Source organism: Chiloscyllium plagiosum, unplaced genomic scaffold, assembly GCF_037043375.1.
Source record: "Chiloscyllium plagiosum isolate Xiang-an unplaced genomic scaffold, Cpla_swu_hap1 HiC_scaffold_18, whole genome shotgun sequence".
Lineage (NCBI taxonomy): Eukaryota > Metazoa > Chordata > Chondrichthyes > Orectolobiformes > Hemiscylliidae > Chiloscyllium > Chiloscyllium plagiosum.
Window position 1 is genome coordinate 34,061,717 of NW_028270156.1, and position 546,518 is coordinate 34,608,234.

Sequence of the window (546,518 nt, forward strand, 5' to 3'; positions counted from 1 at the left end):
TCCCACAATAGGACCAGGCTGTATCCAATCCCACAATAGGACCAGGCTCTATCCAATCCCACAATACGACCGGGCTGTCTTCATTCCCACAATAGTACCAGGCTGTATCCGTTCCCACAATAGGATCAGGCTCTATCCAATCCCGCAATACGACCGGGCTGTCGTCATTGCCACAATAGTACCAGGCTGTATCCATTCCCACAATAGGACCAGGCCCTTTCCAATCCAATAACTGAACCAAGTCATATCTAATCCCACATTGGGATCAGGCTGAATGAATTCTATAGGAAAGGCAAAGATTGTCACTGTTCAGAATTGGACAAGACAAATTTATTTAAAATGGAGAAGTCTGTTGTACAAGGTTTGATCATGATAGTAATAATTAATCTGAATTTTGTTTAATATATTAATTCAGTCTCAACACCTAGACCTCACTGTCACGGCCAGCATTTATTGTTAGTTCCTGCAGGTTTATTATTAATGTGACAAACTGGCTATTTCAGAGGCCACTTTCAGGTTGATCATACTGGTGTGGGACAGAACCTACATCATGTCTTAGAACAGGTGAACATATTAGATTTACAGTCATTGAGGTCTACCCCATGGAAACAGATCTTTTGGCCCAATGTGCCAATGCTGCCCAGTTTTCACAATTTAAACTATTCTAATTTGCCTGCATTTGGTCCCTATCCCTCCATACTCATTTATTTCCTGAAAGAACACAAGTTGAATTTTTTATATATCATCTGAAATTTTCACAGTCGCTTTTTCCAAAATCAGCTTTTTGTTTCCAGAAACTATTTTAGAAATCTGTTCTAAGTCTCAAACTATCAGTGAGACTTGAGCTCACATTTGTGACATTTGAGCACCTAGTCCCTATCTTGATGCTCATGCAGTTATCTCTGATGGAAGAGATAGCCAATGGATAGCACTGTCTGTCCTGAATAAATTTGAAAGGTTCTGGGTGAAAGAGATCATGGCAACACCATCAATGCTTGGACTGGAAGCCCCCTCCTGCTCCCAAAGGGTAACTAGGTATGGGCAACAAATATGGACCTTGTCAGCAACACCTACCTCTCCAGATAAAGTAAAATATGATTTGAAAAGTGCCTTTAACATCTAGGCTTTATCAAGGGTTTTGTGGACATCTTAAAAAAAACCCTGAAATATTAACAAGTTGAAAAAAGGCTCACTGATCCAGGCATTAGCAGATTCTTCCTCTTCCCCTTCCCATTTTCTTAAGCAAAGTGGCCTCCCCCCTTCCAATAGTCTGTGTTTCACCCATAGGATGAATAAGACCAGCACCGGTAGATAAACCCATTCCCCGATCCTACTTCCAGCTGGTTTCAAAATGCTAGATTGTTAAGGATGGCTCCTGTGACACAGTGGTAATATTCCTACCTCTGAGCCTGGAGATCTAGGTTCAAGTTCCATCTGTTCCAGAGATGTGTAATAACGTTACTGAGCAGGTTGATTTGAAAATAAGTTTAAAACAAATACAAATTTAAGGGTGCCCATAATGGGCTCTGTATGTAAATATTTAATTGCCTACATAGGTGATTTAGTGGTGATGGTGAGGAATTGAAAAATACCACTGGTGCCTTGGTAGTAGTGGGGGTGGGGATGGGAAGCCATTTGCGTGTATTTGTAGCATCTTCTTGATATGAAAAGTAAAAAATTAACAGTAAAGGTTCTTGTGAAACATGGCTGTGTCCCTACCTTTCAGCCAGGAGGCCTGGGTTCAAGTGCCAACTGCTCCAGAGGTATAATTAGATTAGATTAGATTCACTACAGTGTGGAAACAGGCCCTTCAGCCCAACAAGTCCACACCGACCCTCCGAAGAGCAACCCACCCAGACCCATTCCCCTACATTCACCCCTGACTAACGCACCTAACACTACAGGTAATTTAGCATGGCCAATTCACCTCACCTGCACATTTTTGGACTGTGGGAGGAAACTGGAGCACCCGGAGGAAACCCATGCAGACATGGGGAGAACGTGCAAACTCCACACAGACAGTTGCCCAAGACGGGAATTGAATCCGGGTCCCTGGCGCTGTGCGGCAACAGTGCTAACCATTGAGCCATTGTGCCGCCCCCTGTATGTAATAACATTTTGGATGGGTTGCTTTGAAAATATGTTGAAAGTTAAGGAGTAATGTGATTGTGGTTTTTGAGGATATTGTGATGAATTGTTCTTTTTGTCAGCATTCCTTGTGCTGAAAGCCATCCGTCCTTCTGTGAAAATGACAACATTGCAATGTTCAGGAATTTGGAGAGCTTCAAGAGTAGTTAGGTGGCAATGTTCAGTTCTGCCTGTGATAGGGTAGTGAGTACTTTAGGGTTTTAAAAAGTCACTCAGGACAGTTCGGTGGTATTCAAAGGTGACAGAGCAAATTGTAAGAAAAAGAGAGATATACCCTTCATGTTCGAAAAGCTGAACTTTAGCTGTACTGCAACCAAGTCAACTGATCCACATCGAGTCTGTGTCTTTAGGGACCCAATGAGTTCAACATCAAGTTGAATAGCTCTGCACAGACTGGGCTCAGGAAAAAGCACAACAGAAAGTGTAATTTGGTGTAATCTAGCTCATGAGGGACTCGAAGGGTGTCTGTGAGCGTTAATGCCACAGTGCAGCTGGGAGACTGGTGGTTGAAAAGTTCACAAGCAGTATTGGCTTGATGTAACTGAGCAAGCTTACAGCTCAGAAAAAAAGCGCAAGAGTAGGACTGGTTTGTTGGAACTAGCTAAATGCTGAAGAGCTGGAGTTAAGCCCATGACTGTGTGCTCAGACTCCAGGGAAATATAGATACAGGAAAAGAGGATGACCAGAACAGAAGCAGTCATTGCAGCTGTCCATAACTGGACAGAGAGGGAGGGAGGGAGGTTCAAGACCAGATCAGCAGGTATGAAAAATTGTAATCTGGTGAAATTTATTGAGATTTGATTACCTATCATGTCATTAATATTATTGAGTTACTGAGAAGTCTGTGGGATCTGTCTTGGTCATATTTACTATTTGACGTGCTGAGGGGTTTTTGAGCACAGCATATTACCCATGTTTACTACGTGTTAATTCTAGCTGTTAGAAATCAGTTGTACATTTAGAATGTATTACTATTCTAACTTACAAAGTAAGTAGTGTTGTTCATTCAAAACTGGAACCTTGTGGTGTTATTCCCTTAGGAAGTCCCTTGAATCTTTCTTTTCGTAAAAATAGAAGTTACTGGTCCCTAACAGGATTGTAATATAAAGTTGGTAGTCTTCTCTAAGATCACTACGTAATTTGGGACCTCATCCAAAATCCTAACAATGTGGAAAGAACCAATAGGACAAATAACAAAAAACATTTTCCACTTATGGGAAGAGTCCATAATCTTAAAATCAAAACCAGGCCATTCAGAAGAGAATTTAGGAAATACTTCTTCAAGCAGAGGGTAGAATTATTGAATGTTCTTCCATAAACAGAAGATAATAACTCAAACACTCAAAATCTGAGATTGATAGATTTCTTCTTAACAAGGTATAAAGCGGTATAAAGCAATACAAAGCGCAGGCAGGTCTATGGAGTTAAGTCAAAAATCAGCTCTGATCGAATTGAAATGTGGAACAGCCTTCAGAGCTGAATGGTGGTTCTCCTGCTTCAGTTTCCACAATTTCCCTTGTTCTGACTCTCAATGCTTCCTATCTCCTGCTAACATGCATGTCTGTTGTGAAGGGTGGGTAGCTCATAAATCGAAGTGTATACTTTGATCGAGTGTTTCTTTGAGTGAGGAGCCCAGGCAGTAACCGAGCCTCAGCAAGTCCTTGTGGAACAGTCTGTTTGAAGAGATAGAAATAGAGAAAGTTACTTAGCATAAAATTATAATTGAAAGAAATTGCATTTCCAGACCATCTTCCACAACCTCAGGCTGTTCCAGACATTCTACAGCAACACGTGTAGTCGCTGATAGATGGTCAGAAATGCAGGCACCAATTTGTGCATGGCAAGCTCACATAAACATTTAAAGTGACAAAAGCCAGATATTCGTTTTTTAGTGTGTTGTTTGAGGGATAAATATTGGCCTGAACAATGGATAGAAGTTTCGAAACATGTCAAAAAGGGGATCTGTTACTCCACTCAAGAGGCATTTGGGGCTTTGTTTAATACGTTATTGGAAGACATCACCATCTTCAATATCCCACCATACTGCCCCAATGACAATGCATATTCCCACAACATTGCATTTCTGAAGTGCAACACTCTCTCAGTATTGTCATCAACCTGTAATATATGAGCCATTAATTTTAAATTCCATTGACTGATTTAATGCCTGAAACTTTTGTTCGAAAGAAAATATCTTTAAATGAGCCAGGACACTGTCTTTCAAAATGATGTGAGCTGCAAGAGAGGTCTTTGCATGAAAACAGTCGGTATTTCTGGGCAATTCTCTCGCGGAATTTCAGAATTGCCAATGTTTAAACTATTTTGGGGGGGGATAAGAAAAAAGGGAAAATGATGAACATTGCTGATGGAAACTTGAGGGTTCGTACATTAGGTTTACCTTACATGATGATCAATGGTCGGCACAACATCGTGGGCTGAAGGGCCTGTTCTGTGCTATACTGTCCTATGTTGAAACGGGTGGGGATGAGGGGGGAGGACTCAGCTGGCAGGGTGGGGGTGGGTGCGTCGGGTCGGGTGGGTATCCTCCGATCCCAGCTGCAGGATCCTATCTGAACTTGAGGTGGTGGGGGGGGGTACATTGAGTGAGGGATTGTGCAGAGTTTTCAGGGTGACTGTAAAAGAACTCCCAGGAAGCCACCCTGACAGTAGAAGGGAAACTAATTCATTAACAGTCTGCTGCCACCCAGTGGGAAAATGGAGAAATTGAGGGAACAAGCTGGTGGGAGGAGAAGTGAGTGTCAGCAGAGGTTTATGGAAACTTGTGAATTAGAAAAATACATTGAAAGGAAAATACTACTGGACTATGTGTAAAAAGCAGAGAAAGAGAGGGACAATTGGATAAATATAAATAACAGCCAGCATAGGCATTACAGGCTGAATGGCCTCTATGTGTAGTGCTTGTACGATTCACATTATGAAAGGCTGCACTGGCATTTTTTACTATTTAGAACAGAGAGGTGCTTTTGAAATGTAGGAGAAAAGGAAGGTATCAGACCCAGTGTTTACTGAGGGCAAGAGATGAGGAGTTTTGGGAGAGAAACGTGGAGGGGTAAGGAATGGGAGAGATGTAGAGGAGAAAGTTGGATGCAGCCTGATTTCTGCTTCACTTTAAGTCCAGGAAACTGAAGCAAATGTCAGGTTGGCCACAACTTGAAGTTCCAAGATTGTGTCCTACTGCATTTGGAGTGTAATTACTTGCTTTTACAGAGTCAAGCAGCACACAAACAGACCCTTCCATTCCAACTCACCTACACTGAGCAGATATCCGAAATTAATCTAGTCCCATGTGCCAACATTTGGCCATATCCCTCTGAACCCTTCCTATTCATATATACATTCCTTTTAAATGTTTTAATTGTACCAGCCTCCAAACATTTTCTGGCAGCTCATTCCATATGCACACCACCCTCTTTGTGAAAAGGGTGTCCCTTAGGTCCCTTTTATATCTTTCCTTTCTCACCTTAAACTTATGCCCTCTAGTTTTGGACCTAGGAAAAAGACCTTGTCTATTCACCGTATCGATGCCCTTTATGATTTTATAATGTCACAAAGCTGGTCCCTTTTTTCTAAAAGCTGTTTATTTTCTTAAGGATACTGTGTCCTTGGTTTTTTTTTCAGAGGGGTCATAAACATTTCCCAGTGCCGATTAAACTGGTTTGGTACAGAGATTAAAGGGTATTGAGAGGCCTTTTTGTTTATATGTAAACAGTTGAGACCACAGGTCAAAAAGTGGCCATGTTTTAGAAGTGACCTGTATAATGAAAGGGGAGTGGTCAGCTCTCTAGCTGAGCAGTTCAATCCAGAACTAGTTAGGAGTTCAGCAGTGAGCTTTGTGGAAACTCTCTCTTTCTCTCTCTCTCTCTCTCTCTCTCTCCCATTCTAACTTCAACCTGTAAACATCTGTTCTATTTTGTCAACTATATTTTAAGGGTATTTGCTTATTGGGACTGTTGTGTATATTCCGAATAGCAGAATAAAGTCTACTTTGGAATGGACAGTTCAGTAGGGGTTCCTTATGCTGTCCTTTGTCTTTCATTGTGTAATTTTGTGAATACATTTCTGTCTGTTTTAAAACCAAATAGTTAACCTAGCTAGCTTACTCCAGGTAATTCTCACTGTACAAGTTGCAAAGTTATGGTCTGGGCTGCCTGCTTAAGAGTGGTCTGGCCTAGTCCATAACAGATTGGGGGCTGTTTGCGAGTAGTAGGTGCTAGAGTCTTTATTTCGGGTGTTGGCTTGGTTGGGTAGACAAAGCTTGGGATAGTAATGCCTCTTTCAATGGCCATAGTTTTGTATAAGTGGAGGCAGTGATTTTAGAAGTTTTGCAAAAAGTGAATAAGACCAAGCTGCAGGAGTTAGCAGAGAAGCTAGAATTGGAACTGCCTGCTTCTGTGAGGAAAGGAGAGATAATTACAGCAGTAGCTCAGCATTTAAACTTGCTGAAGAAACCATCAGAATCGATAGAGATGGCAAGAATTCAATTGTAAATGAAACAGCTTGAGTTAGAGGCGAGAGAAGGAAAGGGCAGCAGAAATGAAACAGTTTGAGTTACAATTAAAAGCAGAAGAGACGGGAAAAGAGAGAGCAGAGAAAGAAAAAGAGAGAGCTTTTGAACTTCAAAAACTGACACTTAGAAAAGAAATTCAGCTTAAAAGGCTGGAGATAAAGGCTGAGGGTAGGCTTAGTGAGGTAGAGAGTGAGGATGAGCACGCCCTTGGTAGTCAGAAGCCTAGTGAGAAACTGTTTAAGTATGTTCAAGCATTGCTTAAATTTGATGAGAAGGATGTGGAAGCCTTTTTCATCTCATTTACAAAGGTGGCAAAACAAATGCAGTGGCGAGTGGTAATGTGGGTTTTGTTGATCCAAACGAAACTTGTAAGTAGGGCTAGTGGGATAATCACATCACTATTAGAGGAGGTATCTGGAGAGTATGAGGAGGTGCAGAAAGCCATTTTAAGTGCATGTGAGTTGTACCAGAAGCCTACAAACAACATTTCAGGGATCTAAGGAGGGACCCTGGTCAAAACTAACATTGAGTTTGAAAGGATCAAACAGAGCAATTTCGATAGATGGATAAGAGCTTTAAAAATTGAGCAAACCTATAATGCCCTTAGAGAGGTAATTATTTTGGAGGAATTCAAAAATTCACTGACTGAAGAAGTGCAAACTCATGTGGAAGAGCAGAGAGTTAAAACAACAGGGTTAGCAGCTGAAGTGGCTGATGATTATGAGCTGGTCCATAAAACACGGTTTGGTTTCTAGAATCAATTTCAGTCCATGAGAGATAGAAATTGGGGCAAAGAGAAATCCTCACATGGAAATAGAAAGGTAGATCTCAGTGACGATCATAAGGATAATTTACCACAGGGTAAAAAAGAAACCCTTGAAGGGGACAAAGAAGTTTAAAAAGCTCTGGTGTTTTCATTGTAATAAAGTGGACCACACGAAATCACAGTGTTGGTGGGCTAGGAGAAAGCCAGATGTAGGAAAACCACACAAGCCTGGGAGTTTTGTTAGACTGGTAACAAAAAGCACAAGGAAGTTAGACAACTGCCTCAGAGTGTACAAGATGATCAGAGATTGAATATCTGCTTAAAAAATATACATGCAAGGATAAAATTTATTCACATAGGCCAGGAGTAGCAGGTAAAGAGATTACAATATTAAGGGACACGTGATCCTCTCAGTCTATGATACTGAAGGATGAGGAGATATGTACTCCTGAGGGACTAGTGCCAGAAAAGGTACTGGTAACAGGAATTCATGGTGTGACAAAAAGTACTCAGTTATGTAAAGTGAGGCTAGAGAGTCCAGAGAAGAGTGGAGAATTTATAGTTTGAGCACTGGACAAACTCTCAGCTCCAGGAATACAATTTGTCCTTGCAAATGATATAGCTGATTCACTCACTGGTAAGTGTGCTGCCTACTGTAGTGGAGATGCAGGCAACTGAGGAAATGAATGATTTTCCAGGAATTTTCCCTGATTAAGTGATCTCAAGATCACAGAGGCACAAGTTGAAGTAGGAGAGATCAAAAGGCACAGATATGGAAGTTGACATAGCTTTTTCCAATACTTTTTTTGATCAGATAAATGGGACAGAGCAGGAGCAAATAGGTAAACATGCAAGTATCTTTAGCTCTGCTAAGCTGTTTGTATTACAGCAGAAAGATGAGAACTTAAAACGGTTATATCAAAAGGCATTTACAGAGGAGAGTGAAAGCATCCCTGAGTGTTATGACTTAACAAATTATGTCTTAATGAGGAAATGGAGACCATCACACATTCAAGCACATGTGAAATGGGCAGAGATTCATCAAATTGTTTTGCCAGTAGGATACAGAAAGGAGGAGCTGCGAGTGGCACATGAGCTACCATTTGGAGGTCATTTAGGGGAATGAGGAAAACACAGGCTAAAATACAAAGACATTTTTACTGGCCTGGACTACACAAGGATGTGGTTTGCCAGTCATGTCGGAAAACCACAGGCAGTAACAAAACCTGCACCTTTAATACCTATTCCAGCATTTGAGGAACATTTCACAAATGTGTTGATTGATTGTGTAGGTCCCCTACCTCAAACAAAAAGTTGGAATAATTATTTATTAACAATATTAGGTGTGTCAACTAGATTTCCAGAGGCAATCCCATTACACAACATCACAGCTAAAGGGTTGTAGAAGAATTTCTTAAATTGTTTTACGAGGTATGGATACCAATAGAGATCCAGTCAGATCAGGGGTCAAATTTCACATCTAAACTACTCAAGGAAGTTCTGGATAACTTGGGAATAAAGCATTTCAAATCTGCTGCATACTATCCAGAATCACAGGATGGCATCAAACACTAAAGACCATGTTGAGGGCTTATGGTCAGGATTATCCAAATGATTGGAATAAGGGAGTTTTGTTTGTACGTTTTGCGATCAGAGATGCACCAAATTCAGTCCATTTGAATTAATTTTTGGACATGAACTAAGAGGACCATTAAAATTGACTAAGGAGAAACTATTAAGTCAGAATTCAGAGATCATCCATTTGGACTATGTGTCAAATTTTAGCAAATGATTAAATAGAGCTGGAGAGTTGGCTAGACAGCATTTAAAAGTATCACAACATACAATGAAACAGGAAATGGATAAGAAATCACAAATTCGCAATATTCCAGTAACAGTTGAGCCTTTAAAAGCAAGGTTTAGTGGACCTTATCATATGGAGAAGAAATAGAGTGAGGTGAACTACTGAAAGAGACTCCAGACAGGAAGAAATCTCGCAGAGTGTGTCATGTGAATATGCTCAAAAGGTATTTTGACAGGGAAGGAAAGCAAGAGGAGAAGGTGTTAATGATTACAGCACAGAAGGAAGAACCAAGTACAGAGGATTCTGAATTGGACATTCCTCAAATCAAATTGGACAATGAGGAAGTTGTCAAAAATGAGGATAAATTACTGAGTTACGTTCCACAAGAAAATCAAAATGACCTGAAAGAGTTATTACTATCACATGGGGAGATATGTGGAAATAAACTGGGAAGTACTAACCTAATTGTGCATGGTGTAGATATAGGAGATGCTGTTCCGATTAAGCAACATCCTTATAGGCATAACCCTCTAAAGTTGGCACAGGTTCAGAAGGAGATAGAGCGCATGCTTCAAGATGGCATAATCGAAGTGAGTTACAGTGATTGGAGCTCACCCATAGTCATGGCGTCAAAGCCAGATGGTACCCAACGGTTATGTGTGGACTATCGCAAAGCCAATACGGTTACAAAAACTGATCCATATCCAATTCCAGTGTTGGAGGACTGTTTCAAAAAAGGGGGTCAAGCAGCTTATATTTCTAAGTCGGACTTGCTCAGAGATTACTGGCAAGTACCTCTGTCAGAGAGAGCAAAGGAAATTTTGGCTTTCATAACACCAAATGGGCTATATCAATTCAAAGTCTTGCCATTTGGTATGAAAAACATTCTAGCCATATTTCAGAGACTGACTAATAAGGTCATTGCTGGATTACCCAACTACTTGATGTATATTGATAATCACGCGTGGAAGGACAATTTACAGCATTTATCGGAGTTGTTAGGTCGACTTCGGAAGGTAGTTTTGGTGGTAAACCTGGCTAAAAGTGAATTTGCCAAAGCCCAAGTCACCTTCCTGGGCCATGTTATTGGACATGGACAAATGGTCCCACGAGATGCAAAAATGAAAGTAACTGGGGAATTTCCCACAACATCAATGAAAAAAGCAGCACTATGGTTCCTGGGATTGAGTGGATTTTACCAAATGTTTGTGCTGAACTTTAGCAGTGTGGCAGCTCCACTCACTGAATTGTTTAAAAAAGGACAATAAGTTTCAGTGAACAGTGGACTGACAAAAGGCATTTGACAGCCTAAAAACTGTGTTAACCACTGCCCCAGTATTAGCCACACCAGACTACATGAAGTCTTTCAAGGTGGTTATCGATGCCAGTGATGTGGCTGTTGGTGCAGTGCTCCTGCAGGAGGATGACAAGGGAAAAGAATGACCCATTGGGTATTTTTCCAGGAAGTTGAACATTCATCAACAGAAATATTCAACAGTGGAGAAAGAGACTTTAAGCTTGGTGTTGGCATTACAACGTTTCAGTGTTTATATTACCAGCAATGCATCAGAGACAATCGTAGACACTGATCATAACCCATTGACATTTGTGGGAAGATTTATGGACAAAAACGGCAGACTGTTTAGATGGAGCTTGTTGTTGCAGCCATTCAGTTTGGCAAATGTGCAGGTGGCAGGTCGCGAAAACGTAATTGCTGATGTGTTATCGAGGATCGAATAAGAAACAGAGGCGTTCGGTGGTGTCAATGGCCTGAATTCGCATGTGGTTGTGCAGGTTTGCATGGGTACAGTTAGTACAGTGTATATATGTGTTTTAGACTTCTAACCAGTTTGTTTTTGAAGGGATTTAAACATGAAGCCATCTTTTGATATTGATGGTTCATTTTTTTAAGGGGGTAGGTGTCACAAAGCCGGTCCCTTTTTTCTAAAAGCTATTCCTTTTCTCAAGAATACTATGTCCTTGGTATTTTTCAGAGGGGTCATTAAAATCTCCCTGTGCCAATTAGATTGGTTTGGTACAGAGATTAAAGGGTATTGAGAGGCCTTTTTGTTTATGGGTAAACAGATGAGACTTCAGGCCAAAGTGGTAATGTTTTAGAAGTGACCTGTATGATGAAAGGGGAGTGGTCAGCTCTCTAGTTAAGCAGTTCAGTCCAGAACTAGTTAGGGGTTCAACAGTGAGCTGTGTGGAAACTCTCTCTCTCTCTTTCTGCCCTTCTAACTTCAACCTGTAAGCATCTGTTCCATTTTTAAACTGTATTTTAAGAGGGGGTTGCTTATTAGGACTGTTGTGTATATTGGAAACAGCATAATTATATCTAGTTTGGATAGATTGAGTTCTGTAGGGGTTCTTTATTCTGTTCTTTGTGTTTCATTGTGTAATTTTGTGAATAGATTTCTGTCTGTTTTAAAACCAAGTAGTCAACTTAGCTAACTTACTCCGGGTAGTTTTCACTGCATGCTTACCAAAACAAATTGCAAAGTTATGGTCTGGGTTACCTGCTCAAGAATGTTTTGAGTAGTCTGGCCTAGTCCATAACAATAAACCTCTATAAGGTCACCCCTTAGCTTCCAATGCTCCAGAGAAAATACCCCCAACTTATTTAGCTTCTTCCTACCGCTCAAACCCTTCAAACCTGGCAACATCCTTTTAAATCTTTTCTGAACCCTTTCAAGTTTCACAACATCTTTCCTATAGCAGGGAGACCAGAATTGCACACAGTATTCCAATAGTGGTCTAACCAATGCTCTGTCCAGTTGCAACATGACATCCCAACTCCTATAGTCAATGCACTGACTAAAAAGGCAAGCATACCAAATACCTTCTTCACTATCCTGACTACCTGCAACTCCACTTTCAAGGAGCTAGGAACCTGCACCCTGAGGTCTCTTCATTCATCAACACAACCCATGACCCTACCATTAAGTGTTTAAGTCCTATCCTGGTTTGTCTTTCCAAAATGCAACACCTACCTCACATTTATCTAAACTAAACGCCATCTGCCACTCCTCGGCCTATTGACTCATTTGACCAAGGTCCTGCTTTGCTATGAGGTAACCTTCTTCATTGTCCATTACACCTCCAATTTTAATGTCATCTGCAAACTTACTAACCATACCTCCTACATTCGCATCCAAATAATTTTTTATAAATGACGAAAACCAGTGCACCCAGTACCGATCCTTGTGGAACACCGCTAATCACAGACCTCCAAACTTTTCCTATTTGTGTCTTTTTAACATCTTTCTCCTTTCACGTTAAAAATAAACGCCCTAGTCTTGAAATCCCCAACCCTAGGGAAAAGACACTCGCCAGTGCGACATCGAGGGTCAAAGGGCCTGTACTGCACTGTAATGTTCAATGTTCTATCTAAACCTCTCATGATTTTATAAACCTCTGGAAGGTCACTCCTCAATCTCCTATGCTCCGGTGAAAAACATCCAAACTTATCCTTAAATCCTCCATTCCCAGCAACATCCTGGTAAATCTTTTCTGAACCCTCTCTGGCTTAATAATATCCTTCCTATAACTGGGCGACCAGAACTGTTCTCAGGAACTTTTCTTGAGTCACTGAATTTTTCAGAAGCTGTTGGTCAGGCACGCAGTCTCTATGGTTGACTTACAGTTAAATTTAGTTCCTCGGTGTTACTTGATCGTCTGGACAGTTGAATTGGTGATTGTAATCCAGAAGAATCAGGCGTAATTAAATCTGGAAGCAAGGGGCAGACAAAGGAATTAAAACCAATCTAATAAAGACAATCTCATTGTACATTGTCCCAGCAGGTAAAACGCTGCCTGTGTCAAACTTAGCTCACTGGATACATTTTTACCTTAGAATTGAAAAGTCAAGGGTTGAAGTCTGTTTCAGTCCAGTACTGAAGAGGGGGAGTGCTGTACTGTCAGAGCTGTTGTCCTTCAGATGAGACAGTAAACTATGGTATCATGCCTTCTCACTACCACTATGTGTAAAGCAGAGGAGTGCCCAGGATAACATTTATCTTTCAACCAGTATAATTTAAAACAGATTATTGATTATTATTTCACTGCTTTTGAGGAAGCTGTCTACTCACAAACAGGCTGCTGTGTTTCTCACCTGATCCCACTGACTGTGTTTTAAAGGCTGTAACGTACTTTGGAGTATCCCATGGTCTTCAGTGAGGAATTACGAACACGTTACATCCTGACTCAGAGGTAGACGCACTACCACTTTCACAGAGTCTTACAGTGAAGAAGGTGACTATTCTCCCATCATGTCTGTCTGTATGGCTCTCCAAATGAACATCTCATCCAATACCATTTTCCTGCTTTCCTCCCCTAATCCTGCACATTGTGGCTTTTCAAATAACCAACTAATTCCCTGTTGAATGACTAAAACTGTCTCCACCACATAATAATGCATTCCAGCCCGTAATCACTCACTGCATGAAAAAGCTTTCCTCATAGCATTTTTGTTTCATCCACTGACCACTATAAACCTGTGCCCTCCCATTTTCCAAATCTACCATGAGTGTGAACATTTTCTCCCTAATTTCTCGGCTCAAGGAGACAACACCTGGTCTTGTACAGCTGATATTTGGTGAAGGGTGAGGAGGATTGAGATGTTGTGACAAAACCACTGGATTAAGCATCTGCATGAGGTGCGCCCAATGGAAAATGGGACTGCAGTCTGCTCGAGATCCATGAAAAAGGGGAGTGAAAGATTACAAGAAAAACACAGAGGAAACTGAATGGCTGAAGCGTTTCTGCCAATAATGATCTGGCTAACCTGGTAAGGAATCCGAAGGCAGAGATACAAGACTGGATTGTAAATAGGAATTAATGTCAGTCTCTCCCAAACTGCTGCGTTCCGTGAGGCTGGAGGTGTTCGATTGGGGACGTGTACGGCTTGAGGAAAAATAAGCAGAAATACTTCCCCTAGGGTAAGACATAAAAAAAATCATTATTAATGTCAGCCTAGATTTACCGGAATGATAGACAGACTGAAAGGATTACAGTATTACATTACACTAACTCTGGTAATATTCCTGGAATTCAGAAAGTTAGTGGATGATTTGATCAAAGTTTTCAGCATAATAGAGCAACAATTGATTAGAAAGAAAGAAACAATTTCTGCTTTTTGAGTGTTTTGGATTAAGGGCACAATCTGAACATAATGAACCCATTACATCCTGACTTAGAAGTGAAATTAAGTCTTATGAGAATAACATTAAGAAACATTTCTACACTGTAAGGATGGTTGAAATTTTCTTCTGCAAATGGAAATTAATATTTAACCACTTCTTAAATGGAAATCTGAGATTGATAGATTTTTATTATCCAAATATATTCAGGTGATGGGATGAAGCTGGATACATGTAGTGAAGTTGTGGATCAGCCAATGACCTCATTGAATGACTGAATGCTGGCAGTTAGTGAATAAGAGAATTTTAATCTTTTTCTCTGAAGCCTGTTTGTTGTTAGCATTTTAATTGAAGTCTCCAGTTTAGGTCCCAATCCTAAGCAGGGTTGTAAAAGGGGTCCACTGGTAGAGCAGTTGAGCTTAGTTAATTAAAGAAGCAGCTGAAGAAAGTTCCTGTAACAGAGTTGATCGAAAAGTAGGTTAAAATATTTAAAAAATGCAGATTTGGAGGGGCTGTTGTGGTACTGTCTCAAAAACAGAAAGGCCTGTACTGGGAGTATATGCCAATTTAGTGCAACTTAGTCTTTGAATGCAACTAACAGTACATACTTGGGCTTTTCTGGCACCGTCACAGTGTCCCTGCCTCTGAACCAGAATACCATTGAGATTTTTTAAAATTGCAATTGTCCACTGGTATTTGACTGAGAAATGGAAATAGATACTCCTTTGTCTTTGCTTTTTCTAATGATTTCTCCTTCTAAGATTGGTACTTCTTCTGCTGAAGGAGAAAAAGCTAATTATCTGGTGGGCATCTGGCAAGTGATTAATGTTCATTCTATTCCTTAGGTTTAAACTAGTAAACTGGTGATAAAGCTAATAAGATATATAAAAAGCAAAGTCAATATATAACTGAATAAAATAATTAAATAGCTCATAAGAACACATTGGAATGGCAGGACAGATGATGTATCACGGCTGCATCATGTGGAAGCTCCTGTATGCCAGTTTGATCTGGAGCAAATATGTCTGCAATAAGTTAAAGAGTAGAGTCAGGATAAAAAAGAAAGGTATAAATACATGAAATTGTAAACTGACCTTGATAGGAAGGGATTGACAGTACAAGTATTAGAGTAAGACTTAATAAAAGGATAAAACTAAAGACTCTAAATGCAACATGCATGCAGATACAAAATGAAACAGATGAGCTGATTGTGCACTTTCGAAATAATCATTTATTATCTGGTAGCTTTTGCAGAGACATGGCTTAGTACCTGAATATTGAAGGGTAGAGGGCATTTCAGAAGAACAGGGGGCTCAGGAAAGGGAATTGGTGGCTCTGTTAGTTAAGGATAGTATCGACACAATTGACAGGAATGATCCAAGTACGAGAAATCAGGATGTAGAAACAGTTAATATAGAGACAGAAAATGGCAAAGACAAGAAGTTGTGGGACAAGTGTATGGCCCTCCTAACTAACCATACAATAGAATAGAGCATAAAGGAAGCAATAATCCAAGTTTGTCAGATTAGAATATTCAAATTGGCGATGAATAGTCGAAATAAGTGAGTCATAAAATGTTTTTGAGATAGTTTTTTAAAATATAACATTCTAGAGTCAACCTGAGAGCAGTCTATACCAGACCTTACTCTGTACCAGACCTTACTCTGCAATAAGATAGGATTAGTTTATGATTTCAGTGAAGGTGCTCCCAGGGAGCAGAGACCAGTACATTGAACTCTACACTCAGTTTGAGAGAGAAAGAGAGCAGACTTTTTTTTAAACTTTAAGGATAATAATGAAAGTAGAGTTGGTTGAGGTGAATTGGAAAATTAGATTAAAGGAAAGTCAATAGTGCAGTAACAGGCATTCAAGAGGATATGTCAGAAGTGCACCAAATCGATATATCCTAGTGAGTAAGAAAAATTCCATGAGACACATTTACCACACATGTTATTTAGACATGTTAAAGATAGTTTCATACAAAAATCATATATTTGTGAAACAAAAAATGGCAGGTCAGAAAATTGGACATATTATAAAAGTGAAGAACAAATTTTAATAAAGGAAAAACGTGAGTATGAGAGAAAGCTAGCCAGAAGTATAAAAACTAATGATAAGTGTTTCTATAAATATTGTTTATTTATACAGGGTAAAGCCCTTTGCTAATTTAAATCTGACACACAGAGAAGCTCACCTCATACCGTAATCTGTTAAATTTCAAGAGGCAAAGAACTATTCCAGATTTTACTATTTAAAGTAAAAATTAACCATTTTATTCTTTAAGTCCAACAGAGAACATTAAAACAACAATGATCTGTAGATTGTGGAGCAAAAATGGCCTTTGCAGTGATATGTACTTCTTGTCAGATGTGGCAGTTTAAAGAGAGTTTAAGGGTTACTGCAGATTATATCTGCCATGAATGCTGCTGGATGCGAATCTTATCAGATCGAGTGGATCGGTTGAAGAGACAGGTAGAAACGATGAGGAATTTGCAGCAGCAACAGTATGTGATGGGTGGCAGTTATAGGAATGGGGGCAAGTCTCAGATACAGTCACATAGATGGGTTAACTCCAGGAAGGGTAAGAGAAGTAGGCACCGAGGGCAGGAGTCTTTTGTGGATATACCCATTTCAAACATGTATGCTGTTTTGGAAAATGTATGGGGTGATGGATTCTCAGGGGAACGTAGCACGAACAGCCAAGCTTCTGGTATTGAGTCTGGCTCTAATGCAACAAGGGGTACGTCGGCTTCCAAGAGATCAATTGTGTTAGGGGATTCTGTAGTCAGAGGTACAGACAGACGTTTCTGTGGCCAGCAGAGAAAAAGCAGAATGGTGTGTTGTTTCCCTGGTGCCAGGATCAAGGACGTCTCTGAGAGGGTGCAGAATGTTCTCACGGGGGAGAGGGGTCAGCAGGAGGTCATTGTTCACATTGGAACCAGTGACATTGAAAGGGAAAAGGTTGAGACTCTGAAGGGAGATTACAAAGAGTTAGGCAGAAATTTAAAAAGGAGGTCCTCAAGGGTAGTAATATCTGGATTACTCCAGTGCTACAAGCTAGTGAGGGCAGGAATAGGAGGATAGAGCAGATGAATGCATGGCTGCGGAGCTGGTGTATGGGAGAAGGATTCACATTTTTGGATCATTGGAATCTCTTTTGGGGTAGAAATGACCTGTACAAGGATGATGGATTACACCTAAATTGGAAGGGGACTAATATACTGGCAGGGAAATTTGCTAGAACTGTTTGGGAGGATTTAAACTAGTAAAGTGGGGGGGGGACTCAAGGAGATAGTGAGGAAAGAGATCGATCTGAGACGGATACAGCTGAGAACAGAAGTGAGTCAAACAGTCAGGACAGACAGGGACAAGGTAGGACTAATAAATTAAACTGCATTTATTTCAATGCAAGGAGCCTAACAGGGAAGGCAGATGAACTCACGAGGGCATGGTTAGGAACAGAGGAGGATGTCTTGAAACGGTTAAAAGTGGATAAATCCCCAGGACCTGATCAGGTGTACCCGAGAACTCTGTGGGAAGCTAGAGAAGTGATTGCTGGACCTCTTGCTGAGATATTTGTATCATCGATAGTCACAGGTGAGGTGCCGGAAGACTGGAGGTTGGCAAATGTGGTGCCACTGTTTAAGAAGGGCGGTAAAGACAAGCCAGGGAACTATAGACCGGTCAGCCTGACCTCGGTGGTGGGCAAGTTGTTGGAGGGAATCCTGAGGATCAGGATGTGCATGTATTTGGAAAGGCAAGGACTGATTAGGGATAGTCAACATGGCTTTGTGAGTGGGAAATCATGTCTCACAAACTTGATTGAGTTTTTTGAAGAAGTAACAAAGATGATTGATGAGGGCAGAGCAGTAGTTGTAATCTATATGGACTTCAGTAAGGCGTTCGACAAGGTTCCCCATGGGAGACTGATTAACAAGGCTAGATCTCATGGAATACAGGGAGAACAAGCCATTTGGATACAGAACTGGCTCAAAGGTAGAAGACAGAGGGTGGTGGTGGAGGGTTGTTTTTCAGACTGGAGGCCTGTGACCAGTGGAGTGCCACAAGGATCGGTGCTGGGTCCTCTACTTTTTGTCATTTACATAAATGATTTGGATACGAGCATAAGAGGTACAGTTAGTAAGTTTGCAAATGACACCAAAATTGGAGGTGTAGTGAACAGCGAAGAGGGTTACCTCAGATTACAACAGGATCTGGACCAGATGGGCCAATGGGCTGAGAGGTGGCAGATGGTGTTTAATTCAGATAAATGCGAGGTACTGCATTTTGGGAAAGCAAATCTTAGCAGGACTTACACACTTAATGGTAAGGTCCTCGGGAGTGTTGCTGAACAAAGAGACCTTGGAGTGCAGGTTCATAGCTCCTTGAAAGCGGAGTCGCTGGTAGATAGGATAGTGAAGAAGGCGTTTGGTATGCTTTCCTTTATTGGTCAGAGTATTGAGTACAGGAGTTGGGAGGAGAAAGTGAGGTCTGCAGATGCTGGAGATCAGAGCTGGAAATGTGTTGCTGGAGAAGCGCAGCAGGTCAGGCAGCATCCAGGGAACAGGAGAATCGACGTTTCGGGCATAAGCCTGAATTCCTGAAGAAGGGCTTATGCCCGAAACGTCGATTCTCCTGTTCCCTGGATGCTGCCTGACCTGCTGCGCTTCTCCAGCAACACATTTCCAGTACAGGAGTTGGGAGGTCATGTTACGGCTGTACAGGACATTGGTTAGGCCACTGTTGGAATATTGCGTGCAATTCTGGTCTCCTTCCTATCGGAAAGATGTTGTGAAACTTGAAAGGGTTCAGAAAAGATTTACAAGGATGTTGCCAGGGTTGGAGGATTTGAGCTATAGGGAGAGGCTGAACAGGCTGGGGCTGTTTTCCCTGCAGTGTGGAGGCTGAGGGGTGACCTTATAGAGGTTTACAAAATTATGAGGGGCATGCATAGGATAAATAGACAAAGTCTTTTCCCTGGGGTCGGAGAGTCCAGAACGAGAGGGCATAGGTTTAGAGTGAGAGGGGAAAGATATAAAAGAGACCTATGGGGCAACGTTTTCACGCAGAGGGTGGTGAATGTATGGAATGAGCTGCCAGAGGATGTGGTGGAGGCTGGTACAATTGCAACATTTAAGAGGCATTTGGATGGGTATATGAATAGGAAGGGTTTGGAAGGATATGGGCCGGGTGCTGGCAGGTGGGACTCGATTGGGTTGGGATATCTGGTCGGTGTGGATGGATTGGACCGAAGGGTCTGTTTCCATGCTGTACATCTTTATGACTCTATGACTCTAATGATTTACAACTCCTTTCTTTTAAACCTATCTTTTACCTCCCACTCTACAGTACTGATCTGATTTAAAAAATTAAGATTTAACAAAAAAAAAATCACATTTCAAACCCAGCCAGCATTGTCGATTTTCCTCTGTGTTTTCCTGAGTCGTCTTTTCTTCAGTCTTCTGCTGCACAACAGGTACCTTTGGACAGGTAGCTTTCAGCTATTTGCCTAGCAGTCTGGACTTGTGGGTGCTCTTTCCTGATCTCCCCCTAACTGTTCAAAGTGTCTGGTTTTATACCCAAAAATATCCGATCATTTCAATGGTTTGATATCATCCCAAACAGTAAAATTCAAATTTGATTGGATTTTGGTGTCTGGGGCATAATTTAAACTGATTGGCTGAATTTGAATTTGTTTTTGTTCCATGGCAATGCAACTCCAACTATTTGTTTCAACCAAATGTTACATTTTAAAATTGCTCAGCACGTCGTGTGCATGCAGTCAGTCCTTGCTAGCTTCCTCACTCCCTTAAAGGTACAATACATACCCACCTTCATAACAATATATTTAATTGAGTAATGAAGTGAGAGTTGATCCTATAGAAAGTGAGTCCAAATGTCATTACAAGTAACATCCCAGAAGCAGCTGTAAATGAGGAAATGGAAAGGAGGGAGGAAATCAGGAAAACCACAGTCACAAGCATGGAGGGACTGTGGAGATTAGATTCCCTACAGTGTGGAAACAAGCTCTTCGGTCCAACCAGTCCACACCGACCCTCCGAAGAGTAATCCACCCAGACCCATTTCCCTCTGAATAATGCACTATGGGCAATTTAGCATGGCCAATTCACCTGACCTGCATATCTTTGGACTGTGGGAGGAAACCAGAGCACCCGGAGGAAACCCACACAGACACGGGGAGAATGTGCAAACTCCACACAGTCAGTCGCCTGAGGCTGGAATCGAACCTGGGTCTCTGGTGCTATGAGGCAGCAGTGCTAACCACTGAGCCACCGTGCTGCAGTAAAGAGAGTGTGTGGAGGCTGTAGACTGACAAATGCCTGAATCCTCACAGAATTAGTCAAAGGCTCTTAAAAGAAGTGGCTAGTGAGACAGTTGATGCATTGCTTTTAGTTTTTCAAAACTCACTGGAATCAGAGAGGATCCCATTAGATTGGAAGTTGTATGACATATTTATTAACTTTTTTTGAAAGGGAGAGACAGAAAACTACAGGCTAGTTAGTTTAACTTGTGCCAGAGGGAAAAAGTTAGAGTTATGAGAATGTTATTATCAAACAAGTTATAGAAGGACACTGAAACAAAGTCAAGATAATCAAGCAGAGTCAACGTAGTTTTGTGAAAGGAAGATAATGTTTGAACAACAGTACTTTTAAAGGGAAAAGGAACAGACAAAGCCAGCACATGGTCAGGCAGTGCAGGAGAGAGAGAGAGAGAAAGAAACCCACATTGCTAACTGACACAGCAGTGAAACTGCACAGTTACTGACTTTGCTGTTTGAATTCATGTATCGCTGGACATCGGAGTACGTCTGGGAAAACAAATAAACAATAAAATTCACAACTGATCTTGGAGGACCTGTTTGAGAGAGATCACAGCATCAAAACAGGTAAGTGAATAGTTTTAAGTGTGGCCTTACAGTAAGTCTGCAGCAGTGAGTAGAGTGGATTCTTTCTTGATTATATGTTTTGTTGAGATATGTTTCTTGATTAAACTTAAAAATATAAGCTATAAGTATTAAGTTAGCCAGGAGCAGTGTTTTGTAGAGGAATAAGGCTGCTATTTTCTGGGTCTGTAGATTGAAACAAGCAAAAATGGCCCCTTGTAGAGTGATATGCTCTTCTTGTTGCATGTGGAAGTTTAGGGAGAGGTTAGTGTTACTGAGGATTATATCTACAATAAATGCCGTTGGTTGAAAATCCTATCAGATCGAATGAATCGATTGAAGACACAGAGGCAATGAGGAATTTACAAGAGCAAGGGGGTGTGATGGATGGGAAAAAAGTTGCAGATATAGTCACACAGATGAGTTAACTCCAGGAAAGGTATGAGAGGTAGGCAGGTAGTGCAGGAGTCTTCTGTGGCTATCCCTATTTCAAACAAGTACGCTGTTTTGGAAAATGTAGGGGGTGATGGATTCTCAGGGGAATGTAGCACGAACAGCCACGCTTCTGATATCAACATTGGCTCTAATGCAAGAAGTGGTACATTGGGTTTCAAGAGATCGATTATGTTAGGAGACTCTCTAGTCCGAGATACAGACAGATGTTTCTGTGGCCAACAGCAAAAAATCCGAATGGTGTGTTGCCTCCCTGGTGCCAGGATCAAGGATGTCTCAGAGAGGGTGCAGAATGTTCTCAAGGGAGAGAGGGACCAGCAGGAGGTCATTGTACACATTGGAACCAAAGACACAGGAAGGAAAAAGGATGAGATTCTGAAGGGGAAGTATAGAGACTTAGGCAGGAATTTAAAAAGGAGGAGTAATATCTGGATTACTCGTGGTGCTGTGAGCTACTCCGGGTAGGAATAGAAGGATAGAGCAGAATAATGCGTGGCTGAGGAGCTGGTGTGTATGGGAGAAGTGTTCACATTTTTGGATCATTGGAATGTCTTCTGGGATAGAAGTGACCTGTGCAAGAAAAACCGACTGCACCTGAATTGGAAGGGGACTAATATACTGGCAGGGAGATTTGTTACAGCTGCTCAGGAGGATTTAAACTAGTAAAAACAAATTACTGTGGATGATGTATATCTGAAACCAAAAGAGAAAATGCTGGAAAATCTCAGCAAGTCTGACAGTATCTGTAAGGAGAGGAAACTAGTAAGGTAGGGGGTTGGGATCCAGGGAGAGAGTGAGGAAAGAGGTCAATCTGAGACTGGTTCAGTTGAGAAAAGAAGCGAGTCAAACAGTCAGGGCAGGTAGGAACAAAGCAGAGAACAAGGTTGGACTGATAAATTAAACTGCATTTATTTCAATGAAAGAGGCCTAACAGGGAAGGAAGATGAACTCAGGGCATGGTTAGGAACATGGGACTGGGATATCATAGCAATTACAGAAACATGGCTCAGGAGTGGACAGGACTGACAGCTTAATGTTCCAGGATACAAATGCTACAGGAAGGACAGAAAGGGAAGCAAGGGAGTGCTGTACTTAGGGAGGATATTCCCAGAAATATATCCAGGGATGTTATGTGGGTTGAACTGAGAAATAAGAGAGGGATGATCGCCTTATTGGGATTGTATTATAGACCCCCTAATAGTCAGAGCGAAATTGAGAATCTCAGTTATCTGGAAGAATAATAGGTGGTTATGGTAGGGGATTTTAACTTTCCACACATAGGCTGAGACTGCCATAGTGTTAAAGGTTTAGATGGAAAGGAATTTGTTAAATGTGTACAAGAAAATTTTCTGATTCAGTATGTAGATGTACCTCCTAGAGAATGTGCAAAACTTGACCTATCCTTGGGAAATAAGGCAGAGCAGATGACTGAGCTGTCAGTGGGGGAGCAGTTTGGGGCCAGTGACCATAATTCTATAAGTTTTAAATTAGTGATGGAAAAGGATAGACCAGATCTAAAAGTTGAAGTTCTAAATTGGAGAAAGGCCAATTTTGACAGTATTGGGCAAAAACTTTCAAAAGCTGATTGGGGGCAGATGTTCACAGGTAAATGGATGGCTGGAAAACGGGAAGCCTTCAGAAATGAGATAATGAGAATCCAGAGAAAGTATATTCCTGTTAGGGTGAAAGGAAAGGCCGATAATGTAGGGAATGCTGGATGACTAAAGAAGTTGAGGGTTTGGTTAAGAAAAAGAAGGAGCAACTGTCAGGTATAGACAAGATTGATCGAACGAATCCTTAGAAGAGTATAAAGGCAGTAGGAGTATACTTAAGAGAGAAATCAGGAGGGCAAAAAGGGGACATGAGATAGCTTTGGCAAATAGAATTAAGGAGAATCCAAAGGGTTTTAACAAATACATTAAGGATAAAAGGGTGACAAGGGAGAGTATAGGGCCCCTCAAAGATCAGCAAGGCAGCCTTTGTGTGGAGCCGCAGGAGATGGGGAGATGCTAAATGAGTATTTTGCATCAGTGTTTACTGTGGGAAAGAATATAGAAGATATAGAATGTAAGGAAATAGATAGTGACATCTTGAAAAATGTCCATATTATAGAGGAGGAAGTGCTGGATGTCTTGAAATGCATAAAAGTGGATAAATCCTCATGACCTATTCAGGTGTACCCCAGAACTCTATGGGAAGCAAGGGACATGATTGCTGAGATATTGTATCATTGATAGTCACAGGTGAGGTGCCAGAAGACTGGAGGTTGGCTAACGTGCGTGCCACTGTTTAAGAAGGGCAGTAAGGACAAGCCAGGAAACTATAGACCAGTGAGCTTGATATGAGTGGTGGGCATGCTGTTGGAGGGAATCCTGTATTTAAGGACTGATTAGGAACAGTGGGAAATCATGTCTCACAAACTTGATTGAGTTTTTTGAAGAAGTAACAAAGAGAATTAATGAGGGAAAAGCAGTGGACATGATATATATGGACTTCAATAAGGCGTTTGACAAGGCTCCCCATGGGATACTCATTGGCAAGGTTAGATCTCATGGAATACAGGGAGAACTAGCCATTTGGATACAGAACTGACTCAAAGGTAGAAGACAGAGAAGTAATGGTGGAGGGTTATTTTGATGGTTGGAGGCCTGTGACCAGTGGAGAGCCACAAGGATCAGTGCTGGGCCAACTACTTTTCGTCATTTATATACAGAGGAACCTCGATTATCCGAATACCAATTATCCGAAAATCGAATTATCCAAAGGAGATCTCTAGGTCCCAATGGAAACATCACATCAAAGACGTGTTTCCAACAGTGATCGTTTCATTTGTTTACAGTGATTAAACAGGCACCGTCTCCAAATGACTGACTGCCCGCCCTCTCTCTCTCCTCACACTGGAGTTCTACACAGAGGTGTACCCTAAACCCTGCTTCCCCACATAATCTCTCCAAAAAGTTGCAGTAAAAGGTTGTGTGTGTGGCTGTGGCTGCGTGTGTGTGTGTGTGTGCGCGCGCGCTATTTGGAGACTTACCCCACAAAGGCAACTACAGCAGTCTTGTTGTTGTTGTCCAGTCCAGCTGCCCCGCGGAGGGGGCAGGTGTGTACGGTGTTGGGGGGCAGGTTGGGGGGGTGTTGTGGGTGGGGGGAGGTGTTGGGGCGTGGGGGCAGTGTTGGGGACGTGGGTAGGTGTTGCGCGGGGTTGGGGGCGGGGTGAAATGTTAGAGGGGTTGGGGGCGAGGGAGCAGTGTTAGAAGGGTTGGGGTGGGGGTAGTGTTGGAGGGGTTGGGGAGGGTGTTAGGGGCGGGGATAGGTGTTGCATGTGGTTGGGCAGGGGGGTGGTGTTGGGGGTGGGGGTGCAACACCTCTCCCCGCCCCCACAGGAGTTGGGAGGTCATGTTGCGGCTGTACAGGACATTGGTTGGACCACTGTTGGAATATTGTGTGTAATTCTAGTCTCCTTCCTATCAGAAGGATTTTGTGAAACTTGAAAGGGTTCAGAAAAGATTTACAAGGATGTTGCCAGGTTTGGAAGATTTGAGCTATAGGGAAAGGCTGAATAGGCTGGGGCTGTTTTCCCTGGAGCATCGGAGGCTGAGGGGTGACCTTATAGAGGTTTATAAAATTATGAGGGGCATGGATAAGATAAATAGACAAAGTATTTTCCCTGGTGTGCGGGAGTCCAGAACTAGAGGGCATAGGTTTAGGGTGAGAGGGGAAAGATAGAAAAGAGACCTAAGGGGCAATCTTTTCATGCAGAGGATGGTACGTGTGTGGAATGAGCTGCCAGAGGAAGTGGTGGAGACCAGTACGATTTCAACATTTAAAAGGCAGCTGGATGAGTATATGAATTGGAAGGGATTGGAGCGATATGGGCCGGGTGCTGACAGGTGGGACTAGATTGGGTTGGGATATCTGGTCGGCGTGGATGAGTTGGACCAAAGAGTCTTTGTTCAGTGCTGTACATCTCTATGACTCTATTACTCTAAGCTGTTGGTGGATTGATGTATATTGTTATACAGCTTATGATCTGAACTTACAACATTAACTCTGCTTTCCTTGTACAGATAGTGCCAGATGTGCTGAGACTTTCCAGCAATTTTTGGTTTCATTTCTGATTTTCGGCATCTACAGTTCTTTTTTTCACATTAAGATATTTACAGGTTAAGTGAGTGAGCAAAGATCTGACAAATGAGCTAAAATGTGAAATTGCCCAGTTTGGAGCAATATTAAACGGAGGCATATTTTCTACATGGTGAGAGAGTGCAAGTTCTGAGATGCAGGGAGAATCTGGTGGTCCTCTTGCATGAATCGTGAAAGGCTAATCTGCAGGTACAGCAAGTCATGAGGAAAGCTAATGTTTGGTGGTTATTGCAAGAGGAATTCTACAGACATGTGAAGATTACACTTCAGTTACAAATAGCATTGTTGAGACCATACCAAATATTGTGTATGATGTTGGTCACCTTACATTCAATAAATTTCTGTATGGATGTAAATGAAATGGAAGCCAATCAGGGAGGTTTCCAAGATTAATACCTGGAATCAATGGATTGTCTAACTCTGCTTGTATCTGCCGGAGTTTAGAAGAGCAAGAGCAAACTTGATTGAAATATAAACGTATAAGATCCTGAAGGACTTTAATGCATAGTTAGACAGGCTGCTTTCTCCTCTCTTGTGGAAGAACCCAGAACCAGGACTCACTTTTTATTTTTAAAAAGTGGGTCATTCATGTCAAATAGAGATAAGCTAAAAAGATTTCGTTCAGAGGGTTATAAGTCTTTGAAACACTCACTGTGAAAAGGTGTTCAAGGCAGAGTCTTTAAATATTTTTAAAGTAAAAGTGGATAGATTCTTGGTAGGCCAAGGGGATAAAAGGATATTGGAAGTAGGCAAGAATATAGATTTGAGGTTGGGTTAAATGATCTCCTCTGTTCTTACATTCCTACCTTTTTCTGCTCAGTATGGTGTGTAAAGTGCAGGCTTCAGATCAGAGAGTGTTACAATCTTCACTTTTTGGTGTACATGGATGATCTGATTAAGGTCGGACTATCTCCAAATCTGCCGATGACTCCAGACAGGATATGTGAGAGAAACCGCTGGATGACAGTGGATGGATTGGGAAAGGGAACAGACAAGTGGCAGAAGCGGGCTAATGTGGATTTGTGAGGCAAGTAGACTTTGGAAAAATAAACAGACACGTCTTGGAAGTGAACACGAAATCAAAAGATACTGAAGGGTGAGAATATACACAGACACCCTTTTATTAAATACAGAAATTTATTGAATGTTGAGTAGTGAGATAAAGTTATCAAAAGGTCAATAACAGTTTGATAAAAGGTAAGTGTAAAGAAATATCAATTCAACCACAGATAAGGATAGTTTCATATCTAACTTTAGAGAGGACACTAAAGCCACAGAAAGCAGGGGGTGTAACCAGGAAGGGACTCTCGAGCTATCAGGAGAGATTAGAATATTGAGTAATTCAACTGGAGCAAAGAGGTAAAAGGAAATCTTGGAGATTTTTAAAATTATATAATGTTTTGAATAGAGAAGAACATCCCTTCCATTTGGGGAATCAGTAACGAGGTGATGTTGATTAAAAATTAGCACAGAGATCTCAAAGAGAGATTTAGAACTATGTGTTTTCACAAAGGGTTATTGGTCAGGGAATACTTCGCTGCAAAAGGCTGAAATAAATCTCAAGTGAAAAACTGAATAAGTCTATGAAAGGTGAACATGTGTCTACGGGAAAAGAGCCTGCAGTGGGATTAGCTTGGGATTGATCCAGGATTCTGGGAGAGAGCAGGGTAGTGGGGTTAGTTTGAGGGATTTTTCTAGTTACCAGCCAACTCAGGTGCAATTGGCTGATGGGCTGTTTCTGTACAACACATCTACTCCCAGCATCTAACTGGTTGTTGAATTCCAAATACAGTTAAGAGCCCTTTGAATTAATCTTGTGTTGTTACCTCCTGTGTAATGGCACAAAGTCTGTCCAGCTGGTTCTCCGTGTATCAGATGGACTGGGAGCCCAAGCTGCTTCCTGCATGCACTGTTTCTGTGGGGTCACTGCTTGAGATATCTGCTGTTTATTCAGCGGCACAGGGGTCCAGTCTTCTGAGGCATCATCCTTCACATCAAACGAGTTGGCAGCAGCTGAGAATCTGTGCAAGGGGATGTACCAAGCGATAGGCTGCAAAAAGGCAGAATACAGCCACTTATGTTCAACTTCAGCAAATATCCACAAGTTTGAAATTCACAATCCACTTCATGTGGCATATTTGCTCATTACATCTTTGGGATATTTCTTTGGGTTATTAAGGTGATTATTGTTTGTTCTAACAATTGGACTTCAATCCCCTATAATCTGGAGTGTACCTTCCTCTCTATTATTTCGCTATTTAGTCATGCAGTAGCTTGACTGAGAAACTGCAGCAGAGAATCTTTACTCAGTGGCATCTGAGATGAATTCCATTATGCCTCATGAATGGTCCCTTTTTCTTCTATAGAACTGAGGAAAATGTTTCTCTTGAATTCCCGAACGGAAGTAGTTCCAAGATATTGACCCAGTGACACTGAAGGAATAGCAATATATTTCCAAGTCAGGGTGGTGAGTGGCTCGGAGCAAAACTTTCAGGTGTCTGCTTTCCTTGCTCCTCTACATGATGGTGGCCATGGGTTTGGGGGAGCTTTGGGGGTTTTCTGCAGTGTATCTCATGAATCAGTACTGAGCATCAGTAGTGGAGGGAGTGAATGTTTGTGGATGTGGTGCAAACTACACAGTTACTTTATCCTGGATGGTGTCAAGCTCGTTGTTAGAGCTACACCCTTTGCAGCAAGTGGGGAGAATTCCATCACACTCCTCATTTGAGCTTGTAGATGGTAGACAAGTTTTGGGGAGTTATTTGCTGTAGGATTCCTGGCCTCTGACCTGCTCATGGAGCCACAATGATTATATGGCTAGTCCACTTCAGCTTCTGGTCAATGGTAACCCCCCAGGATGTTGATCTTGGGGGAATTCAGTGATGGTAGTGCTGTCAAATGTCAAAGGGTGATGGTTAGATTCTCTGTTGTTGAAGGGGGTCTTTGCTGGCACTTGTGTGACATGAATGTTACTTGCCACTTATCAGCTGAAAGCTGGATGTTGTCCACGCCTTGCCGTCCAGGACATGAACTGCTTCAGTACCGGTGGATGATGCAAATAGTGCGGAATAATGTGAAGTCATCAATGAACATCCCCACTCTTGTGATGGAGAGAAGGTCATAGATGAAGCAGCTGAAGATGGTTGGGCTTAGGACACTACCCTGAGGAACTCCTGCAGTGATGTCCTGAAGCTGAGATGACTGCCTTCCAACAACTACAGCCATCCTGACTCCTATTAATTGCCGTTTTGCTTGGGGTCTTGACAAATATTTAGATTCAATAAAATATGGAATTAAAAGTTAGCCTAATGGTGAACCTGTCACCATTGCGGATTGTTGTAAAAACCCATCTGATTCACTAATGCCCTTTGGGGAAGGAAATCTACCCTCCTTACATGGTCCAGCCTACATGTGGATCCAAACCCACGGTATTCTTAACTGCTCCTGAAATGGCCTACAAAGCCAATCAGTTTTAGGGCAGCGAGGGATGGGCAAGAAATTTCAGTGAATTTGTCAATGAAACCCAAATCTCATCAAAGAAAAAAAATCTGTACATGTCAGGAATAGGTGAGTGGATGGCTGGAAAGCCATGTGTTGGGATTTAATGAGCACACCTGCCTTCAGACCAGAGAATGTAAAATCCAGCTCTTTGGGAACGGTGGCTCTGTGGTTAGCACTGCTGCCTCACAGCACCAGGGACCCGGGTTCGATTCTAGCCTGGGGCGACTGTCTGTCTGGAGTTTGCACATTCTCATCGTGTCTGCGTGGGTTTCCTTCATTTGTTCCGGTTTCCGGTTTCCTCCCGCAACCAAAGATATTCAGGTGAAATGAATTGGTCATACTAAATTGTCCATAGTGTTCAGGGATGTGTAAGTTAGATACATTAGTTAGGCGTAAATGTAGAGTTATAGGGTAGGGCAATGGATCTGGGTGGAGTTACTCTCTGGAGGGTCAGTGTGGACTTGTTGGGCCAAATGGCCTGTTTCTACACTGTAGGGATTCAAAAAAAATTCTAAATTTGAGAATCTCTGCCCATTACAGAGCATATTCCTCACTCCACTACCCTCTCCTTTCTTTACCTGACCATTTGATTTGCAGAGAGCTGTGGTACATTCTGGTCCACTCCGGAATCTGTGCTGCTCTTGCCACACGAGGTCAGATGGAAGCCTTTGGGAGATGTCAGCTACTGCAGCCCAAACCTACATGGAGAAAACAAATTAAAGTAAACCAGAGGGGAAGGCATCGCCTTCTTGTTCACAATAAATCCTTTTAAAAAAGACTATGTGATTTGCTTCTGAGTTCCTTATCACTGTGCTGAAAGGGTCACGGTGTAGTAACTATAAGATGGTTTTACTATATAGGACCTTTCACATCCTCAGTGCATCTCAAAACACTTGACAGCCAATGAAATCTGTTTTTTAAAGTATTGCCACCCATTGTAGTGTACAGAAACATGGCAGCTGAGTTGTGCAAAGCAAGATTCCACGAGTAATTCTTCTTTCAGTAAAAATGAAGCTTTGACCCAATTGCTGTAAGAACCAACGGTCTCACTCATCCTTTAAGAAAGGAAAGCTGCTGCCCTTACACTGGCAGGGATTATACGTGACTCCGTTCCATAGCAGTGATTATGAACTGTTCTCTGATGTGGTCAAGCAAGCCATGTTATTATAGTATCCCCTTCTCGGGTTAAGTAGAGATGTGCAAGGACTTGCCTGCAAAGCTCACATCCTGAGTATGAATGCTTGAGATCCTTTCGAGGTGGTCTAGGTGTATACTATATTCATTTGAAATTTGAATTTTAAAGTAAACTACATTTGTAGTTTCAGTTGTATTAGAGAACCTTTTTTGTTAAAAGGTCAGCAAGTCATTTTGGATCAGTGAATTAGAGACATCGTTTCTAAGAAAGCATGTGACATCAGCTAAGTGCCTAATAAGATACCTGCGATATTAATTGATGATGCATTTACAAAGTTGGACTTTAATGTCAGACAGCGAAAACAGATCAGGGTATTCATTTTTTCTTAATATCAGAAGAACCCAGTTTCAAGATCAAAAGCCATTTAACCCAAGCAGAGGAATTTTATTTGTGAAGTCTCCAGGTTGTGAGAGTTTGTATAGAAGCTTAAAGCTGAAAAGAGATTTTGGCCATCAGACCTGGAAAGTATCTGTTAAAGAAGAAATTAAAGAGGTGAGAGTGGATTCAAGCTTTACTGAGATTGAATGAAGGATATTTCTAGGGAAAGGATGGAAACTCTGTTTTGCAGTTTGCTAAGATCTTTCTCATCCGTCAAATATAGAGCGAGGTTTGTTCATTTCATCTTGTGTAGTAAATTTGTTTTCAAAAAAATCAGCAGCTCACGATAATTTTTTCAACACTAACTACTACAGTGACCAACTGTGAAAATTGAACTTATTATCAATCAAGCCAGGTTTCACTCTGCATTTCCATCATCTGGGATAATGCCATCAGACTGGGAGAAGATCAATTGCCAAACTCTCACTGGTTAGACCTTGTAAAGTGTTGACAGGCCTGAGTGGAAGCGAATAGCTGGTTTTCGACTCAGAGCTAAATCTAGGAATTAAAACTCTCCCTCTTTCCTTTTTCTGATAATTTTGGTACTTTGAAAAAGAGTGAAAGCTTTCACATAAATGGATGGAGGGAGGGACAGACAGGTACTAGCAATATCAGGACAAGGTGTAGTGACAGATGTAGGAATATATAGACAATAAAAACAGATACTTGATGGTAGTAACAGGCTTTCGATGGCATTACCTTGAGGCATTGCTGTGCTGGAAGCAATGAGTGTTGTGGGAAGCGGTACAAGGAGATTGGATAAGCACCAACTCTCTGTTGCAGAGTGCAGCCACTGAGATCTATGTTCTTGTCGTAGGAAGTGTTGAAGAGTTGAACAAAACAGCCTTTGGAATCCAACTCCTGTATCTTCACAGAGGTAGTTGCTCTAGAACCAGGTGAGAAAGCCAACTTTGATTGATCTGTGTTTGAGAAATGATTCTGGATTTTACATTCTACTGAAGGACTGTTTGGTACTGACCACTTAGTCCATTGGTCAAGACTGGGAAAGCTATATAATTGCTTAGCACTCTATGCTCAGATAAAGGTCTATCAGTTTCAATTCTGTTGCATGTTTTCAATGTTTCAATAAAGCAGAGAAATAGACAATGCAGTCCAACTAATCTGTGTGCTGTTTATATCTCAAACAACAGCAGAGACTTTCTAATGGTTACAGCACAGGAGGTCACTCAGCCCAATGTTACTGTACTGACCCTCTGCAACAGAGACCTGGTCCCACTCCACCAGCTTTTCTCTGTCAACTTGCAAATTATTTGACTTCAGATAATTATCCAATACCGTTTTGAAAGCCACACTTGAATGCGCCTTCACCACACCCTCAGGCAGTACATTCCAGATCCTAATCACTGGATGCATAAACGTTTCCATCAACTGCAATCTATCACTTTCATAATTTCAAAGGCCTTCATAAGGCTATCTTTAATCTTCACTTTTCCAAAGAAGAAAGATGTAATCTGTTTAATCTTTCCTGAAAATTATAACTTCAGAGTTTGGATAGTTCTTGTATGTCTGTTTTGCATCCTCTCCAGTGTCCCTATATTTGCTTTCTGTTTGATAAATCCCAGGTATATGGATTTAGAAACTGTGCAAACTTCTCAAATTAGCACACAAACTCTCTCACACATGGACACACCACACACATGGACATGCTCACACACACGGACACATACGCAAGGACATGCTCACACACATGGACACACACGCAAGGACATGCTCACACACCACACACATCAGCATGGACGTGCTCACATACACACACACAGACACGCGGACGCACACATGGGCACACACATGGACATGCTCAAACACGGACACGCTCTCACACACACACGCTCACACACACACACGTGGACATGCTCACACATACACATGGTCATGCTCACACACACGGACACGTTCACACACACATACGGACATACACAAATACACACACGGACGGACACAAACAGACATGTTGCATACATACATACGGACACGCTCACACGCACACACACACACGGACACACGTACGGACAAGCTCACACGCACACATAGACACACACATTCGGACATGCTCACACACATACAGACATACTCACACACAAATACAGACGCACGTAGACACACATACAGTCATGTTCACATACATACGGACATGCTCACACAGACACGCACATACAGACATACACGCACATACAGACATACTCACACACACAGACACTCTCACATACACATATACACACACAGAGGGACACACAGGGACACACTCGCACACACACTTGGACACACACACAATAGATATCAGTCCAATTTCATTATCATCATCATGGGAATGAATAGCAGATTGAGTGTCTCCTAATTTTTCGAAGAAAGATATTTATCTTGAGATTACACATGAAATGGACAGCTGCCAGTTGAAAAAAAATTTGTCAGGACAAGAAACAGTAAGAAGTTATCGTCAGCAGGCTCAGCAAATTATCAGGCATTTGATCATTTTATTTCTAAGCAAGTATTGTACATGAATGCTTCTATTAAAATAGTTATTGTATTGGTGCATTGTCTTTTGCTGCTGCTTATCTTTGAACAAAATATTTGATAGTTTGTGACTTTAATGCAAACTGTAATTGAGTTTACTATTAGGAGGGAATGAATTAGAATTAAATTAGTCTTTATTGTCACATATATACAATGATGACAGTGAAAAGTTTATACATCGCCACTTAGAGTACTGACTTAGGTATGAGGTACCTTGGGTACAACTTCTTTAGTTACAAGATTTTTGATAATAGAGAAATAAAATATCCAGCATTTCAGAAATAAAAATTCTGAACAGCAGACCACATTGGCACTCAGCTTCCAGTGTGCACTGGGCCCCGGCTCCAGACGGAACCGGCCTTCACCTTGAGGATCATGAAGCTGGGAGATCACTTCAGGCCACAACGCCAGATGGAGGAAGCCACACTGGGAGGCAACTATGGGAGGAGGATGCTGTCCCAGGCCGGGAGGCCGCTACAAGAGGAGGAGGAGGGAGCTGTGCCAGGCCAGGACATTACCGCACCACACTGGGAGGCTGCTACGGGAGGAGGATGCTGCGTCAGGCAGGGAGGTATGGAAAATAAAGAACATGAAAGCATGGAAAGGGTTAAAGCATGAAGATCACTGGAATCTGTGTTCTGTGGAAGGCAGGATGGGATAACCATAGTGGAACATTCTTACACCAATTATCAGAATAAGGTTAAGACTAAAAGGTCGCTATGGCGAGATGAGATAACACAAGTAACAAAGCAAGTTTCTCTGTTAAGTGCTATTATGACAGGATTGGGACCGTAAATATTTGGGACATGACATTAAAATACCTAATTAATAGTTAGTAGAGTCAGCTTGAGACAGGAGACTATTGTAATGGATGGAATAGCTAAATATCTATCATGATAGTTTAGTCTGCAATGGAAGATTCCTGTAGCAGAAGTGATAATACATATCCAACCGTGACATTAGAATAAGATCAAGTAGAATGTACAACTAAAGAGATAATGGGAACTAACATCACTGGTTTATTGTGTAGCTAGAGTGAGGTACTTAGATTAATATAGTTGGACATGCTGATAAGCTAACAGAAACATGATAAAAAAAGATATAAAAATCCATGGACCCTGAGGTTCGGGGCCATTCGAGAATCTGCTTTCTCAGTGTCACGGTTTTTTGTTTGCAAATAAAAGACCTACTTCTTGAAAACTCTCTGCGTCTCCTGGTGGTTCTCGTTATTTTCTCCACAACAGAGGTCACCACACCACGCTGGGAGGCCGCTACGGGAGGAGGATGCTGCATCAGGCCAGGAGGTTGTCACACCACACATGGAGGCCACTAGAGGAGGAGGATGATGCGCCACGCTGAGTGGTCAGCACAACACTCCGGGAGGACGCTGCGCCAGTCTGGGAGTTGGTGCTGGAGGCCAAGAGTTGTCACCAGAGGGCTGGGAATCATTACTCACCGGAGGGCTGGGAATCACCGCTCACCATGGGCTGGGAATCATCGCTCACCATAGGCTGGGAATTGTTGCTCGCCGGAGTCTGGGAACTGTTGCTCACCGGAGGCCGGGAATTGTCAGAGAGAAAAAGAAAATAAAGCACTAAGAGAAAGAAAGGAGTAGTGTCCTACTCCACTGCGATCTTGAGAACGTAAGAGGACTAGTCCATCAAAGGTAGGGCAGCAGAGCCCTGATGGATGCACCAATGGTGGACCAGGAAAACACCAGTGAGCCCAACAATCACAGGACAGGAGAGTGCTGGTGAGTGCACCAATGGCAGGCAGGAGAACACTGGTGAGCCCACCAATCACAGGGCAGGAGAGTGCTGGTGAATGCACCAATGGCGGGCAGGAGAACACCGATAAGCCCACCAATCACGGGGTGGGAGAGTGCTGGTGGATGCACCAATGAGGGGGCCAGCATCACAGTTGATGGAAGTTGGTGAGATGAATTTATAACAGACCTATCCCTTGGCTTTGTTCCGGTTCATACCTGGATATTGCTGGGTTCCTGTTTGGTGTCAGATCTGAAGAGTGCCAATTCTTCTCTGTTGATAGCTTCTGGGTGATTTGTGAATCTGTTAAACAGGCAGATGTTTACCACAGTGAGGGTAGAGAGAATAACAAACACTGTAATGCTCGAGAAAACACTGGGAAGCATTCACTATTTAAGTTAAACAGCTGTATCTTTCCCCAGTTTACTGTCTGCACTGTGAGGTGGATAGAATCAGCTCTTGATACCACACTGACCCTCTGCCCAGCTTTAAGGCACTGAATGCTGGCACACTGTTCAGTCAAGGAGATTCCAGACCCAGCTGATTACATTTAACAGACACAAAGTTGTAAAGAACGCCTGCTCTTTCTATCTTTAGCTTTGGGCACTAAAGTGTTGGTCACTAATGGCAGAGGTGACTCAGCACCAAGCAGCAATGAAACCATGGACTGCACTGCTCTGGAGGACTCAGTCCCACACAGTGTTTGCCAAGCCCTATATTCATTATCTCTGCTGAACAAAATTAGATAATTCACAACCGGGAACCACAACCAGCCAAAAGTAAATCCAAGAGAATTCAGGAGAAGCTCCTTTGTGCAGGCAATGCGAAAATGTAGGACTTCCTGCCAAAAGGAATAGCTGGGAAGTTGAGCAGAGGAAAGTTGATTAAACGCATGAGGAAGAAAGGGAATGGTAGAATATGTTGTTAGGGATGGAATGAAAAGGAATTGGGAGGATACTGATGTAAAGCATAGACATCACAGAGCTGTCAGGCCTGATGGCGTGTTTCTATGTAGTAAACGCAATGTAATTCTATATCATTCTGAGGGTCCTAATCAATGTCCACAAATTCAATCAGAACTCAGAAGCTAAACTGGATATTTTATACCTACCTTGCAGCTTTTCGCTCTGGACGGGTACAGAGGCTGGCGGACAGAGTGCAGGTTCAAACATTTCCATTTCAGAGTGGTGGGCAGTGCTTGATACCATCCCCTGGTCCCCCTCCTGCTCCTGAGGGTGCTGCCTGTCTCCATGAGATTCTCTCGGTATTTCAGAACAACCTTCCTCCGAGGCTTTCCCAACCAAATCAGTTAATTCTTTATATAATCTTGATTCATAGAAAGGATAGGATTGTTAGCTACTTCCATAGATAATATCTGACTGATGATCAAAAGAATGTTCAAGGTCACTAATTGTATTCCTGACTGTGTTGAGTAAATCCTGCTTCTTTCAGTGGTAATTGCTTTGTTGTCAGCCATGGCTCAGTGTGTAACATTATTGTCTCTGAGGCAGAGATCCCTGGATTCAAGTCCCATTCCCAAATAACTCAGAATGTAAATCAGATTGATATTCCCCATGGAATAGAAAAAGATCACCATATCATGAAAAGATTCATACTTGGGAGGTGCTGCACTGCTGAAGGGACCTTACTGAGGAAGTGCTGCACTGTTGGGGGGCCCTTACTGAGGAAGCGTTGCACTGTTGGGGGACCTTATTGAGGAAGTGCAGCACTATTGGGGAGACCTTACTGATGAAGTATTGCACGGTTGGGGGACCTTATTGAGGAAGTGTTGCACTTCTGGGGGGACCTTACTGAAGAAGTGTTGCACTGTTGGGGTGCCCTTACTGAGGAAGTGTTGCACTGTTGGGGGGACCTTACTGAGGAAGTATTGCATTGTTGGGGGACCTTACTCAGGAAGTGTTGCACTGTTGGAGAGCCCTTACTGAGGAAGTGCTGCACTGTTGAAGGGCCCTTACTGAGGAAGTGCTGCACTGTTGGGGGACCTTACTGAGGAAGTGTTGCACTGTTGGGGTGCCCTTACTTAGGAAGTGTTGCACTGTTGGAGGGCCCTTACTGAGGAAGTGTTGCACTGTTGGGGGGCCCTTACTGAGGAAGTATTGCACTGTTGGAACGCCCTTACTGAGGAAGTGCTGCACTGTTGGAGGGCCCTTGCTGAGGAGGTGCTGCACTGTTGAGGGGCCCTTACTGAGGGGGTGCTGCACTGTTGGGGGATCTTACTGAGGGGGTGCTGCACTGTTGGGGGATCTTACTGAGGAAGTGTTCCACTGTTGGGGGGCCCTTACTGAGGAAGTGCTGCACTGTTGGGGGACCTTACTGAGGAAGTGTTGCACTGTCGGGGAACCTTACTGAGGAAGTGTTGCACTGTCGGGGGTTCTTACTGAGGAAGTGTTGCACTGTTGGGAGACCTTAATGAGGAAGTGCTGCATTGTTGGGGGCTCTTACAGAGGAAGTGCTGCATTGTTTGGGAATCCCTTCTGAGGAAGTGCTGCATTGTTGGGGGCTCTTACTGAGGAAGTGCTGCACTGTTGGGGGTCCCTTACTGAGGAATTGCTGCACTCTTGGAAGGGGCCTTACTGAGGAAGTGCTGCACTGTTGCAGGACCCTTACTGAGGAAGTGCTGCACTGTTGGGGGGCCCTTACTGAGGAAGTGTTGCACTGTTGTAGGGCCCTTACTGAGGAAGTGTTGCACTGCTGGGGGGCCCTTACTGAGGATGTGCTGCACTGTTGGGGGACCTTACTGAGGAAGTGTTGCACTGTTGGGGGACCTTACTGAGGAAGTGTTGCACTGTTGGGGGCCCACACTGAGGAAGTGTTGCACTGTTGGAGGGCCCTTTCTGAGGAGGTGCTGCACTGTTGAGGGGCCCTTACTGGAGAAGTGCTGCACTGTTGGAGGGCCTTACGAAGAAAGTGCTGTAATGTTGGGGACCTTTACTAAGGAAGTGCTGCACTGTTGGTGGGCTCTTGCTGAGAAAATGCTGCACTCTTGGAAGGGGCCTTACTGAGGAAGTGTTGCACTGTTGTAGGGCCCTTACTGAGGAAGTGTTGCACTGTTGGGGGGCCCTTACTGAGGAAGTGCTGCACTGTTGGGGGACCTTACTGAGGAAGTGTTGCACTGTCGGGGGACCTTACTGAGGAAGTGTTGCACTGTCGGGGGCCCTTACTGAGGAAGTGTTGCACTGTTGGGGGACCTTACTGAGGAAGTGCTGCACTGTTGGAGGGCTCTTGCTGAGGAGGTGCTGCACTGTTGAGGGGCCCATACTGGAGAAGTGCTGCACTGTTGGAGAGCCTTACGAAGAAAGTGCTGTACTGTTGGGGACCTGTACTAAGGAAGTGCTGCACTGTTGGCGGGCTCTTACTGAGGAAATGGTGCACTGTTGGAGGGTCCTGACTGAGGAAGTGTTGCACTGTTGGAAGGCCCTTACTGAGGAAGTGGTGCACTGTTGGGTGGCCCTTACTGAGGAAATGCTGCACTGTTGGGGTGCCCTTACTGAGGAAGTGTTGCACTCTTGGGGGGCCCTTACTGAGGAAGTGTTGCACTGTTGGGGGGCCATTGCTGAGGATGGGCTGCACTGTTGGGGGGCCCTTACTGAGGAAGTGCTGCACTTTTGGAAGGCCCTTGCTGAGGAAGTGCTGCACAGTTGGGGGGCCCTTACTGAGGAAATGCTGCACTGTTGGGAGACATTAATGAGGAAGTGTTGCACTGTTGGAGGGCCCTTGCTGAGGAGGTGCTGCACTGTTGAGGGGCCCTTAATGAGGAAATGCTGCAATGTTTGGGGGCCCTTACTGAGGAAATGCTGCACTGTTTGGGGGCCCTTACTGAGGAAATGCTGCACTGTTGGGGGGCCTTTGCTGAGGAAGTGCTGCACTGTTTGCGGGCCCTTACTGAGGAAGTGTTGCATTGTTGGGGTGTCCTTACTGAGGAAGTGTTGCACTGTTCGGGGGCTATTGCTGAGGAAGGTCTGCACTGTTGGGGGGCCCTTACTGAGGAAGTGTTGTATTGTTGGGGTGCCCTTACTGAGGAAGTGTTGCACTGTTGTGGGGCCCTTACTGAGGAAGTGTTGCACTATTGGGAGACCTTAATGAGGAAGTGTTGCACTGTTGGAGGGCCCTTTCTGAGGAGGTGCTGCACTGTTGAGGGGCCCTTACTGGAGAAGTGACCTTACAGAGGAAGTGCTGCAATGTTGGAGGGCCCTTATTGAAGAAGTGTTGCACTGTCGGGGGACCTTACTGAGGAGGTGCTGCACTGTTGAGCGGCCCTTACTGGAGAAATGCTGCACTGTTGGAGGGCCTTACGAAGAATGTGCAGTACTGTTGGGGACCTGTACTAAGGAAGTGCTGCACTGTTGGCGGGCTCTTACTGAGGAAATGCTGCACTGTTGGAGGGTCCTGACTGAGGAAGTGTTGCACTGTTGGGGGGCCCTACTTGAGGAAGTTCTGCACTTTTGGAAGGCACTTACTGAGCAAGTGTTGCACCGTTGGAAGGCCCTTACTGAGGAAGTGTTGCACTGTTGGAAGGCCCTTGATCAGGAAATGCTGCACTGTTGGGAGGCCCTTACTGAGGAAGTGTTGCATTGTTGGGGTGCCCTTACTGAGTAAGTGCTGCACTGTTACGGGGCCCTTACTGAGGAAGTGTTGCACTGTTGGGGGGCTCCTTACTGAGGAAGTGTTGCACTGTTGGGGGGCCTTTGCTGAGGATGGGCTGCACTGTTCGGGGGCCCTAACTGAGGAAGTGCTGCACTTTTGGAAGGCCCTTGCTGAGGAAGTGCTGCACTGTTGGGGGGCTCTTACTGAGGAAATGCTGCACTGTTGGGAGACATTAATGAGGAAGTGTTGCACTGTCGGAGGGCCCTTGCTGAGGAGGTGCTGCACTGTTGAGGGGCCCTTACTGGAGAAGTGCTGCACTGTTGGAGGGCCTTACGAATAAAGTGCTGTACTGTTGGGGACCTTTACTAAGGAAGTGCTGCACTATTGGTGGGCTTTTACTGAGGAAATGCTGCACTGTTGGAGGGTCCTGACTGAGGAAGTGTTGCACTGTTGGAAGGCTCTACTTGAGGAAGTTCTGCACTTTTGGAAGGCACTTACTGAGCAAGTGTTGCACCGTTGGAAGGCCCTTACTGAGGAAGTGTTGCACTATTGGAAGGCCCTTGATCAGGAAATGCTGCACTGTTGGGGGGCCCTTACTGAGGAAGTGTTGCATTGTTGGGGTGCCCTTACTGAGTAAGTGCTGCACTGTTGCGGGGCCCTTACTGAGGAAGTGTTGCACTGCTGTGGGGCCCCTTACTGAGGAAGTGTTGCACTGTTGGGGGGCCTTTGCTGAGGATGGGCTGCACTGTTCGGGAGCCCTAACTGAGGAAGTGCTGGACTTTTGGAAGGCCCTTGCTGAGGAAGTGCTGCACTGTTGGGGGGCTCTTACTGAGGAAATGCTGCACTGTTGGGAGACATGAATGAGGAAGTGTTGCACTGTCGGAGGGCCCTTGCTGAGGAGGTGCTGCACTGTTGAGGGGCCCTTACTGGAGAAGTGCTGCACTGTTGGAGGGCCTTACGAATAAAGTGCTGTACTGTTGGGGACCTTTACTAAGGAAGTGCTGCACTGTTGGTGGGCTTTTACTGAGGAAATGCTGCACTGTTGGAGGGTCCTGACTGAGGAAGTGTTGCACTGTTGGAAGGCCCTTGCTGAGGAAGTGGTGCACTGTTGGGGGGCCCTTACTGAGGAAATGCTGCACTGTTGGGGGGCCCTTGCTGAGGAAGTGTTGCACTGTTGGGAGACCTTAATGAGGAAGTGTTGCACTGTTGGAGCGCCCTTGCTGAGGAGGTGCTGCACTGTTGAGGGGCCCTTACTGGAGAAGTGCTGCACTGTTGGTTGGCCTTACGAATAAAGAGCTGTAATGTTGGGGACCTTTACTAAGGAAGTGCTGCACTGTTGGTGGGCTCTTGCTGAGGAAATGCTGCACTGTTGGAGGGTCCTGACTGAGGAAGTGTTGCACTGTTGGAAGGCCCTTGCTGAGGAAGTGGTGCACTGTTGGGGGGCCCTTACTGAGGAAATGCTGCACAGTTGGGGGACCATTACTGATGAAATGCTGCACTGTTGTGGGGCCCTTGCTGAGGAAGTGCTGCACTGTTGGGGGGCCCTTACTGAGGAAGTGTTGCAATGTTGGGGTGCCCTTACTGAGGAAGTGTTGCACTGTTGGGGGGCCCTTACTGAGGAAGTGTTGCTCTGTTGGAGGGCCTTACGAATAAAGTGCTGTAATGTTGGGGACCTTTACTAAGGAAGTGCTGCACTGTTGGTGGGCTCTTGCTGAGGAAATGCTGCACTGTTGGAGGGTCCTGACTGAGGAAGTGTTGCACTGTTGGAAGGCCCTTGCTGAGGAAGTGGTGCACTGTTGGGGGGCCCTTACTGAGGAAATGCTGCACTGTTGTGGGGCCCTTGCTGAGGAAGTGCTGCACTGTTGGGGGGCCCTTACTGAGGAAGTGTTGCAATGTTGGGGTGCCCTTACTGAGGAAGTGTTGCACTGTTGGGGGGCCCTTACTGAGGAAGTGTTGCTCTGTTGCAGGGCCTTACTGAGGAAGTGTTGCTCTGTTGGAGGGCCTTACTGAGGAAGGGCTGCATTGTTTCAGCGGGCATACTGAGGAGGTGCTGCACTGTTGAGGGGCCCTTACTGGAGAAGTGCTGCACTGGTGGAGGACCTTACTGAGAAGTGCTGGACTGTGGGGGAACTCTTACTAATGAAGTGTTGCACTGTTGTGAGGGGCCCTTAATGAGGAAGTGTTGCATTGTTGGAGGGCCATACTGAGGAGGTGCTGCATTGTGGGGGAACCCTTCCTGAGGAAGTGCTGCATTGTTGGCGAACACATACTGAGGAAGTGCTGCACTGTTACAGCGGCCTTCCTGAGGAAGTGCTGCACTTTTGGGAGCCCTAACCGAGGAAGTGCTGCACTGTTGAGGGGCCCTTAGTGAGGAAGGGCTGCACTGTTCCAGGGTCATTACTGAGGATGTGCTACACAGTTGGGGTCCCTTACTGAGGAAGTGCTACACTGTTGCAGAGGCCATACTGAGGAAGTTTTGCACTGCTGAGGGGACCTTACTGGAGAAATGCTGCACTGTTGCAGGGCCATACTGAGAAAATGCTGCACTGTTGGTGGGCTCTTACTGGGAAGTGCTGCATTGTTGGGGGGGCCCTTACTGAGGAAGTGCTGCACCATTGGGAGGCCTTTACTTGGAAGTGCTGCATTGTTGGGGAATCCTTTCTGAGGAAGTGCTGCATTGTTGGGGGCTCTTACACAGGAAGTGCTGCATTGTTTGGGAATCCCTTCTGAGGAAGTTCTGCATTGTTGGGGGCTCTTACTGAGGAAGTGCTGCACTGTTGGGGGTCCCTTACTGAGGAATTGCTGCACTCTTGGAAGGGGCCTTACTGAGGAAGTGCTGCACTGTTGCAGGACCCTTACTGAGGAAGTGCTGCACTGTTGGGGGGCCCTTACTGAGGAAGTGTTGCACTGTTGTAGGGCCCTTACTGAGGAAGTGTTGCACTGCTGGGGGGCCCTTACTGAGGATGTGCTGCACTGTTGGGGGACCTTACTGAGGAAGTGTTGCACTGTTGGGGGACCTTACTGAGGAAGTGTTGCACTGTTGGGGGCCCACACTGAGGAAGTGTTGCACTGTTGGAGGGCCCTTTCTGAGGAGGTGCTGCACTGTTGTGGGGCCCTTACTGGAGAAGTGCTGCACTGTTGGAGGGCCTTACAAAGAAAGTGCTGTACTGTTGGGGACCTGTACTAAGGAAGTGCTGCACTGTTTGCGGGCTCTTACTGAGGAAATGCTGCACTGTTGGAGGGTCCTGACTGAGGAAGTGTTGCACTGTTGGAAGGCCCTGACTGAGGAAGTGGTGCACTGTTGGGGGGCCCTTACTGAGGAAATGCTGCACTGTTGGGGTTCCCTAACTGAGGAAGTGTTGCATTATTGGTGTGCCCTTACTGAGGAAGTGTTGCACTGTTGGAAGGCCCTGACTGAGGAAGTGTTGCACTGTTGAGGGGCCCTTAATGAGGAAATGCTGCACTGTTGGGAGGCCCTTACTGAGGAAATGCTGCACTGTTGGGAGGCCCTTATTGAGGAAATGCTGCACTGTTGTGGGGCCCTTGCTGAGGAAGTGCTGCACTGTTAGGGGGCCCTTACTGAGGAAGTGTTGCATTGTTGGGGTGCCCTTACTGAGGAAGTGTTGCATTGTTGGGGTGCCCTTACTGAGTAAGTGCTGCACTGTTGCGGGGCCCTTACTGAGGAAGTGTTGCACTGCTGTGGGGCCCCTTACTGAGGAAGTGTTGCACTGTTGGGGGGCCTTTGCTGAGGATGGGCTGCACTGTTCGGGAGCCCTAACTGAGGAAGTGCTGCACTTTTGGAAGGCCCTTGCTGAGGAAGTGCTGCACTGTTGGGGGGCTCTTACTGAGGAAATGCTGCACTGATGGGAGACATTAATGAGGAAGTGTTGCACTGTCGGAGGGCCCTTGCTGAGGAGGTGCTGCACTGTTGAGGGGCCCTTACTGGAGAAGTGCTGCACTGTTGGAGGGCCTTACGAAGAAAGTGCTGTACTGTTGGGGACCTGTACTAAGGAAGTGCTGCACTGTTGGCGGGCTCTTACTGAGGAAATGCTGCACTGTTGGAGGTTCCTGACTGAGGAAGTGTTGCACTGTTGGAAGGCCCTTACTGAGGAAGTGGTGCACTGTTGGGGGGCCCTTACTGAGGAAATGCTGCACTGTTGGGGGGCCCTAACTGAGGAAGTGTTGCATTATTGGGGTGCCCTTACTGAGGAAGTGTTGCACTCTTGGGGGGGCCCTTACTGAGGAAGTGTTGCACTGTTGGGAGACATTAATGAGGAAGTGTTGCACTGTTGGAGGGCCCTTGCTGAGGAGGTGCTGCCCTGTTGAGGGGCCCTTAATGAGGAAATGCTGCACTGTTGGGAGGCCCTTACTGAGGAAATGCTGCACTGTTGTGGGGCCCTTGCTGAGGAAGTGCTGCACTGTTAGGGGGCCCTTACTGAGGAAGTGTTGCATTGTTGGGGTGCCCTTACTGAGGAAGTGTTGCACTGTTGGGGGCCCTAACTGAGGAAGGGCTACACTGTTGTGGGGCTATTGCTGAGGAAGGGCTGAACTGTTGGGTGGCCCTTACTGAGGAAGTGTTGCATTGTTGGGGTGCCCTTACTGAGGAAGTGTTGCACTGTTGGGGGCCCTAACTGAGGAAGGGCTACACTGTTGTGGGGCTATTGCTGAGGAAGGGCTGAACTGTTGGGTGGCCCTTACTGAGGAAGTGTTGCATTGTTGGGGTGCCCTTACTGAGGAAGTGTTGCACTGTTGGGGGCCCTAACTGAGGAAGGGCTACACTGTTGTGGGGCTATTGCTGAGGAAGGGCTGAACTGTTGGGTGGCCCTTACTGAGGAAGTGTTGCACTGTTGGGGGCCCTAACTGAGGAAGGGCTACACTGTTGTGGGGCTATTGCTGAGGAAGGGCTGAACTGTTGGGTGGCCCTTACTGAGGAAGTGTTGCATTGTTGGGGTGCCCTTACTGAGGAAGTGTTGCACTGTTGGAAGGCCTTTACTGGGAAGTGCTGCATTGTTGGGGAATCCTTTGTGAGGAAGTGCTGCATTGTTGGGGGCTCTTACAGAGGAAGTGCTGCATTGTTTGGGAATCCCTTCTGAGGAAGTGCTACATTGTTGGGAGACATTAATGAGGAAGTGTTGCACTGTTGGAGGGCCCTTGCTGAGGAGGTGCTGCACTGTTGAGGGGCCCTTAATGAGGAAATGCTGCACTGTTGGTGGGCCCTTGCTGAGGAAGTGCTGCACTGTTAGGGGGCCCTTACTGAGGAAGTGTTGCATTTTTGGGGTGCCCTTACTGAGGATGTGTTACACTGTTGGGGGCCCTAACTGAGGAAGTGTTGCACTATTGGAAGGCCCTTGCTGAGGAAGGGCTGCAGTGTTGGGGGGCCCTTACTGATGAAGTGTTGCATTGTTGGGGTGCCCTTACTGAGGAAGTGCTACACTGTTGGGGGTCCCTTACTGAGGAAGTTTTGCACTGTTGGGGGGGCTCTTCCTGAGGAAGTGCAGCACTGTTGAGGGCCCCTTACTGGAGAAGTGACCTTACAGAGGAAGTGCTGCACTGTTGGGGTGCCCTTACTGAGGAAGTGTTGCACTGTTGAGGGGCCCTTACTGAGGAAGTGCTGCATTGTTGTAGGGCCCTTACTGAGGAAGTGTTGCACTGTTGGGGGGCCCTTACTGAGGAAGTGCTGCACTGTTGGGGGACCTTACTGAAGAAGTGTTGCACTGTCGGGGGACCTTACTGAGGAAGCGTTGCACTGTCGGGGGCCCTTGCTGAGGAAGTGTTGCACTGTTGGGAGACCTTAATGAGGAAGTGTTGCACTGTTGGAGGGGCCTTTCTGAGGAGGTGCTGCATTGTTGAGGGGCCCTTACTGGAGAAATGCTGCACTGTTGGAGGGTCTTACGAAGAAAGTGCTGTACTGTTGGGGACCTTTACTAAGGAAGTGCTGCACTGTTGACGGGCTCTTACTGAGGAAATGCTGCACTGTTGGAGGGTCCTGACTGAGGAAGTATTGCACTGTTGGAAGGCCCTTACTGAGGAAGTGTTGCACTATTGGGGGGCCCTTACTGAGTAAGTGCTGCACTGTTGCGGGGCCCTTACTGAGGAATTGTTGCATTTTTGGGGTGCCCTTACTGAGGATGTGTTACACTGTTGGGGGCCCTAACTGAGGAAGTGTTGCACTATTGGAAGGCCCTTGCTGAGGAAGGGCTGCAGTGTTGGGGGGCCCTTATTGAGGAAATGCTGCAATGTTGGGGGGCCCTTACTGATGAAGTGTTGCATTGTTGGGGTGCCCTTACTGAGGAAGTGCTGCACTGTTGGGGGACCCTTACAGAGGAACTGCTGCACTGTTGGGGGTCCCTTACTGAGGAAGTTTTGCACTGTTGGGGGGGCTCTTCCTGAGGAAGTGTTGCACTGTTGGGGGGCCTTTGCTGAGGATGGGCTGCACTGTTCGGGGGCCCTAACTGAGGAAGTGCTGCACTTTTGGAAGGCCCTTGCTGAGGAAGTGCTGCACTGTTGGGGGGCTCTTACTGTGGAAATGCTGCACTGTTGGGAGACATTAATGAGGAAGTGTTGCACTCTCGGAGGGTCCTTGCTGAGGAGGTGCTGCACTGTTGAGGGGCCCTTACTGGAGAAGTGCTGCACTGTTGGAGGGCCTTACGAAGAAAGTGCTGTACTGTTGGGGACCTTTACTAAGGAAGTGCTGCACTGTTGGTGGGCTTTTACTGAGGAAATGCTGCACTGTTGGAGGGTCCTGACTGAGGAAGTGTTGCACTGTTGGAAGGCCCTTGCTTGAGGAAGTTCTGCACTTTTGGAAGGCACTTACTGAGCAAGTGTTGCACCGTTGGAAGGCCCTTACTGAGGAAGTGTTGCACTGTTGGAAGGCCCTTGATCAGGAAATGCTGCACTGTTGGGGGGCCCTTACTGATGAAGTGTTGCATTGTTGGGGTGCCCTTACTGAGGAAGTGCTGCACTGTTGGGGGGCCCTTACTGAGGAACTGCTACACTGTTGGGGGTCCCTTACTGAGGAAGTTTTGCACTGTTGGGGGGGCTCTTCCTGAGGAAGTGCAGCACTGTTGAGGGCCCCTTACTGGAGAAGTGACCTTACAGAGGAAGTGCTGCACTGTTGGGGTGCCCTTACTGAGGAAGTGTTGCACTGTTGAGGGGCCCTTACTGAGGAAGTGCTGCATTGTTTTAGGGCCCTTACTGAGGAAGTGTTGCACTGTTGGGGGGCCCTTACTGAGGAAGTGCTGCACTGTTGGGGGACCTTACTGAAGAAGTGTTGCACTGTCGGGGGACCTTACTGAGGAAGCGTTGCACTGTCGGGGGCCCTTGCTGAGGAAGTGTTGCACTGTTGGAGGGGCCTTTCTGAGGAGGTGCTGCATTGTTGAGGGGCCCTTACTGGAGAAATGCTGCACTGTTGGAGGGTCTTACGAAGAAAGTGCTGTACTGTTGGGGACCTTTACTAAGGAAGTGCTGCACTGTTGACGGGCTCTTACTGAGGAAATGCTGCACTGTTGGAGGGTCCTGACTGAGGAAGTATTGCACTGTTGGAAGGCCCTTACTGAGGAAGTGTTGCACTATTGGGGGGCCCTTACTGAGTAAGTGCTGCACTGTTGCGGGGCCCTTACTGAGGAATTGTTGCATTTTTGGGGTGCCCTTACTGAGGATGTGTTACACTGTTGGGGGCCCTAACTGAGGAAGTGTTGCACTATTGGAAGGCCCTTGCTGAGGAAGGGCTGCAGTGTTGGGGGGCCCTTATTGAGGAAATGCTGCAATGTTGGGGGGCCCTTACTGATGAAGTGTTGCATTGTTGGGGTGCCCTTACTGAGGAAGTGCTGCACTGTTGGGAGACATTAATGAGGAAGTGTTGCACTGTTGGAGGGCCCTTGCTGAGGAGGTGCTGCCCTGTTGAGGGGCCCTTAATGAGGAAATGCTGCACTGTTGGGAGGCCCTTACTGAGGAAATGCTGCACTGTTGTGGGGCCCTTGCTGAGGAAGTGCTGCACTGTTAGGGGGCCCTTACTGAGGAAGTGTTGCATTGTTGGGGTGCCCTTACTGAGGAAGTGTTGCACTGTTGGGGGCCCTAACTGAGGAAGGGCTACACTGTTGTGGGGCTATTGCTGAGGAAGGGCTGAACTGTTGGGTGGCCCTTACTGAGGAAGTGTTGCATAGTTGGGGTGCCCTTACTGAGGAAGTGTTGCACTGTTGGGGGCCCTAACTGAGGAAGGGCTACACTGTTGTGGGGCTATTGCTGAGGAAGGGCTGAACTGTTGGGTGGCCCTTACTGAGGAAGTGTTGCATTGTTGGGGTGCCCTTACTGAGGAAGTGTTGCACTGTTGGAAGGCCTTTACTGGGAAGTGCTGCATTGTTGGGGAATCCTTTGTGAGGAAGTGCTGCATTGTTGGGGGCTCTTACAGAGGAAGTGCTGCATTGTTTGGGAATCCCTTCTGAGGAAGTGCTACATTGTTGGGAGACATTAATGAGGAAGTGTTGCACTGTTGGAGGGCCCTTGCTGAGGAGGTGCTGCACTGTTGAGGGGCCCTTAATGAGGAAATGCTGCACTGTTGGTGGGCCCTTGCTGAGGAAGTGCTGCACTGTTAGGGGGCCCTTACTGAGGAAGTGTTGCATTTTTGGGGTGCCCTTACTGAGGATGTGTTACACTGTTGGGGGCCCTAACTGAGGAAGTGTTGCACTATTGGAAGGCCCTTGCTGAGGAAGGGCTGCAGTGTTGGGGGGCCCTTACTGATGAAGTGTTGCATTGTTGGGGTGCCCTTACTGAGGAAGTGCTACACTGTTGGGGGTCCCTTACTGAGGAAGTTTTGCACTGTTGGGGGGGCTCTTCCTGAGGAAGTGCAGCACTGTTGAGGGCCCCTTACTGGAGAAGTGACCTTACAGAGGAAGTGCTGCACTGTTGGGGTGCCCTTACTGAGGAAGTGTTGCACTGTTGAGGGGCCCTTACTGAGGAAGTGCTGCATTGTTGTAGGGCCCTTACTGAGGAAGTGTTGCACTGTTGGGGGGCCCTTACTGAGGAAGTGCTGCACTGTTGGGGGACCTTACTGAAGAAGTGTTGCACTGTCGGGGGACCTTACTGAGGAAGCGTTGCACTGTCGGGGGCCCTTGCTGAGGAAGTGTTGCACTGTTGGGAGACCTTAATGAGGAAGTGTTGCACTGTTGGAGGGGCCTTTCTGAGGAGGTGCTGCATTGTTGAGGGGCCCTTACTGGAGAAATGCTGCACTGTTGGAGGGTCTTACGAAGAAAGTGCTGTACTGTTGGGGACCTTTACTAAGGAAGTGCTGCACTGTTGACGGGCTCTTACTGAGGAAATGCTGCACTGTTGGAGGGTCCTGACTGAGGAAGTATTGCACTGTTGGAAGGCCCTTACTGAGGAAGTGTTGCACTATTGGGGGGCCCTTACTGAGTAAGTGCTGCACTGTTGCGGGGCCCTTACTGAGGAATTGTTGCATTTTTGGGGTGCCCTTACTGAGGATGTGTTACACTGTTGGGGGCCCTAACTGAGGAAGTGTTGCACTATTGGAAGGCCCTTGCTGAGGAAGGGCTGCAGTGTTGGGGGGCCCTTATTGAGGAAATGCTGCAATGTTGGGGGGCCCTTACTGATGAAGTGTTGCATTGTTGGGGTGCCCTTACTGAGGAAGTGCTGCACTGTTGGGGGACCCTTACAGAGGAACTGCTGCACTGTTGGGGGTCCCTTACTGAGGAAGTTTTGCACTGTTGGGGGGGCTCTTCCTGAGGAAGTGTTGCACTGTTGGGGGGCCTTTGCTGAGGATGGGCTGCACTGTTCGGGGGCCCTAACTGAGGAAGTGCTGCACTTTTGGAAGGCCCTTGCTGAGGAAGTGCTGCACTGTTGGGGGGCTCTTACTGTGGAAATGCTGCACTGTTGGGAGACATTAATGAGGAAGTGTTGCACTCTCGGAGGGTCCTTGCTGAGGAGGTGCTGCACTGTTGAGGGGCCCTTACTGGAGAAGTGCTGCACTGTTGGAGGGCCTTACGAAGAAAGTGCTGTACTGTTGGGGACCTTTACTAAGGAAGTGCTGCACTGTTGGTGGGCTTTTACTGAGGAAATGCTGCACTGTTGGAGGGTCCTGACTGAGGAAGTGTTGCACTGTTGGAAGGCCCTTGCTTGAGGAAGTTCTGCACTTTTGGAAGGCACTTACTGAGCAAGTGTTGCACCGTTGGAAGGCCCTTACTGAGGAAGTGTTGCACTGTTGGAAGGCCCTTGATCAGGAAATGCTGCACTGTTGGGGGGCCCTTACTGATGAAGTGTTGCATTGTTGGGGTGCCCTTACTGAGGAAGTGCTGCACTGTTGGGGGGCCCTTACTGAGGAACTGCTACACTGTTGGGGGTCCCTTACTGAGGAAGTTTTGCACTGTTGGGGGGGCTCTTCCTGAGGAAGTGCAGCACTGTTGAGGGCCCCTTACTGGAGAAGTGACCTTACAGAGGAAGTGCTGCACTGTTGGGGTGCCCTTACTGAGGAAGTGTTGCACTGTTGAGGGGCCCTTACTGAGGAAGTGCTGCATTGTTTTAGGGCCCTTACTGAGGAAGTGTTGCACTGTTGGGGGGCCCTTACTGAGGAAGTGCTGCACTGTTGGGGGACCTTACTGAAGAAGTGTTGCACTGTCGGGGGACCTTACTGAGGAAGCGTTGCACTGTCGGGGGCCCTTGCTGAGGAAGTGTTGCACTGTTGGGAGACCTTAATGAGGAAGTGTTGCACTGTTGGAGGGGCCTTTCTGAGGAGGTGCTGCATTGTTGAGGGGCCCTTACTGGAGAAATGCTGCACTGTTGGAGGGTCTTACGAAGAAAGTGCTGTACTGTTGGGGACCTTTACTAAGGAAGTGCTGCACTGTTGACGGGCTCTTACTGAGGAAATGCTGCACTGTTGGAGGGTCCTGACTGAGGAAGTATTGCACTGTTGGAAGGCCCTTACTGAGGAAGTGTTGCACTATTGGGGGGCCCTTACTGAGTAAGTGCTGCACTGTTGCGGGGCCCTTACTGAGGAATTGTTGCATTTTTGGGGTGCCCTTACTGAGGATGTGTTACACTGTTGGGGGCCCTAACTGAGGAAGTGTTGCACTATTGGAAGGCCCTTGCTGAGGAAGGGCTGCAGTGTTGGGGGGCCCTTATTGAGGAAATGCTGCAATGTTGGGGGGCCCTTACTGATGAAGTGTTGCATTGTTGGGGTGCCCTTACTGAGGAAGTGCTGCACTGTTGGGAGACATTAATGAGGAAGTGTTGCACTGTTGGAGGGCCCTTGCTGAGGAGGTGCTGCCCTGTTGAGGGGCCCTTAATGAGGAAATGCTGCACTGTTGGGAGGCCCTTACTGAGGAAATGCTGCACTGTTGTGGGGCCCTTGCTGAGGAAGTGCTGCACTGTTAGGGGGCCCTTACTGAGGAAGTGTTGCATTGTTGGGGTGCCCTTACTGAGGAAGTGTTGCACTGTTGGGGGCCCTAACTGAGGAAGGGCTACACTGTTGTGGGGCTATTGCTGAGGAAGGGCTGAACTGTTGGGTGGCCCTTACTGAGGAAGTGTTGCATAGTTGGGGTGCCCTTACTGAGGAAGTGTTGCACTGTTGGGGGCCCTAACTGAGGAAGGGCTACACTGTTGTGGGGCTATTGCTGAGGAAGGGCTGAACTGTTGGGTGGCCCTTACTGAGGAAGTGTTGCATTGTTGGGGTGCCCTTACTGAGGAAGTGTTGCACTGTTGGAAGGCCTTTACTGGGAAGTGCTGCATTGTTGGGGAATCCTTTGTGAGGAAGTGCTGCATTGTTGGGGGCTCTTACAGAGGAAGTGCTGCATTGTTTGGGAATCCCTTCTGAGGAAGTGCTACATTGTTGGGAGACATTAATGAGGAAGTGTTGCACTGTTGGAGGGCCCTTGCTGAGGAGGTGCTGCACTGTTGAGGGGCCCTTAATGAGGAAATGCTGCACTGTTGGTGGGCCCTTGCTGAGGAAGTGCTGCACTGTTAGGGGGCCCTTACTGAGGAAGTGTTGCATTTTTGGGGTGCCCTTACTGAGGATGTGTTACACTGTTGGGGGCCCTAACTGAGGAAGTGTTGCACTATTGGAAGGCCCTTGCTGAGGAAGGGCTGCAGTGTTGGGGGGCCCTTACTGATGAAGTGTTGCATTGTTGGGGTGCCCTTACTGAGGAAGTGCTACACTGTTGGGGGTCCCTTACTGAGGAAGTTTTGCACTGTTGGGGGGGCTCTTCCTGAGGAAGTGCAGCACTGTTGAGGGCCCCTTACTGGAGAAGTGACCTTACAGAGGAAGTGCTGCACTGTTGGGGTGCCCTTACTGAGGAAGTGTTGCACTGTTGAGGGGCCCTTACTGAGGAAGTGCTGCATTGTTGTAGGGCCCTTACTGAGGAAGTGTTGCACTGTTGGGGGGCCCTTACTGAGGAAGTGCTGCACTGTTGGGGGACCTTACTGAAGAAGTGTTGCACTGTCGGGGGACCTTACTGAGGAAGCGTTGCACTGTCGGGGGCCCTTGCTGAGGAAGTGTTGCACTGTTGGGAGACCTTAATGAGGAAGTGTTGCACTGTTGGAGGGGCCTTTCTGAGGAGGTGCTGCATTGTTGAGGGGCCCTTACTGGAGAAATGCTGCACTGTTGGAGGGTCTTACGAAGAAAGTGCTGTACTGTTGGGGACCTTTACTAAGGAAGTGCTGCACTGTTGACGGGCTCTTACTGAGGAAATGCTGCACTGTTGGAGGGTCCTGACTGAGGAAGTATTGCACTGTTGGAAGGCCCTTACTGAGGAAGTGTTGCACTATTGGGGGGCCCTTACTGAGTAAGTGCTGCACTGTTGCGGGGCCCTTACTGAGGAATTGTTGCATTTTTGGGGTGCCCTTACTGAGGATGTGTTACACTGTTGGGGGCCCTAACTGAGGAAGTGTTGCACTATTGGAAGGCCCTTGCTGAGGAAGGGCTGCAGTGTTGGGGGGCCCTTATTGAGGAAATGCTGCAATGTTGGGGGGCCCTTACTGATGAAGTGTTGCATTGTTGGGGTGCCCTTACTGAGGAAGTGCTGCACTGTTGGGGGACCCTTACAGAGGAACTGCTGCACTGTTGGGGGTCCCTTACTGAGGAAGTTTTGCACTGTTGGGGGGGCTCTTCCTGAGGAAGTGTTGCACTGTTGGGGTGCCTTTGCTGAGGATGGGCTGCACTGTTCGGGGGCCCTAACTGAGGAAGTGCTGCACTTTTGGAAGGCCCTTGCTGAGGAAGTGCTGCACTGTTGGGGGGCTCTTACTGTGGAAATGCTGCACTGTTGGGAGACATTAATGAGGAAGTGTTGCACTCTCGGAGGGTCCTTGCTGAGGAGGTGCTGCACTGTTGAGGGGCCCTTACTGGAGAAGTGCTGCACTGTTGGAGGGCCTTACGAAGAAAGTGCTGTACTGTTGGGGACCTTTACTAAGGAAGTGCTGCACTGTTGGTGGGCTTTTACTGAGGAAATGCTGCACTGTTGGAGGGTCCTGACTGAGGAAGTGTTGCACTGTTGGAAGGCCCTTGCTTGAGGAAGTTCTGCACTTTTGGAAGGCACTTACTGAGCAAGTGTTGCACCGTTGGAAGGCCCTTACTGAGGAAGTGTTGCACTGTTGGAAGGCCCTTGATCAGGAAATGCTGCACTGTTGGGGGGCCCTTACTGATGAAGTGTTGCATTGTTGGGGTGCCCTTACTGAGGAAGTGTTGCACTGTTGGGGGACCCTTACTGAGGAACTGCTACACTGTTGGGGGTCCCTTACTGAGGAAGTTTTGCACTGTTGGGGGGGCTCTTCCTGAGGAAGTGCAGCACTGTTGAGGGCCCCTTACTGGAGAAGTGACCTTACAGAGGAAGTGCTGCACTGTTGGGGTGCCCTTACTGAGGAAGTGTTGCACTGTTGAGGGGCCCTTACTGAGGAAGTGCTGCATTGTTTTAGGGCCCTTACTGAGGAAGTGTTGCACTGTTGGGGGGCCCTTACTGAGGAAGTGCTGCACTGTTGGGGGACCTTACTGAAGAAGTGTTGCACTGTCGGGGGACCTTACTGAGGAAGCGTTGCACTGTCGGGGGCCCTTGCTGAGGAAGTGTTGCACTGTTGGGAGACCTTAATGAGGAAGTGTTGCACTGTTGGAGGGGCCTTTCTGAGGAGGTGCTGCATTGTTGAGGGGCCCTTACTGGAGAAATGCTGCACTGTTGGAGGGTCTTACGAAGAAAGTGCTGTACTGTTGGGGACCTTTACTAAGGAAGTGCTGCACTGTTGACGGGCTCTTACTGAGGAAATGCTGCACTGTTGGAGGGTCCTGACTGAGGAAGTATTGCACTGTTGGAAGGCCCTTACTGAGGAAGTGTTGCACTATTGGGGGGCCCTTACTGAGTAAGTGCTGCACTGTTGCGGGGCCCTTACTGAGGAATTGTTGCATTTTTGGGGTGCCCTTACTGAGGATGTGTTACACTGTTGGGGGCCCTAACTGAGGAAGTGTTGCACTATTGGAAGGCCCTTGCTGAGGAAGGGCTGCAGTGTTGGGGGGCCCTTATTGAGGAAATGCTGCAATGTTGGGGGGCCCTTACTGATGAAGTGTTGCATTGTTGGGGTGCCCTTACTGAGGAAGTGCTGCACTGTTGGGGGACCCTTACAGAGGAACTGCTACACTGTTGGGGGTCCCTTACTGAGGAAGTTTTGCACTGTTGGGGGGGCTCTTCCTGAGGAAGTGTTGCACTGTTGGGGGGCCTTTGCTGAGGATGGGCTGCACTGTTCGGGGGCCCTAACTGAGGAAGTGCTGCACTTTTGGAAGGCCCTTGCTGAGGAAGTGCTGCACTGTTGGGGGGCTCTTACTGTGGAAATGCTGCACTGTTGGGAGACATTAATGAGGAAGTGTTGCACTCTCGGAGGGTCCTTGCTGAGGAGGTGCTGCACTGTTGAGGGGCCCTTACTGGAGAAGTGCTGCACTGTTGGAGGGCCTTACGAAGAAAGTGCTGTACTGTTGGGGACCTTTACTAAGGAAGTGCTGCACTGTTGGTGGGCTTTTACTGAGGAAATGCTGCACTGTTGGAGGGTCCTGACTGAGGAAGTGTTGCACTGTTGGAAGGCCCTTGCTTGAGGAAGTTCTGCACTTTTGGAAGGCACTTACTGAGCAAGTGTTGCACCGTTGGAAGGCCCTTACTGAGGAAGTGTTGCACTGTTGGAAGGCCCTTGATCAGGAAATGCTGCACTGTTGGGGGGACCTTACTGAGGAAGTGTTGCATTGTTGGCGAACACATACTGAGGAAGTGCTGCACTGTTACAAAGGCCTTACTGAGGAAGTGCTGCACTTTTGGGAGCCCTTACCGAGGAAGTCCTGCACTGTTGAGGGGCCCTTAGTGAGGAAGTGCTGCACTGTTGAGGGGCCCTTAGTGAGGAAGGGCTGCACTGTTGCAGGGTCCTTACTGAGGATGTGCTGCACAGTTGGGGTTCCTTACTGAGGAAGTGCTACACTGTTGCAGAGGCCATACTGAGGAAGTTTTGCACTGCTGAGGGGACCTTACTGGAGAAGTGCTGCACTGTTGCAGGGCCATACTGAGAAAATGCTGCACTGTTGGTGGGCTCTTACTGGGGAGTGCTGCATTGTTGGGGGGGCCCTTACTGAGGAAGTGCTGCACCGTTGGGAGGCCTTTACTTGGAAGTGCTGCATTGTTGGGGAATCCTTTCTGAGGAAGTGCTGCATTGTTGGGGGCTCTTACAGAGGAAGTGCTGCATTGTTTGGGAATCCCTTCTGAGGAAGTGCTGCATTGTTGGGGGTCCCTTACTGAGGAATTGCTGCACTCTTGGAAGGGGCCTTACTGAGGAAGTGCTGCACTGTTGGAGGGCCTTACGAATAAAGTGCTGTAATGTTGGGGACCTTTACTAAGGAAGTGCTGCACTGTTGGTGGGCTCTTGCTGAGGAAATGCTGCACTGTTGGAGGGTCCTGACTGAGGAAGTGTTGCACTGTTGGAAGGCCCTTGCTGAGGAAGTGGTGCACTGTTGGGGGGCCCTTGCTGAGGAAATGCTGCACAGTTGGGGGACCATTACTGATGAAATGCTGCACTGTTGTGGGGCCCTTGCTGAGGAAGTGCTGCACTGTTGGGGGGCCCTTACTGAGGAAGTGTTGCATTGTTGGGATGCCCTTACTGAGGAAGTGTTGCACTGTTGAGGGGCCCTTACTGAGGAAGTGTTGCTCTGTTGCAGGGCCTTACTGAGGAAGTGTTGCTCTGTTGGAGGGCCTTACTGAGGAAGGGCTGCATTGTTTCAGCGGGCATACTGAGGAGGTGCTGCACTGTTGAGGGGCCCTTACTGGAGAAGTGCTGCACTGGTGGAGGACCTTACTGAGGAAGTGCTGGACTGTGGGGGAACTCTTACTAATGAAGTGTTGCACTGTTGTGAGGGGCCCTTAATGAGGAAGTGTTGCATTGTTGGAGGGCCATACTGAGGAGGTGCTGCATTGTGGGGGAACCCTTCCTGAGGAAGTGCTGCATTGTTGGCGAACACATACTGAGGAAGTGCTGCACTGTAACAGCGGCCTTCCTGAGGAAGTGCTGCACTTTTAGGAGCCCTTACCGAGGAAGTGCTGCACTGTTGAGGGGCCCTTAGTGAGGAAGGGCTGCACTGTTGCAGGGTCCTTACTGAGGATGTGCTACACAGTTGGGGTCCCTTACTGAGGAAGTGCTACACTGTTGCAGAGGCCATACTGAGGAAGTTTTGCACTGCTGAGGGGACCTTACTGGAGAAATGCTGCACTGTTGCAGGGCCATACTGAGAAAATGCTGCACTGTTGGTGGGCTCTTACTGGGAAGTGCTGCATTGTTGGGGGGGCCCTTACTGAGGAAGTGCTGCACCATTGGGAGGCCTTTACTTGGAAGTGCTGCATTGTTGGGGAATCCTTTCTGAGGAAGTGTTGCACTGTTGGAAGGCCCTTGCTTGAGGAAGTTCTGCACTTTTGGAAGGCACTTACTGAGCAAGTGTTGCACCGTTGGAAGGCCCTTACTGAGGAAGTGTTGCACTGTTGGAAGGCCCTTGATCAGGAAATGCTGCACTGTTGGGGGGCCCTTACTGATGAAGTGTTGCATTGTTGGGGTGCCCTTACTGAGGAAGTGCTGCACTGTTGGGGGACCCTTACTGAGGAACTGCTACACTGTTGGGGGTCCCTTACTGAGGAAGTTTTGCACTGTTGGGGGGGCTCTTCCTGAGGAAGTGCAGCACTGTTGAGGGCCCCTTACTGGAGAAGTGACCTTACAGAGGAAGTGCTGCACTGTTGGGGTGCCCTTACTGAGGAAGTGTTGCACTGTTGAGGGGCCCTTACTGAGGAAGTGCTGCATTGTTTTAGGGCCCTTACTGAGGAAGTGTTGCACTGTTGGGGGGCCCTTACTGAGGAAGTGCTGCACTGTTGGGGGACCTTACTGAAGAAGTGTTGCACTGTCGGGGGACCTTACTGAGGAAGCGTTGCACTGTCGGGGGCCCTTGCTGAGGAAGTGTTGCACTGTTGGGAGACCTTAATGAGGAAGTGTTGCACTGTTGGAGGGGCCTTTCTGAGGAGGTGCTGCATTGTTGAGGGGCCCTTACTGGAGAAATGCTGCACTGTTGGAGGGTCTTACGAAGAAAGTGCTGTACTGTTGGGGACCTTTACTAAGGAAGTGCTGCACTGTTGACGGGCTCTTACTGAGGAAATGCTGCACTGTTGGAGGGTCCTGACTGAGGAAGTATTGCACTGTTGGAAGGCCCTTACTGAGGAAGTGTTGCACTATTGGGGGGCCCTTACTGAGTAAGTGCTGCACTGTTGCGGGGCCCTTACTGAGGAATTGTTGCATTTTTGGGGTGCCCTTACTGAGGATGTGTTACACTGTTGGGGGCCCTAACTGAGGAAGTGTTGCACTATTGGAAGGCCCTTGCTGAGGAAGGGCTGCAGTGTTGGGGGGCCCTTATTGAGGAAATGCTGCAATGTTGGGGGGCCCTTACTGATGAAGTGTTGCATTGTTGGGGTGCCCTTACTGAGGAAGTGCTGCACTGTTGGGGGACCCTTACAGAGGAACTGCTACACTGTTGGGGGTCCCTTACTGAGGAAGTTTTGCACTGTTGGGGGGGCTCTTCCTGAGGAAGTGTTGCACTGTTGGGGGGCCTTTGCTGAGGATGGGCTGCACTGTTCGGGGGCCCTAACTGAGGAAGTGCTGCACTTTTGGAAGGCCCTTGCTGAGGAAGTGCTGCACTGTTGGGGGGCTCTTACTGTGGAAATGCTGCACTGTTGGGAGACATTAATGAGGAAGTGTTGCACTCTCGGAGGGTCCTTGCTGAGGAGGTGCTGCACTGTTGAGGGGCCCTTACTGGAGAAGTGCTGCACTGTTGGAGGGCCTTACGAAGAAAATGCTGTACTGTTGGGGACCTTTACTAAGGAAGTGCTGCACTGTTGGTGGGCTTTTACTGAGGAAATGCTGCACTGTTGGAGGGTCCTGACTGAGGAAGTGTTGCACTGTTGGAAGGCCCTTGCTTGAGGAAGTTCTGCACTTTTGGAAGGCACTTACTGAGCAAGTGTTGCACCGTTGGAAGGCCCTTACTGAGGAAGTGTTGCACTGTTGGAAGGCCCTTGATCAGGAAATGCTGCACTGTTGGGGGGACCTTACTGAGGAAGTGTTGCATTGTTGGCGAACACATACTGAGGAAGTGCTGCACTGTTACAAAGGCCTTACTGAGGAAGTGCTGCACTTTTGGGAGCCCTTACCGAGGAAGTCCTGCACTGTTGAGGGGCCCTTAGTGAGGAAGTGCTGCACTGTTGAGGGGCCCTTAGTGAGGAAGGGCTGCACTGTTGCAGGGTCCTTACTGAGGATGTGCTGCACAGTTGGGGTTCCTTACTGAGGAAGTGCTACACTGTTGCAGAGGCCATACTGAGGAAGTTTTGCACTGCTGAGGGGACCTTACTGGAGAAGTGCTGCACTGTTGCAGGGCCATACTGAGAAAATGCTGCACTGTTGGTGGGCTCTTACTGGGGAGTGCTGCATTGTTGGGGGGGCCCTTACTGAGGAAGTGCTGCACCGTTGGGAGGCCTTTACTTGGAAGTGCTGCATTGTTGGGGAATCCTTTCTGAGGAAGTGCTGCATTGTTGGGGGCTCTTACAGAGGAAGTGCTGCATTGTTTGGGAATCCCTTCTGAGGAAGTGCTGCATTGTTGGGGGTCCCTTACTGAGGAATTGCTGCACTCTTGGAAGGGGCCTTACTGAGGAAGTGCTGCACTGTTGGAGGGCCTTACGAATAAAGTGCTGTAATGTTGGGGACCTTTACTAAGGAAGTGCTGCACTGTTGGTGGGCTCTTGCTGAGGAAATGCTGCACTGTTGGAGGGTCCTGACTGAGGAAGTGTTGCACTGTTGGAAGGCCCTTGCTGAGGAAGTGGTGCACTGTTGGGGGGCCCTTGCTGAGGAAATGCTGCACAGTTGGGGGACCATTACTGATGAAATGCTGCACTGTTGTGGGGCCCTTGCTGAGGAAGTGCTGCACTGTTGGGGGGCCCTTACTGAGGAAGTGTTGCATTGTTGGGATGCCCTTACTGAGGAAGTGTTGCACTGTTGAGGGGCCCTTACTGAGGAAGTGTTGCTCTGTTGCAGGGCCTTACTGAGGAAGTGTTGCTCTGTTGGAGGGCCTTACTGAGGAAGGGCTGCATTGTTTCAGCGGGCATACTGAGGAGGTGCTGCACTGTTGAGGGGCCCTTACTGGAGAAGTGCTGCACTGGTGGAGGACCTTACTGAGGAAGTGCTGGACTGTGGGGGAACTCTTACTAATGAAGTGTTGCACTGTTGTGAGGGGCCCTTAATGAGGAAGTGTTGCATTGTTGGAGGGCCATACTGAGGAGGTGCTGCATTGTGGGGGAACCCTTCCTGAGGAAGTGCTGCATTGTTGGCGAACACATACTGAGGAAGTGCTGCACTGTAACAGCGGCCTTCCTGAGGAAGTGCTGCACTTTTAGGAGCCCTTACCGAGGAAGTGCTGCACTGTTGAGGGGCCCTTAGTGAGGAAGGGCTGCACTGTTGCAGGGTCCTTACTGAGGATGTGCTACACAGTTGGGGTCCCTTACTGAGGAAGTGCTACACTGTTGCAGAGGCCATACTGAGGAAGTTTTGCACTGCTGAGGGGACCTTACTGGAGAAGTGCTGCACTGTTGCAGGGCCATACTGAGAAAATACTGCACTGTTGGTGGGCTCTTACTGGGAAGTGCTGCATTGTTGGGGGGGCCCTTACTGAGGAAGTGCTGCACCGTTGGGAGGTCTTTACTTGGAAGTGCTGCATTGTTGGGGAATCCTTTCTGAGGAAGTGCTGCATTGTTGGGGGCTCTTACACAGGAAGTGCTGCATTGTTTGGGAATCCCTTCTGAGGAAGTTCTGCATTGTTGGGGGCTCTTACTGAGGAAGTGCTGCACTGTTGGGGGTCCCTTACTGAGGAATTGCTGCACTCTTGGAAGGGGCCTTACTGAGGAAGTGCTGCACTGTTGCAGGACCCTTACTGAGGAAGTGCTGCACTGTTGGGGGGCCTTTACTGAGGAAGTGTTGCACTGTTGTAGGGCCCTTACTGAGGAAGTGCTGCACTGTTGGGGGGCCCTTACTGAGGATGTGCTGCACTGTTGGGGGACCTTACTGAGGAAGTGGTGCACTGTCGGGGGACCTTACTGAGGAAGTGTTGCACTGTTGGGGGCCCTCACTGAGGAAGTGTTGCACTGTTGGAGGGCCCTTTCTGAGGAGGTGCTGCACTGTTGAGGGGCCCCTACTGGAGAAGTGCTGCACTGTTGGAGGGCCTTACGAAGAAAGTGCTGTACTGTTGGGGACCTGTACTAAGGAAGTGCTGCACTGTTGGCGGGCTCTTACTGAGGAAATGCTGCACTGTTGGAGGGTCCTGACTGAGGAAGTGTGGCACTGTTGGAAGGCCCTTACTGAGGAAGTGGTGCACTGTTGGGGGGCCCTTACTGAGGAAATGCTGCACTGTTGGGGGGCCCTTACTGAGGAAGTGTTGCATTGTTGGGGTGCCCTTACTGAGGAAGTGTTGCACTCTTGGGGGGGCCCTTACTGAGGAAGTGTTGCACTGTTGGGGGGCTATTGCTGAGGATGGGCTGCACTGTTGGGGGGCCCTAACTGAGGAAATGCTGCACTGTTGGGAGACATTAATGGGGAAGTGTTGCACTGTTGGAGGGCCCTTGCTGAGGAGGTGCTGCACTGTTGAGGGGCCCTTACTGGAGAAGTGCTGCACTGTTGGAGGGCCTTACGAAGAAAGTGCTGTACTGTTGGGGACCTTTACTAAGGAGGTGCTGCACTGTTGGTGGGCTTTTACTGAGGAAATGCTGCACTGTTGGAGGGTCCTGACTGAGGAAGTGTTGCACTCTTGGGTGGGCCCTTACTGAGGAAGTGTTGCACTGTTGGGGGGCTATTGCTGAGGATGGGCTGCACTGTTGAGGGGCCCTTACTGGAGAAGTGCTGCACTGTTGGAGGGCCTTACGAATAAAGTGCTGTACTGTTGGGGACCTTTACTAAGGAAGTGCTGCACTGTTGGTGGGCTTTTACAGAGGAAATGCTGAACTCTTGGGGGGGCCCTTACTGAGGAAGTGTTGCACTGTTGGGGGGCTATTGCTGAGGATGGGCTGCACTGTTGGGGGGCCCTAACTGAGGAAATGCTGCACTGTTGGGAGACATTAATGAGGAAGTGTTGCACTGTTGGAGGGCCCTTGCTGAGGAAGTGTTGCATTGTTGGGGTGCCCTTACTGAGGAAGTGTTGCACTGTTGGAAGGCCTTTACTGGGAAGTGCTGCATTGTTGGGGAATCCTTTGTGATGAAGTGCTGCATTGTTGGGGGCTCTTACAGAGGAAGTGCTGCATTGTTTGGGAATCCCTTCTGAGGAAGTGCTACATTGTTGGGAGACATTAATGAGGAAGTGTTGCACTGTTGGAGGGCCCTTGCTGAGGAGGTGCTGCACTGTTGAGGGGCCCTTAATGAGGAAATGCTGCACTGTTGGGGGCTCTTACTGAGGAAATGCTGCACTGTTGGGGGGCTCTTGCTGAGGAAGTGCTGCACTGTTAGGGGGCCCTTACTGAGGAAGTGTTGCATTTTTGGGGTGCCCTTACTGAGGATGTGTTACACTGTTGGGGGCCCTAACTGAGGAAGTGTTGCACTATTGGAAGGCCCTTGCTGAGGAAGGGCTGCAGTGTTTGGGGGCCCTTATTGAGGAAATGCTGCAATGTTGGGGGGCCCTTACTGATGAAGTGTTGCATTGTTGGGGTGCCCTTACTGAGGAAGTGCTGCACTGTTGGGGGACCCTTACAGAGGAACTGCTACACTGTTGGGGGTCCCTTACTGAGGAAGTTTTGCACTGTTGGGGGGGCTCTTCCTGAGGAAGTGCAGCACTGTTGAGGGGCCCTTACTGGAGAAGTGACCTTACAGAGGAAGTGCTGCAATGTTGGAGGGCCCTTATTGAGGAAGTGTTGTACTGGTGGAGGGCCCTTACTGAGGAAGTGTTGCACTGTTGTAGGGCCCTTACTGAGGAAGTGTTGCACTGTTGGGGGGCCTTACTGAGGAAGTGCTGCACTGTTGGGGGACCTTACTGAAGAAGTGTTGCATTGTCGGGGGACCTTACTGAGGAAGTGTTGCACTGTCGGGGGCCCTTACTGAGGAAGTGTTGCACTGTTGGGAGACCTTAATGAGGAAGTGTTGCACTGTTGGAGGGCCCTTTCTGAGGAGGTGCTGCACTGTTGAGGGGCCCTTACTGGAGAAATGCTGCACTGTTGGAGGGCCTTACGAAGAAAGTGCTGTACTGTTGGGGACCTTTACTAAGGAAGTGCTGCACTGTTGGCGGGCTCTTACTGAGGAAATACTGCACTGTTGGAGGGTCCTGACTGAGGAAGTGTTGCACTGTTGGAAGGCCCTTACTGAGGAAGTGGTGCACTGTTGGAGGGCCCTTAAAGAGGAAGTGCTGCACTGTTGGGGAACCCTTACTGAGGAAGAGCTACACTGTTGGGGTCGCTTACAGAGGAAGTGCTGCAATGTTGGGGGGCCCTTACTGAGGAAGTGTTGCATTGTTGGGGTGTCCTTACTGAGGAAGTGTTGCACTGTTGGGGGGCCCTTACTGAGGAAGTGTTGCATTGTTGGGGTGTCCTTACTGAGGAAGTGTTGCACTGTTGGGGGGCCCTAAGTGAGGAAGTGTTGCACTGTTGGAAGGCCCTTGCTGAGGAAGTGCTGCACTGTTGGGGTGCCCTTACTGGGGAAATGCTGCCCTGTTGGGGTACGCTTGCTGAGGAAGTGCTGCACTGTTAGGGGGCCCTTACTGTGGAAGTGTTGCACTGTTGGGGGGGCCTGACTGAGGAAGTGCTGCACTTTTGGAAGGCACTTACTGAGCAAGTGTTGCACCGTTGGAAGGCCCTTACTGAGGAAGTGCTGCACTGTTGGGGGCCCTTACTGAGGAAGTGTTGCAATGATGGGGTGCCCTTACTGAGGAAGTGTGGCAGTGTTGGGGGGCCCTTACTGAGGAAGGGCTACACTGTTGGAGGGCCCTTACTGATGAAGTGTTGCACTGTTGGGGTGCCCTTACTGAGGAAGTGCTGCACTGTTGGGGGACCCTTACTGAGGAAGGGCTACACTGTTGGAGGGCCCTTACTGAGGAAGTGCTGCACTGTTGGGGGACCCTTACTGAGGAAGTTCTACAGTGTTGGAGGACCCTTACTGCGGAAATGCTACACTGTTGGGGGGCCCTTACTGAGGATGTTTTGCACTGTCGTAGGGGTCCTTACTGAGGAAGTGCAGCACTGTTGGAAGGCACTTACTGAGGAAGTGCTGCACTGTTGGGAGGCCCTTACTTAGGAAGTGTTGCACTGTTGGGGTGCCCCTACTGAGGAAGTATTGCACTGTTGGGGTGCCCTTACTGAGGAAGTGTTGCACTGTTGGGGGGCTCTTACTGAGGAAGTGTTGCACTGTTGGGGTGCCCTTACTGAGGAAGTGTTGCACTGTTGGGGGCCCTTACTGAGGAAGTGTTGCACTGTTGGGGGGCCTTACTGAGGAAGTGTTGCACTGTTGGGGGACCTTACTGAGGAAGTGTTGCACTGTGGTGGGCCCTTACTGAGGAAGTGCTGCACTGTTGGGGGGCTCTTACTGAGGAAGTGTTGCACTGTTGGGGTGCCCTTACTGAGGAAGTGTTGCACTGTTGGGGGCCCTTACTGAGGAAGTGTTGCACTGTTGGGGGGCCTTACTGAGGAAGTGTTGCACTGTTGGGGGACCTTACTGAGGAAGTGTTGCACTGTGGTGGGCCCTTACTGAGGAAGTGTTGCACTGTTGGGAGACCTTAATGAGGAGGTGTTGCACTGTTGGAGGGCCCTTTCTGAGGAGGTGCTGCACTGTTGAGGGGCCCTTACTGGAGGAGTGCTGCACTGTTGGAGGGCCTTACGAAGAAAGTGCTGTACTGTTGGGGACCTTTACTAAGGAAGTGCTGCACTGTTGGCGGGCTTTTACTGAGGAAATGCTGCACTATTGGAGGGTCCTGACTGAGGAAGTGTTGCACTGTTGGAAGGCCCTTACTGAGGAAGTGGTGCACAGTTGGGGACCCTTACTGAGGAAATGCTGCACTGTTGGGGGGCCCTTACTGAGGAAGTGTTGCACTGTTGGGGGGCCATTGCTCAGGATGGGCTGCACTGTTGCGGGGCCCTAACTGAGGAAGTGCTGCATGTTTGGAAGGCCCTTGCTGAGGAAGTGTTGCACTGTTGGAGGGCCCTTGCTGAGGAGGTGCTGCACTGTTGAGGGGCCCTTAATGAGGAAATGCTGCACTACTGGGGGGCCCTTACTGAGGAAATGCTGCACTGTTGAGGGGCCCTTACTGAGGAAGTGTTGCATTGTTGGGGTGCCCTTACTGAGGAAGTGTTGCACTGTTGGGGGGCTATTGCTGAGGAAGGGCTGCACTGTTGGGGGGCCCTTACTGAGGAAGTGTTGCACTGTTGTAGGGCCCTTACTGAGGAAGTGTTGCACTGTTGGGGGGCCCTTACTGAGGATGTGCTGCACTGTTGGGGGACCTTACTGAGGAAGTGTTGCACTGTCGGGGGACCTTACTGAGGAAGTGTTGCACTGTTGGGGGGCCCTTACTGAGGATGTGCTGCACTGTTGGGGGACCTTACTGAGGAAGTGTTGCACTGTCGGGGGACCTTACTGAGGAAGTGTTGCACTGTTGGGGGCCCTCACTGAGGAAGTGTTGCACTGTTGGAGGGCCCTTTCTGAGGAGGTGCTGCACTGTTGAGGGGCCCTTACTGGAGAAGTGCTGCACTGTTGGAGGGCCTTACGAATAAAGTGCTGTACTGTTGGGGACCTTTACTAAGGAAGTGCTGCACTGTTGGTGGGCTTTTACTGAGGAAATGCTGCACTGTTGGAGGGTCCTGACTGAGGAAGTGTTGCACTCTTGGGTGGGCCCTTACTGAGGAAGTGTTGCACTGTTGGGGGGCTATTGCTGAGGATGGGCTGCACTGTTGAGGGGCCCTTACTGGAGAAGTGCTGCACTGTTGGAGGGCCTTACGAATAAAGTGCTGTACTGTTGGGGACCTTTACTGAGGAAGTGTTGCACTGTTGGGGGGCTATTGCTGAGGAAGTGCTGCACTGTTGGGGGGCCCTAACTGAGGAAATGCTGCACTGTTGGGAGACATTAATGAGGAAGTGTTGCACTGTTGGAGGGCCCTTGCTGAGGAAGTGTTGCATTGTTGGGGTGCCCTTACTGAGGAAGTGTTGCACTGTTGGAAGGCCTTTACTGGGAAGTGCTGCATTGTTGGGGAATCCTTTGTGAGGAAGTGCTGCATTGTTGGGGGCTCTTACAGAGGAAGTGCTGCATTGTTTGGGAATCCCTTCTGAGGAAGTGCTACATTGTTGGGAGACATTAATGAGGAAGTGTTGCACTGTTGGAGGGCCCTTGCTGAGGAGGTGCTGCACTGTTGAGGGGCCCTTAATGAGGAAATGCTGCACTGTTGGGGGGCCCTTACTGAGGAAATGCTGCACTGTTGGGGGGCCCTTGCTGAGGAAGTGCTGCACTGTTAGGGGGCCCTTACTGAGGAAGTGTTGCATTTTTGGGGTGCCCTTACTGAGGATGTGTTACACTGTTGGGGGCCCTAACTGAGGAAGTGTTGCACTATTGGAAGGCCCTTGCTGAGGAAGGGCTGCAGTGTTTGGGGGCCCTTACTGAGGAAATGCTGCAATGTTGGGGGGCCCTTACTGATGAAGTGTTGCATTGTTGGGGTGCCCTTACTGAGGAAGTGCTGCACTGTTGGGGGACCCTTACAGAGGAACTGCTACACTGTTGGGGGTCCCTTACTGAGGAAGTTTTGCACTGTTGGGGGGGCTCTTCCTGAGGAAGTGCAGCACTGTTGAGGGGCCCTTACTGGAGAAGTGACCTTACAGAGGAATTGCTGCAATGTTGGAGGGCCCTTATTGAGGAAGTGTTGTACTGGTGGAGGGCCCTTACTGAGGAAGTGTTGCACTGTTGTAGGGCCCTTACTGAGGAAGTGTTGCACAGTTGGGGGGCACTTACTGAGGAAGTGCTGCACTGTTGGGGGACCTTACTGAAGAAGTGTTGCATTGTCGGGGGACCTTACTGAGGAAGTGTTGCACTGTCGGGGATCCTTACTGAGGAAGTGTTGCACTGTTGGAGGGCCCTTTCTGAGGAGGTGCTGCACTGTTGGGGGGGCCTGACTGAGGAAGTGCTGCACTTTTGGAAGGCACTTACTGAGCAAGTGTTGCACCGTTGGAAGGCCCTTACTGAGGAAGTGCTGCACTGTTGGGGGCCCTTACTGAGGAAGTGTTGCAATGATGGGGTGCCCTTACTGAGGAAGTGTGGCAGTGTTGGGGGGCCCTTACTGAGGAAGGGCTACACTGTTGGAGGGCCCTTACTGATGAAGTGTTGCACTGTTGGGGTGCCCTTACTGAGGAAGTGCTGCACTGTTGGGGGACCCTTACTGAGGAAGGGCTACACTGTTGGAGGGCCCTTACTGAGGAAGTGCTGCACTGTTGGGGGACCCTTACTGAGGAAGTTCTACAGTGTTGGAGGACCCTTACAGCGGAAATGCTACACTGTTGGGGGGCCCTTACTGAGGATGTTTTGCACTGTCGTAGGGGTCCTTACTGAGGTAGTGCAGCACTGTTGGAAGGCACTTACTGAGGAAGTGCTGCACTGTTGGGAGGCCCTTACTTAGGAAGTGTTGCACTGTTGGGGTGCCCCTACTGAGGAAGTATTGCACTGTTGGGGTGCCCTTACTGAGGAAGTGTTGCACTGTTGGCGGGCCCTTACTGAGGAAGTGTTGCACTGTTGGGGGGCTCTTACTGAGGAAGTGTTGCACTGTTGGGGTGCCCTTACTGAGGAAGTGTTGCACTGTTGGGGGCCCTTACTGAGGAAGTGTTGCACTGTTGGGGGGCCTTACTGAGGAAGTGTTGCACTGTTGGGGGACCTTACTGAGGAAGTGCTGCACTGTTGGGGGACCTTACTGAAGAAGTGTTGCATTGTCGGGGGACCTTACTGAGGAAGTGTTGCACTGTCGGGGGCCCTTACTGAGGAAGTGTTGCACTGTTGGGAGACCTTAATGAGGAAGTGTTGCACTGTTGGAGGGCCCTTTCTGAGGAGGTGCTGCACTGTTGAGGGGCCCTTACTGGAGAAATGCTGCACTGTTGGAGGGCCTTACGAAGAAAGTGTTGTACTGTTGGGGACCTTTACTAAGGAAGTGCTGCACTGTTGGCGGGCTCTTACTGAGGAAATACTGCACTGTTGGAGGGTCCTGACTGAGGAAGTGTTGCACTGTTGGAAGGCCCTTACTGAGGAAGTGGTGCACTGTTGGAGGGCCATTAAAGAGGAAGTGCTGCACTGTTGGGGAACCCTTACTGAGGAAGAGCTACACTGTTGGGGTCGCTTACAGAGGAAGTGCTGCAATGTTGGGGGGCCCTTACTGAGGAAGTGTTGCATTGTTGGGGTGTCCTTACTGAGGAAGTGTTGCACTGTTGGGGGGCCCTTACTGAGGAAGTGTTGCATTGTTGGGGTGTCCTTACTGAGGAAGTGTTGCACTGTTGGGGGGCCCTAAGTGAGGAAGTGTTGCACTGTTGGAAGGCCCTTGCTGAGGAAGTGCTGCACTGTTGGGGTGCCCTTACTGGGGAAATGCTGCCCTGTTGGGGTACGCTTGCTGAGGAAGTGCTGCACTGTTAGGGGGCCCTTACTGTGGAAGTGTTGCACTGTTGGGGGGGCCTGACTGAGGAAGTGCTGCACTTTTGGAAGGCACTTACTGAGCAAGTGTTGCACCGTTGGAAGGCCCTTACTGAGGAAGTGCTGCACTGTTGGGGGCCCTTACTGAGGAAGTGTTGCAATGATGGGGTGCCCTTACTGAGGAAGTGTGGCAGTGTTGGGGGGCCCTTACTGAGGAAGGGCTACACTGTTGGAGGGCCCTTACTGATGAAGTGTTGCACTGTTGGGGTGCCCTTACTGAGGAAGTGCTGCACTGTTGGGGTGCCCTTACTGAGGAAGGGCTACACTGTTGGAGGGCCCTTACTGAGGAAGTGCTGCACTGTTGGGGGACCCTTACTGAGGAAGTTCTACAGTGTTGGAGGACCCTTACTGCGGAAATGCTACACTGTTGGGGGGCCCTTACTGAGGATGTTTTGCACTGTCGTAGGGGTCCTTACTGAGGAAGTGCAGCACTGTTGGAAGGCACTTACTGAGGAAGTGCTGCACTGTTGGGAGGCCCTTACTTAGGAAGTGTTGCACTGTTGGGGTGCCCCTACTGAGGAAGTATTGCACTGTTGGGGTGCCCTTACTGAGGAAGTGTTGCACTGTTGGGGGGCTCTTACTGAGGAAGTGTTGCACTGTTGGGGTGCCCTTACTGAGGAAGTGTTGCACTGTTGGGGGCCCTTACTGAGGAAGTGTTGCACTGTTGGGGGGCCTTACTGAGGAAGTGTTGCACTGTTGGGGGACCTTACTGAGGAAGTGTTGCACTGTGGTGGGCCCTTACTGAGGAAGTGCTGCACTGTTGGGGGGCTCTTACTGAGGAAGTGTTGCACTGTTGGGGTGCCCTTACTGAGGAAGTGTTGCACTGTTGGGGGCCCTTACTGAGGAAGTGTTGCACTGTTGGGGGGCCTTACTGAGGAAGTGTTGCACTGTTGGGGGACCTTACTGAGGAAGTGTTGCACTGTGGTGGGCCCTTACTGAGGAAGTGTTGCACTGTTGGGAGACCTTAATGAGGAGGTGTTGCACTGTTGGAGGGCCCTTTCTGAGGAGGTGCTGCACTGTTGAGGGGCCCTTACTGGAGGAGTGCTGCACTGTTGGAGGGCCTTACGAAGAAAGTGCTGTACTGTTGGGGACCTTTACTAAGGAAGTGCTGCACTGTTGGCGGGCTCTTACTGAGGAAATGCTGCACTGTTGGAGGGTCCTGACTGAGGAAGTGTTGCACTGTTGGAAGGCCCTTACTGAGGAAGTGGTGCACAGTTGGGGACCCTTACTGAGGAAATGCTGCACTGTTGGGGGGCCCTTACTGAGGAAGTGTTGCACTGTTGGGGGGCCATTGCTCAGGATGGGCTGCACTGTTGCGGGGCCCTAACTGAGGAAGTGCTGCATGTTTGGAAGGCCCTTGCTGAGGAAGTGTTGCACTGTTGGAGGGCCCTTGCTGAGGAGGTGCTGCACTGTTGAGGGGCCCTTAATGAGGAAATGCTGCACTACTGGGGGGCCCTTACTGAGGAAATGCTGCACTGTTGAGGGGCCCTTACTGAGGAAGTGTTGCATTGTTGGGGTGCCCTTACTGAGGAAGTGTTGCACTGTTGGGGGGCTATTGCTGAGGAAGGGCTGCACTGTTGGGGGGCCCTTACTGAGAAAGTGTTGCACTGTTGTAGGGCCCTTACTGAGGAAGTGTTGCACTGTTGGGGGGCCCTTACTGAGGATGTGCTGCACTGTTGGGGGACCTTACTGAGGAAGTGTTGCACTGTCGGGGGACCTTACTGAGGAAGTGTTGCACTGTTGGGGGGCCCTTACTGAGGATGTGCTGCACTGTTGGGGGACCTTACTGAGGAAGTGTTGCACTGTCGGGGAACCTTACTGAGGAAATGTTGCACTGTTGGGGGCCCTCACTGAGGAAGTGTTGCACTGTTGGAGGGCCCTTTCTGAGGAGGTGCTGCACTGTTGAGGGGCCCTTACTGGAGAAGTGCTGCACTGTTGGAGGGCCTTACGAATAAAGTGCTGTACTGTTGGGGACCTTTACTAAGGAAGTGCTGCACTGTTGGTGGGCTTTTACTGAGGAAATGCTGCACTGTTGGAGGGTCCTGACTGAGGAAGTGTTGCACTCTTGGGTGGGCCCTTACTGAGGAAGTGTTGCACTGTTGGGGGGCTATTGCTGAGGATGGGCTGCACTGTTGAGGGGCCCTTACTGGAGAAGTGCTGCACTGTTGGAGGGCCTTACGAATAAAGTGCTGTACTGTTGGAAACCTTTACTAAGGAAGTGCTGCACTGTTGGTGGGCTTTTACAGAGGAAATGCTGCACTCTTGGGGGGGCCCTTACTGAGGAAGTGTTGCACTGTTGGGGGGCTATTGCTGAGGAAGTGCTGCACTGTTGGGGGGCCCTAACTGAGGAAATGCTGCACTGTTGGGAGACATTAATGAGGAAGTGTTGCACTGTTGGAGGGCCCTTGCTGAGGAAGTGTTGCATTGTTGGGGTGCCCTTACTGAGGAAGTGTTGCACTGTTGGAAGGCCTTTACTGGGAAGTGCTGCATTGTTGGGGAATCCTTTGTGAGGAAGTGCTGCATTGTTGGGGGCTCTTACAGAGGAAGTGCTGCATTGTTTGGGAATCCCTTCTGAGGAAGTGCTACATTGTTGGGAGACATTAATGAGGAAGTGTTGCACTGTTGGAGGGCCCTTGCTGAGGAGGTGCTGCACTGTTGAGGGGCCCTTAATGAGGAAATGCTGCACTGTTGGGGGGCCCTTACTGAGGAAATGCTGCACTGTTGGGGGGCCCTTGCTGAGGAAGTGCTGCACTGTTAGGGGGCCCTTACTGAGGAAGTGTTGCATTTTTGGGGTGCCCTTACTGAGGATGTGTTACACTGTTGGGGGCCCTAACTGAGGAAGTGTTGCACTATTGGAAGGCCCTTGCTGAGGAAGGGCTGCAGTGTTTGGGGGCCCTTATTGAGGAAATGCTGCAATGTTGGGGGGCCCTTACTGATGAAGTGTTGCATTGTTGGGGTGCCCTTACTGAGGAAGTGCTGCACTGTTGGGGGACCCTTACAGAGGAACTGCTACACTGTTGGGGGTCCCTTACTGAGGAAGTTTTGCACTGTTGGGGGAGCTCTTCCTGAGGAAGTGCAGCACTGTTGAGGGGCCCTTACTGGAGAAGTGACCTTACAGAGGAATTGCTGCAATGTTGGAGGGCCCTTATTGAGGAAGTGTTGTACTGGTGGAGGGCCCTTACTGAGGAAGTGTTGCACTGTTGTAGGGCCCTTACTGAGGAAGTGTTGCACTGTTGGGGGGCACTTACTGAGGAAGTGCTGCACTGTTGGGGGACCTTACTGAAGAAGTGTTGCATTGTCGGGGGACCTTACTGAGGAAGTGTTGCACTGTCGGGGGCCCTTACTGAGGAAGTGTTGCACTGTTGGGAGACCTTAATGAGGAAGTGTTGCACTGTTGGAGGGCCCTTTCTGAGGAGGTGCTGCACTGTTGGGGGGGCCTGACTGAGGAAGTGCTGCACTTTTGGAAGGCACTTACTGAGCAAGTGTTGCACCGTTGGAAGGCCCTTACTGAGGAAGTGCTGCACTGTTGGGGGCCCTTACTGAGGAAGTGTTGCAATGATGGGGTGCCCTTACTGAGGAAGTGTGGCAGTGTTGGGGGGCCCTTACTGAGGAAGGGCTACACTGTTGGAGGGCCCTTACTGATGAAGTGTTGCACTGTTGGGGTGCCCTTACTGAGGAAGTGCTGCACTGTTGGGGGACCCTTACTGAGGAAGGGCTACACTGTTGGAGGGCCCTTACTGAGGAAGTGCTGCACTGTTGGGGGACCCTTACTGAGAAAGTTCTACAGTGTTGGAGGACCCTTACTGCGGAAATGCTACACTGTTGGGGGGCCCTTACTGAGGATGTTTTGCACTGTCGTAGGGGTCCTTACTGAGGAAGTGCAGCACTGTTGGAAGGCACTTACTGAGGAAGTGCTGCACTGTTGGGAGGCCCTTACTTAGGAAGTGTTGCACTGTTGGGGTGCCCCTACTGAGGAAGTATTGCACTGTTGGGGTGCCCTTACTGAGGAAGTGTTGCACTGTTGGCGGGCCCTTACTGAGGAAGTGCTGCACTGTTGGGGGGCTCTTACTGAGGAAGTGTTGCACTGTTGGGGTGCCCTTACTGAGGAAGTGTTGCACTGTTGGGGGCCCTTACTGAGGAAGTGTTGCACTGTTGGGGGGCCTTACTGAGGAAGTGTTGCACTGTTGGGGGACCTTACTGAGGAAGTGTTGCACTGTGGTGGGCCCTTACTGAGGAAGTGTTGCACTGTTGGGAGACCTTAATGAGGAGGTGTTGCACTGTTGGAGGGCTCTTTCTGAGGAGGTGCTGCACTGTTGAGGGGCCCTTACTGGAGGAGTGCTGCACTGTTGGAGGGCCTTACGAAGAAAGTGCTGTACTGTTGGGGACCTTTACTAAGGAAGTGCTGCACTGTTGGCGGGCTCTTACTGAGGAAATGCTGCACTGTTGGAGGGTCCTGACTGAGGAAGTGTTGCACTGTTGGAAGGCCCTTACTGAGGAAGTGGTGCACAGTTGGGGACCCTTACTGAGGAAATGCTGCACTGTTGGGGGGCCCTTACTGAGGAAGTGTTGCACTGTTGGGGGGCCATTGCTCAGGATGGGCTGCACTGTTGCGGGGCCCTAACTGAGGAAGTGCTGCATGTTTGGAAGGCCCTTGCTGAGGAAGTGTTGCACTGTTGGAGGGCCCTTGCTGAGGAGGTGCTGCACTGTTGAGGGGCCCTTAATGAGGAAATGCTGCACTACTGGGGGGCCCTTACTGAGGAAATGCTGCACTGTTGAGGGGCCCTTACTGAGGAAGTGTTGCATTTTTGGGGTGCCCTTACTGAGGAAGTGTTGCACTGTTGGGGGGCTATTGCTGAGGAAGGGCTGCACTGTTGGGGGGCCCTTACTGAGGAAGTGTTGCACTGTTGTAGGGCCCTTACTGAGGAAGTGTTGCACTGTTGGGGGGCCCTTACTGAGGATGTGCTGCACTGTTGGGGGACCTTACTGAGGAAGTGTTGCACTGTCGGGGGACCTTACTGAGGAAGTGTTGCACTGTTGGGGGGCCCTTACTGAGGATGTGCTGCACTGTTGGGGGACCTTACTGAGGAAGTGTTGCACTGTCGGGGGACCTTACTGAGGAAGTGTTGCACTGTTGGGGGCCCTCACTGAGGAAGTGTTGCACTGTTGGAGGGCCCTTTCTGAGGAGGTGCTGCACTGTTGAGGGGCCCTTACTGGAGAAGTGCTGCACTGTTGGAGGGCCTTACGAATAAAGTGCTGTACTGTTGGGGCCCTTTACTAAGGAAGTGCTGCACTGTTGGTGGGCTTTTACTGAGGAAATGCTGCACTGTTGGAGGGTCCTGACTGAGGAAGTGTTGCACTCTTGGGTGGGCCCTTACTGAGGAAGTGTTGCACTGTTGGGGGGCTATTGCTGAGGATGGGCTGCACTGTTGAGGGGCCCTTACTGGAGAAGTGCTGCACTGTTGGAGGGCCTTACGAATAAAGTGCTGTACTGTTGGGGACCTTTACTAAGGAACTGCTGCACTGTTGGTGGGCTTTTACAGAGGAAATGCTGCACTGTTGGGGGGCCCTTACTGAGGAAGTGTTGCACTGTTGGGGGGCTATTGCTGAGGATGGGCTGCACTGTTGAGGGGCCCTTACTGGAGAAGTGCTGCACTGTTGGAGGGCCTTACGAATAAAGTGCTGTACTGTTGGGGACCTTTACTGAGGAAGTGTTGCACTGTTGGGGGGCTATTGCTGAGGAAGTGCTGCACTGTTGGGGGGCCCTAACTGAGGAAATGCTGCACTGTTGGGAGACATTAATGAGGAAGTGTTGCACTGTTGGAGGGCCCTTGCTGAGGAAGTGTTGCATTGTTGGGGTGCCCTTACTGAGGAAGTGTTGCACTGTTGGAAGGCCTTTACTGGGAAGTGCTGCATTGTTGGGGAATCCTTTGTGAGGAAGTGCTGCATTGTTGGGGGCTCTTACAGAGGAAGTGCTGCATTGTTTGGGAATCCCTTCTGAGGAAGTGCTACATTGTTGGGAGACATTAATGAGGAAGTGTTGCACTGTTGGAGGGCCCTTGCTGAGGAGGTGCTGCACTGTTGAGGGGCCCTTAATGAGGAAATGCTGCACTGTTGGGGGGCCCTTACTGAGGAAATGCTGCACTGTTGGGGGGCCCTTGCTGAGGAAGTGCTGCACTGTTAGGGGGCCCTTACTGAGGAAGTGTTGCATTTTTGGGGTGCCCTTACTGAGGATGTGTTACACTGTTGGGGGCCCTAACTGAGGAAGTGTTGCACTATTGGAAGGCCCTTGCTGAGGAAGGGCTGCAGTGTTTGGGGGCCCTTATTGAGGAAATGCTGCAATGTTGGGGGGCCCTTACTGATGAAGTGTTGCATTGTTGGGGTGCCCTTACTGAGGAAGTGCTGCACTGTTGGGGGACCCTTACTGAGGAAGTTCTACAGTGTTGGAGGACCCTTACTGCGGAAATGCTACACTGTTGGGGGGCCCTTACTGAGGATGTTTTGCACTGTCGTAGGGGTCCTTACTGAGGAAGTGCAGCACTGTTGGAAGGCACTTACTGAGGAAGTGCTGCACTGTTGGGAGGCCCTTACTTAGGAAGTGTTGCACTGTTGGGGTGCCCCTACTGAGGAAGTATTGCACTGTTGGGGTGCCCTTACTGAGGAAGTGTTGCACTGTTGGCGGGCCCTTACTGAGGAAGTGCTGCACTGTTGGGGGGCTCTTACTGAGGAAGTGTTGCACTGTTGGGGTGCCCTTACTGAGGAAGTGTTGCACTGTTGGGGGCCCTTACTGAGGAAGTGTTGCACTGTTGGGGGGCCTTACTGAGGAAGTGTTGCACTGTTGGGGGACCTTACTGAGGAAGTGTTGCACTGTGGTGGGCCCTTACTGAGGAAGTGTTGCACTGTTGGGAGACCTTAATGAGGAGGTGTTGCACTGTTGGAGGGCTCTTTCTGAGGAGGTGCTGCACTGTTGAGGGGCCCTTACTGGAGGAGTGCTGCACTGTTGGAGGGCCTTACGAAGAAAGTGCTGTACTGTTGGGGACCTTTACTAAGGAAGTGCTGCACTGTTGGCGGGCTCTTACTGAGGAAATGCTGCACTGTTGGAGGGTCCTGACTGAGGAAGTGTTGCACTGTTGGAAGGCCCTTACTGAGGAAGTGGTGCACAGTTGGGGACCCTTACTGAGGAAATGCTGCACTGTTGGGGGGCCCTTACTGAGGAAGTGTTGCACTGTTGGGGGGCCATTGCTCAGGATGGGCTGCACTGTTGCGGGGCCCTAACTGAGGAAGTGCTGCATGTTTGGAAGGCCCTTGCTGAGGAAGTGTTGCACTGTTGGAGGGCCCTTGCTGAGGAGGTGCTGCACTGTTAAGGGGCCCTTAATGAGGAAATGCTGCACTACTGGGGGGCCCTTACTGAGGAAATGCTGCACTGTTGAGGGGCCCTTACTGAGGAAGTGTTGCATTTTTGGGGTGCCCTTACTGAGGAAGTGTTGCACTGTTGGGGGGCTATTGCTGAGGAAGGGCTGCACTGTTGGGGGGCCCTTACTGAGGAAGTGTTGCACTGTTGTAGGGCCCTTACTGAGGAAGTGTTGCACTGTTGGGGGGCCCTTACTGAGGATGTGCTGCACTGTTGGGGGACCTTACTGAGGAAGTGTTGCACTGTCGGGGGACCTTACTGAGGAAGTGTTGCACTGTTGGGGGGCCCTTACTGAGGATGTGCTGCACTGTTGGGGGACCTTACTGAGGAAGTGTTGCACTGTCGGGGGACCTTACTGAGGAAGTGTTGCACTGTTGGGGGCCCTCACTGAGGAAGTGTTGCACTGTTGGAGGGCCTTTTCTGAGGAGGTGCTGCACTGTTGAGGGGCCCTTACTGGAGAAGTGCTGCACTGTTGGAGGGCCTTACGAATAAAGTGCTGTACTGTTGGGGCCCTTTACTAAGGAAGTGCTGCACTGTTGGTGGGCTTTTACTGAGGAAATGCTGCACTGTTGGAGGGTCCTGACTGAGGAAGTGTTGCACTCTTGGGTGGGCCCTTACTGAGGAAGTGTTGCACTGTTGGGGGGCTATTGCTGAGGATGGGCTGCACTGTTGAGGGGCCCTTACTGGAGAAGTGCTGCACTGTTGGAGGGCCTTACGAATAAAGTGCTGTACTGTTGGGGACCTTTACTAAGGAAGTGCTGCACTGTTGGTGGGCTTTTACAGAGGAAATGCTGCACTGTTGGGGGGCCCTTACTGAGGAAGTGTTGCACTGTTGGGGGGCTATTGCTGAGGATGGGCTGCACTGTTGAGGGGCCCTTACTGGAGAAGTGCTGCACTGTTGGAGGGCCTTACGAATAAAGTGCTGTACTGTTGGGGACCTTTACTGAGGAAGTGTTGCACTGTTGGGGGGCTATTGCTGAGGAAGTGCTGCACTGTTGGGGGGCCCTAACTGAGGAAATGCTGCACTGTTGGGAGACATTAATGAGGAAGTGTTGCACTGTTGGAGGGCCCTTGCTGAGGAAGTGTTGCATTGTTGGGGTGCCCTTACTGAGGAAGTGTTGCACTGTTGGAAGGCCTTTACTGGGAAGTGCTGCATTGTTGGGGAATCCTTTGTGAGGAAGTGCTGCATTGTTGGGGGCTCTTACAGAGGAAGTGCTGCATTGTTTGGGAATCCCTTCTGAGGAAGTGCTACATTGTTGGGAGACATTAATGAGGAAGTGTTGCACTGTTGGAGGGCCCTTGCTGAGGAGGTGCTGCACTGTTGAGGGGCCCTTAATGAGGAAATGCTGCACTGTTGGGGGGCCCTTACTGAGGAAATGCTGCACTGTTGGGGGGCCCTTGCTGAGGAAGTGCTGCACTGTTAGGGGGCCCTTACTGAGGAAGTGTTGCATTTTTGGGGTGCCCTTACTGAGGATGTGTTACACTGTTGGGGGCCCTAACTGAGGAAGTGTTGCACTATTGGAAGGCCCTTGCTGAGGAAGGGCTGCAGTGTTTGGGGGCCCTTATTGAGGAAATGCTGCAATGTTGGGGGGCCCTTACTGATGAAGTGTTGCATTGTTGGGGTGCCCTTACTGAGGAAGTGCTGCACTGTTGGGGGACCCTTACAGAGGAACTGCTACACTGTTGGGGGTCCCTTACTGAGGAAGTTTTGCACTGTTGGGGGGGCTCTTCCTGAGGAAGTGCAGCACTGTTGAGGGGCCCTTACTGGAGAAGTGACCTTACAGAGGAATTGCTGCAATGTTGGAGGGCCCTTATTGAGGAAGTGTTGTACTGGTGGAGGGCCCTTACTGAGGAAGTGTTGCACTGTTGTAGGGCCCTTACTGAGGAAGTGTTGCACTGTTGGGGGGCACTTACTGAGGAAGTGCTGCAATGTTGGGGGGCCCTTACTGACGAAGTGTTGCATTGTTGGGGTGCCCTTACTGAGGAAGTGCTGCACTGTTGGGGGATCCTTACAGAGGAACTGCTACACTGTTGGGGGTCCCTTACTGAGGAAGTGTTGCACTGTTGGAGGGCCCTTTCTGAGGAGGTGCTGCACTGTTGAGGGGCCCTTACTGGAGAAATGCTGCACTGTTGGAGGGCCTTACGAAGAAAGTGCTGTACTGTTGGGGACCTTTACTAAGGAAGTGCTGCACTGTTGGCGGGCTCTTACTGAGGAAATGCTGCACTGTTGGAGGGTCCTGACTGAGGAAGTGTTGCACTGTTGGAAGGCCCTTACTGAGGAAGTGGTGCACTGTTGGAGGGCCCTTAAAGAGGAAGTGCTGCACTGTTGGGGAACCCTTACTGAGGAAGAGCTACACTGTTGGGGTCGCTTACAGAGGAAGTGCTGCAATGTTGGGGGGCCCTTACTGAGGAAGTGTTGCATTGTTGGGGTGTCCTTACTGAGGAAGTGTTGCACTGTTGGGGGGCCCTAAGTGAGGAAGTGTTGCACTGTTGGAAGGCCCTTGCTGAGGAAGTGCTGCACTGTTGGGGGGCCCTTACTGGGGAAATGCTGCACTGTTGGGGTACGCTTGCTGAGGAAGTGCTGCACTGTTGGGGGGCCCTTACTGTGGAAGTGTTGCACTGTTGGGGGGGCCTGACTGAGGAAGTGCTGCACTTTTGGAAGGCACTGACTGAGCAAGTGTTGCACCGTTGGAAGGCCCTTACTGAGGAAGTGTTGCAATGATGGGGTGCCCTTACTGAGGAAGTGTGGCAGTGTTGGGGGGCCCTTACTGAGGAAGAGCTACACTGTTGGAGGGCCCTTACTGATGAAGTGTTGCACTGTTGGGGTGCCCTTACTGAGGAAGTGCTGCACTGTTGGGGGACCCTTACTGAGGAAGGGCTACACTGTTGGAGGGCCCTTACTGAGGAAGTGCTGCACTGTTGGAGGGTCCTTACTGAGGAAGGTCTACAGTGTTGGAGGACCCTTACTGCGGAAATGCTACACTGTTGGGGGGCCCTTACTGAGGAAGTTTTGCACTGTCGTGGGGGCCCTTACTGAAGAAGTGCAGCACTGTTGGAAGGCACTTACTGAGGAAGTGCTGCACTGTTGGGAGGCCCTTACTGAGGAAATGTTGCACTGTTGGGGTGCCCTTACTGAGGAAGTGTTGCACTGTTGGGGGGCCCTTACTGAGGAAGTGCTGTACTGTTGGGGGGCTCTTACTGTGGAAGTGTTACACTGTTGGGGTGCCCTTACTGAGGAAGTGTTGCACTGTTGGGGGCCCTTACTGAGGAAGTGCTCCACTGTTGGGGTGCCCTTACTGAGGAAGTGCTGCACTGTTGGAAAGCCCTTACTGAGGAAGTGTTGCACTGTTGGGGGACCCTTACAGAGGAAGTGCTGCACTGTTGGGATCCCTTACTGAGGAAGTGTTGCACTATTGGGGGGCCCTTACTGAGGAAGTGTTGCACTGTTGGAGGGCCTTACTGAGGAAGTGTTGCACTATTGGGGGGCCCTTACTGAGGAAGTGTTGCACTGTTGGGGGGCCCTTAAAGGGGAAGTGCTGCACTGTTGGGGAACCCTTACTGAGGAAGAGCTGCACTGTTGGTGTTGCTTACTGAGGACGTGCTGCAATGTTGGGGGGGCCTTACTGTGGAAGTGTTGCACCGTTGGGAGGCCCTTGCTGAGGACATGTTGCACTATTGGGGATCCCTTACTGAGGATGTGCTGCACTGTTGGGGTACCCTTACAGAGGAAGTGCTGCACTGTTGGGATCCCTTACTGAGGAAGTGTTGCACTATTGGGGGGCTCTTACTGAGGAAGTGCTGTACTGTTGCAGGGCTCTACTGAGAAAATGCTGTACTGTTGGTGGGCTCTTACTGGAAAGTGCAGCATTGCTGGGAAACCCTGACTGAGGAAATGCTGCACTGATGGGGGACCTTACTGCGGAAGTGTTGCACAGTTGGGGGGCCCTTACTGAGGAAGTGTTGCTCTGTTGGAGGGCCTTACTGAGGAAGGGCTGCATTGTTTCAGCGGGCATACTGAGGAGGTGCTGCACTGTTGAGGGGCACTTACTGGAGAAGTGCTGCACTGTGGGGGAACTCTTACTAATGAAGTGTTGCACAGTTGTGAGGGGCCCTTAATGAGGAAGTGTTGCATTGTTGGAGGGCCATACTGAGGAGGTGCTGCATTGTGGGGGAACCCTTCCTGAGGAAGTGCTGCATTGTTGGCGAACACATACTGAGGAAGTGCTGCACTGTCACAGAGGCCTTACTGAGGAAGTGCTGCACTTTTAGGAGCCCTTACCGAGGAAGTGCTGCACTGTTGAGGGGCCCTTAGTGAGGAAGTGCTGCACTGTTGAGGGGCCCTTAGTGAGGAAGGGCTGCACTGTTGCAGGGTCCTTACTGAGGATGTGCTGCACAGTTGGGGCCCTTACTGAGGAAGTGCTACACTGTTGCAGAGGCCATACTGAGGAAGTTTTGCACTGCTGAGGGGACCTTACTGGAGAAGTGCTGCACTATTGCAGGGCCATACTGAGAAAATGCTGTACTGTTGGTGGGCTCTTACTGGGATGTGCTGCATTGTTGGGTGGGCCCTTACTGAGGAAGTGCTGCACCATTGGGAGGCCTTTACTGGGAAGTGCTGCATTGTTGGGGAATCCTTTCTGAGGAAGTGCTGCATTGTTGGGGGCTCTTACAGAGGAAGTGCTGCATTGTTTGGGAATCCCTTCTGAGGAAGTGCTGCATTGTTGGGGGCTCTTACTGAGGAAGTGCTGCACTGTTGGGGATCCCTTACTGAGGAATTGCTGCACTCTTGGAAGGGGCCTTACTGAGGAGGTGCTGCACTGTTGCGGGGTCATTACTGAGGAAGTGCTGCATTGTTGGGGAATCCTTTCTAAGGAAGTGCTGCATTGTTGGGGGCTCTTACTGAGGAATTGCTGCACTGTTGAGGGCCTTACTGAGGAAATGTTGTGTTGTTGGGAGGCTTTACTGAGGAAGTGATCACTATTGGGAGGCCTTACTAAGAAAGTGCTGCATTGTTGGAGGGCACTTACTGAGGAAGTGCTGCATTGTTGAGGGGCCTTACTGAAGAAGTGCAGCACTGTTGGAGGGCCTTACTGAGGAAGTGTTGCACTGTTGGAGGGCCTTACTGAGGAAGTGTTGCACTGTTGGGAGGCTTTACTGAGGAAGTGTTGCACTGTTGGGAGGCCTTACTGAGGAAGTGCTGCATTGTTGGAGGGCACTTACTGAGGAAGTGCTGCACCGTTGGGCGAATCTTACTGAAGAGGTGCTGCACTGTTAGGGGCCCTTACTGAGGAAGTGCTGCATTGTTGGGGGGCCTTATTGATGAAGAGCTGTATTGTTTGGGGCCCTTACTGAGGAAGTGCTGCACTATTGGGGGTCCTCACTGAGGATGGGCTGCACTGTTGGGAGGGGCCCTTACTGAGGAAGTGCTGCACTGGTCGAGGGCCTTACTGAGAAGGGATGCATTACTGGGGGGCCCTTACTGAGGAAGAGCTGCACTGTTGGGGAAGCCCTCACCGAGGAAGTGCTACATTGGGGTATATATATACGGGGTAGACCATTTAGGACAGAGATGAGGAGAAACGTCTTCACCCAGAGAGTGGTGGCTGTGTGGAATGCTCTTCCCCAGAGGGCAGTGGAGGCCCAGTCTCTGGATTCATTTAAGAAAGAGTTGGATAGAGCTCTCAAGGATTGTGGAATCAAGGGTTATGGAGATAAGGCAGGAACAGAATACTGATTAAGGATGATCAGCCATGATCATATTGAATGGTGGTGCAGGCTCGAAGGGCAGAATGGCCTACTCCTGCACCTATTGTCTATTGTCTATTGCCTATTGTTGAAGGGCACTTACTGAGGAAGTGCTGCACTGTTGGGGGGACCTTGCTGAGGAAGTTCTGCACTGTTGGGGAGACCTTACTGAGGAAGTGCTGCACTGTTGGAGTGTCCTTACTGAGGAAGTGATGCATTGTTGGGGACCTTGCTGAGGAAGTGCTGCACTGTTGGGGGGACCTTGCTGAAGAAGTGCTGCACTGTTGGGGGGACCTTGCTGAGGAATTGCTGCACTGTTGGAGGGACCTTACTGAGGTCATGCTGCACTGTTTAGGGTCGTTTACTGAGGACATGCTGCACTGACAAGTTGTCGTATTTCAAATGAAGTCAACAACGTGTCTTTGTATGGAGGTGAAATTAAAGGTTCACCAGGAGCAGGGCAGTTCAAAGAAGTAGATTTTATGGAATGACTTAATGGAGGGATTTGCAATGGGTGGAATGGGAAAGGAAAGGGAGAAAGACAGTTCCATACTTCCAGATTTCAAAACTTAATAGATCCTTGTCACTGAAGGCGGGGTTACCAATGGTGGAGTCATTTAAAATGAAGAATGTTTGAGAGGATGGATGTCTCAGAGGCTTGTGAGACTGGGGGCTTTACAGAAGTGGGGATGAGAGGGGATGGATTTGAAAACAAGGATTTTAAAATCAAGGAATTGCTAGACCAGGTGCATCGGGTGTCACAGGACTCAACTGTGCATTCAGATTAAAGGGCTGTTAAGAAGTTTGGATTTTATTCCACCTTGCCCTGCAGCTGAAATTGGCTGATTTAAAGCAAGAGAGGTGCTCAAATATTGAGTAATGCTCATGTGAAACATCTTGGGATAATTATATTAAAGACACTATATGAATACAAGTTGTCAGTTATTTAACAGGAGTATAATTTGAGCATGATGTTACATTGGAGAATATGCTGTCAGTGGTGTTTATTTGAGTTCAATGGCAGGGATATACTCCAAACATCTATACAGTATTGGTTACCTATTCTCTGCACCTCCTAGCTGTGCTGTCACCGTTTCAGTCTCACTGTGTGGATTTGCTGCTGTCTGTGCAGCTGATCTTCCATCTGTCTCACCCAGCCGCTGCCACAAGCCCTGTGTGTAACAGGGAACAGCAATGGACCATTAAACTCCCAACAGTGCAGTGTTTCGCACAATATCAAGAGACCCCAAAGGGCTTTACAATCATACAGTCACACGGTCATAGAGTTGTAAAGCACGGAAACAGGCCTTTCAGCCCAATGTATCCATGCTGACCAGTTTTTCTCAACTGATCTAGTCCCTTTTGCCTGCATTTGGCCCATATCCCTCTAACCTTTTCCTATCTCTGTACTGTCCAAATGTATTTTAAATATTAGATTCGATTCCCTACAGTGTGGAAACAGGCCCTTCGCCCCAACAAGTCCACACTGACCTTCTGAAGAGCACCCACCCAGACCTCTAACTAATGCACCTAACACTATGGGCAATTTAGCATAGCTAATTCACCTGACCTGCACATCTTTGGACTGTGGGAGAATACCGGAGCACCCGGAGGAAACCCATGCAGACACAGGGAGAATGTGCAAAACCCACACAGACAGTCGCCCAGGTCCCTGGTGCTGTGAGGCAGCAGTGCTAACCACTGAGCCACCGTGCCTCCTATCTTAATTATACCCACCTCTACCACTTCCTTTGGCATCTCTCTCCATATATGCACCATCTGGGCAGCACGGTGGCTCAGTGGTTAGCACTGCTGCCTCACAGCACCAGGGTCCCAGGTTTGATTCCAGCCTCAGGCGACTCTCTGCATGGAGTTTGCACATTCTCCCTGTGTCTGCGTGGGTTTGCTCCTGTTTCCTCCCACAGTCCAAAGATGTGCAGGTCAGGTGAATTGGCCATGCTAAATTGGCCACAGTGTTAGGTGCATTAGTCAGAGGGAATTGGGTCTGGGTGGGTTACTCTTCAGAGGGTCAGTGTGGACTTGTTGGGCCGAAGGGCTGTTTCCATGCTGTAGGGAATCTAATTTAAACCCTCTGTGTGAAAAAATTGCACCTCAAGTCCCTTTTAAATCTTTCCCCTTTCACCTTAAACCTATTCCCTCCAGTTCTGGACTCCCACACCCTGGGGAAAAGACTTTGGTTATTCACCTTACTTATGCCCTTCATGATTTTATAAACTCCTGTAAGGCCATCCCTTGACCTCCTATGCTCCCGGGAAAAAAGTCTCAGCCTATCCAGCCTCTTCTGGTAATTCAAATTTTCCAGTCTTTCTAACATCCTTGTAAATCGTTATACATGCTTTCCATTTTAATAAAAGCCTTCCTATAGCAGGGCAACCAGAATTGTATGTAGTACTCCAAATGTGGTCTTATCAATGCCCTATGCAACTGCAACATGACATTCCAATTCCTGTACCCAATGCTCAATGAAGCAGTCGCTATTAGAATGTACTTGCCAATTCAGCTGCTCCCTCACCTCTCCATGTGCCCTTTACATTGCTTCAACAGCACCTTCAGCTTTCCATGCTAGCCTTGACTGATATCGACTGATACTGGTGGTGCTGAACCTACTCAAGGCATCCCAGAAATTTGCAGCAGGCACCAATATTCCAAAAACCCTCACTTTTTCCATTGTCCCTCTCATTGCTCCAACTGCTCCTGGGTCTGGGATCCAGAAGAAGGGATATAATCTTAAATTTAAACCAGACTGTTCTGAAATGAAGCTCTCCATGGGATACCAGGACTAAAATGGCTCATTTGTGAGAAGATGTTACTTATATTCCACCAGTATCGGAGATGAAGAGGTAATCTAAATGATTCTTTAAAATACTTAAAGGAACTGTTAAGAGTACGTGGAGAGAAATGATTTCCTCTGGAAGAGGGCATCAAAATACGGGATATAATCTTAAAATTACAGTCAGGCCACACAGGGGTGACAGCAGGTAGAACTTATTTACACAAAGATTAGTAGAAATATGAAACTCACTTCCCCAAACAACTACTGTGGGGTTGGGGTGAACTGAACATTTCAAAATGGAGATAGGTATTAGTAGTGGGTGAAAGGTAAGACAGTGAGGCCTGGGGACACAATAGATAACAGCGACCCTGCCTCATAGTCAGATATTCTGGGTTTGAGTCCCATCCCGGGACCTGTAAGCTGTGTTCAGAATGCAGTCAAAAAGATTGATTATCAACCTATGAATCCTTCCAACACACGCCAATGCCAGAGAGTATGAACAGGGTAGATTTCTGGTTCACCATACAATAGGAAGCAAGTTTAGTGCCTCCATCACCACCATCCACAGCTCCAGGCTACAACATGTAGGTAAAGGTGCATCTTGCCACAAAACTCAGATACTGTCAATGCATTACACCAAGGGTAAAATAAATATTTGAGAGAATATAATTTAGAGAATTTGACAGGGTCATGGGTGGGGCAAATTGGGGTGTTCAAGCTAAAAGGGATATGAAACCATGGCAGCGAACCAGATTTAAGTTCCAAATCAGCCATGATCTAACTGGATGGTGACACTGGCTGAAGGGTTGTTTTGCCTGACAGCATCAAATCTGGGACCTGGAATTGCATGGGACTCAGTCGTCAGCATCACATGGGGCTCATTAAACAATGAACAGTGAGCAGGCAGTTTACGATAGGCTTAAAAAGATTGGGGCTCTTGTGGTGCAGTGTCAGTGACCCTCCCTCTGAGCCAGGAGATGCAGGTTCACGTCTTACCTGCTCCACAGATTGTAATAATATCTTTGAACAGGTTGATTACAAAATATCTATGCTGACCGGGGAAAGGTATATCTGCTTCAATCAACACTGTTTAAAACTGACCTGGATCTGTTCCTGAAGAGCTTGAAGACACTGGTGATCATAGTCACGTTCCTGCTTAATCATTCCAGCTAACATCTGACACTGAGCTTCCTCTGACAGCACCTACAGCACAATAACATTCCCTGACTTAATATGCATTTTCTATCATCAATATCGACAGAAGGTGTACATTCGAGTCTTTTTACAAGGGGTAGCAGAGACGTAGGTGTTAAAGGTGGGCATAGAACTGGGGTATTGAACTTTAGAGCTTTCATATATGAATGCAAAAAGCAGACAAAACGATGTGGAGGTGCCGGTGTTGGTCTGGCGTGGACAGAGTGAGAAGTCGCACGACATCAGGTTATAGTCCAACAGGTTTATTTGAAATCGCAAGCTTTCGGAGCGCTGCTCCTTCATCACCCGATGAAACAGCAGTACTCTGAAAGCTTGTGATTTCAAACAGACCGGTTGGACAATAACCTGATGTCATGTGTCTTCAGTCAAAATGAGGTAGACAAAATTAGGTATAAATAGAGAGAAATAGGAGTGATTTAGAAGACACCACATTGATATATTATAATGTGACCATGTTTGCAAACTAGATAATCTAGTGTAGATGACATTTTGAAAGACAGAAGGCGTAATAGTGCAGCATTAACTGATAATTGTATCAAACATTTGGGGAAGACCAATCGTAAGATGGTAGCATTTTGTATTAATATTGATTGTGTACTTAGGCTGCCAGATTTTCTGCTGGTCATTCATTCCTCACCAGCATTCCTCACCATCTTTCAGTTCCTTCACATTTTGTTCATACATTGTATGGTTCACAGCTTAATGGTTAAGCACATTTTAACTTTATTATTGATGTCTGTGGTCCTTAGTGGACTGTGGCTACTTAATATTTATTTGCCAGAAGTAATTGTGATGATTTAATACCACATTTGCAGAAGTGACACTCTTGAAAGAGATAAAGCTACAGACCCATGCTGGATGGCAGATTAATTTTAAGGATTTCTTGACACAGATCAATTATTTCAAATAACACCTTGTGATGTCCTCAACCTGCCAAAGAGGATATAAAGATGTAAGTCTATCTTTCTAATTTTTATTGAATGTCGTTGTCAAATCACCATAGCCAAATGTTCTCATCCTAAGTTAGTTTGGACTGCTATACCCTCAGGTTGCTCCTGTTCACACCTGTTCTGAGAGGAAGGAAGAAGGAAGATTTGTTTTCATTAGCTGATGACTTCTCTCGAAAACCTCTCTCAGAGTTCACCTACAGGACTGCAGTCTCACCAGGAAATTGAAGGATAAAAGCAAATATCCAGAATCTAATAGAAAGTTACCATGTGCAAATCAAAAACTGGAATTCGAAATAACTGGCATATACATTACTATCACTGAACCAGGGAGCCGTTCGGGTAATGATGACTTATTATAAATGTGTACAGGTATAGTACAGGAGGAGACAATTCTTCCCTTTGTGAAGAGGATTCTGGGTAATACCAGATGGAAATTGGGAAAAAATTGTGGCTGTAAGAGCTGCTCCTTTTTTGAGGTATTTTAGGTGCTGGAGGTGATCTCCTCAAATTCCAGGAGCAGCAATTACTGTTGTTTTATGCTGTTGCATTGTTCTGGAACTTCAGAGAAAGTAAAGTCAAAACAATGGCACTTTTAAAAGGCAGAAAGACAGACAAAGGAAGCAAGCACATGGTCTGGAGGGAGAGAGAAAGAGAAAGAAACCTACACTGCTAACTGACTTAGCAGTGAATCTGCACAGTTACTGCCTTTGCTGTTTAATTTCATGTACCCCTGGACATTGGAGTGCATTGAGGAAAAATGATCAAACAGCAAAATTCACAGCTGATCTTGGAGGAACCTGTGTGGGAGAGCTCACAGCACAGGAACAGATAAGTGCATAGTTTTTAACACGTAACCTTGTTGTAAGTCTGCAGTACTGAATAGAGTGGGTTCTTTCTTGATTATATGTTTTATTGAAATCTGTCTCTTGATTAAATTTTTTAAAATATAAACCATAAGTACGAGGTTAGCCTGGAGCACTTTTTTACTGGGTCCGTAGATTGCGAAGGAGCAAAGATGGCCTTTAGTAGCGTGGTCTTCCTGTCGAATGTGGGAGTTTATTAGAGAGTTTCAATGTTACTGATGATTATGTCTGCAGGAAGTGTGTTTGGTTGCGAATTCTATTGGATTGCATGGATCAGTTGGACCAGCATTGAGAGGCAATGAGAAATCTACAGAAGTTATGGATGGAAGTTAAATGAAGGGAGAAAATCTACAGATACAGTCAGTAAATGGGTTAACTCCAGGAAAAGTAGGAGGGTAGGTAGGTAGTGCTGGGGTCTTCTGTGGCTAGCCCCATTTCAAACAAGTATGCTATTTTGGAAAATGTAGCGGTGATGGATTCTCTGGGGAATATAGCATGAACAGCCCTGTTTCCGGTATTGAGAATTGCTGTAATGTAATGAGGGGTACATCGGTTCCAAGCAATTGATTGTGTTAGGGCACTCTCCAGTCTGAGGTACAGATGGACAGTATCTGCAGTCAGCAGCAAAAAATCAAAATGGTGTGTTGCCTCCCTGGTGCCAGGATCAAGGATGTCTCAGAGAGGGTGCAGAATGTTCTCAAGGGGGAGAGGGACCAGCAGGAGGTCATTGTTCAAATTGGAACCAACGACATAGGAAGGGAAAAGGATGCAATTCTGAAGGGAGAATATAGAAAGTGAGGCAGGAATTTAAAGAGGAGGTCCTTGAGAGTTGTAATATCTGGATTACTCCTGGTGCTACAAACTGGTGAGGGAGGATTAGGAGGATAGAACAGAATAGTGTGTGACTGAGGAGTTGCTGTATGGGAGAAGGGGTAGAAGTGACCAGTACAAGAAGTTCAGATTGCACCTGAATTGGAAGGAGACTAATATACTGACAGGGAAATTACCTGGAGCTGTTCAGGAGGATTTAAACTAGTAAGATGGGTGGTTGGGACCCAGGGAAATAGTAAGGAAAGAGATCAGTCTGAGACTGGTACAGTGGAAAAGGGAGCAAGTAAAACAGTCAGGGCAGGTACGAACAAAGCAGAGAACAAGTTAGGACTGATACATTAAACTGCATTTACTTCAGTGCAAGGGGCCTAACAGGGAAGGCAGATGAACTCAGGACATGGTTAGGAACATGGGGCTGGGATATCAAAGCAATTACAGAAACGTGGCTCAGGGATGGGCAGGACTGGCAGCTTAGTGTTCCAGGATACAAATGCTACAGGAAGGACAGAAAGGGAGGCAAGAGAGGAGGGGGAGTGGTGATTTTGATAAGGGATAGTATTACTGCTGTACTTAGGGAGGATACTCCCGGAAGTATATGCAGAGGAATTAGTTGGGTGGAACTGAGAAATAAGAAAGGGATGATCACCTTATTGGAATTGTATTATAGACTCCCTAATAGTCAGAGGGAAATTGAGAAACTAATTTGGAAGGAGATCTGTTATTTGTGGTAGGGGGTAGGGGATTTTAACTTTCCAAACACAGACTGGGACTGCCATAGTGTTTAGGGTTTAGGTGGAGAGGAATTTGTTAAGTGTGTACAAGAAAATTTTCTGATTCAGTATGTGGATGTACCTACTACAGAAGGTGCAAAATTTGCCTCCTCTTGGGAAATAAGGCAGGGCAGGTGACTGAGGTGTCAGTGGGGGAGCACTTAGGGGCCAGCGACCAAAATTCTATTAGTTTTAAAATAGTGATGGAAAAGAATAGACTGGATCGAAAAATTGAAGTTCTAATTTGAGGAAGGCTAGTTTTGATGGGATGAGGAAAGCTGATTGGGTGCAGATGTTTGCAGATAAAGGGACATCTGGAAAACGGGAAGCCTTCAGAAATGAGATAACGAGAATCCAGAGACAGTGTATTCCTGTTAGGGTGAAAGGAAAGGCTGGTGGGTGTAGAGAATGCTGGATGACTAGAGAAATTGTGGTTTTGGTTAAGAAAAAGGAGGAAGCATATTACAGGCATAGACAGGACAGATTGAGTGAATCCTTAGAAGACTACAAAGGCTGTAAGAGTATACTTAAGAGGTAAATCAGGAGGGCAAAAAGGGGACATGAGATAGCTTTGGCAAATAAGAGTAAGGAGAATCCAAAGGGTTTTTATAAATACATTAAGGACAATAGGGTAACTAGGGAGAGAATAGGGCCCCTCAAAGATTGACGAGGTGGCCTTATGTGGAGCTGCAGGAAATGGGGGAGTTACTGAACAAGTATTTTCCATCAATGTTTACTGTGGAAAAGGACATGGAAGATATAGAATGTAGGGAAATAGATGGTGACATCTTGAAAAAAAGTCCATATTACAGAGGATGAGGTGCTGAATGTCTTGAAAAGCATAAAAGCAGATGAATCCTCAGGACCTGATCAGGTGTGCCCTAGAACTCTGTGGGAAGCCAGGGAAGTGACTGCTGGGCCCACTGCTGAGATATTTGTATCATCGATAGTCACAGGTGAGGTGTTGGAAGATTGAAGGTTGGCTAATGTGGGCCATTGTTTAAGAAGAGCGGTAAAGACAATCCAGGGAACTACAGACCGGTGAGCCTGACCTCAGTGGTGGGCAAGTTGTTGGAGGGAATACTGACGAACAGGATTTACATATATTTGGAAAGGCAAGGACTGATTAGGGATAGTCAACATGGCTTTGTGCGTGGGAAATCATGTCTCACAAACTTGATTGAGTTTTTTGAAAAAATAACAAAGAGGATTGAGGAGGGCAGAGCAGAGGATATGATCTATATGGACTTCGGTAAAGTGTTCGACAAGGTTCCCCATGGGAGACTGGTTGGCAAGATTAGATCTCATGGAATACAGGGAGAACTAGCCATTTGAATACAGAATTGGCTTGAAGGTAGAAGACAGAGGGTGGTGGTGGAGGGTTGTTTTCAGACTGGAGGCCTGTGACCAGTGATGTACATCAAGGATCGGTGCTGGGTCCACTGCTTATCCTCACTTATGTAAATGATTTGGATGTGAACATTGCAGGTATAGTTAGTCAGTTTGAAGATGACACCAAAAGTGGAGGTGTAGTGGACAGCAGTGAAGGTTACCTCAGAGTACAATGGGATCTTCACCAGATGGGTCAATGGGCTGAGAAGTGGCATTATGGAGTTTAATTTAGATAAATGTGAAGTGCTGCATTTTGGAAAAGCAAATCAGAGCAGGACTTATATACTTAATGGTAAGGTCCTTGGGAGTGTTGCTGAACAAAGAGACCTTAGAATGCAGTTTCATAGCTCCTTCAAAGTGGAGTTTCAGGTGGACAGCATAGTGAAGAAGGCATTTGGTATGCTGTCCTTTATTTGTCGGAGCATTGAATAAAAGAGTTGGGAGGTTGTGTTGTGGCTATCCAGGACATTCATTAGGCCACTTTTAGAATATTGCATACATTTCTGATATCCTTCCTACCGGAAGGATGTTTGAAACTTGAAAGGGTTCAGAAAAGGTTTACAAGGATGTTGCCAGCGTTGGAAGAGTTGAGCTATCGGGAGAGGCTGAATAGGCTGGGGCTGTTTTCCCTGGAGCGTCGGAGGCTGAGGGTGACTTTGTAGAGGTTTATAAAATCATGAGGGGCATGGATAGGAAAAACAGACAAGGTCTTTTCCCTGGGGTGGGGGAGTCCAGAACTAGAGGGCATAGGTTTAGGGTGAGAGGGGAAGGATATAAAAGAGACCTAAGTGGCATTTTCACACAAAGGAAGGTGCGTGTATGGAATGAGCTGCCAGAGAAAGTGGTGGAGACTGATACAAATGCAACATTAAAAGGCATCTGCAAAATGTTTCTTTTCAAGTATTTATTAAACTTTCTTTTGAAAGCATGGTGAAAAACAGATTCAATAATATCACTCCATAATATACTTCCATTATATGACAATTCTTATTTTGTAATCATTGATGTAGGCTTATGCAAAATTCAGTGTAGGGCTTATTCGAGGTCAGTCCTCACTGAGGAATACCAACCTTACTGCGCAAAGCAGTTGCTTCTTCTTTGAGAAGACCAATACACTGGTGAAGCTGTTGGTTTTCAGACATCTCGTGCTCCAACAGGATTTGATCACTGTTCTGCAGTGCAATTAAAGTTGCCACCTGATTAAAATAAAAGATTCATTCAGTGGAAACGTTTGCTGGAATCTAAGAGTCATGTCCCTTTAGTAATCAATTCAACATGCCAGCTTAGATCAGTACAACAGCTCTTCTATCCAATATCCTCAACATCAATACTGGGAGAGTGTAGGTCCATTAGTGAGGTGGGGCAAAACTGAGCCAAAGTTGCACTTTTGAACAATATTGAAGGAATGCAAAACTGTTAGAGGGTCAATGATGAATTTTGTGATTTTCTATATGTTCGCCCAAGTAGCATATTACAGAGAAACAGGTTTATACTGAGTCAAATATCTGGAAGTTTATTAACAACTTCATAAGTGACATACACAGTCCGGCCTCTATTCTGACCTACATTACAGATACACATCATGAACCAAATGGCTGGCTGTTTGTTGATTGTTAAATGAATGAATAGGGAGTAAGGTGGAGACCTCTTATATTAGGCCATCACATGGGATGATGTCATCTCAAGAAGATAGTTCTCTGAGGACCATCTGATGAGAACTCCCCTTTGAGAACCCCTTGTAATGTGGATGAATGCATTTGTAATAAGTTGGATGAAAGAACTGGATTAATGAATATAATGTAATTGGGATCACGGAGACCTGGCTCCAGAGTGACCAAGGATGGGAACTCAATGTCCAGGGTTATTCAATTTTCATGAAAGATCAATGGAAAGGAATGGGTGGTGAGGTAGTGTTGCTGATGAGGGAGGAGATTAACTACTAAGGAAGAACATTAGCCTGGATGATGTGGAATCTATATGGGTGGAGCGAAGGCAAAACAACATTAATGTGAGTTGTGTACAGACTACAAACAGTAATTGTGAGGTTGGGGATTGTATCAAACAGGAAATTAGACTTGCATGCTGTAAGGGTAAAACAGTTATTATGGCTGACTTCAGTCTACATATTTATTGGGCTAAAGAAACCGATAGCATTGTAATGGAGGAGGATTTCCTGGAATGTATGGTTTCCTCGACAAATATGTCAAAGAACCAGGCAAGAGAGCAAGCCATCCTAGACTGGGTATTGTGTAATGAGAAAGGATTAATTAGCAACCTTTACGTGTGAGATCCTTTGGAAAGAGTGACCATGATATGGTAGAATTCTTCATTAAGATGCAGGGTGATACAGTTAAATCTGAGACTAGGGTACTGAACTTAAAGAAAGCTAACATTGGTAGTTTGAGGCAAGACTTAGCTAGGATAAGCTGGCCAAGAATACTTAAGAGGTTGATGGTAAATAGGCAAAGGCAGATGTTTAAAGAACACATGGATGAACTTCAACAATTGTATATCCCTATCTGGTGTAAGAGTAAAACAGAGAAGATGACTCAACCATGGCTACCCAGGGACACAGGTTTGATTCCAGCCTCAGGGAACTGTGTGGAGTTTGCATTCTCCCTGTGTCTGTGTGGGTTTCCTCCAGGTGCTCCGGTTTCCTCCCACAATCCAAAGATGTGCAGGTCAGGTGAATTGGCCATGCCAAATTGCCTATATGTTAGGTGCATTAGTCAGAGGGAAATGGGTCTGAGTGGGTTTCTCTTCAGAGGGTTGGTGTGGACTTGTTGGGCCGAAGGGCCTGTTTCCACACTGTAGACAGTCTAATCTACAAAAACGGAAATCAGGGACTGTGTTAAAGTCAACGGGGAGGCATATAAATTGGTCAGAAAAAGAGCAATCCTGAGAACAGGGAGAAATTTATAATTCAGCAGAGGAGGACAAAGGGTTTAATTTGGAAGGGGAAAATAGAATATGAAACTAAGCTTGCGGAAAACATAAAAACTGACTGCAAAAGCTTCTCTAGACATTTGAACAGAAAAAGATTGGTTGAAACAAATGTAGGTGCCTTGCAGTTAGAATCAGGGCAACTCATAATTGACAACAAATAGATGGCATACAAGTTGAACAAATACTTTGGATCTGTCTTCACTAAAGTGGCACAAACACCCTTCTGGAAATACTAGGGGACAGAGGGTCAAGCGTGAAGGAGGAACTGAAGGGAATCCTTAATAGTCAAGAAATGGTACTGGGGAAAATAATGGGAATAAAACCCAATAATTCCCCAGGCCCTGATGCTTTGCATTCCAGAGTACTTAAGGAAGTAGCCCTAGAAGCAGGAGATGCATTGTTGATCATTTTCCAGCATTCTATACGGAGTTCCAATGAACTGGAGAATAGATAATGTAACCCCAACTTTTATTAAAAGGAGGGAGAGAGAAAACAGAGAATTATAGGCTGGTGGTGGGGAAAATACAGGAGTCAATTATAAAGGACGTAATGACTCAGCATTTGGAAAATGGTGTAAAAACAATGACTGCAGATGCTGGAAACCAGATTCTGGATTAGTGATGCTGGAAGAGCACAGCAGTTCAGGCAGCATCCAAAGAGCTTCGAAACCAACGTTTCGGGCAAAAGCCTGATGAAGGGCTTTTGCCTGAAACGGCGATTTCGAAGCTCCTTGGATGCTGCCTGAACTGCTGTGCTCTTCCAGCATCACTAATCCAGAATTTGGAAAACGGTGACAGAATCAGTCCAAGTCAGCATGGATTCACTAAAGGGAAATCATGCTTGATACATCTTCTGGAATCCTTTGGGAATGTGACCAGTACAGTGGACAAGGGTGAATTGATAGCTAGTGTGTATCTAGAAGTTCAAAAGGCTTTTGACAAAGTTCCACACAAGAGACTAATGAGGAAAATTAAAGCTCATGACATCAGAGGTAATGTATAAAGAACTGGTCAGCAGACAGAAAGCAGAGAGTTAGAATAAAAGGATCCTTTTCAGAGTGGCAGACAGTGATCAGTGGAGTGCAGCAGGGTCCAGTGCTGAGACCAGCTTTTCTCAGTATATATTAGGAATTGGATGAAGGAACTGAATGCCTTATCTCCAAATTTGCAGATGACACTAACCTGGGTAGCAGTGTGTGCTGTGAGGAGGATGCTAAGAGTCTGGAGGGTGACGTGAACACGCTGGCTGACTGGACAAATAACTGGCAAATGCAATATAATGTGGATAAGTCTGAGGATATCCACTTTGGTCACAAAAACATGAAGGCAGATTATTATCTGAATGGTGGCAGTTTAGGAAAAGATGAGGTACAATGAAACATGGGTGTCATGGTGGAACAGTCGCTGAAGGTTGGCCTGCAGGTGCAGCAGGCAATGAGGACAGGTAATGGCATGCTGGCCTTCATAGCAGAGGATGTGAGTATTGGAGTAGAGATGTCTTGCTGCAGTTACACAGCAGCAGTGATGAGGCCACACCTTGAGTATCGTGTGCAGTTTTGGTCTCCTAGTCTGAGGAAGGACATTCTTTCTATTGAGGGAGTCCAGCAAGGGGTCTCCAGACTGATTCCCAGGATGGCATGGAATCGACTGGGCTTGTACTCACTGGAATTTAGAAGAATGAGAGGGGGATCTCATAGAAACATCGAAAATCCTCATGGAACTGAGCAGGCTGGCTGCGGGTAGAATGTTCCTGATGTTGGGGAAGTCCAGAACTAGGGATCACAGTCTAAGAATAAGGGGTAAGCAATTCAGGACTGAGATAAGGAAGAATTCCTTCACTCAGAGAGTTGTGAACCTGTGTAATTCCCTAACACAGGAAGCTGTTGGGGCCAGTTCATTAAATATATTCAAGAGGGAACTGGAGGTGGCCATTGTGCTAAAGGGCTGGAAATGTGTTGCTGGAAAAGCGCAGCAGGTCAGGCAGCATCCAGGGAACAGGAGAATCGACGTTTCGGGCATAAGCCCTTCTTCAGGAATGAGGCCTGCTGGACAAACTTTCCTCATTCCTGAAGAAGGGCTTATGCCCGAAACGTCGATTCTCCTGTTCCCTGGATGCTGCCTGACCTGCTGCGCTTTTCCAGCAACACATTTCCAGCTCTGATCTCCAGCATCTGCAGACCTCACTTTCTCCCCATTGTGCTAAAGGGATCAAGGGATATGGAGGGAAAGCAGGAATGGGATACTGAAATTGCGTGATCATGTTGAACGGTGGTAGAGACTCAAAGGGCTGAAAATGGCCTACTTCTGCACCTATTTTCTATGAAATGATTCAATGAAACTGCTCTCTCAAGCACCTACTGTATTTCCAGGGGGACGAAGCTTATGCTGTGTCAATCATTTCTCTGAAACCTTTTAGCCAACGGCCATGATACGACTACTCAAGCCATTGGATGACTATTGCCCCCTGCCTACCTCCATTTGAAGCTTTGTTTCATTCATTTTAAGAACAAAGTTTTCGAAAATAATACACTGATAATAGAGAGCATTTTGAGTCAGATAAATGGTTGATGCTAATTCAGTATACAGTGTATATTATGACCTCTGTGCTTCTTGTAATTCTTCCCTTTTGCTTTCAGAAGCCTGAATTTTGGAAGATTATCCTTTACTATGAGAGGAACTGAATAAAAAGTAAGGATGTTACGCTTAGTTATCTCGGGCATCGCTGAAACCACGGCTGTGTGCAGTTTAGGTGCAAATGTGTTGGAGGCAATACAAAGTTGACTAGATTGATACCAAGAATGAATGGAACGTTTGGACAGACTGGAATTGTTTCCAGTCTGAAAGAGTGAAGGGTTATTTGATTAAATTGTGTAAGATCTTGAATGATCCAAAATCCTGGACCTGACTGTGGCTGTACCCCCACCTTATAGACTGCAGCAGCTCAACACTACCTCCTCCTGGACAATTAGTGTTGGCCAACAGATTCTGTCCTTATCAGTGACACCATCATCCTGAGAGAGAATTAAAAGAATGCCTCAAAAGACTAAATTAAAATAAAAACAGTATTTTACAGTTTTATTTAAAGTGAGGAATGGCAATTAGTTAGTGGATGATTTAAGCCAAACTAAACATCTCCAAGTGGGTATATTTTGATTAACCCTGTTACTTCAGGGTCTGTCAGTTTACTGAATAAGCTGTCAGAATCTTTCTCATTACACCGAATCCCTGTTGAGTCAATGCATGGCATTGTGGTTGCAACTAAAGCACATGGATTGCAGCAGTTCAAGAAGGTAGCTCACCACAATCTTCTCGAACAACTGAAAACAGGCAATAAATGCCAATCCAGCCAGTGACACCTATGTCCCATGAGTGAACATAAAAACAAATTAGCAGAAGGGTATCTTTGATTCATGTCAAAATTGAGAAAAGCTATTGACATTTCGTATATGCTCACACACATGTCCCTTCACTGTTTCATTCACACACTCACCACGTAACTATACTTAAATGAAAACCTTCAGCCAGTGAGGAGGGAAAACATATGTCTGTGGCTGCATCTTCCTCTGATTCAGTCTAATATCTTCTAGCTGCTAATGGACAGTATGTCAAGCCACCACTCTAGGCTATCTAGCGGGCAAGTGGAACTAATTTGGGAGCGGGTTCGGCGTGGACTAGTTAGACCAAAGGGTCTGTTTCTGTGCTGTATGACTCTATCTGTCCAGGGATCATCAGTTTTTGATTCCTTAAAGCACAGTATGTAGGGCAACTCATTCCCTCAAACTCTGCAGACTCTTGTCTCCCCACACAGCTCAATGTAGACCCTCTCCCCACACAGCTCAATGTAGACCCTCTCCCCACACAGCTCAATGTAGACTTCTCCCCTCACAGTGTTGACCCTCTTCCCTCACAGAGTGGACCGTCTCCCCTTAGTGTGGACCCTCTCCCCTCACAATGTATACCCTCTCTTCTCACAATGTAGACCTGTTCTCCTCACAGTGTAGACCCCCTTCCCTCACAGTTCAATGTAGACCCTCTCCCCCCACAGTGTGGACCCTTTCCCCTCAGTATGGATGCCCTCCCCTCACAGTGTGGACCCACTCCCCTCAAAGTGTGGAACCTCTCTGCTCACAGGGTAGACTCTCTCCTCTCTGCTCACAGCATGGACCCTCTCCCCGCACAATGTCTATCCTCTCCCCTCACATTTTGGATCCTCTCCTCTCACAGAGCAGACCCTCTCCCCTCACAGTGTGGACCCTCTCCCCTCACAGCTCAGTGTAGACCCTCTCCCCTCACAGCTCAGTGTTGACCCGCTCCTCCCACAGTGTAGACCGTCTCCCCTCACAGTGTGGACCCTGTCCTCTCACAGTGCAGACCCTCTTTTCTCACAGTGTGGACACTCTTCCCTCACAGTATGGAATCTCACCCCTCACAGCTCAGTGTAGACCCTCTCCCTTCACAGTGTGGATTCTCTCCCCTCACAGTGTAGACCCTCTCCCCTCACAATGTGGAATATCACCCCTCACAGCTCAGTGTAGACCCTCTCCCCTCACAGTATGGACCCTCTCCCCTCACAGTGTAGTCCTTCTCCCCTCACATTTTGGACCCTCTCCTCACACTGCGGACCCTCTCCCCTCACAGTGTGGACCCTCTCCCCTCACACTGCGGACTCTCTCCCCTCACAGTGTATACCCTCTCCCCTCACACTGTGGACCCTCTCCCCTCACAGTGTATACCCTCTCCTCTCACAACTCACTGTATACTCTCTCCCCTCACACTGTGGACCCTCTCCCCTCACACTGTGGATTCTCTCCCCTCACAGTGTATACCCTCTTCTCTCGCAGTGCAGATTCCCTCCCCTCACAGTGTAGACCCTCTGCTCTCACAGTGTGGAACATCTCCCCTCACAGTGTATACCCTCTCCCCTCACACTGTGGACCCTCTCCCCTCACAGTGTATACCCTCTCCTCTCACAGCTCACTGTATACTCTCTCCCCTCACACTGTGGACCCTCTCCCCTCACAGTGTATACCCTCTCCTCTCACAACTCACTGTATACTCTCTCCCCTCACACTGTGGACCCTCTCCCCTCACACTGTGGATTCTCTCCCCTCACAGTGTATACCCTCTTCTCTCGCAGTGCAGATTCCCTCCCCTCACAGTGTAGACCCTCTGCTCTCACAGTGTGGAACATCTCCCCTCACAGTATAGACCCTCTCCTCTCACAGTGTGGACCGTCTCCACTCACAGTGTGAACCCTCTCCTCTCACAGTGTGAACCATCTCCTCTAACAGTGTGGACCTTCTCCCCTCACACTGTGGACTCTCTCCACTCACAGTGTATACCCTCTCCTCTCGCAGTGCATATCCCCTCCCCTCATAATGTAGACCCTCTCCCCTCACAGTGTGGATCCTCTCCTCTCACAGTGTGGACCGTCTCCCCTCACAGCTCAGCGTTGCTTTGTCAATGTTTAACTCTCATTGTAGATTTGCCTGGATCTGGAATGCTAAATGGCCTCCTCCTGTTACTCATGTTGTTATTGTATTGTTAAAAATTGATGATAGGTTAAAAAATGGTAGAACATACATTTTGATCATAAAGCTGTGCCACGCTCCCTTGAAACATCTTCAGTTCAAATTCAGTTGTCTCCTTCAAGTTGTCCAGCACGTTTTTCAAAGCTGCTTCATCATAACCTCTTCCAACTCGCTCGTCAAGTTGCTGCACCAAAACCTTTGACCTTTCAATTCTTTTACTCATAGATTGTAAATCCTGTGGGGAAAAGTGTTGAAAGTATAAAGCAGTGATCATCTAGATTGTCTTTTCATTACTATTGTGCAGTTCACAGCCTCTGGACTCCCCAAAGCTCTTTACAGCCAATTAAGTATTTTTGAAGTGTAGTCACTGTTGTAAGTTTGTAAACATGGCATGGCATTTGTGCATAGTAAGATCCCACAAAGTGTAAGAATGATGAGCAGTTAATCTGTTTCAGTGATACTGATTGAAGCATTGTCCAGAATGCCAGGGAGTATTTCACTTCTCTGCTTTAAGTATGACCATGGGATCTTATACATTCAAATTAGAAAGCAAACTGGGTCTCCATTTGGCTTCTTATCCAAAAGAACAGCATCTCTAGCAGTGTGGCATTCCCTCAATACTGCACTGAATTGTTAGCCTAGATTGTCATGCATTCCTTATGGAGCTGGACTTCAAGCTTTACAGTTCAGCCTCAGCAGAAAGGTTACCCATTGAGTCACAGCCTGATGCAATGTAATGCAATCAAAACTGTGTTTAACACAGTGAACCATCCCCACACATATCATAGGAACGTCTGGTGAGCACAGAATTAAAGCCTTCGGGAAGGGATGACAGAACACCGGGAAACGTGACAGGGGGATGATAAACTCTGGGGCAATCTCCTGCCCAGCCATCACTCACCTTGCTGTGCTGCTCACTCTGTAGCTCCAGCTGATGATTCAGATGTTGTATTTGTTTGCACAGTCTGACTTTCTGAGCTGCTTCTTCTTCACACCTTTCCCAAGAGAATGTTACACAATAGTTATACACCTTTCCTCGGCATAAAGATTCAATAATGCATGAAGGGAATGTTTTACAGGAGCTTTCACAAACTGCTTACAACATCAATCAGCTTCTCATCTGAGCTGAACGTTGCTCACAGGTCAATGTTGGGTTGGGATATTACATTGTTCATATGGTGCTGAGGCTAAACCAAATGGTATAGATATAGACAACTTGTCATGTAACCTATAAGATCCTAAGAGAAAGGAGCAGGAGTAGGCCATTTGGCCCATCAAGCTTCTTCCTCCATTTAATTAAATCATGGCTGATCTGTCTGTGGCCTTAACTTCAATTTCCTGCCTGACCCCATAACTCTTTCCTCCCTTGCTGATCAAAAGTCTGTCAAACTCTGGCTTAAGTATGTTCAATGGCCCAACCACTACTGTTGTCTGTGGAAAAGAATTTAAAAGATTAATGAACATCTGAGTAAAAACATCCAGCTCATCTAAAATGGGAAAGTTCTTACTTTTACACTGAGCTCCCAGATTCTAGAGCATGTGAAAGGAAAATATCCTCCCAGCATCTATCCTGCTGAGCCCCTACATGTTTCAATAAAATCACCGCTCATTAGTCTAAACTCCATTAAGGATACCGGCAATCTACTCAACCTTTTCTGAACTAACTATAAGGTATTTTTATTCACCCACGGGATAAGGACATCACTGGCTAGGCCAGCATTTATTGCCCATCCCTTATTGCTCAGAGGACAGTTAAGAATCAACCACATTGCTGCGGATCTGGAGTCACATGTAGGCCAGACCAGCTAACGTTTCCTTCCTTAATGGGCACTATTGAACCAGATGGGTTTTCCAACAACTGGCCACAGATTCATGAGTCATTATTAGAATCTTAATTCCAAATTTTTATTGAATTCAAATTCCACCACCATCTATCATGGCAGAATTTTGAACCCGGGTCCCAGAACATTACCTGGGTCTCTGGATTAACTATCCAGCAATAATACCACTAGGCCATCACCTCCCCAAACTACTCCATGCCATTCTCACAGCGCCAGAGACCCGGGTTCAATTCCCGCCTCAGGCGACTGACTGTGTGGAGTTTGCACGTTCTCCCCGTGTCTGCGTGGGTTTCCTCCAGGTGCTCCGGTTTCCTCCCACAGTCCAAAGATGTGCAGGTCAGGTGAATTGGCCATGCTACATTTCCCGTAGTGTTAGGTAAGGGGTAAATGTAGGGGCATGGGTGGGTTGCGCTTTGGCGGGTCGGTGTGGACTTGTTGGGCCGAAGGGCCTGTTTCCACACTGTAATCTAATCTAAATCTAATGTAATCTAATCTAATTCTCACAGCTGAAAGGGATGAATGCGTGGAGCTCTGCCCATATCCCAAACAAGAAGGAAGCAGGTAGACAATATGTTGATGAAGGTGAAATTGGGATCCATCATGTTCTGAAAGGCTCATAATAACAGGCTTACTTGGATTGGTGCGTTTGTGGTGCAATTCTTTCTGATCTGATCTGCCGACCCTGGAATTCCATTTCTGGATAGGAATTGGATTAGGCAGGAGGCTGAGGTATCTTCGAGATATTATCTGTGTGTTCAGGAGAGGCTAATATTGCACCTAACCTGTGTTACTGACCCAACTAAAACATCAAGCAAAACAGTGGTACTTACATTGCTTGTAGTTCTGTCAAGGTAGTCTTTACATCTTGCACTTCAAGCCAAGTTGTCATTAACCGTATTGCAGGCATTGTCACAGGATGATATGCAGAGAGGATCTCAGCGTGTCTGTCAGCAATCAGTGCTTTCAGTCTCTGGATCTCCTGTTTTTTTCTCTCAATTCCTCTGTTCAGTGAGATGACCCTGTCAATGACAGCGGGAATTGTCAGAGCTGAACAAAGAATTAAGCTGGATTCTCCAGTGGGAATAGATGGCTGAAATAACACAATCATTGTTTTACATCTAACTCTATCTGAATGTTTCCTGATGAAGGATCCATGTCCAAAATATTCTTCTGGCTCCTCGGATGCTGCCTGACCTGCTGTGCTTTTCCAGCACCACACTCTCAACTCTATCTGAATGTCCCAAATCTATGTTTCCCCAAGATCTATAGACTCACAGCTAGGATATCTAGGATATTTTAGATTGTGATTTAGCCTTTTGTCCTTCATCAATATCAGTGACCATGTGATGAAACTAAAACCCAACGTATTTGTTGAAACATTATTTACAATAAGACCATACTAAGAATCTCAGTAAAATTAATCTTACCTCTGCTGGTATTCTGAAACCAAGTGGATTATGTGATTACCGGTGGATTTATTCTTGTTTCTGAAGTGAACCTGTTTGTGCGTTTCCATTTCACCATTCAGCTGCTGTGTCAGAGGTGACCAGGAGGTGTGACCCTATGAGTCAAAGCAAGAAAGTAGTTTAGTATCAGCCACCTTCCTGAAAGTGCCAGAATGACTGACCATTTGATGTTAATAACTTTAGAATGTGAACATTATGGAGTCCATATCCATGTTCTAGTTACTGTATAAATATTCCAATATCACTGCCTCTGCTCGAGTTTAAAATTTCAAACCCTTCCAACAAGCCAATATAACCTGCCAAGGCTGAGCACATTTTGAATCACAGGATCCCTACAATATGGAAGCAGGGCATTTGGCCCATACTGATCCTCCAAAGAGCACCCCATTCCCCCATCCCTGTAACTCCACATTTCCCATGGCTAATCCACTTAACCTGGACACTATTGGCAATTTAGCATAGCCGATCCACTAAACCTGCATATCTTTGGACTGTGGGATGAAACCAGAGCAACTGGAGGAAACAAACACAGACACGGGAAGAATAGGCAAACTCCACACAATCACTAGAGTTGAAGGCAAGTCCCTGGCGCTGTGAGGAAGCAGTGCTAACTGCTGAGCTGACACACCACGTGCCCCAGTTAAAATTCAGTACAGCCTTATCAGAGCTGTTTATCAGCACACGCTGGCATGGAAATAACCCTGGTCCATCAAATTTTGTGAAGATTACAAAACTTGGACAGCCCATCTAGTTTCTGATAGTGTTTATTTGCCATACAAGCAATACCCTAATCCCAGGTTTTCATCATGTTCCTATATCACTTTCTTCAATTACTTAAACTAAAGGCTCACTTTTCTATAGCACCTGTTTAGAACCTCAAGTCTTGCTGCACATTCAAGGAAGTACTTGAAGTGTTGTCACTGCTGAGCACAGGAAAATCTGGCAATGGTAAAGTTTTATTATGAATAAATGATCTGTAATTAGAGAGATGAGTATTGTCCAAGCCTTTGGAAAAAACTCCCCCGCACTTCCCTAAAATAGTGGTGATGTGGTTTTCACGTCCAGCTGAGAGGACGGGTAGGACCTTGGTTTAACACCTTATCCAAAAGGTGATACATGTGTCTGTGCAAGGTTTCCTAAGAATCACTCTTCTAGTAATGCAGCACTTCCTCAGTTCTATCCCTGATTGTGCAGCACTCCCTCAGTGTTGCCCTTCTTTCAGTACAGGTACTACTGCTGTGACAGTGCAGCAGTCTGTCTGTACTTGCCCTTTTGACAGTGCAGCCAGCCATCCCTCAGAATGCCCATCCAAATGAATATGCAAATCAAGAGCAGGAGTAGGCCATTCAGCCCGTGAGCTTGCTCTGGCATTCATGGGTAATCTCATCATCACCTCAAACTTGCATTCTCACCTACTCCCGATAAACTTACGTCCCATTGCTTAATCTATCTACCTCTATCTTAAAAATACGCAAGGAATCTGTTTCCACCAATTTTCAGGAAGAGAGTTTCAAAGATTTGTTACCATTTGAGAGGGTAAAATAATTACCTCATCTCTGTTTTAAATGGTTGACCCCTAGTTCTAGACTCTCCCTTACAAAGAAACATTTGTCTAAATCTATCCTGGCAAGGCTCCTCAGGATTTTATGTTTCAATCAAGATGCCTCTTTATCTTCTAAAACCCAGCAGACCCAGGCCCAGCTTCTCCAACCTTTCCACATAAGATAGCATCTCTCCCATCTACTCTGTCTGAACTGGCCCCATTGCATTTATACCCTTCTTTAAACAAGGTAACCAATACTGTATGGGTAAACTGATGTTGTCACCAGTGCCTGTGTAACTGAAGCATGTATTAAATTCCAAACCTAATACAAATGTTAACACTCTAATAGCTTTCCTTATTACTTGCTGTGCCTTTGTGATTCACACACACAATGACACCCAGACCCCTTTACATTTTTCTTTGTCAGATTAGGCTGTATTTGATTCCTGATGAAGGGCTCCGGCCCGAAACGTCAACTCTCCTGCTCCTTGAATGCTGCCTGACCTGCTGTGCTTTTCCAGCACCACATTCTCGACTCTAACATCCAGCATCTGCAGTCCTCACTTTCGCCTATACTCTATTTGCCACATCCTTTGCCCATTCATTGAACCTATCTATACCCATTTTAGTCTCCTTATGTCCTCTTCACAACTTATATTCCTGTCTTTGTATTATCTCCAAACCGTATCTTCTATTACTTCATCTGAGTCATTTATATCAATTGTGAACAATTGAGGTCCCAACAATGACCCTTGTGGCACACCTCACATTCTGTCTCGCCAAAATGAGAAGACCTATTCATGCCTACTCCCTCCTTCCAGTCAATCTTTTGTCCATGCAAATATGCTATTCCTTATAGCATAATCTTTTATTTTCCACAATAACCTTGGATATAGCAACTTATAAAATGCCTTTTGGAAATCAACGTTCAGTCCATCTATTGGTTCCCTTTGGCCACATGTGGAAAGGACTCCAATAAATAGGTCAAACATGATTGCTCTTTCACAGAACTATATGTTGTCTCTGTCTGATTACCTTGAATTATCCAAATTCCCTGTCAACCAGGTGGACAATGCAGAATATAAGTTGGGGCTGTTAATCAAGTCCATTCAGGGAGCCTTGGCTGACAGATAAGAATAGGAGGGTCGAACATCCTGCCCACCCTGAGAGCTGGCTCTGAGGGGGCTGGATGAGTGTCAAAGACTCTCCACATGTAAATGAAGGGTGACTTGGTGATGGGATGCCAGTCTCTTTGGAGTTATTTCTCTCTTCTTTTGCAGCCATTGTCCTAACAGTCATTGATTATTTTTCTCTTTTAGATCTGACGATGCCAACTTGTGTGGTGTAGAGTGATTCGTCAGAATCAGGTGTTGCTATCTCTCCACTAGCTGTCTTTTATACATTTGCTTTGCTTCTTTCCAGCGAAACGCTCATGTGCAAATTGTAGCTGGAGCCTTCCCCACTCGGGACATGTTCCTTTTATTGGTGAGATCTCCTCCAACAATACGTACTGTCATATTTATATCTTGTCTTCTGGCATTGCTCTCTCTGCTGGTTCTGCTCCAAATATTTGGACAGCCATAATAAATGTTTTTAATTCTTCTAGCTTACAGTTATATCAGACTTCAATGCAAACATACTACTAGTCAATATTAAGGTGCTAATTAATAGTCTTCCTTGAGTGAAAGCCGGAGGAATTTTATAAATTACTATCACCAAGAAAAGTAACAAACTATGACATCAAACACACATGCAAAGACAGGTGTCTCCAACAATAGGAAGATAACAAATATGCAATTTAAAATATTCTTAGAATCCTTGAGTTTTATATTAAATCTGAGACCACAGCTGTTTAGCTGATGCCTTGTCTCCTCAGAAACCTACAGTTGCTGGTGAATAGAATTTGCTCTGATTTGTTATATTACCTGTGCTGAATTTTTAGATGTCTGGAAGGAAACTGGGAGAGTGAGAGAATCTTTCAGTCCTTGGTATTACCAATCAATGTTCTTTCTCTGCTCTGACTGCCTGAAATTCATTTGTGTGTCCCCATGCCTGACGTCACTGTATTGTTCAGTCTGGATAATCCTCAAATATGTGAAACTTCCAAAATGATGTAAATCAAAGACAGGAGACAAGGGTTTCTTCACAGTTGGCTGGGTTTCAGTGCCTATTGATCAAATGACAAATTCAGTTCAGAATGTCGTTGCTTAATTCAAATTGGTTTCATGAACATGACTAAACCTAGTCAGATGATTAAGGTAGCCACTTTAAATTAGTGTTTTCTCTGTTTTTGTAAACTATGAAAGTCCATGAATGTCTCAGATGTTATAATTAGATCTGGAAGTTGAAAATTAATAGTGTATATTTTACCACAATTATGACATAGAGTCAGAGGGTCACAGAGATGTACAGCACAGAAACAGCCACTGTGGGCGGCACGGTGGCACAGTGGTTAGCACTGCTGCCTCACAGCACCAGAGACCCGGGTTCAATTCCCGCCTCAGGCGACTGACTGTGTGGAGTTTGCACGCTCTCCCCGTGTCTGCGTGGGTTTCCTCCGGGTGCTCCGGTTTCCTCCCACAGTCCAAAGATGTACAGGTCAGGTGAATTGGCCGTGCTAAATTGCCTGTAGTGTTAGGTAAGGGGTAAATGTAGGGGTATGGGTGGGTTGCGCTTCGGCGGGGCGGTGTGGACTTGTTGGGCCGAAGGGCCTGTTTCCACACTGTATGTAATCTAATCTAATCCAAGTCATCCATGCTGACCAGATAACCTAAATAAATCTAGTTTCATTTGCCAGCATTTGGCCTATATCCCTCTAAACCCTTCTTGTTCATACGTCCATCCAAATGCCTCTTAAATGTTGCAATTGTACCAGCCTCCACCACTTCCTCTGGCAGCTCATTCCATACATGCACCACCTTCTGCATGAAAAAGTTGCCCTTTAAGTCCCTTTTAAATCTTTCCCCTCTCACCTTAAACCCATGCCCTCCAGTTTTTGACTCCTCCATCCTGTGGAAAAGACTTTGTCTATTTACTCTATGTAATATCTACTCTACATAACTTTATCAAGTTCTATAAGGTCACCCCTCTGCCTCCAAAGCTCCAGGGAAAATAGCCCCAGCCCGTTCAGCATCTCCATATAGCTCAAACCCTCCAACCCTGGCAATATCCTTGTAAATCTTTTCTGAAACTTTTCAAGGTTCACAATGTCTTTCCTATAGCAGGGAGACCAGAATTGCATGCAATATTACAGGAGTGGCCTAACCAATACAGCTGCTCCTGACCTCCCAACACCTATACTCAATGCACTGACCGATAAAGGTAAGCATACCAAACACCACCTTCACTATCCTGACTACCTGCGACTCCACTTTCAAGGAGCTATGAACCTACACTCTAAAGTCTCTTTGTTCAGTAACACTCCACAGAACCTTACCATTAAGTGTATAACTCCTGCCCTGATTTGCCATTCCAACATGCAATACCTCACATTTACTTAAATTAAACTCCATCTGCCACCTCTCAACCCATTGGCCCATCTGATCAAGATCCTGTTATACTTTGAAGTAATCTTCTTCGCTGTTCACTACATCTCCAATTTTGGTGTCATCTGCAAACTTACTAACGACATCTCCTATATTCACATCCAAAACATTTATATAAATGATGAAAAGCAGTGGACCCAGCACCAATTCTTGTGGCACACCACTGGTCATAGGCCTCCAGTCTAAAAAACAACCTACCACCACCACCTTCTGTCTTGTTTCTTCAAGCAAGTTCTGGAATCAAATATCCCTGCATTCCTTGTTAACCAGCCTACCATAAGGAATCTTGTCAAATGCATCTTTGAAGTTCATCTTGATCGTGTCCACCGCCCTGCCCTCATCAATTCTTTTTGTTACCTTCCCAACCAAGTTAGCCATTTGTAATATGTTGTTCTTGTTTTGCCCGGATTGTCTCTCACCATTATGCAAAACCTTTGCTTGTCTCCCATTAACAGGCATGAGATAATCTTGTGCAACTTCAGAGCTGCTGCATGTGCTGCTGGCTTTCTTAAGAGTAAGTTTGTCCTCTCTCACCAGATGTGCACTCATGACAGGATCCCTTATCCTTAAGACATTCTTATCATGTGATTCATCAGACACTAATCAATATTTTTCCTCTCCCAAAGCTCTGCAGTTGAACACAGATTGTTCATGTGTAATATTGCTCTGGGGTCCAAAGTATGTCTTCAATCCACTTACAGTTTCTCCGGTCCACATTCCTTGCTCCTCAGTGAGGTCTTGGCTACAATACAGTTGGAACAATCTTTCTGGAATACTGATAAGGTTATTTGCCGTATGTGCTCTATCTTTTCATTTAACTTGTCATTTTTTCAAAGATTTCTCTAAAATAAATACTAATTCTTTCTGGAACAGGCTCTCCTTTTTTGAGGTATTTTAGGTTTTGGAGGTAATTTCCTCAAATTCCAGGAGCAGCAATTACTGTGTTATACGCTGTTGCATTGTTTTGGAACTTTGGAGAAAAAAAAAGTCAAAACAACAGCACTTTTAAAAGGGAGAGGTACAGACAAAGGCAGCACAGGGTCAGGTCAGTGCAGAAAAGAGAGAGAGAGAGAGAAAGAAACCCACAGTGCTAACTGACACAGCAGTGAACCTGCACAGCTACTGCCTTTGCTGTTTGTTTTCATGTGTCGCTGGATATCGGGGTGCGTCTGGGAAAATTAACAAACTGAAATTCAGAACTAATCTTGCAGGAACCTGTTTGGGAGAGGTCAAAGCACAGAAACAGATAAGTGAACATAAACTCTGCAGTAGTGACTAGAGTGGGTTCTTTCTTGACTAGATGATTTTTGAGATATGTCTTTTGATTAAACTTAAAATATAAGCCATAAGTATGAAGTTAACCTGGAGCAGTATTTTGTCGAGGAATAAGACAGTGCTATTTTCTAGGTCTGCAGATTGGAAGAAGCAAAAATGCCTTTAGTAGAATGATATGCTCTTCTGTTCTGATATGGGTGATTAGGGAAAAATTATGTATTATTGAGGATTATATCTGCAATAAATGCCATTGGTTGCGAATCCTATCAGATCGAATAGATCAGTTGGAACGACAGTTAGAGGTAATGAGGAATTTACAAAAGCAGAGGGGGGTGATGGATGTTAGTTATAGGAAGGGAGAAAAGTTGCAGATACAATCACATAGATGGGTTAACTCTAGGAAAGGTATGAGAGGTAGGCAGGTAGTGCAGGATTCTTCTGTGGCTATCCCTATTTCAAACAAGTATGCTGTTTTGGAAAATGTAGGGGGTGATGGATTCTCAGGGAAATGTAGCACAAACAGCCAAGTTTCTGGTATTGAGACTGGCTCTGATTCAATGAGGGGTACATCGGGTGCCAAGAGATCGATGTGTTAGGGGACTGTCTAGTCCGAGGCACAGACAAACGTTTCTATGGCCAGCAGCGAAAAATCAGAATGGTGTGTTGCTTCCCTGGTACCAGGATCAAGGATGTCTCAGAGAGGGTGCAGAATGTTCTCAAGAGATCAGTCTGAGACTGGTACAGTTGAGAAACGAAGCAAGTCAAATGGTCAAGGCAGGCAGGGATGAAGCAGAGAACAAGGAGGGCTGATAAATTCAACTGCATTTACTTCAATGCAAGAGACCTAACAGGGAAGCAGATGAACTCAGGGCATGGTTAGGAACATGAGACTGGGAAATTATAGCAATTACAGAAACGTGGCTCAGGGATGGACAGGACTGGCAGCTTAATGTTCCAGGATACAAATTTTACAGGAAGGATAGAAAGGGAGGCAAGAGAGAAGGGGGTGGCATCTTTGATAAGGGATAGCATTACTGCTGTGCTGAGGGAGGATATTCCTGAAAATACCAGGGAAGTTGTTTGGGTGGAACTAAGAAATAAAATAGGGATGATCACCTGATTGGGATTGTATTATAGACCTCCTAATAGTCAGAGGGAAATGGTGAAATTTGTAAGAAGATCTCAGTTATCTGTAAGAATAATAGGGTGGTTATGGTAGGGGATTTTAACTTTCCAAACATAGATTGGGACTGCCATAGTGTTAAACGCTTAGATGGAAAGGAATTTGTGAAGTGTGTACCAGAAATGTTCCTGATTCAGTATGTGGATGTACCTACTAGAGAAGGTGCAAAACTTGACCTACTGTTGGGAAATAAGGCAGGGCACGTGTCTGAGGTGTCATGAGGGAGCACTTTGGAGTCACTGACCATAATTCTATTGGTTTTAAAATAGTGATGGAAAAAAATAGACCAGATCTAAAAGTTGAAGTTCTAATTTTGAGGAAGGCTAATTTTGATTGTATTTGGCAAGAACTTTCAAGAGCTGACTGGGGGCAAATGTTCACAGGTAAAGAGATGGCTGGAAAATAGAAATGAGATAACAAGAGTCCAGAGACAGTGTATTCCTGTTAGGGTGAAAGGAAAGGCTGGTAGGTATAGGGAATGTTGGATGATGAAGGAAACTGAGGGTTTGGTTAAGAAAAAGAAGGATGCATATGTTAGGTGTAGACAGGATAAATCGAGTAAATCCTTAGAAGAGTATAAAGGCAGTAGGAGTATACTTAAGAGGGAAATCAGGAGGGCAAAAAGGGGACATGAGATAGCTTTGGCAAATAGAGTTGAGGAGAATCCAAAGGGTTTTTACAAATACATTAAGGACAGAAGGGCACCTAGGGTGAGAATAGGGCCCCCTCAAAGATCAGCAAGGTGGCCTTTGTGTGGAGCTGCAGAAAATGGGGGAGATACTAATCAATGTTTACTGTAAAGGACATGGAAGATATAGAATGTAGGAAAAAAGATGGTGACATCTTGAAAAATGTCCATATATTAGAGGAGGAAGTGCTGAATGTCTTGAAACGCATAAAAGCGGATAAATCCCCAGGACCTGATCAGGTGTACTCTAGATCTCTGTGGGAAGCTAGGGAAGAGATTGCTGGGTCTCTTGCTGAGATATTTGTATCATCGATAGTCACAGGTGAGATACTGGAAGACTGGAGGTTGGCAAACATGGTGCCACTATTTAAGAAAAGTGGCAAGGACAAGCAAGGGAACTATAGACCAGTGAACCTGATGTCGGTGGTGGGCAAGTTGTTGGAGGGAATCCTGGGGGACAGGATCTACATGTATTTGGAAAGGCAAGGACTGGTTAGGGATAGTGAACATGTCTTTGTGCGTGGGAAATCATGTCTCACAAACTTGATAGAGTTTTTTGAAGAAGTAATAAAGAGGGCAGAGCAGTGGCTGTGATCTATATGGACTTCAGTAAAGTGTTCGACAAGGTTCCCCATGGGAGACTGGTTAGCAAGCTGAGATCTCATGGAATACAGGGAGAACTAGCCATTTGGATACAGAGGGTGGTACGTGTATGGAATGAGCTGCCAGAAGAAGTGATGGAGGCTGGTACAATTGCAACATTTAAGAGGCATTTGGATGAATAGGAAGGGTGTGGAGGGATATGGGCTGGGTGCTGGCAGGTGGGACTAGATTAGGTGTGGATATCTGGTCGGCATGGACGGGTTGAACCGAAGGGTCTGTTTCCAAGCTGTACATCTCTTTGACTCTATGACTCTATTTCTACAGCAGAGAGTAGAAAATTCACAGCAAATCTGACCCACCCAGCACTTGAAAATTACATAAATAAACACAATTGCAGTTGGCCACTTCTGACATAATGTTTCAATAATCTGTTTAATAGCTTCCAAAGCTAAAATGAATACATATGTCAATACAGGTTGAGATCACATGTCTATGGCATGCCAACCAGTCCACTGTTCATAAATGCAATTCAAGAAATACTGCACATCTGAAACAAAGTCAGAGAAATCTGGAGATATTCAACCATGCAGCAATCTTTGAAAGACTCTCAATGTATCAGCAAATGCTTCTGGACTGAAAACTTCCACATGAGGGTTCCTGTTAACGTATTTGTCAGCTCTCGTGTATTTATTTTCATTTTCTCTGCATTAAGTTTTATCACACACTGTTCTGTTATACAACTTATTTTGAGCTGCCGTTGATCTCATTGTCCCTTCTCATCTGGCATTACTTGATCATTTTGTGTTGAATTGCAGAATCCAGGTCATTGATATGAATTTGAAATGGTAGCGACTTCAGTACTGCCTCCTATGATTCTGTGCTTGTCCCCATGTCCAATTGGACATAAGCCCTCCAGTCAGTACTGACCCATCTTTTGCCTTTCATCCAATTTTGTCCATTTCCAGTATTTATCCTGCATTCCCACAGGTTTCAGTTTAATAATCTTTCACATGGCACTTTGTCAAAATTTTCTGGAAGTCAACATTTGACTCCGAACTATTGACTTGAGAAGTGTTTTTGCATATTTTATAACATTAAAGATGCAAACTAATGACAAGTTGTTGTTATTGCTCTTTATCAAAGCCTCAGGATAAGGCCCAATTGATTAGTAAAGAAATTTCTTTATCAGAGGCAGGTGAATCTTTGGAATTCCTTATGGCTCAGGATCATGAATGCTCCATCGACAAATACATCTAAGACTGAGGTCGACAGATATTTGGTATCTCAGAAAATCAAGGAACATGGGCTAGACTGGGAATTATAGTTTAGGCAAATGACCAGCATGATTGTGTTGAATGGCAGAGCAGGCTCAAAGGAACATATAGTCTACACCTGCTCTCGTCTCTTATGTTCTTCATATTAACATCTTACTTGTTACACACAGAGCTTTGATTCTGTGCAGAAGTTATGAAGCAAATTCTGAGCTTTACTTTTCCCTGACGTGCCCATCAGAGTAACCTCTCCATGCAGCAGAAGAGTGGTGATGTTAACATTGTTATCAATCACTTTAATTTCTAAACATACTGACTGCGATTGCCCATTTATTGCTGAATTATCAATGCATTGACAGTGTTGACTCATCTGAACTGCGAACCAGATTGCTGAGCAAACACTTCAAATGCTACTGTGAAGGACTCTTTAACTGTGGTGTGTACTTGTTTGAATGAATGTGGGAGTGCGTGTGAGAGAGAAAGTGTCGTGAGTACATTTCCATGTATGTGAGAGAGTGCTCTTTGTGTGTGTGTGAGAGAGAGACAGACAGACTCTGGCGATTGTGTTACGATGTGTAGTGTGTGGGGGAGGCAGGTTCTTGTTGCAGTGATGAATGTTCCAATAGCAAATTGGTAAGTGTGCTGGAACTCCATTCGGTGCTGGGATGGTTGACCAGGCACAGTAGTGAGGCAGCCTATCAAGTAGCCATGTGCACTCATGGGGCCTGGCCAGTTGAATGGTGAGGCTGGGCAGAAAGTTACCAAACCCACCGATAGCTCACAATTGAAGGTCTTCCTGCTACATTCAGACAGTACCTGGTCAGTTACTCCTTGCAAGCCAGTGTCATCATTCACCCTGTGTGAGATGAGGAATTTAAACTGCTGCCACCTCTTCCTCACCTGACACCCTTGGATACCTGGATTGTCAATACCCCCTCCCTCAGTCATTTTTGATCTTCCCTCCATTGTCCTCAACCCTCTCTCCATCACCAGAATCTTTACTTTCTGTGATCTTCTATCAGCCTAGAGCTGTCCACACACATCCCCAGTGAGTTTCTTTCCACCCTGGACCTGCCAATCATCATCCTCAACTTTCTCCGCTCTTGGCCTGCTATTGGTTACACTTCACTCTCCCCTTTATCAACCCTGTGCTACCCATGGTGGAGATTCACCTTCCCTCTATCATCCTACCCTACCTCCAACCCCCTGGATAGCCCTTCATACGTCTGCTTTGAACTCGCTCCCTGCAGTTGGAAGCCGTGCCCTGACCTCGCTCGGTAGACGACGATCAGTGCTAACCTCCTCTCCCCTTATCCAACAAAGCTTCCCATTAACATAAAAAAGCTTGTGACAGGTCCAAATCCAGCAGAGAGATGATCTCACCAGCTGCACATCACCTTTGACCTAATGTGAATCTTAAAAGACGCCTGTCTCTAGTTTGCAGTCTACTTAATCAGAAAGGTAAGAGAAAAAAGGATCAGAGAGACGCAGTTTAACTTGGTGACCTTGTGAGTTACTGAGTAGGCGCAACATGCTGATGCATTAACAATAGGTTAATGTGCCACCTGCTTACTGCTCAACTTTCATCCTGCTATCTGCAAGCTGCCAGTTCACCTCCTGTACAATTAACTGCTCACCTTCCTCAATGCCTGCTCCCAGGAGCTTCAGTCGATTGCACTGTGTGTGGAGTGTCAGAGTGTGAATGATAGAGAGGGAGAGAGATCAAGCAGGAGTGGGAGTGAAGGCAGGGAAACAGAGAGAGAGAGAGAGAGAGAGAGAGAGCAACATTGACAGACCAAGGCCTCATTTCAAGCTCGAGGATGAGTTGGGAGAGTGCTGGGGGACACGAGTGACAACACTCACCATTCATCCTGATCTTGGTGATGTGAGACTCAGCTCATGTTAAACATTTATCAGTCACTTGCCCCAGAACAGGGGAGAGGAAATGGTGTCAGCTGGTTGGGAGAGATGTATTTCAAACTGCTGACATTCAGGACTGAAAAAAATTCCCTGAGACTGGGGAAAGACGTTTTGAAGCTGGTTGTTTTCAGAATTATGGAGACGGGGTGAGAAGAGGTGAGGGAAGTCAGGAGGCAGGAGCTTGCCTATGGGTCTCAGAGGAGCCATTCTCCTCATCCAAACCCCACAAAGGAAGGAAATGAAACACCTATCTGTGGCCCTTTAGCTCTGGCTGTTCCTGCTCCACACAGTTTGGGGGGAGGAGGTGGGATCTTGTTGTCAGATAAATATTTATCCAAGGTCACTGTATTTGCTGTCTTTCAAATCTGAACTCAAGCTCACAATTTTGAACTTTGCCTACTTCAGAGAGCTCGAAGACAGAGGGAAGGAAGAGGGAGACACTCTGACAAGAGAGGCTCTGAGCTAATTTTACCAGATTATGGACACGTCTCTGTCCAGCATGTAGGTGAGAAATTCAACTGTGAAGGATAAAGCCAAGGGAGGGATGAAAATAGATGAGAGAAAAAGACAGAGAGAGAGAGACAGAGACAGAGACAGAGACAGAGAGAATGGGGGAACAGACAGACAGAGACCCAGACTATTAACAAAGCAGATTTTGTCTGAGTAAAGCTACTGTTAAGTTACAGGGGACGGAGGAACAAGGATTTCTGAAAGACGCTTGGGAGAACTTCCTTCACTGATATGTTCTCGGTCCAAATAGAAGGAGAAATTGGGGAACGTAGTGGGTCAGGTGGACCATGTATTAGTGTTTGCACTTCATACCCAATACCCCGTACCGAGGGAGTTTTGCATTGTCAGAGGGTTAGTACTGAGGGAGTATTGCGTTGTTGGAGGGTCAGTTACCAAGGGAGTATTGCATTGTCAGAAGGTCAGTACTGAGGGAGCATCACATTGTTGGAGGGTCAGCACTGAGGGAATACTGCACTGTCAGAGGGTCAGTATTGAGGGAGCACTGCATTGTCAGAGGTTCAGTACTGAGGGAATGCTGCACTGTGAAAGGGTCAGTACTGAGGGAACGCTGCACTGTCAGAGGGTCAGTACTGAGGGAGCGCTGAGTTGTTGGAGGGTCAGTACTGAGGGAGCACTGCACTGTCAGAGGATCAGCACTGAGGGAGTGCTGGGCTGTTGGAGGGTCAATACTGAGGGAGCGCTGCACTGTCGTAAGTTCAGTACTGATGGAGCGCTACACTGTCAGAGGGTCAGTATTGTGGGAGCGCTGCACTGTCAGAGTGTCAATACTGACGGAGCGCTGCACTGTTGGAGGATCAATACTGAGGGAGCACTACACTGTCAGAGGGTCAGTATTGAGGGAGCGCTGTACTGTCAGAGGGTCAGTACTGAGGGAGCACTGCACTGTTGGAGGATCAATACTGAGGCAGCACTACACTGTCGTTGGGTCAGTACTGAGGGAGTCAGTATTGAAAGAGCTATGCATTAACAGAAGTGCAGTAGAGTGAGAGTGCATCACAATTGAAGGGTCAATGCTGAGGGGCCACTTCTCTGTCAAAGGAACAAAACTGTGAGTGCTGCAGTGATGGAGTTAGTACTGAGGGAATGCTGTGCTGTCTGAGTACTGGTTGTTGGAGGGATAGTAGTGAGTGAAAACCACTTTGTTAGAGGTGTGTTTTTTGGATGAGACATTGAATTGAGATTCTATCTTCCCTCCCAGGTGAATGTAAAAGATCACATGGTCACTATTGTTAAGGGAGCAGGAAGAGTTGACCCTAGTGAGCCAAGTAATGTTTATTCCACAACCAAGATCTGGTCATTATCATATTGCTGTTTGTGGCAGGTTATAGGAACAGGAATAGACCACTCCGACCTTCGAGCCTGTACCATCATTCAATGAGATCATAGCTGATGTGTGGCATAGCTGGTCTGTGCCAGAACTCCATATACATGCCTTTGGCCCATATTTCTTAATAACATTACTCAACAAAACATTATCTGTCTCAGATTTAAAATGAATAACTGATCCGACATTCACTGCTGCTTGTCATAGAGTCATAAAGATGTACAGCTGGAAACAGACCCTTCGGTCCAACTGGTCCATGCTGACCAGATATCCACAACTAATCTAGTCCCAACCGGCCAGCACCCAGCCCATATCCCTCCATACCCTTCCTATTCATATACCCATCCAAATGCCTTTTAAATGTTGCAATTGTACCAGCCTCCATCACTTCTTCCGGCAGCTCATTCCATACACGTACCACCCTCTATGTGAAAAAGTTGCCGCTTAGGTCTCTCTGATATCTTTCCCCTCTCACCCTAAACCTATGCCCTCTAGTTCTGGACTCCCTGACCCCAGGAAAAAGACTTTGCCTATTTACCCTATCCATGCCCCTCATAATTTTTAGGTCACCCCTCAGCCTCCGACGATCCAGGGAAATCAGATCCAGCCTGTTTAGCCTCTCCCTATAGCTCAAATACTCCAACCTGGCAACATCCTTGTAAATCTTTTCTGAACCCTTTCAAGTTTCACAAGTCTTTCCAATACGCAGGATACCAGAATTGCATGCAATATTCCAACAGTGGCCTAACCAATGTCCTGTATAGCCGCAACATGACCTCCCAACTCCTGTACTCAATACTCTGACCAATAAACGAAAGCATACCAAACACCTTCTTCACTATCCTATTTACCTGCAACTCCACTTTCAAGGAGCTATGAACCTGCACTCCAAGTTCTCTTTGTTCAGCAACACTCCCTCGTACCTTACCATTAAGTGCCTAAGTCTTGCTAAGATTTGCTTTCCCAAAATGCAGCACCTCGCATTTATCTGAATTAAACTCCATCTGCCGCTTCTCTGCCCATTGGCCCATCTGGTCCAGATCCTATCACCCTTTGTGTGGAGAAGTGCTTCCTAACATTTCTCCTGAACAGTCTGGCCCTAATTCTCAAACTCTTCCCCCCTAGTTTTCAAATCTCCAATCAGTGGAAATAGTTTATCTTTATCTACCCTGTCTTTTCCTGTTAATATCTTGAATAATTAACCTTCTAAATTCTGGAGAAAACTAGCCTAATTTGTATAATCTTTCCCTGAAGTCCAGGAATCATTCTTGTAAATCTATGTTTAACTCCCTTCAAGGCCAATATATCCTTCCAAAGGTGTGATGCCCAGATCTGCTCACAGTACTCCTAGTGGGGTCTAACCAGAGTTTTGTATAACTGCAGCATGACGTCTACATCTTGTACCCCTGTCCTCAAGACATAAAGGCCTGCATTCCATTAGTTTTCCTGACTATTTTCTGTACCTCTTTGTGACATTTTAAAGATCTATGCACCTGAACGCCCTCAAGCCTCTTTAAATATCCACCATATTTAACTTCACAGCACCTGGAAAATACACTGATCTATGCTTTTTCTTGTCCAACGTGGATAACCTCACACTTGCTTACTGTAAAATCCATCTGCTACAGTCTTTCCTATTCTCTTATTCTTTCAATATCCCTTAGTAATTTTATGCTATCATCTATATTGTCAACAATGATTTTGTGTCATCAGCAAATTCGGATATATGACTTTCTATGTCTTTATGCAAATCATTAACAAATCATTTGAGGCCCTAATACTGATCCTTATGGAACACCACTGGTCACATCCTGCTAATTTGAGTATTGTACCTACCCATTATCCTTTTCTGTTGTCTGCTACTCAACCACCTTCACAGCCCTTAGTTCTGTGGGTTTCTACCTTAGTTAAGAGTCTCTTATGTGGGACTTTATCAAATGCCTTCTGAAAAAGGCATAAACAACATAAACAACATTCATCGACATTCCCTTATCCACTACCTTAGTCACCTCCTCTAAAAATTCAATGACGTTTGTCAGGTATGACCTACCTGTCATGAATTTATGCTGGCCCTCCCTGATTAGCTAAAAACTTTCAAAGTATTCAGTTACACCATCCTTGAGTATAAACTCCAACAATCCAGCTCATCACACATTACTCATCACTTGACCCAAACTTACTTGACTCTTTGTTGCAACCAAAATATTGCTGTAGGAACCTATCTCGGACACGCTCAAAAAATTTGCTATCTTTCTGACAGGAGCTTTCCCAATCTATGTTAAAGTTAAAATCTCCCATTAATACTGCTATGGCTTTGCTACACACTTGCCTGATTTCTGCATTGAGACAATCTAACATTTCAGAACTGCTACCAGAGGTCTACACATAACATCCATTACAGTTTTAGATCCTTTAGTGTTCCTCAGTTTCATCTTTCTGGCCTCCACCAAATGCTTTCCCCTCATTATATCCTCATTCACCATTGAAATAATTTTGCTGTTTTTCAGTAAAGTGACTCCATTTTCCCTGTCCATCCTGTAAACCTGCTAACCTGGTCCATTTCGTTCCCAATCCTGACCATCCCTCAGCTGTATCTCAGTAATGGTTGCTATATCATACTTTCCAATTTAGAACTTGTGCCTGCAGGCTTAATTAATTTGTTCCTTTCACTTTGTGCATTCATGTAATAAACTGTGATTTGGGCCATACACTGTGACCTGTCCCTCAGCACCGATGTTTTACTTACCTGTTTATTATTTCTCTTTTCCAGTTTAATCAATAGATTTCTTATAGTTTTGCCATTACCTGCCAACCATGTATTGTGTGTGTGTATTGGCTGTTGGATTTCCCACATCATAGCAGAAACTATGCTACAAAAATGATTCAATGTTTGTAAAATACTTTGGAATGTGCTGTGGTTGCGAAAAGTGCTATGTAAATTTCTTTTCTTCTTTGGAGCTGTTTTCTATTTCACCTTGTGAGATATTGTGACATAAAATCTCCATTCTCTGCCTTTCCATTGATACACCCACAGTGGTACAGTAAGCTGACCACCAGCCACACACAAATGTTTCAACATGTTACAGGAGCCACCTAAATGTATGTATTTCCAACTCTGACCATGGTGATCCCATAGGACACTCAACCCCTTTCACTGGGGATTTGTGAGGCATGCACACACAGGCCACATATATCCCTTAATCCGATAGAAAATTAGATTCAAAGTCACAGCCTCCAGGAAAAGTAAGTTTGATACATTCTCAGTGTCACCATGTCTTTGTTCATGGTGTTAAAAATCACATAACACCAGGTTATAGTCCAACAAGTTTATTTGGAAGCACACTAGCTTTTGGTGTGACGCTCCTTCATCAGGTGATTGTCGCTCCGAAAGCTAGTGTGCTTCCAATTAAACCTGTTGGACTATAACCTGGTGTTGTGTGATTTTTAACTTTGTACACCCCAGTCCAACACCGGCATCTCCGAATCATTTGTTCATGGTATCACAGTACTGAGTACTGGGTGCTAGACTGAGAAAGTAATTCAGCACACACACCAAAGTCAGAATTACAAGACAATGGACAATGAACAAAGGCAAAGGAACCAAAACCTGCAGAGGCAGATGGACGGAGCAAGTTAGGGACTGGCAGAACGATAGTCAGCAAATTGTTCTCACAGAAATTATCAAGTAAGAATGAAAAAGGATTTTAAAATTATTCGTTGGAAAACCAAAGTAAAAACAGGAAGTCTAGGGAACCTGGTCAACATGGTCATGTTGGGCCGAAGGGTCTGCTTCCATGCTCTATGACTCCAAGACTCTATGACTTTGAGTGCTGAAGGTATGAAACAAGGCGATGAGTTTCTGCAAAGAGATAAAACAAGAGAGGTTAGAAGAACATGAATTTAGATAGCACCTTTTTCAGTAGAGTGGCAGGACTGGAAGGAAGAACAGAGGAATACAATTACGTGGCTCTTTCATAAAGCTAGACATGATAAGATGACTGACTGCCTCTGACCCTTTATTGTTCAATTATTCAATTAGGGTTATAGAGTCACAGAGAGGTACAGCACAGAAACAGACCCTTCGGTCCAACCTGTCCATGCCGACCAGATATCCAAACCCAATCTAGTCCCATCTGCCAGCACCCAGCCCATATCCCTCCACACCCTTCCTATTCATATACCCATCCAAATGCCTCTTAAATGTTGCAATTGTACCAGCCTCCACCACTTCCTCTGGCAGCTCATTCCATACGTGTACCACCCTCTGTGTGAAAACGTTGCCCCGTAGGTCTCTTTTATATCTTTTCCCTCTCACCCTAAACCTGTGCCCTCTAGTCTGGACTCCCCGACCCCAGGGAAAAGACTTTGCCTATTTACCCTATCCATTCCCCTCATAATTTTGTAAACCTCTGTAAGGTTACCCCTCAGCCTCCATTGCTCCAGGGAAAACAGCCCCAGCCTGTTCAACCTCTCCCTATAGCTCAAATCCTCCAACCCTGGCAACATCCTTGTAAAACTTTTCTGAACCTTTTCAAGTTTCACAACATCTTTCCGATAGGAAGGATACCAGAATTGCATGCAATATTCCAACAGTGGCCTAACCAATGTCCTGTACAGCTGCAACATGACCTCCCAACTTCTGTACGCCATACTCTGACCAATAAACGAAAGCATTCCAAACACCTTCTTCACTATCCTAACTACCTTAGACTCCACTTTCAAGGAGCTATGAACCTGCACTCCAAGGTCTCTTTATTCAGCAACACTCCCTCGTACCTTACCATTAAGTGTATAAGTCCTGCTAAGATTTGCTTTCCCAAAATGCAGCACCTCGCATTGATCTGAATTAAAATCCATCTGCCACTTCTCAGCCCATTGGCCCATCTGGCTAAGATCCTGTTGTAATCTGAGGTAACCTTCTTCGCTGTCCGTGACACCTGCAATTTTGGTGTCATCTGCAAACTTACTAACTGTACGTCTTATGCTCGCATCCAAATCATTCATGTAAATGACAAAAAGTAGAGGACCCAGCACCGATCCTTGTGGCACTCCACTGGTCACAGGCCTCCAGTCTGAAAAACAACCCTCCATCACCACCCTCTGTCTTCTACCTTTGAGCCAGTTCTGTATCCAAATGGCTAGCTCTCCCTGTATTCTGTGAGATCTAACCTTGCTAACCAGTCTCCCATGGGGAACCTTGTTGAACGTCTTACTGAATTCCATATAGATCACATCTACCGCTCTGCCCTCATCAATCTTCTTTGTTACTTCTTCAAAAAATGCAATCAAGTTTGTGAGACATGATTTCCCACTCACAAAGCCATGTTGACTATCCCTAATCAGTCCTTGCCTTTCCAAATGCATGTACATCCTGTCCCTCAGGATTCCCTCCAACAACTTGCCCACCACCGAGGTCAGGCTCATTGTTCTATAGTTCCCTGGCTTGTCCTTACCACCCTTCTTAAACAGTGGCACCACGTTAGCCAACCTCCAGTCTTCCGGCACCTCACCTGTGACGATTGATCGTAAAAATATCTCAGCAAGAGGCCCAGCAATCATTTCTCTGGCTTCCCACAGAGTTCTAGGGTGCACCTGATCAGGTCCTGGGAATTTATCCCCCTTTACGCGTTTCAAGACATCCAGCATTTCCACCTCTGTAACATGGACATTTTGTAAGTTGTCACCATCTATTTCCCTACAGTCTATATCTTCCATATCCTTTTCGACAGTAAGTACTGATGCAAAATACTCGTTTGGTATCTCTCCCATTTTCTGCGGCTCCATACAAAGGCCGCCCTGCTGATCTTTGAGGGGCCCTATTCTCTCCCTAGTTACCCTTTTGTCCTTAATGTATTTGTAAAAACCCTTTGGATTCTCCTTAACTCTATTTGCCAAAGTTATCTCATGTCCCCTTTTTGCCCTCCTGATTTCCCTCTTCAGTATACTCTTACTGCCTTTATACTCTTCTAATTGTTGTGGGGTTGGAAGGCATTAGAGAGTTAGGACAGGGTTAATTTATTGAGGGGCTTGAATAGGAGGTTGAGAATTTTAAACATGAGGTTTTCTTGGATTGGGAGCCACTCTAGGTCAGCAAACAAAGGGGTCATAGATAACCAAGACTAATTAGGATGAGGGTTGTGGGGTTGGGGGGGGTGCGGTGGTGCAGCAGAATTTTAGATGAACTGAAGTTAAAGATGAATGCAGGAGAGGAAATCAGTCAAATAAGTAATAGAATTGTCAAGTGTGGAGGTAACAAAGATAGAAGAGGGATCCTTTAGCAGACAGTCTAAGGCTGGATTTTTCATGACAATACAGAATTACAAGGATGTGGTCTCAGTGATGGCATGATCAGTTGAGACAGTAGCTGTTTGGAATAATAGGTCACATGCAAATGCTGTATTCAATGATAATTGAGAGTGAAATGTTACCATAACTATTGTCAGGTGGCTGGTTGCTGTCAGTTTGTATAATAGATTGTTGTAATTCTTTAATTTTCACAGTTCTTCATTATTATAAATGGATATTAGTCAACTAACTCAGCACTTAGTCTATCAACTGCTGTGCCTTTTAAATATTTAAATCCAGTTTTAATGCACTAATGCCTCATTTTACTGCAGATTTTATCAGAAATGGGCATTTCCTCTTTGGAATCTATACCCCTTTTGTTGGAACGGAAGAATTCATTCTAATGGAATCAAGCCCAGGATAAGCATTGTGTGTTTTCATTAATTTAAAAACCAAATTCAATGGCTTTCAAAATCTCCTAAAAGGAACAGTTCAACAACGTTTTCTCTCTTTTGTTTCCTGGAGATAATAGAGAGAGTTTTAAAATGTTGAGTAATCTGGAAACAAAATAAAAGACTTTAGCAGAATTCCTGCCTCATTATCTCAAATTCCAAAGCCTGAGCTCATCCACATCTGAAAATGACTTTGATGTTTTTGTTCACCTTTAGGGCAAGTTTGGGGGGTATTTATCCCCCATGACTAGCAGCTCCATAGCAATACATATAGCAGTCAGCCATGTTGGTGTGGAATTGGAATCACATCAATTTTGTAAAAATGTACTTCAACCATAAAATAAGTACATTGTGAAACAATCAAAATTTGACATCACAGAAAAAATCGCATTTCTCAATTGAGCTGTTATTCCAAATACAAAAATGAAACGTTAATGAATTACGACAAGATCTATGTACTTTACACTATAAGCTACAAGTGGTTCTATAAGTTACCAGCTCATCACTACATTTGGCATAAAGTCCATGGATGTTTGTCTTTCCTTACTATGACACCTTTACAGCATCCCTCAGCACATAAAACCTGGGCTTTGGAATGTGCCACTTCGTTGAGGACAACTCTTTGTCTTTGTAGACAAACAAGTTTTAGGCAGACTGCAGAGAGCCTTTCACCAAGTTTACAGTCTTCCAGGCACAGTTATGTTTGTCACAGTGTTCAACCCAGGAGCAAGACCATACCGCAGAGAGTCCTGCCTCATGGATCTGCTGGTGTCTCTGGAAAGTAAAGTGCTATCTTTGTCTCTACAGTGTAAAACACCCAGATCCTGAAGAATGCCAATTTATTTCCATCCCCAGTCTCTGTAAGCTGTTACTTTTAAACACTTACTCAGAGACTGTATAACTTATATAAATTGATTGCTCTGTGGCTCCTGCAAGCAAATGAAAATTCCTGAAGAGAAAGAATCAGGAGCAGGAAGTCCTGACAAGCAAAAGGATCAAGTCAGTGAATCCTGTGATCAGGGACTATTGAGGTGATTTTCCAGTTTTTCCTTCAACCCACAACGCCAATTTATTTTTCATGCTTATGTCTGCATGTGTGTCTGTAGAGGAAGTTCAAGATGAGGAAATTTCTCTTGATGTTTACCTTGACTGTTTCCTACCAGAGCACTGGAGACTCAACGAAAGATTTCATGGTTCTCAAAGCCTTGAAATCCCTTTTGAGTTCCTTTCTTGGGGTCAACAGTTTCGCATTTAGCTTCCACGTTCCCCTGCTGTCCCTCTGGACTGCCTGTAGTTGATGGTCAGCCAGTAGGAGGCAGTGGTTAGGGAGGATAACTGATGTGATGTTGATGGATCTGACCATTAAAGCATGGCACACAAACAGGAAGTCTATCTTTAGGAAAATAGAGCCATATATCTATGCTGCATTACATATGAAGGTATTGCTTAAGATATCAAGCAGCTTGGCATCTTTTACCATTCCCACTTGGAGTCTGGACATGGTGTCCAGTTTGCTGTCAGCCCCTCTGGATGATCTCACCACATCCATGATTCAGTTGGAGGCACTGGCTGGAATGATCGGTCTGGGCATTGCCAGCAGTAGAGGGAGCTGCTGAAGGACAGCCAGACACACATTATTGCAGACAAGGTGTACACATTCATTACTCTCAGGGCAGTGTCTCTGCACTTAATGTCTGCTATGAGGAGGTGCCCTCCCACCCAATAAGTTCTTAACCTCGAAGATGGTGGAGTTGCTTCCATGCAGCAGAATACCCCATGCTGGAAAATCGGCAAACATTATCTCCCCGACCAAATTAATAGTTTGTGGGCCCCCCCCAGCGTGGCCATTTCCTGTAGCTCTAAGGTGTGGTATCCAACAGTCCTGCAGAAACAGCAAGGCAGCTTAGCTGTTAGCCAGGAAAGCCAACATGGAAACACATTATATGGCAGCTTTCTACACTCATTGGTACAAGCAATTTTAAAACCCACATTTTGATTTTTAGAGTACAGTCCAAAAGTCCCATTTCTAAGGCTGTTCCAGTTGCTGAGTAAGCTTCTACATGCCAGTGGTGTATACAAACCACTGCCCTCGCACAGGGCTGAGATCATTGCTGTGTTCTGTTCTAGGGTGTTATCTCAGGCAAGTGATATCAGGGTGTATGGGCAGCAAGAAATCCAGGCTCACCGTCAGGCCCACTCTGATCCTGGTCAAGGCCATAGCTACTCTAATGGAGCTGGGGTGCACATCTCAAAGCCCCTCGCCATCTTCTATGTTTCCCAGCTCAGGGCTCTTCATCTCCTTTCCCTCGTCGGCACTTTGTCATTCCTTCTGTCTATGGCTATTTTCCTGCATTTCATCATTGGAGGAGGAGCAGCCACCAGTTTCTCATTAGGGCCATTGTCAGATTTTGCTGCTCAGTTGATTTGTGATGGTTCTCCTCTTGGCTGTTTGAGATTTGTCCTCGCTGGTTGCCTCTCCTATCTGTCTGCTGCTGCCTCCCTTTCCAGTGATTCTGTTTTCTCCATGGGAGACTGAGAGGCACAGGTTCAGTTTCCAAAATGTCCTTCTTTCCTTGTCAAACCTTCTTCTCACTGTCCTTAGCTTCATTGGTCTTGGATGGTGCTGCCTGATTGGACAGCACTGCTTACGATGCCAAATTGGCCATCCGCATTGACCTAGCATCATGGTTTGGGCAGGCCCTGTAGATGTGGCTAGCCTCCTATTACAGAACACAGCACTGGCGCTTCTTGTAGTCCCTCATCTGTTGCCTCTCCAGCTTGTCGTTTTTGCAGAAGGTGAGCTGGCAGTCTGCCACCATGTGCCATGCTTGCCCACAGGGGCAACGTACTCTAGGCTGTCCCATGTACAATAAATAACCCCGATTTCCTCCAATGGTGGAGCTGAATGGTGAGTAGAAAGATCACCTTGAATTGCCTTTTACTGATGAAGATTCCAAATGGATCTACCACATCAGTGTTGCTTTTATTCGTTCATTGGATGAGGGCGTCACTGGCAGGCCAGCATTTATTACCTATCCCTAATTGCCCAGAGGGCAATTGAAAGTCAAATCACATTGCCTTAGATCTGGAGTCACATGTAGGCCAGATCAAATAAGGATGGTAGATTTCTTTCCCGAAGATAAGCACATCGGGCAGGGGTCCACGGAAGTTGGATATTTAGATAATGTCAATCCAACTCTTCTGCGATGGCCAAATAACCAGTGGCTCAGCACTGAGAACAGTGAGAGAGGCCCCTGACCTATTTTTTCGAAGGCTTTCAGCAGTCATACGCTTCCCATGGTGTTCTTAGAGGGGATGTGTAAGTGCGCAGGAGATATCGGCAACTTGGAACTACAGCACTCAAACAACTGCCTCTTCACAAAGTAGGTTCAGTTGTCACCCTGACTGTATTGTGACCCCATCACTAATCTGAAGCTCCTCTGCTTCCAGCCTCCATGGCTGAAAGGCTGATTGATAGTTGTGTCAGTGTTAGGCCCAAGCCAGCATTGAGATTCACCAATACCAGTTCAGCTCAATCGCCTTCACTCCAAATCGCAATCCAGTTTCGATCACGAGATCCAGAGATGAATCTGATGAATGCAACCCAGAATGTACACTTGATATGGTCAAAAGGTCAAGGAGTCATGTGGAACAGGAAACACAGATAAATCCAGATCGAGGAAGAATAGCGGATTTCTGTCCCTAAAAGGCATCACTGACATAACAATAGTCCAACAACTTCAAGGCAAGTTTTAATGAATTCAATTTCATGATCTGTTTCAGTGGAATTTGAAGTCACCTATCATTGGATTTTTAGCTCAGTAACCCAATCACTAGGTAGGGGTAACTGGTGGTAACCTTTACACCGTATTGTTTCTCTACTGCTGCACTAAAGCACCTTCGGAGTTAGTATGAGTCAAGTTAAAGCTTTAAATGTTTTTGGACACCTGGTAAAAATAGCAAAAAGACCTTCAACTTCAGACTGTACCAGTGAAACAAAAATAAACTGACAGATTCAGCTTGCCTCAGGGTGACGCTGACAAATTAGTTTTGAAAACTCATTTCAAACATTGTAATAAGCTGTTTGGAAAGAAACTAAAACAGTTATAGGAAAGCGAACTTGCTAATTTGATGTCCTTTGTCCCAGGCACATGTAACCACCAGAATTTAAACACAGGAACAGCAAGCAATTAAGAAGGTAAATAGCATCCCCTTTACTAAAAGGAGGCTGAAGTAAAGACACTGCTACAATAAAATGGAACATGCAAGCAAATGGCCTCTCAAGTCAGCCCTACCATTCATGGTTGATCTTTCTTAGACCTCACCCTATTTTGTGTCATAGCCCTAAACTCACTAATATTTCAAAAATTCACCTTCCTCCTTTTTAAATATTTACAATGATCTAGATTTTAGATTTCCAACATCCAAGGGTATTTTGTTTTTATAATTGTGCGTGTATAGTTCTGATGAATGTTGTACAAAGTTAAAAATCACACAACACCAGGTTATAGTCCAACAGGTTTATTTGGAAGCACTAGCTTTCAGAGCACTGCTCCTTCATCAGGTGGTTGTGGAGTATAAGACCATAGGATACAGAATTTAAAGCAAAGATTTACAGTGTGAGGTGACTTAAATTATGTATTGAAAAAGACCCAGATTGTTTGTTAAATCTCTCAACTTTTAGAATGACTATGTTGGTTTCAGTTCTTTCATCTGTAAATCCCAGAACTTTCTTAAAGTCAAATTCTTAAGAGGTGCCATGTTGGCCCAGACAATGCATTGAAAGTGTGAGGTGCCCTGTGTGAGGTTGTCTGTGCCCCACAGTTCAGACTGACTCTAATCTAAAAAATAGAGTTACAGAATCTTACATGGATTCATGTAGTTTTTGAGCAAACTAAAATGTAACGCTGCAAATACAAATTCACCCCACAAACTTATTTGTGGGTGTGTGTGTGCAGGGGATATGAGTGCCTGTGAGACAGTGTGTATGTGTGTGAGTGTGAGTGTAAGGGTCTGTGAGAGGGTGCGTGTGGGAGTGTATGTGTGAGCACATGAGAGAGAGTTTGTGTATGAGAGAGGGTCTGCGTGAGTGTGTGTGTGTATTTGTTGTGCAGTGGGGTCATCTCTAGTGTGACACGAATGCAAGGTCCTGGTTGAGGCCATCCCCATGGGTACTGAACTTGGCTGTCAGCCTCTGCTCAGCCATTTTGCGTTGTTGCCTGGAGGATGGTCACCCGAAGGTCCGAGGTAGAATGTCCTGGACCACTGATGTGTTCTCCGACTGGGAGGGAATACTCCTACCTGTTGATTGTTGTGCAGTGTCCATTCATCCGTAGCATCTGCTCAGTCACCAATGTACCATACCTCAAGGCATCCTTGCTGCAGCGTATGAGATAGAAAATGTTGGCCAAGTCACATGAGTACCTGCCACATACATGCTGGGAGGTGTCCCCAAATGTAATGGTGGTATCCGTGTCAACACTCTGACACATCTTGCAGCGTCTACTGTGACAAGGTTGTATGGTATTGTCCTGCAAGCCAGGCAGTTGCTATAAACAATGATCTGTTTGAGGTTTGGTGGTAGTTTAAAGGTGAGAAGTGGAGGTGTGGGGAAGGTCTTGGTGAGGTGATCATCCTCACTGATAATGTGTTGCAGGCTGCGAAGAATATGGCATAGTTTTTCAGCTCCTGGGCAGTACTGGATAACGAAGGGTACCCTGTCGGTTGCAGCACGTGTCTGTCTCCTGAGGAAGTCATTACGGTTCCTTGCTGTGGCACGTTGGAACTGGTGGTTGATAAATTGATGTCACACTACAAGTGACCGCACTGCACTACACACACACACACACACACATGCGTACGTGCGCGCAGACCCCCTCTCATACACAAGTTCTCATCATACACTCCCACACTCACCCTCTCACAGACCCTTATACCCTTTTATTCTCACACTCACGCACATATACACGCTGTCTCACAGACACTCGTACCCCCCGCACACAAATATCTACATGCACACACACACAGCCACATGTAAGTTTGATGGGGTGAATTTGTATTTGCAGAATTACATTTTAGTTTGCTCAAAACTGCATGAATCCATGTAAGATTCTGTAACTCCCTTTTTTAGATTAGGATCAGTCTGAACATTGGAGCACAGACAGCCTCACACAGGGCACCTCACACCTTCAATGCATTATCTGGGCCAACATGGCACCTATTGTTAAAGTTCACTTGAGAATGTAACTTTAAGAAAATTCTGGGATTTACATATGAAAGAACTGAAACCAACATGCTCATTCTAAAAGATGGAGAGACTGCCACACTGTTGAAGGGGTCAGTATGGAGAGACTGCCACACTGTTGAAGGGTCAAAACACAGAGACTGCCACACTGTTGAAGGGTCAGTACAGAGAGACAGCCACACTGTTGAAGGATCAGTATGGAGAGACTGCCACACTGTTGAAGGGTCAGTATGGAGAGACTGCCACACTGTTGAAGGGTCAGTACAGAGAGACATCCACGCTGTTGAAGGGTCAGTACAGAGAGACAGCCACACTGTTGGAGGGTCAGTACAGAGAGACAGCCACGCTGTTGAAGGGTCAGTACAGAGAGACTGCCACACTGTTGAAGGGTCAGTACAGAGAGACTGCCACACTGTTGAAGGGTCAATACAGAGAGACTGCCACACTGTTGAAGAGTCAGTACAGAGAGACAGCCACACAGTTGAAGGATCAGTATGGAGAGACTGCCACACTGTTGAAGGGTCAGTATGGAGAGACTGCCACACTGTTGAAGGGTCAGTACAGAGAGACATCCACGCTGTTGAAGGGTCAGTACAGAGAGACAGCCACACTGTTGAAGGGTCAGTACAGAGAGACAGCCACACTGTTGAAGGATCAGTATGGAGAGACTGCCACACTGTTGAAGGGTCAGTATGGAGAGACTGCCACACTGTTGAAGGGTCAATACACAGAGACTGCCACACTGTTGAAGGGTCAGTACAGAGAGACAGCCACACTGTTGAAGGATCAGTATGGAGAGACTGCCACACTGTTGAAGGGTCAGTATGGAGAGACTGCCACACTGTTGAAGGGTCAGTACAGAGAGACAGCCACGCTGTTGAAGGGTCAGTACAGAGAGACAGCCACGCTGTTGGAGGGTCAGTACAGAGAGACTGCCACGCTGTTGGAGGGTCAGTACAGAGAGACTGCCACACTGTTGAAGGATCAGTATGGAGAGACTGACAAACTGTTGGAAGGTCAGTACAGAGACACTGCCACACTGCTGAAGGGTCAGTACAGAGAGACTGCCACACTGTTGGAAGGTCAGTACGGAGAGACTGCCACACTGTTGAAGGGTCAGTACAGAGAGACTGCCACACTGTTGGAAGGTCAGTACCGAGAGACAGCCACACTGTTGGAAGGTCAGTACGGAGAGACTGCCACACTGTTGAAGGGTCAGTACAGAGAGACTGCCATACTGTTGGAAGGTCAGTACAGAGAGACAGCCACACTGTTGGAGGGTCAGTACAGAGAGACTGCCACACTGTTGGAAGGTCAGTACAGAGAGACTGCCACACTGTTGAAGGATCAGTACAGAGAGACTGCCACACTGTTGAAGGGTCAGTACAGACAGACTGCCACACTGTTGGAAGGTCAGTACAGAGAGACAGCCACACTGTTGAAGGATCAGTATGGAGAGACTGCCACACTGTTGAAGGGTCAGTACAGAGAGACTGCCACACTGACGGAAGGTCAGTACTGAGAGACAGCCACACTGTTGAAGGGTCAGTACAGAGAGACTGCCACACTGTTGGAAGGTCAGTACAGAGAGACAGCCACTCTGTTGGAAGGTCAATACAGAGAGACTGCCACACTGTTGGAAGGTCAGTACAGAGAGACATCCACACTGTTGGAAGGTCAGTACAGAGAGATTGCCACACTGTTGGAAGGTCAGTACAGAGAGACAGCCACACTGTTGGAGGGTCAGTACAGAGAGACTGCCACACTGTTGGAAGGTCAGTACAGAGAGACAGCCACACTGTTGAAGGATCAGTATGGAGAGACTGCCACACTGTTGGAAGGTCAGTTCAGAGAGACAGACACACTGTTGAAGGATCAGTATGGAGAGACAGCCACACTGTTGAAGGGTCAGTACAGAGAGATTGCCACACTGTTGGAAGGTCAGTACAGAGAAACTGCTACACTGTTGAAGGGTCAGTACAGAGCGACTGCCACACTGTTGGAAGGTCAGTACAGAGAGACAGCCACACTATTGGAGGGTCAGTACAGAGAGACAGCCACACTGTTGGAAGGTCAGTACAGAGAGACAGCCACACTGTTGGAGGGTCAGTACAGAGAGACTGCCACACTGTTGGAAGGTCGTACAGAGAGACAGCCACTCTGTTGAAGGATCAGTATGGAGAGACTGCCACACTGTTGAAGGGTCAGTACAGAGAGACTGCCACACTGTCGGAAGGTCAGTACAGAGAGACAGCCACACTGTTGAAGGATCAGTATGGAGAGACTGCCACACTGTTGAAGGGTCAGTACAGAGAGACTGCCACGCTGTCGGAAGGTCAGTACTGAGAGACAGCCACACTGTTGAAGGGTCAGTACAGAGAGGCTGCCAGACTGTTGGAAGGTCAGTACAGAGAGGCAGCCACACTGTTGGAAGGTCAGTACAGAGAGACAGCCACACTGTTGGAAGGTCAGTACAGAGAGACAGCCACACTGTTGGAAGGTCAGTACAGAGAGATTGCCACACTGTTAGAAAGTCAGTACAGAGAGACAGCCACGCTGTTGGAGGGTCAGTACAGAGAGACTGCCACACTGTTGGAAGGTCAGTACAGAGAGACTGCCACACTGTTGAAGGGTCAGTACAGAGAGACTGCCACACTGTTGGAAGGTCAGTACAGAGAGACAGCCACACTGTTGGAAGGTCAGTACAGAGAGACTGCCACACTGTTGGAAGGTCAGTACAGAGAGACAGCCACACTGTTGGAAGGTCAGTACAGAGAGATTGCCACACTGTTAGAAAGTCAGTACAGACAGACAGCCACGCTGTTGGAGGGTCAGTACAGAGAAACTGCCACACTGTTGGAAGGTCAGTACAGAGAGACTGCCACACTGTTGGAAGGTCAGTACAGAGAGACAGCCACACTGTTGAAGGATCAGTATGGAGAGACTGCCACACTGTTGGAAGGTCAGTACAGAGAGACAGCCACACTGTTGAAGGGTCAGTACGGAGAGATTGCCACACTGTTGGAAGGTCAGTACAGAGAGACAGCCACGCTGTTGGAGGGTCAGTACAGAGAGACTGCCACACTGTTGGAGGGTCAGTACAGAGAGACTGCCACACTGTTGGAAGGTCAGTACAGAGAGACAGCCACACTGTTGGAAGGTCAGTACAGAGAGACAGCCACACAGTTGAAGGATCAGTATGGAGAGACTGCCACACTGTTGAAGGGTCAGTACAGAGAGACTGCCACACTGTTGAAGGGTCAGTACAGAGAGACATCCACGCTGTTGAAGGGTCAGTACAGAGAGACAGCCACACTGTTGAAGGGTCAGTACAGAGAGACAGCCACACTGTTGAAGGATCAGCATGGAGAGACTGCCACACTGTTGAAGGGTCAGTATGGAGAGACTGCCACACTGTTGAAGGGTCAATACACAGAGACTGCCACACTGTTGAAGGGTCAGTACAGAGAGACAGCCACACTGTTGAAGGATCAGTATGGAGAGACTGCCACACTGTTGAAGGGTCAGTATGGAGAGACTGCCACACTGTTGAAGGATCAGTATGGAGAGACTGACAAACTGTTGGAAGGTCAGTACGGAGACACTGCCACACTGCTGAAGGGTCAGTACAGAGAGACTGCCACACTGTTGGAAGGTCAGTACGGAGAGACTGCCACGCTGTTGGAGGGTCAGTACAGAGAGACTGCCACACTGTTGGAAGGTCAGTACAGAGAGACTGCCACACTGTTGAAGGATCAGTATGGAGAGACTGACAAACTGTTGGAAGGTCAGTACGGAGACACTGCCACACTGCTGAAGGGTCAGTACAGAGAGACAGCCACGCTGTTGGAGGGTCAGTACAGAGAGACTGCCACGCTGTTGGAGGGTCAGTACAGAGAGACTGCCACACTGTTGAAGGATCAGTATGGAGAGACTGACAAACTGTTGGAAGGTCAGTACAGAGACACTGCCACACTGCTGAAGGGTCAGTACAGAGAGACTGCCACACTGTTGGAAGGTCAGTACGGAGAGACTGCCACACTGTTGAAGGGTCAGTACAGAGAGACTGCCACACTGTTGGAAGGTCAGTACCGAGAGACAGCCACACTGTTGGAAGGTCAGTACGGAGAGACTGCCACACTGTTGAAGGGTCAGTACAGAGAGACTGCCACACTGTTGGAAGGTCAGTACAGAGAGACAGCCACGCTGTTGGAGGGTCAGTACAGAGAGACTACCATACTGTTGGAAGGTCAGTACAGAGAGACAGCCACACTGTTGGAGGGTCAGTACAGAGAGACTGCCACACTGTTGGAAGGTCAGTACAGAGAGACTGCCACACTGTTGAAGGATCTGTACAGAGAGACTGCCACACTGTTGAAGGGTCAGTACAGACAGACTGCCACACTGTTGGAAGGTCAGTACAGAGAGACAGCCACACTGTTGAAGGATCAGTATGGAGAGACTGCCACACTGTTGAAGGATCAGTACAGAGAGACTGCCACACTGTGGGAAGGTCAGTACTGAGAGACAGCCACACTGTTGAAGGGTCAGTACAGAGAGACTGCCACACTGTTGGAAGGTCAGTACAGAGAGACAGCCACTCTGTTGGAAGGTCAATACAGAGAGACTGCCACACTGTTGGAAGGTCAGTACAGAGAGACATCCACACTGTTGGAAGGTCAGTACAGAGAGATTGCCACACTGTTGGAAGGTCAGTACAGAGAGACAGCCACACTGTTGGAGGGTCAGTACAGAGAGACTGCCACACTGTTGGAAGGTCAGTACAGAGAGACAGCCACACTGTTGAAGGATCAGTATGGAGAGACTGCCACACTGTTGGAAGGTCAGTACAGAGAGACAGACACACTGTTGAAGGATCAGTATGGAGAGACAGCCACACTGTTGGAAGGTCAGTACAGAGAGACTGCCACACTGTTGAAGGGTCAGTACAGAGCGACTGCCACACTGTTGGAAGGTCAGTACAGAGAGACAGCCACACTATTGGAAGGTCAGTACAGAGAGACAGCCACACTGTTGGAAGGTCAGTACAGAGAGACAGCCACACTGTTGGAGGGTCAGTACAGAGAGACTGCCACACTGTTGGAAGGTCGTACAGAGAGACAGCCACTCTGTTGAAGGATCAGTATGGAGAGACTGCCACACTGTTGAAGGGTCAGTACAGAGAGACTGCCACACTGTCGGAAGGTCAGTACAGAGAGACAGCCACACTGTTGAAGGATCAGTATGGAGAGACTGCCACACTGTTGAAGGGTCAGTACAGAGAGACTGCCACGCTGTCGGAAGGTCAGTACTGAGAGACAGCCACACTGTTGAAGGGTCAGTACAGAGAGACTGCCAGACTGTTGGAAGGTCAGTACAGAGAGGCAGCCACACTGTTGGAAGGTCAGTACAGAGAGACAGCCACACTGTTGGAAGGTCAGTACAGAGAGACAGCCACACTGTTGGAAGGTCAGTACAGAGAGATTGCCACACTGTTAGAAAGTCAGTACAGAGAGACAGCCACGCTGTTGGAGGGTCAGTACAGAGAGACTGCCACACTGTTGGAAGGTCAGTACAGAGAGACTGCCACACTGTTGAAGGGTCAGTACAGAGAGACTGCCACACTGTTGGAAGGTCAGTACAGAGAGACTGCCACACTGTTGGAAGGTCAGTACAGAGAGACAGCCACACTGTTGAAGGATCAGTATGGAGAGACTGCCACACTGTTGGAAGGTCAGTACAGAGAGACAGCCACACTGTTGTAGGGTCAGTACAGAGAGACTGCCACACTGTTGGAAGGTCAGTACAGAGAGACAGCCACACTGTTGGAAGGTCAGTACAGAGAGACTGCCACACTGTTGGAAGGTCAGTACAGAGAGACAGCCACACTGTTGGAAGGTCAGTACAGAGAGATTGCCACACTGTTAGAAAGTCAGTACAGACAGACAGCCACGCTGTTGGAGGGTCAGTACAGAGAAACTGCCACACTGTTGGAAGGTCAGTACAGAGAGACTGCCACACTGTTGGAAGGTCAGTACAGAGAGACAGCCACACTGTTGAAGGATCAGTATGGAGAGACTGCCACACTGTTGGAAGGTCAGTACAGAGAGACAGCCACACTGTTGAAGGGTCAGTACAGAGAGATTGCCACACTGTTGGAAGGTCAGTACAGAGAGACAGCCACGCTGTTGGAGGGTCAGTACAGAGAGACTGCCACACTGTTGGAGGGTCAGTACAGAGAGACTGCCACACTGTTGGAAGGTCAGTACAGAGAGACAGCCACACTGTTGGAAGGTCAGTACAGAGAGACAGCCACACTGTTGAAGGATCAGTATGGAGAGACTGCCACACTGTTGAAGGGTCAGTACAGAGAGACAGCCACACTGTTGGAAGGTCAGTACCGAGAGACAGCCACGCTGTTGGAGGGTCAGTACAGAGAGATTGCCACACTGTTGGAAGGTCAATACAGAGAGACAGCCACGCTGTTGGAGGGTCAGTACAGAGAGACTGCCACGCTGTTGGAGGGTCAGTACAGAGAGACTGCCACACTGTTGAAGGATCAGTATGGAGAGACTGACAAACTGTTGGAAGGTCAGTACAGAGACACTGCCACACTGCTGAAGGGTCAGTACAGAGAGACTGCCACACTGTTGGAAGGTCAGTACGGAGAGACTGCCACACTGTTGAAGGGTCAGTACAGAGAGACTGCCACACTGTTGGAAGGTCAGTACCGAGAGACAGCCACACTGTTGGAAGGTCAGTACGGAGAGACTGCCACACTGTTGAAGGGTCAGTACAGAGAGACTGCCACACTGTTGGAAGGTCAGTACAGAGAGACAGCCACGCTGTTGGAGGGTCAGTACAGAGAGACTACCATACTGTTGGAAGGTCAGTACAGAGAGACAGCCACACTGTTGGAGGGTCAGTACAGAGAGACTGCCACACTGTTGGAAGGTCAGTACAGAGAGACTGCCACACTGTTGAAGGATCTGTACAGAGAGACTGCCACACTGTTGAAGGGTCAGTACAGACAGACTGCCACACTGTTGGAAGGTCAGTACAGAGAGACAGCCACACTGTTGAAGGATCAGTATGGAGAGACTGCCACACTGTTGAAGGATCAGTACAGAGAGACTGCCACACTGTGGGAAGGTCAGTACTGAGAGACAGCCACACTGTTGAAGGGTCAGTACAGAGAGACTGCCACACTGTTGGAAGGTCAGTACAGAGAGACAGCCACTCTGTTGGAAGGTCAATACAGAGAGACTGCCACACTGTTGGAAGGTCAGTACAGAGAGACATCCACACTGTTGGAAGGTCAGTACAGAGAGATTGCCACACTGTTGGAAGGTCAGTACAGAGAGACAGCCACACTGTTGGAGGGTCAGTACAGAGAGACTGCCACACTGTTGGAAGGTCAGTACAGAGAGACAGCCACACTGTTGAAGGATCAGTATGGAGAGACTGCCACACTGTTGGAAGGTCAGTACAGAGAGACAGACACACTGTTGAAGGATCAGTATGGAGAGACAGCCACACTGTTGGAAGGTCAGTACAGAGAGACTGCCACACTGTTGAAGGGTCAGTACAGAGCGACTGCCACACTGTTGGAAGGTCAGTACAGAGAGACAGCCACACTATTGGAAGGTCAGTACAGAGAGACAGCCACACTGTTGGAAGGTCAGTACAGAGAGACAGCCACACTGTTGGAGGGTCAGTACAGAGAGACTGCCACACTGTTGGAAGGTCGTACAGAGAGACAGCCACTCTGTTGAAGGATCAGTATGGAGAGACTGCCACACTGTTGAAGGGTCAGTACAGAGAGACTGCCACACTGTCGGAAGGTCAGTACAGAGAGACAGCCACACTGTTGAAGGATCAGTATGGAGAGACTGCCACACTGTTGAAGGGTCAGTACAGAGAGACTGCCACGCTGTCGGAAGGTCAGTACTGAGAGACAGCCACACTGTTGAAGGGTCAGTACAGAGAGACTGCCAGACTGTTGGAAGGTCAGTACAGAGAGGCAGCCACACTGTTGGAAGGTCAGTACAGAGAGACAGCCACACTGTTGGAAGGTCAGTACAGAGAGACAGCCACACTGTTGGAAGGTCAGTACAGAGAGATTGCCACACTGTTAGAAAGTCAGTACAGAGAGACAGCCACGCTGTTGGAGGGTCAGTACAGAGAGACTGCCACACTGTTGGAAGGTCAGTACAGAGAGACTGCCACACTGTTGAAGGGTCAGTACAGAGAGACTGCCACACTGTTGGAAGGTCAGTACAGAGAGACTGCCACACTGTTGGAAGGTCAGTACAGAGAGACAGCCACACTGTTGAAGGATCAGTATGGAGAGACTGCCACACTGTTGGAAGGTCAGTACAGAGAGACAGCCACACTGTTGTAGGGTCAGTACAGAGAGACTGCCACACTGTTGGAAGGTCAGTACAGAGAGACAGCCACACTGTTGGAAGGTCAGTACAGAGAGACTGCCACACTGTTGGAAGGTCAGTACAGAGAGACAGCCACACTGTTGGAAGGTCAGTACAGAGAGATTGCCACACTGTTAGAAAGTCAGTACAGACAGACAGCCACGCTGTTGGAGGGTCAGTACAGAGAAACTGCCACACTGTTGGAAGGTCAGTACAGAGAGACTGCCACACTGTTGGAAGGTCAGTACAGAGAGACAGCCACACTGTTGAAGGATCAGTATGGAGAGACTGCCACACTGTTGGAAGGTCAGTACAGAGAGACAGCCACACTGTTGAAGGGTCAGTACAGAGAGATTGCCACACTGTTGGAAGGTCAGTACAGAGAGACAGCCACGCTGTTGGAGGGTCAGTACAGAGAGACTGCCACACTGTTGGAGGGTCAGTACAGAGAGACTGCCACACTGTTGGAAGGTCAGTACAGAGAGACAGCCACACTGTTGGAAGGTCAGTACAGAGAGACAGCCACACTGTTGAAGGATCAGTATGGAGAGACTGCCACACTGTTGAAGGGTCAGTACAGAGAGACAGCCACACTGTTGGAAGGTCAGTACCGAGAGACAGCCACGCTGTTGGAGGGTCAGTACAGAGAGATTGCCACACTGTTGGAAGGTCAATACAGAGAGACAGCCACGCTGTTGGAGGGTCAGTACAGAGAGACTGCCACACTGTTGGAGGGTCAGTACAGAGAGACTGCCACACTGTTGGAAGGTCAGTACAGAGAGACAGCCACACTGTTGGAAGGTCAGTACAGAGAGACAGCCACACTGTTGAAGGATCAGTATGGAGAGACTGCCACACTGTTGAAGGGTCAGTACAGAGAGACAGCCACACTGTTGGAAGGTCAGTACAGAGAGACAGCCACACTGTTGAAGGGTCAGTACAGAGAGATTGCCACACTGTTGGAAGGTCAGTACAGAGAGACAGCCACGCTGTTGGAGGGTCAGTACAGAGAGACAGCCACACTGTTGGAGGGTCAGTACAGAGAGACTGCCACACTGTTGGAAGGTCAGTACAGAGAGACAGCCACACTGTTGGAAGGTCAGTACAGAGAGACAGCCACACTGTTGAAGGATCAGTATGGAGAGACTGCCACACTGTTGAAGGGTCAGTACAGAGAGATTGCCACACTGTTGGAAGGTCAGTACAGAGAGACAGCCACACTGTTGAAGGGTCAGTACAGAGAGACTGCCACACAGTTGGAAGGTCAGTACAGAGAGACAGCCACACTATTGAAAGGTCAGTACAGAGAGACAGCCACACTGTTGGAAGGTCAGTACAGAGAGGCAGCCACACTGTTGGAAGGTCAGTACAGAGAGACAGCCACACTGTTGAAGGATCAGTATGGAGAGACTGCCACAATGTTGAAGGGTCAGTACAGAGAGACTGCCACACTGTTGGAAGGTCAGTACCGAGAGACAGCCACACTGTTGGAGTGTCAGTACAGAGAGACTGCCACACTGTTGGAAGGTCAGTACAGAGAGACTGCCACACTGTTGAAGGATCAGTACAGAGAGACTGCCACACTGTTGAAGGGTCAGTACAGACAGACTGCCACACTGTTGGAAGGTCAGTACAGAGAGCCAGCCACACTGTTGAAGGATCAGTATGGAGAGACTGCCACACTGTTGGAGGGTCAGTACAGAGAGACCACCACACTGCTGGAAGGTCAGTACAGAGAGACAGCCACGCTGTTGGAAAGGCAGTACAGAGAGACAGCCACACTGTTGGAGGGTCAGTACAGAGAGACTGCCACACTGTTGGAGGGTCAGTACAGAGAGACCACCACACTGCTGGAAGGTCAGTACAGAGAGACAGCCACGCTGTTGGAGGGTCAGTACAGAGAGACAGCCACGCTGTTGGAGGGTCGGTACAGAGAGACTGCCACACTGTTGGAAGGTCAGTACAGAGAGACAGCCACACTGTTGAAGGATCAGTATGGAGAGACAGCCACACTGTTGATGGATCAGTACGGTGAGGCAGCCACACTGTTGAAGGGTCAGTACAGAGAGATTGCCACACTGTTGAAGGATCAGTATGGAGAGACTGCCACACTGTTGAAGGGTCAGTACAGAGAGACTGCCACACTGTTGGAAGGTCAGTACCGAGAGACAGCCACGCTGTTGGAGGGTCAGTACAGAGAGACTGCCACACTGTTGGAAGGTCAGTACAGAGAGACTGCCACACTGTTGGAAGGTCAGTACAGAGAGACAGTCACACTGTTGAAGGATCAGTATGGAGAGACTGCCACACTGTTGGAGGGTCAGTACAGAGAGACTGCCACACTGTTGGAAGGTCAGTACAGAGAGACAGCCACACTGTTGAAGGATCAGTTTGGAGAGACTGCCACACTGTTGAAGGGTCAGTACAGAGAGACTGCCACACTGTCGGAAGGTCAGTACTGAGTGACAGCCACACTGTTGAAGGATCAGTACAGAGAGACTGCCACACTGTTGGAAGGTCAGTACAGAGAGACAGCCACACTGTTGGAAGGTCAGTACAGAGAGACAGCCACGCTGTTGGAAGGTCAGTACAGAGAGACAGCCACACTGTTGGAAGGTCAGTACAGAGAGACAGCCACGCTGTTGGAGGGTCAGTACAGAGAGACTGCCACACTGTTGGAAGGTCAGTACAGAGAGTCAGCCAAACTGTTGAAGGGTCAATACAGAGAGACTGCCACACTGTTGAAGGGTCAGTACAGAGAGACAGCCACACTGTTGAAGGATCAGTATGGAGAGAATGCCACACTGTTGGAAGGTCAGTACAGAGAGACAGCCACACTGTTGGAAGGTCAGTACAGAGAGACAGCCACACTATTGAAGGATCAGTATGGAGAGACTGCCACACTGTTGAAGGGTCAGTACGGAGAGACTGCCACACTGTTGGAAGGTCAGTACCGAGAGACAGCCACGCTGTTGGAGGGTCAGTACAGAGAGACTGCCACGCTGTTGGAGGGTCAGTACAGAGAGACCACCACACTGCTGGAAGGTCAGTACAGAGAGACAGCCACACTGTTGGAAGGTCAGTGCAGAGAGACTGCCACACTGTTGGAAGGTCAGTACAGAGAGACAGCCACACTGTTGCAAGGTCAGTACAGAGAGACAGCCACACTGTTGAAGGATCAGTATGGAGAGACTGCCACACTGTTGAAGGGTCAGTACAGAGAGACTGCCACACTGTCGGAAGGTCAGTACTGAGAGACAGCCACACTGTTGAAGGGTCAGTACAGAGAGACTGCCACACTGTTGGAAGGTCAGTACAGAGACACAGCCACACTGTTGGAAGGTCAGTACAGAGAGACAGCCACGCTGTTGGAAGGTCAGTACAGAGAGACAGCCACACTGTTGGAAGGTCAGTACAGAGAGACAGCCACGCTGTTGGAGGGTCAGTACAGAGAGACTGCCACACTGTTGGAAGGTCAGTACAGAGAGTCAGCCACACTGTTGAAGGGTCAATAGAGAGAGACTGCCACACTGTTGAAGGGTCAGTACAGAGAGACAGCCACACTGTTGAAGGATCAGTATGGAGAGACAGCCACACTGTTGGAAGGTCAGTACAGAGAGACAGCCACACTGTTGGAAGGTCAGTACAGAGAGACAGCCACACTGTTGACGGATCAGTATGGAGAGACTGCCACACTGTTGGAAGGTCAGTACAGAGAGTCAGCCACACTGTTGAAGGGTCAATACAGAGAGACAGCCACACTGTTGAAGGGTCAATACAGAGAGACAGCCACACTGTTGAAGGATCAGTATGGAGAGACTGCCACACTGTTAAAGGGTCAGTACAGAGAGACTGCCACACTGTTGGAAGGTCAGTACAGAGAGACAGCCACACTATTGAAAGGTCATTACAGAGAGACTGCCACACTGTTGGAAGGTCAGTACAGAGAGACAGCCACACTGTTGGAAGGTCAGTACAGAGAGACAGCCACACTGTTGAAGGATCAGTATGGAGAGACTGCCACACTGTTGAAGGGTCAGTACAGAGAGACTGCCACACTGTTGGAAGGTCAGTACCGAGAGACAGCTCACTGTTGGAGGGTCAGTACGGAGAGACTGCCACACTGTTGGAAGGTCAGTACAGAGAGACTGCCACACTGTTGAAGGATCAGTACAGAGAGACTGCCACACTGTTGAAGGGTCAGTACAGACAGACTGCCACACTGTTGGAAGGTCAGTACAGAGAGCCAGCCACACTGTTGAAGGATCAGTATGGAGAGACTGCCACACTGTTGGAGGGTTAGTACAGAGAGACCACCACACTGCTGGAAGGTCAGTACAGAGAGACAGCCACGCTGTTGGAAAGTCAGTACAGAGAGACAGCCACACTGTTGGAGGGTCAGTACAGAGAGACTGCCACACTGTTGGAGGGTCAGTACAGAGAGACCACCACACTGCTGGAAGGTCAGTACAGAGAGACAGCCACGCTGTTGGAGGGTCAGTACAGAGAGACAGCCACACTGTTGGAGGGTCAGTACAGAGAGACTGCCACACTGTTGGAAGGTCAGTACAGAGAGACAGCCACACTGTTGAAGGATCAGTATGGAGAGACAGCCACACTGTTGATGGATCAGTACGGAGAGACAGCCACACTGTTGAAGGGTCAGTCCAGAGAGATTGCCACACTGTTGAAGGATCAGTATGGAGAGACTGCCACACTGTTGAAGGGTCAGTACAGAGAGACTGCCACACTGTTGGAAGGTCAGTACAGAGAGACAGCCACACTGTTGAAGGATTAGTATGGAGAGACTGCCACACTGTTGAAGGGTCAGTACAGAGAGACTGCCACAGTGTTGGAGGGTCAGTACAGAGAGACTGTCACGATATGGAAAGTCAGTACTGAGGGTGTGCTGTAGTGTGGAGGGTCCATACTGAGGTAGCACTGTATTGTCGAGGGTTAGTACTGAGGGAGTTCTGTATTGTGGAGGGTCAGTACTGAGGGAGTGCTGTAGTGTGGAGGGTCAGTACTGAGGGAGTGCTGTATTGTGGAGGGTCAGTACTGAGGGAGCGCTGGAGTGTGGTGGATCAGTAACGAGGGAGTGCTGTCATGTGGAGGGTCAGTAACGAGGGAATGCTGGAGTGTGGAGTGTCACTCTGAGGAATGCTGTAATATGGAGGGTCAGTACTGAAGGAGTGCTGTGATATGGAGGGTCAGTACTGAGGGAGCATTGTAGTGTGGAGGGTTAGTATTGAGGAAGTGCCGCAGTGTGGAGGGTCAATACTGATGGAATGTTGTAATGTGGAGGGTCAGTAATGAGGGATTGCCACAGTGTGGAGAGTCAGTACTGAGGGAATGCTGCAATACCAAACAGGGAGTAGTGAGAGAGTGCAACCTTGTCAGAGCAACAGCACTGAGAGAATCTGATTAAGTCAATCGACTTGAAATGTTAACTTTGCTTTCTGTCCACAGATGCTACTAGACTTGCTAAGTTCTTCTAGCACCTTCTGATTTTGATTTCTGAACTCCAGCATCTACAATTCTTTGTTTTATTACTGTGTTGATGGCATGTTGTACTGTTGGAGAGGCTAGGCTGAGGCAGTGCAGCACAGTGACAGGGTCAGTACTCAGGCATTGCTAAATGGTCAGAGGAACAGTGCGGTGGGAGAATGTGAGGTGACGCACTTTTGCAGGAAAAATAGAGGAACTGAATATTATTTAAATAGAGAAAGATTGCAGAAACTTCCATCCCAAGAGATTTTCATTCAGTTTATGACATGAATCACACAATCTAGCATCTGAGTTCAGTGAGTAATAGGGAAAGCATAGAATGTTGGCTTTTATTGCAATGGGAAAGGAGGGTAAAACTAGGGACGTCTGCCAAAATGATACAAGGCACTAGTCAGACCACAACTAGGATGCCGTAACAGCTTTGATCCCATTACCTAAGGTCAGATTTATTAATACTGGAGGTAATCCAAGGAAGTTTCAGTAGACTGATGTGGGGGAATGGAAGGTTTTTTTTGAGGAGTGGTTGAGTTTGAGGAGTCTGTACTCACTGGAGTTTAGAAAAATGAGAGACAACCTCATTGAAATATCCAAGGTTCTCACGGAGTTTGACAAGAGAGATGTGGTGAGTTTGCAGACCCTTTTGGGAGAGTCTAGGACCACAGGAAATAATCCTAAAATAAGAGAGCATCACTTTAAGACAGAGATGAGGAGGCATTTCTTCTCTCAGATGGTAATTAATCTGTGGAATTCTTTACTGCAGAGCAGCGTCAAGGCTGGATCATTAAGAAGATTCAACACAGAGATAGACAGGTATTTAATCAGTAAAGGAATCATGGGTAATATGGAGAAGGCAGGGAGGTAGGGCTGAGGATTAACAGATCATTCATGATTTGCAGAATGGAAGGACAGAGTTGACGGTCTGAATGGTCTCCTGCTGCATCTATATCTTAGTCTTTTACTGAGGGGGCGCAGCGCTGTCAGAGGGTTAGCATAGAGGGAGCACTGCATTGTCAGAGGGTCAGTACTGAGGGAGCACTGCACTGTTAGAGGGTCAGTACTGAGGGAGAACTGCACTGTCGAAGGGTCAGTACTGAGGGGCCACAGCACTGTCGGAAGGTCAGTACAGAGGGAGCACTGCACTGTCGGAGGGTCAGTACAGAGGGAAAATGTGTTGCTAGAAAAGCGCAGCAGGTCAGGCAGCATCCAAGGATCAGGAGAATCGACGTTTCGGGCATGAGCCCTTCTTCAGGAATGAGGAAAGTGTGTCCAGCAGTCCAAGGACCTGCATGAACTTGGTGGAGTGGGAGGGGAGTTGAAGTGTTGAGCCACAGGGTGGTTGGGTTGGTTGGTCCGGGTGTTGTCCTTGGGGTCCTTGGACTCCTCCATCGCCAGACCATAGCAACACGACGGTTGGAGGAAGAGCGCCTCATCTTCCGCCTAGGAACCCTCCAACCACAAGGGATGAACTCAGATTTCTCCAGTTTCCTGATTTCCCCTCCCCCCACCTTGTCTCAGTCAAATCTCTCGAACTCAGCACCGCCTTCCTAATCTGCAATCTTCTTCCTGACCTCTCTGCCCCCACCCAAACTCTGGCCTATCACCCTCACCTTGACCTCCTTCCACCTATCGCATTTCCAACACCCCTCCCCCAAGTCCCTCCTCTCTACCTTTTATCTTAGCCTGCTGGACACACTTCCCTCATTCCTGAAGAAGGGCTCATGCCCGAAACGTCGATTATCCTGTTCCCTGGATGCTGCCTGACCTGCTGCGCTTTATCAGCAACACATTTTCAGCTCTGATCTCCAGCATCTGCAGTCCTCACTTTCTCCTCAGTACAGAGGGAGCACTGCACTGTCGGGGGGTCAGTACAGAGGGAGCACTGCACTGTCAGAGGGTCAGTACTGAGGGGGCGCAGCACTGTAGGAGGGTCAGTACTGAGGGGGCGCAGCACTGTAGGAGGGTCAGTACAGAGGGAGCACTGCACTGTCGGAGGGTCAGTATAGAGGGAGCGCTGCATTTTCAGAGGGTCAGTACTGAGGGAGAACCGCACTGTCGGAGGGTCAGTACTGAGGAGGCGCAGCACTGTCGGAGGGTCAGTACTGAGGGAGCACTGCACTGTTGGAGGGTCGTACGGAGGGAATGCTGCACTATCAGTGGGTCAGTACTGAGGGAGTGCTGCATTTTCAGAGGGTCAGTGCTGAGGGAGCACCGCACTGTCAGAGGATCAGCACTGAGGGAGCGCTGCAATGTCAAAGGGTCAGTACTAGGGAGCGTTGCAATGTCGGAGGGCCAGTACTAGGGAGCTCTGCACTGTCAGAGGGTCAGAACTGAGAGAATGCCGTACTGTCAGAGGATCAGTACTGGGGGAGCGCTGCATTGTTGGAGGGACAGTGCTGAGGGAGCGCAGCATTGTTATTGGGGCAGTACTGAGGGAGCAGTGCACTATCAGAGGGTTAGTGCTGAGGGAGTGCTGCACTGTCAGAGGTGCAGTACTGAGGGAATGCTGAACTATCAGAGGGTCAGCATTGATGGAGTGCTATTGAACATGCCACATTTCATATGAGGTGTTATACCAAAGCCCTATCTGCCCTCTCAGGTGCCCATTATGGTCCCAAAGCTCTGTTGAGAAGTAAAGCTGGGAGATTCGTTGTGATGCCCTGGACAGTATTTATCAAAGGCAGATGACCAGGTCATTATCTCAATGCTGTGGCTTTACGTTTCTCATTTCTTGGAACTAAACAGTGACTATCCTTCTATGTATTGATCTGAAGGCACTTTGTGATGTTCAAAAATCATGGTAAGCTTTGTATAAATGCAAGCTCTTTCTTTCCTAGCATTAGGGTGATTTGTTGAATTTGGCTGATTGGCTGGTATGAGTTCTGCACTTTGCATCAAGGGTGGGTAGAATGTGAATCAGCATCTAATGGGTTACATTGCTAGCAGTCTCCAGCACAAGAGCAGCAACTTCAGTTAAGACCCCGGCTATTAGAAACGTTGTGAATAGGAATATGGGGAGGAGGTTGACGATGGCGGAGAGTTGTGATGAGCTGCACTGACCTGTATTTGGCTTTGTTTGGCAGCTGTCCTCTCACTCTTGCGATTGTTTCGACTGTGGCTGCATTTGCTTCCTCGCTTGTCTCTGTAAAACCACTGAAGCTCCACTCTTTGTTGACAGCAGTTTCTAAGGAGACAAGGAGGCAGGGCTCTGCACTGTCGCTGGGTAACTGCAAGCAGGAAGGCAATTAAAGGAATTGAAGATTTCAAAATCTTGGTAATAGAGTTATAGTCATAGAGCCATTAGGCATTGGAAACAGACCCTTCAGTCCAACCAGTCCATGCCAAACATAATCCCAAACTAAACAAATCCCACTGCCTGCTCCTGGCCCATAGCCCCCCGAACCTTTCCTATTCATGTATCCATTGAAATATCATTTCAACATTGTAATTGTGCCTACATCCACCATTTCTTCAGGAAGTTCATTACACACTCAAACCACCTTCTGTGTAAAAAAATTTGCCTCATATCTTTTTTAAATGCCTATCTTAAAAATCTGCCCCTAGTCTTAAAATTCCTCATCTTAAGGAAAAGACAACTAACATCAACTCTATCTATATGTCTCGTTATTTTATAAACTCCTATAAGGTCAGCTCTCAACCTCCTACACTCCAGTGAAAACGTCCCAGCCTATCCAGCCTTTCTTTATAATTCAAACCTTCCATACCTGGCAGCATCCTGGTAAATCTCGTCTGAACCCTCTCCAGCTTAATAATATCTTTCCCAGAACTGGGCGACCAGACCTGGACACAGTATTCCAGAAGAGGCCTCACTAATGTTCTGTACAACCTCAACATAATGTCCTAACTCCTATACTCAAAGGACTGAGCAATGAAGGCAAGTGTGCCAAACACCTTTTAACCATCCTGTCTGTACGTGGATAAGTGATAATGTGGAAATGACTCTTATTTGGAATTTATTGACTGAATGCTGCTCTCCTGTCATGTTATCTCAGCTGCCAGGACTGAAGCTGTGATTATGACACCCACATGTAGGCCCCAAACCACAGCACACATGTTCAATATTGTGGCAGGGACACCCAGTCTCATGCTTTGCTGAGAAATGCACTGCCTACCATATTGGCAAAGGCGAAAAAGGAGGAGTCCAATTATCGTGCCTGAAAAAAGCAGTCAGCCTGTGCTACAGCGATTGATATTTCTATAGCATCTCAGTATCTTTAGCATTAATACATACATCATTGAGATCACTTATTCCTCCTCCATAATGTCACCTGACCTCCCCCTCCCTACCCCCCATCTCAGCTCAGCTGCTGCTGAAACCCTCATCCATGTTTTCATTCTTTCCTGACTTGATTATTCCAACAGTGATGTGTTGGGCAAAGGGAGGATGCCATTTTGGTAGGGGATATGTGCCAGATGAGTAGGGTGTCAGGATGGGGAGAGTGTTAGGTAAATAGGGTTCCAGCTGAGCAGAATTCCGATAATTAGGTTGCCAGAGAGGTGGTGGTACGGTTCAGCTGGGTAGGGTGCCAGAGGCGAGAATGCCATTTGGGTACAATAGGGCGATAGAGCCAGGGTGCAAAGTGGCAAAGGGGTCAGGTAAGTGACACATTGTTAGGGTAGGCTGGGGAGGAGGGTGGCACAGGGAGGATGGATGGTGGAGGGAGTAGGTGTTGGGGAGATGGGTGTTGGGAGGATGGGTCTTCAGGGGATGGGTATCAGGGATTAAGGAAGGGAACCTAAGGCAAAGTGATCTGAATCTGGAACTTAGTACAGATGTCTCTTTACCTGATCGTTTATTGCTCTGATAAAGATTTTATTTATTCATTATACTCCATGTCACTCTCACACACCTGAAAGTGCTGAGCTTCTGCTGTCCGGTTACACATGCAACCACTGTTTATTCTTCATCCATTAGCTAGCGAAGGAGCTGCTTTCATTTAGCCACTGTCTATCACAAATGCAGGAACACCCAAGGGCTTCCCAGTGAGTCAAGTATGTGAGAAGTGTTATCAGTTTGCATGTTGCACACAGCGAAATCACACAAATAACAGCGTGATTATGACAAGTGTGATAATGTGATGTTGGTTGAGGGATAAACATTAGCCTCAGGACTCTGGGAAAATTCTTCTGTTTCTTCATGAAATAGTGAATGTGGGATCTTTTATATCAACCTGTGGGGTTGGATGGGAGCCACAGTTTAACGCCTCCCCTGCACAAAGGCATCTCTTACACGGTAGTACACCTTCAGTATTGCCTCTCCCACTGTGAAATACTCTATTAGGAACACCTTTGAACACTCAGTCATTGCAAGCCCCAAAGGGTCCATCATTATTGTTACTCCAACATTGCAGTGTTTCCTCAGTACTACCTGCCAGGTGTGTGGCACTCCATCAGTGCTAACCCCAGATCACGAAATACTATCTGATTCTCTGACAGTACCTCAATGCTGACTCTCCAATGCTGCAGTGCCTCCTTAGTACTTATTCTGACAGGGCAGCACTCCCTCAGTATTGGCTCACCGACTGAGTAGTGCTCCCTCAGTACTGCCCTCTAGAGTGCAGTGCTCCCTCAGTACTGTCTCACCGGAATGCAGTGCTCCCTCAGTACTGCCCTTCTAGAGTGCAGTGCTCCCTCAGTACTGTCCCTCTAGAGTACAGTGCTCCCTCAGTACTGCCCCTCTAGAGTGCAGTGTTCCCTCAGTACTGTCCCTCTAGATGCAGTGCTCCCTCAGTGTTGTCCCTCCGGATTGCAGTGTTCCCTCAGTACTGCCCCTCTAGAGTGCAGTGCTCCCTCAGTACTGTCTCTCCGGAATGCAGTGCTCCCTCAGTACTTTCCCTCCAGAGTGCAGTGCTCCCTCAGTGCTGTCACTCCGGAGTGCAGTGTTCCCTCAGTGCTGTCCCTCCGGAGTGCAGTGTTCCCACAGTGCTGTCCCTGCGGAGTGCAGTGCTCCCTCAGTGCTGTCCCTCCGGAGTGCAGTGCTCCCTCAGTGCTGTCCCTCCGGAGTGCAGTGCTCCCTCAGTACTGTCTCTCTTGCGTGCAATGCTCCCTCAGTACTTTCCCTCCAGAGTACAGTGTTCCCTCAGTACTTTCCCTCCGCAGTGCAGTGCTCCATAAGTACTGTCCCTCGAGAGTGCAGTTTTCCCTCAGTACTGTCTCTCTAGAGTGCAGTGCTCCCTCAGTACTGTCTCTCTAGAGTGCAATGCTCCCTCAGTACTGTCCCTCCGGAGTGCAGTGCACCCTCAGTACTGCCCCTCTAGAGTGCAATGCTGCCTCAGTACTGTGCCTCCGGAATGCAGTGTTCCCTCAGTACTTTCCCTCCGGAGTGCAGTGCTCCCTCAGTACTGTCTCTCTAGAGTGCAGTGTTCCCTCAGTACTGTCCCTCTTGCATGCAGTGTTCCCTCAGTACTGTCCCTCTGGAATGCAGTGTTCCCTCAGTACTTTCCCTCCAGAGTGCAGTGCTCCCTCAGTACTGTCTCTCTAGAGTGCAGTGCTCCCTCAATACTGTTCCTCTTGCGTGCAGTGTTCCCTAAGTACTGTCCCTCCGGAGTGCAGTGTTCCCTCAGTACTGTCCCTCCGGAATGCAGTGCTCCCTCAATACTGTCTCTCTAGAGTGCAGTGCTCCCTCAGTACTGTCCCTCCGGAGTGTAGTGCTCCCACAGTACTTTCCCTCCAGAGTGTAGTGCTCCCTCAGTACTTTCCCACTGGAGTGCAGTGTTCCCTCAGTGCTTTCCCTCCGGAGTGCAGTGTACCCTCAGTACTTTCCCACCGAAGTGCAGTGTTCCCTCAGTACTTTCCCACCGGAGTGCAGTGTTCCCTCTCAGTACTTTCCCTCCGGAGTGCAGTGCTCCCTCAGTACTGTCCATCTAGAGGGCAGTGCTCCCTCAGTACTGTCCATCTAGAGGGCAGTGCTCCCTCAGTACTGTCTCTCCGGAATGCAGTGTTCCCTCAGTACTGTCCCTCCGGAATGCAGTGTTCCCTCAGTACTGTCCCTCCGGAGTGCAGTGTTCCCTCAGTACTGTCCCTCTAGAGTGCAGTGCTCCCTCAGTGTTGTCCCTCCGGAATGCAGTGCTCCCTTAGTACTGTCCCTCCGGATTGCAGTGCTCCCTCAGTACTGACTCTCTAGAGTGCTGTGCTCCATCAGTACTGTCCCTCTTGCGTGCAGTGTTCCCTCAGTACTGTCCCTCCAGAATGCAGTGTTCCCTCAGTACTTTCCCTCCAGAGTGCAGTGCTCCCTCAGTACTGTCCCTCCGGAGTGCAGTGCACCCTCAGTACTGCCCCTCTAGAGTGCAATGCTGCCTCAGTACTGTGCCTCCGGAATGCAGTGTTCCCTCAGTACTTTCCCTCCAGAGTGCAGTGCTCCCTCAGTACTGTCTCTCTAGAGTGCAGTGTTCCCTCAGTACTGTCCCTCTTGCGTGCAGTGTTCCCTCAGTACTGTCCCTCCGGAATGCAGTGTTCCCTCAGTACTTTCCCTCCAGAGTGCAGTGCTCCCTCAGTACTGTCTCTCTAGAGTGCAGTGCTCCCTCAATACTGTTCCTCTTGCGTGCAGTGTTCCCTAAGTACTGTCCCTCCGGAGTGCAGTGCTCCATCAGTCCTGTCCCTCCGGAATGCAGTACTCCCTCAGTACTGTCTCTCTAGAGTGCAGTGCTCCCTCAGTACTGTCCCTCCGGAGTGTAGTGCTCCCACAGTACTTTCCCTCCAGAGTGTAGTGCTCCCTCAGTACTTTCCCACCGGAGTGCAGTGTTCCCTCAGTACTGTCACTCCGGAATGCAGATTCCCTCAGTATTGTCCCTCCAGAGTCCAGTGCTCCCTCAGTACTGTCCTTCTAGAGTGCAGTGCTCCATCAGTACTGTCCCTCCGGAGTGCAGTGCTCCCTCAGTACTTTCCCTCCAGAGTGCAGTGCTCCCTCAGTACTGTCCCTCTGGAATGTAGTGCTCCCTCATAACTGTCCCTCTGGAATGCAGTGCTCCCTCAGTACTGTCCCTCCGGAGTGCAGTGCTCCCTCTGTACTGTCCCTCTGGAGTGCAGTGCTCCCTCAGTACTGTCCCTCTGGAATGCAGTGCTCCCTCAGTACTGTCCCACTTGAGTGCAGTGCTCCCTCATTAATGTCCCTCTAGAGTGTAGTGCTCCCTCAGTACTGTCCCTCTGGAATGCAGTGCTCCCTCAGTACTCTCGCTCTAGAGTGCAATGCTCCGTCAGTGCAGTCCTTCTAGAGTGCAGTGCTCCCTCAGTACTGTCCCTTCGGAGTGCAGTGCTCCCTCAGTACTGTCCCTCTGGAATGCAGTGCTCCCTCAGTACTGTCCCTCTGGAATGCAGTGCTCCATCAGTGCTGTCCCTCTAGAATGCAGTGCTCCCTCAGTACTGTCCCTCTTGAGTGCAGTGCTCCCTCAGTACTGTCCCTCCGGAGTGCAGTGCTCCCTCAGTACTGTCCCTCCAGAGTGCAGTGCTCCCTCAGTACTGTCCCTCCAGAGTGCAGTGCTCCCTCACAACTGTCCCTCTGGAATGCAGTGCTCCCTCAGTACTGTCCCTCCGGAGTGCAGTGCTCCCTCTGTACTGTCCCTCTGGAGTGCAGTGCTCCCTCAGTACTGTCCCTCTGGAATGCAGTGCTCCCTCAGTACTGTCCCACTTGAGTGCAGTGCTCCCTCATTAATGTCCCTCTAGAGTGTAGTGCTCCCTCAGTACTGTCCCTCTGGAATGCTGTGCTCCGTCAGTACTCTCCCTCTAGAGTGCAATGCTCCGTCAGTGCAGTCCTTCTAGAGTGCAGTGCTCCCTCAGTACTGTCCCTCCGGAGTGCAGTGCTCCCTCAGTACTGTCCCTCTGGAATGCAGTGCTCCCTCAGTACTGTCCCTCTGGAATGTAGTGCTCCCTCACAACTGTCCCTCTGGAATGCAGTGCTCCCTCAGTACTGTCCCTCCGGAGTGCAGTGCTCCCTCAGTACTGTCCCTCTAGAGTGTATTGCTCTGTCAGTGCTGTCCTTCTAGAGGGCAGTGCTCCCTCAGTACTGTCCCTCCGGAGTGCAGTGCTCCCTCAGTACTGTCCCTCTGGAATGCAGTGCTCCCTCAGTACTATCCCTCTGGAATGCAGTGCTCCCTCAGTACTGTCCCTCCGGAGTGCAGTGCTCCCTCAGTACTGTCCCTCTGGAATGCAGTGCTCCCTCAGTACTGTCCCTCCAGAGTGCAATGCTCCCTCAGTACTGTCCTTCTAGAGTGCAGTGCTCCCTCAGTACTGTCCCTCTGGAGTGCAGTGCTCCCTCAGTACTGTCCCTCCGGAGTGCAGTGCTCCCTCAGTACTGTCCCTCTGCAATGCAGTGCTCCCTCAGTACTTTCCCTCTAGAGTGCAGTGCTCCCTCAGTACTGTACAGAAAATGTCAGCATGGATCAGGTGCACTAGTTTCACGCCAGCCACAAACCTCTGATTCAAGCAAGAGTGTTACAACTCATTGAATGAGTGTTTACATGATATTGTGCCAGGGTAACCATCAGCATGGTGAGGGTAAGCATTGCCTCACTTAGTGGACATACATATGTTCTGGACTTGAGGTGTGCAGTCAGTGCTTATTTTCTCCCCTTTTGTGAGAGGTCCTGAAATCATTATTCAGGTAGAAGCAGGAATGTTAGAAATAGTTGCAACTTGGGTGAAAAAGTATGGGTGCAGCTTGTGTCTCTAGCACTATACACAGTTGTAGGGAGTGTGTGGGATGGGGGATCAGATGAGGAATAATACAGAGCTAGGGGGAAGTTATGCACAGTGAGTTGCAGTTCCATGATATCATTGCACAGTATAATTTTGCCCTTGCACAAGTTTATTCCATCATTTAAATAAGATCAACATTAAGCATTATTTTCAGTTTTTAAGACTCCTGCATGAACTGCCTATCTCTCTTACCTTTCCTGGAGTTAACCCATCTATGTGACTGTATCTGCGACTTTTCCCCCTTCCTATAACTGCCATCCATCACATCCCCTTGCTCTTGTAAATGCTTCATTGCCTCTAACTGTCTGTCCAACTGATCCACCCAATCTGATTGGATTTGCAACCAACGGCATTTGTTACAGATATAATCCTCAGTAACACATTAACTCTCCCTGAACTCCCACATCCGACAAGAAGAACATATTACTCTACTAAAGGCGATTTTTGCTTCTTCCAATCTACTGACCCAGAAAATAGCACTGTTTTAATCCTCTACAAAACACTGTTCCAGATTAAATTAATACTTAAGGCTTATATTTTAAGTTTAATCGCGAGGCATATCTCAATAAAACATATAATCAAGTAAGAACCCACTCTACTCACTACTGCAGACTTAATGTAAGGCCACACTTAAAATATCCACTGATCTGTTCTGTGCTTAGACCTCTCCAAACATAGACTGGGACTGCCATAGTGTTAGGGTTTAGATGGAGAGGAATTTGTTAAGTGTGTACAAGAAAATTTTCTTATTCAGAATGTGGATGTACCTACTCTTGGGAAATAAGGCAGGGCAGATGACTGAGGTGTCAGTGGGAGACCACTTTGGGGCCAGCGACCATAATTCTATTTGTTCTAAAATAGTGATGGAAAAGGATAGACCAGATCTAAAAGTCAAAATTCTAAATTGGAGAAAGGCCAAATTTGACGGTATTAGGCAAGAACTTTCAAAAGTTGACTGGAGGCAGGAGGGGGAAGGTAAAGGGAAGACTGGGAAATGGGAAGCCTTCAGAAATGAGATAACAAGAATCCAGAGAAAGTATATTCCTGTTAGGGTGAAAGGAAAGGCTAGTAAATATAGAGAATGATGGATGACTAAAGAAATTGAGGGTTTGGTTAAGAAAAAGACGGAAGCATATGTCAGGTATAGACAGGATGGAGCAAATGCATTCTTAGAAGAGTATAAAGGCAGTAGGAGAAATCAGGAGGGCAAAAAGGGGACATGAGATAGCTTTGGCAAATAGAATTAAGGAGAATCCAAAGGGCTTTTACAAATCGGGAGAGAATAGAGCCCCGAAAGATCAGCAAGGCCTTTATGTGGAGCCAGAGGAGATGGGGGAGATACTAAAAGAGTACTTTGCATCAGTGTTTACTGTGGAAAAGGACACGGAAGATATAGAATGTAGGGAAATAGATGGTGACATCTTGCAAAATGTCTACATTACAGAGGAGCAAGTGTTGGATGTCTTGAAACACATGAAGGTGGATAAATCCCCAGGACCTGATCAGTTGTACCCTAGAACTCAGTGGGAACCTAGGGAAGTGATTGCTGGGCTTCTTGCTAAGGTATTTCTATCATCGATAGTCGCAGGTGAGATGCCGGAACTGCTGGAGGTTGGCTAACATGGTGCCACTATTTAAGAAGGGTGGTAAGGACAAGCCAGGGAACTTTTGACCAGTGAGCCTGACGTCTCTGGTGGGCAAGTTGTTGGAGGGAATCCTGAGGGACAGGATGTACATGTATTTGGAAAGACAAGGACAGATTAGGGATAATCAACATGGCTTTGTGCATGGGAAATCATGTCACACAAACTTGATTGAGATTTTTGAAGAAGTAACAAAGAGGATTGATGAGGGCAGAGTGGTAGATGTGATCTATATGGACTTCAGTAAGGCGTTCAACAAGGTTCCCCATGGGACACTGGTGAGCAAGATTAGGTCTCATGGAATACAAGGAGAACTAGCCATTTAGATACAGAGCTGGCTCAAAGGTAGAAGGCAGACAGTGATTGTGGAGTGTTGTTTTTCAGACTGGAGGCCTGTGACCACAAGGACCGGTGCTGAGTGCCACAAGGATCGGTGCTGGGTCCACTACTTTTCATCATTTATACAAATCATTTGGATGTGAGCATACGAGGTACAGTTAGAAAGTTTGCAGATGACACCAAAATTGGAGGTGTAGTGGACACAAAGAAGGTTACTTCAGATTACAACAGGATCTGGACCAGATGGGCCAATGGGCTGTGAAGTGGCAGATGGAGTTTAATTCAAATAAATGCAAGGTGCTACATTTTGGGAAAACAAATCTTAGCAGGACTTATATACTTAATGGTAAGGTCCAAGGGAGTGTTGCTGAACAAAGACACCTTGGAGTGCAGGTTCATAGTTCCTTGAAGGTGGAGGTACTAACTGTACCTCTTATGCTCGCATCCAAATCATTTATGTAAATTACAAAAGGTATTGGACCCAACACATCTTTGTGGCACTCCACTGGTCACAGGCCTCCAGTGTGAAAAACAACCCTCCACCACCTCCTTTGAGCCAGTTCTGTATCCAAATGGTTAGTTCTCCCTGTATTCCGTGAGATCTAACCTTGCTAACCAGTCTCCCATGGGGAACCTTGTCGAATGCCTTACTGAAGTCAATGTAGATCACATCTATCGCTCTGCCCTCATCAATCCTCTTTGTTACTTCTTCAAAAAGCTCAATCAAGTTCGATGAATATGTCACATGAGTAAAGAATTGTCAAACATTATTCGTTGGCAGCATTTTGAACACATGGACTGAAGCGGTTCAAGAAAGCCACTCAAACGCAACTTGGAATGGGCAGCAGAAACCGTAAGAGCTTTCAATTGCAAAACAACAATCATTACAAGAAAGACTCAACAACCTTAGCAACTACCAAAATAACAAACCTTGTACTATATTCTGTGAGATATAACCCACGGGGAATATAGTACAAGGAGATCAACATCCTAACAAGCATCATTCAAATCAAGAAAATAATCAAATCCCTATCAACAATCAAACAATACATCTGTGCCAATCTTTCCATTAGAAACATTCAAGGTATCAGATTCATCTCCTATATCAGCAAACTGCAAATATAGAAAGAACAATTCCTAAGATTTTGACCAGCTTCTGGATTGGATACCAAACCAACTGCAAAAAATGTTTATCATACATTTCTACAATTTGAGAAGAACGTCAGATCATGTGTTATACAAACAAAAGTTTGATGAGGAACAAATTGTGTTTGACAACCTCCTAAAAGCTTTTGATCAATATTTCACTTCAAAAACAAATAGGATACTGACAGCATTCCTTCAATGGTAGATGTGAGCTCCCAGGAGAGTTTGTAAAATTATTCATTAATGGCCTGTGTGCACTGTCTGAACTGTGCAGCTATGGAAACTTACTGTAAGGGTCATTTAGAACAGAACTATCTTGGACAAATCAGTTACTGAACTTCTTAAATGAATAAAGCATGTTAATCAATATTTATGATGGAGAGAACAAAGCTCAGGGAAGGGTGTAAAGGCTTTAAATGTTGTACAAACCTTGTGATGATATCACAGAGCTGCACCTAACTGGGCATAAATAGTACAGTATGCGGGAGCTCATTAGACTGAAGAGCAACTTAAGAACTACAGCATATGGACACATAAAAGAAGAGAAAGAAGAAGCAAAGGGAAACACCTGCAGAGAAGCGTGTGCGTAGCCCAGACTAGCATGAGGTAGTAGAGTCAATGGAGTTGTTTTTCAGTGGTGTACCAATAACATTAGAATCTGGTATATAACTAATTGCCTAGTGTTGTAGTATTAAGTCATAATGTTTAATATTTGGTATTATAAAGAAGCCCAAGCCTGATGACAGTTCTTGATCTGGCCTTCTTCAATACCAGTCTCTCTTCAACCCAGACTCATCGACATTATACACAGCCATGTGATAAAAGACATGCCTGCAGGTATGGCCTACGACAGCTTCGATTGCTTCATATGCATGGCACTGTGGCATTTTGGAATTAACATAGGCATATGGGAAGGGAATGGGACTATAGGTGTAGTTTGAAATTATTCGGTGGGCTTTGGAAAAATAATGGGGAACTGGCATTAGTATGAGCTTAATACAAGGATTGTATTTTTACTTAAAGTCATAGAATAAACCCTTCAGTACAACCAGTCCATGCTGACCATAATCCCCCACTAAACTAGCCCCACTTGCCTGTGCTTGGCCCATATCCCTCCAAACATTATTTGTGTATTTATCTAAATATCTTTTAAATATTATAACTATACCTCCATCCATCATTTCCTCTGGAAGTTCATTCCACACACGAACCACTCTCTGTATGAACAAATTGTCTCTTATGTCTTTTTTAAATCCTTCTCCTTTCACTTTAAACATATGCCCTGACTCTAGAGAAAAGACATCTGCCATTCACCTTAACTATACCCCTCATGATTTTACAAACCTCTATAAGGTCACCCCTCAACCTCCTATGCTCCAGCCGACCTAGCCTCTCCTTATAACTGAAACCCTCCATTCCCGGCAACATCCTGATAAATCTCTTCTGAACCCTCGCCAGCTTGGTAATTTCCTTCCTCTAACAGGGCAACCAGAACTGGACACGGTACTCCAGAAGAGGCCTCACCAACATCCTGTACAACCTCAACATAATGTCCATTTGAAAAGAATATGACCGGGCTGTACCACCTGAGTTAAACTGAGAAACTCCTTTAAACAATGTACAAATCTGAGTAACTGTAATTGACAAGTTTGAAGTTTGAAGTTTGAAGTTTGACAAGTGATGTAGTTATGAGTCAGTATGTTTATGTGAAGGCCTTTCTCGAGGAAATTACTGCCGCTCCAGAGAGTTGGATATAGTTCAGACAAAGAGTCTGTATAAACTGGTAAACTGAACTCTGGGTCATTCATACGGAATAATTTTTTTAATGATGAGATCTGTTTTCCTATTCAACCACCAGCAGATGAATTAAATGAATTATCTGTAAATCAGGAGTTTGCACATGTGACTGATTCTGTAGCTCCCACCTGTTTCTCACTTAATTCTGCCTGTGACATTCCCAGAAGGTTTGATGCAGTGTTAGGGAGGTTTGATATTTTAATACAAAGCGGACTTGAAACATTAACTCTCTCCGCAGGTGTTGCCAGAACTGCTGGGTGTCTCCCATATTTTGTTTCAGGAATAAAAAGATTTTGGACAAGAAGAGGGAGCGATCCAATTATTGTGATCCCACTTAGGACTGACAGCATACTGGAGAACTGGCAAAAAGATCCAGAACTAAAGAGATAAATTAAAGAACAGGATCTTAAGGATTATAAACTCTAGATTAATAGCAAAGCTGTGAACAAATAGTTATGGGAATAAGCAGATTAGAAAGACCAAGACCCAGATAAATAAGTAGTGTCTGAATAAGGGGCTCCATTGCATTGGAAGACTGACTCCGGTATTGGGAGAGGGAAAAAAAAGCCATATCACAGCAGTAGGCATCACTAGAATGTGGCAAAGACCAGAGTCCGAGCAGAATGGATAAATAGGGCAGGAACAAGGACATTAATGTTACAAACATGAGGTTTCTCAGGTTATGTTTCAGCGCTGTGGCTTTAATTGAGGATAGAATGAAAGGGGTCATGTGACCTGTCCTGCCTAACAAAATGCTGGGGTGACATTGGCTTTAAAGATTAAAGACAGGCCTGGATGTTTTGCTGAAATGATGATAAAAGGTGTTCATACTTGGAGCCAATGCCAGTATTTGTCTGTCTTAGCACTGCTGGTCTCCAAAATTCCTGGAATGTCAGGTTGTAAACAATTATACACTAAACAGTCCATTTACCTCAAAGATGGAATAGATTTGGAGTCTAAAGAGTAGCTAACCAGCATTTCTACCCAGATACAAAGCTCATGCAGGATTTCTAAGGTTTCTGAGTCTGACAACTCTCAGACTCAGGCAGTCTGCCGAAACTGGGAGTGAAGGAGTAGCCTCCTTGGTTCACGCCACCGAGTGGAGATGGGAGTGCATGCTTGGATTGAAAAGACCAGATTTGAGTGAATTTAAAACTAAGCTGGAAGACTTGCCTAGCTTGTGCTAGAGGGGAACCAGCATGAAAAACCCTCACAGTGAGGTCACAATTTACCAGGCTGGGAAATTATGGGAGCAGAAGTATTCTTAGGAGCTATTTTTGGACAATGAAAAACATAATGTTGAAGTTAGGTTTTAGTAGTAAAAGGTGACAATGCTGTTTTTAGTTTAAAGCATAAGTTTACTATAACAATAGTTGTTGAAACTTTATTGCTGGAACAGCACAGCAGGTCAGGCAGCATCCAGGGAACAGGAGATTCGACGTTTCGGGCACAGGCCCTTCCTCAGGAATGAGCAGAGAGTGTTCAGCAGGAGAAGATAAAAGGTAGGGAGGAGGGACTTGGAGGAGGGGAGTTGGAAATGTGATAGGTGGAAAGAGGTCAAGGTGAGGGTGATAGGTCGGAGTAGGGTGGAGGCGGAGAGGTCAAGAAGAAGACTGCAGGTCAGGAAGGCGGTGCCGGGCTGGAAGGATCCGGCTGAGACAAGGTGGGGGGAGGGGGGATGAAGAAACTGGTGAAGTCCAAGTTCATCCCCTGCGGTTGGAGGGTTCCCAGTCGGAAGATAAGACGCTCCTCCTCCGACCGTCGGGTTGTTGTGGTTTGGCGGTGGATGAGTCCAATGACCTGCATATCCTCGGTGGAGTGGGAGGGGGAGTTGAAATGCTGTGCCACAGGTTGGTTGGGTTGGTTCGTCCGGGTGGCCCAGAGGTGCTCCCTGAATCGCTCCGCAAGTAGGCGGCCTGTCTCCCCAATATAGAGGAGGCCACACCGGCTGCAGCGGATGCAGTAGATGATGTGGGTGGAGGTGCAGGTGAATCTGTGGCGGATATGGAAGTTTCCCTTGGGGCCTTGGAGAGAAGTGAGGGGGGAGGTGTGGGTGCAAGTGTTGCACCTCCTGCGGTTGCAAGGGAAGGTGCCGGGAGTGGTGGTTGGGTCGGTGGGGGGTGTGGATCTGACAAGGGAGTCGCGGAGGGAGTGGTCTCTACGGAAAGCTGATAGGGGAGGGGAGGGAAATATATCCTTGGTGCTGGGGTCTGTTTGGAGGTGGCGGAAGTGACGGCGGATGATGCGCTGTACATGGAGATTGGTGGGGTGGTAGGTGAGGACCAGTGGGGTTCTGTCCTGGTGGCGGTTGGAGGGGCGGGGCTCAAGGGCGGAGGAGCGGGAAGTGGAGGAGATGCGGTGGAGGGCACCGTCGACCACGTCGGGGGGGAAATTGCGGTCCTTGAAGAAGGAGGCCATCTGTGTTGTACGTATTTTGAACTGGTCCTCCTGGGAGCAGATGCGGCGGAGACGAAGGAATTGGGAGAATGGGATGGCGTTTTTACAGGGAGCAGGATGGGAGGAGGTGTAGTCCAGGTAGCTGTGGGAGTCGGTAGGTTTGTAGTAGATGTCCGTGTTGATTCGGTCGCCTGAGATAGAAACAGAAAGGTCTAGGAAGGGGAGGGAGGAGTCCGAGACTGTCCAGGTGAATTTGAGGTCGGGGTGGAAGGTGTTGGTGTAGTGGATGAACTGTTCAACCTCCTCGTGGGAGCACGAGGTAGCGCCGATACAGTCATCAATGTAGCGAAGAAAAAGATGGGGGGTGGGGCCAGTGTAGTTGCGGAAGATGGATTGTTCCACATACCCTACGAAGAGGCAGGCATAGCTGGGGCCCATGCGGGTGCCCATGGCTACTCCTTTTGTTTGGAGAAAGTGGGAGGATTGGAAAGAAAAGTTGTTCAGGGTGAGGACCAGTTCGGTCAGTCGAAGGAGGGTGTCGGTGGAAGGGTACTGGGTGGTACGGCGGGAAAGGAAGAAGCGGAGTGCTTTGAGTCCTTCGTGATGGGGGATGGAGGTGTACAGGGACTGGATGGATATGCTCCACCGAGGATATGCAGGTCATTGGACTCATCCACCGCCAAACCACAACAACCCGACGGTCGGAGGAGGAGCGTCTTATCTTCCGACTGGGAACCCTCCAACCGCAGGGGATGAACTTGGACTTCACCAGTTTCTTCATCCCCCCTCCCCCCACCTTGTCTCAGCCGGATCCTTCCAGCCCGGCACCGCCTTCCTGACCTGCAGTCTTCTTCTTGACCTCTCCGCCTCCACCCTACTCCGACCTATCACCCTCACCTTGACCTCTTTCCACCTATCACATTTCCAACTCCCCTCCTCCAAGTCCCTCCTCCCTACCTTTTATCTTCTCCTTGAACACTCTCTGCTCATTCCTGAGGAAGGGCCTGTGCCCGAAACGTCGAATCTCCTGTTCCCTGGATGCTGCCTGACCTGCTGTGCTGTTCCAGCAATAAAGTTTCAACTTTGATCTCCAGCATCTGCAGACCTCACTTTCTCCTATAACAATAGTTGTTCAGTCAGCCGTGGTTTTAGTCTATTTGTTACAGTAAAATTCTTGAAATGTGAAACTTTGTATTAATCAAAAGTTTGAATTTCTTTTTCCTGAAGTTATCAGTCACCACAGAATTGCATAACAATACATGATGGGGTTGAAGTGTCCAAATTGGGAAATTGGTATTGATAATTGTTCAAAAACAAATCAAATGGATTGCAATAATAGAAATTGTTAGAAACTGTGCCTTAGACATTTCCAAATAAAGGGAAAACTAAAACATATTAAGGAATTAAAGCAAGAAAGAGAAATAAGAAACAATAAAACAAAAGCAGAAATTGTTGATGAAAATCAGCAGGTCTGGCAGCATCTGTGGGAAGAAAGCACAGTTAACATTATCTGTCCAATGACTCACCACCAGAACATCTACCAGGTTGAAAGAAATACAGGAACATTTGAAAAATACTGAATGGGAGGAGTAGTTATTGATGTTAGGATGAAGTCAGTTCAAAGGAAAGAGAGGATACGTGAAAGGTAGGCAGGTGGTGAAAAGTTTTTGGGTAGAATTAAGAAAAAGGATTTAACAGTGTAGTGGGGTTACGTATGGGTGTCTTGATAATAGTTGTGAAGTAGGAGATTGTTTAATTGCAGAGATTAGACAAGTGGATAGTAAATGTAGATTGATTTTAATGAAAAATTTTAAGTTTCATGTAGACTTGGGATAAACAGACAAGCACGCTTCGAAAAGCTAGTCAATTTCTCAAGTATTCCAGGCTAGTTTTCTGCAGTAATAATCTTAGCTAGAAGGCATTTCATATTCAATTTCATAATGAGAAATTAGCTAATTGGAGTATAGTAAATAGTCTAACTATTATTTAATTAAAAGTGATCACAACATGATTGAATTGAATGCTGTGTTTGAAAAGGTGAAATGTAAAATAACCCCTAAATTACTGGATTTCGGCAAAGCTCAATTTAATGCAAAAAGGTAAAGAATGCCCACAGTATACTGGGCAAATCTGTTAATGGGCAAATTGACATAGGCTCAGTCAGAGGTGCTCTAAACAGAATTCATGTAATATTGAACTAATTAACTAATTTATGTAATATAAAACTAATAGGCAAGATGTGAAAATGTAATTTTACACAAGGTTAAAAATAAAAGCACAGAGGCAATGGCTTAGGGCAGTATGATACTGAACTGTTAATCCAGAGACTCAGTGTCATAGAATTCATTTGGCTTTGAATCATGCCAAATAGATGGTGAAATTTGAATTCAATAAAAATCTGAAATTAAGAGTCTAATGATGACCAGGAAACTTGTGTCAAAAACCCATCTGGTTCACTAATTTCCTTTAGGGAGGGAAATTGCCATCCTTACCTGGTCTGGATAACATGCTCCAGACCCACAGCAATGTGGTTGACAGGCATACCAATGTCAGACACTATTGTTGTGTCAGACACTGCAGTCCATGTTGTTGTGGTGCCCTCCTGGCACCACTTCAATGCTGTCAACACCGGACCCAGCCAACAACGAAGTCACTGGTCTTCAGGCGCCATCTTTCACTGCTAGGCCTACCTTGCTGACATCTCCTCAGGGTTCCTGCTCCCCCATACTGGGCTCAGTCTCCCAAATGCTGGGCTCACTCTGCCCCACACTGGGCTCACTCTTCCCCACGTTGTGCTCACTCTACCCTACGCTGGGCTCACTCTCCCAAAAGATGGGCTCACTCTCCCCTACACTGGGCTCACTCTCCCTCCACACTGAACTCATTCTCCCCCACACTGGGCTCACTCTCCCTCCACACTGGGCTCACTATCCCTCCACACTGGGCTCATTCTCTCACATGCTGGGTTCATTCTCCCCACACTGAGCTCACTCTCCCCCCACACTGGGCTCATTCACCCCCCATGCTGTGCACATTCGCCTCCACACTGGGCTCACTCTCTCCCCCCACACTGGGTTCACTCTCCCCTACACTGAACTCACTCTCCCCCCACACTGAACTCACTCTCCTCCACACTGAGCTCACTATCCCCCATACTGGCCTCACTCTCCCCACAGTGGGCTCACTCTCTCCCCCCACACTGGGCTCACTCTCCCCCCTCACTGGGATCATTCACCCTCCACACTGTGCACATTCTCCCCCACACTGGACTCACTCGCCCCGACACTGAACTCACTCTACCCCCACGCTAGGCTTATTCTTCCCAACACTGGCCTCACTCTCCCCACACTGGGCTCACTCTCCCTCACACTGGGTTCACTGTCCCCACACTGGGCTCACTCTCCCCCTTCACTGGACTCACTCTCCCCCACACTGGGCTCATTCTCCCCCACACTGGGCTCATTCTCCCCCATACTGGCATCACTCTCCCCCACAGTGAGCTCACTCTCCCCCATACTGGCATCACTCTCCCCCACACTGGGCTCACTGTCCCCCACACTGGCCTCACTCTCCCCACATTGGGCTCACTCTCTCCCCCCACACTGGGCTCACTCTGCCCCACACTGGGCTCACTCTCCCCCCTCACTGGGATCATTCACCCTCCACACTGTGCACATTCTCCCCCACACTGAACTCACTCTACCCCCACGCTAGGCTTATTCTTCCCAACACTGGCCTCACTCTCCCCAAACTGGGCTCACTCTCCCCCTTCACTGGACTCACTCTCCCCCACACTGGGCTCATTCTCCCCCACACTGGGCTCATTCTCCCCCACACTGGGCTCATTCTCCCCCATGATAGGCTCACTCTCCCCCATGCTGGGCTCATTCTCCCCCAAAACTGGGCTCACTCTCCCCCCACACTAGGTTCACTCTCCCCCATGATAGGCTCACTCTCCCCCATGCTGGACTCCTCTCCCCTACGCTGGACTCACTCTCCCCCACACTGGGCTCACTCTCCCCAACACTGGGCTCACTCTCCCCCACACTGGGCTCACTCTCTCCCATGCTGGGCCTACTCTCACCTCGTACTGGGCTCACTCACCCACACTGGGCTCATTCTCTCCTATGGAGGGCTCACTTTCCCCCCACACTGGGCTCACTCTCCCCCACACTGGGCTCACTTTCCCCCCAACACTGGGCTCACTCTCCCCCCACGCTGGGCTCACTCCCCCCCATGCTGGGCTCACTCTCCCCCACACTGAGCTCATTCTCCCCCACCCTGCCTCACTCTCCCCCAACACTGGGCTCACTCCCCCCCCACACTGGGCTCACTCTCCCCCCACACTGAGCTTGCTCCCCCACATTGGGCTCATTCTTCCCCCACACTGAGCTCACTCTACCCCCACGCTAGGCTCATTCTCCCCCACACTGGCCTCACTCTCCCCACATTGGGCTCACTCTTCCCACGCTGGGCTCACTCTCCCCCACACTAGGCTCACTCTCCCCCATGATAGGCTCAGTCTCCCCCACACTGGGCTCACTCTCCCCCACACTGAGCTCACTCCCCCCCCCCACACTGGGCTCACTCTCCCCCCACTCTGAGCTCGCTCCCCACACTGGTCTCATTCTCCCCCACACTGAGCTCACTCTCTCCCCACGCTGAGCTCACTCTCCCCCTAAGGTGGGCTCACTCTCCCCCACACTGGGCTCACTCTCTCTCCATGGTGGCCTCACTCTCCCCTCCACATTGGGCTTGCTCTCCCCCACGCTGGCTCACTCTCCCCCACACTGGGCTCTCTCCCCCGATGCTGGCCTCACTCTCCCCCCACATTGGGCTCACTCTCCCCCCCACTGGGCTCACTCTCCCCCCGTCACCACCGTCAATGCCAGGAGGAGTTGACTCTGTTGCCGCTGCTGCTACACATACTTGGGAGGCTGGGCCTGTTCTCACCGTACTGAAGATGTCAAGAAAGGCTTTGAAAGAGAGAAAATAGACAAAAGAAAAATACCAAAAGAATAAGAGTAAAAGGAAAAAAAAGAAACAAAGGAAGCAGATGGAAATGGACCAGGAGCTTGGACACAGCGTGGTTACTCCATCACCATCTTGGTGGAAAGCTGGTTGGTAGATTGCTGTCTTGTCTATAAAGAGCTCAGTAAGATTCAAAGTAACAAAGCACTTTTCATGATATCCTCATCTTTTCAATTGGTGCAGGCCTCCTGTGCCAACGACTGCAACGCTGTGACTTGCTCCTGCCACATCCTGTCAGCAGGCCAGGACATGACTGCTGAGAGGGAGTGGATGGGGTAGGAGGAGGCAGGAGGGGACTTGCTTTGCAAGAAGGCCTCCTTTCCAGATGTTTCATGGACATTTTTTGTGGGAAAGCTTACTTGAGTAGATTAGATTACTTACAGTGTGGAAACAGGCCCTTTGGCCCAATGAGTCCACACCACCCCGCCGAAGCGCAACCCACCCAGACCCGTTCCCCTACATTTACCCCTTCACCTAACACTACGGGCAATTTAGCATGGCCTATTCACCTAACCTGCATATGTTTGGACTGTGGGAGGAAACCGGAGCACCCGGTGAAAACCCACGCAGACATGGGGAGAATGTGCAAACTCCACACAGTCAGTCGCCTGAGGCGGGAATTGAACCCAGGTCTCTAGCGCTGCGAGGCAGCAGTGCTAACCACTGTGCCACCGTGCCACCCAGTAAAGGGTACGTCTTTCTAAACTCTATAAATGCATTACAATAATGTCTTGTGCAGGCTCAACTCTCTGTGATGGCATAACAAACAGCTTTATTGTGAAGGATGTGAGGGCTCAGGTGTGCCCTTAATAACACCTTGTTATCTTTCTGACCTTTCTAACAGATGTGCATCTCTCGAGCTGAGAATGGCTGTGGCTAATCCAGCTGTTTCTCTGGGTGGGGCTGCTACATGCAGGAGGAGCAGGTACAGATGTTGACACAGAGACAACAGCTTGTCCAGGCAGAGGGGGAGCGGCAGGCAGTACCACCAGATGCTGCAGAGCTTCCAGAACGAGGGGCAGCAGGAGAAGATCCACCAAGGAAGCAGAGAGTATTGGCATGTAACTGGACCTCCAGTTAGTGAGCAAGATCGGATGCTGAAGAAGGTCCCAAGTCATTGTCTCATTCTTGAGCCAGTTTCTGGATGAGGCCTCAATGACAGTCCCATTCTGGAGACTGACAGAGTTTCAGCTCATCCTGGCTTCCTTGCCAGCGAGTCATTTCAGGAAGCAATTAGAAACTCTGCTGCACTTCACAAACATCGACTCGTACGTGCGTGCAGGATGTCACTGATACAGTGCTGGCCAGAGTCCAGCTTTTCATTTCCTTCCTTCATGACATATTCCTGTCTAATGAAGCAGGCATTTAGATTCTAAGCTGTCACTGACTTCCCAATTAATCGATCTTTAAGAGTACCCTATCACAAATCGGCAAGATTGGATGGGTCTGTTGACGCAGTCAACCAGGAGGAGGACTGACTTTGTCACAGCAGGTTTCCCAATTTTCAGCCTCTGAAATCGTTTCTAGCTGGTTTTTAAACGTGGCACCAGAGCCTCCCAGACATGCTAGGGGATGAAGAGTCAAGCATGAAGGAGGAACTGAAGGATATCCTTATTAGTCAGGAAATGGTATTTGGAAAATTGATGGGAATAAAACCCGATAAGTCCCCAGAGCCTGATGCTTTGCATCCTACAGTACTTAAGGAAGTGGCTGTAGAAATAACAGATGCATTGGTGATCATTTTCCAGCTTTCTGTAGACTCTACAACAAGAGTTCCAGTGAACTGGAGGGTAGCTAATGTAACCCCACTTTTGTAAAAAAAGGAGGGAGAGAAAAAAATGGGGAGTTATAGGCCGGATAGCCTGACATCAGGGGTGGGGAAAACGCTGGAGTCAATTATTAAGGAGGTAATAATTGAGCATTTAGAAAGCAGTCACAAAATCAGTCCAAGTTGGCATGGGTTCACTAAAAGCAAATCATGCTTGACAAATCCGCTGGAATTGTTTGAGGATATAACCAGTAAAGTGGGCAAGGGTGAATCAGCAGATGTTCTGTATTTGGAGACAGTAAGGACCGCAGATGCTGGAAGTCACACTCAATAGATGCAGAACTGGAAAAGCTCAGCAGATCAGACAGCATCAGAGGTGCAGGAAGGTCAACATTTCGGGCTGAAACCCTTTGTCAAGACTGGGGTGGGGGAGGGGAGGCCAGAAGTGGATGAGGGAGGGGTGTGGGGCTGGGGGAAGGGTAGTAGGTGGATGCAGGTAGGTGGTAATTGTGATTGGTCAGTGGGAAGGGTGGAGGGGATACAGGAAAATTGACATTTTGGGCCAGGGCCCTTCATCAGGAATGGGCTCCAGCCCGAAACGTCGATTTTCCTGCTCCTCGGATGCTGCCTGACCTGCTGTGCTTTTCCAGCAACACATTCTCAACTCTGATCTCCAGCATCTGCAGTCCTCACTGTGTTCAGGGTGGAGAGGATAGGTGAGTGGGAAGATTGACAGGTTAGATCGGCTCAGGGAGGTGGGGGAAGGGGTGGGGCTAGACATGGGATCAGGCTGGAGGAGGAGGAGGGTATTGGAAGCTGCTGAAATCAATATTCAGGCCATTTGACTGTAAGCTTCTCAGGAGAAATATAAGGTGTTGTTCCTCCAGTTTCTGTTTGGCCTACTCCTGCACGTATTTCTCTATGTTTCTCTGTTTTCAGTAAGCCTTTGAGTCCACAAGGACTCTCCAGTGAATCCAGCATCAATTGCCATTTGTAAACAGATGGCCAAACCTCCACCATCCTTTGTACATCAAAGGATCCACAAGGACTCAGTAACATTTGCAATATCTCCCTTGCATTGATTATGGTCCAAGAAGTGCATGACAACCCCCCACACCGTCCCCAAGATAACCCACCCCTGCCATTGAGAGATATTACACAATCCAATCAGCTTGCTCTGCTTTCTTTAACATCAAATGGGAAAAATCCACCCAATGAAGGTGATGCCAATGAAAATAAGGAAATGGCAGATGTGCTGAATAATTACTTAATTTCAATGGAAGAAGAGGTCAGCATGCCAGACGTCCCAAGGAAACTAATATTGAATCAGGAACAGGAACTGAACACAATTAATCTAAGCGAGATAATAGTAGAGAGATTAATCACACTAAGGAGTGACAAACTCCCCAGGACTGGAAGGTTTTTTTGAAAAGGAAGTGAAAGGGTTGCAGTCACTAATTATAGTCTGACCAAGTTGTCTCAGTTGGGGAACTATTCCTTTAGGCCTTAGAGAGAACATAGTGAATATTTACCAGAATTATAATTGAACTCTAAGGATAAAGTTACAAGGTTTGTATTGTCTGAAATTTAGAAAGTTCATGGATGATTTGAACAAAGTTTCCAAATGATTAAGAGGAGCGGCAAGGATAGATAGAGAATTTTTCTTTTCCATTTGGGGAGTCTTGAAATATGGATGTACCCTAAAAATGAGAGACAAATCTTTCAGGGAGGAACTGTTGGAAACGCTTTGATGTACAAAGGATGGTGGAGGTTTGGCCATCTGTTTACAAATGGCAATTGATGCTGGATTCATTATAAATTGGAAATCTGTGCATTTTTGTCACTCAAAGGTGTTAAGGGATAAAGGGTGATGGCTGCGATTTGGAGTTAGGTCATAGATTAGCTCTGATATCATTGAGGCTTGAGAGATAATGTAGCATCTTCTTCTTCCTATGTTCTTAACACTTGCCCCCCATCTTCCATTTTCTCTAAAACTTTCACCTCATTCCTCCAGTTCTCTCAAAATGAATGAATGAGTTATTGAGGATCCCAATGATACAACAATAAGTTGGCCTGGTGTCAGGACTATGCTATAATCTTGTTAATGTGCAGTATCATGGGTTACATTTTAATGCAACCATATAATTTAAACTCAAGATAATTATAACCTTCTATTCTGCTGCCTGTGATCCTGATGGATTAGCAGAAAATATATGATGGCTGCAACAGATGAAATAGCTTGAAAGACAAGTATGTAACTTGTTACTTTAACACATAATTGCTAGCTTCATAATATTCACAAGGTCTGTTAAATACAATGTAGATACTGCTCCATTCTGTCTGCTGATATTAACACTGTCCAGCCAGCCCTACATTCCAGGAAGCTGAGTCCCAGATTTAAATTATTCTGGACTGAGTTTATAGATATCAGCCTGACTCGGCTGGACATATCTGTCACTGAGCACCCGATGTAGCTACAGAAATTAGTCCAGAGTGTTGCTGCTCCTGATGAAGGTGAATGTGGGCTTAGGCAGGATTTTGATACATCTCTGATCAAGTAGGTTTGCTGTGTAGTTTGGATTATTACGGATTGTGGCTATGCAGTGCTGTAGTGTCAAATGATCCGAGGTGTTATACTCCAGAAACCTCATTCTTGAGGATCAAACTTGAGTAAATGTAGACATTTATTCCAGAATTACACATTACAAAATTGTATCTCTTGACACAATCTAAACAGTTTTAGTCAGAAGCACAATTAGACACAATTAATATACCATAACCCAAGGCACTTTGCAGATTCAAGGTTTTGATGAAGAATCATTGAAACTTGAAATGTTAACTCTGTTTTCCTACTCACAGATGTTCTCTGATATGCTGATTATTTCCAGCACTTTATGTTTCAAATTCACTTGTGAATGGTTTTGATCGAGTAAGTAAGGAGAAACCGTTTGATATGGGGGGAAGAGGGAGTGGTGATAACTGGAGGGCACAGATTTGAGATAATTGGCTTTTAAAAAATGCCATTAGAGAGATCAGGAGTTTACTCAGTGAGTCACTGTGATCTGGAATGTGTTGCCTGCAATATTAATAGAAGTAGATTCAATAAGAACTTTTGAAAGAGAATTGAATAAATATTAAATGATGCAGTTTTAATTTTAATATTAGAGGTTACAAGGAAAGAACAGGGAAAGTGAGACTAATTGGATAGCTCTTTCAAAGAGCTAGTACAAGTAAGATGGGTTAAACAGCCTCATTCTTTGGTGAATTTGTTCATGATTTAAAACTGAAAAGTAAAAAATGACCAATAAGTCAACTCACTGGGGGTGAGTGATACTTGTATGACCTGTAGCCCAATGGCAGGCAACATTCAAGGGTGACCAGGTAGAAGACACAGAGGCAGACGGAATCTAATCTCTGGTTTTGTTATCTCAATTTGTTAGTATTTGCTTTCTGAAAGGTTTCCTTTCCATATATTCTACATATGAGATGCACTAAATTCAAAGCTATCTTTTAAATTCTGTAAACTTTCAAGCTAATCTGACTGTTGATGAAACAATTACTGAAAATGCAGCAATGAAATGACAGAGTGTTATTGGCTCAGTTAATAATTCCATGTCAGCTAAATGAATTCCATGTCAGCTAAATGAATTACTATAAATCTGGGATTGAAAGTGACAGGGTTAAAAAACAGGCAGTTATATGTGGAAATGCAGATCTGTTGCCATTTCATCAAATAGCAGAACAGGCCTGAAGGGCTGAGTGGCCTCCTCTTGTTTCTATCATCATGTACAGCTGCAGAATACAATAGATGGTACAGACCATCTGATAATAAATGGTTTGCTCAGGACTTCTGAGTGAAAAGGTTGTTAATCACCTTATCTCTGCCTCCCATGTGCTTTCTGTTTGATATTATTTTTGTTTATTGTCAAAATGAGGCACCTGCAGATGATAAACCAAGCATCAGACTTCTGACATAGCACACATGGAACATAATCCACTAGCAGCTGGGCTCCCCCAGTGGTATCATGTATTGAGAGACATTAATAAATTAGTGAGCTGCTGGAAGCTCATTGTGTTTGCATTAGTAAAGGATTAATCTTTTTCCATTCCACTGACATGAGACTATAAGAAAAACTTTCATTGATACCTTCCTCCCCTTTCAGCTTCTCCCATTTTACCTGGGGCCAATCAATACTGGTTGACTACTTTTCTTCATGGAAATGCAGGGTTACCAGGATAGGGTAGAGGTGGATCTGGGTGGGATGATTTTCAGAGCGTTGGTATGGACTCGATGGGCCGAATGGCCTGTTTCCACACTGTAGGGATTCTATTATGTCCTCCTGTCAGTCACTCATTCTTCTTCCAATTCCAGAGTTTAAGTTTCTCGATTTGGCATCTTTTCATCTCGTCTTGTGCTGTCTTCTTTTCCTTCTTCCTAGCAGTGTCACACCTCCATCACTCCACGTCTCTCTCTGCAACCGATGACCATTCCATTTCAATCGCTCCTCTGCTACTTTCCTTGACATTGACAAAATTCCAAGGACTTGAAACTATTCACTTTCTGTAAGGTTTCATTCATAATGTTTACAAGAATGAGACACAATCTTATTGAAGGCTATCAGCCTTGACAGGATAGTCACCGAAACACTGAGAGGAGGAATTTAGAACTGGGGGCCGCAATTTCGAAATAAGCTGTCTCCCATCTATGACAGTGATGAAAAGGAATTTCTTCTCTCTGAGGGTTATTTTTCTTTTCTTTACTCTTTGACTGGATGTGGACATTGCTAAGAAGGCCACAATTTGTTACCCATCCCAAATTACCCTTAACCAACTTGTTGCTGGGTCATTTCACAGGGCAATTAAAAGTGAATAACATTGATGTGAATCTGAATGTGAATATAGGTAGTTCAGTTAGTAAGTTTGCAGGTGACACCAACATTTGTAGTGTTGTGGACAGTGAAGAAGGTTATCTCAGAGTACAACAGGACCATGATCAGATGGGCCAATGGGCAGATAAGTGACAAATGGAGTTTAATTTAGATAAATGTGTGGTGTAGCTGAAAGGTTTCACAGGCATCGGTTAGGCCGCTTTTAGAATTCTTGTTAAACTTGAAAGGGCTCAGAAAGATTTACAAGGATGTTGCCAGGATTTGACGATTTGAAGTATATGGAGAGGCTGAATAGACTGAGGCATTTTTCCCTGAAGCTTCAGAGGCTGAGGGGTGACCTTATAGAGTATTATAAAATGTTGTGGGGCCTGGATAGGGTGATTAGCTAAGGTCTTTTTCCCAGGGAAGAGGAGTCCAAAATGAGAGGGCATAGGTTTAAGGTGAAAGGGGAAAGATTTAAAAGGGACGTGAGGGGAACTTGTTCATGCAATGAGTGGTGTATATATGGAACAAGCTGCCAAAGCAGGTGGTGGAGGCTGGTACAATTACATCATTTAAAAGGCACCTGGATGGGTGTATGCATAAGAAGAATTTAGAGGGATATGGACCATTTGATCAGTGCACACACGTTAGATAAAAGGATCTGTTTCCATGTGGTGTATCTCTATGACTTGATTGGAGTCTTTAGCAGTCCAAAGTCAGGATGACAGATTTCCTTGTTAAAGGACAATAGTGAACCAGATGGGTTTGTATGACAAAAGGCTGTAGTTACATGGCTGCCATTAGCTAGTTTGTAAAATAAGTTCAATTACTGAAGTCACCTTCTCTAATGAGAACAACAGCACCTTTACCTTTCACTAATTGTGCCACGGAGATAAATGTTGTATTTGCCTGGAAAAATATTTACAATCCAATAAAGACAAATATCTAAATTGATGCAAATGCTGGAATTCACACAGGAAATGTGTATCTGTCGAGGCACCTCCTCTCCTGTCAAACATTATGATAAAACTCATATTACTTGGAAGTGTCAGGAGATTCCCAGCATGTTATCAATCAATAGAACAAATCCCAGTTAGATTTACTGGTAATTGGATTATAAAGAATGATTTATCATAAAATGGTTATAGCAGACAAGGAGGCCATGCAGTCTGTTGTGCCCATGCCAGCTCTCTACAACAGCAAGATAGTGATCTCTTTTTGTTCCCATGTGACAGGTGAAAGATTACTTGTTGTAGCCTGCTGTTGGAGCCAGTGTTTGTGTTGCTGAACTAGAGATGCATGAGAATCATTATTGTCTCCCCCTCTTCACCACTACCCATACTCACCACAGTACAAATAAAAATTCTAATCAACCTGCTCAGGCACACCTCTGGAGCAGGTGAAGTTGAACAGGGGCCTTACAGCCCAGAGGTAGAGAGACAATAACACAGCACTACAAAAGCCCTACCCACCATGGAACACAAAAACACACACTCGTTCAGCCCCTTGATCCTATTCCATAAAGTCACTGAGTAATCACTACTCCATTTGCTGCCACTCTTTATTCACTGTGAATCGCCTTGGGATGTTCTGAGTCAGAATAATTGGCCTGACCATTAAATTGTGATCAGAAGTGATCCCTCGAAGCCACACCGAAGCATTGTGGTTCTACGTACACCACATGGATTGCAACATTTTTAAGAAGGCAGCTCACCACCATCTTCCTATGGGAAATTCAGTATGGGCAATATATTGTGGCCCAGCCGGCAACACTCACATCCTGTGCTGACTCCACGATAATCACATCAGGGATTACATGTTAAATTGTGTGCAGTTACAGAGCCACCCATCCACATCCCTGGACTGCAGAGTTGTCCAAGCATGTCAGGAAGCTGCAGTGCGTATTTGCACAATATTTGCTGCCATATTCATTAACTCAAACTGGAACAGTGTTGGCTTCATGTTACTTGCTACTTGTATTAAACTCCTATCATTGACAATGGATGACCACGTTCTGAAGAGGAGATATATCTCATACTGTCAGGGCAATGAGATAGCTCTCGAAGTTTTGCAGAATTTCAAATACTTCCATCAGACATCCTGTTGATCATGAATGTGAATGTCCACAACCTCATTGCAATTTCTGTCTCTCACTCAAACATTTAACAGTTTTTAAATTGGCCATTAGACTTTTGGCAAAATGTATTTTATTCATAAATTATCTATAAGTAAATATAACAAATCTAAGTCAGTTCAGTACAGACTTTGCAGAACATTCAGTGGGAATTTTGCTTTCTTTTTTACAGCTTCAAACCAATTGCAACCAAAAAGGCATGTTCTAAGCAGGAAACCATTTACAGTCCCGTTAATGCCATGGGGTATCTCGAAACTTTACAGACTCTATTTATATTCTGGCAGGAAGACCTTAGATGGTGGCCTGTTCCCACTGTGCCTTGGCAGTCACTGCCCTAAGTTTTAGTGTGTACCTCAGCATTGATTCCTGGACCTTGGAATATGCCAGTCTGCAACACTCAGTTCAGGTCAACTCTTTAAAGAGTGGTAAAGGTTTCGGGCAGTCAAAGAACATCTTTCATCAGAGTGATGGTACTCCAGGTGAAGTGTGGATCCTGGGAAAGAGCACAGAGAGCACAGAGTCCTGCATCATGAAGCTTGGGATGAACTTTGACTAAAATCATGGCCTCTTTTTCCAGATCTTCTTTGCAAAGGCACGGTCCAGAAGATTTGCTGGTTAATAGGTGGCTACTCTGAGTAGGAACAACACAAAAAAGAACTTGTATCTCTACGGTTGCTTTCACAATCTCAGAACATCTCAAACATTTTACAACGAATGAAGTACTTTTGAAGTAAAGTCACCCACTGTATTCTAGGAAATGTGGCACCTGGTTTATGTGCAGCAAGCTCCCCCAACGTGCAATGTTATCAAGACCTGGCATTCTGTTTTATGGTGTTGATTAGGAGCCATTACAATAACTCACCTCCTTCTCTCCAAATCAATGTCCTGCGATCTTTTATACTCACCTGAAAAGGAAGATAGGAACTCAGTGTGATGCTTGGTAAAAATGATGGGACTCAAACATTGCAGCATTCAGAATGGCATTGTCAGCATCAGCCTAGGTTATTGGGATGAAGTCCCTGGAGTGGCACTCAAACCCATGACCTCCAGACTTACTGAAGACTTCCTCCTTTATGATCCCCTGGTCAGATATAAATGTTACTATATTCAGCAAGAGAAGGAAAGAGAGAGCAGTGTGATCAATTAGTGAAGTAATCTAGTTATCAATGATCTCCTTTGTGAAAGGGTTGGTTTAATGTTAAAGTAAATCAGGATAGCTGTTCAGGGCAAACATTTTAACATTCAGTAAAGGAAGAATCAGAACTCCTCATTCCAGTTCCTGGTAAAACCACATCAACTTTCATATTAAAATTTTCCAGGGTTTTGAAAGATTTAAAGAAAGAAAAACTATTTGCAATGTTTGATAACCAGAAGATATAGATATAAAATCATTTACAGAAAAATCTGAGGGGACATGAATACACTTTTTATGCAGTTAGTTGTAAAAATTCCAGAGGGGCAGAGGATGCAAAAGGGAATAGGATAAATAATTGAGGAGGAAAGAATGGCAGGGGAGTGGGACTATTTGAGTAGTACTTTCAAAGAACTAGCAGAATCAGGATGAACCAAATAGCCTCTTGTGTTGTATATGAAAACACTGCTCTTTGAATATCTGCACAGGGGTTGGGAATTCTTTGCCAACTGCCCCATTTATTTCACTCCACCTGGAGTATGAAGGAAACAGCTACACTACAGTCGATATGAAGTTGGTATTCTCCAAGACCTCACAAACTACTCCAGTGAAGCTCCCAGGTGGAGTCCTGAATTACAGTCTGTCAGTATCTATTCTGCCTTCTGTTCCTTTTTTTGAAGAGCTGGTATTTTGGCATTCCTCCTATTGCTAGACAAAACAAGACATGGTCTCTCACTTCTTCTTTCACTCCTCTGTCTCTATCCACCATTCCCCTTGCTTTTAATCTCTATCAGAGCAGACAAAATATGAAAGGATCTTTGTTGTGCCTGAAGTGCAAACTGATGTTGAATTAGTGAAGAAATCTAGTTATCATCCTCAATCTGTCCTCTATATGGAAAAGTTTCCATTTATGAGTATGTGAGACGTCAATATTCCTGAGGGGTCTGTGTTATCATATTAGAAATATACAGCAGATACAAGACCTCACAGCCTTTATCACTACAGCAAGAACTATTTTCACTTGTATTTAGGCATCTTGTTCCCATATCCCTTCATCTTCCCTCTCTGCCATCCATCTCTCTAATCTAATCCTAAATCTCAACAGTTTCTGCTGTTAATACAGGAAGTGAATCCCATAACCTCTCAAATGGCCTGTACAATGAAAGGAAGAAAGAAAACATCTGCAGTAAAATCATAAAATGCTGGCAGTGGTCAGTAGACAAGTAGCATCTGTGAAGGAAGGATTATAGTTAAGTTTTTTTTCAGGTGAATTACTTTTCATCCAGAAGTCTGATGCGTCTATAATGCCTCCTAATGTTTACAGTCAATTAAGTATTTTTGAAATGTAGTAACGATTGTGTTATAACATAGCACCCAATTTTCCCTATTTTCTTTCTTCCCAATTCTCCTTATTTTGCTTCTTATTTTCTCCATGCCCTTCACCCTTCCTATCTCTCTTCAACGTTCCCACCTTTATTTTTTCTAGTCTACAGCTTCTTACCCTCCAGCTTTCTCTCGCTCGTTCGTCTTTCTTGTCTCTTTCAATCTTACTGCAATTGTTTCTTTGAATCTAGTTCTCCCCTGATCCTCCGGTCCTTGAGTCTTGACCCACATGACTTTGTCGCAATCCTAACACTGCACGGCACTGAAACCTGGTTTTTCTCTGTCTCGCTCTCTAAATCATTTCTTCCCAAAGCTTCAAGAGTGTAGAGTATCTCTCCCTCCCTTAGCTTTTACAGTCCTATAAATCTGCAGGGCTTTAGAGAACCCACTTTACAATCTGGTAGCCATATTACCTCTTGAGATTTAACTTTTCTTAGGTATTCTGTTAGATTGAAAACTAAACGTGTTTCAAAACAAAGTCGTCTGAAACTTTGACCGAACCGAAATTGGACTGAGAACCTGTCTAGCTTTGGAGCATGCAGGATCAGATTGGATTAGTGTGAGAAGCAATGCGGTACAATTACTGTGTTTACATCAAGCCTGATCATAAACTGCCCGCTGACTGGAACGCCAGCATCACATGGCAGCCACTTAATCTCTTCAATGAAAGGGGCAGGGGGCTCTCCATTGGCTAACCTTCCCTTCTGAAAGCGGATACAATGTGTAACCAAGGCGACGTGATGCAGCTTAGCACAGTGGAGTGGCGATCACGGTGCTGCTGCAGCATTGGGAGAAGCAGACAGGCCGGTCTGAAAGGACAGCGCCACGGCTGCAAGTATTAATGCTGAGGCCCCGCTACGGTAAGTGGCGATCGTTACTGTCCAAGCAGTTGATCCGGGCGTGGGGGCACTGCAGGAAGGTCATGTCAAAGGCGGCGGGGGGATGCAGGGGGTTAATTAGGAAAAGGAGAGGGGACTCATATTGTAAAAGCTGTTGCTTGCATATGATAGGAAACAGCCACCTGTTGGAGCACAGGCGAAGCTTTTAGAATTCACATCTAAAGTAATAGAAATACGGGCCTTTATTTTCCGTTTTCGATACAGAATTTCTCATTATTTAATTGCATTCAGTGTCAAACTCATCACCCATATCATCTGCACTCCCTTTCCTTGAGAGTTCCTCGCTGGGGGTCTTTTGCACATTCAATCTGTCTGTCTCACTCACTCAATGGGATTCTGTTGTACATTCACTTTAACTCAATCACTGAGGTATTATTGCACATTCACTCGAACTCACTCATTGACTTAGAGCACTCTGAGTTTATCTCTGAGGTTACAACAGGAACCTGAGAGGATGGGCGGAAGAGTGGCAGATGGCGTTCAATTTAGATAAATGTGAGGTGCTGCATTTTGGTAAGGCAAATCAGGGCAGGACTTAAACAGTTAATGGTAAGTTCCTGGGGTGAGTTGCTGAACAAAGAGACCTTGGGATGCAGATTCAGAGTTCTTTAAAAGTGGAATCACAGGGAGACAGCATAGTTAAAAAGGCATTTGGTACGCTTGCATTTATTGGTCAGTACATTGAGTATAGGATTTGGGAGTCACGCTGTACAGGACATTAGTTAGGTCACTTTCAGAGTACTGCATTCAATTCTGGTCACCCTGCTATATGAAAGATGTTGTTAAACTTGAAAGGGTTCAGAAAAGATTTACAAGAATGTTGCCAGAGTTGGAGGATTTGAGCTATAGGGAGAGGCTGAATAGGCTGGGGCTGTTTTCCCTGGAGAAGGACTTATGCCCGAAACATCGATTCTCCTGTTCCCTGGATGCTGCCTGACCTGCTGCGCTTTTCCAGCAACACATTTTCAGCTCTGATCTCCAGCATCTGCAGACCTCACTTTCTCCTGTTTTCCCTGGAGCGTTGGAGGCTGAGGGGTGACCTTATAGAGGTTTATAAAATCATGAGAGGCATGGACAGGGTGAATAGTCAAAGTCTTTTCCCTGGCATTGGGGAGTCCAAAGCTTGAGGGCATAGATTTAAAATGAGAGGGGAGAAATATAAAAAGGACCTACAGGGCAACCTTTTCATGCAGAGGGTGGTGTGTGTATGGAATTAGCTACCAGAGGAAGTGGTGGAGGCTGGTACAATTACAACATTTAAAAGGCATTTGGATGGGTATATGAATAGGAAGGGTTTAGAGGGACATGGGCCAAATGTTTGTAAATGGGACGATATTAATTTAGGATATCTGGTCGGCATGAATGAGTTGGACTGAAGGGTGTTTCCATGCTGTATATTTCTATGACTGTATGATTTGCTGTTGAAAATTCAGTGTCACTCATTGGAGTATAGTACCACTAATGCTGACTTTCATAGCAGGCTCTTTTTGCTTAGCTAGACCCTCCATATTGAGGATGTCTTCCTACTCTTTCAGTCTTTTTGTGTTCAGAGATGGCTGCTAGATCTAATGTATCTTTTGCTGACTGCTACATGCTGGGCACAAAGTGCTTGATGGATTGTGTACGTGAGATTTTTGGAGATTTGAACACTTTCTTTGATGCTTCAGAATCACCTTTGCGTGTTCCCAATGAAATCTGTTTGCTGCCTTCTCAAATGAAAATTCTCAACTTTTAACCAAAACTGTAGCTGTTCATGGAGCAGTAACAACACTGGCATCGATCCAACAATGAGGAAAATTGCCATAGGTGCCCTGTACACATAAAGTGTGTACCACCAGCTTCTCAAGAGCAACTAGAGATAAAGTCATAGAGTCAAAGAGATGTACAGCATGGAAACAGACCTTCAGTCCAACCCGTCCATGCCGACCAGATATCCCAACCCAATCTAGTCCCACCTGCCAGCACCCGGTCCATATCCCTCAAAACCCTTCCTTCCCATTCATATATCCATCCAAATGCCTTTTAAATGTTGCAATTGTACCAGCCTCCACAACTTCCTCTGGTAGTTCATTCCATACACGTACCACCCTCTGTGTGAAAAAGTTGCCCCTTACGTCTCTTTTATATCTTTCCCCTCTCACCTTAAACCTATGCCCTCTAGTTCTGGACTCCCCGACCCCAGGGAAAAGACTTTGTCTATTTATCCTATCCATGTCCCTCATGATTTTGTTAACCTCTATAAGGTCACCCTTCAGCCTCCAACGCTCCAGGGAAAACAGCCCCAGCCTGTTCAGCCGCTCTCTATAGCTCAAATCTTCCAACCCTAGCAACATCCTTGTAAATCTTTTCTGAACTCTTTCAAGTTTCACAACATTTTTCTGATAGCAAGGAGACCAGAATTGCAAGCAATATTTCAACAGTGGCCTAACCAATGTCCTGTACAGCCGTAACATGACCTCCCAACTCCTGTACTCAATACACTGACCAATAAAGGAAAGCATACCAAACGCCTTCTTCACTATCCTATCTACCTGCGACTCCACTTTCAAGGAGCTCTGAACCTGCACTCGAAGGTCTCTTTGTTCAGCAACACTCCCTAGGACCTTACCATTAAGTGTATAAGTCCTGATAAGATTTGCTTTCCCAAAATGCAGCACCTTGCATTTATCTGAATTAAACTCCATCTGCCACTTCTCAGCCCATTGGCCCATCTGGTCAAGATCCCATTGTAATCTGAGGTAACGTTCTTCACTGTCCAGTGCACCTCCAATTTTGGTGTCATCTGCAAACTTACTAACTCTTCTGCTCACATCCAAATCATTCATGTAAATGACAAAAAGTAGAGGACCCAGCACTGATTTCTGTGGCACTCCACTGGTCACAGGCCTCCAGTCTGAAAAACAACCCTCCACCACCACCGTCTGTCTTCTACCTTTGAGCCAGTTCTGTATCCAAATGGCTAGTTCTCCCTGTATTCCGTAAGATCTAACTTTGCTAACTAGTCTCCCATGGGGAACCTTGTCGAACGTCTTACTGAAGTCCATTAAGATCCCATCTACCGCTCTGCCCTCATCAATCCTCTTTGTTACTTCTTCAAAAAACTCAATCAAGTTTGTGAGACATGATTTCCCACACACAAAGCCAGGTTGACTATCTCTAATCAGTCCATGCCTTTCCAAATACATGTACATCCTGACCCTCAGGATTCCCTCCAACAACTTGACCACCACCGACATCAGGCTCACTGGTCTATAGTTCCCTGACTTGTCCTTACCACGCTTGGGCAATAGAGATTTCCTCATTGCATAAATGAATTTATAAAAATTGTTTACAGGGCAAATCTAACCCATCCAATTGCATCTCTGCCTACTCTCCATCCTCAGTCAAGATTTATGAATCATGAATTACCAGCACTTGCTTCGTAATGACCTTTTCACTGATGCTCAGTTTGGGTTCTGCCAGGGCCATTCAGTTCCTCATTCCAGCTTCTGTTGAAACATTGACAAAAGAGCTAAATTTCAGAGGTGAGTTGAAAGTGACAGCCCTTGATATTAAGATAGATTTTGATCACGTGTGACATTGAGGAGCCCTTGCAAAACTAGACTCAATGGGAATCAGGAGAAAATCTCTCCACTGGTTAGAGTCATAGCTAGCATAGAAGAAGATGTTTGTGGTTGTTGGAGGTCAGTAATCTCATCTCAGGACATTGCTGCAGGAGTTCCTCAGGGTAGTGTCCTAGGCCCAACCATCTTCAGTTGCTTCATTGATGACCTTCCCTCTATCGTAAGGTCATAAGTGGGGATATTTGCTGATGATTGCACAATATTCAGCTCCATTCGTGACTCCTCAGATACTGAAGCAGTCCATATTGAAATGCAACAAGATCTAGACAATGTCCACATTTGGATTGAGATAGCGTGTAATATTAATGCCACATAAGTGCCAGGCAAAGATCATTCGTCTAATCCAGAGATTCTAAACATAGGCCCTCAATATTCAATGGCATTACCATCACTGAATTCTCCATTATCAACATCCTACGGTTACCATTTACTAGAAACAGAACTGGATTAGTCATGTAAATAGTGTGGTTTCAAGGGTAGATCAGAGGTTAGGAATCTTGCAGCAAGTAACTCACCTCCTTACTCCCCAAAACCTGTCTACCATCTACAATACATTCAGGAGTGTGGTGGAATACTCCCCATTTGCGTCGATGAGTTCAGCTTGAACAACATTATGCCTGAAACATCGATTCTCCTGCTCTTCAGATGCTGCCTGACCTGCTGTGCTTTTCCAGCACCACATTCTCAACTTTCAAGAAGCTTGTAACCATCCTGAACAAAGCAGACTGATTGATTGGCACCACAACACCCACTTCCTCCACCACCAATGCTCAGTAACAGCAGTATATACTATCTACAAGGTGCACAGCAGAAATTCATCAATGATCTTCAGGCAACACTTTCAAAACTCACAACCATTTCCATCTAGAAGGACAAGGGCAGCAGGTACATGGAAACACTACCACCTGCAAATTCCCCCCCGAGCCACTCACCATCCTGACTTGGAAATACATTGCCATTCCATCAGTATTGCTGAGTCAAAATCCAGGAATATCCTTCCTAATGACATTGGGGATCCACCTACACAATATGACCTGCAGCGGTTCAAGGAGGCAGCTCATCACCACTGCTCAAGGGCAACTAGAGATGGGCAATACATGCTGCACTAGCAAGCAATGTCCTCATTACTTGCATGAGTTGTTAAAAAGCCAAGGACCCTGAAGGAATTGGTGAGGATGTTTGGTCTCTTCAGGGATGCTTTTGAGGACATCTCTAAAAAGTGTCCAACTGGGAGGCTCCTGTTGTCACTGAGCGGCACGGTGGCTCAGTGATCATCACTGCTGCGTCACAGTGCCAGGGATCTGAGCTTGATCCCACTATCAGGCAACTGTCTGCATGGAGTTTACATGTTCTCCCTATGTCTGCATGGGTTTCCTCCCACAGTCCAAAGATGTGCAGGTTATTTGGATTGACCAGACTAAGTTGCCTATAGTGTCCAGGAATGTGCAAGTTAGGTTGGATAGCCATGAGAAATGCAGGGGGGTGAGTCTGGATGGAATGTTGTTCCAAGGATTGGTGTGCACTTGATGGGTCAAATGGCCTGCTTCCACACTGTAGAGATTCTCTGAGTTCCGAATAGAACAATTTGTTCAGGAGGTCGGTGTCATGCATATATATAATCTTGAGTTATTTGCGTCTTAATGCTGGGCATGTTGACTTGAGGTAAGACTATGCTCTTGGCCCACATTTATTGCCACCAGGTTTAGAAGATTTGCAGAATTCTTCAGGCTCAGTACACTTCCATAGATACTGATGTTCTCTGGGATACAGAGGCCCCATTCTCCCTCTTAACAATCCCAAGAGTAGAGGAGTTCGCTCCATTGTCATGGCCATATTTATCCTTCAATCAGTATCACTAAAACACATTATTTCATATGTGTCTCGTTGCTCTTTGTGGGAGCTTGCTGTACACGGATTGACTGTCACATTTCCTACAATATAACAGTGATTACAGTAATGAAATTGTTGGCTATGAAGCAACTTTGGAAAATTCAGAAGCTGTAGGAGGTGCTGGATAAACATATTTTCTTTCCTCACTGAGAACATGGATTAAACATATCCAGAGAATATTCCCTTGTCATAAGCAATAACATTTTCAATACAATATCCTGCAGCTTCTCATTCCTCTGAAAGCTGATTAACGGTAAAGCTGATTTTTCCCAAGTAAACGTCCAGCCCCTCTGTTGCTGTCTGTAAATGACGCACTAATGAATGTCTGGCTAAAGGATAATTAAAGAGGAGCAACAGCACTAATAGCATTTATTCCATTTTGTTGGAGGTTAAATAGAGTTCACCTCTACTTAGATCATCCAAAGTGCACATACTCACGCTCTCGATGTTTTGATTTCAGATTGGAGCTATTTGAGAGGCCATCAGTCTCTTATTAAAGCACAAATTTATTTTTTTAAAGAGATAAACATAGTAGAATTCCTTCTAATTTGTGGGCCATGTTTCATATATCAAGGTTATGATACTTTGTTCACAGTCTGTGATAAATCAGCCTGGTGTCTCAGTGGAGACATGTTAACATTTGAGGCTCTAAATATATCTTTGGTGGGGCATGTTCAAACTGGGGATATTAACATGGGATCACATCAGCTCATGATCATTCACACTGGTGGTGACACAGGTAAGGTACTGGTTGGAGCGTCTGCAAGTGAAGTGTTGCAATTTGGGGCTAATATCTACTTTCAATCTGAAGAAATAGCCTGTGATTCAAACAGTTTTTGTGAGCAAGAGCTAGTCTTGAAAAATCCCCTGTCCAGGGAACTCTCTGAGCAGGACCGTTGCTGTGCCTGGGCCAGGACTTTGGTTCTAAAGATTTTAGAAATGGAACCACTGGGAGCTGGTTGCTGGGCTTGTGAAAGGCACCAGGCCAATTGAAGACTTTCATTTCTGCCAGTAAAGCCTTTTTAAATTGTACGCTCTGCTCTATCAAAAGTGGAAGACAATTTGCGCATACCAGGATTCCACAAGCAACAATGTGACAAATGACCAGATAATTTGTTCTGAGGAAAGGTCACTGAATCCCATACGTTAACTCTGATTTCTCACCATAGATGCTGCCAGACCTGCTGAGGTTTTCCAGCAATTTCTGTTTTTGTTTCTGATTTACAGCATCCGTTTTCTTTCAGTAGTTAGATAATTTGTTTTAGTGTGGTTGTAAAAGCTGCGATAAGGAAGTACGTCTCTCCTTTCTCTTATGTAGCATTTGTTCAGGCCTTGGATCATTTAAAGGCAACACAGTCTTGCTTTAATCACAATTGAAAGACAGAACCTGCAACCACGCAGGGATCCCTCGATACTGACCCTGTAGTGCAACTCTCCCTTGGTCCTGCCCCTCCCATGGTGTGATGCCCCCTCAGTTACACACTGGGTGTGTTTCATTCTTCTTTGACATTTGAACCCACTATCTTCTGACTCAGAGGCAAGACTGCTTCCCAGGAACAATCCCTGTAAAAATATATATTTTCCACAAGATGTCGGCATCTCCTCGTAAGCAAAGATTTGTTGCATGTCCTTAATTGTCCTTCCGGTAGTGGTGTGCTGCATTCTTGAACTGCTGATAATCGCGTATTTCAAGCATTTAGAACCAGCAACAGTTAAGGAATGGTGATGTATTTCCAATCAGGATGATGTGTGGCTTGAAGGGGGAACTTGCAGTTGGTGGTGTTCCCATGTACCTGCTGCCTTTGTCCTTCTAGGTGGTGGATTTGGAAGGTGCTGTTGAAGGAGCCTTGGTGTGTAACTGCAGTACATCTCATAGATGGTTCAGACTACTTTCACAATGTCAGTGGCTGATGGACTGAATGGCACCACGTCCGCAAACAATTAAATGTGCTGCTTTATCCTGGATGATTTCAAGCTTTCTTGAGTGTTTTTGGAGCTGCACTCATCCAGTGTGGGAAATGGAGTGTATTCCATTACACTCCTGACTTGGTTAAAAATCACACAACACCAGGTTATAGTCTAACAGGTTTAATTGGAAGCACACTAGCTTTCAGAGCGACGCTCCTTCATCAGGTGATTGTCCTGACTTGTACCTTGTAGGTGGTGGGTGGGCTTTGAGGAAATGCGGAGGTGAGTTAGTTGTTGCAGAACGCCTAGCCTCACATTTTGCAAATGAAAAGACTCCATATAAAAGCATGTTCTTTTGGATTGGTAAAAAATGTGATGTTAACTTGATTTTTGTTATGGGACTCCTCCAGCAATTCACAGCTTTTTGATTAAACTTTGAACTTCTGGTATTGCACTACCAGAGCTTCTAATTCCACATACCATTTAACATTGCCGGTGCATAGGTTCCACTAACCCCACCAATAAATAAAAGGATTAGATAATCAGCAGCCCAAGATCCGCTCACTGCAGGGTGTTTAGGTCAACAGAATCTCCATTGACCTTCAACACAATTCCTGCTCCTGATTCAGTGTGTTTTCAGCAGATTTTCAGCTTGGTTTCAAACAATGGCCCTCTCTGAACTGTCTCTTTGATCAAAGTGAACATTCTTTAGGCAGAAGACAAATAGCATCAGATGTCAGAGTGGGAGGTTTGATTCATCATCAATGATTAGTGACAATGAAATGTGCTTAAGAGCTAGACAAGCAAATCTGATTCCTTTTGTTGCTGCCACAATGATTGAGATGACACAAAGGATTGATTCAATTCATTATCTCCTGAGATGTGAGGGAGTCTGTCTCAAATCTCCAAGATTGAATCTCCCGAGTGCAGCTGCATTGTGATAAGGGGAATTCATTGTGATACTGTATTTGAAGTTAAATGAATGGAGTAACACAGCAATTTTGATCTCTCATGTATCTAATATTTTAGTCCTCCAGCATTAGAGGCCATGCCATCAGTGGGCTGGACCCCTAATCTTTGCAAGTAAGCCTTTCTATCTCTATCCCACACTACTGTATAAAACAAACCCTTTTGAACAAACCTTTGGTCACCTGTCCTCATATCTCCTTGGTATTAAATTTTATCTGATTATGGTATTGTGATTTTTTTTTCAAATTGTTTATGGGTCTTGCTTGCTAAGTCAGCATGTATTGCCCATTCCGAATTGCCCTTGAGAAGGTAGGCAGTGAATGTCTTCTTGCACTGCTGCAGTCCCTCGGGTCTAGGTACCCCTACAGTGATGTGAGGCAGCTGTAGGATTTTGATCCAGCAACAGTGGTAATAAATTTCCAAGCCAGGATGATGTTTGGCTTGGCGGATAACTTGCAAGAAATGGTGTTACATTATATCTGCTTCTCTTGTCTGTATAAATGGTAGAAATTGTGGGTCTGGAAGGTGCTGTGGTGGAAATTTGGAGTTACTACAGAGCATCCTGGAGATATACACTGTTGCTAACATCCATTGATGAGGGAATGAATGTTAAAGATTGGCAATCCATTCAAAATCAAACAAAGTGCTTTGTCCTGCATGTTGTCCAGTTCATAGTGTGGGAGGTAGCATATTAGAGTCGAGAGTGTGGTGCTGGAAAAGCACAGCAGGTCAGGCAGCATCCAAGGAGCAGGAGAATCGACCTTTCAGGCATAGGTAGCATATTAACATGGATAGAAAATTTCTGGCTAATACAAAACCAAAAGTAGGCATAAATGAGTCTTTTTCAGGTTGGCAAAATATAATGAGTGGTGTGCTACAAGGATCAGTATTGGGACCTTGACTGTTTACATTTTAATAAATGTTTTGAATGAAGTGAAAGAAGGTATTGGTACCAAACTTGTAGACACAAAGATCAATAGGAAAGTAATGAGCAAAGAAGACTTGAGAAGGCTGCAAAGAGGTATAGATAGGTTAAGTGAGTGGCGAAGATGTTGTAAATGGAGTATAATATGCAAAAATGTAAAATTGTCCTTTTTAGTAGAACAAATGAAAAAACATGTTATCTAAATGGGGAGACTCTGAGATGCAAAGGAATCTGGTTCTCCTGGTGTCTGAATCACAGAAGCTTACTGTGCAGATACAGCAAGTAAGTAGTAAACAGCTTATTCTAAGAGGAATGAATACAAGAATAGCAGGATTATGCTTCAGTTTTACGGAGCATTGATAAGACCATGTCTGGAATACTGTGTACAGTATAGGTCAGGCAGCATCCAAGGAGCAGGAGAATCGACGTTTCGGGCGTAAGCCCTTCTTCAGGAATGAGGAGGGTGTGCCAAGCAGGCTAAAATAAAAGGTAGGGAGGAGGGACTTGGGGGAGGGGCGTTGGGAATGCGATAGGTGGAAGGAGGTTAAGGTGAGGGTGATAGGCCGGAGAGGGGGTGGGGGCGGAGAGGTCGGGATGAAGATTGCAGGTCAAGAAGGCGGTGCTGAGTCTGAGGGTTGGGACTGAGATAAGGTGGGGGGAGGGGAAGTGAGAAAGCTGGAGAAATCTGCATTCATCCCTTGTGGTTGGAGGGTTCCTAGGAGGAAGATGAGGCGCTCTTCCTCCAGGCGTCGTGTTGCCATGGTCTGGCGATGGAGGAGGCCAAGGACCTGCATGTCCTTGGCAGAGTGGAAGGGGGAGTTAAAGTGTTCAGCCACGGAGCAGTTGGGTTGGTTGGTGCGGGTGTCCCAGAGGTATTCTCTGAGACGTTCCGCAAGTAGGCGGCCTGTCTCCCCAATGTAGACAAGGCCACATCGGGTGCAGCGGATGCAATAAATGATGTGTGTGGAGGTGCAGGTGAATTTGTGATGGATATGGAAGGATCCCTTGGGGCCTTGGAGGGAAGTGAGGGGGGAGGTGTGGCGCAAGTTTTGCATTTCTTGCGGTTGCAGGGGAAGGTGCTGGGGGTGGAGGTTGGATTGGTGGGGGGTGTGGACCTGACGAGGGAGTCGCGGAGGGAGTGGTCTTTCCGGAACGCTGATAGGGGAGGGGAGGGAAATATATCCATGGTGGTGGGGTCTGTTTGGAGGTGGCGGCAATGACCAAAGATGATACGATGTATCTGGAGGTTGGTGGGGTGGTAGGTGAAGATATGTGGGGTTCTGTCCTGGTGGCGATTGGAGGAGCGGGAAGTGGAGGAGATGCTGTGGAGAGCATCGTCAACCATGTCTGAGGGGAAATTGCAGTCTTTGAAGAAGGAGTTCATCTGGGTTGTTCGGTATTGGAATTGGTCCTCCTGGGAGATGATGCGGCAGAGGCAAAGGAATTGGGAATATGGAATGGCATTTTTACAGGGGGCAGGGTGGGAGGAGGTGTAATCTAGGTCGCTGTGGGAGTCGGTCGGTTTATAGTCAATGTCCGTGTTGAGTCGGTCACCCGAGATAGAAATGGAGAGGTCTAGGAAGAGGAGGGAGGAGTCTGAGACAGTCCAGGTAAATTTGAGGTCGGGGTGGAAGGTGTTAGTAAAGTGGATGTTAACTGTTCAACCTCTTCGTGGGAACACGAGGTAGCTCTGATACAGTCATCGATGTAGCGGAGGAAAAGGTGGTGCTACACTGGCAGCTACACTGGCACCCCACTTCCTCCCTCCCCTTCCTAGACCTCTCCATTTCTATCTCGGGCGACTGGAGGGTGGTGGGGGGTGCCAGTGTAGCTGCCAGTGTAGCACCACCCCCCACCTTTTCCTCCGCTACATCGATGACTGTATCGGCGCTACCTCATGCTCCTACGAAGAGGTTGAACAGTTCATCTACTTTACTAACACCTTCCACCCCAACCTCAAATTTACCTGGACCGTCTCAGACTCCTCCCTCCCCTTCCTAGACCTCTCCATTTCTATCTCGGGCAACCGACTCAACATGGACATTCACTATAAACCGACCGACTCTCACAGCTATCTAGATTACACCTCCTCCCACCCTGCCCCCTGTAAAAACGCCATCCCATATTCCCAATTCCTTCGCCTCCACCGCGTCTGCTCCCAGGAGGACCAATTCCAATACCGAACAACCCAGATGGCCTCCTTCTTCAAAGAGCGCAATTTCCACTCAGACGTGGTTGACGATGCTCTCCACCTCATCTCCTCCACTTCCTGCTCCTCCGCCCTTGAACCCCACCCCTCCAATCGCCACCAGGACAGAACTCCACTGGTCCTCACCTACCACCCCACCAACCTGCACATACATCGTATCATCTTTGGTCATTTCCACCACCTCCGAACAGACCCTACCACCAAGGATATATTTCCATCCCCTCCCCTATCAGCGTTCTGGAAAGACCTCCGCGACTCCCTCGTCAGGTCCACATCCCCCACCAACCCAACCTCCACTCCCGGCATCTTCCCCTGCAACCGCAAGAAATGCAAAACTTGCACCCACACCTCCCCCCTTACTTCCCTCCAAGGCCCCAAGGGATCCTTCCATATCCATCACAAATTCACCTGCACCTCCACACACATCATTTATTGCATCCACTGCACCCGATGTGGCCTCCTTTACATTGGGGAGACAGGCTGCCTACTTGCGGAACGTTTCAGAGAACACCTCTGGGACACCCGCACCAACCAACCCAACTGCCCCATGGCTGAACACTTTAACTCCCCCTCCCACTCCGCAAAGGACATACAGGTCCTTGGCCTCCTCCATCGCCAGACCATGGCAACACAACGCCTGGAGGAAGAGCGCCTCATCTTCCTCCTAGGATTCCTGAAGAAGGGCTTATGCCCGAAATGTCGATTCTCCTGTTCCCTGGATGCTGCCTGACCTGCTGCGCTTTTCCAGCAACACTTTTTCAACTCCTAGGAACCCTCCAACCACAAGGGATGAATGCAGATTTCTCCAGCTTTCTCATTTCCCCTCCCCCCACCTTATCTCAGTCCCAACCCTCGGAGTCAGTACCGCCTTCTTGACCTGCAATCTTCATCCCGACCTCTCCACCCCCACCCCCTCTCCGGCCTATCACCCTCACCTTAACCTCCTTCCACCTATCGCATTCCCAACGCCCCTCCCTCAAGTCCCTCCTCCCTACCTTTTATCTTAGCCTGCTTGGCACACCCTCCTCATTCCTGAAGAAGGGCTTATGCCCGAAACGTCGATTCTCCTGTTCCTTGGATGCTGCCTGACCTGCTGCGCTTTTCCAGCAACACATTTTTCAGCTCTGATCTCCAGCATCTGCAGTCCTCACTTTCTCCCACAGTATTGGTCACCTCATTTCAAGAAGTATGTAAATGGATTGGAAGCAGTTCAGAGAATGTCTATCAGACCAATACCTGGAATAAATAGATTATTCCATGAGGAAAGGTTGATGGGTTCAGCTTGTATCTACTAGAGTTTTGAAGAGTAAGAAACGATTTGGGTGAAATACATAAGATCCTGAGGGGCCTTGACAGTGGAGATTTTAAGAGGATATTTCCACCTATTGAGAATATAGAGCTAGGAGTCACGGTTTAAAAATAGTGGGGCTTCTATTTAAAACAAAGATGAAGCTCAATTCTTTTGCCACAGTGTGTCATAGTTTTTGGAACTCTCTTCTCGAAAAGGTTGTGGCAGCAGAGTATTTGGAAGTCAGAGAAGGATAGATTCTTGGTAGCTAAGGCAGTGAAAGGTGTAACATGGCTTGGGGGATTTACATGAATGAAGAGATTTGGAGATGATAAGAAGGCAGTGAACTCAGAGGAGAGACCATTATGTGTTGAAATGGAGTTTGAAGTCATGGAAATTGAGAAATGGTTTGGTGCAGAGGCTGGGGGAAGAAAGCAATAAGATATCTCAGTGAGAGCTCTTTAAATGTTTTTGAGAGGATGCAAGGAATGAGGGTTTTGAATGAGGTAACAGGGATGGAACAGAGTGAAATGTTCAAAGGCAGAGCAACTTTGGCTCAGTGGTTAGCACTGCTGCCTCACAGCGCCAGAGACCCGAGTTCAATTCCCGCCTCGAGCAACTGTCTGTGTGGAGTTTGCATTCTCCCCGTGTCTGCGTGGGCTTCCTCCGGGTGCTCCGGTTTCCTCTCACAGTCCAAAGATGTGCAGGTTCGGTGAATTGGCCATGCTAAATTGCCCCTAGTGTTAGGCGCATTAGTCAGGGATAAATGTAGGGGAATGGGTCTGGGTGGGTTGCTCGTCAGAGGGTCGGTGTGGACTTGTTGGGCCGAAGGGCCTGTTTCCACACTGTAGGAATCTAATCTAATCTACCAGAGCAATAATAACTCAGGCCATGGTGTGACACAAAACAGAAATTGCTGGAAAGGCTCAGCTGGTCTGGCAGCATCTGTGGAGAGAAATCAGAGTTAACTGTTAAGGTCAAGTGACTCTTCCTCAGAACTAGAGTTTAGAACTCAGAACCAGTTCTGAGGAAGGATCATGCGACCCATAACGTTAACTCTGATTCCTCTCCACAGATGCTTTCAGACCTGCTTTGCTTCTGATTTACTGCAGCCACAGTTCTTTTGGTTTTTATTTGGCTCAGAGTGTGATTTGATGAAGAATACTGCTCAGTCATTGTGATATTGGTATGAGCAAATGGTGGAAGATGTAGCCAAACAGGAAGGTTTGAAACGGGGGGAAGGTATCATCACCTCTCTGCCAGGTTTCCTTAAAAGACTAGGATGATGATCAGGTTATCACAGTAAGTTCATTGGTGGCAAGGGCCTTGTTCACAAGTGAATGGATAATTGGAGGGAAATGCAGATGGGGTTGGTGAGAGCTGATCTACTGGCAGAACCTACATGTTCAAGGAATAAATTGGAGTGGAAGATGATTGGCCAGATTAGCAACCCCTCCCCCTTACCAGGATGGTTCATGAGAAAGTGGGATGGGCCAATTGGGAGTTCTGCCTGTTATGTACATCAGTAAACCCAACAGACTATATCAAGGCTGACACAGAGGGATGCTGAAGGTTTATTTCTGAGGGAGTCAAATCTGGAACATGGTAAGAGGAGGATTGGGTAAGAAATGTGACAAAATATGTACACTAAGGAGCACAAGGAAAACAGAAGTTATAACAGCCTGGATATTGTTATGATCGAGGCTGGAGGAATGTATAGTCACACCAGTCTAACTACTCCACGAGTCGCAACTTAAAATAAAAATACTTTTTTTTTCAATTACCATAAAGACTAACCAAATGCCTTTATCTGCATTAGGTTTTAAACACACAATTTCTGGTTTACTATCAAAACTATTCAAAAAAGTTGCAATAATTGGTTAACAAACACAGTCAGTAATATAGAAGCATGAATGCTTGCCCCTCTAAATTTTCCAAAAAAAAATGCACATTCTCAGAAAGTAGAGAAAAAACAATTATCTGCAGTGGTTGGCTTTCTGAAAAAAAAACACTTTGTCAGTGGATTAATCTTGAAGATAAAAGCAAAGAGCATAGAATGCTTTGGAGGAACACCCGTTGCAGATATGATTTTCACTGTTTCAAAAGAACTATTGGTTTCATTCTGAGTTCATAAAAAAGGTTTTCAATTCAGAAATAGAGATCAGTGGGCAGCTAGTTTTTAGCAGTCTTTCCTCCATCTGAATCAGGTAAAACAGGAACCTCTCCAAGCTAGTCACAATTCAGAACAGTCCTAGTAAGGTCTACAGCAAAGAATGCTGTTATCACTTGATTTATCAGTGATTTCTTGGAAGCCTTGATTCCAAGAGGAAAATCTCCAATGTCTACACTGACTTTTCAATGACCTGTTCAGAAGAAGGCACTTCAGGTATTTCCACAAGTCGTAAAATAATTAAAACTTTTTCCACAATCCTTCGAGTCATAGAGATGTACAGCATGGAAACAGACCCTTCGGTCCAACCCGTCCATGCTGATCAGATATCCCAACCCAAACTAGTCCTACCTGCCAGCACCCGGCCCATATCCCTCCAAACCCTTCCTATTCATGTACCCATCCAAATGCCTCTTAAATGTTGTAATTGTACCATCCTCTACCACATCCTCTGGCAGCTCATTCCATACACGTACCACCCTCTGCGTGAAAATGTTGCCTCTTAGATCTCTTTTATATCTTTCCCCTCTCACCCTAAACCTATGCCCTCTAGTTCTGGACTCCCTGACCCCAGGGAAAAGACTTTGTCTATTTATCCTATCCATGCCCCTCATAATTTTGTAAACCTCTATAAGGTCACCCCTCAGCCTCCACCCTTTCACTCCAGGGAAAACAGCCCCAGCCTGTTCAGCCTCTCCCTGTAGCTCAGATCCTCCAACCTTGGCAACATCCTTGTAAATCTTTTCTGAACCCTTTCAAGTTTCACAACATCTTTCCGATAGGAGGGAGACCAGAATTGCATGCAATATTGCAACAGTGGCCTAACCAATGTCCTGTACAGCTGCAACATGACCTCCCACGTCTCTACTCAATACTCTGACCAATAAAGGAAAGCATACCAAACGCCTTCTTCACTATCCTATCTACCTGCGACTCCACTTTCAAGGAATTATGAACCTGTTTTCCAAGGTCTCTTTGTTCAGCAACATTCCCTAGGACCTTACCATTAAGTGTATAAGTCCTGCTAAGATTTGCTTTCCCAAAATGCAGCACCTCGCATTTATCTGAATTAAACTCCATCTGCCACTTCTCAGCCCATTAGCCCATCTGGTCCAGATCCTGTTGTAATCTGAGGTAACCCTCTTCGCTGTCCACTACACCTTCAATTTTGGTGTTGTCTGAAAACTTACTAACTGTACCTCTTATGCTCACATCCAAATCATTTATGTAAATGACAAAAAGTAGATGGCCCAGCACCGATCCTTGTGGCACTGCACTGGTCACAGGCCTCCAGTCTGAAAAACAACCCTCCACCACCACCCTCTGTCTTCTACCTTTGAGCCAGTTTTGTATCCAAATGGCTAGTTCTCCCTGTATTCCGTGAAATCTAACCTTGCTTATCAGTCTCCCATGGGGAGCCTTGTTGAACGCCTTACTGAAGACCACATAGATTACATCTACTGCTCTGCCCTCATCAATCATCTTTGTTACTTCTTCAAAAAACTCAATCACGTTTGTGAGACATGATTTCACACGCACAAAGCCATGTTGACTATCCCTAATCAGTCCTTGCCTTTCCAAATACATGTACATCCGGTCCCTCAGGATTCCCTCCAACAACTTGCCCACCACCGAGGTCAAGCTCACCGGTCTATAGTTCCCTGGCATGTCTTTACTGCCCTTCTTAAACAGTGGCACCACGTTTGCCGACCTCCAGTCTTCCGGCACCTCACCTGTGACTATCGATGATACAAATATCTCAGCAAGATGCCCAGCAATCACCTCTCTGGCTTCCCACAGAGTTCTTGGGTACACCTGATCAGGTCCTGGGGATTTATCCACCTTTAACCGTTTCAAGACATCCAGCACTTCCTCCTCTGTAATCTGGACATTTTGCAAGATGTCACCATCTATTTCCCTACAGTCTATATTCAACATATCCTTTTCCACAGTAAATACTGGTGCAAAATATTCATTTACTTTCTCCCCCATTTTCTGTGGCTCCACACAAAGGCTGCCTTGCTGATCTTTGAGGGGCCCTATTCTCTTCCTAATCACCCTTTTGTCCTTAATATATTTGTAAAACCCCTTTGGATTCTCCTTAATTCTATTTTCCAAACCTATCTCATGTCCCCGTTTTGCCCTCCTGATTTCCCTCTTAAGTATACTCCTACTTTCTTTATACTCTTCTAAGGATTCACTCGATCTATCCGTCTATACCTGACATATACTTCCTTTTTCTTAACCAAACCCTCAATTTCTTTAGTCATCCAGCATTCCCTATACCTACCAGCCTTCCCTTTCACCCTTACAGGAATATACTTTCTCTGGATTCTTGTTATCTCATTTCTGAAGGCTTCTCATTTTCCAGCCGTCCCTTTACCTGCGAACATCTGCCTCCAATCAGCTTTCGAAAGTTCTTGCCTAATACCGTCAAAATTGGCCTTTCTCTAATTTAGAACTTCGAAGTTCTCCAAGAGAACTTAAATATGAAGCCTCTTTGTAACAATATGCAGCAGAACTATGTCCTGTATAAAAGATGTAATATGAAGACTGCAGTTGTTGGTGTTACAACTTCAGGGATTGCATTTCCAGCCCAAGCTTTAAGCCTTTGATTCAGAGCCTGGTCAATTCCTGGACAGGTGCCTGTATCAAAGATGGTGCCGACCTCAGGATATAGGAAGATTGGATCCTCAAGCCTGTTCCATCATTCAGTAAGATTATGGCTGTTCCGATTGTGACCTTCACACTATTTTCTTGCCTGGTCCCTCATAACCTTGCCTTGACTCTCCTGATTTTCCAGAGCCCATGCCTATATTTACAAACCTCAGAGGTAGGGTCTCTCTTGATGGATGTGCCTTTGTTGGTGTGCAGCTAGAAAGATATAGACATGTCAATTGGCAATAGTCAAGGTATTGAGTTTGTCTGTACATGCGTGTGCATATAACTAATGCATAATATGTATGCACTGAGGGGAGGTTTGTAAATGTTTATTTCAGCAGCATCACAGGGAAGGTGATGATTGTTGCATAGATGATACTCATCTGGAACTGCTAGGTCAGAGGTCAGTGGTGGGAAGGGGGTTATGGGGTGGGATTTGCAGAAGGAGGAGGAGGGGTAAGATTGGCAGCAAGGTGCAGGTCTGTGGTTTTCAGTGCACCCTGCAATGCTGATGCTGTGTCTTTGAATTAGGCACTGAGTAAGTTTGAGTGCTGTGACAGAATTTGCTTATTGGTCTCTCAGCGCTGCTGGTTTTGTACAAACAGTGGCAGGAGGAGGCTGCTGACTGGGATGAATTGCTACAATTTGTGGTGGGGCAAAAGGCCATCAATGAGCCTTCTGACTCAATTTGGGTGGAGACTCCAACTGGGGAGGGGAATGCTTCCCCCTTCTCCCCTATACGACCCCCCCCCCACCCCACAAATTAAATGTACACCAACTAGTCACAAAACGACACAACCAGCTATCCTTAGTAGCCACACACGCAGGTGACAAGCAACATGAGTTCGACTGGGACAACACTACTATTATAGGACAAGCCAAACAGAGAACAGCCAGGGAATTCCTAGAGTCATGGCACTCATCCACAGATTCAATCAATAAGCACATCGACCTGGACCCAATGTACCGGCTACTGCAGCGGACAGCTGGAACTGACAACCAGAAGCGGCAGAGACAAACTACTATAAATGCCGGAGGAAGCGCTTCACAGGAGGCTCCCAAGCACTGAGGATGTCATCTAAACAAGGGACAAAACGTCTGCAACACAAATTCCCAGCTCGGCGAACAGAACCACAACAATGAGCACCCAAGCTACAAATCTTCTCACAGACTATGTCCCCAACTCCAACCAAACTAACCTTGGAGGAGGACACAGGATTCTGCCCACTAATTCATAATCACAATCACAACCCATTCCATCCCACACATGATCACATCCCCACCGAACTCATGGAGAGGTTTATCACTTTGTGTCCCTGTTCTCCCCATTTTGTGCAAGAACACTTTCTCGTCCTAATCTTGGATTACTTGAGACAAATCAACTGAGCAGACTCTGGGCTATGACCTGGTGCCTTTCCAGGGTCTGTCAGGCACAGACAATATTAAACTTTCCAATCGCTTCACTTTCCCCACTGTAATTTAGGGGTCTCTATAACTTTCTTCTTTAGGCTTAAAGTACTTTTAATCAACTCCGTTACATTTCGAGGTTGTTGGAATCCAAGATCAACCCAAGTTCCTCTGTATTCTCATGTTAATTTAATAACACAGCACGATTTAATGCTGGTTTGTTAGTGGTGTTTTTTTTATTAGGTTTGCACAGTATGATGTAGATTTTATTGCTTGTCTGCTGACTTGACTAATCTGTAGCTGGCAAGTGGTTTAATGAGTTCCTTTTAATGTTTGTTCTTGACTGTTGGTTTGTCAGCTGGGTGAGTACTGAAGGGATAAAAAGAGGTTTGTCAAGGTTAGCTCGAAAAAACAAGGGTGTACTGCCAATTACAACCAAAGTTGTTTTTGTATCAAGTGAGAAATGTGCCCACGTTGCCAACTCCCAACGTACTGACCTCCCACAGCCCATAAAACACAACGGATACACTTAAACCAGCAACCATTGAGGCTTATAGAATAATAAAGCACAGAAGGAGATGATTTGGCCCACGTGCCTGTGCTACTGTTTGAAAGAGGGACATTACAACATAATGGTGATGTCACCGGATTAGTAATCTGTTGATTTCAGAGCCATGTTCAATTTCCATCACAACTGTTAGAGAATTTAAATTCAGTTAATTTAAAATAAGGCTGGAATAAAATGGTAGACTTTGTAATGATGACTATGAAACTACAGGGTGTCATATAAACGGATCTCTCTACCTTGCCTTCCTTCTTCAAACCCACCTCTTTGGCCCAGCTTTTGATCACCTGGTCTAATATATTTTATACTGTTGCTGTGAAGGCGCTTGAATCATTTCATTACAATAAAGGGGCTACACAAATATTCATTGTTTATGGGATGAAACCTGCCATTGGAATGCAATCTCGATCTATATGTGACTCCAGACACACAGCAATGTGGTTGACCCCCTTCAATGGCCTAGCGAGCCATTCAGTTGTACTAAATTGCTACTCTTTCAGTGGGTCAAGATGATATCTTCAGTGATGCTGTGCCTCAGAATCAGGTGCTGAATAAGTTTGACCATCCCCACATTCTTGTGACCGATTAGAGATGGGCAATAATTTTGGCTTTGCTGGAAGTTGATGAAAATTGTTATCCAGTTTTGTGCAAACTTCCCTGCTCCTTCCCCATAGCCCTGTAAATTGTTCCCCTCAGGTATTTATCCAATTCCATTTGAAAGTTGCTGTTGAATGTCCTTCCACCATCTTTCCAGGCATCTATTTCACATCATACTACCTTATTGAGTAAAAGTGAAATATAGAGGTGTCATGAGATTGGGAGCCCCGGTTGATGTATCTCTGAACTGCTGGAGACTCACATTGTAGTGACCACCAGCAATGGCACAGGTCTCACAAGATTGAAAATCACTGTGAGGGAACAATTCAAACTAAGGAGTTAGGTCAGTACAAAGCTCTCACCAAGCTTTGACAAAGATTGAGGCAAAACAAACCTCATGAACCTTCTCTGAACTGCCTCCAATGAAATAATATATTTTCTTCAATAAGAGAACTAAAACTGCTCTCAGTATTCCAGATGTGCTCTCACCAGCACCGTGTACAGTTGCAATAGATTGATACAGCCCCATGGCCCATCCAGTTTGCATCAACATAACTACCACTGAACATGCCCTAATCCCAACTTCCTGGACTTGTCCCATATCCTTGAAAGTTATGATATTTGAAATACTCATACAAATAATTTTTAAAGGTTGTAAGGCTTCCAGCCTCCATTATCTTCCCAGGCAGTGCATCCCTACTCTTACACTCCAACCCCCCCTTGATATAAGGGCCCACATTCCATTAGACTTCCTGGTTACCCGATGCACCTGTGTTCTCGCTTCCTGTGTTTCAAAGTGTCCCCCAAGTCCTTTTATGTTGCAACTTTCTTCAGATTTTCTCCATGTAAATAATGTTCTGTTCTTTTGAATCCCTTTCCAAAATGAAAAACTTCACATTATCCCACATTAAATTTCATTTGCCCATTTTTGCCCACTTACATTACCTATCAGTATCTGTCTGTAAATTGTTTGTATCCTTCTCATAACCTCATAGGCCATTCCACCTATTATTGTCACTTGCAAATTTTGGTTGCAGTACTTTCACTTCCTTCCTCCAAGTTATTAATATATTGTACAAAGTTGTGGTCCGAGCACTGATTTCTGTGGAACCCCACTGCTCACAGGTTGTCAACCTGAAAAAGAACCACTTATTCCCACTCACTGTTTCTTGCCCATGAGCCAATTGTTATCTATGTCAATATATTACCGCCAACAACATGGGCTCTTATTTTATAAATTAAACTTTTGTGTGGTACCTTGTTGAACACTACAGGAAGTCCAAGTAAAACACATCTACTGGTTTCCCTCTATCCACTTTGTTTGAGACTTCCTCGAAAAATACTTATAAATTAGTCAGACACTATTTCCTTTTCGTGAAGCTGTGCTGACTTTGCTTGTTTGGATTATGATTTTCCAAATGTTCTGCTATTACTTCCTTAATAATTGATTCCAATATTTTACCAGCATTAGGTGTCGGGTTAATTGGCCTATACCATTTTTTGCCTCCTTCCCTTTTTGAATAGTGGTGTAACATTGAAAGATTGCCAAAGCCCTGTTACTTCTTGACAATCCAAAGACTTTTGGAAAATTACAATCAATGCAGCTACTATCTCTGTAGCTACCTCTTTTAGGATCCTAGGATACAAGCCATCAAGGCCAGGGGACATATCTGCCTTTAACCCTGTTAGTTGATCTAATATTACACCTGCAGTGATAGTGATGGTACTTTTTCCATCCCTGTATTCTTTCATATTAATAGGATGTTCAAAGTATCTTCCTTTGCAAGGACCGATGCAAAATATCTGTTCAACTCCTCTGCCATTTCCTTGCTCCCCATAACCATCTCCCCACATTCATTTTCTAAGGGGTTATGTTCACTTTGACACCGTTCTTCCTTTTATTCTGTTTAAAGAATCTTTTATTGTCCGTTTTTATATTCTTTGCTAGTTTTCCCTCATAGTTTATTTTCTGCCTCTAGTTTTTTTTTCTTTGGTCCTCCTCATAGAATCATAGAGATGTACAGCACAGAAACAGACCCTTCGGTCCAACCCGTCCATGCCAACCAGATATCCCAAACCAATCTAGTCCCACCTGCCAGCACACGGCCTATATCCCTCCAAACACTTCCTATTCATATACCCATCCAAATGCCTTTTAAATGTTGCAATTGTACCAGCCTCCACCACTTCCTCTGGCAGCTCATTCCATACACGTACCACACTCTGCATGAAAAAGTTGCCCCTTAGATCTCTTTTATACCTTTCCCCTCTCACCCTAGACCTATGCCCTCTAATTCTGGACATCCCGACCCCAAGGAAAAGACTTGGTCTATTTATCCTATCCATGCCCCTCATAATTTTGTAAACCTCTATAAGGTCACCCCTCAGCCTCCGACGTTCCAGTGAAAACGGCCCCAGCCGGTTTAACGTCTCCCTATAGCTCAAATCCTCCAACCCTAGCAACATCCTTGTAAATCTTTTCTGAACCCTTTCAAGTTTCACAACATCCTTCTGATAGGAAGGGGACCAGAATTGCATGCAATATTCCAACAGTGGCCTAACCAATGTCTTGTACAGCCGCAACGTGACCTCCCAACTCGCGTACTCAATACTCTGACCAATAAAGGAAAGCATACCAAAAGCCTTCTTCACTATCCTATCTACCTGCGACTCCACTTTCAAAGAGCTATGAACCTGCACTCGAAGGTCTCTTTGTTCAACAACACTCCCTAGGACCTCTTACTGAAATATTTGTATCATCGACAGTCACTGGTGAGGTGCCGGAAGACTGGAGGTTGGCTAACGTGGTGCCACTGTATAAGAAGGATGGTAAGGACAAGCAAGGGAACTATAGACCAGTGAGCCAGACATCGGTGGTGGGCAAGTTGTTGGAGGGAATCCTGAGGGACAGGATGTACATGTATTTGGAAAGGCAAGGACTGATAAGGGATAATCAACATGGCTTTGTGCGTGTGAAATCATGTCTCACAAAATTTGCTTTGCCCTCCCTTGCTGGATTATGAATTTATCCCAGTCTTCAGGGCTATCAGTAACTTATGCCTCCTTTTACATGCTTTTTCTTTCAACTTATTACTCTCCTTAACTTCCTTGGTTAACCATGGTTGTAATGGTTCTTAGAATCTCTCCTTCCTACTGGGCTGTAATTTTGCTGAGAGACATGAATAACTCCTTAAATGTCTGCCACTACTTGTTTACTGTAATTCCTGCTAACCTATCTCACCTAGCTCACTCTGTCCTCATTTCATTGGAATTCCCTTTATTTCAGTTAAACACAGTTAATTCTGACCCAAACTATTGATGGATGTGATGTCATCACTTTGGGAAAGGAGACATGTGAGGCTAACTGATAGAAGCTGTTTAAATACTTATATTTTAGCATTGTCATATCGCAACACTATCAGGGAAAGCAACTAACGATTGATATAAGGTACAACAGTGGTAATGTTTATTATGTAAATGATACTGTAAAAGAACAAGATCTCAACAACTTCGTAGGAGTAAAATAAAATAAAGAATTGCAGATGCTGGAAATCTGAGACAAAAAACAGAAATTGCTGGAGAAACTCAGTGGTTCTGGTAGCATCTGTGGTGAGAAAGCAGAGTCATGCCTCAGCTCCAGGTGACCCTTCTTGAGAACTCGACATGAAATGTTAACTCTGCTTTCTCTTCACAGAGGAGAAAGTGAGGTCTGCAGATGCTGGAGATCAGAGATGGAAATGTGTTGCTGGAAAAGCGCAGCAGGTCAGGCAGCATCTAGGGAACAGGAGAATCGACGTTTCGGGCATTAGCCCTTCCTGAAGAAGGGCTAATGCCCGAAACGTCGATTCTCCTGTTCCCTAGATGCTGCCTGACCTGCTGCGCTTTTCCAGCAACACATTTCCATTTCTCTTCACAGATGCTGCCAGATCTGCTGGGTTTGTCCAGCAATTTCTGTTTTAACTTCAGAGGAGTGTTATCAAAACTAAAGTGACACTCAGCATTAGTAGGAGACGAAGGGCAGGCTGATTTTAAGAAGTATTTTAAAAGAAGAGAGAGAGAGGTGAAGAAATTCAAGGAAGGAATTACAGCTCGTAGGACCAAGTGAGCTGAAGACACGGTTGCCAATGATGGAATGATTAAAATCAAGACATGTTCAGGTGGACTGAACTGGAGTGCACAGATCCGATCACAGAATTCATTAAGTGTATTCAAGTTTGAGATTTTTAATCAGTAACACAATTGACGGTACAGGAAAATGGCAGGAAAGTGGAGTGGAGGATTGTCAGATCAGCCATGATCTCACTGCATGGCAGACATGATAGGCTGAATGGCCTACGTCTTATGATCTTATGGTGATTTGTTGAGCTGGAGGCGTTTGCAGAGAAAAGGTGGGCTTCGACAGTGTAAAGTTTGAATGTGTTTTTGAGTACAGTGTAACAGGGCAGTTGGACAAAGTGTAAAGTGATTCAGATAAAGCTTTAGTGTTGGTCTAAATTTCAACATTGCACCAGCAGGATCAATTAATTTATGCATGGATTAAGTCAGACTGTTACTGGCACTGTAGTGGAGCTGAAAGAATGGAGAGTAAGGCAACAATAGGATGGTGAGCACCCTGCCTGTCACCGACATTCCCACAGGATTACTGAGAACTTCAAACAAAGCGTCTTTGCGACTGTCTCACTGTTACACAGAGGAAAGGTGAAAGGTCACGACCAACCAGCCTTCAGCTGAACATCGCGCCATTGAAAGAAAGATGTTCGCACTTATTGTGGGGGAGGTTAAACTTGGAGAGCTTCACTACAGAGTAATGGCAGATAAATGTAACCGGGAATTCAGGAGTAATGTCTTTACCCAGAGAGTTATTCAAACGTGGGACTGGCTACAGAGGGAGTAGTTAATGTGAGTAGGGAAAGGATAAATGCATGAAACGGGAGAAGGGAATACAAGGTTATGTTTGTACATGAAGTCAGGTTAGAAGATGCTTGTGTGAAGCAAAGAGTTTGTATGGTTGGCTTGGGCTGAGTGGCCTCTTTCTTTGGTGTACATTATGTGCAAGGAGTTCTTGCATTTCTATAAGCTCTGGACACGAAAACAGCACAGCAATCTAAAAGGAATGTGTGCCAAGTGAGACGTGTAGAGAGATGTTGCGATGCTGAAATCTAAGCAATCCTTTAAGGTTAGAGGGTGCTCAGCGAAACTCCAGACTGTGGGAATGCTGGTAGAACACTGCAGCTTGTTGTTAGATACAAATTCCTTTCCTCCTTTCACACTGACATTCCAAATCATTTCTCCAGTTTTAATCTGTTCCTCCAGCCTTGCTTATACTCTATGCTATTTGTCAGTAAAGAAAAGCACATGCGCTGAAAATTGCATTTATATAGCACCTTTCAACTTCAAAAAATCTCCCAATGCCATCTCGGAAGTGTAGTCTCCCAAAGAATTAACAGTGTCAAAAAATATGGTATTAGGACAGGGGAATAAAAGTTTTGTTCAGGGATGATTTTGAGGAATATGTTAAACAAGCTGGAGCCAGGAGTATGTATGAACAGAGCTCCGGCTGGCAACAAGTAGCTGATTGGTCCATGGAGTGATGACCAATTGTCAATGACAACTTCCTTCTGTTACCAACAAAGATTGTGATTGGCTCCCGGTAGGTAAAGAGCATGTGAATGTGAATGTTTGCTCAGAAACTATCGGATTTCCAGAAATAAGGAGGTATCCTTTTCTATGCAGTTAAAAAAAACACCTGAAACCTGAAAAAAAAGCCTGCTTATTTAGCATGAAGGGAAGGCAAGTAGTTAGGATAAGGAATGGATAGCAGGAAATGCCCTAAGGTCTCCTCCTCAGATGAGAAGAGAAAATACTGAAGGTAGAGGTGAAAATCCAAAACTGGAAGTGTTTCTATGCTGAATGCTGGAATTTGTGAAGGAAACCCATGAAACTTATTAGCGCTCATGAGAATGAGTCCAAGAAGGAAACTCAAAATGAAAAGGCCATAGGTCAGATTGTAGCTGTAACTACATCTGAGAGACCCTAGGTAAACACTTTGTGAGTGCAGAAGAAGTACACAGGGTAAATAAGAGATATAAAGAGTTGTTGTCTCAAGGGAAGATAACTCCTTTCTCTTCAAAGGAAGTATTCGTATCCATAACTTCATTAAGAGATACAGGGTCTACACAAACTCTCTTCCTGAAGAAAGATTTAGCTTTCCCTCCAGAGAGTTCAATGAAAACCAAAGTGTTAATAAATGGAATAGGTGGAGAGTATATCCTGGTTCTATTTTACAAAGTCTATTTGGAGTGTGACTTATTGTCTGGACTAGCAGTAGTTGGAGGAGTTAAGAAATTAACTGCGCACAGAGTTGATTCAGTCCTGGGGAATGATTTGGCAGTAGTGAAAGCCATAGCGTTGCCTGTAGTGACGGAAAGTCCAGTTGAAGCTAAAGAGATAAAAGACTTTGGGATGTTTTTCATCATGTGTGGTAACCAGAGCAATGGTTTAAAAAACAATCCATCATCACCGGTCACAGTGATGCCACGAGCAGATGTTTAGGTACCTGAAACTCTCTTTAAGAATGAAAATAATTCAAATGAAATGTTTGGCACATCTTCATCAATTAAGGTTCAAAAAGCAGATCCAGAGCTAAGTAAGTTAACACAAAGAACTCACACTGAGGCTGAAGCAGATCTCGAGTGTTATTGTTACAAAAACAGATTTCTAATGAGTAAGTGGAGATAACTCCACAGATCTGCAAGATATAATGAGTATGTTTCACAGGGACTGGGTTGGATGATCAGCCATGATCATATTATATGATGGAGCAGGCTTGACGGGTTAAATAGCCTATTCCTGCTCCTGTTTCTCCTATGTTTCAACTACTTACAGTTTATACTAGTGACTTGGATGATGGAAGAGAAGGTATACCTATGGAATTTCATGATGACACAAAGAAAAGCTAGAAAGTAAGTTGTGACCAGGACAGAAGGAGGCATCGAAAAGATTTTGATAGATGATGTGAATGCATAAAAATCTGATCATGGAGTTAATAGCCCGTTAAGGCAGGAAAAATATAAAAACGTACATTGTCTAAATGGTGAGAGATTTGCAGACTCTGCAATGCAGCTAGATCTGGTGCCCTTGAGCATGAACCGCAAAAAGGTTAGTATGCAGATACAGCAAGTAATTTAGAAAGTTGATAGAATGTTACCATTTTTTTGTGAGGGGGAATTTAATAAAAAGTAGGGAGGTTATGCTTCAGTTTGATTGGACAGCGTTGAGAATATATCAGGAGTATTCTGTACTGTATCGGTCACCTTATTTAGGGAAGGATATAAATGGTTTGAAAGCAATTCAGGGAAGATTTTACAAACTGATATGCACAAAACACAGATTGTTTTATGAAGAAAGGTTGGAGAGCCAAGGTTTGTGTCAACTGGAGTTTATAAGAGTTGAAGGTGACTTGACTGAGACATAGTGTCATAGAGATGTACAGCACGGAAACAGACCCTTCGGTCCAACTTGTCCATGCCGACCAGATATCCCAATCCAATCTAGTCCCACCTGCCAGCACCCGGCCCATATCCCTCTAAACCCTTTCTATTCATATACCCATCCAGATGCTTTTTAAATGTTGCAATTGAACCGGCCTCCACCACTTCCTCTGGCAACTCATTCCATACATGTACCACCCTCTGCGTGAAAAAGTTGCCCCTTAGGTCTCTTTTATATCTTTCCTCTCTCACCCTAAACCTATGCCCTCTAGTTCTGGACTCCCCCCACCCCAGGGAAGAGACTTTGTCTATTTATCCTATCCATGACCCTCATGATTTTATAAACCTCTATCCGTGCTCCTCATGATTTTATAAACCTCTATAAGGTCACCCCTCAGCCCCTGACACTCCAGGGAAAACAGCCCTAGCCTAATCAACCTCTCCCTATAGCTCAAATCCTCCAACCCTGGCAACATCCTTGTAAATCTTTTCTGAACTCTTTCAAGTTTCATGCAAGATCCTGAGGATTCTTGATGGGTTGGGTGTGGAGAATATGTTTCCGCATGTGGGAGAATCTAGAGCTAGGGGGACACTATTTAAAAACCATGGGCTGTGCATTTAAAACAATTCCTGGAATGTCATTCTTTAATCAATTTTCCATGCAGTGAATATCACAGAATTCACCCCTTGTGCCCTGTCAGCTTTAAAAGGCCTTTGTGCCCCTAAATGAGTTCTGTCAATCCAGAGCAGCTCTGCACAGTTCCTGACATTTACCCCATCCTTGATAGACCAGGAGATCGGTGCCCCACTTTACAGACAGAGATGTGGAGGTCCTGCTGAATGCAGGTGCAGAATTTCCTCTTTCCCCAGGAACAGCAGTGGCTGCCATGTCAGGTTGCCACCTGAGTCTGTTCAGTCTCAGCTGTCTGGAGTAGTGCTCAGCATTCAATGTCCTTCCTCATGCTGACAGGGTAAGTGCCACCATTTTCACTCCAAAACACTAACAGTGAGGAAGATTCCCTAAGATTACAAAGAGATCTTGATCAATTGAGCCAATGGGCTGAGGAGTGGCAGATGGAGTTTACTTTGGATAAATGCAGGGTATTGCATTTTAGTAAAGTGAACAAGGGCAGGACTTATACAGTTAACTGTAGGGCCTTGGGTAGTTTTGTCGAATAGAGAAACCTAGGGGTTCAGGTACATAGTTCTTTGAAAGTTGCATCACAGGTGGATAGAGTAGTTAAGAAGGCATTTAGAATGCTTGCCTTCATTGCTCATACCATTGAGTAAAGGAGTTGGGATGTCACGTTGTAGTTGTACAGGATATTGTTGAGGCCAATTCTGGAGTGCTGCGTACAGTTCTGTTCACCCTGCCAAAGGAAGGATGTTATTAAGCTGGAGAGGGTTCAGAAAAGATTTACCAGGATGGTGCCGGGAATGGCGGGATTGAGTTATAAGAAGAAGCTGGATAGACTGGGATATTTTTCAGTGGATGTAGGAGGTTGAGGCGTGGCCTTGAAGAGGTTTATAAAATCATGGGAGACAGAAATAAGAAAGGTCTTTTCCCTAAAGTGGGGGATTTCAAGACTAGGGGGTATATTTTTAAGGTGAGAGGAGAAAGATTTAAAAGGGATCTGAAGGGCAACTTTTTCAAAAAGGGGTGGTTTCTATGTGGAATAAACTGCTAGAGGAAGTGGTAGATACAGGTATAATTACAGCATTTAAAAAACATTTGGTTAGGTATACGATTAGGAAAGGTTTGGAGGGATATGGGCCAAACACAGGCAAGTCGGATTAGTTCAGTTTGGGAAACTTGGTTGATGTGGATGAGTTGGGCTGAAGGGCCTGTGTCCATGCTCTATGACTTTATGACTCAATGACCTCGACTCACTCCACTCTCTACTGCTGTACTCACCTCCCACCAAATCCTGTCCACTACCATGCTCACTATGACCATCATCATCTTCGCTACCAGCTCTCACATCCCTCCAACTCCCAACACCACTCACCCCATGTGCTCTCTGCACCTGCCAAATCTCTCACTGAGGACACTTGCCTACCTACTCCAACAGTAACAGCTATGCCGCCCAATCATCTCCCATAATACCTGCCTCTCTCTCATTCCAGGAGGAAAACAGCTCACAGTAGGCCAGGAAGAAGGCAGACAGGTGGTGTGCTGCCTGGTATTTGGCTCCTTACCCCATTGAGGAAAATATCCTCATTATGGGCAGGGTGCTGAGGCTTACTGTGCTGAGATTTGATTTGACTGAATAGGGCTTGTTGAGAATCATGACAACCTTGCAGCTTTATGTCTGTAATAAATAGGACAGCAATGCAGCCAGAGTTTGTGACTGGGATCTCAATCTAAGTCAATGCAAAGCATGGATCCTGTGAGCATCCAGGTCAGCGCAGAGTGAATGAACAGTCTGACACCTAGCAAAGATCCCTGTGATGCAGACTGCTCCAATTAATTTTTTTGCCACATTTGCAATGCTACAAAGGAGTGAATCCTTGCAGCTCACTCGGAGCAAAGTCATTGGAGCAGTCATGATTTGGAGGCGCCGGTGTTGGACTGGGGTGGACAAATTTAAAAATCACACAACACCAGGTTATAGTCCAACAGGTTTATTTGGACGCACCAGCTTTTGGAGCACTGCTCCTTCCATCAGGTGGTTGCCACAATCACCTGATGAAGGAGCAGCGCTCCGAAAGTTTGTGCTTCCAAATAAACCTGTTGGACTATTACCTGGTGTTATGTGATTTTTAACAGTGGAGCAGTCACCTTGGATGTTGTCAGCTCACCATCCCCAGTTGGCACAAAATGAAATATGACTGAGGATTCTGGTAAGAAGCCAGGCAACAGAAGAACGTGCTAAAACACCTTAAAGTAGAGGAACTCATTGGCAAAGTTCAGTCAGTCTGTTGTTGGTTGAGTTGTTATGCCCCTAAGGTGAATTTACTTTTTTAAAGTCGGAAATGGGTTTTGCAACGTTTCAGACAAATTGTGATTTTAATGATTAGTGCAAGCCATATGTGTTATGTAACAATTAGGTGAGGTGGGTATAACTCATGACGCACTTTAGTGTTCTGATTCATTGAAGATTAGTACTAGGAAGCCCATTACAGGACCAAACTCATAGGAAAGGAAGGCAGCTAATTGGAGGCAGTCTGATTTCATTATAAAATACTTTTGTAATCATTACTTAGGCTAAAACTAACCATGACAATAAATCTTTTCCTATTTCTTTTAATAAATCAAAATACCAAAATTGGTGGTGTAGTGGACAGCGAAGAAGGTCACCTCAGAGTACAAAGGGATCCTGATTGGATGGGCTGATGGGCCGAGGAGTGGTAGTCGGAGTTTAATTTAGATAAATGTGAGGTGCTGCATTTTGGAATGGCAAATCAGGGCAGGACTTATACACTTAATGGTAATGTCCTGGGATGTGTTGCTGAATAAAGAGACCTTGGGGAGCAGTTTCATAGTTCCTTGAAAATGGAGTTGCAGGTAGACTGGATAGTGAAGCAGGCGTTTGATACGCTTGCCTTTATTGGTCAGTGCATTGATAATAAAAGTTGGGAGGTCATGTTGCAGCTTTACAGAACATTGGTTAGACCACTTTTGGAATATTGCTTCCAATTCTGATTTTCCTGTTATAGGAAGAATGTTTGTTAAACTTGAAAGGTTTCAGAAAAGGTTTACAAGGATATTGCTTAGGATGGAGGGTTTGAGCTACAGGGAGAATCTGAATACGCTGGGGCTATTTTGCCTAAAGTGCTGAAGGCTGAGGGGTAACATTATAGAGGTTTATCAAATCTTGAGGGGCCTGGATAGGGTGAATAGCCAAGGTCTTTTCCCCAGGGCAGGGTAGTCCAAAACTAGAGGGCATAGGTGAAAAGGGAAAAATTTAAAAGGGACCTAAGGGGTAACTTTTTCGCACAGAGGGTGGTGCATGCATGGAGTGAGCTGCCAGAGGAAGTGTTGGAGGCTGGTAAAGTTACAACATTTAAAAGACATCTGGATAGGTGTATGAATAGGAAGGGTTCACAGAGATATAGGCCAAGTGCTGGCAAATGGGACTAGATTCATTTAGGATATCTGGGCGGCAAGGACAAATTGAACTGAAGGGTTTGTTTCCATGACTCTAATTGTGTCGATAAATCCACCTTGTCTCTCCTCATCCCTCTTGTCAAAAAGCCTCACTTCATACTTCTTTTTCCCTGTGTAAATTACATCTGTCCTTTCCCAAGAAGACCATTGACAATCAAATTTAAAATAGACTTGAGTTCTCCTACCACCAGGAACAATTTATAAAAATAAAGATTTAAAATATGCAATTGCAGGCATCAGAGAAATTTATGTTGTCCCCTTGTAACAGACAACAAAGTTAACCCTTTTCAACTACTGGAATGCTCAATGTAAATTTGTTAGGCAGCATTAAATATTGAGTTTCTGCCTTGCAGAAAGAGTCATAGAGATATACAGAACATAAGTAGACCCTTCGGTCCAACTCGTCCATGCTGACCAGATATCCTAACCAATCTAGTCCCATTTGCCAGCACTTGGCTCATATCCCTCTAAACCCTCCCTAGTCATATACCATCCAGATGCCTTTGGAATGTTGTAAGTGTAGTAGCCTCTACCACATCTTCTGGCAGCTTAATCCAGACATGTATCACCCTCTGCGTGGAAAAGTTGCCCATTAGGTCCCTTTTAAATTTTTTCCCCTGTCACCTTAAACCTATGCCCTCTAGCTCTGGATTCCCCCACCGCAAGGAAAAGACCTTGTCTATTTACCCTACCCATGCCCTTCATGATTTTAAAAACCTCTATAAGGCCACCCTCAGCTTTTGATATTCCAGGGAAAACATCCCCAGTCTATTCAGCCTCTCCCTATAGCTCAAATCCTCCAACCCTGGCAACATCCTTGTAAATCTTTTCTGAATCCTTTCAAGTTTCACAACATTCTTCCAATAGGAGGGAGACCAGAATTGCACATAATATTCCAAAAGTGGTCTAACCAATGTCCTGTACAGCCGCAACATGACCATCCAACTCCTATACTCAATGCTCTGACCAATAAAGGAAAGTATAACAAATGCTTTCTTCACTATCCTATCCACCTGCGACTCCACTTTCAAGGAGGTCTGATTGAAATATTGTGCAGAATGACAATTAATTAGTTTGTTTGTATTTGAATGGGTGATGATGATTTCCAGGGCCACAGAGTACTAATACCCAAGGGAGATTTTTGAAATAAAGACAGGAAATGCTGGGTCAGAAGCCTGAGTCCCATGGACTGGGAGTCCCCAGTGCTCAGTCTCTGATGCCATAAGTGAGGTGACGTTTGCTCAGCTTAGGCTGATGAACCCAGTGAATGAGTTCTAACCTTGAGCCTAGTCCATTAATGGGGAGAGGCCAAAATGGCGGCCAGAATGTTGCTATAATGTGAGTAATGTCACTAAATTCACTGTTAAGCACCATACTCTGTTGCTCTTGGTGTACTGGAGCTATTTGAGTTAATTTTCTCCGTTTGAACTGAACTGATTTAACCAAAACCTGAGCTATGCCATACATGGGAGACAATCTCTAACTAATGCTTTAACTTCGGTCTGAACAGATGGGGTTTAAGTTAATATCCCCTCATCTAATTTAACCCACATTTTCCCTTTCCAATTTTGCATTTGTAAGTTTATAACTTAATTACCAAGTAACCCGTAGTTTTCGGGATAGACCTCCTGTTATAGAAATCACCCTATTCGTTTCTCTACTAAAATTAAATTAATTAATCTTTTTTATACATTGAAAATATCAGTAACAATTTATCACAATGTGATGATTAAAATGAGACAAGATAAAAAGCAGAGTATAATAAACAGTGAAATCATTCAGAATCACTGAGGCTGAAACAAAATGTGTGGTCCAGCGTGAAACAGTGTAGCTGGAGGTACTGAAATTGATTGGTTTTGGTCAGTTTGCATGGAACAGACAATAGTGGGAAATTACTTTTACAGCAGCCCAATTCTCTTCCCTTTTCCATTCCTTTCAAACTGTCCATTTTGCACAGAAGCCTGCAGTTCAATTTCACCACGGTTGGAACGGCTGAAATTCAGGATGAAACAAAAGAATTGAGAGTACTGAAAGATCAATGTGTTCTCTGATCCCTATACCGTTTCCTTTCTCCAATGTCTCTCTCTCCAATCCTTCAATCAGACTTGTAGCCTTTGAATAATGTATTGCAAAATTAAATATGTAGTGTTTCTTTGTTACAGCAAAGCCAATGCTTTGTCACAGTTGGTGATTGATACTATTCTCATTCACCAATGTGCTAACAGCTGGTTTCTTCTCTAGCATTTTCATGTCATATCTTAACCTCTCCAGCTCAGGTCCTGTTGCTCAGAAAAGGTTGAGCATGTTTCCTGTAATGCCTAGCTCTGCATTATCCTGAGTCCCTGTGACCATCTCTGTCCCCTCAGACTGACTGATATTAGGATGTGGTTAAGGCAGAGCTTCTTACAACTAACCACAATCACTTTACAAACCCACTCCTCCTCATTATTAGGTCCCGTCCCTTTTCCTGACTACTCTTTCAGTTTGTGCATAATCTCACATTCTTTTCCATGCCAGATCTAAGTTTCCAGCCCAACCCTACCAAAAGTCTTACTTGCCTCCCTATCACCCTGAGCTTTGATTTTTCTATCATACTGATAGACTCCCAACCCTCTCCCTCCCTCCCTAAGCTCAAGCCTGTCCAAAACTCCTCTGCCTTTTCCTACTTAAAATTGCACGATCCCATCAGTCTGCGATCTGATGAACTAACATTGACCCCGTATCCCTCACCAGAGCATCAAACCTAAAGGCCACACACACCTTCCTGTTCAAAGTTATCCAGAGCCAGGACTGCAGGTGCTGGAAATTAGAGTCGAGAGAGTGGCGTTTGAAAAGCACAGCTGGTCAGGCAGCATCTGAGGAGCAGGAAAGTCGACATTTTTGGCATAAGCCTTTCATCAGGAATGCCATGCCTGCCCAATCTCTGCAACCTCACAAACACTCGAGGATCAGCAACAGTAACCTTGACTGATTCTCCTCACTCACTCAAGGCCACAAAGATTTGCTACAATGCATCATTTCAAATCCTAATTGAGATTAAGCTTCTCTTCCTGTCATGAGGAACCTGGAATCATATCACACAGTACCCTGGGCAAGAACAGCCAACCAGTGTGAATGGCCAGAAACTTCCTTCAACTAAATCTTTAACTCAACAAGTCCCCACTACAAACTCTGTTTCTTAGCTACCAACTCCATTCCTCTTCCTAGCAACTCTCCAAGGCTGAGCTTGACTGTTTATAACCTTGTTGTTTGACCCCAAGATTTTTCCGACCACACACCTGCTTTGTTACTTAGATTATTTATATCTTCTTAACATTGTGTTACTTCAACCCAGCACAGCAAATTTATTACTGAAACCCTCATCCATGTCTTTGTTATCTCTAGACTTGACAATTCCAATGCACTTGTGGCTGCCGTCCCATCTTCCATCCTCCTGAAGCTTAAGAACATTCCCCATGACTTAACTTGCATCAACTCTCTCACCCAAAAGCCTTCTGCTGACTGGCCCTCATAAGCTCCAGTTAAACAATTACTTAATTTTAAAATTCCTATCCTCATTTTGGGGTGGCACGGTGGCTCAGTGGTTAGCACTGCTACCTCACAGCAAAAGAGTCTCAGGTTTGATTCCAACCTCGGGCGGCTGTCTGTGTGGACTTTGCACATTCTCCCCGTGTCTGCGTGGGTTTCCTTCGGGTGCTCCCGTTTCCTCCCACAGTCCAAAGATGTGCAGGTCAGGTGAATTGGCCATGCTAAATTGCCCGTAGTGTTAGGTGCATTAGTCAGAGGGAAATGGGTCTGGGTGGGTTACTCTTTTCAGGGTCGGTGTGTACTGGTTGGGCTGAAGGGCCTGTTCACACTGTAGGGAATCTAAAAAAAACTCTCATAGAGCCTAACTCCTCCCCTATCATTGTTACTTCCTCCCACCCTCCAACTGTCTGAGATATCTACACACCTGTAATTCAGGCTCTTGTTCAATCCCAGTTTTGATTACGTCACTGAACTAGGTTAAAGCTCGCTGAACTGTAATGTCTGAAATTCCTTCTTTGGCTCTTCCTCTTTTTCCTCCGTTAAGATGCTCCCAAAAACCTGCTCTTCGATAAAGCTTTGGGCACCTGTTCTATTGTGACTTAGTGTTAAATCCTGTGTACTAATTCTCCTATTAAACCTACCACTGTGCTTATGTTATAGTATGTTACAGTTGCTTTATAAGTATAACTATTTTTGAAGGGTCTCTTGAACCTGAAACATTAACTCTGCTTTCTCTCCAGAGTTTCTGCAGCAATTCCTGTTTTTGTTTCTGATTTCTAGCATCTGCAGCTTCGTTTTTTTGTTGCTATTTTTGAATTTGGTTTGTATTAGGTTCTAGCTGATCTTTATCTGAATGTCATTTTTAATCTCCACAACCACCTGATGAAGGAGCAGTGCTCCAAAAGCTAGTGCTTCGAAATAAACCTGTTGGACTATAATCTGGTGTTGTGTGGTTTTTAACTTTGTCCACCCCAGTCTAACACCGGCACCTCCAAGACATTTTTAATCTCAGTCTCAGTCTTTGATGCTCTGAATCCACCCTAGAATCTACAGCATGCCAAGGGAAAGTGTTTAGGATTTCTGTAGCCTTTTGTGTAAACAAGTGTTTGTCGAAAGCACCCCGTACAGGCTTAGCTCCAATTTTTAACGTTGTATTCTTGCTTAACATGCACAGCAGATGAAGTAGTTTTGCTGCATCTACTCTCTGAAAATCTTTAACCATTGTAAATGCATTTTCCCAGCACACAGGGGAGTTGTGAATGAGGCTGCCTTCAACAAGTATTTGCTTCAGATTATCAATTCAGAGTCTCTTGCACCAGCCAGCATTCCTGAGTGATGTGTTTCCAGTGCATACCTTACTTATCTGGTTTCACTCCAACAGGTTCCTATGCCCAGAATGATAGAAAAAAAAGATACAATGGCCGAATGCAATTCTCAGTTTCTCCCTTCGTGAAACTGACCTGCTTTCGCAGAATGTAGAATGGGGTCAGCAAACAAAAGCAGGAATACTGCCAAAGCGATGAGAATAGAGTCCAGCCCTTCCCCAATATCCCCCCTCCCCCTCCTTTCCCAGGTCAGTCTGGGGGGCTTAGCAGGTGGGGGTGGGGCTTTATTGACATGTGGTTACAAATGGAGACAAAAGGAGGAGGGAAAATAAGGTCATTGAAAGTCTTTCACAGCCTCAGGGTGTCGCAAAGCACTTTACAGCTAATGAATTCCTTTTGAAGTACAGTCACTGCTGTAATGCAGGAAACACAGCAGCTAAATTGTGCACAGAAAGATCCCAGAACTGCAATTTGGCAATTAGGAATACTTTTCTGCTTGATAAATGGTGCTCAGGACATTAGGATGATCTCTCTTGCTCTTCTTCAAGTAGTGGGGGGTTTCTAGATTCACATGACAGTAGATAGCTCAGTCAACACTCCCTTACAATGCAGCATTTCCTCATTACTGCTCATCCGAATGCACCCTCCCTTCAATGCTGCTCCTATGACTGCAATGCTCCCTCAGCACTCCTCCTTTGACAATACAATACTCCCTCAGTATTGCTGTCCCACCTCCCAAACAGTGCAACTGTATTTCAGTATTGACCACCCCTTTGACAGTACAGTGGCCCCTCAGTAGTGTCCCTCTTACAATGCAGCACTCCCTCAGTAGTGTCCCTCTGACAGTGCAGCACTCCCTCTGTACTGTACCTCCGACAATGCAGCATTCTGACAATAAAGCAGTCCCTCAGAAATGTCCCTCTTAACACTGGAGTCCCTCAGCGCTAGTAATTTTATTCGTGTTGTGTCCCTCAGTATTGATCCTTCAACAGCTCAGTGCTACCTCTGCCACTGCCTGTATTATCACCCTTCTAACTGTGTAGCTCTCCCTCAGTTCTGTATTGGGAGTGTCAACCTAGCTAATGGGTCAACTATCTGGGATGGAATTACATAGAGAGCAGTGAGAATGAAGAAATCACTCTCACATGGGGTGACTGAAGCAGGGAGCCTCTGAGGAGGACTGAGACAATGCTGAAATGTTGGAAATGCCATCTTTAAGACAGTGTTATACTGTCCATCTGCCATCTTGGATGGAAACATTCTCACTTAGAAGAGGAGGTGAGTTCTCCTGCTTGATTTATCGAATATCTATCCCTCAAGCAGAGTTGGTAAAATAGACTTGGAGACATAGAGTCAAACAGCATGGAAACAGACCCCTTTGATCCAACTCGTCCATGCTGACCATGTTCCCAAACTAAATTAGTCCCACTTTATTTGCGTTTGACCCATATCCTACCAAATGTTTCCAATTCATGTACTTATCCAAATGTCTTTTAAACATCCTAACTGTACCTGCATTCACCATTTCCTCTGGCAGTTCATTCCACACGCGATGAACAACTCCCTGTATAAAAAGGTTGTCCCACGTGTCCTTTTTAAAATTTTCTCCTCTCACCTTAACCAAAAGCCCCTGATTTTTAGATTTAGATTAGATTAGATTACAGTGTGGAAACAGGCCCTTCGGCCCAACAAGTCCACACCGACCCACTGAAGCGAAACCCACCCATACCCCTACATTTACCCCTTACCTAACACTACAGGCAATTTAGTATGGCCAATTCACCTGACCCTGCACATCTTTGGATGGTGGGAGGAAACCGGAGCACCCGGAGGAAACCCACGCAGACACGGGGAGAACGTGCAAACTCCACACTGTCAGTCGTCTGAGGCGGGAATTGAACCTGGGTCTCTGGCGCTGTGAGGCAGCAGTGCTAACCACTGTGCCACCGTGCCGCCCACCAACAGTTTTGAATTTTCCCTACCCTCGGAAAAAGTCTCTTACTACTCACCTTATCCATGCCCCTCATGATTTTATAAACTTCTATAAAGTTGCCAGTGGAAAAAGCTCCTAGTTTATCCAGCCTCTCCTTATAACATAAACTTTCCATTCCCAGCAGCATCCTGGTAAATCCTTTCAGAACCCTTTCCAATTTAACAATACGCCTCCTATAGCTGGGTGACCGGAACTGCATACAGTACTCCAGAAGAGGCCTCACTGACATCCTTTAGAACTTCAACATGACATCCCAATTGCTGTACTCAAAGGTCTGAGCAATGAAGGCAGATGTGCCAAATTCCTTTTTAACCACCTTGTCTACCTGTGAATTTTAAAGGATTAAACACTTACGTCTCTCTGTTCTACAAAACTATCCAGGGTCTACCATTAATTGTATAAATCCTGCCCTTGTTCATTTTACCAAAATGCAATACCTTGCATTTATCCAAATTAAATTGCATCCGCCACTCCTCAGCCCATTCATCCAATTGATCAAGATCTCTTTGTAATCTTAGGTAACCTTCTTTACATGGGTCACATTGTTTTTGCGAGAGCTTGACATCTGCAAATTGGCTGCCATTTAGATTATAACAGAGGCCATGGTTAGAATATAAAGAGGAATTAAATGGCTGTGAATCGTTTGGAATATCCTGAGGTCATGAAATGTGCAGTATTAATTGCATGTTTTTTTTTCTCTTTTGATACATTTAGAGTGTGTTGTATCATGTAAAGGTATATAATGAGGCAAAAGTCAGTCATAGTCCTGAAAACTGCGATAAATTCAGAGTCCAACAAAGTAAGACTAAAAAGATAATAAAGATAGAGAGAATAAACAACAAGGACTAACTAATAAGGAATATAAAATCTGACAATGAGATTCTTTAAATCTATAAAAAGGAAGAGAGGTCAAAATGAACCTAGCCTCTTAGAAAATGAATCGGCAACCTAGTTATGGAGAACAAGGAAATGGCAGAGGAGTTAAATGCATATTTGTATCAGTCTATGGCGGAGGAAACTTTTAATTAGTTCAAAAAGAATGGGGAAGGAATTAGTACCATCTCCATCACTGGACAAGTAGTATTAGGCTAAGGTAAGTACCCTGGTCCTGATAGATTACCTCCTAGGATCCTAAAAGAAATCATTATAGAGATAGTGGATGAATTGGTTGTAATTTTTCCAAAACTCCTTAGACTCTGGAGAAGTACCGGAGGATTGGAAAACTGCCAATGTGACACCTCTATTCAAAAGGGAGGGAGGCAAGAAGTGCATAACTATAGCCTGATCAGCCTAACATCTATTGTTAGAATAACTGTCAAAAAGGCAGTACGGTGGTTCAGTGGTTAGCACTGCTGCCTCACAGCACTAGGGTCCCAGGTTTGATTCCAGCCTCGGGTGACTGTCTGTGTGGAGTTTGCACATTCTCCCCGTGTCTGCGTGGGATTCCTCCGGATGTTCCAGTTTCCTCCCACAGTCCAAAGATATGCAGGTCAGGTGAATTGGCCTCACTAAATTGCCCATAGTGATAGGTGCATTAGTCAGAGGGAAGTGGGTCTGGATGGGTTACTCTTCAGAGGGTCGGTGTGGACTGGTTGGGCTGAAGGCCCTGTTTCCACAATGTAGGGAACCCACGCAGACATGGGCAAAATGTGCAAATCTAATCTAATCTAAATTATTAAGAAATTAATAGCAGCACATTTAGAAAATGGAGTCACAGTGGCTCAGTGGTTAGCACTGCAGCCTCACAGTTTCAGGGACCCACATTCAATTCCAGTCTTAGGCGACAGTGTGGAGTTTGCACATTCTCCTCATGTCTGCATGGGTTTCCTCTGGGTGCTCTGATTTATTCCCATGGTTCAAAGATGTACAGATTAGGTGAATTGGCCATGTAAATTGTCCGAGCTGAAAATGTGTTGCTGGAAAAGCGCAGCAGGTCAGGCAGCATCCAAGAGGCAGGAGAATCGACGTTTCGGGCATGAGCCCTTCTTCAGGAATGAGGAAAGTGTGTCCAGCAGGCTAAGATAAAAGGTAGGGAGGAGGGACTTGGGGGAGGGGCGTTGGAAATGCGATAGGTGGAAGGAGGTCAAGGTGAGGGTGATAGGCCGGAGTGGGGGTGGGGGCGGAGAGGTCAGGAAGAAGATTGCAGGTTAGGAAGGCGGTGCTGAGTTCGAGGGATTTGACTGAGATAAGGTGGGGGGAGGGGAAATGAGGAAACTGGAGAAATCTGAGTTCAGAGTTTCAGAGAACACCTCTGGGACACCCAGACCAACCAACCCAACCACCCCGTGGCTCAACACTTCAACTCCCCCTTCCACTCCACCAAGGACATGCAGGTCCTTGGACTCCTCCATCGCCAGACCATAGCAACACGACAGTTGGAGGAAGAACGCCTCATCTTCCGCCTAGGAACCCTCCAACCACAAGGGATGAACTCAGATTTCTCCAGTTTCCTCATTTCCCCTCCCCCCTCCTTGTCTCAGTCAAATCCCTCGAACTCAGCACCACCTTCCTAACCTGCAATCTTCTTCCTGACCTCTCCGCCCCCACCCCCACCCCCACTCCGGCCTATCACCTTCACCTTGACCTCCTTCCACCTATCGCATTTCCAACGCCCATCCCCCAAGTCCCTCCTCCCTACCTTTTATCTTAGCCTGCTGGACACACTTTCCTCATTCTTGAAGAAGGGCTTATGCCCGAAACGTCGATTCTCCTGCTCCTTGGATGCTGCCTGACCTGCTGCGCTTTTCCAGCAACACATTTTCAGCTCTGATCTCCAGCATCTGCAGTCCTCACTTTCTCCATGTAAATTGTCCATTGTGTTCAGGGATGTGTAAGTTAGGTGCATTAGTCAGGGATAAATGTAGGGTAATGGGGCTGGGTGGGATACTCTTCAGAGGGTCAGTGTGGACTTGTTGGGCTGAAGGGCCCTTTTCCATACTGTAGGGATTCTAATTCTAATTCTAAAATCAAAATCTAATCAAGTATACTCAGTCTGACTTTCTGAGAGAGAAATGGATCTAATTTATTCAAGTTTTTCAAGAAAGCCTCAGCCAGAGTGGATAGAGAGGAACAAGTAGATCTGTTGTGTTTGGACTTTCAGAAGGTGTTTGACAAGGTAGCTCACAAAAGGTTAATTCATAAGATAATAACCCATGGAGTTGGCAGTAGTATGAAGGCTAATGTGCAGAAAACAACAAGTAGGGCTTAGAGATTGTCTTCCAGGTTGGCAACTTATGACCAGTGGGCTTCCACAGGGATTGATACTGGGACCGCAATTGTTTGCAATATATATTAGTGACTTGGAAGAAGGAATTGAAGAAACTATAGGCAAAATTTGCAGATGATGTAAAATAGATAGAAAGACAAGTTGTGAAAGGGATATAAACCGTTTACACAGAGATACTAATAGGTTAAGTAAGTGAGCAAAACAGTTGGCAAATTGATAATAATGCAGGAAACTGTCAAGTTATTCATTTTGAAACAGGGAACAAAAAAATGGACTATTATTTAAATTTAAAATAGAGAATCATAGAATTGTGTGGAGGCATGGTCTTATGAGCAAAGGTTAAACAGGTTGGAACTCTACTCATTGGAGTTTGGAAGACAAGCAGGAAAATCAACGCTTTTGCCCGAAATGTCGATTTCCCTGCTCCTCGGATGCTGCCTGACCTGCTGTGCATTTCCAGCACCACTCTAATCTAAACTCTGGTTTCCAGCATCTGCAGTCCTCACTTTTGCCTGTTTGCCTTCATAGGAGAGTTTTGGACCAGAGGGCATAGTCTCAGATTGAAAGGCATCAATTTAAGACTGAGATAAGGAGGAAGCTTGGCAAATCTAGATCAAAGCAGCCTATTTGATTAGCACCATATCCACAAGCATCCACTCCCACCACCACATACAGTCAGTAGCAGCAGTATATTATCTGCAAGATGTATTGCAGAAATTCACCAAAGGTCCTAATCCATGACCACTTCCATCTAGAAGGACAAGGGCAGCAGATACATGGGAATACCATCAACTGCAAGTTTCCATCCAACCCATTCACCATTCTGACTTGGAAATATGTCATCATTCCCTCACTCTCGCTGGGTCAAAATCTTGGAATTCCCTCCCTAACGGCATTGTGGGTCAACCTACAGCACAAGAACTGTTCACCACCATCTTCTCAAGGGCAACTAAGGAAGGGCAATAAATGCTACCCAGCTTGCAATGTCCACCTCCCACAAGAGAATAAAAAATTTCCTCTCTCAGAGAGTCGTGAGTCTTTGGAACTCCTTGCTACAGAGAGCTGTAGGGGGAAAGAGTCCTTGTGTGTATTGAAGGATGAGGTAGGAAAGATTCTTGATCAGTAGGGGAAATGATTGACAGTGGATGTGAGGACTGTTGGATCAGTCATGAACCAGTCATGAATGGTGGAGCAGGTTCAAGGGACTGAGCGGCCTACTCCTGATCCTATTTGTTACGGCCTTATTACATGAGCATAAAGGCACCCGAGGGACAGGGTGCAACAGGGTTATTGGAATCGATCAGACTTGCGGGGAGCTTTAATGTTGACTTTGAGCAATTGGGTTGAATGAACACTTGCTGTGCTGCAACTTCATTGCGCTTTATAAAACAGGGAAATTTCGGAAAATGGGAAGGGATCCCATTCACCGATGAACCAAGAGATCTCAGAGGAAGCTGGTCAATCCTGTTTGAGGCTGGTTTTGTTTTCGGAGCAGCCCTTTACTGAAACACATGCGGACTCAGGTGACAGGTACGAGCCAGTGACTTCATCAGGAAGTGGAGCCTTAGTCTTCCTGCAACTGAGGTGACGTCTCTCTGGGAGTAACGTTAAGTTTCCTTTTGTAGAGCAAAGTGTATGTGTTATTTCACAGAGTGACAGAGAAACAAAAACCCTCCGTCCAGTGTATTTTTTTTTCTGCCCCCCTCCCCCCAAAAGAGTTGACGAAGTGACGGGAAGGCTGAGTAAAAAGCTGAGGTCCCGCCTATACCTGAGCCCCAGTGAGGTCGCTGGTTGGTTGGGAAGGTGGGAACGGCTGGAGGGGAGACTGAACGTTGCATTGGGTTTATTAGCAGCAGCAGCAGCAGCAGCAGGGTTCTCGCTAGCGGAGGAGCTCGCTGTGCGTGGATTACAATTATCCAGAAGCAGGCACGAGTCTTTCATCCTGTGGATTGCACTCAACTCCTTGTGAGGCGGCCCCCAGTCTGTGTGTGCAGCGAGAGGGAGGAGGTGAGCCTTACTCTGAGATCTCCTTACCGCTTAGAACTCTTTCCATAACTTGTTCAACAAAAAGTTGATGCGAGGGAGGAAAGTCGTGTTGCTAGATTACTGCGCACTGGGAATGTATGTCCAGGTTAGATTTGATGCAGCAAGTTAGGAATCCTCCTGCCCCTCCCCCGCCCCAAGTTAACTTTCCTATCTTTGGCAGCGACTGTGAGAGGAAATTTTTTTTTCGGTTTGAATTAAAAGCTTCAGCATTTTGTCTACAATGTTTAGAGAGGGTGGATTAAAATGGCAATACCTGCTGTCAGCTATTATTTCAGGTTTCATTGTTTGTCCCTAAGGTTGTGTTGTTGATGAATCGCCGATATCCTTTTCATCGAATGGACCCCCTGCTTTCTCGAGTTAGTGAGCCCAGTGTCGTTCCCTGTGTCTCACGGTGTTGTTATTAAAGCTGAACGTTAGATGAGAACCAAATCCTGGGCCTTTCCACTGTGTGTGTGTGTGTGTGTCAGTAAATTATCCCTTGAAGCACCGTGTGGTGGAAAAAAAGACTTTTGACAAATAACATAATTCTGTGAGCCAAGTACTTGAAGTATTTTGCACAACATTCATAAGTGGTCACAGATGCTGCGATTGTTTCTTTCCAAGGACTTGTAAGAATCTCAGATAAACAAATAAATTCAATCACCTGTGTATTCCTCAGGGTGCAGAGGTGGATGGTTGAAGGATCTTTTCCTATGGCCCAATACACTTCACAGGCAGAGACAAAACCAATTAAAGATGTACAAGGGATGGTCAGTGCAATTTATCTGAGTTTGAGTTCAGAAGATTATTTTTTAACATATGCCAAGGATGAATGTGGATTGTACCTTGCTGCACTTGGCCTACCCATCACTTATATTTGTTGTGAGATGATTTGCTGATGGCAAACAAAATAGCCATTAATGTACAACTTGTCCATTGATGGTACAACCTCTTGTTGGACTGAGGGAGCGCTGTTCTGTTGGACAGTCAGGACTGAGGGAGCGCTGCACTGTCAGTAGGTCAGTAGTGAGGAAGTGTGTCTCTGTCAGAGAATCATTATATAAGAACTAGGAGCAGGAGTAGGCCATCTGGCCCTTCGAGCCTGCTTCGCCATTCAATAAGATCATGGCTGATCTTCTCATGGCCTCCGCTTCACTTACCCGCCCTCTCACCATATCCCTTAATTCCTTTACTGTTCAAAATGTTATCTATATCTTAGATAAAAAGCTTTTACAGAGGAAGCCTCAACTACTTCACTAGGCAGGGAATTGCATGGATTCACAACTCTCTGGGTGAAGAAATTCCTTCTCAATTCAGTTGTAAAACTGCTCCCCCCTAATTTTGAAGCTATGGCCTCTTGTCCTATATTCACCAGCCAATGGAAGCATCCTCTCTACATCTATCTTATTTATTCCCTTCATAATTGTAAGGTCCTTCTAAATTCCAATGAATATAATCTCGGTCTACTCGGCCTCTCCTAATAAGCCAACCCCCTCAACTCCAGAATCAACCTAGTTAAACTCCTCTGCACCCCCCTGTAATGCCAGTAGATCGTTTCTCAAGTAAGGAGACCAAAACTGCAAGCAGTGGCTTCACCAGTACCCTATACAGCTGCAACTTAACCTCTGTTTTTGAAATCAACCCCTTTAGCAATGAAGGACAAAATTCTATTTGCCTTCTTAATTAACTTCTTAAATACTGAGGGAGTGCCACTCTAGCAGAGGGCCAGTACCGAGGGAGCACCACTCTGTCACAACCATTGCTTTTTTGGTTGACAGGTTAAGGTCTCATCTGTCCTCTCAGCCGTGTGTAAATGATCCAAAGGCAGTATTTCATAGGGGCAGGGAGAATAGTATCCTGGAGAATACTTATTCCAAACCACTGTCACTGGAAAAATATTTTATAATCATTATCTAATTTGTGGGAACTTATTGTGTGCACATTGGCTGCTGATATTCTTTACATTACTCAAACACTGTGCTTGGAGAAAAATATATTTTGTGTTTTATATGATCTGGATTTAATCTGTTCATGCTCTACTATTTAAGGACTCTTCATAGCCCGTTGTCTTGATGACGTGTTGAGAAGTGGCTGAAGGGATCAGTGTTTTATACTGTGCAATGGAGCTGAGTTACGTAAATTCTCCTGATGCATAGCGGGCTGATTAATGTGCCAACTGATGTGAATTGAGCAGCTTCAATTCCAAACCACAGCAGCTCCTGGGAGATAATTGTCTCTGATGTCAACTTAACTATAAATAGAATTTAAAAAAGCAGAAAGCAAACATGAGCTATTACAGTGATTCTTACCAGCTTATGTTGACAGTTCTTCTTGGTAAACATAGGTGTGTCCCTGTTATCTGTCTAATGCTAGCATGGAATGACTTGCAATGGTCTTTCGTCCTGCACCGTTAGCTCTGATGTTCTCTCGGCTCAATCATTGGGCCCCTCCTTCTCAGCTCCTTACGACCCCTTCGTAATATCATCTGAAGGCACACTTTTAGCTTGTGCATTTTGTCACATGCCCACTGTTCCTCAAGTCATCAAGATGTATAAAATCCATCTACCCCAAGATGATCACTCTCCTTGACTGACTGATTTGCTATTCAAGACAAGAACAGTTCACACCAGGTTTCATCATTAACAGAAAATAACAATTTATTGTAACACTCTGGTCTTTAACTTTGGCAGAGAAATGAAATGATTTCTAAACTACTGCTGTGCAACTTAAACTATACCCCTTTAAAACCCCTAATAGTTACAAACTAGTTCATTATCAAGACAGACAGAAGACATTTTGACAAAAATGTTGTGGGAAGAAGAAAAAAAGTAAACACAACTCAGAAGACCAAAAGTCACAGATTTGAAGGGGAGGGTTCATTTTCTGTTTAGGGTTTCTTTTGATTTTAGCAATGATGAAATGCTGTTGTCTGTAAAGCGATGGTTGGTTGTTCATTATTTCAGTAATTGCTCCAGTTTATCTTTTATTGTTAGAAACCTTTCTTTTAAGCTTCTTTGGTTTTTCTGTGTTTTCTCCTGAGGTGGGGGGTGGAATGGAGAGAAAAGAGAGAGAGATTTTCAGTTTGCAGGCCCTGGATATCTCTGGCTGCCCTTGCACTTGCACCTTTGTGACAAACCACAGCTCAAATATTCAGAAGGCTGCTGTCAGACAGAATTTCCTTCTGCCAAGACTCTGTGTCACCCTGTCTTAAAGTATTCTCAGTTGCTGCTTCCGAAATCTACGTTATTTTGCGAAGCTGAATATGAACGCCAGTTGACTTTTCCCAAGTTGCAAGACTCTTCTGGTATTTTTAGAGCAGTGTCCAACTTCCATTTCAGTGTCGAGTTCCAAAAAAGAAAAGATTATGGTTTCACAATGCTGCCCAGCTCTACCTCGCCATCAAGCCCACTTGACTGTTCTACTGTTGCTAAATTATCAGACTCTGTTCCCAACATCTAGTGCTGGATGAGCAGAAGTCACCTCCAATTCTGAAGCCATTGTCTTTAGACTTTGCTACAAACTCCGCGACTTCATTCCTCTCACTGTCAGTAGTCTAAGAGTCAAGCAGTCTGTTTGCAACCTTGGTGTCAAATTTAATACAGAGATTAACTTAATTTGTGCTGTCAACAAAGCCATCTATTTTGACATCAGGATTGTTGCCCCATTCTGCCCCATTTCAGCTCACCTGCTGCTGAAACCATCATCCGTGCTGTTTGTTATCTCCGGACCTCACTCTGCTTAGTGTGCTGTAAATATGAGGTTATCCAGAACTTGTCTGCCTCTTTCCTAATTCTTGCTTTCATCATTGCTCGCCATTCTTGCACTGGCTTCAACTCCCTTGAAGTCTTTAAATGCTTATTATTTTGATGCCAACCCTCTAAATATTCCAATTCTAACTATTCCTGTCACTAATCACCCTGTACTCTTATCTTAAAGTTTCACTTGACAGTGATGACATGTGACTCCAGGCACAGCCTGCATTATCAGGGTCGCAGATTTAAGACAATTGGTACAGGGGATATGAGGAAATTTTTCTCAGAGAACTTTCTACATGACAGAGGATAGAGCCTAGGTGAAAGTAGGTGCTGCAGATGCTGGAGATTAGAACCTGTTTAGTCACTGGAATCAGTGAGATGTTTTGCGAACGGATACGTCCAATTTAGAGCACAGAGGCCATTCAGTCCAACTTGGTTATATTTAGTGCTTAAATTCCACACAAATCTTTTTCCAGGAGCCTCCTTCATTTCAACCTATCACAGTTTCTTGTTCATTTGCTTTTTGAGCTTTCTGTCTTTGATCTGCATCAAAGCGATTTGCCCTGATCATTCCCTGCAGAGGTAATTTCCAAAGTCAGACTGTCTTCTTTCTGATGTGGCGAGCTGAAAACTGGAAAAGGCTGCGGGGCAGCTGCTCTTCCTGTGTATTCGCTGCGATTCACAGTTAGTTTATCCCCATGTTTGCTGCCTGAGTGAGTGACGGCTGTGTAACTTGCCATGTGTGATCATATCTCATCAGCCTGATTTGCACTCGTTTATATGACTCGCTATCATTGGAATGTTCGGCATGAGCCAGTTTGTTGTCGTAGTAACCTGTGCAGTTTGTACCTAGGGATGTGAGCTGTTGATGAGGTGCAGAAATCGAACAATCGAAAAATCACCTCAAGCCCTGGTGCTGAAAGGACTGGGGGTGGGGAGCGAGGAATGGTCAAGTCATTTTCTCCCCACTTTTGCACAGGAATGGGAGGAAACCATTCACCTCTCTGAGCCTGCTATGTCATGAAGTTATAATATGGCAGATTTTTATTTTCCTTCTTTTTCCCACATTCCTTCATACTCTTATCCAACAACAAAAAAATCAATTTCAGATTTGGAATTTTCAGTTGTTGTCTGCCTGTTTCACTTTTTGAGGAAAATGTTCCACATTTCCATGAACTTTTATATGAAGAAGGTGATTCCTGACATCAGTCCTTTTTGGTCAAGCTGTCATTTTGAAGTTGTTGCCTGTTGTTCTGGGCCTGCCCAGCAGGGGAAATGGTTACTGTCTATCCAGAGATGTGAGAGGTCGGGGCCAGTGGTGTGTCCATCAGGAATTGTTTTGAATCTACATTTTGTCAGCACCCCTGGTACAGACTGCACAGGTTACAAGCTGGACAGAATAGTAACAACCTTAACATGGTAATCTGACAACCCAAAGTTGAAAGGGTGGCGCTGGAAAAGCACAGCAGGTCAGGCAGCATCCAAGGAGCAGGAGAGTCAATGTTTTGGGCATAAGCCCTTCATCAGGAATGAGGAGAGGGAAGGGGGAATGAGAGACACAAGGGGATTTTTTTCCCCCTCCTCATTCCTGATGAAGGGCTTATGCCCGTTGACATTCCTGCTCCTTGGATGCTGCCTGACCTGCTGTGCTTTTCCAGTGCCACACTTTTCAACTCTGACTCTCCAGCATCTGCAGTCCTCGTTTTCTCCCAATCTAACAACCCAGCTTTATACCCTGCTGGATTGACGCACACTCTATCTAGCGGAATTTAAATTACTTAATCAAAAATCTGGAATTAAAAGCTAGTGTCAATCATCGATTGTTGTGGGGGAAAAGAGATTCTAGTTCAGTGATGTTCTTTAGGGAAGGAAATATTCTATCCTGACCTGGTCTGGCCTACATGTGACTCCAGGCATGCAGCCTGGCTTACTGGAAGCACTAGTCTAAGGTGGTTGTCGGGGGTGTATGATATGAGAAAAACCTTTTTCACCCAGAGGGGTGGTGGGTATCTGGAATTCTCTGCCCAGTTTGGTGTTTGAGGTGGAAACCCTCGATTCATTTAAGTTGTTAAATGGCCCCTTTCTGTGCTGTCCTGTGCCTACAGTTCATCTTAACTGCTCTCTGAGCCCTGCAGTTCAAGGGCAATTAGGGGTGGATGACAAATGCCAGCAATCCTAAGTAACTCATGAAAGAATAAAACAAAGGCTGATCAACTATTTTAGTTATAAGTGCCTCAATTTAGATCTCTCCTTAATCTTCAATACACTGGGCTTGAATTCCCTTGAGTATGTGACCTGATAATTTAACTATTTTAGCCCTTGGTATCCTTGTGAATGTGCAGCCACGAAGCTGGCAAAGACAGCAGGTTGATATCCAGCTGTGAAGCAAGGCCCAAAAGGCATTCCAGTATTTCAGCCCTGGGCATTTCTCAGCCAGGCCTGACAGCTGCCTAATACAGTCTTCAGAGAACTGAGATCTGTGAAATCAGATAATCTTTAACATGAGCAGACAAGGTGCTTAAAACATTTTACACATGCTAGGAACCCAAACCAAACATTTGAGATGCAAGAGACCGTCAGTAGCTGTAGAGAGAACGCATCAGTCAATGTTTTGGGTACAGTGTTGAAAATGGATTGAGGGACTGAGTTGACCAGAGATCCTGCTGATCTGTAACATCCTTCTAGCATATAGTGTTTTTATAAGGAATTTCTAGATTCCGGGTTTATGTTTTGGGGTTGAGGTACTAAAGAGATAAAACACTGGTTCTTCTCCAGATAGAATATTAACGCGTTTCAGTTCTCTTATGAGGAGGGATGGCAAAGGAATGAAGGACAGTCTGACGGAGAGAATCTTAGGAATAAGATACTTCAGTTTTGAGGCAAATCCTGAAACATAGTACAGTTCTTTCTAAGAGAGCAGAGGCTGTGTGGGAGGGTTTTAATAAGGAGAAAAAGTAAGCAATCTACCAGAGATGTGATCAGAGGGGCTATGCTGGCAGGAGTGCCGTGCTGTCGGAGGCCCAGTGCTGAGGGAGCGCCCCTTTGTTGGAGGGGTGTATTTTTCGATGAGGTGTCAAACAGACAACATCTGCCCTGCCAAATAATTGTTAGCATCCTGTGGTCACTATAGTTTAAAAAAATATCAGGGAGGTTGTCCCAGTTCCCTGACCACCTTGATAGAAGTGTACAAGATGAAAGTGAATAGCCAGAGACTTTTTCCCATGGCAGAAATGTCTATCACAAGGGGCCTTACTGTTAAGGTGATTGGAGGAGGGTTTAGGGGAGATATCAGAGGAAGGTTCTTTACACAGAAAGTGGTGGGTGCATGGTAGTAGAGTCAGAATACATTAGGAACATTTTAAGCAACTCTTGGATAGGCACATGGAAGATAGTACAATGAATGGTATGTAGATTAGTCTGATCTTTAGAGTAGGGTAAAAGGCCAGCACAGTATTGAGGGCCGAAGGGCCTGTACTGTGCTCGACTGTTCTATGTTCGAATGTGTATCTGTCAACCAGTGTCCCTAAAAGAACAGATCAGCTAATCAGTATCACATTGCTATCTTGCTGTGTGCTGATCAGCTGTAGTGTTTCCTGCATTACAACAGTGAGTATATATCAGAAGTACTTGATTATCTGGAAAGTGCTTTGGGACAGGCTGGGAAAGGTGCTAGAGCAAACTATGTTTACAAATGCTTTAGTTAAAATGAAACTTGAAATTGCCTTAACCCCTGTTTTTGTTAGCCTACAGCTTGACCCCCAAGTAATTCATCTGCAATCTCCGAAAAAGCCTACAGCTTGGAGCTAGATTCTCTGTCACACAATGGGAGTGAAAGGTTCTGTGTGTCCCTGAAGCTGTAACTTTCTGGGAGGAGAGGGCAGGGTCACCTCTTCCCATGCTCCCCTGGTGATAAAATTTCCTTGTGTATGTCTTGATTGTGTTCTGAACACAATTCATTAAGATCCCTTTGTTATATCGGCATCTTTCTTGATATTGACATGATGCCAACAGTGAATATTTCCTCATTGGCACTCTTCCTGAAGCCCTTCCTGAAGAAGGGCTTATGCCCGAAACGTCGATTCTCCTGTTCCTTGGATGCTGCCTGACCTGCTGTGCTTTTCCAGCAACACATTTTCAGCTCATTGGCACTCTTGCAAACCAAAGCACAGGGTCAAAACAGGAGAGATGATGGCCTAGTGATTGCTCGATGATTATTCCTGAGACCCAGCTAATGGAGTTCAATGTAGCTAAGATGGAGTTCAATGTAGCTGTTTGAGGTGATTCACTTTGGTAAGAGTAATAAAAAGATGGGGTACTGGGCTAATGGTCGGATACTTGGTAGTGTGGATGAGCAGAGGGATCTTGGTGTCCATGTGCACAGATCTTTGAAAGTTGCCACCCAGGTAAATAGTGCGGTGAAGAAGGCATATAGCGTACTGGCTTTTATTGGTAGAGGAATTGAGTTCCGGAGTACTGAGGTCATGTTGCAGTTGTATAAGACTCTGGTGCGGCCGCATCTGGAGTATTGTGTGCAGTTTTGGTCGCCATATTATAGGAAGGATGTGGAGGCACTGGAACGGGTGCAGAGGAGGTTTACCAGAATGTTGCCTGGTATGGTAGAAAGATCGTATGTGGAAAGGCTGAGGCACTTGGGGTTGTTTTCATTGGAGAAAAGAAGGTTTAGGGGTGACTTGATAGAGGTGTACAAAATGATTAGGGGTTTAGATAGGGTCGACAGTGAGAATCTTTTTCCACGTATGGAGTCAGCTATTACAAGGGGGCATAGCTTTAAATTAAGGGGGGGTAGGTATAGGACAGATGTTAGGGGTAGGTTCTTTACTCAGCGAGTCGTGAGTTCATGGAATGCCCTGCCAGTAGCAGTGGTGGACTCTCCATCATTATGGGCATTTAAGCGGGCATTGGATAGGCATATGGAGGATAGTGGGCTAGTGTAGGTTAGGTGGGCTTGGATCGGTGCAACATCGAGGGCTGAAGGGCCTGTACTGCGCTGTATTCTTCTATGTTCTATGTTCTAATGTTCTGGGAACCTGATTTTGAATCCCATCATGGGAGGTGGTGGAATTTAATTCAACAAAAATCTGGAATTAAGAATCTAGTGATAACCATAAATGCATTGTTGACTGTCAGGGGTAAAAAACCCACCTGGTTCATTAATGTCCTTTAGGGAAGGTAATCTGTGGTGCTTAGCTGGTCTGGCCTACATGTGACTCCAGACCCACAGCAATTAACTGCCCTCTGGGCAATTAGGGATAGGTATTAAATGCTGGCCTAGCCAGAGACGCCCAAATACCATGAACAAATTAACAAAAAAAAACTTCAAGTCGCAATTTAGCTGCTAGATTGGTCGGTGGGTTGAGAGAGTTGCCTGTTTAAATTCTCTAGCATTCAGGAGGTGATCTCAAAGAATCTCCGAGGTTTCAGAGAGGTTTGACAGGACTGAGGCACTGCTTCCCCTGCTGTGGAGACTGTCTCCAGATAAAGGGCTGATCATTTCAGTATACGTGAGGAGAAACTATCACCCACAGCATTGTGAATCTTTCATCATTCTGTCGTGTGGACTGTAGTGGTGAATTCATTATCAACATTTAGATTACTTACAGTAGTGGAAACAGGCCCTTCGGCCCAACAAGTCTACACTGACCCTCCGAAGAGCAACCCACCCAGACCCATTCCCCTACATTTACCCCTTCACCTATCATGGGCAATTTAGCGTGGCCAGTTCACCTAACCTGCACATTTTTGGACCGTGGGAGGAAACCAGAGCACCCTGAGGAAACCCATGCAGACACTGGGAGAATGTGCAAACTCCACACAGGCGGGAATTGAACCTGGGTCTCTGGCACTGTGAGGCAGCCGTGCTAACCACTGTGCCACCGTGCCGCCCACGTGGTGGAGTTACATCATTGCATATATTTAAAGCTGAGAGAAACAGCTTTTTGGCCACAGGGATTTGAGGGATAAAGGGAGCGGGTGGGGAAATGAAATTGAGGTAAAGAATTCCTCCAGATGATGGTGGGGGAGGCCCAAAGGCTATTGCTTGTATCTGATTCCTCACCTTTTTTAAGAAGGTGTTTAGCATGCTTGTTTTAATTGATCAGAGCATTGAGTGTAGGAGTTGGGACGTCATGTTATGGCTGTATAAGGCTTTGGTAAGGCCATATTTTGGAGTAGTGTGTACAGTTCTGGTTACCCTGCTAAAGGAAGGATGTTATGAAGTTGAAAAGGGTACTAAAATAGATTTCCAAGGATGTTATCAGGATTTGGAGGGTTTGAGTTAGGGATGGCACGGTGCCTCCATGGTTAGTGCTGCTGCCTCACCGCCAGGGATCCAGGTCGATTCCAGCTCTGGGCCACTGTGCAAACTCCATAGACATTCTCCCTGTGTCTGTGTGGGTTTCCTCCAGGTGCTCTGGTTTCCTCCCACAATCCAAAGATGTGCAGGTTAGACGGGGTGGCCATTCTGAATTACCCCATAGTGTAGGTTAGGTGCATTAGTCACAGGGAATGGAGGTTTACAGGATTAGGGTAGGGGGATGGGCCTGGACTGTTCAGAGAGTTGGTGCAGACCTATTGGGCCGAATGGCATGCTTCCACATTGTGAAGATTCTACTCTATTCCGTTTAAAGTGTCTCCTTGATTGGTTTATTTGGAAGGAGCATCACCAAAATCATCTTGCTTTTGTTATTGCCTGAACTCTCTTGCCACCTGTCCACCTCAAACCCTTGAGTGTGGGTTGGATTTTACTGCTTTCCCTGGTCTACAACAGCTCAACTGGTGCATGAATAAATTCCGTTCCCTCAGGGGCAGGAAGTCCTGCTTTAGAGAGCTGCCAGCCAGTCAGAGGCTCTATCACTGACAATGCCCACTACCAGCACTCATCTCAGGGGGGTGGGGGATGCTTCCAGTCTGGCAGGTGAACCTATGGTTCCCCCGGCTGTTAGCCTGGAAGGCCTGAGTGAGCCCTGACAGAGTGACCAGGGTTTATAAGACCATGGAAAGTGGTCAGGGAGGGGTAAACCAAAGTGGGTAACTGTTTTAGGATTGGACATGCATTCCATTGGGTCCTGGGAGTCTGTCCAGAAGGGAACCCACCAGCACCCACTGAGAAGCATGTGGAAGAGGAGGTATCGAATTTTCGGGACTGAATTCCAGAGTTTATGGGTTTTTGCTGACTGCATTATAAGCTGATACACCAGCTGTGGCTTGTAGCTAGAAAACATTAAAGGCACAGGATCAAAACTCAAGATACACTCAGGAAATGTGATTACCTTTTTCCCGGGAAGAGGGAGGTGGATTGTAAGCACAGGCATGTTGTGTAGTGTGGTGAGTCATGTTGCGGTAAACAGAAGGTTGTTAAGAACCGCAATATAAATCAATAAAATATCATGTGCTGCTGAACGTGGAGTGGACACATCCTTGTACCAATCTGAGTAAAGATTAACTGCACTGTCACATAAATTCAAGCTGCCTTTTGACTGCAGTCATTGAATGAACCATTGCTCCCCAGCAATTATGAAGATGTGGGAGAGGCCCAGTATCCCACACCTGGCACCGATGAAACGTCATCTAGACACAAAACATCAGCTGGCTTTTTTTCTATGGATTCTGTCTGACCCGCTGTGATGTCCAATATTTATTGTTTTTCGTACAGATTCCAGCATCTGTAGTACTTTGATCCCACATATGGGGACTGGAGTAGAAAATGGCTCTTTTGCACGGCCAGCACCGATGCAATGGACCAAATGGTCTTGTACTGTGTGCTGTAGCTATTCTGTGACTCTCTGGTCAGTCCTGGGATTGGGGCAAGATGGATTTTGAAAGTAGCTATCAGATCGAAAGTGTAGACAGGAGGGAAAAAAAAATCTAGGTTTGTTTTGTTTGTGTTCTCAGTGATCCTTTAAAAACCATCCTCTGAACCTGGGGGATAGTGTGGTCTGTTCAGTGCCGGCTCCACTCAGGGCAAACTGATTTCCCATTGGCTCCTCATTGGCATGTTTTGAGTGACCAATCTCCAATGATCTCTTCACATAGGTTAACTGAATGTGAAATCGAAGCAATGATCAGTCAACTGTGGAGCAAGCTCCAAGGCCAAATCTGGTTGACTTTCCCATTTCCTTGTGCTTTTCCAAGAATGAAAATGAGAATCTACATTTTAAAGTAATTGACCAAAGATTCAGAGACAGGAGGAGATAAAAGGCAAGTGTAACACTGAATGATAATCTTGAATTTGCTGCCTGAAAGTACATTAAAAGCTCATTGAATAGTAATTTCAGAATGGAAACTGGATAATGACTTGAAGGGAAACACACTCATGGTTTTTGAGGTCAAACAGGGAGGCACAGTAGGTGACCCTGACTCTGCTGGGATGGGAATTCCAGGATTTTGACAGTAGACACTGGTTGCTTCAGTATTTTACAAATTGTTCTGTGATCATCACCTTCTGACCTTCCATCCATTAACCTTTTTCCTCCTCTTAAGATGTTAAAGAAAAGGTTATGTATGAGCAAGCTTTTGCTTCCTGGCTGAATATCTCCTTATTTAACTTGTTAGAAGTGAATTAAGTGGCCAAATAATTTGTTTTTAGTGATACTGAATAAGGGCTGCTATTGTTTCAGATTCTGGGATGTACTGTCCTGCTCTTTGGATAATGGTCATTGGATCTTTTAAATCGAAGGCAAGATATGGCCACAGCTTAGTGGCAGTAATGCAATAACTGGAGTACTCCCTCACTGTTCACATCTGACAGCACTGCTCTGAGAGAGGGCTGGTCTAGATTCTGGGGTGGAACTTGAAATCGCTATCTCCCGACTGAGAGAAACTGTGCTTCCCAGAGAGTCCCATGGCTGAAACTGTCTACCCATTTACTAACAGCTTTCTGTAATTGTGATTGATGAAGGGCCTGCACATAATTCCCAAAGTTTGGAATCTATTTTCTGTGTAATGTTATTTACTAGGAGGAGAAAGTGAGGTCTGCAGATGCTGGAGATCAGAGCTGAAAATGTGTTGCTGGAAAAGCGCAGCAGGTCAGGCAGCATCCAGGGAACAGGAGAATCGACGTTTCGGGCATAAGGCCTTCTTCAGGAATGAGGCTCATTCCTGAAGAAGGGCTTATGCCCGAAACGTCGATTCTCCTGTTCCCTGGATGCTGCCTGACCTGCTGCGCTTTTCCAGCAACACATTTTCAGCAATGTTATTTACTACCCAAACTAAAAGAATTTAAGTGTCTTTGGACTTTTTGCACAAGTGTGAAGCATGAACCCTGATAAAGCAGTGACTCCTCTGACTGTGCAAAGCCAGCTGTGATCTAATAGTATTTAAAATTTAAGCCATCCTAATCCTGAAACCTTCCTCCATTTTCAGGTTTCACCGATACTGGATAGCAGCAGTCTCTGTTATCAATGCGATAATGTTTACATGGAATTCTGTGAAATGATTGGTCAGTGATTATGCAACTTACCCACTTTAAACAGTGTATACACACTGAAGTGACAAACCTCTGATCTCCAATAATAATATTGTGGAATACTAAAAATTTAGCTTTCTCTCTTCTTGGCCCCCACCTCACTGTCCTATTGAATAGCAAAACAAAAATCTCATGAAAGAATTCAAGAAGCTTCAAATACTTCTCCAGCTTCAAGGCAAATTTGCATTTACAGAGCACCTTTCACAACTGATGGTGACGTGATATTAAATTTGTGGGCGGCACGGTGGCACAGTGGTTAGCACTACTGCCTCACAGCGCTAGAGACCCGGGTTCAATTCCCGCCTCAGGCGACTGACTGTGTGGAGTTTGCATGTTCTCCCCGTGTCTGCGTGGGTTTCCTCCGGATGCTCCGGTTTCCTCCCACAGTCCACAGACGTGCAGGTCAGCTGAATTGGCCATGCTAAATTGCCCGTAGTGTTAGGTATGGGGTAAATGTAGGGGAATGGGTGGGTTGCGCTTCGGCGGGGCGGTGTGGACTTGTTGGGCTGAAGGGCCTGTTTCCACACTGTAAGTAATCTAATCTAATTAAATGCTTTGGAATTGTAGTCACTGCTGTCATTTTTTTTTAAAAGTCATTGTTGTGATGTGGCTGTTGGTGGTTGGGTCAGCATTTGTTGCCCAACCCTTTGAAGTGGTGTTTTGCAGTCTATGTAGTATAGGTAAACCTGCAGTGTTGGTAGAGATAGGATTTCCAAGTCTTTAGCTTGATGACAATGAAGGAGCAATCGTATAATTCAAGTCAAGGTTTAAGTTTGAGAGGAATTAGAGATATGTAGTATGCCTGCTGTCCTTGACCTTAGTAGAGGCCACCGATCTGGAAGATGTCATTGAAGGGGGCCTTAGTTAGCCATCCAGGAAGTTTGTGCACCGCAAGCTCCCCCAAACAGCAAAATGATTAGTGAGCAGCTGAAATGTTTTAATGCAGTTGATTCAGAGGCACATATTCTCCCGAGGCATGTAAAAATAACAGAAAAGACACATTGGTCAGAATGCCAGGTAGAAAACCCTGGTCATCTTCAAATTAGCAGTTATGGAATCTTTTGTGACTGCCTGACAGGGTAGAAAGGTCTTGTATTAATGTCTCAATTGAAAGATGGACTCTCAAAACACCCACATCTTTGTGGAAAGAAATAAGTGACAGTGATAAATGAGAATGAAATGTCTGTTGATTCTCAACTGGTTTCGGTTTTGTAACATATGCACCCTGTAATGGAAAGCCTGTATTCATCCGGCTTGGATAAGGCAGCTTAACCTGTTTGGTTTGGAATTTGGAGCATTCTGCTCAAATGCCGATGGCATTTTCTCAATTGCTGTCTTCCCACAGACTGGGCGACTCTACCCAAATTGTCTCAGTTCCAAACAACAGATTGTTGCCTCCTCAGTACAGAACAAGAACTGGTCTAATGCTGTTTGGTTAGATATCATTTTTGATTTCCTTCAGAAGAAAAAAAGCACCCCAATTTCCCTTACACCGTGGGCGGCATGGTGGCACAGTGGTTAGCACTGCTGCCTCACAGCGCCAGAGACCCGGGTTCAATTCCCGCCTCAGGCGACTCTGTGTGTGGAGTTTGCAAGTTCTCCCCGTGTCTGCATGGGTTTCCTCCGGTGCTCCAGTTTCCTCCCACTGTCACAAAGATGTGCAGGTTAGGTGAATTGACCATGCTAAATTGCCCGTAGTGTTAGGTTAGGGGTAAATGTCGGGGTATGGATATGGGTGGGTTGCGCTTCGGCGGGTCGGTGTGGACTTGTTGGGCCGAAGGGCCTGTTTCCACACTGTAATGTAATGTAATCTAATCGAAAAGATAGAAACTACAGTTAAGGAAGGGGAAAATAAATCACAATAATACAGCAGGAATCCATTCAGCCCATCATGCCTATACTTCTTTGGAAGGACATCCCAATTAGTTCCATTACCCATAACACTAAGAATAGTGTAGAAATTATTGACTTATATTTGAAGGATTATTGAATGTGAGTCATTAACCACCCTTTTTAGGAAGTGCATTCCAACGCATAAACTTAGCCAGAGTGCCAAGAGGGTGCGGTGGGGTGGGGGAGCTTGAGGAAGCAGAGTGATCTGAACTGGACATGAGAGAAGGTGATGACTACACCAGGTTCTGGTCACCTCATGAGCCAGCCAGAGCAATGATGATTTATCCTTTGTTGCGGCCTTGAGCTGAACTGAGAATGGAGTGACAGGACAAAGTAAATATTGGTAAATAGCAAGGTGGAATGAGTATTTGTACAATAATTTACAGTAAAAGTTAATGATTTCCTGGTTATCACTCATGTTGGGTTAATGGTCTACACACTTTATTTGTGTGAAAACAGTTTAAGCACAGGTTCTCACAAGCTGCTGTTTAAGGATTGGGAGGCATAGCTGTGTTTGTTTTTTAGAGGTCTTTTTGTGTCCGGTCACACACAGCTCCAAGCAGGTCAGAGAACATTCCACAAGATAGACATATAACAGGTGGATGCTGTTATGATCTTAAGGGGCAGGAATGTTGAGAGGCACACTCTGACTGGACTGCTTTAACGGGCCAACAGTAAGAACCTATATTTTAAAGAGGACCTTTTTAAATTTTAACAATTCTCCAGTTCCCTTGCAGGCAAGTTATTAGATAAGCTTTGATATTTTTCATTATTCAGAAACCTATCTAACTCAACAAACACCTCAATATTTAACTGTTAAAGTCATGCAAGATCAATTTGCAAAAGTATCAGCTTTCTAAAATGTTATATTTCTTCTTTCCTGTCTCCTTTGTCAAATCTTTGGTCATCTCTCTCTCCCTCGTGCTCTCTCTCATTTTCTTGTTCCCTGCTCATCATTTATTTCTCACTATCGCATTCCTTTCCTTCATACCTCTCTTCCATTCTTCACTGTCATTCTCTTGATTGCATGTTCTTTCTCTTCTCTCATCCCCCTGCCCCCTCAATCTTTCACTCCCTTCCTTGTGTCACTGTTTCTTTTGGTCGCACTCTTTTCTCCCTCTCCACTTCTGTCTTTCACGTTTTGATCGCGGCACGGTGGCTCAGTAGTTAGCATTGCAGCCTCACGGCGCCAGGGACTCAGGTTCAATTCCAGCCTCGGGCGACTGTCTGTGTGGAGTTTGCACATTCTCCCCATGTCTATGTGGGTTTCCTCCAGGTGCTCTGGTTTCCTCCCACAGTCCAAAGATGTGTAGGCTGTGCTAAATTGCCTATAGTGTTAGGTGCATTAGTCGGAGGGATATGGGTTGCTCTTCGCAGGGTCGGTGTGGACTTGTTGGGCCAAAGGGCCTGTTTCCATACTGTAGGGAATCTCATCTAATCTCATGCTTGCTCGCTCTGTGTCTCCCCCTCTACCATCTTCCTTTCTCCGATTTCCATTGCTCTCTGTCTCCCTGCTTACATTTTTATAACGGTGGGAAATAGCACATTGTTATCATAGTTCCTACCTGGTGGGAATGTTTTTCATTGAGTGTTGAGATTGATGAACAGGGTCAGATTAACATTAACGCACCTAATGGTTAACTGCCTGTGACACCAGCGCTTCTGTAACTTGTGAAGCCATATTTTTAAACCAATTTTGTTGGAGTCAGTCTGACCATGTAGATTAGAGAAACAAATTACATTTGACTTTTCACAATTGCAGGATATTCCAAAGCAGCCTGTCAAGTGTGTTTGTATTTAATACCCATCCCTATTTGTCCTTAAGAACTGGTGAGCCAACCAAGGCCTGGGTTAGTGAGTTACATTAGGGTCCAATTACAGAGGTCTAGGACTCCAGGGAGCCTGCTGTGCTCTGATCAGGGGCGTGTATGGTCACTCTGCTTGGGCAAAAGGGCTGATCGCCCACGCTAGGAGCGACAGCATGGCCAATACTTTCTGTACCTGCTCTTGAATACACGCATGTTACTGTTAGGGAGTGGCTTTTAATATCTTGACCCAGCAACTGAAGAAATGGCGATCTGTGTTGTCCCAATTTTAATGAGAGGATTGCTTTGGTAATCAAGCCCCATGTGCTGTCCCAAGAATATGAAGGTTTTATTTAATCACCAAAATTGTAATTTTTCTTTTCTCTCATGTACTGCTATCCAGAATAAAGAGACATCCAGCAAACCTCTTTAATTAGCTCAAAAATAACTCTTTTATTAGAAGAAAACTTATTCATGCAGTAAATGGAAAAACTGATCAATTCAGTGAATATGTGCAACTAAACTAAATCCCCTTAATCTTTAGTAAATACATTGACATGATGGACAAGACAACACAATAAGGCTTTGCAGAGATGATATGGGCTTTTAAAAAAGATGAGGGAGAGGGAAAGAAAACACTGCCAGCCAAGAGTCCAAACATAAAGGATGAAATGGAAAGTTCAGTTTATCTCCTCTCAGTGACATTGACTGCCTAAGGATCAATGAGATCTTCAAATCAAATTTCATTTCAGATGAGATTCCATGAGAAATCCTGACATTGGACTTTATCATTATCCCACAATATTTTTGTGAAAAGAGAGAGCTTTGTAGTTTGTTTTGACTTAGATTTTCTGCTACTTTTCAGGAGTGTCGGAATCTAGCCTCTACAGTGTGGACGTCAGTCTTCAACTGACACCCCACAGGTGTAGTGGAAAACACAGTGACTATAGTTGAGACTGTTGCTAACCTCTTCCAAACCAGCTTGTCCAGCAATTTTAAATAATAAAGCCCATTTCTTAACTCTCTTGAAAGCTTTACCTGCCTACTTTCCCCAAAGTCATCAGGTGTATTGTAAACAGGTGAACCACAATGTATTTTAATTTATTGACTTTTCAGTTCTGAGAAATTACATGATGAACCCATTGCAACCTAGAAATTGTCTAAATCCTTGGCTCACTTTTAACTTGCTTCATATGGAATGAGACTTGGAGGGGGAAATGCAGCTGATAATGGTGTTCCCATGCACTTGCTATTGTGGTAGAGGTTGCAGCTATGACAGGTATTGTTGAATGAGACTTTGCAAGTTGCTGCAATGCATTTTGTAGATGGTGCACACTGCTGCCATTGTTTGCCAGCAATGTGTGGAGTGAATGTGAATGGGGAGTGGGTTGCTTTGACCGGGATGTTGTCATGATTGTTAAGTGTTGTTGAGCTGATTTCACTTCTGTAAACACAGGCTGGCTCAGAGTCATAGAGAAGATATGTAACACAGAAACAGGCCCTTCGGTCCAACACGTCCATGCCGATCAGATGTCCCAAAAAATTTAGTCCCATTTGCCAGTGCTTGCCCTATATCCCTCCAAATCGTTCCTATTTATGTACCCAATCCAGATGTCTTTTAAATGTTGTAATTGTACTAGCCTCCACCATTTTCTCTGGCAACTCGTTTCATACACTCACCACCCTCTGCATGAAACAGTTGCCCCTTAAGTTCCTTTTAAAATCTTTCCCCTCTCACCCTAAACCTGTGCCCTCTAGTTCTGGATTCCCCCACCCTAGGGGAAAAAAACCTTGTCTATTTACCCTATCCATGCCCCTCATGATTTTATATACCTCTAAGATCACCTCTCAGCTTCTGATGCTCTAGGGAAAACAACCCCGGCTTATTCAACCTCTCTCTATAGCTCAAGCCCTCCAACCCTGGCAACATTCTTGTAAGTCTTTTCTGAACCCTTTCAAGTTTCACAACATACTACTTATAGGATGGTGACCAGAATTACACGCAATATTCCAAAAGTGGCCTAACCAATGTCCTGTACAGCCACAATGTGACCTCCTAACTCCTGTACTCAATACCCTGACTAATAAAGGAAAGCATACCAAATGCCGCCTTCACTATCCTATCTACCTGAGATTTCACTTTCGAGGAGCTATGAATCTGCACTCCAATGTTTTTTTGTTCAGCAACTTTATTCAGAGTTGAACATCTTGTAACATTGGAACGACACAGCGGCTGAAGGCAAAGTCAGCAGTGGTAATCACTCGCTAATAAGTGTGATTGTCCATTGAGGAACATCCGTGTCACTGTCATGAGTTCTGTGGGAGCTTAATTTTGGCAAGGCAAATCAGGGCGGGTCTTATACACTTAATGATAAGGTCCTTGGGGTGCTGGTTCATAGTTCCTTGAAAGGGGAGTCACAGTTAGACAGGATAATGAAGAAGGCATTTGGTACACTTGCCCTTATTCGTCAATGCATTGAGTATAGGAATTGGGAGTTTGAGTTGTGGATATACAGGACATTAGATAGGCCACTTTTGGAATACTGTGTTCAATTCTGGTCTCCCTGCTATAGGAAAGGTGTTGTGAAACTCGAAAGGGTTCAGAAAAGATTTGTAAGAATGTTGCCAGGGTTGGAGGATTTGAGCTGTAGGGAAAGGCTGAAGAGGCTACGGGTATTAGCCCTGGAGCATTGGAGGCTGTGGGGTGACCTTCTAGAGGTTTACAAAATCATGAGGGGGCGCATAGGGTAAATAACCAAAGTCTTTTCCCAGAGTAGGGGCGTCCAAAACTAGAGGGCATAGATTTAAGATGAGAGGTGAAAGATATAAAAGGCACAACAATTTCACACAGCGGGTGGTGTGTGTATGGAACCAACTGCCAGAGGAAGTGGTGAAGGCCGGTACAATTACAGCATTTAAAAGGTATTTAGATGGGGGCATGAAAAGGAAGGGTTTAGAGGGATATGGGCCAATATGGGGCCAGATTCATTTAGGATATCTGGTCAGCATGGATGAGTTGGACCTAAAGGTCTATATGTCTCTATTACTCTGATAAGCCCAATCCTATAGCAGCATCTCCCAGCGCACATTTAGACAGCTTTCTCTGAAGTAGAATTGGTCCTGGTCCTTGAGGTCACTGTCATTCATTTCTCTGGTTCCTTTTCTGTGCTACTTGCTAACGGGTATTCTCGACAAATTGAGTTCCTTCATTTGGAGGCTCCTCCCTAGTCGGTTTCTTCTCGATGACAGTCTCCCACACATTTACATCGATGTTGCATTTCTTGAGTGCAGCCTTCATAAAGTCTTTGAGATGCTTCTTTTGTCCTCCTCGTATTCGAGTGCCTTCCTTGAGCTGGGTAAAGATGAGTTACTAAACATCTCAAAGCAAGCAATTGGCTGAAAAAGACAGTAAGGGAAGCAGATTTACTTCTGTTATCACTTACACGTTGTAAAAAGCTGAATAAAATAAGTACCGGAGATATCATTAGTTATGTCACCAGAGACAATGCTTCAAAATTATGTGGTTGTAAGGGGTTGGCATGTCTGGTATTTGTTGAAGATGCTATCAAAATATAACTCTTGTTTACCTTCTCGCAAGTCTGATTAGTAGATTCCTTCCTCTGTCACTCCTGCACCAGTTTCCACATGTACAGAGAGCATGAGACATCACAAGTACATTTTGTGGTTTCACGGGTCATTTGATTTGTTTACCTCCCTTCTGGAATGTTCTGGTTAATCACTAGCCCCAAGTTCTATTCTGCCAGTTGGTAAATTAATTGTGAGCTGTAAGTTTATGTTTTGCCACAGCAGTTATGTTAAAGATGAAGTCACCACTGATTTTTGTGGGTCTGGGGCCATGCATTGTGTCCAGAATTGTACAGTTCCCATCACTAATCTCTGCTAAGCGTATTTGAATGTTTTGATGCAGAACAATGCTCTTCAAACTTTGTTTCTTTTTCAAGATTTATTCCATTCCCTTAGGTTACCAAAACAGAATTCAGTTTCTATGTCACAAAACAAATTGTCCTAAGTTTCCTATTTAGAAGGCAAGAACATGAGTCTCCATTCAGTCCTCAGGCTTGTTCTGCCATTGGATTAGATGCATGTGAACTGGCTTTGTTCCATTGACCCCTGACACACTTGCCCAAAAAAAAATTCAGTTTATTTAATTTTAAATGTTCAGTTGATGGTGCTGTCTTGAACTGCTGCTGTCCATGTGGTGCAGGTATATCCATAGTTGGTGTTAGAGAGGGAATTCCACGATTTTGGCCCAGTCAGGATGGTAAATTGCTTAAAGGAGAACTTCCAGGTTTAGATGTTCTCAAATGTTGATTCTCCTCATCCTTCTGGAAGATGGAGGTTTGGCAGTTTGAAAATGTCAAAGTTCATGTCAAAGGATCTTTCTAGCTTGTTGCAGTGCATCTTGTAGATGTTGTACAGTGGCAGAAATGGGCAGCACAGTGGTTAGCACTGCTGCCTCACAGCACCAGGGTCCCAGGTTCAATTCCAGACTCGGATGACTGTGTCTGTGTGGGTTTTCTCTGGGTGCTCCAGTTTCCTCCCACAGTCCAAAGATGTGCAGGTTAGATGAAGTGGCTATGCTAAATTGCCCATAGTGTTAGGTGCATCATTCAGAGAGGAATGGGTTGCTCTTCAGAGGGTGGGTGTGGAATTGTTGGGCCGAATGGCCTGTTTCCACACTGTAGGGAATCTAATTTAATGTGCACTAAGAATGGAGAAAGTGAATAGGTTGCCAGTCAAGGGTGGTGCTTTGTTCTTGCTGTTGAGTCTCTTGAAAGTTATTGGAACTGCAGTCATCCAGGAAAATGGCAAACATTCCATCACACTCCGGACTTGTGCCATCTGACAGTTTGGGAGAGGGTCAGTAATGAGGAGAAGCGTTGCATTGTGAGAGGGCAATACTGAAGGAGCGCTGTGCTGGTGCAGGGGGAGCACTGCACCCTCAGAGGGTTGAAACTGTTGCATGTCTTATTCCTTTACACAGAATCACCAGTCTCTCTCAGGACTAGTAAACAATATGTAGGGTATATTTGTTTGATGATTCATGCTAATACATGAGTATCTCGTTGTTATGAAGATGTGTTAACTTGAAAATGGTAATTTAGAAGATCATTAACTGGACATATTTCCATATCTTTTGGCCTTTAGAAAGAACACTTTGCATAGCAAAGGAGGCAGGGAAACTTTGCATTTTCAAAAAAACACCAAGCTGCTCGACTGGAATCACCTATACTTTCAGGAGAGATCACACCATCCTGCTTGTGTTTGTCTGGGTGAGAGTACAACAATTTTCCTTCCAATTAGAGACCGAATTGGCTGGAGCAGCAACCTTTGCCCTGCCTCCTTTTTCACTGAAATCCGTCTCATTGTCCGCTGAGTCGAAGCCTCGCTTAAAAAGCTCTCATCCGCAGAGGTGGAGAGTTTCTAGAGGAGAATGTGAAATCTTGTCACCACAGAAAAATGAATTCAGCCAGTCATAACTGATCCAGGGAGATGCCCTTCGCCCAAGACCCTGCAATTTATTGGTTGACTGGGTTGCTATGACAATGTCCCATCCCTCGAGTCCCAAATCAGTCATTGGTCACCCAACCAATAATTCCATGTCTTCACAGCCATTTTGGAAGCAGATTCTTCATTGGCTGATTAGATGCAAGTCTGACAGATCTTGTTCCCATTTTCCCTACTTTTAAAACTGATTCCTTCCTTTTTCCTTTTTTTTTCCTTTTTCCTTTTTTTCCTTTTTCCTTTTTCCTTCCCTTCCATTCCTTTTCCTTCCTTCCGTGTCGTGGAGGAAAACCTTCAATTCCTGGAGTCTCCGGATCAATCTGAGAGGAAAGGAAGCCGCCACATCAGTGGTTTGTGTAAAGAGCACAGATAGCATGGGCACTGTCAAATGGGGTTTAGTGTCCGGTGTGAGACAGTCCCATTGGAAGCATGAAAATGTGCCAGATGGGACTTTGCAGCCAACGGGATGTGGAAAGAAGTGTGTGATTGTGTAAAATCAGTCCTTGCCATCTTGTTAGAAATAAATCTTGGCTTCCAAACACAAACTTTCACTGTTGCCGGAATCTAAGAAGGTGCATTTCCCGTGAGTTATCTACTGTGTTGACATATGGAGTCAAACTGACATCATAATATTTGGTACTCTGGTGTGATACTGAGAGGTATCATTGACACCTCTGTCTCAACTTACAGTTCTGGTTTACTAGGTCCTCAATACTGCACAGAAGCAATTAATTAGATTTGTAGCTCAGAAAGAGACTTGTTAGCCCATCATGCCTATGCCAGTTCTTTGACAGAGCTGTCTAATTAATCCCACTTTCTTGCTCTTTCCCGATAGCTATGTAATTTTTTTTCCATCTTCAAGCATTTAGTCAATTCCCCTTTAAAGATTACTAATGAATCTACTTCCACCGCCCCCTCGGGCATTTCTGATCTCAACAACTTGCTACAATAAGAAATACTCATTCTTTCCCTGGTGTTTGTTAAACAGTGCTCTGAAATGGCTCTCGTTTTGGAGTGGATATAATCCCTCATCTTAATCCCAGTAACTAATGATCTTTTCATCTTCTGCCTCTCACTAGTTGTCCAGTGACTGAGAGAGGGTTGTACAAATGAATTTCTCTTGCTTTATGCCTCAAGGTGATCCCAAGATGGAAACCATCTTGCTCTTGATCAGAGCCTGAGGCTTGTGATGATTGGCCCAAGGCATTGAGCAGTCAATTCCATTTAAACTAGTTCATTCCCTGCAACACAGCAGTATCCAAACCTTCATTTTTGCCAGTTTATGTTTCTAAAATTAGATATCTATTCCTTTTGTTTGATATATAATACTTCTGTTATGTGCCTTGGGATGTTTTATTTATTTTAATGGCACTATATAAATTGTTGATTTCATCATCCATTCTGCTGTATTAGCACAATGATGTGGCACTCTACAACAGCATTGAGTCAATGGAAAGACAAAAACTGCAGGTTAAGTGGGACATGTTTTATGGCCATGTTTAGTGTCATTGTCTTGTTTTGTATATTGAAGTAGCACCTTGTCTCTGTGTTTCAGAACTGTCTCCACACTGACCAGGTCACTCGATGCCAGCAACGAGTTGTTCGGTGATGGAGCTAAAGGTTTGGGTGGATGGAGTACAGCGAGTAGTGTGTGGAGTCACTGAGGAGACAACCTGTCAGGAAGTGGTGATTGCACTGGCACAGGCCATAGGTGAGTGCCCAAATGAATGGAACGGGATGAAAAGTGGGAATAGGAGTGTGATGGTGAAATGGAATGGGGGTATAAAGTAATGTGGAAGGGGATGGAGTAATGGGAATGGGGCAGGGGCATAGAATGGGATGAATTTTGACTCCGATGAGACAATGGGTAGAAGACTAGAATTAGTTGAGACAGTGATCGTCAGTGACAGTGCAAAATACTTTCCTTCGGGTAATAAACAAGCCAGAGTAATTGAGTCTGGTGTTAGAATGAGGGTCAAGATTAGAATGGGAAAGCACAGCAGGCTAGGCAGCATCCGAGGAGCCGAAAAATCGACTTTTCAGGCAAAAGCCCTCTGATGTTAGAATGGTCAAGGCTGAAGCAGGTCAGGAGTGAGATGGATTGTAATGTGGTTACTAGGTCCTACTGGGTGTAAGTGAGGGATGGACAACAATTTGAGAATTGAGAAGACTGGCCCCTTGATCCAGAGTTTAATTGTTCCACCATTGACATCTCTAGATATCCCTTGAATTCCCTCCCTACACGGTGGCTCAGTGGTTAGCACTGCTGCCTCATAGCATCAAGGACCCAGGTTTGATTCCAGGTCTGTGTGGAGTTTGCACATTCTCCCTGTGTCTGCATGGGTTTCCTCCAGGTGCTCCGGTTTCCTCCCACAGTCCAAAGATGTGCGGGTTAGGTGAATTGACCATTCGAAATTGCCCGTAGTGTTAGGTGCATTAGTCAGAGGGATATTGGCCTGGGTGAGTTACTCTTCGGAGAGTTGGTGTGGACTTGTTGGGCCAAAGGGCCTGTTTCCACGCTGCAGAGAATCTAATCTAATCTACACCTCTCTCCTCGTTTGAGATGCTGTTAGAAGCCTCTCTCTTTGAGAGCTTTTGTCACTTCCCCTAATAACTACTGATGTGAGTCTTTGACAATGCTGCATTGAAGCACCATATCACCATGTGTTAAAGATGCAAAAGGCAAGATGTTGTTTCGATTGGGTATCGTTTCATGCAGTTCCTGGAAATGTGCACCATTATTTAAAATGGTGAGAATTCTTTCCATTGTAAATGGTGAGAAAATTCCTTCCATTTAGGGTTAGGGCTTGGCCAGTGCAGGAGACAGGTCAGTGTGGGACAGAGGTCATTAACTTCATCCATTCACATGTTTACTGAGTCTTGGACATCACCAATGTCCTCCATCTGCATTCACATCTTGGTTTTACTGTGATCGTCCAGGTTACACATCCATTTCACTTTACAGTTGGAGACCAGGCCAGCTGAAGTTTTGGCCACCAATCTTAGAGCAATTAATGTCAGCGATGCTGAAGAGGCAGAGATCTCAGAGGATTGTAGAGCAGGAGAGGTTTACAGAGGTAATAAGGGGTAAATGTTAATCTGCTACTTGGTAAATGTAGAGAGATCAGCACAATTTTGCAGTTCTGACTGCAACAGTAGCTATTGGATGTGCCCAAAGTAGTGACCGATCAGTGTCAGTGGCCCTGTTCTTTATGTCATGTTGTGTCCTTGAGAAATGAAAATGAATCTTGTGGCTGACCATCCTGATTGTAACTGTGTGATGTCCACTCCCCGCAGTAACCTCACTGATTGAAGCTGGCAGTTATTCTGGGTAGCACAATTTGCACTTCACTGATTACATGATGTTGTTCTGTGAATCTTCTCACAGGTCAATGGAGCTCTTTGCCTGTACCGGCAGAAAGTCATTGGCTAGGAGAGTGATAAGATTGAGAAAGTCACAAGTCACCACCAGACAGGCATTTGTGCTCAGGAGCTTCCTAAAGATTCCTGTCATGAGGGAGTTAGAAAAGATTACTAAACTTTCTAAGATCTTTACTCATTCTAAGGATGGGAATGTTACTGGCAAAGTCAGCTTTCCTGTTCTGGTTACCCCGAAAAGTCCTGGTTTTAGTACAGACAACTTGCTAGGTCACTTCAGATTCAGTTGTGTTGGTGTGACACTGGAGTCACATATAGTCTCAGACCAGGTAAGGGGAGCAGCTCTCCTTCCAAAAGAGACATGAGGGGAATCGGTTGAGTTTTTGTGGTAATCTGACAGCTTCATGATCACTTGTTTTTCTTTACTTGGAGCAGCTCTTCCAAGCTATTCTGAATGCAAATTCTCAAACTGCCCTGGTGGGATTTGAATTTTGGCTCTCGGGGTTACCACTCCAGTAATTTAGCCCCTGCTGCATCAGTCTGTCCCTCACTTGTCTACACTGGTCCCTGCTCTACTGAGAACCTTTTTATTGACCAGCTTCTCTGACAGGTTCAAGAAAGTAGGGACTGCTAACAAGTCCAAAATGAAATTTTTGGAGAGCAGGAGTCCGGTTGAAGGAATGTGTCTCTGATCAACACTACTACTACAAGTTGCTCTGCAACCATTTAAAGGCTTGGTGTTGTATTAATAGCTGAGAGTAGTTATGATTTGGAGGAGCTGGTTTTGGACTGGTGTGTACAAAGTTAAAAATCACACAACACCAGGTTATAGTCCAACAGGTTTATTGGAAGCATTAGCTTTTGGAGCGCTGCTCCTTCAGGTGGTTGTGGACTGTAAGATCATACAACACAGAATTTATAGCAAAAGGTTAGAGGGTCATACAGTGATATGTTTGAAGAAACCTGGATTAAGTCTTTCATCTTTTAGAATGACTTGGAGGTGCCAATGTTGGAGTGGGGTGGACAAAGTTAAAAATCCCACAACACCAGGCTATAGTCCAACAGGTTTATTTGGTGTTGTGTGATTTTTAATCTCTTCAGAATGCAGGTTTTGGTTCATTAATGATGTAAATCCTAGAACTACTTTTTATGTCACTTCCTCAAGATAAATTAAGGTTTTAGAACAAAAAGTGACATCTCAGCTCAGACAATCTGCAGCAATCAATACTTGTAATATGTTGTAAATTCTATTTTGGAAATAGAACCAGTTTGAGTCAAGACTGGGATACACCTTTACTGTATTGTCCGAGCTGAGATGTCACCTTTTGTTATAAAAGTTCAAGTTATCTTGAGACAGTGACTTAAAAGAAGTTCTGGAATTTACATATTAATGAACCAAAAACCTGCATTCTACAAGATGAAAGACTTAACAATCCATGTTTGTTCAATATATCACTGCATGACACACTAACCTTTTGCTATAAATTCTGTGTCTTACGATCTTATTCTCCACAATCACCTGATGAAGGAGCAGCGCTCAAAAAGCTAGTGCTTCCAAATAAACCTGTTGGACAAAAACCCAGGTGTTGTGATTTCTAACCCTGGCTGAGGGTAGGACAGCTCTCCCCATGTGTATCCACCGCCATTACCCCCTACAAAAGGGGTGACAGGCTGAGGGCAGGTTGGGGGGGGGCAGGGCCACGCCCCTCTGCTGGATTGAATGAACCCCCTGCCCTTTCTTCAAACCTACTAACAGGAGGCCTGCAAAATCCTGCCCACTGATTTGTTCGTGTATGCTAAGAGTTAAAAGCAGGAAATGCTGGAAATACTCAACAGATCATGCATTGTTTTTGGAAACAATGTTTGAGGTGGATGACCTTCCTTCCGAACTAGGAAATGTTCAAGGTATAGCGGGTGAAGTTAGAGGGTGGGATAAAAGAAGAAAAGGGAAGGTCTGTAATATGGTGGAGGGCAACAGGATCAAATCCCAAGGGATCAGTGCCTCTCAAGAAGATGCTGATGAGAGTTACCAGCAAGGCATGAGTGACTTCAGCTACTGGGCTACATTGAGGAATGTGGGATTGTTTTCCTTTTAAAGCAAGGGGAGGTCTAACAAAGGAGTGCATGATTATGACCAGTTTGATTAAAGTAGACAAAGACTTAACTTCCCGTTAGCTGATGACACAAGGATGTAGATGGACGTATTTAAGCTTTTAGCTGAGAGATGCAGCGTGGATGTGAGGAAACATGTTTTTATGCAGCAAGTGCTAATGACTCTCACTTGCAGCCCAGGATGGGATGCTGAGGTTACCAGTGATTTCACAAAGGTGGTGGATTAGCATTTGAAGAAAATTAAACTTGCAGGGCAGTGGGGATAGAGCAGACTGACTGGATTACTTGACAGGGAGCAGAGGGTAAGTAACAACGGACTCTCTGAACAATTCTGAGTCAAGTCCTTGGTTACCTCGCTCTCTGCCAGAAAGGGAAGAATGCAACTTTTCCAGTCTTTCTACATCTTTATTTCCTGGAGATTTTGGGCTCATTCCTACAGGAATGCTTCCTGTTTTAACCCCCACCTTCCACCGATTTGCATTCTGACATTTGCCCTTTGCTCCCATTGCAGGTCAGACTGGCCGCTACGTATTGATTCAGAAACTGCGCGACAGTGAGCACCAATTGTTGGCCAACGAGAGCCCTCTCCAACTGTTGGCCAAATGCGGGCAGTACGCCAACGACGTCTGCTTCCTGTTACGCCGCACCGGCTCCACTCAGTCCGACAGACCCACCTCGGGCAACGGTGCTCAGACTCCGGAACCTTCTCTCAGCAGGACTGCCCCCATCCCTGCTAAATTGACCAATCCCGAGCTCCCGAAGCGGCATGTGCCGAAGAAATCCCTGACGTTTACAGGGGGAGCGTTGGGCGGTCCCGATCTCACTGTGCGGAACAAATGGCGGGGCAAGAAGCCGAACGAGGCAGAGGCCCGCGACAATGTCTCCAATGCTCCGAAGAGCAAGGAAGATCTCTTCAAACTGATTCTGATTCAGCAGGAGCAGCTCAACTCTGTGTCTGCCCAGCATGAGTCCTTCGACAGCCAGATTAAATCCTGGGAGCAGCCTGGCATTCCTGACTTTGAAAAGCAGCTGGTGCAGCTGGAGCAAGTGATCAGGTGGAATGAGAAGGAACTGGAGGAAGAGCAGTTCTGGGAGAGGGAGCTGCAGCTGGAGAAGGAGCGGGAGGGGGAGCTGCAGAGGCACTTGAACAAACTGAAGCAGAGCCTCCGTGACAATATGCAGAGGCTGCACGAGATTAGCAGCAGAACTGAACTCTTGGACAGAGAGATCCTGCAGGAGGAGGCAGATCGGGCAAGGAGCCTGGCAACGGCTCACAGAGAAACTCACACTAACGCCAGGGAGGCCATCGACCGAGTGAGGGCCGAGATTGAAGCAAAAACACAGCAGAACCAGCAAATACAGACGTCCCTCATCGAAGTAGGGAGAACATTAGAGGAAGCGGACAGAAGATTGCAGGTGAGATTAGGCCCTTGGGAAGGAATCAGAGAATCATACACTGCATAAGGAGGCCATTTGGTCCATTGTATCTGTGCTAGCTCTTTGAAAGAAAAAAACCGTTACTCACACTTAGCCTGTTCTTGTCTCACAATCCTGGAAAAGACACCCTTTCAAATATTTATCCAATTTCCTTTCTTGAAAATTATGATTAATGTGCTCGCATACAGTTTTGAGCAGTAAATTCCAAATGGAAACCATTACTTCATTTAAAAAAAAAGATTTTGTCATATTTCCTCCTGATATTTTTAGTAAATACCTTTAAATCTGTGTCCACTGGTTACTGAGGCCCTTGCCACTGGAAACACTGTTTACTCTATCAAAACCGCTTCTGATTTTGATCAACTGCCCATTGGATCTCCCTCTTCTCCTTCAAGGAGAACAGTCTCAGCTTGTCCAGTCCCTCCCCTTTCCCTGAAGTCCCTCATTCCTGGTGCCATTCTGATCAATGTTGTGTCCACTGTCTCCAAGAACTTTCCTAAAGTGTGGTGCCCCGACTTGAATTCAGTGCTCCAGCTGAGGCCTAACCAGAGCTACTGATCTGTAATATCTCTCGGTGTGAACTTGGAGCAGGCAAATGGATTGAGCTTTAGCTGAGCCATGAATGGTGGAAACAGGAAGGAATCCTTCAGCTCCTTGCGCCTGCTCTGTTCTTCAGTTGGATCATGCCTGATCTGTATTTAATTCCATTTTTCTTGGCTCTTCAGCTCTTCATGGCCATACCTTCCAAAATCTCTTCATCACAGGGGTGACATTTTCAATTGACCCCTGATCTCGACAGCATTTGGAGGGAGTGTATCCTGATATCCCCGCTGAATGATCAGGCTTCAGTTTGAAATTTTGGACCCCTTGTTCTGGATTCCCATCTCCCCACCAGCACTAATACCACAAGAAACCGTTTCTCTCCATCTGCTCTATCAATTCCTTTATTCATATTAAACAGTTTAATGATAGTATCCCTAAATCGTTTAGAGATGGAATCAAAGCTATGCCCTGGGTTATGAGGTAACACAGGACAGTGTCTTTCCAGCAACACAATTCCAGCAGTGACGTTGAGACCACAAACAAATCAGTAATGATCTTGCAGACTGCTGGAGCAGGCTTGAAGAGTCAAATGTCTAGATTAGAGTGGTGTTGGAAAAGCACAGCGGGTCAGGCAGCATCCGAGGAGCAGGAAAATCGATGTTTCGAGCAAAATACCCGATGAAGGGCTTTTGCCTGAAACGTCGATTTTCCTGCTCCTCAGATGCTGCCTACCTTCAAAGTTTGTGAGAAGATTTGTAGCTCGGGTGCTCGTTGTTGTGGTTCTGTTCGCCGAGCTGGGAATTTGTTTTGCAGACGTTTCGTCCCCTGTCTAGGTGACATCCTCAGTGCTTGGGAGCCTCCTGTGAAGCGCTTCTGTGATGTTTCCTCCGGCATTTATAGTGGTTTGTCTCTACCGCTTCCGGTTGTCCGTTCCAGCTGTCCGCTGCAGTGGCCGGTATATTGGGTCCAGGTCGATGTGCTTATTGATTGAATCTGTGGATGAGTGCCATGCCTCTAGGAATTCCCTGGCTGTTCTCTGTTTGGCTTGGATTCTGCAACGTCTGCAACACAAATTCCCAGCTCGGCGAACAGAACCACAACAGCTGCCTGACCTGCTGTGCTTTTCCAGCACCACTCTAATCTAGACTCTGATCTCCAGCATCTGCAGTCCTCACTTTCACCTTGAAGAGCTGAATGGCCTACTCTGATCCTAGATCCTTGTTCCAATGTTACTATGACCCATGATCTGACTGAATGCACATACAGATTTGAGGGACTGAATGGCCTCCTGTAACTCGTCACCACCCTGCACCTTTAATATTGGTACCAATCAATCCACTTCACCATCAGGACAGGAACAAGCAGGCTTCTCCTTCCCTCGGAAAAACAGAGGTATTGTGGTCACTGACCACCTTGCCAGGCTGAGTGACAGCAGGGGAAAGCCAGCACTTGTCTCCTCACAGATTTCTGGTTCACTTGGTTTTGAGCACAACTTGATGGATAACTGTTTGACTTCCAAGTCAAACAATCTTCAGTTCTGAAGACTGGATTATAGTCTCCGTCCAATCTAACCTGTCCAGTGCAGTTCAGGCGGAGTGTGATCCTGTCGGACGGTCTGTACTGATGGAGTGCCGCACTGGCATTGCGCTGATGTGAGGCTCCATTAACTAATATGACCTTTTATTTGTGCAGTTTTAATGTTACCTGGGAGTGCTCCTGTGAAGTGTTTGTGGGAGATGTGACAACCAATTTGTGCACAACATTTTTCTAGCTGCAAAGGCAACAATTTTATTAGCAACTAATTGATCCTTATTGTCTGTGAAGAGGTTAAGGCTGTGCTGATGTTTTAATAAATTGTGTTAGAATAATTTGAGGCATTTTGTTGGTACAATCACAGCTGCTGCTCCATTTCCCTCAATCTGAAAAGCTCTGGTGCCACCATGTGGCAAACACAAACCATTGCTCAGCTTAGTCGGAATCTTTACAGATTCTCACTGCTTATTGCCCTGAGCTAATTCATTCTAGAGTCACAGGGGTTTTAGTTAATTGTGGGATTATTATTGAGATAAATAAAAAATCTATATTTAATAGTGGAGGTGACTGAATATCATAGAAATTTCTAGCTGATCTGAGAGGGAGAGAGTCGCTTAGATTTGTAAAGGGAGTTGGTCATGCCTGATGAAACTGGTATAACGTTTTGAAGTGGTGATGATAGTCATGCACACTGGAAGGTTCATGCATGTTACTTCTGTGGACTTTGAGGTATTTGATGAAGCCCTCCGATAAGCTGACGCCACCTTGAGAATGTAATTCTGGGATTTACATATTAAACCACCGTATACCATTTTTAAAGATGAAAGACTTAATCTAAATTTGTTTAAGAACTATAACCTGGTGTTATGTGATTTGTAACTAAAGTTGTTTAACATATCATTACAATTCCATGACACTGTAACTCTTCTGCTATGAATTCTGTTTCATATGGTCATGTTCCACAACCACCTGATGAAGGCGTGGCGCTCCGAAATTAGCGCTTCCAAATAAACCTGTTGGACTATAACCTGGTGTTGCATGACTTTTTAATTTTGTCCTTCGATAAGAGAGAGTTAAAGTAAATACTTCCTGGAATTGAGGCATTTTAATGTTGGGATGGGAAACTGGCACTACAGCATTCCCTTAGTTCTGACCACCTCACTCTTTAGGCCCCCTTCAGTACTTCCGATACTGCAGCACATCTCTGGTGTAATTCCTCCGACAGTGCGTTGCTCCCTCAGCGCTGACCCTCCGACAGTGCAGCACTCCCTCAGCGCTGACCCTCTAATAGAATGTGAATTCAGGATATTATGAGTTTACTGTACCTCTTCCTTATGGAGATAAATAGGGAGGTAGAAATGAGTACAATGGGTTCAGATCCAATGCATCTTGCCTCTGAGCAATCTTAGCCCAGTGACTATTTGCATTACTTCTGTGTTTTTCTTCCTGAGTTCTGAATAAATCTTTTTTTTTAAGGCAAAAACGCAAGAGCTGGAGGAGTTAAATAAGGAGCTGAGACAGTGTAACCTACAACAATTTATTCAGCAGACTGGGGGAACACCGACCAGAACTGAAGAGGAGTCGACAACAGATGAACCAAGCCAGCAACAGTTGCCCACTCACTGGAACGGAGGTGAGGAAATGATCTTCTCATTGCCACAGAGAATACCCATAGCATGGTCAAACATCCGAAATTGTGTTCCCTTAATTAGGAGGGAGGGGGAAAAGATACCAGACAGGAGCTTGGAGTTCCTTGTGAAAGAATAAGACTGCTTTCAAGATCCTTGAGGAAGTGGTTAAGCTATGGAGAGGGTGAAGGGGAGATTGACTAGAATGGTACCAGTGATGAAGATCTTCAGTCATGTGGAGAAACTGAGTCGCCCTTGTTAAAGCAGAGTAGGTGGTGATCAAATTTAAGAAAACTGTTCACAACCATGAGTGGATTTGACACCAGAGATCAAAAATTGAAGGTGATTGACTGTCTGAGCAGAGGAGGAGATGAGGATTGATTGATTTGTTTGAAGGACTGTGGTGTTCTGACCGGAAGTGTACTGCCTGAATGGACAGTGGAAACTGCTTCAGTGGTATCTTTCAAAAGGGAATTAACTGAATGCTTGAAGGGGAAAGAAGAGGGCTTAATGGGACTAAGTGGATAGTTTATCAAAGGACTAGTATAGGTATGATGAGCTAAATGGCCTCTTTTTCTGTGCAGTGTCATTAGATTTTAAAATTCCCCTACTCCAACTCGAAAGTGTCCCAATTCAGAAGCCATTTTGTAAGTTACCTTTTTTTTTGGTACCTCAGTGCTTCCTTTTAGAGATGTATAGGCACAATGTCCAGTCTCTCCCAATAAATCTGAACCTGAGCATCAGACTGAGGGACAAAAATAGCTGGAAAGGCTCTGCAGGTCTGGCAGTACCTTTGGAGAGAAATCAGTTAATGTTTCAGGTCAAGTGACCCTGGAAGATGCTGCCAGACCTGCTGAGCTTTTCCAACATTCGCTATTCTTATTCCTGATTTACAGCAACAGCAGTTCTTTCGGTTTTTATTTTAGTATCAGATTGGGGGCTTGCACTGGATTGGTAGGAGGTGCAGCAATGCAAAGGGACCTCTGTGAGGGATGACAGTCACTTGCAGCTAAAAGATGAACCATTGATAGCGATGCTGAGCCACAGGAATGAGATGGCATTTACAGCATCATGTGGTTGTCAGAAGAATGGACAGGATTGGTGTCACGGTGACGCTAACCCGCTGACCCCGGTGTGTCACGGTGACGCTAACCCGCTGACCCCGGTGTGTCACGGTGACGCTAACCCGCTGACCCCGGTGTGTCACGGTGACGCTAACCCGCTGACCCCGGTGACGCTAACTCGCTGATCCCGGTGTGTGACGGTGACGCTGACCCATTGACCCCGGTGTGTCACAGTGACGCTAACCCGCTGACTCCAGTCAAAGACTGCTGACACATTTTATCTCTTCTTTTACAGACATTCACATTTCAGAATCTGATCTCCCGCCACGACAGACAGCGAAACATTTCTTGGGGAATCCACGAAATCTCCAGAACCCTCTTGTGTCAAGCTTAAACCCAGAAGGTGTGTTCGTTTGAACTGAATGCATGCCTTGTGCTAACAGTAGCCTTTGGCAAGTGACCCCTTAACACAAAGCAACTGAAGCTATGCGGTGGCTAATACTTGAACTTGCAGTCTGCCAGTTTTGGGGTGAATGTATACAACACACCCTTATATGTATAACATATATATTCTCCTGCTCATGGTGCAGTATCTGCATGAGCCTCTGTCTCTTGTGTTCTCCTTTTATTTGATGCCGTGCATCAACTTTTAATTAGCTGAAAATGATATGAATGTGTTATAGTGTCCACCAATCCTTTAGAGTCGGTCAGCTCAGTTGGCTGGACAGCTGGTTTGCAACGCAGAGTGATGTGGGTTCAATTCCATGAGGTCAACCTTTCCCCTTGCCTAAGATCTGGTGATCCTCAGCTTAAACTTCCCACTAGTCATCTCTCTCTAACGAGTGAGTAACCTATGACCTGGTCGGACTGTGTTGCGTTGACTTGCCTCCAATCCCTCAGTAGTTTCTCATTTATTCCTTCCTAACACCTTGTTAGAAAATATCTTTCTCTCCTGCTTTGATTGGATGTTATTTTATACAAAATTCTATAATTGTACAGCAGCCTGTACTTAGCCTGATTAGTCTGTGCCAGTTGATAGTCCAGAGGATCATCCTCCCTCCGTTACTCATATCTGCTTATCAGCCCATTCTTCCAATCCTGTTTTCCTCGCGTCCCTGTTTGTAGGTACCTCTTAAACATACATGATGTTATTCACCTCCTAGTCCACTTTCTCACCAAAGTTTGAATAAAGAAGTGTCTCATGAACTCCCTAATGGATTTATTATTGGTTATCTTGCATGAATTAATTCCTTTTTTTACTTTATTTTTGCTTGTGTTTACTCCCTCGCCCATCAACTGACTCTTTGGTTTCTGGCCCATAGGGGGCACCACATAACCTATTGTCCCCTCATCTGTTAAAGCCTGAGAACAGCACATTGCTCTCTGCTACAGGGATTTCCACCCGAAGGCAGCTATGTTCGTTCTCTCTCTCTCTCTCTCTCTCTCTCTCTCTCTCTCTCTCTCTCTCTCGAATTCAGGTGAAATGAGTGTTTGTGGGATATTGGATGACAATTGATGTTATCACCTCTTTCTCACATAGCAGCCAGGAGTCCAAGTGAATTATCATGTCTGTAGTTCAGACCAGTCTGTTCTCATGTTTTGGAGATGCCGGTGTTGGACTGGGGTGTACAAAGTTAAACACAACACCAAGTTATAGTCCAACAGGCTTAATTGGAAGTACTAGCTTTTGGAGCACTGTTCGTTCATACAATCACCTGATGAAGGAGCAGCACTCCAAAAGTTAGTGCTTCCAATTAAGCCTGTTGGACTATAACCTGGTGTTGTGTGGTTTTTTAAAAACTCTGCTCTCCTGTTCAATGTCATACTGAATGCAGCATTTCCCTGTCCCTGACCCCACTTTCCCATTCACCTTCCCATTCTCAGCATCTGATGGAGGTAAATTAACAGACTTTTTTTTTAAACTCAAAAGACTTCTGTCTCAGAAGCTGATTGAAGCCTGTGTTACAGAGCTCCGGTTTTGTTGTGTCACTGGAGGCTGTTGAGTGATGGGCCTATATTTTGCATGGCTCAGTCCCAGTGTGAGTCTCACCTCCCAAACCAACTCATTGTCCAGGCCTCACCTCCATCACTTCTCTCTCACACACAATCTTTCTTTTTATCTCTATTCTGTTCTGCTCTTATCTCTCACTTTCTCTTTATCTTTCTTCAATGCATTCTCTTAGTCCCTTCTCATCTGCAATCTCTCCATCAGTCTTGCCTTGCTTACCTTTATGCCTCTCTCCCACTCTCTCCCACTCTCTCCCACTCTCTCCCACTCTCTCCCACTCTCTCCCACTCTCTCCCACTCTCTCCCACTCTCTCCCACTCTCTCCCACTCTCTCCCACTCTCTCCCACTCTCTCCCACTCTCTCCCACTCTCTCCCACTCTCTCCCACTCTCTCCCACTCTCTCCCACTCTCTCCACATGCCAGTGTTGGGAAAGTGGCAATTTTAAGTTTTTTTTTACAATAGCTGAGATATCTGAAAGGAAAGCCTTTCAGCCATGGTTTCATTTCAGAGTAGGTTGCAAATATGAAACGTATTTATTTTCAAATAACCAGATGAAATAGTTTTTTTAAATTTAAATTTCATGCCCCATTAACTTATTCACGTAATTTTTTTGTTTCAGAATATCATCATTGGATAGTAGGTAGCTGACAAAAGAGCAGGCGCCTGTATGAAGCTGTAAACTGAATTCAGGGTGATATTGTTATAAAGTCATCTCTGCCCAATCTGGCCTGTACATTGAGAAATACAATCTATATTAGGTTGGCTGTTAACGGTCACATATTACGTAAAGGAAATTGTACTTCTGAAATGTTTTAAAATTATTTTAAGTGTATATTCAAAATAAAGCAGAACTGGAAAGCAATATATTTGTTTTATGTGTACTTTTGTGAAGATGCTCTACAATTGAAGTGGAAAAGACACAAAATAGGGCTGTTTGCAGAACGAAAATGAAAACTTGCATTTCTTCGGCCTCTTTTAGATGCCACTAGACACTCCCAAGTGCTTTATAGCCAGCGAAGTACTCAGTACTGCTTGTCTGATAATGCAACACTCTTTCAGTACCGATCCAGAGACCATTCCGTATTTGCTCAGTGCTTCCCATAGAGCTACCAGAATGCAGCAAAAGCCTTTCCAGTTCATTCTCACTTTTTAAGGAAGGAAATCTGCCATTTTTACCAATTCTGGTCTGTATGTGACTGTAGAGTTACAAGTGTCATTTAACTGTCTTCGAAATGGCTGAGCAACCTTCCCAGCGTAGGGCAATGAGAAGTGGAAACAAATGGTGTCTTCATTCCTGTCCACTTAAACACCACCTTTTCTGTGCGGGGATCCATGGATGAAGTTCGGCTCATTTGTGGGAAGCTACCTGGGCTTGTGGAGCCTGCCTCCCATTCTGAAAAACAGTGAAGATTTCCAGGTATAACAGCAGTCAGCCTGAGGCAGCCTTCCAGTCCAGTGTCCACAGCATTAAGGGCGGTCAGTGGAAGTCGATGAGCACAGAGTTGAAAGATGAGTGAGTTAGGATGGCAGAGTTTCAGATGACATCAAGTTTACAGAGAAAAGCATGAGGGAGTTAGTATGGTCTACTTTGAAATGATCATGTCTTCACATAACACGGGCAAGACTGAGGGTTTCAGCAGCTAATCAGCTGAAACCGGGCAGAGTCATCAAAGCATGAAATGGTTACAACCCAGAAAGAGGCCATTGAAACTGTTAAGTCTGTGCTAGATCTCAGTAAAAGCAACTCCGCTTGTCCCACTCTGTGCCTTGGCACTGTGGCCTGGCGATAGTACAATAGTTTCAAGTCACACTTGAATCCACCTCTATCAGACAGAGCATTCCGGATCTGAACCACAACCTGCCTGAAAATGTTTTTCTTCATGTTACCTTTAATTCTTTTACTGTATAGCTTAAATTAGCGTTCTTTTGTTCTTGACACTTGCGCTAATAGGAACAGTTTCTGTTTATCTATTCTGCTCAGACCCCTCATGAAGATTTTGAACACTGTATCAAATCTCCTCTACCTTGTCTATAAGGAAGTTTCTCCAATCTGTCCACATAACTGAAGTCTCTCATTCTTGGAACTATTCACGTCAATCTTTAGCCTCTTAAATGCCTACTCCACCCTTCCTAAATTGTGGATCCCAATGTTTTGGTTTAGGCTGAGTCCGTGTTTTGTAATGATCATAGAATCCTGACAGTGTGGAAACAGGCCATTCGGTCTAACAAGTCCACATTGATCCTCTGAAGAGTAACTCACTCAACACATTCCCCTATACCATTACTCTACATTTGCCCCTGACGAATGCACCTCACCTATATATCCTTGAACACTATGGACAATTTGGCATGGTCAATTCACTTAACCTGCACATCTTTGGATTGTGGGGGTAAACTGATGCAGGCAGGAGAATGTGAAACTGAGGCTAGAATTGAACCTGGCTCCTTGGTGCTGTGAGGCAGCAGTACTAACCACTGAGCCACCCTAGTTACTGTATTGGTTCATAGGAACTTGTTTTTCTTTTTTTAACTCAATGCCTCTGTTTAGTTCATAGAAAACAAATCTGAAAAGTATTCTCCTAGAAACAACAAGAGAACAGGCTTCTTCTCAATTGGTAATGTGTGATGTAACAGGATTGATTCATGATCTCAGTAACACCACCCCTAGGTGGCAATGACAACAAAATGATTGAATTTAAGATCTAGCCTGAAGTAGAGAAGAGTGAGTCTAAGGCTAGCATTTTAAATTGCCCTTAGAAAATCTTAGTCCAGCATGTCTGCAGGCTCCTCTTTATCACAACATGTTACTCCTTCCGAAAACATCCAAAAACCCACCAACACACTAAAACAGCAGCTAATGAACTTGAAAGACCTTATATAGACACCAAGCAAAACTAATGTTATTTTCCAAAATACTGTGCAAGAACTGTAACAAACACCACATTGGACAAACAGGCAGAAAGCTACCCACCAGGATAAATGAATACCAACTAGCCACAAAATGACATGACCCACTCTCACTCGTATCCCTACATTCGGATGAGGAAGGGTGTCACTTCGACTGGGACAACACATCCATCCTAGGACAAATCAAACAGAGAAATGCACGAGAATTCCTAGAAGCATAGCATTCCAACCGGAACTCTATCAACAAACACATCGAGTTAGACCCCATCTACCACCCCCTGAGAAAAAGAACAGGAAATGACATCGCCACAGGAAATGACAACACCAACCCAAAGAAACCCAAACATATAAATAGAAAGCCGGAATTGTGTACATTGCTTCACCTGAGGCCCACTGAAAATGTTACCTACTGGGATGATAAAACGTCTGGAAATGAACCTTCCAGCTCAGCGAGCAAACCTACATCCAGAACCTTAACCTGAGCTACAAATCTTGTCAAAACTCGTTAACATCCAATAAATTGGTCAAACATGATTTCACTTTCACAAAGTCATGCCAAATTTTCCCAGTCACCTCACTTTTTATAAGTGCCTAGCTATAACCTCCTCAATAATGGACATCAGGCTAACTGACATTTCATTTCCTGTTTTCTGCCTCCCCCTCCCTCCTGGAATTAGTTATATTTGCTTTTTCCCTAGTCTGAGATGGAAGTGGGTGATACAGCTGCTGTTGGTGGTGTGGATGGAGGAAAAGTGGTGAGGTTAGATTACTTACAGTGTGGAAACAGGCCCTTTGGCCCAACAAGTCCACACCGCCCCACCGAAGCGCTACCCACCCATACCCCTACATTTACCCCTGACCTAACACTACGGGCAATTTAGCAAGGCCAATTCACCTGACCTGCACATCTTTGGACTGTGGGAGGAAACCGGAGCACCTGGGGGAAACTCACGCAGACACATGGAGAACGTGCAAACTCCACACAGTCGCCTGAGGCGGGAATTGAACCCGGGTCTCTGGCGCTGTGAGGCAGCAGTGCTAACCACTGTGCCACCGTGCCGCTGTGATTTGATTTGTTATTGTCACGTACCTAGGTACAGGGCAGAGTTTTGTTTATCGTGCAATACAGCCGGATCATACAAAGTGCATTAGGGTAATAGAACAGATTGAGGAATGCAATGTTGTGGCTGCAGAGAAGGTTCACTGACAGACATCAATATTAGGTTTAGAATTTGAGAGGTCCATTCAGAAATCTAATAACACTGGGGAAGAAGTTGTTCTTGAATCTATTCCTATGTGTATATAACCTTTTATATCTCCTACCAGACGGAAGAGAGTATAACTGGGTGGGAGAGGTGTTTGATTATGTTGGCGGTTTTCCTGAGGCAACAGGAAGATGGAGTCAATGGATGGAAGGCCGGCTTGTGTGATAGACTGGGCTGTTCTCATGACTCTCTGTAGTTTCTTTCGGTCTTAGGAAGAGCAGCTGCCACACCATGCTGTAATGCATCCAGATAAGATGTTTTCTCTGGTGCATCTATGAAAATTGGTAAGAGTCCTTGTGGACTTGCCAAATTACCTTAGCTTCCTGAGGAAGTAGAAATGTTGTTGTGCTTTCTTGACCGCTGCTTCAATGTGGATAGACCAGGACAGATTATCGGTGTTAATCACTCCCAGGAACCTAATGCTCTCAACCACTTCCTCCTCAGCACCATTGATGCAGATAGGCGTTCCCTGCACTTCACTTCCTGAAGTCAATGGCCAGCTCCTTCCTTTTGTTGATGTTGATGAAGAGTTTGTTGTCTGTCCTGAGTGAGTGAGCAGACAGCACAAAGTCCGTGCAGGATTAGTGCTCAGGTGGGGTGGTGTTGGGGTGAGTGTGAGCCTTGGTGGGAGGTGGATGCACTCCCAGAGATTGTGGGTATGAGGTGGCAGAGAGAAGATGGTGGCACCCACCTTGGTGGAGCAGAGAGGGTCATACACTTTCTTCATGCACTGCTTGGCATTTCTCCAGATGTGGAGATTGCACTCATCTGGCTGGTGATGCCAGAGCAAGCTGGCAGAAGTTATGCCCTCCTCTGCCAATCTGGGGAGAGGATAGCTCTTCTTTGCATTTCCCCATGAATGAGGATGCCCAGGTCCTGATCAGTGAATCATGGTGCCAATTGTCCTTTTTCTGCCATTTCTGGTGAAATGTTAGGGTCAACTCCTCTCTCTGGAAGATCAACAAGTTTCGGGCAGACCAAGAGAATCTTTCACTGAATTGATCGTCCTCCAGGTACAGTCGATGTTTATCTTAGTGTGCATCCCGGGGAACACCCCATAGAGAACAGAATCCTGTGTCACAGAGCTGCCCAGGATGAATCTCAACAAAAACCATTGCATCTTTTTCCAGACTTCCTTTGCATAGGCACATTCTAGAAGGAGATGTGTGACAGTCTCAAATCTTCCACAGCCACTTTGAGAGCAGTGTGCAGTGGCGCAGACCGACTGGGTGTACATGAAGGATCTCACAGGTAGTGCCCTTCTCGTCACCAGCCAAGTGATGTCTTGGTGCTTGTTGGAAAGTTCTTGCAATGAGGCATTCTGCCAAATGACTTTGACAGTCTGCTCAGGGAACCATGTAACAGGACCCACCCTCTCCTTTATCTGCAGGGTCTCAAGGATACTGCTGACCATTGCTTGATGGACCTGTGGTCAAAAGTGTCTCCCTTTGCAAATTTCTCCATGAAAGACAGGTGATATGGAACGGTCCAACTACTTGGAGCATTCCACAGCAGTGAGGCCAGTCCCATCCTTCACAAAACCGGGGACAAGTAGAACCTCAGTGCATAGTGACACTTGGTGTTTGCGTATCAAGGGTCTTCACAGAACTTGATGCAGCCGCACACAAAGGTGGCCATCAGGATGAGGGGGGTGTTGGGTTTTGGGTACATTCTTCTTCCCCCGCTTATCCAGGTATCCCTTTGGATCCATTCCATTTTAGACCTCCAGATGAAGCGGAAGATGAGTTAGGTGGCTGCAATGGCACAGGTTCTGGAAATTGGCCAAACCTGCACCACATAGATCAGAGACGGTACCTCACACCTGATGACCAGGTTTATACCTGCAATGGAGAGGGGGTGGTGCTCCCAAAAAGCTCAGTTCCTGCCTCACATTGGCATTACACTCCTCCCAGCCCCTCTCAACCACATTCCCAGCACCTTCAGGTAATCTGTCCTGAGGCTAAAGGGCATAGGCTGCATATGACATTGCACAGAAATTGCACCCTCTCAGTACTTTGTGTGCTAAAGCTGTGTGTGCCTGCTCTTGTGCCTGCAGTCACCTTCTAGTCATGTCAACTAGCAAGTTATCATCCTAATACTGCAGGGACAAGACAGTACACCGTCCAAGAACACAGAACAATCCGATCCAAAGACAGACTTTGAATTAGGTGTGTCGAATTAGCATAGCACCCAGCTAACACTTGATTTCATCAGAAGAACTCTCCCCCCCCACCCCAGTGTGTCAGGAAATATGAGATTCATTAACCAGGAATTACTTGAAAGGTTAGTTCGATGTGAACACCTAAATGTTTGAGACCCAGATGATTTCGGATCTGTGTGACAGGGTGAAACCTGATTTTGAGTGAGTCAGTCTGACTTCTGAGAGCCTGCTGAAGCTCATGCTGCTGTTGGGAACTGGCATTGGGAATGGTTTGGTTTCAAAGTGCAGGATTCCAACCAATCATTGCCTGAAGGTGTGGACCTTGGCATCAGTTCATTTCTGAACCTTGTTGAACAGTCTGTGGACCTTGAGACAGCTCCCTATCTTTATCTTTCATAGTCAGGGAAAGGAATGTCATTCTGTGAGTCCAATAAAACAGGTACACTGCAAATCAGACAAACATGAACACGTTTTAACCTGCGTTATGAGCATTTGTTGTATCGGTGCAGCTAGCTTTACCTATTAATTGGACTTACTCTGGATTGTCTCCCAGCAGGAATGTCCAGGTACTAGGAAATGTTGTGGGAATAGGTTGCCTGGTCAACTCACCAGGTAGAAGTACTGTGGTACTCCTTACCTAAACAATTTGGCAGTGCCCTCATTATCTTCATTGCTCCATGCCTCTGGACCCCTAATTCAATGACAATGATGTTAGATCAGCATTTCAAGGAATTTTACCCAGCAATCAGAGTGGCCAATATTTGATCTAGTCAGGACAGTGCATGAGGTGTTTAAAACTGGAGCTAAGTAGTTCCAATCCTATCAAGGCAAATATAGTTGGGGAGTAAATATTAAGACAGACCATAGACCAAGGACAAACAAAAATAAGGTACAAGACTTTCAGATGGACATTGAACAAACATATTTTTTTAACTTCAAACTTTGCAAAATTTCCTTGAGCATTGTAAAACAAGTTATACTTATTGCTGATCACCTAGGGAAGTGAACATAAAAGCGGCTTTAATGCTTTTATTAAATTTGCTTTTAAGGTGTGTTCTTGGATGAGGCTTGATGTCAAGCATTCAGGATAACCAATATTGTGGCAAAGGATTAGGTAGAATGTGTGGTACTGGCAAAGGCCATTTGACCCCTCAAATTGATGTGGAACTGCTGGTGTTCAACTGGGGTGGACAAAGTCAGAAGTCACATGATACCAGGTTACAGTCCAACAGGTCAATTTAAAGTCACAAGTTTTTGGAATACTGCTCCTTCGTCAAGTTTAAATAAACCTGTTGGATTATAACCTGGCGTCATGTGACTTCTGACTTGGTGCACAAATTGATGTTTGTGTTTGTGTTCACAGCTCTCTTCATCACATGTCATTAACATCATTGGGAATTTCATAGTGAGAGGTAAATATGTGAATGCAGAAATTTACACTGGGATGTGATTTGGAAATGTGAGATGCTCCAGAATGTTCCAAGGCCACATTTGGTATTAGTGCAAAACCTTTAGCCTGGCAGTGCTTATTATTCCAGCAGAGTGATGTGAAATTCCATCCTATATTTATCTCTGCTGCATGGATTTCAACTAACCTTTGGATAGTCTCAGGAATTCTACTTGAATAACGACTCTGGGTCATTTACCTCCATCCATGTAGGCAGTTGGGGCCAGCATCTCAAGACGTGCAGCACACCCTCAGTACTGATCACCCTCTGACTGTGCAGCACTCCCTCAGTACTGACCCTCTGACAGTGCAGCACTCCCTCAGTACTGATCCTCTGACAGTGCAGCACTCCCTCAGTACTGATCCTCTGACAGTGCAGCACTCCGTCAGTACTGACCCTCTGCTAGTGCAGCACTCCCTCAGTACTGACCCTCTGACAGTGCAGCACTCCGTCAGTACTGACCCTCTGCTAGTGCAGCGCTCCCTCAGTACTGACTCTCTGACAGTGCAGCACTCCCTCAGTACTGACCCTCTGACAGTGCAGCACTCCGTCAGTACTGACCCTCTGCCAGTGCAGTGCTCCCTCAGTACTGACCCTCTGACAGTGCAGCGCTCCCTCAGTACTAACCCTCTGACATTGCGGCGCTCCCTCAGTACTGACTCTCTGACAGTGCAGCACTCCCTCAGTACTGACGCTCTTACAGTGCAGCACTCCCTCAGTACTGACCCTCTGACAGTGTGGCGCTCCCTCACTACTGTTCCGGTGTATCAGATTGGACTTTGTGCTCAATGTTGGCATGGGACTTGAACCCACATCTTCTGAATCAGAGACAGGTGTTATGCACTGACACCTGGATTGTTTCTTTTGCTTGTTTCATCATCAATCTTTAATATTATTTTGTTTTCTTTTAAACCTGACCATTGTATTTTACTGGGATGGACAAGTTTGCCTTCCTATCATGCCCATTCCTTCTTCTATCTGGGAGATGGAAAACAAGGAATGTTCCCACAGAGCTGGGCAGAGGGTGAACAGTCCTGTCCTGGGTGGTGCCTGTGATTTGATGCTGTTTATTTTGGTTGAGCCACAGATGCATGTTGGAAAATCTGTGACCTCTCTTCTGGGTTGGATTTGTTGAGGTCCCATTGTCCTTTATCCCTGTGGAGAGGCAACATCAAGAGAGAAACTGTACACCACATGTACATGTCCACAAATTCAGCAAGAGATCTGTGCAGAACACATAGTTTTGTCCCAGTCAATGCTTTGCCATAGAATTGAACGACTCAGCAGAGGTCAGGGCTCCAAGTTGCACCCTTTGCCTCTCTGTCTTTCGGTTCTCTGTTTATTTTGTGAGCTACTCATTCACTGTGGTTCTTGAACCTTCCAATTGTTTAAAATGATGTAAAGTTGTGAGTTTATGTTTACTATCCTTGCCACAAACCATGTTCTCTTCCTATTGGATTAAATTCCACCCCCCCCCCCCCACACCCCGATCATGGTGGAATAGGTTACTGACTCCAAACTGCATATCTTTCTCCATACTCTCTCTATTACCCAGACTGCTAAACCCTGTGTCTATAGGATTGCCCAAATCTACCACGGTCTCTGCCACTAAAACTCTCAGTTATGCCTCCAATACCTACAGACCCAACTATTCCAAAGCACTCCTGGACAGTCTCTCCCATCCTTCTAAACACAAGCTTTTTGGAACACATCCTAATTCACTTGATTTCTGTTCACCTGTCATTGTCAGCATTTGCTGACTGCTCCCAGTCCAACACTTCAATTTTAAAATTCTCACACTTATTTTCAAATACCTTTATAGCTTTCCTCTCCATGTACCTGTACCCTTGTCAAGCCCCACAATCTTCTAGGATCGCTGTCCCCTAATTCTGACCTCTTGAACATTTCTGATCTTAACTGATCACGATTCCTTCATCTACCTTGGCCCTATGGTCTGGAATTCCCTCTCTAAACCTCTCCACCTCTCACCTCTCTTTCCTTGTTTTAAGCCAGACTTTAAAAACATCTCTTTGACCAAACTTAATATCCTAAACGTGTTACAATTTGTCTGGTTTCTGGCCATATCTTTGGGATGTTTCATCACGTTAAAGACATTATGTAAGTACAAGATTTGTTGCTCATTCCATTTGATTTTACGAATTATTTAAGTAAATGTTTCTTTCTCTATTTACTTTAATTAGTCTCTGCAGACCTGGGGAACCTTTGCTCCTTGTCTGATGGAGTGGTTCTCGTACATTTAGGCCCAGCACAACATTAGACATTCCTGTACCTGCTCAAGAAAGAAAACCATCCTTGTGTAAACAACAAAGCTTACCTGAACTATTCGCAGGACAGCAAACAAAGACTTGTTTTGACAAGTAAGAATGCTTACAATGTCCTTCATAGACGTCACTATTTCTGAGAGAGTCAGGACTTGGAATAGTACAACATGGGAGGCCATTTAGCCCATCCGATCTGTGTCAGCCCTCCAAAGGAGCCGTCCAGTTAGTCCCAGTCCCACTTGCTCTTGCCTAATTGCACAGTAAATATTTACCTTTTTCAAGCATTCAATTCCCTTTTGAAACTCACTGTTCCTTCAGCTTCCACCGCCCTGTCTAGCAGTGCATTCCAGATCACAACAACATGCTGAGTGTAAAACAATGCTTCTCATCGTCTCTCACCAATTATTTTAAATCAATGCCTTCTGGTTACTGACCCTCCTGCTATTGGAAGCAGTCCTTACTCACCAAACCTCCTTTTGATTTTATGCTCCTTTACTAAATTCTTTAGCGGAATAATGGTTTTTTTAAAGTATGCTCTTTAAATATCTATCTGCAGGATGTTTAGAAACCAGTGTAAAGAGTTGATCACCAGAGAGTTATATTTAGATTTGTTTCCATGAAGGAACATCCTGCTTGACCTCTCTCTGTACACTGATTTTCTCAATAAAAACTCCCATTTTCTCAATTGTTGTTCAAGTTCCTACTGAGCCTGGCTCTGTTACAAGGGTCACTTTTGCAATGCAGCTGACAGGAAGTGTACAGTAAACACTCCCGAGGGCACTCAGAACATTCTTGTGCTGATGCAAGTGTTTGGTGATGGGATGCTGGCAAAGACTCTCAGGGTAAAAAAGGCTTCCTTTGCTTTAATAACCATGAGGGGTTGAACAGGGTGGGCAGATTTTAGGTTCAGATGTTTTCCTTTCTGTCTGCTACTTTAAAAGCAAACTTAAAATAGGTCAGGCAGCCACTGTAACAAAATCTAATGATCAATGGAAACTTGGGGCAGCATGGTGGATCAGTGATTAGCACTGCTGCCTCACGGCACGCACGACCTGGGTTCAATTCCAGCCTTAGGTGATTGTGTGCAGGTTGCATGTTCTCCCTATGTATGTGTGATTCCTGCCGAGTGCTTCAACTGTCCAGAATATGCAGGTTAGGTGGATTGGCCAAGCTAAATTGCCCCATAGTATCGAGGGATGTGCAGGCTAGGTTGGTTAGCCATGGCAAATTTTGGTTTATGGGTCTGGATGTGCTCTTTAGTGAGTCAGTGCAGACTTTATGGGCCGAATAGCCTCCTTCTGCACTGCAGACATTCTAAAGAATGTAAACTTATCAAAATTGCAATCTCTGGAGTGATTAGGCACTGCCCAACAGTTTCTAAAGGCCTCTATTGTGCCAGTGGACACCACATGCTGCTTCCCAATGGACTGCCTGGTAACTGTGGAGGAGGGGAAAACTAATACCCCCCCACCGCCTGCTGCCTGGTGTTTGAATGGCTACTTGGATAAACCCAGGAGGAGGCCCATGAGCAAGACCTGTGACCTGCCTTTACCCCCATTGCACAATGGCAGACCATTGATGAGGAGCATGGGGTTGAAGTGTACCAAACATTTAAGAGCAGCCACATTAAAAAGCTATACAGGGGGCTGCAAACATGCACATTGAACAATAAATATGGAAAACCACTTCCACAAGGCCACAGTACCAACATGTGACCTGGCACCTAATGAACTTAATCGAGACTGTGGTGCTGGAAAAGCACAGCAGGTCAGTCGGCATCTGAGGAGCAGGAGAATCGATGTTTTGGGCATAAGCCCTTCATCAGGAATCCCAATGAACTTAATCCACTATTGTAGCATTCTCCATTCCCCTCAATGAAGAGGGGAACACCTGCCCATAGAGGGCTCATCATTGGGGATTCCCACTACGGAAGGCAGGATGTTAGGCCAGCACATATCTGAGAGGTGGATAAGGGTGAGCAAGGGGGAAGTGTGCAGCAGCAGCCATTAGAGAGAATGCCTTTGTGGTGTTTTGAAGAGCAGAGAGGGAAGTTCCCTGAGATAGTTCAGAGCATGTGTTTTGCATCCTGCAGGAGAGTCCAGAGAGTCTCCTTTCTTCAATGCCTTTTCCAATCTAAGCCTACACTTAACACTAGTTCCCACACCAGCATGGCAAACTCTCTGTAGAAAGAATATCTCCCTATCAGCTCTGAAACATCTACACTACATAGACCACAGTGTTCAGGAAAATGGCCCACCAACACCTTTTAAAGGGTAACTTGGGGTAGGCAAATCAACACTGGCTTTGCCAGGGTTGCCAATAGCTTTGAAGAACAGCCAAGTAGACCACAGAAATTCACAGGAGGCCATTCAGCCTATCATGTCCACACCAGTCAACAAAGATCTGACTACACGAATCCTTTTTTCCATTTCTTGGCCCCAGGCCCCAGAGACTATGGCAATGCAAGTAAAAGCGTTGAGACAGAAGGTTTAATATCCTGGTGGGAAAGTGGTCCAGTGAGAGACTAGACCTACAGCACTGGCAGTGGGTGATACACATATTTTTAATGATCAAGTATATCCCAGGACATTGTGAGCAGTTCAGGGAGAAACTGCAGCACCCCCTAGCACAGATATTGGTATTAACTATAAACATGGATGAGATGCCAAAGGACTAGAGGGTGCCTAATGTTGTGCCTTTCTTTAAGAAAGACTGTTCGGAGAAGCCTGAGAACTATAGTCTGACATCAGTGGTGGGTAAGTTGTTGAAGGTGATTCTGAAAGTTAGGGAGGCAAGGACTGATTAATAATATCCAGCATGGTTTTGTATCTCACAAACTTGATTGAGTTCAAAAAATCACACAACACCAGGTTATCGTCCAACAGGTTTATTTGGAAGCACTAGCTTTCGGAGCATTGTTCCTTCATCAGGTGGTTGTGGAGAATAAGATCGTAAGACACAGAATTTATAGCAAATGTTTGCAGTGTATGTAACTGAAATTATATACTGAAAAAGACCTGGATTGTTGGTTAAGTCTCTCATCTTTTAGAATGACCATGTTGGTTTCAGTTCTTTCATATGTAAATCACAAAGCTTTTTTTAAAAATTACATTCTCAAGTGAACTTTAAAATTGGTGACATGTCGGTCCTGATAATGTATTGAAGGTGTTAGCTTCCCTGTGTGAGGCTTTCTGTGCCACAATGGTCAAACTGATTCTCATCTAAAAAACAGATTTACAGAATCTTACATGGATTCATGCAGTTTTTGAGCAAAGTAAAATGTAATTCTGCAAGTACAAAATCACCCCACAAACTTATATGTGCATGTGCGCATTTGGGTGTGTGTGTATTTGTGTGTGGGAGGGTGGGGGGGGGGGCATTATGAGTGTCTATGAGAGAGTGTGTGTATGCGTGTGAGTGTGAGTGTAATGGGGTATAGGTCTGTGAGAGGGTGTGTGTGGGAGGATCTGCGTGAGTGTGTGTCTGTAGGAGTGTCTGTGTGTGTGTGTGTGTGTCTGTCTGTGTGTTCGTCTGTCTATGTATGTGCATAGTGCAGTGGGGTCACCTATATTGTGACATGAACCCAGAATCCCAGTTGAGGCCATCCCCATGGGTGCCAAACTTAGTAATTCACCAACGCTTATTCAACATTGCCTTAAAAGATTTCCCACTACAAGATGGGAACGCCATCACCTGCAAGTTCCTCTCTAAGTCACACACTTGAAACTATACTCCCATTTCTCATTGTGACTGGGTCAAACTCTTTGAACTTCCTTCCTTAAAGCCCTAGCCAGAAAGAAACTAAATCACCCAGATCACATCAAACTGAGGGGTTATAACAATGAAGAAAGATTAAATAGGCTGGGGATTTAGTATCTTTAAAACCACCCTCCATCTCCCACACTGTCTGGTCAATCTTTCCTAATTGTTCTGACTTCTCCATAGAAAACACTAAGGGGTGAATTTAGAAAATCCTTTGAAGTGATGAAGGGGAATGATAAGATTAATGTTTAGAAGATATACACTTGTGGGAATCCGGAAGTTCAAAAATCCAGTAGGGAATTCAAAAGAAACCTCTTTACAAAAATACTGATGAGAATATGGAACTCATTTTCACAAGGAGAGGTTAAGACAAATAATAGTTATATTTAAGGGGAAACTGGTTAAACATATGGGAGAGAAAGGAATAATAGAATATGCTGACAGAGTGAGATAAAGAGGGGTGGGAAGAGGCTTATGTGAAGCATAAATATTGCCATAGGCTTGTTTGGTTGAATGGCCTCTTTCTGATCTGTAGATTCTATGTAGTTAGAAAAATCAAATTTTAACATTGTACAAAAGAACTATGAAAACCTTCAAACATGGAGGTGCTGATGTAATGGTAATATCACTGATATTGATAACTCAGAGGCCAAGATTAATATGGTGGGAACATGGGTTCAAATACCACCATAGCAGTTGTTAAATTTATATTCAATTGATAAAAATATCTAACATCCAAAGTTAGACTCAGTAATGGTGACAATGAAAATATTATCGACTACTGTAAAAACTTATCAGATTCACTAATGTCCTTTGGAGATGGAAACCTGCTATCCATAGCTGGTCTGGACTGCATTGCTTGTGGTCCAGAGTTACATATGATTGGCCCTCAACTGCTCTCAATTAGGGATGGCCATCAAATACTGGCCTTAGCAGGACTTTCTACTTTCCATGGAAAAAAAATGGTATAGCAGGTCTCATGATTGACCCAGTTTCTGCAGCGTAAACCACCTGAAATGAAACTATATTAGGCACTATGCAAATAATGCCCATGCTTTTTTGATTATTCATATGGATATTATTAGAAGGCCTTCCAATCTCTGTCCTAAATCTCTTACATTTTGTTACTGCTGTTCATCTCACTGAAGGGCTGGATTACAAGGGAGAGCTAGATTACACAAATTAGGCCTGTATTCCCTCGGCTCCAGGTTCAAATCCCACTTCAGGGCTGAACCACAACATTCACTGTCAGAGGTGTCACTTCTGGGTGAGACACTAGATAGAAATCCTGTCTGCTCTATCACACGAACATAAAAGGTTCCATGGCACATTTCGAAAGACAGGTAGAGCCAGTATTTGACACTGCACCACTAACCCAGATTGTCTGGTTGCTATCACATTGATGTTTATGAGAGATTGCTGTACATAAATTGGCCAGTATTTCTTACATTGGGATGGTGACTGGACTTCCAAAATACTTTTTTGGCTGGAAAGTGCTTTGAGATATCAAATGGCCGTGAAAATTAAATGCAAGCCTCTTCGTTCTGATCTCCACCCATTTTAACTGTCTCAATGTCTTTATGATCAGCAATTTCTCCACAGCAGGCACTGCCTACTTCAATATTGGTACATCTCCTCTCTTATTCTGTCCGTCCTATATCAAATCCAAAATGTTTATTTTTCATGGATTAGAGTGGTGCTGGAAAAGCACAATAGTTCAGGCAGCATCCGAGGAGCAGGAAAATCGATGTTTCGGGCAAAAGCCCTTCATCAAGGTTTTCCAGCATCTGGTTTCCAGCATCTGCAGTCATTGTTTTTACCTCGTTTATTTTTCATTCCTGCCCTTAGCTTGCAGCCAAGTTTTTGTTCTTGCAATTATACTTAGGGCTTCCAGTGACATCATCAATATTCTTCAGTTTATTTCTCACACCCAGCATTGCAACGTAAGATTCTTACCTTTATTTTTCTGGCGTTACCCAACAATGAAGGAAGATACTTTTCCTATTTTGTGTGTGCCAGTTCAGAAAGAAAGCAGTCCAATTAGTCCCACTTGCCCTACATTTTCCCCACTGCACTATATTATTTTCCTTTTCAGCATTTATTCAAGTGCCTTTCAAAAGTTATAATTGAATGTACTTCCACTGTCCTTGAAGGCAGTGCATTCTAGTTTATTACAACCCCCTGTGCAAAATAATTATCTTATTGCCCCCAGGATCTTTTGCTAATTGTCTGAAATCTGTATCTCTGGCTACTGACCCTCCTGCCACCAGAAACTATCTCCTTTTCACTCAAAATCCTTTGTTATTTTGACCACCTGTACTATATCTCCTCTTGACTTGCTCTGCTGGAAGAAGAACAATTCCAGCTTCATCAACCTCTTCACAAAGTTGAAGTCCACCGACACTGGAATTATTTTATTAACTCTACTCTGCACTGTGTTCGAGGTCTTGATGGCCCGGATTTGGTAATGACCAATAAACGAGTTATACTCTCAGTTCTGCAGCCTTATATCTATCCACTGACGTTTCAGGTGCTTTTGCAGCTGACTTGCACAAATCCAACCATTGCTGGTTATACCAAATCTGTAACCTGTATGAATTAGGAATACAACAACATGTCTTTTCAACTATTGAAGAATCCTCACAGATACACAATCTAAATCAGCAAACACAAATTAAACTATTTAATTTAATATTAAATGATATTTAGAAAGTGAAATACAAAGTAGAACAAAAACAAAGATTATAGTATTGAAAGAAAGAGATAAAAAAAACAGAAAAAACACAATTTTGTTTTATTTTTAATTCTCCAATAATTAAAATCTGAAGGAATGAAACTCCATATGCATAAAGGTTACACTTCTGGGCAATAAAAGTTGTTTATTAGTAATTAAGAATCATCATATCAATAAAGATTAATTTAAACTGCAATGGATGAAACTATTTTCTAGCGCGGTAAAAACAATGACTGCAGATGCTGGAAACCAGATTCTGGATCAGTGGTGCTGGAAGAGCACAGCAGTTCAGGCAGCATCCGAGGACAGGCAAGATCCAAGGACAGGCAAAATCGACGTTTCGGGCAAAAGCCCTTCATCAGGAATAAAGGCAGAGAGCCTGAAGCGTGGAGAGATAAGCTAGAGGAGGGTGGGGGTGGGGAGAGAGTAGCATAGAGTACAATAGGTCAGTGGGGGAGGAGATGAAGGTGATAGGTCAGGGAGGAGAGAGTGGAGTGGATAGGTGGAAAAGGAGCTAGGCAGGTCGGACAAGTCCGGACAAGTCAAGGAGACAGTGTTGAGCTGGAGGTTAGAAACTAGGATGAGGTGGGGGAAGGGGAAATGAGGAAGCTGTTGAAGTCCATATTGATGCCCTGGGGTTGAAGTGTTCCGAGGTGGAAGATGAGGCGTTCTTCTTCCATGCGTCTGGTGGTGAGGGAGCGGCGGTGGAGGAGGCCCAGCACCTCAATATCCTCGGCAGAGTGGGAGGGGGGAGTTGAAATGTTGGGCCACGGGGCAGTTTGGTTGATTGGTGCAGGTGTCTCGGAGATGTTCCCTGAAGCGCTCTGCTAGGAGGCGCCCAGTCTCCCCAATGTAGAGGAGACCGCATCGGGAGCAACGGATACAATAAATGATATTAGTGGATGTGCAGGTAAAACTTTGATGGATGTGGAAGGCTCCTTTAGGGCCTTGGATGGAGGTGAGGGAGGAGGTGTGGGCACAGGTTTTACAGTTCCTGCGGTGGCAGGGGAAAGTGCCAGGATGGGAGGGTGGGTCGTAGGGGGGCGTGGACCTGACCAGGTAGTCACAGAGGGAGCGGTCTTTGCGGAAGATGGAGAGGGGTGGGGAGGGAAATATATCCCTGGTGGTGGGGTCTGTTTGGAGGTGGCAGAAATGTCGGCGGATGATTTGGTTTATGCGAAGGTTGGTAGGGTGGAAGGTGAGCACCAGGGGCGTTCTGTCCTTGTTGTGGTTGGAGGGGTTGGGTCTGAGGGCGGAGGTGCGGGATGTGGACGAGATGCGTTGGAGGGCATCTTTAACCATGTGGGAAGGGAAATTGCGGTCTCTAAAGAAGGAGGCCTTCTGGTGTGTTCTATGGTGGAACTGGTCCTCCTGGGAGCAGATATGGCGGAGGCGGAGGAATTGGGAATACGGGATGGCATTTTTGCAAGAGATACGGTGGGAAGAGGTGTAATCCAGGTAGCTGTGGGAGTCGGTGGGTTTGTAGAAAATGTCAGTGTCAAGTCGGTCGTCACTGATGGAGATGGAGAGGTCCAGGAAGGGGAGGGAGGTGTCAGAGATGGTCCAGGTAAATTTAAGGTCAGGGTGGAATGTGTTGGTGAAGTTGATGAATTGCTCAACCTCCTCGCGGGAGCACGAGGTGGCGCCAATGCAGTCATCAATGTAGTGGAGGAAGAGGTGGGGAGTGGTGCCGGTGTAATTACGGAAGATCAACTGTTCTATGTAGCCAACAAAGAGACAGGTATAGCTGGGGCCCATACGTGTGCCCATGGCTACCCCTTTGGTCTGGAGGAAATGGGAGGATTCAAAGGAGAAATTGTTAAGAGTGAGGACCAGTTCGGCCAAACGAATGAGAGTGTCGGTGGAAGGGTACTGTTGGGAACGTCTGGAGAGGAAAAAACGGAGGGCTTGGAGGCCCTGGTCATGGCGGATGGAAGTGTAGAGGGATTGGATATCCATGGTGAAGATGAGGCGTTGGGGGCCAGGGAAACAGAAGTCTTGGAGGAGGTGGAGGGCGTGGGTGGTGTCTCGAACGTATGTGGGGAGTTCCTGGACTAGAGGGGATAGGACAGTGTCGAGATAGGTAGAGATGAGTTCAGTGGGGCAGGAGCATGCTGAGACAATGGGTCAGCCAGGGTGGTCAGGCTTGTGGATCTTGGGAAGGAGGTAGAACCGGGCAGTGCGGGGTTCCCGGACTATGAGGTTGGAAGCTGTGGGTGGGAGATCTCCTGAGGTGATGAGGTTCTGTATGGTCTGGGAGATGATGGTTTGGTGATGGGGGGTGGGGTCATGGTCAAGGGGGCAGTAGGAAGAGGTGTCCTCGAGTTTTCTAGCGCACTTAGTGTACAAGTACATCAAGTATACAAACTTCCTGTAAGTGAATGTTGCCATCTCAGTGAGCTATTGACTTAGTGATACAGGTGAAGTAGCTTGGAACCTGGGGCAGAATTGTTCTGCTTTACACATTTCATTGGAAGTGTGTGAATGCTGGGTGTGTTGTCCCATTTATATCTTTTGTAATAATGGGAACCTACCCTACGCACCGACTGCAAATTAATTCAAACCTCACTTCTTTACTTCAGCCTTTTTGTAGTCTTCATAGAACATACCACTTTGGTTTTCTTCCCCTTTACCCCTTCTGTTAAATCTGTTTGCTGAGGCAGGGCACCCTGCAGTGAGGCTTGGCTCAGCAACAATGTGACAAAGATAGCTAAACAGAAGAGATTTAATTTTGGCATGGACAAAGGGGTAGGCTCAGAAGTGTGGAAATCAGATAGTTCCTCCAGGCAAGATTCCTAAGGATGGCTGGCATGGGAATCGTCTAGCTTACTGTAGGGAGACAGGCAGCCAATCAATCAATTATTGCTTCACTTTCAGAGCCTGCTGGTCTTTACCCAGCAGCACATAGACTCCCATGCTGAGTCCAGAGGCTGCTAGCAACCTGGTGGCTGCCTCTTTGCAGCCTGAAATGTCGACTCTCCTGGTCCTTGGATGGTGCCTGACCTGCTGTGCTTTTCCAGCAACACTCTCTCAACTGTGATCTCCAGCATCTGCAGATCTCACTGTATCCTAGTTGATTTCAACCTTACTGCGAAACTTCTTCCAAGGATGCCTACCTGGAAGAAGATCTCTTCTCTACAAAGATCTCAGTGAGTCCCTCTCTCATTGTACTCCCCAAGTCCTTTCCTCTGCCCTGAAGAACTCTCATCTACCGTCTCCCCAGCCCTACCCCCCCTCCCATTTATCTCTCCACCCCCGAGGCTCCCAGCCTCATTCCTGATGAAAGGCTCTGGCCCGAAACGTCGATTTTCCTGCTCCTCGGATGCTGTCTGACCTGCTGTGCCTTTCCAGCAACACACTCTCAACTCTTGGCAGCAGGCCAGAGGGTCACGATTGTCTTCCAACTGGTCCACTGAATAAGCCATATGGATTGAAAAGTATTAATTGTGGCCAAAATGATCCTGGAATGGGGATTCTCCTCTACTCTCAAGATTAGAGTGGCGCTGGAAAGGCACAGCAGGTCAGGCAGCAGCCGGGCAGCAGCCTGATGAACAGCTTTTGCCCGAATCATCGATTTTCCTGCTCCTCCAATGCTGCCTGACCTGCTGTACTTTTCCTGCACCACTCTAATCTTGACTCTAATCTCCAGCATCTGTAGTACCCACTTCTGCCTAGTTGATATTTTCTTCTACTCTGATGACTCGGAATCTTTATAATCGTAAGCCTTTCTCGCAGGCTTCTGAAAACACCCACCTGTCCAGTTGAATGACAGCCAGTCCTCTTACTGGGCCACTTGTCTCTCACACTCCTCAGTTGGCCAGTGAATGTGGAAGCAGACCATCAGGAGCCCACCTCGTATCCCCTTATGCCAGGGAACCCTGGATGTCAAGCATGGCCTCTGAATGTGAGTACAGTCCTGAAGTTAGGTTCCTGACACCCCCAGAAAATTCATTGCAATGTGCCTATTTATCTTCTTTGCTGACTTTTGGAGATGGTAACATTGATGGCCAGGTCAGTAGTCATTGCTAGTTTCTGGGTTGCCTAAGGTAGTGATTTAGTACAACTGTTATGACTGTTTCTAGCCTACTTCAAAGCAGCAGTTGTGGATCTGTAATTACTTTTCCTTAACTCATTCATGGATGTGGGTATTTCTGGCAACTGTGTGTCGGTGGTGGAGGGATTGAATGTTGAAGTTGGTGGTTGGGGTTGTTTTGTCCTGGAAGGTATCAAGGTTCTTGAGTGGTTTTGGAGCTGCACTCATCCAGGTAAATTGGGATTATTCCATCACACTGATTTGTGCTTTGTAGATGGTGGACAGGCTGTGATCAGTCAAGATGCAAGTTATTCATAAGTGAATTGTAAGCTTCTTAGAGACATGATTTATTTGGCAGGAACAGTTTCTGGTCAATGGTAAGCCAAGGGTGTTGATTGTGGTGGGTTTAGTGATGGTAATGCTATTGAATGTCAAGGGCAATGTTTGAATTCTTAATTGTTCAAGATCATCCATACCTGGCACTTGTGTGGTGCAAATCTTGATAGCACCTATCAAACAAAGGCTGAATGTTGTCCAGGTCTTGTTGAATTTGAACATTGAATGCTTCAGTCTTTGAGGAACTGTGAATGGTGCTGAACATTGTTTGCTGATAATTGCACATCGATGATGAAAGGAAGGTCATTGAAGCAGCTGAACTGGTTCGAGCCTGTGGTATTACAAATTCCTCCAGAGACGTCCTGTAACTGAAATGACTGACCTCCAAAAACCACAACCATTTTCTGTTGCTTCAAGTGTGACTCCAACCAGCAGAAGTTTCCTCGGAATTTCATTGACTCCAGATTTGCCAGGGCTGTTTGATTTGATATTCAGTCAAATGCTGCCTTGATGTCAAAGGCAGTCACCCTTACTTCACCTTGGGTTTAGTTCTTTTGTGTGGGTTTGGACCAAAGCTGCAATGAAGTCAGGAGGTGAGTGGACATTGTGGAGCCCAAGAGTGTCAGTGAGCAGATTCTTATTGTGTAAGTGCTTCTTGATAATACTGTTGATGGGAACTTCCATGATTTTGCTGATGACTGAGAGCAGACTCATTAGGCAGTAAGTGACTGAATTGGCTTTGTCCTGGGTTTTGTGGACAAGACATATGTGCACTATTTTCCTCTTTGCTTGTGTTGTTTCTCTATTGGAACAGGCTAGGGGTTGTGGCTAGTTCTAGAGCACAAGTCTTCAGTACTGTTTCCGATATTGCCAAAGCCAATGGCCTTTGCAGTATCCAGTGACTACAGCTATTAGAGTCGTATGCAGTGAATCAAAAGAATTGATGGCTGCCATCTTTGATGGGGTCCTTGGAGATGAGTTGCCACTCATCACTTTTGGCTAAATAGACATTTTTAATCAACCTTTTCCACCAAGTAATTACATACCTTTGAAGCAGGATGGAACTTGAATCTGGACCTTCTGGCTCAGAAGAAAGGACATTACCACCATGCCACAAGAGCACTTCTCTGGCTATATAAGTTTGCAAATGCTTCAGCCTTGTCTTAGGCTCAGATCTGGTAAGGATGGCAGATTTCCTTTGCTGAAGGACATTGATGACCAAGTTGGATTTTTATGACAATCTGATATATTAATGAATGTCTTTATCAAGAGCAGGTTCTCGTTTCCAGGGTTTTTAAACAACTGGAATTCTCACTACCATGTTGTGACTCAAATTCCCCATTTACCACATAACTAATTGAGGCTCCTTCATCGTGTAGTCAACATGACTTTTAATTCCACAGCATAGCAGCCTATTGTATCAAACCTGTTTGCAATGAAGGGAGAAATATTCTCACTGAAGACACCATTTTTGGAGGACATATTTGACCTTTCCAAAACAGAGGGACTTGCACACATGATAGACATATCATTGAGACAATAATAACCTCTTGGGTATGTGTGAATGGCTTTTTTCTGCCTTAAATAATAGAAATCATATCTATTGCTAGCATGCACCTGGAGCCACAAGGGACTGGGGTCAGAAGGAGATATAAACTATATGCAACAAATCATCACTACCGCAGCTAAGAAGTTCGACACAGTCAGTGACGGAAAAGTTATAGAGAATTGTTGGCTGAATGACCATCTGGTAAAGTAATATTAAAGTCAGCACATTGCTGCTGTCTTATTAGAGAGAGACAATTGATGGCGAATTTAACCTGAGGATCATCACACTTGAGGTTGAGAAGACAGGATCTCTATGGTAACAGCAGTCAGTGAGGGATTTGAAACCAGGGTGTTGGTGTTACTCTGCAGCACAAGCCAGCCATCCAGCCATTGAGCTAACCAAAGCCCTAAACATTTGGTAACAAACTTTTATACACAGGATCTACTGGACACTTGGTGTTGTGAGCGTGTGGTATCCCTTGGTGAGTTGATAAAGGGTTATCATAAAATGGAAATTGTATTCAAAGTTTCTATCATGCCGTTGATGCCTACAGTACTAAGTGAAGACTTTTAGAGAGTTTAAGAGTCTTACAACAGTAATGCTCACATCCTGAACATTAGTTTAAAAAACACAGTTCGAGCAAGATAACCAACCTTGGTGGCAAAGGTAATCCTAAATTCCTGGCCTATGTTTGGAAGCTGAGGAGGATGGGGATAAGGCCGCAAGGAAGATGGTAATAAAGAAAATGGACAAGGATTCTCAAAACATAGGAGCAGGCTGTGCCATTCATTCCCTTTATCCTATTCTGTTTCTGTATTGCCTTTGATATCAAAACGGTTATTGCTATCGGCAGATTTGGCTGAGGAAATAGAAATCTGGAAACAATTGCTTTATCCAACCATAGCAGACCTACGTTTCACAATGGTATCATCCAGACCCTCACAACAAGTTTTAGAAGATAGATAAACCATCCATTACCCCCTGGCCTGCACAAATGCATGTCACAACTTGGTCTTGAATAACCCACTCGAGGAAGAACTCCTGTTGCATCAGAGGAAAGCTCTCTCGGTTATTTAGCAGAAGCTTAACCAGCAGCTTCGCTGACAGCAGAGGATGCAATCAGTAATGGTACTCAAATCCCCAATTGAACATAGTCCTGAAACATGTTGACCAGTCTGAAGGAGGCATCCAACAGTAGCCGAAGATACAGACTTACAAATGCATCAAAGTCAACAGAATGGAAACAGGTTACATTCAACCTGATCCATGTGAAGTTCTGCTCCACACAAGACTTCATAGTTACTCCGTCAGCATATCCTTCTAACCCTTTCACCCTCTTGTCGTTATCAAATTTCCAATAAAACATATCTATACTACACACCTCAATCATATGCTGTGGTAGTAAATTCCACATTCTTGTCACTCTGTAAAAGGGTTTCTTGTGAGCCCCCTATTGGATAAATTATTGAATATTATAAACTTATGGTCCACAAGGGAGGTAATCCAGGTTATGTTCAGGGGGATGAGATTTGAATCACACCATGGCAGATGGTGGAATTTGATTCAATATGCCCTGTTCCACCCACAGAACAGTGATCCAAGGGAAGGAGCTGCCTTTGGAGTAGTCAACATTGATTTTGGACACCATGATGTCTCAAGGCATCAGGTCAAACATAGGCAAGCAAACCTCCTGCAGATTACCACATATCATCCCCTTTCAAGTGATTAATCCAACATATCCTCCGTATTGACCAGCACTTGGTGGAAACAGTGAGGGTGGCAAGTGCGCAGAACATGCTCTGAATGAGAGACTTCAATGTCTGGCAGGCCCACTACTAACCAAGCTGGGCGAGTTCTAAAAGACCAAGCAGCAAGTATTTAAGGAACCAAAAAAAGGGAAAAATATATTTCACCTCACTCTCATTAATCACCCTCCACAGATGCATCTGTCCATGACAGTATCAGTAAGAGTGACTGTCGCACATTCCTTGTGGAGATGAAGTCTCATCTTCACGCTGACTATACCATCCAGTGTGCTGTATGACACTATCACTGTGCTAAATCAGACAGACTTCAAACATATCCGGCAATGCAAAACTTAGCATCCACAAGATACTGTAGGCTAACAGCACCAGCTAAATTGTATTCCAGCATGAGGTACGACCTCATTGTCTGCCATACCCCTCACTCTACCATTACCATCGTCCAGGCTAACAACTCTGCTATGATATATTGAAAAAACCTAGGTTGCTGTTAAGTTTTTCATCTTTTAGAATGGGTTGCAGGTCTTGGTTCATTAATATTATGCAGTTGCATGCATGACACTGTGATCTTTTGCTGTAAATTCTGTGTCTTGTGATCCTGCACCACAGCTACCTGATGAAGAAGCAGTGCTCCAAAAGCTAGTACTTCCAAATAAACCTGTTGGAAAATAAGCTGGTGTTGTGTGATTTTTAACTATATAAAACATGGTCACTATGCTCCAGCTGAGTCCAATCAGTGGTTTATAAAGGCTTAATGTAATTTCCTTGCTTCTGAATTCATTTCTATATTCATAAATCCAAAGTTCTATATGCTTTTGAAATCTTCTCAATTTGCCCTGTCATTTTCAGATGTGTATGCATACAGCTCCCAATCTCTCTGTTTTAAAGTTACCTCCTCTTATCCTTCTTCCAAAATGTCAATTCACACATCTGTGTTCAACTGCATCTGTCATTTGTCTACTCATTTCACTGGGCTATCTTTGTCCTCCTGAATTCTGTTACTGCAATCCTTGTAGTTTACTACACCTGAGTTTCATGTCATTTGCAAACTTTTAGTTATACCTTATAAATCCAGGTCCAGTAGCTATGTTGACATGCAGCCTTATATACTAACAAGCACACACTCTACCTGCACGCAGTAATACACATAGACATGCCCAGAGGCTCAAAAAGCAACACAGATATAACCACACATACAGATGCAAACACAGACAGTCACACATGAGAACATAAAAATGCAAATTATTTCTGAAAGTTTTGAGAACATTGTTAGGTTTTCAAGCTTCCTCTGAAAGGTGAAACACAGGTATCAGTTTATGATTCAATGTTTACAGAACCTATGCCTGAATCCCTTGGGATTTCTGGATCCAATGATGGCAATTCCACAGAAACAACCAAAACTCCCAGTTGGGAATCCTGACCCTTGCCTGTATTTGTATTTCACAGTTTCTGCAAATGTACAATATGTTTGCATTTTTCTGCAGTCATCTCTTCAAGCATTGGTGTTGCTGCCTTGGAAAATTCCAACATACTCCTCCTCATCCTCCAGTTTTTCACCATTCTCTGTGATCCTCCAAGTATGGTTTCTCACACACCCTAATTATAATCACTCCACCATCAATGGCCTGGACACCAGCTCCACACTCCCTCCCTAAACTTCTTCTATATCTCCTCCTTCAAAACACCTCTTAAAACCAAGCACTCTATGATCAAACTATTAGTCATCTGACCCAATATCTCTTGTGGCTGGTTGTCAAATGTTATTTGTTGTAGCTCATACGATGTGCCTTGGGATGTTTTACAGGTTCTTTATAAATATAGGCTGATTTTGCTGCTCTCGATGCCTCCTTCTTGAATATCCCAATTGCTGTTGTCCTAAAAGCAAGTTAGCCGCTGTCACACGCACAGTGGGTCAAAGAAAGCACAATGTGCATGAGTCAGTGGCTCACCTACCCCTGGAGCAAGTGAGTCTGCAGTCCGGGCCCTGACCCTGAGCAGTCCCTATCTACCAACTCACAGGCCCCTACCCACTCCTTCTCACTCTAAACAGGCTCTTGCTCTGCCTCTGGCCTTGCATTTTCACATTATTTCTTTCTCTTTGCAACTTCATCCCATGTCCCTCCTCTTCCTCAGCCTCCTCCCTCCCAGCTCCCTCTCTCTTTCCCAGTCACACACTCACTCTCTCACCCCCCCCCCCCCAACTGCCTACCATTTCCACACTTTCTCTTCTTTTCTCCATGTCTTATTCCTCCTCATTTTCAAAACCACATTGCTCCCGGTTTCTGTCCTCACTCACTTCCCCTTCAGTTATTTATTTCCCTCATTTTGCTTCTCTCCTTCTCGCTTCCCTGTCTTTCTGACTTTCCTTCTTTCTTTGTTACACTCCTTTCCTCTACTTTATACTCCTCCATTTCTTGATCTTCTATCTCCCTCACCTGGTTTCTCCCTATTTCTCTATTCCTCTTTCCCAATTTTACTACTACAAGCCCTCCCACCCCACAACACACTCTCCCATTCCGATTCAGACTCATTCTATCCCCCTTTCTCTGTATTAACAGCATCCCCTCAGTCTGTCCATCTGTGTCCCTTTGCCTCATTTGTTCTGGATTCTCTGTCTCTTTATTTCTCTCCCTCGTTTTTTTTGTTCTCTTTTTGAGTTTCACTCTCATTTTGCTTCTGCCTCAAGGCTGTTCCCTAGTCCCCCTGTGACTGACAACAGTTGAATGGATCCCAAACACCATCTCAGCCACACATCACTGTGGGTCAACCACACACCCTCATCTGGACAGAAAGTGAAACAAAGGCTAAGGCTGGGGGAGGGCAGGATGGAAGAGGACAAAGAGTTGGGGGTTAGAGAAGGGGGACAAAGGGTGGGGTGAGTAAAGTGAGGAGAGTGAAGGGGAAGGAGTTGGCAGGGTGGAGTTTTGAGGGGAAGGCTGGGGAGGGAGAGGGTGTTTTGGGGAAGGCTGAGGAGTAGAGGTAGTGGGGACGCAGGGAGAGGGTGGAGCACCTGGAGGAGTTGAGGGTTGTGTGATGGGGGGAGGATGTGACAGAACGTGGATCTAAAACCCAGAGAGGGCTAGATAGGAAGAAAGGATGGCGAGGGAAAAGGAGAGAGAGGGGATATAGGAAGATAGAGAGTGTGATAGAGTTTCCTGTGGTGTACCCAAAGCTAGCTCGGGGTGCGGGGGTGGGGTGGTGTGGGGTGAGAGACCAGGCAGGATGGAGACGCGATACTTGCTGCTTGAGGTGTAGAAAGCGCTCTGTTCAGCCGCTGGCTCCCGAGGAAGCGGTGAATGAGTGCCCGAGGCTTCTCTCTCTCTCTTCACACTCGGAGGTCTGGTCCGGGAATCTCCTGCGGGATCCACAGGGAAGGAGAGAGGGGCAAAATAAAAAGCCACCTCTCCTTGCTCCATTGCTGGACTCTGGGGGGTGGCAGTATCATTGGCCCTGCCTTCCGCCCGCTGCATTGCTGGGGGAGTGTTTTATCAACTGACCCAGTGCCAGTGCAGTGACAAGCTGCACGTAAACCTCGGATTACACAACAGCAGGCAATGTGGCGGGGCCATCAGCGGGTGAGAGTGGAGTCTAGTTCACTCTACATCACCTAATATGTACAACTAGTGCACGGGAGGATCCCAGGAGCAACTCATTCCCCGTGAACCGCTCCTCTTGCACATTCATAAAGCAGAAATTACTCTCTCTTTCACCACAGCCCCTCTCCCGCTATTTTTCAAAGAGCAGTATAACATGATTGCTACTGGGCTCAGTCACTCACAGTCAGTCTTTCATTTTCCACGATAAAACTAACAGCATAAGACCGTTGAAACTTACATTTGTATAGCACCTTTCACAACCTTAGGCCATCCCACCGCTTTTCACAGCCAATGAAGTCCTTCTTGAACCGCAGCTACTGCTTTACTGTTGGACTGTCAACAGCCAATGTGTACCCAGTGAGGTCCCGCAGAGAGTAATGAACGGATAGCTCTGTTGGCTACCTGAAGAAGGACATTCTGGCTTTGGAGGGATTCCCACCAACCTGATTACCTGGGAAGACAGAGGGCAGACTGGATCAGTTAGTATTGTAGTCATTAGAAGGATAAAGGGGAATCTCATAGAAACCTATCAAATTCTAACATGACTAGAAAGCGTAAATTCAGGAAAACTTCTGAAGAAAGGTCACTGGATCTGAAACATTAACTCTGACTTCTCCCCACGGATGCTGCCAGACCTGTTGAGATTTTTTCCAGCAATTTCTGTTTTTGTTTCTAAAGTCAGGAAGAGTGTTCTGATGACCCCGGAGTCCAGAATCAGGGGTCACAGTTTAATGATGAGGGGATTTAAGACTGAGATGAGGAGAAATTTCTTCAGTCAGAGGATGGTGAGCCTGTTGAATTCCCTGCCACAGAAAGCAGTTAAAGCCAAAACATTGAATGTTTTCAAGAATGAGTTAGATATAGTTCTTAGGGCTAAAGGAATCAAAGGGTATGGGGAGAAAATGGGAACAGGCTACTGTGTTGGATGATCAGCCATGATGGTACTAAATGGCAGGCAGATTCAAAGGACCGAATGACCCATTCTTGCTCCAATGTCCATGTTTCTGTGATTTTCATTTGGGATATGGACTATCCAGGGCATTGAGGACAATTCCCATGGTTGTCTTTGAGCAGAAGGCGATGCTTGAAGGTCTGTGTGACAGGATAAATAGGGCCGTGGTTTAACATGTCCTCAAAGAGACAGTAGATCTGCGGGTGAAACACTCCCTCATTACTATCAAACACTGCAGCACTTCCCTGTCACTTCAATAAGAATGTCAAACTAGAACTTGTAAAAGTCGACTCTGACGTGAACTTTCAACCTGATGACTCAGAGGCAGAACTTTCAACCTTCTGACTCAGAGGCATGAGCCTCGGTTAATATCTTCAGAATATCAAATATTCGTGTTTAATTCTCTCATAATCCTGAACCCCTTTTGGTTCCTTATTGAAATGCATTAGGTTTCCCTCACTGCTGCTAATGATCTGTTTCCACCTTTGGTTTAAACAATGAGTTACCTTGTATTTTCAAGTCTTTTTACTATTCATAATGAAATTTGAATGTGTGATCAAGGGTTAATGTTGTGGGTGAGTCAGTGAGCTCTGCTCCAGCACTTGTGGTTTCTCTAGGTCATCATGTATTCTTATACAGAAAGCTCAGCCTCCTGCTTCTTGTTTCTGTTTTGATACCGGATGGCCACTCCTGGATTAATAGTACAACGGCTTCCGTGTAACTCCATCTGATGATCTTTTTAAAAGTACACAGCTTGTTTTTCCTAACCTACAAATAAAAGCTGCAAGCATGTCAATGGACCACATCCTTTTTGGCTATGACATATTTAGTGATGCCTTGAGGTCATGAAAGGCTCTATATAAATGTAATGTGACAGCTATGAAATCAAACTTTGGTCTCAAATGCAGGGTTAGATAGTAACCCGGTTCCAGGGTTGTTCTGGTGACCTAAACTCTGTGGATTCTTCACAGTCTTGAACTGGGCATGCTGCCAACATTCACTTGAATGCAACCGATCCTTTGTGTCACACGTGGTTGTGCTTTCAGAGTGACATCTCTCTCCTACTTTAACAGCTTGCTAAGATCCCATATTGTCACCCAATCTAATTTCTTCTTTGTTTGGGTGACATTTGAAGTGCCTTGGAATTTTTTAATATTAAATTTTACATTCACAATGTAAATTAAAATTGTTCCTGAGGCATTTTAAGGATGCCATATCAGTGCAAGTATTGATGCCTCTAATATAGTAACTACAGAAATTGTCATTTATGGAGCTTCCTACTTTGGACATGACACATTATTTTACTATTGAGTGATTCTGCCTCTCAACTGGAATCTACCATGTAGTTTGCAAGTACAGAAAACAATAAACTGCATTGACATATTCCCCTTTCACATATGCAGAATACCCAAAAACCTTTTCAGTTAATTGATTAATTTTGAAGTGTAGGCAACGTTGTAAAATAGGAAATTGGGCAACCAATTTGTACTTAAGGTCCCACAAACAGGATTTAAATAAATTACTAAATTATCAGTTTTCAGGTATTGATTGATGGAGAAACATTGTCCAGATCACTGGGCAGAATTTTCCTGTTCTTTTTAAAATAGATTATTTTATATCTGCCTGAGAAACTCAACATTTCTCCTAAAAGATTAAACTGCCAACAGTGCAGCACTCTGTAGGCAGTGTGGTATTAGTTTAGATTATGTGCTGAAGTTGTACTTGACCCTACAGTATATTCAATTCCATATCGAATGGGGTATTCACTGAACCAGGGCTGAGATTGAATTTAGCAATAATCTCAAACAGATCATGGTCCCTGAGAGTGTGTTTACAATTTAACAGCGTAGCTTTTAAAAAGACATATTCCAAAGAATACATAAAATACACATTACACAACTACCCCTGTACACAAAGCTCTCGGCTTTTTATACAATGAAACATTTAACTTACAGTGAATGACGCCACACTAAACAAAAACTGTGCATTACTCAGTTAAAAATCACACAACACCAGGTTATAGTCCAACAGGTTTAATTGGAAGCACTAGCTTTCGGAGTGCTGCTCCTTCATCAAGTGGTTGTGGCGTACACAATTGTAAGACACAGAATTTATAGCAAAAGTTTACAGTGTGGTGTAACTGAAATTATACATAGAAAAATACCTTGATTGTTTGTTAAGTCTCTCATCTGTTAGAATGACCATGTTAGTTTCACTTCTTTCATATGTAAATCGCAAAACTTTTAAGAAGTGTTACACTCTTTCATAGACACTCATAACCACCACCCCCCACCCCACACGTACACACCCACATGCACACATACACATATAAGTTCGTGGGGTGAATTTATACTTGCAGAATTACATTTTACTTTGCTCAAAAACTGCATGAATCCATGTAAGATTCTGTAAATCTATTTTTTAGATTAGAATCAGTCTGACCATTGTGGCACGGACAGCCTCACACAGGGGAGCTAACATTTTCAATAAATTATCTGACCTGACATGTCACCAATTGTTAAAGTTCACTTGAGAATGTAACTTTTTAAAAAAAGTTTTGCAATTTACATATGAAAGAACTGCAATCAACATGGTCATTCTAAAAGATGAGAGACTTAACAAACAATCCAGGTCTTTTTCAATATATAATTTCTGTTACATCACACTGTAAACTTTTGCTATACATTCTGTGTCTTACAATCTTATTCTCCACAATCACATGATGAAGTAGCAGTGCTCCAAAAACTTGTGCTTCCAATTAAACCTGTTGGACTATAACCTGGTGTTGTGTGATTTTTAATTTTGTACACCCCAGTCCAACACCGGCATCTCCACGTTTTCAGTCTAGATGACTCTTTATCAGAGCAGCTCTGTTGAAGAGTCATCTAGACTCCAACATTACCTTGCTCTCTGTGTAATGATGCTTTCTGACCTACTATGGTCTTCAGCATTTGTTGTTCTCAGTGCAGATTCTAGCATCTGCAGTAATTTGCTCCGAGAAGATCTTCCTGTCCAGTAACGAGATTTTATAAGACAGTTATCAGGGACTGATAGCTCGGGAGGTTCCTATTGTCTCCATCATAGTTTTCAGCTTCAGAATACTTGTGCCTAGATGGGCTGTTCCCAGCGTGAAAGGTGCTGCTCACAGTGGGTCATGAACCCAACCCTTCTAACTCTGCTGGGAAAATACTGTATAAGCCTGAGCAGATGATTATTCAAGTTCCCTGTTGGATGCCCAAGCAATATTCACTTACCAGTGACATGATCAGACTGATTCTTGCCAAAGTCAGACCTTCACAGTCAGCAAAGTGAAAAAAGTAATGTGCTATTAGTGTGAATTAGGTACAAATCTAGATTCCAGCAGCTGATTAGGATGCAAATCATAGACTTGAAATGTAGTCATCAAGTATAAAGAGGGTCAGTATTGCTGATTGTAACAGAGGTTTGGCCCATTCCCTGATCCTGTGTAGCACAAGTCACCTGATCCATTTTCTACTTTATCTGGAAGTCAAAGTTGGATTGACTTCCAAAGTTGGATTGACTTGTTAAAGCCCTGGGAGGGGAGATGTTGCCAATGTTGCTTTACCTTGATGGCCGTCATGTAGGGCCACATCAAGCTGTGTGCAGATCCTCTGTCCTAAGACATCGAGTGTCACTACATGCTGAGAGTCTATCTGTGCTGGGTATAATGAAGGATAGGTCCCGTCATATTGCCATGGAACACTCCAAGTAATTAAAACAATCTACACAGATGCTGGAAATCTGCATTTAAAACAGAAAGTGCTGCAGAAACTCAGCAGTTCTGGTAGTATTTGTGGAGACATAAAAGGATAGAACATTTCATGTCCAATTCTTGGAACTGAAGAGGACTGGGAAAGTGAGGGTTTTATGCTGCAGAAAGAAGTGGGGGGGGGGAGCAAGAGGAACAGACTCTAAGGTGAGCATAACAAAAGGCAATGGAAATACCAACGCTAGTAGAAGAGTGGTAGAGGTGAAGAGTTGGTCTTAATGGTAGGGGTTAATAAAAGAGGTCAGCTCTACTGAGAGCTAACTTATGTAAATAAGAGAGAGTGTAATGGGAAGGGGATGGTGGGTGATAGGGAAGTGGGGTAATCATAATAGAAGACAGAGTTCATGGTCTGAAGTTGTTGAATTCAACATTGAGGCCCAAAGGCTTTAATGTGCTGAAGTAGAAAATGAGGTGCTGTTCCTGCAGCATCTCTGGAACCTTGCAGCAGGCCTATAGCTGAAAGCAAAGTTAGCAAGATAGTATATTGAAATGGAAAGCAATCAGAAGGTTAGGTCATTCTCAACAACAGAGTGAAAGTGTGCTGCAAAACATTCACCCAGCCTGTGCTTGGTCTTGCTAACGTAGAAGAGACTGTATGTGAGCAGCAAATAAAGCAGACTAGATTGACTTGCTTCACCTGGAAGGTATGTTTGTAGGAGAAAGTGAGGACTGCAGATACTGGAGATCAGAGCTGAAAAATGTGTTGCTGGAAAAGTGCAGCAGGTCAGGCAGCATCCAAGGAGCATGAGAATTCCTCAAGAAGGGCTTATGCCCGAAATGTCAATTCTCCTGCTCCTTGGATGCTGCCTGACCTGCTACGCTTTTCCAGCAACACATTTTTCAGCTCAGGTATGTTTGTAGTCTTGGACTGTGAGGTGGGAGATAGTGAAGGAGCAAGTTTGACACATTGTGCAGTTGCATGGGAAGGATTAGTTATTTGGGAGGATGGGGTAGGTGAATGCCGTTGAGGGAAGATGCTACATACAATGTTGAGAGTGGTAACCTTGGAGATGGATGCAATAGCAGAGATGGAAGGGGTGTGAAGTAGCAGAGAGAAGATGTTGGCACGGTGGCACAGTGGTTAGCACTGCTGCCTCACAGCGCCAGAGACCCGGGTTCAATTCCCGACTCAGGCGACTGACTGTGTGGAGTTTGCACGTTCTCCCCGTGTCTGCGTGGGTTTCCTCCGGGTGCTCCGGTTTCCTCCCACAGTCCAAAGATGTGTAGGGTCAGGTGAATTGGCCACGCTAAATTGCCCATAGTGTTAGGTTAAAGGGGTAAATGTAGGGGTAGGGGTATGGGTGGGTTGCGCTTCGGCGGGTCAGTGTGGACTTGTTGGGCCGAAGGGCCTGTTTCCACCCTGTAAGTAATCTAATCTAATCTTACCATAAGGTCATTAGCTTGTTTGCGACATTGCTGCGTGTTCCTTCAGACTGTGGAGACTGCACTGACCTGGGTAGCTACTTCAGAACAAGGTGGCAGCACTTAACATAGTGCGCACTGGGGTCAATTAATAGAACATGCTGGCATTGGCAAGCATTTTGTCACTGGTGAACGCAAGATAACATGAGAGTGGTGCCACAGAGGTGTAGTGCAGAGGTGAGCAGCAGAGAACTATGTGAGATAACTCACTAGAGCTCATAGGAAAAAGCTCCCAATGAATTGCCCTGCAATTGATGCTTAAACCAGTTTGTGATAAAAATTCATCCCAGAGTTCTAATTCCATTTTAATAATCTTGAATTAATAGAGAGAAATAAAAATCTGGCCTCAGTAAAAATGACGATGAAACTGTTAGATTGTCACTTAAACCTATCTGGTTAATCCACGCCCTTTCTGGAAGGATATCTGTTGTCATTACCCATTTAGAATCAAAGTTAACAATCACACAACACCAGGTCATAGTCCACAACAGGTTTATTTGGAAGCACTAGCTTTCAGAGTGCTGCTCCTTCATTCACAACCACCTGATAAAGGAGCAGCGCTCTGAAAGCTATTGCTTCCAATTAAACCTGTCCGACTATAACTTGGTGTTGTGTAATTTTTAACTTTGTAAACCCCAGTCCAACACCAGCATCTCCAAATCATGACATTTAGAATCACACCAACTTGGTTAATTCTTGCCCTCTAAAATGGCCCAGCAAGTCACTCGGTTACACGAACCTACCATCAGTGATTCAAGATGAAAGTACACTGCCAAACACTGTGACGACAATGGGCAATAAACGTTAGTGTTGCCAGCAATGCTCACATGCTGATAATAGTTTCAAAATTGAAAGCAAAATTTCACATAAAAATTGCCCCTCGCTGTCCTACCCTTAGTCCTAACTGAGAGCGAGAGTAATGAAGAGTTGAAGCAAGGAGTTGAATGAAGTACTGAATAGAACGAAAACGTGATTCAGAGCCTGTACATTCAGGAGCCTTATTATATGCCTACAACCGCTGTTCGTCACCTCGTGCTGGGATTCACCAATGAATTCCCATAGCCATCCACACCCCATCACATGTTCCCTGAGCCCACTGGCTGACCCCTCAACTGTTTAAATACAATTACATGTACGCTGGTTCCTGACATGCAATTGGCAGTCGTGTCCACTTCTGATTCCGCTGTCGGAACCCATATTCCTCGTTAAATTCTGTTCAATGTAACAGCCTATCTGAATAAGCTAAACGTCTGTCTGGTTATGACGTTGCCAGAGTTAACACCACTTTAAAACAAGATTTTGAAGTTGTCTGTGTGATAATTAAATACAGAATATTAACAGCACTGACAGGGAATTATCTATAAATGGATTAATTTCAGCCCGTTGTTGTTTGTTTTTCTTCAACGTTGACAAAAAATTTGCAATTTGTTTGAAGACAGGGTGGCGCTGGTAGTGTTCAGGGACTGACTGGGAGCTGTCACTGAGTCCCGCCGTGTGGGAATATTGAGGAATTTAGCACAGTAAATTGTTTAGCTCTGCAATTTGCTGCCGAGATTAATGATTGTGATAACGCTCCTCGCTGGTTGTTAAATCAGCGATAGCTAGAGAGAGCGGTCACTGATAACAAAAATGCAAAACACCAGGAAATTAGGAGCCTTAAAAGAGACACAAAAGTTAATCACAGAAACTTCAGGATTGTGCAGAAATATATTTCAGAGTGTTTTTTTTCCCCCCCCAACATCATACAGAGGAATGCGGAAAATAGCTCAATGACTTGAGACATTTGAAACATGTTGCTGAGTTCAAAATAGTTCCGGACTGAAACAATCACTCGGCCAGCAGCCACTCATTAGCAGAAAAAATTCCCTGCGACCAGAGTTTTGTGAGAATGAATTAAACTATAGGCAAGATTTTCCGAAAGTATCAATTATTTATACTGAGAAACATAGGAAAGAATAATGAGGCGGCCGTTCAGCCCTTGAGTCCATTGTGTCCAGATCAGTCAAATGATGGCTGATCTGCATCTTAACTCCATCTATCCACTACTGTGATTCTGTCAAGATTTGAAAGTGTCTTTCTCATTCATTAATGAGAAATACGATATTGTGGTCTTTATGCTTGTGGAATCTACGGTGTGCAAAGGACGGTTGAAGATAATGAGTGACCCCTTGTGGATATTAGTTGATTATCTTGTGTGGTTCACAGAAAATATACCGTTCGGGAAAACAAGATTACTTTCTTTGCTAATCAGTTTCTGTCCTCATTATTCCACGATGCGGATATAGACATGTTTTTGCAGAAAGTATTATGCTTTTGGCATTTGGTTAGAAACAATTGCACTAAGTTAATGCCTTTAATATATTAAACCACTTCAAAACTTTTCACAGGGAGAGAACAGCAAAAATAAGAGGACCAAGAGAAGGAAGTTTTAATTGAGGGGGAACATGTGAAGATAAGTTTAGTGGAGATGGGGACTTTACAAAGGTTTTTGGACTGTGTTTTCCAGAGTAGGAGGAGTGGGAAGTAGGGAAGCAAGTTCCAAACTTATACCATTAGTTGACCATAAAGGATTCCTAATTTCCCTCTTGAATAGTCTTACATGAATTTTTAGACTATAACCCTCAGTCCTAGAATCATACAGTACAGAAGAGGCCCTGCAGGCCTTTAAATGTGTACCACTGCTACCTACACTACTCCCACTTTCTCACTCCAGGCCCATAGTTAAGTGCACATTCAAGTAGTTTTTAAAGTTTGTGAAGTTTCTCAACTACCCTTCCGGGCAGTACATTCCAGATCCATACGAAAGGTGTGAAAAAAAAATTCAAGTTCCCTCTAAACTTCCTGCCTTTCACTGTACGATTGGGTAACGTGGTGCCACTGTTTAAGAAAGGTGGTAAGGACAAGCCAGGGAACTATAGACCAGTGAGCCTGGCCTCGGTGGTGGTCAAGTTGTTGGAGGGAATTCTGAGGGATAGGATGTACATGTATTTGGAAAGGCAAGGACTGATTAGGGATAGTCAACATGGCTTTGTGCGTGGGAAATCATGTCTAACAAACGATTGAGTTTTTTGAAGAAGTAACAAAGAGGATTAATGAGGGCAGAGCAGTAGATGTGATCTATATGGACTTCAGTAAGGCTTTTGACAAGGTTCCCCATGGGAGGCTGGTGAGCAAGGCTAGATCTCATGGAATACAGGGAGAACTAGCCATTTGGATACAGAACTGGCTCAAAGGTAGAAGACAGAGGGTGGTGGTGGAGGGTTGTTTTTCAGACTGGAGGCTTGTGACCAGTGGACCGCCACAAGGATCGGTGTTGGGTCCACTACTTTTCATCATTTATATAAATGATTTGGATGTGAGCATAAGAGGTACAGTTAGTAGGTTTGCTGATGACACCAAAATTGGAGGTGTAGTGGAGAGTGAAGAAGGTTACAATGGGATCATGATCAGATGGGCCAATGGGCTGAGAAGTGGCAGATGGAGTTTAATTTAAATAAATGTGAGGTGCTGCATTTTGAGAGAGCAAATCTTAGCAAGACTTATATATTTAATGGTAAAGTCCTAGGGAGTATTGCTGAACAAAGAGACCTTGGAGTGCAGGTTCATAGCTCCTTGAACGTGGAGTCGGTAGATACAATAGTAAAAAAGGCGTTTGGTATGCTTTCCTTTATTGGACAGAGTACTGAGTACAGGACATTGGTTCGGCCACTGTTGGAATATTGTGTGCAATTCTGGTCTCCTTCCTATCGAAAAGAAGTTGTGAAACTTGAAAGGGTTCAGAAAAGATTGACAAGGATGTTGCAAGGATTGGAGGATTTGAGCTATAGGGAGAAGTTGAATAGACTAGGGCTGTTTTCCCTGGAGCGTCGGAGGCTGGGGGGGGTGACCTTATAGAGGTTTATAAAATCATGAGGGGCATGGATAGGATAAATAGACAAAGTCATTTCCCTGCAGTGGGGGAGTCCAGAACTAGAGGGCATAGGTTTAGGGTAAGAGGGGAAAGATATAAAAGAGACCTAAGGGGCAATGTTTTCACTCAGAGGGTGGTACGTGTATGGAATGAGCTGTCAGAGGAAGTGGTGGAGGCTAGTACAATTGCAACATTTAAAAGGCATCTGGATGGGTGTATGAACAGGAAAGGTTTGGAGGGATATGGGCCGGTTGCTGGCAGGTGGGACTAGATTGGGTTGGGATATCTGGTCGGCATGGATGAGTTGGACTGAAGGGTCTGTTTCCATGCTGTACATCTCTATGACTTTAATATTATGCCCCCTTGTTATTGACCCTTTGATGAAGGGAACAGCTGCTTTCTATTCACCTTGTCCATGCTCCTCTTAATCTTGTACACCTCTATCAGGTTCCCCTCTCGACCATCTCTGCTCCAAAGGAAACCAATGTATCCAGCCTCTCATCATAGCTGAAATGCTCCATCCCAGGCAACATCCTGGTGAGTTTCCATTGCACCTCCTTCAGTGCAATTGCATTCTTTGATTCTACAAATCTATCAATGGGTCTCACTTACAATCACAGAATCATAGAGATGTACAGCACGGAAACAGATCCCTCGGTCCAATTCATCCATGCTGACCAGATATTCTAAATTAACTTAGTCCCACTTGCGAGCATTTAGCCCATATCCCTCTAAATGCTTCCTATTCATATACCTATCTAGATGCCTTTCAAATGTTGTTATTTTACTAGTTGCCATCACCTCTTCTGGTCACTCATTTCATTCCCATACCAACTCCTGCATAAAAAGTTGCTACTTAGATCCCTTTTATAGTTTTCTCCTCTCACCTTAAACCTATGCCCTCTACGTTTAGAATCCCCTACCCTGGGAAAAGACTTTGACTATTCACCCTATCCATGCCCCTCATGATTTGATAAACTTCTATAAGGTCACTATAGTCCGATGTTCCAGAGAAAATAGCCCCAGTCAATTCAGCTTCTCCCTGCAGCTCAAAACCTCCAAACATTGCAACATCCTTGTAAATCTTTTCTGAACCATTTCAAGTTTCACAACATCTCTCCTATAGCATGGAGACCAGAATTGAAAGCAGTGTTCCAAAGTGGCCTCCCCAATGTCCTGTCCAGCTGCAATATGAATATTCCTAACTCTCATACTCTCACTGAACAATATGTTCCTCTGCGTTGATGAGTCTCAAAATTTTGATCAAATCACCCTTTAACTCTTTACCTTTTCATTAGGAACAGTTTTACTGAAGGAGTCATAATACCATAGTACCTAACGTGCACCAGATATACCGACCCCACTGTCTTGTAAATAAAGAGGCAAATTCTTAAAAATCAAGGTTGATCTCAAACAGATCATAGATTTTAAAATTAGAATTCTGCTTCCAAAAGTATCTCACAAAATGCAGAAATTCCTACTTGCTAACACTAGGTAAGGAAGGTAAACTGCTAATTCATGTGACACCTGTGATGTAAGCCGTATCTGGAACAATGGTTCCAAAAGCTCCACAGCCAGTGTATCTCAGCTAGCCGAGCCCCCACATATCAAAAGTTAAAGAAAATGCCTAACCCATTATACAAACCCACACTCGACCTCTCACCCTTTAGAAACTGTGCAGTCTGGGCAGATGTAAGTCTCTAAATCTGCATCTAAAGTAGGGGAAACAGAATACCAAACTCACTGGGTCTCACTTGTTCCTCAGTGTTGATGAATCAACACAGGATCTTGCTCTCTTTAACTAGAATTCTCCTTAAATTAATGCCTCTTTTTCCAAACTTTCACCCACTCCCTCACCAAACTAGCAGCAGAACCACAATTCCTGGGACCAGCTGTCATATGCAAGGATACAGTTTGGAGGGATATGAGGCTGGAGGAGATTGGCTAAGGAAGGGTATAGTGGTGGAAGGATTTGAAAACAAGCATGAGGATTTTAAAATCAAGACACTGTTGGATTTGAAGGCGTTTAAATTAGATTCCCTACAGTGTGGAAACAGGCCCTTCAGCCCAACATGTCCACACCGACCCTCCGAAGAGTAACCCACCCAAACCCATTCCCCTACATTTACCCCTTCACCTAACACTATGGGCAATTTAGCATAGCCAATTCACCTAACCTGCACATTTCTGGACTGTGGGAGGAAACCGGAGCACCCGGAGGAAACCCATGCAGACACAGGGAGAATGTGCAAACTCCACACAGACAGTCACCCGAGACAGAAATCGAACCCAGACTCCTGGCATTGTGAGGCAGCAATGCTAACCACTGAGATATTGTGCCGCTAACACACAAGCCAGGTAGGGCTCGAACTTACAATCTTCTGATCTGAAGTCAGACACGTTATCCATTATGTCACGGCCCAATGCACTTGAGGGTCTTAAGTATCACAAGAAGTAAAAGCAAACCATTTAGCTCTAAGACGAATAAAAACACGCTTAAATGTTATAAAATGACTGGATTATCAAATCTCTGAGTAAATAAAAGTACTTGGAGATCGATAATAATTTTTGATTATTTAACAGGACAGGAACAAGACAAACCAGGAAGGGTATTTTGTGATTTTTGATAGCATTTCTTGTTTACTTAGAAGAGCAAATGATAAATTTCAGGGGAAAATGGTGATTTAAACAAAGGATTAAAAATTTCAGCAAACTGTTCTGGTGGAAATTATACATAAATGAAGTTAAGAATGAGGATAAAAGCAAATTACTGCAGGTCATTTAGACTCAAAACAATTGCTCTTTTCTCTCCATACAGATGCTGCCAGACCTGCTGAGATTTTCCAGCATTTTCTCTTTTAGTTTTAAGAATGAGATTGTGTTATAAGCAGAAAAGGACCTCATTTACAATTTTAGACATCTCCAAGTTTGAGGGAACATGCTGGAATGAGTTATTGAATCATATCATGGCTACAACACAGGAGGCTGTTCAGACATTCCTTCTCATGCTGCTTCTCTACAAGAACAATTCCGCTAGTTCCAAACATCTCCTGTCATTGTATCATTTGTACAACAACAGAAATCAGAAAGGTGACATCAGTTGAATCTTACCTGCAATTTTTCAAAACTCCCAATAATGAGATATAACTAGTGGGGTGCTAAGTGGTTCAGTCCTTGGGCCTCAACCAGTAACAATCTATATTAGTGACTTACATACAGGAACAGCCAAATTAAAGATGCAGGTTCAAATACAAGGGAAAGAAATTTGCCATGAAGAAATAAGAAAATATGGATGTGGATAGGTTAGGTGAATGGGACAAAATTTGACAGATCCATTTTGTTCTGTCAGATAGAAAGGCAACTTACTCTCAAAATGAAGAGAAACTTTACAGTGCTTTGATGCAGAAAACTGGCACATAATAAAGAAGGCAAATGGAATTTGGACATTTATTGTGAAAGAAACATAGTATAAAGGTAAGGAGATGTTGCTGCAATTGCACAAGGAAACTGCACTTAGAGTATTGCAAACTATTTTGGCCCCCTTACCTGAGGAGGGGTGTGGTTGCATTGGAGGCAGTTCAGACAAAGTTTACTAGATTGATTCCAGAATAAGAGATTTTTTTTATGACGAGAGATTGAGCAGTTTAGGTCCATACTCTCTGGAGTTTAGAACAATGAGAAGAGATCTAATTGGGGAATATAAGAAGTTAAAGGGTATTGACAAAGTATACATAGAGAGGCTGTTTCCTCATGTGACCGATCTAGAAATGAGAGGTCACGGTTTTAGGATAAGGGGTAGCAGATTTGAAACAGAGACGAAGAGAAATTTCTTCTCTGAAAGAGTTGTGAATCTGTGGAATTCACTTGTGAAGAGATAAGCAGATTTTTTTTTAACAATGGGTTGAAGAATTATGGAGAGTGAGCAGAAAGTGGAGTTGAGGCCAAGATGAGATCTGCCACGATTGTCTTAAATGGAAGAGCAAGCTTGAGGGGCTGAATTGCCTACTCCTGCTCATAGTTCTTATGTTCTTAAGAAGACTTGCATTTCCACAAACATTGGGCATTTCAAAGTGTTAACAGCCAATTAAGTTCTTTTTTTGAACGGTAGTCACTGTTATAGTGTAGGAAATGCAGTAGCTAATGTATGCTCAGTTGGCTCCCACAAACAACAATGTAAAGTGACTAGATAAATTGTGTTTTGTGATGTTGATTCAGGGTTTAAAAAAACATTGGAATAAACACTTACTATTTCTCAAAGTAGAACCATGGAATATTTTACATCCACTTAAGCAGGCTGATAAAGCCTTGGTTTAGCGTCTCAGCTGAAAGATAACATCTCCAACAATGCAGCACTCCCTCAGTTTGGCATTGAAGTCAGCCTGGATTTTTTTCTTCAAATCCTGGAGAACTTCGAGCTGGAGACCTTGATTCAGGCTGCAGTGCAACCAACTGAGCCATGGATCACAAGAGAGTAACAACAATAGCATCCTTTAACTCATGTAATGAAATGTCCCAAGGTAGTTCAGGGATGAATTATGGTGCACATTTTGACCCCAAATCCCATTATAAGACATTAGAATGTGACTGAAAGCTTAGTCTAAGAGGAAGATTTTAAGGAGCGTAAGAAAAAGAGAGAAGTAGAGGTTTAGAGGGGGAATTCCTGAAATCAGTCTTAGGGTTTCATCAATGGAAAGCACAGCCATCAATGGTACAGCAATTAAAATAGGGGCTGGGAAAGAAACCATAATTGAAAAACACACCGATCTCAGCGATGTACAGGATTACAGGTAAGGGGAGGGACAAAGCCATAAGGCCGAATAGATGGGACCTGATCAGGTGTACCCGAGAACTCTGTGGGAAGCTTGAGAAGTGATTGCTAGGCCTCTTGCTGAGATATTTGTATCATCAATAGTCACAGGTGAGGTGCCGGAAGACTGGAGGTTGGCAAACGTGGTGCCACTGTTTAAGAAGGGCGGTAAAGACAAGCCAGGGAACTATAGACCGATAAGCCTGACCTCCGTGGTGGGCAAGTTGTTGGAGGGAATCCTGAGGGACAGGATGTACATGTATTTGGAAAGGCAAGGACTGATTCGGGATAGTCAACATGGCTTTGTGTGTGGGAAATCATGTCTCACAAACTTGATTGAGTTTTTTGAAGAAGTAACAAAGAAAATTGATGAGGGCAGAGCAGTAGATGTGATCTATATGGACTTCAGCAAGGCGTTTGACAAGGTTCCCCATGGGAGACTGATTGGCAAGGTTAGATCTCATGGAATACAGGGAGAACTAGCCATTTGAATACAGAACTGACTCAAAGGTAGAAGACAGAGTGTGGTGGTGGAGGGTTGTTTTTTAGACTGGAGGCCTGTGACCAGTGGAGTGTCACAAGGATCGGTGCTGGGCCCTCTACTTTTTGTCATTTACATAAATGATTTGGATGTGGGCATAAGAGGTATAGTTAGTAAGTTTGCAGATGACACCAAAATTGGAGGTGTAGTGGACAGTGAAGAGGGTTACCTCAGATTACAACAGGATCTGGACCAGATGGGCTAATGGGCAGAGAAGTGGCAGATGGAGTTTAATTCAGATAAATGCAAGGTGCTGCATTTTGGGAAAGCAAATCTTAGCAGGACTTATACACTTAATGGTAAGGTCCTAGGGAGTGTTGCTGAGCAAAGAGAACTTGAAGTGCAGGTTCATAGCTCCTTGAAAGTGGAGTCGCAGGTAGATAGAATAGTGGAGAAGGCATTTGGTATGCTTTCCTTTATTAGTCAGAGTATTGAGTACAGGAGTTGGGAGGTCATGCTGCGGCTGTACAGGACATTGGTTAGGCCACTGTTGGAATATTGTGTGCAGTTCTGGTCTCTTTCCTATCGGAAAGATGTTGTGAAACTTGAAAGGGTTCAGAAAAGATTTACAAGGATGTTGCCAGGGTTAGAGGATCTGAGCTACAGGGAGAGGCTGAACAGGCTAGGGCTGTTTTCCCTGGAATGTCAGAGGCTGAGTGGTGACCTTATAGAGGTTTACAAAATTATGAGGGGCATGGATAGGATAAATATGCAAAGTCTTTTCCTTGGGGTCGGGGAGTCCAGAACTAGAGGGCAGTGGTTTAGGGTGAGAGGGGAAAGATATAAAAGAGACCTAAGGGGCAACATTTTCACGCAGAGGGTGAGCTCCCAGAGGATGTGGTGGAGGCTGGTACAATTGCAACATTTAAGAGGCATTTGGATGGGTATATGAATAGGAAGGGTTTGGAGGTATATGGGCCAGGTGCTGGCAGGTGGGACTAGATTGGGTTGGGATATCTGGTCGGCATGGATGGGTTAGACCGAAGGGTCTGTTTCCATGTTGTACATCTCTATGACTCGATATGTGTCCAATGTACTGTTTTGCTGTCCTTATTTATGTAAGAAGTATATTCGTATTTGAAACAGCTTTTTTAAAATCACTTGTGGAACATTTGCATCGCTGACTGACCAGCTTTTATTGCCCATCCCTATTTGCCCTTGAGAAGATGGTGGTGATCTGTCTTCTGAAACTCCTGCAGTCCATGTGCTGTTGATAGACTCACATTGCCTGTTGGGAGGGATTTCCAGCATTTGGACCCAGTGACAGTGAAGGAACAGTGACATATTTTCAAGTCGGGATGGTGAGTGGCTTGGGGGGAACATGCAGGTGTTCCCATGTATCTACTGCTCTTGTCCATTCAGATGGATGTGGTCATAGATTTGGAAGGTGCTGTCTAAGGATCCTTGGTGAATTTCTGCAGGGCACTGTATAAATAGTACAAAATGATGCTACTGAGCATTAGTGATCAAGACAGTGGATGCTTGTCGATGTGGTTCAGAAAAGATACACCATGTTCACTACAGGGAAACTTATTGGACACTTCTGTGGATCAGAATTGAACTCCACTTGGAGAGGCAAGGGTTAATCAAAGTTAGCAGAACTTTGTAAGGGGGAGATCATGTTTAACAAATGTGACTGGATTTTTTGCCAAGGTGACCAGGTCTGTAGTTGAATGTAATACAGTTGATGTTGTCAAATGTATTTCAGTAAGGCTTTTGAGAAGGTCTCACATGAAAGATTGGTTAAAAAGTTAAGAGTCCATAGGATCCAGGGCAATTAGTCAAAATGTTCTTAGTGGTAGGAAGCAGAGGATAATGGTTGAAGGGTGTCTTTTTCACTGGAAGCCCTTGTCCAATGGCATATCACAGGGTTTGGTGTTGAGTCTTTTGCTGTTTATCGTGTACATTAATGACCAAGACGTTAAAGTAGGGTGCACAATCAGTAAATTTGCAGATGATGTGAAAATCAGCTCTATGATTATTGGAAAAAAAAAGCTTTCGATAACAATACAATACAGATCAGCTGGACTATGGCAAATGGAATTCAATCATAAAAAGTGTGAGGCAATGCATTTTGTGAGGACTGACAAGAGGGCACAAGTTTCATGGTAGGACTCTAGCAAGTACAGAGGATCAGAGAGACATTGTTGCATGTCCATAGATCCTTGAAAGCAACAGAACAGGTGGATAAGGTGGTTAAGAAGGCAGATGTCTTTACTAGTGATGGTATTGAATACGAGAAGGAAATTATGATGGAACTGCATGTAAGTGTGGAGTACTGTGTAATTCTGGTATCCACACTATCAGAAGGGTGTGATTACACTGGAAAAGGTGCAGAAAGATTCACTTGAATGTTGCCTGGGCTGCAGCAAATAAGCTGTGATGACTAGAAAGGCTGGAATTATTTTCCTTAGAACCAATTCAGCTGAGGAGGAATTTGATTGATGTGTACAAAGTTCTGAAGGCACATTGACAGGGTGAATAGCATGAAATGTTTTTCCTTCGTAGCGGGGCCATTTACAAGCGGGCACAGTTTATGGTCAGGGCCAGGAGGTTTGGGGGGATTTTGTTCAGAATTCTTTTCATCCCAAGGATTGTGGGCATTTGGCACTCACTACCTTAAAGGGTGGTACGGGCAGAAACCCATAGCAGACAAGAGTGTTACTAACAAAGACAACTTGGTGTGTAGGTTCATAGTTCCTTGAAAGCAGAGTGTAGGTAGACAGGGTAGTGAAGAAGCCTTTATTGGTCAGTACATTGAATATAGAATTTGGGAAGCTGAAAATGTGTTGCTGGAAAAGCGCAGTAGGTCAGGCAGCATCCAGGGAACAGGAGAATCGACGTTTCGGGCATAAGCCCTTCTTCAGGAAGGGCTTATGCCCGAAATGTCGATTCTGCTGTTCCCTGGATGCTGCCTGACCTGCTGCGCTTTTCCAGCAACACATTTTCAGCTCTGATTTCCAGCATCTGCAGACCTCACTTTCTCCTTATAGAATTTGGGAAGTCATGTTGTGGCTATACAGGACATTTGTTAGGTCACTATTGGAATACTGTGTTCAACTCTGGTCTCCCTGCTATAGGAAAGATGTTATGAAACTTGAAAGGGTTCAAAAAAGATTTACAAGGATGTTGCCAGAGTTGGAGAGTTTGAGCAATAGGGAGAGGCTGAATTGGCTGGAGCTATTTTCCTTGAAACGTCAGAGGCTGAGTGGTGACCTTATAGAAATTTATAAAATTGTGAAGGGCATGTGAATAGTCAAGGTCTTTTCCCCAGGGCAGGGGTGTCCAAAAGTAAAGGGCATAGGTTTAAAATGAGAAGGGAAAGATTTAAAAGTGATCTAAGTGGCAGCTTTTTCGCACTGAGAGTTGTGCCTGTATGGAATGAGCTGCCAGAGGAAATGGAGGAGGCAGGTATAATTACATTTAAAAGGCATCTGCGTGTGTATATGAATAGCAAGCGTTTCGAGGGATTTGGGTCAAATGCTGGTAAATGGGACTTTTAATAAATAATTTAGGATATTTGGTCGGCATGGACGAGATGGACAGAAGAATCACCTTCTGTACACCTTTATGATTCTACAAGGTTGCCGACAATGCTGCAAAAAACTCTGTACCAAGCATAAAATCAAGTTGACTAACTTTTTTTTTCAGACAACTGTGTGGGAAAGATGTGGAGGGAATGAAGAGAACACAGAAAAGTTCTGCAAGAATGGTTGATGAAGTTAGTTAAGAAAATAATTTGAAAAAGGCTGCCCTGAAGAAAGCAGAGGGGACTTGATCCAAACATTCAAGATCATGAGAGGTCTGAGTAGAGTAGATGGGATAAATGTTCCCACCCATGAAGAGACTAACAAATAAATATTTAAAGTAAAAGAAGCGAAAGCGAGATGAGAACAAAAATGTTTCACGCGAGGAGTGTTTAAGGTCTTCAACGTGCTATTCTGTGGCGGAGCCTTCAATATAGGGAGGAGGCTGGTCATAAAGTGACTTGCTCATTCACCGAACCAGTATATGCACGATGGGCCACATGGTCTCCTTTTGCGCTGTGACAATACAGTGATTCTGCCGCCGAGGCTCAGCGAACACACGTAACACCATAACGAAGCGGCTCGATCGCTCGGCTGTTTCCGTCGGCCGCTCCGTGCAGCCCCGGCGTCGCTCGGCTGTTTCCGTCGGCCTCTCCGTGCAGCCCCGGCGTCGCTCGGCTGTTTCCGTCGGCCTCTCCGTGCAGCCCCGGCGTCGCTCGGCTGTTTCCGTCGGCCGCTCTCGGTGTAGCGCCGAGGCGCTGCGTTCGCGGAGTGGGGCCTGTGTGGCGACTGAGTGACAGGCAGCGAGCGCCCCTGGAGCTTCCACCCCAGGGACCCAGAACGGAGCGAGGTGAGTCGGATGGTCACTAGGTCGGGGTGAGGGAGGAAGGAGCAAGGTCAGAGTCCGACTAGTCCGCTGCTTTAGCAAGGCACAGCTTGAGGCCTAACCCGCCTCCGTGACAGAGTAATCCACAGGCCGCGGTCACTTCCAGCGGTGGGAAACAAGCCTTGGGAGCCGAGTGGCAGAGCCAATAGGATGAGCTGGGGAGGACGGGTGGTGGGGGAATTCGGTAAGGAGGCGGCTGGGTGAAGGGAGTCCTTGGTGGAGGCCTAGCTGCAGGCGTTATGAGCGGGATACTGCAGGAACTCAAACCCCAGGCCTGTCATCTCACACCAAAATAAACGGGCCTCCCTCTCACTCCGTTTCTGCGGACGTCTACAGCTGCAGCCGCAAGGCACGGTGCCCCTGTTTTCCTCCGACTCGCATACACATTTGGCTTCTCTGTCTCAAATGTTTATACGTAGACTTTCTGTATAAAGCCTGTCGATACACTTAAAGGGGCCTCGAAATGCTATCTCTGGGCTTGGGGTGCAAGAGAGCAGGGGGAGAATGTGCTGAAACTTTATAAAGTTCTGGTTAGGTCACAACTAGAATATTCTGTCAATCTTTACTCAAGGAAGGTTGCTAAAGTCCTTGAGAGGGTGCAGAGGAGATCTTCCAGATCGGTTACGGGGACATCAGGTACAATTTTAGGTTAGTGAAGCTGGTGTTGTTCTTGCAACAAAGGAGACCGAGGAAGATTTGAACACAGCATTTTAAAAAGATTAGGCCATTCAACCCCATAGCCCTCACTTGTCTGCTGTTTCAAAAGTCTGCCTACCTGTTCTTTAATGAATAATCCTCGGATAAAGGCCCAATCAGTCTGGCTATTTACATTTGATAAAGTAACCCCTTCACCCCAAGAATTAGTCCATTGAAATTCTTGAACTGCTTGCAATGCCAGTCTTCTCTTAATAATGGTGATCAAAACTGTATGTAGTACTCCCAGTGAGGAGGAGAAAGTGAGAACTGCAGATGCTGGAGATCAGAGTCGAAAAGTGTGGCACTAGAAAAGCACAGCATATTCAGGCAGCATCGGAGGAGCAGGAGAATCAACGTTTTGGGCCTAAGCCCTTCCTGATGAAGGGTTTTTGCCTGAAACATCAATTCTCCTGCTCCTCGGATGCTGCCTGATTTGCTGTGCTTTTCTAGTGCCACACTTTTTGTACTCCAAGTGACGCCTCACCAAAATTCTCTGTGACTTTCCAATTAAATTCCAAACACCAGCAGTAAAGACCAAAAATTCCATTTACCACCTTAATTAGTTGTTGCACCTGCATGCTAACCTTTTGTGTTTCATGCCCAAAGTCATCCAGATCCTTATGGGCTCCACCTTTTGGAGTCTCACTTTATTTAAAGATTAATTTGTCTTTTGATTCATGACCTCACATTTTTCTAAAAACCGTCTGCCAAGTTATTGCCCACTCATCTTATTTCTGTACCATTGCCGATTTCTTATGTCCTCATGGCAACATTTTTATGTTGTTAGAAAGTTTAGATACATTACACCTTGTACACCCGGTTTATTCCTCCAAGTCTTTAACATAGATAATAAATAGTTGAGGCCCTAGGTCTGATCTTTGTAGTACTTCAGTTGTTACATCTTTCCAACCCGAAAAAGACCTATTAATCCCACCTGTTTTCAGTGTTTTCTCAATCCACACTGATACAGTGTCCTAACCCAGCTTATCAAATGACTTCTGAAAATCCAGCTGCATTAGATCCTCAAAGAGCTCAAACTAATTTGTCAAATGTAATTTCCTTTTCATAAAACCATGTGGACTCTGAATGTGTTAAGCTTTTCTAAATGTTCAGTTATTTCTTCCTCAGTGGACTCGAGCACTTTCTCAATGACAGATGTCAGGCCAACTAGGCCATAGTTTGTAGCTTTCTGTCTCCTTCCGTGTGGTATGGTGGCTCAGTGATTAGCACTGCTGCCTCACAGCGCTGGGGGCAGGGTTTGATTCTACCCTCAGTGACTATCTGTGTGGAATTTGCACTTTTTCCCAGTGTCTGTATGAGTTTCCTCTGGGTGCACTGGTTATCTCACACAGTCAAAAGTTGCGCAGGTTAGGGATTGACCATGCTAAATTGCAGATAGTGTCCAGGGATGTGTAGGTTAGGTGCGTTAGCCATGGGAAATGTGGGTGGGTCTGAGTGGGATGTTGTTTGGAGGCTCGGTGTGGACTTGATGGACTGAATGGTCTGCTTCCATACTGTGGGAATTCTAGGGATTCTGTGATTCTCCTTTCTTGAACAATGGTTTTCCAATCCATTAGAACCTTCATAGAACCTCCAACCCACTGAGTTCTGGACTATTTTGATCACTGCCACCTCTATTTCTGCAACCACTTCCAATAAAATCCTTGAATGAAGGCCATCAGGTTCTGGCAACTTTTCTGCCTTGAGTCGCATTAGTTTGTCAAATACTTTGTCCCTTGTTGTAGAGGCTATATAACAAGACCCTTCCTCTCATTAGCACCTTGTGTAACTGCTATCTTTGGGATGTTTATAGTGTGCTCCATTGTGAAGAATGATGCAAAACTTTGGTTTAAGTTTGCCATCTCTGTGTTCCCTGTTATGGATTCCCCAATCACATCCTGCAAGGGACTCAGATTTACTTCAGCTACTTTTTAAAAATATTTCTGTAGGAACTGTTGCTGTTTGTTTTCATATTTCTTGTCAATTTATTTTCAGAATAAATTTTTCTCCCTTTATTATCTGTATAGAGATCTGCTTCAGATTCCTAAAGGATTTACAACCCTCTGACCTACCACTGGTTTTCACCATTTTGCTTGGCTTAGTTTTGATTAGATGCTCTCTTTGACCATCTTTGTTAGCCATGGGTGTTTTATTTTTTTCATTGGGTTCTTTATGACTGCAGTAATGTTTTGATAGATGTGATGAAATATCTGCTTAAACGTCTGCCACTGGTCATCCATTGACCTTCCTTTAGTCTATTTGCTGAGCCTGTAGTAGACAATGCTTTTTTTCTTGCATCTGCAATTGCCCTTATTTAAGTTCAGGACACTGAGACCCGAGTTGCTCTCTGTCAAACTGAATTTGAAATTCTGCGTGTTCTGATTGCTACATCTAAGAGGATACTTTCATAAGAGATCTCTTATTAATCATACATTATTGGATCTAAGACGGCCTGTTCCCAAGTATGTGATGCAATGTTTTGCTCTCCAGAAACAATCTCTGATGCACTCTATAAATTCATTTTCTGCATTACACATGTCAATCTGATTCACCAAGACAGTACGCCGATTAAAATCACCCATGACAATTGTACCTTTCTTACATGCCTCCATTATTTCCCATTTTATATGTTTTCTTACAGTGAGACAATCCTTTGAGGGGCTATAAACAACTCTCACTCAGACTTCTTTCCCTTGCTATTTCTTATTTCCACCAAACTAATTATACATCACAACCCATTGCACTATACTACCACCACACTAATAACAACCTTTTATTAATAAAGCTACTCCACTTCCTTTTCCTTTACACTAATTTTTCCAAAACTCTAATATCCTTGAATATTGAGTTTCCAGTCTTGGTCAGCCTATAACACTACCTCTGTGGTAACTGTCAAGTCATGTTCATTTATTTCTGTTGTATTATCATTGTGCTGTGTTATTGCTTCCCTGTTCTAATTTCTGCTCATTTTGTTTGGGCCTTTTTGTCACACTTTGATTATCATTAGCCTCTTAACTGCCCTGCACCCCTACTGTCTCATTTCTTTTTGTTTTTTTTCAAATTTTCCTACAATTGAACTCCTTGTACTAATTAGCTTAAAGCACTGTCTATAACCCTAGTTCCACGTTTCCCCAATGGACTCCTGTGGTGCAGTGATAGTGCCCTTTCCAATAATTAAAAGGTTTGGGTTCATTCCCCACCTGTACTAGATGTATGTCATTGCATGTCAGAACAGGTTGATTAAAATAATTATACACTGTGCCAAAAGATCGGTCCTGGTATGATTCGCATTAAGCCTGTCCCATCAGAAGAGTACTCTTTCCCTAGTGCCACCTGAATTGGAACTCATTTCTCCCACGCCAGTCTTTGAGCCATTTGTTTACCTCTCTAATTTTATTTACCCTACACCAAATTGCATGTGCCTCAAGTAGTAATCTGGAGGTTATTACTTTTGTGGTTCTGCTTTTTAATTTGGCCCTGAACTGCTTGTAATCCCTCAACCAAATCTCTTTCCTAGTACTACCTATGTCATTGGTATGCATGTGGACCATACCAAGTGGATCCTTCCCTTCTCACTCCAAAGTTCCTGTCCAGCACATAAGATATGCCCTGACCATTGGCACCTGGTAGGTAATATGGCATTTCAGACTCTCTGTCTTTGCTGCAGAGAGCAGTATCTATTCCCCCACCTATTTTGAATATGTTTCTCCTGTCTCCACCTACTTGAAAGGCGTGCTGTACAATGGGTACTGTACTCCTCCTACCTGCAGTCTATGCCTTGACCATATTGGGAGCAAGAGCTCCATAACCATTGGACAAGGGCTTTAGCTGTGGCTGTGGCTCCTCCAAAATAAATGCTGGATCTCCATACCTGCTTCATTTGCAGTCACACCATCTGTTCCTGACTACGCCCCAAGTTTGATGTAATTAATGTAAGGGGTGTGACTGCCACCTGAAACAGAGTGTCCAGGTAACTCTCCTCCTCCCTGATGTGTTGCAGGGTCTGCAGCCCGGACTCCAGCTCATCAACTCTGAGTCAAAGTTCCTCGAGCAGCCAACACTTGCTGCAGATGTGATCGCCGTAGATCGTACTGGCGTCCACCAGCTCCCACATCCTACAGCTGCAGCACGTCGCATACCCAGACATCACTATTCTATTTAATTAATTATTTTGGATGTTAAATATTTTCGAAGTGAATTTCCTAACTGTACTCTCTCAGTTGTAATAATGTCTCCTGATTTAAACTACTTGACCAATCAAAAGACACATGGAAGGAACACCTACCAAATACCTACCTATTTTCCTGGGAAGCCACACTTGGCCTCTGAAAGGTGGAAACAGGTTGAAGGGCTCTCTGCTACCAGTTTTTACCTCCCACCATTTGCCCTTCTCACACTGCTCTCCAAGTGTAAGAGGTATAGAATATTATGACAGATTTAGATGAGTTAGCAAGGATAAGTTGATCCCATTAGCCAACTGTACAAGTAGAAGAACTAGGGTTCACAGATTTAAGATTTGGGAAAGGAGTGCAACAGGGCCAAGAAACAGTGAGTGGTAATGAACTGAAACAAGCTGCCTATGAGGGCAGTAGAAATGGGGAATATGAGTGACTTTCAGGGGGTATCAATGTGGACTTGGACTGACTGGATACTCTTCAGAGAGATATGAACGTGAGCCAAATTGACTCATACATTAGTTGCTGTCTTCATATAGGTAGGGATTGCCATAAAATATAAGCGTAAAGCCTCTGTAATATATATATCTGTGGGATCTATGAAGAATCTATATAGAATTGTGGAATCCCTAGAGTATTGAAGCAGGCCATTCGGCCCATTGAGTTCATACTGGCTCTCTGAAGAGCGTTCCATATAGACACTATCCCTGTAACCATGCATTACCCATGACTAACCCCTTAATCTACACATCCCTGGACACTATGGGCAATTTAGCATGGCCTGTCCACCTAACCTGCATATCTTTGGACTGTGGGAGGAAACCAGAGCACCCAGAGGAAACCCATGCAGATATAGGGAGAATGTGTGAACTTCACACAGACAGTTACACAGATAGAGGGTGGAATCGAACCCAGGTCCCTGGTGGTATGAAGCAGAAGTGCTAACTACTGAGCCACTGTGCTACCCTATTTTTAAAAAAATACCAATGGAAACTCCAGGCAGAAATCAGCCAAGGGAGTGAGATCATTTGAAGTTTTTGACGACTGACAGAAATCAGTCCTTGGTAGGTAAGAATACCTTGGGTGATGTTACATAGGCAGCACAGAAAAAGCCATTAGGGCTCAACTGGTCTCAACATTTATGTCCCATCTGAGGCTTGTTTAACCCTGTGTTGTCTTTATGAGGGTTAATGGAGAAAGAAAGGCTTTCCTTAATCTTGCTTGTTTCATGAATCTTGTACATTAGTTCTCTCTACAACTATCTGGCAGTGGAACAATGTGTGCTATCTCTAAGCCTTCTTATTATAATGTGGCAGTCTATTTATGAACAAGGTCCTGTGAAGAACATCTTAAATAAATTATCAAAAGATCTGCTCGCTGTTTTTTTATTCTTTGATGGGATATGGGTGTCACTGGAAATGCCAGCATATTTTTGCCCATCCCTGATACCCTTGAGTCAAGTGACTTGCTGGACCATTTTAAATAGCAGTTAAGAATCAACTACATTGCTGTGCTTCTGGAGTCATATGTAGGCCAGACTAGGTAAGGTTGGCAGATCTCTTTCTCTAAAGGACATTAGTGAACCAGATAATTTTTTACATTAATTGATAATAGTTGTCAGAGATAAATGTTCAATTCTAGAGTTATTAACTGAATTTAAACCAGCTGCCATGGTGTGATTTGGACCTTTGTCTCATTCATCTGGGCTTCTGGATTATAGTTTAACAATTTTACCCCATGTCACTGTTTCTCTGTATGAGAGTTAGGTGTTGACCAATATAGAAGGAGAGCTTCCCAGCTCGCTTTTAATAGTTCTGTAGAATCTCTTACATTTCCCTGGAGAGGACATATGGATCTTGGTTTAACATCCCATTCGAAAGATGGCATGTCTAATACTGTGCTTCAGTAATGCCAGCGAAGGGATTTTGAAGATGTGATAGGAAAATACACTAAAAAAGAAACTTAAGTACACATCTAAAGAAAACTCCATAGTCTCTCTTAGTTTCTCTAAGGCACAATCACGGAAAGGTAAATCCTCTGGTTAACAAAAATAGTTAAATATTCCATTAGATCAAACGAGCTGGCTTATAAGGGTGCCAGAAAACAGTGGTGAGCCTGAAGTTCAGGAAGGAAATTAGAACTCAGCAAAGGAGGGCCAAGAAACTGATTTGGGAAAGCAAAAAGGTAATATGAATGCTAATTACCAAGGAACATTAAAGCAGATTGCAAAAGTTTTAAATGTATGAAAAAAGATCAGCTAGGACAGGAGAATTTATAGTGGAGAAACTATACACTTACTTGGTGCTTGTCTTCATTGGAAGATGATGCAGAAATTCTCCCAGAAACATTGGGTGACCAAGGGTCTTGTGAAACTGGGGAACTAAAATTAGCATTAGTAAACAAGAATTACTTGAAAGATTAAGTGGATTGAAGGATAATAAATCCCCTGGTCCAGATGAACACCTTTCCAGACTGTTGAAGGAAGCTGCTAGAGAGGTATTGTTTGCATTGGTGGGTAGTTTTCAAAATTCGATCATTTTTGGAAAAGCTCTGGCACATTGGAAAGTAGCAAATGTAGTCCCTTTGTTTAAGAAGGGAAGAAGAGGCAAAATTGAGAACTATGGATCTGTTAGTTTCATGTAATGATTGGGAAAATTATAGTATCTATTATGATGTGTTTGGTAACTGGACATTTAGAAACATTTGATAAAATTGAGCAGGTTTGTCATGCATTTATGAAAGGAAAATCAGTTTGACAATGTTGTTGAAGTTTATTGAGGTTATTTCTTGTAAGGAAAACCAGTGGATGTGGTGTGTTTTGATTTTCGAAGCTTCTGTTAAGGTCCCACAGAAGTATTGTAAATAAAGTTAGAGCTCTCGGGGTTAGACCAGAAAGGATGACAGTGTTGCCAGCACTGTCATTGTATTATTTCTAGTTCTGAGTCCACAGAGTTGCAGGTAATTTAGATGTGAGAACAAATTGTAATATATCCAAGTTTACTGATGATACCATACTGGGTGGAAATGCAAGTTGTGAGGAGAATTCAAGGAGGCTTCAGGACACCTTAGAGGCTAAGTGAATAGACTAGAACATGGCCAATGAAAAATAATATGAGTAAATGTGAAGTTATTCACTTTGGGGAAAAGAAAAACAAAAAGATAGAATACTTCTTAAACAGTGAATGGTTCGATAGTGCACTTCATAGAGTCATACAGCTGTACAGTATGGAAACAGACCTTTCGGTCTAACTCATCCATGCTGACCAGATATCCTCAATGAATCTTGACCAATTTGCCAGCATTTAGTCCATATCCCCCTCAACCCTTCGTATTCATTTACCATTCGGATGCCTTTTGAATGTTTTAATTGTACCTGCCTCCACCACTTCCCCAGGCAGCACATTCCATACATGCACCACCCTCTGCATGATAAAGTTACCTCTTAGGTCAATTTTAAATCATTCCCTTCTCACCTTAAAGTTATGTCCTCTAGTTTTGGATTCTACTACCTCAGGGGAAAGACCTTGGCTATTTACCCTATTTATGACACTCATGATTTTATAAACCTCTGTGAGGTCACTCCTCAGCCGCCAATGTTCCAGGGAAAATAGCCCCACTCTATTCAGCCTCTCCCTATAGCTCAAACCCTCCATCCCTGGCAACATCCTTGTAAATATTTTCTGAACCCTTTCAAGTTTTACAAGATCCTTCTTATAGCAAGGAGACCAGATCTGAACACAGTAGTCCAAATGTGGCCTAACGATATCCTGTATAGTGGCAACATGACCTCCCAACTCCTATATGTAATGTACTGACCAATAAAGGCAAGCATACCATACACCTTCATACATCTTCCTCATTATTCTGTCGACCTTCCAAGGAAGTATGAGCCTTCACTCCAATGTCTTTTTGTTCAGCAACACTTCCAAGAACCTTGCAGTTAAGTGTCTAGGTTCTGCCCTGGTTTGCCTTTTCAAAATGCAGCACCTCACATTTATCTAAATTAAACTCCTGCCTGTCCAAAGGGACCTGGGTATCCTTGTTCATGAGTCACCAAAAGGTAGCATGTCCATGTAGTAAGCAGTAAGGCAGGGGTGTGTGGTGAAAATGGTACATTCTCCTTAATTGCAGTGGGATTTGAATACAAGAGTAAAGATACCTTGCTGCTGTAGAGCTTTGATGAAATTTTATCTACAGTACTGTCTATAGTTTGGTTCCTTTTTTTTAAGGAAGGATATCCCGAGGATGGCAGTATTGTCTTATGCAATGAGATTGTAGATAATGGGTGTGTATTCCAGTTTGATAAGCCAAGAACTAATTCATTGTGTGAAGTAGTCTGATGTTCTTTCAATCTCTTTCTTTCTTGAAGATCTTCCTAAGAACTCTGATTCCCTCTTCTCAATTCCTCCTTTGTTAGAGTGGCCATTTTTGTTTCATTACTCCCCAAAGCACCTTGATTTTTGTTTAGAGCAAGGCCACAATGCTAGTTCAAGCTGTTGCTGATTATTTTTGATAATGTTATGAAGTACTATATCAGTGCAAATGTTAATGTCTCAAATATATTGATGTTCTTTCTGGAGACTTCACATTTTAGACATCACATCATATTTAATGCTGGATGATTCTGACTCAACTAGGATCTTTTCCGCATCTTCCAACTAATCTATGCACAGCATGATCCCACAAGCAATAGGATAAATAATTAAAATAATGACTGTCTTAATTGAGAGGTGAATGTTGAACAGGATATTGATACATCTCCTGTTGGAGGGTAGACTTTGCTCAGTGTGACTCCAGTAATATTGTATTTAAAGTGATAGTTTTATTTACGTAGACTGATACTTTTAAGTGAGGTTTGTATGTAAAACATTTTGGCTTAGTAATGAGGTCCCTGTCATTCAATCAGTTCATTTTGCTTTGCTGCCCCATGATCCAACTGTATTGCTTCCTATAGTGTCTACTACTGACAGGCCCTTCAGAAATTTTTCCTCCTCTGAAATTATTTATTGCTGTTCCCCAATGCATTCCAAGGGATACAGTATAAATATTTCTTCGAAACAGGAATTGCTGAATGAAAAGGCATCCAAGGTTCATCTCATTCTGATAGTCACATGGTACAATGATAAAGGAGTTGTTGACTAATCACGGCAGTGTAGCACTCTCAGTTCTGCACCGAAACATTATCGCAGATTACTTGTGTCTTAACCCAGGACCATCTCCCTCTGAGATCAGAGTTCCAAATGAACACAGTTCAGCATTTGGAAGGCAATGCTTTTAATAGACAATGCATTTTATTGTGAAAGTTCTATTATCTGCCAAACTTGAAACAAAAGAAATTTGATTCACAACTTCAAAATCTTACTTTTCCCCTAATTTCCCATAACTGAGGCGGGTCAATTCCCGCCTCAGGCGACTGACTGTGTGGAGTTTGCACGTTCTCCCCGTGTCTGCGTGGGTTTCCTCCGGGTGCTCCGGTTTCCTCCCACAGTCCAAAGATGTGCAGGTCAGGTGAATTGGCCATGCTAAATTGCCCGTAGTGTTAGGTAAGGGGTAAATATAGGGGTATGGGTGGGTTTCGCTTCGGCGGGTCGGTGTGGACTTGTTGGGCCGAAGGGCCTGTTTCCACACTGTAAGTAATCTAATCTAACTTTTAATATCCCACTGTACTGCTGTAGGTCCCTATTTTTAATATTCCACCCAGTTTAATTGCACTAACGCCACCTCCCCCCCGCCCTGCACAACAACTTCCCATAACCTTTAATATCTCAGCCAATCTAATCTTGCTGTCACAGTGGAACAATTACATGAAAAGCTCCACGGTCAATCTCATTTGCCTTCTATAATCCTGGTATTCATATTGTTGATCCAAAATTACTCTTTACCAGTTTGTTGCCATAGATCTAACCTTATGTCTAGGCATTTCCCTCACTACTGGAGAGCTTAGAATTGTAGAATCTTACAGCACAGAAGAATTGTTTGTTTCAGCACTTTGAGCGAGCTAACCAATTAGCCCACTGCTTCTGCTCTTTCCCAATAAACATGTATGTTTTTCCCTGCAAATACTTATTTAATGCCCTTTCAAAAATTAACTTTTAAATTTACTTCCACCATCTTTTCAGGCAGTGCATAACAGATCATTTTAAGTCCCTACGTAAAAAGAAATCTTCATCTTGCCTATTTTTTTATTAATCATTCATTAACACCAGCTGATTTGCCTGACACTTAGGGGTCACTTCTTGGTAATGTCTACAAAGTGCAGGAAGGGTTTGTACAGGCTGCATTGGTGGAGTTTAGCTGCTCAGGGATCCTGGCTTGTACTGACCGTTTTTGCCAATGCAATTCAAAACTGACTGTCGTTCGACAGGATTGTTCGCTAGGAACTTGATGACTTTCTGTGTTTGGCATTCCTTTATCTAAAGAGTGCGTGCTTATAAGCCACTGAGATAGAAGGCAAGCAGTATGTGGATTAAACATGTCACCATGAGTGGTAAGTGAGGTGCAGCATGGATTTCAGTTGGCTTGTGTCACTCTGAATGTTGTGGGTGAGTAATATTTGCGAGGATGGGAAGTTAGGGAAGCAAGCGGAGGGAGCCAGTTATAATGCACTTTGAAATCAATTGTTCCCATCCCCTTGATCTTGTCATCCTAAGTCTCTGTCCTCTGGTTACTGACTCTTTTAGAGGACAATTCTCGTTATTCATACCAACATTCAAAGACTCCTGGTCGTCTTGGGGGGGTGGGGGGGAGTTCTCCTTATCTTTGCTTAAATGGGTGACCCCTCATTTTTAAATGGTGATACCTAGTTTCAAAGTCTCCCACATGAAGAAACATTTTTTCCACATTTACCCTCCCCAAGATCTTAGATTTCAAATAAGTTGCATTTTAATCTTCAAAACTCCAGTGGGCAAGTGGAATCTGTCCAACCTTTTCTCATAAAACACCCAATCTATTCCATGTATTAATTCATGTATAAACGTTCTCTGGACTGCTCCCAACACGTTTACATTCCTCCTTAAATAAAGAGGCCAATACTCTGCGGTCTGATGAATGCTCTATATAACTGAACAATAATCTCCTTACTTATGTATTCAGTTTCCCTTGTAATAAATTATAAGATTCTATTAGATTTCTTAATTATTTGCTTCGTTGGAAGCTAATTTGTGATCCATGCATTAGGATACTCTAATCCCTCTGCATTTGAGTTCTGCATTTGCTCACCGTTTAGGTAAAATGCTTTTTTTAATTCTTCCGACAAAATGGACTATTAATGTTTTCACAAGTTATTGATTTGCCAGATATTAGCTCACTCATGTAACCTTTTCACAACTTAATTTTCTACCTATCTGAATCATCAGCAAATTAAAACTTCTGCCCCATCATCTCCGTCAATCTGTCTGTGTCGTCCTGAAGTATAATACCATTCTCTGACTGTAAACTGTATTTCTGGATTTCATGCCATTGGCAAACCTTGAAATGATGCCCTAGATAATCAAATCCAGATCATTAATATACATAAAAAATGCAGTGATAATTTTGACCTGTAGAGTTCTACTTCCCTTTTGTCTGAAAAACAACTGCTCACCCCTACTCTAATATTCAATTAATTTTATGCGCATGCTTTCAATATCCCTTTAGTCTCCTGGACTTCGACTTCGACTTTGCTAACTTATGAAATCTCTTTGGCAATCAGAGATCTGAGGGAACCTGTTCCTTTCAAGCAAGCCACATTTACCACTTTATATTTTAACATTCTTTATATACTGTTCCAAGATGTTATCTTGTGAAGTACATTTTAATTGATTTACGTGCTTGTCATTATTGATTGTTGAAATACCTGTGCCAGTGGTCAGATTGAATATAATGACTACATATTTTAAGTTCATCAATTGATTCAAAGAATATTTTTGTAAGTTGTTATTGCTTTTGCTACAAGAGATTTATTCGTAGAATTTAAGAATTTTACAGCATAGAGGAACAACATACTGTATCTGTAATTTGAAAGAAATACCCATTTATTCTTGTAAATTTCATTTTGTTTTACTTCTTGAAGTATTTATCCATTTCCCTTTTAAAAGCTAATATGGATTCTTAATCCACTGCTGCTTTTTGCACATGAATTAAAAGTTCTAACAATCTCAGTCAAGGAAATGGTAGAGGGGTTGAATAAATGCTTTGTGTCTGTCTTCATGGTAGAAGAAAATAATAGCATTTCAAAAATACTAAATAATCAAGGAACCAAAAGGGCCACTAGAGAAAAAGTGAATTCACGGGGCCAAAGACTGATAAGTCCACTGGTTCCGATGAAATGCATCCTAGGATATTAAAACATTAGTTACAGAGATAGTAGTTACACAAGTAGTAATCTTCCAAGAATCCTCAGATTCTGGTAAGTGCTGGAGGATTGGAAAACTGCCAATGTAATTCCTTTATTTAGAAGGGAAAGGAAACAAAATAAAAAGGTATCTCCAGGCCAGTTAGTTTAACATTTATTGTTTGGAAAATGTCAATAGTCGATGAAAAGAAACATAATAGCACGGTATTTAGAAATATGTAATATAACGAAACAGAGACAGTGGTTTCATGGAGGGGAAATCAAGCCTGGTCAATTTATTAGAGTTCTTTGAGGAAGTAACAAGCAGGATAGAGAGAAGGAAGGAAGACTAACATTCATCAACCTTCCTCAGAGCTTGCTGAAAATTAATCTTCAGCAACTTATCGACAAGAACACCCAAGTCCCTTTGCACGTCTACATGTTCCAACCTCTTACCAGTTACAAATACTCTGCACATCTGTCCTTTCTGTCAAACTGGGTAACCTTACATTTTCCACATTACATTCAATCAATGATCTTGCCCAATCACTAAACCTGTACAAATCTGTATGAAAATGTTTACATCTTCATGCATTCATACTTTTAAACATTTCTGCTTAGTTTTGTAAAATTGGAAATATTACATTTTGTTCCTTGTGTCCAAGTCCATGGCAAAGGATAAATAAAGTCAAGAAGTTAAAAACATGGCTCAAAGATTGGTGTGGAATGGGTTTCAGTTGGTGAAACACTAACACTAACAGGTAGTTCCAGTATAATGAGAGTCTCGTTAACATGACTCTCGTTAACATAAAATACTAAATAATCAAGGAACCAAAAGGGCCATTAGAGAAAAAGTATTCAGGAAATTCACGGGGCCAAAGACTGATAAGTCCACTGGTTCTGATGAAATGCATCCTAGGATATTAAAACAGTAGTTACACAAGTAGTAATCTTCCAAGAATCCTCAGATTCTGGAAAGGTTATGACCTGCTTGATGAATTGTGGATGCTGTTTGGATAATGCGAACTTTTTACTGAATGGGTATAGCAATTTTCTATAACAATCTTGTACAGCGAGATTTTCTATAGTGCGGGATTACAGAGGAATGCAACTATTACCTTAAAGCAGAAGTACCTGTAAGGGATAGAAAGGAGCTGTTTATGTGGGATGTGCTTCAAATGAACTGTTTGGGAGAAAATAATTTTGGGGGTTAACTTGCAATTCATATCAAGGCAAACAGCAAGCGCTTCTTTAAATGTATAAAAAGGGGAGAGAAAGGCTAAAATGAACCTGCGCCCCTTTAAGGATGAGGCTGGGAAAATAACAGTGGTGAACTAGGAAATGGCAGAGGAGTTGAATTTTGTGTCTATCTTCGAGGTAGAGGACAATAGCATTTCAAACATACTAGGAATTCTTTCACTGGATCTGGATGTTAATGGCAAGGCCACCATTTGTCCCCTATCCTTACTTGCTCTTGAACTGAGTGGCTTCCTGCACCATTTCAATAGACAATAGATGCAGGAGTAGGCCATTCTGCCCTTCAAGCCAGCACCACCATTCATTATGATCATGGCTGATCATCCTCAATCAGTATCCTGTTCCTGCCTTTGCCCCATAACCCTTGATTCCACTATCCTTAAGAGCTCTATTCAACTCTTTCTTGAAAGTATCCAGAGACTTGGCCTCCACAGCCTTCTGGGGCAGAGCATTCCACACACACCACTCTCTGGGTGAAGAAGTTTCTCCTCAACTCCGTTCTAAATGGCCTACCCCTTATTTTTAAACTGTGTCCTCTGGTTCGGGGCTCACCCATCAGCGGAAACATGCTTCCTGCCTCCAGAGTGTCCAATCCTTTAATAATCTTATACGTCTCAATCAGATCCCCTCTCAGCCTTCTAAACTCAAGGGTATACAAGCTCAGTCGTTCCAATCTTTCAACGTAAGATAGTCCTGCCATTCTGGGAATTGACCTCATGAACCTACGCTGCACTCCCTCAATAGCCAGAATGTCTTTCCTCAAATTTGGAGACCAAAACTGCGCACAATATTCCAAGTGCGGTCTCACCAGGGCCCTGTACAACTGCAAAAGAACCTCTTTGCTTCTATACTCAATTCCTCTTGTTACGACGGCCACCATGCTATTAGCTTTCTTCACTGCCTGCTGTACCTGCATGCTTGCTTTCATTGACTGATGTACAAGAATACCTAGATCTCGTTGTACTGCCCCTTTACCTAACTTGACTCCATTTAGGTAGTAATCTGCCTTCCTGTTCTTGCCACCAAAGTGGATAACCACACATTTATCCACATTAAACTGCATCTGCCATGCATCTGTCCACTCACCTAGCCTGTCCAGGTCATACTGTAATCTCCTAACATCCTCCTCACATTTCACCCTGCCACCCAGCTTAGTATCATCAACGAATTTGCTAATATTACTTTTAATACCATCATCTATATCATTAATGTATATTGTAAAAAGCTGCGGTCCTAGCATTGATCCCTGCGGTACCCCACTGGTCACCGCCTGCCATTCCGGAAGGGAGCCGTTTATCACTACTCTTCGTTTCCTGTCAGCCAACCAGTTTTCAATCCAAGTCAGTATTTTGCCCCCAATATCATACGCCCTAATTTTGCTCACTAACCTCCTATGTGGGACTTTATCAAAGGCTTTCTGAAAGTCCAGGTACACTATATCCACTGGATCTCCTTTGTCCATTTTCAGAGTTACATCCTCAAAAAATTCCAGAAGATTAGTCAAGCATGATTTCCCCTTCATAAATCCATGCTGACTCTGACCTATTCTGTTACTGCTATCCAGATGTGTCGTAATTTCATCCTTTATATTTGACTTCAGCATCTTTCCCACCACTGAGGTCAGACTAACTGGTCTATAATTCCCTGCTTTCTCTATCCCTCCTTTCTTAAAAGGTGGGACAACATTAGCCACCCTCCAATCCACAGGAACTGATCCTGAATCTATAGAACATTGGAAAATGATCACCAATGCATCCACGATTTCTCGAGCCACCTCCTTCAGTACCCTGGGATGTAGACCATCAGGTCCCGGGGACTTATCAGCCTTCAGACCTAACAGTCTCTCCAACACTATTTCCTGGCAAATATAAATTCCCATCAGTTCAGGTCCTTCAGCCACTATTACCTCTGGGAGATTGCTTGTGTCTTCCCCAGTGAACACAGATCTGAAGTACCAATTCAACTCTTCTGCCATTTCTTTGTTCCCTGTAATATATTCACCTCTGTCTTCAAGGACCCAGTTTTAGTCTTAACCATTTTTTTGCCTTTCACATACCTAAAAAAGCTTCTACTATCCTCCTTTATATTTTTGGCCAGCTTACCTTCATACCTAATTTTTTCTTTGCATTTCAGCAGGTAGTTGGAGTTAACTGCAACTAATGAGCCATCCTGCACCTAGTAGAAATAAACTTTCTCAGTTTATCTCTTCCAAACTCTTTGTGGGAACAAACAAGTCACCTCCATTTTACATTACGTGTGAAAGTATGCAGATATCTCCTCGGAAATTAATCTTGATTTTGTTTGTAGTGCTTTAATTTAATTTATTTTAACATTAGTTTTTTAAGTAGTAGAAGTGATTCTATTCCATTTAAAAAATGTAAATATTTCCAAATGTAGGAATTTTATTCCATATAGGTTAAATTATAGCATAGCGTTCTATATCTGAGCTTTGCACCTTTGACATTAGCATGTTTAAGGTACCTGGAGTAATAAGATGTGATGTATGGATTTGCTGTATGTATCTGAAAACATTAAAAAATGAAATTGATTTATTTTGAAGTCATCAGGGAATTGACTGACTACTTTTTGGCAGATTCTGTGGGATTTAATGTATGTTAGCACAATTGATCCAAAACTATATAACAAAACAGATTATACAGTCTGAATTGTATCTCCTTTCTGTTTCATAACCTATAAATAAAAGCATCGAGTTGCATATCTAATTTGCTGACTTGTTCTCAGTTTATTTTCTTGATTAAATCCATCATATCTGTTGGAATTGTGGGTTATGTTGAAAACACAATTTTTTTCAAGTGCATAGTAGTTCATTGTTTTGAACCTCAATCTCTTCAATCCCCTAGTCTCTCAATACCATGGTCACCCTACACCATGCTGTCTCCTTACCTCCCTTACCTTGAATGTAAATGCAGGTTGTTGTGACTCATTCACAGGCTTGTGTCCTTCTGGGTACTAGAAACATGGGGTCATCACATTTTCTTCGTTCTTGTCTTCGTTGACATCTTCTTGTCCCTCAAGGTCAGTAATACACCTGCCCTTGGCAGGAACCTGTGCATGGAGTCTTTTAATGTGGGAATGCTGTTGTATTGCAGTTGAAAACTCTCAAACTCTGCCATGGGTGTTTTGGAAGGATTATAGGTTGATGATCAACATTTTAAACAATGTGATGAACACATTTCAATGGCCATTTGGTCCTGGAGCGCGACTTGAAGCTGGAGTTTCTAGCTCATACAGATGTTACTCACTACATCACAAGTCCTACGGGGCATAGGTTTTGAAGATGCTATCAGAGGAGCTGCAGCAAATTGCTGCAATGTACCTTTAGATGGTACATGCTGCTGTCACGAGCACTAGAAAAGGAGTGAACATTTAAGTTGGTGGAAGGTATGCCAATTGTGTGAGCTGTTTTGTTTAGAATAATGCCACCCCTCTGGTCAGTGAAACCTCAGGATGTTGTTGATGGGGAATTCAGCGGTGATGCTGTTCAGTGACAATGGAGGTTTGATTGTGTTCTGTTTGAAAATATTTATTGCCTGGAATTATCTAGCACCAATAGTACTTGCTATTCATCAACCCAAATGTTGATGTTGTCCAGATCTGGCTGTATTGGGATAGGGATTGCTTCAGTATCTGAAGAATTGTGGATGAAACTTAACATTAGGCAATCATCAGTAAACATTCTCCCATCTTACTTTGTGATCGAGGAAAGGCCTTTGAGCAGCTGAAGAAGGTTTGGCCGAGGACACTGCCCTGAGTCACAGTGTGTCTACATTTCACTGAGCCCTGTTTTGCTAGGTCAAATGTTTTACTGCACTAGTGTATTACAACTGTAGATGAGGAAACTTGAATGTATAACTAGTAACTGCATGAGTTTTGTGAGACTTTATTTCCATATGATCTTGGAATGCCTAATTAGAATGGAAGTCTTTCTCTTTCAAGCTTCTATTCTTTAATCTTGGGTGTGAGGTCATCTTACAAAGGTGATACATTACTGCTGCTTGGCAGAATTTTGTATTTTGAATATTTTTCTCTACTCAACCCGACCCAGGGAAGCTTTCACTTGGCTCTTGTTTGTTGAATCTGCTATCAATCTGACTGTCTATGACTGGAAGCAGCAGAGACCACACCTTTAGCAGCTGTTATTCACACGGTCAGCCCGCAGAGCTCCTTTTGGTGGTGTCTCCATTGCTGAAGCCACTGCTGATGACGGGAGTCGAAAGAAGGCCAAGTGGGGCTTGGTGGCTGAGTACTGGACTGAGGCCAGGCAGAAAGCAGGGAGCTGGGGGGTGGCCACTGTGACCAAGAGCAGAGACTGAGACAAAAAAAAACTGCAAATGCTGGAATCCAAAGTAGACAAACCAGAGGTTGGAAGAACACAGCAAGCCAGACAGCACCTCCACCTCCTGATGCTGCCTGGCTTGTTGTGTTCTTCCAGCCTCCTGTATGTGTAGAGCAGAAACTGGGGTCGAGTTTATCCTGTCTGGATTTTCTGTTCCAGTGGATTCTGCTTTGCTTTTCGTATGCTCAATGCAGTTATCATTTTGTGCTGGCAATAGTGTCGACATTAAAATTGGCAAGTGTATTTAGATGAAGGAGTGATGATGTACTGTCTGGTAGCTTATATTTTTCCCTTTGTTCGGGTAGGCGTGGATTTCAAATGTTTAAAACCTTTCGTTGGTGCAAGTGGCTAAGGGCTGGGCTCCGCATTCTGGGTTTAGGGTCTTGTCACAACTTTTCTCCCACATCAGTTCGTGTTTTGTGAAGTTTTAGGATTCAAGTCATATTTATAAAATGTTTCTGATTATCTGTCATCATTATTGGTCCTTTACCCCTCCCAGGAATCCAAGCAAGTTGGAGAAATCTAGAAAGTGAGGAGGGTGGAGGTAAAAAGAGGGTGAGTGAGTGAATGTGATAGAACATAGAGAACATAGAACATATAGAACATAGAACATAGAACAATACAGCACAGAACAGGCCCTTCGGCCCACAATGTTGTGCCGAACATTTGTCCTAGCTTAAGCACCCATCCATGTACCTATTCAATTGCCACTTAAAGTTCGCCAATGATTCTGACTCTGCCACTCCCACAGGCAGTGCATTCCATGCCCCCACCACTCTCTGGGTAAAGAACCTACCCCTGACATCTCCCCTATACCTTCCACCCTTCACCTTAAATTTATGTCCCCTTGTAACACTCTGTTGTACCCGGGGAAAAAGTTTCTGATTGTCTACTCTATCTATTCCCCTGATCATCTTATACACCTATATCAAGTCACCCCTGATCCTTCTCCGTTCCAATGAGAAAAGGCTTAGCATGCTCAACCTATCCTCGTACGACCTATTCTCCATTCCAGGCAACATCCTGGTAAATCTTCTCTGCACCCTCTCCAAAGCTTCCACATCTTTCCTAAAGTGAGGCGACCAGAACTGCACACAGTACTCCAAATGTGGCCTAACCAAGGTCCTGTACAGCTGCAACATCACTTCACGACTCTTGAATTCAATCCCTCTGCTAATGAACGCTAATACACCATAGGCCTTCTTACAAGCTCTATCCACCTGAGTGGCAACTTTCAAAGATCTATGAACATAGACCCCAAGATCCCTCTGCTCCTCCATCTTACTAAGAACCCTACTGTTAACCCTGTATTCCGCATTCTTATTTGTCCTTCCAAAATGGACAACCTCACACTTTGCAGGGTTGAACTCCATCTGCTGCTCCTCAGCCCAGCTCTGCATCATATCTAACTCCCTTTGCAGCCGACAACAGCCCTCCTCACTATCCACAACTCCACCAATCTTCGTATCATCTGCAAATTTACTGACCCACCCTTCGACTCCCTCTTCCAAGTCATTAATAAAAATTACAAACGGCAGAGGACCCAGAACTGATCCCTGCGAACTCCACTTGTAACTGGGCTCCAGGCTGAATATTTACCATCTACCACCACTCTCTGACTTCGACCGGTTAGCCAGTTTTCTATCCAACTGGCCAAATTTCCCTCTATCCCATGCCTCCTGACTTTCCGCATAAGCCTACCATGGGGAACCTTATCAAATGCCTTACAAAAATCCATGTATACTACATCCACTGCTCTACCCTCATCCACATGCTTGGTCACCTCCTCAAAGATTTCAATAAGACTTGTAAGGCAAGACCTACCCTTCACAAATCCGTGCTGGCTGTCCCTAATCAAGCAGTGTCTTTCCAGATACTCATAAATCCTATCCCTCCGTACCCTTTCCATTACTTTGCCTACCACCGAAGTACGACTAACTGGCCTGTAATTCCCGGGGTTATCCCTATTCCCTTTTTTGAACAGGGGCACAACATTCGCCACTCTCCAGTCCCCTGGTACCACCCCTGTTGACAGTGAAGACGAAAAGATCATTGCCAATGGCTCTGCAATTTCCTCTCTTGCTTCCCACATAATCCTAGGATATATCCCCAGAACTGTGGGCGGCACGGTGGCACAGTGGTTAGCACTGCTGCCTCACAGCGCCAGAGACCCGGGTTCAATTCCCGACTCAGGCGACTGACTGACTGTGTGGAGTTTGCACATTCTCCCCGTGTCTGCGTGGGTTTCCTCCGGGTGCTCCGGTTTCCTCCCACAGTCCAAAGATGTGCAGGTCAGGTGAATTGGCCATGCTAAATTGCCTGTAGTGTTAGGTAAAGGGGTAAATGTATGGGAATGGGTGGGATATGCTTCGGCGGGTCGGTGTGGACTTGTTGGGCCGAAGGGCCTGTTTCCACACTGTAAGTAATCTAATCTAATCTAATCCCGTCAGGCCCGGGGGACTTGTCTATCCTCAAGTTTTTCAAAATGTCCAATGCATCTTTCTTCCTAACAAGTATCTCCTCTAGCTTACCAGTCCATTTCACACTCTCCTTTTCAACAATACGGTCCCTCTCGTTTGTAAATACTGAAGAAAAGTACTCATTCAAGACCTCACTTATCTCTTCCGACTCAATACACAGTCTCCCACTACTGTCCTTGATCGGACCTACCCTCGTTCTCGTCATTCTCATGTTTCTCACATACGCATAAAAGGCCTTGGGGTTATCCTTGATCCTATCCGCCACCCATCCCACCGTGATGGGTGGCTTGAGTGAGTATTGGGATGGGAAATCATGAGTGGAGGCTGAGTTTGATGGGAGGTTGAGCATGAGCAAAATGGATCAGGATGGTGTGAATGAGTTGAATGGGGGAGTGAATATGGAGAGAGGTCAATGAGTGAGTATGAGAGGGATTGAATGTGGAGAGAGAGCAGTGTGAGTGCAAGGCACTGAGTACAGAAAGAGGGAGTGAGTATGTGAAGGGAGAGGTGAGTTGGGAAGGTAGGCATGTGTGAGGGGTGGGGAGAGAAACTGATTAGCATGAGAGTTTGTGAGGGAGCAGGAGAAAAGCTTCAGTGAGTCTTCTGTCAACATAGAATATGGAGAATTTGATTGAAACCTACTAGGTTATATAAAATAAATTTTTATGAAGCACTTGATAGATTTTCATATTCCTGTAATGTATTACTTTATGTTCATACATAATATGCTAACATTAATATTTGTTCCTAGATTGCTTTATTGCTGTTTTGCTTTTACTCATGTCTGGGGTCACATTCATTTTCAAATGTTTTTACTTTATCCATGGATGTGAGTATCACTGGCAAGGCCAGCCTTTGTCCATCTTTAATTACACTGGGGAAAGTGGGATTGAGTTAGAATGGGGTTGCATTGGAAAATAGTTCATAAAGTGCTGCCATAGTCCTTCACTTCACACGTACTTCATTTAATAAGGTCATATTCTATTGTTAGTATGGACATCCTGCGCATATGTATTATGTGCATTAACTGCATTGAATATTGAAATGTTGAGATTAGATTGGCTTTATACAAATGCATTTGTGTGTTGTGTTGATGGTAATAGGTAAACAAAACTAAAACTCGTGCATCTGCTCAGTTGAAGTCTAACCATTCCACCAGTTTGAAATTGCCAAGAAACATTTGCATTTCTCTTCAAATCACAAAATGTGCTTTAATTTGACAAAATATTTTCAGACCTTTTTGGCTTTTAGAAACTCTTTGATTAGACTGTAGCTGAAGCATTGTGAGCATTTCTGCACATCAAACATTATAAAGGATGTTAGAGCCTTAGAGAAAATGTACTATTATTTCTACCTGGGAGACTAATGTTTTGATTGGGAAGGTAAGAATTTAATGGACCTTTGCATGGTTTTGACAGTAAATATGGAGAAATTATTTCCACTGTCAGAATGGTTAGTAACTATGGACACAGACTTAAAGTAATTGTTAAGAGAGTCAGAGGAGACATAAGATTTTTTTTCATTCAGTGTGTTATGATGAGCTGGAATGCACTACCTAAAAGACTGATGGAAACACATTCAGATAATACCTTTCAAAATGAAATGGGAAAAATATTTGAAAAGGAAAATATTATGGAAAATACAATGTGGTTAACTCTACCAAACAATTAACACAAGCATGATGGGCCAACTGGCCTCCTTCGTGCTATATCATTGTGTTTCTATAACACCAATGGCAGTCTTGGTGACCTGTAAATTTAGTTGATCTCTTTGATGATGTTGCCTCTTGAGTTTTAGTTAATGGAATCATTTTTCTTGCAGATATTCAATTTCTGAATGTACATTATGGATGACGATAGCCAAGATGAACTGATTAATGTGAATGCAGCATTGGGAAAAGCAAGAGGAAAACGAGAAGTCGTAGCTATTTTCAGTGATGGAGGTAATGTTCAGTACTTGGTTGGGCAAAGTTAATATAGTATGATCATGGTGGATGTGCAGATAGGGTAAAACTGCTCTCATTTAGAACTGAGGATCAGGTGTGCTTGTTCGAAAAAGACTATGTATATCAAAGACAAACGATATCAATAGCAGAATAATGTTCTGGAAAGGGAGCACTAAATGATATTCTGTTCTCAAAAATGTGCTGACATTAGTGGTCCTGACAGGCATATGATGAATTGAATATTTAATAATATTCTATATGTGTTAAATAGCAAATTATTTACTCAAAATGTGTTTTTCAATATTCTTGTCTCTCTGGGAAGTGCTCATTCCTAGGTTATGACTCTAAGGTACTGGATTTCAATGTAGGTAAACATTGGATCAACATAAATAGGATGGAACTGTCAATTTTCTAATTGGTAAACTTGTGTCAAACAATAGTATGCAGATATATCAAGTATTTGGCAAGCAATAAGAATGTTGGTAAATTGAGTGGAGTATTTGAGGAGGCGATGGCTGAGTGATATTGTTGCTGGATCATTAATCCCGGGACACGGGATTTGGGTTCAAATCCTGCCGTGGCAGATAGTGGAATTGAATTGAATTCAAATTGAAATCTGGAATTAAGAGTCTAATGATAATAATGAAACCATTGTCAATTGTTGGAAAAACCCATCTGGTTCACTCATGGAAGGAAACTGCCATCCTTACCTGGTCTAGCCTGTATGTAACTCCAGACTCGTAGCAAAATGGTTGGTTCATAACTGACCTCTGGCAATTAGAAATAGGCAATTAATGCTGGCATTGCCAGTGGTGCCCTCATCACATAAATAGTGAAGTCTTGTTGCCACTAATGTGACTTCATCTAGAATACTACGTACAGTTATGATGTCATTGTTTAAGGAGGAATATACCTGCATTAGCAACAGTCTACAGAAAGCTCACCATGTTGATTCCTGAGATGAATAGAGGTTAAGCATGATGGCCTATTCTCTTTTAAGTTTGAAAGAATGAGAGCCGATCTTATTGAAGCAAGCAATAAGAATGTTGGTAAATTGAGTGGAGTATTTGAGGAGGCGATGGCTGAGTGATATTGTTAGATTCTAAGGGGGCTTGATTGGTTGCATTTTGGCAATCTAGATCTAACGGCTTGTTTAAGATGGGAATGAGGTGGAACTTCTTCTCTGAGGATTGTTAATTTTGAAATTCTCTTCCCCAGAGAACTGTGGGGGCTGGATAATTGATTACATTTTAGGGTTGAGTTAGGTTTTTGATTTATAAGGGAGTTATGGGGTACGGGGAGCAGGCAGGAGAGCACATGGAACTGAAACAGCATCGATCTTCAAGGCACTTAAACTTGTTCCATTCTTCAAAAATATCATAGTTTCATGGCATGATTCCACAATCTGGGAACCAGTCTAATGTGCCTCTGTGACAATATCTCTCCTGAGATAAGGAGACCAAAATTGTGCACACTATTCCAGGTGTAGTCGAACAAAGCTGCTGTGTAATTGAGGCAAGTCTTCAGTAACCCTGGCTTCAAATACCCTTGTGATAAAGGCTAACATTCAGTTAGCCTTCCTAATAGCTTGCTGTATGGGCATATTAACCTCTAGGAATTATAAACAACGCCACCATAGTCCCTTTATTTCATCTGCCTTTTCCAACTTCCTACCAATTGAAAAATTCTCTGCATATCTGTTTCTCTTACCAATGTGGATAACCCCTCAGTTTTCCACATTATTTTCAATCTACCATGTTCTTGCCCATTTCCCTAAACCTGTCCAAATCCTCCTGAAGCTGCTTTATTTTCCTTACAACTCTCATTCCCATTTAGCAATGTATCATCTGCAAATTTGAAATTATTATATTTGGTCCCCACCTCCAAACCACTTATCCTGTATGTATTGTGAACAGCTGGGGGCCAAGGCCTTGTGGTACTTAACTAATTAAAGCCTGCCAACATGTTTATTACAATTCTATTTTCTGTCTGTTAGCCAATGACAGGTCCATACCGGGACATTACCTATTATAGCTGGAGCAGAAGTCTAACCTTGGTTTGTTTCTAAAACTATGAATTTATTCTTTTGTCAGAGGAATCTAGCAGTGAAGATGATCTAGATGAGGATGGTACAGATGAAGAAGATGATGAAGATGAAGAGGATGAAGAAGATGGAGAAGGGGTCGATGATGATGATGAAGGTGATGAAGATGATGAGGATGAAGATGAGGCAGAGGAAGGTATAGTACTGGTTCACCATCTTGTAAGAGTTGACTCAGTCAAATTCATTACTTATTACTTCATAATTGATCTAGTTAGAACTGTTAATCTTCCAAAGATTTGAAATTTATAGGACCAAGCATTATTCAAGTAAGTTACTGCTTTCATAAAATATACATGATTAAGTATGTCTCAAATCTGAGTTTGAAAGGATTTTCTCCCTCCACCTCATTCCTTCCACCCTGAAAGCTAAAGATCAGGTGTCACTGCTACTGCTTTCCTTTGGTGTCTCAACTAAATGGCCATTGCTGCCTGTAAGCCTGCACAGTGAGCCAGACCAGCACAAGTGAGCCTGATCTTCCCTTGCCTGTTCAGGAGTGAGCAGATTTGTATGCCCTGTTCTGGTGTGGGCCACTGCATAGTGATTGTGGAATTCTTGGAGGTTCATAAGCCATTTGTACCCAAGCTGCAAATAGTCAATTCAGCATAGACCAGGGTCCTTCAAATGGAGTACAACGCCAATGGAGTAATTGAAAGTTGAGGTCTGAGTAATATTGTGCCAGTTAGTGTCCTGGTATTGTGTTAATTTAGACGATGTTTAGAATGGCTAAAAATTTGAAAACAATTAACTATTTGCATTTCAGAATATTTTGTCATAACGTCTTAGGTGTTGACCTTATTTATTACAATAACATGTTTTAATCACCACTTTGCACCTTGCCCAAATACACTGAAAGCAAGAACAATCAGCACAAAATAACATCTTGTCAAATTTCTTATTTAACAAAGTGGAGGCAACTGCCTTTCCTTGTGCAGTCTTTTGAAACTGTTTGCAATCCTAAAATATCAATTTACTGCACTTGGTCTTCTCTGCTCTTGGGGGTATTGTTGCAGTTTCTTGAGACTTTGTTCAAAATAGAATCTTTACACCAAATCATCACTTTTAAACTTCTACTGTCTTAATGGATTACTGATCTGTTTCTGCTGTTTCCAATGTGGACGATTCTTAAAGATGTCTTTTTCTGCTGTACACTGGGATGCAAGGAGCAATAATATCATTCTATAATTTGCTTATGTTGCTGATCCTTTCTGCCTGTGAAACCCTCATTTGTGTTTTTATTCTCAATTAGGCCTCAATATCAATCTCCAAATTCACCATCATCAAACTGGAGTTCATCTTAAACTCTGCCAAAGGTGTTTTTAGTGCAGTGGTAGTGTACCAACCTCTGAGCCAGGATGCCCAAATTCAAGTCCAATCTGCTCTAGAGGTGTGTAATAACAGCCCTGAGCAGGTTGATTACAAAATATCCCCAAAGCTCTGCTGACCTGTATTCAAAGTTGTGGCAAGTGCCATAAATCCAATCCTGCTATTTGCTGATCTACATTGGTGCTTGGCAACGTCTCAAATTTAAAACTTTATCCTTGTATTTGTATTCCTCTATGGCCTATCCTCTCTCCCCACTTCTATTAATACCTGCTGCTGTCCGACAACGTCCAAGAACTTCGTTTTTCTAATTTTAGCCTATTGCACCTCCCTCATTTTCATTGCTCCACCATGGATATTCATGTCTGCAACCACTTAGGACCTAAACTATGAAATTCCTTTCCTAAATCCCTCTGACTTTCAAACTAATTCACTTGTATTGAAATGTTTCTTTAAATCTCTCTCCTAAGGTTTTGCTCGCTTTCCCCAATGTTCCCTTAAGTGACCCTGTTTCAGAGTTGTACTGATAATAAAAACAGAAAATGTTGTAAATACTCTGCAGGTCAGACAGCAGTGTGTCAGAGCAACGAAGGACAGAATGAAGGGTCATTTACTTGAAATGTTAACTTTGTCTCTGCACAGATGTTGTCAAACTTGCTGTGTATTTCCAGCAATCTTTGCTTGCATTTCAGATTTCCAACATCTGCAGTAATTTAATATTTGTTTTGATAATGTTCTTGTGCAGCTTCTTAGCATGTTTACCACATTAAAGCTGCCAAATAAATTTATATTGTAAATTTGATTCCACTGTCATGCAGTGTTATACCATATATACTTATGTATAGGTCAATCTCATGTATAAGTCAACTCCTAATTTTTAGGCCAAAGAATCTTGAATTTTCTATATACCTCTTGTGTAAGTCGACCCTACATTATCACATGAAATTGCATTCATTCATTCATACCGGTAACACTCTTCATCATTCCTTGTTTACTATATCGCATCTCTATTCATTCATTCATAACTCTACTTATCGCACTTGGTTTGCTACAGCACGTTTTGATTCATTCAGACCAGTAACTCTGCTCATTGTTCTTTGTTTACTATATTACATCTCTATTCCTTCATTCATTCATAACTCTACTTACCACACTTAATATACTACAGCACATTTTGATTCATTCATTTATTCAGACCAGTACTAAATCTATCGGTATTTTGTGCACTTTGTTCACTATACATTCAAAAGTTAATGTTGTTAAAAAGTGCAGCATGAATTTCAGCTCCTCAAGACTTGTGCCTGTTATTAGTCGACCTCCTAATTTCGGCTTTAAAAAAACATCTTCAAAATCTGACCTTTACACAAGTATTTATGGTAATTCAGGTTTACAATTGGAAGTTGATAAATGTAAATGACATTGCTTGTTTTAAAAAAATTTTTGTCTTAAGACAATGAAATCGATGATGAGGAGGAGGACGCGGCTGTTGGAGCAGATGACACAGAGAAAACGAGTTCCGAACAGAAATGGGGAAACAATTCTGATGAGGAGGGTGAAAACTGCCCAATCTGTCTGAATACTTTCCGAGATCAGGCTATTGGAACTCCAGAAAGCTGTGCACATTACTTTTGCCTTGATTGCATCCTTGAATGGGCAAAGGTGAGTGCTGTGAACCAGATATTATATTTTTTGAACTGTTTGAAGCTATTATGTTGATGGTGTATTCTATATATTAAAATAAATTAAACATTTTTCCAGTGATTGCACATTAAAATTGGCTTAAATTAATTGGTTGTAAAACACTTTTGTGGATGCTCAGATGTCCTGAAGGAAGTCTTGAAAATGCAAATTCTATCTTCTTTACTTCATCATCCCCATGCTGCCAGAAATTGAGGGGGTCCTATGAAGACCACTGTCATGCAGTGATCACCATCTTTTAGTTCAGTCATAACGTTTAAAGCAAATTGGTTTATAAAGGGAAAAGAATTGTATCGATGGTTTATAAAGTATTATTTTTCATACAGAATGCCAATTCGTGTCCTGTTGATCGAATCATCTTTAAACACATCTGTGTTCGTACACATTTTGGAGGAACAATCATAAAGAAGGTGAGTTACAATGAAAACTGTTTATCAGGGCGGTACAAGTAGTTCTGGGATAACGTGGATTTCAGCAGCGCAATTTGGCTATAACGTCGATGAGGAACCAGGAAACGCTTACCTTTGTTGGCAATAAAACGACCTGGGTTTGAATCCTGCCTGGCAGATGGTGGAATTTGAATTCAATAAATATCTGGAATTAGAAGTCTAATGATGGCTATTAATCTGTTGTTGATTATTGGAAAAACCCATCTGGTTCACTAATGTCCTTTAGGGAAGGAAACTGCTATCCTGAGGTGGACTGGCCTACATGTGACTCCAGATCCACAGCAAAGTGATTGACTCTTAACTGCCCACTGGGCAATTAGGGATAGACAAAAATGCTGCCTGGCTAACGATACCCTCATCCCGTGAATGAATAAAGAAAAATAGCGCGATTCAATTGGGGAGCGGTTTGCGCATTTCATTACGCCCATGTGCAGATGTGCGTGCCAGACTCTGCACCGTTCTGCACATATGCCCATGTTCTTGCTGTTCTGCACATGCGCTGGTCTCTGTGCATACACAACATCAATACCGATCTTGGTGCCATTCTGTGCATGTGCCGATGTCTCTACGGTGTTCTGCGCATGCGTGATGTCTGCACCAAAGTCCCTGTGCCATTCAGTACATGCACTGATGTCAGCTGCTGACAGAGTAGCTTTCTGTGAGAGGCATTGTACAGAGAGCAGCTTTCTTACATTTTTGTTAAATTTACTTTGTTTCATTAATAAGTACAATTTCAGCCTTCGATTCAGACTGTGCTATACTTTGTGTGAGACTTCTGGGTGATTTCTGAGCGATCATGAGTCTGTCCTTATCCCCCCTTTTCCCATAGGTCCCATTATTTCTATTAAGCGAGGTTTTGCTGGAATGCAGCTACAGCATTATAGGAGAACTAACTGTATAAGTGTATTTGTATGAAACTGAGAAGATGCTTACTTTTTCCTCCTGCTAGAGGTCAAGTTGATATGATTGTGGGAGGATGCGTTTGTAGGAATCTCTGATACTTGGCCCAAATGTCAGCTCCTTGTGTGTGATCCGGGGCAGTGAATGCCTTGAGGGCATCATAGATGACACTGATTCACTAGGAATAAACGGATATCCAGATATAGCTAATACAAGTATATTGTGCAAGTCTGGGGGACAGTTTTGGGTAATAAGGATATGGTGGGGGAGTTAAACATTTATTTTACATCAGTCTTTACAGTGTACGATATTTCAAACATTCCATTAATACTGAAGAATGTGGGGGAGGAATTAAGTGCCCTCATTAAAGAAATACTATTTGACCAAACTAAACGGGGGAAAGGCCGATATGTCCCTTGTCCTGATGGTTTACATCCAAGAATCCTAAAAGAAATGTTTACAGAGAATTTGGATGCACTGGTTGTCATTTTCCAAAAATCCTTGGATTGTGGAGAAACACCTAAGGATTGGAAAACTGCAAACGTGACACCCCTATTCAAAAAGAGAAGACAAAAAAACTGGTAATATCTATTGTTGGAAGAATATTGGAATCACTTATTAAGGAAGTGAAAGCAGAATAAATCATAATCTAATCAAGCAGTTAGCATAGCATAACATTGAACTCTTGTCTAATGTATTAGAGTTTTTCAAGGAAGTCACAAGAAGAGTGGGTAAAGAAGATCCATTTGATGACTTGTGTATGGAGGTGTTTGACACGGTGCTTCAAAGATAAAATCACAAGATTAGAGCCCAATATGTTGGAGGTGCAGTACATTGACATGGTTAGAGCATTGGCTCATGGGCAGGAAGCAGCGAGTGGGGGTTAAGAGCTTTATTTCAGATTGTCAACCTATGACCTCTGAGCTTCTGCACGGATCAGTACTGCAACTGGTTACAATATAGATTAATGACTTGGAGAAAGGAAGTGAATGTACTGTAGCTAAATTTGCAGATAACACAAGTTGTTGGGAAGGAAAGTTGTGAGAGCGATACAAACAGTTTACGGAGATGTCTAGCTTAAATAAGTGGGCAAAAAGTTGGCAACTGGAGTACAATGTGGGAAAATGTGAAGTTCAGTTTGGAAGGGAGAACAAAAGAACAATGTTATTTCAGTAGAGAAAAGCTGCAATAAGGACCAAAACAAAGGGACTTGGGAGTATTTGTGCATGAAACATAGAAAGCTAGTAGACAGCTGCAACAAGTAATCAGGAAGGCTAATGGAACGTAGGCCCTTATTGCAAGGAAGTTGGAATATGAGAGTAGGGAGGTCTTATTGCAACTGTACAAGGTGTCTGGAGTACTGAGAGCAGTTTTGGTCTCCTTATTTAAGGTAAGATAGAATTTCATTGGAGACACTTTAGAGAACGTTCACTTGGATGAAACTTGGTATGGAAGGATTGTCATATGAGCAAAGGCTGAACAAGTTTGGGCTCTACTCCCTGGTGTTTAGAAGAATGAGAGGTGATCTTATTGAAACCTGTGGAATCCTTCAGGGTCTTGACAAGATAAATGTTGTGAGGATGTTTCCCCTTATAGGGCAATCTAGGACCAGAGGGCACAGTCTGAAAAACAGGAGTGCCAATTTATTCTGAGATGAGGAGGAATTTCTTCTTTGAGGGTTGAGTGTCTTGATTCTTTGGACCTCCTTGCCACAGAGAGCTGTGGGGACAGAGTCCTTATATATGCTTCAGGTTGTAATTGGTAGATTCTTGACCTGTGGGGAAAGATCATGAAGGTGGACATGAGGAATGTTGGATCAGCCATGATCCCATTGAATGGCAGTGCAAGTACTAGGGGTCGAACAACTTACTCCTGTTCCTATTTCTTATGGTCTAAGTGAATCTAGTGCACTTCCTAGCGGTGTTACTGTCAATTGTGCCATACATTGAGAATAGGTCCACTAATACAGTTGGGGATCATGCCGTAGCTCTTTCCCATTTGCACAGTTTGGTGTCACATGTTGAATCACACTTGAGGGGGTGAGAAAAAACAGGATCTTTAGACAATCAGAGATTTCATTCCTAAGAACTCTCATTCTCTTTGAAGGTTCCAGTGCAGAACCCAAATAAAGACAATGAAGAGGAGGAAGAGGACGTAACAAACTGTGAGGTGTGTGGACGAAGTGACCGTGAAGATAGCCTTCTCCTCTGTGATGGTTGTGATTCGGGGTATGTAACAGCTGGACATGATGATAACGTAAAACTATATTTGGAAACAGTAGCAATTCAAATTACCTTTGTTACAATGATGGTCTACTGACTGATCATCATCATATCCAAACATTAGAACTGTATTGGGCCAAAATTCTGCAGCTATCAATCCTGGGGCACTACTTCCCTTCCATTTCTCTGCTGTTTGATCTTTACAATATCTTCGGACAGAATTTGTTGCAACACAGCTTTAGCCAGTTGTTATATTAGAGGATGGGCTCTTGTTCCTCGAAGTTTACAGGTTCCTCCTCAAAATAATTGTGTTCAAAGTTGCTGATGTTCAGAGTATTAAGCATACAGTGATAACTATTATGTGACAAATTGATGATGATGCACAAACATAACAGCAACGGTTTGGTGAACTTGCCAGATATCTTTCTGAGAATTCACATCTATTGTTGTCAACTTGGGTTGATGGTGTTCATGACTGATTAGACTTCAATGAATTAATGCTCCCTCTCTTAACCTCCTTTCCAAGTCCAGCTATATGAGAATCTGCATGCTCCATTACGTCTCCTTATTCAGTTAGCTATTCTTGTTCATTGATGACCACAGTTTTAATAATAACTTCTAATCAGTTTCACCATGGCAAAACTGTCAAATCAAGTCTTTTAATTGGAGACAGATACTGAGAGATTAATGAATGAAGGCACCATACAGATGGTGTTATCACTTGGCTTTGGAAGATGTCTACTGGGATGTCAACTGAGGGGTCTATGGGGCCAGGACAAAGGAAGTTTATAACTGAATCCTTATCAGCTAAATGTCTCTGTCTGGTAAGTAAAAAGGGTGAAAACAAAGACTGCAGATGCTAGAAACCAGAGTCTCGATTAGAGTGGTGCTGGAAAAGCACAGCAGGTCAGGCAGCAACCGAGGAGCAGAAAAATCGACGTTTCGGGCAAAAGCTGTGCTTTTCCAGCACCATTCTAATCTAGACTCTGTCTGGTAAGTTCTAATTCCCATCAAGCAACCGAACACTGAAGCTCAATTAAAGGGCACAGATAAAAGTAAACCTGCATATCTCCAGACAATTTAATTACCACTTTCCTTATAAGTATAAATATAAATCATTATCAGGTTTCTTGTAAGCTGGTGGGTCAGAATGTAGCAAATCTGGATTTATTGAGGCAACAACATTGCCCTACTGACTACAGTGTGCGACTACAGTATCACCATGACTTGTTCACACAAGAACATAAGAAACAGGAGCAGAAATAGAATAAACATGCAGTGAAGCTTGCCCACCATATGTAGAACATGCCTGATCTGTTCCAAACCTTACCTCCTCTTTCATGCAAACTCTTTACATCCCTCAACTCCTCAACATATCAAAAAGCTATCCACCCTCTCTTTAAATACTTCCAGTGAACTAACCGTCACAGTTCTGTGAGGTAGAGAATTCCTGACGTTCACTACAGTCTGAGAAAAAATCCTTCAGTTTTAACTGCATGTTCTCTTATGGTGTAACTATGTCGTGTAGTTCAAGATTCTGCCAGTGATGAAAGCAACTTTTTAAATTCAACTCTCTCAACTCCTCAACATTCTGTATGTTTCAATAAAATTGATCATCATCCTTCAGAACCCTAAAGAATAAGGGTCTAACTTGTTTAGCCATTCTTGATAAGTCACCCCCTTTATCTCAGGATTCAGCCTAGTGAAGCTTTTTTGAACTGCCTCATATTCTTTCCTACATTCAGGAACCAAAATTGTATATAGTACTCCAGACATGGCATCATCAAAACCCTGAAAAATTTCCCTATTTTTAAATTCCATACACTTAGCATGTAGGAACAAAATTCAATTTGCCACCTTAATTACCTGCTGCACCTGCATGCTTGCTTTTCTTTTGTGTTTCATGCGCAGGAATACCTGAGTCCCAGTGTGTTGTCACCATTTAATTTGACCTTGTACTTCACTACATTGAACTCCATTTGCCACGTTTTTGTCCACTCTTTCAACCTGTTCTTAGCCCCTTGCAAATTCCTGTGTCTTCATCACAACATGCCCTCCCCCCCTCCCCATTTCCGTTACGATAGCAAGTTTGGATGTGTTGCACTCTGCCCCTCTCTGTCTTTAATGAAAGAGCTAAATAATTGATTTTTTAGGATTGATTCCTGTGGCACTCTACAAATTACATTGTAAAATATCCATTAATCCCAACGCTTTCTTTTCTGTTTCTTAATCAATTCTCAATCCATGCTAATATGTTACTGGCAATGCTGAGAGCCCCTATCTTGTACGATAACCTTTCATATGGCATCTTAGCAAATTCCTCCTCATAATTCTAATATTCTGCATCCACTGATTTCCCTTTTATCTAGTCTACTTATATTATTGGAGAACTTGTGAAAGTTTGTCAAACGTGATTTCTGTTTCACAAAATCATGTTGGATCTGTTGGGTTATACAGGTATTAGGTTTTTCTTAATGTTCTACTATTCCTTCCTTAATAATGGACTCTCACATTTTTCCAATGACAGATGATAGTGTAACTGGCCCATTATTTCCGATGTTCTGTCTTCCTCCCTTCTTGAATAGGGGTGTCACAATGGCAGTTTTCCAATCTGCTGAAACCCTCCCAGAATCTGATGGATTCTGCAATATTTTGGCTAAGGCCTATATTATCCCTGCAATCACTTCCTTTAAAACACCTGAATACAGGCATCAGGTCTTGGTGACAGATCTGCCTTTATTGCTATTGTTTATCAATTGTAATCTACTTTTCAGTTCAGTCGGTGTAGATTACTCATATTTGTCCCTTGTGATGCAGATTGTCACAGGATCTTCCCTGTTATCTTTTGAGATGATTGCAGCATCCTCGCTTATTAATCCTACCTCATTCCACATTATTAGATCTAAAATAGTCTGGTAGACGACTACTCTAAGAAGTAATTCCTGATGCACTGAACAAAATTATCTTCCTTCTTAATCTTCTCCATCTGATTTATCCTGTCTATATGCTGATTACAATCACCCGTGACAATGGTAGTGCACTTCGGACACACCTCTGTTATTTCCTGATATATACTTTGTGCTTCAGTGAGGTAACTTTTTGGGGGCCTATAGGAGATTCCCACCAAAGAGCTGAATTTCAGAGGTGAGATGAGAGTGACTGCCTTTGACATTAAAGCTGCATTTGAACAACTATGATATCAGTACATCTTAGCAAAACTGGAGTCAGTGAAATTAGGAGAAAGTGCACTGCTGACTGGGATCATACCTGGCATGAAGAAAGATAATTGGAAGCTGATGGAATTTCTTAGGGTAGTGATCTAAGCCCAACCATTTTATGCTATTTATCAATAACTTTGCCTCTTTCATAAGATCAGAAGTGGAGAGTGTCTCATGACTGGAGGGTGGCTAATGTGCCTTTGGGTAGTGTTCTAGACCAGAGGGGCCTAGGGTTTCAGGTACATAATTCTTTAAAGTCTGCATCACATGTCAACAGGATGGTTAAAAAGGCATTTAGCATGCTTGCCTTCATTGCTCAGCTTTTTGGGTGTAGGTGTTGGAAAGTGGTATTGAGGTTGTACAGAATATTGGTGAGGCCTCTTGTGGCCGACCACTTCAACTCCCCCTCCTGCTCCACCAAGGACATGCACATCCTGGGTCGCCTCCACCGGCAAATCAAAACCACCTGATGAAGCCACCATCTATAAAGTGCAAGCCTCAAATGTAATGGAGTACTCCCCAGCTGCTTGAAGACTGTAGCTTCAAGAACACGCAAGAAACCTGACACTATCCAGCAGAAAGCCAACTTGATTGGCACACATCCACTAATTTTCACTCCCTCCATGTTGAGGATCAGTAGCAACAATCCATGCCATCTACAAGATGGACTGCAGAAATTTACCAAAACACCTTCTAAACCCATGATTGCTACCTTCCAGAAGGGCAAAGGTAGGAGATGCATGAGAACACCGTCAGCTACTACATTTTCCTCCAAGTCACTCACCATCCTGACTTGGGAATATATTGCTTCGATGTCACTGGGGCAATTTCCTGGAACTCCCTCCCTAATAGCACAGTGGGGGGGGACCTTCAGCGTATAGACAGCAGCAATTCAAGAAGTTAGCTCATCACCACCTCGAGCACACAAGGGATGGGTAATAAAGGCTATTCCAGTCAGTGGTGCCCACATGCCATGAATTTTTTTTTAAATTACAGACCAGAGGAGGTATTTACACGTGAAGGCAAACAGCATAGATGCAGTATTGAATGAATGCTTTGCGCCTGTCTTTACCAAAGAGAGAGATTTTGTACAGGTCATGGAAGAGGAAACTGTTAGTAGAAGGATTCAGAATATATAAGTTTTTGGATAGACTGTTGGTACTTAAAGTTGACAAGTGGAACCAAATGGAAAGCATCCAAGAATACTGAAGAAAGCGTGACTAGAAAATTGCAAGGGTAGTGTTTCACACAGTTTTTTAGTCTTCCCTAGAATCTTGCGGGTGCCAGAATACTGGAGAGTTGAAAATACTATGCACTTGTACAAAAAACATTGGTAAGAATAAGCCCATCAACAATTATCAATCAATTTAACTTCACTGTTGTGGAAGCTTCTAGAAACAGTTATTAGGGATAGAGTTAATAGCCCATTTTAAGAAAAAAAGGTGAAAGGGGCAAAGTTATTGGTAAATAGTATAAGATGGTTGAGGTGGGTCACTACTCTGAGAAATTCCATCAGCGATGTCCTGGAGCTGAGTTAACTGACCTCCAATAACCCCAATCATCTTTTTTCATGCCAGGTATGTTCCCAGTCAGCAGTGCACTTTCCTCTAATTTCATTGACTCCACTTTTGCTAAGATGTACTGATATCATTCTTGTTCAAATCAGCTTTAATGTCAAAGGCAGTCACTCTCATTTCACCTCTGAAATTCAGCTTTTATCCATGTTTGAACCATGGCCAAAATGAGGCCAGGAGATTAGTGATCTGATACCAATTCAACTGACAAGTCGACTATATTTTGACTTTATGGGCAACAAAAATGGATGTAAATCAACTAAAATCTACTCTGAATCAAATATATCCATAAATTCCCCAAAGATAAATTTGTGCTCCTGCTTAATAATTTTAGCGATCCTCTTTAACTCCACACCATTGATTAGGAAGAGCCAGTATGTTTTCTGTAGGATATGTCATATTTAAATAACTTGTGAGTGTTTTCAGAGAGTTTGGAGAAAACGTTGGTGAGGATAATTTATTGATGTGGTGTTCAATAGTTTGCAGCACAATTGACTTGCGAGAGAATTTATAGCACTTGGAATAAAAAGGACAGTAATAAAGTGAGTACAAAATTAGCTGAGTGACAGGAAGAAGAGAGTAATGGTGAATAGATATTCTTTAGGCTGGAGGAAAGTTTCCTAGGGATCAGTACTAGAACCCTTGCTTTTCCTGATATACGTCAATGATGTAGATCTTGATGTGCAGAGGGCAATTACAAGGTTTTCAGCTAATAACGAATCATTGTAAACGGAGGGGGACAGTGTAGAACTTCAAAATACATAGACAGGTTGGTGGATAGATGGCAGATAAAATTCAAGATAGAGAAGTGTGATGTGATGAATTTTCATAGGAAGAACATAGTCAGGTAATATACAATAAAGGGTACAATTCTAAAGGGAGTGCAGGAGCAGAGGAAACTGGGCATAGATGTGTATAGGTTCTTGAAGATGGCAGGACAGGTGGAGAGAACAGTTAATAAAGCATGCAGTACGCCGATCTTTATCAATAAAGGCACTGAGTATAAAAGCAGGGAGGTTATAATGAATGTCTACAAGACACTTGTTCAACTTCAGCTGGTATATTGTATTCTGGATGCAACCCGATAGGAAGGATGTGAATGCATTGGAGTTTAGGTGTAACAAAGATTGCATGAGGTTTTCAGCAATATCTAAGCTGAGCCAGAGAGGGGTGAAGTGGGTGATATATGGAAGGTGAAAAAGTGAAAGTCCAAAAGAGAGTTCAAAAGCTAATTTTGGGTTCAAATGTGAAACCAGAGTTGCAAGCAGTCTAATTTCATCTCACACTGTTGGCAGAGTTGGTTTAGGGACCCTTTTCCTGACGTGTATTAATGATCTAGGTCTTGGTATACAGGAATCATACAATGAAAGTCTTCAGACAATGAAAAACTTAGAAGCATTGTAAACTGTAAAAAGAACAGTGAAAATTTCAAAAGAATGTTGGCAAGTTAGTGGAGTGAACATAGAAGTTGAGACTGATAATACAAACTTGAATTCCCGGTGACTGATCTAAGAAATTGCACAATGCAAATTCAAATTTTAAGACCTAATTGTAATAAGCAAAAAGAAACAAAATGTCTCTGAGGAAACTTGTAGAAATAACCATTTCTTAACCAACTGTCAGTCTCATGGCAGAATTATACATTACAGCACACTTTCCACAGGACACAGTTCAAATTTACTCTCAGCTTCTCTGAGGAGATTAAACTGATGGTGCTCTAAGTGGAGAGTTGATTAAAGGGAATGGATTGGGTGAGCAAAATGGCCCTTTTATTGTTTAGAGACATAACTTCAAAGGGGTGGCACAGTTGCTCAGTAGTTAACACTGCTGTCTCAGAGCATAACGGACTCTGGTTTGCTTCCACCCTTGGATGACTGTCTGTGTGGAGTTTGTACATTCTCCCGTGTCTATGTGGCTTTTCTCCAGGTGCTTTGGTTTCCTCCTGCAGTCCAAAGATGTGCAGGTTAGGTGACTGGCCATGCTAAATTGCCTATAATGTCCAGGATGTGCAAGTTAGGTGGATTAGCCATGGGCAATGTAGGGTTTCTGGGTTGGGATGTTGTTTGGAGAGTTGGTGTGGACTCGATAGGCTGTATGATCTGCTTTCACACTGTAAAGATTCTATGATTCAATGTAGATCCAATTCTGCATTTCTTTTGGCATCCCCAGTGATGTATATAATAACAGTTCTTTCAAGTTGAAGGAAGCAGCATCTCTCAGCTCCGTATTTGCAATTACAGGTTTGCTGGCAAGCATTGGATGGTTCAATGTTACTTGGTTAAAATTTTGCATGCTTTATTTTAACTTTTTTATTCATAATATTTTTTGATGATTCAAATTGTTTCCTTTTTTTAGATACCACTTGGACTGTCTTACCCCTGCCCTTAATACTGTTCCAGTAGAAGAATGGTTTTGCCCAGAGTGTGCTGCTAACAATCCTACAGCTGGTAAATAATTTGATTTATACGATTTATATTTAGGTGAAGATGTGTCTTTAAATATTTTAAACTTGTTTGCTGAATTGTGATGTGTTTCGAGAATATAGGATTTGATTGGTTATAATGCTAGACTGGCAACCTAAGAGTCTGGGAATTTAGGCCTCATCATTGTATTGGCAGCAGACTCGTGACTGAGAAAGAGAGTAGCTCGGTGGTCAGTAGAGGCTGTAATGAATGGTTGTCAGTGGAATTCAGTGGTCACATCCTTTTAAGGATGGGTAGGTAGTCGCAGAGGAGGCTAGAGGTGGCAGATCCTGACACGTGAGCTATTGAAGGGGTGAGCACTATCAATTTCTGGCAGCAAAATTTCACGCTACCAGGACAGTTAGTTAAGCTGCAGGCAGCTGGCAGGTCTATGGGATAAACTGTTTGAAGTTGAGGATAGAAGTGGCAATTATTGTGTCGGCAATTCCTGGGCCGTATATAAGTCTATATTTATATAGTGTTTATGCGACTGGTGTCAGCAGCGATCATCTGAAGATTTAATCTATTTGCCCCAGTGTGGAAAAGACATTCAGCCATTGGTCATATTGCACTATTCAGTCATGGTTGATCAATACCTTGTCTCCTTTTATCACTCTTGGTCATGAAATGTTTGGTCCCTCCAACCTGAACTGCTTCCTATAGGATTACTTGTATATTCCCATTACTGTTTGGATGAAGGAGTGATCCCTGTTTGCGATAAAATGGCTTGGCTGTTATTTTATGATTGTGACACATTCTGTCAAAGTTTTTTGTCTTGCACTCATCAGGAAAGTTTACAAGAGAACCATTCAAGTAGAAAATCAATATTTATCCTGGGTTAGATGGGGGTGATGATTGGCTGGTCTAGTGGGACACTGATTGTTAGAGACATGCCATGGAGAATGCATCAATTAATGATGATTAACAGTTTAAAGCCAGACTTTATTTAAATTTTAAGCTATTTGGTTGACTCTCAGGACATTGCCCTGAGAAATGAGCGAAAGTACTGTCACTTATTTTGTTGAATTGAAACAGGTGCCAGTGTATGTGCATGTTCTTTTGGTCTGCAAAGAACAAGGCCATCTATTTAAATATATATAACTTCCAGTACTTGCAAGTGCACCACATTGCAATCCTGCCTGACAATCTAAATTGGTTGTCAGTGTTATTTAAGATTATATCCTTATTCTAATTTCCCAACTCCTGTCTATCTACTATTATCAAATCTAATCTATTAAAACAACTGGTAAAATCATGGAAGTGTTATTGCACAGAAGGGAGCCATTTGGCCCATCATATTGACACCAACTCTCTAAATGGGTGTTCAGACTTACATTATGCCATTCTCCTGTATATTCCCCATGTCCTTGCACAACTTTTTTTAAAAATAAACTTCCAAAATGCTCTTGAATGCCTCAATTGAACCTGCTGTCACTGCACTTCCAGGCAGTGCATTCCAGTCCCAAATGACTCCTGTATGAAAAGTTTTTTTTATTTCAAATCACATTTGCTTCTTTTTCATATCATCTTAAATCTGCCCTCTGGTTCTGTACCCTTGTACAAGTGGGAACAGTTTTTAAATTTTTTGTTGGGTGCATTAGTCAGAGGGAAATGGATCTGGGTGGGTTGCTCTTCGGAGGGTCGGTGTGGACTGGTTGGGCCGGGGGGCCTGTTTCCACACAGGGAGTCCAGTCTAATCTAAAGTTTAATCTTTTCCCCATCTACTCAATCCAAACCAACATGAGTTTGAAAAATTCTATCAGATCCCAAATGAATTAAATGATTTTTAAATCTTCCATACTCCGGGGAATGCAAGCTTAATCTGTCATACACACAGGTTTTTAAATGTATTTACAAATGTAAACAAATATAGATTGAGAAAAGACTAGTGGCAAATATAAAAGGGAATCCCAATACCTTTTATTAGTATACAAATTGTAAAGACTGGCAAAAAGAGGAGTAGGACTGATTAGGAATTAAACCAGATGGATTGCATATGGTGGGAAGAAGCATGGCTGAGGTACTAAATGAATACTTTCCATTTGACTTTACCAACAAAGTAGATGCTACTCAAGCCAGAGTTCTCGATTGATGAGATTCTTCCAATGATATTGAAGTAAGTGAGTAGAAATTGCGAGGGTACTAGATATAAGCATTCAGTCCTTCATTTAAATCTGGAGATGTCAGAAGGTTAGAGAAATGTAATCATGTACTCTTGTTCTGCAAAGGAGTAAAGAAATGCCCAGCAATTTCAGACCACTAAGTTTAAATTCAGTCACGTGAGGAAATGTGGGCTGTTAAGTGCAAGCCAGCTTTTATTTCTGCAAGGGAAATTGTATTTGACTTAATTGCTGGAGTTTTGTTTTGAAGGGGTAATGGAAAAGGCGAATGTGGCAAATGCTGGTTTACATGGATTTTAAAAAGGTGGTTGATGTCGTGCCATATAACAGAAAGCTTGTGGAATAAGTGGTACAGTGGATGCAAAATTGACTGAGTAACAGGGAATGGAGAATTGTCATCAATAGATATTTTTCAAACTAGAAGGAGGAAGATCGGTGGTGTAGTTCCCCATGGAATGGTGTTGGGACCCTTGCTAAACCTGATACATATTAATGATCTAGATCTTGATGTGCAGGAGATAGTTTCAAATTCTGCTACTGGAGATTTGGAAACATTGTAGATTTTGAGGATAGCAGTGTAGGACTCCAAAAGGACAAGTTGGAGTGGGCTGTAGGTGACAGGTAAGGTTCAGTTCAGAGAAGTGTGAGGTGATGCATTTTGGTAGGAAGAACATGGCCAGACAATATAAAATAGGAAGTACAACTCTAAGGGGGTCGCAAGGGTTGAGGAACCTGGGTGTAAATGTGTACAGTCCTCTGAAGGTGGCAGGGCAGATGGAGTCATCGTTTACTAAAGCAAATTTTATTTATCTGGGCATTAAGTACAAAACCAAGGAGATTATGTTTAACTTGTACAAAACGCTTGCTTAGCCTCAGCTGGACATTGTATGAAGGATGTTAGTTCATTGGAAAGAATGCAGAAGAGATTTCCCAGCATGATTCCAAGGATGGGAAACTTCACTTGTGAGGATTGAGCTTGAAAAAATTGGGACGGTTCACTTTGGAGAAGAGAAGGCCATGAGGAGATCTGATAGAAGTTTTCAAAATCATGAGAGGTCTGCTTTGAGTAGATTTTGAGAATCTGTTCTGGCTTGTAAAAGTATTGAGAATGAGGAGTCACAGATTTAAAGTGGTTTGAAAATAGAGAACATCTAACATGTGAAAATGACTTTTATTACAGTGGTTCAGGTCTGGAATGAACTGCCTGGAAGTGTCATAGCGACATAGACTATTACATAATGATAAGTGGCTTTTTGACCAGCATGGATATGATGGGCCATCAAGCATTTATCTACATATCCCATTTCTCAGCATTTGACCTGTAGAGTCTTCTATACTATGGCAAATCCAGTGCTCATCTAAATACTACTAAAATGTTTTGATGGTTCCTGCCTCTGCCACCCTTTCAAATTCATCATTGTTGGGGGAAAGAAATTCTCCTTAACTCCTCAAAAACCTTTTGTCCCACTCCTTAGGTCTATGCTCTTCATTATTTTGTAGACCTTAATCAGGTCACCTCTCGACCTTCTCTGCTCTAAGGAAAACAACCCTAGCTTGTCTAGTCTCATTTCGTAACTGGCAACATGCTGGCAAATCTCCACTGCACCCTTTCTATCGCAGTTACATCCTCCTTATAATGTGGTAACCAGCACTACAAAGGATACTCCAGCTGTAGCCTAAGCAACATCCTACACAGCTCCATCATAATCTCCCTGCTCTTATATGCTATATCTCACTCAATAAAGGCATGCATCTTATATGCTGCCTTAACCACCCAATCCACATGTCATGTTTCCTTCAAGTATCTGTGGATATGTACACCAAGGTCCCACTGATCCTCAATACAGAGGAACCTCAATTATCCGAGTGAGAAGGGCGGGCAGTATTTTGTTTGGATAATTCATTATTTGGTTAATTGATTTAATGTCTCTCCTCTTGGGCTTGGAGTTTTATGAAGTTTCCTTTTTCCTCATTCTGCCTGCCTTGCTCCCACTCTGTCTCGGGGTTTGTTTCTGAGCAGACACACACTTGTGTGTAAGGGACCTGCAGCATTGCTGAAGGCTTTTCTCTTCCCACACCCCCCCCGCCTCAATCCGCACCCCCGCCCCTTCTCTGACCTGGCTTACCGCTTACCTGGGTCTCTGTCCACCATCAGCCCCACCATCCATTTCCCCCCGCCTCAGGGCAGCTGGACTGGATACCAACAGCAAGACTGCTGCTGCCTTTGGGGGGTGAGTTGCAAAGTAGCACACGTGCACATGTCCCGTGAGCGCGTACACGTACATGCATGCCACACTCACGCACACTATCTACACCACACACACACACACACACACACACAGACCATCCACACCACTTTTTACTGCACCATTTTGAGAAGTTCCATCTTTGCTCTGTACAGGACAATGTTGGCGAGATTATCTGAGGTAGGGGGATTTAGGGTACACCCCAGTGGAGAACTACTGGGAAAGTGTCAGGAGAGAGAGAGGGCGCGTGGTCAGTCATTTGGAGATGGTGCCTGGGCTCCCATCGATGTCCAGGACTGTTCTAGGCAGCATTTCAGTAAGCTGAGTTCATTTTTAATTTTTGTAAACAAAAGACGTGGTCACTGTTGGAAACACCTTTTTAATGTATGCCATGATATGGAGATGCCGGTGTTAGACTGGGGTGTACCAAGTTAAAAATCACACAACACCAGGTTTTACATTGTCAGTCCAACCAAAATTCATTTCTCCACACTTTTAAACTTCCATCTGTCACAGTTCTGCCACCTGATAGGCTGTCAACATCTTTCTGTAGTCTAAAGCTTTCTTCCTCACTATTTACTATATCATTCATTTTTCCTTAATTTGAGAACTTGTACATAGCAAAAATTGAAGCAGTCTGGAACCCTGTGGAATGCCACTGGAGCTGAAAATGTGTTGCTGGAAAAGCGCAGCAGGTCAAGCAGCATCCAAGGAGCAGGAGAATCGACGTTTCGGGCATGAACCCTTCTTCAGGTGCCACTGGACACCTGTTTCCAGTCGCAAAAAGTACCTTTAAATGTTGCCCTCTGTACCTGCCACTGAACCAGTTTTGGAAACAATTTGTCAAATTGTCTTGGATCTCAAGTGCTCACACCTTGATCAGTCACCTATGTGAGACCTTGTCTGAAGTCTCACTGAAGTCCATGTAGATTACATGTAATCAAATTTGTGAAACACTATTTTCCCCCTAACAAAGCTATGTTGAGTCACCTTGTTCGATCCCTGTCTCTCCGAGTGAAGATAAATTTTGTCCCTTAGAATTTTCCCAAAGTTTCCCTACCAGTGATGTTAGACTCCCTGGCTTATAGTTCCCTTGTTTACCCCGACTGCCCTTCTAGAATAATGGTACTACATTAACTATCTTCAATCATCTGGTACCTCTCTTTTGTCCAGAGATGACTGGAAAATTAATTTCAAGGCCCTTGCAATCTTCTCTGTTGCATCCCACCATAGCCTAGCATACATCTCATTTGTGCCTAGGAATTTATCTCTTCTAATACTAAATTGTTTATTTTTATCACAGTCACCCTCCCCGGTATTGTACCTATATTGTTTATCTTTATATTGCATACAGATAAAAGTAATCATTTGAAACCTTGCATATGTGTTCTGGCTCCACACATATCACCATCTTGTCTTATAATTGGTCTATTTTCTGAGTGGTTATCCTCTTGCCTCTAAACTACTTTTAAAAATGCTTTTGAAATATCTGTTACTGTATTTTACCCACTTGTGTTTTTTGCCATGCCTGTCTTTGCTCCCCTAATTTATTTTCTAAGTATCCCTCTGCATTTTCAATACTGCTCTGGGGCTTCTGCTGTTTTCGGCCCTTGATATCCACCATAAGACTCACGTATGTTCCTTTGTTCAGTCCTGAACTGTCTTCAACATCCAGGGTTCCAGAACATGTTTGCTCCTCCTTTATCTTTGCAGGAAAATATTGGGCCTGCACTCTTACTGTTTCCTTTTAGAATTGCTCCCATTGTTCTCATGTAGACTTTCCTACCAGTAACTCTCCTGGTCCACTTTGGTTAGATCCTGTCTTATTAAGTTAAGATTGGTCTCTCCCCCCCCCCCCCAGTTCAGAACCTTTACTTCTGGTGCTATCTTGCCCTTGTCCATAAACCGTACAGAGTTATGGTCACTATCACTGAAACACTTCCCCCGTGGCACTTCTATCACTTACTCAGCTTTGTTCCCCAAATTAGATCCAGCCCTGCCCCCTATTTTGTGGACTTTGTAAATGCTGGCTTACGTCACCCTGACTGTTTGGGGGTCAAAGTACACCTCCAGTCACTCAATGGCTTGCTTTTTCGTTTTCAGGTTTTACCCATATGGCCTCAATTGAAGAATTCAAACAAAAGTGGGAATTGGAGGCAGTTGCCTTTTACCTTGTGTTTTCCTCCTCTCCCACTGTATTATGTACAGAAATTGTTGGGGATAGTGAAAGATGACGAGAGGTGGTGTGTGTCTGGCTCAATCTCGCTGTTCCATATATCTGCTCCACTGTGCACTTATTCCCTTAAACCCATTCCCATTCCCCCTGCACATCTGCTCTATTGCTCCACTTTACAGGAATGATGTGGAGGCTTTGGAGAGGGTGCAGAAGAAACTTACCAGAGATGCTGACTGGCTTAGACGGTTGAGCTACAAGGAGAGGCTAGAAAAACTCAGGTTGTTTTCTCTGGAGCAGTGGAAGCTGAGAGGAGACTTGTTAAAAGTCTATAACATTGAGAGATGAATAGATGGGGGTGACAGTCAGAATCTTTTTCCCCAGAGTTGAAATGCCTAATACTAAGATGAGCGAAGGAAAGTTCAAAGGAGACTTGAGGGGCAAGTTTTTTCACACAGAGATTGATAGGAGTTTGAAACATGCTGCCGGGGTGGTGGTGGAGGCAGGTATGGTAGTGCATTTAAGGGACTTTTCGATAAGCGAGTAAATATTGCATGGAGTGGAGTCTCAGGTAGGTGGATAGTGAAGAAAGCATTTGGTATGCTTTCTTTTGTTGGTCAGAGTATTGAGTACAGTTGGGAGGTCATGTTGTAGCTATACAGGACATTGGTTAGGCCACTGTTGGCATATTGCATGCAATTCTGGTCTCCTTCCTAAGGGAGAGATGTTGTGAGACTTGAAAGAGTTCAGAAAAGATCTACAAGGATGTTGTCAGGGTTGGAGGATTTGAGCTATAGGGAGAGGCTGAACAGGCTGGGGCCGTTTTCCCTGGCGTGTTGGAGGCTGAGTGGTGACCTTATAGAGGTTTTCAAAATCATGAGGGGCATGGATAGGGTAAATAGACAAAGTCTTTTCCCTGGGGTCGGGGAGTCAAGAATCAGAGGGCTTAGGTTTAGGGTGAGAGGGGAAAGATATAAAAGAGACCTAAGGGGGCAACTTTTTCACCCAGAGGGTGGTACGTGTATGGAATAAGCTGCCAGAGGAAGTGGTGGAGGCTGGTACAATTGCATCATTAAAAGGCATCTGGATGGGTATATGAATAGGTAGGGTTTTGAGGGATATGGGCATGGGGGTTGGCAGGTGGGACTAGATTGGGTTGGGATATCTGATCGGCATGGACAAGTTGGACGAAGTGTCAGTTTCTGTGCTGTACATACCTATGACTCTATGAATGGAGTGATATGGACCAACGGCAGGCAGAACATAGAACATAGAACAATACAGCACAGAACAGGCCCTTCGGCCCACGATGTTGTGCCGAACATTTGTCCTAGCTTAAGCACCCATCCATGTACCTATCCTATTGCCGCTTAAAGGTCACCAAAGATTCTGACTCTACCACTCCCACAGGCAGCGCATTCCATGCCCCCACCACTCTCTGGGTAAAGAACCCACCCCTGACATCTCCCCTATACCTTCCACCCTTCACCTTAAATTTATGTCCCCTTGTAACACTCTGTTGTACCCGGGGAAAAAGTTTCTGGCTGTCTACTCTATCTATTCCTCTGATCATCTTATAAACCTCTATCAAGTCACCCCTCATCCTTCGCCGTTCCAATGAGAAAAGGCCTAGCATGCTCAACCTATCCTCGTACGACCTATTCTCCATTCCAGGCAACATCCTGGTAAATCTTCTCTGCACCCTCTCCAAAGCTTCCACATCTTTCCTAAAGTGAGGCGACCAGAACTGCACACAGTACTCCAAATGTGGCCTAACTAAAGTCCTGTACAGTTGCAACATCACTTCACGACTCTTGAATTCAATCCCTCTGCTAATGAACGCTAATACACCATAGGCCTTCTTACAAGCTCTATCCACCTGAGTGGCAACTTTCAAAGATCTATGAACATAGACCCCAAGATCCCTCTGTTCCTCCACCTTACTAAGAACCCTACCGTTTACCCTGTATTCAGCATTCTTATTTGTCTTTCCAAAATGGACAACCTCACACTTGGCAGGATTGAACTCCATCTGCCACTCCTCAGCCCAGCTCTGCATCATATCTAAGTCCCTTTGCAGCCGAAATCAGCCCTCCTCGCTATACACAACTCCACCAATCTTCGTATCATCTGCAAATTTACTGACCCACCCTTCGACTCCTTCATCCAAGTCATTAATAAAAATTACGAACAGCAGAGGACCCAGAACTGATCCCTGCGGAACTCCACTTGTAATTGGGCTCCAGACTGAATATTTACCATCTACCACCACTCTCTGACTTTGACCGGTTAGCCAGTTTTCTATCCAATTGGCCAAATTGTCCTCTATCCCATGCCTCCTGACTTTCCGCATAAGCCTACCATGGGGAACCTTATCAAATGCCTTACTAAAATCCATGTATACTACATCCACTGCTCTACCCTCATCCACATGCTTGGTCACCTCCTCAAAGAATTCAATCAGACTTGTAAGGCAAGACCTACCCTTCACAAATCCATGCTGGCTGTCCCTATCAAGCAGTGCCTTTCCAGATACTCATAAATCCTATCCCTCAGTACCCTTTCCATTACTTTGCCTACCACCGAAGTAAGACTAACTGGCCTGTAATTCCCGGGGTTATCCCTATTCCCTTTTTTGAACAGGAGCACAACATTCGCCACTCTCCAGTCCCCTGGTACCACCCCCGTTGACAGTGAAGACGAAAAGATCATTGCCAACGGTACTGCAATTTCCTCTCTTGCTTCCCACATAATCCTAGGATATATCCCATCAGGCCCGGGGACTTGTCTATCCTCAAGTTTTTCAAAATGTCCAACATATCTTCCTTCCTAACAAGTATCTCCTCTAGCTTACCAGTCCGTTTCACACTGTCCTCTTCAACAATACGGTCCCTCTCATTGTAAATACTGAAGAAAAGTACTCATTCAAGATCTCTCCTATCTCTTCCGACTCAATACACAGTCTCCCACTACTGTCCTTGATCGGACCTACCCTCGTTCTCGTCATTCTCATGTTTCTCACATACGCATAAAATGCCTTGGGGTTATCCTTGATCCTATCCGCCAAAGATTTTTCATGCCCTCTCTTAGCCCTCCTAACCCCTTTCTTCAGGTCCCTGCTGGCTATCCTGTATCCCTCCACTGCTCTGTCTGAACCCTGTTTCCTCAACCTTATGTAAGCCTCCTTCTTCCTCTTTACAAGACATTCAACCTCCCTCGTCAACCAAGGTTCCCTCACACGACCATTTCTTTCCTGCCTGACAGGTACATACATATCAAGGACATGTCATATCTGTTCCTTGAAAAAGTTCCACATTTCCACGACATCCTTCCCTGACAGCCTATGCTCCCAACTTATGCTCCTCAGATCCTGTCTTACAGCATCGTAATTACCCTTCCCCCAATTGTAAAACCTACCCTGTTGCACGCACCTATCTCTCTCCATAACCAAGGTGAAAGTCACAGAATTGTGGTCACCATCACCAAAATATTCACCCACTAACAAGCCCATCACTTGTCCCGGTTCATTACCGAGTACCAAATCCAAAATAGCCTCCCCTCTGGTCGGACAGTCTACATACTGAGTTAGAAAAGCTTCCTGGACACACAGCACAAACACCGCCCCATCCAATCTACTTGATCTAAAGAGCTTCCAATCAATGTTTGGGAAGTTGAAATCACCCATGACTACTACCCTGTGGCTTCTGCACCTTTCCAAAATCTGTTTCCCAATCTGTTTCTCCACATCTCTGCTGCTATTGGGGGGCCCAACAAGGTGACTGCACCTTTCCTATTTCTGACTTCAGCCCATACTACCTCTAAAGGCAGATCCCCTCGAACTGCCTTTCTGCAGCCGTTATACCATTTCTAATTAGCAACACCACCCCCCCTCCTTTTTTACCACCCCCCCCAATCCTACTGAAACATCTGTAACCAGGAACCTCCAACAACCATTCCTGTCCCTCTTCTATCCACGTTTCCGTGATGGCCACAACATTGTAGTCCCAGGTACCGATCCACGCCTTAAGTTCACCCACCTTATTTCTGATACTCCTTGCGTTGAAGTATACGCACTTGAACCCATCTCTGTGTCTGCAAGTATTCCCTGTCAGTGCTACCTTCTTCACAGCTTCCCTACATTCTTGGACTTCCTGACAAACAGCTAACCTACTTGCTGGACTACAAGTCCGGATCCCATCCCCCTGCCAAATTAGTTTAAACCCCCCTGAAGAGTGCTAGCAAACCAACCTCCCAGGATATTGGTGCCCTTCTGGTTCAGGTGCAACCCGTCCTGCTTGTACAGGTCCCACCTTCCCCAGAATGCAGTCCAATTGTCCAAATACCTGAAGCCCTCCCTCCTACACCATCCTTGCAGCCACATGTTCAACTGCACTCTCTCCCTGTTCCTTGCCTCACTGTCACGTGGCACCGGCAACAACCCAGAGATGACGACTCTGTCCATCCTAGCTTTTAGCTTCCAGCCTAACTCCCTGAGCTCTTGAATGACCTCCCCACCCCTCTTCCTACCTCTGTCGTTGGTGCCAATGTGCACCACGACTTCTGACTGCACACCCTCCCCCTTAAGGATTCTGAAGACACGTTCCGAGACGTCTCGGACCCTGGCACCCGGGAGGCAACAAACCATCCGAGAGTCTCGCCCATGCCCACAGAACCGCCTGTCCGTCCCTCTAACTAGAGAGTCTCCTATAACTAGCGCTCTCTTCCTCTCCCCCTTTCCCTTCTGAGTCTCAGAGCCAGATCTCACACCACAGACCCGGTCACTGCAGCTTACCCCTGCTAGGCTGTCCCCCCCACCAGTATCCAAAGCGGTATACTTATTGTTTAGGGGAATGACCACAGGGGATCCCTGCACTGCCTGCTTCCTCCCCTTCCCACCTCTAACTGTTACCCAGCTACCTCTGTTCTCTGGCGTAACTATGTCCCTGTAGCTTCTATCTATCACCTTCTCAGCCTCTCGAATAATCCTCAGTTCATCCAACTCCAGTTCCAGTTCCCTAACTCGTTCTGTGAGGAGCAGGATCTGACTGCATTTCCTGCAGATGAAGTCGGCAGGAGTATCGGTGGTCACCCCTACCTCAAACATCCTGCTGGAGGAACATTCCACTGCCTGCGCTGCCATTACTCTACACTTCGTCTCCAAAGCGAGAACACTGAGTAGCTTACCTGTGAACTTTAAAGTTTGGTTAGAGGAGGAGGATGGGAGGGAGGCCCTACTGTGTAGGGCCTGGGGACTAGAACACACCCACTCAAATATCAATCACTTACCTTCCCGACCAGCTCTGCGCTCCAACCTCACTTCCGCCCAGCTCGCGCCGCTCTCTGCTGAGAAAAGACCGTTGGCGTCGAGGTAAATTCTTTATATATCACTTACCTTCCCGACCTGCTCTGCGCTCCTTCCTCACTTCCGCCCAGCTCGCGCCGCTCTCTGCTGAGAAAAGACTGTTGGCGTCGAGGTAAGTTCTTTATATATCACTTACCTTCCCGACCAGCTCTGCGCTCCAACCTCACTTCCGCCCAGCTCGCGCCGCTCTCTGCTGAGAAAAGCAGAGAGAGAAGGGATTAGTTTTATTTGGTGTCACGTTTAGCACAACACCATGGACCGAAGGGCTCATTCCTGTATTGTACAGTTCTATTTTCTATCATGCAGCAACCCCTGAACCTGCAGCTCCACTATACAACCACAACCTCAAGCCCAATTGTCCTCACGTCCACTCACTTACACCTTGCCCTCCCTCCTTTACAGACTCCACACTCCTCACACCCTGTCATCCCAGGGTCTGCTACAACTGCTTACCCCTTCCAACTTCCCTGACTACACCATGACCCCCCCACCCATCCTCCACTTCCTGGTAGCCTGGCTCTCATTCACTTCCTCCTCACTTGCTTTCATTTTCTCAGTGAAATCTTCCCATACCCCATCCAGCCAAATTACTGCTGCATCTCCAGGCCTGGGATAAGTGAAATCACTCATTTTCCTGCTTGTTGCTCTTCCAGTCTCAGTTTTTCTTCTTTATAGCTGTTGAGAGGTTCTCTCTTTAAGGGGAAATCTTCCAGTTCTACGTGCCTGTATTTGTTTTAACGTATCTCTTCAGTGGCCAGCATGGTGGCACAGTGGTTAGTACTGTTGCCTCACAGCGCCAGGGTTCCAGGTTCGATTCCAGCCTTGGGCGACTGGCTTTGTGGAGTTTGCACATTCCCCCTGTGTCTGCGTGGGTTTCCTTTGGGTGCTCCGGTTTCCTCCCACAATCCAAAGATGTGCAGGTTAGGTGAATTGGCCATGCTAAATTGTTTATAGTGTTAGGTGCATTAGTCAGAGGGGGGTGGGTTAGTCTTCAGAGGGTCGGTGTGGACTTGTTGGACTGTAGGGCCTGTTTCCACACTGTAGTGAATCTAATATAATCTAATCTAATCTAGTCTAATTCACATGTCACCTGTTGCACAGTTTACTTTTATATCTTAGTTGTAATGTTCTATTCTCAATTAGAAGACCTAAGACTTTTCACTAAATTTAAGGTGCCAAATATATATATGTTGCTGTTGACTTGGTGCCCAACCGTCTGATCATCACTCTTGGACCTTTTTACCCAGATTATGTTTGCAATGGAATGGTCCTTTCAGGTCAGCAGCTAATTGCACTGTGTTATGGAAGCAGTAAGTTGGATTCTTTCTTAGTTTGTACTGAAGCTAGCAAATGGGCAAAGGTAGTCAAAAAAGATGTTATAAGAATAATAACTGATCTCATTTGCCTCTGTTTGTAGTGGTTGAGGAGATTGATGAAGAAGAAGTTGCCTTCCTCGTTGCTGATGCAGCACAAGAACCCACTACTTCCCGGTTACGTCCCTCTGCTAGAAGAACTCGTGCTATTGCAAGGACTCGCCAAAGTGAACGTGTACGGGAAAATGTAAACCGGAGCAGGATTACCCGTGCTCATCAAATTGAGGTATGCTGAATTTCTGAACATAAAGCCGTGTGATTCACAACTATCTCTGTACAAAACAAAGTCAAGACAGCACAGTGGACATTATGCAATGATGTTTCAAATATACCTTAGGATATGTCCATATCTGAGCTCCTGCAGGCTTATGCCACTGCTGAGAAGTATTTGCCTCAAGAATATATTAACTGTCCTGTAACCTAGAAATTCTTGTCCTGATATATTAGCGGAATGATGGATTGTTTTGAAATAGGTGTATTTTTGTGTTTAGAGATAAAGCAAGGCACTTCTTTGGGTGTCCAAGTAAGATGCTTATGGAGATCTAGTAATCTCTGTGGTGTCTTTCATCCTTCCCAATGTTTGAATCTTGCACCAAGTTGAGGAGATCGTCTAAATACACAGCAGCATGAATACCTTCAAGTTCAATAAATATGCTCTCACAGACAGCAAATTGTGAAGTAAAATGTATTGATTTTCATTTTTAATTAAATTGTATAGAGTGAACTCAAGATTGGATCATTCATATTAGAAACTGAAAAATCAAACTTTATTAAAAATTGGACTTTTTTTATCAATATAGAAATGGTTGACATTACACTAATCAAGAGTCACTTATGTTCTTTATCAATAGTTACGATTTGCAAATCGTTAAGAAAATCAGTCTCACTTCTTTAATAAAGTGTAAATTTTAAATGTTATTAATAATATTGCAACATTATTGGGAAATCTCTTGTCAGCTTTCTAATTTCTAATCAGTTGCAGTCTGGCGACTTCAGCTGCATGACCTATGAAAAAGCACAGAATCATTAGCATCAAATTCCTTAATGTCCTGCAGGAAGTTGGTCTGGCTTACATGTGACTCCAGACACATAGCAATGTGGTTGACTCTTATCTACCCTCTTGGCAATTAGAGATAGGCAGTAAATGCTGATCTGGCCAGTGATGCCCTCATTCCATTAAAAGAAAATTCTAGCTTTCTGCATTATTTTGCCTGTGTGGATTCCTGAAGTTGCTGTCAGTTTTGTACGAATAATGATGAGTGAGCACTGATTGTTTCACTGCAACTGCTACTGTGAAATGAGATTCTTGTAATTGGTGCCTTTTTAAACTAATTTATGGCTTTGTAGTTGTAATCTCTTTGGTCATATTCATAAATTATTTGATTTAGTGGCAGTTCTTAGAATTTTAGGTGTCCCAAAAATCTCATCTTAGCATTGCAGTGAGTTTTCAGTTTATCTCCTTCATGTTTAGATTCAGTTGACTAAGTGAAGTGATTCACACAGCGGTCCTTGGTTTTGTCTGTGTCAGTGACTTCTATTTGTGAGTAATGCTGAAATGTGTTCATTGCAGTGACATCCATCACCCATCCCTACTCATGATCCTACCCTCGTTAAACAATTGTGAGTAGCTCCTGTTTTGTACCAGGAGCTACTCACAAGTGTGATTCCTGGTTCTTTACTTCTCTGCTAACATTAATAATTGTGATTTCACTGACTAATTGGCCAGCTCAGTGCTCAGGAATTTTCTTCCAATATGACAGTCTCATTACATAGATAATTTCCCCACTGAACCTAATCCACTTGTGAACAAGTACTGAGACCACACTGAACAAGGTACTTCAGACACTAATCATGTGATTGCGCCCCATTTCAGTATTGACACAGATACCACATGGTATATTAATGTGTCAATGCTGGGAAGCCATTTAGCAGACTTGATATTCCAACTCTCACTAACTCCCCACTGTTGCATATCAGTTTGGTGGTGTTGGGTGGATGGAGTCGACTCTCTGTTGGAGATGGTCATTCCCTGACACTTAAGTGGTTTGAATTCTACTTGCTGCTTATCAATCCCAGCCTGAATGCTGTCCGGGTCCTAAATGGATGTACACTTTCACATCTGAGGAGCCATGTACTGAACATCCTCCGTTCATCAGCAATCATCCCCACCTTTTATGATAGAGGGAAAGTCATTGATGAGGCAGCTGACAATGGTTAAGCCTGACATGCTAACCTGAGGAATACTTGCTTGGTCTCAAGCAAGCAGAACCATTTTCCTTTCTACCAGATATGATGTTTGGTAGAGAGTTTTCCCCAATTCTCATTGGCTCATTTTCGTAGGGGCCTGAATGCCACATTTGGCCAAATGTTACCTTGAGGTCTTGGGCAGTTGGTCTTGCCTTGCATCTGCTGTTCAGCTGTTTTGACCATGTTTGCACCAAAGCTGTAGTTAGATCTGGAGCCACATTGCTCTGGTGGAACTCAAACTAAGCATCAGTGCAAAAGTCTTTGCTGTGTGTGACATTTATTGACATTGTTGATGACAACTTTCAATACTTTGTTGATTGAGAGTAGACCAATGGAAATCAATAAGCTTGAATTTATCCTACTTATTGTGAACCTGGGCAATTTTCCACATTGTTGGGTGCATGTCAATGTTATAGCTGTAATGGAACAGCTTGGCCAGGGCATGGTTAGTTCTGGAGCACCTTCCATACAACAGCCAGGATATTGTCTGACCCCAGCGTTTACTGTGGTTAATGCCTTCAACTATTTCTTATTATTACATGGTATGGATTAAATTGGCTCAGGATTAGCACCTGTGATGTTAGTGACCTCAGTAGGAGGCCAAGATAGATCATCCTGTTGACACTGCTGTCTGAGCATGTTTGGAAGTGGATTATTGGAAGGACTACATGGTTCTAACCACTGTTTTTAAGCATAAAACCATTGGGATTACAATATGTGTCTGGGATCATGGTTATTATAACAAAGATTCATTTTTTAATCAATTTTGTATCATGGGAGAAAGTGAGGACTGCAGATGCTGGAAAAATCAGAGTTGAAAAGTTTGGAGCTGGAAAAACACAGCAGGTCAGGCAGCATCTGAGGAACAGAAAAGTTGACGTGCTGGGGGGGGCGGGAGCTGAGACATAAAGGTAGCTGGGAATGCGATAGGTAAATGCAGATGGGGAGGGTGATAGTGATAGTTCGGTGGGGAGGGTGGAGCTGAAAGTTGGAAAGGAGGATGAACAAGTATGACAGTTCAAGATGGCGGTGCCGAGTTGGAGGGTTGGATCTGGGATGAGGTGAGGAGGAAGGGGAGATGAGGAAACTGGCGAAGCCGACATTGATGCAGTGTGGTTGGAGGGACCTTCCCAGATCCAATTCTCCAACTCGACACCACCCTCTTGAACTGTCCTACCTGTCCATCTTCCTTCCCACCTATCAGCTCCACCCTCCCCACCGATCTATCACTATCACCCTCCCCATCTGCATCTACCTATCACATTCCCAGCTGCCTTCCACCCCCTTACCCCCACCTTCCTATTTATCTCTCAGCCCCCTTCTCCAACACCCCCCAAATTCCTGATGAAGGGCCTATGCCCAAAATGTCAATTGTTCTGCTTCTTGGATGCTGCCTGACCTGCTGTGCTTTTCCAACAACAGACTTTTCAATTTTGTATCATGCCAAACATAAAGAAGCTGAGGGAAAAAAAAGCTAAAGAGCTGGTGATCTATAACAAAAACAGAAATTGGTGGAGAAAGGTTCTGAAGAAGGTTCACTGGACCCAAAATGTTAACTCTACTTTCTCTCCACAGATGCTGCCAGATCTGATTAATTTTTCCAGCTATTTCTCTTTTTGTATAAAACAAAATGAGAAACTTGACTTGCAATTACCAGAATGCAGTAAAAGAGACTTTAAATATGTTCGTAGGCTAGTTATGTAACTCATACTGGTTTTTATCTGCAGCATGTACCACCGTATCTGATGAATGCAAGCCTACTAGATGAAACTATTGAAGCAGTTGTTGCAGGCTTAAATACAGCTGTGTATCATCGGCCTCTCGCTCCAAGAGCTCAAAGCACAAAGAAACGTAGGAAAAGATCAGGTAATTGTGACTAGGTTCAAACATTTGAAAAAACAGGTGTAAAAACTCATGCTCCTAGACCTAAATATTGCCATCTCCCTCCCACCATTGACTGTCCTATCAAAACACTTGCTTCTTTTCCATTAATGTCCCCATTAAAGCCAATTTAAAATCTGCCACTAATCTCCTTACTTCCCTCCTGATTTTTCTAGTGTCATAGCCTATCCTCTCTCATTACTCTGATCAAAGCCCTTTTTCCTTTCTCATCAACTCTCATTAAAACCTTTCTTGTTTTCCCATTAACTTTCACATCATTGCTCATCTCTCTTTCCTATTAGTTCTCTAATCAAAGACTGTCCTTTTTTCCCAGCAAAAATGGTTCTCCTTGTACATTTACTGTTATGTATACTTGGAGCATGGCAAAATTATTGCTTGCTTACTTTGTACTAGTACTAAAACAAAGTAAGCAAGCAATAATTTTGCCATGCTCTAAATATAAGTAACAGTTCATGTACAAGGAGAACCATTTTAGGTGGGAAAAGGGGTGGTCTTTGTTTGGAGAGCTAATAGGAAGAAGAGAGTTGCGTTGTATACTTGTAGTTGGTTTCAATGTTGTATCAGTACAAGTACTAGTACTGAAAAGCACAGATACAGGCTACTAGTATATAACCCAACTAAAGAATCATGGAACCATACAGTTCAGAAGAGACCCTAAAGTCCATTGAGTCTGTACCAGCAAAAATACACTAAATTTACACAAGCCCTGAAGTACTGTGTACAGTTCATGTTGCCCTGCTATAGGAAGGATATTATTAAATGAGAAAGGATTCAGAAAACATTCGCCAGGATGATGCTGGGAATGGAGAGTTTGAGTTATAATGATAAGTTGTCACCTATTCACTGGAGCATGAAGATTAAGGTGTGACCTTGTAGAGGTTTATAAAATGATAGAGAGCATAGATAAAGTGATTAGCCAGGATCTTTTCCTTAACGTGTGGGAGTTCAAAACTAGGGAGCATATTTTTTAAGATTATAGGAAAAAGATTTAAAAAGGACATGGCGGGGGCAACTTTTTTAGACTGAGTGGTTCATATGTGGAATGAATTGCCAGAGGAAGTGGTAGACACATACAGCTATAACATTTAAAAGACATTTGGATAAGTACATCAATAGGAAAGATTTGGGGATAATGGGTCAAATGCAGCTCATGGGAACATGATTAGCTTGGAATTGTTGGCCTGAAGGATCTGTTTAACTGCTGTATGACTCTTGTGATTCTGAAAGTCCTACTTTCCAGCACTAGGCGTGCACACTTCAATTTTAGCACACTTCAAGTGCTCAGCCAAGTATCTTTTAAAGGTTGTGAGATTTCTTGTCTCAACTATCCTCCCAGTTAGTGTATCCAGACCACTAGTATCCTCTGGTTGAATAAGGTTTTCCTTAAATCCCATCTAAACTTCACACCTTTCACCTTAAAAGTGTACCCTCTAGGTATTGACTGTTCAACTAAGGAGAACGACTGGTTTCTGTCTACTCTACTCATGCTCCTCAATCAGGATCCCCAATCTTCTCTGCTTCAAAAAAAAAACAACCTGAACTTATCCAACCTCTCTTCGTAGCTAAGATGCTGCATCCCCGGCAACACCCTGGTGAATCTCCTCTGCTGCCCCTCTGGTGCAATCATATCCTTCCTTTGGTACGGAATCCAGAATTCCTCACAGTACTGTACTTTGACTTAAGTAAACTCCCATACATCTCCAACATACCATTCCTGCTCTTATAATCTGTATCTATTATGATAGAGGCAATTGTCTTGTATACCGCCTTAACCATCGTGTTAATCTCTCCTGTCGTCAGGGATCGGTTGCCTAGCACCTCAAGATCCCTCTGTTCCTCAAGGTTTCCTGCCATTCATTAAGTACTTTCTTGCCTTCTTGCCTCTTCCAAAATCCATCACCTCACACTTAGGGTTATATTCTATCTGCCACTGATCTACTCATCTGACTAATCCATTTGTATCCTAAGGTCATCTTCCTCACTGTCAACCACCTGGCCAATCTTCATGTCATCCGCAGATTTATTTGTCATATCTTAGCGATTTTTGAGAAGATTTGTAGCTCAGGTTGATAAGTATATACGTTAGCTCACTGAGCTTGAAGGTTTGTTTTCAGACTTTTCGTCACCATGCTAGGTAACATCATCAATGAGAATCTCCAGTGAAGCGCTGGCGGTATGTCCCGCCCCTCTATTTATAGGTCTTGGTTTCTTAAAGTGGGTGATGTCACTTCTGGTTCTTCTTTTCAAGGGGAGGTAGATATTTCAAAATATTGTCCCTCCTTACTGCAGCAATTGACTCCTTGAATAACAAATACAACACCACCATCTCTTTTACACCCTCCCACCTGAAGATCCTGTACGCCAGAATGTTGAGTTGCCATTCCTGCCTCTCCCTCATCCATGTGAGGGCAACAACATTACAATTTCACATGTCAATCCACATCCTCAGCTCATCTGTCGTACCGATAATACTTCCAACATTGTATTAGAGGCCCTCCAGTTTCACCATACTTCCTTGAGAAATCCCTTTGCCTAGGTTCCTTTTCTAAAGTATACTCTGTCAATCATAGAGTCATAGAGATGTACAGCATGGAAACAGACCCTTCGGTCCAACCCGTCCATGCTGACCAGATATCCCAACCCAATCTAGTCCCACCTGCCAGCACCCGGCCCATATCCCTCCAAACCCTTCCTATTCATATACCCATCCAAATGCCTCTTAACTGTTGCAATTGTACCAGCCTCGCCTAGGTTCTTGTCATCAGCTATACTCTGTGCCAAGTATCCTCTTCATTTTGAGGGACTACTAGATGAAGAAGATACCAGAAATCAGATGTGCTGCACCAAATTACCAAGGCTTATTCAGCTGAATACTACAGCTGAGAGTCCCAGTCAATGTTGAACTATTTAAAAAGGGCTTGGAACTATTGAGTCAGTCCATTTATAAATTGTTCCAAACGTTTCTTTCTTGCATAATTTACTGTTCTGCATTTTCTATGACTTTGTTTGCCATTAATCAGGCTATTATTTACAAGTATATCATGTTACTCTATTAGATATTTCATGGAGGCCTTCTCTTACTGTTGTTCTAACCAGTGAAGCAAAGATTCTTTTACTTTTTCCTTATAACATATGGATTGGGATCAGGACATGGGGGTGCTCTTGGTGGTTATAGAGGGCACATGGTGAGTATGAATAGGAGTATTTTAAATGGGCCTGACTGCATTTCTGATCACAGAATGACATTTGGTGTTAAGACTTTATGTTTCTAACCTTGCAGTAATCATTCAGAGCTTGAACGTGCTGACTTATGATGTGACCTTACTGTGGCCTTTCCAGGTAAAAAGAGGAAAAAAGCTGGAACAAAGAAACTTTCTGGCAAAACCAGTCTGGCATCTGGAACTAAGGTCATTGGAAAACCTGCAAGGAAACGGAGGAGAAAAGTGAAAAGAAGGAAGGGAAAGAAGAAGGCGGTGAGAACCTCATTATTGTTGTTCTGTACTGTATTTCTCAATTTGCAGTCAAATATCTGGGTAACACTTTTGTGTTCTTAAATAGATTAAATTAAGTTTCACAGCACGGTCACGCATTGCAAAGAATCTTGGCCTTGGAAAGCCTGTAAATGGCATTTCAGTTCCCTCTGTGTACAGGCCACTGGAACCATCCTTGAAGTCTATGCGAACAGATATTGGAGCAGCCTCATTATCTGTATATGGTGATCCAAATGACCTGGACCCATTTGAAAGGTTAGTTTCCTAATGATGTGATTCTTCTAATGTATTTCTCAGAGGTTTGCTTACAAATTCTAGGCTCAGACCTCGGGGGGAGTATGCAAGATCATAGCCACGAAAAGGCCACAAGACAGAAGAGGTGAAAAACAGGATAGAGATGAGACTTAAAGGATCTGTACATAAGGAGGTGGATTTTGTAGGAATGTGTTAATGCTGGATAGCCTACTGCAGAAGATCATGAACTTTCCTTTGTTGAGTGTAGTTAAAACTGAAATAGACAAAATGTTGGTCTGTCTGGAAATTTAGCAATATGGGGAGCAGGCAGAAAGTGAAATTGTGCTACAGAGTCAGCCAGGATGATATTGAATGATGAATAGGCCAAACTGTCTATTTGTTATGTACTTTTGTGCTGTATACTTTGCAAAGCTCCTCAGGACTTGTTAGATTTATGAGATGAATAACTAGTTGGCTGTCATTTGAAATGTAAAATTACTAATAGCTTAAGCTTCTTGAGAAAACTGATTTAGAAATAAATGTTATTTTTCAGTGCTGCTGGACCTTTGGACAGGGAAACATCAAGCCCCAGGTCACTTGTTAGCAACAAAAGAAGAATTCTTTCCCGCTCAGCTTTACGATCTCATCGGCCTGTAGCCCGACCAATCTCTGTAAAAATCTCAAGGTAAGAAAGTCTATTGGTGGATTGTTACTGTGACTTGTTGTTTGGTAAGCCCTTTAACATAATAGAAATGTTAAAAATCCTATCCTACCCTATCCTCCCCATTAAGATTTAGACAACTTACAATTGCATGGTTTTGTTTAGCACCATCTTTCTTTGTAAACTCAGTGTTTGCTGTTTCTAAATACTGTTTTGAATATTGCTGAAAAAGAATGCTAATTGGTTGGCGAATCTACTCTGGTTGAAGGACTTCCATGGCGAAAGCTACATAGAACTGCAAGTTCCCCATGCTTCCAGTAATTCAGAATCGGCACAGGAGTTGAACATATTCTAGTTCCTTGTAGAGTGCGTGTCCTTGCATATGATTTTACGTCACTTTCAGCAACTGAACCATGTTGTGAGCTTGAATGAATACCTTAAATTGTTTATGTAACTATTAGCTCACTCAGAACAGTTCAGGTGCAGAATCATATGTAAGCAGACGCTTTGTTTTGGGATTTGCATATGTGGGCTGGTTGAGTAAGGTCTGTTCTCTGCTTATTAAGAAATAAGCAGCATATTCTTCTGGCTGTTGTTATTCTCATATAGCAATGCTTCAGCTAATCAGAGTTGACTTATCCAACCATTCAGCACCCTATTTTCCTCTGATATAAATTGTTGCAGTTGTTTGAAATTTAACATTCTTGTATTTTGAACTGTTAAGTGTTCTTTGATAAAAAGAAAAAGCTTAGGCATCATGATTCGCTTTTATTTTGTGGATTAATAATTTTATCTCACATGTGCCAGGAGAGATCTTGGAATCATGTTAAGCCAATATGGTTACCCATATTAAGTATGACTGCCTGGATGACATCTATTGAAAATTCTCCAACCGTCCATCTCACATTTATGTTCAATGAGTCACTGGCTTATGGTGTTCCTACATAATTTTCCTTGGATTTATTTCATCAGGTTGCTTCACTGTGATCTTTAAACATCTTATATATTAACACAGAAAGATTTAGGACACAGCGGAGACTATTTCTAAAAGAATTATCTAATCCTGTGCCATTACCAGCTATTGACCCATAGTCCTGTATGTTATGGCTCCTTAAGTACATATCCAAACTTTTAAAAAATGTAATGAGTCCTTTCACTCCCATAGTGGGAATGTCAGGATTCCAGCCGGGTTCAATGGACTCCTGCTTTAAGCCTCTGGGAGTCCAGAGGAATCTCCTGTTTGGGAGATCTATTTGACGAGGAGGGCATGATGTCCTTCGAACAGTTGAGTCAGAAGTTCAAGCTGCCTAGGAAGGATCTCTTTCATTACTTCCAGGTTAGAGACCGTGCAAAAAAGGACTACATTAATGGTTAATCCTTACAAATCGGACATGAAGAAGAGAGTGCTCCGGTCTATGGGCACCCTCTCTGTTAGCGCACTCTATCATTTGTTAGGTAGTAATGTTTCGAAGGACATTGAAAGGCTATATCAAACCTGGACTCAAGAATTAGGGGTGGAAATCTCCTCAGAGATGTGGGAGGATATCTGGGAAAATGTTAGGAAGATCTCGATTTGTAATAGGACCCAGGCTATTCAACTGAAGGTACTCCGTAGGGCTCACCTAGCACCAGAACAACTTGCAAAATTCAAGACAGGAGTGTCCCAAGTGTAAAGTGGAGGTTGTACTCTTACTCACTGCTTGTGGTCATGTCACAAGACCGGCAGGTATTGGGATGACATAGCGAGTGCTTTGGTAAAGGTTTTGAGAACTGAGGTTAGATTGGATCCTGTATCCCTCCTTTTGGGTCTCCCAAATCTTCTATCCCTGGATGCGCACGAGAAGAAATTGTTTAATATTCTTTCTTTTTGCGCGAGGAAGAACATTCTAATGAGCCGTATGTCGAAGAATCCCCCAAAACTCTCAAGTTGGCGTAGGATAGTCATGGAACACATACCTCTGAACTTCATTACGATTATGGGGCACCAGAAAATGGAATTGTTTTACAGAACATGGTGGCACTTTTTAAATGATATTGATGTAGATATATCGGCTATATTGTTCAGGGCCTTTGTTTAGCCGTGAGGACTGTGTCTGTCAGTCTGGGGGTCCTTGGAAGGAAAAATCCCCAACAAATGTGGGTCTACTTACTATTGCTCCCAGTAGTGGGAAGCTGTGCTGAGATTGCGTTGAGTGCAGTAATTTAATTGAATATCATTTAAGTTACCTTGTTATAACTTGGTTTAATTTTATTTCATCTGTTTATTTTTTTTTTCTTTCTCCTTGGTTATTAATTGAACTGTAGTTTTTATAGGGTTTCTTTGTGTTTCTGTAGTCTGTTGAGTAGAGTAGTAGTTTGTTTTCTACTATTGCTATTATATTATAAAGTTGTCATTCTATTTTGTATTGGTTTTGTAATTTTGTAAAAAGAACTAAAATCCTTTTTTCAATAAAAATATTTATTTAAAAAAAAATGTGATGAGGATTTCTAGCTCTATCTTTGAGACAGACTGTTCTGGACAATTGCTACATTCTGGATGAAAAAGGTTCCTCTTCAACTCTGTTGAAGTTCTTCAATTGCTTTAACTCTTATGACCTCTCTGCTAATCAGAATAGATTTTTTCTCTCTTTGTGCTGTTTTCCCAATGTTTTGTGCATCTTGGAGATTAAGCTGTGTTATAATTCCTCTCTTTTGGAACCACATTACGGCACCCTCATAATTGTATACATCTCAATTCATTCTCCCTTTTGCCGCCTCAGTGAACACCAGTATTGTCAAATCTTTCCTCACAGCTAAAATTCTCCATTCCTGGCAACATCCTTGTAAATCTCTTCTGTACTCACCATGACATGATCACACCTGCCCTGTAATGCGTGATCAGAACTGTGAACAGTACTTTAGCTGTAGCTGAAGTTTTATATAGTTCCAGTATCTTCTCATCTCTCATTTCTGATCTCTCATTCTAAATCTTGGTCAGTGAAAGAAGTTTACCCTATGTCTTCTTTACCAACTTTCTCTTGGTTCTGAAGATAACTTCAGGGTTCCACAGAAACAAACCCCGGAGTTCCCTTTTTCCTTTAGATTTGCAGTATCCAATCATTTATTGCTTATTCCCTTGCCTTGACCACCTTAAATGTGTTACCTCCAGATTGCCATTTTTTGCCTATCTCATCAATCTTTTGATATCTTCTTGGAGACTAAAGCTTTCTTCCTCATTATCCACCCCACATCCACCATCTGCAACCCTTTTAATCTTGCCCCTTACATTTATACCAAAACAAAGGGGTATATAGTATGTACAGCAGATGTTGTTTGAAACAGCACTGTCGATAAATTGGCAAAAGTTATATAGCTGAAATAACGCAAGTTTATTGTACTTTTGCTATCGCCACAATGCCTGAGTCGCCAGTTTGAGGGTGCTAGTGAAAAGGCTGTCTGCTGTTAAGTTTTATTTAAGGCAAAGTTGCATTATTATTAAAGTGGTTTACACTGTAAATAAAGAAAACAGTAAGGTGTATATTAATGTGTTTCTTTACATTGAATCTATTGGTCTCTCGATTGACTCTGGTCCTGTGGGTGCAGGTAATAAAAGGTTTGCTGTACAATGAATGGTAAGAGACCCAGCAATGATCCCACAAAACTAATAGTTTAAAAATGCCATCAATTGCAACCTTTTGCTTCCTGCCACTGAGCCAATTTTTGATCTAACGTGCCACTTTCTCCTGGATTCCATGAACTTTTCATTTATAAACTTTAATCTTCAGATTAGAACAATACAGCACAGAACAGGCCTTTCGGCCCATGATGTTGTGCCGAACATTTGTCCTAGTTTAAGCTTAAGTACCTATCCAATTGCCGCTTAAAGGTCACCAACGATTCTGACTCTGCCACTTCCACAGGCAGCGCATTCCATGCCCCACCACTCTCTGGGTAAAGAACCTACCCCTGACATCCCCCCTATACCTTCCACCCTTCACCTTACATTTATATCCCCTCGTAACACTCTGTTGTACCCGGGGGAAAATGTCTCTGACTGTCTACTCTATCTATTCCCCTGATCATCTTATAAACCTCTATCAAGTCACCCCTCATCCTTCGCCATTCCAATGAGAAAAGGCCTAGCACTCTCAACCTATCCTCGTACGACCTATTCTCCATTCCAGGCAACATCCTGGTAAATCTCCTCTGCACCCTCTCCAAAGCTTCCACATCTTTCCTAAAATGAGGCACCCAGAACTGCACACAGTACTCCAAATGTGGCCTTACCCAGGTCCTATACAGCTGCAACATCACCTCACGACTCTTGAATTCAATCCCTCTGCTAACAAACGCTAATACACCATAGGCCTTCTTACAAGCTCTATCCACCTGAGTGGCAACTTTCAAAGATCTATGAACGTAGACCCCAAGATACCTTTGCTCCTCCACCTTACTAAGAACCCTACTGTTAACCCTATATTCCACATTCTTATTTGTCCTTCCAAAATGGACAACCTCACACTTGACAGGGTTGAACTCCATCTGCCACTCCTCAGCCCAGCTCTGCATCATATCTAAGTCTCTTTGCAGCCGACAACAGCCCTCCTCACTATCCACAACTCCACCAAATCTTCGTCTGCAAATTTACTGACCCACCCTTCGACTCCCTCTTCCAAGTCATTAATAAAAATTACAAACAGCAGAGGACCCAGAACTGATCCCTGCGGAACTCCACTTGTAACTGGGCTCCAGACTGAATATTTACCATCTACCACCACTCTCTGACTTCGACCGGTTAGCCAGTTCTCTATCCAACTGGCCAAACTTCCCACTAGCCCATGCCTCCTGACTTTCCGCATAAGCCTACCATGGGGAACCTTATCAAATGCCTTACTAAAATCGATGTACACTAAATCCACTGCTGTACCCTCATTCACATGCTTGGTCACCTCCTCAAAGAATTCAATCAGACTTGTAAGGCAAGACCTACCCCTCACAAATCCGTGCTGGCTGTTCCTAATCAAGCAGTGTCTTTCCAGACACACACAAATCCTATCCCTCAGTACCCTTTCCATTACTTTGCCTACCACCGAAGTAAGACTAAATGGCCTGTAATTCCTGGAGTTATCACTATTCCCTTTTTTGAACAGGGGCACAACATTCGCCGCTCTCCAGTCCCCTGGCACCACCCCCGTTGACAGTGAAGACGAAAAGATCATTGCCAACAGTTCTGCAATTTCCTCTCTTGCTTCCCACATAATCCTAGGATATATCCCGTCAGGCCCGGGGGACTTGTCTATCCTCAAGTTTTTCAAAATGCCCAACACATCTTCCTTCCTAACAAGTATCTCCTCTAGCTTACCAGTCCGTTTCATACTCTCCTGTTCAACAATACGGTCCCTCTCATTTGTAAATACTGAAGAAAAGTACTCATTCAAGACCTCTCCCATCTCTTCCGACTCAATACACAGTCTCCCACTACTGTCCTTGATCGGACCTACCCTCGTTCTCGTCATTCTCATGTTTCTCACATACGCATAAAAGGCCTTGGGGTTATCCTTGATCCTACCCGCCAAAGATTCTTCATGCCCTCTCTTAGCTTTCCTAATCTTTCTTCAGCTCCCTCCTGGCTATCCTGTATCCCTCCAACGCTCTGTCTGAACCTTGTTTCCTCAACCTTATGTAAGCCTCCTTCTTCCTCCTTACAAGACATTCAGCCTCCCTCGTCAACCAAGGTTCTCTCATACGACCATCTCTTTCCTGCCTGACAGGTACATACATATCAAGGACACGTCGTATCTGTTCCTTGAAAAAGTTCCTCATTTCAACGACATCCTTCCCTGACAGCCTGTGCTCCCAATTTATGCTGCTCAGATCCTGTCTTGCAGCATTGTATTTACTCTTCCCCCAATTGTAAAACCTGCCCTGTTGCACGCACCTATCTCTCTCCATAACCAAGGTGAAAGTCACAGAATTGTGGTCACCATCACCAAAATGTTCACCCACTAATAAGCCCATCACTTGTCCCGGTTCGTTACCAAGTACCAAATCCAACATGGCCTCCCCTCTGGTCGGACAATCTACACACTGAGTTAGAAAAGCTTCCTGGACACACTGCACAAACACCGCCCCGTCCAATCTACTTGATCTAAAGAGCTTCCAATCAATATTTGGGAAGTTGAAATCGCCCATGACTACTACCCTGTGGCTTCTGCACCTTTCCAAAATCTGTTTCCCAATCTGTTTCTCCACATCTCTGCTGCTATTGGGGGGCCTATAGTAAACACCCAACAAGGTGACTGCTCCTTTCCTATTTCTAACTTCAGCCCATACTACCTCCAAAGGCAGATCCCCCTCGAACTGCCTTTCTGCTGCCATTATACCATTTCTAATTAGCAACGCCACCCCCCCCCCCTCCTTTTTTACCACCCCCCCCTAATCTTACTGAAACATCTGTAACCAGGAACCTCGGACAACTATTCCTGTCCCTCTTCTTTTCCACGTTTCCATGATGGCCACAACATTGTAGTCCCAAGTACCGATCCACGCCTTAAGTTCACCCACCTTATTTCTGATACTCCTTGTGTTGAAGTATACACACTTGAGCCCATCTCTGTGTCCGCAAGTATTCCCTGTCAGTGCTACCTTCTCCACAGCCTCCCTACATTCCTAGACATCCTGAAAAACAGCTAACCTACTTGCTGGACTACAAGTCTGGATCCAATCCCCCTGCCAAATTAGTTTAAACCCCCCTGAAGAGTGCTAGCAAACCTACCTCCCAGGATGTTGGTGCCCTTCTGGTTCAGGTGCAACCCGTCCTGCTTGTAGAGGTCCCACCTTCCCCAGAATGCAGTCCAATTGTCCAAATACCTGAAGCCCTCCCTCCTACACCATCCTTGCAGCCACGTGTTCAACTGCACTCTCTCCCTATTGCCTCAATGTCACATGGCACCGGCAACAACCCAGAGATGACGACTCTGTCCGTCCTAGCTTTTAGCTTTCAACCTAACTCCCTGAGCTCTTGAATGACCTCCCCACCCCTCTTCCTACCTCTGTCGTTGGTGCCAATGTGCACCACGACTTCTGACTGCACACCCTCCCCCTTAAGGATTCTGAAGACACGTTCCGAGACGTCTCGGACCCTGGCACCCGGGAGGCAACAAACTATCCGAGAGTCTTGCCCCTGTCCACAGAACCGCCTGTCCGTCCCTCTAACTTTAGAGTCTCCTATAACTAGCGCTCTCTTCCTCTCCCCCTTTCCCTTCTGGGCCTCAGAGCCGGACCTCGTGCCAGAGACCCGTTCACTGCCGCTTACCTCTGCTAGGCCGTCCCCCCCAACAGTAGGGCGGCACGGTGGCACAGTGGTTAGCACTGCTGCCTTACAGCGCCAGAGACCCAGGTTTAGTTCCCTCCTCAGGCGACTGTCTGTGTGGAGTTTGCACGTTCTCCCCGTGTCTGCGTGGGTTTCCTCCGGGTGCTCCGGTTTCCTCCCACAGTCCAAAGATGTGCAGGTCAGGTGAATTGGCCATGCTAAATTGCCCGTAGTGTAAGGTAAGGGGTAAATGTAGGAGTATGGGTGGGTTGCGCTTCAGCGGGGCGGTGTGGACTTGTTGGGCTGAAGGGCCTGTTCCCACACTGTAAGTAATCTAATTTAATCTAATCTAAGTAATCTAAAAAAAAGTTTCCAAAGCGGTATACTTATTGTTGAGGGGAACGACCACAGGGGATCCCTGCACTGCCTGCTTCCACCCCTTCCCACCTCTAACTGTTACTCAGCTACCTCTGTTCTCTGGCATAACTATGTCCCTGTAGCTTCTATCTATCACCCTCTCAGCCTCTCGAATAATCCTCAATTCATCCAACTCCAGCTCCAGTTCCCTAACGTGGTCTGTGAGGAGCTGGAGCTGGCTGCACTTCCTGCAGGTGAAGTCAGCAGGAGCATCGGTGGTCACCCCTACCTCAAGCATCCTGCAGGAGGAACATTCCACTGCCTGCGCTGCCATAACTCTTGACTTAGTCTCCAAAACAAGAACACTGAGTAGCTTACCTGTTCAGCCGACTGAGTCCTTTTGTTTAGGTTAGAGAAGGAGGGAGGGTGGGAGACACTACACGTGTAGTGTCTCGGGTTCCTTCTCCACTCAAACCTCTTACCTTCCCAGAAGCCTTTGTTGACGACTTCCGGGTTCCCGCTCCTTCCGGCTCCCCTCTCTGTGCGTCCGCTGTAGCACTGAGCGGGCTATTTTGGTCCTTGACATCATCAAATATACCACTCTTACTGACTCTTTTAGTTATTTCCTTGCAAATAAAGTAGTTAGTCACAAGGTCTTACCTTTACAAATTTATGCTGACTGTCCTTAATTAATCTGTGCCTGTCTAAATGATAGTTTTTGCCATCTTTTAGGACTTTTGTCCAATGATTTGTGCACTTCTGGGGTTAGGCTGACTTTGAAACCGTATTATGACAACATGCTTTCAGCCAAAAAGGATTGCAAAAGGATGCTATTTTCTCCCTTTTTTAAAAAAATCATCTGTGGGGTTGTGGCCATCACTGCTGGCCAGCATTATTGCTCATCACTAGTTGCCCTTGAGAAGTTGGTGGTGAGCTGCCTTCTTGAACTGCTGCAGTCCAACTGCTTTGGGTTGACCCACAATGCCATTAGGGAGGGAATTCCAGGATTCTGACCCAGTGACAGTGAAGGATCAGCGACATATTCCCAAGTCAGGATGGTGAGTGGATTGGAGGGGAACTTGAAGGTGGTGGTGTTCCCATTATATCTGCTGCCCTTGCACTTCTCGATCGAAGTGGTAGTGGGTTTGGAAGATGCTGTCTGAGGATCTTTAGTGAATTGCTATAGTGGACCTTGTAGATAGTACAACCGCTGCTAATAAGTGTTGGTGATGGAGGGAGTGCATGCTTGTAGATGTAGTGCCATTCAAACTGGCTGCTTTGTTCTGGATGGTATCAAGCTTCATGAGTGTTGTTGGAGCTGCATTCATCCAGGCAAGAGGGGAGTATTCCACCACAATCCTGATTTTCACCTTGTAGATGATGGACAGGCTTTAGGAATTCAGGAGGTGAGTTACCCGCCGCAATATTCCTAACCTCTGACCTACTCTTGCAGCCACTGTGTTTATGTAGTGAGTCCAATTGAGTTTATGGTCACTGATAACCCCCAGATGTTGATAGTGGGGGTTTCAGTGATGGTAACAACATTGAATTGCAAGAGACAGTGGTTAGATAGCCACTTATTGGTGATAGTCATTACCTGGCATTTATATGGCGTGAATGTTACTTGCCACATGTCAGCCCAAACCTGGATATTGTCCAGATCTTGTTGCATTCAAACATGGACTGCTTCAGTATCTGAGGAGTCGTGAATGGTGCTGAGCATCGTACAATCAAGAGCAAACATTCCCACTCATGACCTTATGATGGAGGAAAGGTCATTGATGGAGCAGCTGAAGATGGTTGGGCCTGGGACACAACCCTGAGGAACTCCTGCAGAGATGTCCTGGACCTGAGATGACTGACCTTGAGCAACCACGACCATCTTCCTCTGTGTCAGGTATGGCTCCAACCACCAGAGAATTTGCCCCCAATACCCATTGATTTCAGTTTTCCTAGGGCTCCTTAATGCCACGCTCAGTTGAATGCAGCTGTGATGTCAAGGGCTGTCTCTCTGACCAGACCTGTAGAATTCAACTCTTTTGTTCATGGTTGAACCAAGGCTGCAATGAGGTCAGGAGCTGAGTGGCCCTGGCAGAACCCAAACTGGGCATCACTGAGCAGTTTATTGCTGAGCAGATGTTGCTTGATAGCTCTGTTGATTGTTGAGAGCACTGTTGTCCCTTGCGTGCAGTAGTGGACTGGGTTACATTTCACCTGGATCTGATGATTAATCAATTTTCAAAAGTGATGTAAACACTTCAAGGTTTTCTTCTGCACTCTTTATTTCACCTAGTATTGCATACTTCCACGTAACTACAGTCATCCTTTGTCTCTTACTTTTGTGAAAACAGGCTCAAAGTATTAATTTAACAACCATGTCCACGCCTTCCATCTCCATGCACACGATTTACCTCTTAATTAGTTATCCTCTTTGATTTATTTACTGATGCATTATTAATTCATGTACTCTGCTTGATTTCCTAATTTCCTTTTAAATTTCATTCCTCCACTTTCTCTACTCCCCATAGCTTTTAATGGAATTGAGCTCTTAGCATCCAACATACTTCCTATTTTTGCACTTATGATATCCAGAGGAATCTGGATTCTCGAACCAACTCCTTTTTCTTTGTGAGAGCATGATTGTTGTGAATCATGTCTCTCTCTACATAGAACAGCTCCTCCTACTGCTCTAATACTTAAATTTATTTGTTGTTTTAAGTCCACTTTTGCCATATCACTTCTCAGCCTGGTAAAAATGGCCTTTCCCTGAGTTAAAAGTTCACTCCAAATTTGTCCATTCTTTTCCGTAACAACCCCAAATTAAATTATGGTTGCAATGATTAAAATACTAAATCTCTCTGATCTCACCATTGACTGAAAACTGAACTGGACTAGCTAGTAAGTACTCTGTCTACCAGAGCAAATCAGGGCTAGGAATCTTGCAGTGAGTAAGTCACCTCTTGACTCCCCAAAGCCTGACCAGCATCTACAAGGCACAAATCACGATTTTGGTGGGATACGTGCCACTTGCCTGAATGAGTGTAGCTCCAGCAACACTTCAGAAGCTTGACACCATCTAGGACAAAGGGGACCGCTTGATTGGCACTGCATTTCTAAGAACTCGCTCCCTCCACCACTGCACTGAATAGCAGCAGTGTGTACTGTCTACAAGGTGTACTGCAGAAACAAACCGAGGCTTCTTAACTTCCAAACCTGTGATCACTACCATCTAACCAAGCAAGAGTAGCAGAGACATGGTAACACCACCACCTCCATGTCACTGATGATCCAGACTCGGAAATATGTAGTCATTCCTTCAACGTTGCTGGATCAAAATCTTGGAAATCTCTTTTCAGCAGCATTGTGGGTCGACCTATAGCAAATGGATTGATGAGATGGCCAATAAGTGCTGACGTTACCAGTGGTGCACGCATTCCATGAATGAATAAAATAAACTTCATTTTCTAACTGCAAAAACGTTATCCCAAATAAGTTTTAAGAATATTGCATAGCTGTAAATTTTACAATTAGTTTATCCTAGTTAGTTGAAATCCTCACTGTACTGCCTTTTTATTTCTTTGCATGCATATTTGCTTCTCTTTGCCCTTCTGACTGTTGGGGGTTCCATACTATAGCCACAGCAGTGTGATTGGCCCTCTTCTTGTTCTTCAGTTCAAATCATGTTTTTAGTTCACGTTGTTTCTAGCATAACATTCCCCACAGCTCTCATTGCTTTTTTTATAGAGCCAATAATGTGACCGCTTTTCACCACCCCTCAACCTTGTATCATCCTCCTCCATCCTTTTGACAACTTTGCAACCAGAAATCTTGAACTGCCATTCCTGTCCTTTTTAAGCCCTGTTTCAGTAATAATTATGATGCCATTCTTTAACACACAACCCGTTATTTGTTATAATACTTATTCTGCTTTTAGCCAATTTAGGATTTACCTTTTCTTCAGTATCTCTCCCTTGCATATACTGAAACAAAATGCTCAGTCAGTATAGCTGGAAATAACTTTTCTCATCGACCAATTCACTGTTTGTCCACTCATATCTCATTTTAACAACCTCATATCTATATATTTAAATTCAAGGCTGAATGTTGACTCTCAGCTCCTGGTGTGGCGACTTATCACTGGCAGTGGATCGCAGCAAAGATACTCTTAATTTTTATATTGTAGAATTTTGCAGAATAGGAAATTGTCTGTCTACTTTTAAAGAGCCATTTAATTGGTGCCATTCCCTTGCTCTTTCCCCAACACCCTTTGTTTTGTTTCCTTTCAAGTGTCAGTTGTATTCAGCTTGAAACATTAACTCTGTTCCTTTCACCACAGATGCTGCTTGACTTGCTGAGTTTTGACTGAACTTAATTTTTATTCAATATTTCCAGCATACTTTGCTTCTACTTTCTCCTGATGTGCTCCATCGTAGCTTTCATAGTTCCAGTTAGAAATTGTTTGTTCTCAATCCATGGTGATCTAATAGGTTTATGGTGTACCGTAATATGATTCATATTGTGGCCTGTAAACTTGAACTGCTGAGTTTAGGACCCATTAAACTTGATCATTATAGTCATGTTTAAACCCTAGTACCTTGGTCCCTTTGGCAGTTTATACATGGTCAAATTCATTGAGAAAAGAATTCCCTGTTAAAAATATTTCCAGTTTTCACTATTTGTGTATGTTGAGAGCAAATTTGTAGTCCTATGTTCTTCTAGAACATGTGCAATGTCCTATGAATTCTCCAACAATTTGAAAGCTCAAATCAGAACAATGTCTATTTTCTGTTTACAAAAACAGAAGATGCTTCTGTGAAGAGAAATCAGAGTTAATGTTTGGGTCTGGTGACCCTTCCTCAGAGCCAATTGTAGCTAGGAAAATGTCGGTTGATATGCAGAAGATAGGGTAGGGGGAGGGGTAAGGAGTAACCAATAGGTGGAGATAGAGTCTGAAGAGAGAGAAGATCAGTTGGACAGACAAGGCAGTGGATAACAACATGGCTGGGAGAATGAATAGCTGTTAATGGAGACTGTTGGTGGCTAACAATAAATAGTGTGTAATGGCACATTATGTGATAACAACACGTATATGTGGTTGGGAGCTCGGGCATGGGAGAGTTCAGGCCCTAAAATCATTGAACTTGATATTGAGTCCAGAGCGTTGCAGGGTCCCCAAGTGGAAAAGGAGGTGTTGTTATTTCAGCTTGCACTGAGCTTCCCTGGAGAACTGCAGCAAGCCTGAGACAAGATTTTGGCCAGGGAACAGGATGGTGTGTTAAAATGGCAGGCAACTGGAAGCTCAGGGTCTTTTTTGTGGGCAGAACACAGATGTTCTATGGCCAGTCCATGTTTCGTTTCCCCAGTGTAGAGGAGACCACTTTGTGAGCAGCGAATGCAGTAGGCTAGATTGTATGAAATGCAGGTAATATGCTGCTTCACCTGGAAGGTATATTTGAGCCCATGGATGCTGAAGAGGAAGGAGGTAAATGGGCAGGCGTTACACCATTGGCGGCTGCAGGGGAAGGTGCCGTGGGGCTGTGGCAGGGAATGTTGGGAGTAAAGGAAGAGTAGACCAGAGCGTCCCGGAGGGAATGGTCCTGATGGGAGGAAAATATCTGTCCAGTGATGGCACGTCACTGGACGTGGCAGGAATGATGTCTGATGATCTTCTGACGTGGATACTAGTGGGATGGTAGGTAAGGACATGGGGAACCTATTGTGAGAGGGAAGAGAGGGGGTGAAGGCAGAAGTGTAGGAGATGGGTCGGACTTGATCGAGGGCCCTGTCAACAATGGTGCTGGGCAATCATCGCTTGAGGAAGGAGGTGGAAGTTTTGGAGGCAAACTCAACGAAACATATGCAATGCAGACAGAGGAACTGGAAGAATGGAATGGAGTCTTTGCAGAAAGCAGAGTGCGAGGATAAAGAGTCCAGATAGCTGGTCAGTTTGTCTGCTAAATCCACTACAGTTGGCTACCCACAATAAAGCATCCCTTGTTTGCCTTTTTGCAGGGACAGTTCCCTCCGGGGCACCCTGGCCCACTGTATATGCACATGTGAGTGCGCGTGTGCACACACAGAATCACCAACAGTTGGACACGTCATTGTCTAACACCGTTGCTCCCCCCCCAAGCATGCACTCTACCTGCACGTCACACAATCTAGTCTAATACATTCGCTACTCACAATGTGGTCTCACCTACATTAGGGAAACAAAGTGTAGATTGGGTGACCGGTTTGTGGAATGCATCCATGTTCTGCCGCAAAAAAAATTGTGGTATATCCACCATAAACCCACCAACTCCCAGAGCTATCTGGACTATACAACCTTGCACCCTGCTTCCTGTAAAGACTCAGTTTCTTTCTCCCAATATTTCTGTCGCATTGATAGTCACTAACAGTTTCCATTAACAGCTATTCACTTTCCCTACAGTGTGGAAACAGACCATTTGGCCCAACAAGTCCACATCGACCCTCCGAAGAGTAACGCACCCAGACCCATTCCCCTTTCCTGATGAAGGGTTTATGCCCGAAACGTCGATTCTCCTGCCTCTTCGATGCCGCCTGACCTGCTGTGCTTTTCTAGCACCACACTCTCGACCCATTCCCCTGCCCTATTACTCTACATTTATCCCTAATTAATACACCTAACCCACATATCCCTGAACACTATGCGCAATTTAACGTGGCCAATTCACCTAACCTGCACATCTTTGGATTATGCGAGGAAACTGGAGCGCCTGGAGGAAACCCACGCAGACTGGGGGAGAATGTGCAAACTCTATAGACAGTCGCCTGGAATCAAATGTAGGTCCCTGATGCTGTGAGGCAGCAGTGCTAACCACTGAGCCACAGTACTGCCCTCTCCCAGCCAGATCGTTACCCACTGTTTTGTCTCTGACTGTCTTCTGTCTCTTTAGGCTCTATCCCCACGTGTCATTTGCTCTTTATCTCCTCCCCCACCATATCTTCTGCATTTAAACCGGCATTTTCTGGAGGAAAGGTCATCAGACCCAAAATGTTAACTCTGATTTTTCATCACAGATGCTGCCAGACCTGCTGAGATTTTCCAGCAGCTTCTATTTTTGTTTCTGACTTACAGCATCCACAGTTCTTCAGTTTTTACTTTGCTATTAGTCTTACAGTCACTTGTTTGGAAATGACTTACTTCAATGGCAGAGAATGTTTAAACAGAGATTAAATCTTTTCCTTGTGACAGGAATGGAAGACTTCCAGTTGTTGCCCAGGAGGGCATACCAGAAGCTCCGCCTGTACCCGATGTGTTGGGAAGTATCCTAGCAGGACAGAATGTCTTACTGATGGACAGTTCTGATGTTGTAATCAATAGGGATGGAAGCCTAAAGCCTAAAGATCGAGGTATTATCCAAGACAGTGCATCTAGTTATTTTTAGACACCAATTTATAGTAGAAGAATTCTGGTCAGCATATTTGCTTTCATGATCTTTATAGTCCATAGTAGTTCTCTGATTTATTGCTTTCCCTTGCTTCCCAAAATGATCTCCATACATCACTCACTAAATTTCATCTCTTTCATGTTATCAGAAAAATCTGTTTGGCCATCAGCCTATTTGTTCAGATCCTATTGCATTGTTTCAACCATCTTGATAAGTTCATGCTTGCTTTCTCTATCAGTTTCTAGATGGATCAGAAAAGTCCATGTTAGTCTGTCTCCCATTAGCCTAAATTCCCAGTTTCCCTGCTTGTTCTGTCATGCGCCCTCATTGCCTTGGACACCTCAACTAAATCTCCTCTTAAGTATGCTGTTTTAAGGAAAAGAGCTCCAGTTTATCTAATCTCTCCATGTAACTGAAGTTCCTTAAGTATGTTGTGTTATCCTGTTGAACTGTTATTCTGCACTCAAGGTCTTGACATTTTTTTCTTAAAATGTATTGCCCAGAAGTTAGTTTATAAATGTGTGTTGTGTAATGTATTAATTGTAGAATTTCCTTTCTGCTGTTACATTAGGGCAACCTGCAGAATCAACATCAAGTAACAGCAAAACTGGTGAGACATCTAATAGATGTTCGTCAACAAGTTCTTGCATCTCAGGGATCTCTGTAAGCGCCTTGAAAGAGGATCAGGAAACTGCTGGTCTTGCAACTAATACTGCAAAACATGTCTTGGGTACGTTGCCATCTACATCTGGCTTAACATCCAAGCCAAGGCAACAAACAACATCCAGCAATCTAAGACCTGCCTTTTCGGGAACATTTACTCCAATGCCTGAAATATCAGTTGGTCCTGCGCCAGGTGAATCTGTTTCTTTGTTCAATACACAAAGGACAGGAGCATTTAGTAAAAGTGTTGGGGACAGTCAAAAGAGTACCAGTGGCTTTACACCTTTCAAATGGTTGAATAGCGCCTCCAATTTGCTTTTTAAAAACAATATAGGCACACTGAACAGAGTTGCACCCAAATCACCTGTTAAGAGACTTGATATATCAGAATTTCCTAGGATACCAAAGATCAAGAACCAAACTGGTAGTTTAAGCTTTCAAACTGGTAACAAACAAAGCAATGGAGTACCTCAAGCCTGTATTAACAGACTTACAGGTAATGAACAGAATAGCCAGGCTACAAAACCTATGGAATTGGGCAATAGCGGAAAGAATATTGAAAGACCTGTCCAACAAAGGCATCAATCTTCCACCATGACAGGTTCGACTGGCTGCTCCAGTACTTTCCAAGAAAAACACCAAGCTCGGGACTTGGTTTCTAGCTCATCTGGTCAGGGTTGTACAAAAGTGACAAGTAGTACTGGTCATTTGACTAGTCTGCCGAAATTGGATGCCTACGACCCATTTGAACCCACAGATGATGAAGTTCAGCATTTTAGCAAAAGCGGCAAAAATACTTCTCGATTGAAACGCAACATAAAAAAAGAAATAGATGAGATATATGATCCATTTGAACCCACTGGTTCTGATCCATCTTCATCAAATTCCACTCCTGATCGGAATGAGTCAAGATCTGGAGGTGAATCCCCAGTGCCCAAAAATAATGATATTTCTGAAGGAAATGAACACACGACTAATACATTAAGCCTTTATTTTAATACCAATACCAATACCACACAGCTATCTTGCACACAGCAAACAGAGCCTTATAAAATCAAAACTGAAGCTCTAACATCAGGGAATCCATCTGACAGTCCTGATAGCTGTAAGTCTTTTACTGCACCTTCTTTGACCTGTGGAGCAGAAGTTATTAGTGAACCTCAGGCTAATATTGAGGACAAAGATATAAAATTGGACATAGAATCTGACATGAGAAAGTGGGACAATGAACGCACGAAAGAAGCATATTGCAACTTTTCAACATCTAATGACAAACAGTCTGAAAAACAGACAATAACTACAGACAGTGATGGCATTAATTCTTCTGTATGCTCTGAAGACGGTGCTTTACAAGTTGTCACCACGATCGTTCCCACTTGTGTGCGAACTGATGCAGATACTTCATCAGAAAATGAACTCAGAAAAACAGTGAATAAAAAGGTCCACTCCAAATCAAAGGCTAATTCGAGATCACGATCAAGATCACGTTCCCACAGCCAACATAAATGTAAGAGCTCAGTCTCTGAAGAACACAAAGTATACAGGTCAAGGTCAAGATCAAAAGAACGGAAGAAGTTAAGGTCCCGCTCAAGGGAACGACGGAGATCAAAATCTCGGTCAAGGTCTCGCTCCAGCAGCTCTGAGAAATTTAGAAGGCGAAAGCCTAAACAAGATAGGAGCAAGGAGAAAAGAGGAAGACGTTCCAGATCAAGGTCTCGAGAAAGGAGGTCAGGTAGTTCCTCCTCTGTTACATCTACAGACAGTCGCAAGAGAAGAAGGAGAATATCAGGATCAAGGGATCACAAAGGCTCCTCCAGGCACTCTTGGAGCAGCAGTGAGAAAGGAAAGCGGAAGCTGTACCGACGGGAGCAAAGTCGGGAACAATACGATAGACGAAGCAGACGCTCAACCTCTTGGTCCAGGGAGAGAAGGCGCTCAAGATCATGGTCAAGGTCCAGAGATAAGAAAAAAGCATGGCCTAGATCTAGGGAGAAGCTAAGGTCCTGGTCGAGATCAAGTTCCAGAGAAAGGAGATCGTGGTCTAGATCCAGCTCTCGAGACAAGAAAAGATCACGGACAAGATCAAGTTCCAGAGAGAAGAGAAAATCGACCAGGTCTAGGGAAAAGAGAAGATCAAAGACTCGATCCAGATCCAGGGAAAGAAGAAAGCCAAGACCTCGATCAAGAACCCGTTCCAGGTCTAAAGACCAGAGTAGATCAAGATCGAGAGATAGGTGCTCCCAGTCAAAATGTCAATTCCCAGAAGTAGATAGAAAACAAACTGTCTTTCAAGAAAAAATCAAATTTGGTGAGAAGGATCAATTGCAGAAGAAAGTTTCAACTTACAGAGATAATGAGCCTTTGGAGAGGGAAGACTCAGTAAATGAATTGTTTATTTCTTGTGAGGCTCAAAAATTGCAGGAAAGTAACTTTACACCAGCTGTTCAGACCTCGTCCTGTTCAGTAACCATTAAAGAGGAACCAGCGCCGTACATTGACAGTACACAGGAAGAAGAAAAACATAAAGAACTTCTTGATCAAAACAAGGACTCCAGCTGTAAAAGTGAGAGCTTAGGAGAAACTATTACTGATGTTTCTGTTGGAGTTGACCACATTTGGGAAACTATTAGCTCTTGCACAAGCCAGGCTAACACAATAATGAAAAGTCCCAGTACTGTGTCTGAGTTTCCCCGAGTCAAAAGTCCTTGTTATCAAGAGTCTGCTGTTCCAGATGAGGTTTCTATTCCATTAATATGTCTTGGCAAACAGGAAGAGATTCCGCTCTTGTCAGTAAATGAAGAAGCAGCCTTGAGACCTGAAGCTGAACCATCTAATGATCATTCACCAGCTAAGCCCGATACGCTTTTACCTGTAACAGAGAATTCCACCACTGCAGATTCTCTAGTATCTGTAGAAGACCCAGAAGAATCAGCAGATGTGAGGACAATTGAGGAACAACAAAACTCCAGCACTCTATTTAATGAAACAGTAAATTTTGTTAAAAATGAACACTTAGACAGTGCAGCAGGTTCCTGCTCCCAGAAGAATGAACCAAATCATGAGACTATGTCAGTTAGCTTTGGTTCAAACATTTTAAATAAGCAAGAGGAAGCACAGAGTGATGTGATTGAAAATGACTCATTGGAGGGAAAGCCAGAATCGATGAAAACAGAAAGCAATAAGGACTACAAGGAAATTTCACTGCTGGAATCAGCAGAGCCTGTGAAAATGAAGACCACAAGTGAAACAGGTACCCAAAGCACTGGAGTGAAAACCAAACCCATTGTCAAGAGAGTTACTTGGAACCTGGAGACAGAGGAGAAGGATGAGGCTTCCTCTGGGAGGCCTGCAAGTGAGTGTAATTATTTTTAGTTGTACTATTTCCTTTGAATTCTGGTTGCAGACAAATTATAGATTGTCTCCTTTTTCGATGTATTGCACTGAGACACCTGGTTTAATCAAACATTATAACATTTATTGTTAACACAACCTTGATAACTGAAAATGCATTATTTGGAAGGATTTCGGTGTTTACTTCGAGGTATTTTTCACTAGTACAGCATTGTTAGACAAAATGTTTTCAACAATTTTTGCCAATTTGTTGTTGAAAGTAGTTGCCATTTAGAAACAATTCCCCAGAATTTGAAAGGGTTTTGGAATGTCAAGTGTTCAGCATCGTTACCTCTCAACATTGGCCACATCTTTGGATATCTGCAATTTGCAAGTGCAGATCGTCTTGAAAATCAGTCTGCCACTCAGTGCTCAGCCGAAGGCTGTACTGAGGATACTGATCTAAGGTATTTGTGGGATGGGGAGGGAGAATAAATAAAACTTTGATAATCTTGAATGTGTGGACTGAAGAGAATGGGATGAATACTTGAAGAAGAAATGCTTGCATAGCTATGAGGAAACAATCTGAGATTAGAATGAATTGGATAACTCTTCCAAAGAACCGGCAAGGACTTGGACAAAGAGCAAGGTTCAAGAGGTGAGAGATTGAATTTCCTTGACAGCAAAATCGCATTTGATTGAATGTGGCATCAAGAGAATATCTAGCAAAGAGGAAGGTGGTCGTTCTCGTTGGAGTTAAATCACCACAGCCTAGTGCATTTTTCAGGAGTTGCTCAGGGATGTATCCCAGGTCCATTTATCTTAAGCTGCTTCAGTAATAACTTATCCTGCATCATAGCACCTGATCGAGGTATACAAGGTAATGAGAGGCATGGACAGAGTCAATAGCCAGAGACTTTCCCTCAGGGCAGGGTTGACTGGCACGAGAGGTCATAGTTTTAAGATATTGGGAGGAAGGTATAGAGGAGACGTCAGAGGTAGGTTCGTTACACAGAGAGTTGTGAACGCATGGAAGCAGAGTCATTAGGGACATTTAATTGACTGCTGGACATGCACATGGACAGTAGTGAATTGAGGAAGTGCGTAGGTTAGATTATTTTATTTTAGATTAGGAATAATCTTCGGCACAACGTCTACGGCCGAAGGGCCTGTTCTGTGTTGTACTTTTCTGTGTTCTGTAACGTTAGAAGTGGAGATGTTCACTCATGATTGACTGTCTATTACCGTTCGTGACTCCTCAGAACCTGAAGTAATATGTGCTCTCATGCACCAAGACTTGGATTATATTCAGGCTTGGGCTGATAAATGGAAAATGACATTTACACCATGTGTCTGTCAGGCAATGATCATCTCATGACTTTCATTAGTATTGCCAATGTTGAAATCTTAACTGGACAGACACATAAATGTTGTCGCTAGAAGTGCAGGTCAGAAGCTGGGAATTCTGCAACAAATAGCACTCACCTCTGACTCCCCAAAGCCTGTCTGTCTGTAAGGCACATTTCAGGAATATGACTAAATACCCTTCACTTGCCTGGATAGGTGCACCTCCAGCAACACTGTGAAGAGGCCTGACACCATCCAAGGTGAAGTGGTTTATTTGATTGACACTCAATCCATCACTTTAAGCATTCAGTTTCTACTCCACCAATGCACAGTGACAGCAGTTCATACCATATACAAAATGCACTGTGGATTGTTGATCAGTATCTAATTAATTGCAGTTGTAAACTAGTTGCATACATTTACTGAGACAGATGAGTCTCTTTCATCTTGATTCACAAACTTGAGTGGTTCATTCTTTTTCTGATCCCATATGAGATGTTTTGCCCTCCTTAACAATAAAGGTTCAATACCCACTGTTATGCTCAGTTGAATATTTTATTCAATTCACACTGGCTTTGGTTCACATCAATTGGTTCCTGTGCCTGTCTTAATCTGGTGCCATCTGAATATTCAATGACTTTGTATTGAGTTACTGATTTCACGTTATTGATGTAGGACCTGGCTGTTGGTGGATGTCTCTTAGTTTGTTTGGTGTCCACTGTCTTCATATCTTACCTGCAGGTGTCCTTGTAATGGAGGCATTGATCTCTAGCAGTTGATGATCCAGTTTGGGTATATGGACATCATCATCAATTTTGAAAAGTCACTTTAACCACTTCTCCCTGTACAAATGCTGCCAGACCGCCTAAGTGCTTCCACAACTCCAAGATCCTATTCCCTGGAACTTAGAAGTTTAGAGACTAATTTGATAGAAGCTTGTAGGATGTTAAGAGAAACAAACATATTAGACATAGAAGTTACTTCTGTTAGTTGGTGAGATTAGGAGAAGGGCCATACTTGTGGAAGCACTCAGTGGTTTAAAAAGATCCACCACATTTCCTGGATAGACATTGCCAATGCTGGATGCACAGAAAATTAAAATTCAATGTCCAGGACATAAACTTGATGAGATGTTATTACTCAGCATGAACACCGACTGAAGATATTAAAATATGCTAGCTTTGGAATTCTTGGGCAAGTGTAAAAGGTTAAGATCACACTATGGCTATTTGAATCTATGTTGTATTAATAGATAAAGCATTGTGAAAATTATATTCATCTGAGATATAGCAAGATTTAAAATGTCTTCTGTCTTTACATACAGGGACACCGTTCTCCTATAGGGTGCACAGATTTAATAAAGAAAGCATGTGGAAAGCTCCAGAAACAAGTCAACCACCAAATCAGGTGCCGATGTTTCAGCCTCCAGCAGCAAATTTTATGATCCCTCCACCAATTTTTCCTGGTCTATTTCCGCCTCAGGTTGGTGCCAGCCCTCGATTTTGCATATAGGATCCTGGCATATTTCTGCTTCTCCAGTGGTTATAATGGTTATGGATTCATGCCAAAAACAAATATTTTAATTCCTTTCTGGGCGAATTGTCCCCATCTGTGAGGAATTCCATGTGTAGGAGTCAGTGAAACCATTTGGCCCCTCAAACTTATTCTGCCACTCAGCGAGATTATAGCTGATCTGTACTGTAACTCCATGCAACCTTCTTGGCTCTAGGCCTTGGCTTGAAAAAAACATTATTGATTCTGTAACAGTTGGAATGAAGGACTGTTGAATTGAAATTTTGTCAGTCCATTTTAAACAATACCAGTCAGGTGATTTTTTTTCATTCTGTTCTAATGAATAATGTGGTTACGTCTGAGGTTGTCATAGAAAGTCTAATCATAGAAGACACACGTGGGTTCCCCTTGGATATATGACATCAACCAAAGGATACCTATTTAAGATAATTGGCAAACAACCTTAAGGCCAATGAGAATTTTTTACGCAGGTGTTCTGATTTGGAATGTACTGCCTGAAATGGCACTAAATTTTCATTCCAAATAGGAGCAGAAGAAGGCCATTCTGCCCCTCAAACCTAATCTGCCATTCAGTGAGATCATGGCTGATTTTTGGTGTTTCGAAAACCAAAATAACATTTGATTCCATCATCAAACAAAAATCTAACTTCCTCTTCTGAAAAATATTCAGTTACCTCACTTCCATCACCTTCAAAGACAAGGTGTTCCAAAGTCTGTCAGAGTTCTGAGAGAGAAAAATATCTTCTCATCTCTACCCTTAAAGGATAACTGCTAATTTTAAAACAGTATCTCTAGTTATTGGATTATCCAAAAGAGGAAATCTCTTTTCTGCATCCACCTTGTCAGATCATTCAGGATCTTGTGCACTTCAGTCAAATCACTCCTCGCTCTTTTAAACCCCAGTGGAAACAAACCTGGTCTGTTTAATCTTTCCTCATAAAACTTCCCAATCATTCCAAATATCAGTCCAGTAAGCCACCTTTCAACTGCTCCTACTTCAAATAAGGAAACCAAAACTGCACTCAATATGCTATATATGGTCTCACCAGTGTCCTGCATAAAAGTAATGTAGCATCCTTACTTATACTCAGTTCCTCTTATAATAAAGAATATTATCCCCATTAACCTTGCATACTAACATCTTGTGAACTCATACATTAGAATGTGTAGATTCCCATTTCACTTCAGAATTCTCCATTCAGGTAATATTTTGCTTATCTTTCCTGCCAAAGTGAAGAACTTCACATTTTCCCACAGTATACTTCAAATCTGTCAGATATTTGCCCTCCACTCAACCCATATGAATGCTAAAATTGCATTTGCTTTCCTAACTGCCAACTGAACCTGCATGTTAATCTTAATAGAATCCTGAACTCCGGACTTCTAAGTCCTTTTGTGCTTCAGAATTCCAAAACCTTTCCCTATTTAGAAAATAGTCTAGGCCTCTATTCTTCCTACCAAGTAGTATAACCTCACACTTTCACACACTGTAATCCATATATCAATTTTTTTGTCCACTCCTGTAGCCTGTCCAAGTCCTTCTGCAACCTCCCAGCCTCCTCAACACTACTTGTCCCTCTAGCTATGTTTTGTGTCATTTGTAAACTTAACAATAATGCCCTGTGGTCCCAACGTTTAACTCTGCAGAACTCCACTAGTCACTTGCTGCCATCCTGAAAAACACCCCTTTATCCTCATTATCTGCCTTCTGCCAGTCAGCCAATCCTATATCCATGCCACTGCCTTACCCCTAACATCATGGGCTCTTCTTTAATAGATGCTGTGTGGCGTCTTGTCAAAGGCCTTCTGGAAACACAAATAGATCACATCCACTGGCTCTCCTTTGTCTAACTTGCTTATTACTTCCTCAAAGAATTCTAACAGATTTGTCAGGTATGCCCTCCTCTTGATCATGCAGTGCTGTCTCGGCCCTATTTTGTTACGCATTTCCAAGTTCTCTGCAGTTTCATCTTTAATAATGGTATCAATGACCAAGGTCAGGCTAACAGGCCTATCATTTCTTGCCTTCTGCCTCCTTCCCTTCTTAAACAGGGGTATTACTTTAGCTATTTTCCAGTCCTCTATGACCCTCCCTTACTCCTGTGATTTCAGAAAGATGACCAATGCCTCCACAATCTCCTCAGTTATTTCCTTCAAAACTCTGGGGTGTGGTCCGCCCAGGTGTTTTATCCCATCTTCAGCCTTTCATCTTCCCCAGCATCGTCTCTTCAGTGATAGCCACGACACTCACCTCTACCCTCTGATTGTCTTGAAGTTCTGCATGCTACTGGTGTCTTCTAGATAAAAACAATGACTGCAGATGCTGGAAACCAGAGTATAGATTAGAGTGGTGCTGGAAAAGCACAGCAGTTCAGGCAGCATCTGAGGAGCAGTAAAATCGACGTTTCAGGCAAAAGCTCTTCATCAAGAATACAGGCAGAGTGCCTGAAGGATGGAGAGATAAATGAGAGGAGGGTGGGGGTCGGGAGAAAGTAGCATAGAGTACAATAGGTGAGTGAGGGAGGAGATGAAGGTGATAGGTCGGGGGCGGGGGGAGGGTGGAGTGGATAGGTGGAAAAGTGGATAGGTGGAAAAGAAGATAGGCAGGTAGGACAAGTCATGGGGTCAGTGCTGAGCTGGAAGTTTGGAACTGGGGTGAGGTGGGGGAAGGGGAAATGAGGAAACTGTTGAAGTCCACATTGATGCCCTGGGGTTGAAGTGTTCCGAGGTGGAAGATGAGGCGTTCTTCCTCCAGGCGTCTGGTGTGAGGGAGCGGCGGTGAAGGAGGCCCAGGACCTCCATGTCCTCGGCATAGTGGGAGCGGGAGTTGAAATGTTGGGCCACACTACCTGGATTACACCTCTTCCCACCCTACCTCCTGCAAAAATGCCATCCCGTATTCCCAATTCCTCTGCCTCCACCATATCTGCTCCCAGGAGGACCAGTTCCACCAGAGAACACACCAGATGGCCTCCTTTACATAGAACATAGAACAATACAGCACAGAACAGGCCCTTCGGCCCACGATGTTGTGCCGAACATTTATCCTTGCTTAAGCACCCATCCATGTACCTATCCAATTGCCACTTAAAGTTCGCCAATGATTCTGACTCTGCCACCCCCACAGGCAGCGCATTCCATGCCCCTACCACTCTCTGGGTAAAGAACCTACCCCTGACATCTCCCCTATACCTTCCACCCTTCACCTTAAATTTATGTCCCCTTGTAACACTCTGTTGTACCCGGGGAAAAAGTTTCTGATTGTCTACTCTACCTATTCCCCTGATCATCTTATACACCTCTATCAAGTCATACCTCATCCTTCTCCGTTCCAATGAGAAAAGGCCTAGCACGCTCAACCTATCCTCGTACGACCTATTCTCCATTCCAGGCAACATCCTGGTAAATCTTCTCTGCACCCTCTCCAAAGCTTCCACATCTTTCCTAAAGTGAGGCGACCAGAACTGCACACAGTACTCCAAATGTGGCCTAACCAAAGTCCTGTACAGCTGTAACATCACTTCACGACTCTTGAATTCAATCCCTCTGCTAATGAACGCGAATACACCATAGGCCTTCTTACAAGCTCTATCCACCTGAGTGGCAACTTTCAAAGATCTATGAACATAGACCCCAAGATCACTTTGCTCCTCCACCTTACTAAGAACCCTACCATTAACCCTGTATTCCGCATTCTTATTTGTCCTTCCAAAATGGGTAACCTCACACTTGGCAGGGTTGAACTCCATCTGCCACTCCTCAGCCCAGCTCTGCATCATATCTAAGTCCCTTTGCAGCCGACAACAGCCCTCCTCACTGATAACAACTCCACCAATCTTCATATCATCTGCAAATTTACTGACCCACGCTTCGACACCCTCTTCCAAGTCATTAATAAAAATTACAAACAGCAGAGGACCCAGAACTGATCCCTGCAGAACTCCACTTGTAACTGGGCTCCAGACTGAATATTTACCATCTACCACCACTCTCTGACTTTGACCGGTTAGCCAGTCTTCTATCCAACTGGCCAAATTTCCCTCTATCCCATGCCTCCTGACTTTCCGCATAAGCCTACCATGGGGAACCTTATCAAATGCCTTACAAAAATCCATGTATACTACATCCACTGCTCTACCCTCATCCACATGCTTGGTCACCTCCTCAAAGATTTCAATAAGACTTGTAAGGCAAGACCTACCCTTCACAAATCCGTGCTGGCTGTCCCTATTCAAGCAGTGCCTTTCCAGGTACTCATAAATCCTATCCATCAGTACCTTTTCCATTACTTTGCCTACCACCGAAGTAAGACTAACTGGCCTGTAATTCCCGGGGTTATCCCTATTCCCTTTTTTGAACAGGGGCACAACATTTGCCAGTTTGCAGTCCCCTGGTACCACCCCTGTTGACAGTGAAGACGAAAAGATCATTGCCAACGGCTCTGCAATTTCCTCTCTTGTTTCCCACATAATCCTAGGATATATCCCGTCAGGCCCGGGGGACTTGTCTATCCTCAAGTTATTCAAAATGTCCAACACATCTTCCTTCCTAACAAGTATCTCCTCTAGCTTACCAGTCCATTTCACACTCTCCTCTTCAACAATATGGTCCTTCTCATTTGTAAATACTGAAGAAAAGTACTCATTCAAGACCTCACTTATCTCTTCCGACTCAATACACAGTCTCCCACTACAGTCCTTGATCGGACCTATCCTCGTTCTCGTCATTCTCATGTTTCTCACATACGCATAAAATGCCTTGGGGTTATCCTTGATCCTGTCCGCCAAAGATTTTTCATGCCCTCTCTTAGCTCTCCTAATCCCTTTCTTCAGCTCCCTTCTGGCAATCCTGTATCCCTCGAATGCTCTGTCTGAACCTTGTTTCCTCAACCTTATGTAAGCCCCCTTCTTCCTCTTTACAAGACATTGAACCTCCCTCATCAACCAAGATTCCCTCACATGACCATCTCTTTCCTGCCTGACAGGTACATACATATCAAGGACTCGTCATATCTGTTCCTTGAAAAAGTTCCACATTTCCACGACATCCTTCCCTGACAGCCTATGCTCCCAACTTATGCTCCTCAGATCCTGTCTTACAGCATCGTAATTACCCTTCCCCCAATTGTAAAACCTACCCTGTTGCACGCACCTATCTCTCTCCATAACCAAGGTGAAAGTCACAGAATTGTGGTCACCATCACCAAAATGTTCACCCACTAACAAGCCCATCACTTGTCCCGGTTCATTACCGAGTACCAAATCCAAAATAGCCTCCCCTCTGGTCGGACAGTCTACAGACTGAGTTAGAAAAGCTTCCTGGACACACTGCACAAACACCGCCCCATCCAATCTACTTGATCTAAAGAGCTTCCAATCAATGTTTGGGAAGTTGAAATCACCCATGACTACTACCCTGTGGCTTCTGCACCTTTCCAAAATCTGTTTCCCAATCTGTTTCTCCACATCTCTGCTGCTATTGGGGGGCCTATAGTAAACACCCAACAAGGTGACTGCACCTTTCCTATTTCTGATTTCAGCCCATACTACCTCCAAAGGCAGATCCCCCTCGAACTGCCTTTCTGCAGCCATTATACCATTTCTAATTAGCAACGCCACCCCCCCCCCACCTCCTTTTTTACCACCCCCCCTAATCTTACTGAAACATCTGTAACCGGGAGCCTCCAACAACCATGCCTGTCCCTCTTCTATCCACGTTTCCTTGATGGCCACAACATTGTAGTCCCAGGTACCGATCCACGCCTTAAGTTCACCCACCTTATTTCTGATACTCCTTGCATTGAAGTATACACACTTGAGCCCATCTCTGTGTCCGCAAGTACTCCCTGTCATTGCTACCTTCTCCACAGCCTCCCTACATTCTTGGACATCCTGACAAACAGCTAGCCTACTTGCTGGACTACAAGTCCGGATCCCATCCCCCTGCCAAATTAGTTTAAACCCTCCCGAAGATTGCTAGCAAACCAACCTCCCAGGATATTGGTGCCCTTCTGGTTCAGGTGCAACCTGTCCTGGTTGTACAGGTCCCACATTCTCCAGCATGCAGTCCAATTGTCCAAATACCTGAAGCCCTCCCTCCTACACCATCCTTGCAGCCACGTGTTCAACTGCACTCTCTCCCTATTCCTTGCCTCACTGTCACGTGGCACCGGCAACAACCCAGCGATGGCGACTCTGTCCGTCCTAGCTTTTACCTTCCAGCCAAACTCCCTGAGCTCCTGAATGACCTCCCCACCCCTCTTCCTACCTATGTCGTTGTTGGCAACGTGCACCACAACTTCTGGCTGCACACCCTCCACCTGCTGGAGACCGCAATTTCCCTTCCCATGTGGTTAAAGATGCCCTCCAATGCATCTCGTCCACATCCCGCACCTCCGCCCCCAGACCCCACCCCTCCAACCTTAACAAGGACAGAACGCCCCTGGTGCTCACCTTCCACCCTACCAACATTTGCATAAACCAAATCATCTGCCGACATTTCTGCCACCTCCAAACAGATCCCACCGCCAGGGATATATTTCCTGCCCCACCCCTTTCCGCCTTCCGCAAAGACCGTTCCCTCCGTGACTACCTGTCAGGTCCATGCCCCCCTACAACCCACCCTCCCATCCTGGCACCTTCCCCTGCCACCGCAAGAATTGCAAAACCTGCGCCGACACCTCCTCTCTGACCTCCATCCAAGGCCCTAAAGGAGCCTTCCACATCCATCAACGTTTTACCTGCACATCCACCAATATCATTTATTGTATCCGTTGGCCCTGATGCGGTCTCCTCTACATCGGGGAGACTGGACGCATTCTAGCAGAGCACTTTAGGGACCATCTCTGGGACACCAGCACCAATCAACCACACCGCCCTATGGCCCAACATTTCAACTCCCCCTTCCACTCTGCCGAGGATATGGAGGTCCTGGGCCTCCTTCGCCGCTCCCTCACCATCAGACGCCTGGAGGAAGAACGCCTCATCTTCCGCCTCGGAACACTTCAACCCCAGGGCATCAATGTGGTCTTCAACAGCTTCCTCACTTCCCCTTCCCCCACCTCATCCCAGTTCCAAACTTCCAGCTCAGCACTGTCCCCATGACTTGTCCTACCTGCCTATCATCTTTTCCACCTATCCACTCCACCCCCCCCCCCCCCCCCGACCTATCACCTTCATCGCCTCCCCCACTCACCTATTGTACTCTATGCTACTTTCTCCCGACCCCCACCCTCCTCTCATTTATCTCTCCATCCTTCAGGCACTCTGCCTGTATTCCTGATGAAGGGCTTTTGCCCGAATCGTCGATTTTCCTGCTCCTCGGGTGCTGCCTGAACTGCTGTGCTTTTCCAGCACCACTCTAATCTATATTCTGGTGTCTTCTTCTATGATGCAAAGCACCCATTCAGTTCCTCTGCCATTTCTTTGTTCCTCATTACTACTATTCCAGCCTCAATTTCCAGTTGTCCAGTGTCCACTCTTGTCTCTTTCTTATCTTTTAAATATCTAAAAAACTATTGCACACTCCTTTTATATTGCTTGCTAGCTTACCCTCCCTCATATTTCATCATCTTTCCCCTTATTGCTTCGGTAGCTGTCCTCTGCTCTTCTTCTGACTTCCTGTTTAGTTTATTTTTTGAAAGTGCCCAGCCTTAACCTCTTTAATAAATAGTCCTAAAATGCTTTCCGCAACATATTTCAAGCTAAGTGACCTATAGTTTCCTACTTTTTACCTCCCTGCCTCCTTGAATATAGGAGTTATATTTGCTACTCCCCAGCCTATAACTCCAATAAAGCTTAATACTGCTTTCCTAATAAATGTAATTTCACTAAGTTCCTCTCTTCCTCCTGACTTAACAACTATTATCAGAATGTATTTTTGCATCCTGTAATGTGAAGACAAAAGCAATTTTTTTTCTAAATTCTGTCTGCTATTTCTTTTGTTATTTGCTATTAACTCCCCATTCTCACTATAGGATAACCTTGACTTTACTTGCTCATTTCCTTTTTAGATGCCTGTTGAAAATCTTGTTATCCATTTTCACATTTCTAACTAGCTTCTCATACTCTCATTTCTTTCTTATGGTTAATCTTTAAGGCATTCTCTGCTGTTCTTCATATAGAGTCATACGACATGCAAGAGACCCTTCAGCCTATCGAGTTGGTAGCAACAAGAAAAACTGAGTAACCACCTGATCTGCCACTCAGTATTTGTGCAGTTATATGCTTTTTCCTTAGGTTTAAGGACTTCCATATCTACTTTAGTGGAGCGCAGATGTAGGCCTTGCAGCTTTAAATTATACCGCCTCAATTATAGACCCTTCAACTGCTTCGTATCCACCCTGTCCATACCCCTCAATCTTATACATCTCAGTATGGTGGTATGCTGACCAAAACTGCATACAGTGCATTCATACAATTATGTCCTAGCCAGCATGTTATACAATTCCAATATAATCTCCTTGCTGTTGTATTCTATGCCTCGACCAATGAATGCAAGTATCCCATATAACATCTTTAACCACCTTATCTGCCTGCCATGCTATCTTCAGGTATCTTTGGACACATCAAGGCCCCTCTGCTTTTCAGTACGTCCAAGATTCTACCATTCATAAGATGACCCCTTCCCTTTTTAGCTCTCCCTCGATGTATTATCTCTCATTTTTCTAGACTAAATTTCACTTGTCAAAGCTTTGCCTGACCAGCCCGGTGATACTGGATTAGTGGTGCTGGAAGAGCACAGCAGTTCAGGCAGCATCCAAGGAGGATGCTGCCTGAACTGCTGTGCTCTTCCAGCACCACTAATCCAGAATCTGGTTTCCAGCATCTGCAGTCATTGTTTTTACCAGCCTGGTGATATCCTCCTTCAGTTTCCAGCTATCTTCCATGCTCCCAATTCTCGAATCATCCATGAACAATTAGGATTTGGCAATTAATGCTGGTTTTGTCAGTGATGCTCACATCCCATTAACAGTGACATTCATAGCAAGCATTGGATTGTGTCCAGCCAACATGGAATTTGTTGATTTTAGGTTTGACATATTTAGAAAGTGGTTGGATGGCCATCAGTGGTTGGTGTGTGCTTGGATTCTGATACATAGATGCTCAAATTGAATAATAGTCTCTTGCACCTCAGCCACCAATCCTGGTATTCTTCACTACCAAATACCCAAAATTCACCACATAATGGAATTTATTTATCTTTCAATTTCTGATGATTAGTAAAATGCAAAAGAAATTGCACAAAACTTCAACCTGCTAGAACCCCCAACTAGTTAAAGCTGGTGCAAAAAATACGCCACCGAAATGGCTTAGAATTATTGTTCCAGGGCTTAAAAACAAGGGGTCTCCCATTTAACTCCGAGATGAGGGTTTTTTTTTATCAGAAAGTTGTTAGGCTTTAGAATTGTCTTCTGCACTGAATGCTAGAGGCTAGGTCATTGAATATATTCAAGGCTAAATTAACCAGATTTTTGATGATGTGAGAGTTTAGGGTTATGGCGGCAGGCACAAAAGTGGAATTAAGGCTGCAATCAGGCATCAGGTCAGCTATGATTTTATTGAATGCTGGAGTGGATTTAAGAGTTCAAATTAATTTATGGTTTTATTGCTTTGCTTGTATTACACCAACATCAAATGTCCAGCATTAGTTTGCTTTATTTAACAGTACTCTTGCTTGTGAGTCAGAACGGTAAAGACTCAAACCCCACGTCAGGACTTCAGCAGCTAACCTGGACTGCCAGTGAAGTGCAGCACTGAAGAGTACTCCTTCAGTACTTTCCCTCCGGGCCGCAGCACTCCCTCAGACTTTCTCTGTGAGCGTGTGGCAGTCCCTCTTCCCTGTCTGTGTGGCAGTCCCTAAGTATTGACCTTCCAATAGCATTGTGCAATCTCAGCATAGCCCCTCTGACAGTGCAGACATCGCTCAGTTCTCTGGGAGTTACTGCCTTGATTTTGTTTTTAAATATCTAGTTTTGGAGTTGATTGCAAAACCTTATGACTGACAATGTGCTGCATATTGATTCATGGCTAACAGTTTTTGGGTATGAACCGCTTTATGGCATGTATGTTTGAATTAAGCACTAATTGGTACAAATGTTTTACTGTTGTGAATTTCTAAGTCTTTTTCTTTTACCCTTGCAGGCATTTAACCAAGTCAACATGCCGCCACCTTTCATGCCACCTTTCCCACCATTGCATCCACCTCCCTATGCACCAGTCAGCCAGCCTACAGTTCCATATCTTGTGCCGCCAGGGAATATCCCTCTGATTGGCTCCACAGCTGTGCCTCCATTACTCCCACAGCCCACTTACCAAACTGCTGCTCCTCCCCCTGCTCCTATTCTTCCCCCTGCTCCTGTTCCTACTCCGGTTATTTCAAATTTGGCTGCTGAAATGCAAGTGGTGCAAATAGAAGGAAATGTGGATACCGATAACAAATCTTCTGAAGACAAAGCTCAAAATGAGAATGTAAGAGAATATGAACACGGTCACCAGAGTTGTGTATGCATCCATCTGAGTCTCCTAGAGAGACCCTGAAACCTGCTGCTTGTTTGTAATTTGTAGGACATTGTGCTATGACAGCATTATCCTGGAAATAGTCCTTTTTATTGTGCCAATAATGCATATGTATTCCAGTGCAACATTGCTGTATTAGGTTAATATGACAGAAGTTCTCAAAACCAGTTTTTTATGACTCTATGTCTCTCTGAATGCTTATTTACATAACCAGGATTGGAAAGTAGGGGAGTGCAGAAACCGAAACACCCTGAGGGTTGAATCTACAATTCTTTGAAAGCAGCAGAAATAGTTGAAGAAACAGTACAAAAGCGTTTGGCATCCTTGGTTTTATTAATATAGGAATAGAGTGCAGAAGTGAAAATGTTTTGCTGAACCATTAGTAAATTATGGTTAGGTTCCAACTGAAGAATGCTAGTCAATTCTGATATTGCATTTTGGGATGCTGAAGTTTTGATAAGGGTGCAGATGATATTTATTAGCGTGATTTCAGGATGAGGCCTTCATTTGTTTAGAGAGACAAGGCCGGGATTGATCAAATCCAAGCAGAGAAGATTAAGAGGAGATTTGAGGGATGTGTTAAAAATCATAAATGAAGTAGACAACGTTTTAGCATGGAGGGAGTCTGTAATCAAAAGACACATGCTAAGGTAATTTGTTAAAAAGCCAGAGGCAATATGAGAAAATAGTTTTTAAGTCAGATTTGTTATGATCCTGGAAGATGTCTGAAAGGATGCTAGGAGGATATTAATTAATAATCAAAAATGAATTGGATAAATATTTGAAGGATTTAAAAAAAGCAAGGCTGTAGGGAAAGAGTGTTACAGTGGGACTAGATGAATGGTTGTTTCAAAGTGCTGGCAGAGGTAGAGAATGGCCTCCTGTGCCAAAAGATTCTGTGATCTTTCAAAGAACCTGTTTGTAAGGGAGTCCTCATAGACTAGTTAAATCCAGTGGAACCAGTACCTAATCTAATTAGACATTGCTTGACACCTAACCCCTCTCCATTTAAGAAAAAGTACCTAAAACTATTATCTCAAGATTAAATTAACAGCAATAATTCAGTTACTATTCCAAAACAATTTTGAAATATTCCCCATAAATCCTGAAAATTAGCCTTGTGCATTTGTATCCATGCATCTTTTAAACTTATTTGCATGTACAATGCAATTTGATACAGCACAAGAACAGGCCTTTCAGTCCACCAACCCTGCATCAATTCTAACTCTTATTTAAACCCACTACCATGTGTCACCTGCTTTCAATGCTTCTATCAAGCCTTTTGATGATGATTATTGGATCTCACTACTGACCTTAATTGGTTGTGTCACTGGTTTGGTTATCTCCTTGCCGAGTGACTTATCCAAGACATAACTGGTATATTAGATGCCCAATTATCCCTTGAAGTTTTATGAGGCCACTATCCCAACTGAACCCTGTGTTTCATCTCTGGCTAATTCAGGTATTAATCAAACTGTCTTAAGTCACAGGGACAAGTAGTCTATGTATAACTGATGTTTATGTCATTAACAACCAAAGCTCCGTCTCTGGTTTCCAGGCATTATTTTGGTGGAATAATATGTTTTGGAATAGTGCTGATAAGGTTAGACCTCATTACGGATAACTAGGTTTGCAGTTTTCATATCCATCAATGATTCATTTGTCTATGCTCAACTGCTATGTGACATGGTCAGTGCAACAGAAAGTTGATATCTTCCAACTTGTATGTGTAACATAGATTTACTCTTCATTGAAATCACCAACCACTGAGATGGTGAGACTCTGTATGTTCCATAACACTTTATAAATATTGCACACCGTTAGACAATCATCTTGAATTTATACTCTGAAGTTAGTTTTTAGTAACCCATAAGCTAGAAGGTAATTGTCAGTGCTGCTCTAGTGGATTGGTTGTTCAAAATGGTATATGAGTGACCTGAGACAGATAATGACTTTGATAGGAAATTCCCATTCATAGCTGCATTGGGAGAGATTAATCTGGATCTGTTGTCATTCCCTTGAAGGCCAAATTCAGTGATTAGGTGGATTTGTAGCTTTAGTTCAGTTCAGCTTTCTTAATGGAAACCCTCATAACATCTGATCAGCAGTGGCCAAGGATATTAGTGCATCTCTGCCCTGCTATACACCGTGTGATTTTCATTGAAGCACTATGATAAGTAACTCCCAAACTAAATACTCTATTTATTTCTGCAATTCTTTATTTGATCTCTCTTTTCCTGTAATATTTTGTTTCATGCCTAGCCATACTTATTATGTAAAGAGGAAATGTATGTCACCGATTTGAGTTTAACTTGCATAGAGTTACTTTGAATGAGCAATATAGAAATGAGCCATTAGGACCAACTGGTAAGTGCTCCACGCAAATTTCTTCCCACCTCTTTTCTTCTCACCCTATTAGCAAATCCTTCCATTTTCCCCCTCATGTTTGTCTAACTTCCCCCATGTACATTTGTGCCACTTCCTGTTGTAAGTAGTTCCACATTCTAATCCGTTTCGGGAAAGACATTTCTCCTGAATTCCCCATTAAGTTTATGAGTGATCTTATACTTATGGCCCCCAGTTCTTTTATCCCCACAAGTGGAGTATCTTCTCTATCAAACACTGAAAACTTGCAAACTTTCATAAGATCCTCAATCAGGTCATCCCTCAGCTTCTTCGCTTTTGGAGAAAAAAGCTCCAGCCTGTTCAGTTTTTCCTGAATAAGTAGAATGTTATAAGTTTGACAAATCATACTTGGTGTTACTGGAATTGTTTGTAACTCAGTGTTTTTAAAAAAAAAGGTTTCACATGTGGAGTTGCAGCTGTCAGATTTTGTATAGGGTTAACCTGCGAGATCTGTGACATCAATGTTTTGTCTACTGAGCTTTGCTTCATTTTACAGTGATTAGCCATAAGGTCGCTAGACTGTTTAGTAGCTGCTCCGTTTCTTTAGCTCTAGTGTCAACATATTATCTAATGATTGATCATCAAAATAAGCTTGCTCTCCTTATCTATCACTGCACTTTATTTAGACCAGATGTGATGGCTACAGCCTCCTTTTTAATTTGTGAATAACATTTTGCTGCAGTTGTTAATTATTCAGATGCTGGTGATTGATCTTGTAGTCCCTTGGATAAATGCCACATTGCATCACAGAGGCCTTTCTATTATAGTGTAACACAGCACAGAGGAAGCCATTCAACTCTTTGTGCATCTGTTGGCCCTTTGAAACAACTATCCAAATTATTATATGGTTAACCACTTGCTGTTTGTTTCCCATATTCGTGTAATTTTTAAATAGCTGTTTAACCAATTCCCTTTTGAGTATTTCTTTTTAAACTGCTTCCACTACTCTCGGGCAATGCAGTCCAAATTATAGCAATTTCAATATCTAACAAAATGTTACTATCATTGCTTCTTGGTTCTTTTGCCAATCACTTGAAATCCATAATTCTCTAGTCAGTGGAAGAGAACCTTCTGTTGGAGAGCTTCTCAATATTCATGATTTTGAACATCTTTATAAATTTTCCCTTAGCCTGTTCTACTCTAAGAATAACCATTCTGGACAGTCTGCCTACATAATTGAAATCTCTCAACACTAACACCATTGTAGTGAATCTATTTTGCACCATCTCAAAGATGTTGACCTCTTTCACTTGAGGCATCTCCAGGGACAGAAGTGCTCTGATCAAATTATGATGTAATTGATCCCAGTTTTACACTCATCGAAGAAACTTCACGGTGTTTTAAAGAAGTTAAGTAAATTCTAATAATTAATTGAAAGCAGAGTCCTCGAATGTTGGAGTTCTGAATAAAAACAAAGTCCTGGAGAAACTCAGTTCTGATATCATCTGTGAAGAGAGAAACAATGTAATATTTTGAGCCCGTTGGATATCTGTTTGGAACAGTAATTAATGGTTGTTTGAAACACAGATTTCTGAGTACATTGAGATGCATAGTCAAACATTTTGATAACTTTTCAAGATAAAATGAAGAAAGGAAGCCTTGCATTTTGTATATCACATTTCATAACAACTGACATTGCTAAATGGTTTATAGGTGATAAAGTACTTTTTGAAATGAAATTAATCACTTTAATGTAGGAACGGGCGGCACAGTGGCTCAAGGGTTAGCACTGCTGCCTCACAGCACCAGGGTCCCAGGTTTGGGCAACAGTCTGTGTAGAATTTGCATATTCTCCCTGTGTCTGCGTGGGTTTCCTCCGGGTGCTCGATTTCCGCCCACATCCAAAGATGTGCAGGTCAGGTGAATTGGCCATGCTAAATTGCCCGTAGGGTTAGGTGCATAAGTCAGAAGGAAATGGGTCTGCATGGGTTACTCTTCGGAGGATTGGTGTGGACTGTTTGGGCTGAAGGCCCAAACATTTTAGGAAATCTAATTTATTCTAAATGTGGTAGTTATTATGCAAGAAGTACACAGTATAAGTAATCTGTTTTAATGATGTTAATTAAGGGATAAACATTCAACCCCTCCAACTTGTTCTTAAAAATAATAGAGGGATTTTTGTGCTCACCCAAAGGCAGACAAGATCTTGTTACAGCATCTCGTGAAAAATCTACTCTAAATGCAGTGTTCTTTAGTAATGCGTAGAGGTGTTTGTGTGATTTTTGTGCTCTTACCCTAGAATGGCACCTGAGCCTGAAATTTTGTGAGTGAGAGGTACATGTGTTACTGACTCAGTCACAAACTCATTAAAGTATTCTTTACCCAAAGAGTTGTACAAGTGTGGAACTGTACCACAAGGCTTGGTTCAGATAGCATAGATTAATTTAATGAGAAGTTGAATAAAATGCATGAGGGAAAAGGGAATAGCAAGATGTTTTTAATGCATTTAAGTGAAGCAAGTACAGTGGAGGAGACTTGTATTGACCGTAAATAGTTATGCTTAAGGCTACAGTAAATAGTGACTACACTGAAATTTTAAAGTCAGTTAAAAAGGAAATAGTTATGGAACTTGTTCCTTTATATTTCAGTATATAAAGAAACTTCATGTGCAAGAGAGGGCTGTTGAAGAAGCCAAATTAGCACTAAAACCCTATTACCAGAGTAAAGAGATCACCAAAGAAGAGTACAAAGAGATTCTACGGAAAGCAGTGCAAAAGGTATGAACATAGAGTGAATTTTTAAAAAGAACCTTGCAACCAAGCAGCAGCAAGATGCATAGAAAGGCTAAGTTTAAATGGAAATAGCCTTTTAAGTCTTGAATCTAGCCACTTTTAAGAAAAAAATCTAATTGATGTTAAGAAAATGAACTGTGGAGGTTGTTCACTATTAAATATCAGTCTAATCTGATAGCTGTGCTAATAATCTAGAGGAATAGAGTTTAAATCCCACCAGCAGCCTGAGATTTTGAAGATAAAAAGCTGGAGGCAGTAGAAGTAACCATGACCCTGTCACATTGATGCACAAACCTTTTTGATTTATTAAAATCCTTTAAGAAAGGAAATATGCCCCATACCTGGCCTAATGTGACTGCAGTCCTACCATCAAAGTGATGGTTCACTCAGAATTGTTCTCCTTAGTGACTTCATATTCACTCAGAGTTATACAACATGGAAACAAACCCTTTGGTCCTACTTGTCTGCTGACCAGATATCCCAAACTGATTTAGTCCATTTGCAACAGTTGGCCCATATTTCTCTAAACTCATCTTATTCATGTACCCATCCAGGAGCCTTGTAAATGTTGTAATGGTGTCCGCCTCCACCACTTCCTCTGGCAGCTCGTTCCATACATGCACTACCCTCTGCGTGAAAAGGTTGCCCCTCAGGGACCCTTCTAAATCTTGCCCCTCGCACCTTAAAGCTATTCCGTCCAGTTTTCAACTCCCCTACCCTTGGAAAAAGGTCTTATCTATTAACTATCCATGCTTGTCAACATTTTATAAACCTCTATAAGGTCACCCCTTAGCCTCCAATGCTCCAGGGAAAATAGCCCCAGCCTATTCAGCCTCTCCCTTTGGCTCAAACTTTGCAAGATTAAAGTGGTGCTGGAAAAGCACAGCAGGTCAGGCAGCATCCGAGGAGCAGGAAAATCAATGTTTCGGGCCGTAGCCCTTCATCAGGAATGAAGCAGGGGGTCTCTGGGGTAGGGAGATAGATGGGAGGGGGGTGGGGCTGTGGAGAAGGTAGCTAAGAGTGCAGTAGGTGGGTGGAGGTGGGGATGAAGGTGATAGGTCAGAGAGGAGGGTGGAGCGGATAGGTGGGATGGAAGGTTGGTAGATAGGTCAGGTCATGAGGATGGTGCTGAGCTGGCAGGTTGGAACTGGGGTAAGGTGGGGGGAGGGGAAATGAGGAAACTGGTGAAGTCCACATAGATGCCCTGGGGTTGAAGTGTTCTGAGGCGGAAGATGAGGTGTTCTTCCTGCAGGCGTCGGGTGGTGAGAGAATGGCGGTGGAGGGGGCCCAGGACCTGCATGTCTTCGGCGGAGGGGGAGTTGGAATGTTGGGCCGTGGAACAGTGGGATTGATTGGTGTGGGTGTCCTGGAGATCTTCCCTAAAGCGCTCTGCGAGAATGCGTCCGGTCTCCCCAATGTAAAGGAGACCGCATTGGGACCAACGGATGCAATAAATGACATTTGTGGATGTGCAGGTGAAACTTTGGATGTAGAAGGCTCCTTTGGGGCCTTGGATGGACGTGAGGGGGGAAATTTGGGTGCAGGTTTTGCAGTTCCTGTGGTGTCAGAGGAAGATGCCAGGAGGGGAGGGTGGGTTGTTGAGGGGCGTGGACCTGACCAGGTAGTCGCGGAGGGAACAGTCTTTGTGGAAAGCGGATAGGGGTGATGAGGGAAATATATCTCCGGTGGTGGGGTCCATTTGTAGGTGGCAGAAATGTCAGCGGATGATGCGGTTTATGCAGAGTTGGTGGGGTGGAAGGTGAGGACCAGGGGGGTTCTATCCTTGTTGCGGTTGGAGGGGTGGGGTTTGAGGGCGGATGTGCGGGACGTAGATGAGATGCGATGAAGGACATCTTCAACCACGTCAGAAAGGAAATGACGGTCTTTAAAGCAGGAGGCCATCTGGTGTGTTCTGTGGTGGAACTGGTCCTCCTGGGAGCAGATACAGTGGAGGTGGAGGAATTGGGATAGCATTTTTGCAGGAGGTAGGGTGGGAAGAGGTGTAATCCAGGTAGCTATGGGAGTCGGTGGGTTACTTAAAAAAAGTGTCAGTGTTAAGTCGGTCATCATTGATGGAGATGGGCAGTTTCAGGAAGGGAAGTGAGGTGTCAGAAATGGTCCAGGTGAATTTAAGGTCGGGATGGAATGTGTTGATGAACTGCTCAACCTTCTCGCAGGAGCATGAAGTGGTGCCGATGCAGTAATCAATGTAGCGGAGGAAGAGGTGGGGAGTGATAACTGCAGAAGATGGACTGTTCTATGTAGCCGATGAAGAGACAGGCATAGCTGGGGCTACCCCTTTTGTATGGAGGAAGTGGCAGGATTCAAAGGAGAAATTGTTAAGGGTGAGGACCAGTTCAGCCAAACAAATGAGTGTGTCAGTGGAAGGGTACTGGTGAGGATGTCTGGAGAGGAAGAAACAGTGGACTTGGAGGCCCTGGTCATGGCGGATGGAGGTGTAGAGGGATTGACTGTCAAAACTCTGCAATCCCAGCAACATCCATGTAAATCTTTTCTGAACTCTTTCAAGTTTAACAACATCTTTCCCATAGCAGGGATACTAGGACTGAAAGCAGTTTACTAAAAGTGGCCTCACCGATGTCCTGTATAGCTGCAACATGACATCCCAATTCTTTTATTCAACGCACTAACAATGAAGGCATGCATGCCAAATGCCTTCTTCACAAACTATGTACCTCCACCCCTTGTTCATCAAAATTCTCCAGGGTCCTACCATGAACAGTCCTCCCCAGTTTGCCTTACCAAAATGTAGCACCTCACATTTATCTTAAATTAAATTCCATCTGCCATTCCTCCGACCATTGGCCCATCTGATTAAGGTCCCTTTGTACTCTTGAGATAACCTTCACTGTCCACTATACCACCAATTTTGGTGACATTTGCAAACTTGCCAAACATACCTCCTATGTTCACATCCAAATCATTTATAATTGACAAAAAGCAGTGGACCCAGCACTGATCCTTGCGGTACACCGCTGGTCACAGGCCTCCAGTGTGGAAAAACAACCCTCTGTTCTCTACCTTCAAGCCAATTTTGTATCCAGTTGGCTAGCTCTCCTTGGATCCCATATGATCTAACCTTGCTAACAAGTCTACCATATGGAACCTTGTCGAACGTCTTGCTGAAGTTCATATAGATAATGTCTACCGATCTGTCATCTTCGATAGTCTTTGTCAACTCTTCAAAAAACTCAATCAAATTAGTAAGGCACAATTTTGGGAATACTCAATTGTATAAAAGCTGAAACAGTTCAAACGTGCCCACAAATACTTTCTCAAAGGAGCTAGGATGGTGAGTTAATGACTTATGTGCCCAAGTCTTGCTACTCTTGTCCTTCATTCCACTTGTGCAAGAAAGTTCAACCAATGAATTACTTCTGAGCCAGTATGTTGGTTGCTGTGCAGGATGACCTGACAGGCAATTTACACACAGCAAGGCCCCATTCAACCGCAAATTCAGGGAATGGCCAGTTAATGTGTGATATCAGGTGAGGTAAAATCTTGTCAACAGCAGCAAGAGAATACTGCTACAGGATCATTTACTCAATATAAGCAGGAGCAGACAATCTTGCTTTAACAATCTATCCAAAAGACAACAGTTCCTTGGTAATGCACCAACAGTCTAGATTATTGCTGAAAAATGACTCATTTTGGTGAAGTTGTACTCAGGATGTTATCAAGGATACCAGTGTAAAGGAGAACAATATTTTATGCTGTATGGGAAGAGAGTGCTGATAAATTGGAAAGTGTATTCTGATTGGTAGAAATATTGCCATGGAGAATGCACCAATTGGATGGTGAATGGTAGTTAACTGTGAATTTTTGTTTAAACTTAAACCAGACAGGTTGACTCTGATTGGTCAAGGCATTGCCCTGAGGAATGAACCAGAGAATGGCTGCCACTTGTTTTACGTTGAAACAGATGCAATATGTATATGTATTCATCCAATCTACAAAGAACAGGACCCTGTGTATTAGTACGTATGGCTTCCAATATTTGCATGTGTACCAAGCTGTGAGCCTGACTGTCAGTACAGTGTATTTTAAAATTGGTGGCCAGCATAATTCTTCGCACGTATTACCCAATTGTTGAATCACACTCAGTACATTGTGTGTTATAAAAAGCTGAAAGAACATGCTGTTTGAGATGATTTTCTGGTCTTTAGGATCTACAAATATATCATGTAACAATGAAATATACCACATTACTCAATTGTGAGATTGGCAGTGACTTTTTGGCTTAATGGCCAAATTACTATTAATGGCAAAAATCACTCTTGTTCCTACTGCATAGGAGTAGCATACAAAAGCTAGCTGCATCTGCTGCTCAGATTTTTGTGATATCATATCCTTCCAAGGTAACATGGATTAGACTTGGCATTTTTCAGGACTATAAGTAACAGCCGACACAAAAGATTGGTTTTACTAGCAACCTTGTAAATAGAGCCTGAACCATTTGCTCACCATGGAAGCCTGATGTTGGAATAGGGGGCATCAAAGGTGTTTGCAACACAACACTTGCCCTTCTCAAATTACCTGTTGTTGTATGTCACTCAAACTCATGATGTGTGACATACAACTTCATGCATAAGGCTGCGACTTTTCATGCAAAACAATGCTAAATGTTGTAAGCATTAGGCTTTGATTGTCAATGGGGTTTGCAGTATGGCAGGCGTAATGGAAGCTACATAGCCTAATTCACAGAGTTCTGTTCTTTGCAGGCAGGAATAACATGTAAACGTGCAGCACCAGTTTCAACCTAACAAACTAGATAGCAGCCATTTTCAGGTTCGGTGTTCGTGGCAATGCCTCAACTAATCTGTCGATTTGGCTGGTTTAAATTGAAACAAAGCTTAGTAGTTAACTAACTACCAGTTATCATCTAACTGGTATGTTCAGAATGGCAACACCTCTACCAGAGTTGACCAGCTAACTGATCAGCATTTTCTTATATGGTATAAAATGTTCCTCTTTACACTTGTATTTTTGTGGATGCCTTGGTAGTGCAAAGTGGAAACCTTGTGACAAAACGTGTTCTTTTTCAGCAGTATTTAATTCCATACAATGAAGCAACTATGTAAGCATGATTCTAGATTATGGGTTGAATCCCTGAAGTGAGGCCTGAATCACAAATTTGTTTCTTAATTGAGAGTGCTGTCAACCAAGCTAAGGCGATGCACTCAAAATAAAGACAAACTAGTGCAACAGAAAAAAACATGGTTTGTACATGTTCCAAATGGAAAGACTGTTTTAACACAAAGTATGTCTTTTTGATAATATTATGCTACAGATCTGCCACAGCAAAAGTGGTGAAATTAATCCAGTTAAAGTTGCTAACCTAGTGAAAGGTTATGTGGAGAAATACAAACACATCAGGAAATACAAGAAAGGAGCAGAAGGAGAAAGCAGCAAAGAAACAGAAGCGAAGCCAGAAGCAAGCTGAATTGTGTGAAACCTGCAAAGACAATACCCTCTTTGGTTCATTGTACAGTTTCTCCTGTGAATGTGGAGAACACTCCGAGACCAATTCTAACAGGGCAATGTTGACTGCAGCACCAAGACACTTTATATTTCATGGTATCGTCAGTCAATGTATAAATGCGCCTGGAGAAAGAAAAAAAAGAGGCCAGAAGATCTTCAACTGGAACCTTCCTGCCCATTATCTTTTCCTTTGTACAGTAGAACACAATTTCACACTGTGACTGTCTTTCCTGCCATGAATCCGATTTATAGACATTGTTTGCCTTTAGCATAATGTTCCTTTACTTAAGATCAATTGAATACTTGAAGCTCTGTTTAGTCAGTCTGATTGTGCCTGATACAAGGTAAAAGTCTAAATAATTCGGGTTTATAAAACATTATCCACTTTTTTCAAACAGTCTATTTTTAGGTTACTTGTTTCTGGTTAAATCATAACATTTTGGCTTATCAAAATCTGCAAAAGATCATCAGCGCTCTGAACTGCTTGTCATAAGTTATAATTTAAAAGCCATATTTGCATCTTTTATTGCTGTAAATAATATTCAAATAATTCATTTGTTAGAGAAATGGAGTGTTTTTTTCCTCTCCCCAATATGAATAATTATAGGTTTGTGATGATAAAATGCATTGTAAATGGTATGTTGGGTTTATTATTTCTGTTTTCCTTGTGCTTAAACAACCCAACTAAGATTACAACAATAATGCATAGAAACCTCTTGCTGAAATACTTATCCTGATTAATTGAATTGGTCAGTCTTTTGGCTATCTGTGGTTCTCGCAAACTTGAACATTGTCCCCTGGGACTTCAGATTTTGGTAACAGTAAGAACAATAGGAGACTATTCAGCTCCTTAAGTCTGAAACACAGGAGAGATTGAAGGACATTATTGTCACGAGGGAGCAGGAGCAGGCTGTTCACTCACTGGGGCCTGTTCCAACAAAACATGAGGAGATCATCGATCCCCTTGAGCCTGTTACGCAGGAGCATTTAGCCCCTCGAACCTGTACTGTCGTCATGTCAGGCCTGGATTTCAACTCCATTTACACTTCATTGCTTCATATCCCTTGATGCCCTTATTCAACAACACTGAATTAATCTCAATCCTGAAGTCTCCAATTATTGCACAACTTCCACAGTATATTGGGAGAGAGAATTTCCAGATTTCTGCCACCTTTACCATGTTACCTGAATATAGCAATTTATTTTATTGTCTCGGCATACTGTCATTATTTAGACCCCACCCTAAGTTGCCCTGGCAACAAAGTGGCTTGTCACGCATATTGTATGGGACTGGACTTGCCTGTAGGTTCTGGTTAAGAATAGGATGATAAGTTCCCCTTTCCTGAAGGACATTATTTAACTAAAGCGAAGTACTACAGATGATGCAAATCTGAAATAAAATCAGAAAATTCTGTAAATGATCAGTTCTGGCAGTGTTAGTGGAGAGAAAAAAAACAGTACACATTGATAATTGCTCAAATTCATGGTTATTCTCAAAATACTGATCAATAAATTACCAATTTTGTATTTCACATTGACAAAACAAATGAAATTGTTTGTTTTGCCAACAGTATTTACCATAAACTTTCAACTGGTCCTGAATTCTACTCCTTTCACCTCCCTGCCTATTCCCAATATGCCAATTGGTTTAGCTCCTGCCAACATGCAGTGGTTCTCCAAGCCTAACACAACAATTTTATCCTTAAGGCTCAAACTCATTGTTATTCTAGATCTAAATTCTGTGCATCCTCGCCACCTTGGCTATTTGACTGGTTCGGTTTGGGATTCTGTACTAACTACCTCAATATTCTACTCTGTGCCCATTTCCACTCCTCTGTCTGGCATTCATTTTTGTCTTTGACGTTGCTTTATTAATGGCAATTGATTGTATTGTCCACATCACAGAATGTTTACATTTGCCTCGTGGAAGTGTTTTTTTTTCACAATTTTCCATCTTTTTAAAGCAAACACGATCAGTCTGTTTAACTGTATTAGTACATTTGCAAACCTTTTTCATATTACTTAAACAAAAGATTATTTTAAAGAGATATAAAATCAAAGCAATATTTTGCTTTAGAAAGTCCAACTTTGAGAATTTATCTGGAACTAAACAAGGGACTAAACTCTGAATTATCCTTGTGATCATTTGAAGCTTCAGAGCCATTGACAACACTTTCTCTGCACACAACGTGGAAGTTAACTTGTTTTAAGCATGCATTATATTTTTGAACTTTTCACATTCAAATTCAAATGAAATGAGAATGATTGTTCCATTTTCTGATGGAGAATTCAAGGGGAGAAACATTTAATCAGGCTCTCTTTTTGTTTATTTATTTAATATATATTTTTATCTCATTTCATTGAAAATAGATTATTTTTAACTCTATTAAAGAATACTGTGTACCTGATGCCTAACACTGCAGGGGGTGTTCCTGACTTGTCCAGAGATAGTTGAACTCAGTGCTTTCTGTGTTTGAGATTAGTGCTCACTGATCAGGCAGGAAAACAATAAACTGGTCCAAGATTCTGTTCCTGACCACTGGGTGAGGACAGGATCAGAATCAGTTGTGACTGAATGGTTCAGCAACATACATTGTCTAGGTGAAGAATGTCACTTGACATATGTATTTGGGAACAATCCCACAATGAGTGGAGATCTATTAAGTAATCCTAGACCATTGGGTTGATTGCTTGCCATATCCTTCAGTAATAAATTAGTTATTACCTATGCCTAATTGATTGCATTCAGATCCCTGCTGAGGCTGTGCAATGTCTTTATTTTCATTTCTGGAATCTACTGTGTATGGTTTTGATAAGTGGAATGTTTTTTTGAAAAAGTCTGTAAACTTTAGAGATGGTGCAACACAATGACTAAACCTGGGTGTTGACTAAATGAACTATGAGAAATAACCACATTAATTGACTTGCCTTCAGAAGCTGAAAGTTCTGTTGTGTCTGTTTGCAGATTTACCAACACTGAGTGATAAGGCTTTGGGTCATTTGAGTTTTTTTATGTGCATTTTTTTTTTAAAAAAAGGCCTGTCTTAGCAAGCTTTCAGTTCCTGAGTGTGTCACATTAGCAGAAATACATTGCAGTCAACTAGGAACAAACTAGGATTAAACAGCTCTGAGTGAATTATCCTTAACAAGATACTAATACTTTCCAAAGAATTTTAACAGTCTTGGAATTTGGTTTCCTATTTCCACTTGGATGCTGTAGTGAATTCGCAATTGAGGTATTTAAAATTTTTACTTCAAATAATTTTCCTGACAGATTCATCGCTAACTGTTTAGGATTTAGTCACTGTGTGTGAAAACAAACTTTAAGTAGAATTTTCAACATGAACTAAGTTTATTCTTTATTAAGGAGTGATTTGAGTTAAATGTCAGAAGTGTTGATTTCAGTTTCTAACAGTTATTTACCCAGAAATAGTTCACAATTCTTTGTGTCTATTCTGGTCCATCATTTTTTTTTTAAATTCTGTTCAGTCTTTGGATGAAGAGATTGCTGAGAAGGTTGGCAGTCTGTACTGCTTATTTCTGGTTTCCCTGAGAAGTTGGTGGTGAGCTACCTTGATCTGTTGCTTTGTAGCAGTTTAGTGCAGTTCGTTTCTTGTAGGCAGTGGTGGTAGTGTGGAACTGGAGTAATGTAGATTGGTTTACAAAAAGAGAAAGTTGCATTTATGGTAATGCCATTAAGACAAGATATCCCAAGGCACTTCACGAGCGATTCATGAGAATGAGTCGCACGATGAGACATTAGTGCAGGTAGCCAGATGCTTGATCAGTGTTAGCAAATTTTGTTTGATGTCCCTGTTTTATCCTCAAATATTTTAAAGTTTCAAAACCTACAATGGAATGTAGCCATTTACTAGCCATTCATGACCCCCCCCCCCCCCCCCCCGCCTCAATTTATCCACTATTCATTGAGTAAACATAATTACAGAACTTTTGTCCTCTAATTCATACTAAAATTTGTCCAAAGTAGACATTTGAATTTCCCAAATTGTTAATTAGAGACTTTCAGTGCATGCAGTGCATTGCAGCAAATTCCCATTTTAATGCCTGGATTTTGTCTGCAACTGCCTCTCTTTGAGTTTGAGTGCTGACTTGGTACTGTCCCAGGTTTTGCCACACTATTTTCAGCACTAAGTGAAGGTCATTGGAGAACCCTTTCTGTAGTGATGCAACTTGATACATCCAAGCATTTAATCACATCCGAGCTGCATCAGCTTTTCAGTGACATATTAGAGGAATGGTTTGAAATATTCTGTTGGTGAAGCTGAACTTCTTTTCTAAAAAGCATAACTTGTTTTTGTACAGCCAGGAATTATAGATGGTTGTGAGATCATTTTGAAAGTAATAATGGCTGGGGAATGCACCATGAGCTAGTATTCCTTGTTGACTGACGTGTTTAATCCAAAGGATAAAAAGCTGATCTCATTGAAACTGTTGAATTGGGAAACATAACTGGTTCATTGATATCTTTTAGAAACAAACACATTTCTATAATGCATTTTACAGCCCCTGGATGTTGTAAACTGTTTTACTGGCAATCAAATACTTTTGAAGTATAGTCATGTTTGTAATATAGGAAACTCATCCAATTTACACAAGCAAATCCCACAAGTAACAATGAGATGTTACCAGATACTGTAATCTATTTTGATGTTGGTTGAGGGGCAAATTTCAGTAGGAACACTGGGAAGACCATGCCATCTTTTTAGAGAATAATCATTGAAACAGGAGCAGAAGTAAGCCATTTGGCTCAACTCTGCCACTCCATTCTCTAAGATCACAACTGGTCTGATAATCCTCAACTTCATTTTCCTGCTTTTTCCCCATAACTGTAAATTCTCTTGCTGAGTAAAAACCTATCTCAGCCTTGAACGTAATTAATGACGCAGCCACTGCAGCTCTCTGTGTAAAAGGAAATTTCACAGCATAATTAATCTCAGAGATGAATTTTTTTTGTCTCTGTTTTAAATGGATGACCGCCTAATCTGACATTGTGTTCTTTGGTTCCAGACTCAAGAGGAAATGGTTAAAGCGCCTAAGAATTTTGTATGTTTCAATAAGGGGCCAGATTGGGGAGTATTTATGTTTATCATCATAAATGTAAAAATGCTGTTTTCACGCTTTTCAGGCAAGAAAGTCTTTTAATGAAATATTTTCTTTAACTACTTGATAATTACAATAATACATATCCAAATTGTTCTATGGTGTTTGCGCTTGGATACTTTTGGTTGGCTATTTGACTGCAGAATGCATCACTGTTAAGTCTATTTCAAGCCTCTACATTTTATAACAAGACATCACAAAGAAATCAAAACCCTCCTGTTTGAAGACAGAATTGCTTTGAGTCCCGTGACCATAACTCACTGGGGACAGATTCCAGGCTTAAATAATTTGTGGTGTCTTCTCATATTTTCTTTTGTCAAAAATACCAATAACCAGAGTGCACAAATTTAAGGTAATTATCCATGAAAAGAAACTGGGCTGATGAAATTTTGTTTTCTAACAAGTTATGATGATCTTGAAATGTGCTGCCTGAAAGGATGATGGAATCAGATTTAATAGTAGTTTTCAAAGAGATTGAAATAAATGCTTGAAAAGGGAAAAAGTGGTAGACCATTGTGTTCAATTCTGGCCATGTCGTTTCAGGAAGGAGATGAAGGCAGCTAACTATTGTCATCTGTTATTTGTGCGTTCTGCAAAGTAACTCCCGTACCAATCAGCACTTGTATGATATAAATGTTGTTTCACTTTTGGTATTTCGTAAGAATTATCCTGTTGAGGGTAAGAAAAACATTTCTAAACCTGGATGTCGTACTGGCAATCTGTATTCCAGCCAAGTCCGCTGCTGCATCTATCTAACAAAGTGAAAAATATTCCAGGTAAGTCTGTCCATTCCAATCTAGATCTCATTACAACCTTAGTCCAAAAATAGAGGAAAGTGCAAAAATGAGATGAGAATCAAGGTAGCATTTGACCAAATGTGGAATGAAAAGGTTGTATTAAAGTCTGGGATCTGAGAATAAACCTCTACTAACTGAAGTCCCGAAGGAAGATCCAAGTGATGGTAGGAGGCCAATCGTATGAGTACCAGGAAATTGCTGCCGACGGTAGCTGCTTCACCAATGACTTTCCCTTGACTATTTGGTTAAAAATGCAGATGTTCACTTGTGTACAGCCACAGTATGTCTGTCACCTTCCTATGTCAAGTAAATTTGTTAAAACTTGGGGTTCTCAGGGAAATCACAGTTAACCGAGTTACAGCTCCAGTAAGATTAGAAATGGAAGGTAGAGAGATAGTTCAGCCAATATTAGTGTCTAAAGAGATGCCAATTAACTTGTTAGGTAGGATGCTTTATTACAGTTAGAGGTAAGATTGGAGTGCACACAGCAGGGCTTGGTCATAGAAAGGCCAATACACAATTAGTGATGCAAGAAGTTAAAGATGTTAATGTTTATTGGATAGGGGATATAGCAAGTGATATTCAAGACATTTGGGAAGTGGAACTGAGAAATAAGAAAGGGATAATCACCTTATTGGGATTGTATTATAGACCCCCTAATAGTCAGAGGGAAATTGAGAAACAAACTTGTAAGGAGATCTCAGCTATCTGTAAGAATAACATGGTGGTTATGGTACGGGATTTTAACTTCCCAAACATAGACTGGGACTGCCATAGTGTTAAAGGTTTAGATGGAGAGGAATTTCTTAAGTGCATACAAGACAATTTTCTGATTCAGAATGTGGATGTACCTACTAGAGAAGGTGCAAAACTTGACCTACTCTTGGGAAATAAGGCAGGGCAGGTGACTGAGGTGTCAGTGGGGGAGCACTTTGGGGCCAGCAACCATAATTCTATTAGTTTTAAAATAGAGATGGAAAAGGATAGACCAGATCTAAAAGTTGAAGTTCTAAATTGAAGAAAGAAAATTTTGATGGTATTAGGGAAGAACTTTCGAAAGCTGATTGGAGGCAGATGTTCGCAGGTAAAGGGACGGCTGGAAAATGTATATTCCTGTCAGGGTGAAAGGAAAGGCTGATAGGTATAGGGAATGCTGGATGACTAAAGAAATTGAGGGTTTGGTTAAGAAAAAGAAAGAAGCATATGTAAGGTACAGATAGGATAGATTGAGTGAATCCTTAGAAGGGTATAAAGGAAGTAGGAGTATACTTAAGAGGGAAATCAGGAGGGCAAAAAGAGGACATGAGATAGCTTTGGCAAATAGAATTAAGGAGAATTCAAAGGGTTTTTACAAATACATTAAGATCAAAAAGGTAACTAGGGAGAGAATAGGGCCTCTCAAAGATCAGCAATGTGGCCTTTGTGTGGAGCCGCAGAAAATGGGGGAGATACTAAATGAGTATTTTGTATCAGTGTTTAATGTGTTTAAGGACATGGAAGATATAGAATGTAGGGAAATAGATGGTGACATCTTGAAAAATGTCCATATTACAGACGAGGAAGTACTAAATGTCTTGAAATGCATAAAAGTGGATAAATCCCCAGGACCTGATCAGGTGTATCCGAGAACTCTGTGGGACGCTTGAGAAGTGATTGCTGGGCCTCTTGCTGAGATATTTGTATCAGTGATAGTCACAGGTGAGGTGCCGGAAGACTGGAGGTTGGCTAACGTGGTGCCACTGTTTAAGAAGGGCGGTAAGGACAAGCCAGGGAACTATAGACCGGTGAGCCTGACCTCAGTGATGGGCAAATTGTTGGAGGGAATCCTGAGGGACAGGATGTACATGTATTTGGAAAGGCAAGGACTGATAAGGGCTGGTTGACATGACTTTGTGTGTGGGAAATCATGTCTCTCAAACTTGATTGAGTTTTTTGAAGAAGTAACAAAGAGGATTGATGAGGGCAGAGCAGTAGATGTGATCTATATGGATTTCAGTAAGGTGTTCGACAAGGTTCCCCATGGGAGACTGATTAGCAAGGTTGGATCTTATGGAATACAGGGAGAGCTAGCCATTTGGATACAGAACTGGCTCAAAGGTAGAAGACAGAGGGTGGTGGTGGAGGGTAGTTTTTCAGACTGGAGGCCTGTGACCAGTGAAATGCCACAAGGATCGGTACTGGGCCCTCTACTTTTTGTCATTTACATAAATGATTTGGATGTGAGCACAGTTAGTAAGTTTGCAGAAGACACCAAAATTGGAGGTGTAGTGGACAGCAAAGAGGGTTACCTCAGATTACAACAGGATCTTGACCAGATGGGCCAATGGGCTGAGAAGTGGCAGATGGAGTTTAATTCGGATAAATGTGAGGTGCTGCATTTTGGGAAAGCAAATCTTAGCTGGACTTATACACTTAATGGTAAGGTCCTAGGGAGTGTTGCTGAACAAAGAGACCTTGGAGTGCAGGTTCATAGCTCCTTGAAAATGGAATTGCAGGTAGATAGGATAGTGAAGAAGGCATTTGGTATGTTTTCTTTTATTGGTCAGAGTATTGAGTACAGGAGTTGGGAGGTCATGTTGCGACAGGACATTGGCTAGGCCACTGTTGGAATATTGCATGCAGTTATGATCTCCTTCCTATCGGAAAGATGTTGTGAAACTTGAAAGGGTTCAGAAAAGATTTACAAGGATGTTGCCAGGGTTGGAGGATTTGAGCTACAGGGAGAGGCTGGGGATGTTTTCCCTGGAGCGCGGAGGCTGCGGGGTGACCGTATAGAGGTTTACAAAATTATGAGGGGCATGGATAGGGTAAATAAGCAAAGTATTTTCCCTGGGGTCGGGGAGTCCAGAACTAGAGGGCATAGGTTTAGGGTGAGAGGGGAAAGATATAAAAGAGACCTAAAGAGCAACCTTTTCACACAGAGGGTGGTACGTGTATGGAATGAGCTGCTAGAGGAAGTGGTGGAGGCTGGTACAATTGCAACATTTAAGAGGCATTTGGATGGGTATATGAATAGGAAGGGTTTGGAAGGATATGGGCTGGGTGCTGGTAGGTGGGACTAGATTGGGTTGGGATATCTGGTCAGCATAGATGGGTTGGACCGAAGGGTCTGTTTCCATGCTGTACATCTCTATGACTCTGAGTCTAAGTGTTGACTAAAGCAAGACCACCTAAATCTGAGCTGCACTGTACAGTGATATTTGATGAGTCTCAGGATGACGTTTTAGAGAGGCAGTGGCAGCAGGAAGTCACCAATCCACAACATTTGAGAAGTGAAGCAATAGTATTAGGGGAGCAGGGAGTGATCCTGCAAATAGACATGCGTTCCTTGAAAAGTGGTACAGTGTATTAGGCACTGCACCACATGTAACCTTACTGGTAAATAAGGGATATCAATCTAAAGACTTAGGACCTATGGCCAGGCATGTAGAAACAGTCAGGGAATGGCATATGCTCACGACAGGGGTTTGGGAATCCAGGGATGGCAGCTATTTTTATTCCTGATGAAGGGCCTTTGCCTGAAACATCAATTTTGCTGCTCCTTGGATGCTGCCTGAACTGCAGTGCTCTTCCAGCACCACTAATCCAGCTATATTAAAATCCTAACATGCTGCAACTTGACAGGGAATCTGAATAAAGTCAAGGTAACACCCCAGCGGAGCATGCCAGTGACAGTGGAGGAAGGTGATCAATATGGTAATGAACAATTGGATGCATTAGTGGTCACAGCATGATGCAGATCTGGGGAGAATGAAATCAGATAGCCCGGTGGAAATAAGGTTGAAACCAGGAGTTGGGACAGTCGTGAAATTTCTGATGAATGAATTTATCCTAAGGTTTGGTATACCATCAAAGATCAGTTCAGACAATGGGTCTGCCTTCATTCAGAAAGTAGTTAAGTTGGTGCTGCAGTCTTTGAGAATTAAACAGAGGTTTGAGTGCGTGTATCATCCTCAGTCACAGGGTATGGTGGAAAGGTTTAATGGGACATTGAAAGCCAAATTAAACAAGATCTGCGCCAGCACCAACCTTAATTGGGTTGATGCACTGCCGCTGGTGCTAATGAGTTATCACATGCAGACTAGTCACATGACCGACCTAACACTGCATGAGATGCTCACAAACAGACCTATGCCAGTGCCCACGTGGAGAGACCCATATGAAGGGCCTAACTTGGCGCGGTTAAGCTTAGAACGAAACAATATATGCAGCAGCTAACTATGATACATGAGACTATTCACCTGTAGGAAACACAAAGAGAACCGACACCTGTCAACGAGGAAGGACCTACTAAACCCGGGGAATGGGTGTACATGTGGGTTTCTTGAAGACGCTGGAATGAGCTGAGGAGGGAGGGACCTTTCGTAGTGACTAAGGCATCACCTACCACCATCCAAGTGGAAGGACGACACATATGGTACCACCTTAAACATTGTACTAAAGCTCTCCCACCAGCACAAACTAACTCTAACACTGAGGTAAGTGGAGCTGAGGCTGAGGAACTTGGACACGGGCAGGCCACACAGGATGCTTGTACCCCTCAGCAGGGTTCCGAAAAAGGTACAGGTGAAGTTTTGGGGATATTGATCATTGCAGAAATGATAGTGATGGAGATGTGAAGTGTAGTTCTCCTGGCAATGGGGATAGGGAAGACATGCGGCATGCCCCTGTTACCCCCCTTCTCTGATGCCAGGCCTGCATACTCAGACTTGGAGACCATTAATTTGGCAAACCTGGATTGGTAATGCCAGGGTCATTCAGGCTGGGAGGCAAAGACCTATTGGAAGTGCAGACCTCGCTGCCCTAACATAGGTATGTGCCCGTGACAATCACTGGTATCAAAGGGCAAACTATATGGCCGTAATGATGGCTAGACAGGACTGTTTCTTGTGTACTAAGGCAATCCCTCATACTATGTTGTCCCTATGCCTCCTAACTCGACCACCTGTACTCAATGGCGTCTGCAACATTCTAGCCGACCTCTTAACCCGGATGATCCATCAACTTACAGGCAATTTCATTGCCCCTTTTAGTGCCTCCTACTTCAGACCTCTACATTCTATCAGCAGAATGATGCGGGCAGGCAGCAACTCCAACGATGGTGTGGCTATAGTACCCTATGGTCCATCAGTAAGACTAATTACACATTCCCCGTGGTTGCTTTCATGATACGGGAAGGGTTGAGTTTTGAATGCTTTAAGCGAAATGGCTCCACACCAGTAGTGTATTTTAAGAGTCTTTGCGGTGATATGATTGAACTCAAGGTGGACACCACATTTGGGGCTGTTTTAAATTCTCAACACGTCCCACTGGCAGATACTTGGTGGCTGTGTGGTAAGAAAGGAGGGTTGCGCCTGACGCTGCCTGCTGACTGGAGTGGCAGCTGTGCCCGTGTAATGCTCCTACACAAGGTAGTTATATTGCCACACGCGCAGCTTGATGCGATGTCACAGTCAGCTTTGTGCCGAACTAAGCGACGGTATGTCCCTGATCTGACGATTCGGATTGATAGCATAGGACAGCCAAGTGATAGGGTGTTAAAAAGAATACTGAATGGATTAATTACATTTATTACAACCAGCACAGATTTATCAATTATACTGACGATGCCCTTGTGGCCTTGGGAGAACAATTGGATGCTACTACTAAAATGACATGGCAAAACAGACAGGCCTTAGATTGGATACTGGCAGAAAAAGGTGGTTTTTGTGTGATGTTTGGGGAACATTGCTGTACCTTTATACCTAACAACACTAGCCCTGGGGGATCTTTTACTAAAGCAATGGAAAAACTAAAGAATCTAAAATGGGAGCTAAAAGACAATGTGGGGTTTGGTCATCAGGTTTTTGATTGGCTGAATAATATATTAGGGTCTTGGGGAGCATGGTCTTATTGTAGGTGTGGTTTTGCTTCTTGTCGCCTTTGTCTTTTGTTGTGCTTTACCTTTTATTAAGTCCTTTTTAGTTCGCGTCACTACCCGGCAACTTGTGGTCATTTCAGCTACCCCAGGAAGCACTTACACCTCTGATGGAACCCCACCGCTCTACTATTATGACCTAACAACCGCCACGGTGCAAGCAATAAGTCCACGTGGGGACATTAATGATATAAAGTTTGTGCGAAGATTTGTAGCTCGGGTGCTCGTTGCTGTGGTTCTGTTCGCCGAGCTGGAAGTTTTTGTTGCAAACGTTTCGTCCCCTGGCTAGGCGACATCATCAGTGCTTGGGAGCCTCCTGTGAAGCGCTTCTTTGATGTTTCCTCCGGTGTTTATAGTGGTCTGTCCCTGCTGCTTCCGGTTGTCAGTTTCAGCTGTCCGCTGTAGTGGTTGGTATATTGGGTCCAGGTCGGTGTGTTTGTTGATGGAGTTTGTGGATGAATGCCATGCCTCTAGGAATTCCCTGGCTGTTCTCTGTCTGGCTTGCCCTATGATAGTAGTGTTGTCCCAGTCGAATTCATGTTGCTTGTTGTCTGCGTGTGTGGCTACTAAGGATAGCTGGTCGTGTCGTTTCGTGGCTAGTTGATGTTCATGTATGCGGATTGTTAGCTGTCTTCCTGTTTGTCCTATATAGTGTTTAGTGCAGTCCTTGCATGGTATTTTGTACACTACATTCGTCTTGCTAATGTTGGGTAAACGATACGACCAGCTATCCTTAGTAGCCACACACGCAGACAACAAGCAACATGAATTCGACTGGGACAACACTACTATCATAGGGCAAGCCAGACAGAGAACAGCCAGGGAATTCCTAGAGGCATGGCATTCATCCACAAACTCCATCAACAAACACATCGACCTGGACCCAATATACCAACCACTACAGCGGACAGCTGAAACTGACAACCGGAAGCGGCAGGGACAGACCACTATAAACACCGGAGGAAACATCAAAGAAGCGCTTCACAGGAGGCTCCCAAGCACTGATGATGTCGCCTAGCCAGGGGACGAAACGTTTGCAACAAAAACTTCCAGCTCGGCGAACAGAACCACAGCCACATTAATGATACTTCTGAAGAACGCGCGGGTCCTAGATTGTGAGGGATCTTGTGTCTTTTTTCCTGTTCTGGTTATTGGAGGACAGGTTTTTGGTCCAAGGGACCCTGGAATGGAGGAAGAACCCTTTAAGTCCCAGATTCCAAAAATTATTTAGCCCTTGTTGGGACCTATATTGTTTGTATTGGGCATAAGAGTGGCTGAATATATTGTCTTCTTTCTCTGGGTGAGACCAGTAGGTCTCAAAGGGGGGAATATGGAAAATAAAGAACATGAAATCATGGGAAGATTTAAAGCATGAAGACCACTGGCAATCTGTGGTCTGTGGAAGGCAGGATGGGATAACCATAGTTGAATTTTCTTACACCAATTAGCAAAGTAAGTATAAGGCTGAGAGGTCACTATGGCGAGATGAGATAACACGAGAGAGAAACTTGTTTTATTACTTAAGTGTTATGACAGGATTGGGACCATAAATATTTGCGACATGACATTAAAATATCTAATTATAGTTAGACAGGAGACTATTCTAATAGATGGAATAGCTAAATATCTATCATGATAGGTTTTTCACTGTAGCAGAAGTGATAATAAATATCTAATCATGACATTAGGAAAATATTAAGCAGGGTCTGGAATGAAAGACCATTGTAGCAGAGTTAGCAATAAATATCTAACCATGACATTAGAATAACATTAAGTAGAATGTACAACTAAAGAGATATGGGAACTAACATCACTGCTTTATTGTGTAGCTAGAGTGAGGTACTTTGATTAATATCGTTGGACATGCTGATAAGCTAACAGAAACGTGATAAAAAAATATAAAAATCCATAGACCCTGAGGTTTGTGGGCATTCGAGAATCTGCTTTCTCAGTTTCACGGTTTTTTGTTTGCAAATAAAAGACCTACTTCTTGAAGAACTCTCTGTGTCTCCTGGTGGTTCTCTACATTTTCTCCACAACAACTCTAACCTCAAACCTTTGATACATTGTCTGAGCTGAGAATTCACTTTTTATAAAACCTTAAGTCATCTTGGAAATGTGACTTTAAAGAAGTTCTGTGATTTACACATTAATGAATCAAAACCTGCAACCCCATTCTAAGTGATTGAAGACTTAACAGCTATATAGGTTTGTTCAATACATTGCATCAGTTGTATTATACTGTAATCTTTTACTGCCCTATAATCCTGCCCCACTAGCTACTTGATGAAGGAGCAGCGTTCTGAAAGCTTGTACTTCCAAATAAACCTGTTGGACTATAACCTGGTGTGTGATTTTAACATTGTCCACCCCAGTCCAGACCAGCATGTCCACACCAACTGACAAGGCATGGACAACTTATACAGGCCAAGCAAAATGGCTGAAGAGCTTTCCTTTCCACTGCATCAGGATAATGGGCATTTCCTGGCAGTCATGATGTAGAAGAGCCAGTGTTGGACTGGGGTGGACAAAGTTAAAAATCACACAATACTAGGTTATAGTCCAACAGGTTTAATTGGAAGCACACTAGCTTTGGTAGCACTGCTCCCTCACTAGACGACCCACAACCACCTGATGAAAGCCCGCTCCGAAAGCTAGGGCTTCCAAATAAACCCGTTGGACTATGATTTGGAGGTGGCGGTGTTGGACTGGGGTGTACAAAGTTAAAAATCACACAACACCAGGTTATAATCCAACAGGTTTAATTGGAAGCACACTAGCTTTCGGAGCGACTCTCCCGATGAAGGAGCGACGCTCCGAAAGCTAGTGTGCTTCCAATTAAACCTGTTGGACTATAACCTGGTGTTGTGTGATTTTTAACTGTTGGACTATAACCTGGTGTTGTGTGATTTTTTAACTATTTCCTAGCAGGACAGTGCTGAGTCTGTAAAAAGTACCCTAATGTGTAGGGATTTCTCGCCATGTCAGCGACAAATCCATTGTGTGGGTCATGTTGCACACAGAATTACAGCGTGTCCATTTTTCGGATGTCGGGTTGATTAGAAAAGACGGTTCCTCCAGTTTGAAATTGGCTGTAGCTCTGAACCGTCTTCCTTCCCTCTCACTGGCCCAATACAGTGACAACGGTATGAGGAAAAGGAAGCCGGTCATTCTGGTTTTATGTGACCTGGCCTGGTCCATTTCTGTTCACTATGGCCCTGGAAATCAACAAGTTGTCTCTCCAACTATAAATGTAGCCTTTCCCGGGACAAAGCTGCATTATTGGTAATAAACTGCCGGGGGTAAAAACCCCTACTCTGGGATAATATTGACCCTTTCTGACAGGAGCAGGCCTGTCCTTTGTGACAATGTGGATGCAGACCTGTGTGTGTGTGTTTGATGGGGTACACTTGCCCCTTCGGAGACAGTCCCCATCTGTCGTTCCATGATAGTCTCGGAGACAGCCCAACACGTCACTCACTTTCAGTTTCGTTTCCCTTTTTCGGAGCAGAATGGCCGGGAGAGCGGGTGAGTGAACCAGTGTCCTCCTCTTCAACCCCCCCTTCCCCTCTGCTTGGTTGGCCGTGGCCCCGCATCAGACATTGCCCGTGCTCTCCGGACTCTTTCCCCGCGGATTCAGTCCCTGCGAAGGGACTGGACCCACAGTAACTGTACCAAAAGGCTCTTCGCTGATTGCAGCGCTCAGAGTGGCAGCCCAGCCCAACGGCTCGATGTTCTCACTCCCGATCCGTACTCTCAAACTCTGCCTCAGAGATGTGTCCAGTTGGTGGCACAATCTATCCCTGTCCCTCTCTCCCAGCTCCAGCGCCTCTGCCTGATGCTGACCTATCTGTGAGCTGTCCTGCCCCTCAGTCTTTCACTTCAGTCTGTCTCCCTGTGGAATATGGGAACAGAGTGAGCCACTTTATCGGCCTTGAATTCCTGCTTTCAAACAGTTTTATTTGCATAAAACAATCATATTGGTAACTGAGTGAAATCTCCCAGTGAAATCCTGCGGTCGTTCAGAATGGAAAAAAAAACATTTTCCAATTTCAATCCTTCTCTCACTTTCACCTGATTCATCTCTGATTCTTCACTCCCCTCCTTGACTTCACTGTTTCCATTTCTGAGGATAGGCTGTCCACCAAAATCCATTACAAACCCACTGATTCCCACAGCTTTCAATTTTACACTTCCTCATACCCTGCTTCTTGCAAGGACCACAGCCTCATTCCAGATGAAGGGCTTTTGCCAGAAACGTCGATTCTCCTGCCCCTGGGATACTGCCTGACCTGCTGTGCTCTTCCAGCACCACACTCTCGACTCTGATCTCCAGCATCTGCAGACCTCGTTTTCTCCCAGTCCATTCTGTCAGTTCTTCTGCCTCCATTGCATCCTTTCCAATTATGCCAGTCTTCCACAGGAGTGTCTCCAACATGTGCTCCTTTTCCCCCAACTCTCTCCCATTGTGGTTGACAGGGCTCTCAACTGGGTCCGACCCATTTCCCATATTTCTACGTTCACCCTTTCCCTCGCTTCCCTCCTTTTCTAACCAACCAGTCTCATCAGGATCATCCTTCACCATTTCCACTATATTCGGCATGGTGGCTCAGTGGTTAGCACTGCTGCCTCACAGCGCCAGAGACCCGGGTTCAATTCTCGTCTCGGTCTGTCTGTGTGGAGTTTGCACATTCTCCCCGTGTCTGTGTGGGTTTCCTCCGGGTGCTCCGGTTTCCTCCCACAGTCCAAAGATGTGCAGGTCAGGTGAATTGGCCATGCTAAATTGCCTGTAGAGTTAGGGGAATGGGTCTGGATGGTTTGCTCTTTGGAGGGTCAGTATGGACTTGTTCGGCTGAAGGGCCTGTTTCCACACTGTAGGGGAATCTAAGAATGCCACCACCAAACACATCTTTCCTTCCTTTCCATTGTCAGCCTTCCACAGGGATAGTTCTTTCCAGGGGTTTCTTGGTCCACTTCTCCATTACTCCTAACAGTTCCTCAATCCCCCGTGGCACCTTCCCATGCAACTACAGCAGATGTAACACTTGACCATTCACCTCCTACTGTCTAAGGCCCCACATTGCCTTCCAGGTGAAGCAATGAATCATTTGTGCTTCTTTCAGACTTGTATTTGCTGTCTATTGTCTTATTGTATTTGCTGCTCACAATGCAGCCTTTTTCATGTTGAAAAAACCCAATGCAGACTGAGTGACCACTTTACTGAGCACCTCCGCTCTGCCCATTGGAATCAGCGCAACCTTCCAGTTGCTTGACATTTCAATAAACTGTCTTGTTCCTATAGTGATATTTCCATCTTGGGCCTGTTAAGAAGTTAACATGAGCTGAAGGAAAAACAATTAATATTCCACTTAGGCACACAATATTGAATTCAACAACTTCAGAGTATGACTCTGTCCTTTATTTGTCTGACATCTCCCTAGCCTTCCTGACCATGTCTTGTTCTTTACTTTGTTCCAGGAGAGTGGATCCATTTTCTCCTTTTCCCATATATTATTTATATCTACATCTATTTTACATCTCTATCCCTCCTTTACAGCATTAACACTCTGCCTTTTACTCTGAGCACTCTCACAATCTGTTCCACTCACTCCTCCTCCCTCCCTGTTAACAACATAAGAAGTATCCTTTTCTAGCCCCCTTTTGTTCTGAATAAAAGTTAATTCTTTCCACAGATGCCAGCACACCTGCTGAATTTTCCCAGCACATTTTGTTTTGAGCCTAATGTTTAGCTCACCAACAGCCTGCATGCTCACCGAGGCTCTTTGACCATGTCCAGCACATTTCCCACCTTTCTTTCTCATCCTTTTCTCAGGCTCCCTTGTCTTCCATGTACCAGGTTTCAGTTTAATGGATCATCCTCTATTATTTCATCCAGTGTAGTGTGATGTCATTATCAAACATATCTTCCCCTGCCCTTCCCTATCAGCATTCTAAATGGACCATTCCATCTATGATACCCTGGTCCATTCATCAGTCACCATTAGCACACCATCCCATATCTTCAGCAGTTTCCACTGCTCATTGGGTGGAAATTGAATATTAGAAAAAAAGAAGTGATTTCATGCACATTTTATTTTCCTTGCCTCTGATCTATATCCTCACAAGTTACACATTTGAATCCCTGCAATTTACACCCTCTGGATTTACACCATACACTCCCTGATGTATAACATAAATTACATCCCTAATGTATACCCACATAATTTACATCACCGGATTTACATTTCCTGATTTATGCACTTCTTGATTTAGAGCCTAATGATTACACTTACCGATTTACACTGCCCCAATCATGAGTTACACTCTTCAGGTGTATATACATTCTCTGATTTATGCTTTCTTGAATTTACAGTCCTGAATTCACACACCTCCCCAGATTTACACATCCGTGATTTACACTCAGCTCCCCAAACTTATACTCTGCTGAATTAAACCACCCCATCCCTCATTTAGGCATACGTTCTTAATTTACACTCCCCCGATATACACACAAACACACACACACACTCCAGGATTTACACTCCACTGACTTACACACATGCTCCTGGACTTACACTCCCCTGATTAACACATTTCTATCTGATGGTGGTTGTCAGTGATGTGTTAGCTGGTTGGGATGCTGCACAAAGACTTATTCAGTTAAACCCAAACTCTGTCCAGCCAGGAAAGAGGACACAGCCCTTATTTTTGTAGCATGACTCATCAATCTTTTATATATCTATTTAAAATAAATTGGGGTACAGCAATTGTTCAGAAATATATCACTGAGACTTTCTAATTCTCAAGTTTTGAATGCATTTTTTGAAAGTGTGTTTGTCTTTCAGAGCAAAACCAGGCAGCTGAGCAAACCCAAGATCGAGATGTAGACCTATCCATGAAGCGTCTGAAAGTTTTACCTTTGGAGATCTTGCAGAACCCTCAGATCGACCATCTCAATCTCGACCGCAACAGACTGAAGAATATAACAGACATTTCGAAGTTGAGGAATCTGAAGACCCTCATCCTGTCTAAGAATGAGCTGGTGGATTTCCCCTCAGAGATTGGCTCACTGCGGTATCTTGAAAAGCTGCATTTAAACCAGAACAAAATCTCGCAGATCCCAGCAGAGATTTTCTCCTACCTCCCACTCCTGAAGCAGCTTAAACTCAACAACAATCGGCTCAATGACCTCCCGGGAGATCTTACCTGTTGCACTGAGCTTCAGTACCTCAACCTGTCTCACAACCTTATCAAGAAACTTCCCAAAGCACTTGCCAAGTTAGGAAAACTGGAGGAATTTTACATTGAAAATAACAAGTTGTGTGAACTGCCTCCTGTGCTGTTTGAAGGCTGCTCTCTCAGGAGATTCAGTGCCCGTGCAAACCCACTTCGAGAGCCCCCTGATGAAGTCTGTGCTGGAGGCCTGCAGCATATCCGCAGTTATTTCAAACAACTCCAAAACAACGAGTCGTTGAACGACAGGCGGGTCAAGACCATGTTTCTGGGTGCATCCATGGCGGGCAAGTCAACTCTGTGTAAAAGTTTGACTAAGCGGGAATTGGTGACAATTGCAGAGAAGGACAGGACAATTGGGATTGAGATCAGCGAGTTTCAAATGGAAGACTTCTCCTTCCTGTGCTGGGATTTCGCTGGGCAGCTGGAGTATTATCTGACTCACCATGTCTTCATCACACCACAAGCCCTGGTTGTGCTTGTTATTGACTTGCACAGGTGAGCAGATGGCTAGGATTGAGAGATCAGGAACAAATCAGGAAATCCTGCAGAAACATAGCAGCTTTGGTAGAGAGAGAAACAGCATTGATGTCTGAAGTCCCATGTGACTCCTCTTCAGTCTATTTGTTATTCCAGGTGTTTGTTTCAGATTTCCAGGACCGGCAGTATTTCACATTTATTCTTGAGATTGGGAGATGCCTGAAACTTCGAGTGTTGATTTAATCACAATGTTTCCTTTGTAAAAAGTATTTTTGAGCAGCCCAGTGTCTCACTGAGTGAACACAGCTCAGTGCATGACAGCAAGCATTAAAGATCCACAATGCATCAGCTTCATTTGTGGGACTACAGTTAACTGAATCACTGGAGCAAGGGGAAGCAGATCAACCAAACCTCCTGATGTGAATCAGTATCTGGAGGTCCCTTGTCATTACTCTTTCTTCATCTCCCCTTTCATCTCTTTCTTACTTTCTGTTTTATTCCTCTCCCTGTCTTTTGCTGGATTGCCTTATTCACTCCATCTTACATTCTCATCCTTTTCTCCTATTTAAAAAAATACTCTAATTAGTTTACTTTCATTCTTTCCCTCCATCTCTTATTGCCTTCCTTTCATTCTCTTCATTGTTTCCTTCTCCCTGTGTCTAAAATAAGATGAACAAATTCCATTTGAATGTTTTTCACTCTATGCTGTTCATATTTTTGATAGGGTCCAAATACTAGTGTCAAAATATCTTAGTATCACAATATCATATGGTTTCCATGTTTCAATGTTACAATGTCCCAGTGTGTCCCTGTCCCAATATCCCCCTGTCCCTTGTCCCACTGTCCCTATGCCTTGTCCCAGTGTCCTTCTGTTCCAGTGTGCCCCTGTCCCTGTGTCTCCTGTCCCAATATCGCCTTGTTCCAATGTCCCCGTCCCAATATCCCCCGTCGCTGTGTCCCCATCCTAGTGTCCCCCCATCCTAATATCCCCCTGTTCCTGTGTCTCCTGTCCCAATATCGCCTTGTTCCAATGTCCCCCTGTCCCAATATCCTCCGTTCCTGTGACCCACTATCCCAATGTCCCCCTGTCTCAATGTCCCCCGTCCCAATATCCCCCTGTCCCTGTGTCCTCCTGTCCCAATATGCCCCTGTCCCTGTGTCCCCTGTCCCTATGTCCCCCGTCCCAATATCCCCCTGTCCCTGTGTCCCCCTGTCCCTGTGTAATGTTAAAAGATTAAATGGGAGTATCTCTCAGGACCTTAATGTAATATTAAAGAGTTAAACTGCTCTGAGTGAACATTCTGGAAATGGGTGGGGACAACATTCATGCAGGAATGCAAGTGAGCGCCACTCCAATTACACAGTCATTTGCTACTCCTCCTCCTACTATTATCAAATTAAACTATCATTCAATCTTGTCCATTCAGAATTGCTTTCTAGCCATCCCTTGAAGCTATGTATGCCACGTCTGCATTGTCTTGGGGAATCATTTAGTCAGGAAATCGTTTCCATAATGATTCCCCAGGCTTAAGGCATTTACATTATCTCTGAAGATCATCTTATCCTACCATTGTACGTGGGGTAACATGTGACTGCGAGGGAGTGACTGGGAGTTGTCTTGAGTGGCATGTAACTATGGAGGAGTGGTCAGAGTATCTGTGAGTATTACCAACTGACCTCTTTAAAGGGGATTTCTTTGTTCGGGGCCTCACTTTGACTTGACTTCACACACCTGCGAAGAGGGTCAAACGGGGTCACCACTTAACTGTTTGCAGAAGTTGGTGTGTGCAAAAAGATCACTAAAACGTTCTCACCTCGGTGGAAACTGGACTGAAGAACACCACCCCACCATCAGACAAGGCCGCGAAGAAAAGAAAGACCAGCTGTACCCTCCTGATGAAATCACACCCAGTAAAACAGAAAAGCCTGCCAGCGGACCGCATGGCACTGCAGTCCATGCCACTCCATTCCCCCAGAGTCGAGTCCACGGCACAAAAACCCAGACAAAGCTTCTGCAGCAGTTAATGTACTTTACTGTCGGGACCCAAGTGGACCAGCTCCACTTTCTCCCCCTTCTCCCAGTGACGCCATGTTGTCTAAGAGTACTTCTAAGGGAACGTGTGGGGAACAAAGGCAACAATTTTAAGAAGTACCAAATTCTAACTTTTCTTCTGTTCTGCAGCTTCAAACCTTGTGTCTGTAGAGGACTTTAACCTCCTTTCTCACTTTACTTCTCACTGGGACTCTCACCCCCCTTTTAACCCTGGAGACTCTAACCCACTTTTTAACCCTGGGGATTCTAACCCCGATTTAACTCTGGGAACTCTAACTCCGAATTAACCATGGGGACTCTAACCCCAATTTAACCCTTTTTGCGCAAAGTGGCTCATTGGTGTGCAAGTGTGCGAGTTACCTCCAAAGATTCTGTCACCACCGAGTCCCAGGAGATGAGGGGTTGATTGAGTGTTTAGAGAGAGAGATCAAGATGAATCTTACCTTGTGGTTCCATCCATCTCATGCAACCAATACTCAGATGATAGCTTATGCAGTCCACCTGGAAGCTCTGTGTATGTTGGAATCCTACTGCTGCCACCATATGTTGGGTTCTTTTCCCGAGGTTTTGCACACAAGATGCAATTTGCACACACCGACTTCTGCAAACAGTTAAAGCGGTGACCCACTTTGACCCTCTTTGCAGGCGTGCAAAGTTGAGTCAAAGTGAGGCCCCGAACAAAGAAAATACATCCCCTTGATACAGGTCAGTTGGTAATGCTCCCAGATACTCTGGCCACTCCCCCATAGTGACATGCCACTCAAGACAACCCCCAGTCGCTGCCTCACAGTCACATGTTACCTCAGCTACAATGGTAAGATGAGATCATCCTCAGAGATAATGTAAATGCCATAATCCTGGGCAATCGTTATGGAAACAATTTCCCAAGGCAATGCAAGTGTGATGTGCTTGCTTCAGAGGATGGTTGGAAAACAGTTCTGAATGGAAGAGCTTGAATGATAGTTTAATTTGATAATAGTAGGGGGAGTAGTAGAAAATGACTATATAATTGGGATGTGGGTAATTCGCATTCTTGCCTGAATGTCATCCCCACCCACTTCCGGAATGTTCACTCTCTGCAGTTTAACCCTTTAATATTACATTGGTTTTCAGAGAGATATTCCCATTTAAACTTGTAACATTACACCTCTGTCCCCTGTCCCAGTATGCCCCTGTCCCAATGGCCCCTCTCCCTGTTACCCTGTCCTAGTATGCCCCAGTCCCAATGACCCCTGTCCCTGTTACCCTGTCCCAGTGTGCCCCTGTCCCAATGGCTCCTGTCCCTGTTACCCTGTCCCAGTGTGCCCCTGTCCCAATAACCCCTGTCCCTGTTACCCTGTCCCAGTGTGCCCCTGTCCCAATGTCCCCCTATCCCTGTGACCCCGTCCTAGTGTGTCCATGTCTCAATGTCCCCTATCCCAGTATCCCAATGTAGTTGTCATTATTGCATTGTTAGGAAATAATTTCATTGAGATTTTAAACAAACTGTGACTCCTGTATATTCAGTATAATCTCTCATCCAAAAAGCAAACTCCGCTCTGCCCACAGGTACTTTGATGACAGAAAAGGATTGACCCAAACATGTTCATTTTCAGCTGATTTACAATCAGTGAAGACACACTGACTTGACCTTTCTGCAAGAGCCTGGATAAATCTCAGGCTTGGATTGGTATTGGAGATTAAAGGGTCATTACAGACTTGGAAGACCAAACAATCCCCAGCACCTCAAATGCCAAGGTTTGGGCAATGACATGGATATTAATGTTGATTGTAAATGGGCTGAAAAATGGAGCTGTGAGGTTGAATGACTATTCTGGAGGTTTTCTTATTTATCTTGTGAGGACTAAACCCCTATCAAGATTAATATCACAGGGCACCTTCTGTGCTAACGTTGATGAGATAAACAAGCTTCCTGAGTTGCGCACTTGGCTCTCATTTTGTCTTTAAGTGACGCTAGTTATCTTCCTCCAGGTATAAGATGGATGACAAGGATTCCTTCAAGGAGCTGGTTGGTTTCTGGATCAATAATATTTTGATGAGAGTCCCAGATTCCATTGTACTTCCTATTGGGAGTCACATGGATCTGTGCGAGAAGGATGAGGTCCAGATGAAGAAGAAGGACATTGAAGAGAAGATCAAAGAGATACTGATTGAAAGATACGAGAATTTGAATCAGCGCCTGGCAACACTAAATAAGAAATCACAGTGTGAATTATACAGAGATCAAGTGAATATACTGGATGATTTAGTCAAGTACAATTTAAAGGTGAAGATAATGATGTTTCTATAACGTAGAATAAGGTTCCTGTTGGGAAGGCTGACCATTTAAAGGGTCACTGCATTGTTTGGAAAACTTTTTGTTTCACCTGTGCACATCAAGTTAAACAGGACCGAACCAAATCCACGGTAACACTAGACTGGGACCTTTGGCGCTGAGGCCACTAGATTGTGGTGCTTCAGTAATGGGCAGACAATGGCATGGAGCAAGTAGTGGCAATTACTATTTCTGGCACTGCCTGCTCTTGGGGAGGAACAGGAGAAGACAGAGAGAGATGATGTTATTCAAACATTACTCGGTCCACTTTATTTTATAATAGTCTCAGGTCCCACAACAGCCTCAGTCAATTTACAAAGATATGCCACATCCTGTTTGAACCTGAGTAGATTAGGAAATGTTAATCCCTCATTCCCTTCCTTTCTTCACTTCTTCATTCTCTCCACTCCATCTCTCTTCGACTTTCCCTCCATCTTTGTATTCCTTTCTCCACACTTTCCTCTTTCATTCCCTTCCTTCTATTCCCATCCTCCCTGCTTTCATCCATCCTTTGTCCCCTTAATTCCCTTCCATTCCTTCTTCCATCATTTCTTCTTGGGCAGTTGAGAATTTGAACAGGGTTGAACTAGAATTGGTGATCCTTGTCTTGCAGGTTTTGGACCTCATTCCCGTTGACTGCACTCAGTATGATACAATCATCAACGCTTGGATGCAGATTCTAGAATCAGTTCGGAATAAAGATATTTTCCCAAATGCAATCCGGACTCTTCCAGTCACTTACAAGAAAGTGGAAAAAGTTATTACTGAACTGATTGAAACAGAAAAAGTTCCATTTCATGGTAAGGATTATTCATTTTACTCCGCGCTGAATCTAGTCTCAATGCTGGCAATAGTCATTCATAAGAAAATAAGAAACAGGTGCAGAAAGCCATTCAGTCCTTCAAACGTGCCATATTGTCCTGGCAAACCTCCTCATTATTGTGATCACGGCTCTTCTATCTCAGCTACAATGTCTGAAATAATCCATATCCCTAAATTCTCTTAGTACCAAAAACTAATTGAACTCTGTTCTTGAATACACTCAATCAACTGCTGTCTGAGGTGGAGCATTCCAAAGATGTGCCATCTTTGAAGAAAAAAATCTCTTCAGCTCAGTTCTGAATAGGTCCCAGCACTAACCAGTTGCTGCTCTTTCCTCATTCTTCCATCACTCCTCCCCTTTTCGCACTCCCAAAAGTACTGATTCTCACTGGAGTACAGTTCCGCACACATTTATTTACATTGGCTTTATAGATCATATTTTGTCTATTTTTATTTAACTGAAACACAAGCACTCAAACAGAAGTTTATTATGCAATACAAATTGAATAAACTAAACTACTTGTATGTTGGGAGGTTTCAAAACACACAGGAAAATGACAATCCCATATCCCAACATCATCGATTTACAGTATCCACAAATACTAAAACCCTTCTCTAGCACATATATCGGTTTGCTCAATTGTTTCTTTTCATCACCACTTTTGGGAATTTGATAACTTTTTCCGTGATTATTCACACAAAAGGACATTAACAAACTGCTACCAGACAGTGATGTATAGAAGTTTTCTAGGTTTTGCTAAAAACTAGGCAATTACATAGCCTTCAATCACTTTATGAGTTGTTCACTGGAATGGTGCTGGTGCATGTTTTGTTCTAAAATGATGATTTTGCATTGATAAAGTATTACAAAGACCCAGATAAGTAGTTCTTCAAAAGCTGGTATTGGAAGTAAAGGCACAGGTTTTACTACTTGACATGTGTGGCATGTCTGCCAAATTTAACCACATGTTCTGTAACCCTGGCCAATACAAAACATCCTATATTTTAGCCTGTGTTTTCCTCATCTAAGGCTCTTACCATAGTAACATTTCATTGTGATATTTAGATGGAATTACCACCCATGGACCACTTTCCATTCCTCATTGGCTGGTATTTGAATTGATCGCCATTTCCCCAATAATTTTTTGTCTTCCAAATAATAGTATTCAGGTATTGTTTCTGAATCAATTTCTGAATAGACTGTTTCACTTAACTCTTTAAATTCTGAATCTGTTGATGGCATTTCTATTAAAGAAGAGTTAAACATATCAGCCTAATTCTCTTTACATTCATCTTTTTGAGATAAATTTTTTGAAAACTGTATTTGATAACTGAATTTATAAATCAAACATCCTCCTGTTTCATAGACTCCTTTTCTTTCTGTCTAATGCTATGCACTGAAATTAGGTTGCAACACAATCAAGGAACAGTACAGGGTATTCCTTCTGCAACCTTTCAGTTTACCTCTACCAGTCATCACCACTCTTGGTGAGGTTAATATTCTTGAACCTGCAAGGTCAGTTTACAAAATAAAATCAATTCCTCTATCGGCATTTATTCCATTATTTCCACTATAATGTCTCCATTTACCAATTCACTCTTTAATCTCACTCTGTATCTGAGACTGGTTTGTAACCTCCATGTACACATCCAGTCAATATTTTCTCATTCATTAACCCATCTGTAAGACAAATAGTATTGTCAGCCAGCAACAGTGACTGACTTGCACCAGTGTGTCAATGTCTTTATTGGTTTACCTCTTTGATTCGAAACACAAGGAGTCACCCTCCTTTTGAGACAAAATACTTAGAACTTCTAGAGATCTGATTCTCTCTGTCAATATTAAATAAAGACTTTTTGCAGCTATCTAGAACTATCTCTCCCTTCGTAGTACATTCCAAGGAAACAGGATCTCTGCTGCTACCATTTTAATACCTATACCTGTTCTTGTCTGGATAGGGTGGATAGGGAAAAGATGTTTTCACTCGTAGTAGAGGCTAAGACCCAAGGGCACAGCCTCTGAGTGAAGGGGCAACCCTTTAGAACTGAGATGAGGAGGAATTTCTTCAGCCAGAGGGTGGTGAATCTGTAGACCTCATTGTCACACAAGGCTCTGGAGAGCAAGTCATTAAGTGTATTTAAGACAGAGGTAAATAGGCTCTTGATCACTAATGGGGATCAAGGTTTAGGAAGAGAAGGCAGGAGAATGGGGTTGAGAAACATCAGCCATGGCAGAGCAGACTCGACAGGCCAAATGGCCTAATTCTGCTCCTATATCTTATGGTGATATGGTCACATGGTACACTGCTATACCTGTACTTGTCAAACTCTGAAACAAATCTCTTTCACTTCATCAATCCATCTACGTTCTCAAATGAGGTAAAATGACTTTTGACTCCATGTTCAGGAAATGTTGTCACTGAGCAGAGAGTCTTAAGTTAAACCAAGTCCTTCATTGGAATCAGAATCATTCTTTGAACTATCACCTTGTCCTTTCTACTTTACCTTAAGCTTTTTCTCTCGCCAACTCATGTCGTCAAAGTTCTCTTTGGAAATCAGTTGTTCTTATAAAACTGTTCTGATCTATCTCCTTTCTTCATCAGAAACCATATTTTTTTCATTTACCTCCAAACAGACATGGGCAAATTGCCACCAAAATATTTCCAAGCCAAGTGGTTTTCCTCAAGCGATAAAATATCATTTTCTGACTCTTCTAAACCGAAAGCAAGCTAATGGTTTTCAAAGTTCACTCCTTATACATATAAAGTCTCACAATGTAAGAAGATTCCTATTATCACTCTGGAACTCTCTCTCTCTATCATAGTCATTTGGAAAAATAAATCAATGCTTCAGAAATACTAACAAATTAATCATTAAATGACTACATGCACACTGACTAAAACTCACACGTCACTAGTTCAAAATCCAAACTCTAAAATAAATGATATTAGTATGCTAAATCACACACTTTACATCATAACTCACATTACAGTCCCACACACACTCTTATTAGAGTGCAATTCCACTCATGTTAGTTCAGATTGGGATATATTTTCCAGAGACTCTGGTTCTCTCTGGGATATAGTTCCACCAACACAGCTTCACACTTGGGTATAGATTCTACAAGCACTGACTCTGGAGTACAGTTCCACAAAAGTAACTCCCATTGGCACACAGTTCACCACATAGATTGGCGTACACGTTCCACTGTCGCTGACTCTTAATGTTGTGGGTTTTTAAAAACAGGAACTGTAGCACTCGATGAATTACAGAAAATGTTAAATCTTCACAACATTGACAGTGAACAATTGGAATACATCTTGAGTTATTTGCATCGGATTGGGTTAATTCTGTGGTTCCAGGATCTGCAGGCTCTGGAAAACACTGTATTCCTGAAGCCATCATTTCTGATCACTTTGTTTAAGGTAAGTGTCTGACTAGGATCACTCTTGTTTTTATTCTGTTTGAGATGATTGCCATTCTTAGATGACTTCCTCATTTCACATGCATAAAATCATAGAAACGTACAGCACAGAAAGCATCTGTCACCTCTGTACGAGTCCTCTGGGAGAGCTATATTTAATTCAGTCTGTCGGCTTTTCCCCACATCATAGAATCATAGAGTCATGCAGACCCTTCGGTCCAACCAGTCCATGCAGACCATAATCCCAAAATAGACTAGTCCAACCTGTATGAGTTTGGCCCATATCCTTCCAAATATTTCTTATTCATGATTCTTATCACTTATCTAAATGTCTTTTAAACATTTTAAGTGTACCCGCATCCACCCTTCCTCTAGAAGCTCATTCCACACATGAACCATCCTCTGCGTAAATAAATTGCGCCTCATGTCCTTTTTAAATCTTTCTTCTTTCACATTAAAAATTCCCCCCATCACAAGGAAAAGCTATCTGCTATTCATCTTACCTATCCATCATGATTTTATAAACCTTGCAGATGTTTCTTATTTATGTCCAAAACTTCTTTAAAATCTAATTCCATAATGCTTTCAAGGAGTGAAATCTTAACTCAGAATCTTAACTCGGTGTGAAGAGAGTCTTCCCTATTTCCCTCTCGTTACTTTGCCAAACATGTGAAATCTCGGCCCTCTAGTGACAACGCAGAGCTTTTCAAAGGTCAGGGTGCTCAGGTTCAGAGTGGTGAAGTTCAGGATGTATTGTGAGTGTTGAAAGGGGTGAGATTTGGGGATTGGAAGAAGGGTGAGGGATCAAGAAGGGTGCTGCTACCCATGAGTCAGTGAGTGCTTGTGATCCTTCAAAAGCTGTGGTGCTGGAAAAGCACAGCTAGTCAGACAGCATCCAAGGAGCAGGAGAGTTGACGTTTTGAGCATAAGCTCTTCATCAGGAATGATGACGAGCTTTTGCTCGAAATGTCGACTCTCCTGCTCCTCGGATGCTGCCTGACCGTCTGTGCTTTTCCAGCACCACACTTTTTGGCTCTGATCTCCAGCATCTGCAGTCCTCACTTTCTCTTTGTGATCCTTCACACCTGAAAGGAAGATAAAATGTTTCTTTGTTAAAGTTCCAAATAGGGTGGAGGATGAAATGAAGCTATGGAACATTTGGTGTGCTTAAGGTAGAGATTGGGAGAGTGAGCCCACAGTAGTGTGTGGCTTTGAGAGGATGTCAAATGGTGTGGCGAGAGCAAAGGCTTGATGAATTTTCTGTCTCTTGGACATACCTATGATCATAGCATAAAAGATGCAGTTGGAATCCAGAAGGAGTAAATTGAAGCTGAGATAGTTGCTGAGGAAGGCAACATGGCTGTGAAAGGAGTTTTTTTAAAACGATACCTGCTCAAACACGAGGAGGAAAGGAAAGAAGATGGCCAGATTAGAAGAGCTAAATAGAAATCCAGTCAGAGTGGAGAGCGGAATGGGTAGGCATTCCGGAAGAGAAGTGGCCATGAATAAAATAGTAATACGAAAGAAAAACTCTTCAGATGCTGAAATCTGAAAAAAAAATCCAAAAATAAATGGATGGAAATCTCAGCAGGTCATAGAGCATCTGTCAGGTGTAACAGGGTTAATATTTCAGGTTGATAACCTTTCATTCGATGTTATGAGTTCTAGTCAAATCCCACTACTCCATGAACTGCACCAAAAGTATGAATAACTTAGTTAATCACCAAAATGGTCAAATTATTTCTCTTTACCACTGTTATCTGAAAAAAAAAGAGACCTTCACCTGATTATTTAATAAAGTAAAGAGAAACGTATTTATTAGAAACAAACTTATGCTTTAAACACCTGGTAAAACTGGTTATCAATTATACCATTTCACAGAATTAATCTATATCTCCCAAATCCAACACAAATGTAATTCATACACAGACAAGGAAAGACAACTCTGCAAAGATGTCATGGCTTCAAACTTAGGCAAAAAAAGGAACAACATTTCTGTAGGGCAAGGTTTTGAATGCAGAAGGAAGAATAGACTGACTTCTGTGATTTCCTGTCAACAAGTTTCAATTACTGACAGACACAGAATGATAGAAGAACTTTAGCCTAGATTTTACCTTCAGATGGGAAATGGTTAGGAGTGCTGATAATTCATCAAATTTTTCAAATTGCTTATCAGAGAGAGAGAGATTTTTTAGTTGGTTTTGTTTTAAGAGCTTTTTTCTTACTGACTGAGAGAGGGAGTATGTGTGTGGGTGAGACAGAGATAGTGCTACTTCTCCTTGTAAGCCTCTCCACAGCTACAACTTCAGGGTGTGTATTGAAAAAACAATTTTAGTTTAGAAGCTGTTAGTTGGCAACCATCAGCATAGATCCAGCTTTTCCAAATCTGTTTGTTGAACAATAAATCCATAAAAATCTTTCTCCTATTGCTTCTTAAGAGTTATCTGATATTCTTTCCATAAAGTCAATTGATTGGGTAAACTGATATCTATTTGACCTTTTATCATTTTGTTTCTAATAAATCAAATGGTAAATCCCTCTTCAATCTAGCAGTGTCAAAATGGTTCCACATTCAGTTTCTCATAGTTTAAAAATATATACGTATTTCTAACATGCATCCACTCTTGGGTGGAACATCAGTCCTAAATATCTGTCATCACAAAGTGGACTTGATATAAGTAAATGCAGGAAAGTCACACTAATTCATCAGTTTTGACTCCTAATACAGGATTTAGAAAGATTAAAAACTTGGAACTGGAGTAGGCCATTCAGCCTTTCAAGCCTGCTTTGCCTTTTACGATGATCATGGCTGAATCTCTGTCTTGATTTATACAGTTTCTTGTTACCATTTGTTTCCTTTCTCCATACTATTCCATTATATTGTTCAAAGTCAAAAGTCACATGACACCAGGTTATAGTTCAGGTTATGTTCTTGATGCATCTGGAACAATTTTTACCTTATACATTTACGTTAGCAAAATACCAACAAAATAATTCAGTGTTTTGAATTTCAAATTTACAAAGGCCAAGGATTTATGATCAATGTAAATTTGTGTTTTGTTGTGGCAGTGATAACATGAACTTGGCAACTTTTAAGTGCCAATAATAAACCCAGGGCTTCCTTTTCCACTCTAGAGTCTTTCTATGTGTCCCTGCCTGGGTGCTATTTTAGCCTCAGTTTGTTCTATTCATTTATGGTCATCTTGTGCAGTGGTAGTATCCATACCTCTGAGTCAGGAGGCTTGGGTTCAAGTCCGACCTTGAAATAACATCTCTGAACAGGTTGATTAGAAAATTTCTAGAAGGAGCACTGCATTGTCAGAGATGCTGTGTTTTAATGAGATTTTAAAGTGAGGCCTCATCTGCCCCTTCCTGGCAAATTGAAGAGCCTATTGCCACTAAAGGAGGAATAGCATGGGAGTTCTGCCTAGTATCTTGGCATTCATCACACCACTAATCTCACCACAAACACATTATCTGCTTATTACTACATTGCTTTTTGTGGAATCTTGCTGTCTACAAATTCACGGCTGTGTTTAATAACAATGATCACAATTCAAAGAAATACTTTGTTCACTGTAACATGGTGATGTTGTGAAAGGCCTTTACAAATCTTAAATTAAAAACTGAAAATAATGGAAACACTCTGCAGAGTTGGCAGGATCTATGGAGCGAGAAACAGAGTTAAAGATTCAAGTCTAAGGCCATTCATAAGAACTGTAAAAAAAAAAATCACGGACCTAAAACGTGAACTGTGTTTCTCTCCATGGATGCTGCCATTTGTGCTGAGCATTCCCAGCATTTGCCATTGTCATTTCAGATTTCCTCAGCATTTTGCTTTCTGCTAAAGAAATCTTTGTATGTTTTTCTTTCAATAATCTCCCCTTCTCGGGAATGTATGAAATAATATGAATGATAATAATAATCACAAATGAAAATGCTCTAATACACCTACTACTGAGTAAAAGGGAAAACAGACTCAAGTTTCTATCAACTGGAATGTCTTTCCAACCAAGTTCTGTGCTATTTCAGATGATTGTCCGCCATGATCTGTTAAACCAGCTGAACGATATCCCAGCCAGAACACTGAAAAAGGAATCAGCCGTTAAGCCAGACCAACAAAAATGGATCATTGACTTTCAGACTAAAGCAACTCTACACCTTAAAGCCATCATAGTACTTGTCAAGCATCAATTGAGGCTAAACGGTAATAAGGATCTGCATGAAATTACAGAGGAGCTGATTGGAGACGAGAAAGAGAAAGGCAAACTCTTCCAAATATTGGAATATTTTGATATCTGTCTTTCTTCAAAACCCCAGGCCCTAAATCCTGATGCACGTGAGTTCAGACCAGGTTCCCAGTGGTTACCGCCAGATAATGCTCCGCCTCTCACCTACCTATTCCCAAGTTACTTGACTGATACAAAGGTGGTATCAAACCATTGGAATGAAGACAGTGATGAGGATCTCCATGTTCGAGCTTTCTTTTTGCCTGAAATTCCACAAGGATTCTTCCACAGGTATTCCTGCTCTTAACCTTTTTTAACTGTTCCATGTTTCCCTCCTCTGTTAAAGGCTACTGAGTGCTGGGAAAAAGCTTCATGAGGAACAGTTCTCTCTACAATATCTAGCCCATTTAGTGTGAGTTTAAATGATGAGATTGGGAAACCTGAGAAAAGGAACAGGCCTGAGCTATTCAGCCTATTTCATCATGTTGTTAATAAGACAGCTGTATCACAAACTAGCTTTATATTTCAGAAATTCTGTGTATCTTCAGCATTTGCAGTTTGGCTTCTTATTAAGTTTACATTAATTAATTTAAATTGCATTTTAAATCAGTTTTGTTTTAACTGATTTGGATTTGTTTAATGAATATTAATTGTAGCCATGCTGAAAATACATTTTGTTAAAGTGATGCTGCATAAGCCTTTGTCTCCTGGCTTGACAGCACCTTAATTTAAAATATTTCATTCTTGTTCACAGATCCCTTCACCTTGCCCCTGTCTAACTCTAGAAACAGTTCTACTCCATTTGTGATATTTGCATTCCTGCCCTTCTGAATTCTCCAACATCTATAATATTAATCTTTCCAAAATTGATGGAAATACCTTTGGTAGCTTGGTGTTTAAGCTCTGGAAATCCCTCCTCTTTAAACCTCCCCATCCCTCTGTTTCTTCCTCTCTTTCTTATCATGCTTCTTAAAACCTACCCTCTTTGAGCAAGCTAATTATCACCGACCTTAGTATTTCCTTATTTGGCAAATATTATATGGTAATGCTTTATTTGATATGCCTTGGCGAATTTTACAGTCTTAAGGGTACTACATAAATGTAGTTATTTTTGTTGCTGTTGAAAACCAGTTGGTTATAGCAAGTGTTTGCAAGACAATTCTTTTCCTAATTCCCATCTCTGCTTTTCACAGGGTTACAATTAAACTGTGTAATTTTATTTACTCTCACTGGGTTGGTAAGGAGCGATGTCTAGTGATATGTAATGGGAGGAAACTGCTCCTGAAGGAACACAATGAAGAAGCCAACAGTTACATTGAATTCCGCTGTAAGGAGAAGGGAGAGGAGAATGGTAGGTCTGGTCACACCCTTTTGATCACCTACCCTTTTGTGAATTGGGGTAACTGTTTCAGTGAGACCTTAGGATAATCTATAATGAAAACAAATGCAGATGCTGCAAATCTGAAACAATAGCAGAAAGCACTGGAGAAGCCCAACAAGTCTGGCAGCATCTGTAGAGAGAAAAACAGAGTTAACATTTTGAGTCCAGTGACCCTTCTTTGGAAGTGAAAATAGCAGGGCAGGATTGGTAATTATGCTGATGATGAGGTTGGGTGGATGTGAATAGAGTACATGGAGAAGGTGCCCGGAGAGAGGGAGAGAGAGAGAAAGAGAAAGGGATGGGCAAACAAAGAGATTGCTGATGATAAGTCGAGAGAGAGAGAGAGAGATAGAGACATGCTGGGTGGGATGCTAATAAGAAGAGTAAATAGTTGAAAATGAGTTGGCTGTGCAGGGAGCAGCCAACACAGAACAGGACCTAGAGGTGTGAGTGATGGTAACAAACATAACTCAGGGTGTTCACATTCTGAAGTTGTTGAGCCCTGATGGCTGTAAGTACCTGCGCAGAAGATGAGATGTTCTCCCTCCAGCTTGCGTTGAGTCTCACTGGAGCAGAGCAGCTGATCTGAGACAGTGACATTGGCATGGAAACACAGTGGTGTGTCGAAGTGCCAGGCAACTGTAGGCTCACAGTCATTTTTATGGGCAGAGCGTAGGTGTTCAGCAAAATGGTCACCCAATCTGCATTGTGTCTCCCCAGTGTAGATGAGAGTGCGATTTTGGAGAAACTTTGTAGCTCAGGTTGCGGATCGGGTTGTAAGTTTGCTCGCTGAGCTGGTAGATTTCTTCTCAGGCGTTTTGTTATCATGCTAGATAATATCATCAGCACTTCATTGGAGGCTCACTGATGATGTTACCTGGCGTGGTGATAAAACACTTGAGAACAAATCTACCAGCTCAGCGAGCAAACTTACAACCTGGTAGAGGAGACTAATGTGGTTTTCCATTCCTTTACAATTGTTAAAATATCAATTAAAGAAGTAAACCCTTAAAATATTAGGTGTACTATGTTCTCCTCAGCTGAACAAGGTATGCTACGTAGATCCTGATGAAAGGCTTGTGCCCAAAACGTTGATTCTCCTGCTCCTCAGATGCTGCCTGACCTGCTGTGCTTTTCCAGCACCACACTCTCAACTCTGATCTCCACCATCTGCAGTCCTCACTTTCTCCTAAGTGCTGGATGAAAACAGATTCAATATTCTATGACCACCAGAACAACGTATTGCAATTATATGGCCCCTTTGAGAAGGTTACATGTTCCAAGGTGTTTTGCAGGAATATTAAGGCAGAAAATTTGACATTGAGGCACATAAAGAATAATAGAGCAGGCGACAGTAAATGGTAGGTTGAGAGAAGCATATTAAAGAGGTACTGGAGAGATGGAGGGAATTCCAGAGCCTAGAGACCAGGCAGCTGGAGGCATGGTCAGCAAGAGTGGGGCACTGAAAATCTGAAGGACACGAGAGGCCAGAGTTAAAACACCACCAATTGGCATTTATATCACACCTTTAACCATAATTAGCAATGTCAGAGGTTGATGATGAGCTTTTTGAGGAGAGGATGTTTGAGGGAAGATTTTCAAGTGGAGTCAGACAGTACTTGAAGAGAGGGAACCGTTAACCATATGAGCTAACATGGAGGCCAGGAAGGCTCATGTCAGTGGTCAGGCATTTCCTGAGAGTAGGTCACAGGCAATAAGAGGGTTCTTGTGCATTCCTGATTTTCAGGATCCATCATTGGTGGCTGTAAAATCAGCTGCATGGATCCTAAACTCTGGAACTCTGTCCCCACCTCTCCTCTTCCTATAAGAATTTGTTTTAGGGCCTCTATTTTAGGTGATCTAACCTAGTATCCCCTTAAGTGAATCAAATGTCAGATTTCATTGATAACAATCCTCTGAAACATCTTGCAACATTTTACTTTATTAAAGGTTCTATATAATTGCAATTTGTTGTATCTCTATCTCTGTTGTATCAGTGATTATTAGGTATTAGAGATTTTGTTATAACAGCAGTAGGGATAGTGAACTCTCTCCTTGTACAGGACATGACTTATTTCTGGGCTCTGTCCTGCAACAGTGAGGAACATGATGGGGAGGAAATCTATTTGCTCACTTTTGACTGCAGAACATCTGGCAGTCAGGAAGTTCCTTTTTGATTTTAGAGTTTGCTTGTAGGATATTTTAACTGTCTTAAACAAAATATTTGCAGATGACAGAATGTGAAGCAATATCGTAAATCATTTAGATGAAAGCATTGCATTACAAGGTGATATTGATAAATAGGCAAAATTGTGGCAAATGGATTTCAATGTAAATAAGTATAAGGTCATCCATATTTGGAGCTATAAAGGAAAGAATAGAGTGATTTATAAATGATGCAAAACTAGAAATAGTGGATGCTCAATGAAATTTGGGATGTGGGTACACAGGTCATAAAGGTATTATGAAAATCAATCAAATGCTGATGGGCCAATCTGGTCTTTATATTGAGAGCACTGAAATATGAGTGGATGGAAATCATGTTACAGCGAGTCAAACGCCTGATTAGACTACACCCAGAGCACTGTTAGCACGTCTGGGCACCATACATTAGGGAGGATGTATTGGGCTTAGAAAGAGATTGTTGGACTCCAAGGTTCTGACCACATGGACTAGGAGTAGAGGAGGCCACTCAGGGCCCCTAAGCCTGCTATACCAATGAATAGGATCATGGCTGATCTGATTACTTCGCATTCCAGTCTATCTCAGAAAACCTTTCATCCTCATGTTTATCAAGAATCTATCTATCTCTATCTTAAAAATACTCAAATTACTTTGTTTCAAGTTTCTTTTGAGGAAGAGATTTTCAAAGACTCTGAAAGGAAAAAACCTTTTCATCTCTGCCTTAAATTGAGAACTCCTTTTTTTCCTAAAAGGACTGTGACTCCTAATTCTGGACTCCCTATAATGGTAAACATCCTTTCCACATCCATCTGTTCAGGCCCTGTAAGATATGAATGTTTCAATTATGTTGTCTCTTAATCCTCTAAACTGCAGTGGATAAATGTCCTGTCTCTCCAATGTTTCCTCATATTACAACACTGCCCAGTCCAGGTATTTAATCAAGTAAGCCTTCTCTGAACTGCTTGCAACACATTTACACCCTTACTTTTTCTTAAATAAGGAGACCAATACTGGACGCAGTACTCCAGCTATGGTTTCACCAATGACCTGTATAAACCATTGCCTCTATACTTTTGTATTCAATTCTCCTCATGGTAAATGATAACCTAGAGTTGAAAGGGATGGTGCTAGAAAAGCACAGCAGGTTAGTCAGCATCCGAGGAGCAGGAGAGTTGACATTTCAGGCATAGTTCCTCTGTCTCCAAAGCACATAAGTGTCCTGAAAGAACTCAAATGAATTGATGAAAAAACATGATTTTCTTTTCATATAACTATTTGACTCTGTCTAATTACTTTGAACTTTTCTAAATGCCCTATTATAAGATCTTTAATAGTTGCTTCTAACATTTTCCCTCTGACAGATATTAAGCTAATTTCCTGATGAAGAGCTTACGCCGAAAATGTTGACTCTCCTGCTCCTCAGGTGCTGCCTGATCTGCTGTGATTTTCCAGTGCCACCCTTTTCGACTTTGATATTCTAGCATCTACACTCCTCATTTTCTTTTAAATGAAAACTCAGTAAATATTTTCTAAGTACTTGCTGTACCTGCATACTAATCTTTTGTGATTCATGCACTCAGGCACTGAAAATCCCTCTTCACCTCAGAACTCTGCAATCTCTCACCGTCAAGACGATATGTTTCTTTTTTATTCTTTCTACCAAAATAAACAATACACATTTTCCTACATTGTCCACTGGACAGATCTTTGTCCACATGGGTAAACTACCAGTAGCCTTTTCTAAGTGTTTTATGTCACATTCACAACTTCCTTTTCTACCTATCTTTGTGTCATCAGCAAATTTAGAATCCATAACTTCTATCCCTTCATCCAATTCATTTATATAGATTGTAAAGATTCAGAGCCCAGCACTGATACCTGTTGCATAACACCCTTTAAATCTTTACAGCCAGAAAATGACTCAGTTTATTCCCAATCTCTGTTTTCTTCTTTTGTAGACAATCCTCTGTTAACTTGTACGTTATAAGCTTTTATTTTCTACAATAAACTTTGATGTGGCTCTTTATGAAATGTCTTCCAGAAATCTAAGTACAATATATTCACTAGTTCCCCTTTCTTCATAGCACGTGATATGTCCTGAAAGAACTCAAATGAATTGATTTTTAAAAATCATGATTTTCTTTTCATAAAACAATATTGACTCTGCCTAATTACTTTGAGCTTTTCTAAATGCCCTATTATATGATCTTTAATAGTAGCTTCTAATATTTTCCGACTGACAGATATTAAGGTAGTTGGTTTGTAGTTTTCAACTTCTTGTCTCCCTCTTTGGTTGAATAAAGGAGTTGCATCGGCTATTTTCCAGTCTAATGGAAACTTCCCAACATCTTTGGAATTTTGTAAAATTAGAACCAACCCATTAATCATCTCCATAACCACATCATTTAAAATACTATGATTAAATCCTTCAGAATTTAAAGACTTGTCAGATTGCAGCTCCAAAAATTTGTTCATTACCATTTCTCTGATGATTGTAATTTTCATGTGTTCTTGCTCCCTTCCATTTCCTAACTTAGAGCTATTTCTAGGATATTATTTGTTCCTTGTGTCATGATGATTGATGCAAAATACCTAGGAGAGAGTGAGGACTGCAGATGCTGGAGATCACTGTCAAAAAGTGTGGCGCTGGAAAAGCACAGCCAGTCAGGCATCATCCGAGAAGCAAGAGTCGATATTTCAGGCAGAAACATTCCTGATGAAGGGCTTTTGCCCAAAACATCAACTCTCCTGCTCCTCGGATGCTGGCTGACCTGCTGTGCTTTTCCAGTGCCACCCTTTTTTACTCTGATGCAAAATAACTGTCCATTTCATCTGTCCTCTCCATATTTTCCATTTTTAATTCCTATCACTCACTTTCAATAGGACCAATGCTTCCATTTTAAGAAGAAATCTGGAGAAACCTTTACAATCTATCCTAAACGTCAAGTTAGTTTTCTCTTGTGCTCTAATTTTCCATCCTTTTTAAAGTTTTAGTCATTTTTTTGCTTTTTATTAATATATTTTGTCCAATCATCCATCCTTTCACCCATCTTTGTGCATTTTCTTTTAAGCTTTTTCTTTAAGTTTGATAATGCCTTTGAGTTGTTCTAGTGAAGCATGGCTGGTAGGTCCATTGTAGGGATTCTTTCCTTTCTCATTATAGCTCATCTATTGTGTTTGTTCTAAAATAACTGCTTAAATGTCTGCCACTGCAAATCTATTGACCTATCCCTTCATCTAATTTGCCAGTTGACTTTAGCAAGCTCACTTTCAAGCAATCATAATTGCCCTTTTAAAAATTAACATATTAACTTTGAATCCACTCTTCTTCAAACTGGAAGAAAAACTCAATCATGTTACGTTATTATCTAGGAGCACCTTCACAATGATGTGATTAACTCACCAAAGCTCACTGTACAATACCAGGCCCAGAATGCTCTGCTCTCTGGTTGACTGTAGAATGAACTGTTCTGAGAATCTACCTTGTTAACATTCTATGTGCCCCCATCTAGGCTGTCTTTGTTCATCACTTTTTTTTCTAGTCTACACATAGATGAAAACCCCTCATTGCTAAACCTTTCGGACAATCTTCCAATGATTGTTTTCTTTATATTCTATCCTACTATACTGTTAGGTCTGTACATCAATCCCACCAAGAGACTTCTTGCCATTAGCATTTCTCATCTTTACCCAAGCATTTCTTATCTTTATCCTGGGAAAGGTGACGGCTGCAGATGCTGGAGATCAGAGTTGACAGTGTGGCGCTGGAAAAGCCCAGCAGGTCATGCAACATCTGAGGAGCAAGAGAATCGACGTTCCGGGCATAAGCCAAGGGCTTTTCCAGCACCACACTCTCAACAGCTTCTACATCCTGCTTTCCTGAACTTAGGTCATAGAGTCATAGAGATGTACAGCATGGAAACAGACCATTTGGCCCAACCCATCCATGCCGACCAGATATCCCAACCCAATCTAGTCCCATCTGCCAGCACCCGGCCCATATCCCTCTAAACCCTTCCTATTCATATACCCATCCAAATGCCTCTTAAATGTTGCAATTGTACCAGCCTCCACCACTTCCTCTGGCAGCTCATTCCATACACGTACCACCCTCTGTGTGAAAAAGTTGCCCCTTAGGTCTCTTTTATATCTTTCCCCTCTCACCCTAAACCTATGCCCTCTAGTTCTGGACTCCCCAACCCCAGGGAAAAGACTTTGCCTATTAACCCTATCCTGCTCTCAGTTGTGCTAATACCGTCATTAATTGACAGAGCCACCTCACACTTAGTCCTAGCTTCTTTTCTTTATTCAACCTCATGCATCTTTCTATATGCATGTTTCAATCTATATCTTCCTGCTGCCGTGCAGCTGTAATGACTATCAGATTTTAGTTATTTATTTCCACTTGCACAATGATTTCATCTGGTTTGTTTCAAATGTTATTTGCATACAGATACAGAGCCTTTAGGTTTGACTTTCCTCATCTTTGTAACTTCTCACATCCTCTGTTAATTTATTCTGAAAGTTGTACTTCCCATTCTTTCCTGTCACAGCTCGTTTATCATTTCCCATATTCATACAATTCTCTCATGCCTTGCATCCATTATTTTAGCTTTTACATTTTCCCAAATATTATCCCATGTCTCCAGTATTTGTTTTAACACCCTCACTGTTTCCCTAGTTATGTACGACTCACTGGATCACTGGTCCCAGCACCATTGGGTATAGACCATCCAAAAGGCACATCCCTTACGTTCCTCAGTCCTCGTGCCAGTGACGCATGAACTGGAAACCACTTCTACCATGACAATGTTTCAGCATGCGATTTATTTATATTATCTGATTTTCCAGATGCCAATTTTTACATGGTTAAAGTAATAATCCAGAGGTTATTAATTTTGATGTTCTTATTCATACCTTGATGCCGAGCTCCTCTTAATGACTATGCAAACATTCTTTCTTTGTCTTGTCTATGTTATTGACATCTATGTGGACCTTAATGACTGGATCCTCCCCCTCTCACTGCAGGTTTCTCTCCAGCTCTGAGCAGATTTCCCGAACCCTAGCACTAGCCAGGCAATGGACCTTCTAGACTGTCACTCTCTGCTACAGAGAACAGTGACCATTCCCCCTCACTATACTGTCCCCGACAAATATAACATTCCTCCTATTCGATTGGCTTTGTCTACAACCGTCAGGGTAGCTTGTACATCCTGCAGCTCTCCCTCTCATCCAAACAAGCTGAAAGAACTTCAAACCTATTAGACAACTGCAACAATTGAAGCTCTTGCACCACTGCCTTCAGGATCCACTGATCTGTGTCAGTCACAGTCATAATCTTGTTTCCCTGACCGGTGACCAAATCAGGAGACTCTAGCCTAAGGGTGTAGAGTCCTGCAAAGTGTCCAGGTAACTTGCCCTTCCCGATATGTTGAGGTGCCTGTGGTTGAATGTCCGGCTCATAACCTCTTAGCCAAAACTGCTGCCGACAGTTTGACTTGGACCACATTCTGTAGTTGCAGCACACCACTTGCTCTGCCATGTTTATTGTGCCTGAATTCAGTAATTAACTATTAATTAACTATTAAGTAAATTAATGTCTCTTCTCACTACCATTGGCTGTACTAACTTTAAAAAATACATTTCCCTCCATTTCATCACCATCCCTAACAGTAGTTACTTACCGTCCAATCAGCTCACACATTTTTGTGATGTCTCTGTTTGATTTTTTTTTCAAACCCGGCATATTTAGCCTTTTCTCAACCCTGTGTAAGTTCTGTAGGCCCACCTCTTTCAGGTCCTGTCCCCAAAGGCCTGGGGTGTAGGCCATCTTCCCTGGGCAAGCTTTATCGTTATCCCTGTTCTGTGCATCTCCTGCAGGTTTGTCTCTGCCCACTCCTTTCTTTGAGGGTATGTCATGTAGGCTGCACTTACTGACATGTCTTTATCCCACTCCTGTATCATGATGTATCTGCTGTAGATCTGCCTCTGTCCATTTTTCTTCCAAAAGAAAAGGTGATAAACTACGAGGTAAGATGACTCAACTCACTATATGTTTGAAGGTTGGAAGGTGATTTAATCAAAACTTTCAAGGTATTAAAATAATGAGGAGGTGCCATTGTTGGACTAGGGTGGGCACAGTAAAAAAAAGGTATTAAAAGGAACAGAAAAAGGAACTATTTCTGGTGGTTTTGGAGCCCAACACTAGGGGGCATAGTTTAAAAGTTAGAACCAGAGTTTTCACAAAGGAAACACATTCAAACACAAAAGTTGATAGAATTTATATCTCTTCTCGAAAAGTTAGTCGATGCGAATCAATTGTGTATTTTAAATTGATAGATGTTTATTAGCCAAATGTATTAAGTGATATGGGGCAAATATAGGTACATGAAGTTGGATTGCAGATTGATTGTAATCCCGTTGGATGGTAGAACAGGATGGAGGGACTAAATGGCCTTGACCCATCCCTATTTTCATAATCAGAGACAGAAGTGGAAATACAGAGAGTGAGTCAGACACACAGGGAGAGGAAGAGACAGAGAAAAAACAAGAGGATTACAACCTGATATAGGGAGTGTCAGAAAGACTGAGAAAGCGAATGACAGACCAGAAATTGACGGACACACAGAGAAACTGAAATAGAACATTTTATGTCTCTTAAGAGAGACAGAGACACAGAGCAAGAGACACAGAACAATTGAGAAAGAAAGGTGTATTTGAAAACAACAGAGATAGAGAAGAGAGCTATTGAAAAACAAGGAGACTGTGCGAGAGAGAGAGAGGAAGACAGGCAAAGCGATAGATGTGGGGACTTTCTCTTTATAGACAAGGAAACTGATGGACAGCGATAGAGGGGAGTTGATTTTCAAGTATCGACAAGCTCTTACAAAACCAAAATACTGCAGTTGTTGGAAATCTGAAATAAAAACAGAAATGCTGGAAGTCCAACAGGTATGGACACAGATACATCACACGCATTGGTACAGGATGACTCTTATACCTCTTAGCCTACTTTCTTAACCACTCATTCACTTTTAAGGCTGCATCACATCTTCAGGTTGTCTCACAGACGTGGTTCTCTCTGGAGACGCCGTTGAAGAAGGTGCAAAAAGCACAATGAGTTGGGCTCTAGGTTGCCCCTTTTATCTCCCTCTGCATCTTCTTGAAGATTCTCTTACCTGTATCCAATACCATAATAGGACAGGAAGGTCCAATGAGAATTAATTTCCATATTTGAGAGATTACAGAATATGGTTGTGAATCTTCAACTGTCAAGAGGATTGATGAGGGCAGAGTGATAGAGGTGATCTATATGGACTCCAGTAAGGCGTTCGACAAGGTTCCCCAAGGGACACTGGTTAGCAAGGTTAGATCTCATGGAATACAGGGAGAACTAGCCATTTGGATACAGATCTGGCTTGTAAACAGAAGGTGTTGGTGGAGGGTTCTTTTTCAGATTGGAGACCTGTGACCTGTGACCAGTGGAGTGCCACAAGGATTGGTGCTGGGTCCACTACTTTTCATCATTTATATAAATGATTTGGATGTGAGCTTAAAAGGTTTAGTTATTAAGCTTGCAGATGACACCAAAATTGGAAGTGTAGTAGACAGCGACAAAGGTTACCTCGGATTACAACAGGATCTTGATCAGATGGGCCAATGGGCTGAGGAGTGGCAAATGGAGTTTAATTTAGATAAATGCGGGGTGCTGCATTTTGGGAAAGTAAATCTGAGCAGGACTTAATGGTAAGGTCCTGGGGAGTGTTGCTGAACAAAGACACCTTGGAGTGCAGGTTCATAGTTCCTTGAAAGTGGAGTCGCAGGTAGATAGGATTGTGAAGAAGATGTTTGATATGCTTTCCCTGGGGTCGGGGAGTCCAGAACTAGAGGGCATAGGTTTAGGGTGAGAGGGGAAAGATATAAAAGAGACCCAAGGGGCAACCTTTTCACGCAGAGGGTGGTACGTGTATGGAATGAGCTGCCAGAGGAAGTGGTGGAGGCTGGTACAATTGCAACATTTAAAAGGCATCTGGATGAGCATATGAATAGGAAGGGTTTAGAGGGATATGGGCTGGGTGCTGACAGGTGGGATTAGATTGGGTTGGGATATCTGGTTGGCATGGACGGGTTGGACCAAAGGGTCTGTTTCCATGCTGTACATTTCTATGACTCTATGACTCAGCAGGTTTGCATGGACTCTGGAAAAGTTAACATTTCAGGCCAATGGCCTGCTGTCAGAACTCACCTTATCCCGTGTGTTGCTATTTCAGATTTTGAAGGGCGATGGTGCCTGATTATGATGGCCATTCAGAAAGTGAAGAAAGTGTTAGAAGATTGGCCAGGCCTCCATTATTCATTGAAAACACCGTGCAGGAACCCTTCCTGCAGGCATTACTTTGACTGGCCGGATTTAGATGAGAAAGACAGAGACATGTAAGTTTTCATCTCAGATCATCCATTCAAATTAAAATTTTAGTTGGGCTGATTCCAAAAGCTGGTAAGTTGGTCCTTAGAATGTTTTATCAGGTGGGAGAATGCAGTAGAGATTCTAACATGGAATGGTTCAAAGAAACCGTGAAGACTGCAGATCCGTGAACAAGAGAGTTGTAGCTGGGAGAAATACAAAGTTGGATTGACACCATATAGTGTATTTCTCAGGCATGGGGTTGTTCATATTAGCTGTGGGGCTTTCCCAGCACAGTACTTGCTGATATTTCTAGAGCAAAAATAGATTTCTGGAGACAGAGATTACAATAGCAATGAAAGTTGAAGCAAGCCTTCATACTTCCCTGGTCTAGTCTCAATTGGAGTCTCATGTTGAATTTTCTAATTTCTAAATTCTAAGTGAGAATTTCTTAGAAATTAGGAGAGCAGAACTCAGATCCATTTTCAACAAGAAAAACATACAACTTAATTTGAAACTCTGATCTTGAATTCCGTGCTTTATAGAATAGGTGGCATGGTGGCTCAGTGGTTTGCACTGCTGCCTCACGGCGCCAGGGACCTGGGTTTGATTCTCCCTGTATCTGTGTGGGTTTCCTCCCACAGTCCAAAGACGTGCAGGTTAGGTGAATTAGGCATGCAAAATTGCCCAGAGCATTCAGGGATGTGTAGGTTAGATGCACTAGTCAGGAGAAATGTAAAGTAATACGGTAGGGGAATGGGTCTGGGTGGGATACCCTTCGGAGGATCGGTGTGAACTTGTTGGGCCAAATGGCCTGTTTCCACACTGTAGAGACAGGTGAACATTGCTGGCATTTATGGATGCTCCTAGGCTATCCAGGGAATTCTAGATCTAAACCATCTGCACTGATCTTGCTTTCTTTGGTTTCCTCCACTGTAGCTCATCATAAACCCAAAGCACAGCTCCTCTGTCCGTGTGATGGTAGAATAATGATTACATTACTGGACTAGTAATCCGGAAACAAAAACAGATGTTGCTGGAAAAGCTCACTTGGTCTGGCAGCATCTGTGAAGAGAAATCAAAGTTAACATTTCGAGCCCGGTGACCCTTCCTGAGAACTGGACCGGAAACATTGAGTTTGCCTTTTCTTCACACATGCTGCCAGACTAAGTGAGCTTTTCCAGCAACTTCTGTTTTTTGTTTCTGATTGACAGCATCTGCAGTTCTTTTGGTTTTAATTTAACAATCCAGAACACCTGGTAATCATCCGGAAGCAAGGGGTCTATTCCTACCCAGTAGCTGTGGGCATTTAAAACCAATTAATTAAATCTGGAATAAAAAAATCTAGTGTCAGTAATAGAGACCATAAAACCATGGGATTGTAATAAAAATATAACTGTTTCCTAACGTCCTGTAGGGGGAAACAAAATAGCTTTTTTTACCAGGTCTGGCAGCAAAAGGTATGAGAGAAGAGGTCTGACAAAATGTTAAAACAGGCTAAGGTCTCGTGGCATTGGAATGAGAGACTGTCGTGGATAGAGGATTGGCTAATGGACATTAAGCAAAGACTGGGGTTAAACAGGGCATTTGTGAGTTTGCAAACTGTGACTAGTGGTGTGCAGTAAGGATCAAAATATCTACCATTCATCATTTATATTAATGACTTAGACAAAGAAGCCAACAGTAATATATGCACGTTAGTTTATGATGCAAGTAGGTAGGATTGTATTCGGTTAGGGGACAAAATTGTGGAGGTGCCGGTGTTGGACTGGACTGGACAAGGTCAAAAATCACACAACACTAGGTGTGGAAGGAGCACCAAAAGCTTGTGGTTTCAGATAAACCTGTTAGACTCTAACCTGACGGGGGACAAAGGTATGAGTTGGTTAAATGAGTGGACAACAATGGAGTACAATGTGGGATGTGGGAGCTTATCCACTTTAGTAAGAAGAATAGAAAAGTAGAATTTTTTAAAAAAGCACGGCACTTGTAAATGTTTTAAGTTCCGAGAGACCTGGGTGTTCTCAACAGGAGCAGAGAAAGCTAGCAATTAGGAAACCAAATGGCATGTTGATCTTTATTGAAGTGGGAGTACCAGAGTATAGGAATCTTACTGCGATTGTGCATGGCTCCTCGAGGACTTATGCAGTTTTGATTTCCATATTTAAGGAAGGATATTCTTTCATTGCAGTTGGTACAGCAAGTATTCATTAGGTCGGTCCCTGGGATGAGAGGGTTGACCTCAGATGGGAAATTGAGTAAATTGGACCTATATTCTTTGGAATTCAGAAGAATGAGAGAGTATTTCATTGAAATATGATGGGGTTTGACAGGTTAGACACAGAGGTTACCTGGGAGGCTGATCTTTTACGACTCGGATGGAAAGAAATATTTTCACTCAAAGTGGTCTGAATCTTTGGAATTCTCTACCCCAAAGAATAGTGGATGCTCCATTGCTGAGTATATTTAAGGCTGAGATAGGCAGATCTTGGTCTCTCAGGAAATCCAGATGAAGGCTAGAGTGAGTAAGTGGAGTTAAAGTGCATGTTCAGGTGTGGAGCTGTCATGAGGTGCCCTCTGGATTAGACCCTCTTCTATTTCTGACATTGTCTCTCGCCCACCCTTCCCTAATTCTAATCTATTTGAATATCACTCATTTTTATTTTCCCGGATAAAGTGAGGAGTTCAAAATGTTAATCAGTCTGTTGTCCCTCCAGATGTTGCCGGACCTACTGACTGTTGCTGATTAGAGTGGTGCTGGAAAAGCACAGCAGGTCAGGAAGCATCCGAGGAGCAGGAAAATCGACATTTCGGGCAAAAGCATCTGAGGCTTTAGTTGGGTTTGATTGCAAAGTGTTTGTACTTGACAAATAAGATTTGAATTCCTTGATTATTAATGCCAGGCACTTCTCTAGTAATCTCTGACGCTGAACTGTACTGTTCATAATTTCTGTATTTGGCCATGAGATGAGCTTCTTGATCATGTATTTGTGCCATCACAAAGATTTTTGCTTTCCACCTTTGTAGCATTACCTGATTCCCACCTGCATTACCTCATCTGTTGCTAAAGCACTTATAAAGGGTTCTTGTTACCTATAAATGTGACCATTTCACTGGTCTACCTTATGTAAACTTAAGGTAATCCCAAAATTTTGTTATCTCACACCAAGTCCCATTTCCGAACATCCTGTGCTCATCAAGATATGTTGGCTTCTGGTCAATCAGGACCTAACTTTGAAATTTTCAAACTTGTTTTAAAACCCTTCTATGGCTTCAACTCTCTCATGTCTAACTCTAATATCCTCTGTTACTAAAGCTTTCCAAGGTCTCTCTGCTCTTCAAATTCTAGGCTCTTACAAATCTCCAATTTCAATTTCTGTCTCTTTCTGTCCCTTAAAGGTGCTCCATAGAAACTACATCTTTTGTTCATCTGTCCTCATATCTCCACAGGAGGCATTCGGTCTCTGTTATTGTGTGATTTCATGCCACAGTATGAATTTGGATTCTTTACAGGCCGGTCAAGGAGAATGCAAAATCAAGGACTGTTTTTTGGACTTAGACTTTGAAGTAACTGTTTAGTTTACATTCACACTGAATACTGATAAATACGGTCATCTTAGATGTACCAGGCTCTGACTTAATTATATTGGGGATTAACTAATTCATGTTCTTTATGTTCATGTCCATGTGCTCTTCATATTTCTTCCAGACAGTTTCACTCTAGAGTGTCTTGTATAATGTTCCTTCTAGTCTCTCTAAAGACTAACATGTTCTATGTCTGCCCACATCATCGCAAGGTTACTCCAGGGTCCTAATCCCCTTATACCGCAGTCTCAAATTTTGTGTGTTAGGGCAACTGTGACACATCATTGGCTAAATTACTCCTTTAAAAGCACTGTATGAATGGAACTTCATTGCTGTTAACAGTGAGCAGTTCTGGGAGGAGAAGATTAAGACATGTGAGAACTGTGGTGAAGATTTCCTGGCCAACCTCTTGTTCTGTACAGGGCAAAGCTCGCAGGGTTCAAATGGGACAAGTAAAGGTTAGTAATATTCTTCCAGGGTTCTTAAGTGCTGCAAAATGTACATGGTCTGTTTTACCTCTTGGCACATTGTTTTGTTATGTTGTATAGCACTAATGATCTCAGAATGTCTCAAGTGCCTTTGCAACAATTTAAATCCAGTTACTTTAAAAAATGTAGCCAGTGTTGTAATGTACGCAATTGCACTGGCCAAACTGCACACTATAAAACTGCAGAAATAGCAAAACAACTCAGGTAATTACGCATTACAAAAGAAAGTTGTTGGACACATTGTTTCTGTACTCGTTCATTGAAGGAACAACCCAATTTTTCCTGCAGCCCGCTTTTTCCACATAGTAATTGTTTTTCTCAGTGTCCCGATAATCTGTTTAAGGTTGAGGTATAAAGGTATAAATAATGGTAAGTATTGTAGGATACTGGCAGCCTGTGCAGTTTGGTTAGAGGATGGTAGGTGTGTTTGAACTAATGAATGTATAGTTTAATGGGTCAGGAGTCGAGGTGGGGGAGGGTGGGGGGGTAGGTGTAGAGTTATTTTGGATGAATCAAAATAAGTCGGGTATGCACATTCTAACTCGAGTGTCTTCCGATTCTTGGGATAAAGTTAATTCCTTTGATTTTACAGCTGCAGACAGCTTTGTGAATCAACAGACTATCCAAAACACTTATAACGTAACTGGAAATTATGTCAGTGGCACCTGCTCAGTGAATATAAACGAACAGGTAAATCTATGAGTTTGGTTGTGAGAGAACTCTGTTAGAATAAAATGCTGGAATGTTTCAATGGAACTAGACTGCTCATTCCTATTATTACAAATCTGTATCTCACAGCTGATCCATGAATGTCCATGCCTGTTAGAGAACTGCACAATTAGTACTGACCAAAATCTTCACGTTATCTAATGCTTACTCTCCCACACTAAGCCAGTTAAACCAAACCTAATGGTGCTTAATTGGTTCATGTGATTTTGCACTGGTCACTATCTCAGCATCGGCTTAAACCCACTTACATTGAATAAATGAGCATCTCTGCAAAAATATAGATGTGTCATTAAGAATGTCACAAGTTAGGTTAACACTATTTACAGATAATCATCATCTTATACCCCTGGTCACCTTTTCAGCATTGACATAATGCCACATCTACTACTGCATATTGTGGTGGTCTGTTTGATACGAGATGTCAGTGCTTGAGGGTGATGTGCTGATTGAGGACCTTGGATGAGAATTCATCAAAGGCCATAGAGGACAAGTCACTTGGTGAATGAACTTGACCGTGCACCACTCTGATACCGACATTAATCTGTGGCAGTTTGTGGCCAAGTGGTATTCAACTTTCCATAATCAGCCTCTCTTCAAGTAAGATCGAGACAACCAAACCCATGTTGTAGGAAGAAATGGAAAATCTTTCACATCCATCTCAGCTGGATTGAACATGGAATCACATGAAAAGATTGAGCTCATTGTGTCAGAATCATGCAAGACCTTGGAAAGGTCACTGCTATTTTTAAGTGTGATACAGGGTCCAAATGGAACAGAAAACATGTATTTGATGTACCATTTTACCGGTTGTAAATACCTACTGGTATAATATTAACGATCTACTTTAGGAAATATTTGTATTAATCTGCAAATTAAGAAGTTTGCAAACTAATAGAATATTTTATTTCTGCAGGAATTCCATTAATAGTCTTAACCATTCCAAGTGAAAGTGATGGCAACATTTCTGGAATTGAAAATGAAGAACTGATTGATTTGGAGAAACCAAGCACATTTTCCTTAACCCGTAATCCATATGTGAGCAGCATTCAGTGACACCATTCTCCTCCCATGCTGTTCAATCTGGACCTGCCAGTTCCCTGCTGAATCACAGGGAGCCCACTTTGCTTGGTCAGTCTATGTTATGCAGGTCTGTTTGCATTGCACTATTCCTGAGTGTCCTGAGCATTTGGTCCTGTGAAATGATTCAGGGAAGATTCAACACTCGGATGAGGAGGAGACAATTGAGCATATTCAATTCTTTTGTGACCCTTCATTTGTCCAAAAAGTTTTAATTAGATAACAGCATAGAATCCCTACAGTGTGGAAACAGGCCCTTCGACCCAACACGTTCACACTGACCCTCCGAAGTGTAATCCACCCAGACCCATTCCCCAACCCTATATTTACCCCAACTAATGCACCTAACCTATACATCCCTGAATATTATGGGCAAATTTAGCATGGCCAATCCACCTAATCTGCACATCTTTGGACTGTGGGAGGAAACCAAAGCACCCAGAGGAAACCTACACAGACACAAGGAGAATGTGCAAACTCCACACTGACAGTCGCCTGAGGTTGGAATCAAACCCTGGTCCCTGGCGCTGTGAGGCAGCAGTACTAACCACTGAGCCACCGTGCCACCCCATGATCTTTGTAACCATTCCAATATATATATATTTTTGAGGCTGCTCATCTTATTTTCCATCCCCTCAGCGCGGGTTGCATGGAAGCATAACTAAGAAGCCTACACCAGAACATTTATGACATATCTTTTGGAGGTTACATTAAACACACTATATAAGGAGTAGTTGAAGTTGTAGCCTCTACACTGGAGAGGTGAGAGTGCTAGAAAGTGGTGATTGCTACATTGTTTTCTTCCTAGTACTCCCCTTGATTCAGAATCCAACTGACAACTTCCACTGGAGTTGGTTGCTGTTGTCAGCAGGTGATTACACAACTGAGGAACCATGTGATCAGAATATTGTGTTTCTCTTATGCGACTATGAGGGTGAGATTCAATTCCTGCTTGGTAACCTACATTGCCTTAACCCCTACTTTCTCTGTAATTTCTTACTTTCAACTCTCATGAGATCTGAGCTCCTCTAATACTGACCTCTTCAGGCTCCCTGACTCTAATCACTTCACGTTTGTTGGCTATGCTTTCAGCTACCTGGGACCCAAGCTCCTTCCTAAACCTCAACACCTCTCTACCTCTGGCTCTTGGCTCAAAATATTTCTTAGAAATTACTACTTTGACCAAGCTTTCAGCCAGCTCCTCTAATATCACCTGGCGTAGCTTGAATGTATATTTTGCATTATAATATTTCTAAAGCATCTTGGAACACTTTATGGTTAAATACACTATGTAAACACATGCTGCTTTTGTGCAATAAGTCCAAAATGAATGATAGTGATTATGCAGGGTGTCGTGCTATCTCCTGAGATGTATTGCATCCTCATTGTTAGAATTGAACTTTGTTTCAGTAAACCTACTAATTTAATGTCAGCTTGATTGAATTAAGTTGATCGTATATTTCTGTGCCACTGATTCATTTTTGACTGTTATCTAATGAGGTAACTTTTATGTGAACAATGATAACACCTGGACTGTGTCAGCAGGAATCTTTGGCCTGGGCCATAGGGTCAGTCCCCACTCAGTGGAAAATTACTGAGCATTGGAAAAGTGTTTCATTAACAAGTGTTTCTGCTCATAAAATGTCTCTTCAGTTTTGTGAAAACAAAAGAGAGGAAATCCTCAATAAAGAAATTACTTTCCTCCTCGCTGAGCTCAGATTTGTGACGTCTGTTAGTTATTGGATGGTGAGGTAATGGAAGGGTTAATGTTTGGAGAATGGGAATTAGTTGCTTCCGTAACATGAAATGCTAACACAATAACAGTAACCTTCCCCTGTAACTGGAAAAGATGCAAAACCTGTCGGTACATCACCCCCCTCACCTCCATCCAGGGCCCCAAACAGTCCTTCCAGATGAGACAGAGGTTCGCTGGCCTTCTCTTCCAACCTAGTTTACTGCATCAGATGCTTCTAATGTGGTCTTCTCTACATCGGGGAGAGCGAAAGTAAACCTGGAAACAGTTCACTGAGCATCTCAGCCGGGCCTGCAGGGGGCTGACCGGACCTTCCAGTCACCGCCCATTTCAATTCCCCTAACCACTCCCTTTCCAACATGACCATTCTTGGCCTCCTCCATTGCCACAATGAACCACAGCGCAAATTGAAAGAACAACACCTCAGCATCCGCCTGGCAGCCTTCAGCCCGAAGGACTCAACATTGAGTTCTCCAATTTCAAAGAACCTCCCTTCCCTTTCCTTGACTCCCTTCCCACACCCTCTCCCTCCATTCCACTCCTCCCAGCCACCTATCGGATTCATTTCTCCCATTGACCAATCAGGACGTACCCTCTACCTGTCTTCACCTAGCCCCACTTCACCACCCTTCCCCCGCCTCCCCCTTTATCTGCAGCTCCCCTATACACACTCCCAGTCCTGAACAAGGGTTACACTCGAAATGTTGACTTCTCCACCTCCTGATGCTACCTGGCTTGCTGTGTTCTTCCAGCCTCCTGCTTAACACAATAAAAATAGCAGAATGGTTGGGTCTAGGTTAAAACCAAACCATAAAATGTATCATCGATAGTCACAGGTAAGGTGCCGCAAGACTGGAGGTTGGCTAACGTGGTGCCACTGTTTAAGAAGGGTGGTAAGGACAAGTCAGGGAACTATAGACCGGTGAGCCTGACCCCGGAGGTGGGCAAGTTGTTGGAGGGAATCCTGAGGGACAGGATGTACATGTATTTGGAAAGGCAAGGACTAATTAGGGATAGTCAACATGGCTTTATGTGTGGGAAATCATGTCTCACAAACTTGATTGAATGTTTTGAAGAAGTAACAAAAGGATTGATGAGGGCAGAGCAGTGGACGTGATCTATATAGACTTCAGTAAGGCATTCGAAAAGGTTCCCCATGCGAGATTGGTGAACAAGGTTAGATCTCACGGAATACAGGGCGAACTAGCCATTTGGATACAGAACTGGCTCAAAGATAGAAGACAGAGGGAGGTGGAGGGTTGTTATTCAGACTGGAGGCCTGTGACCAGTGGAGTGCCACAAGGATCAGTGCTGGGTCCACTACTTTTTGTCATTTATATAAATGATTTGGATGTGAGTATAAGAGGGAAAGTTATTAGTTGGCAGATGACACCAAAATTGGAGGTGTAGTGGGCAGCCAAGAAGGTTACGTCAAAATACAAAGGATCTTGACCAGATGGGCCAATGGGCTGAGAAGTGGCAGATGGAGTTTAATTTAGATAAATGCGAGATGCTGCATTTTGAGAAAGCAAATCTTAGCAGGACTTATACACTTAATGGTAAGGTCCTAGGGAGTGTTGCTGAACAAAGAGACCTTGGAGTGCAGGTTCATCGCTCCTTGAAAGTGGAGATGCAGGTATATAGGATAGTGAAGAAGGCTTTTGGTATGCTTTCCTTTATTGGTCAGAGTATTGAGTACAGGAGTTGGGAGGTCATGTTGCGACTGTACAGGACATTGGTCAGGTCACTTTTGGAATATTGTGTGCAATTCTGGTCTCCTTTCTATCAGAAGGATGTTGCCAAACTTGAAAGGGTTCAGAAAAGATTGACAAGGATGTTGCCAGGGTTGGAGGATTTGAGCTATAGGGAGAGGTTGAATAGGCTGTGGCTGTTTTCCCTGGACTGTCGGAGGCTGAGTGGTGACCTTATAGAGGTTTATAAAATCATGAGGGGTATGGGTAGAATAAATAGATGAGGTATTTTTCCTGGGGTGGGGGAGTCCTGAACTAGAGGGCATAGGTTTAGGGTGAGAGGGGAAAGATATAAAAGAGACCTAAGGGACAACCTTTTCTTGCAGAGGTTGGTACATGTATGGAATGAGCTGTCAGAGGAAGTGGTGGAGGCTAGTACAATTGCAACATTTAAAAGGCATCTGGATGGGTGTATGAATTGGAAGGGTTTGGAGGGATATGGGCTGGGTGCTGGTAGGTGGGACTAGATTGGGTTGGGATATCTGGTCGGCGTGGACGGGTTGGACCAAAGGGTCTGTTTCCATGCTGTACATCTCTATGACTCAATATCAGCTTCCATTTGAACAATGTATAGAGTCAGCAGTTCCTGTGTCGAAGACCTTTGTCTTTTTTAGTGAATCAAATGTCTGCACATCATCATTCTATCACAGCCCTGATGGACAAACAGTCTTTTTTTTAGATTAGATTAGATTACTTACAGTGTGGAAACAGGCCCTTCGGCCCAACAAGTCCACACCGACCCGCCGAAGCGCAACCCACCCATTACCCTACATTTACCCCTTTTACCTAACACTAATGGCAATTTAGCATGGCCAATTCACCTGACCTGCACATTTTTTGGACTGTGGGAGGAAACCGGAGCACCCGGAGGAAACCCACGCAGACACGGGGAGAATGTGCAAACTCCACACAGTCAGTCGCCTGAGTCAGGAATTGAACCCAGGTCTCTGGCGCTGTGAGGCAGCAGTGCTAACCACTGTGCCACTGTGCCGCCCACAATTTTCTACCCTCTCCAACATTTTAACTGCAAGTAAGCTGAAATATTGGAAAGGAGTGGAAGAAAATCTGTAGTTCTTAATATCTCTTTGCTGCTGGTCAGGGTTGCATTGTGTTCTGGAGATCAGTGGATATCATGATCTACAACACTTTGAGAATGTTTATATCCTGGAAGGGTACTGCACAGAAGCAAGTTATTCCCCCATCGAGCTTGTAATGGAGTTGGCTGCTGGTTGATCTTCTTGAATGTCTTGTAGCCTGTCACAATGGAAGGCCTTGCTCTGAGCCACTTCACAAAGTTGTTAATAAGCCATACTGGTTTGGAGATCCAGTCTGGAGATTGCCAGAACCAAAATCCTTCAAACTCTCTTCCTAAAACTCTCTACCTCTGATAAAGAATGCTTACTGCAAAGAAGGAGACCCTTCAGGACTATTTGCCTGTGACTGTAATTGGGAGGTGCTTGTTCAGGAATTGACTTTCATCTTTTCAAGTTGCAACAGTGACTACAAATCAAAACAACTTGGGGGCAGCCTGAGAAAGTGTCATGATGGGTCTGCAGATAACTGTAGGGGTGAAAATCTACTGGAAACACTCCCAGAGCAGGCTGCACTGTCAGAGGACTCGCCGCACTTGGGGACAACTGGACATGGTTCACAGGTTCTGTCAACATGTGTTCAAAATAGAAACAGTGCAGCTTAAATGATCCGGGTGTTACTGAAAATGAATTGAATCCAAGAAAACACAGGAGTTGCAATTTGTCTCTATATTTTAATAAACTTTAAGAAAGTTTTAAACAGCAAATTTATAAAATATATAGTCTTAGAAGAATATATACACTTCACCCTTATAACCCCAATAAGACTGTACACGCTTTGCCTAGCTAGGAAAAAGGGTTTTCTTCTCAAAGTGCAGATTGAAGAGGTTTTGGTGGTTGGGGGGGGGGGGGGGGGGGGGGGGGGGCATCTAATTGTAGGTACTATCTCCCAAAGGGGTTCTGTGGGTCAACAACATAACAATTGCCCTGGAATGTGCACCTTCTTCATTCTGCTCCCCCCTCCACCCTCTTCAGATCAAAATAAATTCAGTCAGCAGGTAACCTGAAAACACTTCATATACCTGATTACGACGGGTGCCACATGTGGATTGAATGTAGATTACTTTAGCACCAAACCTCAGAACTATTCTGATCCTGGAATGAGTACCACAGCATTAGTGGCACATTAGATATCTAGAGAATTCAGCATAGCAATTCATTGATGCCCTGATCACATCGCCACACAATAAACTCCTCCCCAAGATATTTCATTTGGCAATGGAGTGATTGTATATCTGCTACCAACATCTGGTAGACCAAGTTAGCTTGTTTTGGGATCTACTGATCCCATGACTAATAAAGAGCAATTCCTGTCTCCATTGAGAAGTACCCATTCCAATGCTGATTTGGGAATCCTCATCAGATTGATTTCATGGAGTGACAATTTAATTGAATCAGTAATATCTAATGATCCCCCAATTTTAACTAGGGTCAGATTCTGCCCTTACCAAAGAGCAAAATGCTCAAATACAATCAAATGGCTTTTTCTCAGTGATCTCTGCATTGAGGATCACCGCTGCTTTGGGCTGAGAACAGGAGTACAGCATTCTGCCTGGCCAGCAGGAATGGTATCCCACCAGCACACCTCCCCCACCCCGATCAACAGGGAGAGAAATAAAGTCAGCTGGGCACTGGAAATAAAACTGGGCGGGATCAAAAAGATTACTCTGAACTAATCGACAATCTGTGAAATGAAAGTAATCTTAAATTTCACTTTTGTACAAGTTAACATCTAGAAATTTACTGAAGTTAAGATGCTCTAGACCGCTTTCACATCATTGCCCTGTGTGATCAGATGAATGTGCATTGTTCTTAATTCATAGTTTAAATGGAAGCCCTTAATCATTCTTGTAAACATTTTCTAACACCATCCTACCAGCGGACTATTGACTCACTGTAACCATCGCTCTCTGAAAACCATGAGTGTGGTTACTATGCCTGAATTCAAACCATCAATGACCAGCACCAGAGAAGCCCTCACTGATGAGATGGATTTTCAGGTTTTCTGCTTTAACTTTTGTTTCAAAGTATAAAAATCAACGACTTACGAAAGGGATTAAAAGTTTCTTGAAGAGGCAGCAATAATAAAAATACCATACGAAAACAAAATAAATATTTAACAAGCTGGGAGAGTTGTTTCACATTTCCTGACTGTTCATGTTAGATTCTGCCTCGAAGTTAATGAGTATTAGCTTAAAGAGATATAATGTATTTTTGTGAAAAGTTAGTGAAAAATCATAAGAACCACTCCCATATACTTTCTGTTTAGAGCAGATAAAGGAATTTAACATTAAATAGGGCAGCATTAAACTTTGTTCAGCTCACTGAGTTGACATCTATTTCTTAGAAAGGTATCTGAAGTTTAGAAATTAATATTTGAAAGGGCGTTTTCAAGGCCTGTAGCCAATACCCTCTCTCACTACAGACCCTGAACAGAGTGCAATTCAGACCGGAGGTTAATCAAATAGCTACAGAGGGACATCACCACCCAAAAGATGACTTGCATATTTTTAAGAAAAGAAACAGACGTTGGTGGATCTTCCAAGTCATTCTAGAATATTCTGCTGTGCTTAAATTCCAGAATTTGCAGGTCAGCTCCTTTTTAAAATCCCGAATTGAAAATATGCCAACGTCTGTTTTACACTTCATGATGTCTTTAGGTGAAGGAGTGGAATGAGTCCATGTGGGAATTGAGAGTGAGATTATTCACTCCCAGATATTGGGCTGAGCGACATTAAAATAATTAATCTTAAAATGTATGAACTACAGGAAAGAAACTCTGTTACTAGAGGAAACTCTATTACTAGCTTGCTTGCAGTTCTCTCCCTAGGTCTAAGAACAGGATGATCTGCAACAATCATCTCCAATAAATCCTGGAGATTCCAGGACAATCTTTTGAGGGAAGGTATTGTTGGTAATGCATTGAACTACAAAACTGTTGCTGCTGTAGAACCATAGGCAACTCCTGCTGTTGTGTAATTTCAATTTAAGTTAACCAGACATATGGAAAAAAGGTGGATTATCTTGTTCCACAATAGGTTCTCATTTTCAGTATTCACTGAAACATAGCAAGTTTTTTTCCCCCCAAATGCTTCTAAATTTCAATTAAACAAACAAGTTGGTTTGTTTGTTTTGTCTCAGTATGACTCCAGTATCAAAGAAATAGTTTGACTGCTGCTGTGTTAGATCAGAACTCTCTTAAGCTTTAGCCATTGCTGTCCAGTCTCCAATCAGGAAGATTAACTGTGCCTTTGGGAATTCCTCTGCCATTGTTTTGAAAATGGGCTCACCTTTTTGAAAGAATTGCAGGTAGGTTCTCTTTCGTGGAAATAAAAACCCATGCAGCAAATTACTTTGCAGAGTTTTTCTTTTAAACAAAAAGCAGTACCTCCATACTCGGGACCATCACTACCTGCAATGGACAACACAGGGCAACACCGCTCCCAAGTCACACTCCAAGTCGCATGCTGATGTGGAACTGTATCACTGTTCCTTCACTGTCACTACATCAACAGACTCTTTAATAGCATGTTGAGTATCTCAACATTAGGTACACTGATCAGCGACTTACCTCAAACTTCTCATCAGCAAAGGGGGATGAACAATGAATGCTAGCCTTGCCAACTGAGGCAAGCATCCTAAGACTGATGAGAAAGGATTTACAAACTGATATCAGAGCTGGACAGTGGACTAAAAGTGACTGGAACATTTTTTGAATGGGAGGGACAAAAAAAGGCATTTAAATTTCCAAAGATAGATAACAAAAATCACAATTCCTCAAATACTTTTCCCACTTTCAAAAAGAAAGCTTTGTAGTATGCGGGGAAGCAAAAAATAATTGCCCTATGCCAAATGATCTAAATCTGTGGCCCCACAGTATGCTTCATCTGGCCATTCCTGTTTGCAGGATCATTCTGTACATCAAATGGCTGCTGTAAATCCAACATTATGAAAAAGTACTTTGAAACGTCCTGAAGTTGTGAGAGGAGGCTACAGAAACGGGAGTTGTTGGAATCTTGATTTCCAATTTCCCAACTGAGCAACACACTGTGCAACTGGATGTGTTATTCTTCATGAAGATCAGTCTCTGCTTCTTTTGGACTTTAACTGAATCGGCATGGCAGAGAATTAAAGATGGGTTTGAAGTTTGATCTTCTGTCAATTTTCTTTACTAGCAAGCACCAGCTCAGATGGAAGCAAATTCTGAACCAGCTTCTCGAATGCTTGCAAACAGTCCAAATTCCTTGACTAGTTACTAGAAAGAAGCAAGATGCAATGATCATTCCTCTGAATGCCTAAAAGATTATACTTAAGATTTGCCCAAAACTCAAATGCAAAAAAGATTAAAAGACAGTGATAAGTTCTAGATGATCCTTCTGGCTAAGCATTGTAGGAACTGGGTCAGAAAACTTTGCAGCTATATGCTCAAGTGTGATGAAGAGGAAGTTTTTGTGACAAGTTGACATTTGTAGGTATTTCAAGCACCCAATGCCTGGGACCAGTGTCTCAACTACTCTAGCTCCATCAGGCTTTCCAATTCATGGATTAAAGCCATCAAGTTCTCCATGGACGATGTGCTGGAATTGTTAGACATCTGCAGGCTGACATTATCACTGGTCAGTGAGGATGCTCCTTCTTGATGGGTGTATTCAATCAGACAGATGCAGATTTTAGGAACAATCTGAGGGTTGGAAACAGAAACAAGACAACATTGATGGAATGAGGTTCAGTCACTCAAAAGTGAAAAAAAGCAAACACTAAATTCTGCCATTGGCCAATATGACCAGGCCGTTTGAGTAAAGTTGCCAAAGGCACCCAGGATCAAGCCTTTGCTATCTCTTGTTCTCAGAGTGAAAAGCTTGGGTGGAACTGATATTGTTAGCAAAGGGATGGGTTGAAAGGTCTTAGCATCCCCTCTGCCCAGAAACAGAGTGAAAATACTCCTGTGATAGATTCATAGAATGCTATAGCAAAGAAAGAGGCTATTCAGCCCATTGTGCCTGAGGTAACTTTTTGAGAGAGAGGATTCAATTGATCCTACTCCCCACAGAGCCTTGAAAAACCATTCCCTTTGAACATTTACCAAATTCTCTTTTGAAAGTTATGCTTGAAAACATTTCACCAACCGTTCAGCTGGTGCATTCTAGATCACAAAAACTCACTCTACAAAACAAAATTCTTCTCATTTCCCCTCTTAGTTCTTTCACAAATTATCATAAGCTTGTGTCGTCTGCTTACTGAGTCTCCCGTCACAGGAAACACTTTTATTCACATTTTCTGTATGAAAACACTTCAGCCTATCCCACTTCAATACCTTTTCCCTGTTTAAGTGCTGTGAAGAACCATCACAGGCAAATCTAAAATGTTATTTTGCTGGTTATGAAATGCTTTGGGACAAGCTAAGGTTTAGAATGGTACTATGTAAAACGCAAGTCTTTAAAGACATTTCTCCAGAATTGCCTGTTGGATTGGTGAAGATCCTCTGACCTTGACCAGGATGAGTTTCTTCTTCTCATTTCCTATCCGGAATTGTTGTCCAAAGCATAGGAAGATGGAGCTTTGTGGCATTCCGCGTTGCTGCTCCATGAACTCCACACATTCTGAAGAAAAAAAAGGAGACTGTATTTTAATCGTTCAATTTTAACTGCATTCAGAGGCTGTGTTTTGAGGCAAATTTTAATAGAGGCAGGGGTTGGGGAAAATGCTGAATAAACAGCCTGCCTTATTGCAGTCAGGGCTTAAACCCAGCGTTCTCTTTAGTTCCATCCCAAACGGATTGGAAGTTGTTCCATCATACATCATGAATAGCATGATTGCTGTGGCTGCTCTTAATCCTTCACTCTCTTCTTTTGGAAAACATTTGAGGAGTTGTGTTTTTAAGCAGAGGGAATGAGGTGGGTAATAAATGCATACATGGATAACCATTGAGAAGCCTAATTCCTCCAAAAATTAAATTCCTGAATGAAATAGCTGATTATTAAAAAATGTTGAATTGGAGCTGCAAGTGTATCAGAGCACACAAAGACATTAGCCTTGTACAGGTGACTGAGAAGGAGATCAGGCAGTGACAGCAGAAGCACTCCAGGGTGAAGGTGAAAAATTGGATTGTATCTCCAATATTCAAGATTTACAAGGAAGCCAGGGCCTTTAAACACCAGCAACAGAAAGCACTGAGCAGGAAACTCACCCGTGTAAAAATCTTTCAGGCTGAATAATTTAATCTCCTCATTTCGGTTCAGCTTTTGTGACTCCTCATTCATGGTTGCCCCTGAACGGGTCCAAAAGACTTGACACTTGCCCAGTCTCTTGGCGAAAAGATCTCCATTTTTATTCTCCAGAAGAAGTCCTCCTGCCATGTTTGACAAGAGACAATTGGTGAACCTTTTCTGTTGATGATCCTTTATTTCCTCTGTACTTGGGAACCTGATGTGTTGTAGCTGAGCGAATCTTTCATTCTCTTCATCATGATACAGGCGGCAGCCATTAGCATTGCTAACTGTGCTCTGAAAGACTTTTTTGCCACGGTAGTAAATGGTAATGTCAAAATCTCTTAGAACTGCACAAAGAGAAAGAGAGGTTTAATCACTAGACAGCTTTTGATTTTGCCTTGCAATAATTTGTAACGTTTAAGCAGATCGAGTAATCAGATCCCAAGGATAACAAAAAAGGGTAGAATTCTGAGGATAGTTAGACTGCATGTGTATTTACTTGAATGTAGGAAATTTAAAAAGTAATCTCATTAAAATGAAAGAATTTGATAGTGTGGTTCGAAAGAAAGAATTTCCTGAGGTGGGAGAGTCAGCACAAGAGGGTGTAACCTTAAAACTGGACCTCAGACACTTCTGGAGTGAGGTTGTGATGTCAGGAAGCACTTCTTCACACAAAAAGTAGTGGATTCTGGAACATTCTACTCAAAACGCTACTGAGGCTAGGGTTCAACTGAAAAATTATAGATTTTTGCTGGGTAAGGGTATTAAAAGATATGGAATAATAATCTATTCTACTCGTTACTATCTCAAGAAACTCCAGTGGGTTTGTCAAACATAATTTCCCTTCGTAAATCTATTTTGACTGTCTAAATCCAATGATATTTCCTAAGTGTCCTGTTGTCATATCTTTTACAATAGATTCTAGCAATTCCCACAGTGATAATATTCTCATACTGTCAGAGAGTCATAAAGTTGTACAGCACAGAAACAGACTCTTCGGTCCAACTCGTCCATGGCAACCAGATATTCTAAATTAATCTAGTCCCATTTGTCAGCATTTGGCCCATATCCCTCTAAACCCTTCCTATTCATGTACCCATCCAGATGCCTTTTATATGTTGTATTTAAACCAGTCTCCACCACTTCCTCTAGCAGCTCACTCCATATATGCATCACCCTCTGCGTGAAAAAGTTACCCCATGGGTCCCTTTTAAATCTTTCCCCCTCACCTTAAACCTATGACCTCTAGTTTTGGACTCCCCTACCCTGGGAAAAAAGACCTTGAATATTTACCCTATCATGTCCCTCATGATTTTTATAAATATTGACAAGGTCAGCCCTCAGCCTCCAACACTTCTGGTAAAACAGCCCCAGCTGATTCAGCCTCTCCCTATAGCTCAAACTGTCCAACCCTGGCAACATCTTTGTAAATCTTTTCTGAACCCTTTCAAGTTTCACAACATCTTGCCTGTAGCAGAGAGACAAATGCAGTATTCTGAAAGTGACCTAATCTATGCCACGACGGGACACCCCAACTTTTGCACTGACCAATAAAAACAAGCATATCAAACGCCTTCTTCACTACACTGTCCACCTGCAACTCCACTTTCAAGAAACTATAAACCTGCACCCCAAGGTTGTGTTGTTGGATGTCCAGTATTTGAGGATGTGCCACATTGTGGGAGGGAAAAGACTGAGGATGTACGGCACTAATGCCATCTTTTGAATGACACATTAAAACTAATGCCCTATCTGCCCTCTCAGCTGGATGTAAAGATCTCATGGCTCTATCTTAGCGAGAGTAAGGGAGTTCTCCCCAGTGTCTTTTCCAATGTTATCCCTACACCGAACCACACAAGACAGATTATTTTGGTAATATCCATAAAGGAATCATATAATGTTGCTAGGAAAGATAATAAGTCTGAGGATTGGGAGTAGTTTAGAATACAGCAAATGAAGATAAGGAGATTAATGAAGAGAGAGAAAAAGAAAAAGAATATGAGACTAAAGTTAGTTGCAAGGTATATAAAAATGGACTGTGAAAGCTTCTATAACTATGTCAAAAGAGAAAGATTAGTGGAGATAAACATTGGTCTTTTATTAAAATAAAATAAAAACAGAAAATGCTGGAGAAACTCAAAAAAAAACTTTAAAACCCCTATGTCCTCAAAAAAAAAGTACTTTTGGATTCAAAAAGATAATTATGTTTCACTCTCTGCAAATGCTGGCAGACTTGCTGAGTTTCTCCAGAACTTTATATTTTCATTTCAGATCTCCAGCATCTGCAATATTTGACATTTATTCATAGGTGTTTTGACAGCGGAGAACGAGGAAATGACACAGAATTAAACGACTATTTTAGTTCTGTCTTCATAGACAACAACACAAAATACTTCTGAGAACTGCTGGGGAATCAAGCTCAAGTGAGAAGGGGAAATTGTATTAGTGAAAAAAAATACTGGAGTGATTAATTGTACTGAAAGCTGATAAATGCCCAATCTTTGATAATCTACATTCCAAGGTATTACAAAAAAGGGATAAAAGGTGGATGCATTGATTGTCATCTTCCAAATTTTTGCAGATTCTGGAATTCTCCCGCCTGATTGGAGTGTGGCGCCCCAATCCTAGCCTAAAATCAATATTAGGGAAAATGCTAGAGCGTATTATAAAGAATGTGATAACAGGACACTTTGAAAATATCAATGGAATTAGACAAAGTCAAAATGAATTTGAGATAGTAATTAGTAGAATGGATGAGAAAGAATCCAGTGGATGTAGAGTATTTTGCTTTACAGATAAAATCCCACCAAAAAAAAGTGTAAAATCGAAGCAATTGGAATTACACGTCACATTTTGGCATGGATTGAGAATTGGTTAGCTAACAGGAAACAGAGCAGGAATAAACAATCTTTTTCAAACTAATGGCGAACTGCTGGGATCAGTGCTTGGGCCTCAGGTATTCCCATAATCCATCAACATCTAACATTGTCAGGTTTGGCACTGAAAGTGACAATGAGGATGCAAAGATTGGAGGTAATTCAGACAATTTGAAGGAATGGATAAATGCATAGAAGATGCAATACAATGTGGATAAGTGTGATGTTATCCACTGACGTAGGAAGAAAACCAGAATGGCAGAGTATTGTTTAAGTGGTGACACATTGGGAAATGTTGATGTACAAAAGGGACCTAGGTATCCTTTTGCAGCAGTCACAAAGCAAACATGCAGATGCAGCAAGCAATTAGGAAGGCAAATGGTGTGTTGGTCTTTGTTGCAAGAGGGTTTTAGTGGAGGAGGAAAGGAACCCTACTGTAGTTATACAGAGCCTTGATGAGACCACACCTGGAGTATTATATGCAGTTTTGGTCTCCTTAAGAAAGGATATACTTGCCAGTGTAGAGGGAGTGCAGCGAAGGTTCATAAGGCTGAATCCTAGGATGGCAGGATTATTTTGTAAGGAGAGACTAGGTCAGCTGGAGACTGTATTCTCTGCAGGTTAGGTGAATGAGAACAATTTCATTGAAACATATAAAAAGCTGCTTGAACAGGCTGGATGTATCCCCAGGTGTGGAGGTCAAGAACAAAGGGTCCCAGTCTCAGGATATAGGATTGAGATGGGAAATTTCTATACTCAGAAGGTGATGATCCTGTGGAATTGTCTACAACAGAAGACAAATCATTTAATATATTTGCAAAAGAAATAGGTAGATTTCTAGACATTAAAGATGTCAAGGCACTTGGGTGAGAGGAATGTGGTATTGAGAAGGAGGGTCAGCCATGATCAGACCGAATGGTGAAATTGGCTTGATGAACAGCAAATAGCCTACTGTTTACTCCTATTTTCCATGTTTTTATCACACTGCTGTTTATAGGATCTTGCTTTTCACAAACTACAGTATCTGGACAATTTTGTATAATTGAACTGTAACAAAACTTCGAGAGTACTTGAACTCTAACCGTTCTGAAGGAGGGTCACTGGATCTGAAACATTAACTCTGCTTTCATTCCACACATGCTGCCAGATCTGTTGAGTTTTTGTTTTAGTTTCTGATTTCCAGCATCCACAGTTCTTCAATCTTTTTCTTCATTGGTTGTCAATCATTTTGGGTGTTCTGAATTTCTGATGAGCGCTTTAGAAATGCAAGTTTTTCTGTTCTGTCTAAATGTTCCATTTAAAAAAATTACTTTTAAATAGAAAGGGCAACGATTGGACGAGCTGGGACAAGAGTTCAGCTGTTTCTCAGCTTGACATACCTTGTTGGAGTTGAGATACAATTGGAATTTCAACCTGCGTTCCTGGAGCTGGATTCAGAGGGACATCTAAAGCAGGATAGTGTACTGGTATCTCCTGGGCCACATTCTCCATTACATGAAATGTTGGGACAAGCAGAGGCTCCCAAGTTTGGTCTAATATTAGGAACATAAAACACTGATTTTACTGCTTAAAGACATCAACTTAGCATGCACCATTTTTCAGCACTTTCCCCAAATAATGTCACATGGATTTGACCCCAAATGGATCCCAAGTGCATGTCAACGGGACCTGGGTCTAGAGTGTGATCAAAGGACCCTTCCTCTCCATCAGACTGCTGCATCTAGAGTTGAGGTCAAAGAAGTCATGATTTACAGCCTCACTAGCTTTGCTGGACAGGGCAACATGCCCAGTGTTTCAAGCCAAACAGGAGATTGCATTATTTCCTCCTCTGCCTATTGCTAGGTTATACGGTGTGTGATAAGAATTAACACAACCTGCTTTGTGTTTCTTGGCCTGTGAAAAAGAGGGCCAACACCCCATGGCCATACCTTGGGATCTCTGGAGGTTATTCCTACAAAGCTCAGCCCTACGAACTGCCTGGTGACAAGGCCGGGCGGTAGGTTTCTGCCTCGGATCTCTCATCTGGACTGAAAAGGTAGCCATTTGGTCCACCTAAGGTTGCTAACTTTCCAGAAATTGAGAAAGAATGTTGAGGGCACAACTGGACCAGCTATCCCCAGAGAAGAATCAAAGGAATATTAAAAAAAAATCTTTAAAATCATTTTCTTTGAACATTCCTCTTTGCCAGACATTATATATAAAATCAAAGAGACTAGTCGACACTCAAGAATCATCTAATTGTGTATGTATTATTTTCACTTTCTAATTGGCATTAGGCAGCCATAAGTCGGAAGGACAGATATGCCAATGGTAAAGGCCACTGTCATAGAGTCATAAAGATGTACAGCACGGAAACAGACCCTTCAGTCCAGTCATCCATACTGACCAGATATCCCAATCCAATCAAGTCCCACCTGACAGCACCTTGCCCATATCCCTCTAAACCTTCCTATTCATATACCCATCCTGATGCCTTTTAAATGCTATAATTGTACCAGCCTCCATCACTTCTCTGGCAGCTCATTCCACACACATGCACCACCGTCTGTGTGACAAAGGTGCCCATTAGGTCCCTTTTATATCTTTTCCCTCTCACCCTAAACCTATGCCCTCTAGTTCTGGACACCTCCATTCCAGGGGAAAGACTGTCTATTTATCCTATCCATGCCCTTCATAATTTTGTAAACCTCTATAACGTCACCATTCAGCCTTTGACACTCCAGGGAAAACAGCCCAAGCCTATTCAGCATCTCCCTATAGCTTAAATCCTCAAACCCTGGCAACATCCTTGTAATTTTTTTCTGAACCCTTTCAAGTTTCACAACATCTTTCCGACAGGAAGGAGACTAGAATTGCATGAAATATTCCAACAGTGGCCTAACCAATGTCCTGTACAGCCGCAACATGACCTCCCAACTCCTGTACTCAATACTTTGACTAATAAAGGAAAGCAAACCAAATGCCTTCTTCGCTATCCTATCTACCTGTGACTCCACTTTCAAGCAGCTATGAACCTGCACTCCAAGGTCTCTTTGTCCAGCAATACTCTCCAGAACCTTACCATTAAGTGTATAAGTCCTGTTCTTATTTGCTTTTCCTAAGGCAGCACCTCACATTTATCTAAATTAAACTCCATCTGCCACTCCTCAGACCACTGACCCATCTGATCAAGATCCTATTGTACTCTGAGGTAAGCTTCTTCGCTGTCCATTAAACCTCCAAATATGGTGTCATCTGCAGACTTACCAACAATACCTCCTATGTTCACATCCAAATCACATTTATAAGTGATAAAAAGCAGTGGACCCAGCACCAATCCTTGTGGCACTTCACTGGTCACAGGCCTTGAGTCTGAAAAACAACCCTCCACCACCACCCTCTGTCTTCTACCTTTCAGCCAGTTCTGTATCCAAATGGCCAGGTCTTCCTGTATTCCATGAGATCTAACCTTGCTGACCAGTCTACCATGAGGAACCTTGTCGAATGCCTTACTGAAGTCCATATAGATCATGTCTACTGTTTTGCCCTCATCAATCCTCTTTGTTACTTCTTCAAAAAACCCAATCAAGTTCATGAGACATTACTTCCCATGCACAAAGCCACGTTGACTATTCCTTATCAGTCCTTGCCTTTCCAAATACATGTACATCATGTCCCTCAGGATTCCCTCCCCTTGCCTACCACCAACGGCAAGCTCGTGGTCTATAGTTCCCTGGCTTTTCCTTATCATCTTTCTTAGTGGCACCACATTAGCCAACCTCCAGTCTTCTGGCACCTCACCTGTGACTATCAATGATACAAATATCTCAGCAGAAAGCCCAGCAAACACTTTCCTAGCTTCCCATAGAGTTCTAGGGCACACCTGATCAGGTCCTGGGGATTTTTACACTTTTATCAGTTTCAAGACATGCAGCATCTCTTCCTCTGTAATATGGACATATTTCAAGATGTCACCATCTATTTCCCCACATTCTACATCTTCCATGTCCTTTTCCACAGTAAACACTGATGCAAAATACTTGTTTAGTATCTCCCCCATCTTCTGCGGTCCACACATAGGCCACCTTGCTGATCTTTGAGGGGCCCTATTCTTTCCCTAGTTATTCTTTTGTCCTTAATGTATTTATAAAATCCTTTTGGATTCTCCTTAACCCTACTTGCCAAAGCTATCTCAAGTCTCCTTTTTGCCCTCCTGATTTCCCTCTTAAGTATACTCCTTCTGCCTTTATACTCTAAGGATTGACTCAATCTCTCCTGTCTATACCTGACATATGCTTCCTTTTTTTCTTAACCAAACCTTCAATTTCTTTCGTCATCCAGTATTCCCTCCACCTACCAGCCTTTCTTTTCACCTTAACAGGGATGTACTGTCTCTGGACTTTCATTATCTCATTTTTGAAGGCTTCCCATTTTCCAGCCATCTCTTTACCTGCGAATATCTGCCCCCAGTCAGCTTATGAAAGTACTTGCCTAATACCATCAAAATTGGCCTTCCTCCAATTTAGAACTTCAACTTTTAGATCTGGTCTATCCTTTTTCATCACTATTTTAAAACTAACAGAATTATGGTTGCTGGCCCCAAAGTGCTCCCCAATGACACCTCAGTCACCTGCCCTGCCTTATTTCCCAAGAGTAGGTCAGGTTTTGTACCTTCTCTCGTAGGTACATTCACATACTGAATCAGAAAATTTTCTTGTACACAGTTAACAAATTCCTCTCCATCTAAACCCTTAACACTATGGCAGTCCCAGTCTATGTTTGGAAAGTTAAAATCCCCTACCATAACCACCCTATTATTCTTACAGATAACTGAGATCTCCTTATAAATTTGTTTCTCAATTTCCTGCTGACTATTAGGGGGTCTATAATACAATCCTAATGAGGTGATCGTCCCTTTCTTATTTCTTAGTTCCACCCAAATAACTTCCCTGGATGTATTCCCAGGAGTAATGCTATCCCTTATCAAAAACACCACTCCCCCTCCTCTCTTGTCCCGCTTTCTATCCTTCCTATAGCATTTGTATCCTGGAACATTAAGCTGCTGTCCTGTCCATCCCTGAGCCATGGGGCCCAAGATACAACCTTTTACCCTTCAGGGAACTGCTTCCAGCAAGGCCTGGAGGGGCAGAGAGAAAGTCCCATTGTACACCTGGATAGCAATGGCTACTCTTTGGTCTCCATGTTCCGGGTAAGTTCCATATTAGACACCCCTTTTGAGGTAATGATTGCAGCCTTTACCTACGGTTACCAGGTGACAAATGAATCACACTTGATATTTTACTAAATGCCCTTCAGCCCTCAACCTATCCCCTGGTTCTGGTTCCAGCAATTACCTGCGTTGAATGTTTGACTTGGCAGCTCTCTGTACTCATCAGTGGGCACGACTTGGGCTGGTGACACATTGAAAACTTCCTGGGGAGGAGTGCCAGGAGGCACCTGGAAATTGTAGATTCCGTTCACGGCTGAGTTATAGATGTTTGCTGGATTGAACAGGCCAGGAGCCATTTGGTCTTTAATTAAAGAACAAAAAGGAAGTTTTTTTTTTCTTGCATTATCACACATTTCCCAACATTCCAAAGCACACTGCAATCAGTGAAACACTTCTGCAAGTGTTGTCACTCTTTCATTTTGTCTACTGTAAGCTCCCATAAACCTTTAGCTGCTGCATCATTCTGGCGAACATATGCTGTGCCCCCTCTGAAACCAAACTCTCCTTTCTGTGCTCCAGATGAGAACATGACTTATCACTCTCTATAAATGAAGCATTGCTTCAGGTCAAGAACTGGGAACTGGGGATCGAAGGAAACAACTTTCAACATGTTGGCCTAGGTATCATCTGGGCAGGGGTCGTAAGGGGGAGTTTCCAGGTCCTAAAGAGAGTCTTCCAGGTCTTCAGGGAGTTTCAGTGGAATGAAGATTCAAGTGGAAAGTCTTATTTCGTTGTGAAGAAGTTTTAATTCCTCGTTGCAAGTGAGTCTTTACTCATCAACAGATTCTCCACCTGGAGTCACCTGATATTTCAGTTGGGGGGAGGAGCTCTCAGAACAGGCAAGTGATGGTGGTGGGGCAAGGTGGAGGTAGGGTTGGTTAGTTTGAAGGGTTATGCTTGGCTGCACGCATTCCCACTTCTCCCAGCCCACAGACAGTTCTAATAAGGCTTCCTTATTCACCTCCCCATAGCTGCTAGCTGCGAATGACTAGCTGTGTACCCCAGTGGAATCTCCATGTCAGGATTTCCATGCAGCCCAAAAAATCACAAAGGTAACACCCAACCAATATCGAGGAATAAATTACTAACCTTCAGCACTGTCCGACAGATTCATTAAATCAAAATCTGGAATCCATTCTTCTAACTGTCCCTGATTGAATAGAACCAAGGGGAGACATCTGTACTTTAGACTGTTAACATTTCCAAATCACAAAGCTCTTCATCCGTTCCTGTCACATTCAGCTCAGAAATGGATTATACATACAGTCATTGGTCATTAATGAATGTTTTTATCAAGTAGTTTAATTATTGCATAAGTGGAAAAGTCATTGATTCCCTTGTTATAAAGGGGATGATGTGAGGGGTTAGCTGTGTCTACCTTGAGATCACACTCACTTTCTTTCATTTGAGTCAGAAGGCTGTGGGATCAGGATCTACTCAAGAGTCCCTGAGCACATCACCCCACACTACTGTAGGGCTAGTACTTGAGCACAGCACTCTTAGTGCTGAGGGAGCACTGCACTGCTGGAGGGCTAGTACTGAGGGAGCACTGCACAGTTAGAGAGTCAGTACTGCAGGTGTGCTGCACTGTTGGAGGGTCAGTACTGAGGGAGCCTGAAATGACATAGGCGTGCCTTTCACATATGAAATAATACAAGGCCCTGCATGCCTGGAAACCTGCTATATGCTTACTGGCTGTTGTGTATCCGACACTGGAACAGTGGCTACATTTCAAAAGTTACTTTATTGGTTGTAAAATGCTTTGGGAAACATTAAGGTTGTGAATGGTGCTATAGAAATACAAGTCTCAATTTTTTTCCCACTCAAAACAAAAAACTGCAGAAGCTAGAAACATAATTGTCACAAAGCTAGTCCCTTGTTTTTCTAAAAGCTGTTCCTTGGCTCAAGGATGCTCTGCTCTTGATTATCTTCAGAGGGGTGATAAACCAGGCCAGGCTCTGATCGTTCTGGTTTAGTACAGAGATTAAAGGGTGTTGAGGAGTCTTTTTGTTTATATGTAGCAGATGAGACTTCAGGCCAAAGTGGTCATGTTTTAGAAGTGACCTGTATAATGAAAGGGGAGTGGTCAGCTCTCTAGCTGAGCTGAGCAGTTTAGTTCAGTGCAGCACTGGTTGGAAATTTAACAGGGAGCTGTGTGGAAACTGTCTCTCCCTCTCTCTTTCTGCCCTTCAACTTCAACCTGTAAGCACGTGTTCCATTTATACTGGTTTTTTGGACTGTTGTGTATATTCGGAACAGCATACTTAAGTTTGGTTTGGATAGACAGTTCTGTAGGGGTTCTTTATTCTGTTCTGTGTGTTTCATTGTGTAATTTTGTGAATACATTTTTGTCTGTTTTAAAACTAGCAGTCAACCTAGCTAACTTACTCCGAGTAATTTTCACTGTACACTTACCGAAACAAATTGCAAAGTTATGGTCTGGGCTGCCTGCTTAAGAATACTTTGAGTGGTCTGGCCTAGTCCATAACATAACAAAAACTAAAAGTGCTAGAGAAACCTAGTCAGGATTTATAGAGAGTGAAACAGAGTTAGCAAGTTTAATTAACAGGTTTTTCAGGACACAAACTCTGCTGCAATAAGGTAGCTCAATATCAGACACTCGATATAGTTTCAGGTGACTGGAGAATGTCGTGGAATTGATTTATCAGTAAGTGAGCACTTAATGTCAGAGGAAGGATGGAGCTATCTGTAATAAACAAAATGGCAGTTCCTAATTCCTTACTTTGCTTCAACATTGGAAATAATCGTAGATCCTGTCAAAGGCCAATCTTCGATGTAACATGACAGGTTTCATCTGAAAACTAGAAATAGAACTGAAGTGCTTGGAATTTGTTTTGTGAAACTGTTTTCTTGCTATCCTTGTTCTGGACACTCACTGTTTCTTGCTACTTTGTTGTAATTGTTTAATTTACAAGTAAAGCAGATTGCTGGTTTTAACCTGTTAGATTCTGCCACACTCACAGCACAGAACATAAAACAAGACATGAATTTCTATAATGATTTTCCCAACCCTCAGGATGACTCAAAGCCTGCAGCCAAGTAACAACGTTTTGAAGGATATTCCTTGTTATAATGCAGCAGCCATTGTCTCCAGCAAAACCCCACAAATAGCAACATGATAAATGACTGGCATTCCTTTTTTTCAGCGATGTTGGTTGAGTGACCTTGAACTCTTATTCTTTCTAAAAAAATATTGCAATGGCATCTTTAACATCCATTTGCACGGGGAGACAGTTTAAGATCTCTCCAGAAAGACAGCACAGACATCCCTTAGTACTGCCCCTCTGACAGTGCAGTGTAGCCTTTGTATTGCTCCTCCCACAGTGTATTGCTTCCTTAATATTTGATTCTGTATATTAAATATCTGAAGTGGGATTTCAATCCACCGCATTCTGACTTAGAGTGCTGCCCGCTTTGAGGCAAAGCTGTGACAACACTGATGAGCAACCAGAAAAACTGTCTTCTGCTCAACAGACATGAAGTTTGAGTGTTCTGGTCAAGGTATTTAAAATTATGACACAGATCAAGAATATCTTTTCCCTTCAGTTGAGGAATCCTGAATAAGGAAGCCAGATATATAAATTGTGTTAAAGCAGGTTAACAGTGCACCTTGATATTAAACAAACTTAAATGATAAGAACTTGTAATATTCCCCATGGTTATGGATCCAAATTAATTTACAAAGGGACAGCTCTAGTGAAGCAGAATGAAGCTTCCTGGTGCTTTCCAGAGGTCTTAAAGCCATACTTCCTGCTCCACATCATGTTTCCTGGGTTTGTGAAATTCTATTATCATGGGTTTCCTGATGATTGAAAGTTCAGTGAAACGGAATCGCAGATCCCAACATACCTTAGTGTTGGGTATTGCAGAGGACTGCTGGGGAACATAGAGTGCAAAGTTAGGCTGTTCCAGGTTAGTCTCAGGACTAATGTGCAGTTGTGATTCGAGGTTATCATCTTCCTGCAGAGTTCCATCCATGTTTGGTTCTGAAATCACAGCAAAAAGAATTTTAAAAGTGTAAACCTTTTTTTGTTTTGAATTGTTTTTTCGCAATTACTTCAAATCAAGGAATATGATGCAGCACAGAAGGAGGCCATTCAATCCATTGTGCCTCTGCTGGCAGTTTGAAAGAATAATCCAGTTAGTCGCACTTCCCTGTTTGCCCCATACTCTAGGCACATTTGCCTTTCCATGTGCAGTATTTATTATTGAATTTGCTTCCGTCATTTTATTGGACACAGTACCTTCCAGACCATACAGTGGTCCACAAAAATATTCTCATCAATCTCCTGTTCTTTTGCCAACTGTCTTAAATCTGTATCCTTCGGTTACTAACCCTTCCATCACTGGAAACAATTTCTCCTTATATCAAAATAATCCAGAATTTTGAACGCCTCTGTTAAGTCTCTTCCAGACCTCTTCTGCTACAGAGGACAGCAACCTCAGTTTCTCTCATCTCCCCACATTAACTTAGGTCCACTTGGCAACTACCTAGACCCAGCACTGGTTATCCAATCCATGAGCCCCACAGCCAATCAGAAAGGAAACTGACTCTTCGCTAATGAATTGCAGGATTCTTAACTGACACCACATGGACTGCAGCAGTTCAAGATGGTAGTTTGTGACCTTATCAAGGATGATAAGAGATGGAGATTAAATGCTTGCCTTGCCAGCAGAACCCAAAACTCATGAGCAAATAAAAATGTCAAAAAGCTTTCCTCCGCAAGTTCAAATCTGTTTCACAATAAAAACAAAGAAGTTCATCAAGATTTTCAGCAATGTTCAGGATCTTAATGATCACTGCAGAATAGTCTTGTATTGCCATTTGCTATTTGGATTAGGTTGCAACCACAATAAAACAATTATACTGAGTCCAATTAGGTAGAGATTTCCAAACACTAGCACACACAGACATGCAAAGGAACTGTGTAGGGGCAGAGGGTAGAATGTGTGGTCTCTCTAATCTGTTCTATGAGACCATGGCTGATTCGTTACTAAATGCCAGACATCTCAGTCCTTGAAATGGAACACTTAAGCTACAGTTATGTCTCAGATCACAAGTGAAACATACCAAGCGCTGAATTGACCTTGTCGTTAGTAATGACATAGATTTTATGTGGATCCGTTGATTCCTTCGAGTTGTCCTCCAGCAAAGTGAATGAGTCAATGTTGTTGAGGGCACATCGGAAGTTAGTTTTCCATTTGGGTGGACCATCAGTACATTTCCCACTCACTGTTGCCCAACCCTGGAGAAGAAACAGCAAGATTCTTTAGCAATTGACTGCAATGAACAGTACCAGAATGGTGACAATACAGTGCAGTGTTCCCTCAATATTGTCCCTCAAACGCTGCAGTGCTCCCTCAGTACTGACCTTCACACAGCATAGTGCTCCCCCAGTACTGTCCCTTTGACAGTATAGCACTCCCTCAGTACTGCCTCTGAAATAGTGCAGCACTCTTTTTGCATTGCATTGAGAATGCCAGCAATGGTTATACACCAAAATCCCCATTGCAATATTTTTTTAGAAAGAATAAGTGGTTCTTGAGGCTACAACATTATGGCTGATAGGTGATAAAGTTACCTACTGAACCATGAGTGGACACTGGCAACTATCTTTCCTTCTATTCAAAGAAGAACAGTAGAGTTAGGATTAAGAGAATGTGGTATCCAAAATAGATTCTCTAGCTATCATCGATAATAACCGTTTGCCTGATCATCACCTCATTGCTGTTTGTGGGCTCTTTATATACAAATTAGCTGCCACTTTTGCCTATATGAGTTCCAACACTTCGTAAGTGCTACACTGGTTGTGATGTTCACTTCATATGCAAAGATGAGAAAGATGTAACAGGAATACTCCATTAATCACGTGGGAAATATTGATATCAGAAGATCATGATTTCGCAGAATGGTCTCCCAAAGTAGAATGATTAATTGACATGTCAGGACCACTATGTACCTTTAGAGTTTCTGCCCAGTGATCCTAGAGCATGTACTTGTGTTTCACTTCACTGATGGAATGGGCGCAATGGGCTAGTGGTGTGTCCACTGCATAAAATGCCAAGAACCCACCTCAGTCAATCGGCTCTGACCCTCACTGCACTGCACAGTGGAGTTTCTTGACAGCCTTTGATTCATGTACGTGTTACAACTGCATGGTCTGGAACTATAGCACTGTTCCTGCACTGTTACCACGTCAAAATCCTGGATCTCTCTCCTTAACAGCATTCACGGTCTACCTACGCCAAATGGACTGTAGCAGTTCAAGAACTCAGCTCACCATCACCTTCTTAAGACCAATTAAGGATGGAAAAAATGCTGGCCTAGCCAGTGACATTCTTATTCCATGAACAAACAAAAAGGTAGCAGAGGTAACAGAACTTAGTGAAAAACAAATGAGCAAACTCCAGTGCTAAAAACAAAAAGCAAATGCTGGAGATCACAGTCAGGCAGCGTCCATGAAGAGAGAGCGAGCTAATGTTTCGAGTTGAGATGAGTCTTCATCACAACTAACATGAAGTCCTCATTGCATTTCATGTCAGCTCTGATGAAGAGTCATCTAGACTCGGCATGTCGCTTGCTTTCTTTCCATGGATGCTGTCTGACCCGCTGTGCTCTCCAGCATTTTTTGTTTTCAGCACAGATTCCAGCATTTGCAGTAATTTTCTCCAACCATGAGCAAACTCCAGTGTTCTTCTTGAAGCCAGCTCCACAAGCAATATCATCGATGGTGGGCTGCACACTGTGCCTCAATGACTGAAAAGGCCCAGCATTCCAAAAGAAAACAAAGAAAATGCTACAAAAGACCCAACCACCTGCAAGCGGAAAAGCATAGATGGGGAAAAGCTGTTTCTGCTCCAAAAATCAAAAAGAACAAGAGGGCACAACTTTAAAGTGATGTGCAAAAGAAACAGGTGGTAATGTGAGAAAACAACTTTTTCATACAGTCAGGTCTAGAATGGCAGTAGGGAAAGAAGGTCAAGAATGCAAATCCTGCGCATTGGATCCCATTATCCATGCTCCATGTGTAAAAAGATATGCAGGTTGAGGATTGGCCTAGTTAAATCACATAAAGACCCTCAAAGAAACTCATAATTCTGGGGAGACAGAATCCCCAACTTGAAGACGTCCAATGACCACAAGGATAGTAGGAGAGTGCTAGTATCATACATATTGTATTAGACAGTGTTAGGTTATCAGTATTTCCATGTTAATTATTACTGGCCCAAATAACACTGAAATATCTAAACTTCCGTGTATTCTAGGACAGGCACATTGTCTTTCCATTGTATCAGCCTCCACACTGAGAGCGAGAAACCATTGATTTAGAGTTATAGAGTCGTACAACAAGGGAAATAGACCCTTCAGTCTAACCCTTCCATGCCGACCAGACATCCTCCAATATCCCATTTGGCCCATATCCCTCTGAAACCTTTCCTATTCATATACCTATCCAGATGCCTTTTAAATGTTGTACCAGCCTCCACCACTTCCTCTGGCAGCTAATTTCATGCACATATCACCCTTTGCATGAAACAGTTATCTTTCAGGTCCTTTTTAAATTTTTCCCCCCTCAACTTAAACTTATGTCTTCTAGTTTTTGACTCCACCACCTTGGGGAAAAAGACTTTGATTATTCACCCTATCCATACTCCACATGATTTAATAAAACTCTATAAGGTCATTCCTCAATCTCTGATGCTCCAGGAAAAAAAAGCCCCAACCCATTTAAGCCCTCCACTCTTGGCAACATCTTTGTAAATCTTTCCTGCGTCCTCTCTAGTTTAGCAACATCCCCTGACAGAAAGATGACCAGAACTGTACGCAGTACTTTAAAAGTGGCCTAACCAAAATCCTATGCAGCTGCAACTTGATGTCCAAACTCCTGTACTCAGTGTTCTGACCAATGAGGTCAAGCCTGCAAACACCTTCTTCACCACCCTGTCTACCTGTACCTCTATTTTCAAGGAACCATATACCTACACCACTAGGTCTCTTTGTTTGGCAACACTCCCCAGGGCCCTACTATTAACTGTAGAAGTTCTGCCCTGGTTTGCCTTAACAAAATGCAACACCTCACATTTATCTAAATTAAACTCCATCTGCCACTCCTCAGCCCACTGGCCCATCTGATTAAGGTCCTTTTGTATTCTGAAAGAGTCTTCTTCACTGCCCATTGCACTACATATTTTGGTGTCATCTGCAACCTTACTAAATATCCAAATCATTTATATAAATGACAAAAAACTGTGGATCTAGCACCAATCCTTGTGGCACACCACTGGTCACAGACCTCCAGTCCAAAAAGCAACCCTCCACCACCACAGTCTGTCTAGAAGGGGAAGCAAAGTGACACTTAGTGCATTGAGACACTCAGACAATAACAGCTAGAGATGGTCTGCTGCTTGAGATTTCAAATGGGTAAAAATCACCCACCAAATCATTGCTTAGAAGGTTTATATTTCCACATAGAGACACATGTGCATCAACAGGCCCACATAGTCCTAGTGGAACCAAACAGCCACCATCTCACCAGAGAAACAACTGATGATGTTTGAACCTGAGGGTCACTGCAGCTCACGTGAAGGGAGAGGTTGAGATGGAGAGTCCTTCAGGAACCTCAGCTGGTACAGGAATTGAAGCCACACTGTTGGCAACAATCTGCATCACAAACCAACTGTCCAGCCAAATGGGCTAACTGCTTCCTCAACACATATACAGAGACAAAAGGCAGCTACTCACTGACCCAAAACTGAATATTTCATCAAACCCCGTTAACAACAAGATCCACATCCTCAACTGCCCCATCATACAATGCAGTATCAAGTGATCTTGAAGATGTGACTGAATTAATCTCCCATTTGAAAGAATAGGCCATTATAACTTTCCACTGCGCCAGCAGAGGGAGCAGTGACCAGGGACCATGTTTACAAGTGCCTGCACATCAGGTAAACACCATCTGTACCACGGGAGCGAAGGATCCAATGTTTTTATTTGATGTTTGGCATATGGAGCAAATACAAACTTAACTAACTGTGGATTCCATACATTGGACAGTCTCTGATGAGGTTTGCTGATTAGCCTCACTTTACACTAAGCCACAGACTTTCTGTGCTATAGATCAAACACTAAACTAACATGTCTTGAGAACAAGAATCCATTGAACTGGACAGCTTAGCCGTCATTTTTCAATTTCTAAGAACCAAAACATTTCAAAAGGAATCCCTACAGAGACAAAGTATAAAGCACCTGCATTGACATAGCACTTTGTAGGATGACCAGACATTTCAACGTGTTTTACAGGCAAGTAAGTAGTTTTGAAGTTAGTTGTATTATTGGAATTAAAACAATAGGTTTGTGCACAGCAAGCTCCTACAAGCTGTAGTGAGACAGTTACCGGGGAATCACTTAATTCATTGGTTTTGACAAAACAGCAGAGCAGACTCTCCTGCTCGCCTTCAAATTAATGCCAGAGTCTTTACATCCACCAGGGTCTGAGTTTCTGAGTGGCGCTTCCTCATTGCTGTCTATCTCCGGCAAATTGTTAGGATCGGACTTTGTGATTCAGACATTAGCTCGCTCAGCCGCCTCAGACCTCCAGGGACAAAGGGCTGACTCTAGAAACAGCATTCATTCTCGCAAACCGCTGCAAGTCCCTACCTTGAAGATGCTGTAATCATTCTCACAGAGGTCCTGCCTGCCGGCATGTTTCCAGGGAATTCGGAACATGGTCTTTTCGTGGTTCAGCCAGCGCAGCCCATGATAACGACCGCTGTTAACCTGAGCGATTAACCAGGATCGGAATTGTGGTTTCTGGTTGTTCATTCTGCAAACAAATAAAGACAACGCGCTGTGTTTGAAATACAGTGCAGAGCAAAGGAAGACAGTGAATTCTGCAAATTAGACACAAAGGCTTGCCGCCGGCAAGTACATTTCTACAGTGTAGAGCAAGTCACCTCTGCTTGCCCATTGCAGACACTGCAAACATTAAAACATCACTCTGCTTTCAATTCAGCGCATCCCGGGTCTCCAAAGTTCCTTTATACAGATCTGGGGCACCCAATGACGTCACATGCTGACAAGGAGCCCAGCCAATCCCTAAACCACCACCACCACCCCATCTACCTCCCTCACAGCCACCAGCCTCTGTCCTTAATACTAGGTGCGAAAACTACCGTTTGCCAAATATGGCCATCCGGTTTCCTTTCCCCGAAATGACGTGGAATCCAGTCGAGTTTGTAAGCTCTAATTTATTTCTAAGTTTCGCTTTCTATTGTTGCACTGTTTTCCAACCGAAATTGGCGCTAACCATGTACATAGCCAATGCTGAGCAAGAAGGGGACGTTCAGATTAAAAAAAAAGGACAGCCCTTTCATTTTGCAAGGCTTTGGAAAATTTTTCTTTACCAGTCAACATTATCAGCCAATAATTCGAAGGCCGTGGAAATCCACACGCTGCCAGTTCCCAAACCCTCGGAGTAATTCCTTATCCCCGCACCATCCATGGACAGCAGTTTCTGCAGACCAGTGTGTGCCAGTTGTACTTGAGTAACTCATCAAGTTGCCTCCAACCTTCCAAATCTATGACCTGGAAAAGACAAGGGCAGCGGACACATGGGCACACCACCAAACAACTTCAAGTGCTCATCTTAGAGACAAAAAAAAAGTGCAGATGCTGCAATCCAAAATAGACAGGCAGGAGGCTGGAAGAACACAGCAGGCTAGGCAGCATCAGGAGGCGGTGAAGTCGACATTTTAGGTGTTACAGGTTCTTCAGCACTGGATCCTGACAAGGTCAGAAGTGGAGATGTTAATTGATGCTTGGAACCATGTTCAGCATCACTTGTGATGCTTTAAATCCTGAAGCAGTCCTTGCCCATAGCAGCTCGACCTGGGTAGCATTCAATCCAGGGCTCATCAATATCCTATAAAAGTAACATGTGCCCCTTGAGTGCCAGCCAATGATCATATTGCAACAAAACCGAATCTCCATTTGATATTCAAGAGCAGCACCATTTCTAAACTCCCCCCATTAATATCCTGGGGTATAATCATTGACCAGAAACCAGACTGAACTAACTATACAAATAATGTGGCTACAAGATCAGATCAGAGCCTGCAGTAAATAACTCACCTTGTGACTTATAAAGCTTTCTGCTGTTTAAAAGGCACAAGGAACATAATGGAATGAAAAACAACTGGAGATGCTGGAAATTGGAATCACAAACAGAAATTGCTGGAAAAACTCAGAAGAGTTCTGAAGAAGGGTCACTGGACCCAAAATTCTAACTCTGCTTTCTCTCGGCAGGTCTGGGAGCATCTGTAGAGAGAAAGCAGAGTTAGCATTTTGGGTCCAGAGTTCTTCAGAACTCTCCTGAGTTTTTCCAGCATAATAGAATAAACTCCAGCTTCAATAACACTCAGGACGATTGACAACATTCAGGAGCAAGCATCACTCACTCGACATCCCCTTTCATTGCCTTAAACATTTATTCTCCATATCCAGTGCACAGCTGTAATAGTGTTTACCATCTACAGGTTACAAGACAGCAAATCACCACAACTCCACTGCAACCACCTTCTAAACCTGCAACCTCCATCACCTCCAAGAACAAGGGCAGCACTTACATTGCACTGCAACATCACTATAACAGGTTCCCCACTGAGTTATACACTTTGCTGAATCATAATCCTGCTACTCCTTTCCTAGCAACATTGTAGCTAAACCTGTATCTCCGGCAGAGCATTGAAGAGTACAGCTCTCCAGTATTTCTCAAGAGTACTTACTGATGGACAATAAATGATAGCCTTAGCAGTAATACTTTTCCTCAGGATTGAATAAAACAATACTTCCCAGCTGTATCTCAGTCGTTAGCACCCTGAGTTAGAAGATGTGGTTTTCAGTCCCACTCAAGGGCTTGGGTGATTGACTGCCTGATTTGATTTATTGTCAGGCGTACCTAACTACAGTGAAAAGCTTTGGTTATGAGCAGTACAGGCAGATTATAGTAAGCAAGGGCATAGGATTTTTCAGCAACACATTTTTAAGCTCTGATCCCCAGCATCTGCAGTCCTCACTTTCTCCTGAAAGAAAACTTGGACAGAGTAAGGCATACAGGCTACACTGTGCACTAGGCAAGATCACATTAACGATCAGCATTGTTTGAAGTTAGAGAGTCCATTCATCAGTCTAATAATGGCAGGGAAGAAGCTGTTCTTGAACCTGTTGGTGCATGTGTTCAGGCTTCTGTATCTTCTCCCTGATGGAAGAGGTTGTAGGAGAGCATTTCTGGGAGGAAGGGGTCTTTGATGATGTTGGCAGCCTTTCCGTGGCAAAGAGACATGTAAATGGGGTCCATGGATGGGAGGTTGGCTTCTGTGACGGTCTGGGCTGTAGTTCTTCTGTAGTTCCTTTCAGTCCTGGGCAGAGTAGTTGCTGCACCAAGCTGTTGTGCTGGGTAGTATGCTTTCAACGGTGCATCCGTAAAAAGTGGTGAGAGTCCTTATGGACATGCCGAATTTCTTGAGCCACCTGAGGAAGAAGAGGCGTAGATGTGCCTTCTTGACCATCGTATCTACATGGGAAGTCCAGGACAGATTATTGGTTATTGTCACTCCTAGGAGCTGGACGCTGTCCACCTTCTCAGCCTCTGCCCTGTTGATGTAGATGAGGAGGTGTGTTCTCCTCCTTTCTTGCTGAAGTCAATGATCGGTACTTTTGTTTTGCCGACACTGAGAGAGAGGTTGTTATCATTGCACCACGTCATCAAGCCGTCTATCTCTTTCCTGTATTCTGTCTTGTTGTGTTAGGTTCTTTTTCTTGAGGTTCTTACACACTTGATGCAACTGCAATATGCCAACTTCTGTGAGCAACCATAAGTTTATTAAGCAAGTACAAGCTTTGGAAGAACTCTTAACACTCTTTGCAATGCTTGCGGAGCCATGTCAAGAGATCTCTCTGAACAAAGGAACCAGTTCTTCCTTTATACAAAATTTTTACATCACACTCAGTAATGGCCACAAAACAACCTCCAGCCACTCCCCCACCGTCACATGCCACTCCAGACATAATGCAGTGACTTGATCATTTCCAGAAACAATGTAAAGTAAATCATCTCTTAATGGCAAGATCTGTTGTAAATTGTTTTTTAACTACAGGATGTGGTAAGAATTTTAATTGCAATGTTCTTATTGATTTTAAATAGAAGATGATAATGTAATGTTTTTTTACTCTGGACAAGAGGAAATGATAATGTAAATTCTTTTACTCAATAATAGGCGATGATAATACAAATTCTTTTACTCCGAAGAATGGGAGGTAATAATGTAAATTATTTTACATTGTACCAGCAAGATAAAGAAACATACCACCCTACCCTCAGGATATCCAATTTCTTGCAAATCAGCAGAGCAAATTAATCCCTTAATATCTCAGTTGTTTTTTGATATCCGTCTTACCATGGTGGTGTCATCAGCGAATTTGTAGATGGCATTTGTTTGCAATTTGGCAACATAGTCATGGGTATGCAGGAAGTACAGCAGGGGCTGAGAACACAACCTTGGGGTGCTCCAGTGTTGAGTGTTATCATGGAAGGTGTGCAGTTGTCTATCTTCACTGACTGTGGTTTTTGAGTCAGGAAGTGGAGATCCAGTTACAGAGGGCCGAACAAGACCTTAAGTAAAACAAACTAGGATACACTCCAGTGAAGTACTGAGGGACCACTGCACTGTTGGAAGGTCAGTGCTGAGGGAACACTGCACTGTTGGAGGGTCAGTGCTGAGGCAACACTGCACTATTGGAGGGTCAGTGCTGAGGAAACACTGCACTGTTGGAGGGTCAGTACTGAGGGAATACTGCATTGAGTGATAGGGCAAAATGGAGGGAAAGGCAGCAGTGAGTGAGCATTAATGTTTGAGGTTCAATCTTAAGGGTCACTATACTGGTGGAGGGTCAATACTGAGTGAACACTACATTGTTGGAGGGTCAGTATTAATGGAGTACTGCACAATTAGAGGACCAATACCTAGGAAACACTGAACTATTGAAGGGTCAGTACAATGAAACACTGCATTTTTGGAGGTTCAGTACTTTGGGAGTCCTGCACTGTCGGAGGGTCAGTACTGTGGGAGTGCTGCATTGTTGGAGCGTCAGTACTGTTGGAGTTCTGCACTTTTGGAGGATCAGTACTGAGGGACCGTTGGAGTGAAAGCTGCACAGAACTGAAGGAGTGCTGCATTATTGGAGGATCAGTACTATCAGAGTGCTGCATTATTGGATGATCAGTACTATAGGAGTGCTGCATTGTTGGAAGAGCTGTACTGAGGGAGCACTGCTCTGTAAGATGTGCAATACTGAGGGTGTGTTGCACTGTCAGTGGTGCAGTTCTGAGTGAGTACAGCACTCTTGATAGGGCAAAATGGAGGGAATTTTATACTATTGAAGCAGCTATCTTTCATTGAATCATTAAACTGAGGCCTTCTCTGGAGGATACAAAAGCTTCCATGGCACTATTTTAAAGAGCCAGTATATACCCCCAGTATCCTGGTTAGTATTTGTTACTCAATCAACACCAGTAAATTATCTGGTCATTATCACATTGCAGTTTGTGGGATCTTACTGGTTAAAAATTGGCTGCTGCATTTCCTGTGTTGTAACAGTGGCTGCAAAGTTCTTTGAGACATCCAATGGTGCTGAAAGGAGCTACTGAATTGCAGTGTTTGTTCTCCGTTTTACAGAGACCCTGCATTCTATTTATTTTCTCACCCTGTCACTTGGAATCAATGCTGTATGTTCTACATTACATAACAACAGAAAACACCAAAAGTGAAAGAAATAGATTTTCCACTGCAGCAGATGAACAGAAATTACTTCCATTTTCCCTGTCATTTGTACTTTAAGAATGATAAAAAAGAATGTTGAAGAATGCTGCAGTTACCTCAGAAAAGGGGAACTAACAGAAGTTTCAGGTCACTGTAGGAATTCCCTTCCACACAACGCCAGTGGTAGCACTGAGTGTCAGAACTTAATGCTAGAACCCAGTGTCATCTTGTAATATCAATGTCCAGTGCCAATACCCAGTTGTGGTGTCCAGTGTCAATACCTGAGTCAGTGTCCACTATCAGCGTCCTGGGCCAGTGCCTAGTACCCAGTGTTGACATCAATAATCTTCAATAAAGGTTGTGTTGGTTACTAATGATAGCACTGAACCTAGAATTTTCAGTATGAACAAGGACTCTGCTTTCAGACAAACATTGAGTGGAACTGATTGAAATATGGTAACAATTGCCCAAACCAGGACTCTAACCAGCTGCCTGCCTCATTCCTGCGAGGTCAGGAAGGCTAATATCATCCCTTTGCTTCTTAATGGAGTCACTGGGTGGGATCTAATAATCTGAGAGCAGATAGTTTAGAGCCAGTTGCTGCGATTGGGTACCTGTGCACTGAAGCAAGATCCTCTGGTCAGAACCCCAGGATCAATAAAAGTGCATTACTCATTCTAACTACTGCTTTGGCTCCATGTCCTATATTCAATGGCATCAGATGTTCTCCAATGCATAAACAATGGTGTTGCTGTTCTGTGCATAATGTAACAAGAAACCTTCTTCATTCTATCCTAGCTTCTCTCTGTCAATTTCTGCTAACACAACATCACCCAATGCTAAATGTTCCATTGTGTACCTCTATAAATATGATTTTACAATCAGATAAAGAATCAGCTGCTGGTTTCAGTCCATCATAGACAAATAAATAATCAAGGTATTTTTCAATGTATAATTTCAGTTACATCACACTGTAAACTTTTGCTATAAATTCTGTAGGCAGAAGTGAGGACTGCAGATGCTGGAAACCAGAGTCTAGATTAGAGTGGTGCTGCAAAAGCACAGCAGGTCAGGCAGCATCAGAGGAGCAGGAAAATCAATGTTTTGGTCAAAAGCTCTTCATCAGGAATGGAGGCCTTTCCGAAAATACCTTGATTGTTTGTTAAATCTCTCATCTGTTAGAAAGGCCATATTGAGTTTCACACTGTAAACTTTTGCTATACATTCTGTGTCTTACAATCTTATTCTCCACAACCACCTGATGAAGGAGCAGCACTCCAAAAGCTAGTGCTTCTGAATAAACCTGTTGGACTATAACCTGGTGTTGTGTGATTTTTAACTTTGAATTTTTCGCAGGTAACTAGGACAGAGATTGAGGGTAATGCACTTGCTGATCTCCAGCATCTGCAGTCCTCACTTTCTCCCAGAGATTAAAGGATGACAGGTTTCAAGGACAAGTGGAAAGTTAGATCCATAAGTACTGAGCGAAGAAGGTAATGGTTGAATGGTGTAACTAGGAGGCTGTCTTTGGAGGGGTCTTGTAGTAAAGGGTCCCCTGGTTATTTTTGAGGTATGTGTATATAATATATATTATGTATCTCAATGACTTAGCTTTAAATCTAAAAGTCTAATTAAGGCATTTGGCTGCATGGAAGAAAGCTTTTAATTGCAGGAAGAAATCATGGGCTTGTAAGGTTGACACAAAAGTGGCAAATGAAATTCAGTCTGGAGGATTAAGAGGTCATGCATTTGGAAAGGACAAACAAGGCAAAAGAACACCAAATAAATAAGAGGTATTGAGGAATCTTGGAGAGCATGTCCGCAGAGCCCTGAAAGAAGCAGGACTGGTAGGTAAGATAGTTAAGAAGGCATGCAGACACGGGGAGAATGTGCAAACTCCATACAGTCGCCCGAGGCAGGATTTGAACTCAGGTCCCTGGTGCTGTGAGGCAGCAGTGCTAACCACTGAGCCACCATGCCGCCCCTAAGGGGGCTTGTTCAGGTTCTGTTAAAAATTAATATGGGGAGACATTAAAAGGTTGGCTCTATTTCAAGTCGATAAGTCACCTGGATCCAAATGTAACATCCCCGTACATATTGAGGCAGGTAAGGATGGAAGGTGTAGGGCATTGGCCACAACAGTTTACAAAAAACATCATTAATCCCCTTCATACACAGAGACCAAATCCCACATGCAGCTAGTTCAAAATCCAAATGTTAAAATAAATAATTTAAAATATATATAAATCACACACTGTATGACAGTCTAAGCTAACAAAGGAAAGTATTTCACTTTCCTCTATGTTGAAAGGATTATTTACTTATTTTCCAGCCTAACTGACAAGTAGCCTGGGCGGCACAGTAGCACAGTGGTTAGCACTGCTGCCTCACAGCGCCAGAAACCCGGGTTCAATTCCCACCTCTGGCGACTCTCTGTGTGAAGTTTGCACATTCTCCCTGTGTCTGTGTGGGTTTCCTCTGGGTGCTCCGGTTTCCTCCCACAATCCAAAAATGTGCAGGTTAGGTGAATTGGCCATGCTAAATTGCCTGTAGTGTTAGGTGAAGAGGTAAATTTAGGGGAATGGGTCGGTGTGGACTTGTTGGGCTGAAGGGCCTGTTTCCACACTGTAAGTAATCTAATCTATTAAGTAGAAAAGGCTGCTATAAGGTTCAGTGAAGGTGGAACATAGCATTACCTCCAATCACCAGTACACAGGGGCAGCAGTGTACACCATGCATTGGATGCACAGCAACCTCCTTTGACATCACCGTCCAAACCTACAATGGCAAGTTCAATGTCGTTGCTACAAGTCGTTGTACTATAACGTGCATTTTGTCAGTGCGAATTGGCTGTAATACGACTGATGAATCGTGGACATTGTTTGGATAACACAAACTTTCTACTGTATGGGTAAAGCGATTTTCTATTAGTGATCTTCTACAGCGTAATTTTCTATAGCGGTTTTCTATAGCGCGATGTTGCAGAGGAACACAACTGTTGCGCTGAAATATCCAAGGATAAACATCCATTCAGAAGGATGAGCAGATGGTAAGAAGGGCCTTGTAAGTAAAAATGAAAATAAATCAATAGCAAGAAGTGATGTAGAGTCGGAAGGTGTAGAATCTCTGTGTGTAGAGCTCAAGAACCGCAAAAAGAAAAAGACCCTGATGGGAGTTATGTACGGGCTTCCTCGCCACACTCAGAGTGCAGCACAAGAGGTTGCAGCTCAAAAGATTGCTAAATAAGATAAGCGCCCATGGTGTTATGGCAAGGAGACATGGAGAAAGATTTGGCTGACTGGCAGGAGACAGAGAGTGGGGATACATGGGTCTTTTTCAGGGTGGCAGCTGGTGACAAGTAGAGTTCCACAGAGATTTGTGTTGGGACGGCAACTATTCAGGTTATACAATAACGATCTGGACAAAGGAACCAGGGACATTGTTGTTAAGTTTAAAAATGACACAAAAATAGGTGGAGGGACAAGTAGTGTTGAGGAAGTAGGGAGGCTATGGAAGCACTTGAGCAGGCTAGGATTGGGGAAGGAAGAGGCCAAAGGAGTACTAATTGGAATAGTCGGAGGTTACGCACTTTTGTAGGAAAAGCAGAGGCATAGACTATTTTATAAATATGGAAATATGGAGCACAATGGGACTTGGGAGTCCTAGTTCAGGATTTTCTTAAGGTTAACTTGAAGGTTCAATTGACAGTAAGGACTGCAAATGCAATGTTCACATTCATTTCAAGAGGGCTAGAACACAAGAGCAGAGATGTACTGCTGAGGCTGTGTAAGTCTCTGGTCAGACTGCATTTGGAATATGGAGGAAGTGAGGACTGCAGATGCTGGAGATCAGAGCTGAAAATGTGTTGTGGAAAAGCACAACAGGTCAGGCAGCGTCCAAGGAGCAGGAGAATCGACGTTTCGGGCATGAGCCCTTCTTCATGCCCGAAACGTCGATTCTCCTGCTCCTTGGATGCTGCCTGACCTGATGCGCTTTTCCAGCAACACATTTTCAGCTCTGCATTTGGAATATAGTGAGCAGTTCTGGGCCTCATTTCTAAGGAAGGATGTGCTGGCCACGGAGGGTGTCCAGAGGAGGTTTACAGTAATGATTCTGGGGTTGAAGGGTTTGTCCTTTGAGGAGCAGTTGAGGACACGGTGTCTGTACTTGATGGAGTTTAGAAGAGTGGAGGTGAATCTCATTTAACTTTACAGGAGACTGAGAGGCCTACATACAGGGGATGAAAGTGAGGACTGCAGATGCTGGAGCTCAGAGTCGAGAGTATGGTGCTGTGAAAGCACAGCATGTCAGGCAGCTTCCGCGAAACAGGAGAATCGACGTTTTGGACATAAGCCTTTCACCAGGAATGAAGCTTGTGAGTCGGACTGAGAGATAAATGGGAGGGGGGGGGTGGGATTGGAGGGAAGGTAGCTGAGAAAGTGACAGGTGGATTAAGGTGAGGGAGAAGGAGATAGGTCAGAGGGGAGTGTTGGACAGGTCAGGAGGACGGTACCAAGTTGGAGACTTGGGACTGGGATAATGTGGGGGGAGAGGAAATGAAGAAGCTTGCATTTATCCCATGTTGTTAGATTAGATTAGATTACATTACAGTGTGGAAACAGGCCCTACGGCCCAACAAGTCCACACCGACCCGCCGAAGCGCAACCCACCCATATCCCTATATTTACCCCTTACCTAATACTACGGGCAATTTAGCATGGCCAATTCACCTGACCTGCACATCTTTGGACTGTGGGAGGAAACCGGAGTACCCGGAGGAAACCCACGCAGACACAGGGAGAACGTGCAAACTCCACACAGTCAGTCGCCTGAGGCGGGAATTGAACCTGGGTCTCCGGCACTGTGAGGCAGCAGTGCTAACCACTGTGCCACTGTGCCGCCCATGTTGCAGGGAATATGAGGCGTTCCTCCTCCAGGCGTCAGGTGGTAACGGTTTGGCGGTGGAGGAGGCCCAGGACCTGCATGTCATTGACGGAGTGGGAGGGGGAGTTGAAGTGTTCAGCCATGGGGCAGTGGGGTTGGTGGGTGCGGGTGTCCCAGAGATGTTCTCTGAAACGTTCCGCAAGAAGGTGTCCTGTCTCCCTGATGTAGAGGAGACCACACAGGGTGCAATGGATGCAGTAGATGACATTGGTAAAGGTACAGGTAAATTTCTGATGGATGTAGAAGGATCCCTTGGGGCCTTGGATGGAGGTGAGGGGAGTGGTGTGGGCACAGGTTTTGCACTTCCTGCGGTGGCAGCAGTGGGGTGTGGGCTTGTGGGGGGTGTGGATCTGACAAGGGAGTCGCAGAGGGAATGCTCTTTTCGGAATGCTGTTAGGGGTGGGCAGGGAAATATATCTCTGATGGTGGGAATCCATTTGGAGGTGGTGGAACTAGCAAAGGATGATGTGTTGTATGTGGAGGTTGGTCAGGTAGAAGGTGAAGACCGGGGAGATTCTGTTCTTGTTGCATTGGGAGGGGTGGGGTTCAAGGGCGATGGTGAGTGAAGTGGAGGAGATGCGTTGGAAGTCTTCGTCAATCACGTGGAAAGGGAAGTTGCGATCTTGGAAGAAGGAGGCCATCTGGGACTTTCTGAGGTGAAATTGGAAATCATGGGAATAGATGCGGCGGAAGTGGAGGAATTGGAAATATATCCGTTGCACTTGATGTGGTCTCCTCTGCATCGGGGAAACAGGATGCCTCCTTGTGGATCGTTTCAGAGAACATCTCTGGGACACCTGCACCCACCAACCTCACCACCCCGTGGCTGAACACTTCAACTCTCCCTCCCACTCCGTAAGGAAACAGATCATTCAGACTAACTAATTCACACTGACCATGTTCCCAATTAAATTAGTTCTATGTATTCATGTACTTATCCAAATGTTTTTTAAACGTTGTAATTGAACCACTTCCTCTTGCCATTCATTCTACACACTAACCACTCTCTGTGTAAAAATGTTGCCCCTCATGTCCTTTTTAAATCTTTCTCCTCTCACCTCTAAATATGCCCCCTAGTTTTGAACTCCCCACCTTAGGGAGTTACTATTACCTATACCCCTCATGATTTCATAAGCCTCTATAAGGTCGCCATTCAACCTCCTACGTTCCAGTGAAAAAGGTCCCAGCCTAACCTTCTAACTCAGCCTAACCCAGTCCAAGCAACATCCTGGAAAATCTTTTCTGGATCCTTTTCAGTTTACTAAACCAGAACTGCACACAGTACTCTGGAAGAGGCCTCGAAACCCTCTATAACCTCAACATGACATCCCAAATCCTATACTTAAAGGACTGAGCAATGAAGGCAAGTGAGTTAAATGCCTTCTTAGCCCCACCCTGTCTCTATGACACAATTTTCAAATAATTATGTATCGCTACCTGAACGCTAGGGATTTGAGACAGCCCAGGGAATGTCTTATGGTCTAAGACCTGTAAGCCTCTCTCTCTCTCTTCCATACTCTGGAAGTTTGGAATAAAAAACCTCTTCCAGACAGATTAGTTTAATTTTAGTCATCCCCTTTATTTACCAATAACAACACTGTTACAACATAACACTGATACCTATAAGCTAAACTAACTAGGTTCTAATAACCTAGGGGAGTAGGGTACCAGCTCTTCAAGTGCCCCAGCAGGCTACTCCGATGTACTGATACAAAGTGGCTTCCTTTATACAAAAGTTTACAAAAACATTGCATATTCTTAATTAGACAGATAACAGTGAAAGACAATAATTCATGAGGAAGAAAAGTTAATTGACAGGTCTGTGTACGGTTGACTAATCACTCCTACAGGTCCCAAGCCATTCATCAGGTGGGAAAAACATACCCAGCCGAGTTAGGCGCCTGCTATTGAGGTAAACTCCTATCAGAAAGAGGTATCAGTTTGACCTAATTGGAAAGTTCATAAGGTAACTTTGCACAGCTCACGTGTCTGATACAGTTGTTTTACAAAATGTTTTCTTAGCAAGGAGGGCAAATGTTTGGCCATAAAATGGCTTCCTTACATATTATGCCAGAATCTCTTCAATATTAGGCCAAGAATAATTTCTAAGCTAGGAGCAGACTCCTGCTTTTTAAGCACTGAATCATTTTGTACCTGAGACTGAGATGTTACCATAAGGTTGTATTTAAACTGATTCATTAGTCTTCGAATTAAACATGCTTTCTTTTCAGAATTGTGATTCAAATTCAAATAAGACATAAAATCGGATTAGTTAGAATTGACAGTGGGGCAGTTTGTAAGGGCTCTAGAGTGGTCTGCAAGAACAGCAAGTAAGTTAAAGCTTCATCAATATTACCTTTTAAAATATTTGTATTTAATAACTAGTAATGGCTACTCAATATCATCATAAAGTCCCAAAATGTAATTAAATTCTTAGGTAAGCACTAAGAGCTAATTTTCTACTGGCTTCAACAGCCTCAGCACTGAAATGGTCTCTCTCTCTAATGTCCTTTTGAACTCTCAAGTCAGGGTCTTGTAACAGCAAAGATGTTTTTTCTCTGTGTCTGCCCTGCTTGCAAGAGTAATAAGAATCCAATATAATTGATAGGACCTGACCGTCAATTACAAGGCTTTTGATCGTACTGTGTTTTGTTTCAGGGTCAGAATCAACCCCTGTCATTAATTTCACAAGGGAACGGCCATAAATGTTATCACTTCGTGTCCTGTTTAGACAGATTCACTGATGTTAAGGTGCATGTTCTTAATTGTCTTAGGGCATCCTGTTATCACTTGGTGAGCACAGATGTCCCTAAATTATGCATTCCTTGATTTCCCAGCTTTTTCTGAACCTTGCTGCCTGTCTATTTTCTAGTGCAGCAAATGTAATTCAGCATTACATTATAGTCTAAATGTTTAAAGACAAGTTTTAAGGCTATAGACTTTCTCAAGGGTATCTCTGTTTGACAACACTAGACAAGGCCCTACCATCAATTGTATCAGTCCTGCATTTGCATTTGTGTGTTTTACCAAACTGCAGCACCTCGCATTTATCCAAAGTAAACTCCATCTGCCATTCCTTAGCCCATTGACCGAATTGATCAAGATCTCTTTATATTCTTACATAACCTGCTTCACTGCCCACCAATTTTGGTGTCATCCACAAACTTTTTAACCATGCCTCCTTTATTCTCATCCAAATCGTTTCTCTAAATGACAACCAAAAGTGGACCCAGTACTGATCCCTGTGGAACACTGCTGGTCATGGGCCTCCAGTCTGAAAAACAACCCTCCACCACCACTCTCTGTTTCGCTTGTAAAACCTTATGTATTTTTATTCTGGATTAGTGGTGCTGGAAGAGCACAGCAGTTCAGGCAGCATCCGAGGAGCAGTAAAATCGACGTTTCGGGCAAAAGCCCATCATCAGGAATACAGCTATTTTTACCCTATCCATGCCCCTTCTGATGTTGTAAACCTCTATACGGTCACCCCTCAATCTTCAATGCTCCAGGGAAAACAGCCCCAGACCTATTTACCTCTCCCTGTCGCTCAAATTCTCCAACCCTGGCAACATCCTTGTAAATCTTTTGATCAGGTCCCAAAGATCTATCCACCTTCATGTTTTCTTAGACCTCCAGCACTTCCTCTTCTGTAATATGTACTGTTTTCAAAACATCAATGTTCATTTCCCTGAGTTCTCTAGTCTCCATTTCTTTCTCTACAGTAAAACCTTTAGCAAAATATTTACTTAATATCCCTCCATCCTGAGGTTCAACACAAAGGTGACCTTGTTGATCTTTAAGGGGCCCTATTCTGTCTCTAGTTGTTCTTTTACTCTTAATGTACTTGTAGGATCTCTTTGGTTTATTCTTAATCTTGTCTGCTAAGGCTATTTCATATGCTGTCTTTGCCTTCCTGATTTCCCTGTGCTCTTTATACCCTTCAAGAGAGTCATTTTATCCCAGTCATCTATATCTAATATATTATTCCTTTTTATTCTTGACCAGAACCTCCATATCTATTTTCATCCATTGTTCCCAAATCTTACCAGCCTTACCTTTCACTGTAGCAGGAATATTATGAACTCTTTGTTATCATACTTTTGAAAGCCTCCAACAGTCTACTTCAATCAACTTTTGAAATTCCTTGTCGCATACCATTAAAATGTGCCTTACTCTAATTAAGAACTTTAAGTTTTATCTTATTCCATAACTATAGGCCGTTTGGCTATGACGGACGTTTCATTAATGCAAGTTCACTATAACATGATTGATGAATTGGGGACACTGTTTCTAAAGCACAAATCTTTAAAGCATGTGTTGGTTATATTGTGATTCTGGTACCATTAGCTTAAATGGTGCTGCTATTATGCAAGTTTCTTATAACATGGGGTTGCACAAGAATGGAACTACAAGAACCGACTGTATTCTAAAACTAATAGAATTATGGACACTAGTGCCAAAGTGTTCCCTGACCAACACTTCAGTCACTGGCCCTGTTTTATGTCCCAAGAGAAGGTCAAGTTTTGTTTCTTCTCAATAGGAATGTTTACAATTTGATAAAAAACATTTTCTCAAACATAACAAATTCCTCACCACCCAACCCTTTAACATTATCGGTCAAAACGTACTCTTTCCTAAATAGCACTGTGGGCATACTTATACGACACAGACTACGACAGTTCAAGAAGAAAGCCCATTGGCATCTACCTATGGTCCAAATGTGTTCATATCAAGAGAATAAATTAGATAAAATTTGCGTAAAGCAATAATATGTGAATGACACATTTCAGCATATCAAAACATCCCAAGGCAATCAGGCACTTGGCAAGCTTGGTACGTTCCACTGGCAAAATGTAACCACCCCTTGCAAGACCCTTAAACAAAAGCAATGAACTGTAAATGCTGGAAACATTCAAGAAAAACAAAGTGATCAGCAGGTCAACAGCATCTTCTTCAGAAAATTTAGATCGGATTTGAAACATTAACTCTTTTTCCTTCTACGCACCTGCGCTCGACCTGCTGATTTCTGTTTTTTATTCCTGACAAGACTCTAATGATCTCGGGATTGAGAATGCTGCGGGATCCTTGCATGTGGATCCATATTTCTGACTATCTTGTTGTTTGCCTTGTTAAGGGATGAGGTTCTGCTCCTTTCAAGAAATGAATGAAATTCCTGGAAACCAAGAACACTTGGTCCGTTGAGGTCCCAGACACCATCCTCGGGTTCTGTATGTGTCATACTGACAGAATATAACAGCAATAGATTGTACTGCTTTAATGTTGTAACACATCCCAACATGTTTCACAAAATCATTATCAAATGTGGTGTCCAAGTATGTGTCTTTTACAGGAACATCCCATAATTTTGTTCCTGGATGCACGTCCTTGTTTGTTGCTCAGGGGTGTCTTCTTTTGCCACTGAAACAAACACAGAGAATACTGGAGAAGCTCAGCAGGTTTGCCGGCAACTGTGGAGAGAAACATGTTTCAGATCTGTATACCTTCTTCAGAACTAAAAGATTAATTTTGCTGTTGTTCTTTTGTCACTGACCTTATGTCTGTGCATTTTGTGACTGTGCTTTGTGTGCCTGCACCCACACGATGCTGTCAGCCTGTTTCACCATGAGAAGGTGAGGAAAAGGACTCCAAGCTAGCACTGGAGGACAGACTATCTGAAAGAAAATATTAAAACACTGAAGTTCATCTGTTTCTTGCAGAAGATTTTCAAAATTAACTCGCAAAATTATCCTTATCATCATTCAGCTTGATGTTCCTTGTTTAATCTGAATTTAAGCTTACTTCACATTTGTTTCTGTTTATCCTCCTCTGGCTCAGCTCCTGAAGTAACCAAACTGGAGCATTCCGACTGAGAGTCAGGACTGGACCCTGCTGGCTAGACTCAAGTTGTATGCCGGCTCCAGTGGGAATGCATTGTAGTAGGTTTTCATCATTTTCCATGGCTGCTTTGCACAGCTTACTTGGCATCTGATCCAGAGTTTTAAAGCCTTCAAATGCTGCTTTTGAATTTACTCAGGAATGGTCGCTACACACATCAGTCACTTATCTGAATTGAAGGACTTTGATTTAAGAGCTTGCACACACATGTCTTCATACCCCTTGGGTTGCTTGCAGAATGAACCAGCCGTAGTTGGCATTGCTTGTTTGCCATTAGATGACTCCCCTGTGCACAGCCGAGATCTCCAAATCCAAATCCTGTTCAGGATCTAGAACCTCTCTTTCTCAATTGGTATCAATTGCTTCAAGGTCTGTATCCACATGGAACCAATGAACTTATTCCCCTCTAGATCTTTCCTCCTGAATGATATCCTCTTTCTCAGGCTCCTGATGTTTGTAGAGAACTTTGGACAGCTATACATCTGGTTTCATCCTTTACCTGATTCAGTGACAGTCAGAGTTGGCGCTTCCTTAGTGGGTGAACAATCCAACGCTTGGTGAATTTGGCTTCACAATGATAGGAAGAGCCGACATCGAAGGATCAAAAAGCGACGTCACAATGAATGCTTGGCTATAACTGTTTATAATCAACTAGGTAAGTACAAGACCTCAATTCCTGATGAAGGGCTTTTGCCCGTAACGTCGATTTTCCTGCCCCTTGGATGCTGCCTGACCTGCTGTGCTTTTCCAGCACCACTCTAATCTATAACTGTTTCTAACCTACTAGCCATTGCTCACAGTCTATAACCTATTACCCAATCCCAGAGTTGCTCACAGTCAAGGCAGGACGTGGACCCTGCCTGAGTCACTGTTACCCAGATCAGAATGGGGTAGAAGAACTGAACCTTGCAGTTGGGACAGAGTATGCTGCAATTCTGCCAATAATCCCTGATGAATATGAGTATGTGGAACTAGCCACTCAACAAGGACTTGAACCAGCACTTGTCCAATATCTGATGGAGCAGCGACCTTTCCGTTTCCTGGAGTAGGGGGTGAAGTAGGATGAAGGTGGTAAAGAGAATGGTAATGAGCTTTCTCTCTGTTTGAGTTGGCTCCATAATGGAGCAAAGTGTGTGTCAGAATTAATTAGTTTAACTCTGATCAAGCAGAAACATTCTATTTCAGGGTAATAACAACGATTGACCAGCCCATCCTGGCTCGTCAATGAAAGTTGGAGTGACAGACCTGCCTCAGATGCCTTGAGATTCTAATTGTATCCCATTTCAGTAAGGCGTTTGACAAGGTTCCCCATGGGAGACTGATTAGCAAGGTTAGATCTCACGGAATACAGGGAGAGCTAGCCATTTGGATATAGAACTGGTTCAAAGGTAGAAGACAGAGGGTGGTGGTGGAGGGTAGTTTTTCAGACTGGAGGCCTGTGACCAGTGGAGTGCCACAAGGATCAGTGCTGGGCCCTCTACTTACATAAATGATTTGGATGCAAGCATAAGAGATACAGTTAGTAAGTTTGCAGAAAACATCAAAATTGAAGGTGTAGTGGACTGCGAAGAGGGTTACCTCAGATTACAACAGGATCTGGACCAGATGGGCCAATGGGCTGAGAAGTGGCAGATGGAGTTTAATTCAGATAAATGCAAGGTGCTCCATTTTGGGAAAGCAAATCTTTTGGTGATGATTGTACAATGTTCAGCTCAGATACTGAAGCAGTCCATACTCACCCTGAGGGAATCCTGAGGGACAGGATGTACATGTATTTGGAAAGCAAGGACTGATTAGGGATAGTCAACATGGCTTTGTGCGTGGGAAATCATGTCTCACAAACTTGATTGAGTTTTTTGATGAAGTAACAAAGAAGAATGATGCGGGCAGAGTAGTAGATGTAATCTATATGGACTTCAGTAAGGCATTCGACAAGGTTCCCCATGGGAGACTGGTTAGCAAGGTTAGATCTCATGGAATACAGGAAGAACTAGCCATTTGGGTACAGAACTGGCTCAAAGGTAGAAGACAGAGGGTGGTGGTGGAGGGTTGTTTTTCAGACTGGAGGCCTGTGACCAGTGGAGTGTCACAAGGATCGGTGCTGGGTCCTCTACTTTTTGTCATTTACATAAAAGTTTTGGATGCGAGCGTATGAGGTACAGTTAGTAAGTTTGCAGATGACACCAAGATTGGAGGTGTAGTGGACAATGAAGAGGGTTACCTCAGATTACAACAGAATCTTGACCAGATGGGCCAGTGGGCTGAGAAGTGGCAGATGGAGTTTAATTCAGATAAATGCGAGGTGCTGCATTCTGGGAAAGCAAACCTTAGCAGGACTTATACACTTAATGGTAAGGTCCTAGGCAGTGTTGCTGAGCAAAGACACCTTGGAGTGCAGGTTCATAGCTCCTTGAAAGTGGAGTCGCAGGTAGATAGGATAGTGAAGAAGGTGTTTGGTATGCTTTTCTTTATTGGTCAGAGTATTGAGTATAGGAGTTGGGAGGTCATGTTGCGGCTGTACAGGACATTGGTTAGGTCACTGTTGGAATATTGTGTGCAATTCTGGTCTCCTTCCTATCGGAAGGGTGTTGTGAAACTTGAAAGGGTTCAGAAAAGATTTACAAGGATGTTGCCAGGGTTAGAGGATTTGAGCTATAGGGAGAGGCTGACCAGGCTGGGGCTATTTTCCCTGGAGCGTTGGAGTCTAAGGGGTGACCTCATAGAGGTTTATAAAATCATGAGGAGCATGGACAGGATAAATAGACAAAGTCTTTTCCCTGAGGTGGGGGAGTCCAGAACTAGAGGACATAGGTTTAGGGTGAGAGGGAAAAGATATAAAAGGGACCTAAGGGACAATTTTTCCATGCAGAGGGTGTTACGTGTATTGAATAAGCTGCCAGAGAAAGTGGTGGATGCTGGTACAATTGCAATATTTAAAAGGCATCAAGATGGGTATATGAATAGGAATAGTTTGGAGAGATGAGGGCCAGGTGCTGGCAGGTGGGATCAAATTGGGTTGGGATATCTGGTCAGCATGAATGAGTTGGACCGAAGGGTCTGTTTCCATGCTGTACATCTCTATGACTCTATGGTTTAATTTATTCCTCTTTTTCATAATAGTGATAGCATATTTCCCCTACACCTTCCATTTATGGACCCTGACTTTTTCAGAATTGCAATTACACTGCAGTAAAGTTAAACCAGATGTAGGATTTAATTCACACATTCTTAGATGGAGATAAATAATTTGTAACACAGAAAAATATGTTGCAAACATTTCTGAGGTGATAGAATCAGAAAGGATGAAGAGATCAAGTTAATAGCAAAACAAGTACAAAACAACCAAGAGTTACCAGTTTAACAATATCCTTGCTCTTAAGATGTCATTAAAATGGCACTGTATTATGGCAACACACACATCTCACTATATTTTCATAGATACAAGTGACAATAAATTGCTATCCTACCGAAGACACTAAAGTCATTCCAAAATTACTAAATAATCGAGGGGCAAAGAAAGGAGAGGCAATAAGTACAGTCACTGCTACTGGAGAAAAAGTGCTGGGGAAACTAATAGGGCTAATGTTCCCTCTGAGCCGCGTGTTTGAGTGTATGCAGCTGCTCAATGATCCATGCATGGTATTACTTAAATACTAAAGTTGAAACATGAACAAAAGAAAGCAGAATTTAGAATAACTTAACTATTGGAAAACTTAACTGATCTGATGCAGTAACTATCACGAATTAACTGTTCTCATATAGTAACATCCCATAAACATACTCCTTGGCTAAAAAGCTAAATTCAAACACAGATTCTTACAGACAGGAGGGAACAACATCCAGAGAGAGATTTCGGAGCAAGTCAGAGGAAACCTTTGCAGAAGCTTGGACTCTGGACCCCAACATCTTGTGACTGCTGCAGCTTAAAAAAACTAGAAAAAATCTTAACTGGCAAAACTGGCCACTCCCCTTCCATTGTTAAACTGTTAAATACCCTAGACTCCTTGGCCCTTCCGCCTTTACGACCTCTCAAAAAAACCCAAGGACAAAATAACCTTTTTAAAGTGACAGCATTTTCACAACACCTCTATGACTCTTTGACTCCACTTCCCTCCTGTATGCATTCAGGTGAATATTTTGAATAAATGCCAATAGTTGGAGCAGCATCAGTTGGGCTTGGGCACATATCGATACATTGTAGACAAGACCTTCCTGATCATAGACAGGATCCAAGGTGGATTTTAGAGAGGTTTAGCTTCAAACAATGATTGGGTCCAATCTTTTTTCAAAACTCATTCCATTTTTCTGCTTTTATTCAAGCAAGGTATGCCATTTCGAGCAAATTAAGGTCTGTTTTGTATCTAAGCAGGGTGTTGTCTCAATCAATCTCTCAGCTTGATAGTCTGCTAAATATAGTATAATGCTGTATACACTTATGAAATAGAGGTAGAATTCCCTAGTCATTGGCAGTTTATCTTAAGTCCCATGGGCCAGGAAGCTTGGCACAGAGTCACTTACTCAGTCTTTATTAACTATATAAACAAATTCTTTGGCAAAAGATAAAGTGAAGGCTTAGTCAGAGCAGCTCTAGAGAAGCATGCATGGACACTCAATACTGCTCTTGCAAAAAAGTACAACAAACAGCAGATGCTGGAAATCAGAAACAAATATACGAAATTGCTGGAAAAACTCAGCAGGTCTGACAGCATCTGTGCAGAGAAAGCAGAGTTGACTTTTTGGCTCCAGTGACCCTTCTTTTAATAAACTGGCTGAGCAAACAAAAGTAACATTCTTATTATCCGAAAAGAAAAAAAGTGCTACAAGCTGCATCGTACCCTCAGTATCATTAAGGAGTAGCAAAACCAGACATAGAAATATGCTAGATCCAATAGATCTCAATGAAGAGATCTCAGTAACCATAGCCAACCACTGAAGATATTTTGCCAAACCTGTCATGGCTGTCCTCAGTGCAAAGGAAGTTTACTTGTAAGTGAAGCTGGATGAAAACAACAGTTTTCAGTCTAGATTCTGGACACTATTTGGGGGATACAGGTCTTTTGCATGCTATTTGGCACATCCACTGCTTTGGAATAGGGTCAACGCAGACAGCATAATATAGCCAATGATCTGCCTGGATTAAAAACCATTGTGGATGATTTGTTAGCCTGTGGAAGCCACTACAGACCAAGGTCTAGTGTGACGACTATAGAGAGCTTGTCAAATGAACCCGAAGCTGAATGACAAAAAGAATTATTTGAACAGAACTTGCTGGAACAGCTCAGCAAGTCTGGCAGCATCTGTGGAGAGAAATCAGAATTAATGTTTCAGGTCAAATGAACCTTTCTCAATTCTCTCCGCAGATGCTGCCAGACCTGCTAAGCTTTTCCAGCGATTTCTGTTTTTGTTTCTGATTTACAGCATCCGCAGTTTTTTTGGGTTTTTTAGAAGTAATTGAAGATGCCTGAAGTCAAGTAATCGGTCATGTACTGACAGAAAGTACTCTGCTTAGACCCTAACAGGTTGAGAACTGTAACAGAAATGCAGCAACCAATGGATGTGAAAGTAGTGCAACAATTTGTTAGATTCATGACCCATCTAGCAAACATCTTGCCAAATTTGTCATTAGAGTGTGAACATCTACATAATCTCACTGTTAAGGATGTGCACCAATATTGGAACACAGAATAAGAAGCAACTTTAATTTGAATCAAAGAATTAGAAATAATAGCTCGATGTCCTCTGAAAGGCATCAACCCAACAGTGACATTGAATCAGAAAGACAAGTGTTTTGTTCTGATTAAGCACTCGTCATGGAAATGATACTGCTTAAGGAAGAATCATTGCCTCAAGAAGAGTTATTGCTTCAGGAATGAGCAGATACCAAACAAACTGGCAACTGCAACCCACCCACAAGTCATTAAAATACCTAAATAATTTAGGGATAACGGATGAAATGTATGTACAGAAACTGACAAAAGTGGGACAGATTAGAGTTTTCACAATTTTGGTCTAAATTAAAGTGGTCCTGGAAAAGCAAAGCAGGTCAGGCAGCATTTGAGGAGCAGGAAAATCGACGTTTCGGACAAAAGCCCTTCATTAGGACTGATGAAGGGCTTTTGCCTGAAACATCGATTTTCCTGCTCCTCGGATGCTGCCTCATCTGCTGTGCTTTTCCAGCACCACTGTAATTTAGACTCTGATTTCCAGCATCAGCAGTCCTCACTTTTGCCTACTTGATTTTCACAATTTTGGTCAGGAATGATAGTTTTCTGTATTGGCCAATATACAAATATTGGGTAACTTGAGTGCTTGTAACAATAAATGATGGTGCATGCAATTTTTTAAATTAAAAGAGGGATGTTTTAAGAAATATTTAACATACTAGCTGGATTTCTGTAGTCAAATAAGCTCTACTGCTGCTGTTATTTATTTTTGCTTAAGTTTGTGGCAGCCACTAGACATTTCACTTGAAATACATTTGAGGGAAGTTTTCAGTGAAAAATTGAAGAAAGATCTCGAATGTATATAGCGCTTTTCATGATTCAGGATGTTTTGAACCATTTACAATAATTTAAATAATATTTTTTAAATGCAGTCAATTTGAAAACAGAAATATTGCTCAAACTGTAATGATATACAGATCAGTTAACATGCTTTTTCCTGCTATTGGTTGCCAAATAAACATTGGTTCAATACTGGGAATATTTCTTCTGCTCTTCTTTGAATGCTGTGCTTTAGGATCTTTAATGTTCTCTTGGAGGTGGAGTTGATTGGGAGTAGGTGTATGGTTCAGTTGTGAGTCCTTTGTTTAAAGTTTGATTGGAAAGATGTTGTTTCCCTCCGTGCTGATTCTCCAACAGTACAGCACCCCTTCACCATTGCTCATGAAAAGTACAATATGCCCACAGTGCTGCTCTTGTGACTGTTATGCAATATCCTAGAACTGTTACTCTGACAATTTCACTGTCCCTTTGGCATTGTAATTCTCCCCTTATTTAACCCCCAACACTGCATCCTTCACTTTGCCCTTTCCCTAGCATTGTGCTTCCTCAGTGTTGCTGCTCCAGTGCTTGTATCAATATCCAAAGGTTCAAGAGGAAGTATCACCAGCACCATCTGAAGGGATTGTGAGAGAGGGGCAATAAATGATAACCTTGCCAGTATGTGGCAGACGCATCTTGCAAATGAGCAAACAGGATAATGCCGCAGTGAAAGTAAGATTAGAAATCCGTGTCAACCCTCAGTAAAGTTTGTAGATACAATGTTTATCCAAAACAAAGTTAAAAATCACACAACACCAGGTTATAGTCCAACAGGTTTATTTGGAAGCACTAGCTTTCAGAGCGCTGCTCCTTCATCAGGTGGTTGTGGAGAATAAGATTGTAAGACACAGAATTTACAGCAAAAGTTTCCAGTGTGATGTAACTGAAATTATATATTGAAAAATACCTGAAATGTTAGTTAAGTCTCTCATCTTTTAGAATGAGCATGTTGGTATCAGTTCTTTCGTATGTAAATCGCAATTTTTTTTTAAAGTTACATTCTCAAATGCACTTTAGCAATTGTAAAAGTGCACTTGAGAATGTAACTTATAAAAAAGGTTTTGTGATTTACATATGAAAGAAGTGAAACCTACACAGTCATTCTAAAAGATGAGAGACTTAACAAACAATTCAGGTATTTTTCAATATATAATTTCAGTAACATCACACTATAAACTTTTGCTGTAAATTCTGTGTCTTACAATCTTATTCTCCACAACCACCTGATGAAGGAGCAGCGCTCTGAAAGCTAGTGCTTCCAAATAAACCTGTTCGACTATAACTTGATGTGTGATTTTTAACTTTGTACACCCCAGTCCAACACCGGTGTCTCCAAATCATGACTATCCAAAACAAAATAATTAACAACCGATAGGAATATCCAGCATTCACCCATTACTCTACACTGCCTTCTGTCTTACAAAATCTTCATTTTAAAATTCTCGTCCTAGTTTTTAAATCCCTCCATTATCTTGCCTTGCTTTTAATCATCTCTAATCCCTCAACCTTGACAATATCTGCACTTCTCTAATTCTGGACTTTTTGAGCATCTCTGATTTGAAGTGTTCCCCCATTGGTGCTCAGTTACCCAGGCAATAGCCACTGCTTCCCAAACTCTTTTGCCTCTGTGATCCATTACAAGGCTTGAAAATTGTCCTGACCCTGGAGTGAGAGCTGTGAGAATGGGGGATTGTTAGAGCAGGAGAATGGCTGTTGTAACTTGGCTTAAACTTTATATCTCAGATCTGAAGTGCAAAGTGACTTGGGAGTTCTAGTCCAGGATTCTCTCAAGATAAAGTTTCAGGTTGAGTCAGTAGTTAGGAAGGCAAATGCAATGATGGCATTTGGCCTTGAATATAAAAGCAGGGCTCTACAAAGCTGTGGTCAGACCATATTTGGACTATTGTGCACAGTTTTGAGCCCCATATCTAGGAAGGATGTACTGGCCCTGGAGCATTTTCAGAGGAGGTTCACGAGGATGATCCCAGGAATGAAAAACTTAACATATGAGGAATGTTTGAGGACTCTGGGTTCATGGCGTTTAGAAGGATGAGGGGGGGATCAAACTGAAACATGCAGAATACTGAATGGTGGAGGTGCAGGTGAATTTCTGATGGATATTGAAGGATCCCTTGGGGCCTTGGAGGGAAGTGAGGGGGGAGGTGTGGGCGCAAGTTTTGCATTTTTTGCAGTTGCAGGGGAAGGTGCCGGGAGTGGAGGTTGGGTTTGTGGGGGGTGTGGATCTGACAAGGGAGTCGCAGAAGGAGTGGTCTTTCCGGAACGTTGATAGGGGTGGGGAGGGAAATATATTCTTGGTGGTGGGGTCCATTTGGAGGTGGCAGAAATGACGAAGGATGATCCGATGTATCTGGAGGTTGGTGGGGTGGTAAGGGAGGACTAGTGGGGTTCTGTCCTGGTGGCGATTGGAAGGGCGGGGTTCAAAGGCGGAGGAGCGGGAAGTGGAGGAGATGCGGTGGAGAGCATCGTCAACCACGTCTGAGGGGAAATTGCGGTCTTTGAAGAAGGAGGCCATCTGGGTTGTTCGGTATTGGAACTGGTCCTCCTGGGAGCAGATGCGGCGAAGGCGAAGGAATTGGTAATATGGGATGGCGTTTTTACAGGGGGCAGGGTGGGAAGAGGTGTAATCTAGGTAGCTGTGGGAGTCAGTCGGTTGAGTCGGTTGTCCGAGATAGAGATGGAGAGGTCTAGGAAGGGAAGGGAGGAGTCTGAGACGGTCCAGGTAAATTTGAGGTTGGGGTGGAAGGTGTTAGTAAAGTGGATGAACTGTTCAACCTCCTCGTGGGAGCACGAGGTAGTGCCAATACAGTTATCAATGTAGCGGAGGAAAAGGTGGGGGGTGCTGCCAGTGTAGGTACGGAAGATGGACTGTTCCACATATCCAACGAAGACGCAGGCATAGCTAGGGCCCATGCGGGTGCCCATGGCTACTCCTTTGGTTTGGAGGAAGTGGGAGGATTGGAAGGAGAAGTTGTTAAGAGTGAGGACCAGTTCAGTCAGTTGAAGGAGAGTGTCAGTGGAAGGGTATTGGTTGGTTCGGCGGGAAAGGAAGAAGCGGAGGGCTTTGAGTCCTTCGTGATGGGGGATGGAGGTGTACAGGGACTGGATGTCCATGGTGAAGATAAGGCGTTGGGTGCCGGGGAAGTGAAAATCATGGAGGAGGTGGAGGTCATAGGTGGTGTCCCGAACGTAGGTGGGGAGTTCTTGGACTAAGGGGGACAGGACCGTGTCAAGGTATGCAGAAATGAGTTCAGTGGGGCAGGAGCAGGCTGAGACAATGGGTCGGCTAGGGCAGTCAGGTTTGTGGATTTTGGGTAGGAGGTAGAAACAGGCGGTGCGGGGTTGTGGGATAATGAGGTTGGAGGCAGTGGATGGGAGATCTCCTGAGGTGATGAGGTTATGGATGGTCTGGGAGATGATGGTTTGGTGGTTGGAGGTGGGGTCATGGTCAAGGGGGCAGTAGGAGGAGGTGTCCGCGAGCTGGCATTTAGCCTCAGCAATATAAAGATCGGTGCGCCAAACTACTACCGCGCCTCCCTTGTCTGCCAGTTTGATGGTGAGGTTGGGGTTGGAGCGGAGGGAGTGGAGGGCCATGCGTTCCGAGGGTGAGAGGTTGGAGTGGGTGAGAGGGGTGGAGAGGTTGAGACGGTCAATGTCACGGCGGCAGTTGGCTATGAAGAGATCGAGGGCGGGTAAGGGGCCAGCATGGGGTGTCCAGGTGGATGGGGTGTGTTGGAGGTGGGAGAAGGGGTCGTCAGAGGCTGGGAGGAAGTCCTGGTTGGAAAAGTAGGTGCGGAGGCGAAGGTGGCGGAAGAATTGTTCGACGTCTCGCCGCGTGTTAAATTCGTTAATCCGAGAGCGTAGGGGGATGAAGGTGAGGCCTCTGCTGAGGTTTGATCTTTCATCCTCAGAGAGGGGAGGTCTGGAGGGATGGTGAAAATACTGCAGGGCTGGGAGCTAGGACCTGGTGTGGAGCTGGAGCTGGGAGTGGGGACGGTGTTATGCGTGGGGGCAGTGATCGGCGCGGGTGCGGAGATCGGCACGGGGGCGGAGACACATTCAGCGTTGTTGGTGTGCAGATGAATGACATCACTGGGAGCGGAAGTAGATGCGGCGACGGCAATTCCGGGGACGGAGGTGGCTGCGGCGACAGCAGAAATGGTGTTGTTCCCGGTGGCTGTGGACCCCGTGGAGGCAGCAAATCTGTCGGCGATGGTCTTCCTGGTGATCGTGGAGGCGGTTGTCTCGGCGGCGATCGCAGAGGTTGCATGGTTGGTGGGGCGGAAGTGACATCATGGTTCGCAGTGGCGGTTGCTGCAGCGGCCGCGTGGTTAATGGCGCCCGAGCGCTTCTTCCTTTCCCGCCGAACCAACCAGTACCCTTCCACTGATACTCTCCTTCGACTGACTGAACTGGTCTTCACTCTTAACAACTTCTCCTTCCAATCCTCCCACTTCCTCCAAACCAAAGGAGTAGCCATGGGCACCCGCATGGGCCCCAGCTATGCCTGCCTCTTCGTTGGATATGTGGAACAGTCCATCTTCCACAGCTACACTGGCATCGCCCCCCACCTTTTCCTCCGCTACATCGATGACTGTATCGCGCTACCTCGTGCTCCCACGAGGAGGTTGAACAGTTCATCCACTTTACTAACACCTTCCACCCCAACCTCAAATTTACCTGGACCGTCTCAGACTCCTCCCTCCCCTTCCTAGACCTCTCCATCTCTATCTCGGACAACCGACTCAACACGGACGTATACTATAAACCGACTGACTCCCACAGCTACCTAGATTACACCTCCTCCCACCCTGCCCCCTGTAAAAACGCCATCCCTTATTCCCAATTCCTTCGCCTTCACCACATCTGCTCCCAGGAGGACCAATTCCAATACCGAACAACCCAGATGGCCTCCTTCTTCAAAGACCGCAATTTCCCCTCAGACGTGGTTGATGATGCTCTCCACCGCATCACCTCCACTTCCCGCTCCTCCACCCTTGAACCCCGCCCCTCCAATCGCCACCAGGACAGAACTTCACTGGTCCTCACATACCACCCCACCAACCTCCAGATACATCGGATCATCCTTCGTCATTTCTGCCACCTCCAAACGGACCCCACCACCAAGGATATATTTCCCTCCGCACCCCTATCAGCGTTCCAGAAAGACCACTCCCTCCGCGACTCCCTTGTCAGATCCACACCCCCCACCAACCCAACCTCCACACCCGGCACCTTCCCCTGCAACTGCAAAAAATGCAAAACTTGCGCCCACACCTTCCCCCTCACTTCCCTCCAAGGCCCCAAGGGATCCTTCAATATCCATCAGAAATTCACCTGCACCTCCACACACATCATTTACTGCATCCGCTGCACCCGATGTGGCCTCCTTTACTTGCAGAACGTTTCAGAGGACACCTCTGGGACACCCGCACCAACCAACCCAACCACCCCGTGGCTGAACACTTTAACTCCCCCTCCCACTCTGCCAAGGACATGCAGGTCCTTGGCCTCCTCCAACGCCAGACCATGGCAACATGACATCTGGAGGAAGAGCGACTCATCTTCCGCCTAGGAACCCTCCAACCACAAGGGACGAATGCAGATTTCTCCAGCTTCCTCATTTCCCCCCCCCCCCCCCCACCTTTTCTCAGTCCCAACCTTCAGACTCGGCACCGCCTTCTTGACCTGCAATCTTCTTCCCGCCCTCTCCGCCCCCACCCCCTCTCCAGCCTATCACCCTCACCTGAATCTCCTTCCACCTATCGCATTCCCAACGCCCCTCCCCCAAGTCCCTCCTCCCTACCTTTTATCTTAGCCTGCTTGGCACACCCTCTTCATTCCTGAAGAAGGGCTTATGCCCAAAACGTCGATTCTCCTTCTCTTTTGATGCTACTTGACCTGCTGCGCTTTTCCAGCAACACATTTTTAAGCTCTGACCCCCAGCATCTGCAGTCCTCACTTTCTCCGAGAATACTGAATGGCCTGGATAGAGTGAATGTTGGGAAGACAAGGACCCGAGGGCATAGCCTTAGAATAAAGGGAAGACGATTTAGAATAGAGGTAAGGAGAAACTTCTTCAGCCAGAGAGTGCTGAATCTATAGAATTCATTACCACAGAAGGCTGTGGAGGCCGGGTCATTCAGTATATTTAAAACTGAGATGGATAGGTTATTGGGTACCAAGGTGATCAAGGGTTATGTGGGGAGAAAGCGGGAGAATGGTGTTGAGAAACTTATTAGCCATGATTGAGTGGTGGAGCAGACTTGATGGGCTGAATAGCCTAATTTCTGCTCCTGTGTCTTATGATCTTGTGGTCTTATTTCACTACTTCAAAATTTTAGCCCATGACCCCACATGGGGTCTCAAATCCAACTTTGAGAAATTCTGCCCTAAGCTCTGGCGTTCCTTCTGCAAACGTCTCTATCTCTCCCTCTTTGATTATCTGCCCTACTGTCTCTATATAGTTCAATGTCAAGATTGGCAATGCTCCTGTGAATCAGCCAGGCGTGTTCCATTGATTGAAATAACTGGCAGGCCCCAGGTGGACAGAGGAAATCTGTCAGTGATACCTTCAATGCCTCACTGCAGAAGTGCAGCATTCCCACTGACACTTGGGAATCACCGGTCTGAAGTGGAGGAGGAGCATTTGGGAAGGTGTCAAGTACCTTAAGACTCGCTGATGGGAAAAAGTGGAAGCCAGGCGGAAACAACGCAAGGAGCTTGCTGCCATCATCAATGCCCTATCCAAGCCATTCCCACCACCATCTTCTGGCCTAAATATGGCAGAGTCTATGGAAGCTGCATCGGTCTGTACAGCTACCCACAGACTCACCCTGAGAGTGGAAGAGGGTCATCCTGCAAGGGTCCGCCAACGATGATGATGACGATTGGGTTGAGTGTGCGAGTTGTTGTTGTTCACCAGTTGTACAGCTCCAGTGTCATATCTGGTGAAATCCTGACCAATGCTCTTCAGTTGGTTTATTGACCCTGCCAGAGGGGATGTAGTATTGAGCACGATGGGAAAGAATTTGCTCTTTGTACTGATTTGGCAATGGATTAGAGCCAGCTGCTGGATGTCAGAAGGCATTTGTTCCTCCTTGGGCTTTAGAGGAAGTCGTGACAGGAACTGAATTACAATGTCTGCTATTGCCATTTGATGTATTGCGGTGCATTGCGGTGCTGTGAATCAGTTCCAATTCTTGCCTTGACTCACTTTGACACATTTCATTCTTTCCATCAGAGAATCCCCAACCTGTCAGCCTGCCACATAATAGTGTGATTTATGGGAAAAAGGTAGGCAAGCTTTTGTTCACAGTTTGTAATCAATTTTTTTTTATACTTTCATTAATAAATGCAATAGTGAATTCAGGGATTCTGGATTAGATTAGAGTGGTCCACAGACGATCGCAGATATTTCTCTCCATTAAAGCCAGGGACAATTCATTTTAAATGTATCTCCTTTCTTTGTCAAGTTTTGTTGGGCTGTACAAAGAGACTTGTCAGTAGGTTATGCCCTGTCTTCAGAATGTACTGTAATTAGGGCTGGACAGAATAACCACAATGATTGCAACTCCAAGTCAATCAACTTTCAATCCTACCAGCAGAGGTGCCCAGTAACAGGCTGTGGCTAGCACTGTGTTATTACATGAGCAGGTCTTGCTTGATAATGCCAAGACCTCATTGATATAACCTCCTGCTACATTTGAGGTGGAGCAACAAGAGGCAGGAGGCGCAGTGCTAGAGAAGTTATAAACAGAGCTCAGTTACCAAACGTGGAAGTGAACCAGTGTGGATGTGATCAGGGATGAACCTGGGTGAAAGTGCAGTCGGTATGGACTGGGCCTAGTTAAAGTCACTTAGAGTCATAGAGATGTACAGCACGGAAACAGACCTTTCGGTCCAACCGTCCATGCCGACCAGATATCCCAACCCAATCTAGTTCCACCTGCCAGCACTCAGCCCATATCCCTCCAAACCCTTCTCAATCATAAATGTTGCAATTGTACCAGCCTCCACCACTTCCTCTGGCAGCTCATTCCATACACGTACCACCCTCTGCATGAATAATTTGCCCCTTAGGTCTCTTTTATATCTTTTCCCTCTCACCCTAAAACTATGCCATCTAGTTCTGGACTCCCCCACCCCAGGGACGAGACTTTGTCAATTTATCTTATCCACGCCTCTCATAATTTTATAAACCTCTATAAGGTGACCCCTCATCCTCCGACGCTCCAGGGAAAACAGCCCCATCCTGGTCAACCTCTCCCTATAGCTCAAAGTCTCCAATCCTGGCAACATTCTTGTAAATCTTTTCTGAATCCTTTCAAGTTTCACAACATCTTTCTGATAGGATGGAGACCAGAATTGCACACAATATTCCAACAGTGGCCTAACCAATGTCCTGTACAGCCGCAACATAACCTCCCAACTCCTGTACTCAATACTCTGACCAATAAAGGAAAGCATACCAAACACCTTCTTCACTATCCTATCTACCTGCGACTCCACTTTCAAGGAGCTATGAACCTGCACTCCAAGGTCTTTTTGTTCAGCAACACTTCCTAGGACCTTACCATTAAGTTTATCAGTCCTGCTAAGATTTGCTTTCCCAGAATGCAGCACCTCTCATTTATCTGAATTAAACTCCATCTGCCACTCCTCAGCCCATTGGCCCATCTGATCACGATCCTGTTGTAATCTGAGGTAACCCTCTTCATTGTCCACTACACCTCCAATTTTGGTGTCATCTACAAACTTACTAACTATACCTCTTATGCTCACATCCAAATCATTTATGTAAATGACGAAAAGTAGAGGACACAGCACTGTTCCTTGTGGCACTCCACTGGTCACGGGCCTCCAGTCTGAAAACAATCCTCCACCACCACCCTCTGTCTTCCACCTTTGAGCCAGTTCTGTATCCAAATGGCTAGTTCTCTCTGTATTCCATGAGATCTAACCTTGCTAATAAGTCTCCAATGGGGAACCTTGTCGAATGCCTTATTGAAGTCCATATAGATCACATCCACTGCTCTGCCCTCATTAATCCTCTTGGTTACGTCTTCAAAAAACTCAATCAACTCAAAAAACTCATGAGACATGATTTCCCATGCACTGTGGTGCAGCCCTGAGGCCAGAAGCTTGTTGTGATATGGTCCCTGCATTGGCAATGTGCTGGTGACAAGGTTGTGCCTAAACTTTCCAGACACTGTTACTTCAAATCTCTGTCACTTTACAACACACAACGTATAGTGAATGAGCTGGGAAGAATCTGTTTCCAGTATGTCTAATGCAGCATCTCAGCAGCTCAGTATCCCAACAAAAGCTGTTGGGGTGATCACCAGCTAGATTAGATTTGTTCTGCTTTTTGGAGACTGGACATATCTGGGTGATTTTCTACTTTCCCAGATAGATATATGCACAGCTGGTTTGGAGTATTTTAGTCATGAGCATGGCTAGTTCTGAAGCACGAGTCATCAGTAATATAGCTGGAATTGTCACAGCACGTAACACTTGCTTTATTCAGTCAGCCACTTCTTGATGTTAGATGGAGTGAAATAAATTAGTTGAAGTGCTTCTGAGGACCCCAGGAGAAGGTTTAAATATATCAGCAACTTGACTTGCTGAAGATGGTCACAAATGGTTCAGCCATGTGTTTTGTACAGATGTTCTGGGTTCACTAATCATTGAGGATGGGGATATTTGTAGACACTTCTCCAATTAGCAGCTTATTTGTCCACCACTGTTCACGACTGGACATGACAGGACTGTAGAGATTAGATCTGCTCCATTGGTTTTGGGAGTGCTTAGAGCTGGCTATCACATGCTGCATTTAGGGTTTAGCAAGCCTGTAGTCCTAGCTTGTAGTTTCACCAGGTTGGCACTTTATTCTCTGGTGCTCCTAGTGTTGGTCCTGGCATGTTTTCATGCACTCCTTATAAATCAGGGCTGGTCCTTCAGCTCTTGTTAATGGTAGAGGAAGGGATATTCTGGATTATGCAGTTGAATTCAAATCTATTGATATTAATGCCCTACAGCGCCTCATGAATGCCTGTTGTGTGTGTGTGTGTGTGTGTCATGCTATTTAATTACTCCTACTCTGCTATATAGATTTTTGGTAGGCTCTGACGGGATGAGTTTGAATTTCAATGAGGGATCAGGCATGAAGTGAGCAATGAACATCGCTCTGAATGAGATCAGTAAGAGGTACAGGTGCTATAATATATTGGACTACAATGTCTTTGTTTAAGTGGCTGGCCAAAGGTCCTTATACAGCTCCACCTTGAATCCTATAAAAGAAGCTTCCATGGTAATTTGGTTGACTGAAGAATTGCTGAGTGTCCAAATGAAGTCAATTGGAAAGGAATGGTCAAGGTTAAGCTGATTTCATCTTGGAAAAGCAAAAGGGGTGACATGAATGGTCGTCATGCTCCTAAGCTAGTCAAATGTTTAACCAGTATTTGTAAACTAAGTAATTATGGAACTGAATGGGCAGTCTTCTGGTGAGGTCAAGCCCAGATTTAATTACATTGTTTCAACTCCCTGTCACTCAGTGCCCCTGGCTGTTGTCATTTAATTGCATGCATTTCAGTGGATTTTGGTTCATGTTAGAGGCAGATGGAAACCTCAGTAAAGTCATGCATATTGGACAGAGCAAAACATGCATTTCCTCCTCAGAGCCTGTCTGCACCACAGTGCATCCCTCACCATTTCAGGCAGTTCATTGCAGAACGTCCTGTTTGTGTGTTGTAAACTTCAAGCACAACAACTTGCCGTATGTGATGTAGCTCACCGCTGGATTCCTGCAGAAGCCCTCAAGTCCCAACAACTACACCAACAAACATTGATAATATTGTTGAAGCCATGTCATAGGTTCACACATAAAATGTGAGAAAAACTGAATTGCCCGGCAAATATATAAAATTATTTCGAAACTTGCTCTGCTGACACTTGTGGAGAAAATACAAGCAGAGTGTCTGCTCACAAAAGGACGTGTCAGCATTGCTGACATTTATCTGTTAGTTCCTTTTCTCTCGAGGAGAAATGTTGTCTGACTCTCAAAATCCCCTGACTCTCCAAAATCACCATGCAGCAGAACTGAATGACAACGACACAACCTCAACACCACGCCGGCTCGTCCTTCACCATTGATCCTCAACTGAACCATTTCCAACACAGTGACCTGGTCAGAACTGGCTTCTGCCTGGCAACAGGTGGCTACAAGCTTCAACTCCACCTTGGAGCACAGCTGGTCACAGCAAAGTGTCAACACAACCTCCAGCCAATCACTAAGGTTTCAGTGAGGAAAATAATCAGTGGGGGGAATGGAATAAAATGGTGTAAAGGAGATGGGACAGTTAGGTGGCATACAGGGTTAGTACTTTATCTTTTGCTTTAAGTAAATGCTGCTCCCTGGACATTGAGATATCAGTATGGAATATGTCTGAGCTGTGGGTGCCTGCTCATGCACTATCCCTGAGGCAGCTTGCTCCTTATCATTAAGTAACACTCTTAGTGTTGTAGAGAATTATAGCACAGACAAAGGCCCTTCAGTCCAATGTGTCCACACCAGTTAAAAACAGCCACCTAACTATTCTAATCCTGTTTTCCAGCACTTGGCCCTTGCACATTCAATCACTTCTTAAGAGTTGTGAGGATTTGTACATGTACAGACAGTGAGTTTGAGATTCACATCATCCTCTGGTTATAAAAAAGATTTTCCTCACACCCCTTCTAATCCTTTACCCCTTAGTTTATATCTATGCCCCTGGGTCATTGATCCGTCCTTCAAGAGGAAAGGATTCTTCTTGTCTACCCCTATCTGTGCCCCTCATAATTTTATACATTTCAATCATATCACCTGTGAGAAACAAAAGCTCACTCACTTTAATAATTTCAGTCCGAGACGAATATCTGAATCAGCCGTTTATTTGTACACCTATAGGTGGGTGCTTTGTCTAATTACCAGGTAAGGCAATGACAAAATGCACACCAAATCCAACAAACTCTCGAAATTTATACAGTTTGAATCCCCATATTTTTCCTTATTCCATTGTTTGTTCCCTGCTTCGCTTACATCACTCATTTCCTTAAGACTGATCCCACAACTTCTGTTTATCCTGTCTTGTCCGTGACAAACTCTTATCTCTGACTCCCATAAGGGTGTTTGACGTCAGTCTACCGTAGGTTATTGATTAGGCATATCTTTTCTTCTATCAGCATCTATTTGCATCCAGAGGCCACTTTGACCTCTTTGATTGGGGTTTGTTCCTGTGTCTCTGTACAAGTGGGAAACAGATGCTTTCCTGTTTGCCCTTATATCCACCATTGTTCTGTATTCACGTCTCATGCTTTCTTTTTGCTGAATATGTATTTTCTCATTCCTGTTCTGTATCAGAATTTATACTTGCAGAAATAACATTAATTCATTTATATCCCACAATTTCCCCTTTTTCTTTTCATTACTATCTGTTATCTTCTGCAGTTTTGTCTCTCTTTTTTTTTTAAACATTGTTCCCAAAATTCGCAAGCATCATTTCAGAGATTTCATCCATCTTAGTCTCACTCATCTCCTTATTATTTAGCTGATAAAGTTCCTCTGTCAAATTTCCCCTCAGGGGCATTCGTTTCATCAAGGCTGTTTCAATCAGCCTCTGGGTGAGCCCTCGTATACAGGGTATGATACAACAGCCAATGGCCACCAATACCCCGACTACTACTATCAGGGAAGTAAGGATAAAAACCACCACCCCCTTTCTCTGCTAAAATCATATCAAGGGCTATTCTGTTTTCCCATGCCATCCTACTTGTCGCATCAAGCTGTTCTGATATTCCTTTAACCGCCTCTCTTGTATAATTTATAAATCGCTGTTGATTATAAAGAAAATGTAATTTATCCAGTCTACATTTTTATTAATTGTTGCCCACCAAAAGAGAGCTGACTCAAAGCCTGCTGCAATCTGGTTACGAGCCTTGAATTCATCAGGTACTCCCCTAGGAACTCCTACCGAATCAAGATACCAAAGTATCTAACAGTAATCTCTTACCCCTTCCCTTTTTCCCTACTATCTTTTCTTCTCAAATGCCCAGGTGAATGGAATTGCCAATTGTACAATTGCGCATATCCTTTTCCAATCCGGAGGTAGGGTGGGTCTCAATATTTTTCCTCCACAGTACCACCACAGATCCGCTCGGGGAACCTTTAATGCTGAGTAGTTCCCTCCCTTCTCCGTTTCGGTAACATTCTTAATCTCTGTACATAATTTCAGCTCCCCCAAATCTCTCGACCGACTCGTACCTCGCCTGTGCACACATGACGTGTGATTTCCAACTGCGGCGGAAAATGTGGGGGGATCTTTTGCATCTTTCTCCTCCAAGGGAGGGAACATCAGAGATAGGGATGTACAATTCCTATCATTCCATGCAGTCTCGTCCTGGTACAGGGCTATCATACATGCCCTTCCTGTCTCGCTTCCACCTGAGCGGAAAGGGAACCACCTGGGCCACTGGCCTACCGGAGGCACATGCATAGCAATTGCTTTTGTTCAGACTTTTTACAGTATACTTTACCCATTCAACCCAGGCATTTGCATCCCCTTACCCAATCTCTATCTCGATGGTCTGTTTCAAATCCTTTACCTCTATAATTTTTACTACTTTAGGATCATCGGGAGGGGTGAAAGGTTGTATCTCATTACCCAGTAATTCTACCCATTTTCCCTGTCCTATGCTAATTCGAAAACAACAGCCCACAAACTCCTTCCCATTTGCTTTCATTTCAATCCCAAATGTTTCATTTAATTGTACCTCATAAGTGCCACATCCCAAAACTGCTTCGTGCCATGTGGTTTTTCTTATCGTTAAATATATGGGGTTACACTTTTTATCGGGACAATCGCGTGCTGGTCAGAAGGGGGCCCGGTGTATTGTGACAAGACCATTATACCGGGTACCATCCCCGAGGCCATCCCCATAGGACTTAAGATGTATCTCTGAGTTGCGGTATTGTCTCTGATTAGCTACATTCCCACAATTTACTAAGCTACATACATCAGTGTCTATTACTTGTGGATTATCAGACTCAGGAACCATTAATAATACATATGAAAATGATATGTGACAAAATCCCAATACCAAGAGGACTAGCATCATAACTCTAAGCATTCCCAGTATTCTGATCATTATGCTAAAACACAAAAAGGCTTAATATACAATCTTACAGAAATAATCCCGCGCTCGCGTCGCCACTGTATAGTCAATTACTCAAAGTCTCTTTAGTCTGAGTTTCAGCGGGTCTTGCGTTGATTCGGCTGTCCAGACTTCTTCCTCAACTGGAGGGTCCACTGGCCCTTTGATCCGAGTGTAATGAGTCCAGCCTTTTTCCGCCATCCTTATTGCCGTTTCAGTAGTCAAAAGAGCCTGATATGGCCCTTCTCAGTCTGGCTGCAGCTTAGTCTCTGTCCATGATTCTATTAAGACTCAATCTCCTGGCCGGATGGGATGAACAGCAAATTCAAGGGGCGGAGTCTGTGCCAATAGACCCGGTTTTCTGAGGAAAGATAAAGAGGAGGACAAGCCCAGTATATACTTCTTTAAAAACAAATCTTTAGTTTCGGGAATTGGCAATTCTCCCTGCGTTCCCAGATAAGGTAATTCAAATAAAATTTCATAGGGGGATAGTCCCAAATCTCTCCTCCGCCGAGGGACAAGCCCAAAAGGCATCCTTTAAATCTATCACACTAAACCATCTGTAATCATGAGGGATCTTACTTAATAACATATAGGGGTTTGGCACCACTGGGTGCCTGACCTGTACTATTCGATTTAATGTTCTCAAATCCTGCACCAATCGATAAGTTCCATCAGATTTCCGCACTGGTAGAATTGGGGTATTATAAGGAGACATACATGGCTCCAACAGTCCATCTCTAATCAGTCCCTCAATTACTGGCTGCAGTCCTCGTTTACCTTCTATGGAAATAGGATATTGTCGTTCACAGATAACGTCCCCTTTCCGTTTTAAATTTATTGTAAGGGGAGGGATCTGTAGTTTTCCACGATTCCCTTCTCTAGCCCATACAATAGGGTCTATCTTTCTCTCAGCATCCTCTGTCAACATCACCAGTTGTACAACTAATTCTTTTTCCTGAATTCCAATCTCCAGTCCTAAAAGCATAATTAGGTCTCTCCCCAGTAAGTTACTTCCTATATCAGGGATATACAGCGGTTCCCCTGTAACCCTACCTTTAGGACCTTCTATGATCATAGGTTCAAATTGTGGAACAGTAAATCCTTCCCCTTTCACCCCCGAAACAGTAATTGACCGTGTTAACATTTCTACTTTCTTTGGTTTAAAATTCAGCAATGACCGTGCTGCCCCCATATCTACTAGGAAGACTACCTCCTCCCTACACGGTCCCACCTTCAAGTTTATCAAGGGTTCCTGGTGGGCCCCCGAGGGCAGGAACCCCTGACACCCCTATTCTTCATCATAATTCATAAGCGGAATTGCCTTTTCTTCCCTTTGTAGATCAGGACACTCCCACTTAAAATGCCCTATCTTTCCATAATAATAGCATCCTGCCTGTAGCGACTTCCATCTCTGTCCCTGTCGCTCAAACCCTCTATCAAATGTTCCCCCTTTGTCCTCTCCCTCTTCCTCTCCCTCTCTGTCCTACATGCTGCCTCCTGCCACTCCGGTTGCCCACTATCGGTTCCATTCTCCCCTTAATTACCTCATCAACCGTAGCTACCATCATTTTCGCCTTCTGTTTTTGTCTCTCATCCTCCCTCTTTACAAATACTTTCTGTGCCTCTCTCAACAATTCATCTAATGGTTTTTCGCTCCATGCTTCTATCTTCTGTATCTTTCTCTGTAAGTCTAGCCATGCTTTTGTCACAAAATGTACTTTCAAAAGACCCTGTGCCACTGGGTCCTCAGGGTTCATTCCAGAGTAGTTCCGCATTGAGTCCCTTAATCTTTGCAAGAAAGCTGAGGGAGTCTCATCTTTCTCCTGTCTAATTTCAAAGGTTTTAATCAAATTCTGTGACTTCGGAACTGCCTCTCTTATTCCTTTTAGAATCAGGTCTTTCAATTCCCTCATTTCTTCTCTATGCTCTGGGTTTTGGTTTTCCCACTGGGGGTCTCTGAGGGGGAACTTCACCTCTCCCTGTCCAGCATCCCCATCTCCAATCGGGTGTTCCCTGTCCCATATTTTAATGGCAGCTCCTCATATAAGTCCCCTTTCCTCCCCAGTAAATAGTATATTCAAAATAGACATTAATTCAGCCCAGGTATACAGACTGGGCCCCAAACACTGATCAATTTGTTCAGACAATCCCACCGGATCCTCAACCAGGACCTCCATTTCCTTTTTAAATGTTCTGACCTCCCCACTGGTGAGGGGGGCACTTACAAACCCAATCTCTTTGTCCCCTATGGGTACCTCCCGAAGGGGATAAGTCGTTACGTTTTTCCCCTTTTTCTTTTTTAAAGAAAAATTGCAATATTTCTAGCTCCCCATAACTTCAAACACCAATTCATCAATTCATGCTTGACTAACCTTCAAAGCCTGTTCCTAACTTATAAATATATTTATATATATTTACGTTCATTTCTTCAGTATTTAATAGTTAAAATGCAAAATGCATACAGTTCCCAATTTTGCAATTCACTGTAATTACCCAGTTTTAGTCCTTTAATTTAGATCTAGAATTAGTTTTCTTATATAGTCCTGACCAATCATTGCTCAATTACAATACTATAGGTCGTAAAATAATCTGAGCTTGCCTTAAAAGAATTTGTCTACTCAAGTTTTTTTAAAAAAACAACTTCTAATGCATGAACAATGGCTGAATCCAAGGTCACAGATATTAACCATAGAATTTTGCTTTTACTACAATCTAATGTTGAACTGAAACTTCAACTGTCCTCCATAAATCGCTGTTATGTAAAGATAAAAGAGATTAGTTAGAAACTGATAGTAAGGCAGTCATGATCTGTAAAAAGAACAGGAGTTATCATTCCTTTTTTTTTCTTCATAATCACAATAGAATCCTTAACCTTAAAAGAAATCATGTTAAGTTTCCATAACAAAATCAGATTGAAAACAGTCCTGGAACAGAAGCTCCAGGGAATAAAACACAAACATTCAATCACCAACAAACAAATGTTCACTCAAACCAAATCACAAAGGGTTAAACTTCCTACCAGCTGTACAGCTCTTTTCATTCTCTCTCTCTCTCTCTCTCTCTCTCTCTCGCACATGGACATATAAACTCAGATATTCACAAACCCAGTCTTCGTCCGATCTGTACTTTGGCCAGAAGACAGCGGGACGAAGAATGGAGTCCTCATTCCTGAAGCAGGGCCTGTGCCCGAAACGTCGAATCTCCTGTTCCCTGGATGCTGCCTGACCTGCTGTGCTGTTCCAGCAATAAAGTTTCAACTTTGATCTCCAGCATCTGCAGACCTCACTTTCTCCTCCTTAGTCCATACAAAGCAACAATATTTAATCATCTTTCTCCCTTGTACAAGTATTATTTTACCAATTTCCACAACATCCTGCCCAAAGGACTTTCCGGAGGAATGTTGTAAGGGACTCCGCCTCCATTTCCATTGCCGTGTCCTTACTTTGTTTCCCCGGAGGCTTTTTCCTTACCCAAAGCGCAAGCCATATTGAGTTCCTTCGTTAGTCCCTTATTAACTACTAAAACTCAATCCCGGCCACCAAGGCAATACTTAAAAGTCAGTTTTCTTACCTTGGTCTGTGCACAGAGTTGCCTGGCCCCTTTTGTCACCGTATTTTCTATCGAGCTCCTATCACTGTCTGATTCAGATGTCTCTCTTATAGGATTCACATCAGTCACCCAAGGGAGCAGACCAAACCGGGACACGAGACCCCTCCTCAATGGGGAATGGGACGCGTCTTCCCAGCCACTCCCCCCGGTGATGGAAGAAAATCCCGGACACGAGCCCCCAATTGTGAGAAACAAAAGCTCACTCACTTTAATAATTTCAGTCCGAGACTAATTTCTGAATCAGCCATTTATTTGTACACCTATAGATGGGTGCTTTGTCTAATTACCAGGTAAGGTAATGACGAAATGCACACTATATCCCAAAAAACCCTTACAATTTATACAGTTTCTTTTCCCATATGTTTTCCTTATTCCATTGTTTGTTCCCTGCTTCGCTTACGTCACTCATTTCCTTAAGACTGATCCCACAACTTCTGTTTATCCTGTCTTGTCCGTGACAAACTCTTATCTCTGACTCCCATAAGGGTGTTTGACATCAGTCTACCGTAGGTTATTGATTAGGCATATCTTTTCTTCTATCAGCATCTATTTGCATCCAGAGGCCACTTTGACCTCTTTGATTGGGGTTTGTTCCTGTGTCTCTGTACAAGTGGGAAACAGATGCTTTCCTGTTTGCCCTTATATCCACCATTGTTCTGTATTCACGTCTCATGCTTTCTTTTTGCTGAATATGTATTTTCTCATTCCTGTTCTGTATCAGAATTTATACTTGCAGAAATAACATTAATTCATTTATGTCCCACAATTGGATTGCAGAACTGCACACTATTCGCCAGCTGTGGCCTAACCAATGTTTTATACATTCCAGCATAACCTCCCGGCTCTTAACCTCTATGCCTCAGCTAATTAAGGCAGGTATCCCATATGCCTTCTTAATCACTTTACCTACATGTACTGATACCTCAAGAGACCAGTGGACATGCACACCAAGGTCCCTCTGATCATCAGTGCTTCCCAGGGTGCTGCTGTTCACCATCTATTCCCTTGTATTGTTCTTCCTGCCCAAATGCTTCACCTTACATTTATCTGGATTAAAATCAATTTGCCACTGACCTCCCCATCTGACCAGCCCATTTAAGACTATCCTCCTCTCAATTTACCATCCTACTAATTTTTGTATGAGCTGTGAACTTACTCTTCAATTTCTTTTTTTCTTAAAACTGTTTCACTCCTTCATTTAAATATGTGCACAAGTTCTCAAATACTGTAAAGCATTCCAGTTAGTGCTTAAGGCCTCTCCCTTCACATGCCCATTCGAAACTGCTCTCTTATCAATATCAGAATTCTATTATCAGTTGCACCATCATTATTGACCAAAATCTCATTATACCACATCTACCCTCCGGTTTCTCTCTCTTCTTGGTCAGCATTAGTTCAGTAGTTTACTTTGGCCTACTTACATAGTATTTGTAATGATTAGTATTATTACCATTATCAATCTCCCCCTCAAAATTCAAACCACACAGCTTGAGACAATCTGGAACTCTGAACTGAATATCCTGATCCAGTTGCTTTATTGTTATTCATTTTTGGGACATGGATTTTGTTAGCTGGGCTAGCATTTATTGCCTGTTCCTAATTTCCCTTGAGAAGATGGTGATGAGCTGCCTTCTTGAACTGCTGCAGTCTGTGTGCTGTGAGTGGACCCACAATGCAGTTAGTGATGGAATTGCAGGATTTTGACCCAGTGACATTGAAGGAACTGTGGTAGATTTCCAAGTTAGGATGGTGAGGGTCTTGGAGGGGAACTTGCAAATGGGTGGTGTTTCCATCTATCTGTCACCCTTGTCCTTCAGATAGTAATCATCATGGTGTAGAAAATGCTGTCTATGGGTATTTGGAGCATTTCTGCAGTGCACTTGCAGATGGTGCACAGTGCAGCTACTGAGCGTCAATGGTAAAGTAAGTGGATGTTTGTAGAATTTTTAGTTCAACACTAGAGTGATGATGTGGTTCCATGTCTGCAATACAGTGAAATTGGAATTAGTTGAATCACAGAGGACCCACCCACCAATTCGTTAAATGGAGCTTGAGATAATCAAAGTCATCTCACATAATCTGATTTATCAACACGCTCTATGCCGATAACAATTCCAAATGAAAACACATATGTACGAGGAGAGTGTCTCTGTTTACAACTTTTTTCACACCTTACAATGTTCTGACGTTGTACCGTAAAACACAAACAAGAAATGCTTGGAGTTAAGTCCTCAAAATCACTGCTTATCATGCTATCTTTGAAGGAGTTGTCAATGCAGAGAAACATAGTTTCTGTGCTGCTCTACAGTATCCTGGACAAGCTCTCCAGCTTTTGCAGTTGCTGCTATGGAACCATAACACCATAAGGCATAGGAGTGGAAGTAAGGTCATTCAGCCCATCAAGTCTACTCGCCATTCAATCATGGCTGATGGATATTTCAATGCCACTTACCTGCACTCTCCCCATATCCCTTAATTCCTTGCGAGATTAAGAATTTATCAATCTCTGCATTAAAGACATTTAACTTCCTGGCTTTAACTGAGCTCCGTGGCAGTGAATTCCCCAGGTCAACCATTCTCTGGCTGAAGAAATGTCTCCTCATTTCCATTCTAAACTGACCCCCTCTAATTCTAAGACTGTGCCCACGAGTCCTAATATCCACGTCTGACGGAAACAATTTCCCAGTGTCCACTCTTTCTAAGCCAGGCATTATCTTGTAGGTTTCTATTAGATCTCCCCTCAATCTTCTAAACTCTAATGAATACAATTCCAGGATCCTCAGCCATTCATCATACGTTAGGCCTACCATTCCAGGGATCATCAATGTGAATCTCTGCTGGACACGCTCCAGTGCCAATATGTCCTTCCTGAGATGTGTGGCCCAAAACTGGACACAGTATTCTAAATGGGGCCTAACCAGAGCTTTATAAAGTCTCAGTAGCACATCATTGCTTTTATGTTCCAACCCTCTTGAGATATATGACGTCATTACATTTGCTTTCTTAACCACAGACTCAACCTGCAAGTCAACCTTTAGAGAATCCTGGACTATCGCTCCCAGATCCTTTTGTACTTTGGCTTTATGAATTTTCTCACCGTTTATAAAATATTCCATGCCTGTGTTCTTTTTCCCAAAGTGCAAGACCTAGCATTTGCTCACATTAAATTTCATTAGCCATTTCTTAGACCATTCTACTAAACATCTAAATCTTTCTGTAGCCTCCTCACCTCCTCAGAACTACCTGCCTCTCCACCTAACTTCGTATCATCAGCGAACTTCGCCAGAATGCCCCCAGTCTCTTCATCCAGAGTGAATAACTGCGGCCCGAACACTGAACCCTGCGGGATACCACTTGTCACTAGCTACCATTCTGAAAAAGAACCTTTTATCCCAACACTCTGCCTCTGTCAGCTCACCTCGAACACCAGAGCCCTCATCTTACTCAGCAGTCTCCTGTGATGTACCTTATCAAAGGCCTTTTGGAAATCTAGATAGATAACATCCACTGGGTTTCCCTGGTCTAACCTACTTGTTACCTCTTCAAAGAATTCTAACAGGTTTGTCAGGCATGACCTCCCCTTACTAAATCCATGCTGACTTGTTCTAATTTGACCCTGCACTTCCAAGAATTTAGAAATCTCATCCTTAACGATGGATTCTAGAATTTTACCAACAATCGAGGTTAGGCTAATCGGCCTATAATTTTCCATCTTTTGCCTTGATCCTTTCTTGAACAAGTGAGTTACAACAGCGAATTTCCAATCATCTGGGACTTTCCCTGACTCTAGTGATTTTTGAAAGATTACAACCAACCCCTCCGCTATTTTTTCAGCCACCTTCCTCAGAACTCTAGGATGTAGCCCGTCGCGGCCAGGAGATGTATCAATTTTTAGACCTTTTAGCTTATCAAGTACTTTCTCCTTTGTAATGGCGACCATACTCAACTCTGCCCCTTGACTCTCCTTAATTATTGGGATTTTATATATGTCTTCCACTGTGAAGACTGACACAAAGTATTTATTAAATTCTTCAGCTATTTCCTTATCTCCCATCACTAGCCTTCCTGCATCAATTTGGAGCAGCCCAATCTCTACTATTGCCTCTCGTTCATTTCTTATATATTGAAAGAAACTTCTACTATCATTTCTATTATTACTTTCATATTTGATCCTCTCCTTCCTTATTTCTCTCTGTTTTTGTAGTCTTCCCAATCTTCTGATTTCCCAGTGCTCTTGGCCACTTTATAGGCTCTCTCTTTTTCTGTGATACATTTCCTGAGTTCTTCCATCAGTCATGGTTGTCTAATTCACCCCCCCTCCCCAACCCCAGGTAATCTTTCTTTTGTTTGGGATGAACCTCTGTACTGTGTCCTCAATTACACCCAGAAACTCCTGTCACTGTTGCTCTACTGTCTTCCCCCCTAGGCTCTGCTTCCAGTTGATTTTTTGTCAGTTCCTCTCTCATGCTCTGTAATTACCTTTATTTAACTGTAACACCATAACATCCAATTTTTGCCTTCTCTCTTTCACACTGCAGACTGAACTCTACCATATTATGATCACAGCCTCCTAAGTGTTCTCTGACTTTAAGATCTTTTATAAGTCTGGCTCATTACATAGCACTAAGTCCAGAATAGCCTGCTCCCTTGGGCTCCATCACAAGCTGTTCCAAAAAGCCATCCTGTAAGCATTCCATGAATTCCCTATCTTTGGATCCACCGGCAACATAATTCACCCAATCATTTGCATATTGAAGTTCCCCATGATCACAGTGAACTTATCTTTCTGACATGTCCTATCTATTTCCTGGTACATCTTGCTCACCTGGTCCTGACCACTCCCTAACCACATAATTCCCATTATGGTTTTTTTGCCTTTATGGTTCCTCAACTCCACCCACACAGACTCCACATCATCTCACCCTATGTCATTTAGTGCCATAGATTTAACTTCATTCTTAACTAACAAGCCAACCTGCCCCCTCTGCCCACCTCCCTGTCTCTTTGATAAGTTGTAAATCCTTGGATTTTTAACTGCCAGTCCCAAACCCCCTGCAACCATGTCTCTATGATACCCACCACATCATAATCATTCACGATGATTTGCGCTATTAATTCATCTACTTTGTTTCAAATGCTTCAAGCATTCAGGTAAAGCACCTTAATGCTAATTTTCTTACCCTCATGATTTCCATCATCTCTACCTAAGTTATCCTTCCTTTTTGCTTCATTCCTAGTCTGTCTTGAACTTAAACCCTGCACACATGTTAAAACATGCTAACCTGCTGCTTATCTTTCTACTTGACTCCATATTCCCTGTTGCTTTCCCTTTCCCTTCCCCGCAACTCACAAGTTTAAAGTCCTAGTGACCACCCTATTTATCCTTTTCGCCAGAACCCTGGTTCCAGATTGGTTCAGGTGGAGACCATCCCATTGGTACAGATCTCCCCGGTTCCAGAACCGATGCCAATGTCCCATGAAATGAAAACCAGGCAGGTAAGTGTGTGGGCATTTAGACAACAGCCTTTTCTTTTGAAGAACATGCAGTATCTTTAATTACCTCATCTGTCAGTTATATTGTGCATGGTGTCATCCACTTCAGTATGTTTCAATTGATGTCTTTGCTCAAATTTTCATGCTGGCCTTCTGAAGGCAAGGGCAAAGAGCCTCATCATCAAATTGGCTGGCCTTATTGTGCTTAACCTCAGCATCTTGTTCAGCAATTACTTGTTGGACACTCCATGGTAGAGCCAATTGGTGAATGTGGCTTCTTCAGAACTTTAGTTGGAGCTGAAAAGTGCGGCACTAGAAAAGCAGCCCTTCTGATGAAGGGTTTATGCCCAAACTATCAACTCTCCTGCTCCTTGGATGCTGCCTCACCTGCTGTGCTTTCCCAGTGCCACACTTTCCAGCATCTGTAGTCTTCACTTTCTCCGAGAACTTTAGTGAGGCCAGATATGGAATATCATGTGTAGTTCTGGTCACCACACTATAAATGATGCTTTGGAGAGGGTTTGGAAACAATTTATTAGGATGTTGCCTGGTTTGGTGGGTAATAGTCATGAGGAAAGATTGAACAAACTTGGTATGTTTTCATTTGAAAGTTGAAGAATGGTAGAGAAGCTGATTGAAGTTTACATAATTATGAGTGGCATAGATAGAATGGATAGTGGGAATCTTTTTCACAGGATAGAAATGTCAGTTACTAGGGAACATAGGTTGAAGATAAAAGGGGGTAAATTTAAAGGAGATGTGAGAAGCATGTAATTGTTTTACACAGAGCCTGGATTGTGCTGCCAGACGAGGTGGGGGAGCCAGATATATTGGCAACATTCACGAAACATCTGAACAGCTGTATGAATAGGCAGTGAATAGAGGCATACAGGCAGTGTAGAGGCAAATGGTTTTTAATTTAAAAGGCGTCATGTGTCAGTACAGTCTTGGTGGGCTTAAGGGCCTGTTCCTGTGCTGTACTGTTCTTTGTTTGGCATGAACATAACATCTCGGACATTTGTGATATACTCCTGCATGTTAATGCTGGCCTTGATAATCTGAGCAGCCACTGATTTTGGGTGTTCGGTCTTAATCACAGCCTGGTCTATTGACAAGAACCTGACCATGATGTTAGGAGGCTGGAAGGTCTTGCCGTATGAGGCCAACAATGTCAGGGTCACTCATGACAGTTGTGTGTAATGATGATAATCTTCCCTTTTTTCCATTGCCTCAGTTTATCCAGGTACCTCCTCATACATGAGTTTTCTCTTAAAATTCACAAAGGAATGTGGCTGCCTGGATTTTTCAATCACAAGGCAGAAGCAGGAGAGCAGTTTGAGACGCCTGGAACTAAATTAGTTGCTCCAACGCAGTTACAAGTTATGTCAGGTACTGATGAACTGTAGAACTGGTCCCATGCTGGGGTTCACCTGGTCAGCAAACAGAAAACAGAAGCTCTTTGAGTAAAATTTAATTCCTTAGAGGCAAGGGAAATCATTAAAAAATGTTGCAGATTCACAGGCTGGGAAAGCAAAAAGTAAGAAAAATACTTAGACCTCATATTGAGGGTCATCGTTGTAGTGAGTGGACACCATGAGGCATTTCTAAGAGAAATCAAGGGATATAAAAGCAAATTAAAATGAGGTTGCTGGTCTGAAAACACTGTGAATCCAGGATTAAAACAAAAAGGAGCATTTTAGAAACCTTAGAAGATGAGTTCTCATGGAAGAAGAAAGTAGGGTTCTACTGTGGGAGAACCATTATTAAAAACATGATACAAGAGGGAAGCATTTTATTCAGATTACAGACAGTGGTGAACACCATTGAAAAGTGTTAAATGAATGGGATTTAATAATTCATGCAACAATTAGTGGTATTCATCCAGAAAAGCAGTAAAAAGGCATGAATACTCCATTTTACTCACAAAAGTTGGAGATCCTCCATTTTACTTCGAAAGGCTGGAATTTTCTATTTTAACCATGGAAATTAGGGAAAACCCTTTAATGTTGCAATATATAGCAGCATCATTGGGATATTGCAAAACATTGGTTGTCTAACCAAAAAAAAATCAAATTAGGAAGATATGACATTAGAAATAATATTGCCAGGGACTTTGAAGTTCAGACTTGGGCCAAATAAAATGCAGAATTGGACATCTTGAAGAAAACAATTATTGTGATATGGAAGATATTAAATCAGAATCTGTACAACTTCATAAACTTACATCTACAATTGGGGTATAGCTCACTAATTTGTAAAAGAAGCAACAGTTGCTTTTGAAGAAGTGTTGAAAGTCTTCTTGAAAGAGTGAAATATGATAGAAATGTTCAATGTCCAAGAGAATGCTTGATAATTGCATTGCTGATTGCTATAGATTTGTGGTAAAATAAGGTCATGAAGATATAAAGTCAGAACTTATAAGAGTCAGAATTGTTGTTGAAATTGTGAATGAGTCTTAGTCAGATTTATTACAGTCAAAAGAAGATTTGACTATAAGGAAAACTAGTTAAATTGTGAATGAAGCAGAGGTTTCAAAGCAACACAAATCAATCTTGAAAGGAGAAGATGAAATGTATCATGGGAGATCAGCAGCACACATTCAGTTCTTTAGGTACGACAGTCCAAAAGTCACATGTGAGAGAGACGTACAATGAATAGGACAGTGATAGTCAGTGTTGTAGAGCAGGGAAAGCACACAGGCATAAACAGTGCAGAGCCATTAAAATAAAGAATGTGTTATTTATAAATAGATCATTTCAGAAAATGTTTCATGTAGGACACAGTTACAGACAAATAGCTATTCACATAAAGAAGGCTACAAAATAGGAAAAGCCAAAGATATTCCTGGGGTAAATAAGTGATCCAGGTCTAGCTTTTTGGCAAGATGAGATTATGTCAATGGACATCTCACCAATTTTAAACTCGATATAGGTGTCACTATATTATTAAATTATGCATCATGTTGACAAAATTCTGTATGTGACTGACAACATGGCAATGGCATGGTGTAGGAGGTATAGTACTTGTAATTGAAAGTATGTTACAAGTGACTCCCTAATGTAAGGGGCATCAAATAATAGAGACTTTAACTATACATCGCAATAAAGAATTTTCATTCTAGAGTATGAATGCATGACTTGACCACAAATGTCTTTAAATCATGGAAGTAGTCAGAATCTTATATTTCTTTGGTGAGTTACACAGTCATAAAGATATACAGTACTGAAACAAACCTTTTGGTCCAACTTGTCCATGCTGACCAGATATCCTAAAAAACCTAGTCCCATTTGACAGCATTTGGCCCATATCCATCTAAAACTTTCCTATTCACATACCCATCCAGATACCTTTTAAATATTATAATTGTACCAGCCTCTACCACTTCCTCTGGCAGTTCATTCCATACATGCACCACCCTCTGTGTGAAAACATTGCCCCTTAGGTCCCTTATAAATCTTTCGCCTCTCACCTTAAACCTGTGGCCTCTGGCTTTGCACTCACCCACTCTGGGGAAAATACCTTGACTATTTACCCTCTCCATGACCCTCATGCTTTTATAAACCTCTATAAGGCCACCCCTCAATCTCCAATGCTCCAGGGAAAATAGCCCCGGCCTATCCAGCCTATAGTTCAAACCCTCCAACCCTGGCAATATCCTTTAAATCTTTTCTGAACTCTTTCAAGTTTCACAACATCCTTCCTATAGCAGGAAGACTAGAATTGCATGTAGTTTTCCCATAGTGGCCTAACCAGTGTCCTGTACAGTCACAGCATGACCTCCTAACTCTTAAACTCAATGCACTGACCAATAAGGCCAATGATACCAAATGTCTTCTTCACGATCGTATCCACCTGTTTTTCCACTTTCAAGGAACTATGAACCTGCACTCCAAGGTCTCTTTGTTCAGCAACACTCACCAGGACCTTACCATTAAGTGCTGCCCTGATTTGCCTTTCCAAAATGCACCTCACATTTATCTAAATTAAACTCCATCTGCCACTCCTCAGTCCATTGGCCCATCAGATCAAGGTCCTGTTGTAACCTTCTTCACTGTCCAGTGCACCTCCAATTTTGGTGTCATCTGCAAACTTACAAACCATACCTCCTATGTTCACATCCAAATCATTGAAAAAGTGACAAAAAGCAATGGCCCCAGTATTGATCCTTGTGGTACACTGCTGGTCACAGGCCACCAGTCTGAAAGGCAACCCTCCACCACCACCCTCAGTCTTCTACCTTCGAGCCAGTTCTGTATCCAAATGGCTAGTTCTCCCTGTATTCCGTGTGACCTAACCCTGCTAACCAGTCTCCCATGAGGAACATTTTCAAATGCCTTTCTGAAGTCCAAATGGATCACATTTAACACTGTGCTCTTATCAGTCCTCTTCGCTACTTCTTCAAAAAACTCAATCTCGATTTCCCACACACAAAGCCATGTTGACTATCCCTAATCATTCCTTACCTTTCCAAATACATGTAAATCCTGTCCCTTGGGATTCCCTTTAATTTGCTTCAAGATGTTTTGAGGGATTCTGACTGTAAGACTTCTCACCTAATTTGTCTCATCAACTGCCTGCCCTGTGGTGTCCTTCAGATCCAGTTTTATCCCCATCTTACCAAGCACAGAATGTCTCACCTGTCGGTGGAAATCTGCCAAAAGACCAGCATCCTTTGGACTCGTGCCATCTTTGAAAGGCTGCTGTGTGCCCAGATGTACATTCCAAAGCCATCCTTCTTGTTTCACCAGACCCCTTATAGTAACAACTTTTGTGGTTTTTCAGATTTGTCTAACCCCACAATGAGGAGAGAAGGTATCCAGAGTGAGGCATAGCTTGAGTGAGTATTTGTTTCTTGGAATTTAGAGTCTAGTTGAAAGGTTAATAAGGTAACTGACTCAGTGGACTGAATCCTTTTAAGAAGGGAGCAATTGATATACCGGGAAACTAAAGGTCACTCAGTCTAGCCACAGTGGTGGGGAAACTTTTGGAATCAATTCTGAGGGGCTGAATTAATTTGTACTTGCAGGGGTATGGGTTAATCAAGACCAGTCAGGGTGATCTTGTTAAGAGAAAGTCGTATATAATCAACTTAATTGAATTTTTCAGAGGTAACCAGGGCAATAATTCAATGTAGTGCTGGGGCTGTTGCTTGTGGTGTTTTAAGCAAATTAATCTTGAATATAGGAGAATTGATCAGTATATTTACATATGATACAAAAATTGGTGGGGTGGTAATATGGGAGGAGAATAACCTTGGATTACAGGAGGATATGAACGGGCTGGCCAGATGGGCCAATCAGTGACAAATGGAATTCAATCCAGATAAGTGTGAGGTGATGGTTTGGGCATGACAAACAAGTCAAGGCAATACATGATGAATGGTAGAACCCTGGCAAGCATTGAGTATCAAAGGTATCTTTGTGTGCATATCCATCAGCCCCTAAAGGATGTGAGACTGGTATATAAGGCAAATAGAACACTTGCCTTTATTAGCTGAGGTATAGAATTTAACAGGAAGGAGGTTATGTTGGAACTGTATAAAATGTTGGTGAGACCACAGCTAGAGTATTGTGTGCAGTTCTGGAATCCATGTTATCGGAGGTATGTGATAGCAATGGAGAGGGTGCAGAGGAGATTTACCAGGATATTCTCTGGGCTGGAGAGTTTTAGTTATGAAGAGAAATTGATTGGAGCTGCTTTTTTTGGAGCAGACGAGACTGAGGTGGGAGGGGGGAGGGGGTGGTGTCATGATTGAGATGTATAAAATTATGAGGGACATAGACAGGAGGGAGCATTTTCTCTTGGTGAAGGGATCATTGGGCAGCGGATATCGGAGGGTTAGAGGGAATGTGAGGATTCTTTTTCACCCAGAGGGTGGTGGGAATCTGGAGCTCATCGCCTGTGAGGTTGGGCAAAACCCTTCACATTACTTAAAAAGTATTTAGATGTACAATCGTGATGCTAAGGTTTACAAGGTTATGGGTCAAGTGCTGGAGAATGAGATTAGAATAGTTAGGTGGTTGTTTTTGACTAGTGCAGATTGATAGCTTAAGGGCCATTGAGGAGGGAAGTTGAGGAGATGTACTGGCACACTCTGAATGGCCAGTTTCAATGTGTCCTAAGCTCTGGAATTCACTCTCAAAATCTTCCGCTCTCTATCTTCCTTTAAATCACTGTGTAAACCTACCTCTTTGACCAAGCTTTTGGTCTCCTGTCCTAATATTGCCTTGGGACAACTTCTCACGTACTGAGGATATCAAAGTACAACTAGTTGCTGTGTAACCCTTTGTCTGCAACACAAGATTGGTTTGCCTTAAAATACCATTTAACCACACTCTGTGTATTTTAGATTACAGCTGGTTCAGCTTCTTTAAGTAGCTGTTTCAAGGGTTTTAGGAACTAATAGGAACTCCAATAGCAGAAAATACTCATAGAAGCAAAGCATATGCTGTGTTAGTGTGAATTGTTTCCTAGTTTCCTTTTTCTATGATATTCGGTTTACTCACCACAAGAATAGTGGCAGAAAGATATTTCAAAAAAACTGCTTAAGTGATTTTATTGATCCACGCTCCTCCTTGCACATTGTTTATTTTCTGATCCTTACTTAATCCCTTTACCCTTTTATTGGTGGAGTTTCATAGTTAAAAATTCCCAGATCATTGGACATCTTTTCATTTTGTACTGTTGTGCTATATATTAGGCATAGATTTTAATGGTATTGTTGAATACTCACATCAAAGCCCAGAACTTTCTTACTGACCCACAGACCACAAATAGTGAGAATAGGCAACAACATCTCCTCCACGTTAATCCTCAACACTGGTGCCCTTCAAGGCTGCATACTCAGCATCTTACCATACTCCTTGTACACACATGACTGTGTGGCCAAATTTCGTCCTAGCTCCCTCTACAGGTTCGCTGACAACACCACCGTTGTTGGCCAGATCTCAAACAATGACGATACAGAATACAGGAAAGAGATAGAGTGCTTGGAGGCATCTGCAGTCCTCACTTTCTCCTTCCATCCATTGACTCCATCTATATGTCTTGCTGCCTTGGGAAGGCGGCCAACATCATCAAAGACCCCTCCCATCCTGGTTATAATCTCTTCCAGCCTCTTCAGTTGGGCATAAAATGCAAAATCTAAAACACACGGACCAACAGTGTCTTCGCTGCTGTTATTAGACTTCTGAATGAACCCCTCAAATTTTAAATTTAATGTTGATCTCATTCTTTGTTCACCTTCTCCAAAGCTGTAACATTGTATTCCTCGATTTGTTCTATGACCCTTATGCATTTGTGTGGTATGATTTGCCTGTACTGCATGCAAAACAAAATTTTTCACTGTACTTAGTGAAATAGTGAATAATAAATCAAATTAAATCAAAACTTTGACCTCCCTGGAAACAGAAAGAGCAAACAGTAAACATTTTGGGTGTGCATTTTTATTTCATCCCTCTCATTGTTTCTTTCTTTGTAAATATTGTTCATCTGTGTTAATTTCTACACACTGCACATCTGGAAGGATGTGTTGCCTTCACAAGAGGTATTGATTCACAGCATAGATTCACCAAACAGTGACCAGAAATGGTTAAATTAGGATGGTTGGTTAACAGGCTGGACTCATATTGCCAGTAGTGTAGAAGATTAAGAAGATCATTATTTGAAATATTTGGAGGATTAAAGAGTCTAATTTCTTGCAGAGTCCAGAGCAAGGGGTTATAATCTTAAAATTAGAGACGGGCCATATATGGGTGATATCAGGGAATACTTGTTCACACAAGGGAGAGTGGAAAACTGGAACACTCAGCTCCTGAAGGCTTTGGACCAGGGCCAATTGCAAATGTCAAAATTGAAATTGATAGATTTTACTTGGGTAAAGAGATTAAATAATTATAACAAGAGTTCGGAGACAGAATGTTCCTGTTGGTGTGAACGGCAAGGTTGATAGGGGTCAGGAATGCTGCTTGACAAGAAAAACTGAGGCTCTGGCCAAGAAAAAGAGGGAGACAGGTATCGACAGCTGGATATGAGTGAATCCCTTGAGGAGTATAAGGGTGGTAGGTTTATACTTAAGAGGGAAATCAATAGGGCAAGAAGGGGATGTGAGGCAGGTTTAGTAAATAGGCTTAAGAAAAGTCCAAAGAGATTCTACAACTATATTAAGGACAAAATAGTAACTAGGGAGAGAGTCGACAAGGGCGTCTATGGGTGAAACCAGCGGAGATGGATGAGATACTAAACAAATATTTTGTGTCAGTATTTACTTTGGCAAAGGAGGCTAGAGAAGTTGGAGAAATAAATAGTGATGTCTTGAAAAGTGTCCATATTACAGAGGAAGGGGTGCTGGACATATTAAAATGTATAAACATAGATAAATCTCTGGAACCTGATCAGGTTTATGCTAGAACTCTGTGGGAACCTAGGAAAGTGATTGTTGGACCCCTCGCTGAGATATTTATAACATTGACAGCCATGGGGGAGGTGCCGGAAGATTAGAGGATAGCTAATGTGGTGCCAGTATTTAAGGAAGGTGGTAAGGAAATGCCAGGGACTATAACTGGTGAACCTGACATCAGCGGTTAGTAAATTTTTGGAGGGGATTCTGAGGGACAGGATTTACATGCATTTGGAAAAGCAAGGACTGATTAGGGGTAATTAAAACAGCTTTGTGCATGGGAAATCATGTCTCACTAACTTGACTGAGTTGTTTTGAAGAGGTGACAAGGAAGATTTATGAAGGTAGAGTGATAGATGTTGTCTATTTGTACTGCAGCAAAGCATTCGACAAGGTTCTGCATGGTAGACTGGTTAGCAAGTTTAGATCACATTGAATCCAGGGGAGCTAGCCAATTGGATACAAAATTGGCATGAAGGTTGGAGACAGAGGATGGTGATAGAGGGTTGTTTTATAGACTGAAGACTTGTGACCAGCAGTGTGCCGCAAGGATTGATGCTGGGTCCACTGCTTTTCATGATTTATGTAAATGATTCAGGCGTGAATATAGGAGGTATGGTTTGTAAGTTTGCAGATGACACCAAAATTGCTTGTGTGGTGGACAGTGAAGAAGGTTATCTCAGAGTACAATGAAACCTTGATCAGATGGGCCGAGGAGTGGCAGATGGAATTTCATTTAGATAAATGTGAGATGTTGCATTTTGATAAGGTAAACCAGAGCAGGAATTATAAAGTTTATGGGAAGGCCCTGGGGAGTTTTGCCATACAAAGAGACCTTTGGATGCAGATGCACGGTTCCTTGAAAATGGAGTCGTAAGTAGACAGGGTAGTGAAGAAGGCATTTGGCATGCTTGCCTTCATCAGTCATATTGAGAATAGGAGTTGGGAGGTCATGTTGTGGCGAAAAAAGACATTAGTGAGGCCACTTTTGGAATATTGCATACAATTCTGGTCTCAATTCTGCTATAGGAAAGATGTTAAACTTGAAAAGGTTCAAAAAGGATTTACAAGGATGTTGCCACAGTTGGAGGGTTTGAGCTACAGGGAGAGGCTGAATAGACTGGGGCTTTTTCCCCTGGAGTGTCGGAGGCTGAGGGGTGACCTTATAGGAGCTAATAAAATCATGAGGGACATGGATAAGGTAAATAGCTAATGTCTTTTCCCCAGGGTAGGGGGTCCAAAACAAGAGGGCATAGGTTTAAGGTGAGAGGGGAAATATTTAAAAGGAACCTGAGGGGCAACTTTTTTCACACAGCGGCTGGTGTGTGTATGGAATAAGCTGCCAGAGGAAGTGGTGCAGGCCGGCAAAATTACAGCATTTAATAAGCCTCTGGATGGGTACATGAGTAGAAAGGGTTTACAGGGGTATGGGTCAAGTGTTGGCAAGTTGGACTAGGTCAGGTTGGGATGTCTTGTTGGAATGAACAAGTTGAACTGAAGGGTCTGTGCCATGCTGTATGACTCTATGACTCAATGATTGTATGGACTCTGTGAACCAAGAAGGGTAAATAGAATCAAGGTATAAATCAGTCATAACTGAAGAGGAGAACAGCAGGACTGAATGGCCTCCTCCTGTTGCTTTTTTTTTATCAGTAATATCCTCTAATTTTCATAAAAGGAGCATACACTAATCATTACCCTCCCCCAGCCTGTGTGGTTTGTTGTGCAATTCCAACATTGATAATTTTAAAGTCTGAATTTTCTTGTTCAGACTTTGAAGCCTGGATTGCTAGTGGCTCTTTATTGGGCGCTGAGGCTTCTAACGAAATGCCATTTCAATTATTTTCAGTCTGAGGGTTTGAACTGGCAATTAGTGAAGGTAGTGTTCAACTTGGGGGGATTCTGTGAACCTGAGCATTATTGATTTGACTGCTCAGTCTTCTTTTTTTCCAATTCACATTTCCATGGACTTCAATATGGAGAGATGTGCGAACAGCTACAGATGTCCCATCACCATTTTTAAAAATCTGCTGATGGGACGTAGGTGTCACTGGCTCGGCCAGCATTTATTACCTATCTCTAATTGCCCAGAAGGTAATTAAGAGTCAACCACAGTGCTGTGGATCTGGATCACACGTAGGCCAGACTAGGTGAGGATAGCAGTTTCCTTCCCTTAAGAACATTAATGATCCAGATGGGTTTTCCCAACAGTAAGTATTGATTTTATGGGCATCATTAGTTTCCTAATTCCAGATGTCTAATTGAATTGAAATCCCACCATCTGACATGTCAGCATTAGAACCCGGATCCCCAGAACATTTGCAGAGTCACTGGATTAATCAATAGCAATAACACCTTTAGGCCATCACCTCCCCAGGTTTTATCAATGTTTTACCAAAGTCTTACTAATGTCTGTCAAGTTCACAGTTGCCCAGTTAGTCTGACACCAGAAAGAGAACAGATCAAAATGATGACGAGAGAGAAGCATGTAAAACAAAACTATCAGAAGGACGTGAATGCCTTGGAGAGAACATAGAGAAGGTTTAACCAGTATGTTGCCTGGTCTGGAGGGTTTTAGTTATAAGGAGAGGTTGGATAACCTTGGATTGTTTTCACTAGAAAGACAGAGGCTCTGGGGCAATCTGTAGACAAGGTGAATAGTCAGAGGCCTTTTCTCAGGGTTGAAAGATCCACTACAAAAGGGCACAGATTCAAGGTGAGGAAAGTTTAGGGGAGAAGTACAGGGAATATTCTTCACACGGACGGTGGTGGGTGCCTGGGGATATGCTGCCAGTGGAGGTGGTGGAATTAGGCACGTTAGGCACATTAGCAATGTTTAAGTATGTCTTGATAGGCACATGATTGGAAGGCAAATAGGGGATTAGAAACCGCATCTGGGCAATAAGTAGTGGGTCTAAATAAGGAATAGGAATCGGCACAGGCTTGGTGGGCCGAAGGGCCTGTTTCTGTGCTGTATTGTATTGTAAAAGAATGAATAATATGTTTTATTTAAGTGTACAAATTGGGTCTGCGAAAAAAAAAATGTGAGATTGTAAGGGTTGCCTTTTCCATTTTTATTTGTTCATGGGATGTAGGTGTCACAAAAAAGGCCAGAATTTTGTTGTACAAATCTAATTTCCCTTTAACTGTGTGGCGTTGTTGTGATTTCTGAGCCAATCACATCCCTATGGAACTGGATTCACATTAACCAAACAAAATAAAGAAGGGAGATTTTGTTCCCAAAAGGACATGAGTGAGTAAAATGAAATTTTATAGACAATATTTACATGGTCATCTTTCTAGAATCTAAATTTTGTAATTGAATTAAAACCCCACTACCTGTCTTGATGTGGACCTATGCCCTCAAAAGCATTCACCTGATAAAATAACCCCACAGAGGCAGTGTTCCATCATCTAGTCACCCTTTATTTACATGTGGAGAGTCGTTGACACTGGTCCAGCTCCCCTAGAGCCAGCTCTCAGAGTCAACAGGATGTCTGACACTCCTGTCCTTATCTATCAGCCAGGGCTCCCGATTGGACCAGATTAACAGCCCCAATCAGGGATCTCATATTCTATGAGGTCCACCTGGCTGACCTCATTACAGTCTCTACGTATGCGTATCTGCATTACGAGCATAATGACATTACCACCACGTTACCACTTCTCCCAAGTACTGATGCAAGAGAAAGTTGTTTAATAAACCGCAGTAGAGATACTGAAACCTGTCAGCATCACACTTGTTGAATCAGTATTGACAAGAATGGCAAGCGAGTTGTAATTTGAAGGGAGAATCAATGGGAATCAACTTGGTGAACAGTGTGTAATGGAGGTAAACTGGGGAAATGGCTGTGAAGAAAAGAGTCAAAAGAGATGAAGCAAGGTGTATGGTGGCAGAAAAGATCCATACTAATTTATCTATATGTTTTGATCATACATTAAGCAGAAATTCAGGATAAAATTTGGAAAAATGTTGCAGGTTGCATCGGGGGAGGGGTGCATTGTCAAGAACGCGGTTCAGCGAGCCTACCACGGAACTACCTAGTACTCGTTGCACACCATTTCCAAACGATCAATGATTTCTAAAGGATATTTGTCGAGCACTTGAAGGAAATAAACTTGCATGGCTAGAGCGATAGAGGGAATAGGATTGCCTGGACTACTGCATTAAGCCAATTTAAAAATAATAGACCTCAAGTCCGTCTCCCATGTGATAAGTGACTCTGTGAATAGGCTGAAACTCTTCATTCTGGGAAAGAGAAGAGTGAGGGGAGACCTGAGAAAGAACTTTAAAATTAGGAAAGATTTTGATGAGGTGGTTGTGGATAAAATGTTTCCACTTTTGCGTGAATTCAGAGCGAGGAGCAGAAATTGAAACTCATCACTGCAGAGCCAATAAAGGATTTAGGACAAATTAGTTTCCACCGAGAGTGGTGAAAATGGGGAACTTGATGCCACAAGGAACGGTTGAGGCCGAGAGCATCAAAGAAAATTAGTCTGTTGCAGTTGTAGTAAGATCTAAATTTAAAATTTGGCATGTGACTTCCTCCTCAAGACACAAACTGTTTTTCAGAAAGAAAGGAGGATCACTCATGCAAACTGACAAAGCATGAGGTTAGATTTCCCCCTTCCCACATGGCGGCATTCACATACAGACCATTGGATATCCATAGGGGCATTGATTTCCCATGAATACTGCTCGATTGTAACTCTCTTACATACTAAGAAGGATTGCACAACCACACAAGATGAGTCAATGAGA

General features: G+C 44.0%; 5 protein-coding genes and 1 long non-coding RNA gene across 16 annotated transcripts; 3 read left to right on the forward strand and 3 right to left on the reverse strand.

Annotated features, from left to right (window-relative positions):
* Positions 1-320: 320 nt before the first annotated feature.
* Positions 321-225,020, reverse strand: LOC122558042 (uncharacterized). 4 transcript variants are annotated; one of them, XM_087996443.1, is made up of 18 exons: positions 145,687-145,716; positions 119,466-119,570; positions 105,297-105,538; positions 101,790-101,923; positions 101,193-101,381; positions 99,423-99,516; positions 98,574-98,756; positions 91,116-91,241; positions 85,126-85,227; positions 82,290-82,402; positions 36,371-36,585; positions 35,478-35,562; positions 31,661-31,847; positions 29,967-30,086; positions 27,714-27,937; positions 14,033-14,181; positions 12,891-12,976; positions 321-3,821 (listed from the first exon to the last, which is right to left on the reverse strand). In XM_087996443.1, exons 4-18 carry the CDS (start codon positions 101,876-101,878, stop codon positions 3,687-3,689), a joined length of 2,097 nt encoding a protein of 698 aa, XP_087852569.1. In that variant the 5' UTR covers positions 101,879-101,923; positions 105,297-105,538; positions 119,466-119,570; positions 145,687-145,716; the 3' UTR covers positions 321-3,686. The 4 variants fall into 4 exon arrangements, with proteins under 4 accessions (XP_087852569.1, XP_087852568.1, XP_043562306.2 ...); XM_087996442.1 differs by lacking the exons at positions 105,297-105,538; positions 145,687-145,716 and adding an exon at positions 224,473-225,020; XM_043706371.2 differs by lacking the exon at positions 105,297-105,538 and having other exon boundaries at positions 145,687-145,823.
* Positions 176,691-257,819, forward strand: rassf7a (Ras association domain family member 7a). 3 transcript variants are annotated; one of them, XM_043705695.2, is made up of 6 exons: positions 176,691-176,838; positions 244,806-244,961; positions 249,252-250,156; positions 253,730-253,886; positions 255,241-255,348; positions 257,575-257,819. In XM_043705695.2, the coding sequence occupies exons 2-6, from the start codon at positions 244,835-244,837 to the stop codon at positions 257,601-257,603; spliced, it is 1,326 nt and encodes a 441-aa protein (XP_043561630.2). In that variant the 5' UTR covers positions 176,691-176,838; positions 244,806-244,834; the 3' UTR covers positions 257,604-257,819. The 3 variants fall into 3 exon arrangements, with proteins under 3 accessions (XP_043561630.2, XP_043561629.2, XP_087852571.1); XM_043705694.2 differs by lacking the exon at positions 176,691-176,838 and adding an exon at positions 220,399-220,769; XM_087996445.1 differs by lacking the exon at positions 176,691-176,838 and adding an exon at positions 242,906-243,018.
* A 46,649-nt stretch (positions 257,820-304,468) lies between these two features.
* On the forward strand, positions 304,469-409,333 carry phrf1 (PHD and ring finger domains 1). 2 transcript variants are annotated; one of them, XR_015760141.1, is made up of 19 exons: positions 304,469-304,590; positions 327,724-327,844; positions 329,941-330,087; positions 332,722-332,930; positions 333,296-333,379; positions 336,425-336,546; positions 343,688-343,779; positions 357,113-357,294; positions 361,043-361,181; positions 364,557-364,690; positions 364,776-364,963; positions 365,496-365,627; positions 380,471-380,628; positions 381,238-384,681; positions 387,331-387,488; positions 397,682-398,008; positions 403,051-403,179; positions 407,057-407,192; positions 408,506-408,644. XR_015760141.1 is itself a non-coding variant. In XM_043705696.2 (18 exons), exons 2-18 carry the CDS (start codon positions 327,739-327,741, stop codon positions 408,656-408,658), a joined length of 5,904 nt encoding a protein of 1,967 aa, XP_043561631.2. In that variant the 5' UTR covers positions 304,470-304,590; positions 327,724-327,738; the 3' UTR covers positions 408,659-409,333. The 2 variants fall into 2 exon arrangements, 1 of the variants encoding a protein (XP_043561631.2); XM_043705696.2 differs by lacking the exon at positions 407,057-407,192 and having other exon boundaries at positions 304,470-304,590; positions 408,506-409,333.
* Positions 409,334-423,925: 14,592 nt separating this feature from the next.
* On the forward strand, positions 423,926-460,641 carry LOC122557745 (malignant fibrous histiocytoma-amplified sequence 1). Its single transcript, XM_043705698.2, has 11 exons — positions 423,926-424,059; positions 427,377-428,262; positions 432,269-432,563; positions 433,225-433,411; positions 436,680-436,858; positions 440,890-441,377; positions 442,280-442,437; positions 452,922-453,084; positions 456,983-457,098; positions 457,721-457,818; positions 458,771-460,641. The coding sequence occupies exons 1-11, from the start codon at positions 424,044-424,046 to the stop codon at positions 458,780-458,782; spliced, it is 2,598 nt and encodes an 865-aa protein (XP_043561633.2). The 5' UTR covers positions 423,926-424,043; the 3' UTR covers positions 458,783-460,641.
* Positions 460,642-464,183: 3,542 nt separating this feature from the next.
* Positions 464,184-487,954, reverse strand: irf7 (interferon regulatory factor 7). 4 transcript variants are annotated; one of them, XM_087996446.1, is made up of 10 exons: positions 487,802-487,954; positions 487,506-487,671; positions 482,916-483,090; positions 481,694-481,830; positions 478,913-478,973; positions 477,948-478,124; positions 473,994-474,146; positions 469,717-470,085; positions 468,990-469,129; positions 464,184-468,210 (listed from the first exon to the last, which is right to left on the reverse strand). In XM_087996446.1, exons 1-10 carry the CDS (start codon positions 487,831-487,833, stop codon positions 468,040-468,042), a joined length of 1,581 nt encoding a protein of 526 aa, XP_087852572.1. In that variant the 5' UTR covers positions 487,834-487,954; the 3' UTR covers positions 464,184-468,039. The 4 variants fall into 4 exon arrangements, with proteins under 4 accessions (XP_087852572.1, XP_087852573.1, XP_087852574.1 ...); XM_087996447.1 differs by having other exon boundaries at positions 469,017-469,129; positions 487,802-487,953; XM_087996448.1 differs by having other exon boundaries at positions 487,777-487,898.
* A 34,024-nt stretch (positions 487,955-521,978) lies between these two features.
* Positions 521,979-527,935, reverse strand: LOC148146874 (uncharacterized). 2 transcript variants are annotated; one of them, XR_015760142.1, is made up of 2 exons: positions 527,827-527,935; positions 521,979-524,614 (listed from the first exon to the last, which is right to left on the reverse strand). It is a non-coding gene; the product is annotated as an uncharacterized LOC148146874 (long non-coding RNA). The 2 variants fall into 2 exon arrangements; XR_015760143.1 differs by lacking the exon at positions 527,827-527,935 and adding an exon at positions 527,361-527,817.
* Between the last annotated feature and the right edge of the window lie 18,583 nt (positions 527,936-546,518).

What these genes read in the sequence shown, in the direction of transcription:
- LOC122558042 (XM_087996442.1), bottom strand. Translation starts at nt 119,507, where the DNA reads ATGGAAGCAGACCCTTCGGCCCAACATGACCATGTTGACCAG. An exon ending in CAGCACAGCAATGCCTCAAG is followed by an intron (nt 30,087 to 31,660) that starts GTAATGCCATCG and finishes TTCTCCATGTAG; the next exon opens with GTTTGGGCTGCAGTAGCTGA. An exon ending in TCTGCAAATCAAATGGTCAG is followed by an intron (nt 27,938 to 29,966) that starts GTAAAGAAAGGA and finishes GCCTTTTTGCAG; the next exon opens with CCTATCGCTTGGTACATCCC.
- rassf7a (XM_043705695.2), top strand. Translation starts at nt 244,835, where the DNA reads ATGCCAGCAACGAGTTGTTCGGTGATGGAGCTAAAGGTTTGGGTGGAT. An exon ending in TGCACTGGCACAGGCCATAG is followed by an intron (nt 244,962 to 249,251) that starts GTGAGTGCCCAA and finishes CTCCCATTGCAG; the next exon opens with GTCAGACTGGCCGCTACGTA. An exon ending in GTCAAGCTTAAACCCAGAAG is followed by an intron (nt 255,349 to 257,574) that starts GTGTGTTCGTTT and finishes TTTTTGTTTCAG; the next exon opens with AATATCATCATTGGATAGTA.
- phrf1 (XM_043705696.2), top strand. Translation starts at nt 327,739, where the DNA reads ATGTACATTATGGATGACGATAGCCAAGATGAACTGATTAATGTGAAT. An exon ending in GCATCCTTGAATGGGCAAAG is followed by an intron (nt 332,931 to 333,295) that starts GTGAGTGCTGTG and finishes TTTTTCATACAG; the next exon opens with AATGCCAATTCGTGTCCTGT. An exon ending in GACCTGGACCCATTTGAAAG is followed by an intron (nt 364,964 to 365,495) that starts GTTAGTTTCCTA and finishes GTTATTTTTCAG; the next exon opens with TGCTGCTGGACCTTTGGACA.
- LOC122557745 (XM_043705698.2), top strand. An exon ending in AGAAAAAGTTCCATTTCATG is followed by an intron (nt 433,412 to 436,679) that starts GTAAGGATTATT and finishes TTTTAAAAACAG; the next exon opens with GAACTGTAGCACTCGATGAA. An exon ending in GATGAGAAAGACAGAGACAT is followed by an intron (nt 453,085 to 456,982) that starts GTAAGTTTTCAT and finishes TGCTGTTAACAG; the next exon opens with TGAGCAGTTCTGGGAGGAGA.
- irf7 (XM_087996446.1), bottom strand. Translation starts at nt 487,833, where the DNA reads ATGTTTGCAGTGTCTGCAATGGGCAAGCAGAG. An exon ending in TCTGCAATGGGCAAGCAGAG is followed by an intron (nt 487,672 to 487,801) that starts GTGACTTGCTCT and finishes ATTTGTTTGCAG; the next exon opens with AATGAACAACCAGAAACCAC. An exon ending in CCTGAAAGATTTTTACACGG is followed by an intron (nt 469,130 to 469,716) that starts GTGAGTTTCCTG and finishes TTTTTTCTTCAG; the next exon opens with AATGTGTGGAGTTCATGGAG.